General features: G+C 34.8%; 9 protein-coding genes, 4 long non-coding RNA genes and 1 pseudogene across 25 annotated transcripts; 6 read left to right on the top strand and 8 right to left on the bottom strand.

Moving 5' to 3' along the window:
* Window positions 1–16,524: 16,524 nt before the first annotated feature.
* LOC138123595 (chondroitin proteoglycan 1-like) lies at window positions 16,525–18,510 on the bottom strand. Its single transcript, XM_069038357.1, has 2 exons — window positions 18,351–18,510; window positions 16,525–18,296 (listed from the first exon to the last, which is right to left on the bottom strand). The coding sequence occupies exons 1-2, from the start codon at window positions 18,400–18,402 to the stop codon at window positions 17,038–17,040; spliced, it is 1,311 nt and encodes a 436-aa protein (XP_068894458.1). The 5' UTR covers window positions 18,403–18,510; the 3' UTR covers window positions 16,525–17,037.
* A 6,950-nt stretch (window positions 18,511–25,460) lies between these two features.
* LOC138123335 (cell surface glycoprotein 1-like) lies at window positions 25,461–27,769 on the bottom strand. Its single transcript, XM_069037975.1, has 2 exons — window positions 27,609–27,769; window positions 25,461–27,535 (listed from the first exon to the last, which is right to left on the bottom strand). Exons 1-2 carry the CDS (start codon window positions 27,664–27,666, stop codon window positions 25,614–25,616), a joined length of 1,980 nt encoding a protein of 659 aa, XP_068894076.1. The 5' UTR covers window positions 27,667–27,769; the 3' UTR covers window positions 25,461–25,613.
* Window positions 27,770–42,048: 14,279 nt separating this feature from the next.
* On the bottom strand, window positions 42,049–55,609 carry LOC138123336 (uncharacterized). Of its 3 annotated transcripts, none has more exons than XM_069037977.1 (3): window positions 55,388–55,609; window positions 42,436–42,602; window positions 42,049–42,333 (listed from the first exon to the last, which is right to left on the bottom strand). In XM_069037977.1, exons 2-3 carry the CDS (start codon window positions 42,594–42,596, stop codon window positions 42,222–42,224), a joined length of 273 nt encoding a protein of 90 aa, XP_068894078.1. In that variant the 5' UTR covers window positions 42,597–42,602; window positions 55,388–55,609; the 3' UTR covers window positions 42,049–42,221. The 3 variants fall into 3 exon arrangements, with proteins under 3 accessions (XP_068894078.1, XP_068894079.1, XP_068894077.1); XM_069037978.1 differs by lacking the exon at window positions 55,388–55,609 and adding an exon at window positions 43,583–43,701; XM_069037976.1 differs by lacking the exon at window positions 55,388–55,609 and adding an exon at window positions 42,830–42,850.
* A 15,732-nt stretch (window positions 55,610–71,341) lies between these two features.
* Window positions 71,342–73,169, bottom strand: LOC138124577 (high mobility group protein 20A-like; annotated as a pseudogene).
* Window positions 73,170–73,313: 144 nt separating this feature from the next.
* enc (encore) lies at window positions 73,314–150,594 on the top strand. 7 transcript variants are annotated; one of them, XR_011157195.1, is made up of 15 exons: window positions 73,314–73,474; window positions 73,531–73,636; window positions 136,624–136,667; window positions 136,725–136,831; window positions 136,889–137,513; window positions 137,568–137,709; window positions 139,169–139,523; window positions 139,579–139,737; window positions 147,045–147,186; window positions 147,239–147,912; window positions 148,058–148,921; window positions 149,023–149,161; window positions 149,218–149,338; window positions 149,395–149,533; window positions 149,686–150,594. XR_011157195.1 is itself a non-coding variant. In XM_069039620.1 (14 exons), the coding sequence occupies exons 4-14, from the start codon at window positions 136,757–136,759 to the stop codon at window positions 149,429–149,431; spliced, it is 3,333 nt and encodes a 1,110-aa protein (XP_068895721.1). In that variant the 5' UTR covers window positions 73,314–73,474; window positions 73,531–73,636; window positions 136,624–136,671; window positions 136,725–136,756; the 3' UTR covers window positions 149,432–150,594. The 7 variants fall into 7 exon arrangements, 5 of the variants coding, with proteins under 5 accessions (XP_068895721.1, XP_068895719.1, XP_068895723.1 ...); XR_011157196.1 differs by having other exon boundaries at window positions 150,032–150,594; XM_069039620.1 differs by having other exon boundaries at window positions 136,624–136,671; window positions 149,395–150,594.
* A 6,761-nt stretch (window positions 150,595–157,355) lies between these two features.
* Dgk (diacyl glycerol kinase 1) lies at window positions 157,356–323,929 on the top strand. 4 transcript variants are annotated; one of them, XM_069039629.1, is made up of 18 exons: window positions 157,356–157,554; window positions 157,673–157,779; window positions 192,145–192,270; window positions 219,538–219,614; window positions 303,702–303,891; window positions 305,061–305,234; window positions 305,281–305,442; window positions 305,752–305,874; window positions 305,925–306,049; window positions 306,105–306,342; window positions 309,983–310,182; window positions 310,744–310,893; window positions 310,953–311,235; window positions 311,437–311,702; window positions 311,767–311,922; window positions 321,324–321,525; window positions 321,574–321,755; window positions 321,994–322,168. In XM_069039629.1, the coding sequence occupies exons 3-18, from the start codon at window positions 192,207–192,209 to the stop codon at window positions 322,000–322,002; spliced, it is 2,601 nt and encodes an 866-aa protein (XP_068895730.1). In that variant the 5' UTR covers window positions 157,356–157,554; window positions 157,673–157,779; window positions 192,145–192,206; the 3' UTR covers window positions 322,003–322,168. The 4 variants fall into 4 exon arrangements, with proteins under 4 accessions (XP_068895730.1, XP_068895728.1, XP_068895729.1 ...); XM_069039627.1 differs by lacking the exon at window positions 321,994–322,168 and adding an exon at window positions 322,180–323,929 and having other exon boundaries at window positions 157,366–157,554; XM_069039628.1 differs by lacking the exon at window positions 321,994–322,168 and adding an exon at window positions 322,180–323,929 and having other exon boundaries at window positions 157,371–157,554; window positions 303,702–303,819.
* On the bottom strand, window positions 226,829–294,564 carry LOC138124579 (uncharacterized). Its single transcript, XR_011157199.1, has 5 exons — window positions 294,550–294,564; window positions 294,430–294,500; window positions 227,651–227,893; window positions 227,010–227,592; window positions 226,829–226,955 (listed from the first exon to the last, which is right to left on the bottom strand). It is a non-coding gene; the product is annotated as an uncharacterized lncRNA (long non-coding RNA).
* Window positions 236,387–256,749, bottom strand: LOC138124941 (uncharacterized). The gene is made up of 2 exons (XR_011157311.1): window positions 256,589–256,749; window positions 236,387–236,618 (listed from the first exon to the last, which is right to left on the bottom strand). It is a non-coding gene; the product is annotated as an uncharacterized lncRNA (long non-coding RNA).
* Window positions 323,930–335,136: 11,207 nt separating the features above from the next.
* LOC138124428 (uncharacterized) lies at window positions 335,137–335,757 on the bottom strand. The gene is made up of 2 exons (XR_011157141.1): window positions 335,445–335,757; window positions 335,137–335,380 (listed from the first exon to the last, which is right to left on the bottom strand). It is a non-coding gene; the product is annotated as an uncharacterized lncRNA (long non-coding RNA).
* Window positions 335,758–346,068: 10,311 nt separating this feature from the next.
* Window positions 346,069–355,860, top strand: LOC138123363 (uncharacterized). The gene is made up of 3 exons (XM_069038031.1): window positions 346,069–346,167; window positions 348,459–348,526; window positions 348,829–355,860. Exons 2-3 carry the CDS (start codon window positions 348,515–348,517, stop codon window positions 354,757–354,759), a joined length of 5,943 nt encoding a protein of 1,980 aa, XP_068894132.1. The 5' UTR covers window positions 346,069–346,167; window positions 348,459–348,514; the 3' UTR covers window positions 354,760–355,860.
* A 6,486-nt stretch (window positions 355,861–362,346) lies between these two features.
* On the top strand, window positions 362,347–383,044 carry qvr (protein quiver). Of its 2 annotated transcripts, XM_069039667.1 has the most exons (4): window positions 362,349–362,563; window positions 363,715–363,762; window positions 368,441–368,587; window positions 376,889–383,044. In XM_069039667.1, exons 1-4 carry the CDS (start codon window positions 362,515–362,517, stop codon window positions 377,098–377,100), a joined length of 456 nt encoding a protein of 151 aa, XP_068895768.1. In that variant the 5' UTR covers window positions 362,349–362,514; the 3' UTR covers window positions 377,101–383,044. The 2 variants fall into 2 exon arrangements, with proteins under 2 accessions (XP_068895769.1, XP_068895768.1); XM_069039668.1 differs by lacking the exon at window positions 363,715–363,762 and having other exon boundaries at window positions 362,347–362,563.
* Window positions 383,045–383,146: 102 nt separating this feature from the next.
* Window positions 383,147–392,356, top strand: Nadk2 (NAD kinase 2, mitochondrial). The gene is made up of 7 exons (XM_069039650.1): window positions 383,147–383,386; window positions 388,036–388,303; window positions 388,354–388,564; window positions 391,297–391,467; window positions 391,516–391,783; window positions 391,834–392,130; window positions 392,229–392,356. Exons 1-6 carry the CDS (start codon window positions 383,347–383,349, stop codon window positions 392,061–392,063), a joined length of 1,188 nt encoding a protein of 395 aa, XP_068895751.1. The 5' UTR covers window positions 383,147–383,346; the 3' UTR covers window positions 392,064–392,130; window positions 392,229–392,356.
* A 1,972-nt stretch (window positions 392,357–394,328) lies between these two features.
* On the top strand, window positions 394,329–395,150 carry LOC138124623 (uncharacterized). Its single transcript, XR_011157224.1, has 2 exons — window positions 394,329–394,537; window positions 394,595–395,150. It is a non-coding gene; the product is annotated as an uncharacterized lncRNA (long non-coding RNA).
* Window positions 395,151–397,303: 2,153 nt separating this feature from the next.
* On the bottom strand, window positions 397,304–398,403 carry LOC138123308 (probable serine/threonine-protein kinase samkC). Its single transcript, XM_069037948.1, has 3 exons — window positions 398,281–398,403; window positions 397,889–398,218; window positions 397,304–397,825 (listed from the first exon to the last, which is right to left on the bottom strand). Exons 1-3 carry the CDS (start codon window positions 398,401–398,403, stop codon window positions 397,304–397,306), a joined length of 975 nt encoding a protein of 324 aa, XP_068894049.1.
* Window positions 398,404–407,963: the final 9,560 nt, after the last annotated feature.

Genomic DNA, 407,963 nt, shown 5'->3' on the forward strand with positions numbered 1-407,963 from the left:
TCCGGACTTGTTAGATCCTTCTAATGGCCCAGAATTTTTTTTGCAGGTTATATCGGGACCACCCTGTATATTTTTAAGTGTACCATTGTCTACGATTGTTTTATTAATTTTTGCACAGATTGTAAGGCAAGTGATGAAAGAAACGGCTGGATATAAGAAACATATTTAATACTTAAATTGGAAACTTACCTCGCGTATGAGAATTTGCTTTACATCCATCCACAGAACAAACTCAGTAGATCGTCCCGTCTTTTAAAACTTTGCGTTTTTTAAATTTAAACTCATTGATCACAAGCATTTTTTGCCCGCGTTGACTTAAAACAAAATCTACCACTAAATTTTCCATTCTGTACTTTATCGTAACGACGGCGACGTAGGGAAACTAATGATTTTTAAACAGGAATATTCATTATTTATACCATATTTAGTTACCTGACCAATTATGAAGAGGACATCTTTCAGGAACGGGGTTCGCCTTTTCCGCACCAAGTGAAAGATTAGAGGATTATTGCAAATAGCAGGAAAACGACCACTTCCAGAAATTGAATTTGTCGGAGTGGATGTTAAAATTTCTTTTGCAAAGATTTACTCTTCACTTCTTCAGTTCTTGACTGCATATTAAACAACTTAATATTATTTTCTACTATAATTGTTCGTGTGCAGAATGGAAACTAAAATTGTACTCGGATGAAGTTTATTGGCGGTGCAGTGTAGGAAATTCGTCTAGTGTAGACCATACGACTAATAAATGCTTGTGAATCTGTTCACTCGCGGTTTAATTCCAGGTTTTATGTTACGCATCCACCTTTATATTTTTACAAGTACCTACTTAAAAAATTTTAAACTGACATTTATACAGTGTGCCCAGGAAAGTGGTGGCAAGTTTTTCTAATTAGTTCCACCAAATGGAACTATTAAGAGAAAATGTTTTTGACATATGGCAACATTACAAAACATTGTCCGTATCACTGTAAATTAAGTTAAGCAAAAGTCAAAAATAATGAATACCTAAAGATTAAAAAATGTATTTAAAATAAAAGTTGTCACCACTTTCGTGGGCACACTGTATAAAAATACAAAGTTTAAATGAACCAGTCGATTTAAAATAAAATAGTGCGTAGCAAACAAAAATTATGAAGTGTCTATAACGCACCCAAGTTCGCAATTTCTCGAACTCCTAGTGCGGAAAAGCAGTACACCAAAATTGTACCTGCGGTTATAGGGGTGTTATAAGCAATGGTTGATGCGGAAAAGACCCCTGCCCTTCAGGAAATACCCTCTACTAGGGGGCATCATATAGACAGGTAGTGAGTGGGCGCTTAGCGTTGAGTTGGCCTATCTCTTGGGGTGTCTTTGAAAACTACCTGCTTTTTTTGGTGTCGAGTTGTCCAGTCAATGTTTATTGCTTCTAAAGCTAGTTTGACACGATGCTAAATTTTGTAGAAAATTTGTTAGAAAATGAGAGAGACCCTCGATCAGGACCAATGAACGATCAGGATCATAGTCTGTCTTTGTCAGATCCTGATCGTTCATTGGTCCTCTCTCATTTTCTAACAAATTTTCACTTATAATATCCCTAGTGCATTGATTATTTCCGGAAATTTTTTCGAATGCATTTCTAAAACGTATTAATTAGCCCGAGTGGAACACGAGGGCTAATTACGTTTTGGAAATGCATGAAAATAACATTTCCGGATATTAATCAATGCACGAGGGCATATTCGGTAAGAAAATCGCAACGACACGGACATTATGCTTCTTAAATTATAAATTTTTAAATCGTACGACACTCATTAAAGACCAATAGAAAAATTAGTTCACGAGCCATAACCAAGACAACAACAAAATAAATGATTTTGATTGGCTGAAAAAATTTCCACTTATTAATTTCATGTTGGGTTAGCTAGGTGCAAAAAATTTCCAGGAAATCTCAATATTGTTATAGAAACGACACCGAATTCTGTTTTTCTAGTGCATTGATTATTTCCGGAAATTAATCAATGCACGAGGGCATATTCGGTAAGAAAATCGTAACGACACAAATCCTAAAAAGAAGTAATCTGAATCACGTGTTGTTCTTAATTCTAATACAACTTCAAGTAGTTCTGATTAATTTTCCAGAGGGAATGTTCATTACAATAATTGTATATTTAATTTTAAGTGATTTGTTTTAATTTTTTTATCTGTATGTTCAATAATAATTGTGTAATTTAATAAACATCTTTCACAGCAAAAAATTTCCACTTATTAATCAGTTAGGTTGGTCTACCTACAAAAAATTTCCAAGAATTTTTTTTGTTGCCTTGGTTATGCCTCGTGAACTAATTTTTCTATTGGTCATAATGAGTGTCGTACGATTTTCTACAAAATTTAGCATCGTGTCAAACTAGCTTAAGGTTTGGTGTCGAGTTGGCCTAGACCCCAAGCATGACACCTGCGAATCAGTGAGTTGTAAACACGCTCTATTGTTGCATCATCTTGACGAATTTCATTAAATCTATTTGTTATTTGGTCAAATAATTGTTCACGTGTTTCTATTTCGACACTGTAAACCAGTTGCTTCAACCAGCCCCAAAGAAAAAAATCCCAGGTGTTTAAGTCGGGAGATCTTGGGGACCAAAATAAAACGTCTATCAGGAAATACTATCTAGACGCCTGAAGACCGTTACCGTCTTAATACCCATACAGAAAAATGAGATGCTCTTAATTGTATTGCCAACTCAAACAGTCCTTTTTGATCACCCAGTATAATAATAATAATAATAATAATAATAGTACCGCAATCTCTTTTTAAAAAATTAAAAATTTTGGACTTAGAGAACACATTGGTGGTTGAAATTCAAAAAGGTATATTATTATACTCATGTCGCATCGTGAGGAAATTCCTTAACATTGACACAGAACATAAAACACAAAAAAGTCAAAATGTGGAGGCGAGACGCCGGTAATTATGTTGATAAGCACTGCACTATTACTTGATAGTATTATCCGTAATAGTGTATGTACTCCGGCAAAATTGCCGTGCCGCCGGGTGGAGGTGGGATAGTTTTTAATATCTATAAAAAGCCTTTTGTAATTAGTTAAAATTCTTAATATTACAATTAGTAAGTAAATGAAAAAGCTGTGATTGGTCCAAAAACATATAATTTTTAAATTTTATTTGTAGTAGATAATGATATTGGGCTGCGAAATCAATCTTGGATTGCTAGAAATGTAAGTGCTTATTCACAATGGACATAAGCTTGACATAAGGCATAAGAAATTCATGATACGTGCAGTGGATATACTATTAATTTTTACGTAACTTATGAGAAGTGACCTCAGTGAACATTATTCTTGTGTACAAAAAGCCATGAAGAATCATATTCGAGTTATATGGACATACATTATTTTCCAGTTGCCCAAATTTACAAATTATTCTTAGGTATCTCTTATGTATTTCTTATGTCTTATGTCCATTGTGAATAAGCACTATAGTCTTTGCAGTATAACAAACACTATAGGACATATGATACTATTAACAAAGAAGAAAGAAACAAAATCATAAGAGAAGGAAACATTAAATTTTGTGAAAGGCAAATTTGCATATGATTGATTACGTTAGACATGGAAAAAGAAATTTATGGCGATGACTTTCTAGTACCCCTGTTAATGAGCAGTTAGGGATTATTTGGTTCCAATATGATAACATTCCAAAGCATATCACAATATGGATTAAAAGTGACTGGATCAAAATAATAATAACAAATTTACGTTAAGAGAACAACAATAGCATCATATTTTAAACCTTGATTTATTGAACAGACTTAATCGGAGTCAACAAAAATTGGTCATATGTATTTTTCAGCAACAGGAATAGTACCCCAATCTCTTTTTAAAAATTTAAAAATTTTGGACTTAGAGAACACATTGGTGGTTGAAATTCAAAAAGGTATATTATTATATTCATGTCACACCGTGAGGAAATTCCTTAACATTGACACAGAACATAAAACACAAAAAAGTCAAAATACGGAGGCGAGACGCCGGTAATTATGTTGATAAGCACTGCACTATTACTTGATAGTATTATCCGTAATAGTGTATGTACTCCGGCAAAATTGCCGTGCCGCCGGGTGGAGGTGGGATACGAAATAATTAATTAGACAGGTAAGGCAGTAAACAGTACAAATGTCCAGATATCATGTGAAATGAATTGGTTACAAATAAGTCACAGTCAGCGCAGTAATCATTGGCATTTTTACACATTAAATAAACAGGACTTTTAATGTATACAGTGCATTTTTTTTAACTGTTGCCATAGGGAATTGCATGGTAAAACCTATACCCCCTGTTAACTTTTGTTCTGATGAAAATATTCAAACCATTTTTGGAACAAGGTTTGAAGATTTTTTAAACTATCGGGCAGAATACAATTCAATATCCTAAACTGTCGAAAAAGTTGTGAAAAAAATATTTTCTAGCGCGCCGGAATGATGGTACGTCGAGCGGCCGCCAGAATATCGTCTCTGTCGGCTCAACCAGCCAGCACCTGACCATCTCCACTTATGACTTTTGTCACTTTCATTTAAAAAATAAATAGCGAGATCTCCCCGAGGCTATGATTAAAATGAATAACAAAATAAAATTTAAATCTAATTTTTGTTCCAATATCGTCTACTATGTTTTTGTCAAATTATTTACGTTCATTAATTTCAATTTTGAAGAGTAAAATTAGTAAAATAAAACTGCTTGTCGTTGTTCAAACAATATGGATTACGTAGTCTTATTAATGATCTAGTTATTACAAAAATAAAAATTAGCACCAAACCTGCAGTGGATCATAAGTTAACAGAGGATATTATTTTTACCATTCAATTATGTAATTCCCTATGGCAACAGTAAAAAAACGCATAAGAGGTCAACCAGAAACTGTGCAGAAATTAAGGGCAAGAATAACTGAAGCTTGTAAAGTTTGTCTAAACATAAGTGAATTTTATGGTTTTAACATTTAAAGTACTTTATGAGGGATTTTAGGGTTGTTCACGACAAATCCATCACAACAGATACTTAGCTACCCTGTCGTAAATTTTGCAATGCGTGCCTGTCTTTGTTAAACGAAAAGCTTCAGATTTGGTTATTCCCACTTTTACAACATCCCTCATAAAGTACTTTAGTTGTTAAAACCGTAAAATTCACTTAAGTTTAGACAAACTTTAATTCCATTACAGTGCGACATTTACAAAACACGCGAAGAAATTTTCAAGATCGCTTGGGACATTGTCCGTCCAGCAGTCGAAGAAAAACACTTTGAACAATTCCTTTGACAAGTTCTGTTAATTTCTTGAGTTACTTGTGCGTTAACGTTTTTACATTTTGTTTTTTTTTAACAAATAAATGTTTAGATGTTCTGCCATCCAAAAGTTAATTTAATCATAGCCTCGAGGAGATCTCGCTATTTTTTAAATGAAAGTGACAAAAGTCAAAAGTGGAGATGGTCAGGTGCTGGTTGAGCCGACAGGAACGCTATTCTGGCGGCCGCTCGACGTCCGGCGCGCTAGAAAATATTTTTTTCACAACTTTTTCGACAGTTTAGGATATTGAATTGTTATCTATCCGATAGTTTAAAAAATCTTCAAACTTTGTTCCAAAAATGGTTTGAATATTTTCATCAGAACAAAAGTTAACAGGGGGTATAAATTTTACCATGCAATTCCCTATGGCAACAGTTAAAAAAAATGCACTGTTTTTTTTACGAGCTTTATCACAATAAAACGGGACAAACGAGCGTGAACTGATTCTTGGAACATAAAAATTTATATAATCTAATAATGGTGGACAATCAAGGCAATTGTGTAGTAAATCATTTAAAAATTTTACTGAGGCTACAATCCGTCTAACACCTAAGGAGTACATGTTAAAACGTTGCAGTAGGACAGCTTGATCAATCCCTTGTATAGGATAGTTACCCTCCTCAAGAAAAATTAAAAATTTTAGAAATCGTCTTTGAACAGATTCAACTCGGTTTATGTGAACCTTGTATATTGGGTACCAAATAAGTGAACCATATTCTAGCTTTGATCTAACAAACGCAAAAAACAACAATTTCCAACAGGCAATATCCCGAAATGATTTACAATTTCTATGAATATAGCCTAGATTTTTAAATGCTGTCGAAGTTATTGAGTTGATGTGGTCAACAAAACTGAGACCTTTGTCAAATAGGATACCCAAATCATCAACGCTTTCTTTTCTACTTAACAAAACGTCACCAATCTTATAGTTATTGCTAATAGGGCTATGTGTTCGACTGAACGTCATTATTGAGCATTTTTCTATATTCAAGATAAGATGGTTGACATTGCACCAGTTTACTAAGCTGTTAATATCCCCCTCGCAATAAATCTTTAAATCGTCTAAAAAGAGAAGTTTGTGACAATTACTGTCGGCAAATCATTAATGAATATAAGCAACAGCAAGGGGCCTAAGTTGGATCCCTGTGGGACCCCTGAAGTTGGCATCACTAAAGTTGAACGAACGTTCTGATATTCAACCAGATGAGTGCGACTAACGAGGTATGATTTAAAAAGATTTAGAGCTTGTGCCAACTGTCATGATCGATGACCTTGACAAAAGCTGCGCGAAGGCGGAGCCCAATTTTGATAAGTGAAACGTAAAAACGTCGGTCGTTAAGTTCAAATTTTCAGGGTGGCTGCAAATTTGCATTTTATACTGTTCAAGGATTTGGATTAGAATGTCCGACATTATCTAAGAACTTGTCGGTTTCTCGCCAAATAAATATGAACATAAATTAGCTCAAAAATCTGTAAAGCGTGACAAAATGGTACCGATGTTTTTAATTCGAATAGTACAGACGCTTCGGTACGCATTTTGGTTTCTGCGTCATCGATCATGTGAGTTGGCACGAGCTCTACCAGGGAATTTGAAAAACCGAAATTACTAAGTTTTTGAATAAGGACATAGTGGTCTATGCAGTCAAAGGCTTTGCAGAAGTCTGTATATATTACATCAACTTGGCTATTATTATCAAGACACTTAGAAAGAAATTGACTAAAACAAGCAAGATTGGTAATGGTTGATCTACCTCTCATGAAGCCATGCTGCGTTGTATCAATTCTTTGCTTGGCAAAATCATATACATACAACGTGTAACAAAAATAACTACATTAATTTTAACTGGTAATAAAACTCATCAAGAACAACAACTTTTCTAAATAATTTTTTTTGTAAACGTTCTTGTTAATGAGTTGAAATTGTTTAAAATTTTTCACGAATTTCGTTACCCGCCACTGGAGACCACGCTACCTGGTCGCTGAACGGCTCGTTAATTTATGGGGGGGAAAATGTTAAAAAAAATTGCCGATTTCGAAAAAGTGGTACATAGAAAAATTGTTCATCATGACGAGTTCTGTTACCGGTTAAAATTAATGTACTTATTTCTATTACACGTTGTATGTATTTATAGAGGATCATCTCAAAAACTTTAGAGAGGTTGCTCAGTATAGAAATGGGTCTGTAGTTATTGATTAAAGACGGGTCACCCTTTTTAAGAACTGGACAAATACGCGATTCTTTCCAACGTTGTGGAATATATGTATTATACGTAGTAGGAGGATCCTACAAAACAACTTCCGGGATTTGACCTACCTAGGAAAATCTGGTGTAAATTAAATCGTTTTAGAACCGGGCATGGCAAATGCAATAATATGTTGTTTCACTGGAACATTCGTGAAAACCCTTCTTGTGAATGCGGTGCAGAAAAAGAAACCATCCAACACATTTTGGAAGAATGTCCCCTTACTAAATTCCAGCAAGGTTTCTCCAAACTACATCTACTTACCGAAGACGCCCTAAATTGGCTACAACAAATTAAAAACATATAATTTACCATAATTATTTTATGAATTTCGAATTTTAATTGTAATTTTCTTCATACGAATATATATATATTTTCTTCATACGAATATATATATATACGTAGTAGAACAATTGATCCGTCAATTTTTTTGAATATATGTACACTTCTATTTAAAAAAAAGCGTACAAGTAGTGAGCACAATTTTGGCTAGATTGCCATATTGTAAATCTATCTTGTAATTGTTGTTACTTAGAAACCTGTAACAAAACCCGTGCTGATAGCTGGATTTTATCAATGTATTTTTCGGAGATTTTAATGTGTGTAAATGTTTTGCCTTATTTATTAGGCAAGTATTACCAATTACTACAAACACAACTCAAACTGTCATTCATAAATTTATAAAAAAAGGCAACTCTCAACAATGTAACAACAATTTCAAAATTTATAAAAAGCAATTTTCACACATTTGACATACATACATACAAAATGTCAGTAATACGTTTTCTTGGAAACGATTGATTAATTTTATCCCCATTTACAGTAGCCCTCAATACGTGTACGCTTTTTTTTTTAATAGAAGTGTACATATTAAACAATAACTTAGGGCATCATTCACGAAACCTGGTAAGGCTCGATAAGACAAATTCGAAACCATGACAACTGATAATGTTCAAGCATTGTATTTGCCGTTTCGTTAACGATTTGCAAATTATCTGAGTTTCGTAAATTTACCTCTCAGTCAGTATAATAACAGAATTTAGAACTTTTAGCTATTAACTAATTAAACGTTGTTTACAATTTTTTATATACTTATTTAAAAACCATTGCTAACAAATGCCAAAAAAAAAAATGTATAAGAGTATTGTGTGACAGTGTTCAAAGGTCTAGTAAACTTCTCTCACAAGATTAAGCTAATCTCTAACATTACATTATGCAGTGGTAATAAACTAATAAAAATGCATTCGGTGAGTTTGTAATCCGTAAAAATGTTATCAGAATCATAAATAAATAACATACAGTCGTAAATTACGTATCTATCTATTCCTTATCCCCATTGTTAAAAAAAAACCTTCGCTTGATATTTTAAATACATAGGTACAGTCTGGTCTATAAAAGAATGTGGGATCGCAGAGGGCTCTGGAATTTGAATTTGCCACACCCTTTAAATTCATCCATTACTACATAATTGCAAATTGTCAAATATTCACAACATGTCAACAAAAAGTTAACTTAATCTCATTTCCGCTGTCGAAGTCCTGCTTTGTTGTTTCTTGCGTTCCTGCCTCCTGGTCTATTTATTCTTAAAAGAAAAATATCTTCCAAACCTAGATAATTTCCGGTGGTGTTACAAAGGTATTGTCTTTATCCGTTTTTATATTGAAAATCAGTATAATTTTATAACCTCGCAAATTTTTATCAGCAATTGCTTCACACTTGAACAAAATAAGTTCCTTATAATGTCTTATTACCGCAACGGTGTTAAAAGAGAAGGAGAATCAGAGAATGGACATACAGCATTCAAGCTTGCAAAGAAGAATTTTTAACCTGGACCAACATGTTTTAGAAAAGTTCCTCGCAGCTCACATACATCGAATTGTTAATTGTTTTGTTACTACCGTACTTACTATCGTCAGGTCGTTCCAAGGTGATGGAAGATGTAGTTGAAAATATACGAGATCATTTAGAAGCACATCCGAGAACATACCTTACTAGACTGTCTCTTCAAACTGTAGTAGGTACATGTCATAAAATTGTTAAAGAAGAACTTGCACTTACGTCCATTCAAAGTAACAACTGTACAATAGCTCCTCCCTAATGATACTGAAAGCCGCATAAATTATTGTAATTGGTTTCAGAATAATCAGTTCACCTGACATAACTCCCTTAAACTTTTCTGTGTTCGGCTACTTGAAAAACGAAGTGTTAATAGAAGAGATTACCAACTGTTGTCGTAATATCAATGAACAGATGTTACAAAATATTTTTGGAAACAAGAAAGTGAAAGTGAGAAGAAGTTCAAGGCAAAATGGAGGACACTTTTTTAACTGAATCACTGATGTTATTTACCTTCTTCTTAAGTCTTTAATAAATACGTAATTTGTTGAGTGTTCAGACCTATCAATAATGGATTTCATTAATCTATTTTTGTATGTAAGCACTAATTTTGTTAAGTTAGGCAATAGGCAACCAGTAAAACCAATTTGTTCTGGGGGTTGCATATCGTAGATCAGACTAATATTATTCGATTTCTGGTGAGAGTCGGCAAAGTTTTAAAGCCTACTTCGATCCCACAATCATTTATAGACATTCTGTATACATACTTCACATAACTTCTGACCCTAACGAAAGTTAAATGTAACCAGTAATACGTTATTCAGTGATAACTTGATAACTTTTGTTTACTATGAAATCTGGACACTCCTGACATTATTGACAATCACTTGACATTTCCTTTTTGTATAATTCTGAAATAATTTTTGTTATTAAAATGTGGTCCAATGACGAAAGGATCGATATAATATTGATATATACGTCAGTTTCTTAAATAAAAAGATATATTGTCGATTACTGCCATTTTTAAATTTGTATAATTGAGACTTTTGTGAGGGATGTCGAAACCATACCAAAATTTAAAATAATTCATGTGTTTGGATCAAGTTATGAATCTAAAACGTATTGTTGGTTCTATTTAAATTTCGTTAGGGTTGGAAAGTTATGTGAATCAGGCTGTATGTAATTAAATATTTAAAGCGACCCCAGTAAATTCATATTTAATGTGTAATTAGTGAGTAATAAAATTTAACGATTCAAAAATAAACTAGCCAAAACTGAATAGGGAATTCCACAATTTTTCTTAGAAAGCAAAATAATTGCCCCAATCCTCCCACGTATTCTTAAACACTAGATAAATTTAAAATGTTACAGGTACTTGAAACATTACATCTAATGTGTATCTTTATATACTTCTAACACATTTCATTATAAATTTTAAACTGTATTTATAAAAAATTCAAAAATGGAAAAATTCCCTATTCATTTTTGCCTAGTTTACTATAGTGGTAGCCCAGTGGTTGAAATTCGACCGTTATTCATTAAATTTTTAAGTTTGAACGTTATTGAGGTCTTTTTTGTCCGAGTATACCTCTATAATCATTGCACATAATTTTTTTGAATTTTGTTCTATTACGTCAGCTGCGAGCGTGTACAAATACGTCATTAACTCATTATGCATTAATTTTCGAGTTATTTGAAAAATACAAACGATAAAAAAATGAGATACAGCTTGGCCAAGCCATATTTAAAATACAATAACGCGTTTTTTGACATTGCCTTAGGTTTTTTATTGCTATTGCAGTCTTTTTCAAATTATACAAAATTTAAATAAAAAATTAATATCGAGCGTTCAAATTAATTTGTAATCAAGTCATCCATGGATTTGAATCCGTATGTCTTTGCGATTGATATGTCGAGATCTAATCTGTGTTTCAAGCTGTGTTTATTGGAGCGGAGAAACGACATACGATTTCGGAATCATGGAGAAATTAATTTGATCGCTCTTTACAAAAATTGGGATGGAGCCGAGTCGAAGACCCGGCCTAGTAACTTACCCGACATCAATTTAAACCAATCTGAATTGACCCGAGATACCTACCTTGTCCGTGTTAACCCACATAAGTCGTCTTCTAATTCTCGCAAATAGTAAATATCATTTCCAACATAAAAACAGATGCCCTTTCAAACGGTAAAGTCAAATTTCCATGTCACCTCATTATTTTTTCGAGCAACCAACACCCTCTTCCCCCCCTCGTAGTCGGATTGACACCAAAATCTATTCGGTGGTCACTATTACAGAGTTATTTCCAATGGCAAGATCCGAGATTAGCAGTTATCGCCGTCGATCTATGAAGACGTAAATAACTTTATAAGTCCGCCATATTGGAAAAATCCGCAAATGGTAAACATCATTTCCGACATAAAAACACATGCCCTTTCAAACGGTAAAGTCAAATTTCCATGTTCCCTTATAATTTTTTCGACCTACCCCCACCCTCTTCCACCCCCGTGGTCCGATTGACACCAAAAGCATTTCAACTCGAGAGACCACGGGTAAGTTTGTGTTGGTCAAATTTGAAAGCAATCGGTCAAAGCGTTTTTGAGTAATCGTGGGAGAACGAAAAGTGGGACAGACAGACGCACAGACAGACGCACAGACAGACATCATTCTAAAAACTTCATAAACGTGTTCAGGGGACCTCAAAACGTAAAGATCTGATGAAATTAGCAATTCGAAATTTTGGACCGATCACAATATGTAACTTACCCACCTTTGGTCGGGTAAGTTAAAAAATGAAATAAAGAATACATGCTCCGAATTTTTTATTAAAACAAAAAACCGGGCGGTTAAATAATTAATATTATTTAAATCCAATGCTCTTTTTAAATAAACAGCAAAAATCTGTATTTTTCAATAGAAACTGCAAATACGTCCGCTTTTAGAGGAACACTGGCAAAATTTGTGAGGTTAGGTTTGGATGTTTAAGTTTTATTTTCTTGACGATGATATTGAACACAACACAAGTAATACCAATACCCTGTATTATGATAATTTGTCCATTTTCCTCTTCACATTTTGCTACACAAATTTTTCCAATAGATGAATTGTTGAAGCCATATAATTGAGAATTACCTATTAAATCCTACATTTAACTGTAAACCTACAATATTTGTCGTGTCTTTATCGTTTATATTATATAAAACTATACAGGGTATTTCACGAGTGATAATGAGCCTGACGGAATAATACATTCAGCCCACGATACATTTTCAAAAAAAGCCGGACATTTTAATTTCAGTAGCCAGCTTTTTTCGGAAATATAGTGTGGGTTGCATTTTAAATTACGTCAGGCTCATTATCACTCGTGAAATATCCTGTATATCTATACAGTTACTCCTGCAGCTCTGCACTGAGGTCAGTCAGGTCACAACACAACGTACAATGAAAATTTAAAATTGACAAGTGACGCACAGTTGATTGTTTTTCGCTCGCTCCGCTAAAAAACTCGACTCCCTTGATTTTAGCTTGCCGTGTCGTGCTGCGAACGATTTTCGCTGAGCTGCGAACGATTTTCGCTGAGCTGCAAACGATTTTCCGATTTTAGCTTGTGCTGCGAACGATTTTACCGTGTCGCATGAAACTAATTCACTGCCCGGGAATAAAATGTATGTGGCGCGCCTAAAGAAGTTTTCACTTCAAACATATAGGTTGTTAATTAAAAAAAAAGTAGATGACGTCATAACAAGAAAAACAAATGATATAAGAAACTAAAAATACGCTGAATATATTTGCTGAAGTTAAAATCGCCATACCCCTTCGAGATTTTTCCCAAAAAATTAATATCAACGGAATTACTGAATTTATGCATTACTTAATTTCCACACTGTATATAGGACACATATTATATTGCTACAGTCTAATATATTTAAGTATGCATTGTAGAATAGCATAGGGACTATTTTCCCGTAGACGGCAGGGAGATGGATGAAAGAATAAGGAAGAGGAAAGAAAGAATAGAGAACGAAAGGAGGGAGGGAGAACAATAAATTGTTATTTTATGTTTATGTTTTGCCCGTAGGGCAAAATAAAGCATTTTGGTGGTATTTTCCCGTCGTAGATTGGTCAAAACGAGAGAAAAGTTTACACCAAGGCAATGCTCGAGTTTTGATAATTACTGTCAAATTTTGGTATTTGATAGATTTTTTCGTTATTTGTGTCAAACTTATCGAGTTTTTGTATCAAACGAATCATTAAACTACAATTTTGTTATTAGAATACCACTATCGTAGGTTCCTTTATGACATTTTTTTGTTAATTTTGCTTGGAATGTATGTTTTCAAATTTGCCGTGTTCGCCAGTGTGAAACGTTCTCCATTCGAAGCGACATCTACTGCATTCTTAACTGGAATAGGCTGTAGATAATAATTACAATATGTATTTTATCGACCCCAAATCAAAAATCAATTCTGACAACATGTGATTGATATACTTGTATGTACACTTCTATTCAGAAAAAAAGCGTACAAGTAGTGAGCACAATTTTGGCTAGATTGCCATATCGTAAACCTATCTTTTAATTGTTGTTACTTAGAAACCTGTAACAAAACCCGTGATGATAGCTGGATTTGATCGATGTATTCTTCAGAGATTTTAATGTGTATAAATGTTTTGCTTTATTTATTAGGCATGTATTACCAATTATGTACTACAAACACAATTCAAGCTTTTATTCACAAATTTATGGAAAAAGGCAACTCTCAACAATCTAACAACAATTTAAAAATTTATAAAAAACAGTGTTCACACATTTGACATACATACAAAATGTCAGTAATACGTTTTCTTGGAAACGATTAATTAATTTTATCCCCATTTACAGTAGCTCTCAATAAGTGTACGGTTTTTTTTTGAATAGAAGTGTACAAGCTGAAATGCAAAGTGCAAGTGTCAGATTGTAAAAGAAAATCAACATTCGTTAAAGTGGTTAAGAATTTTTTTTACATAAAAATGTTCATATTTGTTGGACTTTTATTTTCAGCGTCAAAGCTGAAAGTTATAGTCTATTTTTTAGTCAAAGAACCACGACCTGTTGATTTAGGTTTGTAAATATAAAATTTTACTAAATTTAGGGAATTTAATGATATCTATTGGCTATACCAGCCAACGTCTGTCATTTTTAATGTCCTTGAAAGTACGCTAACTCGCAGCTAAAATTTGAACGTGTTATTAAAAATGCCTCGCAAAGTAAGACACATATTAAATTCTCAAATTAGTTGTTATTAGTTTTTATTAACATGCTGCGCTACTATACTTCGTCCAGCGGGAGATTGGGAGATTTTAAATTGTATTAAATTAACCCAACACTACAAAATGCACTAGAATACATTAATTAAAGTCCATACGAGTCCATTCAATAAACATCTGGACTGTCAAAATCAAAATTGCAGTTGTTAGGTTGGTTAAATCACTATAGTATTGCCGTTATAACTTTTTATCTGCTCCGCCCACTAAAATTGACCAATCAGAATCAAAGCCAGATTCAATCTGTACAACTTTTCATCACATTTGCCACGTAAAAAAGTTAAGGTTAGAATTTTGCTGTCAAGTCCACAATTATTGTTTTAGGTTCTAAAAAATAAAATGTCATTAAGACAATTCGAATGTCAGAAATTTTTACGGTGTAAATCAGATCGTCTTAACAACCTATTTGATTGGTAACTAAGAAAATGAAATGGGCGGGGCAGATAAAATGTTACGTTGTCCTTAGTATAGTTATTTTCATATTGCCAGTTGTTATCTATGATTTTTTAATTTTTCAAACTATTCATTTGTTTAAATTGACATTGTGAAATAAATTGCAAAATTATTTAAGTGTATTTTGTAAAAAGGTTAAAATGGAAAGTTCAAAACGAACTAGGGTAGTTCTATTGGCGCGAGAGAATAGGGCCATAAGAAATTATTATGAGTAACAAACAAAAAAGTGATAATAAAGGGAAGAAATCACAAATTTTAAATTTGTGCCAAAGCCGCTCCAGCCGCTAAGAATTGATGTTCGTTCTTGTGATTCACAAATCAAAATTTTGGAGAGATAAGTGTTAATCAAGTGTTAAATAATTTTCTTCTGAATAAATGAAACAGATTAGTTTATTTTGGATGATTTTGGTTGTTGTTTAATTTGTTACCTGTTTTCAGTTTGTCGCATGTTTTTTATAAACTTTATTAAATTGCTCTAATTCATTTAGTTGCAGAAATGAATGATTCAAAACATTTTTAAACTCGGTACAGGTTGCAAAGACACACTTGTCATTTGCAACAGCATTTTTTTCATATTTCTGAACCAAATAAAGGCACAAAGGGACCAGAAAATCATAGTTTGGATTGAATATTTTCCATATAAGTACAGTTTTAAAGTAATTTCAAATGACTAATGCCATAAAAGTGCTGTTGCAAATGACAAGTGTGTCTTTGCAACCTGTACCGAGTTTAGTTCAATGATTAAAAATGAAAACATAACCTAAATATATTTTGTAACTATAGTTGACTCAAGTTGCAAAAAACCACTTGTCATTTGCAACAGCATTTTTTTCATATTTTTGAACCAAATAAAGGCACAAAGGGACCAGAAAATCATAGTTTGGATTGAATATTTTCCATATAAGTACAGTTTTAAAGTAATTTCAAATGACTAATGCCATAAAAGTGCTGTTGCAAATGCAAAGTGGTTTTTTGCAACTTGAGTTAACTTTAGATTTTGATGTCGGTACACTCTAGCGAATTTTTTTATATCCAAGTACAGTCAAAACAGGCATTTAATTTAAAATTTAATCCAGGAGTTTTTTGAATTTACTATAGAGCATAATTTCAGAGAAAAAATGTTACTGCTTGAAGGCAAATTTTACGCAAATTTTACGTGCGCTAGGTATTACTTTCTCTACGTAGAATTTAGTGATTTTTTTGTCAACCAATCTCTCGCTGGACGAACTTTAATATCGCTAATAACCTCAATTTTTATATGATGAGATTTTTCACCCTATGTCAAAAGTGTACAATGTTGTCAGCTCTATTTTGGGTGTAAATTGTGGTGTTGTGGATCTTTGATTAAAAAATAAACTATAGTATTATGATTTTATTAACTACCTAGTGTACAGTATAATATAGATTTTAATATTTTATCTACGATCGTGTAAAAAGTAGGCACTTTTTGCACTAAAAATCGTTGTCAAAGTTGACGTTTAGTAAACTGACGGAATCGTGCCATAAAACTTTTAGTACACGCGTTTATGGCACAAAACTGTCAGAATACAACAATACAATTTGTTGGAAACATTTTTTAGAACTAGGTTGCTAAACGACGTGGTTCTCAAACGACTTTGGATATTCATAAAATATTGAATCAATAATAATTATTTTACATAAATTTATGTTGAAACCGGTGCGATGATCGCACAATCGTAGATAAAATGTTGTAAGACATACGTGTAAAAAGTTCCTTTGTTGCACTCACATCCTTTAAAATACTCCCTCGTACCTCGGTCGTATTTTAAACCCGTTCGTGCAATAAAGGATAACTTTTTACAGTTATATCTTTAATAACTATTGTTTGTTTGTTACATTAAATTATTTATTAAATGTAAATTAAAAAAAGTTTACAACCCGCAACGTCAGGATCTCTACAAGTCAAAGCTTGTGGACTAAAATGTAAACCATTGGTGCAAGTTCTTACAGTAAAGATACCTTTCATGCAAATAACGTATTTATTACAGTCAGATGGGTGAGGTGATAAGAACTGATCGTTTGGTTTACTTTGACAAATTGCAGCAATTATGTCGTCATCAGAAAGTTGGGTTGTTGCTACTTCAGTAGTTGTAGTGAGTTTTATGGTTGTCGTTGGTGCTTCACTTGAAGGTGATTTTGATACTACTGTCGTTAACTCTTCACCTTCCGTTTCTGTACTTTCTTCCGTTACAGTTGGTTTTTCCGTGTTAGGCAATTCGTCTGTTGTACTTAATTCGGTTGTAGTGGGCTTTTGCGTTGCAGTTGTGTCTGGTGCTTCCGTTTCTGTCGGTATTTCCAATTTTTCAGTTGTACTTTCTTTCTCTGGCTCACTCGGTACTTCTGTATCACGCAAATCTTCAGTTGTACTTCCCTCTGTTGTAGTAATCTCTGGTTCATTTGTACTTTCTTCTGCTGTAGTCGTCTCTAGTTCTTCAGGTTCAGTTGGCAGTTCCGTATCGCACAAATCTTCTTCTGCTGTAGTCGTCTCTGGTTCTTCTGGTTCAGTTGGTACTTCCGTATCACACAAATCTTCAGTTGTGCCTTCTTCTGCTGTAGTAATCTCTGGTTCATCTGATTTAGTTGTAATTTCTTCAGTTGTGGTCGTGGTCGTGGTCGTTTCTAATTCTTCTGGTTCAGTTGGTACATCCGTATCGCATAAATCTTCTTCTGTTGTTGTCTCTTCTTCCAAGTCAGTTGTAGTCCAGTCTTCTTCTTCTGTGGTAGGTGGTTCTTCTGTTATATCCGTTGCATTCGGCTCTTCTGTTGTACTTGAAGTCAACCCACTGTCATCTTCCGTTTCTTCCGTGAAGCACGGTTGATCTTCTGTTTTTTCTAGATCATCTTCTGCTAAATCTTCGTAGTAATCGTACTCGTTATCTTCATAATAATCTTCTTCTTCATTTGCAGAATAATCTTCTTCTAAAATTATGTCACAACCAGCGCTATACGGCCAATCGCATATTTTCTTTGCAGTATTCCAATGCAATCCTGCGGGACATTCAAACAAATACGCTGCACCATTTGAGCATTGGTAGAACTTTCCGCAGTCTTGGTGGGACAAGTATACCGGAAGGTAGCTATCAACTCTTGGACACAACCCCGAAGGACCTAAAACAGTGCTTTTTTGTTTTCTTTGTTTCTTAAAATAATTCCGTAACTAACTTGCTGTTCCAGTGGCGGCAACAAAAAGAACCAAAGTATAAACTGAAAACATCTTCTGTTGTTATGTCAAATACACTACTGTAAATCTACACAACTCAAAAGAAAACAGATAACTAAGATGTTTTTTAGTGCAATTTCTTTTATAGCGATGACATTTTTTGATACAATTCCTATAAAATTGATGAGTATTTTATTGTTTTGGGAATTAGCTAATCTCTTAGTTGATTTATGAGAATGAAGATAAAGTTTCATAAAACCAACATGTGAGACATGTGTTGGAGTTGACAACAGATATTTTTTACGGTAAACATGTTGTCTTAACCCAAAACATTACCATAGGCATAGTGTCAAGTTATCAATTTCTTTCAATATGAGAATAATATATTTTTTATTATATCGGAATCATAATTCCTGTTTTTTGTTCGACACTGAAACGTTTCTAACGTTTTCTAACTAAAAGTGCAAAGTATTCTAGTTATTTTCCACGATAAAGCGTTCTGTTTCTAATTTGCAATTCTCGCCCTTTGATTACAAATATGCCACAATTAAATGTAATAAATACAAATATGTAAATGCTAAATGGTGCAAACCGTTGGAAATAAACTACTACTATAAACTACTACTAAATTTGAGAATGCTAAAAAAGGTAAATTAACCTAATGAACATTAATTTTGTGGTTCTTTCAATTTGAAACCTGCTAACATCAAATTCATTAATTCAATTATCCCCTGATTTTAACTGGACCACCCAAATTGTCGAACATGTAATTTATTACAACGCTTCCTTTCCCCTGAACACTTTTTCCCCTTGGGCTATGGTTTGCCCCGGACGCGTACCTGCATTTTAAAAGAGTGGCCAGCAGATTTCACTTGAGGGCTGTGGTAAAAAAAAAGTAAGGCTTAAGGTATAAGATTATATGGCCCTTTAAAAGTATTTGACCGGAGATAAACGTTCCTTTTGTCGCAATTGCAGTAGGCTGACCGCCTACTGCAATTGCTGACCGCCCAACCATAAATCATGCTTCAAGCAATTCTCTGTTGTGAATTCCAGAGCCGGCCTCAAAACAAATGCGTACCGAGGAAATTATATTCGTATCCCACCTCCACCCGGCGGCACGGCAATTTTGCCGGAGTACATACACTATTACGGATATTACTATCAAGTAATAGTGCAGCGCTTATCAACATAATTACCGGCGTCTCGCCTCCGCATTTTGACTATTACAAATCATCTTTACTGTGTTCAAGACACAAAGTACTAAAGGGAATTTCGTTACAATAACAAAATTTACAATAAACATCAAAAACATGTTCTTTCACAAATTTTTAATCCCCGCCCTGAACGAAGAAAAAGGGATGCAGCTGCACGAGCCGAGACAACCATCTTAACGCCAATATTGGTTTCCATTATTGGAATAATTTTAGTGCTGCCATATAATCTTATACCTTAAGCGTTACTTTTTACAACTGCGGTCATCCAAAAGTGAACGTTTTTTTTTAATAGTTTGATTTTTACTTTAAATCATAGGCGTCCCAAAATGTCACAGTTTGACACTAGCGTTAAAAAAATTATTGAAAGTATTTTTTTAAATGCCACAACATCTCACTCCGACTCAGACAGCTAGGGCTATTGCAAAGCTACAAGAAAACTGGTCGTTGGCTGCTGTGGCGAGGAATTACATTGCACTAAGACTTGCATCTTCCTGCTGCACGAACGCCAATGAATACAGCCTAATTTAATCTAACGAAAAATACGCAAATTTTCTCAAGCTATCGTTCACTTTTGGATGGCCGCGATTGTACGACTTTTGCCGACACGGCGTCAATAAAATTTTACAACTGACCAGTATTTCCGTCGCAAATGAACGGTATTTAAAATATTTCGTTGAAATTATTTTAAAATTAAAATTCTTAATTTATCGAACCTATTCGGACCGTTATAACACTGTCAGAATTTGAGAATTTTCTCCTACGTGAACGGATTTTGATAAATGTCACAACTTGTCAAAACGAAACGTCAAGCTAATTTTAAAGGTTTTAAGCGATTTGGAGCCTTTAAGGAGCTTGTCGAACAAAAAAACGTTGTATTCAACTCGTTCGTGCGTAAATTGACGGTTGTAGAAAATAGTAGTTTATTTGACGAGTTTGTGTGTAAATTGGGCCTTTTTACTCGCGTTTTAAAATGGCCCACACGTGCCAAAAAAGGCCCAATTTACACACAAACTCGTCAAATAAACTACTATTTTCTACAACCGTCAAAAAAACGCGACATTTATGCATCATTATCAAGTCGCAAAGTATGTCATTTTTTGATAGATCAAAAATAGTTGTCAAAAAATTTCCTTGGATGTTTTAATATTTTTTTTTTCACTGTTTTTACGGTGAAAATAGTATATTATGATACAAGTTTATAAGGAAGCCTTTAAAGCACGCGCGACGAGTTTAAGAGCACGACGCGTAGCGTGCTTTAAAGGCCCTTATAAACGTGTATCATACGCTATTTTTTATTATACCTGCACTAGAATCTGAAAATTATAACAAGAAAAAAGTAAATTGAAATACCTTTTCCGAAGTAGTCTGTGTCATTAATCGTTGATATAGAAATGGTCAATTGTTGTTGTTTCGTTGCTATCATAAATTGTGTATAAATATCTACTGGGTGCCCCAAAATTCGCGGAACAACTCAATGAGGCAATGTCAATTCATGTTAGAAAATAATGATAAAAATAATTAAAACATTCTATACCTCTTAGATTTGAAGATATGGGGGCCCAAAAGGTGCAGCTTTGATCTCATTTATTTTAAATAATACAGTTTTTTTTGACTATTTGTCTTTTACTAGCCAGTGTCCTAATAATTTTGAATGATTGTGATCAGGTTTGTAATTATTTTCTTCATTATTGCCAGCATTTCCAAGTAGTAATTTTATGTTCGTTTTACCTCAAATAGCGTACGGCAACACGGCTTTGATTTTTCCCTCTCATTCCCATGGATACAACAAAAATGAAATATTTGCAGACTATTGGTATGAACAGAATGTTTTTAAATGTTGCCACATTTAGTGTAACGAATAGGTCCATATCTTCTACAAACAAGAAGATTGATTTTTTAAACATTTTTACCTGATCTCTTAATGACTACTTAACAACGTACTACTACGTTGTTTCGGGAATTTTAGGGCACCCAGTATTTATCATTGTTAAAAATGTAGGTGAATTTGTTGTTACCTAAGCAACCCTTAAAGCTTTAGTGTTTTAAAGGCCCTTTTTCGCACGCATTTTAGTGTCAAAAACAGGGATTATGATTCAGGTATAATAAAAAAATATTAAAACACCCAAGGAAAATTTTGTAGTAAGTGTTGATTTTATTAGCAAAAGTTTAAAAAGCAGTTGTAGAAAAAATAGTGTTTGTATTTCGTTGGCGCATTCGAAAAACAATCATTTTGCGCACTTAATACAAAAATAACTATTCTCAAAAAGTACACGGGCTATCAACTTAATTCTGTTTTTAAAAACTTTTCCAATATCTTAGTTAGATTTGACTCGCTGCATGTGTATCGAAATTTTCAATATTTCACATAGGTCCCAGCAGAGTGAAGTTTACGATGCGCATTTTTGATTAATCGAAATTCATGTAAGAAATACTCCCTAAATTTCCAAAACTAGCGTTTATTCACACAACGTACAAATCGTTCGACAACTCTAAATCGACTGACTTCCCTACCCTTCACCTGATTACGTCTCACACTTTTTGCCACGCATGCAAAACATATCGATACTAAAAACTATAAAGTGTTCATATTCCTCGGACCAGGGTCATTTATGTGTCATCATCCACTTTTTCTAACATTCATTAATTATTTTTTTCAAAACTATCGATATTTGCGAAATTTTCAATTCACTGTTGGAAGCGCTGTACTTTTTAGTATAAATATACAGAAAATCAAAATTATAGCTTCAATAGTTGAATTAACACAGCGTTAAATGTTACGAACAACGTAGTTTTTCGGACTACACCTCAACTACGTAGTTATAAAAGCCGGTTTCAAAGTTCAGTCTTTGATCGTTATCATCGAAGTCAGTGGAACAACCAAACACACTGCCGTTGGATATCGCAATTTTCAATTTTCTTTCAGACATTAATTACTGTTTGATATGCTTATAACTTTTGAACATTATAATAATAGTTATTTGTACAACTAGTTATGAAAGTCATATTTTTTTTCAAGAAAATTTGCAGATTCAAGCAAATAAGTGAAAAAAAGAGACTTTCATAACGTGTTGTATGTACATACTATTTTTTTGCTTAGCGAAAAAAGTTGAAAAATTTGGTCTAAAAGGATTTATGAAAAATTACCAAAAAAAAAAAAAAAATAGGTATGCTTTGACAACCATCTCCAAGGAGATGGACAAAATGATGCAAAAAAGTACTGCTTTTACTACGTGTAAAAAAGTATTACCTTCACTACGATTTTGCGTGTAAAAAAGTGCCACTTTCATTACGATATGCAAAAAATAATATTTTCGGACTATCACATGGCGAAGACAGATTAACTGCAATAGTAGATGGAACTGTAGTCTCACCAGAAGTTTCGGTGCACTTTCAAAGTTGCCTTTTTTAACATAGAGAGATTTGTCTACGACGATGAAGCTACATACTTTTTACTGACATTGAAGAATTACGCCGATAGGAGCTCTTCTGTTATCAGTAATCACTGATGTTACACTCCTTTTTTTTCTTTCCAATTAATAAAGATTGCAAATTTTCGTAGGCTTCCTTCGATTTTCTCGGTAATGACTCTGAAGTCGCTTTTTTAGTTTCTGCAAGTACCGGGTGATCAAGAAGGACTGTTTAAGTTGGCAGTACAATTAAGAAAATGTTTTAATTCGGTTCTTTATAACACTGCAACCGGATATGTTTTGTTGGTTTATTTGACAAATATCTGATATAGATATGGCATTAACAACGACAAGCCATCAACAACTGGAAGTTACTCCTGTTATACGATTTAAAATACAATTCAATGTTACCAACTTAAACAGTCCTTCTTGATCATCCCGTATTTCCGCTGAAATATTCTGATTCTTGCCAATATTTTCTATTTTTCAAAAATGAATAATTGCAGATTGCAAATTGGGTCGACAAAACAATCGGAAATAAATAGCAACCGTTCCATGACTTCCTGGTATAAATTATTTCATCGTAAAATGACAAACGTCATTTGAAAATGTCAAAAAAATAAACGAACAACGTGATTCTTTGTATTTGTACCTGGTTGTGGATAAAATTTTGTATTGCATTCGTTGTCTTATTAGCTTAAAACACTCAAGAAAAACGTAAACTGCTCGGGCTAACGCTCTAGTGTTTACCTTTTTCTTTCGTGTTTTATATGCTTAATAAGACACTTATAGACTACGTCCACTGATAGAATGCATTTTTTTAAATATCCTTAGATAACAAAATCCCCAAACCATAACATTAAAATATTAAGAGAGTATCATAGATTGTGTTGGTAATATCTTGAAGCACTCGCGCCACTGATTCTCATTGGTTGTTATGAAACCCACGCGAAAAATAAATTATATGACATTTCAAATTTGAAATTGTCAGTTCTGTCAAGTGGTTTAAGCATTTAGACATGCGATTTTTCATCTTCAGAGCTTTGTTTTGCGATTCTCTGGTTTTAAAAGTTATTCGTTTTGATCGTGTTGCTGTTGATCTGTTCCGTTGCGATTTTTTATTGATTTTTTTAAATTTGTGAAGTGAGTGCGTGCCTCAAGAATCTAGCATTATGAACACTTTAAGTGACATTACAAACATCGAAAATGATAGAGAGGTAATTTTTGTTCATGCATTAAATAGGAGTACATATTAAATAATTTTAATTTCAATAGCCAGCTTTTTCGGAAATTCGAAAATGTATTGTGGGTTGCATTTTTTATTCTGTCGGGCACATTATCACTCGTGAAATACTCTGTATTAATAAAACCTAATATATTACTCCTACTGTACTGAAGTTTTCTTTCTTCTTTCCTAAGTGCAAACATGCAGAATAATAATAAAATATCACGTGTAAACCTTCTCTTTCTATTTTTTTAAATTTCCCGCCGGATCTATTTGTTATAGCGTAAGTGAACATTTTTAGTAACATTTATGTCAAGCAATCTATGAGTGGACAGAGTTTGCAATAAATAACTAACGAGTGACTATTAAAATTTTCACTTAGGGTTGGCTATGGATCATTCTTTGTTTTCCGTTGCACCTTAGACACTGACAAGTTTGACATTTCAAAACTATGTTTAATCATATATCTATTAACTACTATATGGGTAACGTCGTATCTTTACTTTGCTCGAGAGTGAAGCAAACATTGCCATGGGTGGGAGCAGTATAGAAACATCTTCTCAACTACTTTGTTAAGAGCAAGTAGTTATAATGTGCGCATGGCAGGAATTTAAATATAGGATGTTGCTGCTGCGCGCTGCGGATTGTGGGAAAAACAGCTCCACCCTCCACCAATCAGTTGCTCCAGAAAACGAGCCTGTCCATAAGTGGACTGCGTTTTGTATCTCGAGATCTTTGCTTCACTCTCGTATCCACGTTACCTATATAGCAGTTAATAGATATATGGTTTCAATTGTACTGACTGACATTTGTCGTTCGTTATTGCGTGTGTCTAAAGTAACAGAAAAAATAAAAACTCGTTCAAAGCCAACTCCAAGTGAAAATTTTAATAGTCACCCGTTATTATGTACCGGGATATCAAAAATTATCTTGGTCAAAGGTGGTCATGGATTTTCAAATAATTGTCGAAGCTTTGTGTCAATCATTTTTTGAATGTCAAAATCAATTTTCGAGAGCACCTCTCACACTTCGCAGTAATGCCGAAGGATTTTTATCCATGCCTTACAAATTGTGTTGGTGCGTTTTGCGAAACTAGCTCTGTGACTCATAAAAAAGGTGTTGGTAGTCCAATCCTTCGTACCGAAGAAATCGTTACACGAAATAAGTTGAGACGGACGTTTTCCAATCCTTGACCACGTTTCACCAAGATAATTTTTGATATGCCGGTATAAAATACAAATTAAAAGAAATAAACAAATCTCAAAGTTAGAATGCACTCTTAATTTATTTGAAATTACGTAACATAATGTAAACGTTAAATATAAATGTTGCAGTATAAATTTATTGTTGCTCTAACGATATAACAGTAATAATAATACAATTCTCAAATTATTTTACTTCGTACAAGATAAAAATTGTCTAAAAAATCTCTCGACTTCCTCTCCTCGATTCTGAGGAGTTCGAATCTGAACTTGAGGAACTTGAATCCAAACTGGAACTTGAATCTTCGCTTGATCCCTCACCGGACTGAGAAGAACTTGACTCTCCACTGCTCCCGGATCCAGATTCACTGCTCCCTTGTGAGCCCGATTCCTGTTCGCCAGATTCTTCGCTGCTGCTTTGAGAACTTGATTCTTCACTGCTGCTTTGAGAACTTGATTCTTCACTTGATTGCGAATCTGTGGTTGCATTAGTTGGTGGTGCCGTTGTGGGTGCTTCAGTGGGTTCAGGTGTAGTTACTGGAGCTGCAGTAGTAGTTGAGCGAGTTGGGCGAGTTGAGCGAGTTGGACGAGTTGAGCGAGTTGGACGAGTTGAGCGGGTTGGGCGAGTTGAACGTGTTGGTCGGCCTGAACTTGAAGGTTCTTCACTGGGTTCAGATGTAGTCGGCTCTTCACTAGGTTCAGGTTCAGTAGTTGCTTCTTCGGTGGGTTCAGGCGTCGTGGTTGGTGCTTCAGTAGGTTCTGGAGTGGTGGTTGGAGCTTCAGTGGGTTCGGGAGTGGTGGTTGGAGCTTCAGTAGGTTCTGGAGTGGTGGTTGGAGCTTCAGTAGGTTCTGGAGTGGTGGTTGGAGCTTCAGTTGGTCCTGCAGTTGAACGAGTTGGACGTGTTGGTCGGGTTGGACGAGTTGGTCGGGTTGGTCGGGTTGGTCGGGTTGGACGAGTTGGACGAGTCGGTCGGGTTGGGCGAGTCGGACGTGTTGGTCGGCCTGAACTTGAAGGTTCTTCACTGGGTTCAGATGTAGTCGACTCTTCACTGGGTTCAGATGCAGTCGGGTCTTCACTAGGTTCAGGTTCAGTAGTTGATTCTTCGGTGGGTTCAGGCGTAGTGGTTGGAGCTTCAGAGGGTTCAGGTGTAGTAGGTTCACTACTAGGTTCTTCACTAGGCTCAGTTACTGTGGTTGGTTCTTGACTAGGTTCAGGTGTACTAGTTGGTTGTTCAGTGGGCTCTGGTGTAGTTGGAGCATTTGTTGTTTCGGTAGGCTTATTTGTTGGTACTGTACATGGTCCCTGAGTCGTGGGTCGAGTTGGTCGGCTGGGACGACTTGGTCGGCTTGGACGACTTGGACGACTTGGTCGACTTGGTCGACTTGGTCGACTTGGACGACTTGGTCGGCTTGGAGTTGGCCTGGTTGGTGAAGTTCCTTCTGTAACTTCGTTTTGTTCTGTTGTACTGTCTGTAACTACATCATTCTCTGTTGTATCGTCTGTAACTACATCATCCTCTGTTGTATCGTCTGTAACTACATCATTCTCTGTTGTATCGTCTGTAACTATATCATCCTCTGTTGTATCGTCTGTAACTACATCATTCTCTGTTGTATCGTCTGTAACTACATCATTCTCTGTTGTATCGTCGGTAACTACATCATTCTCTGTTGTATCGTCTGTAACTACATCATTCTCTGTTGTATCGTCGGTAACTACATCATTCTCTGTTGTATCGTCTGTAACTACATCATTCTCTGTTGTATCGTCGGTAACTACATCATTCTCTGTTGTATCGTCGGTAACTACATCATTCTCTGTTGTATCGTCGGTAACTACATCATTCTCTGTTGTATCGTCGGTAACTACATCATTCTCTGTTGTATCGTCGGTAACTACATCATTCTCTGTTGTACCGTCTGTAACTATATCATCCTCTGTTGTACCAGAGTTGCTGCCTTCACAATCATAGTCCCATGGCCACACGCAGACATTTATTCTGGGGTCAAAAACAAGAATATCGGGACAGTCGAATTCATAAGCCACCCCATTAGAACATTGCCAAAATTTGTTGCACTCTTCATGTGGGATGTACACAGAATCAGGACCGTCTACTCTTGGACACTCATCTGAAGGTGCTAAAATATGTTTTGTTATTATTTCCTTGTTGGTAAAAATCTTAAGTGAAAAAATATAAAAATGGAAACTTACGTGTTGCCAACCTTACGGTTGCTATTCCAATGAGGAAAATCAAAATTGACGACTTCATCTTCTAAATTGTTGTCACGTACACTAGTGTAGGTCTACTCAATTCAAAAGAAGTTCGATGTATTACTAGTCTAGTCTAAGTTAGAGAATCTTTTTATAGTGTTTTATAATCTTTTGGTTTAAATAATGGCCAGGATGAGGTTTATTAGAGATTATATTAAGCTGCATCGACGTAGATTGATTTATGGAAGTCATTATTGTTGACAATGATCGAAATTTGATAGTCATAATTCTTAAAAATGGGTCCGCTGTTACTAATCAAAAGGATCATCTTAAGAAAATATAATTTTCAAGAATTCTTATTAAGCAGATGTGATATAAGGCATTCATTTTAAATGTTGGGTAAAGGTGTAAACTCAAAACACCATAAATTACGAAAGCGGCAAATTTTCATTCTATTGGTACCGTAAAGTAGCAATCCCTCTGTTCATATAAAACTGGTACCACGTCATACTTTCACCATCTTATCGACGAGCAAAAGAAAGAGACGTTAAAATATCCACAAGTGAAAAAAAAAATTAAACACGTTATGTGATCAGTGACCAAAACAATGTAAAGAGATTGTTGATTTTAAGTAATGTATTTGACAAATAAGATTGCTAAATATAAAAATAAGAGTAATTAGTATCCATTACATGTATCATGTACAGTGAGCGGCAAAAGTATGGAATAAATTCCTTAAAAATTAAACACAATTTTTTTCAAAAAAAATTCCAAGGAGTCATTTGTTTTCGTGTTATGACGTCATCGATAGTTTTTTTAAATGAAAACTCCCTATTTTTTTCCTTGATTCTGATAGCCCTTTTAATTGTCTAAATGACAGTATAAAAATTTTGTTATCTTACATAAAGAAATTTTTGAGAAAAAAATAATAAAGTTGGAAAAAATAAATTTTATAACGGCGTTTAGACAATTAAAAGGGCTATCAGAATCAAGAAAAAAATAGGGAGTTTCTATTTAAAAAAACTATCGATGATGTCATAACTCGAAAACAAATGACTGTTTGGAATTTTATTTTGCATTAAAATATGTATTTTTATAAACTAAAATTGACCTGTCCAAAAATTTTTTTGAAAAAAATTTTGTTTAATTTTTAATGAATTTATTCCATACTTTTGCCGCTCACTGTATATTTTAAAGTAAATTAATAAATGAAATAATAAAATACATACCTAAACAATAAAAAATTAATCGTCATCTGAATCAAATTTACTATTTATAGATGATTCACCGGTATTGGAAACAAATATTAAAGGTTCCACTTGGTCTTCTAAAAGTTGATCTCGATCCCACCATTCTTTAATTTTGGACCCGAATATATTGAACACATTTTTAGATTCACTGAGTTTCGGACAAGTGTCCAAGCAGGTAAGTTTTATTACAAAACCCAACATTTAAAATAAATGCTCTATATGTATAAGAATACGTTAGTGCGTAGATTTGGAAACACGAATACAGGCTGTTTGATAAAAAACGCCTCAACCCATAACTTTTTTATTTATTATCCGATTTCAATGAACAAAAAAACCGAAGTAAGGTTTTTCATGCGCTGCGAAGCAGCCATAAAATAATTTTTTTTGGCGTTATTTTCAGTAGCTTACGATAGTCAACTTTTTTTTTTTTAATGGACACATGTAGTTTTTTAGGCTCAGTCTGATAAAGTTTTTTTTTCTGAATCTAACGATATATTTAAAGTTATCGTTTGGTCCATAGCTGACTGAAAAAAAAATAAACCAATTTTTAATTGTGGTTCAGTTTATTATGAAATTTTCAAGTGTGCCATGAAAAACAATTGGAATACAAATAGCAACAAATGTCAAGTGTGAGTTTGAACATTTTCAGGTGCAATCTTGAAGAGTTTTATTATTATTTTCTTGGAAAACATAAAGAATAATAATAATTATTATTTTTTCTATTAACTTTTTGTTTTTGACTAATTACGATTTTTATTACACTCGAACATAAAATAATAGTCAAATGATTGCTATCCTGCATGACTGACAATGTTATTTTATACTTAAATAAAAAAAGTTTAAAAAAGCAGATGAAAACTTCTAACCTGACGTTTAGATGACATTTATCGTACTTTGTATTCCGATTGTTTTTCACGGCACTCTTAAAAATTTTATAAGCTGAACCACAAAAAAATGTTTTATTTTTTTTCAGTTAATTATGAACCAAATGATAACTTTCAATACATCATTAGATCCAGAAAAAAAGACCTTACCAGACCAAGCCTAAAAAACTACATGTGTCCATTTAAAAAAAAAAGTTGACTATCGTTAGCTATTGTTTTGTAGCGCTTGAAAAACCATATCTTTGATTTTTTTGTTCAGTGAAATCGGGTAATATATAACAAAGTTATGGGTTGAGGCGTTTTTCATCAAACAGCCTGTATACACTGTTAGGGGAGCCTTCATAAAAACTTAAAATGTTGCAAATGCAACTTCAAAAATATGTGGGAGTCCTGAAAAAAAAAATATAAATAAGAATATTTAATTTAAATATCATTAATTTATAATTATATTTTAATATTTATACAGGTGTCCCCAAAAGATTTTAATTATCTGCACACCAAATTGAATGGTTGTTAATAGGCTAGAAAATGGCCTAATAAATTCAAGTATAACCCCATGGGCTTCAAAGGTAAACTGTCGAAATATTTTTTTTCAAATGGGATTACATATTTTTTTTAGTAATTCTGATAGAGATTTGTATTCTGAAAACAACAATGTATCACAAGTATACACTTAAATACCAAAAATTCACAAAAAAAATTTAAAAAACGCTACTATCGTCTATATTCCATTTTGCGCTAAACATTGGCGGCATATCTGCGCAATCCCACATGTTATTATTTGTCATTTGTTTTTCCAGCTACCTTAATTTGGTTATTACATTGTAACGCAATGCATTTTGATAGCTTTTCGCTTGGTGCTCGTCATTTGTTTCAAAAGTTAGTGTTATTTTTTTTTTATGTGAAGTTATAGGTACTTGTGATACATTGTTGTTTTCAGAATTAAAATCTCTATCTAAAAAAAGTATGTAATCCCATTTGAAAAAAATATTTTGACATTTTAGTCTTGAAGCCGTTGGAGTTATACGTGAATTTATAAAGTCGTTTTGTAGCCTATTAACAACCATTTAATTTGATGTATAGATAATTAAAATCCTCCGATAAGTAAGGGAGCTATGGACTCGTCTTTTTTTTTGGGGACACCTGTATAATAATAATAAAATAGTTATATTTTTAATATAATATAATAATATAAATTTGAATATAAATATTCAAACTAGAGTTCTCTTTATAAAATTTTGTAAACATCACCCCAAATCTGCTATTGAAAGATTTAATTTACCACGCGAAAATGGTGGTAGGGGTTTTTCAAATCTAGAAATTCTACAACACAATCAAATTGCTTCACTAAAAAATTATTTTCTCAATAGAGCTCGTGATAATACTTTTTTTAATGCTTTGGTTTCAGCGGATAAAGGTTACACACCTTTAAATTTAAGTGATAATATAATTTCAGATATTGTTGAGCCAAATATACCTGACACTATAGCAAATATAAAACAAAAGTCTTTACATGGGAGATATTTTAAAGAGCTAGAACAGCCAGAAATTAATATTCAAGCTTCTCATGAATGGCTTAAAAAATCAAATATTCATCCTGAGACTGAGGGTTTTATATTTGCAATACAAGATCGTGTTATAAATACAAGAAATTATAAAAAACACATATGCGGTTTACAATCGATCATTGATAAATGTAGGATTTGCGGAACTGAAGGGGAAACCATTGAACACATCATTTCTTCTTGCACCGTTTTGGCTCAAAGCGAATATAAAAACGTCATGATATATTCGCAAAAATTATACACATGAATTTAGCAGTTAAATTCAATTTATTAAAGGATACACAACCACATTACATTTATAAACCAGAAAGTTGTTTAGAAAATGCCAATTACAAATTATATTTTGATCGGACAGTTTTAACTGACATTCACATTCAGCATAACAGACCAGACATTATTATTTTAAATAAACAACAAAAGCAAGCATATCTTTTAGATATAGCTGTTCCAAATTCACACAATATAACACAGACATATAATATAAAAATTAATAAATATTTAGAACTCTCCGTTTAATATCTATAAAAAGCCTTTTGTAATTAGTTAAAATTCTTAATATTACAATTAGTAAGTAAATGAAAAAGCTGTGATTGGTCCAAAAACATATAATTTTTAAATTTTATTTGTAGTAGATAATGATATTGGGCTGCGAAATCAATCTTGGATTGCTAGAAATGTAAGTGCTTATTCACAATGGACATAAGCTTGACATAAGGCATAAGAAATTCATGATACGTGCAGTGGATATACTATTAATTTTTACGTAACTTATGAGAAGTGACCTCAGTGAACATTATTCTTGTGTACAAAAAGCCATGAAGAATCATATTCGAGTTATATGGACATACATTATTTTCCAGTTGCCCAAATTTACAAATTATTCTTAGGTATCTCTTATGTATTTCTTATGTCTTATGTCCATTGTGAATAAGCACTATAGTCTTTGCAGTATAACAAACACTATAGGACATATGATACTATTAACAAAGAAGAAAGAAACAAAATCATAAGAGAAGGAAACATTAAATTTTGTGAAAGGCAAATTTGCATATGATTGATTACGTTAGACATGGAAAAAGAAATTTATGGCGATGACTTTCTAGTACCCCTGTTAATGAGCAGTTAGGGATTATTTGGTTCCAATATGATAACATTCCAAAGCATATCACAATATGGATTAAAAGTGACTGGATCAAAATAATAATAACAAATTTACGTTAAGAGAACAACAATAGCATCATATTTTAAACCTTGATTTATTGAACAGACTTAATCGGAGTCAACAAAAATTGGTCATATGTATGTGGCAATAGAGTTGTTTTGTCAAAAAAGCTTCACTTTGTTGGAAATTTGTGTATTGAATGAAGGTAAAAAATTGGGATGGAGCCGAATCGAAGACCCGGCCTAGTAAACCAATCTGAATTGACCCGAGATACCTACCTTGTCCGTGTTAACCCACATAAGTCGTCTTTTAATTCTCGCAAATAGTAAATATCATTTCCAACATAAAAAACACATGCCCTTTCAACTGGTAGTGTCAAATTTCCATGTCACCCCTTGTAGTCGGATTGACACCAAACTCTATTCGGTGGTCACTATTACAGAGCTATTTCCAATGGCAAGATCCGAGATTATTTTGTTAAAAGTTTCAGCAGTTATCGCCGTCGATCTATGAAGACGTAAATAACTTTACAAGTCCGCCATATTGGAAAAATCCGCAAATGGTAAACATCATTTCCGACATAAAAACACATGCCTTTTCAAACGGTAAAGTCAAACTTCCATGTTCCCTTATTATTTTTTCGACTTTTATGTCATGTTCCAAGGAGAAAACCATTTTATTAATAAACGATTACAAAAACCAAGAGTTTTAAATTTGAAATGTATACCCGCTGTCAATAATGTCAATAAAACAAACCGAAATAGGTACAATTCACTCTTGAAAATTTTATGTAAATTTTTTTTTTGCCAACTGAATCAGTTATTATTGTTATTGTTGCTGACCCTGTATAATCTGTTTCAAAATCAAAAATCCACCAACACTGCATTCTACCTTGAAAATACAACCGACAACGTCGCCAATTTTTGTTTTTAGTGTGTCTGCAAGTGTCAGAAAAAAGTGGGGTTACGAAAGAAAATTGTTGGACAGTCGTTTTGGTCGTAGTTCATCGTGTTTTTTATTTTCATTTTACTATTTCTCTCAAAAGGTATGATTGGTACCTTTTTGTACATAATAATTATTTTGTGTTATGTAAATAAACTCAACAGTTCAATATCAAATTATGGCGGGAGGTAGGGCCAACCCAAAAAAATGAAACTTATTCTAGGGATTTCTTTTTTTCTGCTAACATAATTCAAGAGGTGGTGGATTTTTGATTTTGAAACAGATTATACCTTTTTGAATTTCAACCACCAATGTGTTCTCTAAGTCCAAAATTTTTAAATTTTTAAATTTTTAAAAAGAGATTGCGGTACTATTCCCGTTGCTGAAATTATAAATGGTAAAATCGAATTTTTTTTTAAACACCAAAGATTTCTCATAGCAACGGAGAGTTCTAAATATTTATTAATTTTTGTGTTATATGTCTGTGTTATATTGTGTGAATTTGGAACAGCTATATCTAAAAGATATACTTAAATATGTTTATTCGTGTTAATGTACAAATAAAGGTATTTACATATGTCCCAAACAAAAGAAAAATTAATTACATACATAGATAGTACTATTCCGGACACGGAATCTTGGCCAACATTTTTTTGACATTTCTAAAAAAAAATGATGTAAACCAATCATTAGCTTCATTAATAAATGACAATAATTAAAAATCATTTTGAAGTTTTTATTCTGACATCAAAAAAGCAAGGAAATGGCATTATCGAGTCGAAAGTTGGGTTATATTCAATAAAGGCCAGTTCACACATATTTGTCAGTTAAATGTCAGTTATGGCCAAGATTCCGTGTCCGGAATAGTACCTAGTAACGACAGAAGAAACAAAAAAGAAAAAAAAGAACAAACAAAACAAATTACTGCAAATCATTAGAAGCATCGTTTAAAAATTCATCATAAGTGTAAATTATTTTATATACAGGTGTCCCAAAAATGGCGTACCAACGGTGCACTACGGTGTAGAAGAGATTACCGTAAACGCCAGAAAAATGTTAAAAAAATTCTATTGGACTTATTTGCTGATTTGGCGGTCTTTGAAAGTGGCACTTAACAGGTCAATTATTTTGAAATATATGTATGAAATTGTCATGACAGCTACGTCTAATCGTACATATTATCACGAAGTACAAGATCACTCACTACCAATAACTAATCCTGCATAATAGAGAATATAGAAGCTTTGGAAATCGAAAAAATTATTTTAAATCCTTTACGGTAACATTACAAGGTAATGATGGATGAATATATCTTTGTTTACATTGTATTATCGTTAATAATAATAATAAAAATAATAGATTTTTTTGTGGAAACATTTTTTCCATATTTTTTTCATGTACATTTAAACATCCTCGATAAGGTAGTAAGTAGTTGGTACGCCATTTTTGGGACGGCCTGTATTTACTAAATAGAAACATTTTTGAAATTTACAAAATTAGAAACTTTACTGCGAGGGACCAGTTGTCTATAGTATCTTATAACACTATTACAAGACTAAATTTTATGTAATTTAAAACGAGAAATGAACCACTTAATGCTGTGTAATAAAGATAATCCTGTCTGGTATCACCGTACTCTACTTTTTTATCTTTCATTCACTTTGACATAATCTCGACATTTATAGCAATCTTAATATAGGAAAACCTAAAAACATCCTGCTTCCGGAATTTTTGTGATTATATCATTCCTTACTTTATAAACCAATAAGAATCTTTGATTTTCTTTAGTTACCATGTATTACAGCGATTATTGTATCGCGCGTTTAACTGAAATCCTGGGCTGGGAAGGCGTTGGAAACCGTCAATTGTTGTGCTTTTTTAAAGCGTAGATTAATTGGAGCATGTTGACAGCTAACCTAAAATTTAGAGCCAAACATTTTTTCTTTTTTTTCTTTCTTTGCAGTATTTTACATCAAAAATAGAATAACGTAACGATTCCTATTCTCGAAGCAAATATCTACTGGGTGCCCCAAAATTCGCGGAACAACTCAATGAGGCAATGTCAATTCATGTTAGAAAATAACGAGAAAAATAATTAAAAAATTCTATACCCCTTAGATTTGAAGATATGGGGGCCCAAAAGGTGCAGCTTTGATCTCATTTATTTTAAATAATAAAAAAGATTTTGACTATTTGTCTTTTACTAGCCAGAGGCCTAATAACTTTGAACGATTGTGATCAGGTTTGCAATTATTTCCTTCATTATTTCCAGCATTTCCAAGTAGTAATTTTATGTTCGTTTTACCTCAAATAGCGTACGGCAACACGGCTTTGATTTTTCCCTCATTTCCAAGGATACAACAAAAATGAAATATTTGCAGACTATTGGGATGCATATTAGGCATTCACGATCTTTTTGGGACCGAGTTGGCTATGACCATCTAGTGATTTTGTTGGCAGTACCTCGGTGATAACTATATTCCCTAAAGGAAATTGACACTTTTTGTGTTAGGTTAGGTTGTTTTCAAATTAAGGTTATATTATCTGAATAGGTACATTGTTGCCGGATCTCTTAAATCTGGTTTATTCTTTTTAAATTGGAATTAACATCGTTTAATGGAAATTTTTTGTCGTAACAAAATTATTTTGGCAATTTTCACTTTTCCTTTGGCCAAAATTAATTATTTTTACACACTTAATACATCATTTACTTTCTTACGAGTATTATAATAATAAATCTGGCAATACGGTGGCAAGAAAATGTCGAACAGACACTGACAGAAAAAAAAGTTGCATCCGTTGCATCACTGAATCAGTTAGTCCAACATGAAAAGAAAAAATCATAGCCAACTCGGTCCCAAAAAGATCGTGAATGCCTTATAGAATGTTTTTAAATGTTGCCACGTTTAGTGGTAATGAATAGGTCCATATCTTCTACAAAAAAGAAGGTTGATTGTTTTAAACATGTTTACCTGATCTCTTAATGACTACTTAACAACGTACTACTACGTTGTTCCGCGAATTTTGGGGCACCCAATATAGTAAATTCAAAAAACTCCTGGACTGTCAAAATTAAATTTTAAATAAAATGTTTGTTTTGACTGTACTTGGGTATAAAAATGTTTCACTAGAGTGTACCCACGTCAAAATCTAGTTACAAAATATATTTAGGTTATGTTTTCCTTTTTAATCATTGAACCAAAAATGTTTTGAACACTTGAAACGAAATGCAACAACTAAAAGAACTGGAGCAATTTAATCAAGTTTATAAAAAACACCAAGAAAAACAGACAAACTGAAAACAGGTAAAAACTAAACAATAACCAAAATTGAAAATCGCTTCCCATACCTGAGAGTCAGATTCCGCGAAGGATATATTGAGTGGAACATCTCTAATACCCACATAGGTAGTTAACCAATCAGCTTTAATTAGGTTTTTATTTTCATAATGCAAAATGCTGTTTCTCCACAGTTGGGTTAAAATCAGAAACGTTTGTTGAAGGTATGGCTTTATGTATACAGGGTGGTCCCGATATAACCTGCCAAAAAAATTCTGGGTCATTAGAAGGATCTAACAAGTCCAAAAAACCCCTTTTCATTAGGTCCAAAATAATGCGGATAAATTAACCCCTATCCACACGCATTCGACGCTGCTGACCACAAAAATATGTACCTACTCAGGAATTAATTGTTGGTGTTTGTAAGGATGACAGTATCTAAGCAACATAGGTACCTGAATCGTTTATGATAAATCTGACAAACTAAATCAAATTAATGACATTTATTGAAAACGCTGTACACTGTGTGCGTTAATTCACCAGCTTATTTAGGTACAAAAGCTGATTTTGTTGACTGAGATGAATGAGTAAGTAATAAATAAAGTGGTGTTCCTCAACGTGTAAATAAATGTAGAGGTAGTGTGTGCAAAATTGTGGAAGAACTTTATAATAAGAGTATCGTCTTAATTGTGGTTAAATAGCCAAAATAATGTATTGAATAAATTTATTTACACTTTACATATTCGTACTTTCAACTCTAACTGAGAATATCTACTAACTAATGAAAGGTAAACTAGACTAACAAAATTATTTTATAATAAATGTTCTGTGTACCTTCCGTTGGTACCAATTTTCATAAACAGAATTCAGCATTTCTGGGTTTTTACGAATCTGGTTCGCGGCGCCTGTTACGCGTTTCTGGAGTTGGCCTTTTGTATTTATTTCAACTTCGTATACCAAATCTTTCGTGTGGCCCCAAAAATTAAAATCCAGAGGGGTTAAATAGAGGATCGGGGACGCCATCGTATTGGAATCAGTCAGAACCAACCTCACATAAATGACGGAAGGACTCCTTCAGGATAACGCTCGCCATATGGTCGCCTTGCCGGTCTTGAATTACCACGTGTTTCGCCATAGAGTAAATGCAAATCGGCGTATTCTTGTTTTGTGAATTTCATAACTTTTTGAAGGATTCGCAAATTTAAAATTAAACTTGACAAATGTCATAGGTGTTACAGGTACCGTTGCTAAAGAAATTGCAGCCAAGTAACCAGAATTACCTTTTTAAAACCGATTAACTCATTAGCGTACAGCAAATTTTGACCAAATTTTCAATTATTTTTATCTCGAAAACGAAAATACTTTTATTAGAAACATTTTTTGTGTATGAGTTCTACTCATCGTCACCTATTACCGGATTTCTTGTGGCAGGTTATATCGGGACCACCCTGTATAATAATAATATATATAATATAATATATATAATATATTAATTTGTTGGCCCTCTGCTCTCGCGCCACCATAGTTCGTTTTGAATTTTCTATTTTGTCCTTTTTACAAAATATACTTAAATAATTTTGCAATTTATTTGACAATGTCAATTTAAACAAATGATTAGTTTGAAAGATCAAAAAATCATAGATACCGACCAGACAATATGAAAATAACTAGTGATTTAACCAACTTAACAACTCCAATTTTGATTTTGACAGTCCAGATGTTTTTTGAATAGACTTTAAGGGCACCCTTCGCTGAAAACAAACATGTTCAATTATGTTCCGATTAAACATAAACAAATGTCATTCGTGTCAAACGGCGGGAAATTCAAACTTTACACTGTTCTAAACGGTTTAATTTTTCCAACGCCTACTCAGACCAGAATTTCATTTGAACGCGCGATAGTAACCAGGGCGATTTCGAATATACGAACCTTTGTACAGGGTTAGTCTAAATGATTGTACCTAGTCGAAGTAGGCCATGCCCATGTTATTACATTTTTGCTGCTTTGATGTGAACTGTCAGTTTTGTCACTGTCACTGTCATTTTTTAGGTGAAAATTGCGGTGATGAGATTTTTTATTTATTTTTGTTAAATTAACGATTGAATCCAGAAATATTTGGTGCGATTCTGTTTTAAAATTTACCAATATTGCTATATAACAATGTTGTAGTTGCTATGATATGATGCTGTTGGTTGCTGTTGGATCTATGCAAAATCAATATTGTTCAAAAACAATCTTGCTAAATTTTGAAACAGAATCGCACTAATTGAGTTGTTTTGCAATCAATTTTAAAAATATTAAAAATTTTGCACTCACTTATTCCCATCATTTTGATGTTTTTTTATGTGGAGCGGCAACCATAAATTTTACATTCAGTTTTCACGCCTACTTCGACTACAATCATTTAGAATAACCCTGTATATTCGAATATACCAACCTTTGTATTTTCGCTCGCCGCCTTAACTTACAAATTTTTTTGCGCTAGCTAGCTAGTCGGTTTCGGGAACCTGTTTATTTATTTATTTATTTTATTCATGATATAGTCTCTACCCGTATACAACTCGAGGATGGAAAATTCTCGATTACTCGTCTCGTATAATCGAAAATTTTCAATCCTCTAGTTGTATAATATGTATATGAAAATACTACTTATAAATATTTCTTTAAATTTCAAATTTTCAAAAGACGTATATTGTTGTTATATTTCTTATATCTTGTGATCTTGTGATCAAATCGAATGTCTTCGACTGTTTGATTTGTTTAATTGTGGTATCAAAAGTTACGTCATTTGAAGACGTGAACACAATTAGGGTCTTCCATCTTCTTCACAAATTGTGACAGTTTTCAGTTCAGTGGATCAGCAATCGTTAATATCCATTAGTTAGTATTGGACAAGTTGTTTGCTATTGAATTGTTGTAAAAGTTCTACCATATTTTGTGCTTTAGCTAAAAGATGTAGTAGCTAGGCGATCTTCTTGATTTAGTGTCAGTGTTACACAAGAAGTTTTGTTTAAACGTATAAAACCTACAGTTGGGATTCATATTTGAATAATTCCTATATTCAAATAATTCAGTACTTTAAATTCGAATACTTATACCGGGTATCAACCACCAAACCTGGCCATAGGCACATTACACATATTAAAATAATATATGAGTTGCTATGAAACATATTATTGTTTCGTCAAATTTGCCCAATAATTGAGCATAATACTGCTCTGTGATCGTTCTTCCCTTTTCGAAATTTCAAAAGTATTTCTACTTTCTACGTTACCTACATCAAAAGTTTCCTGATGGCATTGTTTGTACGGATGATAATTATAGCTGTCAATATGACATTACACAATAATATATTTCATAGCAACTCATATATTATTTTAATATGTGTAATATGCCTATGGCCAGCTTTGGTGGTTGATACCCGGTATACTTTAATCATTTAAATTATTAGAATATTAGTGAATATTATTTGAAACTTTTGAATTTGTTTTTTTATTATTGCTTAGGCTGACAACGTGAGCGCGTTTTAAGATGAAATCACATGTTGCCTTTATAATAGTTATTTATGCAACATGTGTATAAAGCACGGAATTACAACATTCGCCACTCGTGTGTGTAAACGTCCCTCGGTTGAAAAAAGTGCCTCATACATAAGTTGCATTCATTATTTTTTTCTGTAATAGTTATTTGTGGTATAAGTGGCTTATTTAAGATATTACCCACGAGAGGTATTTGTAACCTCGAGTGGATAGTACATAATAACCCACGAATGCCATACAACGTTTTATCAAATATTCCAAAATTTTTAGATAATAACATTATTAATGAAAATCTGCTCCCGATGGGTTATGGATGTTAATAACCCACGGTGCTAATGGCAACGTGGGTTATAACAACCGACTAGTTATAGCCCAGTTTACTTAATAAAACTAACCAGTATAACACGATATTACTAATGAATATTGGATAAAGTAATATTATTACAAAAAAGTAATTAGGTAATAAAATTTCCAAACATAAATCAGGTAATTTTAATTTTCTACTGTCAATGCATAACTTAGATAACCTGCTAAAAGTCAAAAACCGTCGCCATGTTGAAGTATACACATTTGAGAGAAGACGATAATGAAATAAAGCAAAATTTAGTTAAGTGCAGTAGCACTAAAATTTGAAATAAAGGTCTGCAAATTATATGTAATATTATAATTATAAATAACCAATAAACCGGTAATGGACTCAAAGAATCTTTAAAGGGCAGTTTTGGCTTGAGATATTGAACATCCTTAATTGATTGATTGATTGATTGATTTTCAGGTTACCTACACAAGTGATGATTTTTACCCTAAATAAAAAGTAATTACTTCTATTTATCGAAATTTCCTAGCATACTTATTAGTCTTATTAGTCTTATTACACATCATGTCTATTAGAATTAACAATCTTCACCCTATCTACAATCGTATAAGAAACATTGGTTTGTTGATATTCTTGATCCTAAGCCATATAGCACCATTGAATAACTGTTGACTTAAGTGAGTTGCCATTTTATAAGTTACAAGTATAATCATAATAATAATCGATCAAGTGTGCTAATAAATAGAGAGATCTTATCTTATCGTAGGTATGTTAAATTCTTGTTGAACCTCTCTGTGTATGTTTGTTGGCCCCTTGTTTTATCTTTTAAGAAGGTTATTTATTGCAAAATTGTTAAACTAGTTATAAAATCTAATGTTACATCCTGAATATTCTGCTGTTAGTTTATTAACTCGGGCGAATTCAGTTGGGACTATCTCATTACAAATAAAATGCTAATTATCATGTATGCACGTGACAAACAAGGTGATAAATCTTCATTCCCACCAGAAAGTGGGAAATACCACAATATATTTATATTAACGAAGCTAATTTGGGCACATTTCTTGTAGTAAATACTTACTTTTAAATTTTTCATTTCGGAGAATTTCCACTAATTCGAAGCAGTTTTTTTTTTATGGAATAGAAACTCTTTCACCATTTCAGCCGCAGATATCGTATTGCTCGAAGAAAAAAATCCCTTTAGCAGTTATTTTTTGTCGGCGAGGGTGTATCAGATCATAACAGTTTTATTCGAAAAATAAAGTAAATCAATGCGCGACCTTTCACATAAATATTTTGCTAATATCCATCCGCCCCAACCCTCGTCCTCTGTGTCATTTTATCTTTTATTGTTTTTGTATTTTATCTGTTTCATCTTTGCAGACGGAGACGCATACATTTAAACAGAAAAATGTTTTTCAAGTTGCCATTGTTTCCACTAACATTTTATTTCGTCCAAATATTATTGAAGTACATGACATGTAACAACTCAGTTAAAAATAATTCTGAAAACGTGACTTGGTTGTTTATTTATTAAAGCGTTTTACAGTAAATGAATCATGAGAAAAATAAGTTGCCTGTAAACTCCTAAACTACTCAAAAATCATAACAGGTAAGAAATGTAATACTGTGTTCTGTTACTGAGAGAAGAACGATAAATCAACCTGGTCGTTTCATTAGTTGTCGGCGTACAACACGTCGTACAGTTGTTGCAGGTTGTTCTCGTAGTCGTTGTACAAGTCGGGGCGAAGCCTGCCGAGGAGCAAGGGGTGTGCCCGTTTTCCATACCTGATTAAGAAAATTAGAAATTACAAATTAATATTTTCGTGTCATTTTTGAAAACTCAGCTTGACCTAAGTTAAGACACGATTTTCAAAAAGCACGGCTTACCTTGTCGATACTTGAGATTTCATACATTCCAAATATTCGTGGACATGTTTGATATTTTCGAAACTGTTCTTGGGCCGGTTACACTCACGTGTTTCGCATGGAACAGACATGAACAGGGCCATAACAACTACCAAGAAGAAGAGCAATTTATAACTCAACATGTTTTCCTGAAACAAAACGCAAAAGAAAATTATTGCAAACATTTTTCAAAAGTCAAGAATTTTAAAATAAAAGAAAATAAATATTTTAGAGAATAGCTTCATCACTTTAAAACTTGTGTCGTAGCTACCGACAACTTTATAGTTTTATGACATTGATAAATCGTATTCAGCTGACCATCAGGCAAATTCTGTCTGTCTACGGAAGCCTACAGAATGTCGTGAACTATCTTTACCATATCATTTAGATGAGGTCAATCCACAGTTCAGAGTATCGCGAAATCTTCAGTCCCGACAATTTGGAGACCTTCAATGACTCGGTTTTTGTTAAAACACTGCCGCTGCGCGGTCGTGTTTCAATCCAAAAGCCTTGCGCTGTAAAATGTAGCCTACCGTATTTGTAATGTAAATAACTATCAACGTTCTGATTTAATAATAGCAAAAATTCTTAAAAGTAAACACACATATTCATGTCAACCAGAAACTAGAATAATTTCGACTTTTTTATCATTACAACTTTTATTTGTTTGATTTTGTACTGACATTATTTGTTTGCTCATCATGACGCAATGTAATAAACGCACATTCATTAATTTTTTTTCATATTGTCTGGTGCATATACTATGGTACTATAAGTATGTCTGACAAACATCTAAAAATATTTTCTTCAGGTCAACGTGTCAACTTAAAATGTGAAAAATAGTAAAAAGGCTCAATTTACACACGAACGAGTTGAATACAACGTTTTTTTGTTCGACGAGCCCTTAAAGGCTCCAAATCGCTTAAAATCTTTAAAATTAACTTGACGTTTCGTTTTGACAAGTTGTGACATTTATCAAAATCCGTCCACACAGGAGAAAATTCGCAAATTCTGACAGTGTAAAAAAAAATTAAAATAAAAAGGTTAAGGAAATGTCATATAAATTTTGATCACAAAAGTTATGGTGTACGAGTAGTGTAGTGTATTCGCTATATTAAAAAGTTAGTACCTATTGAATTAATTAATGACATCAACAATACTGGGCACATAGATTGTTCACGTTCAAGCCGCTCGTGCCATAGTATTGTTTTTTGACTTCGAAACTACGGAACAGATACAGTTCACTTATTACTTATTATATTAGTCAATGAACTAATTTCTTGTCAGCGGTAAGACGGCGTAGTAGAAATATTCAGAGATAATATATAGTCAATAAACGGCTTCCTTATAAGCTATATACAGCTTAATTATTTACACCATATCGTAAGAATGATTTATAAATCTTATCAACTGATTCGTGGATATTCCTACCTATGTAAAACAGTAGTTTTCGTTGTTTTACGTCAATCTATAAATAAGGCTTAAGTTATATTTGCTTAATTTATCACGTGTCTAGAATAGTACAGGATAATACCAAAAATTTAATCAAACATCATTTGAGAAAAATATTTCATTGGTTAATAAATTAAGTACCGTTAAATAACAAACAGTTTTTCGTCCGTCTGCCTACGCCTTCCACATCAAGGGTAAAGATATGCTTTACTGATACGAGAGGCATTTGGCATACTTTGAAAAATAGAAGACGAAACAAACTTGCATAATGCTAGTTTCAGATCCCTGGAGCTTGTGCCAAATTACTTTCTATAATTTTTTAATGAAATAAATTCATTATTTCGTACTTCATTCAAGCTTTTAAAAGAGCTCGTATCACATTGAAATATATTTAATGTTAATTTTAGAAAACTGCTATTAAAAACCGATTTTTCTAGAATTATCGGTTATGTTGATCTACAGCGTGCTTTGTTCACACTCCAATTATTGTAATTCTAATTATACTGTGCGTCGTTGATGGATAGCATTGGATCCAAAGTTGAACTACATTAATGATTGCATTTTTGATTTTTCGTATAAAAAGTTACCATACTTTAAAAAATGGGAAAAATAAAAGATGCTTTGAAATAAATGTGATATTAAGAAGAATGAGAAATTATGCTATTTTATAAATTGGTAACATGTCCAGGACACATTATCATTTGTGGTAATAAATAAAATAAATTGTTTCAATTGTTATGTATTGAGTTTTCCTAAAAATATTTGATATAATTAATATGATAATTAGTAACTGTGTTTCTTTGTTTAATTTTAACTGAATGGACATTATAACATGTAAACGTAAATGTTTAAAATCCCACAGAAAACGTGTGGGAGAATATTGATGTTCTAATTAAAGATCATAATTACAACAATCTCGATCAACTATCAACTAATGCCGGCCACTGACTACACGATTCTTGGCAAGTGTTTGGTAAGCAGCAAAGAGTGTGTACGAAATGGTGATACTGATAAGAGTGATACTGATAAGTATGTATGACTTGGCACACTCCTTCTTTTTGCCGTTCATTGTCAATACTGCTGTCTCTGAAATGGAGTGAACCAACAACACGGTGTTGAAATTTTTGGAAGCTTATAAAAGGGAACCGACACAAAAATCGCAATGAAATGTACAGTGCTGAAGGCGAATTCAGAGTGATTTTCCAGAAGAAATATTCATTACAGATTAAAAAAGACCCTTTAATGGTCACATTTAGAAATTGTTTGCACAAAGCTTCCATCTGAAATCTATGTATTTGTTTTGCAAATATTTGCACTTTGCGAATACATAAATAAATCGGTCGCCGGCTTAACGGCGCCGGCGCGGCGTGAAAAATATTTTTTATTTGTAACCTGAATCATAATCTCTGTTTTTGACACTAAAATGCGTGCAAAATCGGCCGCTTAAAACACTAAAGCTTTAAAGTCGCTTACGTAACAACAAATTCACCTACATATATTAGACATTTATACACAATTTATAATAACAACGAAACAACAACAATTGACACATTTCTATATCAACGATTAATGACACAGATTACTTCGGAAAAGGTATTTCAATTTACTTTTTTTGTTATAATTTTCAGATTGTAGTGCAGGTATAATAAAAAATATCGTATGATACACGTTTATAAGGGCCTTTAAAGCACTTGCGACGTTAAAAGCAATAACTTCTTTGATTAGTTTTCTAGAATAAACAAAATTTGGAAATGTTATTTGTATGCATGGCCATTACAGTGGTTTTTAAATTTTTAATTGACTAATGACTAATGTGTTATTATGTATGTAATAATGTTTTCATTTAATAATAAAAAGTGGTTAATTCCAATTTGAAAGTAAGATTCGTACAAGAAGAAAAATAAAAAAGAACAATACTGGGTGCCCCAAAATTCGCGGAACAACTCAATGGGGCAATGTCAACTCATGTTAGAAAATAATGAGAAAAATAATTAAAAAATTCTATACCTATCAGAATTGAAGATGCAGCATTGATCTCATTTATTTTAAACATTAAAAAGATTTTGACTATTATTTTTACTAGCCAGTGGCATGATAATTCTGAACAATTGTGATCAGGTTTGGAATTATTTTCTTCATTATTTCCAGCATTTCCAAATAGTAATTTTGTCCGTTTTACCTCAAATAACGTACGGCAACATGGCTTTGATTTTTCTCTCATTTCCATGGATACAACCATGGCACCAAGTATATCAGAACAAATAATACGTGCTGTGGACAAACAGCAAGAAATATTTATTAGTTTATTACTAACAAGAACAATGTTTGTTTTAATCAATAAGTCCATTGAATTTTAAGTCCATTAATTACAATTAAATTAATAGTCGCACAATAAGAGTCAGTTTTCAAGCAGTGATAAGATAATCTTTTTTTTCTTTCAAATAAACGATTGTGAGTTTTTCGAATTGTTTCATGTTCATGAAAATCTAAATGAGACACTTTTAGGTTGTGAAATTTTTTAAAGCCATTTAGCTAACCGTTTGTGAGATTGATACCTGCGCCCACCCTCGGATTAGTAACGAAGTACTTTGTAACAATTAAGGTGAGAATTTGCACTTTGGTTGAATAACGAGAGTTAAATGGCAATAAATTATTCGGTATTTAGAAGTTTAGCTTTAATTTTGATTTATAAGTCTGGGGGTGGTGTAATTGCAGAGAATCTCCTTTCATTTGCTCTGCCGCCTTCAAGAAAGCTGTAATTTCTTTTAATCTGTTGGATGCATTTTTCTCAAACAATCAATTCCAATTAGCCCCACTTCTACAATGATCCACACTATTATTATCACTTGGAGAGGCGAAATTTATTAATTTGGACAGAGGGATTCGAATAAAAGAGATAAAAAAACAATAACAAAAATTACACCGACAGAAACTAAGCCACTCTTTGCTAATATTCATAATTATTTATAAACTCGTGATAAGATAATCGCGTCTGTTCATGTTAATAAATTACAAAAGTGTTACCACCAGTAAAGAAAAAAACTAGATTTTTTTTAATAAAACGGAAATAGGAAGAGTATTTTCATCCAGAACTCTTTCCAGTTCAGACGTAAAAGAATCGTAATAAAAGCTATTAGAGTACCATAAATCATAATTTCGCCATATGGTCTACTTGGCATGTGCAGATTAACAATCAATTAGACTGGATTAGGCTGATAAAAAATATTTTTAATCAGTCGATGGGGTCCCACGAATTTGTTGTATCCGGTTTTGCACAATTTTCAAGCATGATGATTAGGAATGGAAGAAATATTTCAGCCTTTACTCCTTCCTTGATTATGCCCTTTGAGTGGAATTAATTTGAGTGTTGGGCCATTAAGAGTTGCCAAAGTTTGGGTCTTGAGGAGCCACTATCGGCCCCCGCAGCTCCAACTAATTAAAATTTTTTCGTGTAACGAGATATCCTGAATAATAACAAAGGTAAATTCCGTCGGCCAAGATGCAAATGGTCGTAATGCATCCTTTGTTAAAATTATTAAAATATCAAAGCACAACTTTCCAAATAAGTTTGGTTCGTTATACATTATACTCCTTGAATCAGTAATTAAACTGGAAATGGTCTCATTTTTGAAGTAATCTCCCCTCTACGTGATCTGCTTTGCATATTTGCAAAAAATCAGTGCAAAAATGCGACCGTTAACGAGGCTGCTCTTTGACGAGGAAAAATTTTTGTGTTTCTTCTAATTAGGGTGGTGTCGTGGGTGTTCTTAACAATCTGTTTGAAAATTTTAATGTCGTCAACGGTTTGCGTTTGGGCGTTTGTTAATTAGGTTCAGCGGTGGAGGTTATTTTTCATAATAATCAATTGGCAACCGAACGCATGCATCCAAATAATATAAATAGATGAATAAATATTATTAATGCCGGATTCAACACGTTTTTATTGTTGGATGAATTCATGCAACCGCGAATTTATAAATAAAAAATAATAAAACCGATAAAAAGATAGCAATTTAATTAAAGGTATTTGGAATGGCGCAACGGCAAATTGAATTTTCACATTAAACATGTTTTAATTTTGTTGGTGTGTCCCTATAGGGTGAATGGCCCCCGATGAAATGAACGCATGGGTGCCCGGTAATCCTTCACAATAGGTTATTATTTTCCCAAAATAATTTCTATTTTCTCTTCCAGTGATATTTTGGAAAACCATTATTGTACGCAATTAAAAAATTACACATTTTTCGGATCTTTCGTACCAATTGCAGGAAAATAAAAAGTTAAATTCGATAATTTAAAAAAATAAAAGGAACATATTTATTGAACACAAATATGTATTTTAATTATTATTACAAACTAATAACAAGCGTTTCTGATGTGTTGTTTAATTTTTGGAATAATTTTTTTACCATTTATGGGTAGATTATTAGTTGTGATAAACACATAGAAGAAACCGGTAAAAAATTAATGTTTTGGTTTTTGAAATGTCTTTTTTGCATGTCGTAATGAAAATGGCACCTTTTTACAGGCAAAATCGTAGTGAAAGTAGCACTTTTTTACACGAAAAATCGTAGTGAAAGTTGTACTTTTTTGTATCATTTTATTCCATTTCCTTGGAGATGATTGTCAAAGCATACCTATTTTTTTTTTGTAATTTTTCATAAATTCTTTTGGACCAAATTTCTCAACTTACATCAATAAAATTAACTTACTAAGTAATAAAATGCAATATCAAGAATGCCATGGAAATTTTACAATTTTTGTTGAACGTCATGCATGATAATAAACCAAACAATTTTTATATTAAACATTTTTTCATAATTTTTCAAATTAAATATAAAAATTGTTTGGTTTATTATCATGCATGACGTTCAACAAAATTTGTCAAAGTTCCATGGCATTCTTGATATTGCATTTTATTACTTAGTAAGTTAATTTTATCACCTTTTTTTTAAATTTTATTCTTTTTCCCCATAATGGCAAAACTGTATTTCTGAATACAGAAAGATACGCTTGTTTGAAAATCACACAAAAAATGTATGGGTGCTATTTAAAAAAACAAAGTTGGTTGCCATAGCAACGAAACAAAAGAATGTAGGAACAAACTAGAAAGACCGGATGATGCAGGATAATACACCAACCAACTTTTATATTAAACATTTTTTCATAAATTGTCAAATTAAAAAGTTACAGCCAATATTTGATACTTTTGTTCCACCCTGTATAATAAGAAATCAGATGAAGGAGAGATATTTGTAAAATATTCACTTCTTGAAGAATGAAAGTCAATAATATGTAGTTTGCTTCGCACAACCTCAAGAAATCGCATTATTACAAGGGATCTTGTTTCCGATTTGTACCAGTTCATTAAGACTAATAGGTACGCTAGAACATATTTGATTGAACAATTACGAATACAGCACAATTACAATTACACAACAGAATATGTTTAAAAGGAAAATGGAATTTCAGCGTAAAAGAAATAAATCGTTGATAGAAAGTTATTATATTCCATTGGATTTTCTTTGTTCTTCAGGTTTTCATTTTTTTTTCTTAAAAAGTTCAGCAAAAACAGAAGATAATTGTTTTCGTTCATTTTTAAATAAGTAAATAAGTTTAGTAACGGTCTATTATATCGTAATATTTTAAATTAATGGAAACAAAAACTTTGCAACAACTATTCTACTGCAAATTTGATGAATCCACATTTTGCACCATTAGAACATGTATAAATTTTTAAATAATTCTTTCAAGTTTAATTAAACAAGATTCATTGACAGATTCTGTTCATATAGTTAATAATTTGTCATTCTATCGACGGGTCCAACATGTTTTTAGTAGGACTTCAGTAAACTTCACCAAAACGAATAAAAACTTTCTATTACGGAATTTACTCAATTCAGTTAAGATCAACAGTCAAAAATTTCTTGATGGATAGCTTAACCTATCAAATTGTCAACTTAATTACTATTTTATGACATTTTAAAAATTACTAGATTTAAGCCTCTAATTTAAGCCAACTTGACATTTATTTTGATACATCGATTTGACAATACAACAGTTTTAGTCATTATTATCATGGCCTAACCATAAATAATACGCAATACATTGAAAGTACTAAATTAGTTATATCTACTCCATGTTGAAACCCGCTAAACCTGTGCCTGAGATTTGTTTGCTTGTTTTAGCCAAACTGACAGCTGCAACAAGACTACTCTACTGCGTTACAACACAAATATTTTATCATATTTAATTTTCGCCCCATTTGTGAACAATGAGCGTTTTTCTTTATTTGTCATTCGTAAAGTTTTTTCATCAGCAAGTCGTAAAGTAATCATAATCTCAACCCCATCTCTTGAGGATTTTCGTGAGGTGGTCGCAGTCATTTGTCACCGAGGGATGCAAACCTAACGTTGCTTCTAAATTTTGACTCATTACGGTGGAATTAACAATTTGTAGAATTTGTGGATTTTGTAACTTACTGGGATTAGATATCATCGGAAATGATTCTTATCTGATGATGACACAAAATACTCATACTGTTGTTACAGATTAAATTTCAATTAAGTATTTACAGAGGAATATTTTGAAGAAATTTCTTGTTTTGTAGGTGATAGCTATGATGAAAGAGTAAAAAGATATTGTATTTCACAACCGGTTTCCATATTTGGTAAATAACGAAATAAAATGAGGCAACACCAAAATTGTTATTTTTTGCATTTCGTAATGAAAGTGGCACTTTTTACATGCAAAATCGTACTGAAAGTAACACTTTTTTACACTAAAACGTATGACTTTCATAACTAACAAATAACTATTGTACAACTAGTTATGAAAGTAATAGTTTTTTTCCCGAAATTTTAGATTGATTAACGAGGGCGTAGCTCGAGTTAATCAAACAAATAAGTGAAAAAAAGAGACTTTCATAACGTGTTGTACACACTATTTTTTTGCATATCGATGTAAGTTGAGAAATTTGGTTCAAAAGGATTTATAAAAAAAAAAAAATAGGTATGCTTTGACAATCATCTCCAAGGAGATGGAATAAAATGATGCAAAAAAAGTACTACTTTCACCACGATTTTTCGTGTAAAAAAGTGCTACTTTTACTACGATTTTGCGTGTAAAAAAGTGCCACTTTCATTACGATATGCAAAAAATGACAATTACTTTCTTGAAATGTGTAAAGAAAAAATATAGGATAATAAAAACTACTTTATAATTTTACAATTAAAATGAGAGCTAGCATTAATATATATTTTCATATACCATAAAAAGTTGAAACTTATTTTAGTTTTCGCCTAGATGTAGCCATAAAAAAAATTAATGAGACAAAAACCTAAGAAAGAAATTAGATCGTTAAAAGTTTGTTGGAGTCTTTTATCCAATCTGAAATGTCTTTGTGTCTTAATTTGGTTTTAAAATAATTATAGGAACTTGTTTTTGATGGTTGGTGGATACAAACTTTATCTTAAGTCGTTGTAAATTGAAAATCAAAAATCAGAGGAAGAACTTATCACATCTTTTTGATTTAGAGAGGAGATTTTTTCCATTATTAAAATCGGAATTTACCAAAAAAAAATTGATTTTAGCACTAATTTACATTTCATGTGTGAAGTGATCCAGCTGGACGTGATCTCAACCGTAAGTGAATTGATTAAACCGGAAAAATGCCGAGGTATTGGCCATATTCGAATAATACTTTAACTAAGCAAAATATTTGTACAGTTACGTTGTAAAGATATGCTCTCGATGATAAAGAGAAGTTTAGCAAACTTAGCTATTCTGGAGTAGTTGGAACAGAATTATTAGATCATATCTAGAATTAGGGAATTCGCGATGTAGAGACATGATTGCGGAAGATTGATTTACTTAATTGCATTTTGTAATTTCTATAATTTTGTTTTAAGGTATTTGGAAGCAAATTTCTCTGAACGCTTTCCACTAAATATTTTTGCCGGTATTTGGAGAATGAGTTTGAAAAAATAAAACCTTCGCTAAAACGAAAATTGTATGACGAATAAAAAATTTCTCACAACCCATAAGAACAAAGACTTCTTTCAAAAAAGCGTTTTCAACTCGTGGTTTACCTATTTTTGTGCGTGACTTATATGCCTTCTAACACACTAGTACTATAAAAACCATTAATTTTAAAAAGTATTTTTAAGAAGTATCTATATTAAGGACACGAGTAATTACATCAATAGTTATTAAAATAAATAGAATATTTAGTTGATCAAAAACATTTTAAAGAAAAAAGCATATCTACATTTATCATCGATCAGAAGTCAACAAAGTATGTCCTTAAATTCCTGCAACATTTTTATTAATTTATCTGCGAGATCTTAATTTAATCTTGCAAAATGATAGTCCTTGTTAGTTTTGTAACTAACAAACTGTATTTCATGAAAAAAATTAGGATACCACGAGAAAAAGCCATATCTACAATCAGATAGCTTTAACTTACCACTGTCATTGTGTATCTTAGATAAGCAGTTAAAAGTTAAAAAAAAAAGTTCTTATACAATTATTTCCGTAAAATTTGTGAATACCATGGCGAAAGCATTACTAAGGATTCCACAGAACATTGTTTGCTTTCTTTATTTTTAGAGCAAATTTATCAAAAATTAGTAAACGTAGTTAAATCTAAGTGTACTAGAGTCTAAAATAAAGTTACCCAAACTCTTAAATAAAGTAATACTTTACTTCATGCTGTGAAAAAAAAGCGTCTATATTTTGATTATAACTTATTAATGCTGTATCAGATCTACATAAAACTAGTATAACACAGAAAAAAAATGTGGTTGTTGCTTTTGAACGTTCTGATGTACTTAAACAAATCAAATGGATTCACTAAACTTTTAACTTTACACTTATTGAAAACGTGATGTTGAATTTAACAATTATTTAGATCACAGAGGGCTTTGAAATAATTGACGCATTTCCACAAATGCCCTGGAATGCATGGAAGTATCTCTGTCTGCATATACCTGTTTCAATTAAAATTTGGAAATTTTTGCCGAAACTCGGTCAAAAAGGCAACAGCGCTGTATGTTCATTCTCCGTTATTGAAAACACCATTACGAAAGTAAGATGGATCTCTTATGTTCTGAAGTAAAAACCATTTTTGCGTTAAAATTTGATTCATAGTGATAGTTGTTTGACGTTTATTAGCTGAGTTAGCAAAAATACGAAAAATCCGACACTGTCAAAGCCATAGTCGCCCCTTACCTAAGTAATTGTTGATCAATACATACTTCCTCTTATTCTCGATATTTAAATGACATTTATTAATTTACGTCGATGAATAATCTTGCTTATTCTGCATACATTCTGGATACATCCATTTTTCTCACATAAACCAATATTTTCGCAAGAGCTAAAAAACCTTGACAAAGCATAAAGTACTTTTTTTTATACAGGGTTATTCTAAATGATTGTAGTCGAAGTAGGCGTGAAAACTGAATGTAAAATTTATGGTTGCCGCTCCACATAAAAAAATCATCAAAATGATGTGTTAAATTGGGTGCAAAACAACTCACTATTTTTAAAATTGATTGTAGAACAACTCAATATTTCTGAATTCAATCGTTAATTTAACAAAAATAAATAAAATCCTCATCACCGCACTTTTCACCTAAAAAATGACAGTGATAGCGACACAACTGACAGTTTACATGAAAACAACGGCAAAAACGTAATAACATGGGCATGGCCTACTTCGACTACAATCATTTAGAATAACCCTGTATAAATATACGGTGCGATCAACAATTACTTAGATAAGGGGAGGCTATGACTTTGACAGTGTCAGATTTTTTGTATCTTTGCTAACTCAGCTAATAAACGTCAAACAACTGTCACTAGGAATCACATTTTAACGCAAAAATGGTTTTTACTTCAAAACATAAAAGATTAACCTACTCTCGTGTCAAAAATGGATTACTCCCTAGGATTTAGGGATATTCGTTACTAGGTTGCCATAAATTTGGTTAGGTTGGAGGCTATGTGGTTTCTGGTGACAAACAAAAGATATCCCAAAAGTGTAAGACAGCAAATTAATTGTAACAGTTGCAAATGACTAATTTCTCGCTAAGTGATAGATGATTTTCCGTTTCACAATCAATTTTGGTTACTGGCGGCATATTTATTTGGATTTAATCTCTCAATTCAAAGTAACCAACCTTAGGCATTCAAAATAACTTTTGAAAATTCTAGTTACACACAACATGAAAAACGTTATTTCCCTAAAGTTCTAATTCTAGGGAGTAATCCATTTTTGACACGAGAGTAGCTTTCGTAATGGTGTTTTCAATAACGGACAATGGACATACAGCACTGTTGCCTGTTTGAGCGATTTCCGCCAAAAATTTCCAAAGTTAAATTGAAATAGGTATATGCAACCAACAATACTTACATGAATTCCAGACATCTCTCGACCTACGGTCATAATTTCAACGCCTTCTTTGATCTAAATCTAAATAATTGTTGATCGCATGGTACAATTCTGGCTATCACACCTATCAAAGATTGAAGCGTGAAACATAGTTTACTGTGCAGTTTCGTAAATTTTGACATAAATGTCATATTCGCTTGGTTAAATGAAATTGTGAAAAAACGAAGAGTTTTTGGGAAAATCTTTATTGTCTGCATAAACGCGCAACGGCAGAGACATTTTTATTACAATCGCCTTAAATCAGAATCGTGTTTCTTTTCTCATCGTTGGAATGCATTTTAATCGTCGTATTTTAACTTTTCCGTAAATGTCAGTTGTGACAAATAAAATTATTGGAAGCAAAGCTATCATGGATTTGCGTCCTTCCACACAAAATATTTACAAGTTTTCAAAAACTTTCCTAAAAAAAGAACACCTAACTGAACGCAAAAAAAACTTTAAATTTTTTTGTATAATTGCTTTAATTTTAACTGTCAAATCTGGTTAATGAAATCTCATATTTAGCTTAAATTGACGGCAATTCAGAGTGTTTTAAAGGACGTATTTATATTAGATATTTTAGTAGTTTATTTATACACATTTAATATGCTTATGGTTTTAAAAGCTCAAGGATAATAGCGTCATGGTTAAAATGAAAAAATAGATTACTACCAAAGGCGACAAGGTGGTCACATTGCATGTTTATAAGTGTTTAATTAATTACTATCATGATAACGACACAAATAAATTAATTAAAATTGAAATATAGCCGTTACAAAACAATAATATTTACATTAAGGTCTGCAACTGCAACAGGAAGGAAAAAATACGCCATTCCTTTTACTTAAGTTAACAATGTGCGGATTGTAGAATAAGTAATTACACCTTATAGAATATAAGAAATGCTTGATATGACCCAGATAAAAGTGATGGTTAAGATTAGGAATAATTTTGTTATTACGTAAAAAATTTTGAAAAGCTTGATTTAAAAGAATATATTTAACACTAGATTTTTTAAATGAAAAAAATCTGAAAATTGTGACTCACCTGTCGACAAATCGGTTATAAATCTGCAAAGCACAATCACTTATCGAACTCAACAGTTGAGTGGTCGATTGATGTATCGTTGAAATCGCCGGAGCTTTCTCAACAGGTACCACACTAGAAATGAACGGCGTCGCGACGCTTGTCCGTATATAAGGTCCTGTTAACGGGTAGGTGCAACGTGATTTTGCGTACACCCCCGTTATTATTCATTGATAAAAGCTCCTCATGTTTCCATTACACATGTTTGGAAGGATTACGCCCAACATGTTGCATTTCTGGCTGCACGCTTTTCTTATCATATGGAGTGGGAAGTTCGACGTTTTGCCCTAAAGAATAACACACCGCGATATTGTCCAATCGATTGCATTCCTCCTGTTATTTTTCTCAAACAAAAAAATATCTATTTACCACATGGTCAATGGTGGGAATATCTAATCATAATAAAAATAATAATAGGAGCAAATACGGTTGACTATTTAATCTGGGGCGATTCAGCAGCAGATCAAAAATTTAATTAATTGGAAAAAGCGAGGAAGAGAATCGTTTTATTTTTTGTGGCCACATTATTTGGATTGGTGACGTCCCTGACACGTCATTATCAGAGATCACACGAACATATGGCAGATTAATGTTAAAAATTTATGTTTTCAAATTAGCCGCTCTTAGAAGTGAGTATAATCTTTATGACTTTGTGTGTATATCAACTGAATTGTTTATGATTAGGTACTTTAGATAAGAATAGAATATTTACTTGAATTAATTGTGCATAATTATCTAATAAAACTCTCGTAACACCTATAGCATGAATAAAAAAATGAATAAAAAATAATTAGAATTAATCTAATTACGAAACTTGTCCAAAACAGGTGAAATACTTTTATGTTGAATTTTTTTATTGTTATTTATTATTAAACTTTTAAGTCACTAAAAGGAAAAACTGTCAATGCCTAAAGTATTTACGATAAAACAGCTAATAAAATACTCTTATTTGTTGTTTGTTAATATTTCGGCTGTAAGTGTTTTTCAGTTTCAAAGACTAAATGGTCAGGCAACACAGAATTCATCTCTATGTACATACTTAATTCAACTATTAACATATTTATAGCACATATTTAGTAAGGCAGCATATTATTGATATCATAAATTAACCCTTCATTTTCATTGCGTGCAGAAAACTTTGTTATGTGTTATTATCTATTTCATGTGTGTTTATTAACGACTCTGATAATTAATGTTGAGTAAGTGATATTAAATTCATAATTCCCCACTAACTGACAGCGAATTTCTTCCTTTATCAAATATCCTTTTGATCATTACACGGATAATATGCATTAATTAATACTAAATTGTCGCAAGCGCACGTCGACACACGTAAAACTTTCAAAATCTTGCCAGGTAACAATGTACTACGCTAATTTTGGATGTGTTTGTTGTTTGTAAATTTTAGTATGATTTTAGCTTGTCTGTAGGGAAATTATTCATACTAGGTGGGGGAAAATATACTAACAAGGTCATTGAAAAGGTGCGGTAGTGAGAATTTTTAGAATATTTTAAATAGAGTTTTTTTAGATAATTTAATACGTAATTAGATTTCTCATACATATAATACATTCATTTTTGTTTTAGACCAGAGTAGGCTATTTTAATTTTTTTTAATGTTGGTATCGGGGCTATGTCAAAATAACAAAATCAAAATTGTTCGAACTGCCAGTGTCAAATTTGACATTATTAAGGTAAATTAGTTTTAAATTTGTGCAATATTTACATTTATCACTAAATACACACATTATTGAGTCCTCGAAACTATGTAGTTAATTGGAAAATGATAATGCTTGGCTACATGGTCATGAATTTTGACAAGAAAGTGTAACCTCAAATATTATACATGATGTATATTGTCATTCAGCCAGTCTTACCATACAACTTGCCAAATTTCCATATCCTACTCTGGTCTAAAACAAATGTGAATGCACTTGTACCAACAGTTAAGTGTTGGTAAAACGATACAGGCGCAAAGGAAAAGTATTAATCGGAATTGGGAAAAATAGAAGTTGAAGGAAAAATCTAACATGATTTAGAAAGGAAGAAAGTAAAATGACATGTGAATAAAACTAGACAAAAAGGCATAAAGTTAACTGTTTACATGAAGAAATATGAGAAAAAAACATGTTAGGAAAAAAAATTGAGTGTGGTCAGGTTAGGCTATCATAAACAATCATAATGACATCTTGATTTGATTTATACCATGTATACGGAGGCCTCTGCGGCAAATGTACCTACCTAAAACTCTCAGCCTTTCTTAAAAATTACAGCAATTACAGCAATAATTGTTTGTCGATGTATCATCAATCCCTTTGTTTCCTGGTTAGTAAGATAAAAAATCGATTAATTAAAATGTATTTAAGATAAGGCAGTTGACAGAAGTGCCAATAAATTTGGTGATGGTGAATTTTTGTTTTTTTTTTTATTTTTTATCTTATGTATTTGCAGATACAGTCGCGGACAGAAAAAAGTAGGAAAAGTCTTATTAAGATTTTTAGCTAAAATTGAGTGGAGTAAACCGGGCTCACTATGGTAAATATGGTAAATAAATAAATATTTTAATAGTAACCATAGAAAGAGTAAACCAATTTACATTGGTGAACAAACATTGTCCTACTTTTTTCTGTCCGCGACTGTACTTCCTTCATTTTGATCGACCGATTTAAAAAAAACTTTCAGTACTGAACAGAGGATAAAAAACCTACTCCATCCGACTCCAACTTTTATTTTATCATTTTAAAATTTTTGAGTTACCTTCTTTTGCCTCCTCTCTGGCTAAAATAAAAAAGTGTAATCTATGTTAAAAGATAACAATTTACGAGTATAAATACAAATTGACCAGCCCGAGGATTGTTACTAGAAATTAACGATATAAATTTAAGGAATTTTATTCCTTACTTTAGACTCGCCCTGTATAACGGATGTCTTAAAAAAAATTCAATAAGGCAATTTCATTCGCAAGTTGGCATCTTTGTATTTTGAGACTAAAACCATTATGTATTTGTGAGACGAAGCTGGAGGTCTATTTTAAATGCTCAAAGTTAAAGTAATATTAGTAATTAAAGGAACTGTTGAAGGTGATGTGATGTCTTTCCCGCCACAAGCACAGTCACCCGTTTTTTCATATTATTTTAACCATTTTCTAAAAAACTCTGCTTACACTGAGATTTTAAATGATTGTGACTTTTTTTCTTAAGTTGGGAACATTTTTCATAAATTATTTTGGCAAACTTAATACCTTAATCAACACATTGGCGTACCTACGTACAGTCGCGAGCAATACATTTTGCTCGTCAAGGTCATTCTTTGACGCAATCGAAAATGCTCCATTGTAAAACAGTCGTAAATATCATAACCTATCATCATGTTGTATGAGATTAATTGTATTTTTTTCTCAATTTTTTTGACACTTTGTTGACGTGGGCATAATCAGACACGGATTTTTTTTTAAATTTGTGACAATCTAACCAAATTTTGAAATGATATTGACGACCAAAATTTATTGCTAGCCACAATACGTCATTTTGACATTTTATGTATTAATAAATTGTGTCAAATAGGTGAGGACGCCTATGTTTATGTCAACTATTACATTAAAAAGCAGAATAACCAAAAATAATATTACCAACCTATGAAAAAAAGTCACATTCATTTAAAATCACCCGGTATTATAAATCTAAAAGCAACTTTGATGAGAAAATGTTTTTAACATACATACTGTATAACCATGTCTGAAATCAGCTAAAAACAATGAAAGAGAGTCAGCGAAAACATACAGGAGAAAAGGAAAACATACATAATCATAAAGCGAAGAAAACAGAAAACAAGTGTAGTGACTACGAAAAATTTCAAGAATAATGTTTTTTGCATGAAACGTTAACGTAAAAAAATGGAACGACTTAACAATACATATACTCGTAAATTATTAATAATAATAATAATAAATTAAAAAATTAATTGTTAAGAATGTCTAGTTCAGAAAGAATTACTAACAATGAAAACAAGAAAGTAATCTACGAAAAGACATACTTGACAGAACAGACAACTGTAACATTTTTCTATACAGCAGTATTTTTTAACCTTTTTGAATACGCGACCTTAATTAAACTACGTCGGTGATTTTAAAGACGACGTGTTGAATTTTCTGGTGGCAATGCTTACATGATATCTACTGAGTTTGCATAATTTGGAAGACAAACTAGTAAGTTACTTTCCAGAAGAGGTCTCTGAAGCTAACGATGTGCAAAGATGGATACTAAATCCTTTTTCGGATATGTCAGTACAACTGGCTAATCTGAACTCAAAGATGGCTTAAAATGGAATTTAATTCGCAGAAGATTGACGTCTTCTGGATGAAGAGAAAAGAAAAATATCCAGAGCTGGTAAGGAAAACTTTGAAATTATTAGTGCTATTTGCCACATTCTACCTATGTGAACTAACGTTGTCTTCAATAGGGGATTTAAAAACTAAAAAGAGAAATAAACTCCAATTAGAGAATGATTTGATAATTTGTGTCTCAAAAATAGAACCACGATCGAAAAATTATTAAAAAATAAACAGGGACAGCCTTCTCACTGAAAGTATTGTATTTTTACTGTAATGTAGGACCTACAACCCTTGCTTTTTACTGTTATCTTTCCTGCGACCGCGACCCCCAAGTAACTCACAGGTTGAAAAACACTGCAATAAACATTTAATTTCATAAGTAACGAACAGTAAAACGAATTATTATGCTATCTAGTAGATATCTAAAGAAAAAAAGCAAAGTGTGAGAGTATTAAAGGAAAATATTAGATAGAGGAAGAATGGAAAAAAAATCAACAAAATAGAAGAGAAAAATATAAGTTTTTCTTTTTATCATATTTGTTTCTAGCTGCATAATTATCAGTTTATTTTTTAAGAAACATTTTTATTTTTATTGTCGTCATGCAGTTTCACACATTCATGCAATCGTTGGAAAATGTCACAACAAAAATGCCTCTCTTTTTAAGTTTATTAAATTTGAATGGCTTAGAGGATTGTCCTTTAGATTCAGGTTTAATGGCTTTTTTAAAGTTTGCATTACATCGCTCATCGCTATTGAACATCTTTCTGCTGAATTATGGGGAACTCACAAACGTCAAATTTTCCTGACGCACAAGTGATCGCAGAAGATGTTAGTAGCGGTCATTCCAATGCCCAGGATTCTTCTTATTCTATAAATGGTTCGATTATTATCATCTTATTTCATTATGCCAACAGTAACTACGTTTTCCTCAGTAACGGTGCAACTCGCATTTAAAAAATAATCGGCGAAATCTGCATATAATATGGTCTTGTTTGTTGAACTAAGAAAAATATTATTACTTTTCACATTTTAAAAATTACTTTCCCAAATGTTCTGCTGAAACATTTCCATTTAACATACCGAAACGTGTTTCAGTTAATTTTGTGCGTTCGAATATTCATCTGCACACATCTATCCACGTGTCTTTAAATAATTTATCGGTACCTTGCGTTATCATCTGTAATTCCCTCTGCCAACCGCCAGTCTTACTGTGCTTTCGTTGCTCAAACACTTCTTAACCGTCCCCGAAATGTCACTTTGCAGTAGACGCCGCCTCATGATTAGCTTCGCTAATCATTCTTCTATTACTCTCCCTTTTATTATTTGAGATGCGTTTTTTCAAATTTTGTTTATTTGAGACCTGCTGGATAAATTAATGAATGAGAGTGGGTCCAGCAACGGAACGACTTAATTGGCAATTTTATTTGATGCTATATTTGTTTGTAAAACGAGACAAGGTCGAAATACGGAAGAAAATTCAGAAGGAAAAGTAGAGAGTGAATCGAGTTCAAGTTATTAATTTTTATGTGTGCGGGTTATGGAGCTGTGAATGGAAGATTTTTGGGTGCTTTGTCGTATGTGGCGTTTATAGGGTATGAAAACTTTGCCTTGGGATAAGTTTGAGGAGGGTTAATAAAGTTAGTGATACGAAAGAGATGTAAATTATTTACTTAAGGGAGGTATTCATATGTAACAAATGCTAACAGATAGCGTATCGTGTGCAGATGTTGGTTTCAAAATGCTAACTTCCGGAAGAATATAAGGAAGTGTTGCTGATGTACAGGTTTATTATAAATGTTTTTAACGTCGTAGCTGGCTGTGAAATTTGTCACCTACAATACAGAACTAAACTATATAAAAAATTAATTGATACGATTACTTTGTTAGCTGCCCAAAATCAAGGGGCTTTAAGATAATGTAATTTAAAGTAAATAAATTGTAACAAATATTTAAAATCAAACCACCCGACAACAATGTTCGTTCAGTTAATTAAAATGTTACTGAAAAATGCTAAAAATAAAAACATGTTGATTAGAACTTGGAGCAGTGAAGCATCGTGCTGTTCACTGACGAATCCAGATTCTTTTTGTATCACATTGGTGGACGAGTTCGAGTGTGGAGACACCCAGGGGAACGGTACCCTAGAAGCAAAGGTTCCTTTTGGTTTGGGGTGGGATAACTTTGAATGGACACATGGAGCTGGTGGTAATTCGTGAGTATGAGATGTCTATGACTGCTCGGAGGTACATAGACATAGTTTTAGAACCACATGCGGTGCCATTTACAAAGAATATGGGTCCAAAGTTCATTCTGCAGCAGGATAATACCCGTTCGTACGTAGCCAGGGTAGTGCAAAATTTCCTCAATACTCACAATATTCAGGTAATGAATTGCCCCCTCCCGCAGTCCAGACATCAATGCAATCGAACACGTGTGGAACACACACTCTTCTTTGTCCCCTTTTATTGCCTGTGAGTGCGATTATTCATTCCTTCACCATATTTACAGGAACATCCCCATTTTATTTACTATAGCATTTAGCATAGCCAGTTGTTGTCGGTTATCTACCTTTTAACTTTTATAATGCCTTTCCAAGTTTAATCTTTATTTGTCTTGTCCTGTTTTGCTTTTATCTAGTTTTTTTCTTATCATGGGATAATTTATTTAGTTCTTTATTCTTCTTCAGTATTGTACACCCTATATACAGTGTGTCCAAAAAGTCTGGAAACACCCCAATAAAATAGAAACGAATGATTTTCGAGAAAAACGCAGAAACAGGTGAACTAGCGTTTTCAAAAAGCTTTCTGCTGATGGTATCTGTTTGCTGTTTTTTGATGACCTTGAAAGAGTTATAATGTCAACAGAGGTTTTTCAAATGGCAACGTCGCATTTTTACTACCGTTTTTAATAGATCTTTTTTTTATCTAACCGACGGTCAAATAAATTAGTATGAGTATAGTGAAGATTCGGGTTTTTGTCACTTTAATGTAACCATGGAATCAAAGCTAACATATTAAAATATTAGGTGTACGCTATTTTTTTGAAATCAAGTGCATGTGTAGTAAGACTTTTCAAAAAATATAACATTTACATTATAACTTTTGCACCGCCACTAAGTGAAATATAAAAGTAAAGAGCGGTCAAATTAATTTGTAATCGAGTTATACATGAATCTGAAATCGTATGTCGTTACTTGAATTCCACGCTCCAATAAACACAGCTTGAAACATAGGTTAGATCTCGACATATCAATCGCAAAAGACATAGGGATTCAAATCCATGGATGACTCGATTACAAATTAATTTGATCGCTCGATATAGCTTACGTGAAAAGATAACGATTTAGAAATACAAAATTGACCTGTCAGTTTTTCCAGAAATCAGCATAAACCTGAGGAATTTTATTCCTTACTTCACACTCGTCTGTCTGTATTTACTAAAATTTACTGATCTCATCAACTCCTAATTCGACAAACAGACCACGTAGATCAAAAGTTTCCAGGTTGCAGACGAAGAGAAAGCAAAAAAAATGTGCTTGATATTTTCTTTCCAGATCAGTTTCCAGAATAATAGTTATTTATATGGATGACATAAAACTTTATGCATCTAAAAAGAATCACATTTTATCTTTACTAACAATAACTGAAAATTTTTCAAATGATATTGGCATGAGTTTTGGTATTGATAAGTGTAAAACGCAATCAATATATCGCGGTCATTACGAAAATTTAGAATTTATAACTAAAGAAGGAGAAATCATTAAAAATTTAAATAAAGGAGAATTTTATAAATATTTAGGTATTAATCAATCAAATCATATTCAACATTCAATTATAAAAGAAAATTTAGAAAAACAATTTTATTTAAGAATTAAATCTATTTTAAAATCAAAATTAAACGGTAATAATTTAATTAAAGCAGTTAATACATATACAGGGCGATCCTACTCAGATGAGTGCTCGGTAGTTGTAGCCTGGGTGTTGGGATGCTCTCTGTGTAATGGTTGTTGTGTTGTGATTGTGTTTTGTGTATCATTTTCTTTTTGGCAGGGCTTCTAATTGGGCGTCAAGCCTGTTAGCCGTCAACAATAATAATAATAATAATAATAATAATAATAATAATAATAATAATAATAATAATAATAATAATATGCTGTTCCATTGTTGACCTATTCTTTTGGTGTTATAAAATGGTCCAAAACTAATTTACAGAATACAAATATTCAAACTAGAGTTCTCTTTACAAAATTCTGTAAACATCACCCCAAATCTGCTATTGAAAGATTTAATTTACCACGCGAAAATGGTGGTAGGGGTTTTTCAAACCTAGAAATTCTACAACAAAATCAAATTGCTTCACTGAAAAATTATTTTCTCAATAGAGTTCATGATAACACTTTTTTTAAGGCTTTGGTTTCAGCGGATAAAGGTTACACACCTTTAAATTTAAGTGATAATATAATTTCAGATATTGTTGAGCCAAATATACCTGACACTATAGCAAATATAAAACAAAAGTCTTTACATGGGAGATATTTTAAAGAGCTAGAATAGCCAGAAATTAATATTCAAGCTTCTCATGCATGGCTTAAAAAATCAAATATTCATCCTGAGACTGAGGGTTTTATATTTGCAATACAAGATCGTGTTATAAATACAAGAAATTATAAAAAACACATATGCGGTTTACAATCGGTCATTGATAAATGTAGGATTTGCGGAACTGAAGGGGAAACCATTGAACACATCATTTCTTCTTGCACCGTTTTGGCTCAAAGCGAATATAAAAAACGTCATGATATATTCGCAAAAATTATACACATGAATTTAGCAGTTAAATTCAATTTATTAAAGGATACACAACCACATTACATTTCTGTGGCGGTCGTGAAAAAGTAGGTAATTCGAAAATGTTAATTTTTCAGGGCAACGATTCAAAATTCCACATCATTCCTAAAATCCTGTAATTAAATAGAAACTTCTTTCTACCTGTACTTGCTTTCAATATAAGTAAATTTTAAACTGTGAAAATCTGAATTATTTAACTCCATGATTTATCATTAAGGTGTAAACATCGTTAACTCATTTTTGAAATTATTTGACTTACCTACTTTTTCACGACCGCCACAGATTTATAAACCAGAAAGTTGTTTAGAAAATGACAATTACAAATTATATTTTGATCGCACAGTTTTAACTGACATTCACATTCAGCATAACAGACCAGACATTATTATTTTAAATAAACAACAAAAGCAAGCATATCTTTTAGATATAGCTGTTCCAAATTCACACAATATAACACAGACATATAATACAAAAATTAATAAATATTTAGAATTCTCCCTTGCTATGAGAAATCTTTGGTGTTTAGAAAAAATTTCGATTTTACCATTTATAATTTCAGCAACAGGAATAGTACCGCAATCTCTTTTTAAAAATTTAAAAATTTTGGACTTAGAGAACACATTGGTGGTTGAAATTCAAAAAGGTATATTATTATACTCATGTCACATCGTGAGGAAATTCCTTAACATTGACACAGAACATAAAACACAAAAAAGTCAAAATGTGGAGGCGAGACGCCGGTAATTATGTTTATAAGCACTGCACTATTACTTGATAGTATTATCCGTAATAGTGTATGTACTCCGGCAAAATTGCCGTGCCGCCGGGTGGAGGTGGGATACGAGTAATAAAATTCGTTTCCACTGTCATGACCCACTTGATAGAAATGACTTTTGGATTGCACAAGTAGAACATATTATAGCTAGTCTACGATTCAAGTTGCTTTTAACAGAACTTGTTTCAGAAGGCGTTCCAAACTATCGAAACTGTATGAAAATGTCTCCAACATGTTTTAACATTCTTTTACAAAAAATATCTCATTTTTGTTATTTCTTGATTATACATACAGGGTCTCCCAGAACTGGCGGACCAAAATAACACGGTGAAATCATTATCTTTGTTTTATTATGTTCTGTGTCAATATTAAGGAACTTCCTCACGATGTGACATGAGTATAATAATATACCTTTTTGAATTTCAACTACCAATGTGTTACCTAAATCCAGAATGTTTAAAAAGATATTGCGGTACTATTCCCGTTGCTGAAATTACAAGTGGTAAAATCGAATTTTTTTCTAAACACCAAAGATTTCTCATAGCAATGGAGAGCTCTAAATATTTATTAATTTTTGTGTTATATGTCTGTGTTATACAGGGTGTTTTAGAAGTTGAGGCATTCCTTGTAATATGAGGTACTATACATTATTCTTAAGAATTTTAGCCTAAATCTTCTTAGTAAAATGTTTGTATTAACGGAGATATTATCTATTCATTTTGATTGTGACCAGTCCCTAGTAACTTTCCAGTTGCTAGGTTATTGATAGGGAATTTTAGATAACACTAAGTCCAGCCGCAGTTGGCAACTCTCGGAGGCGCCATTTTGGCAGAAACGTCTCGCTGACACAACGACTTGCGCAAACGTTTTTCGACGTACACTGTGCGCATAACTATAAAAATGAGCTTAGGTACGAAATTTCAGAATTCAAAAAGAAAATTCCACGTCCGTCGTCTTGTCAAAGTTGAGAACAAACGGTTAATATTGACTTGTTTCGAGACATTTGTTGAAGCCAACGGAAAACAACTCACAAAGACGAACATCGCCAATAAAGTTAGCTCTATTTCTGCTATTTTGCTGTAGGTACAATTTGGCCAGCGTTGTAAGTAGTTTGATGCTTTTTGCCTTTTCATCCCCTATAAAACATTTTTATGAACTTTATGTTCCGTGTTGTCCGATTAGTTTTTATCTAAAATCCATTACCTTTAGTAATCCCCAGGTATTTTTCGCGTTTTTCTTACTGCCAAATGACCATTCACTTGATTCTTCATTTATAGCGATAAATAAATTAAGATCATTGCTTTACCACCATTGTTAAGTTTTGACAATTGACATTTTCACATCACGTTCACACCACACAAAAATTTAATGGAAAACGTATGCAGCACACAGCTAAACAGCGCCTAATATTTTTTTCGTTGTGGTCACAATCAAAATGACCTCAAAGCTAGCCTGTTTTCAAAGTCGAAATATTGTAAATTCGTATTTATCTCCACACCAACTTGGAGTTGCAACTAAACTAGGATGCGAAGCAGCAATTCATACCACACGAACCTTTGTTAATAACGATCAAAACCGTGGCAAAGTTCTTCTTAAATTAGATTTCAAAAATGCCTTTAACTCAGTCGAACGGGATTGTATTCTGAAAGAAGTCCAATGTCATACCCCACTTCTGTACCCTTATCTTTATCAATGCTATAGAAAGCCTTCAACTTTATTTTTCGGTAATCATTTAATTTCTTCTTCTGTTGGAGCTCAGCAAGGAGATCCCTGCGGTCCCATGATTTTTAGTCTTGCCATTCAACCAATTATTTTATCTTTGGATTCTCAAATGAATATATGGTATTTAGATGATGGAACCTTAGCTGATTACCCAGAAGTAGTTTTATCCGACTTTAAGAAAGTTATAAATTTATCTCAGGAAATTGGCCTTGAATTAAAATTTAACAAATGCGAGATCTTTTGCTGTTCTGGAGACACAGATTTAAAAGTCATAAAGGAATTTCAAAATTTAGCACCAGGCATTAAAATCTGTGACCGAGAAAGTTTATCTCTTTTAGGCTCTCCAATCTTTGACCAAGGTTTCAAAAACACCGTCGAAAAAACTATAATTACAGTTGAAAATCTTTTAAACAAAGCTGAACTCCTTAACAGACACGTGGCTTATACTTTAATCAAAAACTGTCTTTTCATACCAAAATTTAATTTTTTATTAAGAACAACTCCATTTTGGAAATTTTCTAATTATGTTAATTCAATTGATTCTTCTTTAAAGTCTTGTTTAGAGAAAATACTTAATTTACGTTTAACTGATTTACAATGGCGTCAGTCCACTTTACCGATTAGATTTGGTGGTCTGGGAATTCGTCGCATTTCCGATATTTGCCTCCCTGCTTTCCTATCTTCAATTAATGGGGTTAAAAAGCTTGTTTCTTTATTACTAAACTCAAAGGATAATGAGCTTAATATTCACCATTATGATGAAGCTTTAGCAGCCTGGGGTGTAGCAAATGAGAACGAAATACCAACAATTCCACAATTTCAGAAGAATTGGGATAATATTAATATCAAAGGAATAATTGCCAATGACTTAATCTTTAATTCACCTAGAGACTTGGCTCGTTTTAAAGCTTTGCAATGCAGAGAATCAGGATCTTGGTTACATGCAATACCTTCTCCTAATATTGGTACTCTTTTAGATAACACTTCCTTCCAAGTTTGTATTGGTTTAAGATTGGGTTGTAATCTTTGTACACCTCATATTTGCAAATGCAATGCGAAAGTTGACGAAATTGGCACCCACGGTCTAAGTTGTTTCAAAAGCAGTGGTAGATTTTCAAGACACACTGAAATTAATTCCATTATCAATCGGTCTTTAACTTCAATTCATGTGAATTCAACTTTAGAACCAAACGGACTGTCTCGGGATGACGGAAAACGCCCAGATGGGATGACTTTAGTACCGTGGATTAAAGGTCAACCTTTGGTTTGGGACGTTACTGTTGTAGATACACTTGCAGACAGTTACGTATTGAAATCATCTGAAGTCTCAGGTTTTGCCGCTGAAATGGCTTGCAAACGCAAACATAGCAAATATAGTTCAATCATTTCGTCAAACTACGTGTTTAAAGGTTTAGCATTTGAAACCTTAGGCCCTTGGTGCAAAGAAGCCATCGATTTCATTAATGTCATCGGAAACCGACTTATCGCGGAATCAGGCGATTCAAAATCAAAGAAATTCCTTTTCGAGAGGATTTCCCTTGCCATTCAACGTGGAAACGCTGCAAGCATTCGGGGCACTTTTCCAGATTCCGCAATATTATCGGAAATTTTTGTATTATAAAACAAAAATGTTTATGTAATTATGTTATACTTAATATAAAATGAATAGATAATAATTGATTGTATATTTGTATTGTTTTATAAAATTTTGAGTCCAGTCCTGTCTATTTCTCCGCTGTACTAGATTAATACCTGGCGTGGCCCATACATTAGCAACATATCTATGAGCTTATTATTTTCGTAATGATAAAGCCATTCCGACTAATTAGATGACAACTCTGACAGTATTTTTGATTAACGTCCATGCTCATTTGATTTTTTTTTTGTCAATTCTAATTTCTAACAAATCACTGCCGTACACATTTTACTAAGGTGATTTTGGCTAAAACTCTTTAGAACAACGCATACTATCACATGCTAAAAGGAACGCCTCAACTTCGAAAACATCCTGTATTATGTGAATTTGGAACATAATATTGCTTGCTTTGCAAGCAAGGCTCCGTCCATTAGTAATATTAGTATTAAAATGTCAATGGTTGATCTCTGCAATAATTGTTTGTTCACCCTCTTTAATATTTTCAGCTGATCTTTTTGTCGGTCGTCTACTGCCTTTTTTGCGCAGAACACTACCTGTTTCCAAAAACATGTTTTCAAAAACTCAAGGTGTCGAATAGGACCAAGCCTTTCTCTATCGCTGAAGAAATACTGAACAATGAAAATTTGTTGCTCTAAGGTGAACATATTGTAATAGCAAATAGTCAATAATTATAGTGACATTTTTTTAATAAACAATTGTCAATGTCAAAATTAAGTAAAAACCCATCTATACCACCCTAAAATGTGCACATATGGACCAGCTGTATAACAGTTTGACACCAAATCATAGTTAAGGTTATGTTCATTTGACTTACCGTACCTTTCTTCCGCGAATTCATTTTCAAAACAAATTTAATGAGAAATCAGCAGAAATCTTTTTCGAATTTGAAATAAACTCTCGTTCGTCGAGGCGCAGGGCTCAGTTACATAAAAAAATGTTGACACTCAGTGTGACTAATCGTATTATCATGAAAATCACTGTTTGGCTCATACCAACATGACAACGTTTTGACAATTGTTTATTACAAGGATGTTAAAGTACTTTTTTCGAATTTGCGTCTCTAATAGGTCTATTATTGTATTCAATTTGGAGTCGTTTATGGCTATCTCTTAAAGCACTCGTAGTTTAATAGATCTCTAAGAAAATTTTTATCAATATTTCAGTGTATTATTGTCGTTTACACCAAAAAACTTCCAATATTAATGTTCAAACTCTACTTTTTAACATATGTTGCAGATGTAGTTGCATCCGTTACCTTGAATTACCAATTAATACAAAATTCCCTAGAATTTGAAAATTTAATTTTTGTATTTAAAAATTAAAACAAGGGTGCAAATTCTAAAAAATAACATAAAAAACTTGTTTTATAAGGGCATTGGCGCACTCGTTCCATACAAAACTCCCCTACGGGTCGTTTTCTACACCTGGAACTCGTGCGCCAAATCAACCCTTATAAAACTCGTTCGTTAATATACTATTCCGTTGACCGCTTGTTAATTTCAATATTAATGAACTCTTTTGTCTAAATTATAGTGTATTAATGGACCTCATTAATACACTATTTTTCATTAATCAACGATTTTTGCGATTTTGACGTTTTGATTAAATTTTGATGTATAAACAACCTCGAACATGCATTGTTTGCACTTACCAACACTGCAGCAGGTAGTGCACCAGGGTTTTTTTATATTTTATAGCTCCATAACTGCACAATTACAAATTCACTTTTTCAAAAACCGACATTTTTGGTTATAATTCGCATGTCATATTTTTCAAAGGTAACTAGGTTTCCGTAGCAACCGTGATTTTACGTGAAATTGAATCCGAATGGAGCGGACGGCTTCTGACACTCTTTGTGGAAAAGTGAATAGAAAGTGTTGAAAAATTTAAAAATAGCCTACCCTGAGGACAAAAAAAAAGAATGAAGGTATAGTTCTCCCAGAGCTGCAGCGGTTTTATGGCAGGGTACCATTGTATAAACGTTAACAACACCGACAATAGGTTTAAACCGCAAGTACAACCCCTAATCGTAAATTCGTCCAAGTACTACCCTGTAAACTGACAGGTATAGAACGAAAATGATGATTGACAGGGGTCTGTTTATGTCGCGTATCGGCATCTCAACAGGCGTAATAATTACTATTGCCCTGCCATAAAACCGCTGCAGCTCTGGGAGAACTATATTTATAAGGTCTCATCTTTATGGAAAAAGATGAAATTGGTTTTGATTTGGCTTTAATTTCAAAATTTGTCACCAAAAATTTTTTGTAATCAACTCTTTTGTTAATGGGCGAGTAATAATCTCAACTATTAAAGCCACTCACTCGCTACACTCGTTCGTGCTTTAAACAGTTTCGATTATTAATCGCCTTCATTAACAAACTAGTTTATTAAATAACTATTAACCTCCTTGGTTTATTAAAAAATTTCAATTATAATGACAATTACCATTGTAATGACATTTGAATTAAATGTTTACGTGCTGCCAACTGAAGTGTATTAATCATGGCAATCTCGATTTTTTTTATTTTCGATCGCACGATATTAGTGATATTAATTATTTTTTTAAATAATGAACAGGAATGAGTGAGTTGGACCTTTTATTTTTTATTCAAAGACAAAAAGTACACCTTGAATCTGAAGATAATGGCATTTGCAAAATTTTGTAACCAAAATGAAAAAACTGGATTTTTATTGAATAATTAAATACACGAAATATCGAGCGATCAAATTAATTTGTAATCGAGTCATCCATGAATTTGAATCCGTATGTCTTTTGCGATTGGTATGTTGAAATCTAATCTGTGTTTCGCACTGTGATTATTGGAGCGTGGAGTTCAAGTGGCGACATACGATTTTGGATTCACGGATAACTCGATTAGAAATTAATTTGATCGCTCTTTACAAGTATGCAACACCTAAGGTAAAGAATCACAGTAACCACAACTATCAACTGTTATGATAAACCACTATAGTAAATTGGATATAAAAATATGTACATCAAAAAATTAGGTAAACTTTTTAACTTTTCTCTTCCTTTTGGACGACCGACTTGTTTGTCATCCATTAAACTCTAACCTTCCGACGATATTCCTAACAGTCTCCAAGAGATTAGCGTAGTGACTGCTGTTCTCGAGCAATACTGAATGCAAGTTGGTCATATATGAGTCCATATTTTGCTGCGTCGCCATTTCTTTAATTCCTGGCAATTTGACTCCTGAAAATTCATTAGTCAACGTTGATCGTAAATGCTTTAAATGTTTCTGCAACGACGCGTTATTCTTCTCTTGTTGGAGTAATTCCGTCTCTAATTTGGCAATGGCATCTTTCATATTCTCGATATGTTTCTGCAAAATCGTATTTTGTTGTTCATAGTCAGTGTTAGACTTTCGCAATTGCCTCAACTCTGAATCCCTCATTTTATTGTGGTCGAGAAACTTCTTTGTAAATATTGGTGTCAAAATTTCCAAAATCCATGTCAGGGATTTCCTTAGTGATTACGGGCTGACCCTGGACGACATTCTGAAAATTTCCTCTCAAATCCAAATTTATCCAAAACAATACTTATTGTCTGCTTCAACTCCTCTTTGCTCACCTTTAATTTTTTCTCATTTTGCTGCTGCATGAATAATTTATATACTTCCGTTTGTTTATAGGCGTTGTATTCCCGAGTGTATCTCACCCTGTCTTGTTCTGCAGCATCCAGATATTGTTGTTTTTTGTCCACCAGCAAATTAGTCCATTCATTTGCGAGAATTTTTGTGATTTCCGAAAACGACAAATTGGGATTAGCAGCCCTCACAGCTTCCCTTTGATCGTTCAAGTACCGGACGTACCCTAAAAAATAGCTATAACCGAATCACAACAATTCTATAATTCACCTGTGAGTGGGTGCCTCGGAGCTGTGCTGTCCTTTGGTTTCTTGCGCTTCTTCACCTTGAACACTTTCGGCCTCTGTTGAGTTGTATTGTCTGAGCTGTCGGGGGCCTTCTCGTCGTTCGAAGTGCTCGGTTTGGCTGGTTTCTTCACACCGTCGCTACTTAGGTTAACTAATTTTTGATTTTCTTTATTTTCCATTTTTGAGCCGATGGGCCCTAAGAGACGAAATTACATGTAAGTAAACCCCAATCGGGCGATCTTTACTCTTCGAAAGCTTCAAAATGTTAGCTCTGCTAGAAAAACTAAATTAAATAATTTCATTTGATCAGAGATTTGACACTTGTTTGCACAGAACTTTGTTTGTGCGGCGTTTGTGAAAAATTCAAATGTTTTAAACACGCCTTCCTAGATAAATAATAGTCGAAGTCTTTTCGACTCTTATTAATCTAGGAAACCGTGGTTTTAAATATGGAAAACATTGAGAAGATAATTTAAACTCGTGGAAATGGTCTCAGGATATGGAAAACCGGGTTCAGATTAATTAATGGATTAGCTCCGGTCCAAATTTGATTTTTTTCCGATTGCACTGATTGCAGTTTTCGTTCCGGGAATTGGTACCTCGTGGATAGAGGCCGCCAATGTCGTTGCTTCAAGTCATGAGTGATAATCAGAGGCACCAACCTGTCGAAAACCCCCAGATTTTGGGTTTGGAAACCAAACGATAGATTATAAAAAAGTTGTGTTCTAAAGGCATTGTCGTGTGTGCGATTCAAAAATAAAATTACAGGTGTTTGAAAGTACTTAAATGAGGTGTTCTACTCGTGCCATTAACCTAAAGTGTGTCCGACAACATTCGCCTGTCTGTTGAGTTAAAAAATTACAATTTTTTCCAGAATCTTGGCTGGATACTTCTCCTTTGTGTACAGTTTTTGATTTTTCTGTGATGATATAAAACCCTCGTGCCCATGGATTATTCGTCGACCTGTCCCCTCATATCGGGTAAGTGTCTCGAATCGAGTCCTTCATTCGACAGCCTTTAGGTTAGGTTATCTTCCTACTTGAGTTTTGGCAGCTGCACTGAAGGATATTTATTTTAAATGAATTTATTAACCAGTAAATGACTGACATGTGTATTGATCTGTGTGTATTTTAGAGCCAGTATTATTGCCTGACGCTAATTTCGGCAACCCCGTCCGATTTAAAAATAAATTTCCGATTACGTTAATGAATGTGTCTTAAAATCATTCATATCAGCGAGATTTGCACAAAGTGGACGTGTATTTGTGTCCGCGATCGTAGAAATCCATCGCCCCCACACGTTAATCCTCCCGAGTCTTCGGCGAAAGGTCCAGGTGTCTACCCACGACCCACGAGTTTCCACAATTGTGCGAGGTTCGCAGCCCTCCGCATATCGAACATCTGTGTCGGGTTCGCTACCTGAACCCCTGTCACTCTTTCTACGACAATCGATATCGAAATTCTTACCTAAAGGATAAAAATAACGTTTTAGGGGCTATTTCCGACAAAACCGTAAAGTATTATCCTGTTAGAAAACGTCTGCTTTTGGCGGCAAATCCGACCAACTCGAAATCGTCCACTTCGTGTCGGCCCTTCGGCTGTTCGAATCGAAGCCAGTGATGTTCCATAAAGATATTTTCAGAGAACGTTAGTCATAACTTCATAAGAGCGCAATTTGTATACAAAGAGAATGGTTTAATCAGGTGGATTTGGGTTGTTATAGTATATTTATTCCTAATAGAAATATTGACTAAAATAATAAATCACACCAACAAAGAAACAGATCTTGAAGTACTCCACTCCTGTAATTTATGGCATGGTGTTAAATAACCTCAGACAAATATTTTTAATATCTTTGAACCCTATCGAGTTATTTGACAAAGAAAACAAGTAAAATAATTCGGGGAAGACTGCAGTAGGTAAGTGGCTTGTAACTGTTTCTTTGTTGGTGTGATTTATGATTTTAGTCAATATTTCTATTAGGGATGAATATAAATACTATAACAGAGAATTTACATTTGCGTTAAACCGTACCTATTCCGTGTAATTATTAACAGGTACAGTTTACGTTTCGATCAGAGTTGCCGCTCATCCATCATCGTTTGATGATCAATTTTTGAGAATTTTGTTTTTCGATTTTATTGAAAAGATTTTCATTTACTTACTCTTGTATGATTCATTCATTATTTCCATTTTGGACAGTGGTAATTAATATGTAATGGGTACACTTTATGACCGAAAAGGTTTTTAATTTTTATTTTATTATTTCGATTGTTATTTCATATTAATTGATTGTTCGGTAATGTGGTCGAACCTTGATCAAACGATACTAATTTATAACGTTTCATGTATTGAATAACTTACAAAAATGTGACAGAGAAATTTGATAGCATTAATAGTCGAGACGAAATGATGAATAAATGAAAAATAATGGAACACGATCAATATTTTTTATTTGTTCACCAGTAATTTAATGTTTTATTAAGTAATATTCGCTTAATTATTAATTCAATTAGTCATTGGATGTTTTTACAATTAATAGTGAATTTTTGTTGTTTGGGAGATCGTTTCCATTGTTCAAATTCATGTCCTCGGACTAATTTACCATTATTTTGTCGATTCAAGATTCAGCAAGTACGAAGTGGTTGGTTTTATAAAAGTTAATGTTGATACATGTTTTTTCATTTTTTATTTCACGGTCTACACAAGCAGTGGAAACTTCTACTTGCGTAAATCGGTATAGTTTCATTCGAACATCTCTTCTTATTACAAAAACCAGTGAAACAACTACGGAAGAATATTGCTAAAAATAAAAAATGGGGGCCGTTGTTTTGAATTTCTGTGGATATGCAGGGCTATGTGCTTAAATTCAGAATTGCTCCTGATAATCTGGAACCAGTGCTAAGTCACTTTTGTGTAACGTAAATCGGAGAACAAAAATGTTTGCTTTTTTGAATTACGGTTTTTACTTTAAAATATTAAAAATTTACGTCTGACCGAGGAAATTTCCTGTAGAATAGTGTATGTATCTTAAGCTGAGGATTAAAAATGTTTTCTTAAAATAAAATTGTTGACGTTTGATTAACATCAGAAGAAAATGCTAAATGGTGATCTGTAACCAGTTTCTAATAAATTTTATCATTATTTCATTATACCGGGTGTAGAATTGGTTTAAGAGACATAGGATTTTACATGTAAAAATAAAGAATTTCAATTATTGGCTCCCCTAATAATTTTACGGCAAAATAGTTAAAATGAAAGTTGGAGAGAATTAAAATTACTGTCTAATTTCAGTCTTACTTTTTTTCTAACATCTTGTGGTACTGAAAGAAAGGCAAGAAAGAAGTTGACACAAAAACAGTCAAAAGTACTACTAAGCATGAAATTGTATTTCTTTCTTTAAATGTTATTATGGAGGATCTTTTTTAAGCAACTTCCAAGCAATATTTGCTTCAGGTTTCCCAGACCGATCAATTTCTGCGACAGAAACAATTGGAAGAATTGTAGAGAAGTTTGAGCATTTAATGGAAGACACCTTTTCATTCATCCTGTTCAGGAGTACGACTTTATTTGAAAGGCAAATCAAAAGACAATTAAATAATAGAGAAACCATCCGACAAATACATAGTATTTTAAAAGTCAAATTTCATGGCTAGTGCTACTTTTTAGTATTTTTGTGTTAAGTCCTTTCTTGCTTTTCTTTCAGTACCACAAGATGTTAGAAAAAAACAAAGAGTGTAATTAGACAGTATTTTTAATTCTCTCTAACTTTCATTTTAACTATTTTGGCATAAAATTATTAGGGGAGCCAATAATTGAAACTCTTTATTTTTACATGGAAAATCCTATGTCTCGTAAACCAATTCTACACCCGGTATGTAATATCCTACAGTGTCAACATAAAGTTTGGAACAAAATTCATAGTAGCGTTATACCGGGTGTATTATGAAAAACCTTTGGTGCTATAACTTCCTTATTTTTATCCGATTTTAACAAATGATACGTCAAACAAAATCGTTTTAGAAACACTATAGCCCGACATGCCATGATTTTTTTTAACATTATATTTTTTGACAGACCGCAGCTAACTTTGTTTTTTTAAGTTGCACTGTATATTTTTTTATCTTTATTCTGATAGATGTTTATCTTCAGAATACATAAACATTAAAATAAAAAATCAAAAATTTGTTTTTAATAAATAAAATAGAATTTTCAAAAATCAAGTAACCATAACTTTACTATAGCAAATGTTTGAAATTACTTCCATTCTCTCTAAGGCACATTCGACACCTTCCACTGACGCCCATTGCGGCGTTTAATAAAAATTCTGGTGGTATTTGTTCACATACTGCTACGATTCTTTTTATTAAATCATCTCTGTTATTGGCCGGAGTCAAATAGACATTGTCTTGAATGTTCATAGCTCTCTTAGTCACTTTGCAAAATTAGAATGCACTTTTATTACTGTTTAATGTGACTGCTTAATTAAAAAAAAAAAAATACATCGTTTTTTAATTTCTTCTTTTTGCTTCTATGCATGAGCATGGTTGTTTACATTTTCATATTTAAAATAAAAATCTCTATAAAACTGAGCAAAAAAAGTTAATAGTGCCATTTGAAAAAAAAAGTTGACTATTATTTGTCAAAAACAGAACTCAAGAACAAATATTGGATCAATTCAAATTGTAGCCCATTTAAAACGATTTTGTTTGACATATCATTTATTAAAATCGGATAAAAAATAAGGAAGTTATAGCACCAAAGGTTTTTCATAATACACCCGGTATATATGATGTTTTTTGAAAAATCGCTCAGATCGTTCTATTTTATTTTGAAAAATGCCATCCTGTGACGTACAACTTGTTTAAATGACAACTCCCACTTTTTTCTTTTCTTTTTGATAGATCCCTCTACTACCTAAACGACGAATGAAAAAAATTGGTATAGTGCATTCATTTTAAATGTTGGGTTTTGTAATAAAACTTGCCTGCTTTGACACTTGTCCGAAACTCAGTGAATCTAAAACTGTGTTCAGTATATTCCGGTCCAAAATTAAAGAATGGTGGGATCGAGATCAACTTTTAGAAGACCAAGTGAAACCATTAACATTTGTTGCCAATACTGGTGAATCATCTAGTGAATTTGATTCAGATGACGATTAATTTTTTATTTGTTTACGCATTTTATTATTTATTTTTTACTTACTTTAAAAGATACATGTAATGGATACTTTACTAATTACTCTTATTTCTTTATTAAGTAATCTTATTTGCCAAATACATTATTTAAAATCAACAATCTCTTAACATTTTTTTGGTCACTGATCACAAAATGTGTTTTAATTTTTTTTTTTACTTGTGGATATTTTAACGTCTCTTTTTTTTGCTCGTCGATAAGATGGTGAAAGTACGACGTGGTACCAGTTTTATGTGAACAGAAGGATTCCTACTTTATGGTACCGATACAATGAAAATTTTCCGCTTTCGTAATTTACGGTGTTTTGAGTTTACAACTTTACCCAACGTTTAAAATGAATGCCCTATACCTTACATAACAATTTTTTTTGAGAAAATGGCAATTATTTTTTTTTGTATGGATTTATTTAAAACAGAAGGTTTATTTTAATCGACTAAACAATTTAGAAGATTTACTGCAGCGAATTCGCTCTAAAATGGAACGAAAAGCCCTTACATTATTGAGTGCAGTGTATAAAGAGCCAAATGGTTGGCATTTGCGTTAAACTTTATTGTTAACCTTAGATGGTTGTTTGTATTTGTTTGAGGTCAATTAAAATTTTTACATGAAAAATTAAATTAATTTTTTTAAATAAAATTTGCCATTTTCTCAAAAAAAATTGTTATGTAAGGTACCAATTTTTTTCATTCATCGTTTAGGTAGTAGGAAGGTCCATCAGAAAGAGATGAAAAAAGTGGGGGTTGCCATTTAAAAAAAATGGTGATGACATCATTGCACAAAAATCAATGACGTCATTTAAACAAGTTGTACGTCACAGGATGGCATTTTTCAAAATAAAATCGATTTGTCCGAGCGATTTTCCAAAAAACATCACATACCGCTACTATGAATTTTGTTCCAAACTTTATGTTCACACTGTATATTGACTAATTAATCCGACCTGAATGCCAGCCTTGCCAGCGGGGGTGTAAGAGATCAGAACATAATAGTGATACAAGCAATAACAATGCTAATTTGCCATCAAACTGTAAGGTTTTCTGAATTTGGTGGTTTGATTTTTTATCCTTCTTACACTGAAGAGCTACTTTTATTATGTAAGCGTTAATCCCTATGTTTACAGTTTTTTAAATTAAATTTTCGTTGTGGGTATTCGCCGCACACTAGTTGCGCCCGCGGTCAAACCAACCCCTAAAATCCTATACTAGTTGCGTCCCGGTTGACCATTTTCTTACCTGCGGATTAAAATAAATGAATTCCAATTTTCCCCACTCCTACCCCCTAGAAAGAGTGTGGGTAGGGTGTTTAGTGATAAGGGTGATTGCTTGAATATCATCAGCAATAGAAGTGTTGAGTGAAAAAAAAGTTCTTATAATTGTGGAAGGTTTTAAGTTTCGATTTCACTCGAATTTTAATGCATCTTTTTACTGTTGGCATCCAAATATATTTCACTTTATACACTCACCGGCAAAATTAGCGGGACATCCAAAAAACATTTTTTTTTCCAAAAAAATAGTTACATACATATTTGCAAATTTTACAAAAAATCAAAATAATTTAAAGTAAAGAACAATAACTAAACACAACGACACCAATTTAAAGAAAAAATGTATGAGAAATAAAAAAAGGCGTTTAAACATTTTTTTCCTTTTTTCTTATTTTTTTGTAAATGACAAAGACATTTAATTTTAATAACGTGTGAGCTCGTATTAATGTAATCATTCGCCTTGGCAATCAACTCTTGAGGCAAATTGTCCCATTCTTCCAAAAACATGGTTAGCAGCGCTTGTGTAGTTTGGGGCGCAGGAATTCTGGCCTTAACCCTTTTGCATTAAAATTAAATTATCCCCAATATGTGGAGTGGAGCAAAAGATACCACATGATCTTGTAAAATGTTTGTTATTACCGATCAGCATTCAAAGTGCCCCTGTCAATGATTACTAATTGTGTGCGCGCTCCCAAACATATTCCGCCTCAGAATTTTGGAAATTACATTGGGAATATCGTTCTCATCGACGTCGCCATATTCTTTCCCTCCCGTCGATTGTGTTTACACAAAAAGGGCTTTCGTCGGTCAACAAAACTTGACTCCATTGGTCAATATACCAATTCTCATGTTCATGGCCAAAAGCTAGTCGTGACGTACCTCAAGTTTTGAAGCTTTTGCCGGTATGTATGACCCCAGTTCAACTTGCTTGAGCCTTCTTCTCACTGTTCGTTCACTTATCTGCACTGCAGCACCTCCTGTAAAGCACTTCTGGTCTGTATTGCTGTTTGAGGTCTGTTCCTCAGAGTTTGCAACATTATGAAAAGATTATCCCTGATCGTGGTTGATCGTTTTCTGCCCTGCTCTCGCCTTCTGTCATACGAACCAGTCGCTCTATAGCTCAAAACATTGCGATTAATTGTTGATTTTGATGCTCCGAGGGCTGTAGCCACTGCGCGATCGGTTTGACCACTTTCAATCAACGTCACAGCTCTGGAAACATCTGTCGGGGCTAAATCTCTCATATCGTGTTCGTCTTCTTATAAGATTCAATAGATCAAATAAACTGAGCTTTGATGGGGGGTACCCACGAAATTAAAACCCAACTTTTTCGAAATTACTGAGATGTCGAAATTCTTAACAAATATTCAAAGGACGCTATGACTTCGTCATAAACGGTTGACAGCTCTAAATTTGCTGTCAAATATTAGTAACAAGACAACTTGATTTAAAACTCAACGGTGATCAAAAAACCTAACAAAAATATTATTTTTCTGTGTCCCGCTAATTTTGCCGGTGAGTGTAGAAACATTGCATCAATTCTAAAAAAGATTTACCGAAAAATCTTTATTGATAAAAAGAAATTTATAGAAAGCAAAGAAGTAAGTGTGTACTGTTAGAAAACGAAATGCACGGGGAGCGACGGCTCAAAAATTGATTCAGATCGCGGCAAACTCAACGTACGAGTAGATCTAATCCGACCACAGTCCCGGGCGAAAAGTGTATAATTTCTACCTAATTGCACTTGATGCAAAGTTTCTGGCTACATTATGTAAAATTTATGAATTTTCTAGAGGAATAATTATAAATTATTATTGTAGGTTACTTGTCACTAAGTGTGACCCCTTTCGATGCAATGAAATCACCAATTTGACAATGAGAGATATCGAAGATTTGGACTCTGCTATCGTAGTAAAAGTTCAGGATACTAAAAATTACAAATCGCGATCATTCACCATTTTGGGGAAGTTTTACATGGAAATTTGCAGAAAGTAATGGCGGACAATAAATTTAGGCCGGCCTCTCATTGGCTTGATATCAAAATGTGAAGCTGGCATTATGTTCAACTAACCCCATTTTCGATTTTTGTCGTTCTTGTCATCGTGACAGCGATAATCAAAATTAAAATTGGGAAAAGAAATGTGCATCAGAGAGAAGTGCTACTACAAATCAGTTATGCTAGTGCGTCATGATCTGTAAGTTACGAAAAGGGCGAAGGAAACGCCAAACAGCGTGAAAACCTTCAGTTTGACAAACTGACACATCAGTCATAATGACAATAAATGGTCGCTTGCATTGACTTTTTTGAAATGTCAGAAATTTGCCGGCCTAAATTTATTGTCCGCCATAGTACATCGGATAGAATGACTAGCATTGTAGACTTTGCTAATATTATCGAAACTTACCAGTACGTACCAGTAACAAGGGAAGTAGAAATTAATAGTATCTTAAAATTTGAAGATTGTAACTGCAGGAAAAGAAAAATAAATAAGTGAGTTCATGTTCGATTTTTTTTTTGTGATCCGCTTGGAGATAAAATAGTATACATACAGGGTGGTCTAACACTTACCATTTTTGCGATTACGCGGTTTCTAATTATCTAAGAAAATTTACGCTTGGCTAGGAAGAGACACACATATGGAGCTATAAGCCTGTCCCATTATTTTGTTTATTATCAATTGGGTTTCGCGTCAGGAGGCGATAAAGTGAAATTAATCAAAATTCGATTTTTTTTTAAATCTAAATAGGTTCAAAGTAATACACAAAACAAAAATCTGAAAATAAAAAAATTAAAACGCATCACATTGCCGATTATTTGGAATTAATGCAGGTTCTTCACAACTGACAGGAATTTATGACGTATTTACACCAACTACCTAATCAATCACAAACCAAACCAGAAGTAACATTTATAACACCCCATCGCCAAACTGCAGGTACTTACCCCTTCAGGGCCGAAATCGACTATTTTACGCCTAGCAATTTCGGCAAACATTCTGAAGAAATTTTCAAATAAATTACGTACTGAAGTTGAAATTATTCAATATTCAGTTTTCTAAAATATCCATTTTTCATTTAAGAGAAAGAAGAATCCTTTACGGATGAAAAGTTGCTGCGAATCGTTTCTATAATACACTGGAATTTCACCAGTACTGACCTGAAAAATGGCTTGGGGGGAGCCGACAGCCCTGCGTCAAAAATATTTATTGGGGGGCCATTACATAACGAGCTCTACTATAAACGGTCTTGGATTCCAACTTTCTTTAACTTGATATTTGATCGCAATTTTCACTATTACCTAATTATAATTCAAAGTCGGAAGTGGATCAATAAAAAAGGTGAGGAGTTTTGTAACTACTAGAGGAAAAAAAACTTTCAATATTTGGACCAATTTGATATTAAATCGCTATAAAGTTAGCTCCATCACACAAATTTAATTGAAAAAATTGGTCATCCTCAATCATAGAATATTAATAGTAGATTGTGCCTACCGAGTTTCAGAATTTTTGGACAATTATTAAATGTGTAATCGCAAAAATAGTAAGTGTTGGGCCACCCTGTATATCATTCAGAGTAGAAGGTATTTTTGTGCCTCGCCCACTTGTCGACCTCAACTGCGTTTCGGTCTTGAATCTCTGGGCTCACTTCTACTCTTAATGATATAATATACTATTATTGTCAGTTTACTTTACACTTTATTTAACTAGTGCTGTAAAGTATGTCATTACCATATTTGATATGATGATATAATTTGATATCAAAAGCTAATTGTGATTTCGTCATTTACAAATACATACCTATATTTTAATTTTTATGTTATTTATTTACACTACAAACCGCTGATTCTACATCACACGGTTGTTTATTTTTTAAATCTTTATTTGGTAATATATATAATATATAACGGGTGATTTTTTAAATTTGGCGTCGAAGTAGGCGTTGAACTGTCGATTGTGAACGCACTATACAGGTTACGGATCACGGATCAGCTGTTTAAATCTTACACTTTTACATGAGTGGTGCGCTCTCAATCGACTCTCCAACGCCTACTTCGGCGCCAAATTTTAAAAAACACCCTTTATAATATATTGCCTAGTGGAGAATTTTACGAGATAACAAGCTTTCATACGTGTTCCTCTAAATGTAAAATTGATTGAAGCAAAATGCGAGGAGACATGTATCAAAGTTTCAATTCCCTCTACTCGCTAAACCTTATATTGATTTTCATATTTACCGACTTTGTTTCTTTTTTGAACGCCATATTTGTTTATTACCTTTTATTATCTCTTTCAGGGCATCGACTGTGCGCGCATATATCATTTTTCTACAGTAATAATAAAATCGGTAACCGGTTAAATGTTCTCACTTATTTTTTATCAGGCCAAGAAAAACCCTTGACCGTCACCAAAATACTAAAATATGAGCTCGGATAACTAGAACCTTTTTTATTGCGCCCATAAATTTTCGTGGGGAAAAAAACTCAGCAAAGTTTATTATTGCACTATCGCCCCTAATAAACTGTACCACTTCGCAAGTGTCACGAATATTGAATGGGGGCGGCGAGCAGATGTTCGGAAAAGTAGGGATTTAAAGAGGGGCGGTTTAGTCTTCTGCGGGAGTACGTCTCCGTCTACCAATTAAGCCGAGTTCACAGACGTGAATTCGCCTTAACGATAAATTTCCAAGGACCGACGAAACGGCGGTTTTATAATGACTGCGATTATCCTTCTTATCCTCGGAGGCCCGGCCCGAGCGTTTCGTGGAAGCGGCGAATTTCGCGTGCCCTCTCGTTTTCCCAGAATTCGGATCGTCGGGGAGGATAGCACGAAACCTCCCCCTATTGCGTCCCGTTTTTGTTTCGGGGGTGGTCGTCAGTCCCTTCTCGGACTTTCGATGCACCGGGATCCCGTTGTTGAATGTGACGCATGCTGCCTGGAGCGGTTACCAGGCAACGGCAGGTAGTCAGGTACTCCAGAGTTGACTGACCTATCTCAAACCGGATGCAACCCCCTTTTTGCCTGCCGGTCGGTCTCGTGCATGCAGCCCTACACGTGTAAAGGGGTCATGGCACGAGCCAACGTCGCCGGTCGATTTCGACATGCGACACAACAAACCCCACAATAACATGTTGAATGCCCCGGACGTTATTGCCGGGGGGCGAGAGCGAAAAAAGGAGAACCTGTTTTTTGCCAAGTCAGTCTTGAGGGCTGTGCACAAATTGAATATTGATGGTTCTGGAAGTCGAATGGATCACAGTGAACTTTGTTGAAATGTCATTTTTGACGTTTGTGGTTAGATCGACAGCAAATAAAACTCAAACGTCGGGGGTGTCAAGCACTATTTAGGTTTTTCCCCATATTGTTGTCGCAGGTGGTTTTCCTCTTTTGTTGTACAGTTTTTCCTTTGAATTTACATATAACGTTACAAGAATATTCTTTCGAACGAAGCAAGATATTAGTTTGACAAGAAAAGTCTTTGAATAAACAACCTTATTTTCCTTTCAAGTTACATAACGGGTGTTTTTTTTTAAATTTGGCGTCGAAGATGGCGTTAAAGAGGCGATTGTGAATGCACACACGGGTTACGGATTACGGATCAGCTGTTTAAATCTTACGTTTTTACACGGGTGGTGCGCTCTCAATCGACTCTCCAACGCCAACTTCGACGCCAGATTTTAAAAAACACCCTTTACATATGTATATATTTTGTTTTGGTTTCTGCGACTACCTGTTATAGGGTGCCTTTTATTATTGACATTAAGTAAATTAATGGTTAATTATTTGCACGCCTCCTTTTGCTTTTGGTGTTCCCCAGGAATCCAATCTGAGGCCACTAGTACCTATCCTATCAATAAACAAGAAATTACTTTTCCACACAGGCTCAAATCTTTTAACATGTTTGTTTGTTTTTTTATTGTAAGTCAAAACTGTAAGTGCATTCTCATCAAGTTTATAACATTCAGGTTTAGGATACGAAATGGCCCTTAATTAGTTTTTACACAATTTCTACAATATTTGGTCATGTGGGACCTTGCATTATTTCGCATTCTTATTTTGCAAGGATAGTTGAACTGAAAATACAATTGTCGATGTTATTTTTCCCGAACAAATTTTAGGAATTCAATTTAGTTAATGAGATAAATAAGATATCAATCGAGAAATCAATGTCGAACTTCTATTTAAAAATATTCTTTTTCTATTTTTAACGAACCGATTAATAAATAAAAAGTGACCATTGTCTTGTCTTTTATCGATTATGTTGGACCGTTTGAATTTTTTGGCACCCGTAGAAATAGCTTCCTTCGTCAATCAGTGTATGTGTTAGACCCAATACGCGAATACGGTTAATAACCGAAAACTAGTAATGAACATATAAAATGTTCAATAACCGCATCTAGTTTCAACTAGTATTGCGCATCACAAGTTGTCCAAAACTGGTTCTAAGCAATGTCACTACACAGTTACTAGTTGTACAGATTGCAAACATGGAAGGAAAAAAACCAATAGACTGTTAAGCTTGCTTGACAGTTTGACACGATGCTAAATTTCGTAGTAAATTTGTTAGAAAATGAGAGAGACCCTCGACAGGACCAATGAACGATCAGGATCATAGTCTGTCTTTGTCAGATCCTGTAAATGTCAGTAAATGAGAGAGGACCAATGAACGATCAGGATCATAGTCTGTCTTTGTCAGTAAATGAGAGAGGACCAATGAACGATCAGGATCTGACAAAGACAGACTATGATCCTGATCGTTCATTGGTCCTCTCTCATTTACTAGTAAATTTTCTCAAAAATTTAGTATCGTGTCAAACAAGCTTTTAACTAACGAAACTTTATCGTAATGAAAGAACATTACAAAATGTTTTAAGAATAAATTTTGAAAAAATGAAGTATATAGGTCTACAAAAAAGATACCTTGAAAATTATTTATTGCTACAAGAACTGCTGTGGTGGCATTTCGAATTACAAAGTACTTTTTTTCAGGCATGAACACGCTTTTGTGCGGCAGTTCTTGTTACAACCATAAAACATAAATCCTTGCGAGGATCCATTAGTTTGACTTGATGCAGCCCAGATTGATATTTTAGAATCAGTTTTAATTTCGTTCAACATGATGATTCTAAAATTTGAAATCCGTTTCGGGCATATAATTTAGGTAAGGTGTCGTTTTTGGTTCCTGGCTTGTAGAATCCTTCAGTTACATTTGTTACCACTGCCATTACATTTCTGGGAGCTGCTCTTCCTCTGCCAACGTCAGGAATTCGCACTAGGACATTGTCGCCTATATTGGCTGTTTTAATTTTCTTATTTGAGGCAACCCGCATTGATTCTGCTTGAATCTGTAGACTTCTTTTTACACGATTTTTATTAATATCTAATTTTCTTCGACACAGTAAACAAATTGTTCTTGTTGTAGAAGAATTTTTTTTCAAGTAACTAGAACCTACATGCAGACTTCCTTTGCCACTCTCACACTGTAAAGAATTAACTACTTGCTGATCACAAACAACGCATGTTTGCTGATCATTATTGGTTTCAGGTGGTAGGTACTGCAACAAAGTTCTTCAAAAGAAAAAGATCTTTGGTAGAGGTGCTCTCATCCACAACGATTTCTACAGATTCTTCAACTCTCATGGTTTCATTATCTAGATTCTCAGTACCTAGAAGTTCCATATCAACTTCCATGTTGTATATTCTATTTTGATTCCCCCCAATTTGAACGTGTTTAATTACGTTTTTCAATTCTTCGGTACTTAAAGTTTCAAGTATTTCTTGTGGGAGATCACTGTCCTTAAGACCAATTCTTTGGGGTAATCCAAACATGGCTTCATAAGGAGATTGCTTAATACCACAGTGGTAGCTTCTATTTTTCTTTGCTTGGACAAATCTAAGCCCATCTGCCCATTTTTTTTTTGAATTTTCATTGGACATTCAGCAAATTAATGCATCCGTCACGTCTTGATTCACCTCTCTACCGAACCCTGACTGAGAATGATGTGGTTTGCCGTGTACAATTTTTAATTCTGGCCATTTACTCTTCAAGTTATTGATTACAGAATTCGAAAATTCTCTCCCATTATTTGATTGTAGGATAAATGGAGCACCGAACAAAGAAAAAATGGCAATGATGTCATTAGCAGTTTCGACGGCGGTTTTGGTTTTAAGAGGTCGTAAGACACAATATGTAGTCAAATGATCTTGATAACTCATTATGAATTTGTATTCTCCATCAGGCTCCGACTGCGTATCGATAAGATCCACTCGGCATTTTGAATACATGTGATTAGAAATGATAGGCTTGACCACTTTTTCTTATTGATTTTTTCTACAATTGACAAGGTTCACATAATTTTAAATACAAATCTATTACTTCTCTGGTTATGTGGGCATATTTTTTTCGAATTTGCAAAACCATACCTACAGATCAGTTACGTTAAACAAATTAAGAAACTGATTGTATTTAAATTTTATTTCATACTATCCGGTAAATCCGGATTGCATCACCAATTTGAGTCGCTAACGCTCGCGTTCGGAATCTTCCACTCGTAGATCAAATTTTCATTCTAACCTCGTTACAGAATATACTATTCTATACCTATATGACGTTTGTGCCCTGTAGACAAATGAGCTGCATGGATAATGTCGAACAATTCGTCAGATGCTATATGGTAGTTTATAACATTATCTTCTGAACCAGCATTTTTCCGATCTATTAATTTTTTTATTATTTCCGATGGTAATAATATCGTATCTTTTCAAACGTTTGTATTGTTTTGTTGTTAACGGCTTCTTTTCGGGTTTCAACATGTCGCTAATTTTACCTCATTTAAAGTTTGTACGTACTTTCCTCTTGACATTAAATTGTGTCTGTCTTTTTTTTTTTCATTAGTGCCACTTATCATATTATTAAGCTGTTGATTAAACTGTTCTTTAAAGGACATATTGCACTTTATATTGCACTATCTAGTAAAGCAACAAACAACACATTGATGGAGCTATTCACTTAAAATATAACCTCGCTTTATTGTTTTAATACTTTCAATACTATCGTGAGATCGAAAAAAAAAATTTAGAGTAGGCGCTGACCAAAAATTTCAGTTGGCAATTCGTTAAGATTTCAATTATCTGATGTCAGTCTTAAAAGTTAGGTTAGTGATTTTGAGAATGTTGAAAATCTTGATTTTCATAAAGAATTTTGTGACCTGTCGGTTATACATAAAAGAATTTCCTCAGCTAGTGCAATGAAACAATGAGATTTAAAACTCCCGCACCTTTATTTAACGTCAACGGTGAGCACGGAGCACGCGCACGCCGCTCGTTTATAAATCGATCCAAGATTCACCGATCATCGATCAATCAATATTACCCAGAGAGGTTGTTGTCGGTTGTGGGGGCTCTTATTGTCAAGAGATAATTTCATGCACAACAGACACACGATAGAGAAGAAAGTGCAAATCTTTTTTAAGAATAAGCTGAACTGTACCAAATGATAGGTTAGTTTCTTGGGTTAATCTCTGCACTAATTCTTTGTTCACCTTCTTCAATATTTTCAGCTGATCTTTTTGTCGATCGTCTACTGCCTTTTTTGCGCAGAACATTACCTGTTTCCAAAAACATGTTTACGCATTTGTAGACTTTCTGGGCAAGTTGTTGGTTAAGTGCCTTGAAAGTCCGGAAACTTTTGTTGAAATTTCTCAAAAACTCGAGGTGTCGAATAGGACCAAGCCTGTCTTCATTGCTGAAGAAACACTGGACAATGAAAATTTGTTGCTCTAAAGCGAACATATTGTAATAGCAAATTTTAATACACAGTCAATAATTAATAATGACGATTACCATTGTAATGAATGACATTTGAATTAAATTTTTACGTGCTGCCAACTGAAGTGTATTAGTCATGGCTATCTCGATTTTTTTTATTTTCGATCGCACGGCAGTTGAAAATAAACTAGGCAAAAGTGAATAGGGAATTCCACAATTTTTCTTGGAAAGCAAAATAATTGCCCCAATCCTCCCACGTATTCTTAAACACAAGATAAATTGAAAATGTTACAAGTACTTGAAACATTACATTTAATGTGTAGATTAATATATTTGTAACACATTTCATTACAAATTTTAAAGGGTATTTATAAAAAAAATCAAAAAAGGAAAAATTCCATATTTCATTTTGGCCTAGTTTAGATGCGTCGGCTATTGAGCATTTTTTTAGGGTATTAACCGTATTCGCGTATTGGGTCTATATGCAAACATAATCAACTTGTAAAAATAATCAATCCAGATAGCGAAATCGTTAAATCAGTATCTGATTTCCTGTTTTCAATTAATTTAAGACTGTTGATGTGTGTCGAAGTAATCTTGAGTACAAATCAAAATTTTGTTAGTTATCTCTACGTGGTGACGTCATAATATCTCGGACGTTATCACGATATCAGAGTGACTACGTTAGAAACTCCGTTTCGCAACTGTTTTATACCGAACGTTTGTAATATTGATTTTCAAAAAATCGACAGCTTTTGAAAAGTATTCAGATATGAGTTTTGCACATAACTACAAATGGAACCTGCAAAGAGTGCCAGCTACGTCGCGTCGCCGTCGTTTTATAAAAGTGAGTAAATGTTCACTTTTAATTTGACCATAATTTTAGAACTCAAATTATCTCTTGACATCTACACATGCTCTTTTATTAGTTATTTTGTTGCAATCGATCTTGGAAATATTTGATCAGAAGTAGAGAGTGAAAGTTGATGTTTTTTTTTGTTTGGTATTGAAAATATTAAATATAAACCACAAATTAGGTTGCAACCCGCTCCACAAATTTTGATAGTTTAGTGAATCAACAAATCAACAAAACGTTATTAAGCATTAGTTAGCAGTGGAGAAGTTGTTTTGAATTTAATTATTTTAAAGTTGTTACTGTTTTTGGTGCCGTAATGGAAAAGAGGTGATTTCTTCAATTCAGTGTCTGTGTTATGCAGACTTTCTTGTTTAAACGTTAAAAGTAGAGCTAGAATACATAATCAAATATTCAATAAGTGGGTATAGTTTGTCACACTTACGATGAAGACAGCGTAATATTTTCGTTATTTGCAGAAGTAGAAATTTGAATCTTTTAGATCCGCCTAGAACTTCATGCGATGCATCTTTTGCGGTAATCAGCACAGTTGTAACTTGTAAATATAGTTAACTGCGATCTCCCAAATACTGCTAATTCTAGATATTTTGCTTCGCCTTGGAGATATCGAAAGAAGTTATCAAGAAAAGCTGTTGTTGTTGAATCAAATTTTGACCCTATGTACTGAGTTTCAGTGCAAACCTCGCATTTTGATTTTTTGAAATAAATTGTAATTTTTATTTTCATTTCTCAATAAAGTACTTTAGAAAACGAAAGAATTTGTCAACAAATTAGAAAAATATAACAAATAATTTATTCTTTATTTAACAAAAACTGGAATGAACACAAACTGATTCTCAGACAATGGGTCATATGCATAAACCATTAGCATATGCTTTTACTTGCATTAGTGAGAGATAGAAATACATGGACTCCATTAGATAGAAAAAGACAAATATATAGTAAAAGCGAATGCTTATTCTTATGCATACTACCCAATGAAGTGTTAAGTCAATTGAAACTCGGTACAGGGGGTCCAAATTGGATAACTTATGATAACTTTTTTCCATATTTCCAACGCGAAGCTAAATATGGAAATTTGGCCCTTTATGTTAAGTGTCACACACTGTATACATATAAATGTACGTAAAATTTGTCTTAGATTGACTCATACGCATATGTATACTTGCGATGCACAGTCGTTTTATTAATGAGGTATGATTTACTATAAAGTAGCTTTTGAAACCACAAATTGTCGCCGGCCATGCATTGAACACTTATTTCATAGCATTCCGCTACGACATGTAAAATGTATAATTTTTCTTTTTTAAATATTATTTAAAAATTACGGTCATCTAAGTTATTCAAACATTTAAATTATTCGGATTATTATACAGTGTCCCAAAAAAAAGAAGACGAGTCCATAGCTCCTTTATTTATTGGAGGATTTTAATTATCTTTATACCAAATTAAATGGTTGTGAATAGGCTACAAAATGGCCCAATACAATCACGTATGGATTCAAGGGCTTCAAAAATATTTTGTCTGTCAAAATATTTTGAGTTTGAGCATAGACGATGGTAGTATCCTTTTTTTTACTTTTTTTTTGTATTTTTGGTATGTAAGTGTATACTTGTGATGCATTATTGCTTTCAGAATATCTTTTTTATCAGAATTACCAACAAAATGTATGTGTTCGAATTTGAAAATTTTTTTTTGACAGTTTAGTCTTGAAGCTCTTGATGCTATACGTGGTTTTATTGTAGCATATTCACAACCATTTAATTTGGTGTATAGATAATTACATTCCTCCGATAAATAAGGGAGCTATGGCCTTCTCTTTTTATTTAGGGACACTAGTATAATTATTTACTAGTCGAATAGTGCAAATATTCGAATGAATATTCTAGTAATAATTCGAATACATTTTCAAAAATAACCCAGTCCTAAAAAATAGATAAATTTCAAGTTTTCCTGATGAGGTTTTACAACTGAAAATTTTTATCGCAAATAAAGAACAAATAACTTCTATTTCTTGGAATCTCGTATTACACTTTGGAATTTCACCTTACCGTTGTATAACAAACATTGGTTTGTTGATCTAAGCAGAAATTTTTGACAGATTTTAAATATTGTGGTAAGGAGTGGAATCGGGTGATCCTCCACATATTAATCCATTTGAGCATTGATGTGGTAATTTTGAATAGTAGCTTTAATTAATTTGCAATTCCTTTCAATTCTTTTCCACTTTCTTTATTATATCCCATTGTTATTGATTTGTCTAATCATGATGAAACGTGTTTTTTTAAATCATATTTTTTTCATTTAAGGTGAACAATAATTATGTTGTCGTTAGTGGAACTTTTTTATTTATGTTGATTGTCGTTGAAATTATCGGAGTGACAAGAATCACAAGAACAGTTTATGTTAACCATAGTTTTTATTTATGTTCGTAATAGATAAAATTGATTTCGTGATAAATTCACGAATACATTGTATGAGCCCGTAAGGTAGGCGTTATCGATTATAGATTTTCAGTTCTTGGATGTTTCACGGAAGCTATTAAGAAGTTCCACTAAGAGATTAAATGACGCTGCGAGAAAACGTAAACGACTCTGATAAATTGGGCGGCATGAAACTCCGCACAGGTCCCTAACCAACGGGGTGTTATAAAATTATGGTTGATAATCCCAAAACGAAACTCTGCACCGGTCCGGCATAGGTAAATCTGGACGGGCGGCGCAGCGTATATTTCTGAATTATTTTTTCCATTTATTTTATTTTATTTCCTCCTTTGTATACATATTGTATCATGTTTCATCATTCTTTCCAAACATTTCCAGTCACTTTTTATTACTTCTGGAAAAATAATTTTCTTTGTTGACGCTTTTCAGCTTATTTTTAAAATTTTGCAGCTGGTAAAGTCATACTTAAAATGCATAATTCATGAAGTCTTTTCACATTTCCATACAAGTATTTAGCCTACTACGTGTACAAAGAACGTTAAAATGCATTTTTCAACAAATAACAATTTTTTTTCAAGCCAAATTTGTCATTTCCTGAATGTTGCCTTGTTCTTATCTCACCCCTGAAAACCTTCTATCGAAGAATCTCTGTCAAATTTATAGTGGTCGTACACCTACAAGAACAAATTTTCCCCCGCTGTGCTATTTTGGTCTCGTTAATTGAGGATTGATGTGATGCCGTGTTAGTAATCAGATTACAATTTTTGCGTGATAAATTCTATTGTTCTAGAAATAAATCCTTTACATTGAATGTATTATCTCATGTTTTCAGTAATATTTGTCCACTTATTGAGTCTATCTCCTGTCATTAGAAAACTAGATCTGGATTGTGAGGTCAAGTTTTTCTTTAACGAAACTGATAAATAGTTTTGTTACCTACATTTTCAAATCAATACCATAACAGTTGAAGTTCATGGACAACATCCTTGAACCCCGGTAGAGATATGAACTCGGTGCCTCCATTATGAGTGTCACAAAGCTTTTAACATGTTATAACAAAGTCTTTATTTTGCTGCTAAATGTTAGATGTTGTGGAAGTGGCTTGCAGAAACAATGTTAAATGAATTATGAGTGTATTAAAACATAGGCAGAAAGCAAACAAACAGGTGTTATGAAAAGAATATCGTGTAGTAACATATTTACTGGCAAATTTTTTTAAAGATACTCTGGTTGTCATTTTGATTAATTAAGTGTTACCACTTACCTACCTATTTGTTTTATCTAAACTGTTTTTATCATTAGACAACATGAGAGTTAACGCCTGTAGTTTTGATTGATAGATTTAGGTTTCGTTATGAGAGACAGTGTCAAAGAAGTATTGGAAAATATATCTATACTTGGGCCAACCAACAGATATAGTAATAAAACCGCCCCCTAGTGCCCGCGTATTTTAAATAGCAGCTTCCAATTGGCTTATTCAAAACGTGCGCAGATTTTCGAAAGCCTGATGTACACAAAAATTACTTGACGGCATCCGGCATCTCATTCGTTTTAACCTCGCTTCGGGAGTTTGACCACATGTTTATGTTCGTTTGTTTTCCTTGGCATTTTTCGATTTGTATTACAAAATAGTTTTTTTTCAAGACATAAGAATGACAAATGGCAAAGAACCTGCTTCATTGTGAAACAGGCTTCGGCGTAGATCGTTCTACGCAACTAGGCCACACCCCCTTTTTTTATTACTATATCTGTTGGTTGGCCCTAGTATAGAATTAATAAATACATATACTGGGTGCCCCAAAATTCGCGAAACAATTTAGCAGTACGTTATTAAGTAGTCATTAAAATACTTGTATCAGGTAAAAACGTGAAAAAAATTAAAACTTCTTTTTTGTAGAAACATTTAAAAACATTCTATGGAAATGAGAGAGAAAAATCAGAGCCATGTTGCCGTACGTTATTTGAGGTAAAACGGACATAAAATTACTATTTGGAAATGCTGGAAATAATAAAGAAAATAATTGCAAACCTGATCACAATCGTTCAGAATTATTATGCCACTGGCTAGTAAAAGATAAATAGTCAAAATCTTTTTTAATGTTTAAAATAAATGAGATCAAAGCTGCACCTTTTGAACCTCCATATCTTCAAATCTAAGAGGTATAGAATTTTTTAAAATTATTTTTCTCATTATTTTATAACATGAAATGACATAGCCCCATTGAGTTGTTCCTCGAATTTTGGGGCACCCAGTATACAAAAATTTTACTGATTAATAGATTAATTTTGAAGTTACTATTTGGGCTAGGTATATTCCATTAATTTTGATCGGATTGAAATTTTAATTAATACAGGGTTATTAATGTAAGATGACGAGCCTGACCAGGTAAAAATGCAACCCAAACTACATTTTACAAAGCATATATTGTGTTTTGGTATTTAAAAATTAAAAGAAGGAAGAAGGTGTATTAGTTCGAAAGGTGTATATGTTACGGTAAGAGTTCAAAAAGGGTCGATGTGCACATCCACTGGCTTATGTGTACGTTGACCAGCAGAACCGACCAATGTGCGTAAATTATCTTATGTGCATTTTGACCGGTAAATGTGTACAATGCCCTAGTACTTCTGGGAAATTGTTATTCCACTATTTAGTGTTACCAAGATGTTAATACAATCAATTTCATATAAATGTGCATCTAAGCAATCTATGAAAATCCAATTGTTTGTATTAAAGGTAACTAGTAACTTTGACTTTCAAAGTTGCTTGCCCTTGATTATATTTTTTTAGTTTTATTGCTTTTCCTTAGTGTTATAATAACCATAATTTTGTTTCTTAGCACTTATTATTGCACTCAGCTGCACGTTAAATTTGTCCCTCATTGTTATTAGAACTAAAACACCCACCAATTGCACTGTTGTCGTTTCAACCTAGACCTAACCTCACATTGCCACCACCGGGAAATCACATTTACCGGCCATTCGTTTAGCGTGTTCATTTGTCTATGGGTTATTCGGCGTTGGCTTCAGTCGTAGTAAATTTATATCCACATTCACCACCCGCCTCTGATAAATGTGTCCATAATCCATGTTTGAAAGGTGAATGTACGAAAAGGACGACTGAAAAAGATTGCTATGCACATTTACCATCGAAACCGGTCATTATGAACGTTTGCCGGTAAATGTGCACATTTGCCCCCCTACGCACTATTCTCGTAACATATATACAATCTGTCATTGCGTTTTTCGTTCATAATAAGTATTTGAAAATGTTCGAACCACACATCGCCACCATTTTGAAAATCTTTTTAGCATAAAAATTATGTATTTTGGGTTGAAATTTTTTTTTTTTAAATTAAAATACATATATCGTGTTTAAGTTAAATGTCTGATTTTTACACTTATTAACTTTTATTTATTTTTTGGTCAAAGTACAGACGGCAAAGAACTAGCGACAGCTAAAGAAAACATTTCCAAGGCTAACTAAATTTTACATTTTTTTCAAATTTTATTAATTCGATAATTTTTTATAAACTTATATGCATGTGTTACATCACTGAATTCACAAAAAAAATACACTATTAAATTTGACCCCCCGTGCCATTTAAAAAAAAATATGTTAGCCTTGTATCTTTAAAATAAATGATGTTAGAAAATTGAAAAAAATCTCAGATGATAGAATTTAAATACTTCTAACTGTATGCCAAATTTCAACGAGGTCTGCTAAACCGTTCTGAAAATATTTAGCTGTATAATATATCCATACTTTTTAGCGACCCTGTATAAGAGAGTAAAAGACAACCGCTGGTTCTTTGCTGATATGCACAAACAATGCAAACACTGAGGTAAGATTTAAAAAGCTGATGCGTTCACATTCGGCTTTTCAACGCCAACTTTGATCGGAAATTTAAATGAACACCCGATAGTTTACAACGGTTTAATCACGCTCTACAATAAATGTGGACCTAAATTTGTTTGCGGTCAATTGATGACAAGGGTCTGGTTTTATGAATTTCTGTTGGGAAGAGTTATGAATATTAATATGTAGGTAATACTCGTAGATAAACACCAGTTAAGCCCCATAATCGCACTACATTTTCGCGGAAACTCTACAGTCTCTCCGATTGTGAGTTGCTTTCTTCTAAGCCTCAAAAGTGAAGAATTTAATGAGAAACAAGCTTTCCTCAGAATCCTTTGGGAGATCCTAGTACCTGTTATCGCTTCCAGGCCGTTTACGACATAACGGAAAGAAATTCAAAGATACTTACACTGTGTAATAATTTTGTTCTCAGTTTATTTTGCATTTTACTGAACTTGTGCGGTAACGTATGACATCGCCATATTCAAATGAACGTCATATAACTTGACTTTAAAAACCAATTTCTGATTTCGTCATTTATTGATATCAATACAAGAATATTAATTTCAATTGCTTCGGAAACATAACAGAATCTTTTCAAAAAGTCATTTATTTGTCATATGATTTGAAAAGAAAGAAGTAAATTTTACATATTATTGTAGTATGTAACACCTATGAAGTTACACAAATAAATAGATAAAAAAAAATAGGTTGCACATTTCTTCATTTCCAATTTTGTCATATTTTTTTTAACAGGACTGATAAGACAAAGAATTCGTCGCCCGAGGCTTATCAGTTATATTTTTGCTGTGGTTACAAGTTCACACAATTTAACAAGGTCTCTTTTTATCATTATTACAACATTGATGAATCATAAATTGAATTAGTGAAGTGAATTTTTTAGCAAGAAATAACCATCACTTAGGTAGGGTGTGCTATATTTTTAATTTTAAAAATACGATTAGAATGAGATGAAACTTCAGAACTCCACGTCCTGGTTTGTTTGTTACATTTGGCATTTATGAATCGACGAATCAAGCTCAGACGCGACAATAACTACTCTCCTCCTACCTACTTTTGAAAACTTGATGTGTTTCTGTTTTGCGCGTTTCACGGTTCCAATAAAATCGTCGACCACTTTACTATTTCAACATTTCATCTGCACAGCGGCGATTGTAATTAATAATCGCGATCCATATCCTCGAGGCTCACTCTGCAATTCCAATTTCAATAACCGTCAAGCGTTAGCGTCGAAATTTCCAGGTAGTTGCAAGCACCTCCCGCATCCGTTTCTGCGAAGTGCCGTTGGAGAATTCGCGGAACATCCGTTCGGGCAACGAGTGGGGATGAAATGGGGTAGGAATCAGAATTAGGTCGGGCAATAGGTCAACCACCTCTCCTCGTATAACCCACATACACACCACGTTTAACCCAGTTCACAGTGCAGTTTCTGTGCTTGCACTGGACCAAGACAAACCGGCGGTGGTGTCAGTGAACCCCAACAACCCCAACGAGATTGTTGCTTTTGCAGGAGATAATGCGAACCTGCGGGGATTTCGATTGAAAACGACGGTGAGGTTTTGTGTGTGTGTTGTAGTAGATGTTTTAGACAGGGTTGGAATATTATTAGGGAGGCAGACCGTGCATTAAGTCGTGCTATTGTCAATAATTATTCAAAGTTTTAATTAATATTGCAGTCACTTTGAGGTTCGTCTACTGAGCGTCGTTAAAATGAAGTTATCGTATCGACCGGAATTTTTTGCTGTGACTTTATTAATTGATTGAGAAATAAATTCGGGGTCCGATTTTCTCCCTGAACGGTGGCTTAAATCGTTTTTTTCTACTTTGGGTCTATATGAAAGCTATTACGACACGCATTTTGTGTGCTATAATAGAAATTTGCGTATCGAAACAGACTAGTGCAGTTTACTTTTTCAATATTGGCATGACGAAAATGAAATGTCAAAATAAACGTCAAAACAAAACGAATTTTAATTTAAGTTGTTATTTTCGTGGAATATACAAATATTAAACGTGTCCTGGCCAGTTAGACTAATCAATGGTAAATTGCTGTCCACATTTTGGTGAAAATTGCTTGCACCGCAAACTATTGTGCTTTTATTCGTGTCGTCGAATGACGCCATTTGAATTTTCCAAACAATGACTTTTGTTGCCACCCACCACAAAATTCCCCACATTTGAAAAATTGTAAATTTTCACTTGCACTTTCGCGTTTTCGGGTAGATTAGGCATTTTGTTTGTCAAAATTGACATTGATCATGGACAAAAAACGTAAGTGGATTTTACACTGTGGAAAATTAGGTGTACTCTATAATTTTGAAATTAACTGTACATGTATAATTGTAAAATTGATGTATCGAGTGTTGAATTGAAAAGTTCATCAAGTAGCCTTTGAATCTTTCACAACATTATGAAGTATGTTTTAGAAGACCAATGACAAAAGTTAGGTTAGGACCACGTTAAGAAGTTACATTTTTGACTAAATTTATTTTATAGGTAATGTGAGTGCCAGGTTATAATTAGAGCAGGATATGTCTCTGCCTACATGTTTGGTACGAGTAACATTGAATACAAAACCTCCTAATTTCACGAGAGTCGCAGCGATACTATCCACAATTGCACTGCGCATCCATTTCCCAAGTATCAAGCTACGTTTTGCGACCTATACAAGTTCCACGAATAGTTACGGGAGGTGAATTTTCCGGCACGACAACTACGTTTCGGGCATGATGGCGCAGCCGAGGGCCTGATTAGTTGGAGCGGCGGAAAATACCTCCCGTACGACATTTGTATTAGACTTTTCGGCTGACCAAAATATTACATTTTTAAAAAATCAAAACTAATTTTATTGTAGAATTTGATATGCTGTGGAATCAATTCCTTGACGACGGTGACTGCTCATTTGTTTATTTCCAAACAAATTATTTGCTGTGTTTATTAGGCTAAATTTTCACTGTTAGTGCATGAAAATTTGGTGTGTTAATCGACTGAAAAAAATGTGTAGTTCAGATTGTGAGTTAAATGTGACACCAGAAGCAGTATGACTAGTGGCAGAAGGACTAAATTCTGAATTGTTACCAGAAAAATTGAAAGAACGCTATATAGGACAGTTTAATAATTTTAAAGAGTGGTATGGGACAAAAATTAAAAAGTGTACTGTGTTGCAGCTACAGCTCAAACAGTTGGTGAATTGTCACAAATTGCAACACAGTGCTTTAAACTACTTGAATTTTTAGCAGTTACTTCCAATATAACTACCATTATTGACAGTCCCATCAGCAGTACTGACAAGAATATAACCATAACAGAAGCACCAGAACAATACAGGATGGTCCGTCGTATAGAATATTTGCCATGAAACCCTTTTCTAATTGTCAAAAAAAAAAAAAATTGCAATTTAAAAGGCATAAAAAGTTACTCTTTTCAAAAATATTAAATTTGACTTCCCGTACCATTAAAAAAAATCAAGTTAGCCTTGTATCTTCAGAATAAATGATGTTAGAAAATTGAAGAAATCTTGACGATGGAATAACTGTGTGCCAAATTTCAACGATCTCTACAAAACCGTTCTGAAAATATTTAGCTGTATCCATACTTTTTAGCGACCCTGTATGTTCTGTAGGTCTTACAAAAACTCAGGTTGGGTATTGTAAGTACGTGTTTTTAACCCCTAAGGGTGGATTTGGAAGTTATTTTTGAACCTCATAACAAAAAACAAATAATTGAAAATTGTTAAAAAAAAATTTCAAACGGCTAAGATTTGATTTTATCTTATGAGTTAGTAAGAATTTATCAGTCTGAAATTTAGAATTGTCATTAAACATTCTGAATAGTGTTTTATTTCATCCTGTGTCAAATTTCAATACTTTACGTCATCAGTTTGAATCCGGGAAAACGCAAAAAACGGCCGGACGCCGGTTAAGTGTTGCTATTGGAAACACAAAAGTAACAATCGCACAAATCGCAATAACAATTATTCAGGTTTAAGAAATGTTTTATTCAAAACTAGATCTAAATACAAATTAACAATTTAACTATTTCGGCCACAAAGAAGATGATGCACTTACTTTCTCAGACTAAAAACGTTAGTTCACAAATAAAATAATACAACCATTTAAACCAAATCTAAAAAATAGGCCAGCCAGCATAACCTCTTCCGTAGGTAATTTTCTTCACATTATTTTCTGATTTCCATTTACAAAACTGGCTGAATTGTTTTTGATACCTTTCACCAGACTTGCTACTCTTGCTAGGTATTAATTCAGCACAGGCTTCTGCAGATTTTCTTACAATTTCTGGCGTATTTGCTTTAAAAGTCATTTTGACGCACAAAATTATTTCAACAAAATAAACAATTGCCAAACAGCCGTTGCTAATCATGTTCCAAAAATGTGACTAGATTTGGAGTATTTGTTAAATTATTTTGAAATTAATTTCAATGTTTCTTTCAAACGAAATTTGAGGCAGGATGAAATAAAATACATAACGACATTCGTCCGTGAACTCTTTTTACAGTATTCGTTTCGAGTTTCAAGACTCGGCTCCTTCGTCGCCTCGTCCTTAAACGTCTCACTCATACTGTAAACTATGAGTTCCCGGACTTATAACGTTAATTACTATAGTTTGCTTGCTTTTATCATCTTAGGCCGTAAAGTTTTGTTTGCGTATATTCGTCTTTAAGCAATTAAAAATAAACAATAAAATCGGGCGAACGACCTGGCCATTCTCCACTTCGACCAATTCTTTGAATATGTTTAGTCCGTTTTCCTGCAGAGAAATATTGTCTATCTCAAACATATTCCCGAATAGTATTTTTCTTTGAATACGAAGATGAAACAATTTATGCTGCATACTTATTCAGTCACATTCAAACGATTCAACTCTTGAAATCAGGCCACTGTTGGATAGAGAATTGGAAGGACTTTTTAAATGGTCACATGTTCAAATTATCACACGAACTCCCTTGCTGTTGGAAAGTTAACAGCGTCTCCAGCTTCATCTCTGCAAACTCACGCTTCAGTTTTTTCTTAAAAACCAGTAAACTCAAAACCATTTGAGACCGGTCTCAGAGGAGCGTTCTTCATGCGTCCGTTGTGACTAACTATAGGTACAGTGTGGAAACTTTAAAAAATCCCGAAACATGTCAATTTTTGTTTTTGCTTGCCCACATTTTGGCGCATATGGTTTTTACATATCTGCTCCCGGAAGTGCCCAACCACCCCCAACTTTTTTTTTCAAATGTAAGGGTATGCCAAGTGACACCTCGTTTGAAAGGCCAGTTCGCAAGGAATACAACGCACTATTTGTTTCCTGAATATTTTCAAAACCTACGTGCTAAAAAAAATAAAAACCGATTTGATAACTTTAACACTGTTTAATTCAACAAATGTTCAAAATGGGAACCGTTTCTTGGCAAATTGCAAATCGATAGTAACATGCATCCCTTACGTTTTGTAACATTTCCGGTGTGATTTGCTTAATTTCATGCCAATACGTTGTTTAAGGTCCTTAATAATATTGTTCGGTTTTATTACATATACCTTACTCTTTAGATATCCCCATGAAAAAAACGTCGAGGGGAGTAAGATCCGGAAATCTTGCCGGCCATTAAGTGTGACCTCTTCTTCCAATCCATCGATTGCGATAAACTTCGTCAAAATGTCTACGAACGATCACAGCATAATGCGGTAGAGCTCCGCCCTGTTGATATACAATATTCTTTCATAGGGTAAATCTGGATCTAACAGATTTGGAAATAAGGCCGCTAACGCTGGTATGAGATCTTCTTGAAGCAATGTAAGATGTGTTGCTCCATCAAGATTACCGTCCAAAAATACTGGCTCCAATATTCGATCACTTATTATCCGACGCCATACATTGAGTTTTTGTGGGAACTGAATATTAGTTTCTGGCATCTAATGAAGGTGATGGTCAGCCCAATGACAACGGCGCAATTGTGGCGATTAACTTCACCATGTAAGGTGAACATACAATCGCGGCCATCCAAGTGAACAATAGCTTGCGAAAATTTCCGTATTTTTGTTTTATTAAATTAGGCTGTATTCATTGGCGTTCGTGCAGCCTGTTTTCTTGCCAACGCCTTTTTATATTGAAGATGCAAGTCTTACTGCAAAGTAATTCTCTCGCCACAACAGCCAACGACCAATTTACTTCTAGCTTTGCAATAGCCCTAGCTGTCTGAATCGGAGTGAGATGTCGTGGCATTTAAAAAAAACACCTTCAATAATTTTTTTTGTTCGACACTCATAATTTGAGAATTTTTTCCTGTGTCAACGGATTTTGATAAATGTCACAACTTGTCAAAAACGTCAGGCTAATTTTAAAGATTTTAAGCGATTTGGAGCCTTTAAGGGGCTCGTCGAACAAAAAAACGTTGTATTCAACTGGTTCGTGTGTAAATTGGGCTTTTTTGGCATGAATGGGCCAGTTGAAAACGAAACTCGTTAAATAAAATACGGTGCGATCAATTAAAAAATAAATCGATTCGGCGTGTTACCTATGGCAACCCATGCTATAGCATAGGCTCCAAAGCAAACTCGATTTATTTTTTAAATGATCGCTCGGTACTATTTTAACGCTAGTGTCAAACTGTGATATTTTAGGACGCCTATGATTTAAAGTAAAAATCAAACTATTAAAAAAAAAGTTCACTTTTGGATGGCCGGGATTGTACTTTCGTCTGAAAAAACTATGGATGTCAATAAAAAACAAATAAAAATAATCGTGTACCTTCTGGCTAAGGCCAAGTGCTAGAAGTTTTCAGGTCTAACATGACCTTACGACCACTACTAAGTAAGTAGCCGGGACCGACAGCTTTACATCTCCTCCGAAAGATGGTAGTGATTTGAAAAAACCTGATGATTTAACCGGGAATCGAATGGATGTTAATGACATCTGGTTATTGTCGATCAAGGTCATCATTTGCCCGAAAAATTGGATTCGGCGGTCCGGGTCATCCTCAGCTAATTCTTGGACCATTTGGACCATCTTGTAAGAATGCAGCTTTCCAGATCTAAGTATTCCCAGGACAGTAGTTGATATCGTAGAGTCGTAGACTGATATCGTTGTCACGAGCCAGTTGCCGGACTGGAGTCACATAATTTTCTTGAATAGTTAATATGACCCAAGTTCCGATATTGTATCTCAATCTTGCTTAGGCAAATGGAAATCAAGGCTTTTGAAAAAAATTACTATCAGATACGAAATGTACACCTCCAACGTGTTCAACTTATAAAATTGGTTTTTATCTTTTTAGCACGTAGGCTTTGAAGATATCCAGGAAGCAATAGTTTGTTGTATTCATATTCCTTGCGAAGTGGCCTTTCAAACGAGGTGTCACTTGACATACCCTTACATTTGAAAAAAAAAAACAGGTGGTTGCGCACTTATTGGAGCAGATAAACAAAAACAATATGCGCCAAAATGTGGACAAGAGAAAACAAAAATTGACCTGTTACGGGATTTTTTACAAAAATCGCCTATGTCAACGTTACGAATTTTATTCCAGTTAAAGTTTCCACGCTGTATAATACAATATACCGGGTGTCTCACAGAGTGTGGTATATATTTAAACCTGTAGTTGATCCGCAAGTGAAGTTTCTTCAAAACAATTTTCAGTGTCCTAAGTTTAACCATGTGGGTATAAGAGCAATTTGAAAATTTTGTAAATGTGGCTACTGTTTAGAATTGGGTCAATGTCAAAGTCGCGGTAAGTACCTACTTTTATATTTTGTTGAATGAAGTAAACTTATCATTTGTGTACGTCCAACAAATAAAAACTTTGTTTTTTCGACTTTGAGTGTAGATTATGCATTATTTGTGTACTTTTTCCCCGCATTTTTAATACCAAGGTCAGCGATCCTCAATAGTGCACTTCAGTGGTTTGAATGTCATTTTTTTTTTCACTAATTTTTGTTTTAAATACGCTTAAAGATACGTTCAGGGTTTGCATAATGCAGGGTTTGAATATATACCATACTCTGTGAGACACCTGTATTTAACGTTAAAGTTCGGTTCTTGACGAATATGTGATAAATATGGTATTCTTAGTCAAAATAAAGAGCGATCAAATTAATTTGTAATGGAATTATCTATGAATCCGAAATCGTATGTCGTTACTTGAACTCCACGCTCCAATAAATACAGCTTGAAACATAGGTTATTTCTCGACATATCAATCGCAAAGACATATGGATTCAAATCCATGGATGACTCGATTACAAATTAATTTGATCGCTCGATATAATCCATCGCTGAAATTACAACTCAAATAGCACTTCATTACTTTTCAAAAAATGAGCCAATAAAATTTGAGCTAGCAGAAGTTTATCTTTGACTATAGAAAGCAGTTTGTCGAAGAACCAGTGCCTTTTGTAAATTTCGTGTATACCATATGCTTCAAAAAATTCAGCATATAGAACGGCTGTGAAAAACAGAGGCATCGAAAACGTGTGTATGTTGGTAACCGTGACTCATTCATCTAGGTAAACCGTTTGGGAACTTCAAGTTAACTGTTTGGAAAAGAACAACTGAGGTGCTACTATTAAATTCTCAACGAATATTCTAAAATATGGTGTCCGACAATGATTCGCGTGTGGTATGTGATTGATTTATTATTCACCTAAATTCATGAACATTTGAGCGTTTACGTGATAATAGTTATTTGTCCCTTCCCTTATCACAGATGATGTTAGAAAAAATCTTGAATACATCCGATGACAGCGTTGTAACTTTTTGTTGTTGACAAATTGCATCTTTTTTTTATTGGAAACAAAGCTCCAGGCTATAATATAACATACAGGGTGACTGACGAAAAACCTTTGATGCTGTATCTTGGTTATTTTTTATCCGATTTGAATAAATGACACATCAAATGAAATAATTTTTACTATCCATTCACCTGTCATTGGTTACACATTTGTTACCATGTTTTCAAAAAATTGGACCGAATATTCCCACTTGTGGAAATTGTATCGGTATCCCAGCGATAATTTTTAACAAATGAATGCAGCCTTGAGAATTGCTTCCAAATGGACTAACGTGTCTTTTTTGTGTTGTTGGAAACATTTTCTTCGATTTCTGCGTTAATTTCTTCTTCCGATTTGCTGCCAAATTGCCAAAGTTGGTTCATGGAATAGTCCTCCGAATACAACTCGTAGTCCAAATTATGTCGATTATTTTTCAAACTGGTTTCACTCATTCATTTTGTGCTTGGGAATCTCACTCGTGCTGTCGCACTCGTGGATTCATTCCCAAGCACAATTGACCAGTTTGAAAAATAATCGACATAATTTGGAATACTCGTGGTATTATAAATGAACACTTCAATATTAACTAATCAAAAAAAATTCTTGCGTCCAGTTTTTGACAGATGAACATCAGCTTCTTTTTTTCAAATAGCACTGTACATTTTTTTTATTCAGTATTGTAGAGATTTGTCTTCTGAATATAAAAATGCAAAGAACTATACCTATTCATTAAACAAAAGTCAAGAAATTAAAGAGTAAATGTAAGTACAAAATTTAAAAATCAAGTGACCAAAATAAACAAGAGAGAAGTTAGTTCTAAATGCTCGAAATGACTAAGTAAGATCTGAATATTCATTTGTCAAAACAGTTTGATAATAATAATAATAATGTTGCTGTGGAAGAAAATTTCCAAAGACGATTTAGTGTTAACGGGTGGTGTGGCATTTTTGGAGATATAACGGACTAGTGGGTCCCTTTTTTTGATAGCAGTGTCAATCAAACAAAATATCATATTATTTATTATCAAAAGAAATAAGCAACTCTCTGGATGAGATACCATTAGCAGTGTTGAATAGAGTCGTGTTTCATCAGGACGGCGCCATACCATATAATGCACGCATGAATTTTGTATTTTTAAATCATTTAAATCATTTTGGTGAACGATGAATGGGTGCTCGTGGAGCCACTCGATGGCTCCCTGGATCCCCAGATTTGAATCCATTAGATTTCTGTATATTCATTCGAAACTTTCGAGACAATGTTTATTTGACCCCACCAGGTACCCAAAAAGAGTTAAGAAAAAGGATAGTGCGAGTATGTCAGGAAAAACCCCGAAATGTTTACTGAATGCAAAGGTGGGCATTTTTAGAAGGAATCGACAGTGTCTGCAACAGCACTGAGGAAATTTTGGGCAACTAGAATAGATTTTGTATTGTTTATTACTTGATTTTTGGTTTTTAATTTTTTTCAATTAAAATACATTTTTTTGTTTTTTCTTTTAATGTACGAATATTCAAAAGAAGATTCTTTATAAGAACGAATAAAAAAAATATAGAGTGTAATTTGAAAAAAAAAGTTGGCTATCGTCTGTCAAAAAATAGATGTCGAAAAAAATATCGAATAGGATAATAATGAAGTGTCTTTCGAACTATTTCATTTGATGTGTCATTTATTCAAATCGGATAAAGAATAAGTAAGATACAGCGTCAAAGGTTTTTCGTCAGTCACCCTGTATTATTAATGAATAATAGTAGAAATAATTTACATTGAAATTGAAACTGAAAAAAATGTTTCGTTCTACGGAGATTATTTATTTAATTCAAGGTAACTCAAGGTAATAAATAGCAATTTAGTATTGTTTGTAATACTTTAATTAATGTGAGCGTGGATGTGAAGGCAAAACTCTCAATTGGGAAACCATTATACTGTGAGATCGAAAAAAAAATACGAGTAGGCGCTAACCAAAAATTTCAGTTGGCAAGTCGTTAAGATTTCAATTATCTGATGTCAGTCTTAAAAGTTAGGTTAGTGATTTTGAGAATGTTGACATCAAGATTTTCATAAAAAAAAATTTGTGACCTGTCGGTTGTAAAAGAATTTCCTCAGCTAGTGCAATGAAACAATGAGATTTAAAACTGCACCTTTATTTAACCTCAACGGTGAGCATCACGATCGATCAATCAATATTATCCAGAGAGGTTGTTGTCGGTTGTGGGGGCTCTTATTGTCAAGGGGTAATTTCATGCACAGCAGACACACAATAGAGAAAAAAGTGCAAATTTTTTTTAAGGATAAGCTGAACTGTACCAAATGATAGGTTAGTTTCTTGGGTTAATCTCTGCAATAATTCTTTGTTCACCCTCTTCAATATTTTCAGCTGATCTTTTAGTCGGTGACCTTTTTTGCGCAGAACACTACCTGTTTCCAAAAACATGTTTACGCATTTGTAGACTTTCTGGGCAAGTTATTGGTTAAGTGCCTGGAAACTCCGGAAACTTTTGTTGAAATTTCGCAAAAACTCGAGGTGTCGAATAGGACCAAGCCTTGTCTCCATTCCTGAAGAAACACTGGATAATGAAAATTTGTTGCCCTAAAGTGAACATATTGTAATAGCAAATTTTAATAGTAAGTAATTAATAATGACAATTACCATTGTAATGACATTTGAATTAAATTTTTCCGACGACCACTATGAAAAATGCGTAAATTCGCACAAATAACTATTATTGAAAGTTGGCTATTGCATGCAAATAGCGAACCCGTGTGCAATGAAACTGGTTAGCCAATCAGATACCTTCTAGCCTGTGCGCAATGAAATCATTGCACACAGTTGTAGTAACCATGGCCACCAATGTATGTTTTGTCCGCAGCTCTGTCGAATAATATTTGAAGTTTGAAGGAATACCGAATATTAGCGTTTTTTTTTGTGGTCGTCGGAAAAATATCGTGTATACCACGTGTTGAAAATTCGATTTTACACTCGTTTGCTTAAGCCACGCGCCTACGGCTTGTGGCTCAATTCTGCAAACTCGTGTGAAATCTTTCATTTTCAACTCTTGATATACAATATACTATTAACGTGCTGCCAACTGAAGTGTATTAATCATGGCCATCTCGATTTTTTTTATTTTCGATCGCACGGTATTATCCCACTGACTTTTTTAAATCTCTTTTTGCCGATCAAAAATCCTTTCTTGTACGTATTCCACTAAATTTTCAGACGTCACGTCTTGTAGAAGTCGTCTTTTGATATTTTTGTGCAATAATACGAGTATTACACATCGATGTGAAAAATAAATAATACACTGGAATATTTTCGGAATTTCCATACCATTTCCCATTGCAACAACCTGCAGCCAGCCTCATCTGTCGTTTACATTTTACGAACGTATGTTACGACTTCTGAATGTGAGGTCGTCATACGAGTACGTCTAGTTTGCCCTACACCATTTCACATCTTTATAAATATGAATAGATTATTGCCGTTATTCAAAAATAAATTCCAATATTTTCGCGGATTTTCCCTGAATTTATATCACCAACGGAGTATTCTTTCATTAGAATTTATACGCAATGATGCCGCAGGAATATAAATCATACTCCAACACACTCCTGAAACGTACAACCGGTGTAATGCCACTTCAATAATGGCAGACGTGATTAGTTGATATCTTCGAGTCCATTTGTCTGATGTATTTATGGTCCTGGAGTAATTTATTGGAAACGAGATGTGTTCGAAAAAAGTTTGACATATTGCACATGGCATAAAAATGTTTATTTTCAACATGGGGTCGAGCCATTTTTAGTTGGTTATTTATTAATATTTTGCCAATTTTTTTTTGATAAACTAAGTAGTTTGCTAGCAAGGTTACATTTGGCAGTTGATCAATTTAGTGACCGTAACGTCTTTCTTAGCTTAATCGTACACATATGTATAGGGTAAGGTGGGGCTCAGTGAAACGAGGGGCACAGTAAAATAAATGCAATATTTCCAGCTCTTTCTAACATAATGTTTGAACTTATTTAGATAATTAATAAGGCGAACAAGGCGTTATCTTGGTGCAGTTGTGATTTTTCATGTTGGAGGCTAGTTATTGTTTTCATGCAAAAATATTCTTTTTTGACATCAATTCGGATGATTTTTCACCAAATTCTTTTTGTCTGAGGTGAGTGTCGGTATTTTTCTAATAATAGTTGCAGATTACCTGTAATACTTTACATATAGGTGTTCCAGAGTTGCGAAAAAGCTCCATAACTTGTTTGTTATTAAAGATATCAACTTTTCCTTTTCTCTAGATGATAGCTACGCTTCTACTGCACATTCGGAAAATATTGCGGTATATATACAGGGTGTCCCAATATTATAAAAACACTAAAGTTATGTTTTTTTAAATGGAACCTACCCAATTTGATTTCATTTTTGGATTCTATGCTAAATTATGAATCAAAGCTGTAGAGGTCGTTTTTACTTGTCTGCCATAGTTTTTGATCCGTGGCGCTTTTTTTTTACCAGAATTTCGAATTGCAGGGGTCTGTTCGAAAATTCATACCTTCCAAATCGTTCCACATAAATTAAAATAACTGACGCTGTTGGAATTGACAAAAAAAAATCAAATGAGCATGGACGTTAATCAAAACTACTGTCAGAGATGTCATCTAATTAGTCGAAATAGCTTTATTATTAGGAAAATAATGAGCTCACAGATATGTTACAAATGCATGGGCAATGTTATCACGTTATCAGAATGCATCTGCAGCGTCCAGAGAGTATTGCAAAGCGATTTCCGGAAAGACACCATTCTGGGCCAGGTTTGTTATTAATCTAGTACAGCGGAGAAATGGACAGGACCGGACTTAAAATTTTAGAAAACAATAAAAATATACAATCAAATATCTCCGTTAATACAAACATTTTACTAAGAAGATTTAGGCTAAAATTCTTAAGAATAATGTGTAGTACCTCGTGTTACAAGGAACGCGTCAACTTCGAGAACACCCTGTATTTTACTACCTCCTGAGAAGCAGGACGAAAAACAATGATTAAATCTTCTTTTCTTGAAGAATTGTCACAAATTTGGATAGAATCACATTATTTATGTTCTAACGCAAAAACCATCTTGTAAAAATTGTAATTCTAAATAGCAATAGTTTAATAAGATTTTAAAGAAGACATTGCCTTTTGACACAATTTTAATTGTCAAATATTAAAAGTCAAATTTAATTTAATTTTCAGATTGTTTTTTCTTGGTATAGTCGTGGAGAAAGTATAGTCTTCAACTCGCGTATAATGGCTATTATTCCAGAGGAATAAAATTCCAACACGAGCCGTAGGCGAGTGGTGAAATCGTCCGAGTGTGGTGTGGTGCTTTTTTGACAAGCTTTCCAACGGTATAAGGTTTGTATAGTCGAATGTGAAAATCTATCCTAAAATCACTAAATTGGGAGCAACTTTTCCGCTAAAGACAAAACTTGTCAAAAAAGCTTTCGACCGGTGCAATAATAAATACGGGGTGCCATTTGAAAAAAAATGAGTTTTTGACATTTTTAGTTATGTTTAACGCTCAACAGGTGCGGCAAACATTCAGGAATCCAATTTCTAACAAATCAGCGCAAATTTGAGCAGGACCGGTTTCAAAAATTTCAAAAAAATTAACTTATTGTATCTTCATTGGCGTACACATTTTACTAAGGTGATTTTGGCTAAAATTCTTTAGAACAACGCATACTATCACATGTTAAAAGGAACGCCTCAACTTCGAAAACATCCTGTATAAAGTGATATTTCATAACTTGTGAGTATTTTTTTTTTCTGGAAATGTCAAGGCCAGCTTGTCCTTGATTGCTATTCATTTTAATTTGCATAGAGGTGTCATTAAATTTGTTATCAATTCATAATTTATTGTTTACGACACGCCCCATTCATCACCGACCCAGAATCATTTCGACCTTTATCCAACCCCCACCGAAATCCATGAATGAGTCAGGCATGAAAGAAAATGTTATTTATCGACGGACCTAGTGAAGTCGGGGGTGTCTGACGGGTGTTTTATCTAAAAGGTCAGAGGTAATTGCGTGGGCAAAATATCGTGTGCCACGAAAACGTAACAGCAGGATTCAAACCCCGCCGCTCCGTTTATTCTCCAATCTTGCCATTAGAAATTTCCAGAAAAAAATATAAATGTGTAACAACCCAACAAACCTAAGTGAATATTTCACACATCCGGCATATACGTATATGTCAAAGGTTAGGGTTAGATGATGTAATCTTTTGGGTTTTCATGTGGTCGCGCACAAAACGCAATATCGATCGAAGCTGCGATTTTGTGTGTTATAAGGGATGGAACTTTATTCAAAGTTCTGGCCTCTATAGTGGTGAGAAATTGGTTTGTTCCGTTCGAGTGTTTAACGTTTGTGATCGAACTTTGCGATAACTTTCTGATTACTTCATGGACAATCGGAACTTTTAACAGAAATATGGCAGGGAAGTTTGTTGCCTTTCCACAGGCTAAGAGGAGAGCGTCAAATAAATGCCTTCACGTGACATTTGGCCAAAATTACAAACTTTTTATCAGAGATTACTAGTTAAAATTTAACCTGAAACTATTACACTTTGGAATGTCAGAAAGAGAACCAAAAAACGTTAAAACTCACATAAACATAAAAATTTTTGTTGGAAGGAATTGTTCTAAATTGTTCATGAAAGTCGTCGCTTTAAAAAAAAAAACTCTTTGGATTCTTCTGCAGAGGAAATATCTCATGTTGCCAGCAAGACAAGACGATTTGAATCCAATGGCGCACATATGGAGGGGGCAGAAAAAACTTTGCAAAAGATTGTTTAACGGCATTCTCTCGCAAAAATAAACATGTCCTTAGTGCTCAATGTCTTATTTGTTTTAATTGTTCCTGCACACGTGAGGATCTTCTCCAACGAACCATAAAAGCACTGATCCTTTCCACACGTTTAATTATAGTCGTGTTTTATTAAACACGCCGAAACACGCGAAAACCCCGTAAAAATATTTAGACGATAAAACATTCACCGTTTTACAATCGGCCGACCTTCCATAAACAAAAGAAAAACGCGTGTCGTTAAACGGCGCCCCCTGGTGGCATAAAAGTTGTCGTCACTGGAAGGAGGAAGGATCCACCGAAATTCGGGGACTGGGTCATGCACTCTGCGTCCGATAAAAAATCGAACCGTCAAGGGCGGCGGAGGTGGGCCCCCCTCGTGCCGCCGGCGGCACGCGATAGACCAAGCGATGCGAGAGATCGCCATGGCAAGGACGGTGGTGACGTAGACGACGCCGCCGGTGGCACCCATCGACCCCCCCTCCCAAGGACGCGGGGTTCGCTTCCGACGGCCTCCGGCGATTTGCCGGAGATATGATAAATGGCCGGGGGGCGGCATATGTCGAAGGGCGGAAGGTAGGGAGCGGGGATTTTCGATGGAAATATTTTTTCTTGGAGAATGATCAAGTAGGAAAATTTGTAAAAAGAGGTGGAGTTCGTATGCTATGGATGTGAGTTAACGAACTTATAAATAGTTGGCTGTTATTGAAGTATAAATAAACAAAAAGGTGACGAAAGATTTTCCTGTTCTTTTTGTTATTTATACATTCCTGCTATTTTGCAGAAATATTTATTTTATACGTTGCCATAATAACTCTTCATTTTCACAGTGCAATACTCATTAGAAAAATAGACATCTTTCTTTTAACAGAAATTCAGTGGCTCGTAGATTGACAAGTAGGTATGTACAGGGTGATTCAAGTTTTACCGCCCGAGCGAAAACACACACTTCTAATCGATTCAAAATTCTCAAAAAATTCAGGAATGATTGTATGATGCTGTAGAACATTATGTAAAAATTTCAAATTTTTTAAAGAAACGAGTAAATATTTCGTTTTAATTCAATAACCGCTACATTAATTTATACAGTGAGCGGCAAAAGTATGGAATACATTTCTTAAAAATGAAACATTTTTTTCAAAAAAATCTTTGGACAGGTCAATTTTAGTTTATAAAAATACATATTTTAATACAAAATAAAATTACAAGCAGTCATTTGTTTTCGCGTTATGACGTCATCGATACTTTTTTTAAATGGACAGCCCCTATTTTTTTTCTTGATTCTGATAGCCCTTTTAATTGTCTAAACGCCAGTATAAAAATGTTGTTACCTTACATAAGGAAATTTTTGAGAAAAAAAATAAAGTTGGAAAATAGTTATTTTTATATTAAGTGCGCGAAGAGAGTGTTTTTTGTGCATGAAAAGGTCTTTTACGCCGAGACGAAGGTCGAGGCAGTATAAGCCTTTGAATGCACAAAAACATCTTCGCGCACGAAATATAAACAATATTTTTTCTATAATTGATTCAAAAAATTGAAATCAAAAATTCAAATTTTTGAAGGAACTCTGAAGTTTCAATGCAGTGACCATGTTGCTAGGTAACTAATAAAAAACAGTGCGTGAAATGAAAAACAGAAATAGTCGTATGCGTGAAATTGCATTTCACACTGTTTTGTATGGTTTCTATGGTTTCGATCTTACTAACAATGCAAAAAAAAATACACGTCAGAAAATGACCCACTTCAGGCACAGATAACTATGCGTGAATTTCAATTTTTTTAATCAATTATAGAAAAAATAAATTTTATAACGAACAAAAACAAGTCAAAAACTGTGTTAGTCAGTACTTAAAATTATGGAATTAAATGTTTGAATTGCCATCCCCCAGCTTGTTGACAATAAGCAAGTTTATGAAGAAATTCCCCCTGTTTTAGTTTTATCCCAGCACCCAATCAAAATTAAAATTTCTATACGTTGTTTTTGTTAAAGGAGTCATTTTCGAAAACGTTTTGTAAAACAAATAACACATACGAATTAAATTGACAGTAACGTTTGACTGTTTGATTTACCTTCTTGATTTTTTGACTTGTTTTTTTCGTTATACATAAAATTAATTTTTTCCAAATTTATTATTTTTTTTTCTCAAAAATTTCCTTATGTAAGATAACAAAATTTTTATACTGTCATTTAGACAATTAAAGGGGCTATCAGAATCAAGAAAAAAAATAGGGGGTTTCCATTTAAAAAAAGTATCGATGACGTCATCATTCGAAAACAAATGACTGCTTGGAATTTTCTTTGGTACTAAAATATGTATTTTTATAAACTAAAATTGACATGTCCAAAGATTTTTTTGAAAAAAATTTTGTTTAATTTTTAAGGAATTTATTCCATACTTTTGCCGCTCACTGTATAATTTTTCAGTGAGAGTAAATTCAAACTTTTAGGAAAAATTTGATGTCATTAAAATCGTGAAAGCATCTCCGGTTTTTGAAATAAATGGAATTCGATATTAAAGTGCAAAATTTAGCTATGATTTATTATTAAATTGGGCGGTCAGTTCAACAATAGAGGTTGACTTGGGTTATTTATGGTACCCTTAAGGGACTAAAGAATTACTCGAAAAGTTCTCAACAGATGTTGCCCGACAAAGAGGTATTTATTTATGACACTGCAGTTGTAAACTTTGATCATTTTTCGCTGCTAATGTTAAAATTGGAATAATTTAAAAACTAATTCTTTTCTTTTGATGCTAATTTCATAAATATGTTCTTTGAATTAATTGTGAATTATGAGCGTGCACGGAAAACAATTTTTTTGGTCAAAATCAATTTTTTAAATTTTATGGCTCTGGATGAAGTGATACGGGAAAATTGATTGCACACGTTTGAAGCCTTATATGAAGGGAATGTTTTAATAGGGTTAATCGTGCGGGCGGTAAAACTTGAATCACCCTGTACACTGTATTCAAAAAAATCGCCTACATCATTTAAATCAAGTGGGCAATTTTGATAAATCATTGTATCGTTTAAAAACTGACTTTTTCTGTCATTTTGACAAAAGTTATAATACAGGTTATACCTTCATTTTTAGATAATTTTTTATTTGAATATTACATTAATATTTGGTCGTGGCGCCGTTGGCATTTATAACCGCATTTAGTCTACGTTGCATGGACTGCACTAAATTTCCACTTGTTCAGAAAATTTTGGTATTGGCATTTTTGAATGACTTAAGTGTCACAGTATGACGTTAATAGACGCCAGAACAACAAAATTATGCAGGCAAATAATATAGGTGTACGCGATTTTTTTTCATACAACAGTACATTTACTAAATAAAATACCGAGCGATCATTTAAAAAATAAATCGAGTTTGCTTTGGAGCCTATGCAATAGCATGGGTTGCCATAGGTAACACACCGACTCGATTTATTTTTTAATTGATCGCACCGTACATTTGGAAGTACACATTGGTAGTTTGTTTTTATCGTTATTAATGTTAAGTTTAAAGGTGACTATTTTTTAATAAAAGTAAGGTAACAGTTTATAAGGAAGCTTTTAAAGCACGCGCGACGAGTTTAAGAGCACGACGCGTAGCGGAGTGCTTTTAGCGTCGCAAGTGCTTTAAAGACCCTTATAAACGTGTATCATACGCTATTTTTTATTATACCTGCACTACAATCTGAAAATTATAACGAAAAAAGTAAATTGAAATACCTTTTTCGAAGTAATTTGTGTCATTAATCGTTGATATAGAAATGGTCAATTGTTGTTTCGTTGCCATGTATATTTGTTATAAATTGTGTATTTATCATTGTTCAAAATGTAGGTGAATTTGTTGTTACCTAAGCAACCTTTAAAGCTTTATTGTTTTCAAGGCCCGTTTTCGCACGCATTTTGGTGTCAAAAACAGAAATAATAAAAAAATATTAAATACGTACTAATAAATAAAAAAATGGATAAGAAAAGAATTAAATAATAAGATGGATTAAAATTTTGGTGGAAAAAAAGTATCGTGAAAAGAAATATTGCAAAAGAAAAGAACGAATTTTGAATTTAACACAGTCGATTGGCCGTTTGAACAAGAAGGGGGTGAGAAGGTGATATGGTTCAAGTAAATTGCCAACAAAAAAACGATCACAGAGGACTTGAGAGTTTTCAACTCGCTTAAGATGCCCTCAGTACTGAAACCAGTGTTTTGTGTTCACGCGTTGTACATTTCAAGGTAAATTATTTTTCTAATTTTTATTACACAACTTCACAATTATTAGATACTAGTTAATTTCTTACACTAAAGTAAAAGGAAATTATTTCTTTGAGAATTCATTAAATAAAAAGCGTTCTGTCAAAATATTTCATCAAAATATGTAATCTTTTCACAATAGGACAACGTATTTTCGTTCAACAGCTCGACGTTTTCAAAAATAGTTTTAAAAGATTTTTATTCTTGGATTATTTACTTTTATTATTGGTTCTTTGGATCTCCCGTGGTCGGGGAGGCTCCCCCAGTGTTCAACGCTCTTTATAAGCTGCGGTCAGGCGTAGAACACAAAATATGTACATATAAGCGCCATTACCGAACTTAGGTGGAAAATTATCCTTGACAAACAGTTGACACATGAAAAGACTCTTATAAGTCTGATGTCACCTTTCCTTTTCTTTCCTTCAGTGTATTATTCCAGACGTGACCAACAAGGACATTTCTAAGGGGTCATTTTAACTGGGGACGCAATTCAAGTCGCATCTCAATATTTAGTTTAAAATTGTTTCCTGTTTTATAGTCAAGTTTCAACTCATTGTCCACAAGTAGAATTTCATTTAGACGAAAACTTAAATGAAAAATCCACCAATACATAGTCATGTGTTAGACCAAACTCCACCGAAGCACGTTTTCTTGTTAAATAAACTCTTTTAACGTCATGGTTTTTCGAAGAACCGGAAATAAACAACAACAACAAATCACAATACAACATAGTACGAGTATAAATAGGTTTTTTTGTTCGACACTGTTAGAATTTGAGAATTTTCTCCTATGTGAACGGATTTTGATAAATATGACAACTTGTCAAAACGAAACGTCAAGTTAATTTTAAAGATTTTAAGCCATTTGGAGCCTTTAAGGGGCTCGTCGAACAAAAAAACGTTGTATTCAACTCGTTCTGGTGTAAATTGGACTTTTTTTTGGCATTCGTGGGCCTTTAAAACGCTCGTTACACTCGCGTTTTAATCTGGCCCACTCATACCAAAAAAAGCCCAATTTACACACGAACCCGTTAAATAAATAACTATTTTTTAACAATTTTTGTTTGTTTTTTTTTTTTCAAAAATATCAGAAAAAAACGCTAAAAACCCAAACGTTACAATATCTTGAATTACCAGTAAATTATCGACCTCGTATATCCAAGAATTGCTCCGGCACTGGTTCGAATCTTTGTTCCATTTCCGGATCGATAAGTCATTATTTTTGTCACGCAGTACACAAGGACACTTTACGATTCCCCGGAACGAATTATTGTCTCGACATAACACGCAAAAAAAAGAACAACAATTACCCTGAAGAATCATGTTTCTCGTTGATCGGGCGGAGATTTGACAAACGCCTTCCCTTGCGTAGACGATGTTAACTTTCATAAACGAGACAACTTCGTAAAGGTGGTCGTTTCGTGAAGGGATTCCAGTTCTCGCCCTTGAAATCAATCAATGTGCCACTTGCGATTTCAAGTCGACGGCGGTTCGCGATGGTGTGAGCATTATTCACCGCCAACACGCGATCCACCCCTATTACCTTTCAAATCAGACTTTACATTATTATCTGCAATAATTACTCTAGCTTATCGGACACGCCAAGGAATTATCGAACGAGATTTGCGTTTTTTTTTATTAGCGTAGGGAGTTTTGCAGAATGGGCAGATCGCAATCTTTATTTGCAATACGGGAATGTCTAACAATTTGCAAACAGGATGTCGTTGGTGGTTGAAATGTGTTAAAGTGCCAGTGAAATCACGAGGACAAATTGAAGGTATGCGCGTGATTTTTCCAGGCACGTCTAGGTGTTTCAAATTCAGCTTTGCTTTGGAAAAGGAGAGTAAACTGTCGTCAAAAAGTTTATATCAAGAGCGGCCGTGAAAAGCAAAAGCATCGAAAACGTGTGGCACAGCTTGTCACAAAATCATTGAACTGTCACGTCATTATTCCTTTGGTTTGGTTCGAAAATTTTTATAGTTTCAAAATGGTTGTTTTCAATCCAGAACAAAACATAAATATTTATGATTGAGTTTTGTTTTCGCAATGGTCACCCAATTTAAAGCAAAATTGAAATGTTGCTGTTCGCTTTAATTGCCTTTAAAAAACATTCACACCTTCAACTACACAGTCGATGTGTGCCGAGTAAATGGCATGCAGTGTTCAGCTGAAGCTTGGAACGATCAGCCAAAAATTCGTAGAGGAAAGCATTGACACTATCTAACGTCGAATGGAAGATGAACTCAATGATTTCTCAGGCAACTAACAACTTATCAAAGAATTGTACCAAAGCATTTTGGCCTATTGCCCTACAAAATTCAGGTTTATCAAGAGCTGCTGCCACTTGATTACAATAAAACAAACAATTTCCTAGATAACGTTAGGATTCTCCATCGTACATTTTACTCTGACGAATGCAAGTCGATCTGTCCGGTATCATAAACTCTCAAGCAATGAGGATGTGAAGTGCAGGTAATCCACATTTCTTTTAAGGATGAACTGGAGTAACAATCGCAGCAAAAAGTTGCGGAATTCTTATAATGCTATGACGCGTTTATTACGAGAAATCAATATTTGTAAAAATTGTTTTTAATTTTTGGAAACGAATTGTAATGAGTTGCAAGTAAATTTTGTGTTTATTTTCTTGATATTTAGATAATTACTTACATGTGATTTTACAATCTTTTGACTAAGACTGTACGTGAAAGTAAACAAAAGCACACTGAATTTCAATTTTCATTGATTTCTGTTAAAGTTCTTAACGTAACTGCAGTAAAACGTGCGATATGAGTGTAATGTTGCATACCGACGTCAATTATATACATTTTGTTCACTTTTATTGAAATTAAAACAGATACATAACCTCAAAAACCGTGTTTTTCCACATGTAATTAGCGATTACAAGGAAAATCCTCGACCAGCTTTTTTTGTAAATTCATTAGAAAATTCTACGATATCGATACTTTGTGTGAAAAATTTAAGAAAAATTGGCCTTTTTGAAATATGTTTTTTATCAATTTTTATGCGACCATTGCTCCATTTCTCATAAGAACACGTGTAAAATATCCCGAAACTTTAAAAGGTAATAACTTTAAAATTCCTCGACCAAATTTTTTTAAATTTGGCACAGTACTTTAGAATGGATGAAAGGACTATTGTACCAATTTTAAGCAAATTTCGCCATTTTTCAATGTTACTCCAGTTCATCCTTAAGGAAGCACCACTGCATCCTTTAACAATTGGAATATAGGTTGGTATTTCCCGAAGAAGATTGATTGGCTCTATTGTAAGACTTGGTTTTTGCCCAAGGGCGTTATCCCCTCAATATTTGATAATCAATCGATCAGACCCATCGGTACACGTTAAATTAGACAATCTCAGCTACAGTCATACAGTCAGTCAGTCAGTACAGGAGAGCCGGGGTTACCTCCCAACCGTTAATCAAGCACGTATGATCTGTTGCATTTGGTTGCCACCACCGGCCGTCCCTACAAGACGCGCCCAGTCAACGGCCCCGCCGTGTCATGAGCCAAAGATGCCTCACCCGGACATCCAGTGCTCAGGAATTATACCATGGTATCTGCCAGAGGTTTTAGCGCATTGGTGGTACTGACATCATAGCCCAGGTTGCCCAAACCTGCTATCACCCAGTTACCGACACACCTGGTAACTGTATCACCGGCTAGCACAAGCCTAATTCACTGCACCACTCCCAGGTCACAGACTATTCACCTGCCGTCACCCTCGTACTCGTACCTTGGACAGCCCATCGGTTCCAGCTGCCAAAGCCACACTGTCCCTGTTTCGCCTGTGGGACTCTTAAAAATCACCCCCGAGTCAAGGACCTTTCAAAACATAATTTATGAGCCACATGTTTGGGGTGGAAGAGGTAGTTTTTCTGTTGCGTTTTTAAAATTCTCTTACTGAAAGGTACTGAAACAACATTCTTGATATTTTTATCAATCAGTTGCAGAATAATGGATTGACCCATGGGTAGGTACTTTCAACAAAACCCATACAGTTCGAGAAACTCGTTAATTTCCAAATTTTTATGACGATATATTAATGACTAATTAGCAGTTTTAGGACAGAATAGTCCCAGAAAAGTTGACCAGTACAACTCTGCGTAATACCTCGCTCACATATAAACACGATTCAGCTGGTTCGCTTTAAATAACAGGCGAATCAGTTGAATCGTGTTTATGTGCGAGCGAGGGATTACGCAAGGTTGTACTGGTCGACTGTCCGGTATTATTTTGTCCTAACACAACACTGCTAATGAGTTAAGATCTATAGCCAATAAGATCGCCTGATCTTACACCCTGTGATTATTACCTGTTTTGTGACTTAAAAAACACCGTTTTTGAGAGACCTACCCGGTGAATTGAAAGCCTGAGACGTTGATGCGTTATTTCAGGAACGTAAGAAGAGGCGTGTTGCAATGTGCATTTAAGCCCGTGGATACAATTTTTCACAGTTGCTCTAGTGTAATTTAAAAACAATTTTAATTATTGTTTATTTAATTATCGTTATTAAATTACGAGATTACACATCTCACACGAACTTGTTTGTTACGCATAACCATATTGATCACGCTACGATTGGACCCTTGGGCCGGCGGCATGGTCAAATGTTGGTGACTCATTCTCGTAGGAACATTCAGTTCGTTCATTCATGAGTCACGACAGCTATCGGAGATGTAAAGTTGTCGGTCCCGGCTACTTACTTAGTAGTGGTCGTTAGGTCATGTCCATGTGACATATACGGCTGGATTATTTAAGTTAGGCCATACGTTTTCATATCTTTTATTTTTTTCAGCCGTTCTTGATCATAAGTTTTTTGAAACATACAAACAATAAATACAAAGAATGTAGTCTCTCATGTCAGCCCAGCTTCTCAAAAGACTAGGACGAAAAGATGTAAGCAGGACAGAGTGACTTTCACACCCTCATGTTTATTATGTCTTTGTCACAGAAGTGGTCAAGATCTGGTCTTTGTCTTATTTACATTTTTTCGTCAGTGTTTTGAGGAGCTAGGTAGAGATGCACGTCCAGTGTTAACTCTTTGTCTGTATTTATTCTTTGGTAATACTTTGCTCAAGAAGCATAGGGCGAAAGCGCAATTAGTTTCTCTATAATATCATCGACTACGTACATCACATTCAGCTAAGAGAACATTAACAATTTTTTTGGCACCCTTAATGAAAAAGGTAATTTTACATACTCACAAGCGGACGAAAAGTAACTCTTTTTCGGATGCCGACCGTGGCGCCATCTATTGTCTGTTTAGTAAGTTAACAACGAGACCTACAAAACCGATAATTGTCCTGTCACCATAAATTATGTATACTGGGTATCCCAAAATGACATGTAATTTTTGAGGTAAAATTTTTTTTAATTGCTTTTAGTCTTTACGTTATCCCACAACTTCGTAGGTAAAATTTTGGCACGTTTTAAAAATACACCCTTGTATATCATATTTTATAAAATGTACACCAATGCCAATGCGGTTTCCTTGTTTTAAAGCATATTTCCTAAAGGTTACATCACATTGGCGTACATTTTATAAAATATGATATACAAGGGTGTATTTCTAAAATGTGTCGAAATTTTACCTACAAGGTTGTGGGACAGCGTAGAAGACTAAAAGCAATAAAAAAAAAGTACCTCAAAAATTAAATGTCATTTTATTTTTTGACATAATTTTTTAAATAATTTTTCCGGGTTCTACATGAAGCCAGTAGCTCGTGGTAAAAATTATGCTGGTTCACTCTGGGACACCCTGTATAAGTAATTGTATTGCAAATAATAAATTTCTAATTTTGTTGGCAAGCTGATACTATAAAAAAACTGTCACTACGTATTAATTAATAAATGAATCTACTTGAAAAAGGTAGATATAAAATAAATTTCTCTTTTTTCCAATCATGTCTTCTGCTTTGTGCAGTCGCCAAAAAGTGCCTTTTGTCCTCGGACGAAAAGATCCACTTTTTTGCAGCCATATTATTAAAAAAATCTTAGTAAATATCTTTTAACAATTTGGAAGTGTTACTACTGAGTATAACATAAAAAATAAACCATATAAACAATAATTAATTAGGCATGTTACGAAATGTCATTGATGAAGTTAGACGAAAAGTACATTCATGTCTGTGAGAAAGTGTAGTAATTTTTTTTTCAAAATTTACATACATTAATAAAATCTTATTTAAAAAGGATCATTTCCATCATTTTTTCTTTTGTTTGTTTCATTTTATTTGACAATTATCGGTGCAGTCCAATTACCGACATTTCTAAGGCTGGATGTTATCCCTTATGTTCTCTCGTAATAATAAGAGAGACATGTACGTATTATGTATTACTACACTTTGGGAATTAATTTAGCAATGGTGCTTCCATTCTATTACATTTTTGTTCAATCTTTGTTCTATTCTGTAAAGTTAAGTAACAAAACTAAGAAGAAACACAAATTGTCACTTAGAACCGAAGACTTAAAAATGAAACTTAAAATGAAGGCTGAAAGTCTAGACATTTTTAAAGCTAGTGTGACACGGTAGTAAATTTCACAGAAAATTTAGAACACCGAGTCATACACAAAATTACCAAATAAATTTACTACTAAATTTTTGCAGAAATTTACTACTACATGTTCTAAATCCAACTAAAAATGTACGAAAATTTGCGCAGAAACCACAAATTGAAACAGTTGTGCCAGAACGCATGCGCTACCTTTGAAACTTTAAATCCGTTCAATTCTATTAGGTCTTTCGCATTGCAATTGACTACTAAATTTTCTACGAAATTTAGTACCGTGTCACACTAGCTTAAAAAATTGATGTAAATCAATCATTAGTGTCATTAATAAATGATAATTATTAAAAATCACTTTGAAGTTTTTCTTGTAACATCAAAAAAAGCTGGGTTATATTCAATAAATGCCAGTTCACACATTTGTCAGTTAAATGTCAGTTGTGGCCAAGATTCAGTGACGGCAATTGTACATAGGTATTGAGTCTTATTCTGAATCGATTGTATTTTACGATTTGACCCCAGTTATCACAGTAGGAATCAATGTAGGAATTATTTTTCGTTTTTCACGGTCCGACCTTGAAATATTTTTCTATCTTTCCAGATCTTAATTTTGCGATTAGATACGTCCAGAAAACTGTAGATAACAACACTTTATGTAATGACGTCACTGTTATGTTTGTTTCAGATTATTACATGCAGGTAGCATTTTACATACTGAAGAAGCAAATTTCTTAATTAGTCAATCCATATGGTACCTACCACGCAAAACGAATTTTTACAACCGCTGCTATACGTGTCATGAGCATCACACTACGTAACGAACCCAAAATTACATAACATATAAATAAGTTTTGCAACATTTTTCTACAGAGCAAGCGTTTAAAACTCGTTACGTAACGGCTGTCAACATTTTTTTTTCTCCGCGCGTAGAATATTTTTGGCGGGAACGTGGCTGTCGTAGTAGGCGTGCATCACCCCGCCATCTGTCGTCATCTTGTAACGACTCCTGCTGCATTGTTAACCGCCGCACGTGTCAAATTATTTTCGTCGATGATGAATCCCGTCCCGGCATCAGGAGGCGGTGAATTTTTCAAAAATTCCATCGATTATTTATCTGGGCGCGTCAAACCGAGAAAGATAAAAAATTAATCCCTCCGAAAACTGTCAGCGACCCTCATTTACGACAGGATTGCGTCAGTTGTTACGTAAGTCGCGTGTCCTGGATAAAGGTCCCGTTTCGGCAGTTTTCGCCGAACAAACAATAATTTCTGTTCTCGTTTTTACAAAATCTTAATTCGCTTTTGGCGTGCAACAGTGCATGCATCAAAAATGAATCATACGTTCACTTTTGTATCGATCTGGACAAATCGTTACCGTGAACTTGACTGTTAAAATACATAATGAATGCCGCATTCCACGTAAATTGCTATTCCTTCTCCCCCGTGTCGAGTGTTTTTTTTATTCGCTACTATTGAGTAGTAACATCAATAAACAACGGTCGTATCGGATATAATAATCAGGATGATTCATAATCGGGCCTCGGGCCGTTCTCAGAATCGGAATTGTGTTAGTACATAGATTTTTTTAATAGATAATAATGTTTTACCGTAATATTATGGTAATTTATGCGATTATGTCATGTTTTTCGAGCCGGATTATCGAATACTTTCAATGCGGATTTTGTATTGCTTTGGAATGTTTAATTGATATAAGTTTAATTGGTTGTCAAGCATATTCAGTAGAAAATGTAATTGATTCTATTGAAGATTTAATACAATTTGCAATCGAACGAGAACGATTTCCAAAGGGCAAATAGTTGCCGCGCGAAACGTGCTCCATTCTGTTAAAATATGTAATTTTCAAGGTGATGTAATTGTCTCCAATACGTTAATAAATTTTTAAAACTAAAAAAGTTCGTTGTAACCAATCCTTTTTTCCACAGATGTAAATAAAAAATCTCTTTCATAATTCGCGATCAAAAACGTAGTCATTTTAAATTTTGAAGTGGGAATGGCTCGAGATAACTATACAGTGATTTTGTTTATCAATGAGCGAACCATAGGGATTTACATAGTAGACACTTTATTTCGTGTTAATGATTTTTCTACTGCTAATTTCAAAATTATTTTATTTTTCACTTTAGTATAATTGCATGATAACTCCTAGGATACGAAATACGTAAACATGTCCATAACAACCGGGGCACAATAAGAGGGCGTAATAAGAATAACCGGACGTAATGAATTCATAACGCCCTCATCAATTCATAATTGCAAAGATGCCAATTTTTGTTTTTATAAAGAACACGTAGTGAAAAATAAAATCTTGTATGCACCACGGCTTCACCGAATGATTACGCCCATCGAACGATATCCATCGCTCGGGCTAAAGCCCTCGAGCTGGATTCATCGTTCTCCGGGCGTAATCATCGTTGTAACGCCCTTGGTGCATAAATAGCTATTTCGCATACATTTAGCTTACTTAATTTTTTACAGATTCTGGTGTTTTTTTTTTCCAAGAAACACACTCAATGGCCCAAAAGGTGAATTTATAGACAGAAATTTTGGGAGTCCATATTATTGGACCATTTTTATTTATTAAATATGAATAATTTTATTATTTGTAATAAACTAGCCAAAACTGAATAGGGAATTCCACAATTTTTCTTAGAAAGCAAAATAATTGCCCCAATTCTCCCTCGTATTCTCAAACACTAGATAAATTTAAAATGTTACAGGTACTTGTAACATTACATCTAATGTGTATCTTTATATATTTCTAACACATTTCATTATAAATTTTAAACTGTATTTATAAAAAATTCAAAAATGGAAAAATTCCCTATTCATTTTTGCCTAGTTTAATATAATTTTATTTATTTCCCTCCACCACCCGGCGGCACGGAAATTTTGCCGGAGTACATACACTATTACGGATATTACTATAGTTTGTCCAGCGAGAGATTGGTTGACATAAAAATCACTAAATTCTACGTAGAGAAAGTAGTACTTAGCGCACGTAAAATTTGAAATATACCCTTTAAGCAGTAACATTTTTGCCCTGAAATTATGCTCTAATTAATGTATTCCAGTGCATTTTGTAGTGTTGGGTTAATTTAATAAAATTTAAAATCTCCCAATCTCTCGCTGGACGAAGTTTATCAAGTAATAGTGCAGTGTTAATTTTATTACAGTAGAAGCTCGATTATCCGGAACAATGGGGGGTAGACCCATTCCGGATGATCGAAATTCCGGATAATACGGAGCATTCAAATAATTCGTGGTTGCAATGATCATGTTATTTTATTCAACATACAAATTAATTACAAAATGAGAAAAATTATATTAATGGAAATATGATGAAATTGAATTCTATTTATGTCCAGTCATACGTTTCCTTGATGCATAGTCTCTCCAACACAAAAACGTGAACTAATGAATTTTGCCACAATAAGGTGTCAATTCCAGACAAAATAAATAGCGGGAATGAGATTTCCAGTCAAAACAATTACATATTTTATTATTTCAAAGAATCAGATTTCTATCTCATTAGAACTTTCCGGATAAAACGGAGGCCAAGAGCCAACAATTCCGGATAAAACGGTGAAATTGAAAAACACTTGTTGCGGATAATGCGGAGTTCCGGATAATCGAGCTTCTACTGTATATGTATTATTATTATTATTCGACTTAAATTCCATATCTCTAACGAGACGATTCTGGAAGTTCTAATAAATCGAAACATGAATAGCCTAAAAAAACTTAAATACGGAGCAGCAAAAACGTGTAAGCATACTGTGAATGAAAACCAAGAACTTTTTGCACTCGATAACTTTTTAATCTTACTATTCTTCCTAACCTCATATCAGTGGCGTACGCAACTCATGTGGAGGTTTATGGTAAAGTTTGTCCAGCGAGAGATTGGTTGACATAAAAATCACTAAATTCTACGTAGAGAAAGTAATACCTAGCGCACGTAAAATTTGAAATATATCCTTCAAGCATTACCTTTTTTGCCCTGAAATTATGCTCTAATTAATGTATTCTAGTGCATTTTGTAGTGTTGGTTTAATTTAATACAATTTAAAATCTCCCTATCTCTCGCTGGACGAAGTATAAAACGGAATGCGTACGTTGCGTATGATTTTCACAAATGGACTGAATATCCCAGGGCTTTAATATTCTGATGTATTTCGATTTCAGCCTGTATATAGATACATATTTAATATTTTATTTTATTTAAATTATTATTTAAATTTTACTTACAAGAAATATTATGCTGCATAAACATTAAAATAAATAAATAAATAAATAAATAGAAAGTAAGCATCACTTTGGCACTATTGCATCAAAACTAGAGACTCTATAAGAACAAAAATAAATACTTATAACAAACACTTTCACATTGTACGTAACGAAATAAACAGACCTTTTTTGATTCCATCTTGCCAACATGGCGACACCGGTATTGCTGCAAAGTCAATATATCATTGCGACCATTGCAAACTATAAAATCAATAATTTGTGCATTTAGTTCATGACAGACAACATAAATTAGATTTTACAGTTATTTGTTATTTAGGGAATATTCTAGTGATTTTCCAAACTGGCAGGAGAATAATTGTGAAATTAACTGTACACTATTATGTTAACATTAGCGTTAATAATATTTTTTTAACAGTGATTTCTATTTGGTATGATAGTGAAAGCACAAAATGTGATAGTCAACAAATGAAAATGTTTTTCTACAATCGTCTTAAAAGTGATTACTTTTAATACCGTTTTCTGTCACTAAAGTTGATAGTAACTGTACAAAAAAGTTACCTGTTACTAAGGCGAAGCTTTTACCTCCTATGATTAATAGATATTTATGCATTAAGGGAGATATGAACATGATTTTTCCCTAAGGTTGACGTGGTTATAATCCGAGGGCCTTTGGCCCGAGGAATTATAAGTCAACCGAGGGGAAAAACATGAATATCTCCCGTGGTGCATACAATATTTTATTTTTTAGTCTCTCTACTTAAAAGTTAAAATTTTATTAAAAATATTTAGCAGGGAAGATTGCGTGAATATGTGGTTGCTATAGTTTCGTTCTCATGAGTTTGTTGCCAACAATGTGGAGGACAAAAAAATTTGACAAATCCCAAGGGAGATATGAGTTGTTTTTCACAATCTGTATCTATGACAAAAAGAAACAATATCGTGTTACTAAAAAATAAAAGTACTTTTAATCCTAGGCTTAAACATTTTTACTTGCAACTAATAGTTTAACAAATCATTTATTTGAAAAAAATAACTCAATATATAAACAAAACAAAAGCCAAAACTATCTCTTTGGTTACACGACTATGTCAATAAAACGTTTGTTTTCAAATTTTAAATGTAGCTGTGAGTTTCGTGCTTTTCATGATATAGGTCCTGCACTTAGTTGGAGAAAAAATAGTAGGTATATGTCATTCGGATTAAAAGTGCGTTTTTTGACTTGCCCTTGCCGTTCAAAAAAAGGACCACTTCTAATCCTAATAACACGATTTACAATTTTTTTTTATGTTTATTTACGAAAAAAATAGATAAGAAACCTTGAATTCGAAAATCGATTACGTCGGCTTTCTTTCGGTTCCAGCTGCAATTTATCGTCACAGTGACCTAGATCTGTAAAATAGCAACATCGTCCCATAACTAGAATCAAATCAGTTTTTGAATTTTAAATTTAAATTTGTTAGTGTCAGAAATGTCAGATTGTTTTAGAATTCGTCGTGTAAATTCAACCATTAATCCCGACCATAATTTATTAAATCGCGAATGTTCCAGAGAATTAATCATTCACGATCCCATAATTTTTTTTGTGTTTAGTGCATCTGAAATTTTAATCACTTTTTAAACTCAATTCCCAATCTTACCGACTTCATGATTTATTACTTTCCGACTTCGCGGCAAACCCTGTTCCCTCCCTCGTTCTTCCGTGCCCTCTTTGCTATTCCATCAAGAACAATTTCATCTTTCCCGGCACCCTGTTTATTGTTTACGGGAAAAATAACAGCATCGACGCTCGCTGTTTTCCCTTCAGATTTTCCACTTTTCCGCTAATCCGTGTGTTTTCTCGGTGTCGACGGACGTGATCGGGACCGGTTCCTCGAGCTTGCAAACAGATAACATCTCTAATTTCAATTAATCTCCGATGTTACGTAACCGACTCCGGGGTGTCTCGTTCGTGGAAAAAGCGCGAAATTCGGCCAGCAAAATCGATAATCGCACGATTTAGGGGTGCAATCGATTAAACTATTGTTCGCATGCTTCTGATATTACCGAGTCAAGTTCAGTAGGTCCGACAGACCTGCACGGAGCAGGTGTTTCGGTCATGTCGCTCCTGCTGAGTCACGTGGTCGTGTGAATTATCCCTTAGAGCTGAAAAAAGTCAAGTTGCGGTGAAATTCGGTCTTCGAGAGGGTGAGTAGTTCTTTTGTGAATCGCGGAGGGGTGGATAATTCAAATTAAAAATTCTCTTTGTGAGGGAGACACGTCCTATCCGCACCGCTTGTTTTCCAGAGTCGTGAATTAATAAGTGGCGAGTTGAAAAAAAATCTTGTTAGCGACTTGTTTTCAGGGGTTGTTCTACGGGAAAAAGATGTTCGCTTCAGATTCTAGGGGTGACAAAATTCCTGTAAATTGTTTTCTGATCAATCGATAGGACGAGGTAAAAAAAACTCGTGAACATTTTACGGGTTCTATCCACTATTCATTATTGATGGCGAAAGTGGCGACCAATTAGTCCCTCCCAGTTAATTCACCCTTAAATTTCAACGTTCAGTTTCACCTCAGGTGAATTATGTATCGGTTCTTGGAGCGGAATGGTGGATGCGCCGGTTTCGTCGTAAACACGTTCGAACTAGAGACCATAATTCATGGGGGGAAGCAAAAAGGTCGTGGCGGGGGTTGATATTTCGTGAAATTGCAAAGGTTGAAGCGTTTCGACGGCCTTCGATGGAATGATGAGAAGCGGAGATGTTGGCGGGATGTCCCACCCCCGCAACGGTGTCGACTGAACACTTGGCGGAAAACGTCGGCCCACGAGGTCTCGCAGATATGGGACAGTGTTCCAGATCGATAGACGGTTTGAAAGGGATCAGTGGCGGTAGACGTTAACGATTTTTGACCAAGCGGGTGATGTTTCGAAGGTAGAAAACAACTTTAAAGTGGATGATTAATGAGGAGCCCGTTATAATTTTTGGGAGCGATAAATTACGTTTTTATTAGTTGAAGTTGATGCGAACAATGAAAGAAACCATTGTGGTTCGGTGCTGAATGATCCGCCTCTAATTGTGAAATTTGAAACGATTTAGTTGGAGCAAAGGCTGAGTTAACCTAAATAAATAGTTTTGGTTTGTCAATCTATTTTGCTGGATTATGTTACTTTTATATTAAAATACTACCGGGATATCAAAAATTATCTTAGTGATCAAAGGTGGTCATGAATTTTCAAATATTGTCGAAGTTTTATGTCAAATCATTTTTTGAATGTCAAAATCAATTTTTGAGAGCACTTCCCACACTTTGCAGTAATGCCAAAGGATTTTTATGCATGCCTTACGAATTGTGTTGGTGTGTTTTGCGAAACTGACTCTGTGACTCATAGAAAAGGTGCTGGTAGGCCAATCGTTCGTACCGAAGAAATAGTCACACGAAATAAGTTGAGACGGACGTTTTCCAATCCATGACTACATTTGACCAAGATAATTTTTGATATCCCGGTATATTATGAATTTATGATACAAGTTTATAAGGAAGTCTTTAAAGCACGCGCGACGTCGCAAGTGATTTAAAGGCCTTTATAACGTATCATACGCTATTTTTGATTATACCTGTACTATAATCTGAAAATTATAACAAAAAAAGTAAATTGAAATACCTTTTTCTAATTTTGACATATAAAGTGACACTTTTCAAAATTAATTGATGTTTGGAAACGTCACACTTTTCGTAACTGGTTACGAAAAGTACAGCGTGATCAACAATGACTGAGTCTGTTGGCAATGAAACAATTGAAAATACTGGTGATTTTTGTCTAGTAATTGGCACTGACCACGCACTGACTGGATTTTTTAACTTAAGATGACATTAAAAACATTCTTGGTAATGCAGGTTATGTTTATACTATTACAAAAATTAACCTTCGTTGGTAAATTTTAAATTTGCCAAATTTCATTGTTACCAACAGACTCAGTCATTCTTGATCACTCCGTAAAATCTTTCCTAACTGGTTAGGAAAAATTTATTGTATCACCAATTGACACTGTCATATTTTTTGTTTTTAAGCAAAATAACCATGCCTTCTTACCCACTTGATATTTTAACACAATAATAATTTGTTAATGTTTGTTCGTTTAACGTTTGAAGAAACTTTTTTTTTGTCAAAATTAGAAAAAAATCTTGTATGTAACACGTTAGGAAATGCAATTTTGTATAACTCGTGTGATTTTACGGGATCTCGCTGCGATCGTCCCGCAAATATTCCAGTCGTTACACAAAATAACGCATTTCGTAACTGGTTACATAAATAGCTATTTCCGAAGTAATCTGTGTCATTAATAATCATTGATATAGAAATGGTTAATTGTTGTTGTTTCCTTGCCATGTACGTTTGTTATAAATTATTTACAATGTGTATTTATCATTGTTTAAAATGTAGCTGAATTTGTTGTTACCTAAGCAACTTTAAAGCTTTAGTGTTTTAAAGGCCCTTTTTCGCACGCATTTTCGTGTCAAAGGCAGGGATTATGATTCAGGTGTAATAAAAAGGTAATTTTCTTTAATATACTGCATTTACTGGGATTTACTTATGTTTTTAGTGAAGGTCTTTCTCTAAGAAACAATTCTAAATAATATTTATTTAGTTTGGTATAAACTCATAATATTTGCGAATTAATCATGAAATGGCAAAGTTTTCTATAAGAATTATTATAGCAGAACTTTATTATACAGAGGAGGTCCATTATGTTACTACGTGTGTCAGGAAAATAGAAATGTTAAATGAATAAAGTGAAAATATAGAAATCGATTTACATACTATGAATTACTGGTTTACACGGAATACTAGAAAAAATTTAAAAGAATACAGTGGCGGCGTGTGAAATTGTGGTATCGCAGTTCTTTAGGGGGAGATGGAGGTCATGGCTTAAAAGTGTCTATTTATCGATATATTACGCACGTGGCATAAAGTCGTATCTGGAGAATTTAAAAGCAACAAAATAGTGTTTGGTAAGAATAATATGTAATTTGATTAACTGACCCAAAGGTTTTTAATATTTTTTTTGTTCGACACTGTCAGAATTTGAGAATTTTCTCCTATGTGAACGGATTTTGATAAATGTCACAACTTGTCAAAACGAAACGTCAAGCTAATTTTAAAGGTTTTAAGCGATTTGGAGCCTTTAAGGGGCTCGTCGAACAAAAAAACGTTGTATTCAACTCGTTCGTGTGTAAATTGGGTTTTTTTTGGCACTCGTGGGCCTTTAAAACGCTCGTTTCACTCGCGTTTTAAAATGGCCCACGCGTGTCAAAAAAGGCCCAATTTACACACAAACTCGTCAAATAAACTACTATTATGTAGTAGATCCATTTTCGTTAAAATTTCGAATTATTTTAACAAATTCTTCCAATGGATAAAAGTAAGATCTGTTGTACGGTCTTGAGTTACTGAATAGCGTGATTTTTGTTTGTTTCGTTTATTTTTACTGTTCTCACTTTTGATGCTTCCATATCGTTACAAGATATTCAATAAAATATAGGATGTTTTAATAGTATATTATGATACGAGTCTTATAAGAAGCATTTTATCGCACGCACGGGTTTAGAGCACGACAAGCGTAGCGAGGAGTGCCCTAAAGGTGTAAGTGCGATAAAATGCCTTATAAACGAGATGTCATACAGTGTTTTTTCTACTTTGCCACTTTTTCAATGAAAAAAAAAATTTAAATTTAAAACCGTTAAAGTTGAAGGATTCCACCCAAGGTCACGTCTGTTTTTAGTATTATTATTATATCACGCCTTTTCCTATTACGATATGCAAAACAGTATCGTAATAGCATAGTACGAACGCAAAGTAGAAAAATATGGTTACAATCAAAGTAGGTAGACTTCGGAAGTCAGACATGTTCTGCATTCCGATTGATGATTCGGTTATCTGTAACATACTAGACAGTATGGTCCTAGCTGAATGTGCTGTGGCGCTGTGGCTTCATTTTGTTGGAAATGGTCAAGTACCAATTCATCGTGAAGTTAGTTTATAAAACGTTCCAAAATTTTCCATTGGTATTTAGCAGCAGTGAGTTTGCCTCAAAATGGATTAAAGGAAATATGTACTACATTAAACTTTATTGTTTACTTTCAAAAACAATGGCTCAACCATCGGTCGTTGGGTAATTGTTGCCCAAAGCCAACTTTTTGTGAATGCAGTGAAGTTTCTACAGGTTGTTGTAAATGTTTCCAACTTTATAACTGGCTGTGATTTCGGCTCTACATACAGGGTATTCCACGAGTGATAATGAGCCAGACGGAATTGAAAATGCAACTCACATTACATTTCCAAAGTTAACGTGGATATTTGTTTTTTGATTTAAAAAACATAAAACACAGTTAGCTGTGCAGTTACGTAAATTTTGACATCAACGTCATTTGCTTGGTTAAATGAAATTGTGAAAAAACGAAAAGTTTTTGGGAAAACGTCTATTGTCTGCATAAACGCGCAACGGCAGCATTTTTATTACATTCGTCATAGATCAGGGTAATGTCTTTTCTCCTCGTCGTATTTTAACTTTTTCGTAAATCGTAAATGTCAGTTGTGATAAATAAAATAATTGGAAGCAAAGCCATCATGAATTCATAATTTCATTTTAAAACAATACGATATTGAAAACAGGCACGTTAACTTTGTAAATGTATTGTGGGTTGCATTTTCAATTCCGCCGGGCCCATTATCACTCGTGAAATACCCTGTGTAAATATTCCCATTTTTCAGGGTTTGTAAATTTGACATTTGACCTTTCACGATTGTCGCAGTACATATACCTAAGTATTTTTACACTTCTGAAATCTGGAAAGCATTCTTCACAGAATAGAGCTTGTTGACATTTTCTTTAATTCAGTACATAAAACTTAAATATTTTTTTAACTGCTGCTGTTTCCCAATTCTTACGACCAAATTTTAATCAATTTCTACTCACACGTCAGCCATTAACATACCACTTCTCTTTGTCGTTTCCATAAACAAATTGAAAAAATCTCGATTTCTTTTTAACTTCATTTTGCTGCTCTCCGATGAGTAAACGATGGAAATAATAACAATGATTTATTATTAGCAATGTACTACAAGAGATCATGTAAATGTTAAAACATTATACAAAATAAAGAAAACATATCTGGTATACATATCAAAAGTTCAGAGTAATATACAGTTTTATCTTTTGTTCGAAATTTAACAAATTATTAATCTCAAACTTTTCCACCGAAATTTTTTTTTTTTAACATTTCGCAGTTGTTGGATGACGTTTTCATTAAATAAAGTGTGGTCGCTGAACAGATGTAGTAATAAAAAAAAGGGATGTGGCTTTAATTGCGCAGACCGATATATGCCGAAGCCTGTTTCACAATGACGCAAGTTCTTTGCCATTTGTCAATATTATAAGAATGTGATATATAGTGAAATTTTTTTAATAAACAATTGTCAGTGTCAAAATGAAGTAAAAAAACCATACTGTACCACCCTAAAATTTGGACATATGGACCAGCTGTATAACAATTTGACACCAAATCATGGTTAAGGTTATGTTCACTTCACTTCCCGTACCTTTCTTCCGTGAATTCATTTTCAAAACAAATTTAATGAGAAATCAGGAGAAACCTTTTCGAATTTGAAATAAACTCTCGCTCGTTAGGGCGCAGGCTCAGTTACATAAAAAAATGTTCACACTCAATGTGACCAATCGTATTATCATGAAAATCACAGTTTGGCTCATACCAACAAGACAACGTTTTGACAATTGTTTATTAAAAAAATTCAACTATAACTAGTTGATAGAGACTGAGAAAAATGTTGCATTCATTGACGTGCACATCTTCTGCAAACATGAGAACACGTGGTCAAACCGCCGAAGCGCGGTTAAAACTTATGAGATGTCAAATAATTTTTGTGGATGTACATCAAGCTTTCAAAAATATGCGCACAAATTTGAATAAGCCAATTGGAAGCTTCCGTTTAAAATACGCGGGCACTAAAAGGCGGTTTTATTACTGCATCTGTTCGGCGTCCCGGATATACATAGGTACTTCGCGATTGTTTGAGAAGCCACTATAGTACAGGGTTATTATAAATGATTATAGTCGAAGTAGGCGTAAAAACTGAAGGTAAAATGTATGGTTGCCGCTCCATATAAAAAACATCAAAATGATGTGAATAAGTGAGTACACACCGTTCACACACAGGAGTTAAATTGGGTGCAAAACAACTCAATATTTTTAGAATTGGTTGCAAAACAATTCAACATTTTTGGATTCAATCGTTAACTTAAAAAAATAAATAAAATCCTCATCACCGCACTTTCCACCTAAAAAATGACAGTGATGGCGACAAAAATTGACAGTTCACATGAAAGCGGGAAACATTTCATAACATGGGCATGGCCTACTTCGACTACAATAATTTATAATAACCCTGTATATTTTTTCCTGGTAGGCGGCTGCGCGCGCATTTACATAATCCTGAAACGAAATGCGACCTCCCTATTGGTTACACTATTTCACTAACCAATAGGGAGGTCGCATTTCGTTGCAGGATTTTGTAAATGCGCGCGCAACCGCCTACCAGGAAAAAATATACTATAGTTGATTGCTTTCAGAATTTTTCTTTAGTAATTTTTTTTAGTGGAACCCTAACAGTGATAAAAATTTTACACAACCAATCATTGATTCTTTTATCACAAAATTTACTATAACTTTATGGACTTTTTAATGTTTGTTTACTGCATGAGTATGAAAAATTACGAAATACTGAAACTAAACTATTTTTTTCACTACTAGTCTCAGAAGGCGTCATTATTGACTCTCGAACCGACCCCAGAAGTAGAATTTCTCTCCCAAGGTTAATAACAATTTTCATTATTAACCAAGGTCAATAATGAACAGCCGTCACCTAGCAACGAAAGATTTTCTTTGATTTTATTGGTTAACGTAGACAGACGATTTTCAATTTTCATAGCAACCGTTGAAAAATGAGAACTCGGATCGTCGCATCGGACAAACAAATTTAATTAATAATTATTATTAGAAAGGGTTTTAACGGATCTAGTAGTGAAAAAAATAGTATATAAACCACGCTAGAGAAGACAATTTTAAGCCAATTTTAAGCAATTTTAAGAACTCGGATCGTCGCATCGGACAAACAAATTTAATTAATAATTATTATTAGAAAGGGTTTTAACGGATCTAGTAGTGAAAAAAATAGTATATAAACCACGCTAGAGAAGACAATTTTAAGCCTCGCTTCTTTATTCCCCTCGAAGCTTCGCTTCTCGGGGAATAAACTACCTCGGCTTAAAAAAATGTCTTCTCTACCTTGGCGTATAATATACTATAAAATCTCTTGTTTTTATAGAAATATAGGTTATTATTAGTAATTTATGTTTACTGTTTCTTTTGCATTACAAAATTGTATGGACCCATTAAATTTTATCAGTTCTATACATATTTTCAATTTTTTTTTCTGGGTCTATTGTGTGAATTTGTTATTTACTTTTAGACATTTTATTTTTGTTATTACCTGTGTATTTTATGTTGGGTGCTTTTTTTTTTAATTTCACCTCATAGTAGGCAGTGAAGAGTCGATTGTGAACGCACTACACAGGTTACGGATCACGGATCAGCTGTTTAAATCTTACGTTTTACACGAGTGTTGCGTTCACAGTCGATTCTTCAACGCCTACTTTCAGGTGAAATTTAGAAAAACACTCGATATTTGAAACAATAATTCATCGTTTTCAAGTATGTAGTTCCTTGTTGTTCGTTCTATTTATTGTGCATTAAACTGAGAAAATAATGTTGGCAATATTTTTCCAACAAAGTTCTCGCTATTTTGCTTGATTTTCATCGATTCTTTTCTTTCCAGCTAAACAACCCCTTGGAAAATTGTAACAATGGAAATTGAAACGTGTAGGTAAGTACCTAGCGACCGACCGAGTCGATGTCATAGTCACTTGCCCTCTTCAGTTACCACACATTTCGAGGCTTCAGTTAACACAATGCAACAAAGAGGATACACGACAATGAATATCGAAAATGAAGAAAAGTCGTCCACCTCATCCTCTCGAGGCAGAGTGAGATTCTCCACCTCCAGATCGGTTTTCTTAATTTTTATCTTCTTTTTTCCGCAGCACAATTCAAAATTGAAAGTGTTGGTCCGAAGCCATGCCATCCGCGAAGAAACCTCTCCGCCTCGTGAATCCTCTCCCAGTCATCTCATCTCGCCCAGCATTAAGGTCATTCCGTCAACGGAGACGTCGCCGGCGAGCATTTCTCCAGGAGGAAATCCCCTGGTGGTGCTCAGTCCATCGCTAAGTCGTGTCAACTCTCCATCGCTGTCTCCCGCGTGCGTCTCTCCAACTGCAACTTTGGTGCCCTCACCGACTTCGAGGTCGTCCCCTCAGAACGGTTCCCCCCAGCATGAGAGCACCAAAGTCGAGGCAGAAGATAACTCCCCTAGTCCGAAGTATCTCAACAGGTTGAACAGGCAAAATCTAGAAAAGGACACCAAGAAAGATGCTAGTCACAACAGTAGAAAGAAGATCATTTGCGACTGTTCGAATCAGAACTGTGTCAAGTGCAAAAACCAAGAGAGGAACATCAATAACAATCTCACCAACATCAACAATAATGTCGTCCAGAGCTCGAACACCTTGACGGTGAACAGGGTGAACGCGAGGCATAAGTTGAAGCAGCAGAGTTCGTCTCAGGGTAGTTTTGAGGGTAGTTCGTCGAATTCGCCATGTTTATCGAGAGGTTAGGGTGGTTAGTACTACGAGAGGACGAGAGTTGAATTTTGGCGTTTTACAGATAGCAGTTCAGAGCAGTACACGGACACGTCGGGAGCGGATCTCGAGGTTTTCATACCGGAAACGTTGAATAAGAACTCGAAGGATAGAGCCTTCATGTTGAGGGTGGAACAGGAACTAGTCAGACTTGCCAAAGATGGAAAGTAAGTAGCATTGAGTCAGTCTTAAGGCGCGCACAGACTACGCGAACCGAGCGTATGTAATGTAATGCTAGTCGAAAAATTGGTACAACGAACACGCCGCGAGCCTCCGACGATCCGCCCTCGAACAGAACGAGAGAAATAGGGCCTTTTTTAGAGTAATGGTACAATCATTTGATTTATGCTTTTTTTAAATTAAGTGGAATAATAAATACCGAAGTTTTTTTTACGCCACGAATTGAACATTCTTGGTAAAAATGGTCCACGTTCACGGCAGGCTCGTTGGTGCGCTTTTAAAAGACGTCCACACTTGAACGGCGAATCCCGTTGTGTTCGTCAGAAAACCGACAGCGGAGTAGGCTGAACCGTTCGCAGGGTGCTCGAGCGTGCTCGTTCGGGGTTCACAACCCTGTCCAAATTAGGCGAACGCTTAGAGACCATTTCATCTAAGAAATACATAATGCGCACGAACGCGTTTTCGTCGGACGAGTCCATGTTCAAATTTTTAGGGGAGATTTGAGTCCAGTGACGTACAGACCTATCAACCACGTGGAATCCATGCGCTCGTTGTTATTTCTAACTTAACCCCGTTAGCGTTCAGAAGTGTTTGGTTTTTGTTATTCCTTTCGCTGTGTATCGTTCTATGGTATTCATTGTTCAATTATTGATTTGTTAGAATTTCAATCATATAACTTAATTGAACTGTAGTCACTCCTCAGCTAATCGAATGTTTCTACGGCACTGATCATCAGCTGACTAGCGTCGTACGGTCAGATTTCAATGAGTCATCATGTACTTCTTATATGAAATGGTCTCTACATTACAGGCTCGGTTCGCGTATTCTGTAGGCGCCCTTAGTAACGTTATGACCACAACGGAGGTGTTCACTCTGATTGACTTCAATATCACAGCCTTTGGGTGCAGGACAAGTGAAAAAATAAGTGATTAAGATTTTTTGAAGTATAAAATTTCAGTAAGATTCAAATCTGACATTTTAACTGACTGACCTAAAACACATCTGTATAATAGAATATAAATAAAATGGGTTATTTTATAGTATTGAAGTGTGACTTAGGGCTAAATTGTTTTTTCAAATTTAAAAGCTTCAAAATTAGAGGATACTGTGACATTGGAAATTCAGCCGAATGTACGGTCGGTGGACAAATGAACTGGGACACTTAAAATTTAATCTAAATAGGTAAATCAGATCATTGAATTGTCAATATACATATTTGTCAGTGTCTATATAATATGTCATACCAAAGTTAACCTATTTGTGATAAAGCCGTAATTAAACGATGCAAATTTGTAAATTTTGACTTATGTGACAGTCATTTTTGTCTCAGTTTTATTTGTCCATCGACTGTACAACATATTTTCGACCGGAGACTCTGCCTGTGGTACATTTTCGTGCTTCTAATTTCCACCACTTGACAGCATTCGTATCTCACACTTTTTACAGTCAAACTCATTATAAATTTCCGCCGATGTCGAGCTATAACCGGATGATCATCCACCGTTGCGCCGCTTACTTCGGCATGGACCACAACATCGAATCGACCGGTAAATGCGTGGTGGTCAACAAAACGAAGAACACGAGAATACCGAACATTGAATTCAAAGAGCACATAAAGGACGACGTCGTCTTCAGCGAGGAACCAAGGCGGTCCATCCTGAAGAGGGACTCGACCAGTATGGAAGACTACAACTTCAAGTCGCCTGACCGTCAATACACGATGGAGAACAGACGGAGTAAGAGCTTCGAAGAGAGGGAAGAGGAATACGCCAAAGTGCGGAGAAGAATCTTCAACAGAGAGGTATCGGGTCGAGGACGCCAGCTTTACGTATTATTTCAATGGGTACGTTTTACAGGAGTTGTGTTTGTTGCGACAGATGCATGATGGTGGTGGGTCTAACGATGATTTCGAGTGGCCGGAGATACCATGGTCGAGCACTGACAGCGACAGTTCCTCGAGGTTCAGGCTGCAGCTGCCCGAGCACGGCCGAAGAGCGGCGGGAAAATTAATTAAAGTAAATCTAATCTTTAGAGGATTGTTATTAACATTTTTGGGACTCAGTGCGCTGCGTTGCGATGGTGAGCAGAATTTTACGTCAATGGATGTAAAATGTGTGAACAAAATTTTGGGCTTACTGAGTTATCCACAAAACGAAGTGAATTTGTTTTTAAAAAAAGTTAAGTGTTTGGTTATTTCTGTAGATTAGAAAAAGGTAGTATTTGCTATTGCAATGCAGCGCATGAAGCATAAATACGGTCAGAGGCGTACAGTAAAAATGTTCTGATAAACAAGTTAGAATCCTGTGGAACTCTGGAAGTAAGATTGCGGTATGGAGAAACCAAAAAAATTACATCGTCTTTGGACAGAACTTTCTGATCTGTACGAGTGTTGCTCCAGGCGGGTAGGACTGTAACACGTAGCTCATGTCTCAATCCACACTATTAACCACAATTTGCTCGGTATTTGATTCACAATCAGAGCATCTCACTTCTTGCTACGGCTTCCTGGTAGGAGTACAGAATTTTATTATTATCATCAAGTTGCGATTTTATGACGGACAGGGAAATACAAACGAATGTAACCAGTCTGATCAAGATGATTTAGAAAATTGGGTAGCGCCAGTTCGCTGTGAAAAACAAAAGTCGTCTCTTAGATCGACTCGTACGCACTTTAATTAGTACAATTACAATACAGTACAATAATTTTCATGGGATTTGCTATCCTGCGCGGTGTTTCCGGACTTTCCGTTAGTGCATGTCAATGATCGGCAACAGTTACGTCAAATTCAAATTCATAATTTAAAACACGGACAGCATTATTTAGCACAAGTTTTTTTTAATGGATACTTTTTTTCCCTTTGTACATGCCTTTTTGTTTATTTAATTTGAATAGTGATTGTGTTTGAAATTGTTGTGTAAACTTTTTTTTTGTTCGACACTGTCAGAATTTGTGAATTTTCTCCTATGCGAACGGATTTTGATAAATGTCACAACTTGTCAAAACGAAACGTCAAGCTAATTTTAGAGGTTTTAAGCGATTTGAAGCCTTTAAGGGGCTCGTCGAACAAAAAAACGTTGTATTCAACTCGTTCGTGTGTAAATTGGGCCTTTTTTGGCACTCGTGGGCCTTTAAAACGCTCGTTTAACTCGCGTTTTAAAATGGCCCACTCGTGCCAAAAAAGGCCCAATTTACAAACAAACTCGTCAAATAAACTACTATAATCATTTTCAGTCACAGACAATGAGATAATACAATAAAGAATTCGAGTATGATTGTTTTGTGTAGGTACATTAAAGTATGAGTTACACGTTTGCAGACACAGGTGTTGTGTTTGAAATTTGTTCTAAAATATAGGTTATGATTTATCAAATTACTTCACAGCTATTGCTATTTTGACAAATTCTTCAATTCTTTTTTCCATTATTGTGTACTTCCGGAAGATGTTAAAAAACAAAAATAGAATTGGGAACCATTTTTAAAACTCTACGGGCCAGTTTATAGAAAGCGAATTAAATAAAGAGCGATCAAATTAATTTGTAATCGAGTTATCCATGAATCCGAAATCGTATGTCGTCGTTACTTGAACTCCACGCTCCAATAAATACAGCTTGAAACACAGGTTAGAGATATTTTCATATTTGGTGGCGGAAACAAAAGACTGAGAAATGTCACAAATTTGTATTGGTTGACATAAAAATCACTAAATTCTACGCAGAGAGAGTACTACCTAGCATAAATGATTTATTTAGGTATTTACCTTCAAGCAGTAACATTTTTTGCCCTGAAATTATGCTCTAATTAATGTATTCTAGTGATTTTGTAGTGTACAATTTAAAATTTTGTAGTCTACAATTTAAAATCTCCCAATCTCTCACTGCACGGAGTTTACCAAAATCAATTCTACACCCGGTATACCAATTTCAATTTAAATTTAGAAATTTTTGCCGAAACTCAGCTAAACAATTCTCAATTCTCCGTTATTGAAAACACCATTACGAAAGTAAAATTCAATGATGGATCTTTTATGTTCTGAAGTAAAAACTATTTTTGCGTTAAAATTTAATTAATAGTGAAAGTTGTTTGACGTTATTAGCTGGGTTAGCAAAGATATATACGAAAAATCTGACACTGTCAAAGTCATAGGAGACACCCCTTATCTAAGTAACTGTTGATCGCACGGTATAATGTATCTGTCACAATAGTGTTAATGGTAATGTTAGTGTTAGCCAGAATGTTAATCTTCAGAACATTGGTGAAACGTTCAACCGTTCACAATAATGGTGATGGTGATGTTAATGTTAGAAACGATGTTAAGAGATCCAGAAAATGTCTGGTTCTGTAACATCTTTGTTAACATCTACCAATCACCATCGAGAATTTCACGCACGCACAGGCGCAGTGACAGTTCACACCACGTTGACAGCTGTAAGAGTAACATTCCGTTAACATTATTGTGAACACTGGACTACTAACATCACCATTGCCATCTCCACTAACATTAACACTATTGTGACAGACCCATTATGGTACATTCACGACAATTAAATGCCGGGAAAATAGTTTATCCATATTTAGTAATTGTAATAATAATTGTGAGTTACCGTTTCGATATTTCTAACAGATTAATGCAATAATCGGAAAGTATACCAGAATTGACAATTTCTCATATTGTGCAAAATGTGATCTTTAGGGTTTGAAAAGGAGCTCTAAAGTGTCTTCAAGCGTTTTGAATACTTTTTGTAACATGTAACACGTGGGGTAATACCAGCAACACATTTGTTGAAAAAACTTCATATTCGCATAACAGCAGGAAAGAATGTTTCTGTTGAGAAACATTTTTGCTAAAGTTTATCAATACTACATTTGGCTTCAAAAAAAACGGGAAATGAAATTTGACCTAATGTGAATTGGAAATTTAATTTGTCAATTTATGTCAATTTGTGTCTGTTTGACAGTAGTATTTGTATTTGCATAACAGACATTTCTGACACATAAGTGTAGTTTTTTAACCTAAATTCTAAAAGACCGTTTCAAACTATAAAAATTTAATAAAACCTGACAGAACTTTTTCTGACAGTTCCCGTTTTTTTTGAAGCCAACCGTATTAAATATTATACAATTTGCTGCGATGTCACATGAGAATATCGAGTTCATTGCCCAAAGCGTATTACTGCAAAATTGAAAAAAGCATTTTTTGATTACTCTTTTCTCAAGAAAGTAAACATTTAATATTTGTAACATCTATTTCACGACTTCAGATCGAGAAATACCGAATAAGTTTGTTGTGTTAAAAAATGACTGATGAATACAATAATGATACAATAACGAAGATCAGAAGACACAAGAAAGAATACCATTCGTGTACTAAATTTATGTGCTGCTAAAAGAAGTTACTTTCATTGTTTTCATGTCTGCTGTTCTACATAAGAAAACTTGACTCTAAATAAGGAATTTAAAAAAACGAGTGGAAAGCGGTCGACTTAAAGCTGTATAAGAGGTCCTCTGAGCCGGACACGACTATCTTACCCTGTTCCAAATAATGCATTGATGATTTTATAACTCAATGATCGTTTTGTTGACAAAGAGTAGCAGCTGCTAAGAGTTACCACTACCACGGAAGTACTACAATGATGAACAATCCTTGTCCTAACGTGATGTGGTTCTCCGATCAATTTCACAAGAAAGAACTAGGAAAGCCGGATTTACGAGAATTATTCAGAATTTACTGTTACTGACGTAGAAAACATTGATCGACAGCCCGATGGGTTTCCAAAATATTAATACACTATCAGAAGCGCATTTCAGTAACTACGGCTAAGACAAATTTAGCAACTATTATGCAGAATTTGCGTCGGACTAGCCACTCAACCACACTAACTACTGGCCAAGAAACGCGAAAGCGTCCTATACTCCATTAGGAGGTAAAGTATAGACAGGGATGATGACGAGCCTGACCAGGTAAAAATGCAACCCAAAATACATTTTACAAAGCATTCATTATTAGTCCAATCAATAGGGAGTTTTACCTTGCAAAAGGTACAGAAAAGTTTATACTTGGCAGGTATCTTCTATCAGGCATATTATTAATGTTGTTGAGTTTGCGACCTTGGGGGGTTGCCGCTCGCCCCGCCATACTGGAGAATAGGGGTGCAAAATCACATTTTTGCGATTATTTCATTATCCGTGCGAGATACCTCTATCTAAGTTGTTATAGAAAATGTAGAACATGCAATTCTCTACATTTTTTGTTCTTTATTTTTTTTTTTGTCAGATCAATAGTTTTGTAGTTATAGCGTGTAGAAATCGAAAATTTCTATTATTTTTGTACTCTTTATTCTTTTCCACACCACCACAGAGGTAGAGCAATTGGGTGCGTTTTTTTTTTATGTGGTGTCCCCAGTGGGCATAGTCCACGATGCAGTAGAAGTTTACTGTTTTACTCTTTTTGATCTCTTTGTAGCGTAGACGGACCCTAATAATCTAGATCGAACGGTATAGATGAGCTGAATTCATCAGAGTTTATGAATTCGAGAATTCCTCTTGAGAATTTTCCTCTTGTTCCTCAAGGTCATCATCATCATCATCAAGATCATCTGGCGTTTGCCAAAATAGAAATTAATTGATTTCAGGTATTTGTTTGTCTTGATCTTCAGATTCTGGAAAGTCTGTGATTATTTCATTATCCGTGCGAGATACGTATATCTAGCTAATTACAAAAAATGTAGAACATACAATTCTCTACAATTTTTGTTCTTTACGTTTTTTTTGTCAGATCAATAGTTTCGTAGTTACAGCCTGTAGAAATCGAGCATTTATTGTTTGTCCGTCTACGGGAATATCGGACTCTAACGTGTATACTAATGAAACAGGTAAACGCCAAATGATCCTGATGATGATGATGATGATGACCCTGAGGAACAAGAGGAAAATTCTCAAGAGGAATTCTCGAATTCATAAACTCTGATGAATTCAGCTCATCTAAACCGATCGATCCAGATCATTTGGATCCGTCTACGTTACAAAGAGATCAAAAAGAGTAAAACAGTAAATTTCTACTGCATCGTAGACTATGCCCACCGGGGACACTACGTAAAAAAAAAATGCACCCAATTGCTCTACCTCTGTGGTGGTGTGGAAAAGAATAAAGAGTACAAAAATAATAGAAATTTTCGATTTCTACACGCTGTAACTACGAAACTATTGATCTGACAAAAAAATATAAACAACAAAAAATGTAGAGAATTGTACGCTCTACATTTTTTATAATAACTTAGATAGACGTATCTCGCGCGGATAATGAAATAATCGCAGAAATGTGATTTTCCACCCCTCTTCTCCAGTATGGCGGGGCGAGCGACAACCCCCCAAGGTCGCAAACTCGGCAATAGTAATAATATGCCTAATAGAAGATACCTGCCAAGTATAAACTTTTCTGTACCTTTTGCAAGGTGGAGCCATTTTTATGTCTCTATTGACTGGACTATATGTTTTGGTATTTAAAAATTAAATAAGCAAACCAAGTAGGTATTCTATTAGTTTGAAAGGTATGTCTGTCATTGCATTATTCGTTCATATTTAGCATTTGAAAATGTTTTCGAACGATGACACAATTTTTGTGATTTTAATTGGTTATTATTGTTATTAAATCATACTTTGTTGAGAGAAGTATTTTACTGTCAGAACTTGACATTCATTAAGCTGACGTTAAAAGCTATCTATGTTTTATGTCAAGTTTATGTGCATTATGATAATGTAATAGGGATCGAGATAGCTTTATAAATTGTATTTTGGGTTGCATTTTTACCTGGTCAGGCTCATCATCTTACGTGAATCACCCTGTATACACACACAGAGAGAGAGAGAGAGATCCCGGATTTAGAGGGATTTTTTGAAAGATGTGTTTCTGTGGATGAAACTTGAGTTCATCACTTTGAACCAGAATTTCATTCAGAAGGCCAAGTATAAAATGAGAACAGAAGGTGTCGCACCGCCCCGAAAATTTGATTGAACCACTTTGAAGGAAAACTTACGTCAACAGTTTTTCGCATTCAGATAAAGGGCTTTTGATTGACTATTAGTGATGAAAATTTAGGACATGAGTTCATCAAAGTTAGTTCCTAAAGTACGCGATGCACTCAAGTAAAACAGAAGAAGAAAATTGTTACATCCAGACAATCACAAACAAAATGTGATTTTCTTTAGAAAGGAAACGCAATAATAATTGGAAAATGTTTGGGTTTTGCATAAATTGAAATCTTCATAATAATCATAATGAAGTGCGCTGCTGAGATTGTTAATTTTAATATTTTGAGGACACAACTATTGGGAAGAAAAGTATGGGGCCTAGGTCGAAAAGTTTTTTGTTCGTCTGCTTTTCGGTTAAACCTTTTTCAAATTATAACTTCCACGGGAATGATGTTTTGTCTCTTGTACACCCCGTATTTCCTGCAATATTGAAATAATCAATATTATTTGTTTCCAACTCAAATGTTTCTTATTTTCCTGTGTGCAACGTTCCATTTTTGCCATTTTTTTTATCATTTCCCTGTCTTAGTTTGTTACTTTTTTAAATTTCCACCAAGTATGTCTTCATCATACCGTTTTTATGTTAAAATTCCCCATACAGAATGACAGTGTTTATTTAGGAACACTTTCAGGTAATGAAAAATTGTAATTACCTACGAGGAGAAAATTAACCTAACTAATTGACAGTCGATTTTGTCAATAACGTCTGTTTACTTATGCATCAGACCTTATACAGGGTTATTCTAAATGATTGTAGTCGAAGTAGGCGTGAAAACTGAATGTAAAATTTATTGTTGCCGCTCCACATAAAAAAACATCAAAATGATGTGAATAAGTGAGTACACACCGTTCACACACGGGAGTGAAATTGGGTGCAAAACAACTCAATATTTTTAAAACTGATTGCAAAACAACTCAATATTTCTGAATTCAATCATTAATTTAACAAAAATAAAGAAAAATCTCATCACCGCACTTTTCACCTAAAAAATGACAGTGACAGCGACAAAACTGACAGTTCACATGAGAGCGGCAAAAATGTAAACATGGGCATGGCCTACTTCGACTACAATCGTTTAGAATAACCCTGTATAAACTTTTCAAGGCTGAAAGGAAACAAATAAACTGGTGTAATTTATCAATGGATTTTTGTTAAATTGCCTCACATTTTGACAATTTTTTTAAACGTAAACCCATTTCTGCTACTCACTGACCGCATTTTGTTCTTCCCCGATTGTCCCGATCAAGCTCGGACGTGTCTCTCCGGTCCAATGTAACTTCAAATTGAACTTCCAGGTTCTCTCCGAGGAAGCTGGAGAGACCTCGAGACCCTACGTCGCCAAGAGCCACAGTTTCGGGGGCTACGGCGGCTGTCTCAACCGAGGCGACAGCGTCGTTTCAACGCACAGCGCCGGCCCCCGCCTCCTCACCAAGCAGGGTAACCGTTTGGCCCCTTCATTTCTTCGAAGTATCTCTTTTGTCCCTTTCAGATTCGGGCGCCAGTTCCGTCTCGTGGCGTTTAAGCCCCTCGAGCTCCGGCTACAAGTCCCAATCACAGATGTCCGAATCCATAACACCCTCGCCCACCTCCACCCCCAATCAAATAGTCGACTCGCACCGACACGATTCCAACTGCAGCGAACTCGCCCCCCAAGACAAAGACTCGAGTATCGTCTGGGCTGTCACAGACATACAGAGGGTCCCCAAAGGCAGTATTATCATAAACCCGCAGACGGGGGAGGCGCTCAAGAACGACGACGGCTCCGTGTATCATTACGACCCGAACAATCCGCCACTGGGATTGGTTAATAATGCGTCGAAACCGCCCCCGTCTCCGAAGAAGGGCTCTCCTCAGAACGCTTCGCCGAAGAAACGATCTGCTAAATTGTCGCCTAATCATAAGTCGCACGTTACTAATAGTTCGACTAGTCCCAGTTTGCCTTATTCCCCGCCTTTGTCAGTGGTGCAGCAGCAGAACAGGGGGTTCCAGTTCATGCCAGGGATCGGCGATAATATGCCGATGGCGCAGCAGCAGTATCCGGTGTACAATCCGGGGTATCCGGCGCCCTCCGGACACGAAGGGCTGCCGTATTACCAGCAGCCCTGCATCGTGTATACTGCACCCTATAGCATGCCGATTTCGCCCCAATTTGAAGGGAGGATGGTGGGTATCACGTTGTGTTAGTAACGTAGATACTGCCAACTGTTTAGTTGTAAAGATACCAAAAATGTGGTGTTGTAGCAATTTTAGATAAATTTATTACAAAAAAAGAATCGACTGAAGATCTAATCTCAGTTATTTGTTTCAGGAACCCCAACCGATGGGAGAAATGGGCAGCCCCTTCTACGTCAACGTTCCTGACAACAACACAGCTCCCACCCCCCAAACGATAACATATCAGCAGCCCCCTCCCTCGTACTGGAACCAACAACCCATCACCTTCTACCAAAACCCCCAAGCATCGAACCCCACCCCTCCGCAACGCTTCCCCGTCCACGCCCCCAACCAGACGAACTACATGTCGTCCTATCCTCACAACTACCTCTCAAATCAGCACCCGCCGCCGCCACAAAATCCTGACGTCGTCCCAGTTTTCCCACAACAATCCGTACAGCTGGTGTACCAGACTCAACCCAACCAGCCCAACCCCGTCATGTACCCCCCCAACCAACCCAACATCGTGTACACTCAGAACCCGGTCTATCCAGCACCCATGTACCCGTCCCAGAACCTGCCTCAATATCCACAGAACACTTCCACTCCGAACAGTTGCACGTCGTCGATCTCGCACACTCAGTTCGGGGCCCACGTCCAAGAGCAGAATCATCAGAGTATGATGCAGCTGACGCAGAACATGTCCCAGATGAGCTTCGTCCAGAACCAAGTACAGAACCATCCGAATTATGTGATCAATAAGATGACACCGCCGCAGTTCGACGTCAGACAGCAGAAGAATTGCACGCCGAAGAGCAATAACAAGTTCGTCAGTGCACCGAAGGGGTTCGTCTTCGGGTCGAGTCAGAGTAGCACTGGGACGAATTCGCCGGCGGCGACGGTCATTGCCGGATACTGTCCGCAGAACTCTGGAATGTACAGGACTCCGCCGGAGACGCCGCCTACTCAGTTCAACTACGGACCGGGGTTTCCCATGCCACCGATGCTGTTCCGGCAGGTAATCGATCGCTTGTTGAAAAGATTCAGTTTATTAACCGGTAAAAGAGATTGATTTTAATTTTCAACGAGAGAAGATCGTCTGACAATTTTTTTTCCTAGATGAGTAACGTCCGGGCGAACACTCCCGGCACGGCTAGGAGCAGCCGCTCGCCGACTCCCGCAAGTGACATTTCTCACTTCGACAGGCCGAGAATGGCGCCCCCGCCGGTCTACCACGGAATGTCCTACGTTCTGCCATGTAAGTACATATCTCCATCTCTTTTGACACGTTGTTAACATCTGGTTTTTCAACAGCGGACAACAGGATAATTTCCGGCAGAAGTCAGCCTAATCCATACCGACATCCGCCACCTGTAAAACAACAGAGTTTTAATCAGGGCTCGGAAAACAAGTCACATAAATCTCGAAAGTCAAAGTAACACTAATCTCTCCGATTAGACGAGGTTATGTTGATCTTTATTTTTTTTTCAGGGGAAATAAATTGTCGGCTCTACCCCCAGCTAAATAACTAAATCTACCGATTTAATTTTTGTATAAAAGTGTTATTTAAAAAATTAACTGTAGGTTTTACATCGATTTTTGTGCTGCCCTGCAATTGTTAAAAGTTAAGGTAAGAAGTTCCTTTTAATTTTAGACATCACACATTATTTATTTAACGTTTCGATGCCATTATGAGATTACGAACGATTTTTGTTGCCACAATGAACAGATTTGCTCAATTTTATTTAACGAATTTCTTCGCACAATTCTCTTCTGTTGTAGTTGATCTTTGTCCGACGCTTATCTTACCTAAAAACGTGAAGAATTTAACTGATTGGGCCTGTTAAAATGAAAAGACAATCTATTTTGTTGTATGTGAAAATTTGTATATATTTAATGAAACCAAGAAGGGTCCATTTTAGGTGTACACATTTTTTGTATTCACAATATTTTGCCAGAAATGTGTTCAACTAAAAAAAAAAAAATAAATAAATAAGTAAGAAAAACAATAATCGACACTTTTTTTCCCTTTAAATGTGAATTTATTGGACATGCAACTGTTGTTTGTAAATTGTATTGAATTTATTGAGAAATTTTATAAAAACTGTTAAATGTTTTCCTGTTTTAGGTCAACAATTCGCGATAATTATGATTTTGAGCTTGGACAGTTCTTGATTAATTAATTGACGCTTGACTCGTACTTTTTATTTGATTAGGCCGCATTATCGTACTTTTCTCGTTATCTCGACTGGAATTGTTGATCTAAGACGAATTTGTAACGGATTTTTTACCGTTCAAGGAATTCCATCCATTTCTAGTACTTTTTCCAAAGTAATTTTACACACTTCATAATTCGAGTTGTAATTTTTGGAGTCAATTACAATACATAAGAAAAACTTACCCGATTTTCTGATAATAAAATGTGTACTTAATTTTTATGTATGAAAATTTATCGGAAAACTGATGTAAGAGTTGCGCGCTTCATCACAGATGTCAGATTTCCAACGGTAAAATCAACAAAGATGTACATCGTTTTAAAATTGATATTTTCGAAGTAGTATTAATCATTGTTGTAGAAAACTAGAAATTAATTTGTATTTCCACATAGTTTTTTTATGTTTGTAATGATTTTATTTATTATTTGTGTTCTAATGTGCCTCGGACACTTGTAAATTAAAGTTATTTAATAAAGCGACGCATTTTCTTCGCCTTCACTGTTCCGCTCCTGGCTCCCATCAGATCTCGTTCAAATATTAAAAAAGCCATTTCTGCAGGGAAACCACCAGAGCTAAGGCAGTAAGTAAAGTCGTCTAAAATCTAGTTACTTGTGTCATGAAATGTCAAAATTTACCGCTCCTAGCCTGCAAATGCCGGCGCTACACGATGCTACGAACGTTGGCTCCAACATTGGACCGAACATTTGAGACAAATACGTTCGACAGTTGGTGCGACAAATGTACCGGCTACACGGTGTAGCGAATGTTTGATCCAAAAAGTGTGGTACAAACGTTTGTCTGGTTTGTCTAGAGTACAACCGTAGCTGCAAATTTCGCTTTTAAGAGTTACGGTGCCGACAAAGGCATCCAGACATAAAATTTACAACCGATTTTGGCCCCAGTGAACGGTTCTTTGGACGTTTCGTTGAAATTATTTAAAAACAAAAATTATTTATCGAACCTATTCGGGCCACTACAATACAATACACACCTGTGAAATACAAATGAAACACTTTGCGCTACACCTAGTAGCCTAGTACCACCAGAACAGCCACCCAGAAATTGAAAACTGCTTTGAAGTTCGAACAAATCGTGTAGGTGTGCATCAAACCAACGAATGTTTTCGTCAAATGTTTGGAAGAAGTCCTTTGACGCGGTCAAGAATACCGACAACAGCCGGAACGTGATCCAACACGAACGTTGGATGCTCGACATCTGTCGTTCGTGGATTGAAGATCGGCCACACGATGCGACGCACTATCAACCCTCCAGCGTTGGAGGGTGTTCGTAGCATCGTGTAGCGCCGTCATAACAGTTTTTTGTACCGCGCGATCAACAATTACGTAGATAAAGGGCGGCTATGACTTTGACGGTGTCAGATTTTTCGTATACTTCGTTCAGCAAGAGATCGGCAAATTTTAAATTGTAGACTGGTAACAAAATGCACTAGAATACATTACAGCATAATTTCAGGGCAAAAAATGTTACTGCTTGAAGGTAAATAAATAATTTACGCTAGGTAGAATTTAGCGATTTTTATGTCAATCAATCTCTCGCTGGACAAACTTTATCTTTGCTAAATTTAGTTAATAAACGTCAAACAACTGTCATTACTAATTAAATGGTTTTTACTTTAGAACAAAAAATTCATCATTGAATCTTACTTTCGTATTTGGTGTTTTCAATAACGCAGAATGGACATACAGCGCTGTTGCCTGTTTGGCCGAGTTTCGGTAAAAATTTTCAAATTTAAATTGTATAATAGGTATATGCAACCAAAAATACAGAGGGTCTGAATTTCAAGTACAGGTCGCAGTTGGCGTTGAAAGTACACACGAATTTTGGATGTGCCGCCAGGAGTGCCACCTATCGGCGATACTAGTCTCACCCATGTTATGAAGCTTGCGGCACATTCAACTACGTCACCAACGCCTACTGCGATGAGACAATCATTTATAATGATCCTGTAGATTTGGACACATGTCCAAAATTTCAAAGGCTTCTTTGATCTAAATAATTGTTGATCACATGGTAGTTTAAAAATGGTGGTGCCCATGTAAAATTAGTAGTTTGTGGTTGGGCTGAAGGTAGCATCCATGGAAGCTACAGGGAAGGAGTCCAAATTTGATAGGCAATTACAAACTAAATTGATACGGTTGTATGTTGAGAAGACGTATGTGAATTTATGAATTATTATTATTGAGCTGAAGAAGGCAACTGTAGAGACTAGTTGTCTTAAGGGTACCATAGACGATCACTTCACAGTGTTAATAAATCGCTCATATTGATATCTCAGCTTTGTCTATCTGGTTGCGTTGTCACAGACCAAAATCGACCATCGATTCAGATACATCAAAATGTCTACACACCACTATAATATTTCGTCCAGTTAGGCCGATCTAGGTTAGGTACTGTTTATCGTAGTTTTTAATTGTAGTGTCACGATTTTAGGGATTTTCGACAGTGGCGCCATCCTCATTCTGTGGGATTTTGTGAACGGATTTGGGAATACAGAGTTCAAACTCCTCTATGGCCTCCATGACGATTTTTTTACCGTTCGGCATAAAGTCACTAGATAGTACATATATCTAATGACTTTAGTTCGGCATTACGAGCTTAGTTTTTTCCTTTCTTGAAAAAGGAAATTAACACTATAACAATTCAACATAATTTCTTTCTAAAATGTGGTTTATTTAATTTTGAATTTTTCCACTTCTGATGATCAGATGATCTGATGTTTTAGCTGATTCGAAAGAGCTGCAAATTTGATTTCTGGTGATAATTTCACTTTTAAGCATGTTGAATCTGAGTCAAAGACGCCTTAGACGACAGGGTTCATCTGATAAAAAAAGAAAGGAAAATTTCTGAAAATGGTTTTGTTTACAGTAAGTAATGGGCTTACTACATCCAGAGATGCCCTAGTATAGATAGCAAATTCCGTCGATGTTAGCAGATCTAGAAGAACTTGGATATGAAAGAATCTCCGAGTATACCTACATCTTATCAAATTTAATAGACCACTTGGTTTTCACAACTACATACAACACTTTATTAATTCCCTTGCACCAAATACGCTTTATTATTAAAATTAAATTCGCGATTCGACAGTAAAGCATCAACACAGCATCTTATTACGATTAACTTAATTTCGCTTCTGTAAACTGGCTCTTAGTGTTTTAAAGGCCCTTTTTGTAATTTGCCTCTATTTTGATTCTCTAATAGACATATTAACAAACGCGACGTCATCATCTGGAATGCCATTATTTCACGGAACATTTTACGAAAATTTTTAGGTTGGCATAGTTTGATCCGTCATGCGTGTCAGTTTAAATTACAAAATGTGCAAAGAATTATTTATCAGGATTTATCAGGCGACCGTATTTTTGGCAATCTCACAAATTTCAGCGGGCGTACATGAAAGATTATCTTCCATATTCGTGTTTTGTGACAGAATTTGGATACAGCAAAAGGCGACTTTGAAGACTTGATCAAATTTTCACTTTTAAAATTAAGACATTACTAACCGCCACAAAAATCCCTAAATCGAGGAAAGTAAACATTTTTGTTTAAAAACGACTTAAAAAAGGCAAATTACAAAAAATAGTATAAAAAACTCGTTTCATAAGACCTTGAAGCACTCATTCTTTAAAATAACTCGTGGCTACGCCACTCGTTTTTTAATCTTGAATTCGTGCTTCAAGACTGGTCTTATAAAACTTGTCTTTCGTGGCCCAAATTATGTCGACTATTCAATTCACCTGTTATTTTTCAAATATTAACCAATAAAATAGCAGATATTTACTTTCGTAGCCTAGCAACAGAAAATTCCAGCGAATATTCCACTAGTGAAAATATAACTCACTATTCCACTAGTGGTCGAGGTGAATATTTTAAACAAACCTTGATTATTATTTTTATTCAAGGAAATTATTACTTTCTTACGAAGTTAACTGAACAATGAAATCAAGTGTAATGCAGATTTGCGAACTAGCTTTGAAAATTTTTATTTTAATCATTGATTTGGTTCATTGAATAGTCTGTTTAATACAACTCGTAGTCAAAGATAGTAGAATATTTTTCCGATGGTATCACATCACTCATGGTTATTACGCTTTCGAATACCATTCGTGCTACGCACTCATGGTGTTCATAAAGCGAATGACCATTCGTGATGCCACCACAAAAATATACGACAATCTTTGCCTACTTGTGGTATTATAACTGATTATTTCATTCATCATAGTTTTCGACCAATTGTAAGGCTTTATTTTTTGGATTATAGTGACTATTTCCTTCGAAAAATTTAAGCCAATCAAAAAGCTCGAATATTTGAATTTTAGCCAACAGCGATCGAATTACAGCGATAATACTGCACTAGTGCAATTATCGATAATTTGCACTAGTGCCAAATTTTCGCGTAGTCCTAATTAAAAAATCATTTGGTATTAATTTTATATTTTAAAAAGAATTACGTTTATTTGTACTTACTTATCATATAAATTTTTTTCAGGAAATAGTCTGCCAAAATATCCTCTCGTGCATGTCAATACGATAATTTGACATGCACTCGGGATATTACTAGTGATAATTCGATAATTCGTCAAGTAGGTTTCTCAGATGTTTTCAATCCTATTGCTAAAGCAGGGATGAGCAACCTTTTTTTACAACGGGCCAGCTTCAAATTTAAAAATGTTGTGCGGGCCGCATTTAAGAAACATGATAATGATGAACTTAAATTATATCTTTATTAACAAAATAAATCTAGTATAAAAATTACCGAAATTTGTCATTTGGTCATCAATTGGTCTATATTTGCAGATATAGACGACACAGCAACTCGCACGCAGCTTTCTAACCGTACATCATTTAATCTCGATCGATGATCCCTTTTAATTATTTTCATTGGGGAAAACAATTGTTCCCAAACATAGGTACTTCCAAAAAGTGTCACTATTTGCTTTGCCTAATCGTGGGGATTTTTCTAAACTTATCTATATATTTTTGGTAGAAATTATGTGTCAACATTTTGAAATTTATTTCTTAAATCCGTGTCGTTTTGTAAATCTATTAATTCCATTTGTAACTCATCCGGAACTGTTTCCACGTCTATATTAAATGGGGAAGAAAAAATGTTAAAACTACGAACGGTTTTTTCTGATCTAAATATTTTAAATCGCGATTCAAATTCCGTTATTAATTTTTGTAAATGCTGGGCATATTTTCAGGTTTCTGAAGGGTTTTCTTTTTTTAGGTGTGCAAAATGTGACATGTTGTTTGACAACAGATGTTTGTTCCAAATTTTAAGTTTGCTTTCAAAAGCATTAATTTTATCAAACATGTTTAAGTTCTTCAAATGCTGAGTTATATCGACGAGAAAGGCAAAATCACACATCCATTCTTTATCTTCGAAATGGGGAAATCGATATTCTTTCCACAAACAACTGAATATCATTTTTTAAGTTATATACTCTTTTTAACATAGCATCTCTACTCAACCAACGCGCTTCAATTGTTGTAAATTACATCACCATATTCACTTCCCAAATCTTTTAAAAACTCATTAAATTGGCGGTGATTTAACGCTCGAGATTTGAGAAAATTAATAAGTTTTATTATAGGCGTAGTGACATTAGGCATATTTAAAATTTTTGCGCAAAGATTCTGTTAATGAATTATGCAATGGTTAACAAAAGTTTCAAAAGTCAAAATGTAAAATCTTTAAAGGGCCGCATGAGAAAGTGTGGCGGGCCGCGGGTTGCTCATCCCTGTGCTAAAGTAATAAAATAAATACTGTTGTCAAATGATACTGTTTAATTCATGAAATAATCAACCGAATTCCACTCTAGCTCTTGAAATGATCTGTTTTAACACTCAAGCTCTCAAAAGGTAACCACTCGTACCACTTTGACATAATTAAATTAATACTGTCAAAGTGACACTCGTTGTTACCTAGGAGAGCTTTCGTGTTAAAAATCAATCATTTCAGAGCTCTCGTGGAATTACAACCGATTATTTTTCAAACTGGTCACGAATTATCAATTGTGCTTGGGAATAAATCCACGAGTGCGTCAGCACGAGTTAGATTCGCAAACACAATTGAATGACTGAATCCAGTTTGATAAATAGTCTACATAATTACATAATTTGGACTACGAGTTGTATTCGGAAGACTATTCCATGAACCAACTTTGGCAATTTGGTAGCAAATCGGAAGAAGAAATTAACGCAGAAATCGAAGAAAATGTTTCCAACAACACAAAAAAGACACGTGAGTCCATTTGGAAGCAATTCTCAAGGCTGCATTCATTTGTTAAAAATTATCGCTGGGATCACTAATGGTATTACCGATACAATTTCCACCAGTGGGAATATTTAAGGTACTATATCTTTAGAAGGTAGCGCCATTCCGCTCCACAATTTTTCGCCTCGAAATTAAAAGAGATGGCATTATCGATAAATCCTGTGAGTGTGACAAAGATAGAATCTGTTTGACTCGATACAAACATCCCGTAAAATTGTGTATACTTCTATCTTTGTCACACTCACGGGATTTATCGATAATGCCATCTCTTTTAATTTCGAGGCGAAAAATTGTGGAGCGGAATGGCGCTACCTTCTAAAGATATAGTACCTTAGGAATATTCGGTCCAATTTTTTGAAACCATGGTAACAAATGTGTAAAATTGTGTTTTAATTGGTCCATTTTTAATAAATGACAGGTGAATGGAATCATCTTTGTAATATATGCTCTTTCTTGTATCTATAGATGTCCTCTTTCATAATCCGTCATCAAAAATGTAGAGTAATAATTAAAATTTTCAAGTGGGGTGGGGGGTGGTTGGGAGTGGACACCCGGTATAGGTTTCAGATACTGGAACCTTTTCTAAAAAAAACGGATAAATGTTACGAATTGACAATTTCATTATAATTTACTTTGTAATGTTAAAAGAAAAACTCAGAACTCAGTTTAATTAACAAAAGTCAAATTTACATTGTACGTAAAAAATAAACGAACAAATGATTATGTTTAGTTTGATACAAAATAAAACATAAAAATAAGTTGAAAATGTTTATTTATATATATTTTTTGTTTGTTGACAGGTAAAACGCGATTTAACTTGTACTTTTTATCCACCACCGTGTAAACTTTAGAGAGTTTTGGAATTGAAACGAAAAAGAAATCGCCGCTTGATCCTGCTGTTGAAAAGTTCGTCCTACGACTGGCGCTTCGCCTACCATCCGCCAGAGGGCTAAAATGCGGCATAGCCCGGCTGTTGTCATGACAACGACAGCTTCTTCGGCTTGTCCAACCAAACTCGCCGGTTCCGCAGCGAAGTGACGTCGCGTCGCGCTCCTCATCTATGATCTCGCGAGATATTTTTAAAATATTTTAGTGTTTACACAAAGTGTCACACATGGAAAACACAATAATGAAGTAAGTATAGCGATAAGATTTACGACTGCAACGGCCTTATCAGGTGACGTCGCCGTTATCACCGTCGCGAAAAACACAACATCGGACGAATTTGTTTTTTTTTTGCGAAAATTTCCAGGGACGGACCCGTCTTCGGCCCGGTCGGTGAGAGGTCCAGTCGCGGTGCCGTTCGCGTCCGGACGGGCCCGGTGCTCTTGCACTGTTGAACGGTCGGTGACGGTTTTGGTGAGTGCACTTTTTTACGGCGGATAATTAATTTGTACCTACATGGACCTATGAATGTGCGGAGGTCGGGGATTATTTCAATTGGTGCGGGGTCGGGGACTTCGTTACGAGGCAGGCCCCCATTTGCGACATGAACTCTCGAAGAAAACAATTTTATTAAGTAATCGATATTAAATTGGCGTTATAGATCATTAAGTAATGCATTATTATTCAGAGAATACGTAACAGGGGGAAGTTGCCTTAAGTAAATAACAACATAAACACTACGTAACAGATAAGCCAAGTTGTTCTACGCGGCGGGTAAAGAAACACTGAATTTTACAATTGAATTTTTTCTTAACGAATTAAATATAGATTTGAATTTTTTGACAGTTGTCAATGATAATTGATCTTAATTTATTTGATTATCTCTTTTTACTACAAGTTTTTTTGTAGTTTAAAAATCGTAAATTCATCTGAATTTGAAGGTTTTCGCAATAAAATTTCAAAATAACTTTTTACTTTCAAACCCAAAGAAAACAGCAGATAACAGCTTCTTTATATTTGTGGTGTTTGTTCTTCACTATTATTTCGTAAAATTAGATTTTATTTGTAATATGTACTGTCATGTTCAGATAAATCAGGGACAATTTTATTTTTCGAGGGTAATGTGGCCTAAATTGAACAATATTTCCATGGATTTTTTGCTGCCAGAAAAAATAGCAGATTTCATTTATTTGTCAAAGTTGACATGTGATAATACTTTTCAAAGCAATTTTACCACAAAATGCCTAATAATAATTAAATAACAACCATTGAATTGTTAATTAATTATTGTAGCTAATAGTTATTTTTCTATTAAGTGCGTGAAGTGAGTGTTTTTTGTGCATGAAAAGGTCTTTTACACCGAGACGTAGGTCGATGCAGTAAAGCCTTTGAATTCACAATAAACATCTTCACGTACGAAATATAAACACAATATTTTTTCTATAATTGCTTTCAGAACTAAATTTTTGGTAGTAAATCTGAAGTATCAATGCAGTGACCATGTTGCTAGGTAACTACATAATAGAAAACAGTGCGTGAAGTGAAAAACAGAAAAACTTAAGTGTGTGAAATCGCATTTTACGCACTATTATGTATGGTTTCTATAGTTTCAATTTTACAACAGTGTAAAAAGAATGTAGAAATTTTCATCTGCTTTTTTAAACTTTTTTTTATTTAAGTATAAAATAACAACATTGCCAGTCATGCAGTATAGCAGTCATTTGACTATTATTTTATATTCGAGTGTAATAAAAACCGTAATTAGTCAAAAACAAAAATTTAATAGAAAAATAATAATAAAATACAATTTTATTTTTAATAATTCATGTTTGAAAATTTTCAAACTGGCACTTGACATGTGTTACTGTTTGTATTCCAATTGTTTTTCACGGCTTACTTGAAAATTTTATAAGCTGAATCACAATTAAAAATTGTTTTTTTTTTCACTCAGCTATGGACCACATGATAACTTTTAATACATCATTAGATTCAGAAAAAAAAACTCTACCAGACTGAGCCTCAAAAATTACATGTGTCCATTAAAACTATCGTTAGCTATTGAAAATAACGCCAAAAAAATATATTTTTTTGTTCAACACTGTCAGAATTTGAGAATTTTCTCCTATGTGAACGGATTTTGATAAATGTCACAACTTGTCAAAACGAAACGTCAAGCTAATTTTAAAGGTTTTAAGCGATTTGGAGCTGCTTCGTAGCGCATGAAAAACCATATCTTTGGTTTTTTTGTTCATTGAAATCGGATAACAAATAAAAAAGTTATGGGTTGAGGCATTTTTTATCAAACAGCCTGTAGATAACTGTCCGAGGATGACTTAGTTTAACTCGCTGGCGCTCGAGAGTACATATATCATGTATTGCTCGTTGAAAAATCAGGCACTTTCATCACTTATAGTGTAATATACTATTGTGTGTACAATCTGCTACACCATATTAAAAACGACACTGACAGCACGGATGTCGTTGAAAACGTATTATGTAATTGTGATTGTGGAGCAAAATGATATTATGAGGACAATCGCGAGCAAAGAATACTGGTACAGTATGTTACTATAGACACTTTCAAAACTCAAATTTTGATTGAGTTTTGGAAGTGTCTATAGGTAGTAACATACTCTACCAGTATTTTTTGCCCGCGATCGTATAGTGATCCCAGAACTCTAACATTCTATGTATAATAGGCAATACTAATAACGAGGGAATTAGTAGTTGACACCTCCTAGTGAGAAGAGGACACCTCCTAGTGAGAAGAGGAGCACTAGTCCAAGAGAGACTACCTGGTACCGTTTGCCCTTTTTATAAATCCAGAGCCCCCAGGCTAAAGACCGACCATTAAAGGTTTGTTTATTTACGGCCACTACCTGATTCTTTGTTAAGCCGTTTAATTTCATTGCCTATCATAAATCCTTAGAGTTCTGGGATCACTATACCTACCTATGTCATATTAGGGGGTATTCTGTATCTAGTACGTTAAAAGTAACACACCGATACAATTTTAAAGCTCCGTCAAATCGAAAAAGCTATTCTGTATCTGCGCATCCTGTTAAAATTTTGACGTACGTACGTCAAATTTGGGAGGAAGTACGTTATTTTTATGGGTCGACGATTTCCGATCCTTAAATTTTAACAGACCGTTTTTTTGCCCAGTGTATCTTCATTTTTGGGTTATGTTCTGTGAGTTTTTACAATAATTATAAACTTTTTCTTTTTTAAATCAACAAGATTGCTTTCATGCAGCACTTCGAATAAAACATCTTGTAAATGACAATTTTCCCAATTAAAAATAGATAGACATTATTTAAATGTTTATTTCATTATACAGTGAGCGGCAAAAGTATGGAATAAATTCCTTAAAAATTAAACAAATTTTTTTTCAAAAAAATCTTTGCACAGGTCAATTTTAGTTTATAAAAATACATGTTTTAGTATCAAAGAAAATTCCAAGCAGTCATTTGTTTTCGAGTTATGACGTCATCGATAGTTTTTTTAAATGGAAACCCCCTATTTTTTTTCTTGATTCTGATAGCCCTTTTAATTGTATAAATGACAGTATAAAAATTTTGTTATCTCACATAAGGAAATTTTTGAGAAAAAAAAAATAAATTTGGAAAAAATAAATTTTATAACGAACAAAAACAAGTCAAAAAATCAAGTAGGTAAATCAAACAGTCAAATGTTACTGTCAATTTCATTCGTATGTGTTATTTGTTTTACAAAACGTTTTCGAAAATGACTCATTTAACAGAAACACAACGTACAGAAATTTTAATTTTGATTGGGTGCGGGGATAAAACTAGATAAAACTAAAACAGGGGGAATTTCTTCATAAACTTGCTTATTGTCAACAAGCTGGGGGATGGCAATTCGAACATTTAATTCCATAATTTTAAATACTTACTAACACAGTTTTTGACTTGTTTTTGTTCGTTATAAAATTTATTTTTTCCAACTTTATTATTTTTTTTCTCAAAAATTTCCTCATGTAAGGTAACAAAATTTTCATACTGGCATTTAGACAATTAAAAGGGCTATCAGAATCAAAAAAAAAAATTGGGGGTTTCCATTTAAAAAAACTATCGATGACGTCATAACTCGAAAACAAATGACTGTTTGGAATTTTATTTTGCACTAAAATATGTATTTCTATAAACTAAAATTGACTTGTCCAAAGATTTTTTTGAAAAAAAATTTGTTTAATTTTTAATGAATTTATTCCATACTTTTGCCGCTCACTGTAAAGGGTGTTTTTTTAAATTTGGCGTCGAAGTAGGCGTTGGAGAGTCGATTGAGATCGCACCACTCCTGTAAAAGCGTAAGATTGAAACAGCTGATCCGTGATCCGTAATCTGTATAGTGCGTTCACAATCGACACTTCAACGCCTACTTCGACGCCAAATTTAAAAAAACACCCGTTATACTTAAAACAATCCTTATGAAAGTTATGACTAAAATTTATATTGTAATGTAGCACTGACATGCTTCTTTTTTTGGCGTTTGGCAGCACGAGTCAACACCTCATTGGCCAGCTTTATATTGGACTTTATATTGCAATATTCTTAGGCACTCTTCATGTTTTTCTGCGATATTTATTACATTAGTTTGGGGATGCTTGTGTTTTCTACTTCTTTCTTCTCTTCTGTTATGCGTATCAACACCCAACACATTAATGTCCACCCTAATGTCAGGCGTCTGCTCATGGATATCAAAGATACGCACTAGCACCACATCAGATAGTAACATCGGAAACAAAAATTACACAATAAATCCAAATACTCAAGTACTTGCCTTCCACAATTATTGCTGTCTTCTCAGCAATCACTCTTGTTTACATTACGTTAACCTCACTTTTCACTTATATTCAATCCATAGACAAATGAGCACAATACGTTGAGTGTGTTCATTTGTCTATGATTCAATCCTAACACTGTCAAATATGAATTTAATTCTCAGTGCGCAAGCGCTAAGGCTCGTTCACAATCAACTTAACGTACCCACCTTAAATTTTACCATTTTATCGGTCTACGTTATTCTGAAGTTACAGAATAGCAAATTTGTCTCCCCAATTTAAAGGTCTGTCAAAGTCCTAACTTTTAACGTATGCTTTACTTTTAACGTACTCGATACAGAATAGCCCCTATTATACATTTCAGAAATATCTGAAACATAAAAGTTACTAAATAGGAGTAGGTACTAGGTTAGGCATCAATAAAAGAGGAAAAAGCTAACAAAAATAAACACAAAACACTATAGTATGGATTTAGTTTCAAGGATATGCCTTTTTAATGAAATGATCAATTAATGCGTTATTGATAACAAAGGTATTATCTGAAAAACGTTCAGACCAGAAACTTCAGTATATTAAAAATTACAAGGAAATTTTAAATTTATTGAAGTACATACCAAAAAGTATTGGAAAATATTAAAATAGTGTTAAGCAAAACTTCTTATTATTTTTTTCTTCGGTATGCAGTGTACTATTGACATATTACTTGACATTCAAGTAAAGTGTAAATAAACCTTTAGGAATCGTAACCCCACTTCCGATTCTTGTCATTTTGACAATCAATTTAAACTGTTTGAAGCTCAGATATTCCAAAAATCCGATATGAATGAACAAAATTAGAGCAATCGTACTACATAGATAACCTGAGGTAAACGTTTTGTGTAGTAGAAATAACAAAATAATTTTGAGTTTTGAAATTTACCACCCAAAAAATAACGTTCATAATCAAGACGGTAATCATGATGACAATAAAGTACGGATTACAATTTTTTTTTTTAATTGACAGACAATGACGGCCAAAATTTTTTGTCCGCCATAGTACCTACTCTTATTTTACTTTTCACAAAGTATGTACAGATTTTAGTTACTAGTTTCATGTTCTTATACAGGGTGACGAAAAACCTTTGATGCTGTATCTTGCTTATTTTTTATCCGATTTGAATAAATGACACATCAAATTAAATAATTTTGAAAACACTTCAATACCAACTAAATAAAAAAAAATATATTGCGTCCAGTTTTTGACAGATTAACATCAGCTTCTTTTTTTCAAATAGCACTGTACATTTTTTTTATTCAGTATTGTAGAGATTTGTCTTCTAAATATAAAAATCCAAAGAACTATGGCCATTCATTAAACAAAAGTCAAGAAATTAAAGAGTAAATGTACAAAATTTAAAAATCAAGTGACCAAAATAAACAAGAGAGAAGTTTGTTCTAAATGCTCGAAATGACTAAGTAAGCTCTGAGTATTCATTTGTCAAAACAGTTTGATAATAATAATGTTGTTGTGGAAGAAAATTTCCAAAGACGATTTAGTGTTAGCGTGTGGTGTGGCATTTTTGGAGATAGAATGGACTAGTGAGTCCCTTTTTTATTGATAGCAGTCTCAATCAAACAAAATATCATATTATTTATTATCAAACGAAATAAGCAATTTTCTGGATGAGATACCATTAGCAGTATTGAAAAGAGTCGTGTTTCATCAGGACGGCGCCATACCACATAATGCACGCATGAATTTTGTATTTTTAAATCATATAAATCATTTTGGTGAACGACGAATGGGTGCTCATGGAGCTATTCGATGGCCCGCTGGATCCCCAGATTTGAATCCATTGGATTTCTTTATATTCATTCGAAACTTTCGAGACAATGTTTATTTGACCCCATCAGGTACCCAAAAAGAGTTAAGAAAAAAGATAGTGTGAGTATGTCAGGAAAAACCCCGAAATTTTTTACTGAATGCAAAGGTTGGCATTTCTAGAAGGTATCGACAGTGTCTGCAACAGCAGTGAGGAAATTGTGAGCAACTAGAATAGATTTTGTATTGTTTACAAATTTGATTACTTGATTTTTGATTTTAAATTTTTTTCATTTAAAATACATTTTTTGTTTTTTCTTTTAATGTAAGAATATTCAGAAGGAGATTCTTTATAAGAACGAATAAAAAAATATATAGTGTAATTTGAAAAAAAAAAAGTTGGCTATCGTCTGTCAAAAAATAGATGTCGAAAAAAATATCGAATAGGATAATAATGAAGTGTTTTTCGAACTATTTTATTTGATGTGTCAGTTATTCAAATCGGATAAAGAATAAGTAGGATACAGCGTCAAAGGTTTTTCGTCAGTCACTCTGTATACTTTAAAGATATTTATGTATTCTGTCTATGTTTTAAGCTTGATTCGTTTAAGACACAAATTACATTGCATAAGTGTCGCCAACTAAATTGGTGAAATCTACCTTTGAACATAAATGTGACATGTCTTGTTATGTTTCCTTTTGATAAGTATCGCGATTTTTACATTCCTATAGTTTGGGAACCGATGGAATATAGCAGTGTATCAATCTATTTCTTTGCAAAACCTTTTAAAATTACAACGAAGAGTTGCAAGGATCATTCTAAATGCTAGATAGGATAAGATATTCCAGATAACTTGCTTATGCATTTTTAATACATTCGAACAGGTATTCTTGGGATTTTTAATAATTAACACCAAACCCCAGTACGACTTGACTTTTGACCATCCACTACGCTTTTGCTGTTACTCAAATAATATTTAATCTTCCTGTCAAACAGTCCAGGAGACTGAAGAACAATAAGACAGGTCCTTAACAGCCCTTCATTAACTAAACTGTTTCTTATGACGTATTTGGTTGCCACCACCAGCCATCTCTACGAGACGCGCCCGGTCAACGGCCTAGCCGTGTCATGAGCCAAAGGTGCCCCACCCGGACATCCGGTGCTCAGGAATCATACCATGGTATAGGGAGGTTTTACGCATTAAGGTACTGATTTATAGCCCAGGTTGCCCAAACCTGCTATCACCCAGTTACCAACACACCTGGTAACTGTATCTCTATTCACTACACCACTTCCGGGTCACAATTATTCACCTGCCGTCACTCTCGTACTCGTACCTTGGACAGCCCGTCGGTCGCAGCTGCCAAGCGACACTGACTCTGTCTCGCCTGTGGAACTGTTAAAAATCACCCCCGAGTCAAGGACCTTTCACAACATAATTCATGAGCCACATGTTTGGGGTGGAAGAGGTAGTTTTTCTGTTTCGTTTTTAAAATTCTCTTACACATTTTATTTTTTAAAACCTAAAACAATAATTGTGGACTAGACAGCAAATTTCTAACCTTAACTTTTTTACGTGGGAAATGTGATGAAAAACTATACAGATTGAATCTGGCTTTGATTCTCATTGGTCAATTTATGTGGACGGAGTAGATAAAAAGTTATAACGCCAATACTATAGAGTATCGGTTTTGACGGTCCGACACAAAGCGGTTTCGGAAACATTGAACCTCCCTGTAATGATGTGATTTCTTGCAATTATGCTACTTGAAGGAACTCTATTGTTCCATCCGTTTCTAAGAGAATTCAAGAATATCTCGTTCGCCAAATTTTGAAACGTACTATCGAATTCATGAAAAACTAGGACAGCAAAACGTCGTAGTTATGTCAACTTTTCAAAAATGTTGTGGTGTAACGTTTCTACGTACTTTATTTTATCTGGTTACTATGTTACTAATGTCCAACATGTCAAGTAGATAACTTAAATTCGTTTAACGCTGGTTTGAGCATTGCTAAATTCGAACTGTCATAATGACAGACGTTGATATTTGACATTTTCATCTAGCCCAATTTACTCCAACAAAATTTTGCTGTACTTAGTTTTCATGAATTCGATAGTACAGTTGCGGCCGTTGAAATCTCAGACAGGAAAGATTTAAACACTATATAAATTCCGAAATTTGATTACCGTAAACAGGATTTTCATTAAGGATTATAAAGTCAGTGTCAGTATTTGACATATTAGGTTAGAATCGCGCGTAACTTTTGAAATGCCGCAATTATCTGATTTGCAAAAATGTGTTAGACTGAGGGACGGTGTGAGTATAAGAGCCATTGCGAGAGAAATTAATGTGGATAATGTTTGAGTGACATTTTGAGAAACGTCACTTTTAATACCATTTACAAAGCCAAAAGTTTGGCGTTGTCAAAGTGTCTGAGTTTTCAACGGCCGCAACTGTACATCGTTTTTTAAAGACAAAACTATTAAGCTACAGCCCCGATACCAACATTTAAAAAAATTAAAATAGCCTACTCTGGTCTAAAACAAAAATGAATGTATTATAGAATAAAACCCAAAAAACCACCCAGTAAACCCCACGGAGCTTATAAGCCTTGGTTTCTATTCGAACACACAACATTTCTGGGTTGATTTTACGTCACGAGTTACTTTTTCCTCCGCCCCCCAATTTTCAACGAGGCAACCTACTATACAAATTAGTCAGTTCTACCAACCTTGTACGAAAATGGGATGGAGCCCCATCTTGCTAAAACCACATACCTATACTGAGTGACTGTAATTTGATGTACGAAATTCCGTGGCCGCGATTGTACTTATGTAAACCAATTGAATATACCGTGCCTTCAAATAAATTCGGAATTAGACTGAAGTTGGGAACGTGTAATTTTTAAAGACAGCACAGCAGTGACATTTGACAGCACAGTACACGTGTTTATCCTCATCGTGACATAAAACTATTGACAACTGTCAGTGCTAAAAAATCTACCAACCGTTAATGGACAAAATAAATACACCGTGTGTCCCCAGATTGAGTTCACAAGAGGAAAACATTTTTAATTTTGATTTTATGCGAAAACTTCGGAGGAATAATATTTTTTGCTTAATTTGAAACCTCCATTTCTGTTACTAAAAAGTCCTTTTTCTACAACCGTCAAAGAAACGTGACATTTATGCATCGTTATCAAGTCGCAAACTATGTCATTTTTGATAGTGAAAAAATATTTGTCAAAAAGTTTCCTTGGATGCTAAAATAGTTATATTTTGGCATCCAAGGAAACTTTTTCACAAATATTTTAGCATCCAAGGAAAATTTTACAAAAATTAAAAAAATCTATAATTCTCAAATGCGGTTGTAGAAAAAATAGTGTTTGTATTTCGTGCACAAGATAATTGTTTTGTTGGCGCATTCGAATGAGTTTGAAGTCTCGACCTGACGGTCTCGACCAAAAACTCATTCTCATGCCGCAACAAAAAACAATCATTTTGCGCACTTAATACAAAAATAACTGTTTTAACACAGAGGAAGACTTAACATTAAAATAAAAGAAAATTCAGATAATTTTTTTTTTTTTTTGGAAAAAAATCAAACGATAATTGAATATAAAAGTATTCTATTAACTCTTCGCCGATTTCTGCACATACCATAAATTCTGGTGTCACGGTGGCGAGACCAAACATGGTCAATGGAAATTACGAGCTTATGAGGAATCAATAGATACGACGGCTAGAAAGAGTAATCCGTTGTTATTATTTGGTATCAACTAATAGAAACAGTTCAGTTCCTTTGCCTATTAATTATTTTTACGAGCGTTGCCCACTCGGTGATCACGCTTCCAATAGAAAATACTGTTTTTTCAGGAACTACATTCCCGTTTTACCCTACCGTAAAAAATCGTTCTTTATGTGAGCGTCCGCAGTGCAGAACCAACTATCCCATTTAACAACTTTTCAGGAAAATATTTCGCAACACGCCGACATACCCGGGAAATATTTTGTAATTTTTTTCCTTGTGTGTGACAAAGATTCGTTTTCAGTTGAGCTACGCTGAAATCCCTTGCAAATTGCTGGGGAAGTTGCGAGGCGGAACGAAACTGCAATTACAAAAAAAGAAAAACCGAACAAGTCATACGGTCCCCATTAAGGAGAATTACTTTAAAAACGTTGCATTCGACAACCAAACCGCTTAGCGTTTGCAGCTTTGGGCTCTTCATAATTAGGTTTTTATTATTACTTTAAGATTTTCTTGTTTTTCTGCGAAGTTAAATGGAAACGTTTGTTGGGACCGGCGCAGCGTTGGGGTTTTATTGCCCCTTCTTGTGTGAATCTCGACACAGTTACAACACGGATCGTGATTCGTGCTTTGATCTCATTTATGTCATTGCAAACCGAACTGAATGCGGGAAGTGGCTATTATCGAAATGTCAGTTTTATCACTTCTGTGAATACATGCAGACATGACTACACACAAAACAATAGTACCTACTGCAACTATGAAGGCACTATCCTAAGTGTGCACTACTCTGTGTGTCTAGTAGCAATTTTCTGACAGAAACGAAAAAAGTCCTGAAAATAAAAGAAAAAACAGTTATCATGTTTTTGAAACTGTTTTTACAAAAATAAAACTACATTCTTTTTTGAATCTATGCAGTCAGGGAAATCACTCACTCCATAAATTTTGTTAAAATAATTTGCAAGGAGGAGAAAAATACACTACTATAGTATTGCCGTTATAACTTTTTATCTGCTCCGCCCACTAAAATTGACCAATCAGAATCAAAGCCAGATTCAATCTGTACAACTTTTCATCACATTTGCCACGTAAAAAAGTTAAGGTTAGACTTTTGCTGTCAAGTCCACAATTATTGTTTTAGGTTCTAAAAAATAAAATGTCAATAAGACAATTCGAATGTCAGAAATTTTTACTGTGTAAATCAGATCGTCTTAACAACCTATTTGATTGGTAACTAAGAAAATGAAATGGGCGGGGCAGATAAAATGTTACGTTGTCCTTAGTATGTATAGAAGGTATTTTCATATTTGGTGGCGGAAACAAAAGACGAGAAAAGTCACAAAAATATATTGTCAGTGTCAAATTTCTCATAAACGCCGTAAAAAGGAATGTCTAGGTAAATTTAAATTTTTGCTAAATAGATTGAAAAAACAAATTCTAAGGAAACCAATTTTTGTCAGTGCTTCAAAAGGAAAAGTTATTCTCATATAATCAAACGTATTACAAATGATTTCTCTAGTTCGACGATGAATAACTTTCTTATTGCCAATTTGCTGCATTTCTGTCGAAATCACGAACGTCTTTGAGAAATTTGACACTGACAATACAAATTTGTGACATTTCTCAGTCTTTTGTTTCCGCCACCAAATATGAAAATATCTCTACATAACAAAAAAAAAACAAGTCCCTTTATGTAGGAAACTGAAAAACTATTTTTTCAAATGTTTCATCGATTATTTTTTAAACAGTCCTGTCAGCCAATCGTAACGAGGAAAAATTTCAAATCGACCAATAGCATCAAAATTACACTGACTATTTCCTTCGAAAATTTAAGCCAATCAAAAAGCTCGAATATTTTAATTTTAGCCAATAGCGATCGAATTACAGCAATAATACTGCACTAGTGCAATTATCGATAATTTGTACTAGTGCCAAATTTTCGCGTAGTCCTAATTAAAAAATCATTTGGTATTAATTTTATATTTTAAAAGAATTACGTTTATTTATACTTACTTATCATGTAAATTTTTCTCAGGAAATAGTCTGCCAAAATATCCTCTCGTGCATGTCAAATTGTCGATAATTTTCTCTCGTGCGCTCCGCGCACTCCAGCAAATTATCAACAATTTGACATGCACTCGGGATATTACTAGTGACAATTTGCTAGTAGCTAATTACAGCGACAATTTTTTCACGTTGTTTCATTGGACCTTTGTTTAAATAAATGCATAAAAAAGTTAGCATAGCTGTTTAAATCTTACCTCAGTTTTTGCATTGTTTGTGTTTTTACACGAGTAGTACGTTCACAATCGACTCTTCAACGCCAACTTTGATCGGAAATTTAAACGATATAACTATCGGGTGTTTTTTTTTTAATTTCACCTCATAGTAGGCGTTGAAGAGTTGATTGTGACGCACCACTCGTGTAAAACGTAAGATTTAAACACCTGATCCGTGATTCTTCATCTGTATAGTGCGTTCACAATCAACTCTTCAACGCCTACTATGAGGTGAAATTTAAAAAAACACCCGATAATATGTAGGATCTAAAAGTCAATATTATTTGTGTCTTCCCCGGAAGTGATATTAATTTTAATTTTTCAAGTGACGCTTCTCATTGTCAGACATTTTCATTCCTCCTCCCATCCACCCCCAATTCACCCAATTCAATTCCTTGAAATTTTGTAAATAAATTCCTTGTAGATACCCTCTTATTCTTAAGTGTTATACTTTTACGATTGCCCCGTTTCCCTCGCTCGAAACGTAGCCAATTGGTAGGGAATGAATTAAAAAAGAGCCGGGACCGAGATAACGTCATTCATTCGTTATTAAATTTTCTGAGGGTAAATAAACCGCAGATGGGTTATTTTCAGGCTAAGATAAAAAAAAAATTTAATAACAGAAAAACATAGCGCTCTCCGCCTCGTGAAATAATATAAACGACAAATATAATAGGACAGAGAAGGCAATCGAGATAAGGTTTTATCGCGGGTAAAGGGGAGTCAATTAATTTTATTATTATGAAGAACCGAGACTTTGCCGAGTTATGAACAATAATTCTGCATTTACGTCGGCCGGTTTATGAAAATTCCGCGACACGAGCAAGGACCGACATCTGTTGATTGTTTTCGGGGGCGGACTCACAATTAAGCGATCAAAAAATGCAACGAGCGAAAAGTATTCGCAAGCGAACACATATTTCTGAAACAAAGCCGACATTGTTTCAGAAAAACTTAACCAGAAATACCGAGTTCCGCAAGTATGCGTTTCGCTTGATTTGGTTCTTTATTCGGCTGCAGATGTTCCCCAAAATTACCCGTCCGAATGGATATAAGAATCGCGGAAAAGGATTTGATTTATTGCGCTTCTGCCAAAATTGAAATAATCGAACCGAGTGATAAATTACGTGAAATATGAGAAGGGAATAAAATTTAAAGCCGGTCGATGGGATAAAAGGCGTATTTTAATACGCATTTGTAAACTTGACCCAAATTTTCGTCCAAATTTAACATTTTAGTTAGATTTAGACGATTTATTTTCGGCCGACTAATATTTCGGGGCTTGGAGCTCTCGGCGCGATAGTAATGTGTTTTCGTTATAGTTGGGTGTTGACCATAAAACATCCAACTTTCGAAGGTATCAACTGGTGGTCTTTTAGGCTAACTTCGCGAACATTTAGATTTTGGCTGGAAAGAAAATGTATCGATTTGTTTCAGGCTGTCATTTCTTAAATTTATGCAATCTGAAGAGACGTTGATAAAAAATTTCACAGCAATGATCTTACTCGTAGTGATCTTATAAATTTTTTTGCAAACATTTGTTTACGTAGGTCTTTACATTTGACGTATACAGGATGTTTCATAATTTACGAGCTTTCCATACTAAAATATCTAGATTGAAAACTTCTAATAAATCATTCATAGATAATTTTTTTAATATTTAATAGACCATTGAAAGATAATTTCAAAATTATCAATTTTTCTAAAAGAAATTAAACAACATTAATAATAATTTCAGTATTATTAAGAGTTAGCTCAATTTGGATAAAATGATAAGAGTTTAGTTTAGTTCTGTCAATATCGACTGGTCTGCAAAAGAATGATTTATTATGTTTTTTTTTTCTTTATGAGAAATACTAGTTTCTACCAAGTACTATGCCGGCCAAAAAATTTCGTCCACCCTTTTCCTGTCATTTCACAAAAATTGGGTGTAGTTTAACCTTTATTGTCATTATGATTGACGGTTGCAAATTAAAATTTGAAATTTATTACTGTCACCCATAAGAATAAGAATAAGAAGAACATAATTTGATTGACACATGTAATAGTTATTTATGTGACGAGCTTAGTAAATTAATCTTTACGGGCGGGCTGGCAATTGTTGGACGAGTGACATAAGGAACGAGTCTCCATAAGCCCAGTAAAGATTAATTGCTAAGCGAGTTGCATACAAACTTTTATTTCCACCTTCAGCCTTTAAATTCCGTTTTTTAATTGTTAGTTATGTTTATAAAAATTTTGTAATGAAAAGCGGTGGGGTAATTATACCTACGTCGTCATGGTGTTGAGATAAACAACAAAAATACTGCCAGAAGTTCTGTGAAATTTGTTGCAAAAAAAAAGAAAAGAAAGAATGGCTTTAATGCCCGATGAAGACTTTGAACGCGATTTTCTTGAAATGCAAGAAAATAACCACGGAATTACCAACGCTGCAAGTGCGGTTCTCTACTGATTGGATCCCAGGAGCGATATGAAAATGACTTTCGAAACAGATCAAAATGCATTATTAACGTATGTAATTTGCAACAATTGATAGTTAAATTTGTTTGTGTTTGTAATAAACTTTTTTTAAAAATCATTTAATTAATTTTGATTGTTTATTTTTTGACGAGCCTTGTAAAGTCTTTACAGGTCCCTTCTACGTGCCTGTTAAATATTACAGGGCTCTGCCTGTAATGACCCATTTACTTAGTTACCACAAATGCCTATAAAGTGTCATTTATGTAGTTAGAAGGCGGAAATAAACATGTGAAGTTAGGTTATTCCTTCCTAAAGGCTGCTTTACAGCATACAATACGTGAGTGGAATGACAGTTGTGGACGAATTTTTTTGTCCGCCACAGTACATAGTACATCAAAAGAAGAGGGCACTTGGAAAAGGAAAATAGGAGTATAAAATAAATTTTTAAACTGCCAGCTAGAATAGTGTCAAATTTCTATGTTTTATGAGAAATACTAGTTTCTGACAATATTCAAAGGCAAAATAACAATAAAGCCTGAACTACTCGTACATCGAATTGTTTAAAACCGACATAAGCTGTAATTTAAAAAACACCTGAGATTTTTTTGGAACAAATTTTATTAAAGAAAAAAATCCAAATGGTGCTAAATCAGGGAAATAAGATTGGTCTGGTATTACCTAAATCATAATTCTACGGAGCGATCAACAATTACTTAGATTAGGGGCGGCTATGACTTTGACAGTGTCAGATTTTTTGCTAACTAAGCTAACAAACGTCAAACTGTTACTATTGTAAGACTTGGTTTTTGCCCAAGAGGATTATCCACTTAATATTTGACAATTAATAGATCCAAGTCGTCGGTACACGTTAAATTAGACAATCTCAGCTACAGTCGTACGATAATGTACAATCGGACTCACCTCCACCTCATTCTGGCAAAGCACAGGTCCGGACTCGGGTCAGCTCAATTGGGTCGGTACAAACATAAACGATAAATACCTGACACAACTGTCACAAATCAAGAATATATAGTCATTCACCAGGGGGTTTCCTCCCTCCTAACTCAATCATGACGAGGGGCTCCAACCACGGGCGTTGTCTTCAGAACGCTACATTCCGGGGTTGCGTTGCATGTTCTGATAGCACCTGTAACCGCCCAGTGTGCAGTTTGGGATGCACAGCCCGCCCGCAGTCTCTGCAGAAGGAGACCACCAATGCCAGCGTGAGAGCGCGACAGCTCCCGTCCAAATGTTCCCTCAGCACCTGGGAACCGGGATTAGGTACCTCACAACCTTTTATCAAGCAAACGTATAATCTTGTGCATTTGATTGCCGCCACCGGCCATCCCTACAAGATACATCCGATCAACGCCATCGCCGTGTCATGAGTCAAAGGTGTCCCACCCGGACCTAGCCCGGTGCTCAGGAATTATACCATGGTATCTGCCAGAGGTTTTAACACATTGATGGTACTGACATCATAGCCCAGGTTGCCCAAACCTGACACCACCCAGTTACCAAAACACCTGTTAACTTTATCTCTATCACCGACTATTACAAGCTTAATTCACTGTATCACTCTCGAGGCCACACTTGCCCTCACTCCGTGCACCTTGGACAGCTCCATTCAGTTTACAGTTGCCAAGCGTCACTGCCTCGCCTCGCCTGTGTTAAAAATCACCCCCAAGTCAAGGACCTTTTTGAATATAATTTTAATTTATGTAACATAACATGTTTGGCTCGAAGAAGTAGTTTTTCTGTTGCGTTTTTAAAATTCGCTTACACTATTAATCAAGTTTTAACGCAAAAATGGTTTTTACTTCATATGCTCAATTCTTGAAATCGATGGAATTAATTCTCATTGGAAAAATAGCAAATTTTCTCATGAGAAATGCAAAAGTGTATTCTGGACTTATATCACACGGATTATTCCACTAGTAATCCGGAGAATGATTTCACTGAGGGCTGGTTTCACCAACGCCAGTTAACGTTAACTGTAGGTTAAAATGCTTCGTTACCGTAGTTACCAACTTACTATCCCACCTCCACCCGGCGGCACGGCAATTTTGCCGGAGTACATACACTATTACGGATATTACTATCAAGTAATAGTGCATTTTGACTTTGTTGTGTATTATGTTCTGTGTCAATGTTAAGGAACTTCCTCACGATGTGACAGGAGTATAATAATATACCTTTTTGAATTTCAACTACCAATGTGTTATCTAAATCCAGAATTTTTAAATTTTTAAAAAGAGATTGCGGTACTATTCCCGTTGCTGAAATTACAAGTGGTAAAATCGATTTTTTTTCTAAACACCAAAGATTTCTCATAGCAACGGAGAGCTCTAAATATTTATTAATTTTTGTATTATATGTCTGTGTTATATTATGTGAATTTGGAACAGCTATATCTAAAAGGTATGCTTGCTTTTGTTGTTTATTTAAAATTATAATGTCTGGTCTGTTATGCTTAATATGAATGTCCGTTAAAATTGTTCTATCAAAATATAACTTGTAACTGTCAGTTTCCAAACAACTTTCTGGTGTATAACTATAATGTGGTTGTGTATTCTTTAATAAATTGAGAATGTTGTTACACAGTCTAGGACTGGTTTACAAATCTATGAGGGGCATGATGACCAACTCAATAGACCGGGACCAATGGCTTAAGGTGACTTCCGAATCACGAGATAGAATATAGCCTTTTTTTTTCCGCCCTGGGTCGGAATCGAACCCGCGACCCTTGCGTCCCTGAGCCGAAACGGACTCCCTTAGGCTATATTCTGCCTTAAAATTTGTTACACAGTCTAGGACTGGTTTACAAATCTATGAGGAGTATGATGACCAACTCAATAGACCGGGACCAATGGCTTAACGTGACTTCCAAATCACGAAACCTACTATTACAACAATGTTTTCGTATATTTTAACCTACAGTTAACTTTAACTGGAGTTGGTGAAACCGGCCCCTAGTGTTTATCATGGGAAATAGTTATTTTTCGCCAGAAATTTAAAAAATTCGACTGTCAAATGTGACATTTCTGTTAATAATTGTGTTTGTGAAAGAAAAAAATGAAAGGATTCATTGCATTCCAAGTTATCGAAAATGAAGATTTGGCTCAAATAATGGTTGCCCAAGCACAAGTTAAATTAAACACAGAATTGAATTTTCCTTGCCGCAAAATGTCATTCTGTTCCATCAGAAAAATAAGTTTTCTTTTTTGTAGGCCTGAGAGATGTCCACAACGCTTGGCATGCTACTGTCTTTTCTTAATAAATGATCAAAATCCGTAACGTCTATACAAGTTGTCCCAGAACTCGCGCCCCAGAGAAAACAGACAAATGCCGACGACAATCTCGATTCTAAAAATGCAAACGAAGAACAATTAAAGGCTTGCATAAGAAAGTTGTGAGACATCTAAGATCCACCAATCCCAGAAAGGGAACTCTAAGGTGTTAATGTGAATGAAATTGGTTGCTAAGTTTATAAATTGTCACAATTAAATAATGTAAGAATGACATGTCCGCTAAAGTGTCAACATCAACATGGTAGGTTAAGGCAGATGTTATTCAAGATGTCACACTCGCCATCATCTTAATCAAGTTTTAGTTTGTTAAATAAAACAACAAATGGCGGTTCTGAAAAGAACCTTGTTTATTATAACGCGTGAGCTTATGTTAAAAAAACAGGAGAAATGGTATACCTAATAACATAATAATAACAACAGAAAAAACATAGCCAAAACGAATCACGAAACGAAAAATAAATGCAATCAGAGCAAGTGCTCAAAGTGGCCCCCATTCATTTGCAAGCATAACCGTGCCCACCGTAACAGACTCCGTTTAGAATTTATAACCATTTCAGAAGTAATTGTAGCAAAAGCTTCCTGAATGCAACCCCTGAGTTGTTCTTCTGTGTAAATAGGCTGCTTGTACACAACATTTTTAACGTGGCCCCAAAGAAAGAAATCCAAAGGATTTAAATCGGGAGATCGTGCAGGCCAGTTTCGTGGACCGCCACGACCTATCCATCAATCAGGATACTGTTGATCCAAAATTTCTCTAGCTCGTCGACCGAAATGTGGTGGTGCGCCATCGTGTTGAAACCAGTCGTTAATACGGAAAACAAGTGGAATGTCTTCAAGCAAATTTGGAAGTTCTCGTCCAAAAAATCTGCATAAATGTCTCCCGTTAACCGTGCAGGAAATTCAATTCAAAAGGTTATACCTAAAGAGGGAAGTTCGATGACATGTAAACTAATTTCTATTGCAGACCACACACACACCACAGACATACCACACGATTCCCTAATAGACCAGCCCACAAATTTATGAAAAATCTTTCTTGAAATGCTCTTGGAAATAGAGCATGTGGATGTTCTTCCGCCCAGATGTGCCAATTATGCGCATTGAAGCATCCATCCTTGTCTCCCGAAAGTCGATTCATCAAAAAAAAAAAAAAATCCGAGAAACAAAATTTGGGGTGTTTTCTTTTAGATTTAAAAGCCATGTGGCATCCCATCTGGCAGGGTAATCTTCTGGCTGCAAATGTTACACACGCGTATAATGATACGGATGTCGTCTTTCAGTCTTCGTCACTTGATGTACAGAAGAAGTTTTCGAAATATTTAATTCCTGTGCAACTTCTCTAATGCTTTCGGTACCTTCTTCAAAGGCATCTAAAATAAGCCTCTTCGTTTTCAACAGTGCGTACAGCTAGGGGGGCCTCACCAGTTTCCTTCCTATTTGGTAAAATGTGGTCTATCTCGATGGTTCGTGTGATAGCACTCAGAATCACTTTGTGATTGGTATGATTCCTGTTAGGAAAGCGTTGGGCATACATCCTTGCCGCTGCCCTAGCATTTCGTCCACATTCTCCGTAAATTAACAGCATTTCCACATAGGTGGTACTAAATCGATTTTAAGGAATTCGAACGCAATCTTGACACTGACGTTTCTCAAAAGTTTCATAGCCGACCAGTTTATTGAAAACGTAATAAAACCAATCACCTAGCAACAATGTTGAGAATTACACCTGGATGGCTTACAACGCTCTGATTTGTCGAATAAAAATGTTTTTTCGTGCCGCCGGCCGGAATTTGGTAAATTACAGATCTCGAAATCGTCCAGAAACACATGCATTGCCGGCCTAGTCCGGCTAAAAGTAGGGATTTCGAGTTGTCATCGGTTTCGGTTGGCATTTGTTATCAGAATTCTATCAAACGTCAATGTTTGTTATGTGGATGGCTCGTTAAAAATGTTTTTCTATTTATAACAACGTACAAACTACAAAGAAGTAATATTTAACTAAAGCGATGTTGATTTTAAAATTTAAATGTTTAAATGTAAGTGTTGCCAACACAAAAATAGTCCCTAATACCAATTATTAAAACAAGTGCTTTAACTTTCATTTAACAAAAATCCGCAGAAGTCGGCACGAAAAATTTTGTGTATCACACGTCCAGAAACTGTTTTGCGAGCATTCGTACTTACAATACTCGTCTGTCGACTCGTATTTGCAAACCGTACTCATGCTCGCAAACGTGCAGTTTCTGGCCTTGTGATACAAATAACTATTATTTTGAATATCGTTGAAGCTACAAATTTTTTTCTTTGGGAATTTTTATTTGTCTTTTGATGAGGATTTCTCCTTTTTTCTCTGGGGCGCGAGTTCTGGGACACCGTGTATTTATGAGATGACAAATGTGACACCGACATAAGACCACTAGACGCCCCGTCGATTTTTAAATTAAAATTTTTAAAGTCTTCAATTGTTTGGGAAATCAAATCATGTGGACTAATTGTCAAGTCAATGCGCAATGTCATAAAATAATTATTTAAGATATAAATGAAAAAAGTTATCCTTTATTGCACGAACGGGTTTAAAATACGAGCGAGGTACGAGCCAGTGTTTTAAAGCATGTCAGTGTAATAAATAACTGACATCCTTTAAAACACTCGCTCGTACTATGGCGGACAATAAATTTAGGCCGGCCTGTCATTGAGTTGACATCAAAATGTGAAGCTGGCATTATGTTCAACTAACCCCATTTTCGATTTTTGTCATTCTTGTCATCGTGACAGCGATAATCAAAATTAAAATTGGGAAAAGAAGCGTGCATCAGAGAGAAGTGCTACTACAAATCAGTTATGCTAGTGCGTCATGATCTGTAAGTTACGAAAAAGGCAAAGGAAACGCCAAACAGCTTGAAAACCTTCAGTTTGAGAAACTGACACATCAGTCATAATGACAATAAATGGTCGCTTGCATTGACTTTTTTGACATGTCAGAAAGTTGCCGGCTTAAATTTATTGTCCGCCATAGTACGATCATAACGTTTTACTTTTAGAGTAATTATAAATTTATTTACACTTGACAAAAAAGTTCATTAATTAAATATACATTATATTTTTGTTTATATGAAATAGTTTTAAAGTAGGGGTATTCCAGCTCCATCGAGAAATTCATCTTTAGCAGATCTCCATTTCTTTCTTGATCTTCTCAAACACATGCTCGATGCTCGGAGAATAGCGCAAGTTGGATGCTATAAGGCTTTTGCCAACGATCTGCTAATTTGTCTGCCAAAATTTTTAAAAAGTTGTTAAATTCAACACCAAAAAAGCCATCTGTAGTTGTTACTAGAGGTGTGAATGTAGCATGTCTTTCTTCACAGGCTGGCGTATATTTTGTTTTCTTCTCTTTTTCTGATTTTCTGAGCACGGATTGTAATGTCATTGAACTATAAGATGAAGCATCAGCATCTACGATGCGAATATCAAACAATGCTTGTACTTGCGGTTCCCATACACCACGACATGCAAGATCACCTTTAAGAGAGATTTGATTTGTCATAGGGTTTTGTTCTTTTATAATAGGTTCACGGATGCAACATCCCCATGCTGTTTCCATCATGTCTCCCAAAACATCACGAACTTCATTATGTCTTCGAATGATTAGACCTCCTCGACGACAACAAAGAGCATGATCGATGTTAAATGGTTTTCCACAACCATCACAAGTTGAAGGGAGACATATCAAAATTCCATTTTTTCAATGGGATGACATTTAGCCAGCCAGATGATTTTGATTTAGGATCTGTTGCATTACTTGAGATTTTTCAAAAGATTCACCAATATAACCGCCTAAGAAACGATGACCTGTTACAATTTTTATTCCTGAGCCACGAAAAACTTTTTGAGCTTCAGATACATTGTTAGGATGTGTAATTAGGAAAGATTTCATACCTTGTGGAAAGTATCCAACAGATGGACTATATTTATTTAGTTTATTCCACCAAGCATTAACGGAAGCTAATTTTACTTTTAGTAATTATTTTATTTGAGATTTTTTAAATTGTGACATTTACAACAAATTGTATTATTTTATTCTTACAGTTCTGTGCAATAAAAACGTGCAATAAAATTTTTATTGCACAGTTCAATCAGTTCACTTAGCGGCAACTTTTTACACGACCGTAGATAAAAAATCAAATGCGCATATATGAAATGTCATACAAATGTTATCTTTACCCCACTCACACAGTCGCCACATAAATTTTAAGGCCCACGAGATGCCCATGTTATGACATTTTTGCCGCTTTCATGTGAACTGTCAATTTTTGTCGCTGTCACTGTTATTTTTTGGGTGAAAAGTGCGGTGATGAGAATTTTATTTTTTTTTTATTAGTAACCTATTTTGCTTATTTAAAGCACGTCTCAGCGTGTATAAATCCAACTTTCAAAAACGCCCGTTTTTTTAAGTTTCCATGGCAACATCAACAACCCGAGAGGACCTGAGAAACGTGAAGCCTAAATGTTAATTTTTTAATGATTGATCTGACAGGAGTACCTTGTAACCTCAAATAAAATACTACTAACAAATGTTTCAAAAGCTTTAATCAAATACTCAACAACCCTAATCTTTTAAATGAATGTGAATAATACAGTTGGGATTAAGTGACAGATTGCAAATTAATTTTGTTTTTTTTCATTTTCCATGACAACGGAAGATATATTCATGTCACATCACTAATGTATTCACGTTCTAATTTCCATTTTTTGTAATATTAATATAGTATATTAAAAGACAAGTTTCATAAGACCAGTCTTGAAGCACGAATTCAAGATTAAAAAACGAGTGGCGTAGCCACGAGTTGTTTTAAAGAATGAGTGCTTCAATTGCCCTTCAATTTGCCCTTTTTAAGCCGTTTTTAAACAAAAATGTTGACTTTCCTCGATTTAGGGATTTTCGTGGCGGTTGGTAATGTCTTAATTTTAAAAGTGAAAATTTGAGCCAAGTCTTCAAAGTCGCCTTTTGTTTTATCCAAATTCTGTCACAAAACACGAATATGAAAGATAATCTTTCATGTACGCCCGCTGAAATACATGAAATTCCCAAAAATACGGTCGCGAATTTGTTGCTTGATAAATCCTCATAAATAATTCTTTGCACATTTTGTAATTTAAACTGACACGCAAGACGAATCAAGCTTTGCCAACCTAAAAATTTTCGTAAAATGTTCCGTGAAATAATGGCTATAAGGACATCCCAGATGATGACGTCGCGTTCGTTAATATGTCTATTAGAGAATCAAAATGGAGGCAAATTACAAAAACAGTATTTATGATTTCAAAGTATACCAATAAAAAAAATAGCGTAAAGTATTCGTGGATAACTGGTCTTTAAAACACTTGCTCTATTTTGAACACTCCGGCTGCGCCGGCGTGCCCGAAAAATCGCGCGTATTATCCACTTATACCGAGCGATCATTTAAAAAATAAATCGAGTTAGCTTTGGCGCCTATGCTATATCATGGGTTGCCATAGGTAACACGCCGACTCGATTTATTTTTTTATTGATAACCCTGTAGGTACCTATTCACAGTCGAATACATTTTTTAACAAAATAATGAATTTACATATGGCTTTTAGAATATCTGAGTGGTGACATCGAGAAATAAACTTTATCATTTTATTTTTATCATAATAACTAATAAGCAAAATGTACATTTCATTGTTTTGAATATTTTGCAGTTACGAGGTTTTATTGTATCGCCGACCACATTTGTCACTAACTCTTAAATGCAAATTGTAATTAATTACTTTTAAAAAGGGCACATTTTGCTGAACAATTATTGTTCCCACAGTTTGTTGAATAACTGTGTGTGAACGTCAGATTTATTAGTCTTCCATCCGAGCTTGTCAAACTTTTACTCGTTTTGAAAATTGCGCTTCAGGCAATTGTAAAAATTCAGCTAATCAACCATCGGTTATTACGACATTTATTGACCTTTATCCGAATTTACCTACGGGTAGTTTGTGGAATATAAAATCTAAACATTATTCAAAACGGTGGCCCCTTGACTATGATTATTTGATCAACGAAGTTAAGTAATGTCGGGCGTGGTGTTTGGATGGACGACCGCAGCGGGAACACTTGATTTCACTGTTGTTTGTATTTTTCTAAAAGTGGACGTAATGCAAAATAAATGATACCTAATATTAAAAAATTGTGTTTTCAGTAATACGATGAGTAGTCAATGTTATGCCGATTATTTTTGTGGTGGTGTTACGAATGTCAACGGCGCTGGAAGATGAATTTGATGAGTGCGCAGCACGAGTCGAATTCGAAAGCGCGGTTGACATGAGTAACACCACCGCAAAAATGATCTGCTTAACATTGACTACGAATCGTATTTGGAGGACTATTTAATGAATCAAATTCCGCAATTTTTTTTTTCAGTTTTTCAAGTTGTACATTTCAATTTGTTGGAAAATAATATTTCTGTGTTAATTTTTCGCTGCAAGAGAAGTTTTAAAATAAAGATTTTCATTTGTTTAAAATATTCACTTCAATGACTGAACTTAAGGACAACGTACAATATTCGATGATATTTTTACTAGTCCAATATCCGCTGCAATTCTTTTGCAATCATGGAAATCACCAAAATTAAGTTTGTTTCATTGGTTGACGAACATTAAGTGACAGATGAATTAAACAGTCAATGAAATTATCACTGCTTGATAGAAATATTCGTAATGATAAATAAACTCGGTGTCGATGCCCTTTTTTTCCAACAAAAATCTTCGAATGTACCCTTTTATTCAATAAAAAATGGTACAAGTGCTGCACTCAATTTTAGCAATATTTTGCTAATGTAAGTTCTTTTTAAGGTTAAAACTTTACATAAAACGTTACCGTCAAGTTCCCATCAGTGTCGCATAATTTTTACAACAGTATTCTTATTTTTTATAAATTCTTTCAAAGTTAAAATTTAATTAGACTTTTTATTGAATAGAAGTGTTCGTAAAGATTATTATCATCAACCTTATCAACATCGTCATTAAATGAACATTTGATATTTTGTCGTTTGCTAATTTAACAACAAATATTTATAGGTACGTTAATTAAAAATTTACATAATTAGCTGGAAACGTGATATTGATCATCAAGCTTTGAATAAGCAACCATGATGAGATTTATTGGCACTAGATTATTTCCAGATGCAAATGCATCTGTGCAGTATTGTTCAAATTACGTAGGCATGTAATTTATGGCAGCAACGTAATTATGAAATGTGACATAGAATATCACGACTTAATCGAATTAGCAAATTGACTTCCGTAAGTGTATAATTTCTGGTTAGCTGGGCAACCACGGTAATTAATTTTCATTATTGTCATTTTTTTCAGTTACAAGTAGCAACTTATTCTAGATTCGAAAATCCAATATCAGTTGAATTTTTGTCTATACAGTTTTGTTCAAAAAACTGTTGTACAGAATTTATAGTGTATGAACATCTACATGATTTCGTAGTTTAACATTAAAAAAGTGTTGTACAAGCTTTATTGCGTATACGCTTCCTAGCAACACCTACTAATGCTTATTGAACAAAAAATAGAAAAAACAAGTTCCACATAAAGACAAAGATACATCCATGGTGATATTTTTTAAATCCGATACACACAGCTGTACAACACTTCAATGAACACGACTGTACGTGGTTGCATCGAAATCTTCTGAGATATGAGGATATATTTAATTAAAAAAAAAAACACATTTTTAGATATTATATTTTTTAGTTTGTCACATTAATTTATGCAATCGCTGTAACAATACATTAAAACAAAACTTGCACTTGTAAATCGGATACTATGGGCCAGTTTATAGAAGGAGAATTAAATTTTAATGGACGATTAACCCATGAATCCTAAACTTCGATTGGTTCAATCTGATCATGTGTTCAGTTACTCTCGCATTTGATTACAATTAACTTAATTTGGCTTCTGTAAATTGCTCCTTAGTCTTTTAACAATCTATTCATAATAATAAGCATTTATATACCTAGTCAAGGTCAAATGTAATTTCGTATGGTGAAATACTTCTCAAAATATTACCCGAATACTGCAACCGAATATACGTCTGATGTGCAGTTCAAAATCACTGTGTGACTGCGGATTTTCAATGCAGAGTTAGAATATGGCCCGCACATAATAGTAGGTATATTATGCACCGAGGGAGTGAAGTGGATGATTTTTACCCGAGGTGCAATTTGTAGCCCGAGGGTTCTACAAAGCACTGAGGGTAAAAATCATTCACTCCCGAGGTCCATATACTATTTTTTGCACGACTCACCGATTTTAATAGAAAAAAGCCGAAAATTTGTAAATTATCACTAACTGTCAAGCTAAATTGAAGTGTCATGTTGACAGTTAAAAATAATTTTTAACCTTTCGGCTTTTTTCAATTAAAATTTTTGAATCGTGCAAATAATAGTATCTGTACCTCGGGATGCATGATTGTTACCGTCGTTGCTTTGTAGGACCCTCGAGCTTCGCTTTCGGGCTACAAACTGCACCTCGAGTGAAAAAAAAAATAATTTTTTGCCCAAGGGGAAAAAAGAGCCACTTTACTTCATACAATCAGGGAGTAAAGTTGCTCATTATATACAGGTCGTGCAAAAAAAAAAGATTTAGAATTTAAGTCAAAACTGACTATTTTTCGACAAGGACTTTACTGTCTGTAACTTTAATCCGTACCTATAGCAAAATAGTATAAAAACAGTGTTCAATAAATAAATAAATCTAGCCTGGATAACGTACCCCCTTTTACAACTCATTTATACGGGGTGATCAAGAAGGACTATTTAAGTTGGTAGCACTGGATCGTATTTTAAATCGTATAACAGGAGTAACTTCCGGTTGTTGGTGGCTTATCCTTATTAATGATATACCTATGTATATCAGATATTTGTTAAATAAACCAACAAAATATATCCAGTCGCAGTGTTATAAATAACCGAATTAAAAAAATTTCTTAATTGTACTACCAACTTAAACAGTCCTTCTTGATCACCCGGTACATTATAAGTGAATATTTTGCGTACACCTATGTATACAAAAATAAAATAATAAGCAGACTTCTTCCGAGGAGTCAAACATCATAAGACACACTTTAACTAATTAATAATAATGAATATTATCTCTTAGCGAACTGCAGGATCAGTTGTGGGATTGAATAATAATAACATAATTGTAACCTACTTAGCTTTGTCATAAATACTGTTACCACATCAACACCAATTTTTTCCCTCCTTGCTACTTAGTTATGGCTAAAATATTATCTAAGATTCTTTTGTTTTCATTTCTAAACCCAACGATATTTATTGTAGTATTAGGTAACAAATACCCTGAGGTATTCCGGAACCTACAGAATATTGAACTGAAGGAAATGTGATCTGCAATACATGATTGTAATGTAATAGTATATTACGATACATACATAAGGACGCCTTTAAAGTACGCTCGAGGAGTTTAAGAGCACGACGCGTAGCGGAGTGCTTTTAATGTCGCAACTGCTTTAAAGGCCCTTATAAACATGTACCATACGCTATTTTTTATTATATCTGTACTACAATCTGAAAATTATAACAAAAAAAGTAAATTGAAATACCTTTTCAGAAGTAATCTGTGTCATTAATCGTTGATGTAGAAATGGTCAATTGTTGTTGTTTCGTTGCTATGTATATTTGTTATAAATTGCGTATAAATGTGTATTTATCATTGTTCAAAATGTAGGTGAATTTGTTGTTACCTAAGCAACCTTTAAAGCTTCAGTGTTTTAAAGGCCCTTTTTCGCACGCCATTTTAGTGTCAAAAACAGGGATTATGATTCGGGTATAATAAAAAAAGTGTTTAACTTCTCACGCAATAGTAATTAAACAAAACTGTTAGCCATGCACGTACAAATTTTGAAATTATTTCGTTGAATAAAATTTTGTGTGATACATTTTTGTACATCTCACAAGGATTCTGTCCAGTTGCCCTTCATTATATTTTTGTTACTTCAGTTTCTTGTAGTAGGTACATATTTTAAATCTTTCAGAAAATATGCGACAGAGAAACTTGCATTTCGACGCCATCTGTCATGAAATGCTCTGATCTAATATTCTGTCAAAGAAAGCAGTTTTTTCATTTTTTACTTTCAACTTCCGTGGCCTTAGCTTTTTGTAAAGTTTTGTTAAGCAAGTTTTCTTTCTGCGTAATATTTTATTATTATTTGATAAGAATACCGAAGACCGAACAAACACAATTTTTAAGAAGGACCTGTTCTGACATTTTCATTGCTATTTAGACGTCAGTAGTGGATTATGATTAAAAAAAATCTTGCTAAAAAGAGAATATGATAACTTCCAAGAAATCAGTCTATAATTTGAAATGTCAAACTATGTACTAGACTTAAGTACAGGACATTTTTCCAATGCATCGCGTATTTTAGAAATTATTAATACGTGCGATCAACAATTAGGTGCTTAGATAAGGGGCGGCTATGATTTTGACAATGTTAAATTTTTCGTATCTTTGCTAATTTAGCTAATAAGCGCCAAACAACTGTCACTATGAATTAAATTTTAACGCAAAAATGGTTTTTACTTCAGAACATAAAAGATTCATCATTGGATCGTCATGGTGTTTTCAATAACTGGGAATGGACATACTCGTACATTGCTGTTGCCTGTTTACCCAAGTTTCGGTAAAAATTCCAAATTTAAATTGAAACAGGTATATGCAACTGAAAATAATTCCGTGCGTCCAGACCATCTGATTCGGACACACGTTCCAAATTCCAAAGGCTTCTTTGATCTAAATAATTGTTGATCGCGCTGTACAACTGTCGTAGTACATAGCAGGAACGAAAACTAATCATATTTACTGCTAGACTCTATTGCAGTCTTTCTTCAACAGGATATTACTCCTCTCAACTAAAAAGCAAAATTATACAGTGTGGAATAAAATGATTTACATCTAGTTACCTTTGGAATTTTTGCACATGTAAATTTTTCTGTACCGCTCTACTTTTTTTTCGAAGTGCCGAACTATTAGTTCTGTCAATAAATGTCATCAATCGAATTGACAATTGTTACAATTTACTAGGTAAATTGAATTAACAAACGTTGGTGGCCACTTTCAACACTAGCTGTGACTTGCTTTTGTTAGCTCCTTTTTAATTTCAATCTTAACTTTGCTTTCATATCATCCCTTCGCAATAAATCACATTTGGAATTTGGATATATATTTTGAGGTTAGGTTTTCTTTTTTTTGTAGAGCGGCATTTCGTATTTTTACAAGGGTAATGTAAAGGTAACTAGATGTAAATCATTTTATTCCACACTGTATATAACATAATAATATAAATAACCAATACGGGGATCAATTGTCATCTTTGCAGCAATCAGATCACCATCATTCTTGTACGAGTACATTTAATTTTGTTTTGCTCTTTACTGATGTATGGTGGTGGTAATTGAATTTTTTCCGGTGTCAATTCCCTTTCATCGCTTAAACCAGATTGTAACCTGGTTTTCGTAACTGATTTACGACAGGAAAGTAACAAGGGTCCTCCACCCCACATCGTAGCTAATTATAACAACGTTTGTGCTAAAATTTCAATAACGGTAAATACTCATCAGAGCCAGTTATGTGGGTTAGGAGTCTGTTAAAAATTCCGTGGCGCAAATGAAATTAAACCATATTAAACGCAGAACGTTTGCATAACGTCATTTGTTCCGTTCCGTTTCTTTCATCCCAATTAGGCAACTCCACTGGTCGACATTTCCAATTTGAGGAATGCAAATGAAAGGGTTCTCAGTGGCTTTGTCAAGAGACGCGCGCCGTATTCAATATTTTCTCAACTAATATTTACTAATTAGTATCGCTTCGTTACTGCGAGAACTGGGCTTTATAGGGTCTTTTGTGTGTTAAAATCGGGATAAAATTTACTTTCGAGCCGTATTAAATAGAGTCCAGAGAATTTTCAACGATAGCGCCCGCCCGGAGGGACAAAAGTCCAGACATTGATCTCGAAATGTCAAAGAAAAACTGTCCACAGGAGATTTTCCGGGGAAAATGTATCACGATCCGGTCGCCTAATTAATGTCGAGCAGATGAACTCTTCCTAAATGTGGATGCAAAATGAATTTTGCGACAAAATCGTGTATTTCGGGAAAACGAATCTGGATTTTTGCCAAGTTTATAATTGACTTGTTTATGGAGGTATTTTTACAGTGTGGGTCCTGCAACGCGAAGAATGCGCCTTTAAATGGCTGTAAAGCAGCCTACGAAAATGCCGAAAAATTATTTTTTGTCGCGGTTTTGATCAGAATTCGGTCAGAGTATAGGGGCGGTTTTTACGGCCCGTTTCAAATTAAATAAACTCGTTTTACAATAATAGTTTAACTGCAAATGAAATTTAATGGAACATTTGTGGTCCGAAAACAATTAAATCTATTTCTGACCAGGATTTAATCCATCTATCAAGTCTAGTTGTATTAGGTCGGTTATTAAACAACAGATGCGGGTTTAATTTTACAAATGAAAAATTCTACGAGATTTTAGCGCCGAGGGGCTATTGTGGTGCATTCCCATTGCCGTGGAGCATATACTCGTAGTAATATGTAGCTAATTATTTCGGCTGTCAAAAGCGTCATTTCGTTCAAATCAAAATGTGGTTAAAAGTACATATTAGTACATTTACCCATTTGTTACCATGGTTACAAAAAATTGGACCGAATATTCCCACTCGTGGAAATTGTATCGGTAATACCACAAGTGATCCCAGCGATAATTTTTAACAAATGAATGCAGCCTTGAGAACTGCTTCCAAATGGACTCACGTGTCTTTTTTGTGTTGTTGGAAACATTTTCTTCGATTTCTGCGTTAATTTCTTCTTCCGATTTGCTGCCAAATTGCCAAAGTTGATTCATGGAATAGTCATTTATAATACCATAATAGTCCAAATTATGTCGATTATTTTTCACATTGGTCACGAATTATCAATTGGAAACGAGTGCGTCAGCACGAGTGAGATTCGCAAGCATAATTGAATGAGTGAAACCAGTTTGAAAAATAGTCTACATAATTTGGACTACGAGTTGTATGCGACGTTAAAAGCCTGCTTTAAAGGCTTCCTTATAAACTTGTATCATAATATACTATTAGAGTTCGATCAAAAAGGACAACCGTTTACTGCACGTGTTAAGACCTTAGCTTTTAGTATGCCTTTTTTTGACAATAAATAAGCAAGCTATTTACGAGTATTTTAGTTTCCGCACATACTATTTTAATAAATCATAGCATCCATGTTTGGAAATTTTTGTAGACTTTTCGATTATTACAGAAAATGTTAGTTATGCATTAATTTCTGGGAGCAGTGTAGTTGCTCAAAATGCTTGCCATCGTTTTCAGTGCAAGCTTCAGCACGATCTGTGCAAGAAAGCCGAACGCGATTCAGAATGCCTCTGTTTTGACGAATTTCATGAGCGGGATTTTGAACTTAGCAGTTAAACTACAAACTGAGAAACTCCCAGGATACTTGCAAGACGCCGAGTAGCGCGTAGTTGTTCGTGGCTGGTTTTCAATTTCATGACGAATTTCTTCTTCTGCATCTAAAATGCCATCTTCTCGTTGGCGGCCAAGATCGCCCTTATTCATTTCAAAACGCCCGAAATCGTGAATATTCTGCACAGCATAATGTTTACAAAGGTTTGTGCATTGGGATTAAATCCTTTGAGGAAACCTTTCACCTAGATTTACAGTGCTAGCCCTGAATGTACACGGACTTCGCCATAGATCAAAAATAATATCGGTTTTCTCCAGATTGGTGAAAGATATTTGTGATTTAAATTCAGGTTAAGATTGATGTTCTCGTTAAAGTGACTTAATTAATTGAATTAAATGACAACAAAAAAAGTCCATTTTTTCATAAAATTCAGTGGCTCGCAAACTTTTTTTGAAAAACTTTTAGCCCCTTTTTCTCGAAAAATATCAACATTTTTTGTAAACTAGGCAAAAATGAATAGGGAATTTTTCTATTTTTGAATTTTTTATAAATACAGTTTAAAATTTATAATGAAATGTGTTAGAAATATACAGGCTGATTCACGTAGGCCGTTCATTAGAAACTTTCTGATTTCCCCAAATCACATTAATATGAAAATTGGTAGTTGACTATAATCGATTACTCCAAGTTCAAATGAAATATTTTCAAAATGGTGGCACTTCCGGAAATACCGGAAATCGACGCCATCTTTATTTTTTTAAATGGAAAGGCCTCATTTTGACTTCACATTTCGATTCTACGTTAAATTTTGAGTTAAGAGCGTCTTTTTGTCAACACTTATCTGTCATCGTTTTTGACTTATGTCATCTTTTTTGCAAAAAAGCGAGGTTGCAGGGCTTCATTAACAAATTTATAACTCTTGAACCATCTGAAATAAATAATAGATTTTTTTTAGTTGAATTCCTAAAGACCTGGCCGATCTTTTCCGCCATTAGTGAAATTTTTTTAATGTTTCATACGCCTACTGAAATTTTTCAAAATTGCTAATCAAAAAATGTCAAAAACTTCATTTTTTTAAATGGCAACCACCATTTGTGACACTAGATATAAATGTAAAATTTAATTCTAAGCCTACTTTTATCAACATTGTGTATGCCTATTCCCAGCCGTTTTGGCGTAATTTCGATTTTTTGAGTAAAATATTGTTTTTTTTTATCAAACAATTGTTTTATTTGAATTTTTATTCAAAAATCACATGCAATAAACAGTAAATAACAACGAAATAATAAAAAAATAAGCAAATTAACAAAAAATATTTTCAATGAATTCATTTAGATTAAAATATTTTTTTGTTAATTTCCTTATTTTTTATTGTTTTGTTGTTATATAATTTTTATTGCAATGCTATTTTTGAATAAAAATTCAAATAAAACAATTGATTATAAAAAATTATATTTTATTCAAAAAATTGAAATTACGCCTAAACGGCTGCAAATAGGCATACATAATGTTAATAAAAGTGGCCTTAAAATTTAATTTTACATTTATATCTAGTATCAGAAATGGTAGTTGTCATTTAAAAAAAATGAAGTTTTCGACATTTTTTGATTATCAATTTTAAAAAATTGCAGTAGGCGTATGAAACATTAAAAAAATGTCGTTGATAGCGCAAAAAAGCGGCCAAATCTTTGGCAAGTCAGTAAAGTAAAAATAAATTATTTATTTCTGATGGTTCAGGAATTATAAATTTTTTAATGGAGCCCTGCAACCTCACTTTTTTGCAAAAAAGATGACATAGGTCAAAAACGATGACAGATAAGTATTGACAAAAAGATGTACTAAACTCAAAAGTTAACGTAGAATCGAAATGTGAAGTAAAAATGGGGCCTTTCTATTTAAAAAAACAAAGATGGCATCGATTTCCGGTATCTCCGGAAGTGCCGCCATTTTGAAAATATTCCATTTGAACTTGGAGTAGTCGGTTATAGTCAACTACCAATTTTCATATTAATATGATTTTGGGAAATCAAAAAGTTTCTAATGAACGGGCTACGTGAATCAGCCTGTATATATATACACATTAAATGTAATGTTTCAAGTACCTGTAACATTTTAAATTTATGTAGTGTTTAAGAATACGTGGGAAGATTGGGTCTATTTTGTTTTGTAAGAAAAATTGTGGAATTCCCTATTCATTTTTGGCTAGTTTATAAGAAGGCATTATGGGCTCATAGTTAACTATTATGGAGTTTTACCACTGGTTAATTTATCTGCACAACTTTCAAAGTCACCCTGTATATACAACACTTCTTTTTTGATATCAAAAAAGATTCTGTAGTATATTACTAATTTATGCTTTCTTTATAAAGAGTTTAAGAGGCTATTTTGGAACTTTTTAACAATAAGATATTATTGCAAGAAATGTTACTGTATTTTAATTTAAACTATTTTTGGTACGTCATAACATCTGATATCTTACAGGGCAATGTGACAGATTTAGAAAAATTTCACAATGTTTGCTTTACTTTTTATATCGAGCGATCAAATTAATTTGTAATCGAGTCATCTATGGATTTCAATCCGTATGTCTTTTGCGATTGATATGTCCAAATCTAACCTGTGTTTCAAGTTGTGTTTATTGGAGCGTGGAGTTCAAGTAACGACATACGATTTCGGATTCATGGATAACTCGATTACAAATTAATTTGATCGCTCTTTATCTTCAAGTACACATTATAAAACGTACCAACTTTAACACTCATGAGCTCTCCGAAATTATCCAGATATTTTTTTAGACACCGTTTCCTTTATGGTCTCTTCGGAGCACTGCCCGGTTATTGAATTCCTTTCGAATTCCTTCCGAAGCAATGTATTTTAACAATCGCTTAAAGAAACTTGTTTGTAGGTGATCCCGGAGGTGGCTTTTAACTTCCGAGCGAAACCAGGAGGCGTTCCTGCCGTCGAACGATGGCTTTACAGTGGGACAAACTGTCCCCGCAGGAGTTCCAACAGCTGCAGGATTTAGCCGCATGTAAGTTTCAGACGTTGCTATTAGATCTCGACGAGGGGCCATTCGACACTCAACCTATTCAGGACTCTCTTTGACCGCTTTTTGTCACAACCACAATGGCCATCCGACCTGTTCCCTCACAAAAGCAAATAATAAACCATGCTACATCCTAGAATGTCGCATTAATGCGTTGCATAGGTAGCAATGAGTTGAATGGCCTTTGTGTAAGCGAATGCGTCATTGTTAATTTATCAGAGGGAATGAAGTTTTTAAAAAATTCAGAAGGAGGAGTGTAGAGGGTTGCGATTGTTGCGTTGTGCAACTCGACGTTACGTGCTGGATTTTGAGACAAATGAGTATTCTTCCGCTTCTTTGTACTCACTTCGACAATACGGTTATTGACGTAAGTCTTGAACGTAACGTCCAGGCTAAAATAGAACCAATTAAAATAACTAGTCAGGAGTCGAGACATAACTTAATTATCCATTGCAAGAAATACCTATTTATTTCTTGTGCTGGGGAATTTTAAAATAGACTCATCCATATAGTGTGATATATTAAAATACTGCACATTATTACATTTTATTTATTATATTTAAAAAAATGCACTACAGTGTGCTGCACTTAAGAGAAAGACAGCCTGATATATTCGTTATCTGTAGGAGTAGAGATGAATTGTAAGTTATAACCCCAGCCAAGTGAGACTTCGCAAATAGGGTCAATTCTTTGTGTTAGAGATATCGAATTCAGTTTTGATCCTTCCACACCTAATTTGAATGAAGATTCACATTTTGATTTTTTAGTAATTTTCAGTGGTTCGTAGTGTTAGAATCACTTTGCGTTTATATTTGTTGATTTGCTGAATAAAGAATAAATCGTTCTTATCTGTTTTTGGCAAGTCTATCGTTTTCAAGGCACTTTATTCAGAACTGAATTCAAAACATCAAAAATTGACGAAACACAAAGAAAATGAAAAACTTCCCTTTTAGTCAATCAATTAAGTATTTCATAATGGAAAAAGATAAATTTGACCTACCTCAACATGGCACAAATGTGTACCAATTTGAATATTTCCGCAATCCTCAAACAGTTATTCATTTCATGTCCTTGATTTATTTCAACTTTTGGCAGAGAACTGTTTTATCTCATTTTTCTCTTGTCAGCAACGTTATTTCCACGCCACTGTCTAACTTTGTCTTCAGATCTGTATATTGTGTATTTAATCTTCATTCTCAATTTTGTAATAAATTTTTGGTACGCCTGTTTTAGAATATAAACATTCTGATAGTCGTTTTAGATACGGAATGACCCACAATCTAGAACTGTTACAGAGTATTATTCCATTACTTGTTACAGAATGAGCAAGGTTGGTAGAACTGACTAATTTGTATAGTAGGTTGCCTCGGTTGCCTCGTTGAAAATTGGGGAGCGGGGGGAAAAACTAACTCGTGACGTTAAATCAACCCAGAAATTTTGAGTGTTTGAATAGAACCCAATGTTTATAAGTTCCGTGGGGTTTGTTGGGTGGTTTTTTGGGTTTTATTCTAGTGAGGGAATACCTAATGCGTGATCGACAGACTCTGTATTAAAGTTTAGTGCATTATGACGTCACGAGTAACTTTTGCGGGGGGAGAAAACTCAAACTATTGTTTTAAATGGCAACAAGGCAACCTGCTATACAAATTAGTCAGTTCTACCAACCTTGAGAATGAGTACTGGTGGCGACATCTATCGCTATTATTGCAAGGGATTTTTATCTCATTGATTAAACAGGTTCAAAACTCGAATAAATGTCAACCGTTAATCCGTTATTGATTGTCAAAATAAGGTAAATACAAATGGCATATTCCACACTCGTGGACCGCCACCCTCGTCTGCGGCTTGGATGTCAAACTTCCACTCGTGTGGAAAATGCCTCATTCCAAACTCGTTACAGAATATACTATTATTTATTTATTTTTTTCCAAGGCCATGTGCTTATTTTATTTGTGCTTGTACGTATCCAGAGTCATTGTTAGAACAGTGGAACAATTTTATAACTGTGGGTATAATTGAAATGAAAATATTTATTTAATAGTCAAAGCTTAGACTAATACATTATAAACATACGATCCCGTTATGTGGTAAGCATCGATAACATTTTAAAGACTTCCGACAAAAGTAAGAGGTAATGAATGAGGCAAACAGCAAATTATTTATCGTATAATGTATAATGAAAATCTCGGTTTTACAATTATGATCAATTTTTAAGTGAGTTTTCCAGTCAAGAAATGTGAAAACATCTATTCTAATAGCTTTTTTAATGATCCTATTGATTTTGAAAATGTGTCTTCAAAATCCTATTCGGGAATTTGCAAAATTGAAAAATTTATAGGGGTTCTAAAAAATGTGGTTACAAAAAATTTTAAAGGCGTTTTCCTCAAAATTACATTTTTTAAAATGGCTGCCATCGTATCTCAAGATTCACGTAACCACCAATTGGCTGCAAACTTGGTGAGTATTATATCGGGTGTTTTTTAAATTTCACCTCATGGGAGGCATTGAAGAGTCGATTGTGAATGCCACTATACACACACACACACACTATACTCTTCAACGCCTACTACGAGGTGAAATTTAAAAAAACACCCGATACCTTGAGCGAACATATCATTATCGCGGGTACCAGAATTAAGTCAAGATTTTTTCTCTTTTTAATTGTTTGGTCTACGAAAGATTTAAATATAACAATATATTTAAAAAAAAGCTTCGGTCGCACTTTTATTAAAACGCACTACGAAGTGAAAAATAAAATCTTCAATTGCTTCAATTATACAACATGGAAAAATAGATATGTACAAGGAACAAAAGCGTCGAGTACAACTGCTCATAAATTAATTGTACAAAGCACAAAGTTAATTTCTTAATTAGAGGAAGAAACGAAATATCCTGCGAAAAGTCATGAACTAACATTTAATTAATCATGGGAAAATACGATTTAAAGTTCAGAATTAAATTCTTAAAAGTCTGTTAATGATTTCTTAACCTTCTATGCATGACTTCAGCTTCATTTAGCAGTTAGCTAATTTTAGAGCAAACAGATACAACAAAGTTATGTTTACTGATATTGTGAACTCCACTTGGGTAATTAGTGACTTTTGGCGGGAATAGAACGGTAAGCTAGCTGAAAGTCCAATGGCAACAGTTGAGCCTCCGCTTTATTCCTTGCAGATATCTTTTCATATTGCACAACTATAGTATATTATGATACGAGTCTTGTAAGAAGCATTTTGTAGCACGCACGGGTTTAGGGTTTTTTTATACTTTGCACTTTTTAAATCATTTTAAATCGAAAATTAACAATTTTTCAAATTTGGGGAATTTTGTCGTGGTGGTCAACAAATGTCATTGTTTGGAAGATTCAAATAGCGCCGTTCAACGACACGAATAAAAGCACAATAGTTCGCGGTGAAAGCAATTTTCACCAAAATGTTGTGGACAGCAATTTAGCAGGGATTAGTCTAACTTGCCAGGACACGTTTAATGTTTGCAACAATTGTATATTCCACGGAAACAACAACTTAAATTAAAATTCCTTTTGTTTTGACGTTTGTTTTGACATTTCATTGAACAAGTAAATTGCACTAGTCTGTTTCGATACGCAAATTTCTATTATAGGTAGCACGCAAAATGCGTATCGTAATAGTTTTAATGTACAGCATGAGTCAGCTAAAACAGATCACTCGTATAAAACAGGCATTACATATTTGAAATTTGTTTGTAGTAAATTTGATGTGTGGTACCCTCTCATTGTATGTAAATTTTTTTAGGATTCGGTTATAACCCTGTTAAGATATATTAATTAAAACAAAACGAAAAAAAATGTTTTTGTGCAAATTTGTAACCTTTGATATTCAGTTGAAATGGTATATTATGATACAAGTTTATAAAGAAGCCTTTAAAGCACGCGCGACGAGTTTAAGAACACGACGCGTAGCGGAGTGCTTTTAACGTCGCAAGTGCTTTAAAGGTCCTTGTAAACGTGTATCATACGCTATTTTTTATTATACCTGCACTACAATCTTTCTTTTTTTGCGAAAGAACCAATCTAAAAAAAAATTGAATATTATATAAAACCTTTAATAAAGTTGTACACAGATGTCGAGAGTAAAATGTTTCATAATTTAACGAAAAGAAAAACTCAAAAAGATAAATTATTATCGGAAATGTTTGCATTGTAAATCAAAAATGTTATGTACAATCCCGGCCATCCAAAAGTGAACGTTTTTATTTAATGGTTTGATTTTTACCTTAAATCATACAGGCGTCCTAAACTGTTACAGTTTGATACTAGCGTTAAAAAATTATTGAAAGTATTTTATAAAAATGCCATGACATCTCACTCCGATTCAGACAGCTAGGGCAATTGCAAAGCTAGAAGAACATTGATCGTTCGCAAGCTATCGTTCACTTTTGGATGGCCGCGATTGTACATACTTATGTTATCAATACAATACAAAAAATAAAATATTCTATCTCAAACTAAAATACTTCCTCTAAAAGAAAAAAAATATATAAAAACAAGTACATACATACTATGAAATTTAATTTTTTATTTTATACTTAGGTAGTTACCCACTACTGTAGAGCATGAAAAAACTAAAAAAAATCATTGAAAGGTTTTTGCCTTCATTTAGTTTTCGAATAATCGAAAAGCAAAAAAAAAAACACCAATTTTTAGGGGGTGGTTTTAACCATTTAATATGCATCTCAGCTGCTAATTGTTGTGAGGGTTTAAACTTTGGTATAAACTACAAAATATAAAATGTCGACGTATGTATCGGAAGTACAATGGGTAATCTCTCTCCTGAGCGTGTAACTGGATTATTTTGGTCAGAGTTGAAATTGAAATGAAGAAGATTCTGGATCTGTTTATTATTGTCGGATAAATACAGTGGAATAAACAACTTTGCATTATTTATAAGGGTTAGGTTTCAGTAAATGAATTTTGAACTCGAGGGAAATTTCTTGCCTCCTCCCCGAATAGGATCTTTCATCTCTTCTACAAAATCGTCCATAAATATAATTTGCATTTCTTTCTATGATACATGGATCCGACAGATTTCTTAAACTTTAATCTGTAATAAAAACAGTTTTTGAAATATTAAAAAATGAAAGATGAAAGCTACATCAGTGTTTCTTTCTTACTTAAGATATTACGTTAAAAAATGATGCATTTCCGTTGAATATTCAAATATTACTAGAATGAACTGATATAATACGAGTATACAGAGCTAATCACATAAGGCTTATTTCTGAATTTATTTTAAACCCAACCAAAAATACTAATAACGCTGACCACTTGATACCGTTTATAATGAGATTTAATTTCGTAATCAACGTAGTATAGGTAACAAACAGGATTACAAAGCAGTATTTAAATAAACTAACCCAGCAAATGTTCAAAGTGTCCTCCATTAACTTGAAGCCCTGCTTCGTGCCTAAACGCTGTTCAAAAAATCAAAAAATCATTGTGGTGCAAATGTCTGTCACTGTGATCAGTAATATATAGCCTTGATTAAGAATTCTTTCACTGCAGGACATGACCAAATACCAGCTTTCTTGGTAAAAGACTGTAAAACCATTTTTATTCAGCCGCTGTTGACAATTTTTACTGCTTCTCTTCGGCAATCTAAATTTCCTTCTTTGTGGAAAATATCCAAAATTATTCCGGTTTTCAAAAACGGTGATCGTTCTATTATAGACAATTATCGCCCAATATCTATTCTATCCAATTTTTCCAAGATTTTTGAAATCGTTTTATACTCATATATTTACCCGTACATAACTAACTTTATTTCCCCTCAGCAACATGGTTTTCTAAAGAAACGTTCTACAGTTACAAACCTTGCCTGCTTCTCACAGTACGTATCCGAATCAATTAATCAAGGTTCACAGGTTGATACTATTTATACTGACTTTGCCAAGGCGTTTGATCGCGTTGATCATCGCTTAATCATATCTAAACTTGACATGTTCGGTATAAGTAACAAAGTTTTATATCTATTACAATCATATTTATTTAATAGACAGCAGTTTGTCAGTTATAATGGATTCTCTTCGTTCTTGTACCATTCTACATCAGGCATTCCGCAAGGATCCAATCTTGGACCGTTATTGTTCATATGTTTTATTAATGATCTACCTTCCGCATTAACCTGCGGTAGTCTCTTGTATGCTGATGATAATAAGATGTATTCCACCATACTCGTAAATAACTTAGCTGATGCATTGACCTTGCAGGAAAACTTGAATAGACTTTCTTCTTGGTGCATAATTAATAAATTAGCGTTAAATGTTTCAAAGTGTAAAGTTGTTTCTTATTCATATAAAAAGTCACCATTGCTATTTAACTATCATATAGAGAACTTAATTTTTTTTTTTTTTTTTAATTGCCATTCCCGTTTTTTGCAATACGGCTTTTACGGTACCTTTCGGTCGGCCGTTTTTCCAATTCATTTTCCTTGTTCCTTTGCCTATCGGTGATGCGACGGGGCTCCGGGGCACTTTCCCCGGCCACCCACGCCCATTCCACCTCACATTCACAGACATACACAACAACATTTATACACCCATGGGCACCCTTCCCGACGGGACTCGAACCCGTGCTGACCTCGCGGTGGTGGCCGAAAGAGTGTTGATTCTTCCTTCCACCACCCTACCGTCAGCCCCTGATAGACATACACACACATCCATGGCCGGGCGGAGGTTCCTTCCTTTGAAAAAATCCTCCCCCTTCGGTGGGATTCGAACCCACTAGCATCGGGACCGCGACCTCGGCGTACTTTCTCCGACAGCCATGCGGCCACCGAGCCACCGAGAACTTAATTTTAAAACGCGAAAATACTATTAAAGATCTTGGTATATACTTTGACGAACGACTTAATTTTAACTATCATATAGACATTGCAGTAAATAAAGCATTAAGTATGTTGGGTTTCATAATTAGAAACTCGAGGGACTTCACCAACATTGAAATTTTTCAACTATTATTCAAAACTTATGTCATTCCCTGCTTGGAATATGCCTGTTTAGTTTGGAACCCCTTTTACCAATGTCACGTAACTTCTATCGAAGCTGTTCAAAGAAAATTTTTAATCTACTTGCATTTTAAAGTATTTGGTGTATTTCCTCTGGTGGGAACTCATAATCATATTCTTCGCGAGCAATTTAACTTTTTGTCATCAGCTAATAGGAGAAAAATTATTATATTATCATTCCTTCATAAATTGATCCATTATAGAATTGATTGTGCTGATCTACTTCAGAGATTATGTTTTTGTATTCCTCGAGTTAATAATAGAAACGTTCTGCCTTTGTATGCGGCTATGCCTAGATCTAACACCCTACTTCGTGCACCTATTCAATCTATGTCAAATCTGTATAATGCAGTTTGTAAAGATTTTGACATCTATTACGTTTCTGGGTGTTATTTTCGAAAATCTCTTACGATCTATTTTGTAAATAAAAGTTAGGATGAATATCATTTAGCATTAATTTATTTCATGTATTATTATTACTAGGGCCCGGATCTTAGGCAATTAAAAAGTCGAAAATAGGTGCCTAAAATAGTCCCTTAAACTACTGCAAATAGTCCCTTAAAAACTGAAAATAAGCCACATTAGGTCCTTAAAGTTGTGGTTAATTAAATTAAAAAATGGGTTTTTAAAGTTTTAAGTACACCCAACAAGATATTTACTAATTATTCCTTATTAATTTAATTAATATATCTACCTACAAGTTTGTTAGTTATATACTTGTATTTACATACATTGCATACAATATATTGCTCTAAATTTTCCATTTTGAAACATTGTCCGTTATCCACCAAAATGGACTTATATTTTGAGAAACTTCTTTCTACCTCGCAAGAGGTAATAGGCGCAAATTTGTAATTAATTTCTTCCATTTTGGTTTCATGTTCCGGCACATCTTCATCTCTAAATCTCTAATTTTCGTTTTTATGGCAGAGACCATTGTATAAACGTTAAAGCTTCTAGCCAGCCAGGTTATTGTTCTTCACCGTCTTCTTTTTTATGTCATACAACTCGACTTCTAATCCCGGTTGTGAAAATCTGATCTTTTCTGTGTTGTGAAACTAAAAACAAAAATAAAACTGGACTACGCCAATGCACTCGATTTTGGGTCGTCCTTCCCCTACATCTAACGCATCTCGGTAGCCACGCCTGTGTACCTCTCGTTGAAATGCACTCTAACAATACCTACGTATCACAGACCATTAGACTGTGTATACCTGCACCCCTTCGAACAGAGGCAAACAGATAAACTCTGTAATTTATGCCAGTCTAGTCTAATGGTTTGTGGTACTTTTGTATTGTCGGAGTATTTACCGCTGACACCATGGTCCCAACCGTAAAAGCGAAAAAGTAATTCCTTTATTGTACTGTACTTTGTACATTTCAATAAATACATCTCCCTAAATTTCAAAATCATAAAGCATTGTAAATTTTATTGAGGTACCACTTTTACATTTTTAATACCGTAAACTTCCCAGAATTCGAATATTGGGAAAAAATCGCGAAAATGAAATTGATTTTTGGTCATTTTAGGCATGTTCAGGCAGTTAAAAAGTAAAATAGGTATTTAAAGGGCATTTTAGGCCGAATAGGCAGAATCAAATATGGCGCTAATCACTCTAATTAAGCCAGAAATCATTTATAGACAAGTTTCATATATGTGCCTTAAAAAATAAAAATAGTCCATTTTGCCTAAAATCCGGGCCCTAATTATTACTAATGTCATTTTTTTTGTCATTTTTGCTCTGTAATTGGTTCTTCCAGAACTGTTGGGCAAATAAACATTATTATTATTATTATTATTATTATTATTATTATTATAGAAAATGTCGTGAAAAATGTGTGTTATTTGCACCAATTATTACCGAAAACGCCCGAAATTGGCTACATCAAATTAAAAACATATAATGTAAGACTTGGTTTTTGCCCAAGGGCGTCATCCCCCCAATATTTGATAATTAATCGATTAGACTCATCGGTACACGTTAAATTAGACAATCTCAGCTACAGTCATACGATAGTCTACAATCGGACTCACCTCCACCTCATTCAGTCATTTCAACGGTAAAGCACAGGTCCGGACTCGGGTTTGCTCAACGGGACGGTACAAACATGTAAATGATAAACACCTGACACATCTGTCGCGAATCAAGGTCATACAGTGACTCACCCGGGGGATTCCTCCCCCTAGCTTCTATCATGATGAGGGGCTCCAACCACGGGCGTCGTCTTCAGAGCGCTACATTCCGGGGTTGCGTTGGATGTTCTGTCAGCACCTGTAACGGCCCCGTGTGCAGTTTGGGGTGCACAGCCCGCCCGCAGTCTCCACAGAGGAAGACCGCCACGGCCAGGGTATGAGCCTACAACCCACTTCCATACGTTCCTATGCCCCCTCAGTACCTGGGGACCGGGATGACCGCGATGACGGTGTATGATCGGTGCATTTGGTTGCTACCACCAGCCGTTCCTACAAGACGCGCCCGGTCAACAGCCTAGCCGTGTCATGAGCCAAAGGTGCCCCACCTGGACATCCGGTGCTCAGGAATCATACCATGGTATAGGGAGGTTTTACGCATTAAGGTACTGATTTATAGCCCAGGTTGCCCAAACCTGCTATCACCCAGTTACCCAGTTACCAACACACCTGGTAACTGTATCTCTATTTCCGGCTATCGCTAGCCTAATTCACTACACCACTTCCGGGCCACAATTATTCACCTGCCGTCACTCCCGTACTCGTACCTTGGACAGCCGGTCGGTTCCAGCTGTCAAGCAACACTTCCCCTGTCTCGCCTGTGGGACTCTTAAAAATCACCCCCGAGTCAAGGACCTTTCAGAACATAATTTATGAGCCACATGTTTGGGGTGGAAGAGGTAGTTTTTCTGTTGCGTTTTTAAAATTCTCTTACAATAATTTACTATTCTTATTTTGTGAATTTCGAATTTCAATTGTATTTTTCTTCATATGAATATATACAGGCTGTCCCGAAAATGGCGCACTCACTACTTACTACCTGATCGAGGATGTTTAAATGTACAGTTGCGGCCGTTGAAATCTCAGACAGGAAAGATTTAAACACTCTGTATTAATTCCGAAATTTGATTAGCGTAAACAGGATTTTCATCAAAGATTATAAACTCAGTGTCTGTATTTGACATATTAGGTCAGAATCGCGCGTAACTTTTGAAATGCCGCAATTATCTGATTTGCAAAAATGTGTTAGACTGAGGGACGGTGTGAGTATAAGAGCCATTGCGAGAGAAACTAATGTGGATAATGTTTGAGTGACCTTTTGAGAAACGTCACTTTCAATACCATTTACAAAGCCAAAAGTTTAGCGTTGTCAAAGTGTCTGAGTTTTCAACGGCCGCAACTGTACATGAAAAAACTATGGAAAAAAATTTTCAGACAAAAAAATCAATTATTTTTATTATTATTATTAACGATAATACAATGTAAACAAAGATATATTCGTACATCATTACCTTGATATGTTATCGTAGTGGATTTAAAATAATTTTTTCGATTTCCAAAGCTTCTAAATTCTCTATTATGCAGGATTAGATATTGGTAGTGAGTGATCTTGTACTTTGTGATAATATGTACGATTAGAGGTAGCTGTCATGACAATTTAATACATTTATTTCGAAATAATTGACCTGTTAACTGCCACCTTCAAAGACCGCCAAATCAACAAATAAGTCCAATAGAACATTTTTCTCACGTTTATGGTAATCTCTTCTACACCGTAGTGCATCGGAAGTGCGCCATTTTCGGGACAGCCTGTATATTTGCACCACAATGTTTTTTTAATTTTTGAATAGCGTTAAGGAACGATCGCGGAACGCGTTATCCTGTTCTGATTAATGAAATCAATAATTCATCAACTGTCACTTTTAATTAATTAATTTTAAACAAGTTACATACCTACGTTGATTACGAAATTAAATTATGTGACTAGCCCTGTATAAATATTTTTTTATTATACCTGAATCATAATCTCTGTTTTTGACACTAAATTGCGTGCAAAATCGGCCCTTTAAAGCACTAAAGCTTTAAAGTTGCTTACGTAACAACAAATTCACCTACATTTTGAACAATGATAATAGATTAATTAAGAATAATTAATGCATTAAGGGAGATATATGAACCGAGGGGAAAAACATGAATATCTCCCGTGGTGCATACAATATTTTATTTTTTAGTGTCTGTACTTAAAAGTTAAAACTTTCTTAAAAATATTTTGCAGGGAATAAATATATGGTTGCTATAGTTTGGTTCTCATGAGTTTGTTGTAAACAATGTGGAGGATGAAAAAATTTGAAATATCCCAAGGAAGTTATGAGTTGTTTTTCATAATGTGTATCTATGACGAAAACAAACAAAATCGTGTTACTAAAAAATAAATACACATTTATACACAATTTATAATAAATATAAATATCAACGAAACAACAACAATTAACCATTTTTATGTCAACGATTAATGACAGATTACTTCAAAAAAGGTATTTCAATTTACTTTTTTTGTTATAATTTTCAAATTGTAGTACAGGTATAATAAAAATAGCGTATCATAAAGGGCCATTAAAGCACAAAAAAGTCACAAAGAAAAACAACTACATATAGTAATTCATCAGGTGTTCGGAAAAGAAACAAATGGCAAGCAACATAAAGAGTGTTTTTTAATTTTTTTCCTGGAAGTTGGCGTTATAAAGTCGATTGAGAACGCACCACTCGTGTAAAAGCGAAAATTTAAACAGCTGATCCGTTATCGATCCGTACGATCGAGTCTTCAACGCCAAATTTTAAAAAAACATCCATTACATTGTGGAAATTAAGTAACGCTAAAATTCAGTAATTAGGTTGATATGTGTTGGAAAAATTTTCCAAGGGGTATAGCGATTTTAACTTCAGCAAATATTTTCAGCCTATTTTCAGTTTCTTATGTATTTTTTATTATTGATTTTGGTAGTACTTTTTATTCCGTTTCCAACCGTATAAAATTTTCAATATATTATATTTCAAAAAAAATCGAGAAAAACAGTGTTAAAGTTCAAATATTAAAAATTCCTTAAATTGGGAAAATGAGTGTAGTCACCAAGTTTGACGGAAAGTTATCGACGGCACATTCGTTTTTATTTTGAAATTAAAAATAGTTGAAAAATGAACTAGAAATTTATTATCTGCCCAATTCAAAGTTTGGAATTAATTACGATGACTTCGTGAGGCAAACATTGTAATAAAAAGAAACTAAATTGATTAACCAGAAAAAAACTTTAACAATAACATCAAATACAAAAATAAACACGGAAATAATGTTTTTTAAATTACATTTACACAAAATGTTCAAAGTGACGACCCTGTACCATCTGACAATACCCAAGACGATTATAATAGTTATTTTTCTATAATTGATCAAAAAACGGGTGTTTACGCATTAATTTCAGTGCGCAAAACACGCGTTTTTTTCACCGGTAAAAATAGTATATTATATACCAAGGTGGAGAAGTTCATGATTATAGCCAGAGCGCCAAGATTAGAGCCCGAGGCGCGCCGAGGGTTGTAAGGCGCGAAGGCTATAAGGGACTTCTCCACCGTGGTTTATATACTATTTTTTTTTCACTATTAGATACGTTAAAACCCTTTCTGGTAATAATTATTAATCAAATTATTTTGTCGGATGCGACGGGTCCGAGTTGTCATTTCTTGACAGTTGATATGAAAATCGTCTATGTTAACCAATGAAATAGACGACAATCTTTCGTTGCTAGGTGACGGTTGTTCCATTATTCACCACTGGTTAATAATGAAAAATTATTTACCTGTCACTAGGCCAACGTAGAAAAACGAAACTTCTCAGTGTTCTATGACAACCGATAATGCTAGACTTTATTACTAGCAGTGAAAAACATTTTTTTTTTCATCGTTAAATATTTATTTTTATATTAAGTGCGCGAAGAGTGTGTTTTTTGTGCATGAAAAGGTCTTTTACGCCGAGACGAAGGTCGAGGCAGTATAAGCCTTTGAATGCACAAAAACATCTTCGCGCACGAAATATAAACACTATTTTTTCTACAACCGCTTTTTAAACCTTTGCTAATAAAATTCATACTTACTACAAAACGATCAGACATTCAAGTTGCCCGCTTGCGCTGGTTACTTGGTTACGAATTTTTGTAAAATTTTCCTTGGGTGTTTTAATATTTTTTTTCACCGTAAAAACAGTGAAAAATAGTAGTTTTTTGTTCGACACTGTCAGAACTTGAGAATTTTCTCCTGTGTGAACGGATTTTGATAAATTTGATAACTTGTCAAAACGAAACGTCATCGTCAAGCTAATTTTAAAGATTTTTAGCGATTTGGAGCCTTTAAGGGGCTCGTCGAACAAAAAAACGTTGTATTCAACTCGTTCTTGTGTAATTTTGGCTTTTTTTGGCACTCGTGGACCTTTTAAACTGGTCCACTCATGCCAAAAAAAGCCAAAATTACACACGAACTCGTTAAATAAATAACTATTATTTAACGAGTTCATGTGTAAATTGGGCTTTTTTTGGCATGAGTGGGCCAGTTTAAAACGCGAGTGAAACGGGCGTTTTAAAGGCCCACGAGTGCCAAAAAAGGCCCAATTTACACACGCACGAGTTGAATACAACGTTTTTTTGTTCCTTAAAGGCTCCAAATCGCTTAAAATTTTTAAAATTAGCTTGACGTTTCGTTTTGACAAGTTGTGACATTTATCAAAATCCGTTCACACAGGGGAAAATTCTCAAATTCTGACAGTGTCGAGCAAAAAAAATATTAAAACATCCAAGGAAACTTTTTGACAACTATTTTTGATCTATCAAAAAATGACATACTTTGCGACTTGATAATGATGCATAAATGTCGCGTTTTTTTGACGGTTGTAGAAAAAATTCATTTTTCTAATTTACTGTTTTAACAAAGCTGTTAACGCATTTGAATGCGTTAATACGCTATTAACACATCCGAAATCTAGGAACTATTTTCAGTTGGTAACACACATTGCCGGCAGCAAATTGACTCTGGTATTCTCTGCTATTTGCCGCATTTCTAGATAATTCATCTTTAATTGCAATTTCACTTGCGAAAAATGACAATTATGTTTAGTTTAGATTCAAATTTAGAATTTTACTTTAAATGTTAACCATTAAATAAATGTGTCACCAACTGACATAAAATTCCCTAAATTAAAATAAATACAAATATTCCTCAATAATTGTAACAATTTAGTTATGAAACTTTTTTACAGTTGTAGCTATTAACATACCTAGCGATGTTATGACTATCATAACCACCGCAGATGTCGGTTTGAAATCCGAGCTCGTAGAGGGAGGATTTTAAGACATCTAAGGTTGTTATGATTCATAACATCCGTGGTTTGTTCAATAGTTTACCGGTTTCAGAATAAGCCGAAGAGAATAAAATAAAACAACTTGTTAAATCCAAAAACTCGTTTTAAAATATTTAGATTGAGTGGATCGCGTTTCCATGATATGTTCAGGTGTCATAGTTACATTTGGTTGTTTATACAAAAAGACATTTCGCAAAATGAGTTTGAATGATAGTGATAGCTTAATACCGGAAAAATCGAAAGGCAGGAGGTACTTATCTGAAATCATAGAGACAGTCAAAAAATGGCAGGATCTAAATAAGGTTTCAACTGTAAATGAAAGTGATGTTGGCGTATTTTCATGAACTGGTAAGTCCTCATAGTGTAGTTTCGTAGCGTATTTATCTATTTATTTATACAGTCGAAAAAGCCCCTCATCATTATGGACGTACCACTCGATGCTACGAAGTGCAGTTCATTTTTACTATGGCATAGCTCGGTCGATTTAAGTTATTATTGTTTTCAGTTCCGTCTATTTGAATTAATAATGAATAAAGTTAGATATTGTCCTTCATTTGTCGATTGTTGTTGACATGTCACTATGACAATATTACCCTACAGCATAACTGTACTAGTACAGTTATGACTCACCTATCATCCAACTTTTGTGAATGTAAACCAAGGCTTACTATACTGAAACCGGTAAAGAAAGTTTTCAATTTAGGGAAGAAAAAATGACCAGAGGAACTTAACCAAAAAAAAAGTACGAGTACTTGGGGCAACATGTAGCAGAGTTATTTTGTTACAAGGGCTGATTTCTGACTAGATCCGTGGAACCCCTCTTGAGGCGTTAATGGATGGAATAGAAAAGTGTTATTCATGCCAAAGAATGATCATTTAGAAATACAAATTTTCAGCACAGTCTGAAGATTTTTGCAAAAGACTTGCGACGTAAATTAAAGGATTTTTTGTTCTTTACTTTACACTCACAGTGTGTAATGCATAACGTTTTATAAGCCACTCTTAAAACGAACACCATAATAACCCTAAAATGTCACACTTTATAAAAACTCTTTTAGAAATAGTTGTTAACAAAACTACTTGTCAAGAATAAATTTTACGTGTAACGTGTAAGAAACGGGAATATTTTAATTCGAATTTGAATAATGTTGAACTGAATTCATTTAGTAACAAAATAAATTTAACAGATGACAAAATGGGTACAGTGTGAAGAAAATAGTTAGATTTTGTTCCACACTTTTTTTGCGGCAGATGAATTTTTTGTTGTACGTATTTCCAACTCCACCTCCTAGTTCGCTACACGGAAACTTTAAATTAACCATCATAAAACTTCTTCACTCCGGTCGTTTGTTTTTTGTATGTCATTGTCAGTTTTATTAGTCTTAATTATGTATACATTTGCATTGTTAATTGTAGCATGTAACAAGGCACATTCCACTTGTTTAATTAGAATCAAAACGGACCGTAACCACAGCAGGGATAAGTTGGCAACATAGCTAAGGGACATTCGCTCCCTTCCTCTCCTCCCTCTTCGTGTTCCGACGCAGATTTTTAACTCCCGCATCCGGAATCCTCCACTGATCCGGTGTCAACACTCGAGATACAATTTGGTTAATAATCCAAATTCGACAATAACACCGACTGATGATCATTTATCAGCGATTCGTAGTGATTAAGCGATAATTACATTAGTTCTCTGTTTACAGCGGAGCGTAATTCGCGACGGGGACCCCCAACAATTGATCGATTGATCTGGAGACGTGTATACACGCACCTAAACGATACGGAAAAGCACCGGAGCGTTTATGTATAAATTATTATTCGCAGGAAGTGCGGCCCATCAAAATGCAAATCAGCCAAAAGGGAAGCCACGCAACGCTAATTACTTTGATAAAAAAGGATATCTAATTTGTTTAAAGCCGATATCACACGGACCTAGTGCGAACGATATTCATGAAGGGATTAAAAAAAGTGTGGACTAATCAAAGGACCGACTGAATGGGGACGGTTTTAATGTCAAAATTTGCATCGTGGAGGTGCATACGTGATAGAAGGGCGGCGGTTATAATGAAGGCGCTTTGTTGCATAGTTGGGGGTGTTTTTGACTCGAACGTGGACGCGTTGGGGCGACTCTAATTGTTCATGTAATACAAGCAAAACTTTCCCTTTTGTAATTATCTTCTAACCTACCCCATACTTGTAGCGCGGTATTTAGGCAGGCGTCAAGTAATGTCTTTTAAACCGAATTTTAATGACACTTTCCAGTATCCCACGTCTTCTGTGCCATGAATATTAAACAAATACTCGAGTATTCATAACGTAATAAAAAAAAATGAAACGATAGAGAGACTAGGTACGTAATAAATTTACTACTTAGAACAAAGTTGGGAAAGTTTCACTTTCAAGAAAACGAGATGATTGGCAACAAAATAAGTGAGTCATTGTTTTAAGGCATTAATTTAAGTGAAAATGTTTACAATACATAGTTTCTTTTGCGTTTTCCACAAATGGCAAACGCACAACTTTGAAGCTTCGCTTTTGCTAAATATGGAAAATAGTGAAATGTTTTCGAAATGTAACATGCTGGAGCATGTTCATCAATTTCGTGACATTAATTCAGAAGTGCAAACGACAGTTTCGTTCAGTTGTGATGCTGGTTAGTTGGAAATTAAATGTTTTGGGGGAAATGTTGCTATAGTTTAAGTGAAGTAACTAATAAAAAAAACAAAAGTCTATGATAAAGGATGAACTGGAGTAACATTGAAAAATGACGAAAATTGCTCAAAATTGGTACAACAGTCCTTTCACCCATGCTGAAATACTGTGCCAAATTAAAAAAAAAAATGACCAGGAATTTTAAAGTTTCGGGATATTTTACACGCGTTCTTATGAGAAATCGATCAATGGTCGGATATAAATTGAAAAAAAAAACATTTTTCAAAATGGCCAATTTTTCTTAAATTTTTCAAACAAAGTATCGATGTTGTAGAATTTTCTAATGAATTTATAAAAAAATTGGTCTACGATTTTCCGTGTAATCGCTAATTATACAGTGAGTTTTTTTTAAGACTGGCCATAGGGTTTTACGTGCTAATTTTTCAACCTCCTGTTAACTTTTGTGCTCATGAAAATATTCAACCCAGTTTTGTAGTAAACTTGTGGGATATGATGATGTATTGAAACAATTTCAATTTAATACTAGAATTTAATAACCAGAAGCAAAGAATAAGTTAGCAAAAACAAGTTTTTTGAATTCCGTTTGCTTCAATTTTAAATTTTCAGTAGGCTAAAATTTCACCTGACATTTGTAATTTTGATAGGTAATTGATTGTGTAATTGCTTAACTGCCTATGGAGGCCATTTTGAACATTTCATTTAATTTTTATTGAAATAAAGAACCTTGTTACAAAAAATGAATCTATGCGTTATTGAAGTAATGTTCAGACTATTTTTTGCAAATAACATTTTGTTTGTAAATTGTCTATTACAAAAATTTTGGTATCACAAAATGAAGTAAATGTCTAGATAATATTATTGTTTAATCTAAAAACAGCGCTAGACTTTGTAATTTTCACAAAAATAAAAGTTAACAGGGGGTTGAAAAATTAGCATGTAAAACCCTATGGCCAGTCTTAAAGAAAAGTCACTGTATGTGGAATAACACGGTTTTCTATAGGGTTATGGTTTCAGAAATTGAAATCCGTATCGCATCCGCATCGTAAACCGATTTTGAAACCGCGTGCCCATTCCAACGGTATAATTGAAATATTTTTGACATCGCGAAACTTTCAAAACGTAAACACAATCACTATCGCCTCAAATAAAGTAAAGTTTAGGTTAGTTTAAGCCACTAAGGACTAAGGGCTGGATTCACCAACGCCGGTTAAAGTTTCAGCGTTTTCGACAAATGTTTTGAAATTACTGAATTTATTCCATAAGTAGTCCACACTGTATATGTACAAGAAAAAATAAAGACAGCTACTGCTCGTTAGACCATTCACATTTAACCAGGCACCAATAAAAAGTTTATTATTTCATTATTTTTATTCAGGATCGCATAAAACACAAAATAGTACTCTCTATTATTGCGTAAAATTTTATACATAATGCTCTTCCTTTACATGTTAAAAATTTGGACTTGAAATCCTTCAAACAACATTTAAAGCAATTATTGTTAAGAGAAAATGCATTGTATTCTTTTAAAGAGTTTTTTTCATTCACGAAGTTCTTATAGACTTTTTCTAGTTACACTTGTATCTCTTTATTACTATTGTTGTTTTATCTTCGGATTATTGTAGACAATGTGTCGAATTGTACAATTTCTAACACGCGAATAAATTATTAATTTCATTTTAATAAACATCGCAGTATTAGAACCAAAGCATCCTGGAAGTAATTTTTACGCAAAATTGTAGCTAAGGAGGGCGTTCAATATTTTAGGCACGTCAGACGTGTGAAACAAGAAAACGGTTGGTGTGAAAGAATTTCTTTTGTAATTTGAAAGTTAATGAATGACGTGAAATTTTCGAGTGAATTGAGAAGGACGAAATCGGCATTATTAAAACATTAATATCAATACAACACAGATATGCTTTAGTCTTTGGACGAAGACTTTCTCGTCAAGGCAAGTTTCTTTTATAAATGAAAGGTTGCGAGAAAAAGCTGATATAAAATCAAAAGTCTAAAAGTTGTCGAATTTACACCCGACTTTATCGCGTGTTATTCTTTTATCGTCTTATTTTTACTACACCCTGAAAAAAATCCATGAATGTGGAGTGTGTGATATTCCGGTTTCCACCTCAAAGCGTTTGCGAGAAACAGCTCCGACTTATTACATATTAAACGTTATCCTTTGTTCCTTCAAATCCCCGCCGCTCCATAAAACATTCAGACTTCCTTAGGCAGCTCGTCTTCGAAATTTGACGAAAATTCGCCAAAAACCCTTCCCCGAACACCGGTGTTTGTTTATGAAATTACCCCATCCCATGATGTCAGTCAATCAAGAAGTAAATATGTAATTCCCACCAGTGTGATATGCTATTTGCCTCTCTCCACTTTCATCATTACCGCCATAGATGAGTTATTAATAGCATCCGCCATCATTCCATGTGCATTATTTACACATAATAATGGAGAGTTTAACGCACACACATTTACAACGGTGCAAAGAGCATTCCAGATATGATTGTAAATAATCGAACACCATTCCCAATAGCGTCCAATCGGTCGAAAACACTCAGTCAAGTGTGCATTATGAATTATGACAAATTTTTTAGCCTACATAATTTTGACCATAACACAAGTGAAGCTGCAAGGTTAGCAAGGTTTGAAAGACAAGACACACATTTTTTGTTGAAACCTTTTACAATTCGAAGTTTTATTTCTCTCATCTTTCCTATAAATGTCCGACTTGTGACCTTGAACTTTCACTTTTTTTAATATCTAAAAACATTGAAAAGTAAAGTATACATTCAAAATCTGTCGTATTTATAGCACATACATCAGCCTGGGGCTCGTTGCACAATATTTAAGAATTTACAAGTTACAAAATACAAGTTACAAGTTATTAGTTATTAGTACCAATAGATTGTGTTGCACAATTATTTTAGTTACAGTTGTAAATTCTGCTAAATTTTATTAGAAAAAAAAATGAAATTACTAGTGTAGTCAGCTTTGATTTATTTTTACTTGTCACAATCTAATGTTGCACCTGTCACGTTAAATTTTTGTAATTTAATTTGTTATTTCCATAAATCACAAACCAAAATTATAAATGGGGGTAAACGCGATGACCAACGCAAGTTGTTATTATGCATTTTAACCAAAAAAATAAAAAAAAATAAAATGCTGCATCAGTTCTCGGGACAATTCCCCAATCACCCGATTTGGAAGAAATTTTTAATATTTTAAAATAAAACTGTTATGTATAAATAAAATATGTAATATCACCTACAACCCCACATCGTGAAGAAAATTAGCAATTCAATAAAACTTTCTAATTTCCTCTTGAATATTTTCTGCCCATGACACAACACTTTAAATAAAGTTCTATTCACTAGATTTAACAACATTTTTTTATAACACGACATGGGTACTGTTATTTTTTCACCCCATGCCTATCAGAAATGGTGTGATATTGGCTGCCATTCCAAACCAGTGAAGAGCTATATGTAGGTACATAATTATTGTCTAGCAGTAGTAGCTAATAGCCCCACTTCTTCAACTATTATGTTGAATCCTGTAACCTATTTGTTCTAACAATTTCATTTTTTCTGCGGGCATTCTAAATTGCTCCAAAAACTCTATTCTTAATTCAAATGGAAAATTAATTCGAGGGCGAAAAATTGTATCCCTATGCTACCTTATTCGATTTGGAAATGCTTCGTCTTCACTGCTTGATTCATAGAATAAGTCATCTATCATTTTGAAGAAAATTGTTTCAACTTGTAAATTCGGATATCAATATTTATTAGCGACGTTTTGCTTGTGAAAATTTGACATTAAAAACTACAAGACTAATATGTATATTAATTGATTTGTGTCTGCTATTGTGCAACAGCTACTAGTAAAATCAGTGTAAAATACACTAATATTTTTCATTTTACAAGTTGTAACTTGAAATTACTAGAGATGAGATTGTGCAACATAATTTTACTAGTTACAAGTTACAAGACTAATATTCATTCATATCCAACAAATTAACTCTAAATAAAGAAAAAACGATCTCTATAATTTTCACATTAAAAAACTATGCCACTGCAGAAACGTTTTCTAATGTTACAAAATACTTGGGGGTATTTATAGATAAACAGCTAAATTGGAATAAGCATGGTGATGAGGTGGCCACAAAGATATCCAAAAATTTGTATCTCTTACGTAACTTGAGCGATGTCTTGTCCCAACAGTATTTAAAAATTGCTTATTACGCTTTAATTCAGAGTCATCTACAGTATGCCATTTTGGCATGGGGTCATTCACCTTCGCGGCATAGACTGTTTAGGTTGCAGAGAAGAGCCATTAGAATAATTGCAAAATTAGGGTACAAGGATCACTGCCACGAATATTTTCAGAAACTCAATATTCTCACTCTACCCTGTCTATACATCTACAAGTGTCTAGAACATATTATAAAAAATCTTGATTCCTACCCTACTCTTGGTGCATTTCATGACTACCACACCCGAGCCGAAGCCATTAGCTTTAAAACAATAAGATTATCTAAATCCAAGGATGGTATAAATTATTTTTGCATAAAATTTTTTAACAAACTTCCGGTGAAAATAACAAAAACCATTAACGAAAAGATGCTGTTGAGTAAAATCAAATCATATCTTATAGAAAAACAATTTTATTCGTTTGAAGAGTTTTTAGAGAATAAATTCACTGATTTTACATGATATGGGTGCACAAAATCTTGTAGTTGATCAATAATTTTTCTTTGCTTTCATTTTTGCTCTTTTACTTCTTATTAATTACAATTTGATGTACATATATTATTATGCTTAGTTGAATTTTTTAGCTGCATTCTCTTATAGGTAGTTAAATCTAGTTGGTTGACGTGTGCAAATACGCTGTATCTTGGCATGAATAAACTTATTATTATTATTATTATTATTATTATTATTATATTATTATTAATAAAATGATTGTGCAACGCGGCCCTGATGGTGTGTTGGATGATAAATAATAACTGCATTGTGCTCAGTACTGCTGTATGTGAGTAAAAAAAATATGAAATAATAGTTTGTTAGGGGTAGATTCACAAAACTCAGATAGATAATTTGCAAATCGTTAACAAATCACCAAATGCAATGCTTCAACAATATCACTTGCCATGGATTTAAATTTGTAATATCTTATCGAGCCTTACCGGGTTTCGTGAATGACCCTCTCAGTAAATATACTGGGTGCCCCAAAATTCGCGGAACAACTCAATGAGGCAATGTCAACTCATGTTAGAGAATAACTAGAAAAATAATTTAAAAATTCTATACCTCTTAGATTAGAAGATATGGAGGCTCAAAAGGTGCAGCTTTGATCTCATTTATTTTAAATATTAAGAAAGATTTTGACTATTTGTCTTTTACTAACCAGTGGCCTAATAAATCTGAACGATTGTGATCAGGTTTGCAATTATTTTCTTCACTATTTCCAGCATTTCCAAGTAGTAATTTTACGTTCGTTTTACCATAAATAGCGCACGGCAACATGGCTTTGATTTTTCCCTTTCATTTCCATGGATACAACAAAAATGAAATATTTGCAGGCTATTGGGTTGCATGGAATGTTTTTAAATGTTGCCACATTTAGAGTAACGAATAGGTCCATATCTTCTACAAAAAAGAAGATTGATTTTTTTAAACATTTTTACCTGATGTCTTAATGGCTACTTAACAACGTACCACTACGTTGTTCCGCGAATTTTGGGGCACCCAGTATGTACATTTGCAGCCTTTCATTCACAAATGCAAATGAAGCTTCGTTTAATTAGCTGCTGTGTAGTTAAGGAATAAAAATGTTTTTAACAAATAATAGAGACAAGCCTTATGTAAATGATGGACAAACAGTCCAATTAAAGTAATGAGGTTTTTGATATACACAAACATGGCAGTCGAGGCAAATAAATTTTGTTCCTACCGGAACAGTGGTTATAAAGGAGCTGCTCCCACTGTTTTGATGTGGTTTTTTGTTAACTTTTTTTCAGTAATGTGTATGGACTATCTACTGAATGAAAATGAAAATCTATCCAGTTTCCTGTTTGTAATGCTTAATAAATAATCAGATCAGTGGCGTAACTAGCTCAAGAGCACTAATGAAAAAGAAAAACATGATTTTTAGAATTTTGATATACATATATAATTACATATTATATTACTTTTGGAAAAATGTTATCAAAAGACACTTAATTATTTTTCATCTTCTTCTCTTGTTTTCTCATTTTTCTTTTTCCTTCTCTCTATTTTTTTTAGTACTGTGATAATTCAAACAAACGTAAACGTAAACAAACCATAGCCTTGACTGGCCGCATCAGTATACAAACTTTTTAATTTTTTTGTGTGTTGAAAATGTGCTTATCGACACAACCGTATTTTTCTGATAAATAAATAAATCGAAAATAGACCGGCGAAACCGATTAGTTATAAATACGTCTTGGTTCGACCTTACACTTGGTCCATTTTAGACAACGCCGAAGACAAAATCCGGTTGTGTTTTGCACCTTGTCGACGAAGTCGCCCATCAGCTCCGGTCGAAAATTTTCTGACGCTTTTTGATAGACGAGAAAGCGCTATAAATGTGTCTCACGAAAAGCAAACACAATTACTAGTCTGTTTGAATTGTAACCGGAAGGAATAGTGTCAATTTCCGATGGCGGCCTCGGTATTATAAAATACCTAGCGTCGCCTCTTCGATGTATTTTTAACGGAGAACGTTACGCCACCTAATTAATTCCAGAGAGGTCGCCAGACTCGCCATCACCAATATAAACAGTGGATTCAAAGCGGCTATGTTTACGGCCATAATTATGCTCCTCGACCACCGCAAATATTTAGACTCACTTCATATAATGCAATGTTACATCAAATTTACAAAATAGGCATTGATCGGGATATTTGTATTATATGTACACAACACGAACGCGTGTGTCGGTGTAAAAGCGTCGCGTCAATAAATTAGCAATTTATTAATTCCCCGGTGTTTAATTAATACGAACTCGACAGGGTAAAACCTGCAAAGCCTCCGGCGCTTTTCCATCATCTGTCAAGAATCGTTTCTCTGAGATTTCGAAGTGCAAACATGGAGTGCGTGGAGAAAACGACACATTTTAAGACAAAATAAATCCACAATTGAATTAAAAATATAATATTTCAAAAGTCTAGTCGAACTGTTCGTCGAACAAAGCCTTGTTTAACACACTGCTGTTAACTACGGATTATAAAAATGGGGATGTTATGACCGCAACATTTTTTCTTATCTTTAAGCATTTCATAATTTTTGAAGGTTAATGTAACAAGCTTCTTTTATTTTTGAAAAATAGATATACATTATTATTTATGGTTTCAGTGCTTTTATCAGATTATGACCAATTTTTGTTGATACAATCATACAAAATACAAATTTCCTCAACTAATGTAACGATTTAGGTATTGTTTACTGTGTGTTTAACCAGAAACATGTACCTGTTTAATAAAGCAACGCATTTTCTTCGTCTGCACTGTTCCTCTCTCCTGGTCTCGTTCAAACATAAAATAAAACTTGACACTTTTAAACCATTTCTACAGGGAGATCCTGTGAGTTCAGGTTGTAAGCAAAGTTATCTAAAATCAGGTCCCTTATGTTGCGAAATGTCAAAACTGACAGCCCTCTCGCACTTCTCTAAATCTTAAAAATGATCACGTATACAAACCAGTGAGTCTCAAATGATTTTATCGCTGGCTCTTATGAGCTTTCTGATGTGCTGTTGTCTCAGCTTGAATTATCCATCCGCACCATTCACAAAAGTTTAATTCGAATATATACAGGGTGACTTTGAAAGTTGTGCAGATTTTTTTAACCAGTGGTAGAACTCCACAATAGGTAACAATTGATCCAATAATGCCTTATACAAATGTTCATATTTTTCGAGAAAAAGTAAACACTGAATTGAACGCCTGATCAGTTGTCATCCTAATTAATAAAAAACTACGCTGTTCGTTTATTTTTGCACAAAGTCGACGTCTGCGAGGTAAATCATCAGGTTGTAAAAACTGAACTTTTCGGCATGATACGCATACAATACATTTTCATGCCGCCGGCCGTTATCGACAGTTTTGCATGATTCAAAATCCGCCGGGAACGTAAAATTCCCGGCCTAGTACTTACAAAAGTGACCTTGACTAAAAATTCGCAAAGAATGGGCAGGCAGCATTGAATATAGCCAACGGACTCCGTTTCGACGCAAGGGTCGCGGGTTCGATTGCGTTTGCGAAACAAATTTTTTACTTTTTAAAAATGATTTAAATTTGTCGGCATGAAAAATTTTGTGGATTACACGTCCAGAAAATATTTTGCGAGTGCTCGTGTTGCTTCGCCTCGGCTACGCAATATCACTCACATTCGCAAAATATCATTTTCTGGACTTGTGGTCCAAATAACTATTGCAATTCGTATTTCTCGATGCTCTCTTCTAATGTGTCGAGCCTCGACACTCCAAAACAACCTCTTCAACGTTTTCAATTTTCTCAGGATGTAGTTTACAACGGTTGTGGGTTAAAAATCCGTGATCTCGGAAATGCTGCACAACATGCACAAATTTACCCATATTAGGGATGTAACGATTTGAACGTACGTTCTCTAGGTTCGAACAGTGTTCCCGGAAGCTTCACCATAAGCCAACACAATGTCCGTGCATTCAAATGCAGACATTTTCAAAAAATGTTTAGGTATTTCTAAAACACCGAAACATCAAATGTAAAATATAGTCGTTTGAAATCGGATTTAAAACTAATTAATGCTCTTATTTCTCTACCTCGGCCGAAGCGGGGAAAGAAATATTCTAAAAACATGATAAGTGCTTGTTTATTCACTTATTAATTAATTATTTCACGGCCCTTGTCACTCGATCAAATTACTGGACGGCCCTTTAATTTAAATTTAAACATAAAAATGAAGCGTTAAAAAAAGTGCCGTAGCGGTTCATTTTTGCACGTTTTTTGCGTTAAAAAAAGTGCCATAGCGATTCATTTTTGCACGCATTTTGCGTTAAAAAAAGTGCCGTAGCGTGTCATTTTTGAAAGCAATTATAAAATTTTTAATTCATAATAATTAGTAGTTTTTTTAACGAGTTTGTATGTAAATTGGCATGAGTGGGCCAATTTAAAACGCGAGTAAAACGAGCGTTTTAAAGGTCCACGGGTTCACACAGGAGAAAATTTTCAAATTTTGAGAGTGTCGAAAAAATTGTTATCTAAACTTACGGGCGCCAAAAAAAATTTGTATGCAACTCGTTGGTAAAGTATCTTTTTTTTACTCGGCGAATTTGCGCACTCGCTGCGCTCGTGCGGCAAAATTTCCTTCTCGTAAAAAAAAGTATTACTTTACTCACTTGTTGCATAATACATAGTATATTAAAGAACGAGTTTTATAAGGGTTGATTTGGCTCACGAGTCCAAGTGGAGAAAACGACCCGTAAGGGAGTTTTGTATGGGACGAGTGCGCCAATGCCCTTATGAAACGAGTTTTTTATGTTATTTTTTAGAATTTGCACCCTTGTTTAATTTTTAAATAAAAAAAATAAATTTTTAAATTCTACGGAATTTTGTATTAATTGGTATGTAATTCAAGGTAACGGATGGATCTACACCTGCAACATATCTTAAAAAGTAGAGTTTGAACATTAATATTGGAAGTTTTTTGGTGTAGATGACAAGAATACACTGAAATATTGATAAAAATTTTCTAAGGGATCTATTAAACTACGAGTGCTTTAAGAGATAGTCATAAACGACTCCAAATTGAATACAATAATAGACCTATTAGAGACGCAGATTCTAAAAGTAACTAAATTGAGATCATAGTCAAATTTTGAAAATATCCGTTTTTGGTGAATTTTTCCTTGATGAAAATTTAAATTCCAAACTTTATTTGAAATTGTGTAAAGATAAAAAACCAGTAAGCTTTCTGTCTATTTTATTTTTAAATTGAAACGTTATTTCCAGAACAATTTAAATTTCTTATCTTGGTTTTTAGCCACTTTGGAGAACATTTCAGTTATGGAGCAAATTATAATTTGCTATACGAGTATATTTGTGTAAATGTGCATTTCTTTAATAATTCAACAAAATGTATTCCTTTTGCAGATTCCACTAAGAAACTGCAGGATGTTCTGGTGGAATTCTGCGGAACTGGACCACCTTACAAACATAATCCTGATGGGGTAAGTTCCGAACTAATTCCGAAATGAAATGGAATTAACGTGCCACCAACTATTCGAATTAAATATCGTTAAGTCCTCGTGTGGGTGTGCACTATCCGCCATTAAGTAGCTTTAGATGGATTCATTTTCCTAAGTACATCGTCGCCTCAACGATCGTCTCGACGAAGAATTTTTTATTTTGTTTCAGTTTTTTTCGACCGGATTTGTTCGAGTTTTATCGTCGGCGCATCAAATTTACGACGCATTCAAATTACACAGATGTAAAATTTTCTTACAAATAAATGGCGAGTTTTATCGCGGTAATCTTAATCAAGATGCGAAAGCTGACTAAGTTCCAAATGAAGTCGTTAAGTAACAGCCGCAATAACAGCGCTATCTACACACTGGAGTAATTAAAAACAATCAGATAATTGAAAGAGGAGTGGATCGGGAGTTTTCTCGTTCGCCCGGTATAGTATAAAATTGCACTGGTTATAAAATTATGGTTCACGTCTCACTTTAATTATGAGATCTGGCTGTCATCTACAATTCTTGACTGAGTGACAGAAGTTCTTCAAGTCATTTATAAATCTCCCATTCAGAATGATATAAATTAAATCTTAGTAACCATTAATCATATGAATTAGTCAAAACCCTTTTGAATTTGCGTGCTCGGTTCTACGGAAATGGCTCACAATGGCACGTTATATTAAACACAGAAGAGTTAAATATTTTCAAATCTGTCAAGAAAACAAGAAGGTTGTGTAATAAGGAAGGAATAATTCGGTGCACTGTCAGGTGTAAAATAAAAAAAAATCCAAACTAAACTTAAAGTTTGAATAGTTTATTGTGGGATCTATGATGTGATCTGAACAAGATTTCTTACATCGCTTCGATGTTCCTACTTCCTCCGTTTGTATTTAGTTATACAATTATGTTAGTTCAGTGATTCAGACCGGAAAAAAACTTGAAAAGCATCTTTGCAGATATTAAATGTCAAATTTTATTTGGAATCGATCGACCACGCCAGGCCTTCTTGTGGACTTTAGAGAGCTATAACGGTGAAAATAGGAACTAGTTGAATTGCTAAATCTTATTCTGGTGTTTTTCATAACCATAACTTAACTCAGAAAGATAAATTCAATTGTCAAAATATTATTAGACAGCATTAAATCTGCCTTAATACCAGGCGGTGGTACCTCTGGAATTATGACTCATAAAGAATTGGATCACAAACTAAAATTTGGATAGAAGTGGTTTAGAATATTCAAAGAAAAACTGATTTTTCTTTACAACATTGTTCTTCAAAATTCAACCGTAACATTCTAACTTCACTTTGTCACTAAGGGTTCTTGGAAATTTCACAATTACATTATTAGAGGTGGCATTGGAGGGAGATATTCAAACATTAACTGCATTATTCAATGCTTTTACTAAGTATTGATGTGGTTTTAAACCACTAGTCCAGTCACCAGGAAGATTTGACACAGTTTGCTCTACAAAGTATGTCGGGGAAATGATATTTGGTAATTCTGCTGATTTAATTACAACCGGAAACATATCGTTTTTATACACCTATCTCAGTTTCTCTGGACACTTTATGCAGATGAGAAGGTAGAGTAGTTTGTAAAGCAAAAATTTAGCGATTGGACTGCATCCCTTTGCTTTTTCGGAATTTTAAAATGTGTGAATCCTTCCATATTCAACTTGAGAACTGGAATCGAAATAATATACGTCAGATTTTTATGTAGGTCCGTTGGGTGATCTTCTTGTCTGTGAAGGCGTAAGTTAATTTTTTAAAAATTCGGCTGCAGGATGTCCCATTGCAGGTGAAAAGTGTAAACTGTGAAATAAATTAATGGTTCGCAAGGGACTTGTCTTGTGTACTTTTAAAATTTCGATCCACCGCAACCCCTAAACCATATTTAAAGGGAATATTTATTTAATTATAAAACGAAACGCGTTTCAGAATTTTATTTTTTTGTTAATTATTTTCAAATCTTCGAATTATCTCGCATTTTTAAATCGTGTATATGATATTTTGCCGATTGTGACAAGTTCTCTTATTTTAACAGTGTGAAGTATGTACAAACTTTATTAAAGACATTAATCGAGAGGTTAATGATACCAAAATAAAAGAAACTGAGTTCGTGACTTTATATTCATATCTTGAATATATTCTATATTAAGGAGTTAAGGACATTCATAAAGAATATAATACCGCATACATTTGAACTACAGATATTTTTTTTCAACCTTACTTTCTGAATTCAGGGTAATTAAAACATCGAGAAAAAATACTTTCATCGAAGAAGCAAATTCAAAATGAAATTTTGTTGGCCAGTGTTGTTAGAATGCCCGCGTTACTTTCCCGACCTCACACCTTCCAAGACAATTTTAAAATGAGATTACGATGTTAGAATGATGAACACTATGAAAAACACTAGATTAAAGAAGTTGCAATCTAGTTACTACATAGTTACACGTTTGTTTCCTCGTTACTCCTCGACGCCAAATGTCAACAATAACATCATGATAAAAAATATGAAAAACCATGAAACTGTCACATTGAAGCCCGATTCAATCTAATTGGCACAAGTTCAAAATTCAAACTGTTGCTTATTTGTAACGAGAAACATCGGTAACAAAGCTATTATTAACTTTGCCACCTTTTTTACATCCTCATTTTTCTCCATAACGGAAATTTCAATAATTTTTATTTTTTCGTCTAACATTAACCGAATGATTAAGTCTAGTCGTGTGAAATGTCTTTATTTTTATGTCAGCGCACGAATATAAACCTCGTTTGTATGTTATCGTGAAAACAACTGTACGGTGTGCATTTTATCGTGGAAAGAACTATCCACTCAACTGAACACCAAACACTAAACAGCTGCTTATTCGACCTTTGAAAAATGCGCCTGATATTGATATTTCGATAATAACGTAAAGCTGCCGCTGTTGAATTTGAATGAACCTGACATCTACATCGACTCTGAAAAATGATATTCAGTTATAAGAAGCCGCCTAATGTACTGTTATTTTTGTTGAGAATAATATATGGATAATATTCACCGTGATTATGGGATTTTTTTTATTTAGCAAACAAACTCTCAAAAGGGCAATCTATGCCCCTAGAAAAACTCGCTCTATTGAATTCTTTACCCTCTCCTCAGATTTATTATTTTTTCGTCACATCAACAAACAATTGAAATTGCCAGATATTATTATTTTTCTAAAATTGTTCCACCCCTTTCAGACGTTTTTTTTTTCAATATTTATTTGAATCTGAACTAGATAATGGAAAACTAGACAAGAAAATGTATTATTTATTATAACGAGATGCGAAAATAGCATAACATAATCAGAATCACCTACAAGAAACTATTCTTTTCTGAATTCTGCATCAACGCCATAATCATATCGAGCGCGATTGCTACGGTTTGGGAAATTGCAAATGACCAACATAAAAATTTTGTTTTAATTGCGTTATCGTGAAAATTTTTTACGATTAAGGAAATTATATGCTCATAAACCAAGTGATATAATATTCCGGGCAACCATTTATTTAAATTTTACATCGCGTAGATCTCAAATCATTTTCACCCTTTTTATTCTTTATATACACAACGAAAATGTGAAAATTCTCTTTTAGTTTCTCTGGCAAAGAGTACTTTTTTTTAAAGAATGATTTTATAATCATTCTTATTAACTATAAGTTAAGTTACATATTTAAAACAGAAGATACATAATTATGTCAGCAACACCACTGATTATTATTTTAAAAAGGGAATAATAATTTGTAATATTTTCCATGATTTTCTTTAAAATATCATACAGTCTCTTTACAGTTTTTAATTATAATTTAAATTTAATGTATAATATTTTTTTTAAATAATTGAATCCTCTTTTATGACTTGTGAAAAGGTGACCACCAACCAAATCAAAAAGGTGGCATAAATCAGTTAGGTATATGAATCTTCTTGACATCTTAGCAACTTTCTATTTTCTGAATATGAAACTCTCTCGCAAAACTGTATGGTTTTGAAATAAATTATCATTTTACATTCAGCGACTTCTTATTTTCTAAATTTTTGATCGAGGAGATATATATAGGATTGAAGATTTTCGGGCGAAAATGAGATGAAGATGTGTTTGAAATGTTGCAATATTTATAGTGTTAATTTTACCAAGGAGCACTTTGAAAAAGAAAAAATCAAAAGGTATCTTTCAATACCTTAGGCTCAGTTTGCTCGTATGTTGAAATATCTACACGCAATAGTTTCGAATTACACTGTTAATATTATTATTGATGAAAATATTGAATGATAAATGGTCGATAATGGAGTCTTGTAAAACACTTGAAAGAAGATTATCTGCAGATCACTTTAACTTCAAAAATTACACTTAACTTCTTAAAATTTCATGCCAGTACCAAATGAATTACAATGAGTCTCACAATCACATACAGAAATACTCCCAGTTTCGCCTACATACGAACAAATTCTACAGTGTAGGTCTGTAGAAGATCTAATGGTGTGCTTGAATGAATGGTATAGTAACTATTAGGCAAGAGCTTCTCAAAAACTTTGAAGAAATCGACAGTTAATCTATAATCTTGAAAATGTTATTTAGACCTTGATGTAAACATTGGATGAACATTAGTTAATACCGAGACACTCGCCTAAACATCATCCCAAATATTTGCATTAAGATGAATTGTTACAATCATCTTTAAAACATTAACGAAAGACGTGTTCAAGATTTAGGACAAACAAGACTGGAAGTTCATTTAAGATATTCTGCGAGGAAAACTTAGAATTGTCAGTGTCAACTTTAGGCGTGACATTATTATAATTGACAGATGCAACATCCCATGAACAAACGAAATGTAAAGACCAAATATTATAACCATTGGTGGCAAAAATTCACACTGATTAAGTTCCCAAAACTATTGGATTACTCTGAACAAGATAGGTACAGCTAATTTCAAAATTATGGAGCCCCTTAAAGGGTCCAAATCGCTTAAAATCTTCAAAATCAGCTTGACGTTTCGTTTTGACAAGTTGTGACATTTATCAAAATCCGTTCACACAGAAGAAAATTCTCAAATTCTGACAATGTCCAACAAAAAAAAGTTTTGTCTGGCTCTACAAACCATACCTCTACAGCTTTTATTACGTCTTCGTTGCAAAAGAATGTATGTCCTTTTCAATTGAGGGAACAGACAATAGTCTGAGGGAGCTAAATCTGGAGAATAGGGTGGCTGTTCCAGTAATTCGAACTTTAGATTCCGAATTGTATTCATGGCAATGTGTGATTTGTGTGCAGGTATATTAACCTGCAAAAACAACACACCTTTCGCTAACATGCTTCGTCTTTTTTCTCATGTAAGCTCGAAATTTCTTTGGTCTTGGAGAATCACGGTGCTTCCATTCCATCGACTGCTGTGTTGTTTCTGGGTCGTAAAAATGAACCCAAGTTTCAACCATGATCACAACACGGCTCAAAAAGTCTGCATCTTCTTCAAAACTGGTACAGATTGAGCGCGCTTTTGATCTGCATTCAAGCATTTGGGAATCAATTTTGCCGAATTATTTTTTCATATCTAAGTCGACGTGAACTATGTGATGGACACGTTCATACGAAATGTCTAGTGTCATAAACTGTATTAACATTTTCGGGGATAGAGACTGAGATCGCTCTTCATGGTCCCTTCTCATTTTCAACAGAAAGTCTATCTCTTTTGAATGATGCAATCCAATTTTTCACGGTAGCATACGAAGAGTACTGATCACCAAGTGTATTAAGCATATCTTCGTACATATGCTTACCCCGTAACTCCTTCAAGAAAGTACAAGTACTTAATGATAGCTCGATACTCCAATTTATCAATTTCCACAATTGCGGTTAACATGCTCATTTCTCAGCAATGCTTCAACTTCTTGAATGGAAGTTTCACATTGACATTGTTAGTTTCCATAGTAACGAGACTTTGATTTGTAAAAGGAAAAGGGCCTAGGTTAACTAGATAGCAAGAACCCTCGTATTGTCAATTTGAAACATAAGTCCAAAGTCGCTTCCCACTTGCACAATAAAGGAACTTAGTTTCTGCCCTAAATCTAGGACTATACTCGTAGTATTGCCGACTAGAAAATCAGCTAAGGCGCGAAGGAGTTACTGATCAACATAAATGATACAAAAATATCATACATATCCATGATAGGATAAATCTATTTAAAAATGTGCAGTATGTTTCATTTAAAAATTAAAAGTTGAAGTCGCTTTTGATCAGTCTAGAATTGTCGATCATAAAATTTTGAAGTCAAATTATTACTATGCTGTTAATATATTAGTCTTTTGTCATGATGAATAATTAATGAACCGATGAGAATAATGGTGTGAGAATCGCTGTGCATAACTGTATCCAACCAGTAAAACATAAACATAGATAGAAGCTCCAATAAAAACGCGTTAAATGCAAAATGTCAACAAATGTAATGTGATCTCTGTGATCACCGTGAATAATTGGAAGAGTCCAGAATATCAAATTTCATCGCTTTTAGTTTTGCGACGTTTCTGTAACTCCTGATTTTAGCATAATCAACGTCAGTGTGAATCAATTTCTCTACACACTCGTCTATTAAATTGATAATGGACTATGTGTAAAAGTTAAGAAACGTAGCTACGAGTAGTGAATTACTTTTGGCCACGTATTCTCGGTAAGATGTAATATGATGTATTGAGTCATATGTGCCCTTCGTTTGATGAAAATACAAACTTTCTGAATAGTACAGATTTTTCAAAAAGTGTTTGTTCTAATTTTTTAAATTTTATTATCATTATTTGTTGTCTCATTTGATTTCAATTTTTCATTAGATATTTCTACTAATCCATCATAATTACTCGGTTCAGCTGTAACTACACTAATATTGTCAAAACACTTCAGTTCGGAACAACAGAGCGGATGTTTTTCAGAGAGATCTCCTTTGTACACACGACATTTGGAATTACGAACCAAACCAATGGCTGGACATCTGAAATGTGTTAACATTTAGAAAAACAAAGAATATATATTTTATTTTCAAAAAATAGCAATCATTTTCGAACACCTGGTCACTTATTTTAATAGTGTTTTCAAATTAAAGAAATTGGTTAAATCTAGAAAAAACATTAAAATGTCTAGAATTTAAAATGAAATGCAAAAACCTTAAAGTTAAGTTACGCTACGTTACCCTTTAAACGTAATGTTTCTATCCTCCCTGCAAGTAGCTTCTACACACATTCCTGGAACTCGTTTAACCTCGCCCTTATCAAGCGGTCCCAGATTATAAATCGTCTCGAGGCAGTGTTTTTCGTATTCTGGAGATCACCGAAGGGTTAAAGTCGTTATAGATTTTTATACGAATGTCTTACTTTTTATGTTGGTCCGGTTCGCCTTTTCCAATCCGATCCAATATTCTACCGAAGGTCCCGTCACAAAGGTGAAAGAAAGTGTACAAAAACTCAACACCAATAAAGTCGACTTCATTTTATTCGAGGATCTTGAGCAATGAATTTGACGAAATGCTGACCCAAAACCGCTTTAGATAACCTCTTGACTCGTATTTCCGAACAGCATTCCTCAGAGTAAGATGTTAATCAAGTTTTAAAATAGCACACTACAGAACCAATTTGTTATTAAATGGGAACATAATAGTAATTGCCGTGCCGCCGGGTGGTGGAGGGAAAGTATTTATTATACAAGTAAACATGTAAACGATAAACACCTGACATATATGTCACAAATCAAGGGCATACACTGACTCACCCGGGGGTTTCCTTCCCCGAACTCGATCATATCTAGGGGGTCCAACCACGGGCGTTGTCTTCAGAGCGTTATATTCCGGGGTTGCTTTGCATGTTCTGGTAGCACCTGTAACAGCCCCGTGGACAGTTTAGGATGCACAGCCCGCCCTCAGTCTCCGCAGGAGAAGACCGCCAATGCCAGCATGTAAGCCTACAATTCACTTCTATACGTTACTAATGTTCTCTCAGCACCTGAGAACGGGAATTACCTCACAACCTTTTATCAAGCAAACGAATGATCTTGTGCATTTGGTTGCCACCACCGGCCATCCCTAAAAGATGCACCAGTGCTCAGAAATTATACCATGGTATTCGCCAGAAGTTTTAACACATTGATGGTACTGACATCATAGCCCAAGTTGCCCAAACCTGATATCACCCAGTTACCGAAACACTTGGTACTCGTACCTCGAACAGCTCCGTTCGGTTCCAGCTGCCAAGAGTCACTGTCTCTGTTAAAAATCACCCCCAAGTCAAGGAAATAACATAAAAAACTCGTTTTATAAGGGCATTGGCGCACTCGTCCCATAGAAAACTCCTGTACGGGTCGTTTTCTACACCTGGGACTCGTGCGCCAAATCAACCTTTATAAAACTAGTTCTTTAATATATGTACTATTATCTACTTTGCGTTACAAATGGGCTCATTGTTATATCGAATACAGTTTAATACTGAATCATATTATTAAACTGTTTTTGGTAACTTTTAGCTTTTGTTATATTGGCAACATCAGCCGTTTGACATCAGGCGTCAAGGTAACGAGTGAAACTACGAAGTAAATTTAGTAAATATAACCTTAGTTATATTATAACGGGCGAAAATCAGAGCTTCTTTATAAGCTACAAAATTTGTTCTTTTCAGAGCTACGCAGTGGTTTATTAATAGTGTGTTAGAATAATAATTTGTTTCAAATGAGTAACAGTGAAGACGGAGAAGACATCAATAAAAAAATGGGATTGCAAAGGGGGTTTAAAAAAATGTGCCGAGGCAATAAAAGAGAACAACTGACAACAATCGCTAAATTCGATTTAGTAATGGCAGAACATTTGTGTCGCATCCAAACGTAAAAAAAAAAGAATATTGCTACTATCCCTCCGCCACCCGGCGGCACGGCAATTTTGCCGGAGTACATACACTATTACGGATATTACTATCAAGTAATAGTGCAGTGCTTATCAACATTACCGGCGTCTCGCCTCCGCATTTTGACTTTGTTGTGTATTATGTTCTGTGTCAATGTTAAGGAATTTCCTCACGATATGGCATGAGTATAATAATATACCTTTTTGAATTTCAACTACCAATGTGTTCTCTAAATCCAGAATTTTTAAATTTTTAAAAAGAGATTGCGGTACTATTCCCGTTGCTGAAATTATAAGTGGTAAAATAGAATTTTTTTCTAAACTCCAAAGATTTCTCATAGCAACGGAGAGCTCTAAATATTTATTAATTTTTGTGTTATATGGCTGTGTTATATTATGGGAATTTGGAACAGCTATATCTAAAAGATATGCTTGCTTTTGTTGTTTATTTAAAATAATAATAATGTCTGGTCTGTTATGCTGAATGTGAATGTCAGTTAAAACTGTGCGATCAAAATATAATTTGTAATTATCATTTTCCAAACAACTTTCCGGTTTATAAATGTAATATGGTTGTGTATCCTTTAATAAATTGAATTTAACAGCCAAATTCATGTGTATAATTTTAGCGAATATATCATGACGTTTCTTATATTCGCTTTGAGCCAAAACTGTGCAAGAAGAAATGATGTGTTCAATGGTTTCCCCTTCAGTTCCGCAAATCCTACATTTATCGATGATCGATTGTAAACCGTGTATGCTCATTATTGTCATTATTATTTAGGTGATCAAATTCAAATGAAATCATTTGTATAATATCTGAAGCTATAAAATAAAACAAACATTTAAATTATTCATTAATTCTTGATACTATCCCGGACGTAAATAACAAGATCACAATGGGTTAAAATGAAATCGTTGCATTCGTGGACGTGCTACAGGGCTTCCTCTTCGACTCTCAAGTTTTTATGTTTTTCGCATATCTAATGCGTGTGGGGGATGCTGTTAAAACGTTTAGGGTTATTAGTTCCCACGATGTGCAACTCGTTTGAGATTAATATCCCGAGCAGGATATTACATCCCACTTGTGTATATTGGTGAAAGCCGCTTCGGATGAAAAAATATCGGACGAGGTTTCAGTTGCGCCCTTTATGGGCATCATAAATAAAGCATTCCGGCTGCGAAATAAATCTGCCTAACGTGGAAGTTTTTCGGCGGTCCTAAGCGCCGCCATCGTTCAACTTTCAAACAGAAATTTACAGTGGTTTTCAGCTGCGAGATCCGTCTGATGCGATAAAAATGTTCCGAAACGGAAAAATTTCAGAAGGAGCCATTGCCTGAATAAGAATCATGACCGTCAATATCCCTGCGGTGCACTTTCAATAATTTTGCTCTGTAAACCGGTGTGCTGCACACTGCAGCCCTGCAGCTGCGCTCCTGCAACTATCTAGATCTAGACGGTTTCGGTTTCAGACACGTGATTCACGCTCGCCCTATCACCTATAAAAACCAACAATCCACTTTATCAGCAAATTTCATCTCTTTTTCTGGCCAATATATTTTTTACGGCCCTTCCTGCTCCCGTTCTTCCGCCCCGCTTCGCGGGAGTTCTATTTGACGTCATCGTGCGACCCAGTTTCGCAGGATTAGGGTCTCCTGCGGCCCGTCCGTGACGTCATTTACCCCCACCGACGTCAGATGGTGGAAAATTTGAAATTCGCCCGATCGATCCGGGGGTTGAAAGAAAATATGCCCCGTCATTTGATATTTGTAGATGGAAGGGGCTGATCGGACACTCGAACTTTTCGAATAATCGAATTCAGCCCGATTTAATATTTATTCTTGTATGAATTTGAATGGAGCCCGTTGCTGTCATCAGTCACTCGATCAATGAGAAGTTTTTCGTAGGGCGATTTATTCGGGGAAGTTTTACGCCTCCTCCAGATTACGTCACGTGGTCGGCGGATTTATCGGCGTGGGGGGTGTTAACGTTTATTTTGAGTGCCCCGTTTGATTTAAGACATCGTAAAATTATTTTATAAGTTTACATAAATTAATTGGAGCTGTTTACGTTTAAAGTTTACTGTCAAACATTGTCTGAGTGATTATCGCGGTGGCGGCTGGTTTAATGATAATAACAATAATAATAATAACAACTAATCATGCTAAAAATTACAAATATAATTTTACATTCGTCAAAAAAAATAATTAACATGAGAATTTAAATTTCATGAATTCATCGAATGAATAAAAAGCATTTTTAATAAGTTCTATTTTTGATGTTGTATTCATCATAGTTCGTTCATAAATGTACCGAAAAGTATAATCGTCGCGATTCGTTTTTATTTTTGTCATCCAGTCTGGAATTTCGGTTCCAGCAGGAGTAAAATTTAGTCTGTGCAAGGTGAGAATTTTATGAAAACAGCTACCGTACGGCCGGGAACGAAAATACACCCAACTAATGGCGAAAGAAACTTCATTTGTTTGCTGATCCTGCTATTGTGGCGTAAATCCTCGCCACGGCAAGAACATTGTAACATCCTCCTGATAAGACTTTTTTGCCGGCAACGTATTCGATTCATTCTTGTACAAGGCCATCGGGAAATTTGTCGGGGTCCCGATGGGCCGATTCGTCTCTGGAAAAAGAAAGAATTATGACGGGACTCCCGACAGAGGCTTGTTTGATCGCCAACGACAAAAGCAAGTGTGAATTGATGTCCTAAAAATACAAAATTCGAGCTAAGAAAGGTTATTTTCGAGACTAGGGAACATTGCATTTATTAAACTTGGTATTCAAATTAATTTGAAAATCTATGAGAATAATCTTTAATTTAATCAATCAAATCACAGCAGATTTATTTAGGGTAGAAACAATAGCACTTAAAACTGTTCTGGTAGGATTCCATCAGTATTCCAAGATGTTTAGATCTGGACGTCTTGCTGATCAGTTTATCAGTACAATTAAATAATATTATAGTTAAAAAACCACATAAGGAAAGACACAATACATAATCTCCTGCAGATTGTCTCTGGAAACAACAATAACGTGCATTGATGTTATCATTTCAAATAGAATAAACGGATTTATCGTGTGCTTTTCAGAAACCGTGCAGTAATAAATTGCATACGTAACACATAAAATTTCTTCATGTACCTACGAGATCAGCCCATAGTAATGCATGACATTAGTGTGCCTCCAACCGCCCCCAGCGACTCCCACTTCAGTTTAATTTATACTACATTTTTAATAACGAATTTTGAAAGAAGATATCTTTTGTTAGTGCGTCTGTTCCAAAAACAGGGATAGGTTACAAAGAAAAATTTGTTAGATATTTGACTGGCAATTTAAAACAAAAATTAATCTATTACAAAAATCAAGTTGGCATTGTTAGAGTAATGAAAACAAATGAATAAAATACTCAAACCCTAAACAAGGCACTAAAATGTTTAAGTTTGCGATTTGGCATGAGTGGGCCAGCTTAAAACGCGAGGGCCAAAAAAGCCCAATTTACACAAGAACGAGTTGAATACAAGGTTTTTTTGTTCGACGAGCCCCTTAAAGGCTCCAAATCGTTCAAAATCGTTAAAATTAGCTTGACGTTTCGTTTTGACAAGTTGTGACATTTATCAAAATCCGTTCACACAGGAGAAAATTCTCAGATTCTGACAGTGTCGAACAAAAAAAAATATTTGTTATAATTTCAAAACACTTAAAAGTAAGTATAGTCCAATTTTTACCCTTGTGAGGTGACGTCACGATTTCCTTCCTCGCTTTCTCTTTATTGAAACGACAGAAACAGAAAAAAACAAAAAAAGGCACGTTTATTTATTGATGGTCACTTTGAGGTTATTTTGTGCTCCTGTCAATTTGACAATTTTTAATTTCTTTCACTTACTACATTGATTACAAACATAACCTTTCGAAGCAATTGTCAGCAAATTTGAAACATTATATGTAGTTATTTATGATCAATTCAAATTTGTTTCTGATCCTAGCTCAAACATACGTAAAGTTACTAAAGTCTATTTTTTCCTGGTAGGCGCGTGCGTGCGCATCTCCGAAAGGTAGAATCACATAGCTAAAATTTTTAGCAGGATGCAGGAATTATTAGTATTTTTGGTTACATATTATCTAGGGGGATCAGTATTTGTGGTTGCACATTAAAACTCATGTTTATGATTTAATTTTTGTATAATTTGTAAAATGTAAACAAAAAAGTTTATGAATAAACTCGTGGAAAAATTGATAACAAATATTATATGTACAACATTTTTTATTTTTATTTTATACGTACAAGAGTTAAATTGATTTCACTACCCGTCAGCCAATGACACGATGAATTAAATTTACGATTAGAATGAATTTAATGAAGGGGTTCGCCTGTCTAATAATAAAAACTTTGTCATCGTACGATAATTTATTAAACGCGTTTGTCATTAAATAATTAACAAAATCACCGTTATTTCTTACTAATTCTCGCAAATTCTTCGTGACGAATTGACGAACTACCACACGAAAACCAACGATCTTGCCAACGACTAAGTTGTGCGGACGTTACCGATTAGGTACCGATTCTTGACGAAGTTACAGGGAAGACATGTCTGGCCTGCTACGAGTATTATACGAATGAATTTATTTATTATTGTTTTAATAGCTTTATGGTTTATTTTAGACATATGCTGTCGCGGAGGTTTTTGAAGATTTTTCTCTGATATTCAACTTTCTTTTATAACTTTTTTTTATATTTTTAAGAATAACGCCAGCGTTTTGCAAAAATTAAATCTTGGTCAAAGAAAAATTATTTTAATATTTTTTTTATTTAAAATTAAGTGAATAATTTCTCACAATTACTAGTTATTTCAATGTATCTTAGCCCTAAATATTATTACACAAAATTTGGAATAAATCAATTGAACAGGTTGGGAGAAATTAAATAAAATGTGTACAAATGAATGCTTTTCACTCAGGGCAGACATGTCTTGCCTTAATTACTTAATCTTAAACAAACGTTTCTACTTCGGTCTCTTTCTTTCGCAGTTTCGCACGGTTAGTCATAATACTCGTAGAGCTTTCATATTTCAACGAACACCTCTCAGGGAAGACATGTCTACCCTGACAAAAATTCGCCTTGGAAATGTTTTGATGTACCTATAAAAACATTTACTTTCTAATAACAAATCATCAATTAAATAATTGGTAAATTTAAAAATTAAAATACATAAATTTAAAAAAAATATGTCATTTGGTTTTGGGTGGGCACTGCCCACCCTGCCACCCCTGACGAGCCGCCACTGCACACAAAATAGAAACAAAACAGACACAAAACACGAAAGGAAAACTAAGACACGATGAAACAAAAATGGCAGCTTGGACCTGATTGACAGTAACTGTAACAGTAACACTGCAATATTGCACATTTCTCTAGTGTAAGTAGAAAAATAAAGTAACCAATAGGAAAGTCGCATTTCGTTGCAGAATTTTGTAAATGCGCACTTGCTAATAAACGTCAAACAACTGTCACTATGAATCAAATTTTAACGCAAAAGAGGTTTTTACTTTAGAACATAAAAGATTCATCATCGATTCGTAATGATGTTTTTAATAATGAATACATACAGCGCTGTTGCCTGCTTGACCACGTTTCGGCAAAAATTTCCAAATTAAAATTGCAACAGGTATATAACTAGAAATACTTCCATCCATTCCAGACATTGCGGACACACGTCTAAAATCTCAACGCCTTCTTTAATCTAAATAATTGTTGATCGCAAAAATACTAATGTTAATGGAATTAAATGTTGGAAATCACCGTCTATTATTTTAATCATAATAGAGTCGACTATCTTATATTCTCCAGTTCGCTGATTGAGATCATAAAATTTTATATTTGTAACGGTAAAGACGCCAGAAATAAACGCATCCGAACTTTTCGCGCGGAAATTCGGTATACGGAAATCAAGGTTGGTTGTCATGAATAGAAAGTATTTGATAGCAGTAGTTATTTTTTAAGAAATAAATTCATAGACGTGGTTCAATAAACGTTTTATAATCCAAATATCTGCAGTCTGGGATTTGACTTAAATATAAAATGCTTGAAGTAGGTAGGTAAATATAGTCTACCAAAAGTGAGATTCTGAAATCATTTTTTCTTAAATATTTAAAGAGCCCCGTAATGAAAACATTCAATATTTAAAAGGTGAAGCTAGTTAAAATTTATGTTCTCATTTGGGGCATATGGAACGCTCTTTTATAAATTTTCGCCAATATTGGATGATTTTTAAATTCACATATACATTTATCATGTGTCAACACACAAAGAACACGAAAATGTAGTCTTTAAGCTTATAAAATTCAAGATTAAATTATGTTTTGCTTGGAAAAAGCAATCTCTGTCTAAATTATCACTTGTCGAGTGTAACATTTTCATAAATTTTATTTTAAAAATTGTTTTTATCCCAGAACACAAAAGACTAATGGCAGAATCATATTTTCAAAATGGGAACGAACAAAATGGTGACTGAGTTGTCATACGCAACCCTGTTTGTTGGAGTGTCGGCAAAAACCTCTCTTTATCATCCCGTTAAAATGATTGAAATGATGGCTTATCTTCCAGTAATACCGATAACTACCCTGGTCACATAATAGTTGCGTCCTGCGGTCAGATTTTAAACCGGGTCGTTTAAGGTTTATATATTAGTTGCGTCCCGAAGACCTTCCAAGAAGGTTGCTTACTAACTCTACATACCCAACACGAAGCCAATAAAATACACCTCATAAAACGTCTGTTATGTTTATAAATATTAGTAGATATATTCATAATAATACCTAGAACCTACTAAATTTTAAGTTGCATGTGGCAAACACGAATAATATACGCTTTACAAGTTTTTCTCGTACACAACTAACGTTTTACTTCATCACATAAAATTTTGTGAAATCGAAATTTAAAACAGTCTACAATTAATAGAACTTTTCCTTTTTCACTCAATATTTCTATCGCTGATGATGCTGATTCGGAGTGTATTTTAAGTAAAATGATTTAAACCTTCTAATCGTAAATCTAAAACTAAATTAAAATTATCCTGAGATGGCAAGAATAATTTAACTCATAACCTTTCAACCAATCCCCCTTATCATTAAACACCGTAGTCCCACTGTAGGGTGCAGAAGTGGGTAAAATGGGGATTAATTTATTTTAATCTGTAGGTAGGAAAATGGTCAACCGGTACGCAGCTAATATAGGTTTGACCGCGGGACGCAACTAGTATGCGAGGACTACACTACACATTTTTAAAAATCTGAAATCATTCATGTTCCACCCACATAAATTTTCTACTACCTATCTGAGATGAAAATTTGAAAATTGTTTTGTATTTGAGTAAATTTACGTTACCTATTTAAATTTTATCCAAAAATAGTCAAGTTTATTAGCAAAATGAAACATAATTTGAGAAGGCGATGAAAACATCAAAAGAAAAAAAACACATCTAATTATAAAGGGCGTTCAAATCAATTTATATTTAGAGCAACCTATGGAAATTGAATTGTTTGCAACATTTTTCCAGCGTAGAAAATGACACAAGAAACGTGTGACATTTTAACGAAATAAAATTAGGTTAGAAAATATTTTTAATTTTTGTAGTGGATTCTCCCTATTCCTCCTCCACGGAATATGACAATATGAAATTGGGAAAGAGCTTACTATGTAACCTGTGTAACTCTGGAGAATAATTGGTTACCTACAAAAATTACTTTACAGTGTTAACAGAATTAGAATGTCGCCTACGTCTACTCTAAATATATATTTATTTGAAGGCCCGATACAATATCAACAGCATAAACCGAAAAGAAACTTGAAAAAAGTTCAAACAATTATGTGTAATGAACGGAAACGTTTTAAGTCATACAGAGTATTTCACAATACATTTGTGTTAGTTACAGCTAACTATGTATGTTTAAGATAGGTTATTGTCGATTAATCCAAGTTTTCCAGTTGACCATTACTAATGCTGAGTGGTAAGAGCTGTAGTCCAGATACCTACTTTTCCATCGTGACAAAAGTTCCAGAAGTCTTCAGTCGTTGACTGCTCTTAGCTAAAATGACGAGTATCACAATGTTAACATGTGTTGTCAAGAGCTCCAAGTGTGAATAACAACAAATTAATGCTAATGAGATTGAAAACGATTGAGAACGATTTGCTAGAACCAACCTCCTCCTGTGCCTTACACGACGTTCACGTTCCCTTGATGACATATATGGGACAAGCAATTAAAAAAGAAGAAACTAAATATTTCAATTTGAATGGGCATTAACTGTTTATGGTACTTAGCCTTAAAATAAAAAAAAAGTGTCAATTCTTAGATATTTGATTTGACTTTTTCAATTTTAAACTTAAGCCTTGGTCTGATAAAAATTCCGAACCGTAAGCCTTGAAATTCCCCCCCCCCCCCAAAAAAAAAACTTCAAGATGAAACCTTTCGAATGATACCTACAATACGTAACTTGTCTACTTTGAAACACGGAGCCGGGGCGATATGACTGTCACCAAATCTCGCTTGTTCTGTTAAACGTAATACACATAAATGTGCGATAAGTATAAATATTCTGTGATCGTACGAGAATTAACAGCGATAAACTTCATTGTTGAATTTTAGCAAAACAAATTTCATTAAGCAAAAATATTAATATTTCACATGTACGAACACGAAAACTTTAATGGAACAACTAAAGCAACAATGCTTTCATAAAAGCATTGTAACGCTACAACATAACATTGTGTTCCATCGAGTCGGAATAACAGTCTGTTGACAGATAACTTAATGCTATTTTTATTATTCATTTATGACTGGTTACATTATGCTTTGTGTACAGATCTAATTGAGTCGTGAACGACACGCCACGTCGGTACACTTTTCAACCGTCCGAATTATTGTGCCAACAACTGTACGCATTGTGCACCGACGTGACGCGTAAACTTTTCCATTTTTATTTACTCCACCGACAATAAAATTGATTTACTGAATGAAATCAATCAATTTGGGTAACTTACCTTCACCACACGCAATCCGACGATGCCTTCAAATAAATATTTAACCGGTTTCGTCGCCGAACGACGTCTTAAATTTATAAATAAAAGTTAATTTTCGGCATTACCGTCGATCATGTGTCTATCGAAACGTTAAACTTTTGGGGCCTTAGCGTTGCAGAACTTTTCAGACTGAAAATAAATAAAGTTTCCGTTTTTCTGATTATCACGTCGTCCAATCCACCAGATTACCAACTAGTCAGTTGGCTTTTTAACAGGTTAACGAAGTTAAAGTTTAAGCCGGGGGAAAACTTGTCCGCCACAAATGTCTTTCGGTCTCGTCCAATCAACGTTTCCTGCTGATTAAAACAAAAATGTCGTCCTTTCTCCCGTCTGACACGTTAGATATTAAGACGGAACCAGAACCGACGGGCGAATTTATATTTTTATTTCGGCACATTCGAACGACGCTCTCTTTTATTGCGGCTTGTTTTTGTCTTTGGCGAACAATATCGCCCACGCTCCTGAAGGAAATCGTTCCGACCCAATTTTTATTGTGGCGGGGTCGTTAACGCCACGAAAACAATTAGATGTATTGTCGGGTGCCTTTGTTGTGGATTTTTTCCGTCGACTGTTGTCAAGATTTCATAAAGATCGCGACGTCTGTCCCTCCCGTTTCGGAAACTTTTACGTGGAGGAAAGCTATAATCGCACGACGTTCTTCCTACCTATAAAAATCCCTCAAGGCAATAACCACCGCAGAGATACCTGTAGAGTTCTGACCCGGCAACCCGACGTTCTGCACTCGTGTTTATGTCATTTTATTATTTCATTTTATTTATGGGGAGCAAGTTGCTCTTCCTTATTCGTGGGAGGTACGATACATAAATAATATGGACGAATGGTTTTCACTTTAAGATGGACGGACAAATTATTACCATTAATAAAAAGCAACTCTTAAATACGTAATCATATAAATGTGATATTTTAATTATCTAACGAATGAAATCTGAGCTGTGCTTCTTTTAAAATGGAATATTCCATATTTTCATCTCTCCTAAAGTTCTTTAAAGCCGATTAAAATCACATAAAATTTTATTCGGAATCGTATTGTAATATGCACATTCCTAACTTTATACGAGGGCGGAAAGTTAACCATTCCTTTTTATCTTTACTTCCCTCTCTTGGTCAGTAATAGGCCACTTTCCGCCCTGTTATGACGTTTTTCCAGTGGCGTACACGAATTGTCGAAAAACGGTAGAAATGAAATTGCATCAAATTAATTGTTTATTTGCTAAAAATGTAATGATTCCGAATAAAATAGTGTACAAACCTCGGTGAGAAGGTGTTTCCTTCCTGTCTCAAACATTAGTTCACCTCGGCTACGCCTTGGTAAACTATCTTAGCTCTCGACAGGAATAAAACACTTTCCACATCGGTATGTAATCTACTATTATTTGCAGTAGGTATGTTATTAACAGAAATTCGTTGAACCTGATGAGTTTCAATTGCATACCAGGAAAAGTGGGTATTTTAATTTATTTTCATTGCATTGAAACAATGAATACTAAATTTCAACTGAAAAAATTAATCTAATCAAAATTTTGCCAGACTGTATAATCCAATGAAATCGCGAAGCTAGAGGGTTTTTAAATGGCAAAATTTTTGGCATAGCAACAGATTTAATATACCAACCAAATAAACAGTCAAAAATTTGTCTAAATTGTTATGTTTTATTCATGAAATAGTCCTCCGAATACCATTCGTGGTAAAATTTTGTCTGGCAACAGGAAGAGGTATTATTTCCTTGACCTCAATAGCATTTCGGTGGTGCTATCAACCAGAGTATGTTTCAGTTCAGAGAACCTAAGAAATTCAGGAGTGTCGTTACAAGTTGTCGACTTTAATGTGCATGTTGACCTCCACACTTATGGTTAATTTTGAAGAGCACAGCTTTGAATTCAATCAAAATTCTAGATTATTATAAATATCTTTTTGGGGGGAAAGGGACAAAATATTGTTAAAACGATTCAGGCGAGTGATAAATAATTTTCCAACACATTTAAAACTTTGTATCATTGAGAGAGGAGACCACTTTGAAAAGAGTTAATTGTCGGTAGCTATTATGAAATATTAAATAAGGGGAGCGTTCAAATTTAAGTTAGAATTTGATGAATACCGAAAAGTGAATGGAAGTCATCGATCATTTTTCAGTGTGGTTCTTTTCAGTGCAATGCATTGGCGCCATCGGTCCGATAGCTTCTTGATTCCCGTAAAAAAATATTTTGACATTCCGTAATTTTCTCATTGCTAATAAACTTTTTTTCTTTCTAATATCCCTTTAAGTGTCCCAATAAATGAAAATCTGATAAGTCGAGAGTCGGACTGTAGAGAGGATAGGGGAGAATATTCCACCATCGTGAGGGCACCAGTATGCGACCAAGTATTGTCCTGCAGAAAACGCACGAAATTCTGGACTTTTGTCCTCTTGTCATGATTGGCTGTTTTCACTGAGCCCTCGAGGAGACTTGAATACTACTCTACGTCACTCTTCGTCGTTCTATGATGAAATCTAAGTGCAAAACACCCCCTATATCCCAAAAAACATAACCATAATTTCATACTTCAAGTCTGCGATCCGTTCTTCACTCATTGTCACTCTTTAAAAGGTCTTCATTTATAAGTGCCTATACCCAACAGTGTTTCTTCTCCATACTGTGATTTTACTCTTCTGCATATTTCCGATGGTTTTACGCCTTACCTTGTAAAAAATTAATAATATGTAATTCGCCGTTCCACACTTGCATTCCTATTTCGTCTCCCCTGTCTGACACTACTACCCAACTTTCCGGACGCTCTCTACAGTTTAACAGTCACATGCCGGGAATCACCTGGTAAGTGCCGCCTACGCGCATGCGTTATTATTTGGGCGCGCTATTTAACTTCCCTCGTATATGGTACTTTTCGTTGTTATAAAATTTAATCAGAGAATATTACACGATATTACAAATTATTTTGCTGTACCTGTGTGCAAGGGAAATGTACAATGTCAAACTTAAATACCCCTAATAAATATGTGCTCTGTTTGCCTCAGCCGTGAATTTTCTTAGTTTTCGAAACATTTTCGACTTGAATGATATCCAATGAAGTGAGAGCACTCAAAATGAAAACAATTTTTTCGCGCAATCGTGTTGTTTAGCTACTTACAATTGTTGTTGACACAATCTGAAAGTTGAACTTAACAATCCTAATGCTGTAAGTAGTGTAAGTAAATAACGATACCGATACCTACTGAGGTAAGTCATTACTCATTAATGACATTAATGACATTAATGTCTACAAAATATTCCTGTCAAAAAAATTACTTCGAAGCCATTTTTTTTTCGTATAAGCGATTGTGCGAAAAACGTTGTGGACATACGGTTAGTAAGTGCCATAACAGAATCTCGAAAGTTCAAGCTATTTCTCGATTATGTTATAATGCACTTACTAATCTTATATCCCAATATACTATATTGAGAAAAGTTAAAATTTTCTATTGGAGTTGTTCCGTTGTTATGTATCACTTTAAAATTATTAAATTAAGTTCTTATCACGCTTGACATTCAAGCAAAATAAGTTCTTGATTAACCTTAGCTGCTGAACAAAAGTAAGATATGAGTTTTTACTTTTTTCAAGATTCAGGGACGAATTTGTGAAAATTTGAGTTAGGAATTTCAAATGATTTAGCTAGTTTACTTTATCTGCCGTTAGTCAGCGTAGATAATAACTTTATCTGCTGCTCGTCAGCTCGTCAGATGTCATGGCAATGAAGTGACACTTTAGCATTATCAATCCAGCACTATACTATCTTTTACTGACGTTTGAAGAAAAAAATATTTTGTAGGAGAACATATTCGTATTTTAAGAAATCCAGTTGCTATGTAAAATCAAATGCGTTAGTAATTCAAGTCCAAGTGTTGTCGATATAAAGTGAAATAATAAAGAGCGGTGGCAATAACTCTTGAGAATTTAATAAGATGCAGTCGACCATCACCTCCGTGTATATTTTCGCTCCATTGTCGCCGCGTAAAAATACACCCGAGACCAGATGTAAACCCGCCATAAAATATTGCAAGTGTTTTCTGAAATTCAAGTAAACGAAACCGTCTGGGAATAGAATAACTTGTGTACAACCTTCTATTTTCCTCCGAGAAAATAAACCGTCGACGTTTTTAGTCGACCATCGCAACACGTTTAATTACCAATGGTATTATTAATTAGCCGCGGCGAGACGAGTTATAAATCCGCGAATTATTTGACGCTCTCAACGATATCAAAATATACAAATTTCGTTGAGTGTTTTAGAAACAGGGTTTCGTTTATTTTTCGAACGTTGTAATTAGGGTACTAACCGACTTTATGCGCAATGATGACGCACTCCGACGCCGCCACACCATTCGGCAAAGCGAAAACGGGAACGACGGTCCGATTTAATTTGGCGTTGAGTGCATTTAACAGTTCATTAAGCCGGAAGACTGCTTAAAGGATGGACGGGAGGCCATGAAATCGACTCGTTACAGGAACTAACCGATTTATAGTTTTTACGATTCAGTACCTCTCCCACTGCATTCATCTCAGCTTTGAACCCTTCCGGTGGCGTCTGCAACCCGATCCGGCACATAAATAACGTTCGATGCTCTTATTACTATGTTTTAGTGCTACTTTTCAAAATTTATAAGTGGAACTCGCAGACTCGATATGCAATATGGTGGAGGCGCCGGAATACAACCAACCGACTTTAATAAAATTCGTCTGGAACGGCATCAGTGTTTGTTATTGTAGGGAAAGAACGAGAAAAATGTTCCTTCAGGAGCTGATTTCGAACTAATATCGAAGCTATTCCGTTAACCTGTGCTTAAGATTTTACTAGATTTAAGGAAACAAAAAACTTAATGAGTATGCTACCAACGAAACATAACAACTCCACCGTTTTCCGTTTGCGATGTTTAGAAGCAATAAATGAATCGAACGTGTGAGATAAGAAAACTCCCACGTTCTTATCTTCACTATATTGATCAACAAGCGACATTGAGTAGGTAATGTGTGGAGTATGTGAATTACGTCTGCTCCACCTTAGTAGGGGGCTAGCCGTACTAACCAATCACCGAACGCCCTATTTGATAATATTTTCCTTGGTTTCAATTTGTTCATAAAGAAATAAATGTAAATAATTGTAAGACAACGACGAGATGTTGCACATTTCAACATATTTGTCTGTTATTTATCTCTTTCAACTTCGAACTTGTTGACACTCCTTCCAGTTATTTACAAGAAGTGTCTTCCAGTATTTTTCTAATTTTCAACACAAAAATACAAATTATTTACATTCGTTGTTTGACAGCGTTCATTCCAGTTTTACTTAATTGTTATTGTCTTGTCACAGTTCTATACAACGAAATGTTCATTTTGCCTTTCTTTCACGGTAAGCATCGAATGAAAGGCAATGTCGTTTCAGCGATGATTAAATTTAATTTGGAAAAATTATTTTTCCTCTGAATTAAAGTTAACCAGTCGAGATTAGTAATCGAATTGAGTTGATCGGTCGGCTCCGATGAAACCAAAATCATATTACTTTCACATAATGAACTTGAACTGAACGCTGTAGGACCACGTGGACCGAAATAAACCGATCGCGACTGAATTATCCGTTACATTCCATTTATTCATGGTGTCCCACTATAAAATTCCCTCGAGTTTAATCGGACGAACTGTCAAAAATTTAATTAAAAAATATCACACGAGATCGAACGACAATAAATTGTGTCATCGACGCTCCGGTGATTTTTTTTTTTTTTCGTTTTTATCGAACAAAAGAGCACCGAAAGTTTTCGATGCGAAATAAACTTAGGTACCGCATCTCTCTTAACTGAACGTTTCCGCTTCATTAGTTCGGCGAAAGATATTAAAGAGGCGATGAGCCCCTTTGTCGTTTTACAAAACTCGAAGACGTTTGTTGTCGTTCATTTCGGTGTTGAACGTTCACGATTCTATCGTTGCACGCCACCATTGTGTCGGATTTCGACTATAACCGAACAAAACATATTAAAGGAGATAAATCTCTTTTTTCGACAATTTGTTTTCACGAACGCCTACATGAAACAGGCCGATTTTTTCACATTAAGTGGCTAATGAAACCGGCGTTATCCTCGGTTTAAACAATTTTCGTGATAAATCGCCGAGTTCGGCACGGGAAAAAATATAAGGTTGTGTGGTCGAGATTTCGCAGTTATAGTGGAGTAACGATAGACAAAAATACGGCGTTATTTCGGAACCGGTAGCAAGAGTTCCGATTGTAATAATTTATTTTTTTTTTATGTCATGAATACAAAATACTAAAACCTTTATAGGTTAAAAATTGACGCTCATAGTGGGAAATACACTCACCAGCACAAAAAGCAACTCATTATGATTTCTTTAATAAATAATCTTGAAATTATATTTGTGCTTATTTTTTTTTATAATAGTTAAATTGGGATATTTTCAAAGATCGGGAGTGCTATGGTCACCATGGCAACCGAATTGTTTTGTTTAAATAAATTATTGAAAATCTGCGCTACTTCCATGTTGTGTTTTTGTCGATTGTTTTACGTGTTAAAATTTTTAATTTGACAATACGAGATACTAATTCAAAATACTGTTCAAATTTTGACAATTTTTTATAACATATTTTTTTTCTAAAAAATAGCTTTTATCATTTTTCATTAAAATCTTATTTCCTGTGTTTAATGTTTTGTTTGTCGGATATTCTTTGGCAAAGAATAACTTAAATAGCACCTACCAATACAACATGATACCAAAAAAAAATTCTAAGACAATGAATTACTTAAAATTCAAAGTGAGTAGAACTCTTCAAACGATCATTGTGACGGCTATTGGTAAAAAATATACAAGAGATGCTGAAAGTAAAAATTTATTAAGAGTGTATTATAAAAATTAAATATTTTCCCCGGTTTCATCCTCTTCTATGTCATTTTCATCTAAAATTGTTGATGGTGGGCAATTACAGTGGCCTATTTTTGAACACGTTGTTTTTCAGGAATGGAAAAACAAAATAATCAAGACAAGTTGTTGGTATAGTTGGGAGTAAAAAAAACGGACATCAAAATTGTGAAATTTTCAAAAATTCAATATAATCCATTCTTTATTGTCAATGTGACAGTTTATGACAACGTACCTACTACCTTGTCAAAAATAAATTACTCCCTATATTTCGAACTTTTAGAGAAATAACGTTTTTCATGTTGTGTAACTAGAATTTTCAGAAGTAATTTTGAATGCCTAAGGTTGGTTACTATGAATTGAGGGATTAAGTTCAATTAAATATGCCGACAGACACCAAAATTGATTGTGAAACGAAAAATCATCTATCACTTAGCGAGGCATTAGTCATTAATTTGCAACTGTGACAAGAAATTAGCCACAGCCTTACATTTTTGAGATATCTTTTGTCTGCCACCAGAAACCACATAGCCCCCAACCTAACCAAATTTATGGCAACCTAGTATCGAATATCCCTAAATCCTAGAGAGTAATTTATTTTTGACACGATTGTAGCACAGTTATTAACTAAACTGTCACAATCAGTCTACATAAGTTTAAATGTAGGAAGGGCGGTTTCACACTTATGACTGTTACGTCAAAAATTATGTCTGGTTTTCTTTACTCTCCACTGTAAGTGCCTTGAAAGTCCGGAAACTTTTGTTGAAATTCCTCGAAAACTAGAGGTGTTGAATAGGACGATTCGTCGTTTCTGAAGTAACACTGCACAATGAAAATGTTTTGCTCTGAAGTGAACATATTGCAATAGCAATTTTAATAGTCAGTAATTAATAATGACAGTTCTCCATTGTAATGACATCTGATGACATTTGAATTACATTTTTACGTGTTGCCAACTGAAGCGTATTACTCACGGACCTCTGGATTTTTTTAAATTTTCGATCGCATGGTATTACTAAACACTTTTTTGTCAAAAACCATTAAAAATTATTACATATTTTCTTCAAAAAATGCTAACTATGCGACTCTAGAAGACAAACTGAACGTGTTTCTATCTGAGCCGGTCAACACCGGGCTACCGAACATCTGCCTATTGTTCTTCTTTTTCCACATACAATTAATTCCAAACAAGTTTCAATATAACAATATACTCTTCCCAAAGTCATTCTATATTGTTCTCTAGTATTTTTCTTGCGAAAATAACGATTTCTAACTGGAAAATTTCAGTTCTTATAAATAAACAATAAATTAATGAAACAAATAATGAGCGGCAATTTTTAACATATAAAGGTTTTAATATGTTTTATTTATAACACATTAAAAAAATTTCGTTCAAATCCGAGCTCTTGCTACCGGTTCCGAAATAAAAACCTAACGTTACTCCACTATTAACGACACAGCTAATCGGACAGTACATTATTTAATCAATCTGTTTTAAATTATGAAACAGTTAAAGCTTGCAACTGAACAAAGAAATAATATAAGTAAAATTTTCAATTTGTTTCCTTTAAAAAATTCGGTTTCATTGGAATGATCATATAGTCCAATCAATAGGGAGTTTTACCTTGCAAAAGGTACAGAAAAGTTTATACTTGGCAGGTATCTTCTATCAGGCATATTATTAATGTTGTTGAGTTTGCGACCTTGGGGGGTTGCCGCTCGCCCCGCCATACTGGAGAATAAGGGTGCAAAATCACATTTTTGCGATTATTTCATTATCCATGCGAGATACCTCTATCTAAGTTATTATAGAAAATGTAGAGCATGCAATTCTCTACATTTTTTGTTCTTTATATTTTTTTGTCAGATCAATAGTTTCGTAGTTACAGCGTGTAGAAATCGAGAATTTCTTTTATTTTTGTATTTTTTATTCTTTTCCACTCCACCACAGAGGTGGAGCAATAGGGTGCGTTTTTTTTTTTGATGTGGTGTGCCCAGTGGGCACAGTCCAGGATGCAGTAGAAGTTTACTGTTTTACTCTTTTTGTTCTCTTTGTAGCGTAGACGGACCCTAATGATCAGGATCGAATGGTATAGAGAAGCTGAATTCATCAGAGTTTATGAATTCGGGAATTCCTCTTGAGAATAGAAATTCATTGATTTCAGGTATTTGTTCGTCTTGATCTTCAGATTCTGGAACGTCTGTGATTATTTCATTATCCGTGCGAGATACGTATATCTAACTTATTACGAAAAATGTAGAACATACAATTCTCCACAATTTTTGTTGTTTACGTTTTTTTGTCAGATCAATATTTTCGTAGTTACAGCCTGTAGAAATTGAGCATTCATTGTTTGTCCGTCTACGGGAATGTCGGACTCCAACGTGTATACTAATGAAACAGGTAAACGCCAAATGATTCTGATGATGATGATGATGACCCTGAGGAACAAGAGGAAAATTCTCAAGAGGAATTCTCGAATTCATAAACTCTGATGAATTCAGCTCATCTAAACCGATCGATCCAGATCATTTGGATCCGTCTACGTTACAAAGAGATCAAAAAGAGTAAAACAGTAAATTTCTACTGCATCGTAGACTATGTCCACCGGGGACACTACGTAAACAAAAAATGCACCCTATTACTCTACCTCTGTGGTGGTGTGGAAAAGAATAAAAAGTACAAAAATAATAGAAATTCTCGAATTCTACACGCTGTAACTACGAAACTATTGATCTGACAAAAAAAACATAAAGAACAAAAAATGTCGAGAATTGTACGCTCTACATTTTTTATAATAACTTAGATAGACGTATCTCGCACGGATAATGAAATAATCGTAGAAATGTGATTTTGCACCCCTATTCTCCAGTATGGCAGGGCGAGCGGCAACCCCCCAAGGTCGCAAACTCAACAACATTAACAAACTCGGCAATATTAATAATATGCCTAATAGAAGATACCTGCCAAGTATAAACTTTTCTGTACCTTTTGCAAGGTAGAGCCATTTTTATGTCTCTATTGACTGGACTAATAATTATGTTCAATTTATTCTACGAGATATTCACAAATGTAACAACTTCGTGATTTTGAATATTGTGTATAACATTAATACTACCGGGTGACTTTTAATGATTGAGACAAATTTAGTTGTCTGTTTATTCGCTTTCTAGCTTAAGATTCTAAGTAAGATAATGACAATTTGATTTATTTTGACGTTTGAATATCATATTTGAATTTAAGAGTCAAGTGTAACAACATAAAATCGTAAGTGAGTTGTCAACCGAACAATAGTTATTTACATTACCAAATGCGTAAGTGAACTTTTTTTGGCAAGGAGGTAGTTCAAGACCCGAGGCGGCAGCAAAGGGCCGTGAAACCTCCGAGGTTAAAGAAGAAACTTACGCATCGTGTATTGTATTAAATTTTTCCTACTACGAAGCACCAACATTTTATAAAGATTAGCCAAAATGGTGGCGTATCGCGACCGTCCTTGGATCTTGGAAGCAAAAACCATAGCAACAGCTTTTACAAACATTTTATTTTTTCGTCTTCAAACGGCGTGAATTGTGTAAGTGCGTGTAATCCCTAATAATGTTAGTTTGGTAGTTTGTGGTTATTGGTATTTATGCAATAAGCCTTCCCGCAAAATATGGAATGTGATGGAATTGAAAGAGCCGCTGGAATTACGTTAGGCTCATTCTTGACTGTCAAGTCGGGTGAGCGATATAACCTAACTTTCCAAGAACTCACAAATCACAATAAATGTGAATAAGTAGATTAATTTTCCTTTGTTGTATTCAATTGGACTAATTAAACTACATATTATTATAAAATGTGTTGCTGTTTTCCATTTGATGATTTGGGTACCTCAATCGAAATTGTCACAAAATAAAATAAGTTCTCCCCTGTCCCGTAAGGAATCTTCTAGTCGCGTAAGTATTTTACTTTCGTAGCTAGCAACCACACGCAAGATAGGTTTCACTTTCGATTACAAGTGTGTTGCTAGGACAGTAGACGAAACTTTCTAGATACGTAGTAGGCAGTGGCGGCTCGTAACATTTTTGGCTGGGTGGGCAGACATTTTAATGTTATTATTACATTTTTTATTATGTTTGTTGTAATTGCTGGAAAGGAATTTCTGTGTTAGTCACTGCTAATTGCAGTGTCCAGCAAGAACCTACGGGAAGGTTCAGAAAATCTCTTGCCGGGAAAGGAATTAGGAATAGGAAGTGTTATTTGTTATTATGGAAGTGATGAGAGTGTTAATATATAGTCAACAAAAATAACAAATTTTCCATAAACATAAAACAAAAAATAAATTCTCAATAAAGTAAATACAATAAATTCTAAATAAACAAAAAATGATGTTGCATTTTTTTATAAATAAGTAATTATAAATTAAATCGATCGGAGAAATAATCAATTACCTGGTCAAAAAATGTATCCGTTTTACGCAATGATTTTATTAATTCTTTTTCTATCGAAATTTGACTGAGATTATTTAGTCGAAATTGATCTATTGTGTTGAATCATAAGAAGACAAGAATTCCGAGAGTTCCCTATAATTACCGCGATTTGACGAGTCTTCTTTTTTATTGTGACCTCGGAAAGCTCAATTCTTGGGTACCCAAAAAAATTGTCATATCGATGAGACGTTTTAATTTCCCGATTACTTTTCCAAAGAATTTTCTATGTTTTGCTTTCCAAATAATTTTAATTTTAAGGCCGCGTACGTATGATCTTTAGATTTCCCGTGTTTTTCGACCGATTGATGCAACGTCTTATCGACTCCTGTCGTACACGATGGGCTTTTTAATTTGGAATTGTTGAACAAAAGACAGGGCCAGCAAAAAAATTACTTTTGATTTCACTACCCGTCAGCCAATGACACGATGAATTAAATTTACGATTAGAATGAATTTAATGAAGGGGTTCGCCTGTCTAATTGTTTAATAAAAACTTTGTCATCGTACGATAATTTATTAAACGCGTTTGTCATTAAATAATTAACCAAATCACCGTTATTTCTTACTAATTCTCGCAAATTCTTCGAGGCGAATTGACGAACTACCACACGAAAACCAACGATCTTGCCAACGACTAAGTTGTGCGGACGTTACCGATTAGGTACCGATTCTTGACGAAGTTACAGGGGAAACATGTCTGGCCTGCTACGAGTATTATACGAATGAATTTATTTATTATTGTTTTAATAGCTTTATGGTTTATTTTAGACATATGCTGTCGCGGAGGTTTTTGAAGATTTTTCTCTGATATTCAACTTTCTTTTATAACTTTTTTTTATATTTTTAAGAATAACGCCAGCGTTTTGCAATAATTAAATCTTGGTCAAAGAAAAATTATTTTAATATTTTTTTTATTTAAAATTAAGTGAATAATTTCTCACAATTACTAGTTATTTCAATGTATCTTAGCCCTAAATATTATTACACAAAATTTGGAATAAATCAATTGAACAGGTTGGGAGAAATTAAATAAAATGTGTACAAATGAATGCTTTTCACTCAGGGCAGACATGTCTTGCCTTAATTACTCAATCTTAAACAAACGTTTCTACTTCGGTCTCTTTCTTTCGCAGTTTCGCACGGTTAGCCATAATACTCGTAGAGCTTTCATATTTCAACGAACACCTCTCAGGGAAGAAATGTCTACCCTGACAAAAATTCGCCTTGGAAATGTTTTGATGTACCTATAAAAACATTTACTTTCTAATAACAAATCATCAATTAAATAATTGGTAAATTTAAAAATTAAAATACATAAATTTAAAAAAAATATGTCATTTGGTTTTGGGTGGGCACTGCCCACCCTGCCACCCCTGACGAGCCGCCACTGGTAGTAGGAAAAGTACTCGTAATAGTTTATTGTGTTGTAATTGCTGTAAAGTGTTACGCACTGTAGTTTTTATATTATCGCGTAAGTGACTTACAAATTAAAGGCGGATTGAATTTTTAGTTCAGCATAAGCAACAAAAATGACATTTTAGGTTAACTTGTCACTTGACACGTATGAAGCACGCGCAGAGTGGGAAATTCATATAAACGAGGAGAAAAATGCAGCAAATGAATACAAATGTTTATTTATACATCCGTCGATCGATTGACAGATACACATTTAACACATAATAAAGATAATAACAGTACATCCTTCGATGAGCGTATCATAGCCATTATACACGAGTTGAAGAGTATACTTTCTTCACGACTGAACCAAGAAAAAAAAACAATCTTTGAAAATTGAATTTAATTTGATTTTTAATATTTGCCAATTAAAATCGTGCCTTGTTTAACAGTTGGTACGCGATGCGCGACTTAGTATTTACAAACGCATCCGATTGGCGATCTGCCGTTGTAGAATGAAAATACGAGGGATGTGATTGGCCGACAGCCGTGGATTTCAGTATTCTAACACAGGGCGTGGAATTGATATCATTCTTTCATTGAATATCCAACAAGAATGCATTCATTCTTTAATACAATCGTGGAGAAATAATTTGAAACTATAATTAAAGCCAATGAAAACTCCCAAAGAAAGAAAAAATTGATAATGTTTGACAAGGATCTCACAGTTTTGTAGTGATCAATGAAGAAGTATAGATGTTTACACAGACACAGACACTTGACCTTTTGTCTACCTCGAGAACAATAGAATGATAATCGCCCTTGTACATTTCTAAATCAATTTTTGTAATTCGTAGAAGATTACGTGCACATTTTCACTCGGTGAAAATACAATATTAACATACTAAAGCCGCATTAACCCTATTTCATGAAACCGCAAACACCTCCCGGACCTCTCCGCATCGACCGAATTCTTAAAACCGACTTCTGCGGAAAACCCGATCCCGAACCCCTAAATAGCATCAAACATTCAAAAAGGATCTCATCGTAAATAAACACATTGCTACAAGCTGTCCTGCATCAGAATACAGTTTAATAAAATAAAATCAAACAACACGTTTCACAGGACAAAATAAAATTGATAACCACAGGATTCAAAAAGAGTAATCTCGTCCAGCAAAGTATGAATTTTTTTTGTTCATCATTTTTCATACCTGTTCTGACTTTTCAACTCTGCAACTCTTCCAAAAGTCCCTTTTTAAAAAAGCAGTTAATTTCAATTTGTACGAGTTGTGTATTAGGGCGAACAGAAAATGTTGCTTTTGTGGCAAATTAAGAGGACAATAAATTATGAGGAAAGCGGCAATTATTAACTCGTTTATCTTAGTTTCACCGTCCTCGGCGAGAGACTCGAAAACTTGTGCGATAAAAGCAGAAAAAATAATAAACCCGTCGTGGTAGTGGGACATGTTTGAGTTGCCATATTTAGGACAGAGCGTCGGTCATTTGCAAAGTTTTCAAGTTATCTGTAAATTTAAGGTTAGTCAGTTTGTGTGTTTGGCATAGAAACCGACAGACTAGAGTGGATGCCAAAGTTGAAGAGATACAGACAGTTCCTCTTTGCATGAGAATGATTCGGGAAAACTTTTAATTAAATATGGATTTGTTACCCTAGGCGGTGGCATCCATCGGCTTTGGCTGTCTTGCATATTTTACGAATTTACCGACTAAATAATAGATCGTTGTATGACACAGTCGCTTACGCTTTGTGCGAAAGCTTTACCGAACCAAAACAATCCTTCTTTCGCTTCCTGCTTGGGGTTAGTTTTCACAGAATTCAAAGGAGCTCGGATCTACGCGCTTCCGAATACTCGTGCAAGCTTTACTACAACCGAGAAACAAAATTACGCGATCTCGTTAAAAAATATCTAACAGAGCCTAAATATTTTAATTTTGTGTCCTATTATTAACTTAACTTAACGTTCAAATCTCCACCTCAAACGTTTCACTGTAAGGTATTATTGTTCGATTAGTTTAACCGTAACGTACAACCTAAAAAATCAACAAAAGTTTCGCTGAAATAGAGGAGAACGCGGAGATGGTTTAATACATTCACATAACGCTGACAACTCTACACTTATTTTTAACAAGGATTTAACTTAACTTTATGTCGTGTTGGGACTAATTTCGGCTTATATTAAGGTGCACGAGAGTTAGCAGTTAATCAGATGAAACTGCTACATGAGCACTTGAGAAATAAGCTTCGAAAGTGAAAGTTCCGCATTAAATAAAATGTTAAATGAATCAGTAATAGATAAAGTGGACCGTTAATGATTTAGTTGAATGCACTGATTACTTTGTTAATTTTTAAAAGATACCACAGAAATTTTATAAGGGTTGATTTGGCGCACGAGTCCCAAGTGTAGAAAACGAGCCGTAGGGGAGTTTTCTATGGGACGAGTGCCCTTATAAAACGAGTTTTTTATGTTATTTTTTAGAATTTGCACCCTTGTTTTAATTTTTTAATTGGTAATTCAAGGTAACGGATGCAACTACATCTGCAACAGATGTTAAAAAGTAGACTTTGAACATTAATATTGTTTAAGTTTTTTGGGGTAAATGACAATAATACACTGAAATTATTGATAAAACATTTCTTAGAGATCTATTAAACCACGAGTGCTTTAATAGATAGCCATAAACGACTCCAAATTGAATACAATAATAGAGACGCAAATTCTAAAAAAAATATTATTGTGCTGCCTTTTTGAAGCAGATGGCCAATTTTAAATTATTATTAACTGTCACTTCTGACATTAATGGCGTATTATTCGCGTTTTCAATCCCGTTTTCGTTCCTTATATTCGTTCGATCACCGTTAGTAAACACCAAAAATCTCACATTTAAGGGCTATTAAGACACTCGTATTCATTACGACACTCGCGTACAGCTCGTGCCGTAATTCTCATACTCGTGTCTTAATAGCCATCATTAAATGCTCGTTGCATAACGTACTAGGTACGAGTATTAAACATACTACGAGTATTATAATAATGGGTGCAATTATTAAGAAATGAATTCACGCTTATATTTGGAGAAGATTCAATTAGTTGAAATTAATTAGATAGAGTATTTCAGAGATCTGTTCCACATCCAATGTTATTTTCATTTTTTGTTAAGCACCAGCTCATATTGTGCAGATGAAACAAGTAGATTCACGTTGGCACCTACCGTGCTGCAATTTGACATTTTTATCGACTTGTTCTTTCAATCCAATCTAGATCATTTAGATCATCTAGATCATTTTAACGAGCCGCCGTTGATGTCAGCCAACATAACTCAAATCTTTTTCTTCCCATTTTTCATGTAGGCATTAAAATAGGCGGAAAAATTAGATATGTTCTATTTTCCTGCTGCCGGAAATTAAGTATGAGATTGGAATGGAGTTTCGATGCGATTCGAACCCCGAATTGACTTAACTTTTCCAAGATTAAATTTTTGTTAAGTACGACGACCGTGATTTATATTAAATCAACGATGCTGTTCATAAAACAATCACATTCTATTAAGACTATTTAAGACTCCATTCTACACTCTAATGACAGTTTTTCTGCATCTATCAATCTACGACTTAACTTTTGTTCAGCGCGAGCAACCACCAAACGATTTTCCGAAAAAATTATCAACGGTTACTAGTTAGGTAAACTCTGTCCATTCATAGATTGCTTGACATAAATGTCACTAAAAATGTTCACTCTAGGAAAGAGTAGGTTTACAAGTAATGTTTTACTATTCTGCATGTTTGCACTTAGGAAAGACGAAAGAAAACTTCAGTATACTAGTAGGAGTAATATATTAGGTTTTATTAATACCTACAGGGTATTTCACGAGTGATAATGTGCCCGACGGAATTAAAAATGCAACCCACAATACATTTAAATTAAATTAAAATATCCAGCTTTTTTCGGAAATGGCTAAACACAAACAAGAGATTATTTAATACATGAACAAAAATTACCTCTGTATCATTTTCGATGTTTGTCACTTAAAGTGTTCATTATGCTAGATTCTTGAGGCACGCACTCACTTAACAAATTCAAAAAAATCAACAAAAAATCGCAAGGGAACAGATCAACACAGCAACACGATTAAAATTAATAACTTTTAAATCCAGAGAAACGCAAAACAAAGCTCCTAAGATGAAAAACCGCAAATCTAAATGCTTAAACTACTTGACAGCACTGACAGTTTCAATTTTGAAATGTCATAATTTATTTTTCGTGTGGATTTCATAACAACCAATAAGAATCAGTGGCGCGAATGTTTCAAGATATTACCAACACAATCTCTGATACTTTGTTAATATTTTGATGTTGTGGTTTGGGGATTTTGTTATCTAAGGATATTTAAAAAACGGCATTCTATCAGTGGACGTAGAATACTAATCGTCTCTTAAGTCTGTTACAGATTCAAGGTCTTTGCTTCGATTGAAGTAGAACGGATTGTAATAATGTAGGTAGGTACTTGCTGTACCTACGTATATGTCCTGAGTGCTCCGTTTACAGCATCCGGAAAAACAAACCCTCAACTGATTATGCGTATTCTCATAAAATGAGATTCACACTTGAAATTGGAACTTTCATTTTCAATTATAAGTATACCACATCTGTGTAATCTGCTCCTAATAAGATATTCACCAGAAGCAACAAACAAACGTCAGAATCTGTTAATACCCCAAGTATGAATAATGCAAGCCGCAGAAAGTGCACCTGCATTAAACTCGTATTTGTATTGCGGAGGTTAAAAGGAAAGTTCAAGTTAGTTGGTGGTAACTTATCTATTCTAGTTGCATCTAATTAGGTTTTGCCTTTCTAATTTTACAATTGTATTCGCGTTCCATTGACAGTTTTCCAAGTTGGACAGAGTATGCGAAAGCGGCTACATTTTAAGTCCCTCAATCATACTATTCTCAATCCCTTGAAGCAGTCCTTGCAAGAATTCTAATTCGAACAAAATGTGAAACGTATTTAGAGATTGCACCGAGATGAGCACGACGAAAAACAGAAAAATGAAGCGTCCGTGTTTGAGAAACGCAATAAAAATATCCTTTTGTTTTGTTCGCTGAGATGAGAAATAAAGAATTAAATATATACCTAAATTGAACATTTTGTGGCAGAAAGCCGAACTCGGGAGAAATAACTCGAGGATAAGAGGGTCGCTACCAGAAACCGGGAGAGAAATGTAACGAGAATCGATAGATGTGACAGCTGAAAAATTGATATTACTGCACCTGACGATACATCATTCGTCCGTCCCAAATGAAGATTAAAAATGTCTCCTGTTTGTTTTAATGAAATTCTTTTGTAATTAAATTGAGCAAATCATGGAGGATAACGAATTTATTTTTCTTTCGTGAAATCAGCTCGAACGTAAACATTTTTTTTGCGAAATTTTCCAGATAATTACTGCTCGAACTTTTCTCGCATAAATTTAACAGAGAGTTAAGCCGCGGATGGCGGACGAATTTCACAGACGTTTCGGCTTACGTCTTTCCCTGCGTCACTGTTTATTTACATATTCTCTGTCGATATACCTTGCCGCAAATACCGAACAAGCTTTTCGCAAATTTTACGACCGCCATCGAAACGGAATCAACATATTTTTCTGCGGTATGTTGGCCCTGCCTGTGGCACGTCATTCCGAATTTTTCTGCGTTACTGCACCCTTAACCGAAATTGTTTTCCTTTTTAGTCAGAAAGTATATTTATTTCTAGATCGAAAATTGTAAAAGAAAACATATAGCCGATTAATAGCAAAGAACCAAATGTATACTTTTAAAATGCACTACATGATTGTGTTGTTACATATTTCTTTAAATTTTTGGCTCAAAAGGGGATCAAAACAAACGTTAAAGCTACAAAAAATAATCCTGCAACACCATAAAAAAGTGATCTATGTGTTTCACACACGTAACTAGTAGCAAAAATTTACATTTTTACATATTGAACGAAGAGGCCGTGGGATATCATATCATACTCGGGCGATATAATATCGCATGCTTTTAAATTATTTAAGTGTTGTGTGTTTTTTCTTATGGTGGGTTCAACCGATTTGCAGAAAACTGATGGAAACATTACAAGCTTTATTTATAACGAATAATATTACGCTACAGGAATTATTGATTAAAATTACCTCTCTCATTTTCAACTGAGTTTTTCTTTACTCTCTTCGTTCACTAAGATCTATCTATCTAGCGCCACTTCTGACGAATAATGAGCAACCGATTATCTGTTGTCACGGGTGATAAAACTGATAAAGGGAGTGCTATGGAAAAAAAATGCGAATCGAGGACGTACACTTGATTTCAAAAAAATAGCGTACAAGTGCTGAGAGCGATTTTTGTAATATTTTCCTAGTGTAAATGGTCCGCTATAAACTGTTTCTAGACAACATGAATTTCACACGCTACCTTCCTTCTAGTTTAGTGATGATTCGGGCTTTTGTCACTTTAATGTAACCATGGAAACATAGCTAACATTACATGGGGAAATATTAGGTGTAGGTACGCTATTTTTTTGAAATCAAGTGTACGTACTTCATAATATCATGTATTTTAGCAACTGACAAACCCTGAATTGGTGTCAACATACGTCAAAGGTAAACATAACCTCACTAAGTCTTGTTAGATTAGGGAATGAAACACTAAGTAATTTATGGTATTTTATTATAAATGGTGTTGAAATTTCCACCACCTTCTTCATGACTGTGCGCGACACGCTGTCTCCTTTTATATCTATACAGGGTGTATCTGAAATTAGTGTGTTCATTTTAACCAGTGGAAGAACTTGCCAACTTATGAAACTTTTCTGAACAACATTTTGCAAAATTCGCAAAAGTTACCCAAGATTTTTTGCCCCCCAATTTTTACCAAACGAGTCGTTTTGTGTGATTAACTGGTCTCCATTATTTTGTAACCATTAGAATTTTAATTCAATTATTTAATTTTTTCTATAACAATGTAACTTTTTTGACAAGGCTCCGTTTCTATCACAACAGATAATTTTCGCCCTCACCGATAGGCGGGGATACACTTTGATGCCTAATTTATTCCAAATTTTAAATCAATTTGAAGTGCTTTTCCGTAAAAATGTTATAGAGAAAAGTTTCATAAATTGGCGAGTTCTTCGACTGGTTAAAATTAACACACGCATTTTAGATACACCTGTATCTAGTACCCTTCGAGAACCCCGATGTGCCCGGATGTTTTTGTCTACAACAGGCGTATCTATAGTTCCGGAAACTTCTGACGCACCTCGTCGATTCCTAGTGTCGTGCGTTCATTTAAATTTATTCTCAAAGAGGCGTTGAAGACTCTATTGTGAACGCACTGTACGGATAAATGATTACAGATCAGCTGTGTGAGTCTACGCTTTTACACGAGTGGTGCGTTCTCAATCGACTCTCCAACGCCAACTTGGAAGATAAAATTAAATGAACGCACGATACCTCACTTCATTTCATTGGATTACGGAAACTTCCGATGCAACCCGCTTATTCTGTAATTATATATTATATACTATGTAGAAAAATGTTCAAATGTACATTTTACCCCGCATTCCGTTCCACTTCGGCTTCCCCTACTTATCAAGTATCCACAACAAAAGAACAATCATTATTCTAGAGCTTAATTTTAAAAACACTCTTGCTTTCTTTGCTTTAATTTGATAGTGCCTTTGATAATAAAACAGAAAATTATTGTGAAAAATAAGGAAATTAAATAATCTGTAGGAATAGCTTTAAGAGAGCTTTGAATTTATCGATTAGTTTACGATAACTTGTTGCATAAGCATGAAAAGAGTGTCAAATTTGCACGATTTGTGTCGCCGCGCCGTGCAGGAAGTTTCGGTAAATTAATCATTAATAAATAATTCAAAGCTGGAATCGTATTTGATTAAATTGTAAATGTAACTCAACAGTGAGTTACAGTTATAATTCACACGTGAGTTATGACTTATAACACACCAGTGACTTATAAACCACTGTATGTAAATAATTCACACGTGAGTTGTGACTTATAATAGCACAAGGGTGACTTATAGACCACTTTAGTGGGCTGCAATGAGAACAATGACTCTAAAAATGCCAGGTGTTGGATAAATAAATGTATTTAATTACGTACCTGTTGCCATGATTATTTGAACATATTTCTCATGTTATTAAATAATATGGGATTTGTAAAAATAATAATTAAAATATTTATTTCTGTTCATTCTCCAGTAATATGTCAACAGTGGAAAATTAATATGTACTCGTATTTCGACTGGTCCATATTATTTTCTTATTAATTCGGTAGTTTATTACAATTAAACCGTAAACAATTTGAATACAAATTTGTTTATACAAGAACATCAGTTACACATAGGTTTTCGAATAATAACGTGCTGCAAAAAATGTGTTTTTTTTGTATGAAAAAAAATCAATATTATTTGAATATACAGGGTGTCCCAGAGTTGCGAAAAAGCTCCATAACTTGTTTGTTATTAAAGATATCAACTTTTTCTTTATTCTAGATGATAGCTACGCTTCTACTGCATATTCGGAAAATATTGCGGTATATATACAGAGTGTCCCAATATTATAAAAACACTAAAGTTATGTTTTTTTAAATGGAAACTACCCAGTTTGATTTTATTTTTGAACTCTATGCTAAATTATGAATCAAATTTATACAGGTCGTTTTTACTTACCTGCCATCGTTTTTGATCAGTGGCGCTTTTTTTACCAGAATTTCTAATTGCAGGGGTCCCTTCGAAATCGTTCCAAATCGTTGCACACAAATTAAAATGATTGACGCTGTTTGATTTCTGAATGTTTGCTGCATCTGCTGAGTGTTTACTCAACAACCTGCTTAGTCGCATATGCCTACTGCGATTTTTTAAACATAACGAACTAAAAATGTCAAAAACTCATTTTTTTCAAATGGCACCCCGTATTTATGATTGCACTGGTGGAAAGCTTTTTTGACAAGCTTTTGAACAATATGAGGTTTGTATAGTCGAATCTGAAAATCTGTATTTTTATTTAATACAGGAATTATCGAATATCCTTAAGTTGTTTACTATATTCATAACAGAATGGACGACCACTGCAAAACATACTAATTAAGCGACAGTTTGATACGGTCGAGAAATCAGCGTACATCTATTGTTGGTTATGTATCTTTTCGTGTTTTTATGATTTCAACGTAAATGTTTGTCTTGCGGATCGTTGATTTCAACGAATTTCAAATAAAATTGTTTGATTAGAATTTATCAGTCAACATTTTCATTAAATCACTCGCCTCGTTTTCAAATAACCAGCAAAATATTTTCCTTTAATCCAATATTATTCGGTGTTCTTAAATTATTGATATTTAGTTATGAAAAAAAGGAAGAACCAATAATAAATTAAAGCATTCCAAAATTCAGTAAATCACCCAAACAAGACTAATTGAATAAATTAGAGAATCTTATTGGTCATAAAAAATGAGTTCTTAAATGAATTTACAAGAACCACTGGAAACAAAGTGAACCATTTAAATTTGCTTAACTGTTAGGGTGTGTCGCTTTGTACCTTAATGAGTAGAATTCAATATTTCGTTGTTGCCACCACAATACCTCGTAAGTACAAAGTTTCTAACTTTTCAGAAGGTAAAAGAAATGTCAAAAACTGTACCTACAAAAAAAATGCAGTGCCTACTAAACGATAACATAAATATTAATATCGGGTGTTCATTTAAATTTATCCTTAAAGTTGGCGTTGAAGAGTCGATTGTGAACACACTACTCATCAGTCTGCAGAGTAAAAACACAACGCAAAAAATGTAATCCGATGCCCAATGCATAAACCGCATAGAACCACAGCAAAGATTTTTTTGTACTCATAGCCTTGAAAGCAACGCTTCCAACATCCAACGCTCGCTCCGAAACGAGTGCTTCCCGGTCGACTCGAATGTAAAAATTGCAAAAAACACTGGCCCTTTGAGGCATTCAAAAAAAAATCTGTCTTGATAATAATAAAATTTAGGTCATAAAATACAACTTCCCTGGGTTTTCCTCCATTAAAAAATTACGGTAAGATTTATAATCGTTGAAAATTGTTCCTACAAAATTCACAAATTATTGCAAAAATTGAAATATCAAGTGAAGCAATTGTTTCCAACAACCAAAGATCACTGCCTACTTGGTTTTATGTTCGTTTATGTTTAATGTATTAAAACAAAAAAATTTAATTTAATTTTCGTACAAAAAATATTGTACGAACCACTTGCGTGAAGACATCTTCCGTTCATTCGCGCTTTAATTAAAGGCACTCGCTCCTTCGTCGCTCGTGCTTTAAAAAATGCGCTCATGCGGGAACATCGTCTTCCCGCACTTGGTTCGTAAATAACTATTGCACATTGGAGGTGCCGTATGTTTCAAAAATGTATTATGAAGAGCGGCTGTGACAAACAAAAGCTTCAAAAGCGTTATGACGTAGCTTTACATTGTTACACGTACCCCCAGAATAAGATTCACATAATAATCTAAGTTTGAATTTGTGAATTGTTACTGGATCGTACCTAGGGGACGGCGGCTCCGTCAAATGTTGGTAACGGTGACTCATTTATCTAGGAACCGTTTTTGGTATTATCTTATAATAATGACAATTACGGTTAGATTCCTCAAGTTAAGCATTTTTTAAACAAATGGTATTATTATGACAACTGCAATTTGTTGGCTTCAAGTTCCGTGTATAGGAAAAAAATTTCAGATTTCCTGTTCTATCAATTAAAAAAAATAAAACTTTTGAATTGAGTATCTGTCATTAATCAACCAAAGATTCGTAAAGGTTCGTTCCCTTGTGGAATATTCGAATTGAACTTTTCATAATACATAATTAGACTCTGTTTCTTTTTTGATGGTCACTGACAATTACGTATGAATCAATCCAGGAGTTATCCCTCGGTGTCTGTAATACATGTGACTAGCAGCTGTACGAAGCAATCTAGGTGATTTTTGCTGTTAGGTGAACGATTTTGTCCACTTATGGGCCCTCTTAATGGTGCAGACATAACCGATACGCCATTACGTCGAAAGGGTTATCCCCGTTCGGTTTTTAGTAATACCATAAGGACCCCAGAGACCTTGCGTTCAAGCTCGTTTCCATAGCTATGCCAGGATGACGTCAGAAGCGAAACTCCAGCTGAACCATCGGCTTATATTACGACAAAACTGCCGAAGGCGGGGGCGGCTCTCATGGACGAAGCAGTATTTCGAGCTTTATTAATCACACGACTCCTGTCGCCGGGCGGCTTATCATTAGCATCGCGGCTAATCTTACGCGTACTGATGGAGGACTCTCCGGGGGCCGGCGATCGCCGCCCCTACCTCCGAAGGAAATGACCCCTTAATTGGGGGCGGTGGACGCCGAAAACGGCGGCTCCGCGAACCGGCACGATTTAATTACTGCGGCCCCGCCGGCTAATTAGGTTTTTCCCGTTCGAATCGACCGGCATGAAAAATATACAACAGCGTATTATGGCCGGTGCTTCTTCTCTTCGGGGTCTCGATAGACAAACAAATGTTTCGAGTGTGAAATGACGTATTAAAGACAAACTAGGTGACGTCAATTGCGACGGAAATAGAAGAGAAAGAGAAGGGTGGCCTATATCTGGACCGCGCCATTAGGAAAAGCGCCGGTTACGGGGCCATAAACACCGCTTTTTACCGGAATCTTCTTTTCACCGCCGAAAACAGCCCCAAATTGATGATAAAAAGAAACGTACAAGTCACGGCGGAGGAGAGTGCCCGCCTATTGTCCCGTTTGCGCTTTTATAACAATCGTTTTATCGCTAATATAATTTTCGCAAACATTGAAATATTCAACGAAACTTCTTCCAGACCAGAGTGAAAGTGCACGAGGAGTTTTATCGACGTAAACGAATGTGTACGTGGCCGGCCTCGTGTTTTCATCAAAAAAGTTACGCGTATATCCAGCGAAACCGAATGTCGTAACAGGAAAAGTGAAACCAAATATGTAGATCAATAAATATTTCTTACAGATTACATAAGGAAATTAACTTTGCATTTCAACTTATACAGACTGTTTCACATAACTTTCCAACCCTAACGAATTTTAAATGCTGTCAGTAATATGTTCAGTTATAACTTGATAATTTTATATTGAGATTTTTGTGAGGGATGTCCAAACCATACAAAAGTTTAACATTATTCATGTTTTTGAATCAAGTTATGAATTAAAAATATATTACTGGCTACATTTAAACTTCGTCAGGGTCGCAAAGTTATGTGATCAGGGCCCGATTTCAAGTCATAGTCGCAAATAGGTGGTGTAGCGCAAATGTGTAGCTATCTTTGTCCTACACATTAATTACCAATATGCGTCATCTTTCTCGCTTGCGATGTTACCATGACAACAACAAGTGCGACCGTCGCAAGTCAACTTGAAATCAGGCTCTCAAGTCTGTATGAAAAAAGATTCTTTCTATGTCTACTTGGCCTTTTTCCTCTTTTAACCACACCTTTTTACATGCCATCTAAATTCTCATCTCACGTACTCCAGGAGCATACAGTGCATTTTTTTAACTGTTGCCATAGGGAATTGCATGGTAAAACTTATACCCCCTGTTAACTTTTGTTCTGATGAAAATATTCAAACCATTTTTGGAACAAAGTTGGAAGATTTTTTAAACTATCGGATAGATTACAATTCAATATCCTAAACTGTCGAAAAAGTTGTGAAAAAATATTTCTAGCGCGCCGGAATAATAGTACGTCAAGCGGCCGCCAGAATAGCGTCCCTGTCGGCTCAACTAGCACCTGAGATCTGACCATCTCCACTTTTGACTTTTGTCACTTTCATTTAAAAAATAAATAGCGAGATCTCCTCGAGGCTATGATTAAAATAAATAATAAATTAAAATATAAAACCTAATTTTTGTTCCCATATCGCCTACTACGTTTTTGTCAAATTATTTACGTTCATTAATTTCAACTTTGAAGAGTAAAATTAGTAAAATAAAACTTCTTGTCGTTCGTTGTTCAAACAGTATGCATTACGTAGTCTTATTAATGATTTATTACCAAAATAAAAATTTGCACCAAATCTGCAGTGGATCATAAGTTAACAGAGGGTATAATTTTGACCATGCAATTCCCTACGGCAACAGTTAAAAAAAACGCATAAAAGGTCAATCAGAAACTGTGGAGGAATTAAGGGCAAGAATAACACGCGAAGAAATTTTCAAGCTCGCTTGGGACATTGTCTAGCAGTCGAAGGAAAACACTTTGAACATTTCGTTTAATAATTTCTGTTAATTTGTTGAGTTATTTGTGCGTTAACGTTTTGTATTTTTTTAATAAATAAATGTTTACATGTTCTGCCTTCCAAAAGCTAATTTAATCATAGCCTCCAGGATATCTCGCTATTTTTTAAATGAAAGTGACAAAAGTCAAAAGTGGAGATGGTCAGGTGCTGGTTGAGCTAAGGTACTATATCTTTAGAAGGTAGCGCCATTCCGCTCCACAATTTTTCGCCTCGAAATTAAAAGAGATGGCATTATCGATAAATCCTGTGAGTGTGACAAAGATAGAAGTATACACAATTTTAAGGGATGTTTGTATCGAGTCAAACAGATTCTATCTTTGTCACACTCACAGGATTTATCGATAATGCCATCTCTTTTAATTTCGAGGCGAAAAATTGTGGAGCAGAATGGCGCTACCTTCTAAAGATATAGTACCTTAGGTTGAGCCGTCAGGGACGCTATTCTGGCGGCCGCTCGACGTACTATTATTCCGGCGCGCTAAAAAATATTTTTTTCACAACTTTTTCGACAGTTTAGAATATTGAATTGTAATCTAACCGATAGTTTAAAAAATCTTCCAACTTTGTTCCAAAAATGGTTTGAATATTTTCATCAGAACAAAAGTTAACAGGGGGTATAAGTTTTACTATGCAATTCCCTATGGCAACAGTTAAAAAAATGCACTGTACACTTTTTTCAGTTATGGTGTTTTAACTGTTACACTGTAACGTATTCAAAAACATTTTTATAAATAAAAATTTTGATGGATCAAATATTTAGAACTTCCCCTTTTAACGGACTAACATGCTTTACCAATAAGTTCTACGAATTTTCTATATGTAGTTATAATCTTACAATCTAGCCAGCTACAGCAGAGTTTTAGTCTTCACTTTCTCAACCTTTTCAATTGTACCATTTTTATTTGCGAACACATTGTAATGTTGAAAAACAACATAAAAACTGGGTAATGTTTCTTCATTGTCACAACAAGAGGACATCGACAGCGTTGTTGCCGAGTTTGGCCGAGTTTCGGCAAAATTTTCTAAATTTAAATTGAATCAGAAATACTTCCATGCATTTCAGACATCTGTCGACGTACAGCCAAAATGTCAAAGCCTTCTTTGATCTAAATAATTGTTGATCGCATGGTATTTTTATTCATTGCTTCGTTCTCAAATTTTCAATTCATTTTTCTTAACTATTTAAATAAAAAACCTTGTGTGCATAAAAAATGTTCCTTACTAACTGTTGAAATGGTTACCTATTTTGCTAACAGATTTGCAATTAGCAGGCACGTGTTGACCTAAATTAACTTATCACGTCCAGGAAACATTTTGATTATTACTAAATATAATCGATCAACAATGTTTCCCTTGTATCTCAGAATATCTAAGCCACAACATTTCTCCTAGACAAAACGGACTTTGCTTTCTTTGATGACAGAAACCAGCATGCTCCCGTCGTTTTGAATATTGTTGTGTTTCTAGTGTAACGGATCCAAGTCTCATTAGTGGTAACGAATCTATGCAAAAAAAATATATTCTTAAAACGGTGAAACAAACACCTTCGAGAAAATTGCATTCAAATGCATTTTTGATGCATCGTTAACAAACGCAACACCCAGATAGCTTTTTCCTACCTAATTCTTCAGTTGGAATATGCAAGTTTATTCTGTTTTACGCTATGGTTTACAAAAAAAGTGGTCCGGGGCGGCTGGGGAAAACAAAATTTCTGAAAAAGTGCGGCGTAACTTAATAAACAGTTACTTGTCAATTTTGAAGTTTACGTGAATTTTATTTAATGAAATAGTTTTCGCTCAAGAATACAACGTATTCATGGCAGAATTCTATTTATTTTCTAAATGGGAAGGAGGAAAAGAGTGACTGACATGCACATGACCTTGTTTCTCGGAATATCGGCAGAATCTCCTCATCCGCGCGTTAACTGGATTAAAGCTACGCCGCACGTTTTCAGAAGTTTTGTTTTCCGTAACTACCCCTTATCTCTTAATTTTGTTGATCATATTATATACAGGGTGTATTAAAAATAGCGCAAAATAAAATAATAAAAGAATGTGGGATCGCAGAGGGCTCTGGCATTTGAATTTTCCACCCCCTTTAAATTCATCCATTACTAACATTACTATTAATTGTAAATTGTCAAATATTCAGAACATGTCAACAAAAAGTCAACTTAACCTCATTTCCGCTTTCAAAGTCCTGCTTTGTTGTTTCTTCCTTTCCTGGTCTATTTATTCTTAAAAGAAAAGCATCTTCCAAAGCTAGATAATTTCCGGTGGTGTTACAATGGTATTGTCTTTAGGTATCTGTTTTTATATTGAAAATCAGAATAATTTTATAACCTCGCAAATATTTCAGAAGTAATTGTTAAAATGGTCTTCACACTTGAACAAAATAAGTTCCTTATGATGTCTTATTACCACAACGGGCAACGGTGTTAAAAGAGATGAGGATTGGACATACAGCGTTCAAGCTTGCAAAGAAGAATTTTTAGCCAAGTACCTGGACCAAAATGTGTTAGAAAAGTCCCTCACAGCTCATATACATCGAATTGTTAATCATTTTGTTGCTACCGGTAGTGTTGAAGCTAGATAATTTCCGGTGGTGTTACAAAGGTATTGTCTTTAGGTGTCTGTTTTTATATTGAAAATCAGAATAATTTTATAACCTCAAAAATATTTTAGAAGTAAATGCTAAAATGGTCTTCACACTTGAACAAAATAAGTTCCTTATGATGTCTTATTACTGCAACGGTGTTAAAAGAGATGAGAAACGGACATACAGCGTTCAAGCTTGCAAAGAAAATTTTTTAGCCAAGTACCTGGACTAAAATGTTTTAGAAAAGTCCCTCACAGCTCACATACATCGAATTTTTAATCATTTTGTTACTACCGGTAGTGCTGAAAAGGGGAAGTCGTCCCAAGGTGATGGAAAATGCAGTTGAAAAAATACGAGCTCATTTAGAAGCACATCCGTGAACTTACTAGACTGTCTCGTCAAATTGCAGTATATGTCATAAAATTGTTAGAGGAGAACTTGCATTTACATCCATACAACTGTACAATAGCTCCTCCTTAATGATCCTGAAAGCTGCATAAATTATTGTAATTGGTTTCAGAATAATCTGTTCACCTGACTTTTCTGTGTTCAGCTATGTGAAAAGTGAAGTGTATAAATGAGAAATTAATAATTTAAACGATAATTTAAACGAGTTAATAGAAGAGATTACCATCTGTTGTCGTAACATCAATGAACAGATGTTTTTGAAAACAAGAGAGTGAGAAGATATTCAGAGCAAAATGGAGGACACTTGGAACCATTTCTTTAATTTATATTATTACTTTTTTTTAACTGAATCACTGATGTTATTCACCTTCTTAAGTGTTTAATAAATACATAATTTGTTGAGAGTGTTGAGACTTATCAGTAATGCATTTCATTAATTTATTTTTATTGAATTGTTTTTTATAAGCATCAATTTTGTCAAGCGAGGCAATAGAACCAGTAAAACTAGTTTGTTCTGGGGGTTGCATATCGTAGATCAGACTAATATTATTCGATTTCTGGTGAAAGAGTCGGCACACATTCAAAGCCTACTTCGATGCCACAATCATTTATAGACACTCTGTATTTGCATCACATGATTCTATGATGAAATAGAAGCAAAAAATTGTAGTACCAATTTACTGTTAACCCTCAGCTCATGGAGTTATTAACAGTCGAACTTAGAAATTTGTAACGAAGAAACATATTTAAATAGCATCAATAACACATAACTCAACAGGTAAAATAAATAGTCCAGCACTAATTTTACCATTTTAATTTATTGGTTCATTTGTAATTTCATTTTAAAAAATGCTGTTCATAAATTTTGAATCTAATGCAACATCGCAACTAAGCTAGAGTGATTATTCGAATTTGAGTATTCAGTATAGCTATTTGTGCAATAAGTTAGGAAAAGTGATTTTTTTCCGTACGAGGTGCGGGATTTTTAATCGAGACGAAGTCGGGATTAAAAACGCGTCGAGTACGGAAAAAACACTTTTCCTACGAATTGCACACATGATTTTTTCTACTGGAGTTTGGAAAATACATAAAATTTGGATATTTTTAATATACTATTAATTATTTCTAAATTAAAAAGCGAAATCAAAATTGTTCTGCTTTCGTTACCATAGAGAAACAATTTATTAATGAAAAATTGTGAAGGCGTTTAAGCTTTTGTCTCAATTAAATACCAGTTTTTACGTTACGTATCCCAGGAAACGACCAAAATTGAACTTTTAGTGTTGAAATATTATTTCCGCCCTTAGTAGGAAATTTTTCACTTTTCCTAACTCAAATTAGTATTACAATGTTGAAGTTTTCCAAACTCTAGTAGAAAAAGTAACAAGGATTGTCATAAATGTCTTTTTGATAATAATAATAAGTTTAAAAATATTCGTCGACCAAATTGGAATTACATTTTTTTGTTTGGTACTCAACGTACATAAATATTATGCGCCATTTATAATACCCCCTGTATAATATCTTAAAATCATCATCCATCTGTTTTCATTTTCTCATATGTATTATTTCTTTTGTTATCAACAATACCAAATACGAAAAAACAGTAACAAAAACGTGTAGATTGTACGTGGATAAAAATATATAGGTACGGAGTGCGACTGCCGGTGAACCAATGACTCCGACCAAGAGGGTCAGGGATTCGTTTTTTTGCCTGTCCTTTTTATTTCCTCACTTTGTACGTGGGGGAAGTTCTTGGAAGTGTTGGCGGCTGACTTAAAAGTCGCCATAGTTACAATTCATTTCCAATTTCTCCACTTTAAAGCAAAATTACTTTCTCTTGCGTTCTCCTCTAATATTTTTCTACATTTTTTAATAGCATTTGCTACAGAAAAAGAGTTATTTATTGTTATGTTGAATATATTCCGAATTATAATTCAAACATTTTAGGGATAAGGATTTCGAACAAAATAATTTCCATTCACACGCATGTGTTTTTACTGTCGGAATTGTAAAAGCTTTGCAAACCAACAATTCATTTATATAACGTTAAATAGCTCTTTAATCTATCTGTACATCGAAATTTCATTAGTTCCCTTGTTTTCATTGACAATGTTTTTGTTTAAAATCAACTCATTTATTGGTAATGTTTCACAGAGCCGCAGAAAAAATGACAACAAAGCGTATCTAAAATTAGCTGAAAATAGGTCACAGGTATTTTTCAAATGCACATAACATATTTAACAAATTTTTAACGTTGAACTTGTCTCCTCTTATTATATTTTTCATTTTCTAGGTTCATTCCCATAAAAGATTATTTTGACATTTTTTACTGCCGGAAGGAGTAATTTCTAATACACTGTTTTTCTTTTGGTTTTCCTTTTTTGTCAATTGTATTTCACTATTTCTCAAAACTATTTCATATCTACGTCACTTCGACATTTAATAGAGATAGGAAATAGTTTTAAGAAATATTGAAATACAATTGACAAAAGAGGAAAACCAAAAGAAAAACACTATAAGAAATATAGTGTCCTAATTTAAATCTTACTTATACCTTACTATGGTCATAAAAAGAACAAAACTGAACTATAGTCTTGAATTAGATGTAATAATAGACTATTCGATTCAGGAAACATTTATGGATTCAAAATATTCCTTTTTTTATGAGTTACAATCTTCTATTTCATTCTGATTTTAGTGATTTTAGAGGCAAATACAATTCGGAAAAATATTAAAACATATAAGATTTCCTAAAACGATTAATGATCTGTAAAAAGCCAAAATTTTTAGGACGTCTGAAAGTTAAACCAAGCACATTAAACACTGACACCCGCTTTGGGAAATGGGTCACGTGTCTCAAATAAAATTGTTAATTAAAGTAAATTACCTGTTTAGTCGGTTATTCCTAATTTAAGCTAATTTTCGTCCGAACCATTTTCCTTCCCGACGAAATATATCTTCAGGGAAAAGTTATATTCGAGCAGACGTTTCAAGAATGAGAAATGAAAGGATAAAAGAATGTGATTATTAATCTTACGGTATTGTTTAAGTACGGCCCTATAAATTGGATACCGCTGTCAGTAAATTTGGCGAACAAGAGATCCATCTAATTTATTTCGCCACAGAAAGGGGAAAAATAAACGACTGATTTTTTTTTTTATTCAACAACTTGTCTGCTACTTTTGAAACAGATTTTCATCATCATTTATTGCGCAAGTTTTCCGACAAACGGCAATAGTTGAAAATTTAGCGATGAATGAGAACTTCAGAAGCTCGGCAATTTGGCTCAGGATCAAAATGTTAAATCGGCCGTAATAAATATAAGAAAAATTTATCCAAATTAGATTTTTATTATGCTACATCATATGGAAACTCCTTACTATTTTTCAAATGATCAAAACAGTGTCCTTGCTACTTAAGATAATAGGGAATAAAAATTCAGCACACTTTGTAACCAAAATATAAACACGGATTGAAGCTCCTCAGCGCATAAATTACTCAAGACGTGGTTACCTGAATCAAAGCAACACCAGAAGGAAGAGAGCATGGCAAAGGAAATACTTTTCGTTCAGAGGCGATAAAAAAGCGACATTTTACAGCAGTAAAATAATTCCTAAACGGGAAACGAGTTGCGATTTAATTTAATTTTCAACGACGATTATTGTAATTTGGCGTCAAATTAAGCATTGTTATTGTACCAAACTAAATAACGCGCATGCAATAACCTTTTCAATTAATTCCAAATTGTTTTCAGATATTTCAATAATGACAACAAATACCGATAACATAAGCAGTTTGTTATTGTCTGGATGGACTGTACAACATTTTTTAATAAATTCCCACAGGTCTCTCCTCTTTTAACTAGACAGAATGAACCCCTTGAGAACCAATAATTCTGTAACCTTTAGACCCATTATACGTTTATCTTTCACGAGATTTATTGCACTGATACAAAACCGGTGAAGAAAGATCGCGTTTTTCTCTTCAAAAGAACAAAGGGAATGACGTGCATGTACAAATAAATATCGACGATGTGTTGACGTAGATCAGTGCCACAAAAAAAGATTTTTTATCCGCGATTTTTCAGAAAAGTGTATACACTTTGTCAAACCTTGAATTAAAGAAAATTATACAAAACGTCCGACAGTGGTGGCGGTTCAAAAGACTGAAATTTGAAATATCGAGGTTCGAAAAAATCTCACAAAAGACAGTTTATCCGTACTTGCCAGTACAAAATGCTTACTGGTACTGAAATAGACCAAGTGTTTGTATTGAAACACGCCATTATACCGGATAGTTCATAAAGTGTGGTATGTATCAAAGCTTGAGAATGTACACATTGTACAGGGTGATTCAAGTTTTACCGCCCGCACGATTAACCCTATTAAAAAATTAGTAAAAATTACGAAACTTTAGGGTTACATTCCCTTCATGTAAGGCTGCAAACGTGTGCAATCAATTTTCCCTTATCACTTCATTCAGAGCCATAAAATTTAAAAAACTGATTTTGACCGAAAAAAAAATTAGTATCAAAAGAAAAGGATTAGTTTTTGAATTATTCCAATTTTAACATTAGCAGCGAAAAATGATCAAGATTTACAACTGCAGTGTCATAAATAAATACCTCTTTGTTGGGCAACATCTGATGAGAACTTTTCTGGTAATTCTTTAGTCCCTTAAGGGTACCATAAATAACCCATGTCAACCTCTATTGTTGAACTGACCGCCCAATTTAACAATAAATCATAGCTAAATTTTGCCCTTTAAAATCGAATTACATTTATTTCAAAAACGGTGATGCTTTCATGATCTTAATGACATCAAATTTTTCCTAAATGTTTGAAAGGACTCTCAGTGAAAAATTATGTAAATTAAGGTAGCGGTTATTGAATTAAAACGAAATATTTACTCGTTTCATTAAAAATTTTTAAATTTTTACAGAATGTTCTACAGCATCACACAATCATTCCTGAATTTTTTGAAAATTTTAAATAGATTAGAAGTGTGTGTTTTCGCTCGGGCGGTAAAACTTGAATCATCCAAATACGGCATTTGATTAGTTTTAAACACGCTTCGGCAGTTTAACCATGTGTTCATGTTTGGAGAAGATGTGCACGTCAATGAATGCAACATTTTTCTCTGTCTATCAACTACAGTGTGAACATAAAGTTTGGAACAAAATTCATAGTAGTGTTATGTGATGTTTTTTGGAAAATCGCTCGGACCGGTCGATTTTATTTTGAAAAATGCCATCCTGTGACGTACATCTTGTTTAAATGACGTCATTGGTTTTTGCGCAATGACGTCATCAACAATTTTTTTAAATGGCAACCCCCACTTTTTTCCCACTTTTTTCATATCTTTCTGATATACCTTCCTACTACCTAAACGATGAATGAAAAAAATTGGTACCTTACATAACATTTTTTTTTTGAGAAAATGGGAAATTTTATTTAAAAAAATTAATTTAATTTTTAATGTAAAAATTTTAATTGACAAATACAAAGAACCATCTAAGGTTAACAATAAAGTTTAAAGCAAATGTTGAAATAATTTCCTGCCAACCATTTGGCACTTACCGACACTTTGTACACTGATGCGCTCAATAATGTTTTCTTTCTTTAGAGCGAATTCGTTGCTGTAAATCTTCTAAATTGTTTGGTCGATTAAAATAAACCTTCTGTTTTAAATAAACCCATAAAAAAAAATTACATTAAAATTTTTGAAATAAAAATTGCCATTTTCTCAAAAAAATTGTTATGTAAGGTACCAATTTTGTCATTTCACACCGGAAATGTTATAAAACGTAAGGGATGCATGTTACTATCGATTTGCAATTGGCCAAGAAACAAACGGTGCCCATTTTGAACATTTGTTGTATATTTTTTAGCACGCAGGCTTTGAAAATATTCAGGAAGCAAATAGTGCGTTGTATTCCTTGCGAAGTGGCCTTTCAAACGAGGTATCACTTGGCATACTCTTCTACTTGAAAAAAAAAGTTACGGGTGGTTGCGAGCTGCCGTGAGCAGATATGCAAAAATCATTACGCCAAAATGTGGACAAGGAAAAACAAAAATCGACCTGTTTTGGGATTTTGTACAAAAATCACCAATGTCCAAGTTATGAATTTTATTCCAGTTAAAGTTTCCCCACTATAAACTTTCCCGGTTATATGCCTAACTTGACATCTGTCAAAGATAACATCAAAATTTACAATAAATTAATGTTTTTTAAGACTTTGCCCAAACGATCACGAAACATGTTCCGGTATTCGGCCTGTTTTACAGCACTTGGCTGACGCCTCGTGCTTCAAATTTCGACCTCATACCTGAAAAGTGAGCTGACAGCGCTACTCATATGAAAATAACTATTATATTCATGTAGCCTTGAATAATGAGAAGTAAAACATTAAATACATTCCGAAGAAAACGAGTCAGTAAGAGAATTACCTTAACTAATAATTTAATAAGTAGTTTTCAATATCATTTAAGTGTACAACTTTTCAGAATTTTTAATGAAACTGATCTGGTAAGATGGAAATGGTCCTATCATAATAGCGGTTACGTACTTTTCTTTTGCGGCCACTGCTCAGTAAATAATTCCACTGATCTGTCGTTCAAACCAGATGGAAAATTCTTAGGGTGAATCGGAAGGAATCCTGATAATCCAGGACCAGAACCTCCACGTGCTCGCACTCATCCAAGATTGTCGATCCGCGACCCACGTTCTTGCTTAGGAGTCTTAGGACAATCGGTCGCAAACGCAGACGGGGTTAGAAATCTTTTTTTCGAATCACACGTGCACCTGTGGTGATAAATTGGCACCAATCCAGACTTCGTTAAATCCCTGATGATCGACGAAAAGGAGGAACTGTTAGGTTTCTAAGACAATAACCACTGTCGGAGGGGGTTTCAATATGGTTTCTTAGGAAACTATTTTTTTTTTTTAATTTGGACATCATGAGTCTACACAGGGAGAAAACACTATTGCAATTTCCATCGTGCAAACGTATTTTTTACATCAGGGGCCAGTTTACAGAAGCGAAATCAAGTTAATCGTAATCAAATGCGAGATTAACTGAACACGTGATCAGATTGAACCAATCGAAGTTTCGGATTTGTGGGTTAATCGCGCATTAAAATTTAATTCTCTTTCTATAAACTGGCCTTAAGTCATGTAACATAAAAAGTACTAAAACTAATAAAACAGGAATACATATATTATTATTATGTTGGTATTCGCAAAATGTTTTGGCAGGCTTGTATTCCTACGGTGGATATGCTTAATTATCATAATTGCATGCGTTAACTTTAAGTTTCAGTCGACAAATTGTCGATTTTTATTTGTTAAAAAGTGTATTGTGTTGAATAAGCGACATTACCAGTTGGATACATAATTATACTGACGTATTTATTAAGTACAGTTAAAATTTTAGTAAAATAATAAATTGTTTCTGCAACTGAACTCCAGCTCCATTGTGCAGATTTCTTTAAAAGGATTGCATTGCAATAATTCTAATAAAATTTTAAAGGAATAATTATTGTTTTGCTTTTGATTTCATACTTTATTCAGATTCGTTGCCATAATGTATTGTAGAAAATATAAATGTATTCACTTAAAGTCAGTTTAAATTTTGGAGCTATTTATTCACATCAAAATACAGGTGATTCTAAAATAAGTTTGGAAAAAAAAGGTGGAGTATCCTTGACACAAAATCATTCTGCCTAAATGACTTTTGGAGGTGAAATCAAAAGGATGAAAATTACCCCATATCTTTGTATTTCCGACACCTATGAATAGGGAAAATTTCTCTGAATTTGTTCACTTCATTAGCAATTAGTAATGAATTCATAATGCCCTCATCAATTCATAATTGCAAAGATGCCATTTTTTTTTAAAGAACACGTATAGTGAAAAATAAAATCTTGTATGCACCACGGCGTCACCGAATGATTACGCCCATCGAACGATATCCATCTCTCGGGCTAAAGCCCTCGAGCTGGATTCATCGTTCTCCGGGCGTAATCATCGTTGTAACGCCCTTGGTGCATAAATAGCTATTATGGGCACCTTTATACTTTTAGAATAAATTAAGTAGATTATAATCAGGTGATGTATAGCTATTCCTAGTTCACTAAATTAGACCTGCCTACGAGTATATACAACGTGTAACAGAAATAAGTCCATTAATTTTAACCAATAATAATAGAACTCTTCAAGATGAACAATTTTTCTATGTACCATTTTTTCCAAATCAGCATTTTTTTTGGAATTCGCCCAACATCCCCCCCCCTAAATTAATGAGCTGTTTGTGCAAATCTTCTAAGCACAAGTTCTAACAATGGACAGTATAATTTTGTTTTTGTAAAAATACTTAGAAACGGTCGTCACAGATACTTTGAACAATCATCGCAATATTTATAACAATTAGTTTACACTTTCTTGTTTAGTCGAGTATTCCTGTCGACCAGATAGCATAGTTTCCAGTGTCGGGTAGCGAAATTTGTGGAAAATTTTAAACAATTTTAACTCATTAACGAGAACGTTTACAAAAAAAAATATATTTAGAAAAGTTGTTGCTCTTGATGAGTTTTATTACCAGTTCAAATTAATGTACTTATTTCTGTTACAAGCTGCATGTATACTTTTTAAATATGAACGGGATAACTATTTATAAATGCCATTCAAGGTGGAAACGCTGCAATCGTTCGGGGCACTTTTCCAGATTCCGCATTATTATCGGAAATGTTTGTATTGTAAAACAAAAATGTTATGTACTTAAGTTGATTAATTATATATTAATTTTATATGTAGTTTGTTAATAATAATAATAATAATACCCCTATTTTTTCTTCCTTTTTAGTTAACATTATGCCACCTTTATTGCCGACGTTTCATGCGTTGTCAACATTATCAGCTAAAGTTTATATCGGGTGTTCATTTAATATTCTGGTAGCATCACCTATGGAAATCTGTTGTTTTGAAAAACGGATGTCGCAGCGTTAAAATACGACATAACCTCACTATAAAATAACAGCATGACACGAATTATGATAAAAATTAACACAATTACAATTCACGCACAAATTAATCAATTTATTAAACGAGGTGCTGGAAATGTCTACCTTCTTCTTCGCTACACTTTAATGTTCGCATTTTTAATGCATTTATTACATTTTCTAACATGTTCGGGGCGTTATTAATTTCTTCAATTTTTCCTCTAATTTTTCCATCCTGTTGAAAGTATCCTTCCTGCAGTTCATCAGCATGCAGTTCCTCAAAAAATGGTTCCAAAATTTTCTGTCGATACTTTGCTGCATCTATATTGCCTAAAACCAGCAATTAATTTAAAAAAAAAATGATTTTGAAATCATGAAAATTACCTTCAATTACCACTGTCATACAGTAAGGATACAACTGTACATCTTTTCGTAACAATTTGTGGCACGTTCCTACTTTCCTACACAAGGTTCAGTTTGTTGCGATAACTGACGTATTGAAGTGTGGGGCGCATTTTGCATTATTTCCCTTGCAGTTTCAATACCTGCAGCAGTGCCTTTTAGCGGCCGACCTGTGGTTTTTCTTTGGTAAACGCCTCCAGTTTCACCAAACAACTTTACACACCGGCTCAGGTTATCTTCGAAGGTTTTCCGTCAACAATAACATTGGGAAATTCGGCGATAAACTCTAAGCAGTTTTGTACGGAGTAGATCCATGAATCATTCATTTTCAAACCATTGCGATTGCGAAAATAACTTTCAATCAAAAACGTTTTCTGCTCTAACGTGAACACCAGCAAAAAATAAACGTCTCTGAACGGAAATGTCAAAATGTGACAGTTCTACTCTAATTTTACTAACCGGAAGTTCAAACGACGACGTGCCTTAACAAAAACAAAATATTTCCACAGGTAATGCTACCAGAATATTAAATGAACACCCGATACAACAAACTACTATGTTTTTTATCATGATTAATATGTAATATATTTTTTCTACTTTGCGTTCGTACTGATGCTATTACGATACTGTTTTGCGTATATAATAGGAAAAGGCGTGATATAATAATAATACTAAAAACAGTGAAATTTAATTTTTTAATGTTGACGGATACTGTGGTGTCGCGGCAGACCGCAGACGTGCCCTTGGGGTTTTAAATTTTTTTTATTTTTTTTTTCATTGAAAAAGTGACAAAGTAGAAAAAATACTGTATGACATCTCGTTTATAAGGCATTTTATCGCACTTACTCCTTTAGGGCACTCCTCGCTACGCTCGTCGTGCTCTAAACCCGTGCGTGCGATAAAATGCTTCTTATAAGACTCGTATCATAATATACTATTTTGACTTTTTCAATCTCACGACGATTTAATTGTCTGTGTGTCTTGAATTTTGCACCTTTAATATTAGCAATTTTTTTTAAATCATAAAATTTTCCCTGTATTTGACTTAATTTGTCATTAAATCAGTTATCTAATTTTTCGTTTATTTTTCTAAAGAGAGCAGATATTCATAGGTTCAACAATTAGATATAGGTATGTATCAAGAAAGTTTTCAAACAGTTTTTCAGCTTTTAAACTTTGATCATTAATAAAAAAAAGTTCCGTCAGTATTTTCTACAATATTATACACATGAAAAACAAACCTGGGAATATTATTTTTATAAAAATATGTATATGTGGATCGAGTTAAGGTTGGCTGCCTGAAACAATAACAATCATGCTTATTCCCAAATAGTTTGATAAATACTTATAGATTGTACTCAGTAAAAAGATTATTTTTGTCAACAAGAATTATAAATATATTTTCCAGGCAAGCTTTTTTAGGTATATGTTTGACAACAATTTGTTTTATCCCTTACGACTTGAAGGCAGACGTTATTATTTTTCTGCAAAATATGCGAAATTCTAATGTTAATATGTACTAAAATCTCCAGTTAACACACTGAAATTATTTTTGATCGTTTTATTATTTAACAGTAAGTCACGCTCATAAAAAATGTATCAAGATCACAACTAAAGATTTGTATAAAGTTGAAATTTTTATATTTTGTACTGTAATATCGTCAACACTGACTTCATCATTATAAGTTGTCGGCTTTAAAATATTCAACACTCTGCGTGCAAATACACATCCACCACAATAACGATCTAGAAAAAACACAAATAGCAAAATAAACATTTACATTAATTACTCGTAGTTCATTTTTGTCATCAAAAAGCTAGTGTTTTATGATAAACAACTTCTTCAATTAGTTAAACTTAAGAAAACCATGTACCTACTAAAAATAAGAGTGAAGGTATTGGTATCAGTAACCAAATTCTAACGATCAGCGTGCAAAAGAAGCATTTTTTGATAGATAGATAGATAGATAGAGAGATGTTTTATCAGTTACACTGATGCCTCCGCCGCCCCCTTTTCTTTTGACTAATATTTCACTTTATCGCGAAATCTCCTATTTTTATTCAAATACGTAACTTTTAACAATTTGTATCTTAAATTGTTCAGTCTGCGAGTGTATTTTTATTAAATCTTCACTTTTGACTCAAACTTCTTTTAAATGCACCTTATTACATTTTTTCTCCCATTTCTCATATTCCTTTTGACGAAATGAGCCTCCGTACGAATTATGTTTTACGACTTAGAGATTTCATTATCCTTTGCGACATTCATTCTTTCGTCGTCTTTTTCGCCAGGTCCATTCTCATGGAGACGCCGCAGTAAAAATTGTCCAACTTCATAATCAACCAGCAGAATGCATGGTTCATGTATTTTAAATAGTTTTTTTTCTGTTCGATAACGACGACGGCGACGACGACACAGACCGATCGCTCCGACGTCTGCCCCACTTCAGTCCTCGGTTTCTGGTAATTATCGAAAGAAGTCGAGCGATTAATCAAGCGAAGACGTGAAGTCATCCAACGGATCTGGCGTGCTATCTCCGGAACGAAGTGAACCTCATCTAGACGGAAGAGCCGCGTAGTTTTGTCGATTACGGTTCGGACGGACGTAAACGCAACGATAAAACTGACGAGCAAGTCAATTAGCAAATCGACGCGGCTTTAAGCGATCGCCTTTGTTAGTTGAGTGAATTTTATCGGACGGAAGGGTTGTGTCGTACGGTGGTTGTCAGATAAACACGTCCCAGGACACGGAAATTGTTTCGCTAAACTGACATGACGGGGAGTGTAATGCAGGATGCAGGAATTTCAGCGTTCCACGGCAAATTCTGTTCCCAAAATTAGTAAAATAGATCGAGATATCAATTCTTTAAAGAAAGCACATGTTCTATACTTTGTCCAGCGAGAAATTGGGAGATTTTAAATTGACTAAAATGAATTAATTATTTGTTAATAATGAATCCTTTATCTTCAACGGTAAAACCCATTTTACCATTTATTCTGGGATAATTGTTGCTTACAATTACAGTAAACGTCTGTAAACTTTGCCGAAATCGGAAAGTTGTTTTCTAGGTTAATAGCAGCACATCGTTAACGTTTCTTTGACATTTCCGCGAAAAATCTGCTTACTAGTGACGTCGCGTTCGGCAATAAAACTGCTAAATTATTATTAAATTATAAAATGTTGCTCTTATTTATTTTATACATTTTCTCCATTATTAGATAATAATAATAAAATGCATATTTATAATTCCAACGTCTAAAATTCCAGGTAAGATTTATTATAAAGTAGCGTTTAAGACCATAAATTGTCTACGCCCATGCATTGAACGCTTATTTGCAGAGAATTCCGCTACATGACATGATAATTTGCAACGCCTGCTCTGATCTATTTTCTTTTTGATCACATTGTATACAAGTATGTATATGTATACAGTGATTTTTTTTAAGACTGGCCATAGGGTTTTACATGCTAATTTTTCAAACCCCTGTTAACTTTTGTCCTCATGAAAGTATTCAACCAAATTTTGTAGTCAAGTTGTGGGATATGATACTGTATTGAAACAATTTCAATTTAATAACCAGAAGCAAGGAATAAGCTAGCAAAAAAACGTTTGAATTCCGTTTTCTTCAATTTTAAATTTTCAGTAGGCTGAAATTTCACTTAACATTTGTAATTTTGATATGTAATTAATTGTGTAATTGCTTAACTGCCTCTGGAGGCCATTTTGAACATTTCATTTAATTTTTATTGAAGTAAAGAACCTTGTTATAACATAAATAACAAATAACATATCCCTATTAAAGTAATGCTCAGACTATTTTTTGCAAATAACATTTTATTTGTAAATTGTCTATTACAACCATTTAAATTTCACATACTATTAAAATACTAAAGCCATTTGAAAGTAAACCAAAATGTATTAAAAAAAAGAAAAAGAAAAAAGTTTCACCATTTAATTTTAAATTTATTCTCAAAGTTGGTATTGAAGAGTAACAACGCAAAAAGTGAAGTCAGATTTTAACAGCTGATCCGTGATCTTTAATCCGTGGTGCGTTCACAAGCGACTCTTCAACGCCTACTTAGAGTTGCAGTATGTGAAGAGTCGGTTGCGACTAGTTGGGAATCGCAGAATTCCATATTTTCAATAACAACTCATATATTCATTTCCATCAACAGCAGTAAATGTTAAGCCTACATAATTTCCTGTCATAAACACTGACAGTTAACATTATTTTCTCATCATTAATTGTATGCAGAGTCATTTTTGCCAATTCTTCACGTCGACACGCTCCTCCTAGGCCCATTATCACAACTACCTCTTTCAATAATTATAAACTTCAGAGGGAATTTTAGAACAAAACTGTTGATAGATGCATATCTTCATGTGTAGAAGTAATATTCATCGAGGGTCTCTAATAGGAAATTCGTAACATCCTGTTTCGTAAAGACTTTAGAGTTTTTCGGTTTATATTCCACATCTTTCAGAAAAGGGCTCATTTTAATAAAATTTGAAATATCCACATCCTTTTTCACTTTAATCGTCCCTTTTAAGCATTCAGTGACGACTTCATAAGCTGGAGGACTTATAAATCTTTTTTTTTTCTATTTTGCGTTTAGAATAAACGTTTTTTTGTTCGACGAGCCCCTTAAAGGCTGCAAATCGCTAAAATTTTTAAAATTAGCTTGACGTTTCGTTTTGATACGTGGTGACATTTATCAAAATCCTTTCACATAGGAGAAAATTCTCAAATTCTGACAGTGTCGAACAAAAAAGTCTATTTTTTCTCGAGTGTCTAATAATTTAATAAAACTACCTCCTCAGTTATTTCTTTCACTTTTTTCCTAACACAAAATACACCAAGTTTCAAATTCATCATATTTCTCCCGCGATGTAGCGTGTAGCAGATTGTTGCTGTAAGCTTGGGCTGCTTCCCTAATTTCACTCATTTATGTCAATTACGTGCTGGATTTAACACACAAAACCATGTGTTTTCACGTTTTAAAAAATTTGTTTACTGATCTGATTACTAGGAAAATCCACGATGGACTCATCTGTATTTTTACGAATTTTAATAACCTATTAACGAACGCAAAGTATAAAAAAAACCATTTTTCTACTTTGCGTTCGTACTGATGCTATTACGATACTGTTTTGCGTATCGTAATAGGAAAAGGCGTGATATAATAATAATACTAAAAATAGTGAAATTTAATTTTTTAATTTTGACGGATACTGTGGTGTCGCGGCAGACCGCAGACGCGACCTTGGGTAGAATCCTTCAACTTTAACGGTTTTAAATTTTAAATTTTTTTTTTTCATTGAAAAAGTGGCAAAGTAGAAAAAATACTGTATGATATCTCGTTTATAAGGCATTTTATCGCACTTACTCCTTTAGGGCACTCCTCGCAAGCTCGTCGTGCTCTAAAACCGTGCGTGCGATAAAATGCTTCTTATAAGACTCGTATCATAATATACTATTATCTAATCCCGTGGGATAAATGACACTTATCCCAGTCATTTGAGTGGAATAAGGAACTTCATTACCGGACGCATTTCATTACTCCACTCAGTGGGATAAGTAAGTTATTATTCCACTGAGTGGTGGTGTAATGAAACTGCCGGAAATAAATAAGATTTACCTTTTTTTTAATTCGGGGCGGTCTTAGATAAAATTTTGTACATAACACGTGGGCTAAAGCATATTACAGGAAACTCGTGTGATTACAGATGAACTCGGGCTAACACCCTCGTTATCTGCAATCTTCACACTCGAATCCTGCAATATTGCTTTTATCCCACTAATTGTGTAAATAACTATTATCTAAAAAATAATACATGTAAAAGTCCTTTACATTTTTATTATTTTTATTTATTGGCACCAATTGTTGTAAAATGTGTTTTTAACATATCTTTTCCATATGATCAGTCCAACTCACTCGGACAGAATAGATGGGGCAAACAGTCACTCAGCCCGGTCGCTATATTAAAAAGAACACTGAAGTCAGAGGTTTTCTTCCAAATAAATAACTGATATAGCTGAATATTCGTATATACCCGTTTTCGTGATGTCTTTAGCAATATAAATTTGATTATTTATTTTTTTTGGAGACGTAACTTAACGTAGTTGCAATAATTTCGTTGTCGCCTGGAAGTCATTGGCCTAAAGTTCATACTGAGAAAAACACTCAGGCTGTCCAACCTCGAATGAAGATGAACTTCAATTATCCTTCAGGCGAGTGTCGCAACAGACTGACTATCACTGATAATTTGTCAAAGAATTGTACGAAGAGATCTTAGTCGGTAGCTCCACAAGAGTCACCTGCTGCCCCCAGATTACAATAAAAAGTTTGCTTATTGTAATTGATTTATAATAATTTCCTAAATAACGATGAGATTCTCGATCGTACCTTTTACACTGATTAAGCGCGGTTCCATCTGTGCGCTTTCAGACACTCTCAAACAATGAGAATATCGAGTGCAGATAACCCTCTTTCGTGAAGCTCCACCGCATCCTTTAAAAATCGGAGTATGAGTTGGTATGTTCCTTCGGAGATTGATTGTACCCTTCTTTTTTGAAGATTGCGTAACAACCAAAAGGTATCGGAACTACATTCTCGATGTTTTCATGAATCAACTGCACGATAAGGAATTGACCCATGGGTACGTTCAACAGGACGGGGCTGCAGCCCATACAGCTCGGGAGGGTCTTCGTTATTTGCGGCAGTTTTATGATGACCGGTTAATCAGTCAAGATCTACGGCGTGCACGATCGCTTGATCACCCCTTGATTTTTAGCTGTCTCCTCGTTTAAAAAACATACCATATACAATGGGGCGTATTCCGTAACTGCTTCGGTAAATTTTAAAGGGCGTTAAATTAAGTTGTCATAGCAATGACCAATCAGGGCTTGAAATTTTAAATTTTAAACGACGCTAAAATTTTAACGCCCCTTTAAAAATTACAGAATACGCCCCAATATGTGTCTAATTTCACCCCTACCATTTTCAGCCCTTACTCAAGAGTAATTTCAAAACACATTATTGTTAATTATTATTGTTTATTTAATTATCGTTATTGCATTAGGAAATTACACATCTCACGCGAGCTTGTTTGTTGCACCTGTTTGTTATAACCTAATTTTGATCACATTAAGAGTTCACCGTACCTATGGGACGGCGACACGGTCAAATATAACGGTGGCTCATTAAAATTAAGATAATTTCTAATTTTCCTGAAACTGTTGAAACACGTTTGAAAATTCAATTTTTTAAACTTCAAAGTTAAATATCTCAAAAACTTTCCTTTGTAATCTAACACTTTTTTTACAAAGAGGTGGTAAAAAGTATGTCCTCTTTCATAATTAAGCATTAAAAATGTAGTGCTAGAGGTTAAGGACTGTTAGAGGAGTAGTAACGGACAACCGTACATTCAACGTCCCGCTAGACCCCTACAGAATGAGTCATCCTAAAATTTGAAATTTGTAGACAAAGATAAACCCATTAGAACTTTTCGCGGGACACCTGGTATAAGTTGCCTGCATATTAAATGCATTAACAGAAAAGTAATGAGAATTAATCTAGTGAGGCAAATCCGTCATGGTTAATATGTACGTATTGTATTTTATACCTGATCCCTTGGAAAGTTCGAAATCGTTAAACTTATTCATTTTTCAACAGATAAATATAAAATCATGTTTCAAACAATCATAGTTCATTTTAACGAGCAAAAAAATTCCCGAATGGGAATCGAGTCCCGTGCCAGCACAGGCGAAAAGCAGTTGTTATGAATTTCGTGAGATTTGATTATCGAATTGAAAACTCTGTTTATTATGAATTTAATTTTATTTTGAAACCATCCTCGATCGGATTATTTAAAGATCCGATCGACAAATAAATATAGTTGCGATTTACTTTCACCAACCGACGACTTAATTCTCTCAACGAAAAGAAGAAAAAAACCTTCTATTTTTACATCCGGCATTTCAACTGCATAATAAATTCGATATCCGCTATAAATACATCGTTAAATATAAACCATTCAGTTTCCTTACTCATAAAACCATTACTTCTTTTCGCAGGCGCACTTTTACAATAACAAAATGTTCCAGATTATTGTTATCAAAACACGAGTTTACCGTCGACGAAACCATAAAAATTTGCATCGACATAAAAATGCGCTAAAAACGAGATTGCAGCCGGCGTGCGTGGGGGATCATTTTCGCAGCGATGGAGCTAAGGGAAGCGCTGGAGGATGTTATCTTCAGTTGGTGTTATGCAAAAGCGGCAAACACCGATTCCTGCAGAATAACCTGTGATTTATTTGTTGTATTTTAGATGAGTCAACGGCATCTAAATTTAAACGGTATAAAAATATTCAAGTCAGAAGTGTATGTACTGTATTTATAGCGAAAATCGAATTCGAATCTGGACCACATACATTGTAAGTCGGCTTTTTCTCCATTAGGAACCTACTAAAAATCTCACACTGGTTGCGAGAAAATAAACACAATCGACACAATCTGAAGATAATATTAGTTTATTCTTGAACCGCTGGCGCTGCTTCAAGTGTCATCTTGACAGAACTGACAGATTATGTAATCTTGACAATTTTAACTCCATCTGGCATACAAATATGTATTTTGTAGATCAGATATAAAATTAAAACTTCAGTCCCTGCAATTTCTATGTAAAGGAATTATTTTTCAAACATTGTAGGGTATACGAACGATAAAAATAAACATTTACTAAATCATTACTAAGACATTTCGTGGAAAACACCATTCTTCCAAAGGAATTCATTCTTGTTCTTCATCAAGCCATCATTAGCAACGATCGTCTTTTATCAAGCCTTTCTATTTACTGATAGTGTCCATAAACCTTTCCGACGTCCAAATTGACTTCTAGAGATAAAGAAAAAACCACTGCTACTACGTCCAATTCATTAGCACTCACAAGGAAACAGCACGAATTGACACAAGAGGGATTCGGAGGGAATGTTGTTAAATCGAGAGTATATGACCATCAGGCAATTATTGCCATAATGGGATTTGTCTCGGAAATTCCTAGTATAGCCACTAGGGGGCATCAAATTTTAGGTATAATTGGAACAAGGTCATTCTCTGACACAATGACAAATGCTCTAATGTGAACCGGTCTTTATCTATTATATGTTGTACAAAGTGTCTATAAAAGAACGTATACTGGCAGACACAATATTCGGACACCCAATAAACCTAAACCAAGTACCTACAATTATGTTAACAATAAGCAGTAACCACAGCCATAAATCACTAAACTGCCCCTGGAATTTTACAATACGGTCTATCGTAAGAAATTTTTATAAGCGTGTTTGCAATCTCCCATTGATTTACAACCAACCCACCCTTCCTATTGTGGGACTAATTATGGGCTCTTGGCTTGGGTTTATTGGGTGTCCGAATATTGTGTCTGCTACAGTAGGTATATCAAGAGTCCTGTGGAATTGTGCTGCTCTATAATTTTATTGTGTCGAACTATATCGAGCCGTTGAAACCGGCAAATCAGATGTCAAATTATTAAATCTTAGCGTCAGTTGTGTTGTAGTAAGTTCGACGTTCTAGTTGTTTCGTTTGTGATTTTCTTCAGTTTTTCTATATTCTAAATATTTTTCATCTTAAAACAGTCTGTCATTAAAGAACTCACATAACCTCTGTTTTTCTATTTGGTACATACCACAATATGCTAGAGAACGGCAACAATCAAATAAATTCGAATTCCACAGGACCCTTGATATACGCTCTTTTATAGACACTCTGTATAATAAGAATTGTCATATTCCTTTTGTCAAATTTTAAATTAACATTATGTAAAAACTGAGGCTATATTTAGCTTGACAACCTTTGACAATTCAATGTATTATTAACATCTGCAATAATAACAACTCATTATGTAATGATATTGTTCCGAAATTATATTTTAAAATAATTTTTTATATGAAGAAACATTTTAGTAGAATTTGTCAGAAAACTCTTAAGTGCGATAATTGAACGCTGTTCAAAAACATTGTCGTGCAAATGACTTATCTGTCACTGTGATCTGATAAGTAATAGGAACTGTCATGAAAAATGTGTGTTATTTGCACCACAATGGTTTTTTTATTTTTGAACAGCATTTAGATATTATTATATTTAAGTTCAAAATGTGTCAGATCAGGCATATTTCCAAAACATCAAATTTAATAGGCCTAGTTAAGTTGGTTAAGTTAATAGGTCTTCAATGTTGAAAATTTTGCAAGAAGAGTTTTTGATATTTAATGATAGCGTCGTAACCTCAGTTATATTTAAATATATCCAAATAACTTAAATCACAATTTATATGCATAGTCGGTTTTTCATTACTGTTTTATTTGTTTTTTATGTGGCCGAACGTCGAAATAATACGTTGGCCTGGACCTACGTGAAAACTGCTTTTCTCATGGTCAGTTTTATTAGGTGGTTTATAGTACATATACTCAGTGACAGTGGTCATCTATTTTCAGTTGCTCTACATGGAAAAACTGAAAATGTGTTTTACAAAGAAGCCTTTACGTGAATATGGTAAAACGCAATGTTTTTTTTATCTTTGTAAGTAATTATTAATTAATAATAGTGGTACTCCTGGCTCTGCCCAGGTAAATTTTTATCTATTCTAAGTATCGGGTGTTCATTTAAATTTGCGTTCAAAGTTGGCGTTGAAGAATCGATTGCGTAAAAACACGTTAAGATTTAAACAGCTGATCCGTGATTCATAATCTGTATACAGTGCGGAAACTTTAACTGGAATAAAATTTGTAACTTGGACATAGGCGGTTTTGGTAAAAAATCCCGAAACAGGTCGATTTTTCTTTTCCCTTACCCACATTTTGGCGCATATGGTTTTTGCATATCTCCTCCCGGAAGTGTGCCACCACCCCTAACTGTTTTTTTTTCAAATGGAAGTGTACGCCAAGTGACACCTTGTTTGAAAGCTCTCTTCGCAAAGAAATGCAACGCACTATTTGTTTCCTCAATATTTTCAAAGCCTACGTGCTAAAAAATAAAAACCAATTTTATAAGTTGAATTCTATTTAATGCAACAATTGTCAAAATGGGCAACGTTTTTTTCTTGCCAAATTGCAAATCGATAGTAACATGCATCCCTTACGTTTCGTAATATTTCCGGTGTGATTTGCTTAATTCCATGTCAAATACATTGCTTATGTCTTCAATACTGTTCGGTTTTAGGCATGAAATTAGGCAAATCTCACCGGAAATGTTATAAAACGTAAGGGATGCATGTTACTATGGATTTGCAATTGGCCAAGAAACAAACGGTGTCCATTTTGAACATTTGTTGCATTAATTTTTTTATTTTTTAGGGCGTAGGATTTGAAAATATTCAGGAAACAAATAGTGCGTTGTATTCTTTGCGAAGTGGGCTTTCAAAGGAGGTGTCATTTGGCATACCCTTCCATTTGAAAAAAAAAGTTCGGGGTGGTTGCGAGCTTTCGGGAGCAGATATGCAAAAACCATATCCGTCAAAATATGGGCAGGGAAAAACAAATATCGACCTGTTTCGGGATTTTTTACAAAAATTACCTATGTCCAAGTTATAAATTTTATTCCAGTTAAAGTTTCCACACTGTATATATTTATCCCTGAAAATATTCTATTTACCATTTTTTAACTTTACTGTTTAGCGAAATCTACCCGACTGAAGCCGGGCCAACATCTTAATGTATAACAAACTCGAAGAAATTAATCTTGAAGATAAAAAATTATAAAATATACATAAAAAGATCACTTGTTCTGTAAAAATGAACGTAAGAAGAAATAAATAAGAACTAACTGCGTAATTCTTTAAAAAATCATGTGGGACGGTACTCAAGACTCTAATATCTGCCAACGTAAAATTGCATTTTGTAATAATGTATTACAAAATATCACAACCAATCTTGAATCATGTTCGCATTTTACGATTCCGCTTAACCGTATTTCACGATTCGGTAAATATCGGATCTAAGTACTTACAGAAAAATCCTTAAACACACTTATCAATGATTTTTTTTTAATCTAGAATCGTTACGCTATTCGGAGAAAAATATAACTAACTTTTCTATCAATACAATACAGTTCATTTCATGACATTGTTTGTTGTTGCTCTAATGTAAGCGGTAATAAATTATCATTTTCATGTTCGTTTCCTAAGATATATAACCGGGAAAGTGGTATATAACTAAATATATATACTTTCCCGATTATATACCTAACTTGACATCTGTCAAAGATAACCGCGAAATTTAGAATTAATTAATGTTTTTTAAGATTTTGTCCAAACGAACACGAAAAACGTTATTCAATATTCGTGCTTTATCAGTTTTCAGGTATTCGGCGTGTTTTGCATCACTTGGCTAACGCCTCGTGCTTCAAATTTCGGCCTCATACCTGAAGTCATCTGACAGCGCTGCGCTACTCATATGAAAATAACTATTACGGTACCACATAAGTGAGATAATAATAGAGTAATAATTTACCAATGCGTGGATCGTTTGATATCAGTTGACTATTTGGAATTAATTAAATAACGTAACACTAGTCTCGAATTGATCTTTAGATTTAAATGAACTATACTCTGTTTGTGAGGCCGATGCAGCTAAGCCATAAAACGACCGAAGCGCTGACAGATTCCAGTGCGTCCAAAACATTTCATGAATAATTACTTATTAGCAGAAGAATTAATATTTCTAAGAAGATGAACTTTTTGGATTTCCTGCTCTAAAGTAATATCCCTTACCTAGCATCTTCCAAACATCATGTTTTCTCACTCTCACGCCCGCACACAGCTTTCAGAACGAGGATGGCCAGTTGGTTAACGTAAGCCGAGCGCAGTGTCTTCCCGACAAAAGAAATTTGCATATGCGTGTGTTAAGCGATGATTATTATTGATTTATGACAACCCAGTTTTACGACTTATTCGCAACAATATCAAAAACCGACTTTAACGATTTAGATAGATGGTTTAATAAACAAACCAACTTTGATTAATACTCTGCTTTGCTACTTTGATTAAATCTTCAAACTAATTGCAAGTATTGACCACGGTACGTTTATTGTATCATGAATATTGACAAAGACAACATTAGAACAAATAAAAAATGTTTTCTATTTCGGTGTCACAACGAGCATTTTGTGACACCGAAAACAGTTGCACAAGATCAATTTTATAGCATCGTTTCTAGTGATTATTGAATGTGTGGTTGGTATTGATAGTAAATTTCAGTGTTAAATGCGATGTCATTTGAACCTGAATCCATGTTTTGGATCAAAATAAACTATTAAGGGGGTAGATTATTATTGCAACAACATTTGCTTCGTCAATACCAACCCAATTCCATTAAAATAAAAGTCACTGGTGATTATTTTATATTTTTAAATAAATGAAGCTGAAGTAGAAAAAATGAATCTGGGTAAATTGCTCGAATGCAATTGCTCGAAGACGAATTGCTCGAAATCAGCTGCTCGAAAGTCAATTGCTCGAATATGACTTTGCTCGAATTTCAAGTTCCTCGAACGGCAGTTTCTCGAAAGTGTTTTGCTCGAAAGTAATTATCATACACAGGATAATGCGGTGATTGTTATTACAAAGGCCACATCCGTATTGCATTTAATAAATTAAAAAAAAAACTGTTTGACACAAAATTTTTAACTTCTGATTTTTACACTGATAAGAGGATTCATTTCTAACATTTATAAACGAAATTACCGAAGAAAAATATGAATTAGATTTTAAATCAAACGATATTAAAAATCTGAAGACTGGTTTTATCTATGATGTGGGATTTGTAATTGCGGTAAGGCGGTAAGGCCATTAGCGATCTTCCGGTGCAGGCATTTGAGATTCCACTATTTTCTCCAAGGCCGCAACAGTTTTTTTTTTATAAAACAATAAGTTTATGCAATATTCAATTGGGATATAAGGTTAGTAAGTGCATTATAACATAACAGAATCGAGAAAGAAAAATCGCTTATACGAAAAAAAAATGGCTTCGAAGTAATTTTTTTACAGGAATATTTTGAAGGCATTAATGTCATTATTACGACTAGTCCGTAGTTACTAATAATTACTAATTACACTCCAATTACACATTTTCGACCATTTAAATTCGAGCAAAACATTTTCGAGAAATTGCAGTTCGAGGAACTTGTATTTCGAGAAAAGTTACAATCGAGCAATTTCATTTTCGAGCAATTGATTTCGAGCATATGATTTCGAACAACTGCATTCGAGGAATTTGCCGGAGACGGAAAAAATATCATCTTACACTCGTTGCACAAGACATGTTGTCGAACTCGTTCTTTTAGAGCACTTCTTGCTAAGTCACTACGCTCGTCGTGCTCTAAACCGCCTCGTTCGACAATATGCAATGCAACTCGTATAACAATATATGTACGATTAATAAACTCGCATTCGACCTACAATCTAGATTTAAACATCAATTTTAATTTAAAAATTTAGAGGTTATAAATAATTAGCCAATTAATTTTTCTAATTGAATTTTGACAAAAAATGAATGCACAATCAAGCTTTTCCAGAAATTCGACTGAATGTTCGTGAAAAAAGCAATTGTTTCTCTTGTTTTAATTACAGCGTGGAAGCTTGGCAAAATCTCGTGCTTAAACGAGTTTATTAAAATGGATGTTCATTAATGTATCTCTAGTCGTTCAATATTTTCTCATAAAGTAATTAAACTGTTAGCAGCCTGCTGTACTGAACTTACAGTAGGGTGTGGTAATCTTGTAACTTATCACCCTCAAATGTAATGTAGAGGAGTTCGTTGGGGTTTAATTCAAGATTTCGGCCCGTCCCTGAATACTAGAAATGTATAGAGAAGTTGATGAATAAATAAACAGTCGTACAACTATATTTCATATATAGAACTATGAAAATTCATTTTACTGAAATTTGTTCAACTTCTCTGCATATAAATAATTAATTAATTAAAATTAAAAAATATGAACTAGTGAGACAAAATAGAAATGAAATGAATGCAATAATAATAATTAATACCCAAGGACATTTTCTAGATTTTGCTTTATAGTAATTAAGAAAATAATTGAAACGAATTAATCAAATAATTAAAACAAGAATTAGTACAAGACGGTACGCTAAGTGGGCTGTTAGATGTAGGAAAGGGTATGTGCTCGAGTAGGGCAAGGACTAACATCCATAGGATTGATTTAATCAGAAATTTAAATTGAAATTAACGTTCCAGAGGTCTCAATTACATTGGTGAAATTCAGTCTTGGTTTAATGAACGGTAAAAATGTAGTCCACAGAATATTCCAATTTTTTTTATTTTAACTTTGGCGGCATGTTTAAAGGCCCATATTACGTCGTTGATCCTCGTAAAAACGTCACATAAAATTTTATTTATATTTATTTTCCATTTTGCTAAAAACTCTGCCAAACGTTACACCACTAACGCGTTAATTTTTGTCACAGAAACAAGTTGCCGGTGACACGATAATAGGATCATCAGAATAAGATCATTTCACGGTCCCCAAATTCATATTCGCGATATGTTGCTGTTTGTGACATCCCATTATTACATCTGTGAATATTATGTCACTATAGGTGCAATCAAAACCAGTTGAGAACTATTTACGACGTTATCGAATTTTTCTCTCTTACTGGTAATTAGGATAATTTCATTGTTTGCGGTCGTAATACTCGTACATGTAAAGGAAATGCTAATCTCTATTGATTTCAACGTAAATTGGGTTAAATATAACTTATGATCACCAAAGCACTGAAAACAAAACATAAAGTTGTTGACTTTCAGCATAAAATTTTACGATTTCTGAACTAAAAATAAATGACAATCGTTCCATTCTCGATTTACGTGTCGTTGTCATAAAATTGTCATGAGGAGAACTAGGTTGTAACTGTGAGCTTAAAGTAACGAAAATTAATTTTTTTATCAAAATAGGATTAAATAAGAAAACGAACGAGAACGGTTCATCATTTATTGTCCATTTTGGTGGTGGTGCCTTTTTTCTGTTTAAGCTTGACCAAGCATGTATTCTGGAAATTCATCCGTTCTTAGAAATGGTAAAATCTAGATATCAGTAGTAATACAAATACAGTACATTCCGGATTTAGGGAACTCGCTTCCCGTTACAACGTACCACTTCAAAAGTCCCAATGTGAAATTCATAAGACACAATATACACGTATGTATTTTTATTTGGTTCATCACGTACAGTAACATACCAATTCTTTTTCACAGGCGAGCTTTTGCAGCCAACTCGAATGAAATTCATACAACAAATTACTTACGTGAATGACCTTTTGACCGCCGAAGAATTAGATGATAGCATTTCTGATTGTTTTGCGAAGACCAGTTTCTGGTAATGTCAGTGAAAAAAACAATATGCAAACACATAAATGTGCTTCGAAATGTTTTATATTCTGTGTAGAATATAAAAACAGCATTACAAAATACATTTGACAGTTTGACCAAGGTTGAAAATTTCCTTGAAGGATTAAATAGAGTCACAATCACAGTAGTATATTGTTAATTATACGAGTTGCACAAGACAGTCTTTGTCGAACGAGACGATTTAGGGCACGACGAGTGTAGCGAGGAGTGCTGTAAAGGAACGAGTTCGACTCCATGTCTTGTGAAACGAGTGTAATATGCTATTTTTTCTATTTTTATTTTTATATTTTAAAAAATATAATAATTTTTTAACGAGTTCGTTTGTAAATTGGGCTCTTTTTAGCATGAATGGGTAAAATTATTATGTAAGGTAACAATTTTTTTCATTCATCGTTTAGGTTGTAGGAAGGTCTATTAAAAAAAAGAAGAATAAAGTAGGGGTTGTCATTTAAAAAAACCAATGATGACATCATTGTGCAAAAATACATGACGTCTTAAGTAAAAATTTTATGTCATAAGGTGGCTAATTAAAAAATAAAATTGACCTGTCCGAGCGTTTTGCTTGAAAACATTAAATAACGCAATTATACATTTTGTTCCTTACTGTATCACCACACTGTATAAGCTGTCCCACCTAAGACTTTTAGGTCTTTAACCTCTATTATTGATGGTCCGATTTTTGTGAAATTTAACAGATAGATAATTTAAAGGGTTACTCAAGTACCTTCAGTCTTAAAAACGCCATTTTAACTCCATTTATTTGTGAATTAAATCGTTTAAGATTATACTAAACTGTAGAACAATAATGAACAATGACTTCCTCAAAAATTCCTAACAGCAGTCGTACTACAAGAAAAAGAGGGAAAAACAGTGTTAGTTTTCCAAAAGGTATTAAAACGCGCATATCGATGATACTCGTACATATAAATGAGCATCAGCGTGAAATTTTGGACATTCCTGCAATTTCTGTTCAAATGTCAGGATTTGACTGTGGTTATGTGTGATAATGTAAAGTTGCGCCACACATTTTCGATGCTTTCATTTTTCACAACCGCTGTTAATACCATAAACTTTATGAAACGTACGGTATAAATGACTTTATTGTGTTCAGATTAATTCACATAAATTTATTGTATTGCTATGTGGAAACCCACAGAAGTTCGTATACTTTTTCTGTTATCGATAAACTTTCCGATTACTTCCAAAGATACAAATTTTATGTGGTTATGTGAAGGCTTATTTTTATCCACAACAGAAAACTTCGTATACCCACCTTCGTAGGTACATCATCAAAGCAAAACTTCACCAATCTTACATCGCGATTCCGCGAAAAATGAGTTCCGGAAGGAGCAAAGTTGATTAAGACCCAATCGACCTCAGGACTTAATTGTGAGCCGTAAAATTCGACTGCCCCCAACCCCAGTCGTAAATATGTGAACAATGTACCGATGTAATAAAGGTTCCCAACGACCCGACCACAAAGCAACTGCAAATTGAAATTACCTAATTTACAACCACCATAAACATCTGATCGTTCCGAATTGATCCTCCGCCCGCGTCGTAGTCGTCTATTGACAGTCAGTGTCGTTTTCTTCGGGGGGATTTTTGAGGTTTTTGATTTAATTGTAAACAAGCTGAGGAAAAAGCCGGCGTCGCGTTTCAACGGCAATAAATTTCTTCAGAGAAAGTTGGAATATGAGCTCGGTAAAGTTGTAAGAATCCTCCCTTTTGTCGAGGGTTATGTCGATTTAGTCGAGAGTGGGTGCTCGAGTGAAAGTTTTTTCATTTCGCGGGGTTAATTAGGGGGCGGACTTACCGTCGATTAGTCGAAGGATTCGCTTCTTTCGGATCACAGCATCAATGGGTCGTTTGCGTTATGTCGGCGATCTGAAAACTCCGAATGAAAGTTGGAACGACTTCTCCTGAAATTACAAACAGTGAAACCGCTGCACCGGGCTAATATATCTCCGGCGCTTTAGTGGACGTTTTCCCAATTTGGCCCGAAATTGAATTCGCCGACGAAAATAAAGAACAAAACAGGTGGAGCACACAAAACAAAATGTCGTGACGCTACCGCCCCGCAATACCCTACCTAATTTATTAATCGAGTCTCTTCCCCCGGATGACATATGAGTTCCGTCGCCGGTTGACAAGTTGTAGTGATGTCGTCTTCATGCTATACTTGTCCACTGTAATTCCACACAGGCACCGTTTACTTGTTCTTGTTTAAGACACGACTGACAGCGATATGATTTACGACTGGATTATCCTTTATCAGGCTGTCCTCTCGACGTTCCGATGCCACACACTACGCCATTCATTGAATTTATTACCTCTTGTGTGGATGTCTCGAATAATCCCCATCAAAAAACACATCACCATGTCGAAAGGCCAAGAGAAATATCGACGCCGAACTCGAAGCGTTTTTCTATATTGACTCCCGAGACGTCGACGACATGAGAGACGATTTTTCAAATCCAGATCGTTGCCTGAATATGACGACACAATTTAAAATAAGCCAGAAAGAAAACTTCTTACCGAAATTATCAGTGAAGTTATTATTTTACAGAATATACAGCCAATAAATTTAAAAAGGTTGATGAACAGTAATTGAAGTAAATTATTAGATCTGACGTTGCTACGTTAGTAAGGTGGCCCCAAAAATAAACATTTTCAATTTCTCGTGCTTCCTGCAACGAAAAGAACTGCAGTCTACGTTTTTCAATATTCTGAGAATGAGAGCAGTTCCGAATGCTCAAGATCTAAAACGATTTAAAAGAAAGAGACTTGGAAATTGGTAATTTCAGAGCAGTGCCAGTGTATATCTATCTACAATAACAATTCTCTTTTCAATTGAGTTAAAATGAAAACAAGAATATAAAGTAGATAAAATTTCTTCTTGTTACTTATACCACAACTCCAAAAAGGGTTCAATACTTAAGTATCAAAAAAATTAGGGAGATTATTTTTCTACTCGAATGAAGAATGAAGATTTTTCTGAGAAGGAAATTTATCTTGAAAGTACAGTTTCGGTATCCTCTAGAAGACTATGATTTTTTTTTAATTCATGGTGGCAGTAATGAGTAAAGATAGTTTTTAATGAATTTTTACAAAAAATGTAATACATACTAAACGAAAGTTCATTTCGAAATGGTATTAATTAGAAAATAGAGACTGGTCGTATTCCTTTCTGCCATGCATAGAAGAATATAGCCCAACATTTCCGAATGGCATTACAAATACAGGGTATCTAAGTATAAATGACTGTCGGGTCGAGCCAGCTTTGAAAAACAATATTATCGTGCCGCCTTTTTGAAACAGATGCCCAATTTCAATTTATTATTAACTGTCATTTATGACATTAATGGGGTTTTATTCGCGCTTTTCAATCCAGTTTTCGTTCCTTACACCAAAAGTATTTTTTAATACAAATAGCAAATATTTAAGTAGGTACATCCGGTTTTAGAGCTAAACAGATTGGCAAAATTTGTGAGGGTTGAGGGTACGATTTAGTCAACAACCTAACCTGAAAATGTGACATTCAGAATAACATACATTTTCCCATTTTACAATGGCTTAGTTTTGATATTAATGGGATGAAGGGCTCTGCAGTTTTTATAAAACCTTTTGTTACTATAAACCATTTTGTTTATAATTAAATTTAATCTAAAAAATTCCCACTATACTAATTTTTGATTTATAAGAATATTTAACAGAACTGATTGGCCATTTCGGTCAAAAAGAGGGTGAGAAATGTGGTGTCCAAGATGCACACGAGTTCCCGTCAACATAATATTTTATACCTGGGCTTGGACGTAAGCCCTTTAATCCTGCACACGAATTCCTGTCAAAGTAAAAATGTACCCTAAATTCTAGACTCGAATTCCCGTCAGAAAAAAATCGCGGCTATTGAGAACACTATTACGTAAAAACCATTTTTGCGTTAAAATTTGATTCATAGTGATAGTTGTTTGACGTTTATTAGCTGAGTTAGAGACTTAATTTCACAACAATTTATTAGTTCTTTTCTTCCACTAAAATAAAAGTAAGTAATTTTCTTCAAGGATTTATGAAGAAAATGGCTTTCTTTTCAAATTTTTAATTTTTACATTCATTATCCTGAAATATCTTTTTTCATTTTACATTTAACGTCTCGCCAAGTCAACCCTTTCCAAAACAGTTTTATGTATCTGTCACAATAGTGCTAATGGTAATGTTAATGTTAGTGTTAGCCAGAATGTTAATCTTCAGAACATTGGTGAAACGTTCAACCGTTCACAATAATGGTGATGGTAATGTTAATGTTAGAAACGATGTTAAGAGATCCAGAAAATGTCTGGTTCTTTAACATCTTCGTTAACATCGACCAATCACTATCGAGAATTTCAGGCACGCGCAGGCGCAGTGACAGTTCACACCACGTTGACAGCTGTAAGAGTAACATTCCGTTAACATTATTGTGAACACTGGACTACTAACATCACCATTGCCATCTCCACTAACATTATAATTTATAACATTAACACTATTGTGACAGACCCATTAAAGATATTTCATTCATTATTTATTCCATCGTATTGAAGTAGCTGCAAACCGGCGCTGGGCACAAAATGCAGTCACGCCACCCTTAATGGGAAATAGATCGTTGAGAAACACTTGACACCTAAAAAGAGTTTCTGATCAGAGATCACACATTTCCTTTTTACTTTTCCCGATATTATTCCAAACTTGACCGAGAGGATCCATGAGGATTCGCGAGTGGTCAATTTAACTGGGGTTTAATGTTCATAAATGTATTTGTTCAGCTTAATTACTCATCTATTATTCAAATTTCAATTCACTGGCCGCAAGTCACATTTTATTCAGTCAAACCTAAATCAAACATCCTCCAAAAATCATTTATTAAATTCACTCATTTATCTATAAGTTTTGTTGCGACCAAACACCACCAAAGCACAATTACTTGTGGAATAAAATTTAAGTGAAATGTGTTCAATCGGCACGGCTTCTCCTAGAATCTTAATTAAATAAAAGTACACAACACAATATAGGATCAATTGGTTTTCCTTTTCTCACAAAATTTTGTTTTGTATTTTGTCGCCAAAATACCTTCCGAGGAGAAAAGTTGAAGACCAATCCCCAAATAATCGCACCAATCGGGAAAGCTTACAGTACATACATTCAAAATTGCAAATGCAATGCCTAAGTTGACAAAATTGGTATCCACGATCTAAGTTGTTCAAAAAGCAGTGGTACATTTTCCAGACACACTGAAATTAATTCTATTATCAACCGGTCTTTGACTTCTATTCATGTTAATTCAACTTTAGAACCAAACGGACTGTCTCGGGATGATGGAAAACGCCCAGATGAGATGACTTTAGTACCATGGATTAACGGTCAACCTTTAGTTTGGGACGTTACTATTGTAGATACACTTGCAGACAGTTACGTTTTGAAAACTTCTGAAGTTTCAGGTTTTGCCGCTGAAATGGCTTGCAAACGCAAACATAGCAAATATAGTTCAATTATTTCGTCAAATTATATATTTAAAGGTTTAGCCTTTGAAACCTTGGGCCCTTGGTGCAAAGAAGCCATCGATTTCATTAATGTCATCGGAAAACGACTTATTGCGGAATCAGGCGATTCAAAATCAAAGAAATTCCTTTTCGAGAGGATTTCCCTTGCTATTCAACGTGGAAACGCTGCAAGCATTCGGGGCACTTTTCCAGATTCCACATTATTATCGGAAATTTTTGTATTGTAAACCAAAAATGTTATGTACTTATGTTGATTAATTATTATACCCCCATTTAACAAATAATCATTATTTTTTTCTTATTTCCATGGATACAAAAAAACAATTGGAAATTACGTATTGGCATAAATCGAATGTTTTTAAATGTTGCCACATTTAGTATAACAAAAAGGTCCATATCATCTATATTACAAAAAGAAGATAGATTTTTTTAAATATTATTACCTGATATTTTATGACTACTTAACAACGTACTGCTAAGCTGTTCCACGAATTTTGGGCCAACCTGTGTATGGTTTATTGTTTCTGTAACTTTGATAGTTGCACAGTAAATGAGCGGTGAATTCGACAATAATGATCGGCACCTTCAATCCTCCAGAACTTTGTTCAACAAGAACCTTCAACGAACATCTCTGCCGAATATAAAACTTTCAGAATTATTATTTTTATTTGCCTTAAACGACTCTCTTTTGACTGTACCATTACGAAAACTGCCATTAGAAACATTCCGTTTTAGAGCCGTCTTGCTTTCCTGTTGAGTGTCCGAATTACTGAGGATTCACTGCAGCATCTCTCAAACTAGAAGACAGCCATTTATTTTTCTTGCTACATTTCTTCAACTCTAAAGCCATTCCTCTTAATTTAGGACATAATAAACAGTAAAGCCCCGACACGGAGAGAATTTTATGACCACACTCTGGTGTGGAACCTGCAATTGAAGCCTCAATTACCTGGACAGATGACAACTCTCTTTCTTTTTCGTCGTTTTTCGCACCACCGACGCTCGTATCAACCCTTTTAGCGTCACGCTAATTAATTCCAGAAATTGAATATTGCAAAGGGTCATTACAAACTTTAAATGTTAACGACGATAATGTATCGCGATCTGATTGGAACAGTGCCAGCACCGTCTGCGGATTACTACAAAATTGCATTTTGTCGAGAAGTCGAAAACGAAAAAAAGAATTCACCCCGATCCTTCACGGATTTTAATTTAAAACGTCGACTGTTGAAAAGTCAACGGCCAAGTCTGTTAATTAATTAGTCACATAAAACCCCGGTCAGAAAATAGAAATCCGGAATGTTGCGGTGTAGCGAAATCCATCCGAGTATTGACAGTTCCAATCTCCGGGAGATTTCGTCGGATCCTCCCCCGTCGAACGCCCCTTGTCAGCCCACCCCCATCCGTGACCTTCCCCTTCTGTCAAGCGTGCCTTTAGCTCCTCGCTACCTCGATAACAGATTGCTAATTTAGCTACCGCGCAAGTGGCTTCATGATTACGTTTTTATCGATGTGGAGAGAAGCTGCGTTTAATCCACCCTTATGAATTCAATTTGCCCGCTCCGGAAAACACTTATTTACCGAAATATTGAGGGCTTGTGTATTTTTAATAAAGGACGCGATGTCTTATTCATAAAATCGCCGTTTCCCTTTTTCGAGGACCATTTATAATAAACAACCGTCTGAATAAACCATTTTATTGTGAGTTAAGACGTTTGCTAAATTTACAGCGTTCGCTAAATTTACAGCTTTGATACACGGTTTCGTGCAAAAAATGTGTTACTTTCTATACAGCTTCTATACTACCAGGAAGTCCAAACAATTACAAAGAAAAAAATTCGTTTATTCGATTTATTACCACAATACACTAAACTGCGAAAAACTAAAGCCTCAAGGTGAAACGGCGGCCATTTGCTAAAGAGGTAGAACGTTACTCGACCGAATGAACGTAATAAACTAATAAAAAAAAAATTGTAAGAAAGCTCTTTATAATAACTGTTTTCGAAAGTTTTACATACTTTTCTTTGATTTAAACCATACCTACCTAATTATTTATGTGAAACATCAACAATAATACATATTCTCTTCTGAAACAAGCGCATCACGGCATCTTGCACCATACAGACTTATTGCTATGTTTGTAATAATTTATTGCCTTAAGTCTTGTGTTGGACATTTTCGGAAAGTCAAAATATTACCAGTCACAATCCATTGTAACTGTAGTATGCATTTTGTAACTCATGTAATATAGTTTGTTTAAATTGTTAATTCAGTTCTTTTACCTTTCGAACAAATGGCCGACAGATGACCTTGAAGTTTCACATTGCGCGACTTAACAATAGGAGAGAGTCTTAAATGTGTCTAATCTCTTTCTGCACCGGTCGCAGTTAGCAGTTTGGAGTAACTTATCGAGACTTAACTAACAAATTTGTTGCACTGGTCCTAAACTTCAGTTAGAGTTAACTAAATCCGAAGATGTTAAGTAAATTGCCCAATCGGATTCTTTGATGATTCCACTATTCCTTGCATGGCACTTTACTAAATAGCAAAGCACATGTTTGTATTTGTCTTAAAAGTTAAATTTTTTGAATAGGTATAATAATAAAATGGAATTTTATTTTCGATGTTATGTTATTTTTTATACAGTGATTGACGAGTAATAATGAGCCTAACGAAATTTGTGATGCTGCCAACATTACATTTGCACCGATTAAGTGGATTTTAAAAATATATACAATTTTAATTTTATACAACATAGTCAACATGCCCGACATTATATTTATCAAATTGAATCAAAACTATTATGTGAAATAATTAATAAAAACACAAACTGAATAACTATGGGGGCCATGTATTGTTGGTTGCATCACAAATTTTGTTAGGCTAATTATCACTCGTGAATCACCTTGTCTATACTTATTATAATTTCATTATACCTATCTCCGTTAAATATATTTATAACTGCAAATAACTAAATAGATATCTGCCCCGACAAAAAAAAATAAAAAATTCAAATGAGACTGCCCACAGCACTAACACAATTCTCAGTTGTGCGAATGCCGCATTAAAACAGAAAATAATTAAAGGCGTTAAATTGGTGTTCTATTTTTGGATAGCCTCCGTGAAATCCCTTAATTCTCGCCTTTTTTCCCATTTCGACGACACACCACGTCCCATTTGCGACGCGCCTAAATTATGATTTAATAATGGTCAACGTTGCTCTTAAATATTTAATAAAGCTCTATTTTCATGTTTAATGTATCGCTGGAGGGTCTGGAAACGCCAAACCCCCCACAATGTGGAAAATTTGCATGTTAACCCGGAGCATTTTCGGAGCGAGTGCAAATAAACCCATGAAATATGTAGGGTTTCTGGATCGAGTTCCGCAAACCACTATTAACCGTCGAACTATTATTAAATATTCGACGGGACCATTGTTCCAGATGTCCACATGATTGGGTGCTAACCGAAATTCGAATTTTAAAAATACTCCGCCGGTAAAAGTATGTTAACAAAATAATAAGCGTACGCGCGTTGCGACAAAATGATGAAGTGGAAGAATGCCAAACACATCCGCTTCAGGAGAGCTCTCTTTTAATGCATCATCTGAAAAAAATATCGGTTTTAACAAGGAAATGATGCGAACAAAAAGTACGATCCTGTAACACTCACTCTTTATTATTATTACACCAATATGTAGAGCAGATCAGGTTTGCACAGTAGCCAGTAAAGTCCGGGCGCTATGGACCGCCTTCCACATCCCGCAGGTTTGTCGTCATCTCTGTAATACTGGTTGCCTGTCCATCATAAAGCAGCAAAAATCCAATCTAACAGCAAACTTTCCAAAGTCGCAATAGTGCAATAAATAATTCTCTGAAGTAATGTTCGTCGTTCATTAGAAGTCGTCGTCAATAGCTTTCACCGTCTGAAAAGATGTAATGCCTCTGTGTGGGGCTATTAAAGCTTCCTCAAAGAAAAATATATTTTCATCCGCCAATACAACGTCATCTCTGTCAAATATGAATACAGTCGTATCAAAACGTCTCCTCCTCTGCATCATGGCGTCTTCAACAGACACATAGAAGAGATTGTCGGGGTATTCGACTCACATATTACATCTGAGGTCGTAATTTCCGCCATAAGCGAAATACAACCTATCAAAGGCATGACTCGGCTCTAGGAATGCGAATGACGAACCCTCCATTCCCGTATTTTATCGACGATATGAATCTTTTATTATTAATTTAACTCTCAGCGAATGTCGCTAATTAGATTCTCGATTAGAGCCGAGGGATTGTGAGTAATCCTTAAAATAGATTGACCTTTTCCCGAAACCGATGAATTTTTCATCTCGGCAGATTAGCGACATCGTGGGCTGCACTTTAACGCGGTTGGTCAGTTCCCTGTGGTTCTTCTGAACCTCGACAATTCTCTCAAGAGGTTTTTCTCCAAGCACAAAAAAAAATCTGAAAGTGCTTTTTCTTAAATAAACAAAAAAGGATTTTAATCCCAGTGCGACAGTAAAACTACCAACCACAGAGTTTTAGAATTATCATGGATAATCCTTTTCTATTAGGTAATTTTGTAGTACCTTTTAAATACGAAACATGTTCCTACGCGCCGAATTCTCTAGTAATTAATACAAATATAAATCTATTGAATTTAATTATTATAATATGCTAATATGCATCTAGGTCAGATTTACTTTAAATTGGAAGGATATTTCCATCAGGTAATGATAGTTTTTTAAAAGCACTTTTTACATGATGTCACGTCAGAGTTTTTTCGTACCACGTTACGGATTACAAAAAGTATGGAAATCAAGTAACGAAGCGACGAAGTAACGAAGTTACAAAGGAACTAGATTTCCCAACGATCACCCATCCAAATACTGGCCGCAGCCAATGTTGAATATCCTCAAAGATCAGATTCTTATAGTTTTTCTTTTGAAAAAACGACCAAATAATAATTTTTCTTAAAATATTTACAGTTAAATTTTTCAAGAATTCGTGAAATCTAAGAAAGAGAAGCAAAGTTTATTTTTTTGCATATCGTAATGAAAGTGGCACTTTTTTACACGCAAAATCGTAGTGAAAGTTGTACTTTTTTGCATCATTTTATTCCATTTCCTTGGAGATGATTGTCAAAGCATACCTCGATATGCAAAAAAATAGTGTGTACAACACGTTATGAAAGTCTCTTTTTTCACTTATTTGCTTGATTAACTCGAACTACGCCCTCGTTAATCAATCTGCAAATTCGTGAAAAAAGTATGACTTTCATAACTAGTTGTACAAATAATAATAATTTGAAAAGCAACCGCCAGAGGACGCTGATAAACGTACGAAGTATCATTTTACGAGCAGACACGGAAAGATCGTACTGATTTGATTACTGGATATTTATTAATTGCGGACAATTGAAACAACATTTTTTTAATTGAACATGAACAATTTTCGTCGATCAACTTGTTCGTTTGTTTTGCACCTCTCATCTAAATTTTAAGTACCCTCATCATTATCTGTTTGTAACTGGGGCCATTTTTCAGGACATCGACTATGAGGGCTTCAGGAAATTCCTCGATACATTTCTCGAAGTCCACACGCCCGAAGAGCTGTGCCGTCACCTTTTTTTGTCGTTTGTTAGGAAGGGGGTAAATGTCGAAGGTAAAGCCTTTAAAGAAATGGCAGTACTTAGCTCTACCACTGCTTGTGCTCCTATCACATCTCATAACAAAGGTAACCATCATTTTGTGCTTGCTGATTTCAAATTTCCCTTTTAATTCGAACGTTTAATGGAAAACTAATTCGCCCGAATAAGAACTTCCACTCTCGTAATCCCCGAATTTCCAGGATGTACTTAAGTAATTTCGTTAGTATTCATTGCGATCGCCTGCCGTCGAGTTTTATTTGAGAAATTCTTCATTAGACGACGGAACGCCGACTCCGACGTCTCTTCTGGCTCTCCTCGGGCGCGTAAAAGCTTTCAGTGGACAGGCAAATAAAAATGGCGACGGATTCCATAATGGCACTCGACTAATGCTCGCGTACCGATATGTTTAGCGCCCTTTACACGCTCCAGTAACACTATATTTCATCCGCTCGCTGTGCTGTTAGCTCTTTGCTGCGCCCAACAAGGCAACACGCTTGACACTTGTATGTTGTTTGCCGCCCCGTTAAATATTTTAATAGGCTTTTTCGTCCAATTAACCTTCGTACAAATGCTAAAACCTATTAATTTGTGTGCTTCCGACATGTCTGAAAACGTGAATATTTTATTTATCTCCGGCCTCGTTATTCAGAGATCTCTCGTTCTAATACAACGAGGAAGAGGGTGAGGCAAAAGGTTTCAACCGTATTGAGTCGGTCGTGTTTACATTTCGCAGTAGCTCATCCGAGTCACGAGACGTTTTATGACCAATTTTCAACGGAAATTGCTAAAGATTATGATGTTATTAAACCTATTCGATTTAATGGCCTTCTTAATTACGGAACTCTCTGTTTGCTCGTTATGCTAAGTAATATGGAATATAATTAGGATCGCATTGCGTTAATCGATTAAGGGACGCGAGACAAGAAGTAATCTCCACCCGTTTTCCTGACAACCTTGCCACCCGGTCTGCACGAAGAACATTTTCTCCTCATTCAACAATTTCCGAATTCCAGCAAAATTGTCTTACGAATTGATGACGTTTACATCTCAAAAAACAAATGACTATTTTAGTTGGATATGACAAGGATAGACAATTCAACATATTTTTTTAAATCGTCCCTATCAAGATATGGCGGATGCGCCGGGTTAACTCCTCATTCTCATTTTCCGCTCGCTAAATAAGATATTTAGACCTCGCCGTGATATCACGGATTCAATAGTACCATTTCCAACAAGATTTCGTCAACTCCTCCAGGTTCCACTCCGAACGTGAATTCGGTCGGAGAGCCCATCGAGTGCAAGAGCCTCTTGCCCGGCGAGAAAACGGCCACTTACGGTGAGATGCTCGTGGAGAAGATCCACGGCATCGGCGAGAAACTCTTGGGTCATCACAGATCGGACAGCGATTGCTCCACTCGAGGCAAGACAGGTGAGTTTTATGGGGGACAAGGACGATTCTCCACGGTAAGTTTCAGGAACCGTTCATCCGATGCTGACCGTCACCCACACCTCTTATTCGTGTCACGAGGTGTTGGGGAAGAAGAGCACGGATTCGTCGCCGTCGCACAGCCAGATCTCTAGGAACTCGTCGAAAAAGTCCAACAATTCGCTTCTGGTTAATAACGGAAAACTGGAAGGTGGGTCGGCAGAGCAGTCTTTGAACGAGTCTAGTAGTAGTTGTTTGAGTTTCTTCAGTCATTATAGAAACCGCAGACGTGTACAGTCATTAGGATTATTAGGGCTCATTCCATCGGGTGCGGTATGATACTTGTTTCACAACTCTTAAGCAACTCTAGTTGTGTCAATTGTAAACTTGAAAAGTGAAATTTATTGGACTCGTTTGAGACTGGATCCCATCTTTCCTCCTCCGTCGTTGTTATTTGCCGCTCACGTTTCTCGCACCACCCCTCCCCTTGTTCCCTTCTCTACTTTAAAAATCGTTGCAGAAGTAAGACATATCGTGCGAAAAGCGAGCACTTTGGACGTTAACACCGTCAAAGTTTCCTTAAAAGACATAGTGTGCTACCTGTCGCTTCTGGAAGCAGGTCGACCCGAAGACAAACTAGAGTGTACGTATCTCCTTTTATTCGCAACAGCCAACCACATTTCCGCATTGTAGTTATGTTCCGTCTGTACGACACTGACGGCAACGGCGTCTTGGACACCAACGAGATGGACTGCATAGTAAACCAGATGATGGCCGTTGCCGAGTATCTCGGCTGGGACGTGTCAGAGCTGAAACCGGTAAGAATCTGCGAATCGGAATCCACGACGACTTTCCACTCTGTCTCCTTTCCAGATCCTCCAGGACATGATGATCGAAATAGATTACGACGCAGATGGGACAGTCTCTCTGGAAGAGTGGAAGAGGGGCGGATTAACGACGATCCCCCTTCTGGTCTTGCTCGGTCTCGACACTAACGTCAAGGAAGACGGGAATCATCTGTGGCGACTGAAGCACTTCAGCAGGCCGGCGTATTGCAATCTCTGTCTGAATATGCTCGTCGGATTAGGAAAAAAGGGATTATGCTGCACATGTTAGTCCTGTTTTCTGACGTGATTATCCGCTAACAAACGAGAGCGCGAGATGGATCCCGGAATTAAATTGTCGCGTTACAATTTGCACTTTTGCAGCTATTGTTGATTTGCGAGATGCGCTCTGGATTCATAAATCGCAGACATGTTGATCCGATCACGAAAACGATATAATGTACCATTGTTTAACATCGATGAAATGGTTAAAATCCTCCAAAAAGATTCCATTCATTTTTTTTTTATTCATGTTGCTCTCAGAATTTCGTCCATGCGTCCACATGTATGAGAAAAATTTAATTAGTTCAAAAATTCACTTACACTTTCTTATTAGTTGTTTAAACCAAATATCCTATTTTTTCACAATTATTTTTGAAAAATGTGTAGGTACAAAAAAAACATTGTTGCCATAACTGGTCTGTAAAAAGATTTGTGTTCACCGAATCGTGCCCTCTAATGTGGTAGTGTGGCGAGTCCATTTCATTACTCCCAACAAAATTCCTTCACATTCGCTAATCCGAGTGCGAGCTGTAAAAAGATTTCGGCAGTTGTGGCTTGTTTGTAGGTTATTCCATTGAGGGAATAATATTTAAAAGCCAGAAGTAAAAGTAAAATAAAATGCAGTGTTTTTCTAATCACTACTTGCTAATTTTTAAGCAAAAGTTGGTCCGTCCGCTATTTGTCGAAAAGGCAAAAGGTATTGGACATACAGATTATTAAATTATTATTATTTTGCCTCTCAGTCAAGTGGAGATCACATGACCTTGAGGTTTTAGTTTACTTTCAAATATTCTAAAAATCTCCTTACACCTGCACGTTTCATATACACTATTTACTTAAATCGAAAAGAAAATAAAATAAATATGAGAATACCTACTTATCATGCAAATGCAAATGAAGTAAAACTTTTATTGTTGAAATGAAACAAATAATAAAGAAGTTGCCAACAGTGGACCAATTCGTAGATGCATTTATTGGCCGTAATTTCATCTTTTATTTCCGTTCTTTTTTACATAACCTCTCAGACATGCTGTTGACGACATCGTCAGCTTTTTAGAAAACATTACGGTATTTGCAGCAAAATATAAAATTTATGGAAATGTGCGCATTATATTTTCTCTTTTCCTCTTTTAGTCAACAACGCAAATTGCTACAAGTAAGCAAATAAATGCAGGTCGATCCTATTTTCGGCGCAGATGGAATTATTGTAAGGATTTGATTGTTATAATAACGTGCGATCGAATAAAAAAAATCGAGTTACCTGGATTGTGCTATTCTGATGCTTTGATTGGTTCGAACCACCATTTGCGCCTACTCTGATTTTTTTTTAATTCGATCGCACGGTATTTTGTGGCATGAGGCATATCAAAAAATATTTTATACAAAAATGTTTATTTAAATTTTTTTCTCATAGAACGTACTTCCAGTTTAGTTTCAGAATATTGTTCATTTGTAAGTACAGTTAAAAGACTTATTTGCTTGAAAACTCGTAGCAGTGGGAAAAATCAGTTCCTTTTACAAATGAGCGACTTTTACAAAATTATTTAAAAAAGTTACTTATTTAACACTTAAAGCACAACTAAATCTCTTGCTATACGATAGTGATAACTCCATATAATTCAATTGAAAATAAGCAAATTTAGAAGGCCTTTTGCACTTATATTCCAGTACTGTTTGGCGCAAAAAAAAAGCCAATTTGGGTTAATTTGGGTTTTCTATTTATCTTTTATTTGAAATAGATTTATCAATAAAGTATAATTAATTTACCGTGTTTTTCTTTTGGTTTTCCTCTTTTGTCAATTGTATTTCACTATTTCTCAAAACTATTTCATATTTACGTCACTAAGGCCCATATTCACCAACGCCAGTTAAAGTTAACTGTAGGTTAAAATATACGAAAACATTGTTGTAACAAGAGGTAACTAAGATAACGAAACATTTTAACCTACAGTTAACTTTAACTGGCGTTGGTGAATACGGGCCTTAGATATTTAATAGAGATAGGAAATAGTTTTGAGAAAGAGTGAAATACAATTGACAAAAGAGGAAAACCAAAAGAAATTGTAATTTTAATTTTTTCCAGTAATGATAATAAACTTTACTGCAAAAATGAATTTTTGAAAAAACTGGTGATATTTTTTTCTGAATTTTCACAATAATTCTATATACAGGGTGTTTATTGTTATTTATGGTGTAGAATGTAGATGATTGTGGAAAATAATAACGTAAAACAATTTTTTGAAAAATAGCTTTACTTTGGAGTAAAAAAATCTTGAATTTTTGTAATTTTTCTTAAAAATGGAACGGCAACGTAGAATAGTATTTTGCCACTGTGGATATGAAGGCTACTATATATTGAACAAAATTGAAGTGCTTATATCAGGAAGAGCAAATTTTGTTTTCTAAGTATTTTTCGAGCTCCATTGGGTCCTTCCCTACCAGGCTCTGAATTCGGAATTCGCGAATTTTGAGACATCCTGTATATTCTATACAGGCTTATGATAAAGTAACGCACAAAATTCAAAAAACGCACAGTATTAATTTTTGAAAAAAAATGCAAAAACACCGTAAACAGTTTTTTTTTTTAATTCTGCATCTTTTAACGTATACTTATAGAAAAAAAATTGGGTCAAATTTGTCAGTTATAACGTCATTAATATTTTTTCCAAATGGGAAGCTGCGATTCCAATTAGATTATTTGATAGAGCTTATTTTTTTGGATTATAAAAATCTAGTTTAATAGGGATTACATAAAAAAAATAAACAAATTAATAAAGAACGATATAAACTTGATTTTAATAATAACTAATTAATTAATAGATTGCGGCCTGATTTATTCACCTTCAAGTAAATTTATCTGGCCAGTAGTTGCTATGATTTAGAATCTGCTATTGGTAGATCCATGGTAATTTACCGTTCAAATAACGTTACTTGAAGGTGAATAAACTGGGCCTAAACAATACTTTAAAGCAAGAATTTACTCTAAAAACTGTTTGACGTGTTTTTGCATTTTTTTCAAAAATTAATACTGTACGTTTTCTGAATTTTGTGCGTTACTTTATCATAACCCTGTATATGTATGCTAAATAAAAAAAATTGTCTTTCAAAAATTAAGTAGCAATTATTTTTTTATTGCTAAAATTCTAGTTTTATTGAGTTATCGCCGTTTTGCAGCGAAGTCTTCATTTATGACGCTTGCGAAAAAGCACTGTCATAACAGGCTGCAAAAAAATTCTACGTTCACTGAATCGTACCCTCTGACGCGGTAGTGTGGCGGGTCCATCTCATTATATACTTAAAAAAAAAAATTCACAATCACTAACCTGAATGCGCGCTGTAAAAATATTTCTGCAGTGGCGGCTTGTTTGTCGGCGGAATTGATAAGCCCCAGATAGGAAGCCTCTTTGGCGATGTTTTTTGCCGCAGTAACCGCCCCCGACCTGATCCTACAAAACAAATCCGGAATTTTCCGGAATACATCGGACGTAATCTCGTTATGATCTGGCATCACAAAAGAAATTGTCGCTAGTCCGTGTTATTTCCGTCGCATCCATCATTAAGCCGTATTTACGTATCGACAGGTCACCGGTTGTAACCTTCGCACGTCCTTTTTCTACGAAGAATTCTTGAATTATTTTTTTACAGTCTGCAAATATACGGTCCACGAAAGATGTGTTCATCGTGCCCCGGCGAGTTGCATTGCGACCTACGTCAAGAGCAAAAAATCGTCGCAAACACTGCAGCACCACTGGGTGGAAGGAAACTGTCAAGGAAAATGCTCCCGATGCCGGAAACCCGTCAAAGCCGGCATTACGGGCCTGCACTGTCGATGGTGTCAAATAACGGTGAGCATTAGCCCTCGGGATGGAATCGATCATCGCTCTTTTAGTCCGGTAAAATCACGAAATAAACCAACCGTGGCGGTTATAGCGGAAATTTATAAAATATTTCATTGGACGAAATGTTATGGAAATTAACTACAACACCATTAGATTAGAAATTAACCAAAAAATGCAAAAAAAAAATGAATTTTGACCACAAACAAAAAAAAGTCTTAAAAGACAACGAAGAACTCATAATTTTTTCGCTTTGACAACAGAACCTAACACTCTCAAGTTCGCGTAAAAAGACATTCGCAAGATCAAATTAAACATTTCGTAGTTCAAACTGGAATTTTCTACGTCCAAAGTCGGACGTGTCCAGTTACTTTCTTCATTTCTTCATTTTCAAGTTTTTTACTTTTTTCATTTCTTCATTTCTTCATTTCTTCAAGTTCACAGTAGACGATTTCGAGTTGAAGGTGAAGATCTCAAGTTTAAATTGGAGTTTTCCAATGGAGTTCAAAATGGGGACTTCCACGTCTAATTTGGACAGTTCCATTTCAAGTTACATTACTTTTTTTTCAGTTACATAACAAGTGCGTGGCACAAGTGAAGGCCGAATGCGGTTTGGGCGAGCATGCCGTGCACATTCTGCCGCCGACCGCTATCTGCCCCATCGTGCTGGACAGACAGAGGTCCCTGCAGAAGAGGGGGTCCAAGTATGGCCATGACAACGTTCGTAGTATCAAATTTAATCCGGGTGGTTGTCAATTAAAGGAGCGTTCGATTTTCAGGGCAATTTCGTCAATACCACAAATAAACAACCGGCGATGTCGTTTCAAATAACCACATCACCGAACTCGGTGCCGTTATTGGTTTTCATCAATCCGAAGTCCGGGGGGCGACAGGGCTCGAGGATACTCAGGAAATTTCAGTACATCCTCAACCCGAGGCAGGTCCACAACTTGGCGACAGGGGGGCCCATGCAGGGCCTGAGCATGTTCAAAGACGTGCCCAACTTCAAAGTGATCTGTTGCGGGGGCGACGGCACGGTCGGATGGGTCCTCGAGACGATGGGTGGGTTCCGGAGCATTTGTTTTTACCACTTGTTGTAAATCATGTACCTTCGATCGAGACCGTCAAGAAAATTCCCGACTCGGTCCTATTTCCAGAGAAGGAAAAATTACCGAATTGTCCGGGAAAAGTGAAAATGTGTTGACCCCGACCGCTTCCGCATCTGTCCGATCTGTCGCTTTATCATATTTTTTTTATTTTTAGACAAAGTCGAACTGGAATGTCAGCCGGCTGTTGCAGTCATCCCTCTGGGGACAGGGAACGATCTGGCGAGGTGTTTGCGATGGGGCGGGGGATACGAGGGCGAATCGATACACAAAATTTTACACAAAATTGCCAGAGCGGCCCCCGTCATGCTAGACAGGTGGTTGATCGAATTGTCCGACACTTCGCTTCCGGATCCGGACCAGAAGATCACCGATACAAGAATTCCTTACAACATAATCAACAATTATTTTTCCGTGGGAGTGGTGAGTGCGTCGTTTGGGGGGTGGGTCTTCGGATCTGATAATGTCGCGTCTGTTTCGGGGGTAGGACGCTGCCATTTGTGTCAAATTTCATCTGGAGAGGGAAAAAAATCCGGAGAAATTCAACAGTCGCATGAAAAATAAACTGTGGTATTTTGAATACGCCACCTCCGAGCAGTTCGCGGCGTCCTGCAAGAACCTCCACGAAGACATAGAAATAACCGTGAGTTACCAATTTTTACACCATCCACAGTTATTTAACAATTGTTAATACTAAGTAATATACTGACCCAAAAAATTGTCGCAACACTAAACGTATTTTTGCATTACTTAAAAATGGCAGAAGTAATTGAAGCAAAAATGATATACATATTATAACTTTCACTTTCCCTCCACCACCTGGCGGCACGGCAATTTTGCCGGAGTACATACACTATTACGGATAATACTATCAAGTAATAGTGCACTGCTTATCAACATAATTACTGGCGTCTCGCCTCCACATTTTGTGTTTTATGTTCTGTGTCAATGTTAAGGAATTTTCTCACGATATGACATGAGTATAATAATATACCTTTTTGAATTTCAACCACCAATGTGTTCTCTAAGTCCAAAATTTTTAAATTTTTAAAAAGAGATTGCGGTACTATTCCCGTTGCTGAAATTAGAAGTGGTAAAATCGAATTTTTTTCTAAACACCAAAGATTTCTCATAGCTACGGAGAGTTCTAAATATTTATTAATTTTTGTGTTATATTGTGTGAATTTGGAACAGCTATATTTAAAAGATATCCTTGTTTTTGTTGTTTATTTAAAATAATAATGTCTGGTCTGTTATGCTGAATGTGAATGTCAGTTAAAACTGTACGATCAAAATATAATTTGTTTTTGTCATTTTCGAAACAACTTTCTGGTTTATAAATATAATGTGGTTGTGTATCCTTTAATAAGTTGAATTTAACTGCTAAATTCATGTGTATAATTTTAGCGAATATATCATGACGTTTCTTATATTCGCTATGAACTAAAACGGTGCAAGAAGAAATGATGTGTTCATAACTTATTATTATGTTAATATTATGTTAAGACGTTTGCGTTTGTGTAGATATCTTTTCTCATTATGAAACAAACAATATTTTCGAAATTCGATGTGTTACTACATGTGTACTATATTAACTACCACCCTAGCTTGATAATTCTGGTCTATAATATTAATAAAGGAATTTGCAGATCTTTTAGTTAGGTATTGCTGTAGAATTTACGTTGAGGTAATAAAGCTGTGCTCAGAATTTTAAAAAAGTATTATCTGGCATTCAGCACAAGGAAATTAGTTTTGAGAAATTATTTAAAAGGATTAAATCTTCAATACTTTTCTATTCGAGAAGTTTTAATCAGAAAACTTTCATACAAACTCAATTACTGATACATTTCAAGGGATTTATGGATTGTAGTCGTAAAGGAATTGTTCGATAAGTTATTCAGTATTTTAAATCGGAAATCGTTAACGTCTTTTTCAAAAACATTAAGGTGCGCCCTTTTGTCAGGAAAACATTTATTTTTTTACGGCTCATAAGTTTCACCTGTAGCAAGTAAAAATTAATTCACGCTTTAAACCATAGCGTAGAAACTGCATATACGTTTAAAAAAAACTAAATTAAATTAAGATAGAAAAATGTTCAACTATCTATACTTACCTCAAGAATCTACCAAATGAGATGCATGAATAGGTCGAAACTAAAGTTTCCTTTTGAAATTAAATTTTTTATTTAATTAATTATTGATTAATAAAGATTTAAGTAATATCAAGTAAAATATTGATTAAAATAACTACAGCACAGCTCTTCGAAAAAAGACTAACTAAATGTTCTTATTAATAGAAATAAATTAATAATAATGATGATTTATTGTTTGCTTGTTTTAATGATAAAAAATCCGATGAAACTCTATTGTTCAAAAACATAGGTTAAATCAGAAGAAAAAAATCCAGTTTCCTTGTGATCCCACAAAAAGTCTTCAAATTGAGTGCAATTCCTTGTTTTTTGGGATTGCCTTGAATGGTGCTGCTTAAGACTTGCTATATCCAACCAAATCTGCTTGAATTATAAATTGACATTCAAGCAAATCTATTGCTAAAGAAGATTTAATCTCCCTTTTCTTTTTCGATCGAAAATTTTTTCGGAGTATAAATAAGGAATCAGATGATTCAGCAATGATGAATTCAAAATTTTCAGTCACTGAAGTTTTTTCATGGCTTGAAGATGGAAGTTTGTGCAGGGTCATTATAAACGATTGTCCCATCGCAGTTGGCGTTGAAAACCCACACAAATTTTGGATGTGCCGCCAGCCTCGCAACGTTAGAGAAACTAAAGTCTGTCTCAATTCTAAATTTCCACCAACACTGCATTCTACGTTAGAAATACAACCGGCAACACTATTTGGTGGAAAATGAATCAGGTTCTTTTGTGAGGTTATCATTCTCTGTGTCGATTTTACAACTCAAGATTTTAGAATAATGGAAAAGAACGGTGCCAACCTTTTTATCTCTTCGAAACAGTTTACTAGACCATTTTTCATTTTAGCGTCAAGTAAATAACGTTTTTTTTTTTTGGAATTATGTTTATAAAATAATTACATTGCCAACTTTGGTTATAACAATTTTTTTTTTTTTTGCCAACATAATTCAACAGGTGGTGGAAATTTAGAATTGAGACAGACTATAGAAGACAAATTTCCACTACTGCCAGTATCGCCACCTATCGGCGATACTAGTCTCACTTATGTTATAAGCACGGCTTCCTAGATTAATAAGAGTCGAAGCCTCTAATACGGCTGGTCGAGTTCCTTGAACTGTCTGTTCCTTCAAAAGCCAAAAGTATAGTAGCGCCCTCTACCAAAAAACGAATATTTTTTAAATTAAATTAATGAAAAATCGTATTAATGTTTTTTTTTTCTATCAATAATCTACTTTTTGAAGTAGTGTATGTAACATACAAATTACGATTCTTTTTAAAATGAGATTTGTACGCGGTTAAGCAGCCAAATACACAAATGTATAGTGGCGCCCTCTCAGGAACAGAAAAAATGCTTTCAACTGATGAACTCGACCAGCCGTATTAGAGGCTTCGACTCTTATTAATCTAGGAAGCCGTGGTTATAAGACTTGCGGCACATTCAACTACGCCACCAACGCCTACTGCGATGGGACAATCATTTATATTATTTATAATGACCCTTTATAAAAACGTGCATTATGGACAACTAATAGCGATAGCTTTGACGAAAAACTCTAAAATACTAGAAACTCCTGTAGGTAAATCGGCATATAGTGGAATCGATTACTCTTTTACCATAGACATGGAATTCTTCATTTATATTTTCTAACCCAGTAATTTCTGTAGAGCTTGGTGAAATAAATTATGATAGATTAAGGTAAATGAATAATGAAGGATTTTCTTCGCATTTCTCAGCTATCGATAAGATGTCGGCCTATTTACCAAAACTAGACGTTTCTAAATCAAAATAAACAATTTTGAAGGAATCGGCAGTTATCGAAATTGTTTCTATTAAGTTATTAATGATTTCAACGTGTTCGTAACCTTTTAAATTTACCTCGATGCCACACTTTTGGTTTTAAACCATAACCTTTTAGAATATAATTTAAAGGCTGCTTCGTTTTCTTTCGTGATAGATTTAAATTTAAATGGTGACAGTGAATAGATAATGAAATGAGTAATAATGACATAACGGGTGTTTTTTTAAATTTGGCGTCGAAGTAGGCGTTGAAGAGTCGATTGTGAATGCACTATACGGATAACAGATCACGGATCAGCTGTTTAAATTTCACGCTTTTACACGAGTGGTGCGTTCTCAATCGACTCTCCAACGCCAACTGCGACGCCAAATTTAAAAAAACACCCTTTACATACAGCGTTCGGGTAATCGAGAATATAATACAGTCGGCCGACAGCAAATACATACAGTCTACTAAAAGTTTTTGTCCTGTGGGTAACGTATTTCATATTTTACAAGTACGAGTATCTACGTATGTAATTATAATGATATGTAAGAGTAATACCAGTATAACGTTTTATAACTGTGGGTTCTACGATTTAAAGAAACTTTGTGAAAACAATTAAAACTAATTTTATTGTCGACTGATAATTTATACCAAATAAAGACACTACAGAAAATTGACTTAAATTTCCACTCGTGCACTATTGTCTGTTATTGACCTTCTTTGCTCGTCAACAATTCGCTATCCTCTCACTAACTGTGCCGCGCTCCTTTTCTGAAGCTTTTTTTGACCATGAGATCCGATGACATCAACTCCGTTTGCGACACAGGTCCAAATTCGGGATTGTTCTAGACGCGCTTCTATAATTCTTTCCTTGTCACAGTCAATATTCAAGCGAATAAGAAACACACTATGAATAAACTAATTGACGAACTTCAGTTTTCATAATTTGCAAAATATTCTGTTTTTGATTTATTTTTTTGTTCGACATTGTCAGAATTTGAAATTTTTCTCCTGTGTGAACGGATTTTGATAAATGTCAAAACTTGTCAAAACGAAACGTCAAGCTAATTTTAAAGATTTTAACCGATTTGGAGCTTTTAAGGGGCTCGTCGAACAAAAAAAACGTATTCAACTCGTTCATCTGTAAATTGGGCTTTTTTTGGCATGAGTGGTCCAGTTTAAAACGCGAGTGAAACGAGTGTGATACAAAATTTGTATTTTGCAATGAAAATTAAATAATTATTTAATTTTCATTGCAAAATATTTTTATACCACATAAAGGGTGTTTTTTTAAATTTGGCGTCGAAGTTGGCGTTGGAGACTCGATTGAGAACGCACCACTCGTGTAAAAGCGTAAGATTTAAACAGCTGATCCGTGATCCGTTATCCGTATAGTACAGTCACAAAATAAATATATGAGTCACAATCGACTCTTGAACGCCAACTTCGACGCCGTTTTTTAAAAAAACACCCGTTGTTACCTAATCCACAGTAATTATTTCAAAATTTCAAATTTACCTCAATGTCTCCTCTCCTTCCAACGTTTTCTTTTATTATTGGAGATATTGATTGTTGTTATTTTGCCTCTTACAATTAGAGAAATGGTCGCCGCATGACCTTCACTCTAATCCAGAAAGTTCTAAAAATTAACGAACTCTCATACATTCCATGAATTTATTTGAATTGACGAAAAATAAAAATAAACATTCCGAAAACGCTTAAAATGCAAATACAAATGAAATAAAACTTTTATTGTTGAAATGAAACAAATAATAAAGAAGTTGCCAACAGTGGACCGATTCTCATGTCCTTTTATTGGCCGTAATTTTGTTTTTTATTTCCGTTCTTTTTTACATAACCTCTCTCAACAAGCTATTTACGACATCGTCAGCTTTTTATAAAATATTACCCTGTGGAAAAATATAAAAATAATGAAAATGTTAAACATTGCGTTTTCTTTTATTCTCTTTTAGTCAACAACGAAAAGTGCTACAAATAAATGAATAAATGCAAATAAAAACCTAACACGTTGATCCCATTTTAAACGAAGGTAGGTACGTAGTTATGAGAATTATTCTGATAATATTTTGTACCAGCAGAGAATGTACAGGGTGAAATCGATTCTGCCTTGCTAAAATGTTTTGAATAAGATTGCTGAAATTTTGCTGTTATCAGGTACTTATTAATTTTTTTTTTAATTTTTTTTTCTCTTAAGTTTTTAAAATACAATACCAACTTGATTTTTTTAAATGGCAACAATCATCATTTATAACTAAACGGTGTAACATTTTAGCTGAATTTATTAACAAATTGTTTTAAAAAAACCATATGTAACAAATCTACAGGTGTCCCAGAGTTGCGAAAAAGCTCCATAACTTGTTTGTTATTAAAGATATCAACTTTTACTTTTTTCTAGATGATAGCTACGCTTCTACTGCACATTCGGAAAATATTGCGGTATACAGGGTGTCTCAGCTAAGATTTTCGAGCCTAATATCTCGGTTATTTGCCAACGGATTTTTATGAAATTCAGTGGCACTTTTTTTATCAGAATTTCGAATTGCAGGGGTCCCTTCGAAAATTCGTAGCTTCCAAATCGTTGCACATAAATGAAAATGATTTACGCTGTTTGATTTCTGAATGTTTGCCGCATCTGCTGAGTGTTTACTCAACAACCTGCTCAGTCACATATGCCCACTGCGTTTTTTTAAACATATCGAACTAAAAATGTCAAAAACTCATTTCTTTTCACCCCGTGTTTATTATTGCACTGGTCGAAAGCTTTTTTGACAAGCTTTTGAACAATATAAGGTTTATATAGTCGAATCTGAAAATCTAGGGTGCTATCCTAAAATCGCTAAATTTGGTGCAATTTTTCCGTTAAAAAGACAATACAAAAATCTAGTAGGCCTAACAAAAGATAATCACACAATATGGTCACTTCATAAAGATGAATCAACCAACAAAACAGTGTTTAACAATTGAACATTTAATTATTTTTAGTGGTTTTTAGTGATTTTAAGATAGCACTCTAGATTTTCACATTCGACTATACAAACCCTATACCGTTGGAAAGCTTGTCAAAAAAGCTTTGGACCAGTGCAATAATAAATGCGGGGTGCCATTTGAAAAAAATAAGTTTTTGATATTTTTAGTTTGTTATATTTAAAAAATCGCAGTAGGCATATGCGACTAAGCACGTTATTGAATAAACACTTAACAGATTCGGCAAACATTCAGGAATCAAACAGCGTCAATTATTTTAATTTATGTGCAACTATTTGGAAGGTACAAATTTTCGAAGGTATCCCTACAATCGGAATTCTGGTAAAAAAAGCGTCACTGATCAAAAACGATGGCAGATAAGTAAAAACGAACTGTGTAGATTTGATTCACAATTTAGCATAAAATCCAAAAATGAAATAAAACTGGGTAGGTTCCATTTAAAAAAACATAACTTTAGTGTTTTTATAATATTGTTACACACTGTATATATACCGCAATATTTTCCGAATATGCAACAGAAGCGTAGCTATCATCTAGAAAACAGAAAAAGTTGATATCTTTAAGAACAAACAAGTTATGGAGCTTTTTCGCAACTCTGGGACACCTGTATATTTCAGTCTAATCCCTGCGGTGGCCACTGCCAGATCATGTATTACTTCTTTCCATTTCACTTGATCTAGTGCTTCTAAAGTGAGTGTATGTACTGGTTTTTCAGTTATTTTAGTTAGGTACTTCATCTATCCATCTGGTTGGCGCGCAGCTTCTTTCTTTCTTTCTTTCCATTTTGCCTCGTGTAACTAGTCTTTCCGTATCCGGTTCCTTTCTCATAATCCATCCAAAACATTTTAGTATATCGAGCTATATTTCGCTTAATAATCTTCTCTTTATATTCAGCTCTCGTAAGATCGAACTATTTGTACGGTGCTCAGTCCATGAGACATTCAACATTTTTCTCCAGCAGAACACTTCTGTGGCATCGATTTTCATTCATTCTTCTTTCTGTCTGATAGTCCAGAACTCACATCCGTATATCGGAAAACCGATATTGACATACATTGCATTATTATAATATAATATATAATTTTACCTCTTTGGATATGTTTTTATCATTTTTTCGTAGCCTATACTTATACAGTGAAAACATAAAGACTGCAACAAAATTCATAATAGCGTTATGTGATATTATTTTTGAGAAAAATATTAATAAATCTATTTAAGTACATAACATTTTTGGTTTACAATACAAAAATTTCCGATAATAATGCGGAATCTGAAAAACTACCCCAAATTTTTTGAGAAAATCGCTTAAACATGTCGATTTTATTTCCAAAAATGCCATCTTGTGACGTGCAATTTGTTTAAATAATGTCACTGGTTTTTACGCAATGGAGTCATCACCTTTTTTTTAACGATAACCCCTACTTTTTTCTTCTGTTTCTGATCCTATACCGGATGATCAAGAATGACTGAATCTATTGGTATATAGACTATAGAGGTATTTTCATATTTGGTGGCGGAAACAAAAGACTGAGAAATGTTACAAAAATGTATAGTCAGTGTCAAATTTCTCATAAAAGCCGTAAAAAGGAATGTCTAGGTAAATTTAAATTTTCGCTAAATTGATTGAAAAAATAAATTTTAAGGAAACCAATTTTTGTCAGTGGTTCAAAAGCAAAAATTATTCTCATATAATCGTATTACAAATTACAAATTATGTCTCTAGTTCGACGATAAATAACTTTCTTATTGCCAATTTGCTGCATTTCTGCCTAAATCACGAACATCTTTGAGAAATTTGACACTGACAATACAAATTTGTGACATTGCTCAGTCTTTTGTTTCCGCCATCAAATATGAAAATATCTCTAACAATGAAAATTTGAATGACAGTGTTGACACTTTGACAGGCAAATTTACCCAAGCCAGGTGTTTGATGCAACTGTTAACTCGCAGTTTCATATTCTGTACTGAATTTTGAAGTCCCACTTTGACAAACCAAATCAAGATGTCAATGGTGTTGCCAATCTAATTTTAACGTCATAGCCAACTTTAATTATAAATTTAAATGATCTCACGGTACTTACTGTCTATTATGCCGCACCACACATTAACAGAAATAACCTCTTGAACATAATTTTTGCAGCATTCAGTGAAGGTTTTTCAATGCGTTGTAGTGGCAATAGTGATGATTAACCACACCATTATTGCAAAATTTTACCTTATCACTGAATTTTGCATGATTTTAAAAATACATTGGGGTGGTCTCTCTTTTAATTCCTGAACCAAAATAATATGGTAGGGGTGAAATTAGTTTAGTTTTTAAATTCTCCACACCGAAGATTGGGTAATCCCAGTTTGTCTGGATATTTGTCTTTGACATAACCCATATCTACAATCTCGATTACCCGAACTAATTTTCAACAGTTGTACCTAACTGTTCGACACTTATTTCTTTTCTGTTTTGGCCAATTCGTTCTATTTCCTTTTTCAAATTTCTTAAAAGTGTGATGTCTGCAGTGAGAATAATGTAGTCTACACAAATTTGCCGCTGCTACTACATTTTCACGGCATTCGCCTCAAAATAAAATCATATCAAGTTTTAGGTCATTTGTGTACATGGTAGTTTTTCAAAAATTGTACAAAGTGATAAAAAAAAACAATCAGAGCAAGCGTTGCATGTCGTAGCGGAATACGCAAATACGCGTTCAATGCAATTTGTAGTCTCAAACGCTACTTTATAATAAATCATACCTCATGAACTTTAGACACATTTTATTATTATTATTATTATTATTATCTGATAATGGTGAAATTTTATAAAACAAACAAGAGCAACATTTTACATTCGTAAATATGTATTATCAAAACTGATTTCATCTTCACTGAATAATTTCTGAATGACTTTAATAAATTTTTGAATTCCTGTAGTTTTGACCAGATTTTTTGGATCTGAAACCCTATAAGGCGTGACAAACGTGAAACATTTTTTACCACGATTTCGTTACCTGTTATACATAATGTATCATTATTAACAATTTCCCTTCTACTTTTTTATTTCATTTTCAAGGTAGATACGATTTTAGATTTTGTTTTCCTGTTTAGTGCGACGACGTGTCCCTCGATTTGGCGAACGGCTCCCCGCTCCAGGGCATCGCCTTACTGAACATCCCTTACACACACGGAGGTTCGAATCTCTGGGGCGAGCACTTGTCCGGATCGAGGAGGAAGAGCAAAAAGAAGAAGCGACAAAAAGAAATGAGCACGTCCAGTTTTAACTCTGTCGATCTGAGCGTGGCCGTTCAAGGTATTTAACTACAGCAACGTTCGTCTCCTCTTCACAGATTATTTTTAGATATCGGTGACGGATTGATTGAGGTTATAGGGTTGGAAAATTGCCTTCACATGGGTCAAGTAAGGACGGGTCTGAGGGCGAGCGGACGAAGACTGGCGCAATGTTCTTCCGTCGTTATTAAAACGAGAAAAACCTTCCCCATGCAGATAGACGGGGAGCCGTGGATGCAACCACCTACCACCGTAAGTTCACGGTTTTTAAAAAAGTCAAACGATTTTTTAAATAAAAAAAAAAATAGGCCGACAGCACAAGATGTCAGAAAAATAAGATCCAAATCAGACCGAGTGGTAAACACAAACATGTCTGGTTTGCTATTTTTAAATTTTAAATACGCTATAATGTACGCGATGCTCATAAATCGAGCCTTGACAGTGAACGTTTAAATTATTTTAAATAAATGAACCTTCACTTTTATTTCAGATCGGGTAAATGTTGGTAACTTTGCTGTCACCAGAAACGAGTCTCAATTTAAATTTTCAGATGAAACAATTTGTCAAATGGCTCGAAGGTCCAGTTCTCAACAGAATGCATTTTGATTTGATTTTATCTAAACAATTCGACTGAAATAAATATGTTTTTCCATCTTAAAATGAGTATGAATTGCAGATACGTATCACTCACAAAAACCAGGTGCCGATGCTGATGGCCCCGCCACCCGAAAAAGGCAAAGGGTTCTTCCGGTTCTTTAGAAGGTAGACCTCCAAAGTGATATTAAATTTAATTCCTCTACTTTTCTAGTCCTTTTTTTCTCTCGGTTCACAATGACAATAATGTTTAATTTAAGTTTGTTTTCTCTACCGTTACTTTTACGTACTTGTCAGTATTATTTGTTTATTGGACAACTGATGAAAATATCTTCCAAAAATTGAGCAAAAATAAAAAACGCGCTATTTATTATATGTTTAAATGTTACAACATCGGTGTTACATGTTTCGGGCATTATAATAGTTATAATGCTGGCTGCTATACAATAAAGAAATTTTTAATGAATACTCAATTAGCTGAGGTGAGAAATATCTAGAAACACTATAGGGACCATATGCTTTAACAGAATCCCGCCAAACAAGTACCTATGCATTATTAAAAATGAAAATAGAATAATTAACCGTGAATTTCCTGGCGTTCTCCTTATTTAGAGACACTTCAGCTAAAGTTTGCGTTACGAAGGCTAGTGCTGCCATCTGTTCATTCGACGGGACGCCCCGGAAAGATCCCTTACAGTTCGTGGCGTCCCTCTCCCGTCTACACTTTTCGTTCCGGTCTTTAGCAAATGATATCGCGTTCCACGACTCAAGTGACTTAAAGTTTCTCTAAATAAAGGATTCTAAATATTTAAATATATATATAAATCCTTAAATAGTAGAGTAGTCATATACAAAAAAAAAACATATTTATAGTAAGATGGAATTATTGAATACGCTTGAAGCGTTTGTGTATAAACAATGTTTACAATTGTTGTATTTAATATTTATTAAAAGTTATTTTGTAATTTATTTATATTCGATTGTCGCTGTTAGAGGTATTGTAAAGTAAAAATTTAACATTGTCTTAGGTAGGTAATCTTTATTATCGATTCATTTGTCTAGTATTTAAAGCCGCGCGAAAAATCGGCGATTCGGCAACGTCCTCCCTCACGATTTTTCACTCGGCGCGATTTTATATCAAAAATAGAACTGCCACTGTAAAAAAAATGTGGAAAACGTTTCAAGTTGCTGTCAAGCTTTAACTGTAATATAAACAACCCTGTATATTGTAGAAACTGACATTTCTTCTATGCCTTGTAAAATTATAATGGCTTTAAACGTCCAATTATTGATTTTTGATGATTTACGGCTGTCGACAGGGTGGAAACGCGAATTAAAAACAAACAAAAATCTACCAAAAAAAAAATTAATATGTATATCGATGTAGGTATAAACGTCTCCTGTGGCGGCTTTTATTGTAGTATTATTTTTTCACGTGTACAAAGAACCTACGCTAGAGTTAGTGTATAGAATAAAAGAATTCCTCATTGCTTAACGTCCATTTTGTAATAGAATTGAATTGTAATTTTTTTTATTAACAAATATCTACCCAAATTACTCATTTACTAATCAAACTCGACACAACGACAACAAACATAACGCAGACAGGTAAATGGACATAATCAAAATTTCTGTGATATAAATGAGTAATTTGGGCGCCTCATTATTTTCCACGAGACTAACTTGTCTGCATTTTTCATATAGTCGGACCGTATGTGATTAAGTCGTGTTATTTTTTATATAAGTTTATTTAACGTTAGGCTGTAAGTTTCAGAGTTACCTGTTTCCTTTCGACATCGTTTTTCGTATATTAAAATCAATTTTGTGTCCAGTGAGAGTTTTTCATTTTCCCTTCCATTATAAAATTAACAAATAATGTTCCACAATCTGTAACGGGTAACAGTTAGAGATTTATTTATAAATTTTATTTCCATGCGATCAACAATTAATTATTTAGATCAAAGAAGCCTTTGGAATTGTAAACGTATGTCCGAATCTAGCCATTCAAATGCTGTGAATGCACGGAAGTATTTTTGGTTGCATATACAGGGTGACTGACAAAAAACCTTTGACACTGCATCTTACTTATTCTTTATCCGATTTGAATAACTGACACTTCAAATGAAATATAATGCATTCATTTTTGTAATGACGAACTAACTGGAACTTTTTTTTTGTTAGATTCTTTTACAAAATAAATGAAAATCAGACAGTTGGCAATGATTTAAATTGTCATAAAAAAAATAGTGGTTTATTTGACGAGTTTGTGCCTTTTTTGGCAGTCGTGGGCCTTTAAAACGCTCGTTTCACTCGCGTTTTAAAATGGCCCACGCGTGCCAAAAAAGGCCCAATTTACACACAAACGAGTTGAATACAACATTTTTTTGTTCGACGAGCCCCTTAAAGGCTCCAAATCGCTTAAGACCTTTAAAATTAGCTTGACGTTTCGTTTGACATTTATCAAAATCCGTTCACACGGGAGAAAATTCTCAAATTCTGACAGTGTCGAACAAAAAAAATTTTTTTTTTTTTTACAAAATAAATGAAAATCAGACAGTTGGCAATGATTTAAATTGTCATAATTATTGTCACTGCCAAAATGAATGAATTGCCAAAACGAAGTAAAGCATCAATAAGCAAGCAGACCAACCAGCACATTTTAAAGGCTTTCAACAAAATAAAAGAAAGTACTCATGGAGATAATGGAAACGCAAGTACGAAAAGTACAAAATTATAGAAGCAGTGGCGGATGTTTTTTCGGTAAATTCTAATCTAAAACAAGGGCGTAGCAATGATTTTTTGCTGGGGTGGGCCAGACTTTAAACCAGACAGATGATAGATAGATATTGCAGATGTATCTTGTTTTTAATGTGTTTTACTTTTATTCTGGAGTGGGCCAGAAGGATTCTGGGGTGGGCCGGGCCCACCTGGCCTCCCCCTTTACTACGCCCTTGATCTAAAATAAAACTCTTCCTAAGTGCTGTACAGGCTTCAGTCCCAGAAGTAAGTACAAAATTTTAATTGAAGGACAAGGACAAGGCTTATGGGAAACTTTAGCATCCATGACATATCCTCAATTATGTATTGTTAATTTGGTTGAAGATTCCGATTCGGACTTATTAAATAGCGACAATGACGAGGATGAGTAGCAAAATGCAAAATTATTTCATTGCTACGTTCAACTGCCTTTTCGTATTTGTTTAGTGCAACTTTGCTTTTTTTCAAAATAATTAAACAAATTTAATTTCACAATACTTTGATTGGGACCAGTTTTGACAGAACAAATGACGTGACCCATAACCTAACTTTTTAAAAGCCCAAATTCGCGGTAAAAAGATGTGTTCACAAGACAAAATTTACTAAATTTAGTAACTTTAGTTCGTCATTACAAAAATGAATTGATTATATATACCATTCACGATGTTTTGGCATAAGGGGAGGCCATGGAAAAAGTGCATTTAAGTTGGCAGTAAAGCTGTCTGTTGAATTAGGTTATGTTTTTCTAAGTTTGAGGTTATAAACTGCGTCATTTTCTAGTGCATTGTTGTCAGTTTTACTAGTTTACAATAGAACAATACTCACACATTTTTAATCCATTTTAACAAAACAGGAAACTGACTTGAACAGACTACAGAATAGTAAGGGCCGGGACCGAAAGACAAAGTGACTCCTGTCAATTTATGCACCACTTAGATAACCCATTTATACAGTATCTTAACCAACCAATTAGTAACTTCCCAATGAATTTTTCATGTTAACCAAAACGTTCCTAGAACTAGATTGCATAAAATCGTATACCTACTTATTAAGCCTTATGTTATTCGAATCTTTCTGCAAAATATTTACACACCCATCGTCCATGACAAAAAAGAACAAAACTATTCAACTTCCATAATTTCATTAGAAAATTCTGAATCATCGTTACCTGCATGAAAATCCCGATCAAATTCCGAGTCAGATTCTCCTAATGAAATTATGATTAAAGGAAGAACGTTTTCAAATGAAAGATTTCCCATTAATTTTGCCCAATCTTCCGAAATAAGTTCTTCACAATATCTACAAAAATGTTGGCAAATTTCAGGAGTACATTTCAAAATAGACTCAAGCCACTCATTCACAACTCTATTGCGAAGTTATAATAGGTCTTACAAAATCCCTGTGCCATTTCAATTGGGTCGTTGTTTCTTCCTTTACTATCCGTGCTACATATTTATCTTGTATTCACCTACGATTCAATTTATACATAAAAAGAACTTGACTTCACTGTAACTTACTGAAAATATGTTCTGCAGTCTAATATAAACACCATCAATACGTTTTAATGTCGCTTAATTATGAGTACGGTAAATTCGGCAACATGTTACGTTCATTTTGATAGGTCCGCATGTCAGGCACTTTAGTGACAGCAGAGATGACAGAAATCAAACATGTATCCAACTTTAAAAAATGAAATCATAGCCTCCCCTTATGCCAAAACATCGTGAATGGCATATAGTTCGAAAAACACTTCATTATTATCCTATTCGATATTTTTTTCGACATCTATTTTTTGACAGACGATAGCCAACTTTTTTTTTCAAATTACACTATATATTTTTTTATTCGTTCTTATAAAGAATCTCCTTCTGAATATTCTTACATTAAAAGAAAAAACAAAAAATGTGTTTTAAATGAAAAAAATTTAAAATAAAAAATCAAGTAATCAAATTTGTAAACAATGCAAAATCCATTCTAGTTGCTCAAAATTTCCTCAATGCTGTTGCAGACACTGTCGATGCCTTCTAGAAATGCCCACCTTTGCATTCAGTAAAAAATTTCGGGGTTTCTCCTGACATACTCGCACTATCTTTTTTCTTAACTTTTTTTGGCTACATGATGGGGTCAAATAAATATTGTCTCGAAAGTTTCGAATGAATATAAAGAAATCTACGGAAAACCTCTTCAATGGTTTTTTTTTGCGATCACAGTTCCTTGTAAAATCTTCGCGGAATCTTTTAATATTTCACAACTCTTGAGCTTTTTGGGACATTTGTCCAGTAGGATGCATCAAGGGATTGTACAATTTGATGACAGATCGAAAATTTACTTCTTTAACAAAAAAATTACTCCTCATATTATTTGGATTTGTAAAAGTGCTTTAATTTACGCGCATCCTCGCACAAAAAGTGTCTCAAAAAGTAAAGTTGCAGCCAATTCTTTGTAAATAGTTTAAGAAATGTTCAATAAACAATTTGAAATTGGTTTCCTGCCTATTGGCTACTAATGACGTGACGTAACTTTTTTAATAACTAATTTCCATAAAGAAACCAACAAAATTTCGAGCGACTTAATTTGCTAATTGACATCATTATAAAATGAAAAACGAATTAGACATTTTCATTTTGCTTAGTTCCAAGAGAAGAATCAATTTTAAAACAATTGTTTACACGCATTTCCTTATTTTACTATTTTTCTCGGCGCTAGAAACTATCGAAGCGGCGATCTAAAAGCTCACAATAGTTATTTATGTGACGAGCTTAGTAAATTAATCTTTACGGGCGCGCTGGCACTTGTTAGACGAGTGACGTAAGGAACGAGTCTCCATAAGCCAGTAAGCCCAGTAAAGATTAATTGCTAAGCGAGGTGCATACAAACTTTTATTTCCACCTTCAGCCTTTAAATTTCGTTTTTTAATTGTTATTTTTGTTTATAAAAATTTTGTAATGAAAGGCGGTGGGACAATTATTCATGGTGTTGAGATAAACAACAAAAATACTGTCAGAAGTTTTGTGAAATTTGTTGCAAAAAGAAAGTAAAGAAAGAATGGCTTTAATGCCCGATGAAGACTTTGAAGGCGATTTTATTGAAATGCAAGAAAACAACCACGGAATTACCAACGCTGCAAGTGCGGCTCTCTACTGATTCGATCCCAGGAGCGATATGAAAATGACTTGCGAAACGGATCAAAATGCATTATTAACGTATGTAATTGCAACAATTGATAGTTACATTTGTTTGTGTTTGTAATAAACTTTTTTAAAAAATCATTTAATTAGTTTTGATTATTTATTTTTTGATGAGCCTTGTACTTTACAGGTCTCTTCTACGTGCCTGTTAAATATTACAGGGCTCTGCCTGTAATTACCCCATTTACTTAGTTACCGCAAATACCTGTAAAGTGTCATTTACTTAGAAGGTGGAAATAAATGGAATGACTTCCTGACCCATGTTGGTTCTCCAGTCTCTTAACAATGGTCATTCCAGATACTAGGGGTACCACAACAACTATTTCCAATGTAAAAGTCTTGGAAAACGTACATCATTTTTTTGGATTTTGGCCAGGTTTTTGGCGTTTCAGCCCGCTGTGCACCGTCCAGGGTAAACGTCTCTGGTGTTGAAATCTACTCTACTCCCTCGAGCAAAATCATTTCGTTGACGATGACGACAAATACGTACCTACTTTATAATTAGACAAGTCAGGTACGAATGATCATTCGAGAACAAATTTGATCTTGTCTTCGGTATAAGAACGATAAGCTGGAATATCTATCAAGATGTCTTTCGCAAACCGTCACAACACAACAGTTTCAACGTGAATCGCGAAAAAGTTGAGAACCATTAACGTTTATTTATTTACAATTACATTTTACAAAGAAATGGATATGTTAGCACCAATGATCGAGTTGGAGTTATATGTAGGTCTAGTTCTTAAAGTGGCAATCACTGTACCGTTTACCCTATCTAAAAAAAAATAATTAGTTTGGTGCATTCTCGATATACAGATTGTCCCAGAACTGTCTCCGCAGAAAAAAGGGAGTATTTAAGTAAATGTAATAAACTGAATTTTATTGAAAAAAAGTCCTATATCAAGCGATAATCGAGAAAAGACATCCTAAACTTGACCAATCAAAGTTGAGCGCTATCAAGGTAGGATGATCCCAATTTTGCGTTGCCGAGGTTTAATTATTAAAATCTCCAAACTGATTGTTGGGATATCAATCATTATTTTTGTTGTCCAGCAACCTGTCGGATTTTTTAGTAATACCTGAGGACGAGCTTCTGTGACTGGTGAAACTGAAAAGTTTATACACTTCTGAACAAAATTAAGGGACCATCAATTAAAATTACAATCACTTGATGAAAGTGTCATTGATCTTAATAAAATTCACACATGTAATAGTTAAGTGTATATTACATTATTTTTATAGCATGCCATGAAGAAATGAACAAAGGTAATGCACTTGTTTCCAAAATAACAAATGTCAACAAAAAATTGTACTTGTTAAAGATTCAATTTTGAGTTGTTTTACTGTATTAAAGCGTTGATTTTATCATTATAAAATCTGTTTTCCGTCACACATTAAACCAAAAGTATGCCTAGACGGCATCTTAGAGTTGAGGAAGTGTCTCAAATCATTATTGTCCTTCGCGAAGGATATTCGCAGAGAGAAGTTGCTCAAATTTTGAATACCAACAAATCTGTGGTACAAAGAGCAAGACATACTCGTAGAACCACTGGCAGTTTAAAAAGAAAAAGAGGACAAGGGGCCAAAAGGAAAACAACCGCCAGAGAAGATCACTACATTGAACTGCAAGCTTTAAGGAAGCGTTTTGTAACCTCTCGGAAGTTAAAAAATGACCTTCGTTTGGCTACTGGAAAAGAAATTTCAACAAAAACTGTAAGAAGGAGGCTGCAAGAAGTCAATCTGATTGCCAGAAAACCTGTAACTGGTCCAATTTTGACAGACTTACATAAAATAAATCGTTTGTTTTTCTGTTTAAACCACCAGGAATGGAATGAAAGACAGTGGGATTCAGTTCTATTCACTGATGAGTCCCGATTTCACATTTCCAATAACGATCCTCGTGTTCTCGTTTTGCGAAGACCTGGTGAAATGTACGCACAGTGTAACATTCGTGGAGTTGATCAATTTGGTGGAGGATCTTTGATGGTATGGGGCGGAATAAGTTTCAATGGTCGTACACAATTAGTTATAGTGCGCAATGGATCAATGACGGCAGCAAGATATAGGGACGATATTATTGTACCTCATGTACTGCCATACGCTGCAAATTTTGGTGCGAACTTTATTTTTATGCACGATAACGCAAGACCACACATTGCTCATACTGTAACAACTGCTTTGAGAGATGCAAATATTGACTGTCTAGAATGGCCAGCGAAAAGCCCTGATCTAAATCCTATTGAGCACCTGTGGGATCACTTAAACCGACGAGTTAAAAGTGCTCATGCACCTCCAATAAATCTTGAAGAGCTGTCCAACTTGCTTATACAAGAGTGGCATCAGATACCACCACAGAGCATTCAAAACCTCATTAGCAGTATGCCAAGAAGGATGCAAGAGTGCATAACAGCCAGAGGCGGAAAGTTATTAGTTTACGTTAATAATTTTTTAAAGTTACATTTCTTAATTAATTGTTTTTCGAATTTTTCTCTATTCTAATAACATAATTACATAAACATTTTTGTTTTATAATACAAAAATTTCCAATAATATTGCGGAATCTGGAAAAGTGCCCCGAATGCTTGCAGCGTTTCCACGTTGAATGGCAAGGGAAATCCTCTCGAAAAGGAATTTCTTTGATTTTGAATCGCCTGATTCCGCGATAAGTCGGTTTCCGATGACATTAATTAATTTTAGTTTTTTAGCTAGATTAAGTTGAATTTGTATATTTTTTTGACATTCATACCAATGAAATAACGTAAAGTACACTTAACTATTACATGTGTGAATTTTATTAAGATCAATGAGACTTTCAACAAGTAATTTTAAATTTTTATTGGTGGTCCCTTAATTTTGACCAGAAGTGTAGTTATAAAATTTAAATTTTCTCTTAGCTTACATAACCTAGTTAAGTTATAACCTAGTTAGGTTATGTAAGCTAAGAGAAAATTTAAGGCATGTGCCGACAGCAAAAGAGACCCCAAGATGACCTTGGAGTCTCTTTTGCTGTAAATCGACGAAGGCGATGAAAATGTATAACTGGTGGCGTTTCAAGGTTTGTAAGACCCGTTATTACTCGTGAATAAGCCTCAGTGACGTGGGAAATAGAATAGACGGAGCATCACCATGTAAAGCGTTGATTCCTATATGCAACGTTCTAAGTAAGGGCAAGTTATGCAGCAATAATAGCAAATCTGTTCTGTATTTGCCTAACATTTATGTGTCAGTTGCGCGGGTTGCAGAGGTATCGTATCTGTTGTTTTTATATTAACAAAAAGAACCTATTTGTTTGCTTTCATATAATTATAAAACTCATAGTTTTTGAAGATGACTAGCACGTGTTATGTTAAAAATTGCAAAAAAGAACAATAACCCTTCTATAGATAATGTCATTACAAGAATCTGTAATGTTGTTTTTGCTACTTTACCCTCTAACTTATTTCCTCCTATAGATATATTTTAGATTTTGAATTTTTTTCGGAAAATCATAATTTTATATTAATCAAACAAATAATTGTTAATTATACAAAATTACTTTAAAAAACTATGCCATGCCTATGTCAACATCATCTAATATTTCTCTTGACGAAAATGATAGTTTTTTTGAATTTAAATATCCTCAAGACTCAAGATTTCGTTTACGAACTACCCACTGGAAAATTAGTGATAAAGATTTAACCGACGCAGGTCCTTCGAACGTTAATATAAATCTTGACGAAAAATTCGGAAATGTCAAGAAATGTCAAAATACAATTTATGAAGATAAATTAGTTTTTCAATGTGAAGAGTGCAACAGGAACTTTAAAAATGAAAAGGGTCTTAAAATTCATAGAACAAGAATCCATGGACTAATGGGACAATCTTTTTTGTGTGAATCATTTTCCTCAGAAATTGATAAAACAAGAAGGAAAAATGAAACAATCCATCAATCTCTACCTACTTCCATGGACTATGAGAAACAATCCGGATCACAAGATAGTCAACCTGATGGATCTCAACGATTACGTTGTACTCTATGTCCTGGAAAATCATTTAAGGATAACAACAGATTGAAAATTCACGTAGATAAGTATCATGTCGATAATAATCTATCAACTTTTTCTACTTCTTCTTCAACCGATTCAATAACAAAATTGCTAATTAATTTGAAACTTCAGTTACCAACTATTAGAAGAATTCCAAAAGCTTGCAGACATTTAGCTGCAGATAAATTAAGTTCCATTATTAATAATTGTCTTTCGACCAAATCATTATCATCGTTTGAGAATCTTTTGCTTTTTTCGTATAGAGCTTTCAATGTAGCAGAGAAATCTGATAAGTCGTTGAATAAGCATATAAAAGAAAATCTTTCTAATTTTGAAGTACCTCAAATACGAACTGGTTCTAAGAAACGTACAAATTTATCATTAGCTAAGAAAGTAGAAGCAAAAGTAGCCGATTTTGATATCAGAGGAGCTGTTAAATTATTGTCCTCGGATGACTCATTAGCTTCATTCAACGAAGATGTTGCTGAAGAACTTAAAAAAAAACATCCTTCACCATCTCGCGAACTTTTTTTCCCAGACCCTTTCAAACCAGGAGACATTAGTTTAATAGTCAATGAGCAAAACGTTCGAGAAGCTATCAATTCATTTCCTGCCGGTTCTTCACCAGGTTTAGATGGCATGAGACCACAATACTTGAAAGATATCATATCTTTGTCAGCGGGTGAAGCAGGTCAGAAGGCACTAAGAGCTTTAACCAAACTGTGCAATTTTTTATTATCTGGGCAACTTCCTTCAGAAATCTGCCATTTATTGTATGGTGCGTCTTTATGTGCCCTTAACAAAAAAGATGGAGGAATTAGACCGATCGCTATCGGAAACTGTTTGCGAAGATTGACCTCAAAGCTAGCCTGTTTTCAAAGTCGAAATATTGTAAATTCGTATTTATCTCCACACCAACTTGGAGTTGCAACTAAACTAGGATGCGAAGCAGCAATTCATACCACACGAACCTTTGTTAATAACGATCAAAACCGTGGCAAAGTTCTTCTTAAATTAGATTTCAAAAATGATTTTAACTCAGTCGAACGGGATTGTATTCTGAAAGAAGTCCAATGTCATACCCCACTTCTGTACCCTTATCTTTATCAATGCTATAGAAATCCTTCAACTTTATTTTTCGGTAATCATTTAATTTCTTCTTCTGTTGGAGCTCAGCAAGGAGATCCCTGCGGTCCCATGATTTTTAGTCTTGCCATTCAACCAATTATTTTATCTTTGGATTCTCAAATGAATATATGGTATTTAGATGATGGAACCTTAGCGGATTACCCAGAAGTAGTTTTATCCGACTTTAAGAAAGTTATAAATTTATCTCAGGAAATTGGCCTTGAATTAAACTTTAACAAATGCGAGATCTTTTGCTGTTCTGGAGACACAGATTTAAAAGTCATAAAGGAATTTCAAAATTTAGCACCAGGCATTAAAATCTGTGACCGAGAAAGTTTATCTCTTTTAGGCTCTCCAATCTTTGACCAAGGTTTCAAAAACACCGTCGAAAAAACTATAATTACAGTTGGAAATCTTTTAAACAAAGCTGAACTCCTTAACAGACACGTGGCTTATACTTTAATCAAAAACTGTCTTTTCATACCAAAATTTAATTTTTTATTAAGAACAACTCCATTTTGGAAATTTTCTAATTATGTTAATTCAATTGATTCTTCTTTAAAGTCTTGTTTAGAGAGAATACTTAATTTACGTTTAACTGATTTACAATGGCGTCAGTCCACTTTACCGATTAGATTTGGTGGTCTGGGAATTCGTCGCATTTCCGATATTTGCCTCCCTGCTTTCCTATCTTCAATTAATGGGGTTAAAAAGCTTGTTTCTTTATTACTAAACTCAAAGGATAATGAGCTTAATATTCACCATTATGATGAAGGTTTAGCAGCCTGGGGTGTAGCAAATGAGAACGAAATACCAACAATTCCACAATTTCAGAAGAATTGGGATAATATTAATATCAAAGGAATAATTGCCAATGACTTAATCTTTAATTCACCTAGAGACTTGGCTCGTTTTAAAGCTTTGCAATGCAGAGAATCAGGATCTTGGTTACATGCAATACCTTCTCCTAATATTGGTACTCTTTTAGATAACACTTCCTTCCAAGTTTGTATTGGTTTAAGATTGGGTTGTAATCTTTGTACACCTCATATTTGCAAATGCAATGCGAAAGTTGACGAAATTGGCACCCACGGTCTAAGTTGTTTCAAAAGCAGTGGTAGATTTTCAAGACACACTGAAATTAATTCCATTATCAATCGGTCTTTAACTTCAATTCATGTGAATTCAACTTTAGAACCAAACGGACTGTCTCGGGATGACGGAAAACGCCCAGATGGGATGACTTTAGTACCGTGGATTAAAGGTCAACCTTTGGTTTGGGACGTTACTGTTGTAGATACACTTGCAGACAGTTACGTATTGAAATCATCTGAAGTCTCAGGTTTTGCCGCTGAAATGGCTTGCAAACGCAAACATAGCAAATATAGTTCAATCATTTCGTCAAACTACGTGTTTAAAGGTTTAGCATTTGAAACCTTAGGCCCTTGGTGCAAAGAAGCCATCGATTTCATTAATGTCATCGGAAACCGACTTATCGCGGAATCAGGCGATTCAAAATCAAAGAAATTCCTTTTCGAGAGGATTTCCCTTGCCATTCAACATGGAAACGCTGCAAGCATTCGGGGCACTTTTCCAGATTCCGCAATATTATCGGAAATTTTTGTATTATAAAACAAAAATGTTTATGTAATTATGTTATAATATAATATTAAAGCATTTTTTCTTCTTATCTTGTTTTTGTTAAGAGCTTTCGCAGTTTTCTTACATTCGTAGTGTATTTCCCTTTGCTCGTCAACATGTTGGATCATATTTACATGTCGTTTTGCTTTTCGAGGGCTACTAAAATGCTCTACTGTTACATCTGCATTATATCTCGAATCTGCTGATTGAGTAGCCGTAGTTTTATTTTCTAACAATTTTTAAAAATAGGTAAGTAAGTTATGAAAGAGAAATTAAATATTTAAGTTTTATACGCTCTACCTTTGTTGCCACTACAATGTTCTTCTGCGAAATTGAAATTAAAGGGGGCATTAGGTGTGGTAGGAAAATTCAGGTATTGTGAAGATACCTATACAAACCCTTTTTAAAATTTTGCATGGTTTTTTACATTCATCCTAATCAGAATTCCGAAATGTTTTGAACAAATAACCGCATCGTTTGCAACTTTGATTGTCTCTTCCACACTGATAACCATTTGTTTCTTAAGAAGGTTTCTTTTGGAAAACTGAAATCATTTTTTCACCCAGGTCTTCGGTATTTGTAAAGAATCGTCTATTTTAGGTACATACCAGTGAAAAGATAAGTCTTATCTTGAAGAACAATAAGGAGTAGAACAAATTCTGCAGGTTTTCATTATTGCAATTATTCTATTTTACGAATTCAGGAAGTTTTATGACAGTTCAGACTTTTGAATTAATTTCAAACTTCAAAATTGACATTTGCGAAACATCAAAACGACATACGTATTGTAATAACAGAGAGAAACATATTTTAATACAGGTTAGAATGAAATGGGGGAAGGTACCGAAGTCTGTGATATGTTTTTTCAAAGTCGACATACGTTTATAGGGTATTGCCGTATCCAGTACTAATAAATCCATGCTGGCGGCATTAAGCATTCAAAATAACTTTTGAAAATTCTAGTTACACACAACATGAAAAATTGTCAATTTCTGTCAGTGTCATTTTTTAGGTGAAATGCGCGATGATGAGACTTATTTCTTTCTTTCTAAATTAACGATTGAATCTAAAAATACTGAGTTGTTATGCAACTAATTTAACACCTGTGTCTGAACGGTGTGTTATTCATGATTTTTTATATGGAGCGCCAACCATAAATTTTTTACGCTAACTTGGAGTACAATCATTTATAATGAGTAATGACCCTGTATAATGCTTATTGATCAAATAACTATCAAAATGTTTCCTATGTAGAAAAAAGACTATTTCCATTCGTTCCCTCTTTCCTCGTTTCTCATATTTTCAGCCACAATGGAAATAAAGCAGGATGTGCCTATTTAGACATGAGTTTGAAACGATTGTGGTAGGTAGGTACTGAGGGGTGGAATTAGACTGAGATATGGAGATATTGATCCGACATTCGTATATTGGTGATATGCGTTTTTTGCACATATCAAGGTGCAATTGTGTGGGACTGCGAAAACCCTCGAAACAACGCAGCTCAGGCGGCTCAGGATTGGAATCTTGCAACTCTTGAATACAAAGTGGTTTGCTAAGAGCTCGACCTTAGTAGTTTTCTGGAATGGCCTCCTAGATCGAAAGAGACAGAGTCTCTTATTGGCGAATATGGCACTATTTCAGTATAGATATATCGTGTGTTCCAATAAAAACTCACTCGCAGTAAGCCATGACTATAGAGATAGATAGACTGGTCATGTCGATTTTAGGATCATTGGAAGCAGTTCATTTGTTTCTTACAAATTTTCATCATATTGTGAGTTGTGACAGATAACCTATAAATTTACTTTAGTAGTTCATTTCACATCTGGTACTAAGACATACTTCACTTTTGTCATGGCTTGCTGCGAGTGAGTTTTTTGTGGAACACACGATATAAAGAGAACATACAGCAATAGGTCAAGTACTGGGGACAAGACGTACCTTTTGTTTCTATTTCAGTCGCACGCTTGTATAGTTTTCCCATTTATAATTTGGTTTTATGGCAGTGCAATTGTAATTATTAGGGGCTGGGGTTGTGATTTTGGCGATAGTGAAGATATTGTAACCTGGTCAGACAACAGACCTTCTTTTACAGTCCTAGGATTTATGGCGGTAGTTGCCTATTGTCGGGGTATTTAACAATCTTACAACAGGGCTGGTAGTAAAACCAAATTATAAATGGGAAAACTATACTATCGCGGCCAAAATTCTTTGGTCGTCAATGTGACATAAATGACATTCAATTGTAAAGCAAACTTTAGGATGTTTAACCTTATTTTTTACTACTGTCAAAATTATTTTAATCTATCAGTGTCATACGGGTGGGGTAAATCCCAGCTGCGGAGGCAGGGTTCAAAAGCAAAAGATCAACATGGTCGCGGTTTAGACAACCTTCAGAAGCAAGTAAGACGATTCTATATTTATCAAAAACTGAAGGTGCCATATTTTTGACAAGAATAATTTGAAATTGTCATGTATATTGACATTAATACTTGATTTACATTTGAAGTGTCAAAAAGTGACGACCAAAGTATTTTGGCCGCGATAGTACAGTCGCGAGCAATAAATTTTGATCGTCAAGGTCATTCTTTGACGCAATCGAAAATGCTCCATTGTAAAACAGTCGTAAATATCATAACCTATCATCATGTTGTATGAGATTAATTGTCATTTTTTTCTCATTTTTTTTGACACTTTGTTGAATCAGGCAATAAAGTTAGCCTTGAGAGCAATGCTACTTCTGATCCTTCTGATACTGAAGTGAGAAGCGTAGGTATGTTTTTAGAATTTGCATTTATAATCAAGGCCATCTGAATCAAAAAGCTACGCTTATAAGGCCGTTTCAATTTTCGATTTTTCCATATAAACTTTGTTTCTGTGACATTTCGGGCGGCAGAACCTTTTTGCGCTCCATCTACCGATTTCGAACGCAGTCGATTGACACTTTTTCCACTTTTTACTTTGAGGTTAAGTGCTTAAAACGTCAATTAAAACATGAATGCAATAAAATATCCAAGATCCGAGCTTATTTTGGATACATTCTGGACTAGCAAAATACTAATAAATTAGAATTGCAAAAAAACATGAAATCACAACACAAGGTAGGTTAGAACAATTTATAACTTTAATATTTTTCTGTAAAGGATTTTGTTGTTCTGGATTGCACATTTCCTCTTTAATTAATCTGTTTTTTCTTGACAAATATGTATTATCTAAAACTGGTTTCAGCGTTGCAGTTGTTATCAGCTTGCAGTTCTGATTTTTATGTACTAGACAAAATGAAAGTATGTACTGGATTTTCTAGCAAATGAGGGCCCATTATCTCAACCATTTGGTGGCATATACTGCGCAGAAATACTATTTACTTGAATTGATTTGGATGTCATTGGAACAGTTGGAACGATGAAAGACTCTACAGGACTTTGGGGTACAGGAATTTCAACCGGAGTTTCAGTGGGAAAAGCCTAAAAAACAAAAACATTAATAAGATGACAGTAATTATGATTATGACTGTGAAAACTAATAAGTAATTAATCGAAAAATGAGAAGAGGAACATCTTTTGCCCCACAAATGAAACACGCTTTTACCATTTCATGTAAAATAGAAGGTTAATATTTCAAATTGCCGCCAATATTGTAGCTTTGATTCGTTAATCGGCCACCGAGGGCGCGCAATAAGGTTCTGTCTTCTTTTGTTTTATGGCCACTCTGCAGAAACAATTATTATGTACATTGAAACGGCCTTATAAGCGTAGCTTTTTGATTCAGATGGCCTTGTTTATAATACCTCTGTGGCGACTTCTATCGACGCACCACAACACGTACGTGTCGACACCAGGGGGAGCCAAACCGAAGGGATAAAAGACGTCGCATCCCTTAGACTATCATCCGTGCCTTAGAGTCCTTAGCACAGGTCCTTAGACTCGCTCTCTCGCCGATCAGCTTCAACCACGGCACCACCAACCACGCCGTTCAGCATTTTGTTATTCACCCATTCATTGTTATCTTTTGTTATCGTTACTTGTTATTGTTGTTACATTAAACTCAAACCACGCATCAAGCCGTCTCATTCATTCCGGACCAACAAAGTACTCCACACCTCTATAAACATCAGTCAGTAGGAGTCGTTTATGGCTTTATAAAAATACACTATGCTTTAATGAATTTTTTATCAATATTTCAGCGTTTAACACCAAAAAACTTCCAATATTAATGTTCAAACTCTACTTTTCATCTGTTGCAGATTTAGCTGCATCCGTTACCTTGAATTACCAATCAATACGAAATTCCCTAGAATTTGAAAATTTATTTATTTTTTATTTAAAAATTAAAACAAGGGTGCAAATTCTAAAAAATAACATAAAAAACTGGTTTTATAAGGGTATTGGCGCACTAGTCCCATAGAAAACTCCCCTACGGGTCTTTTTCTACACTTGGGACTCGTGCCCCAAATCAACCCTTATAAAACTCGTTCTTTAATATACTATTATGGCACGTGTAGGAAACTTTGCAATTAATGGACTACTTTTCACATGAATGTCATACAAGATGGTTTTTTTTTTCTACGAACTTTTAAATATTAAAATGAACTTAAACACTTTGATGTTTTCTTGATTAATCAACTTTATAAAATGACGCAGTCATAACAAAATAGAGATTAAATGATTTATTATGCTTTCGATTGTAGTATGTTATAAAATTAGTTTATAATGCAACGGATTATGGCATGAGTAAATGATTATATAGATAAATAGATAATATCACGAATTAAATAATCCATAATTCGGAATTTCATATGCCATTTTCTCGTCGCTTAAAACTGGCGTTTTAAGACAATTTAATTTTAAAAATTATTCAAGTTTGTTCTATTAAAAAATTATTATTTGAAAACAATCTTTGAACGATCTCATGTGGTTGCTATCAGTGAAGGCTCGTTAGGGGTGGCAGAGTCGGCCGGGCCGTACCACACAAAACTACGAATTTTATTTTTATATTTTCTGATAAAAAAATGTTTACGTTATTTTTCTTCAAACCCATATAACTACTTACATTACAATTTACATTTCTGCCTCGTACGTAATTACATTGTACTCTACTATCCAGGATAGTTTTGAAAAAAAAAAATGTGTGTGTAAATAAAAATCCACTTAATAAACGCAAAATTCTTTTAAACATAAATTATGATGTCTGTTCGCTTTCATCGTTTTTTTTAATTGCCTCAGTAAAGACCAATTTAAATTAGATGTTGAAGTTATAGTTATTTAATAAACTAGTTTGTTAATGAAGGCGATTAATAATCGAAACTGTTTAAAGCACGAACGAGTGTAGCGAGTGAGTGCCTTTAATAGTTGAGATTATTAATCGCCCATTAACAAATGAGTTGATTACAAAATTTTTTCGTTGACCGCAAACTTTTTTTTTGTGACAAAATTTCAAATTAAGGCCAAATCAAAATCAATTTCATCTTTTTCGATAAAGATGAGACCTTATAAAATACCTTCATCCTTTTTTTGTCCTCAGGGTAGGCCATTTTTAAATTTTTCAACACTTTCTATTCACTTTTCCACAAAGAATGTCAGAAGACGTTAACTTCATTTACATTCAATTTCACGTAAAAATCACGGTTGCTAAGAAAACCTAGTTACCTTTGAAAAATACGACATGCGAATTATAACCAAAAAGGTCGGCTTTTGAAAAAGTGAATTCGTAATTGTACAGTTATGGAGCTATAAAATATAGAAAACCCTGCTGCATTACCTCCTGCAGTGTTGGTAATTGCAAACAATGCATGTCAAAATCGCAAGAATCGTTGATTAAGAAAAATAGTGTATTAATGAGGTCCATTAATACACTATATTTTAGACAAAATAATTCATTAATATTGAAATTAACAAGCGGTCAACGGAAAAAGTTATTTTTTCACCATTACAAAAATTAAATGCATATGAGACTATATCATTCATTACTTTATAAACCAATAAGAATCTTTGATTTTCTTTAGTTACCATGTATTACAGCGGTTATTGTAGTAACCAGGGCGATTTCGAATATACGAACCTTTATATACAGGCTGTCCCAGAACGGGCTCCCCAGAGAAAAAAGGGAGCCTGAGGGCGAATATATTAACGTGTATTTTGAAGAAAAAAAGTCCTATCTCAAATGATAACCGAGAAACGACATTCTGAAGTTGACCAATCAGAGTTGAGCACCATTAAGGTGGAATAATTGCAATTTTGCGTTGCCTAGGTTTCCTTTTTATTCGTAAACCTCTATAATTCTGTCCATTTAATTTGGTCCACTACATTTATTAGAATGATTGTTTACGTCAGTTTGACATTTGTTATACAATTTCGCTGCGATATTTAATTCAAGTGTATCATTTAACATGTATTCTTCCTCTGAGTACGTAGATATGATTCTTACTTTTGCACGACGTGGGGATAATGCACGTGAAGCAGTAGGTAAGGTTGTACCGTGAACAATTTCCGCAAAGACAAAATCATCCGGATCAGAAGACAATCCTGAAATTAATCGCTCGTAGTCGAGAAACGGGTCAGATGCAGCCAGTTCGAAGAGAAGTTGCTCCAAGAAATGTGACTGTCGAAGTGTCGAACACGAGGAAGCCGTATTGAATGTCTTTGAGGAAGACGGCACCCGGAGTATTCGAACAGTTTCTCGTTTATCCAAGAGTTCGGTGCAGAGAGTTCTAGCTGATAATAGGAGGCATCCGTACCACTATACACGAGTACAACATCTTCTGCCAGAGGATTATCCAATTAGGCGAGAATTTTGTCTATGGTTAATAAACCAAAACGATGCTGATCCGCACTTCTTGTCACGGATACTGTTTTCTGATGAGTCGCTATTTTGCAGGGAAGGTTATTCCAATTATCACAACCTTCATATCTGGGCAGAGAGAATTATTTCCCAGAGGTTTTCAACATAGGTTTTCTGTTAATATGTGGACTGGGCTATTGGGCGATCGTTTGGCAAGTATAAGTGTGGTGGATCCTTCCATTTGTTAAAATTCCGAATCTCCCGCTCTAGATTGGACCGTTTGAGTACCCCGCAAGATTAACGGGGGCAAGATAAGACTGGTTCCTACATGATGGTGCTCCACCACATTTTAGCAGAAACGTTCGGGAAATTTTGGATAACTAATATCCACAACGCTGGATCGGTCGAGGGGGACCGCATCATTGGCCTGCCACGTCTCCAAATCTGAATCCACTAGATTTTTTTCTCTGGGGTCATTTGAAATCTCTCATTTATCGGCGGCCCATAAATTCAGAGGCTGATCTGAGAGTTCGAATTCAGGAGGCTTTTGTTTCAGTTACTGAAGAAATGATAACTAACACTACTACAAGAAGTTTGTTACGTAGAGCACAATTATTGTGCATACAAATGAATGGTGGTCATTTCGAACATCTGCTTTAACATTATTACCTATTTAAATTTAAATAAATGGTACTTTTAAGAATCGCCATTTTTATTGTTTTATGTCGAAGTTATTATCTCTTACAATTGTCAAGTCTTGATGTTGATGACAGATAAACGTCGAAAAACGTCAAATTTCCAGTTGCCCAAACATTTTATTGATTTTTGCAATATCTGAGATTTTTTGTTGTTGTTTAGTAACCGATCGGATTTTTTAATAATACCTGAGGACGAGCTTCCGGGATTGGTGAAATTAAAAACTTTATAACTCGGTAATTTGAGCTAGCAGAAAATTTATTTTAGTCAATTTGGAGTCTCTTTTGTTGTCGGCACATACCTGTTTTCTCTGGGGAGCCAGTTCTGGGACATCCTGTATTCCTTTGTATTTTCGTTCGCCGCCTTAACTTACAAAATTTTTTGCGCTAACCGTCACATTAACGTCACATTAAATCGCTCTGATACTGAATGCTCCCAGTCGGTTTTGGGAACCTGTTTATTTATTTATTTATTTTATTCATGATATAGTCTACCCGTATACAAGTCGAGGATGTTGTTGTCGAGTAATCGAGAATTTTCAATCCTCTAGTTGTATAACATATGAATATTTACAAAACTACGACAATAATTGACAAAGCCGTTCCTACGCTCCTGCGGCAAGTGTTTATTAAATAATAAATACATTGTAAGAAATCTTTAAATTATAAAGCAATTGTAAAGTTCATTAATACGTCAATACGGTAATTAACAATTCTAATACAAAAATGAGAGGTGATCTCTTGTTAACATGTGTTTCTAAACTAAAAACTAGAATTCCTTCCACCCCAACACGGTGTAATATAAACAAAGCTAGATGATAATGCGGGGTTAGGCGGGTGCGTCCTATTGGATTCCCACGTTATCATGACGCCAACCACTTCAAGCAGGTGCCCTCCCGAGCCAAGTATCCCGAGGGGTAAGCGGGCGAGTCGTACCTATTGGATTCCCGCAGCTCCTTATCAGCGTTTGGATGTTGTCAGAGCCCGATTTTCCTTACAACATTTACGATGTATTTGAGAAATATTCTTTTCCGTTGACTGCTTGTTAATTTCAACATTAATGAATTATTTTGTCTAAAATATAGTGTATTAATGGACCTCATTAATACATTATTTTTTCATTAATCAACGATTTTTGCGATTTTGACGTTTTGATGTATAAACAACCTCGAACATGCATTGTTTGCACTTACCAACACTGCAGCAGGTAGTACAGCAGGGTTTTTTATCTTTTATAGCTCCATAACTGCACAATTACGAATTCACTTTTTTTTTGTAATGATAGTTAGTTATGCAACATGTGTTTGAAGCACTACTTTTTTACAAGTGCGAAGTTTCAAGTAATTTTTGTGAAACATCACTTTGTCGTACTGAATTGGAAAAAATTTCTGACAATTGTTACATTTCAAGTGTAAGATAACAAAGGGCCTTATCCACTCAGTATTTGACAATTGATACATCGGTCTCGTCAGTACTAAGTATTGCGAGAAAAAAAAGTGGGACGTCAACATCACTGTCTTGACTTTTAATATGAAATGACCCGTATCTGTTTCTAACCCTATTTTAAATTGATTGACGTTGTCATTAAGTATTGTAGGTTGTAGGGAATGAGTGTAAGTAAGCAGGTAGCGAATATTTATTTAATGCAAAGTCCCAATCAAAACTACCTTTATCAAAAGAAGAAGGCATTTGTAAAAGGAAAATAGTAGGTATAAATCTACTTTTTATGCTCCCAATAGTACCTATAGTCTGTTTTTTAATCAAAGAACCACGACCTGTTGATTTAAGTTTGCAAATATAAAATTTTACTAAATATAGGGAATTTAATGATACATGTTGGCTATACCAGCCAGCGTCTGTCATTTTTAATGTCCTTGAAAGTACGCAAACTCCCAGCTAAAATTTGAACATGTGTTATTAAAAATGCCTCGCAAAGTAAGACATTTATTAAACTCTCAAATTAGTTGTCATTAGTTGTTATTAACTTTATTAACATGCTGCGCTACTAATATCTCTAATAACCTCAATTTTTATAAGACGAGATTTTTCACCCTACGTCAAAAGCGTACAATGTTGTCAGCTCTATTTTAGGTGTAAATTGCGGCGTTGTGGTTCTTTGATTAAAAAATAAACTGTACCTACACGTTAAATTACACAACTTTTGACAATCGGACTCGCCTACCTACAAAACATAATTACAAAGCCAAAAAATAAAATTATTTGACCTTGAAAAGTTCAATACAAAATGAATGGACTTTACATTAGTAATTTACTAAGCCAACATCGAGTATCGTAGGTCGATGTATCGTACATCGATATTTTTTTGTACAGGTATCGATGTCGTGAAACATCGATGTTTTTTTCGCAATTTGCCCATCCCTACCGCGGAGTAAGACCATCAATGCGTGTGAGCGTGACAGCCCTGATTCGTATCCCCTCAGTGCCTGGGAACCGGGAGAACTTCATAACCTCTTCACCCACAAACGTATGATTTGTGCATTTGGTTGCCACCATTGGCCATCCCGAAGGACGCTCATGTATTTCAGTGTGGAACGTTCACAATGGCGTTATGATGAAAGTTAATGTTACATTAACGTTAGATCCAGAAGTTTTTGATTCTTAACGTAAAATTCTAACATTAGCCAATGCAAATTAAAAAAAAATCGTACAATTAGAAGAATTTTTAAGATGTGTTTTGAAAATGCCTTTATTTTCAGTGGTTGTCAATTGATTCAAAGCATTCTATATTATAAATTAATAGTATATTACACTATAAGTGATGAAAGTGCCTGATTTTTCAACGAGCAATACATGATACACTCACAAGCGCCAGCGAGTGAGAATAGTATTGCGAGTTGAAAAATCGCACTTTGATCACGAATTGTGTATACTATTTTTTCCAACGTCGCTTATGAAAATAAGTCTCAATTTTAATATATATTATATAATATATATTATAATTATTTTACTCCCCTTTTTTTGAATCTTCCGGATCTGGAGTTTCAATTAATGCAAATAACAGTGTTTTTATATTAATAAGTAGGTAGTAGACTGTTAATGTAGTAGATTGTTAAATAAATTTTCCTCACTAGTGAGTTTACTTTCTCCATTTTCCTCATTAAATTGAGTGATGAAAGTATCATTTTCATAAGCGATGTTGGAAAAAATGTTTTTTAAATAACGTCTAACGTTATTGTGAAAAAGAAACTTAATTTTTTTTTATAACGTTAACGTTACCTTTAACATCACGTTAAAACAGTAACGTGATTGTGGAAGAGCCTTTATATTGAAAACACCATTACAATTCAGTGCTGAATCTTTTATGTTCTGTGTAAAATCCATTTTTGAGTTAAAATTTGATTCATAGTGACAGTTGTTTGACGTTTTTAGCTGAGTTAGCAAAGATACGAAAAATCTGACACTGTCAAAGTCACAGCGTCCCCTTATACGGTACAAGATACAGGTCAGGTCAAGAATGCCATTATTATTTGTCGCATTTGCTAAAGTGTTAACGGAAATAAATAAAACATTATTAAATACTTGAACGTTTTCTTGATTAATCAATTCTATAAAATGACACAGTCATTGTAAATTCGGCCTTAAATAATTTATTATGTTTTCGATAATATCATAATCATAATAATATAATATTATGAAATTAGTTTGTAATGCAACGGATTATGACTTATGACATGAGTTAATGATTGTGTAGATAATTTCACAAATGCCATAATCCATAATCCAGCATATATAAACGAATATCATACTCTAGTCGACGAAAAAAATAATTGTAATGATAGTTATGTAACATGTGTATGAAGCGCTACGTCTTTAACTTTTGAAGCTATTGATCAATGAAGTAAGTTAGAGTTGTTATTGTTTGCTGTTGCCCTGCCTGGATTGCATGCTTTCAATTTTCTTCAATCCTCAGGACTGAGGTAACACAGGGTTATTCAGGAGAGACTGCCGATAAAAATTTCGTTACATGCAACCCAAAATACCCAAATATTAGAACTTGATATTTTGTTTAATTCTAAATACGTTAGCAATCCAAGTAGCTTGGCGAATAAGATTAATCCTGAGCATGACACTTTCTCTTTACTGAGGTTATGAGCATACTGTTTGTCTATTACAACCATTTAGGTATCACAAAATGAAGTAAATGACTAGATAATATTATTTTTGTTTAATCTAAAAACAGCGCTAGGCTTTGTAATTTTCACAAAAATAAAAGTTAAGAGAGGGTTTAAAAATTAACATGTAAAACCCTGTATACATACCGTGCGATCAACAATTATTGAACAAAAATATGAAATACAGCGGCTACAAAAGGCATGAATCAGTCAAGGACTGTTTTCCATTCATGCCATTTAGAGGCCCAGGGCCTTATTTATTTAGACAAAGACAATTACAAAGGAAAGTCGAAAAATTCGGAGAAACTACAAAAATTATAATTTTTGCATGCACCCTCGATCATAACTGACGATAGGAACGACATATTTGATTGATTCGTTTTTTTTTTATGTTTGATATGCTCCTGGGATGGAATTAACTCAATTGAATGTTTTCAGAAACAATATCACAAGACTTCCCATTTTTTCGGAAAATTTTGATTTTATGACCCGTTAGGGTCGAGTGGTTTTGCCTAAAGCAACAAACTTTGAGTCTAATAAAATCAAAATTTTCCGAAAAAAAATGGGAAGTCGAGTTATATTTGTCTAGACAAAGTCCCGAATGAACAATTCAAACAAACATTCGGAACAACATCACAAAACGGATTAAAGGTTAGTTTCTATTAATGGTGGCACTTTTCTTGCACCAATTTACCTGTTGTATTCCAAATTGTTTTCACACTGTAGTCAATATCACTGCTGGAGTCGTTTCTAAAACGATTTTTTAAATCCATTTCGGAAAACGTCAAAATAATGTTCTGACATTTTGTTCATTAATTTGTGTTAGCAACAAAAACAAAAGCCTTTTCAACCTTGTTTTTCACTGGAAGGGAGATTTTTGTCGGCGGAAGATGCATGACTACTATACTCAATTTCATATAAATGTGCATCTAAGCAAGCCATGAAAATCTGATTTTCTGTTGGTAGTAAAGCTAAAGCTAGTGACTTTGACTTTCAAAGTTGCTTGCTCTGCGCGAACCCGATTTGACTAATTTTTCAGTTTTTATCCATTTTAACATTGCTGATTTCAAATTTCAAAAGCAATGTTACGTCTTTTTACTGATTAAATTAAAGTAATTCTTATTTGTTTTTGTTTTTGTATTTTTACCAAGTAACCAAGTTTATTGGACATGACCTTCATAAATGTGACTTTTGTAATGTAACTAAATTAAAGCTGCTTTTACAAATGCACAGCTCACTTGATGAACATTTATATGAAATCAATTATAGATTTTTTCGCGATATTCGGCACACTATTGGTCAATATCAACTGTTTTCATAACATGAGGGAATTTGTCAATTAAAAAAGAAATGTAAGATTTGGAGAAAAATCTGGAAAAACGCATTTAGTATAGAGATACACAAAGATGCCATTTTCGATCGCTTGAAGATAAAATTCGTTTTGTTTTGGCGTTTATTCTGACATTTCATTTTCGTCATGCCAAGATCAGGAATGCCAACCTTGAAAAACTAAAATGCATTGGTTTGTTTCAAAACGCGATTTTCTATTACAGCAAGCAAAATGGGTTTTGTAATAGCTTTCATTAAGACGCAAAGTAAAAAAGCAAAATATAAATTAATACGTATAAGCAATTTGGTTATTATTAATTTCAGCAAATCAACATTTGTTGATCTGTTGAGGGCCGGTTTCAATAACGTGAGTTAAATTTAACTACAGATTAAAATATACGAAAACATTGTTATAACAATAGGTAACTAAAGTAACTACAGTTGGCTTTGACTGGCGTTGGTGAATCCGGCCCTGAACTTTCTACGAACGATACAATCGAAAAGTAATCGGAAATGCCCTTGTCATTTTAATTCTGAGAAATTATCTTTATCTGTATTTAGAACTTTTGAATTTTCAATCAATAGCATGTTCAGTTTTATGCCTGACGTGACACCTTGACTGTATATGCATAAACGGATTATTAAGTGGTATTTTATTATATTTTACACTAATTAACTTTTCTTTCAGAAATGAAATTAACATGCAACAATTAAATAGAAACTAAGGTGAATCCCTTTCTGATAATGGGGACTAAGGTAAGAATTTCTTATTGAATTTATTTCAACTAATTCAAACATTTTGTGAATTTGGCATAAAGCACAAAACACTATTTTAACTCTATTCGTCTACGAATTTTGCAACTAGGTCACAGTTTTTATTTTACATAATTTTGAGTCCAAATTTTGAATTGATAAATAATATTTCACACCTAAAGCATTTTGTGGAGAAGATAGCTTAAGAAAAATAATGTTGAAAGCTTTAAATAAATAAAAACTTTTAGCAATGTTGCATTTTGATTTTTTGCGAAATATCACATTTGTATGTTAAATTTCCACAGAACACACCTGGTCTTGGAGCCGAATACGAAGTTGTCGTGCCTGCATATTTCGCTCTGAAGCTCAACAACACCAAAGATGTCCAAAATTATTCGATTGAAAGTAACGTCGAAAATTTTGGAAAGTTTGACGACGTTGTGATTAACGTCTCGGCAAAAAATAGCCAACAAATTAAATTTGCTATACAATTGAAACACAAGGACAACAGCTATAAAAAAATTTATCCTGGAGCCTTCGAAAAATTGGATGGAAACTTCAGTCTGAATACATATTATGAAGCGTTTAAAACAATGAGTGATGAAAATAAACAGTGTCAGCTTATTCTCTACACAAATGCTCAAAGTAATTTTAGAAAGACAAGTATACCAACCAAATTCACTATAATCGAAGACCCTTGTGATGGAAAAGATATTGCAATGTTATTTAATACCAGTTCCGGTGGAAGAAACGTGTACAGATTTGAAGACAACAATATAACTTTAAACGGTAATGAAGATAATATCACAACGTCGGTCTACGAAGATTTCCTGTCTCGGTTGAGAATATTCGTTTGCCAAAAGAATGAGAAAGATTTGAAACATGACATGATCAGGATTTTAGGAGAGAGCCCAGCCATCAAGTACATCGAATTTTTCAGAAAGTGGCATCAAGGAAAATTTACAAATAAAAAAATTGACAAAGCGACGGTGAATGTTCATCTTATCGACATTTTTCTGTCGCCATTCATAATATCAGATCGTTATTTCCCCGTAGATCAAAATGACAAATTGAAATTATTTGAAAAAGTAATTAAAGAATTCGACGTGACTTTGGTAAATGACGCTTTCAAAGAGTTTACGAAAAATTTAACAGGTGGTTTTAATCCGGAAGAAGGAATTGAGGAAAAGTTGCTAAGCTATAAAAAAAATTTCAAAATCGAGCCCAATGCATCACTTGATAAATGCATAATACATCTAGCAAAAGAAACCAAAATAATTGACAGATCCGTAACAGTATTAGAAAATGAAGTAAAACTGAAAGTATTGCAATATGTTTTCGAAAAACCACTCATCGTAAGTTTCAATGAAATTTCAGAAGAGTTGATTTACAAAATAATGGAACTACATCAACTAGGTAGCAAAATAAAATTTATCTTGGTGGGTCAAGGAATTCAATCGGCTCGACTGTCAAGATTTCGAATTTTCGAAAATATGAACCACTTACGGAGCAATGATGAATTGTACAGCGAGGTCACTCGGACATGTCGCCTATCTCTGCAGGGCAAGAAAGAGACGACCCTAGAAGAACTGATCAATTCCTGTACAGAAATTTGTGAACACGTCGGAGCAAAAGAAGTATTCCAAATGTTAATAGGAAAATTTTTAATCGGACAAGCAACAGAGAGTCTTCCATCATGTTACATAAACAGAAAAATTTCTTTCAAAGTTGAAAAAATCGATGCATTCTTGGATCGTACATTTTTTGATAACCATTTAGCCATTGTTAAATTCGACAGAGAAGTGAAAAAGGTACAAAATGAAATTCGTAAGCGCAACATAAATGTCGTCGATCTTCACGATTATTTGAAGTCGACACAAATTTCAAATGATCCAATGATTATATCGACGAATGAAGAATTTTCGAAGCAATTACTCCAAGATGTTTTTAAAAGAAGCTACAATAAGTCTGTAGTCTATTTAAGAATTTCGGAAGACAACGGTTTTATAATCATATCTATGGAAGAAAACCAAATTCATTGTTTAACCAGACCAATCAATATTTTATGCGCCGATCCCGGTATGGGAAAGACGACGATGTTGAAGAAATTGAGAAACGAATGCGATTCCAGCTTTTGGACAATAGCTGTCCATCTCAAAATATATTGTGAATTCTTTAAAACAAAACACGACGCCAATGAACTTTTAGACTATTTGATCGAAGGAAACGAAAATAATTTTTCGAAACGCGTTAGAGACGTTTTTCGTTCTGAGAAAAAAGTATATTTCTTTTTTGACGGTCTCGACGAAGTTGAAAAGAGTTGCGTCGACAACGTTTTGGATTCCGTGGAAGAACTGTCGTCTGAAGGATTTCACGTTTGGATTTCTTCTCGAAAAAATCTAAAAACGAAATTAGAAGATCGTTTCGAAAAAGTTGCGATGGACATGGAGGAAGTTGAGAGAGAGCAACAGAAATTCTACATAAAGAATCGCTTGACGGAAGAATATAACCACGAAGAAATAGAAAACCTTATTAAAAAAATGTTTAACAGCTTTGACATCGACAACAAGAGTCAGGTATTAGGTAAAGTTCTTCAGCTTTACATTATAACGCAAAACTTCCTCCGCGACAAAGAACTACATCAACAGATGACCGAACATACATTTGTTTTCACAAAAATATATGATTTGTTTTTCCGTGGAAGATTCAAGCATAATCGAGACAAAGAAGAGTCGAAAAATCCACATCTATCCTTAGCAGAAGAGGAAGACATTTTTGAAAAATACGAACTCGTAGCTGTGCATTCTCTGTTCGGCGAAGTAGTTTCAGAAAAACTAAACCTAGACCTGAGACGAGCTCGACGGTTTTTAGAACAAATTAAAACGAACAAGGACCCTTTGGGTATTGTAACGATGGTAAACGACGAAGGAAAAGCAGTCTTCGAACATTTTACCTATGGAGAATATTTTGCTGCCCGATTTTTCGCAAACAACTTCGACAAAGCTCGTCTCATCAGAGAAGAACTGCTTTCCGATGGACGCAAGAACTTGATGATGATTTTAAGTGTCATACTTGCCGAAGATAATCCTCTACATTTGGCCGTGATCTATCGAGATGTGGGTCAAATTGCAAAATATATTGAGGACAAAAACGTTCACGACAAAGCTGGTCGCAATCCGTTACACCTAGCGACGTACAATGAACCAAGATGTGTCGGTCGGAAGTCATGTTTCATTGAAGCCTCTATAGAAGCTACAGAGTATTTGAGAAACATTCGTATTTTAAAAAAGATGATGAAATTTAAGTACACCGATCGCGACAAATTGTTCCAGTGGAATGCCTTGGAATATGCTTTCGAAAATAAAAATTTTGTTGCTGTGGAAATAATCTTAAAAAGATGCGAATATTCAGAAGAGGAATTACGTCAGTATACCAAAGAATATATCAATAATGACAAATTTGTCTATTTCTGCTTGACGCATGGATGTACAAAGTTGTTGTCTTTAATATTCGAAATCAGCGAAGAAAACGAAGCTTATTTTAGAAGAATATTCCCTGCCTATATCATTGAGCACACAATGAAAAACTGTTACTTCCAAAAACACGAAACATTATGCTTTGTAATCGATATTCTTATACATAAATACAATTTTTATGTGAATTCAACAAATGAACGAGGAGAAACGGCTCTCCACTTGGCTGCAAAGTATGGAAAAACATATGCCGTCCAAATATTACTCGAAAAAGGAGCATCTGTTAAAGTTGTTACACCTAATGATAAAACTCCATTACATTTGGCCCGTGACAATGGACATGAACAAATTGTCAATTTATTGACCGAGAAAACTCCCGAACATGATTTGTCTATAAGGAAAGAAAATGAGAAAAGAGCCGGACTTTGCATCGAGAAACAAATATCTCTTGATGATTGTGAATATAATAACGAATTTCGGTTACACTTGGCTGCTTCCAGCGGGAATGTGAAAACAGTCAAATCATTAATCGACGAGGGAGATGTTGTAGACGCTGTCACAAATTTACGTGAAACTCCGTTGCACATTGCTGCTTTTAAGGGGAATACGGATATAGCAGAATTATTGATCGAGAAAGGAGCATCTGTTAACGCCCTTGCAGACGAAGATCTAAGTCCTTTACATCGCGCTGCACAAAGTGGAAATTCGGAAACACTCTCATTACTAATCGAGAATGGAGCTTCTGTTAACGTCCTTACAAGCAATAACCAAACTCCTCTACACTGGGCTGCTCAATGTGGAAATTCAGAAACAACCGAATTACTAATCGAGAAAGGAGCATCTGTTAACTCTATTACAATTAATAATGAAACTCCGTTACACTACGCTGCTCAAAGTAGAAATTCAAAAACAGCCGAATTACTAATCGAGAAAGGAGCAGCGGTTAGCGCCTTGACAACCGGTAATCAAACTCCGCTACACTGGGCTGCTCAAAGTGGAAATTCAGAAACAGCCGAGTTGCTAATCGTGAAAGGAGCATCTGTTAACGTTGTTACAACTGATAATGAAAGTTCGCTGCATTGCGCTGCTCGAAGTGGAAATTCAAAAGTAGCCGAATTACTAATCGAGAAAGGAGCATCTGTTAACGCCCTTGCGACTGGTGATCAAACTCCGCTACATTGGGCTGCTCAACGTGGAAATTCAGAATTAACCATAATACTAATCGACAAAGGAGCATCTGTTAACGCCCTTACAACACATAATCAAACTCCATTACACTGGGCTGCCCAAAGTGGAAATTCAGAAGTAGTCGAATTACTAATCGACAAAGGAGCATCTGTTAACGCCCTTACAACACATAATCAAACTCCATTACACTGGGCTGCTCAAAGTGGAAATTCAGAAGTAGTCGAATTACTAATCGAGAAAGGAGCATCTGTTAACGCTCTTACAACAGGTAATCAAACTCCGTTACACTGGGCTTCTCGAGGTGGAAATTCAAAAACAGCCGAATTACTAATCAAGAATGGAGCATCGGTTAACGCCCTTGATACTGGTACTGAAACTCCGCTACACTGGGCTGCTGAAGGTGGAAATTCAAAGACAGCCGAATTACTAATCGAAAAAGGAGCAATTGTTAACGCCCTTGCAAAGGATGCAGTAACTCCATTACATAGGGCTGCAGAAAAAGGAAATTCTGAAATAGTCGCATTACTAATCGAGAAAGGAGCATCTGTTAAAGCTCTTGCCACTGGTAAGCAAACTCCGCTACATTGGGCTGTCGAAGGTGGATTTTCAAAAACAGCCGAATTACTTATCGAAAAAGGAGCATCTGTTAACGCCCTTGCGACTGGTAATCAAACTCCGCTACATTGGGCTGCTGAAGGTGGAAATTCAAAAACAGTCGAATTACTAATCGAGAAAGGATCAGCTGTTAACGCCCTTACAACATCTAATCAAACTCCGTTACACTTGGTTGCTCGACAGGGAAAATCAAAAACAGCCGAATTACTAATCAAGAAAGGAGCATCGGTTAACGTCCTTGCAAAGGATGAAGTAACTCCGTTACATTGCGCTGCACAAAAAGGGAGTTATAAAATAGCTGCATTACTAATCGAGAAAGGAGCGTCTGTGAACGCCCTTGCGACTTCTAATCAAACTCCACTACACTGGGCTGCTCAAGGTGAAAATTCAAAAACAGCCGAATTACTAATCGAAAAAGGAGCGTTTGTTAACGCTATTACAACAGGTAATCAAACTCCGTTACACTGGACTGCCCACTATGGAAATACAAAAACAGCCGAACTATTAATCGAGAAAGGAGCATCGGTTAACGGCCTTGCAACGGATGAAGTAACTCCGTTACATTGCGCTGCACAAAAAGCGAATTCTGAAATAGTCGCATTACTAATCGAGAAAGGAGCATCTCTTAACGCCCTTGATAATGGTAATGAAACTCCGCTACATTGGGCTGCTAAAGGTGGAAATTCAAAAATAGCCGAATTACTAATCGAGAAAGGAGCATTTGTTAATTCCCTTGCAAAGAATCTAGTAACTCCGTTACATTGGGCTGCACAAAAAGGGAATACGGAAGTAGCCGCATTACTAATCGAAAAAGGAGCGTCTATTAACGCCCTAACAACAGATAATCAAACTCCGTTACACAGGGCTACTCAAAGTGGAAATTCAGATATAGCCGAATTAATCGAGAAAGCAGCATCGGTTAACGCCCTTACAAATAATGATCCAACTCTATTACATTAAACTTTAAAAAGTGGGAGTTTAGAAACAGTTACATTCCTATTTGAGTAAGGAGCATCCGTTGGGTAACCGGAAGTGGGGCTGCACCGTATACAACTCATTCCGGCCCCCGGAACGATCCTTCGCCGCATCCCTTCCGCGACTCCGTCCGGGTCCGACTCTACGTATACTAGAAGGTGGACCAAGAGAGACGTGTCTTCACCCACGACAGTACTCGCTTCAGTGCCAGAGAACAGCGGTGCCACAGCAATGATCAAGAGTACTTCGCTCTGGTTTGGAACATACGGAAAAACCGGCTTTACTTAGAAGACCGCCGGTTCCTGGTGAGATACGGCAATTAAGTCCTCAGCTGTCTTCATTCCGCCAACGATGGAAGACCAAGTTAACGCGTTGGGCGCTGGAGCATCTGCAATGTGATTTTGACGTGCAACATTGTCTGGCTAAGGAAAATGCACTGGAAAGGAACCCAGAGCCGACGGAACCGACAACACACTCGACGCCGACGACACCGAAAGTATCATGGTTGCCGCCAGAGCGAAAAAATAGTTAAATTCTGACCGTCGCGTCGCCCAGGAATCAAGAACTGAAGAGACGCTTGAACTCCACCTTTGCGACCAGCCGCACCGCGAGTGGGACCCTACCGAATATTTTGTCGCATGGGTGAATCGGATATCTACGCACCCTTGGAACTGCGTCGTGAAATACCATGTCGACGCCCGATACTCCCACGTAGCTTGTAAATAGTATGTTAGGTTAGGTTTAAGTTTTGTTTATTTGTTGCTTATTATTTTCCAACCTCTGCTTTGTTGTTATTAAGTGTCGGTAAACCGAGCGGGACGTTGTGTCGTTCCATACCTACTTGTGCTAAGTGGTTGACGCCGAAGACTGTGAAATTCCGCAGACAAGCGGGGAAAACCATGTGGCCCCCATAGAGAGTTTTAAGTTTTGTAAAGTTAACAATAAAACAATTTGCTTCTCCCAAACATGTGTCTCATCATTCATTAATTATGCTATTATGGGTCGACTCTAGGAGTGCCGTTTGGCAGAAGCAAACCCTAGTATGATGGACATTCCGAATCTGTCAGCTAGGCGTGTGAGACGTAACCTCCTGGTAGTTTTTCGCGCCTTGTCCTCTGAACACTCCCGTATTAGACATCCTGTTTACTCTACACGAAGGGGGTCGCACACGTGGACATTCTTTAAAACTATTGAAGGACAAATTTGTGACAACTGCAAGACAGTACTTCCTTACAAATAGCATTTTCGACCCATGGAATTCTCTTCGACCAGAGATTGTCAACTGCAAAACTGCTGATTCTTTTAAAGCAAGATATGACAGTTTCTTAGAATCTAGACGACCAGATGGACTATAATGCTAAGCGCTGCCTATACTCGATCGCTGATTAATAATAATCATTCATTTTTAACACATTTTATGTGCTGTAACCTTTTTCCTTGCGACAGATTGATGGGTAACTTTGCTGTTTGCTTTGCTCTTTTGAATATAATAACAGTAATAACTGAAGTATGTCCAGTTTTAAACATATTTAGCCCTAATGCGTAGTTGCTTGTAAGAACAAAGTATATAACTTTGGAGATCCCATGGACAGGGAAATATTTAACAACTCATTTTTATAGTTTCTAGCTGCTGCAATTTTTTTCCGTACAACGAATAGATGGTGGGTACTTATGAAATATTATTTATAAATTATAACTAATAAATTAATTAAACAATATTAAAATTTACTAGCTCAGAGAAAATCCCTAACTTCAGTAATTTTTAAAATATAAAGCCTGGACTGTTTATCTCAACTATTGCTTCTTAGTATGTGGAGATAACGCTGAATCATGTTTCAGTGATAATGATAAAGTGCATAAAGTATTTGTTTCAATTGTTCATTGTTGGAACATTTAACTATCGCAGTAGACACCGAGTGAGATTAGAGTGTGTATTGTTAGGTTATGGTTGGGGAATCCCCTAAAATTACATTCGCAAAAAGTTTGAAATAGTGAATTTAGTGAAAAGAATCATGGAGGTTAAGAGATCGATTGTTAAAGTGTCTGTTTCAACATTCATATGTTTTAGGAATTTGACGAGAAGTTGTTTAAAATTCACGGTTACAGTTCCAATTCAGACGAAGAGAGTGAACCTGACGCGTCCAAAGATGAATTCGATGCGCTCTACGAAAGTGTGAAACCACCTCCTGTTAAAATTGACCCCCGAATACATAAAATAATAGAAATCGGTTCCACTGGAAACAATTACAACGATAAAACAGTCTTGTCGTATGCGACTGCTTTAAAAAAATGTCCAGAACTAAAGAAAAATACACCTCTACAGCTGCACCAGGGTGAGGTCAAGGTATTTTCGGAAGGACAAAAGAAACGAGGAAGTAAAGTGAGATGGAGAGCTGTTGACAAAAATGTAACTTATATTGACAATAAAATCGTGATAATTTTACCGCCGGTGCTCGAAGAGGAGGAAGTAAACAAATTATCAAGTGGACAAAGGAAAAGAAAGAACAAAGCAATGCGGAGGTCTAGCGAAGATAATGTAGTTTCCAGTAAAAATAAAATTACGATAATTAAAACGCCTCCAGAGGTGCAACTCGATGAGGTAAAAAAATTATCAAGAGGACAAAGGAGGCGGAGGAATAAAGCGATATGGAAAATTAGTGAAAAAAATGTAGATAACGGAGTTGTGATAACTTATAAGTGCGATAATGACGAAATAGATGTTGGCTGTAAAGAAACTCCGATATCTTTCATTCCAATGAAAGCGTTGTCGTTACATTAAGTGAAGGTACAGATGAAGGCAAATGCACAAAGAACAAGAATGAAAAGGATTTCACGATACTGTGTTTGAACGTGATCAAAAGACTAGTACAGAAAAGGTCCTTAATAATAGAAATAAATTTTGAGCCACTATCAGTATGTCCCCGGATTGAGTTCACAATAGGAAAAAAATGTTTTCTTTAAACGTCCGTAAATTATGACATTATACTGCTGCATTGGTAATGCTAAAGTGTCACTTCATTGTCATGGCATCTAACGAGCTGACGAGCGTCCGTGAAGTTATTATCTCCGCTGATGAACGGCTGTGAAGAAAACTAGCTAAATCATTTAAAATTCCTAGCTCAAATTGTAACAAATTCGTGTCTATATTATGGCATATTGAAATCTGAACTGAATAAATAAGGTTTAATCAAGAAACTTGTACATTATTGCAAATCGTACTTACAAAATCTATCCAAATTAAAACGGATTGACAGCCGGATAATTTATTTCGGATTTTGTTCACAGCGTTGTTTAAACTAGTTATAGTCATAGTAACGCTTTGCAAAACTAGCCATATTAATTTATCAGTCTACCCAATCTCCTACCTGGTTTCTTAACATTTCTTAAAAAATTTGCTATGAAGGTTTGAAGAAAAAATAGTGTATTCTCGTGTCAAAAATAAATTACTTCCTAGAACTCGAACTTTTAGGGAAATAACGTTTTTCATGTTGTGTGTAACTAGAATTTTCAAAAGTTATTTTGAATGCCTAAGGTTGATTACTTTTAATTAAGAGATTAAATCCAAATATGCCGCCAGTCATTTGCAACTGTTACAATTAATTTGCTGTCTTACATTTTTGGGCTATCTTTTGTTTGTCACCAGAAACCACATAGCCTCCAACCTAAACAAATCGGAGTCGGCCAGTTGGGCCAACCTACCTGCGTCGAGTAATGTCAAGTATAGTTCTCCCAGAGCTGCAGCGGTTTTATGGCAGGGCAATAGTAATTATTACGCCTGTTGAGATGCCGATACGCGACATAAACAGACCCCTGTCAATCATCATTTTCGTTCTATACCTGTCAGTTTACAGGGTAGTACTTGGACGAATTTACGATTAGGGGTTGTACTTGCGGTTTAAACCTATTGTCGGTGTTGTTAACGTTTATACAATGGTACCCTGCCATAAAACCGCTGCAGCTCTGGGAGAACTATAAACGGGCAACTTAATCCCATGGGCCTGTTGGGCCAAGCTTGTAGGTAATTAGTTGTTCTCAATAAAAAAATGTAATTCCTAATAAACAAAAATAAGAATATAGAATATGTAAGTTTAATAGAAAAAAACATTAACTTTTTAACATTAAATGTGATTACATCATTAACGGTCGTATCCAAACTTCCTATTTTTCTGTCTTATACCTAATTAGATATAGGAATGATCTATTTTTGTTTTGTAACTTTATTTGTACGCTTACGTATTTTTTGGTATGCGCTGAACATGTAATAGATACCTACTTATTGATCTACAATACGTATGCACATGCAAGTATTATAAATTCAATAGAACATACATATTTTATATTTTTGTATTCATTCGCATTTTCAATTTTACTGGCCACAAAGGAACGAGTGCAACAATAATAATATCTTATAAAACGAATATAATACATTATTTTCTCTATTTTGCATTTGTTATGTACAGTTGAAATAAACGATAATATTAAGGAGGTAGGTTTTTATTTATTTTTTATTATAATAATGTTGCTTGTTTTATTAAATGATTGATTGTGAATAATATTATATTACATACTGAGGCGGAAAGTATTACATTCCTGTCGAGAGAACAATAGTTTACCGAGAGGGTTGCCTCGAGGTGAACTAGTGCTTGAGATACAGGAATGGTACTTTTGGCAAGGTTTGTATACTACTTTATTCACAATCAATCATTTAATAAAACAAGTAACAACAAATGCAAAATACAGCAAATAATGTATTATATTGTAATGATCTATTAGACATTACATCTTTCCGCCAAATATTCGGACCTGCGCAAAACTGATACGATACAAGTGTGGTGGTGATCGTCATCGAAGCGGTGGACCCTACGTTATGTTTTTCTTTGGCGGAAAAAGGTTCGGAATGCAAACGATGAGGGTGCCAGTTGGAAGAGGACCGCAAATAAAGCACACGAGTGAGGGACGCAAATAACTATTTATTGAAAAATGCCTTTAATAACTTTCATTTCCGACGAGCAAATGAAACGAATCCAAAATAACGGGAATTAAGTTTAACGAATTAAAGTAAATTAACTAACTGAGGCCATGGCAAAGCCAAACAACAATATTAATGCAGCAACACTTGAAAACGAACAGAAACGGTTAAATGACAAACAACAATTACAATGACAATGACAATGACAATTACAAGTTAAAATTTGCAAAAAAAAAACAACTCGATTAATGACAATCCTATGGTTAATTATTAAATACACGGTTAAGGTACACCATCGGGGCACAGGAGCTGGTGCCAACAAACTCTCGGCCGCGAATTGACTCAGAAGAATAATCTGAATCGTCTGAGATCAAGCGACTTTTATAGATACTCGTGTTAACGCGCGTCGGGCTATGTTTACCGACAAATAACGAGTGATACTTAGAACCGTTCCGGTAGTTTCACGTAATATTCCAGAGCCGCATCGAGCAAGGCTTAGGTCCGCCTTCGCCAACCCACCGTCTACGTGGTCTAGAAACGCCGCGGGGCTTCACGTTAACATCCCAGAGCCGCATCAAGCAAGGTTTAGCTCCGCTTCCGCTAACTAACCGTTGACCCCACGTTATTTTACTAGCTAACCCCACGACTTCCTGAATGTCACATAGCTCCCATAGGGTCGTACCTACAACATTCTAACTCTGACTCATTCGAAACCTAGCGCGGTGCTTACTTAGCGACACATTGAAAACCCGAGTTTAATTCAACAGAACAAATATTAAAATAACAAGTAACAACATAAATAACGCTACCTGCTCTACGTGATTACCAATGCTACAATCGCTGGCTGGACTAAACTAAAATGACGGGTAAAGTGCCGTTAGAAAATTGTGGCGAAAATGGACGCATGTGAGTGGACTTAGGGGATAACGCTTAAAATTAACAACTGGGTGCTTCTTGTGAGAAACAGAATGCTACAAAATAATATCTACAACCATACCCTTTACCACACAATCCTGGCACGGTAAATACCACGAACGGGGGTTAAACCGTCTACTTTTCGAATTGAACACAAAATATCTACCCGGGACGACAACGGGGTTGATTCCCTTTCAGCTCGCGGTATTCAAAATCTTGGATCTCTCTTAACACCGTGGATTCTTTCAAAACAAAAATAACACCCTCACACGTCGGAACCCGCCAAAAAGTGGCCTCTCTCCCCCTTTCTACCCTCTACCTGCCGTCTTGCCAACCCCTCCCTTAGTTCCTCGACTGTACGGTAGTATTTTCGTTTTTTTTTTTGGCGCGCTATTTTGGCAGTACCGGCAATTCATATTTAAATTTTAAACTGTACCACTACAATATTCGTTTTATAAAATATTATTACTGTGCACTCATTCCTTTGTGTCGACAATATAACGTCTTATGACACTTGTTGTATCATAATATGTATACTATTGTGCCAAAATTTTTAATTTGTCTTTATCTTTTTAGTTTTTACCCTTAAGTATACGAAAAAAAAAGTTCAACTCGTAAGAAAAATGGGTTTTCAAACTTGTGTAAAAGAAGACTTTTACACTTCCTACCACTTTTCTTTACTTGTTCAACAATAGGTGTTGTGTTTCTCTTTCTTTATATTTCTTGTCACTTTATAATTTACCTAATATTTCTATGTGTTCTCTTGATTACCTGAAGTATAGTTTTTGCATTTATTGTATCACTTTCCAATATTTTTAACCTCACATTTTGTTCCTTCAGTCTAGAAGTTCCTAGTACACAATTCACGTGTTCACATACTTTACTTTTTTTGTTTTCCTAATTCCTAATCCACTGTAGGTATCCTCCAAATTCCTATGTTCTCCCAAATTTCTCGTTAAGTATCTCCTTTGTTTTTTTTTTTTCTTAGAATCGTCACCAGAGGATAAAGTTAACAATATTTTACTTCGAATGAGCTAAAATGAAACTAAAGCAAAAATGGATTTCATTAAGAATTTCGTGAAAATTTTAGTCTAATTGTGAATCTACTTTAATATTGTCTCTCAATGAAATAATATTTCTTGTCTTGTCTTTGATCAACTATCTAACTTATTTCTTTTTCGTTGTCCATTCTCTAGAACATTTTCTGCAAGCCAATCTTATGGTTAGTTTTAGACTGCAGGCACAGGTTTCCTACTCATAACTCGCCTAAAAAAAATCAAACTTCATGAACAATTTAGTACAATTTATGAGCGCCATTAACGACTTAATCCAGCGCCTACCGCCCGTCTCCAAAACAATCGTTTGATCAATTACTGCACCGAATGCAGTCCATTACCATCGCACCTGCTGTTATTACGGGAAACTTCCCACCGCACCGACCATGCGTGTCCCCCGTCCCACGCTCGTCCTGCGCACGCTTCCTCCTTCGAAATCACTTTTCGAATTAATTTGACGGCTTCGACTGGCGAAAACCCATCAGATGAGACAAACCCAGACGCACACACCTCCCGGAAATAAAAGATACTTATATTTAGCGTATATGGTCGTCGCTGTGTTGACCTTTCCCGCCGAACCTCCGCGTTGAAGAGAGACAGACGTCGGGATAGATCAATATAAGAGAAGCACCGGCAGGAATATACTGCAGACTGAAACGAAACAGTAAAATTTTTCAGCATATTTCACAGTAAAATGAGCGTGGAACGCGATCGAGATCAGACTAACCAGCTGGTCAGGATCGTGGTACGATAGTGCAGGAGGATGAAAGTGGGTGAAGGTGCAATCTAGACTGTATCAGGATGATATCTTTCGTGATGTTCAAAATCAACCTTGTCTTGCCAATTATAGGTAATGTAGAGTTTTGTGTTGTTTTGTCTCGACAGTAAGGGTTCGGTAGTGTTTCTTTCGAAATTTTTAACTGGTCGGGAGTAGCTTGTGTAACTAAGTCAGTGTTGAAATAATCCTTTGTATTGCAGCTTGTTTTATAGATTTCGGATATACCGGGTGGTCTTGTGCTCGTGAGTAAACTGTTTCAGATCAGTCTAACCCAATTAATCAGTGTTGAGATTGTTGCTTCATTAAATTTTTTGAATTCAAAAAGTCAAAAATTTTAACTGGAAAAATGGATTAACTCATCCACATGGCTTCTCTCTCTCCGTTTTATAAATAATTTTTATTAACCGCAATGTACCAAAAATCGGAACGGATTCGCTGACAGATTTATAGTAAATAAGGATTAAATCCTCTTCATATTTTTGTCAGTCTAAACATTTGATACCCCCCGACCGGATGCTTGACACTATTTGTAATTTTTCACCATTCTTACAGCCCGCTTTATTAAAAATAAAAAAATATTTGTGAAGTGTGAAAAATATTAGCGAGCTGAAAGTTTCGTTTATTTTACCAATATTTTCGTAAAGGAAGCCAATACATATTTTTATTTATACACATATACAGGAACTTCGGGTTTATGATGTGCCAAATTTAATTAACATGGCTAGATTAATGGCTGACATTTTCTGTTGGGCTTTGGACTTGACTTACTAAAAATACGCAAAAAATATGGAATTCGAAATAGTTTTCTACCTATCTGTGTTATAAATAAAATCGGAGTGGTTTCAGAGTTATGCAAAACTGTAACAGATAGATCCAAAGATGAAAGAAAATCGAGCAAGAAAGATTCAAAGCTGAAGAAACGTACGCAATTTTGTTCAACAGAAGTGTTTCAGCATAGGCTTTCAGTTTTTTCGTGCAAATATGAGAATTAAACTGTAGAGGCTGGAAGAGATATTAAAAAAAAAATTAGATTCTTTTCAGTTTCTTACCTACTGCATTTTGTCGCTATAAATTTTAATTTTTGTAAAAAATGAACAGCAACTTGGTCTGAAACATTTCGGTTGAGCCACTCGTACACAAACAAATTGTAAAATTTTTAAATTTTGTTAATGTATGTTTGTTCTGAATCACTAACCATTTAATAATATTGTTTATATTTTCAGTGATAATATTGCTAGCAATAACAACAGTTGTTAATGCAGAATGTCAAAGTAAGTTTTAACAATTTAACACTCTCTTTATGTTTTTAAGGATGCACTATGATGGCTTTCACACTACTCACCATTAAAATAGAGGCTTAAAAGGCTTTTATTTTAGGATTATTAATCAATAAAGATTGTAATCTTTCAAACTAATTTTATGGAAAAACGCTACAGTTTTCTATAATGTTTAATGTAATCTTAATTGTTGCAAACATTTTGTTACGAATACGACTAAAATGTAATGTTTAAGTGCGTGAAGTGAATGTTTTTTGTGCATGAAATAGTTATTTTTGTATTAAGTGCGCAAAATGATTGTTTTTTGTTGGGGCATGGGAATGAGTTTTTGGTCGAGACCGTCAGGTCGAGACATCAAACTCATTCGAATGCGCCAACAAAACAATCATCTTCCGCACGAAATAAACACTATTTTTTCTACAACCGCATTTTAAAATTTTTGAATGTTTCAATTTTTGTAAAATTTTCCTTGGATGCTAAAATATTTGTCAAAAAGTTTCCTTGTATGCTAAAATAAAAAGTTTCCTTGGATGCTAAAATATAACTATTTTAGCATCCAAGGAAACTTTTTGACAAATATTTTTTCACTATCAAAAATGCCATACTTTGCGACTTGATAACGATGCATAAATGTCACGTTTTTTTGACGGTTGTAGACAAAATATATGTAAGAAAATGGCCCACTTCATACATAGATAACTGTGCGTGAATACCGATTTTTTAATTAATTATAGAAAAAAATAATTACGGCAATAATTCCATTTTTTTTAATTGGACAATTCTAAATATTCACAATGACGACTAAACAGAGACATTAGCATTTAGCTATAACTTTATAGAACTCATGACTCATGAGAGTAGTGAAATTTTTTTTGGAATGTTTTATTCCAATTCAGTGTGAAATAGTTCGTGCAAATTTTTCTATACAGTGTGAACGTAAAAAATTCACCCACCTCTTACTTTTGAGCTAAACAATATACATACAGGGTTATTCACGAGAGACTTCCGATGAAAATTTCGTTATATGCAAGAAATCCCTAGAACTTGATTTTTTATTAAATTAGAAATAACTTAGCAATCCAAGTAGCTTGGCGAATAAGATTAATCATGACACTTTCTCTTTATTGAGGTTACGAGCAAAATTTTTTACAACAAACATGGATGTTGCTTATTTGGAAATCGCCGTCTGTAAATAAATGTAGCTTGCCCACCATTTTTTTTTTTTTACATTGTCCATATATGAGAATTATATCCGTGTTTTCATCTTTTGTGTACTTTATGAAAAAAGTCTTGAAAAATTATGATTTGTTAAAAATGTGAAAACTGACATGACTGACAATATAAAGGCCAGCAATCGTTGATTTAAGTATTACTTTTTATAAATTTAGGAATCTAGAAACTTTTGGAAATTGTAGTTTCGCTTGCATATAATGAAATTTTCATCGGAAGTTTCTTGTGAATAACTCTGTATGTAAAGCCTTTGGACAAAAACCTAATGTGTTTTACTTTTAACGTAAAATCGAAGTGTATATTTGCAAAGCGGGCGTTAGATGTGCTGTCAACTCTGAATTTTCAAATAGGGAGGTCACGTGCTATATAATTTGAAAGGTCTTTCAATTTTCTATCCAAGAGTGGCTTGATTTTTCAATTCTATCACTTCATGTTGGAATTACTTTTGCTCGAATGAGGTTTCATAGTTTAGGTGCAGCTAAAGTTGTTTCACTTTCCCATTTCAAGGAATTTTCTAACAAAATGCCATTCAGGAACATTTTTCGCTGATAGCCTGTGATACGGTGTCAATAAATAATAATTTTTATTTAAATTTAAGAAAGAACCAAAAACAATAAATAAATGTGGTCACTTCAACAAATGTTCAAAATGTTCTCACTTGACCTCTTGGCAATAAAACAGTCTCTCAAATCATTCTTGGCATAATGGTCCCACAGATCAGTTTAATTCTTTTCCTCAGATTTTATAAAGATCAGTTTGAGTAATGTAAACCTGTGATTCTCAATAATCGTAACATCGTTACTTCACTTTAGTCATTAAAGTGGTGTTAAGGGAGTTGTTGTATAATAGTGTTCATCTCAAACGTATTCCGGAATTATATTTTTGTTCACAAATTACTGTGAAATACTTGAAAAGCTACCTGCTGTTGGAGAGAGAATTGAAAAATGTTTCAAACGATGTATCAGATGACCTACAGTCGTTTAAGAACTCTAACGTTATATAGTTTAAAAGTTAACTAACTTAGCAAAGAAGGAGGTAATTGAGGTAAATAAACAGATCTTTAACTTTTGTAAAGCGGCTCTGCATTTGAAAAGACGGCGAGTAGTGTAGTCTCTGTTGGACTAAATGGGTCTTCCTTTATTAGTGCGTGTCAAATAATAATCTTCTCATTATTGAAGTTAAAGTGTAGTAGAGTCTTGGATTACTGTATCTTGCTATTTGAAGTTTTAATTATTAAAGTTTACGTTAAAAAGTAGTAAACTTGAAATCATTTGATTCGGTTTTTGTCTAATGTTTTTATCTTGTCAAGTTCAAAAGTTGAGGGCGAAGGGGTTATTTTCATTCGTACTGTATATTCTGACACTGCCTCTTCTTTTTTCTGAATGTGTAGAGTAGTTCTATAGAGACAAAATGCAACTTTACTGCTACTCATCCTAAATCAGTACGGACTCATAATTTACTTGATACGATACCCCAAAAAAAATACAAATACAGCCTGCCCTAGAACTGCCTCTCCCCATAGAAAACAGGCCCGAGGGCAAACGAAAGATGACTAAAATAAAATTTCCTGTAGTTCACATAATCGAGTTATAAAGTTTTAAATTTCACCAATCCCAGAAGCTCGTCCTCAGGTAGTACAAAAAAATCAGTACAGACTGCTAGGCAGCAAAAATAATTATTGATATCGCAACAAAATTTGAAATTCGAAACCCCGGCAACGCAAAATTGCAATTATCTTATCTTGATGGTGCTCAACTTTGATTGGTCACGTTTAGGATGTGTTTTCTCGATTATCGCTTGAGATAGGACTTTTTTTATTTAAAATTTAGATTATTGCATTTACCCAAATAGCCCCTTTTTTCTTCGGGGAGGCAGTTCTGGGACAACTGTACTATCGCGGCCATCCAAAAGTGAACGTTTTTATTTCATAGTTTGATTTTTACTTGAAATCATAGGCGTTCTAAAATGTCACAGTTTGACACTAGCGTTAAAAAAATGTTTGAAACTATTTTTTTTAAATGCCACGACATCTCACTCCAATTCAGACCCCTAGGGCTATTCCAAAGCAAGAAGAAAATTGGTCGTTGGCTGCTGTGGCGAAGGAATTACATTGCAGTAAGTCTTGCATCTTCATGCTGCACGAACGCCAATGAACAAAGCCTAATTTAATCTAACGAAAAATACGGAAATTTTCGCAAGATATCGTTCACTTTTGGATGGCCGCGATTGTACATACAGACTGTCCCAAAAATGGCGCTCTAACGGTGCACTACGGTGCAGAAGAGATTACCGTGAACTTCAGAAAAATGTTTTGCTGATTTGGCGGTCTTTGAAAGTGGTACTTAAAGGTCAATTATTTCGTTAAGTAGTAAGTAGTTAGTGCGCCAATTTTTGGACACCTGTACATATAAAAAAAAAATTATAATTCATTTTTTCATTTTATTTTTTTTATAATGAAATGCAGCACCTAAAGTCTTTTTGCATTATTAATGGGAAAATCATCACACAAGGCGTAAATGTTTCTGACTGTAGTGAGCTAATTTCTGGACAAATGTTGTTCATTAGTTGTTAATTTTCAAAATAAGTTTGTTGTACAGTTTGGATGCGTTATTGAGTTGTGAACTTTTGCATAATTTATTTCCCAAAAATTTATTGTAATATTTGAAAAAGATCAAATGTAACAATCACAAAACTTCAAACTACTCTGTGACTTTTGGCGTAAAGTTTTTGTGTTTAATTTTCCTAGTATTTCACGATGAAATTATTCTTGTCTACGAACCTGACATATCGAATAACGTGTGAAAAACGTTTTTCTTAATAATCAATAACCTCGAGGGCATCTGTCCTAAATAACACTGACAACAAAATTATTTCTGTTTTTATGGTCGACACTGTAAAAATTAATCTTCAGTTTCTATCATTCATCCATCATGGTGTATGCAGAAAATCATTATACCGAATTTTTAATATAAATATTTCTTGCGATCGCTCCTTCAGGAATTGTACTGTTCAGTTAGATTTATCTTTGTTGCAGAAATCCAACCGTTCCGTAACATATCTTAAAATATATTATAACAGCCTTGGGTTAGAGTTTGTGTGAAACCCATCATTTTCTGCACCGCTTTTCTTGTGTCCAGGTTCAAGGCCGTATTTCCACTGCCAAAAAGTTAAAAAACACTTCTAAAGCTTTTTCAAGGCGTTCTGAAACAAATATGAGCTTGTATATCAGTGTTTTGTAACTTTTCAACACGAATCGTGTTTTTAGGTGTGACCCTCCCTTGATAATCTCTTTGATCGATTGTCTTAAAAAATTGGATTAGATGATTTATTGACTTCCTGCTGATAAGTTTTCTGCGGAAGCTTATTTTTATTCGGCAATATTCTCACAAAAATGTTCTATTTATAGCGACAGTTAACTTTTATGAACGACGACTGTTTTTAGCGAGACAAATCTACTGCTACGAATGCGACAGTTGGTCGGACATGAGATGCAAGGACCCCTTTAACTACACTGCCCTGCCTCGGGACCAGCCCCCGCTGATGACTTGCAACGGATGTTGCGTCAAAATGGTCAGGAATTCAAAGTCCCGTAAGTTTCTTTCCAAAATATTTTCTCCATTATTTGACAATTCCGTCATCTGTGTTTGTCCAGAGCAATAATTGTTAATGAATGATGATAAAATGTCGTATCGCTGGGTAAACACAGACGGGAAAATTACAAGAACTAATTTAAATTAGACCAATTAATGAGGATGTGCAGTTGGAGTATGTTTGTCATCTTTATCGTTGGGCTCCATGGTTTTGAAAAACATTTTTTTTTATCAATAGGAAATAAGTAGCAGAAGCAAAATCCAATTTCTCAAACCAAAAAATGCACGGTACTGTTATAATATTTTTTTGTTCATAAAGTTTTAGTTCCGTAATTATTTAATTTGTATAATTTTCTTGGCCTAAATTAAACATATGATACAGTCACGAGGAAGATAAACATCTCTTAGATTGTAAACAAATGTTAACGTTTTATTATTAAAACCGCATCAAAGGATTCAGAGATTATGTTACTATATTTAGAGCGGTCATAAAAATATCAAAAATAACAAAAAGTTCATTTTGATTATGGTTGTGATGACCATGAATTTAAATAATATCTGGGGCCTGTTGCACAGTTTCACTAGGTACATAATAATATTAGTTACCAATTACAAATTTCAAACTAGAACGTAAAGTTTCTAATATTTTTCGTTCTACAATATTATGGCCAAAATTAATGATATTAGTGGTTTTCTACTAGTCAAAAATACAAATTGTCAAAAGAGAAAATTGTTTGGAATCCGTGTATAAAACACCTTCGGCATACCAAAGCACGGTATATACAGGTGGTCCCGATATAACCTGCCAGAAGAAATCCAGTAATAGGTGACGATGAGTAGAACTCATACACAAAAAATGTTTCTAATAAAAGTCTTTTCGTTTTCGAGATAAAAATCATCGAAAATTTGGTCCAAATTTGTTGTACGCTAATGAGATAATCCCTTTTAAAAAGGTAATTCTGGTTACTTGGCTGCAATTTCTTTAGCAACGGTACCTGTAACACCTATGACATTTGTCAAGTTTGATTTTAAATTTGCGAATCCTTCAAAAAGTTATGAAATTCACAAAACAAGAATACGCCGATTTGCATTTACTTTATGGCGAAACACGTGGTAATTCAAGACCGGCAAGGCGACCATACGGCGAGCGTTTTCCTGAAGGAGTCCTTCCGTCCCGTTGTACTTTTGTGGAGCTACATCTGCATTTATGTGAGGTTGGTTCTGACTGACACCAATACGAGGGCGTCCCCGATCCTCCATTTAACCCCTCTGAATTTTAATTTTTGGGGCCACACGAAAGATTTGGTTTACGAAGTTGAAATAAATACAAAAGGCCAACAACAGAAACGCGTAACAGACGCCGCGAACCAGATTCGTAAAAACCCAGAAATGCTGAATTCTGTTTATGAAAATTGGTACCGGCGTACTCAGATGTACTTAAATGCCAACGGAAGGCACACAGAACATTTATTATAAAATAATTTTTCTAGTCTAGTTTACCTTTCATTAGTTAGTAGATATTCTCAGTTAGAGTTGAAAGTACGAATATCTAAAGTGTAAATAAATTTATTCAATACATTATTTTGGCTATTTAACCACAATTAAGACGATAGTCTTATTACACAGTTCTTCCACAATTTTGCACATAACTACCTCTACATTTATTTACACATTGAGGAACACCACTTTATTTATTACCATCTCATCTCAGTCTACAAAATCAGCTTTTGTACTTAAATAAGCAGTGTACAGCGTTTTCAATAAATGTCATTTATTTGATTTAGTTTGTCAGATTTGAGATTTGTCATAAACGATTCAGGTACCTATGTTGCTTAGATACTGTCATCCTTACAAACAGCAACAATTAATTCCTGAGTAGGTACGTATTTTTGTAGTCAGCAGCGTCGAATGGGTGTGGATAGGGGTTAATTTATCCCCATTATTTTGGACCTAATGAAAAGGGGTTTTTTGGACTTGTTAGATCCTTCTAATGACCCAGAATTTTTTTGGCAGGTTATATCGGGACCACCTGTATTGATCTTAGTGATTAAGTTCGTGGATGTTTTGCGTGCGACAAGTTTTCGATGTGTTTTTGGTCTTCCATACAATTTTGATAGTAGTGGAAAATCTATGTTTTTGATAAAAAAATTTCGTCAAATTTTAGAGAAGCTAGAAGAATTTTAGCCAGTCTAAAATTTTTGTTACAGAGAAATGCAATAGTAATGCGTTGGGCAACGGAAGTGTAAACTGGTTGTTCTATCATCGTTGAAAACAAAAACAACTGTAATGATAATTAGAGAACTTCCAGTCTATTACGTTATCGGAATAAGTTATTTCCTTAATATCCAATTTTTTTGCATCCGGCAGAGAAATTCCGGATTAAATTTGAACTCTCCTCGTAGTCGATTGACTTTCCTCGGTGACATCGTATGTATAGGTATCTACAGTGTGGAAATTACTTATGGAATAAATTCAGTAATTTCAAAACTAATGACATTTGCCGAAAACGCTGAAACAAGTCAATTTTTGTTTTTAATAATGCTTATTTTAAGTTACTTCGCTTGTTCATGACGTCATCCATTTTTTGAGCTATGACGTCATCACCAATTTTTTTAAATGACAACCCCCACTTTTTTCTTCTCTTTCTGATAGTCCTTCCTACTACCTAAACGATGAATGAAAAAAATTGGTATCTTACATGACAATTTTTTTGAGAAAATAACAAATTTTATTTCAAAAATTTAATTTAATTTTTAATGTACTTATTTTTTTTTCTATGTGGTTATTTAAAATCGAGGGTTTACTTTAATAGACCAAACAATTTAGAAGATTTATGACAGAGAATTCGCGCTGAAATGGAACAAATCAGCCCTGACATTATTGAGCGCGGTGTACAGTGCGAAAAGTTGGCGGGGGGTAATTTCAACATTTGCGTTACATTTTATTGTTAACCTTAGATGTTTGTTTCTTTCTGTTTAAGGTCAATTAAAATTTTTACATTAAAAATTAAATTAAATTTTTGAAGTAAAATTTGTCATTTTCTCAAAAAAATTGTTATTTAAGGTACCAATTTTTTTCATTAATTGTTTAGTTAGTAATAAGGTCTATCAGAAAAAGAAAAAAATCAGTGTTGTCATTTAAAAAAAGTGGTGATGACGTCATAGCTCAAAAATGGATGGCGTCATAAACAAGTGAAGCAACTTAAAATAAGACACACGAGAAATAAAAATCGACCTGTTTCCGCGTTTTTGACAAATGTCAATATTTTTGAAATTACTGAATTTATTCCATAAGTGGTTTCCACACTGTATACATATGTTCGTATGCGTTGTTAGACCTGCTATGAAAGTTTCCTATTTCTTTTTCTGCCGGGAAGTATCAAACAGTAAATTTTACAACTGGTTGAGAATTAAACAACTTTAACTTCGCAAATACTGTCTTTTTTTAGCAAGCATGAGATATGACAATGTATAGTCATGTTCAAATAAATCTGGGACGACTGTTGTAAGGTGACTCTAAATTTCACTTGTTCATATAAATCTGGGGCAACTTCTTTTTTGGGTTTTAAATGTGACTTCAAGCAGTTAACTAATTAACATTTTATTTAAAAAAATATTTTGGAAAATATTTTGGCTAAAATTAACAATTCAATGGTTGTTATAGACCGACTGAACACAGCGAAAAATAGGTGTGTAGTATATTTGAGCCCAATTTACCGAGTTCTGCAACTTTCGGAATTATATTTTGTCCAAGAACAGTAATAATAAATAAATTTCTGTTTACAAAAGTATTAAATTTTTCATTCGTGATATAATCTGATGAATACAACTTTTGGAATCGTGACTATTGATAATCGCATTAGTTGATGCACTCAACATTTTGTCAAATAATTCCACTAGTGTTAATTAATATTTGACAACATGTTTCGTGTCCCAACTCACGCGATTATCGATAGTCATGATTCCACTCTTTGTATTATACAGCCTGCAACAGAAATAAGTACATTAATTTTAACTGGTAATAAAACTCATCGTCATCAAGAGCAACAACTTTTCTAAATACATAAATATTTTTTTTGTAAACGTTCTCGTTAATGAGTTAAAATTGTTTAAAATTTTCCACAAATTTCCCTACCCGCCACTGGAGACCACGCTACCTGGTCGACAGGGATAACCTAAGTCCTAAAGTATTTGACAAATATCTGTGACGACTGTTTATAAACATTTTTACGAAAACAAAATTATACTGCCCATTGTTAGAACCTGTGCTTAGCAGGTTTACGTAAACGGCTCGTTAATTTATGGGGGGGGGGGAGGTTGGGGGAAATGCTAAAAAAATTTGCCGATTAAGAAAAAATGATATACTTATAGAAAAATTGTTTATCATGACGTGTTCTTGTTTTGTTACTGGTTAAAATTAATGTACTTATTTCTGTTACACCTTGCATAAGATAATCAATTAATCACCTTTAAGTCAGCAGCGTACTGTCAACTTTGATCAAATTTTCAATCATTTGTATCTCGAAAAGGAAAGAACTTCTATAAGATTTTTTTTTAATCTACGACTTCTTCTCATCATCACAAAGTACCGTTTTTTTTCCAAACTCTATAAGCAGACAGAATTTACCTGGTGGTCAGACTGAATACCATTTGCCTCGTTATTGTCATAAAAGAAAAGTTGCACGCGTATATAGCGTATATAGCGTATATACTCTTGGGCCTTTAAAACGCTCGTTTCACTCGCGTTTTAAACTGGCCCACTCGTGCCAAAAAAACCCAATTTACACAAGAACTCGTCAAATAAACTACTATTTTTCTTCAAACGTCCGTAAAATATAACATTGCACTGCTGCATTGATAATGCTAAAGTGTCACTTCATTTTCATGGCATCTAACAAGCTGACCAGCGTCCGTGAAGTTATTATCTCCGCTGAGGAGCGTCCGTGAAGTTATTATCTCCGCTGAGGGCGTCCGTGAAGTAAACTAGCTAAATCATTTGAAATTCCTACCTGGTTTCTTAACATGTCTTAAATAATTTGTTATGAAGGTTTGAAGAAAAAATAGTATATGTTATTAATTATGCCGGTTATTTTTATGCTATTGCAAAAATGAACCTTTGATGGTAAATTTCAAATTTTCCAAATTTCATTGTTACCAACAGACTCAGTCATTCTTGATCACACCGTATAATTCCTACAATCTGTTTTACCAATTGAAAGCTACGAGTATGCATCCGTTAAATTGTTTTAAATCGATTCGCATTTCATGTTTGCAGTTTTTATTGATTTAGATCTTTTAGTCACATAGTGACCACTGGTCACTGGTTTAATAAGTACCGTGCAACAGAATTTTACAAGTGCAGCTTGTAATATTAGTAGATAAGAGTCATTAGTTAATTAATTTTATTTTTCACTTTAGTATAATTGCATGATAACTCCTAGGATACGAAATACGTAAACATGTCCATAACAACCGGGGCATAATACAGAGCGTAATAAGAATAAGCGGGCGTAATGAATTCATAATGCCCTCATCAATTCATAATTGCAAAGATGCCAATTTTTTTTTTTAAAGAACACGTAGTGAAAAATAAAATCTTGTATGCACCACGGCGTCACCGAATCGAACGATATCCATCTCTCGGGCTAAAGCCCTCGAGTTGGATTCGTCGTTCTCCGGGCGTAATCATCGTTGTAACGCCCTTGGTGCATAAATAGCTATTACTCCCGCTGTGCTACTGCCAAATGAGTCAAACACCCGGTTTTTTTTTAAGATAGGGACATATTCAAATTATTTTAACCATGTGATAATTCAAATAAAACAGTTTTAGTAAGATATTTATTACATACAATACAAACCATTTAGATTATTATTAACGACAGTCTAAAATACAGTGTTCGACAAAGTTCAAATTAATGGAAATATTTTCTTTTCAGTTGAGCTTTTCGAAAAGAATTTGGACAGGTGAATTTAACTTTTTTAAAAGAAACCCTTTCCAATATAATCTTAATTTTTCTTTGAATGGCAACCCCCATTTTTGCAAATTTACATAAATTACCATATTCTGATTTGGGCTCATGTAACATATTATACATACATACCTTTGACTTTCTGAGATGTCGATTTTTAAGGATGAAACAAAGCGGCAGCGAAAATTCAGTCTTACACAGAAATTACCATAAAAATTCTTCAATAATTCCGATACTAACAAACTAAAAAACAAATAAAAAAGACGCTTTCATGTACATTTTTAAATCTAAAAAATCTTCTTCCAATATCAAAGTAAACGTTCAAATTGATTGCGATTTTGTTTTTGACAGTAAGCTAACAGTTTTTGAAATTCAGGACGTACATTTTGAAAATTGCCCTAATTTTTTTAGTGTTCAAAATTTGCACTACCTAATTACCTATGGACGCTTTTTAATTTGTTGTTTCAGTTTGTTGATATCAAAATTACTTTGCTGATTAACACATTGAAATTTACTCATGTGAACATTATTTTCTTAAAGAATTTTTTGGAGAAATTTCGATATAAATCTGAAATTTTAATTCAAAGGTCATACACACCAGATGGGCATAAATTAGAATTTGAGATTTTGTAGTCCGTTCCAGAGTATAAATACTTGCTGAAATTGATATTTAAAGGATGAAATCACCTGAAAATCGAGGCTTTTTCGTTTTTCATTTTTCTATAGGTACTATCGCGGCCATCCAAAAGTGAACGTTTTTTTTTTATAGTTTGATTTTTACTTTAAATCATAGGCGTCCTAAAATGTCAAAGTTTGACACTAGCGATAAAAAATTTATTGAAACTATTTTTTTTTAATGCCACATCTCTCTCCGATCCAGACAGCTAGGACTATTGCAAAGCTAGAAGAAAATTGGTCGTTGGCTGCTGTGGCGAGAGAATTACATTGCACTAAGACTTGCATCTTCAATATAAAGAGGTGTTGGCAAGAAAACAGGCTTGAGAGGCCAATGCGAATAGGTGTTGGAAAGGTTTCTTTACTAAAGTTTACTTTCACTTTAATAATGTATTAATTACTTCTCAGTCTCATTTTTATTATTACAACTTTTTATTATTAAAATAGTAACGCCTGCTGCACGAACGCCAATGAATACAGCCTGATTTAATCTAACGAAAAATACGGAAATTTTCGCAAGCTATCGTTCACTTTTGGATGGCCGCGATTGTACATATTTTCTATATCTCTATGAAAAGGAAAATAAAAAAAACATACTTTTTTTTACATCTCCTTTGTTTTCATACAAATTATTTTTTCTTGTACTTTAAAAATGCATAAAACAATGTTAAATATTTCAAAATAGTATGTTATGAATTATGATATAAGTTTATAAGGAAGCCTTTAAAGCACGCGCGACGAGTTTAAGAGCACAACGCGTAGCGGAGTGCTTTTAACGTCGCAAGTGCTTTAAAGGCCCTTATAAACGTGTATTATACGCTATTTTTTATTATACCTGCACTACAATCTGAAAATTATAACAAAAAAAGTAAATTGAAATACCTTTTTCGAAGTAATCTGTGTCATTAATCGTTGTTATAGAAATGGTCAATTGTTGTTGTTTCGTTGCTATCATAAATTGTGTATAAATGTCTATTTATCATTGTTCAAAATGTAGGTGAATTTGTTGTTACCTAAGCAACCCTTAAATCTTTAGTGTTTTAAAGGCCCATTTTCGTACGCATTTTAGTGTCAAAAACAGGGATTATGATTCAGGTATAATAAAAAATATATTTAACTAATCGTTTGTGATTGCCCATCTCCAGGGGTATTCACAAGTAATAATGGGCCTAACACGTCCCAATGCAACCAAATAAAGATATTTCTCAAATGAGTAGATACCAGTTGATCTTTTTATTTTTCAATGAATCCAAGTGTCAAGTCTCAACTTCATGTCAAATAAAAAAAAACTAAAACCAACTGTTTAAAAATGTTTAAAATAAATATAAATGAGCCATGAAGGGGATGAAAATGTATAACTGGTTGCGTTTCAATGTTTGTAAGGCCCTTTATTACTCGTGAATAACCCTGTATACACATTTTCTTGAGGAAAGTGAAAAGACCAAACTTTGCTTTCAAATGTTGTCTTGTAGTATTCGAGATATGTATAAGCGAAAAATAAAAACCCTGATACTCATGGGATGATTTCACTCCTAAGCAAATTGACATTTTTTCTTTGTTGATTGTGCAACATGCCCACTGATTTAAAACTTCAATCAACTCTTCTTCGGAAACAAGATAGACTACGCAATAAATTGATATTTCGCTTCTGTTTCAGCTTACGAGGTGGTGCGACGGACGTGCACTTCCCAGCTCCAGATCAACTTGTTCATGGTCGACCACGTGTGCATGATGGAAAGTAGCGGAACTGGCCACATGTGCTTCTGTGAGGAGGACATGTGTAATGGAGTTCCGGGCCCCGAGAAGGGCTTTTCTTTTACACTCGTAGTCCTAGCTTATCTGCTCCTACGCCTGTGCATGTATAGGTAGACAGTGACAGTAATGCATTAACCGAATTTAATAATTTACACGACACACCACGCCGATGCTGCTTCAAACGACGTCCGTACAACTTTCAATTCCCAAAAACCGAGTACCAACTTTGAAGCATTGTGGGCACGAACCGTAGTTGTGGTAGAGAGTAGTCTTACTGAGAACCACTTTTAAACATGATTCTACTGCTATTTCCATCCAGTCCAGTTGTATCGATCAATCGAGAAATGTTATTTTTTTATGGTTGACAATAAGATTGTCGATTCGGAGCAAGGGCGACTAACTGCATGATTTAGTTAGATTTGGTTTGGTTGATCTTGGCATTCTTCACGCTATACGATTACAGGTCTACACACGAATTTCTAAATAGGAGCCGTTCAGAAATTGGTAAAGTGCATGCTTGGAATTATTAAAGTTAAGCAACGTTTCTTATCGTCTTGTCGATCTCTAATGTTGAGGTGGACGCTAATTTCTGGACATTTCTACGATTTATACATGTAAAGGACTCCACTTATTGGATTTTTATATTTGAGAACTAATTGTAAGGGTTGGATAAGAAAACTATTAATAGCCGTCGATTTTATGGATTTTTAAAATTAGTGCAAATTTTTACGATGCAATATTATGCTAAGCTAAACAGTATTACTGAGGTACGTATTTGATGAATTATCACTCCACTCCTAAAAATAAATTCATAGATTTTATAATACCGAAGCCGTTATGAACTTTTATTGCACTCATTGGGAGAAATTATCGTAACAGATAGATATAAAATGGTATCTAACTTAAAGGGTCTTAGTTTCATGTGTTGGATAATCAAAATAAATACTATTAAGGGTTTAACAAGAATGATTTAAGTTAGATATACTGACTCGTAGATTTATTAATTCAGTAAAGAGCAGCGGACACAACTCATTTTGGTGGATCATTTTTTTAAGTGAACTTTTAAGCTTTCTCTGACCGAGTCAAGATCGTGTAAAGATGTTACAGACTTAATAAATTTAGGCATATCATGTAAATATTATGTCAAGTCAAAAACAATAGTCACTTCATATCATCTTGTAAAATGTTTATTTAGCTATTTAGAAAAGGAACCAAGTTTCTGAGGCGGGTTTACAATTTGAATTGGTTCTAATATGATTCCTTGGTTTGGGGTTGGTAATAATGGGAATAAAATCAAAAAGAGGTTAAAAATGGTGCAGATGCTGGTAACAGTTGCTGCCATCGTTACGTCGCCGTCGTGATAAAATATGGAGAAATTGGTGTAAAGATGTGTCAAAATGTCAATTACTAGTTCATAGATTTCCTTTTGAATTTACAAAAAATTAAAATCTCTAAAAATATAATATGATAATCCTAATAGGTTTCTTGGAAGAAAATTAAAAAATGAAAAAATCAATTGAAAAATGTAGATAATTTTTAAATTCTAAAAAATATCAGCTAAAATCATTAATTTAACTAAAGCTACAACTTGTTACACATTTAGGTGTCCAAAAAAAAGCCGAGTCGATAGCTCCCTTATTTATCGGGGGATTTTAATTATCTGTACAACAAATAAATGGTTGTGAATAGGCTACAAAATGGCGTAATAAAATCACGTATAGCCCCAAGGGCTTCAAGGCTAAACTGTCCAAATATTTTTTTACAAATTCGAACACATACTTGTTTTGTAATTCTGATAGCGACTTTTATTTTGAAAACAAAAATGTACCACAAGTATACACTTATAGTCCAATTTTTACCCTTTTGCAATGACGTCATTATCTAGTAACTTCACGTATGTTTGAGCTAGAATCAGAAACAAATTTGAATTGATCATAAATAACTATAAATGTGTCAAATTTGTTGACAATTGCTTCCAAAGGTTATGTTTGTAATCAATGTAATAAGTGAAAGAAATTAAAAATTGTCAAATTGACAGGAGCATAAAATAACCTCAAAGTGACCATCAATAAATAAACGTGCCTTTTTTTTTGTTTTTTCTGTTTCTGTCGTTTCAATAAAGAGAAAGCGAGGAAGGAAATCGTGACGTCACCTCAAAAGGGTAAAAATTGGACTATACATACCAAAAATACAAAAAAAAAAATAAAAAAGGACTAGGTACTACCTATCGTCTATATGCTCAAAGTCCAAATATTTTGACAGTTTAGTCTTGAAGGCCATGGTGCTATACGTGATTTTATTAGGCCATTTTGTAGCCTAATCACAACCATTTAATTTGGTGTATACAAATTAAAATACTCCGATAAATAAGGGAGCTATGGACTCGTGTTTTTTTTTTTTTTTTGGACACCTGTATATGTAGAATGTCTGTATGGTATTATTTGTGAGTGTTGATTTAACCTTAATGTAACATTTTTTAGGATCTTAAAGGCACTATACACTGTTTATTTTCCTTTAAAATCATTAAATCTGAGACTTAATTTTCTGTACGATTTAGTAAACTTATTTTAACAGAATTAGTTGATCACTACTTAAGAAGAAGCTGTGATTGACACCGGCATAAAAATATTTCAAGCAAATATGTTTTACTAATAATAAACTGTTTAAAAGACAGTATTTTAAAGTAAAATTTAATTTTTGGACAATTTAAGCCCAACGAAATGAATTCAGGAAATATAGCTTTTAATAGATATACATACTTAATCTTAACAACTTGACAGTATTTGCCCTTGTTCATCTTCTCAACAATTGAGACAAAAGATGTAACTATAACTGTTAATGCATCAAATCGGGGGCTTTGTCAAAAAGTTTGTTTTCAACTGAAAATTTAAAGATTTAAAACTTTCTTTCGTTGGCCGATTTGAAACTTTTTTGAAAACAATTTTTTAAATGTTCAAAACTATATGATAAACAATGTGCAGAAAACCCAGATCTGGTATTCCCCTAAAAACGCTTAGATCTTTTTTTCACTTATAATTACACGAGAGCTTTTTTTGTCGAAGTAAACTTGACATTTCAATGAGAATTTTGTTGCCTGGCAATTTAACGAAAAAACTGCCTCTGAAAAGTCCGTAGGATGAGAGGTTTTTTCTGGCAGTTTTTTGAGTTTAATTGCAGGCAACAAAACTCGAATTATAAATGTCAAGTTTACTTCGACCCAAAAAAAAAAAGCTTGAGTGTAATTCGGTAAGACAATTTAATGAATACGGAAAAGTACGACGATGCAGACCTACTAGAATCAGACGCTTTCAAAAGTTAGGTTCGGTTTTGTCGCTGGAAAAGTTAGGGCAAACTTTTTTCACTGTCATAGTGACAAAAACGCCGCTGCTTATGGGATTTTTAGTGTATGAATTAAATTGTCACCTTAAAAATAAACTAGGCAAAGATGAATAGGGAATTCCACAATTTTTCTTGGAAAGCAAAATAATTGTTCCAATCCTCCCACACTAGATAAATTTAAAATGTTACAGGTACTTGACACATTACATGTAATATGTATACATTGTATAATATGTATATTTCTAACACATTTCATTACAAATTTTAAACTGTATTAATAAAAAATTCAAAAGTGGAAAAATTCCCTATTCATTTTTGCCTAGTTTATAAGATTCGATATTCAATTTTCTCCACGACCGTTAGTGAATGTAATAATTCCGAAATCATTTTTAACCATAGAAAGTAAAAATTCTCACTCTTGAGATAGAATATTTATTCCTGAAACACTTGCTTCTTATAAATTATATTTGGGCTTATTTTTCTTTATTAGGTATAGTTAAATTGGGATATTTTCAATGATCGGGAGTGCTATGGTCACCATGGCAACCGAATTGTTTTCCTTAAATAAATTATTAGAAAATTTGCGCTACTTCCATGATGTGTTTTTGTCGGTTGATTTACGTGTTAAAAGATTTAATTTGACAATACGAGATACTAATTCAAAATGCTGTTCAAATTTGGCAATTTTTCATAACATTTCATGACAGAATATTTACAACTTTACCTATGACTAAAAAAGGTTGCGAGAAGAGTAATATCTATTCACTTTGATTGTGACCACAACGAAAAACATAGTAGGCGCTGTTTAGCTGTGTGCTGCATGCGTTTTACACTAAATATTTGTGTGGTGTGAACATGATGTGAAAATGTCAGAATTGTCAAAACTTGACCATGGTAGTAAAGCAATGATTTTAATGTATTTATCAATATTAATAACGGAAATCAATATTTGAAGTAGGAGAAACTAAAAACGTCTGTCTGATTCTGTGATCACGTCTGTTGAAAAGTGGGGTTATATCCAGGTACAGATTATTTAACGTAAAAACTTCGAAATCACCTCATGCAATTCTCGATATTAATGAAGAACGTAGGAAATGGTCATTTGGCAATAAGACAAAACTTTCAGTTAGCTTTGATTTTGATTAATATAAATATTTTCAGATAAAAACTAATCAGACAGAAAGTTCAAAAAAATGATTTACAGGGGATGAAAAGGCAGAAGGTATCAAACTACAACACTTACTAGGGTTATTGTTTTCCGGGTTGTGCCGCGGTCGTCTGGATTGCTGGGTAGCTGACGTTTCAATAGCCATGCTGCTATCTTCTTCGGAGCTTGTAAATAAACTGGTAAATAAACCAGTTTATTTACAAGCTCCGAAGAAGATAGCAGCATGGCTATTGAAACGTCAGCTACCCAGCAATCCAGACGACCGCGGCACAACCCGGAAAACAATAACCCTATTGACAACGGCCGTGAAAACCTGCATTCGATTATACAACACTTACCTACTAGCCAAAATGTACAACAAAAAACCACAAATAGAGTTAACTTTATTGGTGATGTTCGTCTTTGTGAGTTGTTTTCCCGTTGGCTTCAATAAATGTCTCGAAACAAGTCAATATTAACCGTTTGGTCCCAACTTTGAGAGAAGACGACGTGGCATTTTCTTTTTGAATTCTAAAATTTTGTACCAAAACTCAATTTTATAGATATGCGCACAGTGTACGTCGAAAAACGTTTGCGCAAGTCGTTCTCCGTTCTGTCTTCTGTGAGCGTGACGTTTCTGTCAAAATGGCGCCTCCGAGAGTTGCCAACTGCGGCTGGATTTAGTGTTATCTAAAATTCCCTATCAATAACCTAGCAACTGAAAAGTTACTAGGGAGTGGTCACAATCAAAATGAATAGATTATATGTAATATTAATTTTCTTACAAGCAAAAAAAAATCATGTAAAATATACGTATGGATGTTCAGTTGACTGAAACAGAAAAAAATGTGAAATCAAAGAAAGGCACATCAACAATTCTACCAAATGAATCATTTTATAATTTCGTAGATCGGTTTTTGCCAGTGTCGAGGGCAGTGCACGCGGCCACCTCTGTGCGAATTTGGTTCCTTTTCGCGGCCCAACTCAATCACTATTTATAACTCTGTTACTTGTTATGTACGATATAAAGTTTAACGATGCTCAATAGTATTTAAGTTGTTAATTATTATTAAGTACACACTTGCATCTCCTAATTTAAGTAGTGGAACTTAACATTAGAAGATAGAAGCATGATTGCACGATTTGCACAAATTTTGAGATTAGAAGCAAATTGTGGCATGAGGCAGTTCAACAAGGCTTTTTATTGTTTGTTGTGGATAGCTCCGTTCTCGTTCTTTTCAGTTCTGTATCTCTAAACATGTGGAAATAGACGTCCACAACAAACTAGTTTGAAACCAAAAACTATGGGCATGTTTGATTAGTGAGGAGAGCTTTTGGCTTCAAAACGTACACTCCACCTCACAGAAGATTTATGATAGGCCATTTCACGATATTTACGTCATGTACACCGTCGGAGCCCCGCGGGGAGCGACACAGTGCCCGATTTTCGCACCGATCGCGCAATGTGTCGCTGAACGTTGGGTTCCAACTATTCCAAACTATTAAATGTAAATATATCATTGTTATAGTAGTTTTATCATATCATTATTGAGAAATAAATATTTAAGTACAGCGGTGTAAATTTCCTTTGCCTGCTTCCCATCTATGCAACCAGCGCGACCTCTTGTTAGTATTTTGTAAATCTCAAAGCCATTCTGGTCAAAGCTGAAGATGCGGTCGGTCTGTCGGCGAAAGTTGGTTCCTAATCGTGAAAGTATAAAGCAAAAATCGTCGTTGTGAAATCGCTGATAAGGGATTTTTAACAGCTGGTGCAAAGTTCAACGCAATACGCTCCTAACCTATACCCACCACTCGATTCTATTGAAATAACGGTTTTACATGTGATTTGAGCGATACAAACCGAAAACGATCCGATGTTCAAACCACGGACTTCATTTAAGGATATTATTCTAGGTAAGGGACCCTATTTCTTCGCGAAAATTATTATTGAAAAACTTTGTTTACTGCAATCTGTCAATTTGTCGCGAATGACATTCGACGAAGGCATGCGTGGCGTTGTTGTTACGCAACAAGAGCGCGACGAATTGTGTGCAGCCCGCCACTTTTTCAAATTTAAAACGTTGATGGACCATTCAAATCCGCAAAATTCACTCTTTACCCGATAAACTTTCTTCTTTTTCTGGAGTAAACTGGCCTCGAAAATGATAATATGACTGGTAAAATGGAAAATGGCTGCCGACGTGGGTAGGTCAAGTGTTTGCGTTAAGGGCTGTTTACCACAGAAATTTTTGGACAGTTTTTGACCCAATACAATTATGATTATAAAATTTTGTTTTTCGCTGTATTTAAATTACAATTTCTGAAAACCACAAGAAATGTGGGAAAAAGATGTATAAACTCTCAATTTATCCATTATTTATAGAATCTGTGCCGTTCGGGAGTAAATTAAGATTCGTGGATGATTAGTTTTCTACATGTCGAAAGTTTTGCAAATATTTTTCTCTATTAAGATTACATTAAAGTACCTAGTCAAAATGGGTATGTCATAAATAATGCGGTATGTGCATTACACAACGAACAACTACGGGGTGATCAAGAAGGACTGTTTAAGTTGGTAATGCTGAATTTTATTTTTAAATAGTACAACTGGAGTAACTTCCGGTTGTTGACTGCTTCACAATGCTTCACACTGATAGCCGCATCAGTGACAAGTCAAATTTGACATTTCAAATATTAAATTAAACATGCTGGTGAATCGTTCGAGAGAAGAGTTAATTTATGTTTAGAGCAAAATGGGGAGCACTTCGAGAATTTCCTTTAGTTAATTTTTAGATTATTATTCCGAATTCCGACTTTGATTTCTTTTTGTCGTTAATTTTTACTCTGATGACCTACCATTTTGTCGTTATTAATGCTACGTCAGAAATATGTCAAATAAATCCAAAAAACATATCCGGTTGCAGTATGCAGTGTTGTAAATAGCCGAATAAAAAAATATGCTTAATTGTATTGCCAACTTAAACAGTTCTTCTTGATCACCCGGTACCATGCCGAAGCAAAATTTACGGTTTGAATGTATATATTTCACTTTACTTTGGGGATCGAAATGAACATAACGTTAGTTTTCATCATAGTTATTTTGTCTGTTTTATTTTTTCAACATTCAATAAGATTTTACCTGTTAAGTGAACGGTCAGCAGAAGGGAAAGTAATAAATGTTTGTGACTGTGAGGGAGAAAGTTGGGACAGTTGAATACTAATGCCAATGGGCCGTATGATTTCCCTTTCATTAAAGTTAAAGAACGTCCTTAAATATTGTTTTGTCTCTGTCTAACATAGTGCTTGGCAAATACTCTCACTTTGTCTAATCAATTATTTAGCTAATGAAAGGCTTAACGAAAGGGAAATCATACGGCCCAATGCGTTTAGCTAGCAACCCCAAATGTTTCCTTCACTGATTGCCTAACGATCAACATCAGAAACTTGTATTTTATCTACTGGGTGCCCCAAAATTCACGGAACAACTCAGTGGGGCAATGTCAAATTACGTTAGACAATTATGAGAAAAATAATTTAAAAAATCTATGTCTTTAAGATTTGAAGATATGGGGGCTCAAAAGGTGCAATTTTGATCTCGTTTATTTTAAATACCTATTAAGAAAGAATTTTGACTGTTTGTCTTTTACTAGCCAATGCTATAATAATTCTGAATGATTGTGATCAGGTTTGCAATGATTTAAGTACTTTATTATTTCCAGCTTTTCCATGATACAACAAAAATGCAATATTTGCAGCCTATTGGGATACAGTCGGTTGCACAAAAATCGAGTAGGTACATCATAAAAATCAAGAGCACTGCATTTTCCTATTTTTAACAGATATAAATCAGGTTTTTCTGACTTTTAATAGCATATTTTTTCAAATAGGTTATGTCTGACACAGGAATGTCATTCTGTCTGACGTAAGAAATGAAAAATTTTGACATTTTGCTTGTCTCAATAACATCAAAATTGACAACAAGAAGGATGAATTAATCTATAAAAAATTTGATGTACTCGATTTTTTTGCAACCGGCTGCACCTACATAGAATGTTTTCAAGTGTTGCCATATTTAGAGTAACAAATAGGTCCATATCTTCTACAAAAAAAGGAGATATTTTAATGACTATTTAACAACGTACTATTGCGATCAAAAAATGTTGGACACTAATGTCATCGTGCTGTCATACATTCTAAAACGACCCTTATGTATTAATAACCTCAATTTTGATTGTGTCAATTTTGAAAATGTGAATGTCAGATTTACCGAGAAAATATTCAAAAAGTTGTAAAAATCAGACAAATGGAATAGAACGAGGTTTTAATTAATAAAAAATATAAAACAAATACCCAAATGTACTCGCATATTAAAAAAATTATATTTTAAACCGGTGTCAAATTGACAACAATTTCATCTTTCATGTGACAGTTTCAATAAAGCATGATTTAAAGTATTTTTTTTAATGTGACAGAAGTTTGATGTCCAAAATTTTATGATCGTAATAGTACTGCTAAACTGTTCCGCGAATTTTGGGGCATAGAGTAATAAATAATGAAAAAAGTAATAATAATATAATATTTTTCTAAATTTTAATGTTGTACTCTTCAAAAAATGTTTGGAGCAGTTAGAATATTGCTTTCGCATGTCCCACAAAAATGGCACTTTGGACTTGCAGTTACATACATCGAATAAAGCAAAGACGTGACTTTAAACTAAACTCTGAAAGTTATGTTTAGGTACTTGTACAGGGTCATTATAAATGATTGTCCCATCGCAGTAGGCGTTGGTGGCGTAGTTGAATGTGCCGGAAGCCTCATAACATGAGTGAGACTGAGACTAGTATCGCCGATAGGTGGCAATACTGGCGGTAGTGGAAATCTGTTTACTATACTTGCCGCGGCGAAATTTAAATATTTACAAATAACGATCGATAAACATTTTACTGTATATCTAAAACACTAAGGACCAGGTGACAGAAGCGAAATTAACTGAACACGTGATCAGATTGAACCAATCGAAGTTTCGGATTCATAGGTTAATCGAGCATTAAAATTTAATTCGAATTAAATATTAACTAATTATTTATTAAAATTTAACATAAAATAACATTTTTAATTTACAATGCGAAAATTTCCGATAATAATGCGGAATCTGGAAAAGTGCCCCGAATGCTTGCAGCGTTTCCACGTTGAATGGCAAGGGAAATCCTCTCAAAAAGGAATTTCTTAGATTTTGAATCCCCTGATTCCGCGATAAGTCGGTCTCCGATGACATTAATGAAATCTATTGTTTCTTGGCACCAAGGGCCTAAGGTTTCAAAGGCTAAACCTTTAAATATGTAGTTTGACGAAATAATTGAACGATATTTGTTATGTTTGCGTTTGCAAATATTTAATTTTCTTTCTATAAACTGGCCCTAAATGCATTAAATCTGAAAAGCGTGTACACACTCAGTTATCTATCTGCAACCACCTCAGCTACTTTTCAAACAAGAACAGACTGAAATGCACAAATCGATTTGCCTAAATTATTTAATTGTGTAAACCCCGATTTAGCTATAAGAGTCAATTGCATCACTGAATATTTGAATTTTTATATTATCTCAAAATTCGTTCTTTTTTTGGTCATGCAGAGACTGTTTTAAGTCAGATGTGGCGTCACCTTGTTTAAATCCACACAGTTTTAACAGTGAAAAAAAATAGTTCAATAAGTACCTACAGTTTAAAGCTTTCTTATTAATTTTTCTCAAGCTGACTTTTTTTTAAATAAAATGTACTTAAACGAATAATTCTTGTAATGGTTTTCAAAATGATGATTTGCTTTGTGGAATGACTTTACAGGCAAAGGTAATAAAAATGTGAAGTGTATGAATACTCGTGAATATGTGCAAGGTCTAATTCAAGTACATAATTATTTAAAACAAATTAAATTTCTTTATTTAATTTACTCGTAATGGGTACCTACATATGAGTATTTGATTGTTTGTCTTATATACATAGAAGTACAGTTTATCTAATGTTAATAGTAAAATGGAAAAGATAAGGAATACCTAAATATTGTTTAAGATTAATTTTCTGGTAAATTTCCCTAACACAATCCCTTGTCCGATAAGAACATCTAAAAGATGTTGAATGAAGTTGAATGGTCTGAATTGCATTTCTAGACATTGACAGTTTTTATTAAAGCTAAACAAATCAAGGACATGACTTTCGTTCGCCTCGCGTTTTGTTTGTAATTTTTTTTTTTTTAATTCTTCATGTTTCGATGTTTGTTTAATCAATTGTCTCACAGGTAGGTACCTAACGAACGTAAATTTTTACTTCAGAATGTTGCATCATTTAGTAATCTAGGTGCAGCAATCAATATCTGTTGCGTCATTCAACGATAAAAAGACTACTTTATTATTACGATGAAAAAGTGTGGTGCAGTCTGCGCGCCCGAAAAAATATAAACACTCTAAAATATTCTTCTAATCGCAATATTTACTTGTCTCCACCCACACATGTCTACTACGATTTATAATCGCTCGAAGTTTATTTAATATTTTTAAAAATAATTCCAGGCTTAAAAAATGTGGCTACCGCACCCGAGAAGCAATTCAATAACTCGATAAAAATCGACAAAGTACTGATTTTGTCGAAGCTGTCCCGATACGAGTTCGAGAGGCGGAAATCCAACAGCGCCAATGACGATGAGCTCGAAAAAGAACTCAGGAGCAGAGGGACCGATTTCGAAAGACTGATTCATTGTCACGTGTTGCATAAAAAATTCGAAACCAATGTAGTCAACACTTTGAGGAAAATGGGGATAGATGTGGAGGTGGTGAACAGGTGAAAGAGAGAAGACGTGAATTTTAGATTGTGATGAAAGTGTGTTCCAGGTTTAACTACACTCAGGAAAAGGTCAACTGGGCAGATGTGATTGTTCCGACTGGCGGTGACGGCACGTTTTTGTTAGCTTCAAGTAAAATAAGAAATAGTACAAAGCCCGTGATTGGGTTCAATTCGGACCCTAATCGATCAGAAGGGCACCTCTGTCTGCCTAAGAAATATTCGGCGAATATAAGCAAAGCCGTAGAAAAATTGCAAAAGGTAAAGTTAAAACTAAACTGTTGAGGCAAATCTAAGCGCACGTTTTAAGTGAACAAATTGATGCTAAATTAATATTAACTGCATATTTATATCCGTTTATGGAATTTTTTTCTCTAACGTAAGTAGCTACCTACTTTTGAAAACACAGATACTAAAGTTTCAGTTATTTGAAAGATAGACAACAATTTGTTTGGCACAATCGGTGTTAATTAAACAACATGTTAAGAAGTATGGTATTCACTTTTTGCTTCAGTGTAATTCTTGATTTTCTCAATAATGTTTCTAACTGCATTAGCAACACAAATTTTATACTTTTCGCTGATGATACAACTCATTCAGGTACTATTTTATAGTCCTGACTTTAACGAAATGAAATAGTTATCAATGTCAAGGTCTAATGTACAAAACTGATTTTCCCTAATAGACTGTATCCGAAAGCAAACAGATACCCCAATAAGTAATTTATTTTTTTTACGACTGTTACTATATTTCACCATTTTTAGTCCATAAAACACTTATTTATGGTAATAGTCAAGAAAGTGAAAAATGTTTAGAAAGTGCCAAGGGTGTCTAATGACACCCCAGAGTGACACAATTTTCACTTTGGCGTTGTGGAAATACAATCACTGAAGTGGCCGATTCGTACCGATTCGCTGAACACAACGTCTCGCGATCTTGGCTTTAGAAACGTCAAACTTTAGATTTGTATCTTGTCTTTGAATAATTTTCTGATTCGAGACAGTCGTAGAAAGTATGTTGTATGGAATGCATGCATAAAATGTCTTTTTTTTACTCTGCTTTATGCTATAACTTTATTTTGTACACTTTTCCAAAACGACTTGCTCTTAAAGTGCAATTTCGTTCTTTGTGCCATTCGAGACTGGCATTTTACTTTACCCCGAAGTGATTTTTGCGATATCAGCTAATCTATGTAAATTATGTAAAAATGTATGTACGTTTTGTTTCTTCAGATTCAGCGACGACCGTATCTGGGAAATTAATTTCATTTGCCACCCTAATCTAAATCAACACTCCAATCCAATCCAAATTTTCTTCTTAACCAACTATGTACTTCCAAAAATTTGAAATTGTAAACCCGCAAATCTTTTTGTGTAAATTCCTACATTGCCATCACAACAGTCTTGTCAGTATTATTTGTCTTGCCAGTTTTCACATTTTTAGCTAATCATAATTTTTCAAGACTTTTTTCATAATGTACACAAAAATGAAAAGACGGAAATTATTCTTATATATTCTCATAAATGGTGCGCAAAAAATAACCCTGCATAAACATTTTCATTTTTGCGAAATTTATTAGCTCTGACTACTGCTCTCATAACTTTTAAAATATTAATCAGGAAGAAATTTCTAACGTTAAGATCAACTCTGAGGGTTTTTGCAATTTCTCCAATTTTATTGAAGAAATTACGGAAGACATTCTAATGGAACAGGGAATATTTTATTATTTACCTACTATTAATGTAGTATGTGAACTTTAAAAGTTATTCTAGTACAAATTTAGACACATTATAAGTCCGTACACATTTACTGGAGATATAGATCTCTAATTAAGAAAAACCGAATTGAGATCAATACCAATGTTGGTATAATAGGTAGGTACATAGCTATTAGTAACCAAACCAAAGCATTTATATGTACATAGCTGACCGTTACATTACCTGGAATCCAATTACCTAGGCTGGTAAAGTCAACCAAAATCTCTGGATTATAAACAGATTCACCGATTGCGGTCATCTCCTGTATTATGTGTTGCCTACTAACGAAATCCGAAAAATAATTTTCTTGTAAGGAACCTTAATTACATCCATCTTGATAATAAATATATGACATGAAAATTTAACATTTTATATACAAAATTAGGTAATTGTTCACTTTAACTACTTCTGGAATTTTCTCGTTTTTTCTGGCTAGACAGCCTCAGGACGTCCTCCTACATCGTTTCCCACCAGTCAAACCTTGTGTAAATGAAGATTTTCCTTACCCTTTAGTTATACTAAGACTTGACGCGACCTTGAAACACAACAAGAGAGAAAAAAAAGGCATTTGCTTTGCACAAGGTTTGAATGGTGGGACACGATCTAGGAGGACGCCCTGAGGCTGTCTAGCCAGAAAAAACGCGAAAATTCCAGAAGTAGTTAAAGTGAACAATTACCCAAAATTAAATTCTCCAATATAACCGGACACAAATACCTAGTTACAACTTCATCCAGAATTTCAAAGATTAACATGAACAAGGAACAGCCTTAGATAGTATGATTCGGCACTACTAAATAGCATAAAACAACCGTGTTGAATTTTCGTAAACGTTTTAAAAAGATTTTTCAAAAACACGTTTTATTCCGTGGAAGCGCATTGAAGTATGATAATGAGCCCGATGGAATTGAAAATGCAACCCACAATACATTAACCAAGCAAATCTGGATATGAACGGCGATAATATCCGGGTTTGCTTTGCAAATGTATTGTGGGTTACATTTTTAATTCCGTGGGGCTCGTTATCACTGGTGAAAACCCTGTACATACAGGCAATACATAACAACTGAAATTTATTAACAAAATATGAATGTTTTATTCAGCAAAACACGCCAACACAGTCCTGATTCGACGACATTAAACGTTTCGCCTTAAATGACTTCCATCTCGCGAAGCTTTATTGGACAAATTATATTTTTTTAAATGATAATTCTTTCCTGTACTTGATCATCTTTCAGGGAGACTTCGAGTGGCTGTTACGCAGCCGAATACGGATAAAATTGATAAGTCAGAAAGGCGAGATAATTCCAAAGTGTCTACACGAAATCGACGTAAAATGTGATGCCCACACCCCGTTTAGCAAAGTAGACCCAGACGGGAAAGTGCTACCAGTATTGGCCCTGAACGAGGTACGAGTAACATCTTAATCGGCGTCTCGAGCCATAAACCCCTTGTAGGTCTTTGTAGGCGAGTCGATTTCGTCGCGAGTTTCCCACTTACAGATGAGACTGAACGGCTCCATCGAGCAGACAAGCCTCAAATGCTCCGGAGTGTGCATCTGCACGGGGACGGGCTCCACCTCCTGGCACCTGAGCATAAATCGGTTGCCTGTCCAGAGCGTGGCGGAGCTCTTGAAACTCGTCGACGTTCATTCCTCCGAAGACAGAGAAGTGTTGGCGGCGCAGATCGCCGACGTATACAACAGAGATCTCATCTTCAGGGCCGGTAAAGTAGACAACAGGATCTAAAACGAAGCTTTTCACGTCTCTTTTCAGACGATAAACGTATGAGTTACACTATCAGGGATTTGATATCTGCGGGAGTGTGGCCGCACCCGAAGGGTATCAAGTCGAGGGATTTCGTGTCGAAGTTAGAGATCAAGTCAAATTGCTACGAGGCCAGTTTGGTGGTGGACGGTGGCGTCTCATTTGATTTCAACGACGGCACCATCGCTTTCCTAGAGATCAGGCCGGAGGACTCATTAAGGACCGTTATACTAAACTAATTTTGCAAAAGACATTGGTTATAAGTTTGTAAGCAACATTAACGCAACGTAAATAGGTTAAGTGGCAGTCATACATATTATATATATATATATTATATATTAAGCCCTTTATTCCCGGCTGGGACATAGGGAAGAAACAAATTTTCTCCATTCGTTTCTGTCTCTGTCATACATATTACACACTGATTATTGACATTCTTTTTATTTGCAAAGGTCCTCACGCGTATATTTTCCGAAATGTTTTTTTTATGATGTACGAGCAATTTTAAAATAAATTACCATCTACGAATTAACACCCAGTTTTATTGAAAAAAAGGTCCTCAAAAACAGGTCTTACATGCATTTTATAAATGTAGTAAAATTGCATTTTATAGAACCAGATATGCTGCAAAACAATCAAATATACGTAAATGTACTGGTCGGATTCGTGTTGTTGTTCAATTAGGGCAATGGCACCGCTAATGTACTCTTTCAAAAGTAGTTTTTTGAACGGGTTCGATGGGTGACAAATCCGGTGAACGTGGCGACCAAGGCAAGAGGTTACTATGGCTAACCCACACTTTCATAGTATAATGTTGTCGGTGTCACCGATTAGCAAACAGTGCGGTACCGGCTTGAGGCTGTTGGTCAGTTTTTTTTGTACGGTCCTCGCAACAAATACCTTGTAGCTCAACTAATTCCTCACTCATGCTCACTTATCTGCAGTTCTTAGCCTAGAGACCCCCAGGGCTAACCAATACTATTCTGCTCAAGGGGGTCCGTACTAACGGGTGGAAAAATTACTCCAGTTAGGTCTGGAGGTTTACAGAAGCTAGCCAAGGACCCCCGTACACACTAGGGGTCTCCTGCCCACGGGAAACCACGTGAAGGTCTCCGCCCGGGAGGAAACGGACACATGTTTCCTTCCCAGCTCCACCGCCAAGATATTAGCTTCACGCCATACATGCTCCACATCTTAACTCGCGCTCCAGCCGTAACCTTGTGGCCGCAGCCACAACACTTACAGCTTGACAACACAATAACATTAAAATCTGATGACGCCACAAACAGATTAAAATGGCTAAAATACTCTTCGGGATTGTAGAGTGATCACCGAGGAGTTGTAAAATTAGTTAAAAAGCATAAAATATGTGTGTACGCCGTACACACGGTGTAAAAATAAAAACGACTAAGGCCGGTATTTATAGTCCAAACTTAAGTTAGACTCAATCTTGAGACAGACTTGAGTTCCGATTTCTGTTTTATAAACAATACTTGAGCATTGACGAGCACTCAAGTTTGACTCAAGCCCAAGTTAGGGGTTAGGCAGACTCAAGTCTTGCTTACATCAGTTTAGCGGTCCAAAATTGTTTCTCTATTGCCTGACAGCTGCTGTTTTTCGTTTAGTTTCAATTATATCAATAGAAGAAGTTCCAAATATGCGTCAACAACATATTTTGTATATTGGCCCACAATTTTTTTCAATTGCTGGGCCGTACGTACTATGGTACTTTTTGGTTGGCTATTGCCTACACCTACGGTACGAGCCACATGCCGTTCAGCAGAATAAGTTGGATTGCGCCGTTCTTCACGTAATCGTCTGATTCTTTGTCGTCCGTCATGCATCCAGAATCTGGATTCGTCCGTGAAGATGACCATGTTCCATTGTGCATCCCAGTTCCCAGTTGATTCGCTCACGGCACCAGTCTAGCCTTTGACGACGATGTTCACATGTCAAATGTAGACCTAAATTAATGCCTCAAGACCAAGATGATAAATATTTCTCCATGTAATGTTAGATTTGTTTCCATGGTTACATTAAAGTGACAAAAGCCCGAATCATCAGCGAACTACAGGTCATTGTAAATGATTGTCCCATCGCAGTTGGCGTTGAAAACCCAAACAAATTTTGAATGTACCCTCAGCCTCGCAACCTTAGACAAATTAGTAGACAGATTTCCACTACCGCGGGTAACGTCACCTATCGGCGATACTAGCCTCACTCTTGTTATGAGGCTTGCGGCACATTCAACTACGTCATCAACGCCTACTGGGATGGGACAATAATTTATAATGACCCTGTACTATTTATACTAGGAAAATATTACAAAAATCGTGTTGGGGCTCGTCTTCCTTTGCTCTCCTGTCAGACGGCTCCAGTTGTGATTGGGAATTTAAGGAAATTCTTGAACAGTTTTAGTAAAGATATGTATTGCAAAATGAGGGAGGTCACAAAAGTTCGTCTGCACTTGCTGATCGCTGCTGGAGGAAAAGGCCGCACAGGGGGTGTGCACTCTCACTATTTTAAGTAAAGTTGAGATTAGTTTAACCTCCGTTCGTAAAGGCTGCAGTGGCGCTAGTGTCGGTAAAAATTACAGTTACCTTTACCATATTTGGACTTGAGTTGTGGGGAGAGGTGTGAGCTGTTAGTTACACATTTGGTAAATTGTGAGGTTAAAATCATAGTTGTGATATAAAACAACTAAATAATATGTGTAATAAGAGCTGCAAATTTTCTTTGTTATAAATGTATAGAAAATGGTGCGTTGCAGTTGCCATCGCCAGAGAAGAGCTGATGGTTAAAATTCTGGCTGCAAAAATATTATCGGGTTTGTGATATACATTTCGATGAACAATCTGTTAGTGCATATAATCTCGATCCCCGCGCCGCCCCTGGTGTATTGTCGTCCAAACAGTGTCCGGTTACACCGACCGAAACGATGACGCTGCGCATGTGCGGTCGGAGATTGATGACCGAAGAAGTCGTCCATAATTGTAACGCCGTACGCCATCTTGTCTTTTGTCACATATATCATGTATCTGTTCTTTAATGTTATGTAGTGTAGTCTGTGAATAATTCAATATACTCCTGTTGCTCCCGGTGCACTGCGTTTTACTCAACACCGCTAACACAATCCAAATCTCCAGATAGTCCCAACTGACCATTTTCCGAGTCCCGACCTGTCTGTTGCCGTTCAACTGACGGATTGAAGTAGAGGTGAATCCGATTTAAAATGTGTACCAACGAGACCGATATTTTTATATTAATTGTATTATGTATCTTGTATTTGTAATACGGTTTTATAACAATACTAATTATTGTCTACATTTCTTTGTTTTCTTTATTTTATTTTGATACTAGCTTTTACTCGCAGCTTAAAGTAATTTTCCCCTTGTTTTGAAGGTCAAGTGTGCAAAATTTCATCACAATCGGAGTAAAACTGTAGATTTGCATACAAAACAGACATTCAAACAAAGATCAAATTTGGCGCGATTTTACAGAACCTTGGCGACGCTAGCGACCACGCGAAAAGCGACCGAAGGTAGAACTAAACCCACTTATGTTGTTATTGGCAGGAGTGGGCTGTCTATATACCCAATATATATCTTTAGTCTGTGAGGCCGCAGTCCGGGCAGTCCGGTCTTGTACCGTCCAGCTGCGGTTCTCCCTCCTACAGGGGTAGGGATGGTTCGCCCTGTGTCGCAGACACATACCACCCGCACTGCTCCTACTAGCTAATACAGTTGCCTAACCTAATGTCTCTTAAAGCTAACAATCGCTCTCAGCATTTGTACGCTATTTTTTTTTTTAAATCAAGTGTACAGGGTGTCTCAAAATTCGCGAATTCCGAATTCAGAGCGTTGTAGGTGATCACTTCAGTAGTCTAAATATGGAAATAAAAAAAAATGGGATTCCCCCCCACAAAGATATATTGGTATGATGGTGCAGTATTTGAACTGCGTTTTCTTCAAATACAGGGTGAAAAGTTCAGTGTTTATTGTTATTTATGGTGTAGATGATTCTGGAAAATAATAACGTAAAACAATTTTTTGAAGAATAGCTTTTTTTTGGATTAAAAAAATCTAAAATTCTTGTAATTTTTCTTAAAAATGGAACGGCAACGTAGCTAGAATAGTATTTTGTCACAATGGATATGAAGGCTGCTATTGTTACCAGTAAGCGAGACGCTAGGCACCGATCAAGTAGCTGTCGCTGTCAAGTTGACTTTTCTAATTTCGTGTTGTTCGTTTTGTTTTTGTTCTTGTTGTTGATTTGAAAATTAAAAAAACCTTCATTTTTCTTCGTTACTGAATTCGCTCAAGCCGGGTCGGTGGCAATTTTGGCGCCCAATGTGGGGCCTGTAGAAGAACTTCAGAAGAAGTCACCCGCCAGCCCGAACCTGAGATGGTTGTCACCAGGAACACTTGTCAAGCTAGAAATCAGCCCGCGGACGGGGAACCATCGGCCCAACCTCAAGTTGAACCACCAACGCAGTTACCTACAGGTCCGCTCGTCGACATGGAGGCTCTTGTCCAGGTACTGTCTCGTCTGGTGGCTCCAAGATCGACGGAACTTCCAATTTTGCCAGAGTTCTCTGGTCTAGAACACGAGGAACCGGAGCGCTTCTTAGAGAAATGCCGAGAACGCCACGCCGCGACGGACCCAGAGTCATGGCGAGACCGAGTTGCCACTCGGCTGTGCGGTAACGCCGAATCCTGGTGGTCAATCAACCGAGCCATCCTTCCCACATTACCAGACCTGGAGCGGGGCTTGATTGAAAATTACGGAGGTCTCGATAAAGTGGTACGCCTTCATGCCGAGTTCTACGGCACTCGCCAAGCGGAGGAGGAGCCGACGGAGACGTTCCTCCAGAAGAAGAAACTCCTGGCCGCAAGAATCCTTCCCACAATGACGGAGAAAGTGCTCGTCGCCACTTGTCGCACTCTGCTGAGGGACGAGTTGGTGATGTACTCGGCCTTCGCATCACCTCAGACGCTGGAAGAACTGTCTCGTGGGGCCGGTACCATCGAGAGGCTCCTTAACCAGAAGAAGGCGGTACCACCTGCGACAACTTCCACAAAGTCGCTACCCAGGTGCCGCTACTGTCCTGGGACTCATTTCCACGGGGACTGTCCAGAACTCCGGAGGAATCCGGGAAAAGACCAGGGGGCCACGACCGCAGCAGGACCCAGCCGTCGCACCGTGGGCCCCGTGGAGAACCAGGAATAAACTCCGTTAACCATGGAGACCGACCCGGCTTTGAGCGAATTCAGTAACGAAGAAAAATGAAGGTTTTTTTATTTTCAAATCAACAACAAGAACAAAAACAAAACGAACAACACAAAATTAGAAAAGTCAACTTGACAGCGACAGCTACTTGATCGGTGCCTAGCGTCTCGCTTACTGGTAACAATCGCCCCTCCTCGCAAAGACACTAGACACCTAATGTTGCTCGCCATCTCTCTATTAATGGAAATCTTCACAACTGCACTGTCAACAATTTTTTTTGTCTGTTGGGCGCCACTGAAGATTTACCCTCCTCCAGAAGGAGATGTTGGTGGTGATTATCCGGCCTCAGACGGTCGACGTAATGGCTTCGACCGTCCGTACTCGGTTTCCACCAGGTAGGCGTAACTGATGCGGAAGACGACTTGGTGTTTTGGAGCTTGACGAACACCATGTTCGGGGGGTCGTCGTTGACGTATTTGCTGGGCTGTATCATGTTGTGGTTGCGGCGAACGCCACAGTTGAGGCGGGACCTGGTGTTTTTGATTGTGATGAGCAGCAGGTCCTGCGGGTTATGGTTGACGTTGTTGAACAGCTGGGTCCTGTTGTGGCAGCAGTAGTCGGCGCTGATGTCGACGTTCTGCATCAGGAGGTTGTTCTCGTGGTGGCTTTTCTTGCGCGTGTTGTGCACCGGGTGCTGTTGGGAATCGTGGTTGACATCGTCGAGGTGTTGGATCGTGTTGTGGTTGTGGTGGTCGTGGCTGCTGTTGACGGTCTGCTTGGTGAGATCGCGTCGAGATCACAGCCGCGACTTTCTGTAGTGGGCCCGAAACGGGACCTGGTTCTGATGGGAGAGCGGTTGAAAGTGCGAGTTCCCTTGCCGTTGCGGATGTTTCTCAGCGGTCGTTTCGGCGGCTGGAAGTTGAAGATCATCGTCCAGTTGCTTACCAGATCGTTCAGCTGGTTCTGCAGGTGGTTTTTCGGGTGGCGTTTTTGGTTCGAAGCGTTCGGGCTCAGGCTCGGGCTGACCTGAACGTTCGGCTGGTTCTGCTGGTGGTTTCTTTGGTTCGAAGCGTTCGGGCTCGGGCTGAGGCTGGCCTGAACGTTCGGCGGGTTTTTGTTGCGGGTGTTGTTCAGCGTTTGGAATCTCAAGATCACCGTCGCGTTTCTGGTCGATTAGCTCTGTAGGTAGGTCTTCTGGTCAGACGGCTGCGGTCGTTGCTTCTCCACGTTCGTGCTCGAGGAGGGGTTGTGTACACCGGTCAAGGTGTAGGTCCTGAGCGTGGCGCGGGCCTCCGGCTTCTTGGGGAGGAACTCCGGCTGCGTCGCCAGTCGTTGTGTCTTGGGGTTCATTTAAAGTTTGGTGTTCGACTGGCTACTGGTCACGTGGTTGATGTGGTCGTTCGTGATGGCGCGGGGTCGGCTCACCGACGAACGCCGCTGATGGCACCATGTCATTTGCGGCATGACGTGGTTCTTCGAGGAAATGGTGGCCGTCTCTCAACCACATTCGGCAAAACCCGTTGAATTCTGCCTTAGTGATGTGCGGTGCGAGCAGTTTTTTTTGTGATGAAGGCGTTAGGATCTCGAAGTCCTCGTACCTCTTGATGAGGGCCTGCTCCAGGTCGTGGAGTGATGGTGCGTACGGCGTTTCGTAGCTCCACCATCGAGTTGGTTCGAGCCGGAACTGGGCCGCGATTTGATCTAGCCAATACGCGGGGTTGGAGTTGGCGAGGATGTTTTTGCATTTGGTAATGAATTTCTTTAGGTCCTCGTGGTCGACAACAAATACAATCTGACGCATTTTTCACCAAACAGGTTTGCCGGTTGTATTTCCAACGTAGAATGCAGTGTTGGTGGAAATTTAGAATTGAGACAGACTTTACATCTTTACAAATATTAATTTCCGTTATAAAATATAAAAAAAAAATTGTTTCACAGTCTAAGACTGGTTTACAAATCTATGAGGAGCATGATGGCCCACTCAATAGACAGGGACCAACGGCTTAACGTGACTTCCGAATCACGAGATAGAATATAGCCTTTTTTTTTAAATTTTGCCCCGGGTCGGAATCGAATTCGCGACCCTCGCGTCCCTGAGCCAAAACGGACTCTCTTTAGGCTATATTCTATATGTAGATTATTGCTTTACCATCATTGCCACGTTTTGACACTTTCACATCACATTCACACCACACATGTACTTGATTCGAATGTAGTTCAAGCTTTATTGTCATTTTGGCTTTGATTATTGTCATATATAATATACCAAGGGACAGATATATTGCCGGAAATTTTTTCGAGCAATCCTGACACACGAGTGTTTGTAAAAGCAAGAAAATTACACGAGGGCGTCAGTCCGAGGGTAATTTTGAGCGACAAACACGAGTGTTGGACTGCAAGAAAAAATTTCTGGCGATATATATCTGTCCCGAGGTATATTCGGAAGAGAATCGCCCGAAAAAACTTTTCCCTAGGTAAATTATATCGGAAATTTTCCCTAGGGAAAATTTCCGCTTAATTAAATTGTGATTGGTTACTATTCAAATAATTCGGAGTTGTGATTTGTCAATATAAATGATGTGACATTTGAGGGCGATTCTCATATATAATATACCAAGGGACAGATATATTGCCGGAAATTTTTTCGAGCAGTCCTCACACACGAGTGTTTGTAGCAAGAAAATTACACGAGGGCGCTAGCCCGAGGGTAATTTTGAGCGACAAACACGAGTGTTGGACTGCAAGAAAAAATTTCTGGCGATATATATCTGTCCCGAGGTATATTCGGAAGAGAATCGCCCGAAACATTTTTTCCCTAGGTCAATTATATCGGAAATTTTCCCTAGGGTTAATTAAATTGTGATTGGTTGCTATTTAAACAATTCGGAGTTGTGATTTGTCAATATAAATCATGTGACATTTGAGGGCAATTTTCATATATAATATACCAAGGGACAGATATATTGCCGGAAATTTTTTCGAGCAGTCCTGACACACGAGTGTTTGTAGCAAGAAAATTACACGAGGGCGCTAGCCCGAGGGTAATTTTGAGCGACAAACACGAGTGTTGGACTGCAAGAAAAAATTTCTGGCGATATATATCTGTCCCGAGGTATATTCGGAAGAGAATCGCCCGAAACATTTTTTCCCTAGGTCAATTATATCGGAAATTTTCCCTAGGGTTAATTAAATTGTGATTGGTTGCTATTTAAACAATTCGGAGTTGTGATTTGTCAATATAAATCATGTGACATTTGAGGGCAATTTTCATATATAATATACCAAGGGACAGATATATTGCCGGAAATTTTTTCGAGCAGTCCTGACACACGAGTGTTTGTAGCAAGAAAATTACACGAGGGCGCTAGCCCGAGGGTAATTTTGAGCGACAAACACGAGTGTTGGACTGCAAGAAAAAATTTCTGGCGATATATATCTGTCCCGAGGTATATTCGGAAGAGAATCGCCCGAAACATTTTTTCCCTAGGTCAATTATATCGGAAATTGTCCCTAGGGAAAATTTCCGCTTAATTAAATTGTGATTGGTTGCTATTCAAACAATTCGGAGTTGTGATTTGTCAATATAAATCATGTGACATTTGAGGGCGATTCTCATAGAAATTTGACATTATTCTGGCTGACAGTTTAAAAATTTATTTTATACTCCTATTTTCCTTTTCCACGTGCCCTCTTCTTTTGATAAAGGTAAATTTTGATTGGAACTTTGCATTAAATAAATATTCACTACGTGCTTACTTACAATCATTCCCTACAACCTACAATACTTAATGACAATGTCAATCAATTCAAAGTAGGGTTAGAGACAGATATGAGTCATTTCAGATTAAAAGTCAAGACAGTGATGTTGATGTCCCATTTTTTTTGCTCGTAATAGTACAGTTGCAGCCAAATAAAAGCGACCATTAAATTGACATTTTATGTCATCTTTATAAATTTTGGTAATTCAGGCTTTTAAAATGAAAGTTTCTCTGGTAACCAGATACCCATACCTGTGGCACAACATAACAGTGACGGATGTTATGTTATGTTATCTCCTAGGAGATGATTTTTCAGGTGATTTAATGTTTAATTCCGATTTACAATAGAAAAAATTGCTGTCCAGTTTTATTTGGCCGCAACTGTACAAGTGGTGAGAGCGATTTTTGTAATATATTTTTATTAGGCGTTCACGATCTTTTTGGGACCGAGTTGCCCATGACCATCTAGTGTTTTTGTTGGCAGTACTTCGGTGAAAGGAAATTGACACATTTTGTGTTAGCTTAGGTTGTTTTCAGTTTAAGGTTATATTTTCTGAATAGGTACAGTCGCGGCCGTTGAAAACTCAGACACTTTGACAACGCCAAACTTTTGGCTTTATAAATGGTATTGAAAGTGACGTTTCTCAAAATGTCACTCAAACATTATCCACATTAATTTCTCTCGCAATGTCTCTTATATTCACACCGTCCCTCAATCTAACAAATTTTTGCAAATCAGGTAATTGCGGCATTTCAAAAGTTACGCTCTATTCTCACCTAATATGTCAAAAACTGACACTGACTTTATAATCCTTGATGAAAATCCTGTTTACGCTAATCAAATTTCGGAATTTATACAGAGTGTTTAAATCTTTCCTGTCTTTTCAACGGCCGCGACTGTACATTATTGCCGGATATCTTAAATTTGGTATGTCCTTTTTAAATTGGAAGTAGCATCGTTTAATGGAAATTTTTTGTCGTAACAAAATTATTTTGGTAATTTTGACTTTTCCTATGACGGAAACTAAAATTATTGATACACACTTAACATTATGCAGCACACTGCACCCCAGCTAAACAGCGCCTACTGTCTTTTTCGTGATTATGTGAGTATAATCGATTCATGATGAATGTGGATAAGGGGTGGCTATGACATCTGGTAACATTGTTGGTAGTAACTACAGAACAAATAAAATTCCCTAATAGGAATTGATAGCTTTTTTGTTAGTTTAGGTTGGTTTCAATGAAAGTTACATTATGTGATGAAACCGATAACATCGTAGCAAGAGTTGAATCATAATTTGAGTATAAATACCTCTGATATTCGAACTTGAATATTTATAAAAACAAATGCGCAAGGTTTATTAATGCTATATGTATAACATAGGTGCTAATGGAAACCTGTATACATCCGTTTTCCATTAATAATTTTTTAATCAAATTAAATTAGACAACATTGTTCAAATGTGAATGTCGGAACAATCATGTTATATTTCTGACAGGAAAAAATATAAAATTGAATCAGTTTATCTAACATGATAAAAATAAATCACAGCCACCCCTTATCCACATTCATCGTGAATCGATTATATCGTGCGTTCATTTAAATTTATCCTCAAAGTTGGCTTAGACTCAAACAGCTGATCTGTAATTATTTATCCGTACAGTGCGTTCACAATCGAGTCTTCAACCACTACTTTGAGGATAAATTTAAATGAACGCACGATATGTGTATTTGTTTATTTTTTTTTTCTTAGAATTTTCCCCGTGGGAAGGCTAAGTTTCGTAACGATTTTTTTCACTTGTGAAAGGCTTCGAGACGGTCTCGCAGAGAATGCGGCGACGAGCTAGTGGAGGATGAAGGAAGACTGCCCGGAGCTCGGGAGAATATTACGAGTTGGGATAAGTTTCAATGGTTTATTAGACTCCAACTTACAGTTAAAAAAAGCTGCTCAGTGCTCTACTTAGATATAGACAAATTATTGACAAATTATTAAAGTATAACCCGCCTGGTAATTTTCTGAGCCAAAAATTAAAATTAATTGCTTCGAACACTTTAACGATCAAATTAAATATAAAAAAAAGGAGGAGAAAGTCGATCCTCAAAAACGGGCGCCTCGAATTTCCGACGTCCGCATCTGCGGGAGGTCCTTCGACTCCCTCCTCCAAAAAAATTAGGAATGAAGTTTTCGGAAAAAAACTTTACAAAAAGGAACGACTAGCGTTGATGCTCGATTCCAAGCGAGGACGAGATGAGATAGTAACCCGATAGAAAAGAGTAAAAGAAAAGTAATGAAACTTTGCGACTGAACCAAGGCGAATTTAGTGGCGGGAAATGAACAATTTTTCATGCGGGAAAAGGTGATGGCGAACTTTAACTAATTGAATGTGGATCTTGGGGAAGTTACGCTGTCGGCGCCCTGCACAGGGATATCACCCTTTTTCCGGGAAGGCCTCTGAATAACCACGAAGTCCGGTGGTTCCTCCGGGAGAGCCTCGGGGACGACCACGAGCAGCAGGACCGATATGGATGTTGATCCGCTCTCGGCGTTCGGTCCGGATAAGACCTGACGCTGGGGAGTCGCAAATCCGCAGGTTCCCCCCTTATATGTCTTTTGCCCCTTCCGAGGGTCTTTCTTCGGCGGATACGGAAACACCGCGGGCCGTGCGCACGTAAATCGAACATTCGAGAATATTTTAGAAAATCGATTGAGTGGGAAATTTAAATCGTACATACATACATATAAGTAGTGCCAAAACCAAATAACCACCAACACTGCATTCATCCCCGAAAATCAACCAGCAACGTTGTGTACTTAAGATTTGATTGGTCTACCATCCTAGTAAATTACCATCAGTGTACACATATGTAGGTAACATCAAAAATTCCTAAATATATATACTTCGTCCAGCGAGAAATTGGGAGATTCTAAATTGTAGACAAGAAACACTACAAAATGCACTAGAATACATGAATTAGAGCATAATTTCAAGGTAAAAAATGTTATTGCTTGAAGATATATGTATAAATAAATAATTTACGCGGAAATAACTATGACTCTCTTATTAGAACCTTGCCGGATAAGGGAGCGTAGAAGCACCTACGTCCAGCTCTTCGTGCTCCCGCCAAGCAATGGGGTCGGCACTGATGGATGCCGGCGTCCCTCCCAATCCTGTTCGTGTCGCCGGCCGCGCTGAGTTTAATGTTGACTTGGGGCGAGGGAGCGGCGCCCTGAAATTGTGGACGACCGTGATGATCTCCCCTTCAGCCGAAAGGAGCGGATTAGCGACCCGTCTGCCGGACGATCTTGCCAATAGGTCCCTGAGCTGGGTGAGATCGGCAATATGGGAGAACCGTTGACGGGAGTTGACGCCTTCAGTAGTGGTTTCGGCGTGTAGGGAAAGGGAGGGTGGCTTGCTCAAGTCGGGGTCGGCATTAGCTAACGGACGAGATTACGGGCGGCGTGTTAGGTTTGCACCCCTTCACGACCATATGCCCACATTTAATTGCATGCCCAGTAAGAAGAAAGAATCCTATGTTCAACCTTGGCCCACAGGCTGGGGCCCCTGCTAACGAGACGGCGGCGAGAGTCGGAGGAGAGCCGCCCAGTATTCAGTGTCCGCATTGTGATAGAGTGCTAATAACCGCCAGCGGACGTGGACTTCACGTCAAGAAAGCACACTCGGCTGAGGCCAACAATGCTATTAACATCGAACGGGTTCATGCCCAGTGGTCATTGGAGGAGACTCATTTGATGGCGAGGCAGGCGAGGGGGTGAACCATTCATGAACCAGTATCTGGCTCCGTTGGTGCCCCGAAGGACCCTGGATGCTGTCAAAGGGAAGTGGCATACACCCGAATACTGGAGCTTCGTTCAGGAAATCCTGAAGGAGCCAGCAATGGATCTGTGAGCCCCGTCAGCCGAAGGAAGAGGAGCGCCGATTCCTTCGCGGCGGGACGATGAGGAAACTACTGACCTTCTTCCCCCGGGGAGATTCGATTCGCTCTGGAAAATCTTGTCGGAGGGGTCGACTGGACGGGGACCGGGTATGATGGTGCTCGACTTTGTGACATCGCATGTCGGGCGCTTGGCGGGGAGAACGTTTCGGAAGCCATATTGGCCTGGCTCCGGGACGTTCTTCCCGCTAAGCGGGGAAATCCTTGTCCTCCCGCACGCGACCTAAATGGGACGCGGTCAGTTAGTAACAAAGCGAAGCGACGAGCGGAGTATGGCCGGGCACAGGAGCTGTTTCGGCGGGATCCCAAACCCTTTGCCGCCAGAATCTTCAGTGGGAATAGCCAGGACGTTTCATGTCCTAAAGGCAGCCCCGAGTTCGTTCGGTTTTGGAGACGCATCTTTGAGGGTGAGTCTTCCGAACGGAACGAGCAAATCGGGATGGCTGCAGGCACCCACGAGGAGGAAGGGCGTTGGGGGTTATGGGCCCATCATGTTGAGGAGATGGTACGGACCACGGTCCGCCGGGGGATCGCCTCGGGTCCCGACGGCATAGCGGTGGTAGATTGGAACAATGTTCCACCTGCCATCGCAGTTTTGCTCTTTAACATCTGCTCACTGCATCCAGGTTTATCACCGAACCCAAGGCGGGCGGGTGTTGCGACACGATGCAATTGCGAAGGCGCTGTCATTACATTTTACTCAGCATGGTTGGAGCGTTAGGAGAGAAGTCTCCGATCAGACGGTTGTTGGGGTCCGACGACCCGACATTGTCTCTTCGCGGGGGCGCGAAATCGCCGTCGTGGACGTGTAAGTTGTCGCACCTAATCCTTCTCTGGACAGCGCACACCGCAAAAAGGTCGCCAAGTATCGCGACGAGGCTCAGCTCGTTCGGTGCTTGGTGCGAGGAGCTTCGGTACAACCAAGGAGGAGAGCGGAAGAACAAACGCAAGTGCGATTTGCCAGGGCTGCTAGCTCGTGGCGAGGTGTCTGATCTTCCGAGTCCGCGCAGTCCCTGCAGGAGTTGGGGCTGACGGACCGGGAGCTGGGACAATATAGCACCTACGCATTGCGCGACTTCTGGATGAACTGGGTAAGGGGGCGCGAACGCCCAGAAAATCTTCAAAGGTAATCGCCAAAACATTTTGGTTTCTACATCTATCGTTTCTAGTTTTTGCCGTCGAGTCTGTTACAGGTTAGTCGAATGGAGAAACGAAAAGGATTCGTTGGCAGATCCCAGTCCATATCCTTATTCATGTCACCACACATTGCACCGTTAATCCCAGCTGATATAATGATACTGGGTCTCACTCCCGAGCGCTAGATTCATTTCAATCTAGTTTAAACGCAATGAAGGAGGTTTCCAACTGGATCTGATAGTAATCTCTCTGCGTAGAATTTAGTGATTTTTATGTCAACCAATCTCTCCCTGGAGAAACTATAGTGACATCCTTTCAACGGTCAGCTCAGAACTGGCATGGACCGAGGGAATTCGACTGTCTAATTAAAACAAAGCATTGCGATGGCACCAGCGGGTGTTGACTCAATGTGATTTCTGCCTAGTGCTCTGAAAGTCAACGTGAAGAAATTCAAGCCAGCGCGGGTAAACGGCGGGACTAACTATGACACTCTTATTCGGGTCTTCCCTGGTAAGGGAGCTTAGAAGCACCAACGTCCACCTCTTCGTGGTCTCGCCAGGCAATGGGGTCGGCACTGATGGATGCCGGCCTCCCTCCTAATCCTGTTCGTTTGGCCGGCTTTGCTGAGGTTAATTGTTGACTTGTAGGCGAGGGAGCGGCGTCCTGAAGTTATGGACTTCCGTGATAAACTCCCCCTTAACCGAAAGGAGCGGCTTAGAGACCGTCGGCCGGACGGTCCTGCCAATAGGTCCCTGAGCCAGGTGAAAGCGGTAACATGGAAAACCGTTGGCGGGAGTTGACGACCCCAGCATGGCATCGGCGTGTAGGGGAAAGGAGGGCCGCTTGCTCAAGTCGGGGTCGGCACTAGCTAACGGACGGTGTTACGGGCGGCGTGGTGGGTTTGCAATCCATTACGGTCATTATGCCCACCATTTATTTGCAGGCTTAGTAACAAGAAGAAATCCCTTGTTGTACCCTGGCCCACAGGCCGGGGCCCCGGCTAACGAGGGGGCAGCGGCCCAGTTTTCAGTGTACCTAGTGTGATAGAGTGCTTACGACCGCCAGCGAACGTGTAGTTCACATCAAAAAAGCACATCAAAATGAAGCTAACAACGCTAGTAACATCGAACGGATAAAAGCTCAGTGGTCAATGGAGGAGACTCGTTTGAGGGCTAGGCTCGAAGCCGATGCCATCAGGCGGGGGGTGAGCGATTCGTCAACCAGTATCTGGTTGGGTTGATGCCCGAAAGGGAAGCGCCCCCAAGACGAATACCGGAGACTCGTTCAGTAAATCCTGAAGGAGCCAGCAGTGGATCCGTGAGCCCTGTCGCCCGAAGGAAGAGTAGCGCCGATTCTTGACGGTGGCGAACTTACGCGGCGAGATGATGAGGAAATTACTGACCCTCCTTTCCTGAAAGACCTTGTCGGAGGGGTCGACTGAACACGAACCGGGAAGTGCAAGTTTCTGCATCTCGCCTCGCTAGACGTGTCGAAAGCTTTCGATACTGTCTCGCATCTGGAAAAAAGGTAGACACGCAGCCTGTTAGGTGTGTTATCTGCTAGCTCCGTGTTGTACTTGAATTCTAGTTATTGTTGGCCTAAAAATTCTGTTCTTTCGTTTGGAACGCTTTTTGGGTAATTGATTGAATTGATTTCATCACTCTTTTGGTGATTTCTCTACTCCTTAATTGATTATTGCCCTTGTTTTTGGTTTTTGTGTGTTATCGCTCCTCGCGCGATAGGAAAATTGGCTGTGTGTCAATTCTCAACCGCCCGAGGTCGAGCTGCGACTAATTTCTTTTCTGTTTCACATTCATTCTTTATCAATTTTTTCATTTTATGCAACCACACCAAATTGCGGCAAGTGTCATGGCATGATTGATGCCAGTGCTAATAGTCTGAATTGTGCTGGAGTCTGTAACAAGCGGTTTCATTATAAATGTGTTGATGCTCCGGAGCCTCTACAATCTACATAAATATTTTGCGGTTGTCTCAGGTCTGTCTTGGAAGTGTTCGGATTGCGTTTCTAAATGTTTCTCTTTTGATGTGGACAATCT

This window comes from Tenebrio molitor, chromosome 2 (genome assembly GCF_963966145.1).
Source record: "Tenebrio molitor chromosome 2, icTenMoli1.1, whole genome shotgun sequence".
Taxonomy (NCBI): domain Eukaryota; kingdom Metazoa; phylum Arthropoda; class Insecta; order Coleoptera; family Tenebrionidae; genus Tenebrio; species Tenebrio molitor.

Coding starts and splice junctions, on each gene's coding strand:
- LOC138123595 (XM_069038357.1), bottom strand. CDS start 18,402: ATGTTTTCAGTTTATACTTTGGTTCTTTTTGTTGCCGCCACTGGAACA. Junction 18,297..18,350: donor TGCCGCCACTGGAACAGCAA/GTTAGTTACGGA, acceptor GCACTGTTTTAG/GTCCTTCGGGGTTGTGTCCA.
- LOC138123335 (XM_069037975.1), bottom strand. CDS start 27,666: ATGAAGTCGTCAATTTTGATTTTCCTCATTGGAATAGCAACCGTAAGG. Junction 27,536..27,608: donor AACCGTAAGGTTGGCAACAC/GTAAGTTTCCAT, acceptor AACATATTTTAG/CACCTTCAGATGAGTGTCCA.
- LOC138123336 (XM_069037976.1), bottom strand. Junction 42,334..42,435: donor AAATCTCAAGTATCGACAAG/GTAAGCCGTGCT, acceptor TTTCTTAATCAG/GTATGGAAAACGGGCACACC.
- enc (XM_069039618.1), top strand. Junction 137,514..137,567: donor TTCGCCATGTTTATCGAGAG/GTTAGGGTGGTT, acceptor GGCGTTTTACAG/ATAGCAGTTCAGAGCAGTAC. Junction 139,524..139,578: donor GAAGAATCTTCAACAGAGAG/GTATCGGGTCGA, acceptor TACGTTTTACAG/GAGTTGTGTTTGTTGCGACA.
- Dgk (XM_069039627.1), top strand. CDS start 192,207: ATGGCTTTACAGTGGGACAAACTGTCCCCGCAGGAGTTCCAACAGCTG. Junction 303,892..305,060: donor TATCACATCTCATAACAAAG/GTAACCATCATT, acceptor CAACTCCTCCAG/GTTCCACTCCGAACGTGAAT. Junction 311,703..311,766: donor ATTATTTTTCCGTGGGAGTG/GTGAGTGCGTCG, acceptor TTTCGGGGGTAG/GACGCTGCCATTTGTGTCAA.
- qvr (XM_069039667.1), top strand. CDS start 362,515: ATGATATCTTTCGTGATGTTCAAAATCAACCTTGTCTTGCCAATTATA. Junction 362,564..363,714: donor CCTTGTCTTGCCAATTATAG/GTAATGTAGAGT, acceptor TTATATTTTCAG/TGATAATATTGCTAGCAATA. Junction 368,588..376,888: donor GGTCAGGAATTCAAAGTCCC/GTAAGTTTCTTT, acceptor CTTCTGTTTCAG/CTTACGAGGTGGTGCGACGG.
- Nadk2 (XM_069039650.1), top strand. CDS start 383,347: ATGTTCAAACCACGGACTTCATTTAAGGATATTATTCTAG. Junction 383,387..388,035: donor ATTTAAGGATATTATTCTAG/GTAAGGGACCCT, acceptor AAATAATTCCAG/GCTTAAAAAATGTGGCTACC. Junction 391,784..391,833: donor AGATCTCATCTTCAGGGCCG/GTAAAGTAGACA, acceptor GTCTCTTTTCAG/ACGATAAACGTATGAGTTAC.
- LOC138123308 (XM_069037948.1), bottom strand. CDS start 398,403: ATGAACCCCAAGACACAACGACTGGCGACGCAGCCGGAGTTCCTCCCC. Junction 398,219..398,280: donor ACCCCTCCTCGAGCACGAAC/GTGGAGAAGCAA, acceptor CTAATCGACCAG/AAACGCGACGGTGATCTTGA. Junction 397,826..397,888: donor CGCTCTCCCATCAGAACCAG/GTCCCGTTTCGG, acceptor CTCACCAAGCAG/ACCGTCAACAGCAGCCACGA.